Genomic DNA, 576,716 nt, shown 5'->3' with positions numbered 1-576,716 from the left:
TGGAGTTCTCATGCAAAAAGTATAGGTAGTGTGTTATGAGTCACGAAAACTGAATGAGAACGAGTATAAATATCTGATGCATGACCTTGAGCTAGCAGCAATCATACATGCATTGAAGATGTGGAGGCACTGTTATGCAACCATCTCACAAAATAGAAGAAAAGATAGATCAACGACTTCAAAATCGGCCTCTTCGAGGGGAAACCTCCTTTACATTACACAAATGAACAATTCTTGGATTATACAAATGAAAAGACCTCCTTTCTATATATAGGAGTCTAAGGGGTCACAATATAATCAGAGCGGACATAACAATAATATTCTAAGGGCACAACAATAACAATAGTGGGCTTCTATGGGGCACAATAATAACAATATGGGGACTACATGGGCACAAAAATAAAATAAGGGGGTTGCACTAATAACAATAAGGGGCTACACTAGTAGTATAGGGACCTAACATACCCCTCTCCTTCAAAAAAGTATTGTCCTCAACACTTGAGTAGTTTTGGATGCTTCTGTATAAAATTCTCATCCTCCCATGTGGAACCTTCAGTGGGTAAGTTCTTCCACTTGATGAGATACTCTGAAATTGATCGATTTCATAGTTGTCGATTTCTTGTTTCTGTGATTGCTTTAGGTTCCAATATGATTTTTTCTTCCTCATCAAGTTCTGGCAATATTGTTTGAACTGGGAGCTTTTCACCTATAACCTTCTTTAAGCAAGACACATGGAAAACTAGGTGCACTCGTGAAGATGCAGGAAGCTCCAATTTATATGCCATAGTATCAATATTTTGTAACACCTTGTACGAACCATAATACTTTGGTGATAATTTATTATCCTTGTTATCTTGCTTGAGGGACATTTGTTTATATGGTTGTAGTCGTAGAAATACCGAGTCACCCACATCAAAACTTCTTTCGCTGTGATGTTGATATGCCTGTTGTTTCATTCTATTCTATGCCAAAGTGAGGTTATCCTTTAAGAGTTGGAGAGATTATTGTTGATGCTCGATGTGATCTTCCACTACTTGAACCTTAGACTTTTCTCTTAAATATGATGTGACAGACCGTGGATGATGTTAGTGTCAGTCCTTCCAGCCTTCCTCCAGTGATCAAATATGCTCTTACAAAGTGATTTTGAAGTGTCAAGGTCAAATTTTGTCATTTCAGTGAGTCTTCAAGCAAAATTTGGTCACTAGGCATTAGGTCTAGGGTTTGCTCTCACTCTTTTCAAAGTTGCCCAAATGTTGGTCCATGTCACTATTCAGCTGAGTTTATCATCATTCATAGGGTTTTCATTATCATGTCAGTGTATAATGAGTCATTTTACACCTTGTTCATGCTTCAGTTGCACCTAGGCAAGGTCATTTCCCTCTCCTAGGGTTTTGAAAGCTAATTTCTCTTGAATGGTCAAATCATTAGCAAAACTTGTATCCAGATGTTCATACACCTTCCCCTATCCTTCATATACCTTATCAAATGCTTCCCATCACTGAGATCCCCCAAAATCCTCATTTTCGCACAAACCCTAGTTTCTAGCTACAACTTGGCAATTTTCTAGGTTGGGCCTGTGTTTTTCCCTTTTGGACCCCTTCCCTTCACTCAATCTCTAATATTCCACTTTCCCCTACTTCCTAACATCCCTCCCCACTCCCAAAAATTTCCCCAAGAATTTAGAAGCCCCCTATCCCCTTCAGTTCGCTTCATTTCGACAAAATCCCTTGTTCCACACATCGGGATACGTTGCACTCAAAAGCTATTTCAGAGCAATCAAAGATGAATTTTGGAAAACTGAGAGAGGTTTTTGTCCAAAACATTCCAAAGAAGAAAAACCTCCTTCATTTTTTGCACAGGTGTCATGGTTTAAGAGAAATGTCAAAATTACAATCGTCGGATCCAAGGAGGTTGGCCAAGGCACTAAATGACGGAAAAGGCCCGATCCACTCCAAATTTTGGCCAAAGCCTCTTTGAATGAGCATGGTACTTTATTGGGGACTCCCAGCCCAAATTTCAAGAAATTTGGAGAAAATTTTGTCAATTGTGAATTTTTTGTGCCAAACACAGGTTTTCTTCACCAATGGGTCGCGCACCGTGCGCGACCCTTTCGTTGGGCAACTCCATTTTGGGAAAACTCAGCATTTCTGGATTTTTCATGAAAAGTTACACTTTCTCAGCCATTGCCAAGAAATTTCACCAAGCTTTGGGCCTCCAGAAAGTCAAAAAACAAGCAAAAAATGACTTTCTGCCACATTTTTGACACACACGAAGCCGTCTTGGGAGATTGCAATTTTGGAGGGGCAAATGATCACCAAATTCAGAAATTCCACTTGGTTTGGAAATTAGACATCTATACCTTTACAAAAAGCCCACTTTTGCCTCATTTGGACACCGGGAAGTACCTCAAAATTAGCTCCAAAGTAGCGCGACCCGTTCAGGAAGAGGGCGCGACCCGTTGGGCAGTTTTCACAGGAATTCATCTACAACTCAGGAATTCGCCCAGTTTTGACTTGTGATGGGATTTTTCACCCTCTTTGATGTAATTTATGTATTTTCATGTTGACATGACACTTATTTACCTATTCTAGAAGATTCATTCATGAAATAGCAAACATTTAATGAATGAATTGGTTTCCTAGCTTATAGAGGCAAGTTGTTTTGACTGCCTAGATTTTAGTGCTCAGTTTAGAATTGGTTGAAACAACTCCTAAAAGGATGAGCTCGACCCCTAGAGGCAAGGAAAGGTGTTAGCTTGCCTATATTATGTATTTTATTAGTCATTTTCAGAGGTTGGGAGGTTGGACTCTTGAGGGAGAAGCTACTATTGTATTATTCATTGTATCTCTGCAGTTTTGGCAAAGGAAGAAACACCAGGGTTTTGCAGTCTTTTTTGGGATTCTTGTGGTTACATGTATTGATGGTGTGTATCTCTTTGTACTTGTAAATTTTTTATGTGATTCATCATCTTACTTTTCTTTCTGCAAATTAGGCGAATGAAGTGTTAAAGTAGAATTCATGATTGTCATGCTCTGCTTTTAAGTTTGCTTAATATTTATGTTTTCATCTGTCTAAAGAGAACTCTTGAAGGTTTCTTGCTCTCTTTAGCTCCTCACCGGTCATTTCTATCCATCCATTTAATTTAAAGGCATCAGTACAGTCTCCTACCTTGCCCCAAAGAACCCCCTGCAAAAACTGTGTCCAATCCCCGCACCCAGAATTGCCTTTCCCCAATTTTCCACCAAAACCCTAAAAATCCCAAATTAAACCTTTTTATCAGTTTACTAGCCTAAAATCAGTGTTTCCTCATTGGTTATCTCGTCCGTTGAAGATCTTTACCGAGATAGACCGGAGAGAGCCCTCTCCTGCCCCGTAGGGCTAGCTACGAGGCTAAGTGGTTTGATGTTGCCTTGAAGTTTACCTTTCTCAGCCTGAGGTGAAATTTCAAGCGCTAACATATTGGCGACCATACTGGGGAAGAACAAATGGTTTGCTTATTAGTGTCATTTGTTTTGTAAGCTACAGACGGAGCCTGAAGTTATGCCAAGTAGCCTTCGAAACGCTTTTGCTTTGCATTAGCGGAAGTAGATAAACGTTGCTTCAGTCAATCTCCGGTCTAGCTTGTAAATGTGACATTTAACTTGTTAATTACCCCAGTACATGTATCAAGTTCAGATCTAATTGTTGATAGTGGACAACGATCAGACACTGACAAGGCTGAAATCATTCACCTGGCGACTTTTTTCACTGAAGAATCCAGCAACCTGTGCTTCATGGTGACTTCACTGCAGAGAGATCAGTAGCTTTGAAATTTTCAAGATGGATCAGATTGCAAGAAGATATGCTCCCTTCAGTCGAGATCACATCCCTGGTTTTCCAAATAAAATTCCGAAGGTATATTGGTCAAGGAATCTGCCTATATTTAATGATGATGGTAAAAAGGATGTTGCTCTACATCTAGTTAGATTTCACATGCATATTCGCAAGTTGAAGGTTGATTTTCCTGAAGATTGCTTGATGAAGATATTCTTGGCCACTCTGGAAGGTAGAGCCCAATCATGGTATGAAAGTTTTTCGCCTGCTTGTATTTACTGTTTAAAGGATTTTCATACTATGTTCATTGAACGATATAAGGACTCTTATTCATCATTAAATTTAGTTCAAGATTGTTGCAAGCATGCTTATAGTTTTATTGAAAGCCTTGACAAATATTATGAAGATGATAATTTTATGGATGTTGAGATCATGGAGGCTCTGTATGAGAATCCATTTCAGCAACATGAAGATAACCTAGTGGATACCTATCAAGATGATCAGGAAATTTTGCAGCAGAATCAAGATCAACTGGTTGAAGATAATATGGCTGAAAATGATGAAAGAGAGGGTTCTATTTCAGATCTTCCCACAGAAGAAGACAGCGTGCATGGTAGTCAAGATTCATGTGATGCAATCAAGTCAACTATTTCAGATCAACATTCAGATCATGATGACCAAGAATACCTTGTGCCGAATCCTATAAAGAAAAATTTGGCTGTTGAGATCATTTGGCATGAAGAAAACAAAGTTACAAATCTAAGTGCTCCCATTTCATCAGAACAGAGTCTTCATGAGGAGGTCATTCAGTCTGCTCATGAACAGCAAGGTGAGATCTTTGCTCAAGCAAGTGATAAAGTTTCTTTAAGTGAATTTGTGGTAGACGATGTAAATGATAATATTGTGCTTGATAATATTGAAGAATGTAATAAGGAACTTGATAATTTGGTTGTGATATCATATGAAGATGACCTACCATATTGTCAGACTACAGAAGATCAGAGCATACAGGATTACCTTTCAGATTCTTCATATGTTTCATGTGCTGAAATGTTTTTCCAAGAAGAGATCTGCTCATCCATTTGTTCGGAGTTTTTTGAAGCTTATGAGCATACTTTTACTGAAGCACATGATGAAGGCAGATCAGAATTTGAAGCAAAAGACACCTTGTTCTTTCAGCAGGAGGTGGCAATGTCAAGTCTTCATGTTTTCCAGGATCCAATGGCAGATTTGTTACAGTCAGCAGTGAAAGTGATTATTGTTGTGTTCAGTGATGAAGGAGATCATGGTCAGCTATGTTTTTGGATGCCCAGTTACCAGTATCTATTGTTGATCATGAGATCTGATTGGGAGAATCAGTCAAGAAGGCATCTGCTTGATTGGTTACATTGGCATTATGATATAGTTTGATGTATATTGTCTTGTAAGAAACACAGGTGGTTGTCATCATGATTTCAAATCTTGATGGACTGCTGCCCTTCAATAAGCTTTGTAAGTTCTTGTTTTCGTTAAGTCAGTCATGAGTCATTTGTGAGTCAGTTTTCAGTCATGTTGGTTTCATAATTGTGTCGGTTTGAATCAAGTTTCAGTCAATAAATGAGTCAAAGTCTTGTGTCGTTTGCCGAAGTAATGACTCCATCGCCCAATGGTTGCAAGCACTGGCCTGCTCTCCCAGAGGTCTGAGGTTCTTGGCACCTCCAAGGAGCTACCATCCCCATTGGAGCCAATGTTAGTGTCAGTCTTTCCAGCCTTCCTCCAGTGATCAAATATGCTCTTACAAAGTGATTTTGAAGTGTCAAGGTCAAATTTTGTCATTTCAGTGAGTCTTCAAGCAAAATTTGGTCACTAGGCATTAGGTCTAGGGTTTGCTCTCACTCTTTTCAAAGTTGCCCAAATGTCGGTCCATGTCACTATTCAGCTGAGTTTATCATCATTCATAGGGTTTTCATTATCATGCCAGTGTATAATGAGTAATTTTACACCTTGTTCATGCTTCAGTTGCACCTAGGCAAGGTCATTTCCCTCTCCTAGGGTTTTGAAAGCTAATTTCTCTTGAATGGTCAAATCATTAGCAAAACTTGTATCCAGATGTTCATACACCTTCCCCTATCCTTCATATACCTTATCAAATGCTTCCCATCACTGAGATCCCCCAAAATCCTCATTTTCGCACAAACCCTAGTTTCTAGCTACAACCTGGCAATTTTCTAGGTTGGGCCTGTGTTTTGCCCTTTTGGACCCCTTCCCCTCACTCAATCTCTGAGATTCCACATTCCCCTGCTTCCTAACATCCCTCCCCACTCCCAAAAATTTCCCCAAGAATTTAGAAGCCCCCTATCCCCTTCAGTTCGCTTCATTTCGACAAAATCGCTTGTTCCACACATCGGGATACGTTGCACTCAAAAGCTGTTTCAGAGCAATCAAAGATGAATTTTGGAAAACTGAGAGAGGTTTTTGTCCAGAACATGCCAAAGAAGAAAAACCTCCTTCACTTTTTGCACAGGTGTCATGGTTTTAGAGAAATGTCAAAATTACAATCGTCGGATCCAAGGAGGTTGGCCAAGGCACTAAACGACGGAAAAGGCCCGATCCACTCCAAATTTTGGCCAAAGCCTCTTTGAATGAGCATGGTACTTTATTGGGGACTCCCAGCCCAAATTTCAAGAAATTTGGAGAAAATTTTGTCAATTGTGAATTTTTTGTGCCAAACACAGGTTTTCTTCACCAACGGGTCGCGCGCCGCGCGTGACCCTTTCGTTGGGCAACTCCATTTTGGGAAAAATCAGAATTTCTGGATTTTTCATGAAAAGTTACACTTGCTCAGCCATTTCCAAGAAATTTCACCAAGTTTTGGGCCTCCAGAAAGTCAAAAAACAAGCAAAAAATGACTTTCTGCCACAGTTTTGACACACAGGAAGCCGTCTTGGGAGATTGCAATTTTGGAGGGGCAAATGATCACCAAATTCAGAAATTCCACTTGGGTTGGAAATTAGACATCCAGACCTTTCCAACAAGCCCACTTTTTCCTCATTTGGACACCGAGAAGTACCTCAAAATCAGCTCCAAAGTAGCACGACCCGTTCAGGAAGAGGGCGCGACCCGTTGGCCAGTTTTCACAGGAATTCATCTACAGCTCAGGAATTCGCCCAGTTTTGACTTGTGATGGTATTTTTCACCCTCTTTGATTTAATTTATGTATTTTCATGTTGACATGACACTTATTTACCTATTCTAGAATATTCATTCATGAAATAGCAAACATTTCATGAATGAATTGGTTTCCTAGCTTATAGAGGCAAGTTGTTTTGACTGCCTAGATTTTAGTGCTCAGTTTAGAATTGGTTGAAACAACTCCTAAAAGGATGAGCTCGACCCCTAGAGGCAAGGAAAGGTGTTAGCTTGCCTATATTATGTATTTTCTTAGTCATTTTCAGAGGTTGGGAGGTTGGACTCTTGAGGGAGAAGCTACTATTGTATTATTCATTGTATCTCTGCAGTTTTGGCAAAGGAAGAAAGACCAGGGTTTTGCAGTCTTTTTTGGGATTCCTGTGGTTACATGTATTGATGGTGTGTATCTCTTTGTACTTGTAAATTTGTTATGTGATTCATCATCTTACTTTTCCTTCTGCAAATTAGGCAAATGAAGTGTTAAAGTAGAATTCATGATTATCATGCTCTGCTTTTAAGTTTGCTTAATATTTATGTTTTCATTTGTCTAAAGAGAACTCTTGAAGGTTTCTTGCTCTCTTTAGCACCTCACCGGTCATTTCTATCCATCCATTTAACTTAAAGGCATCAGTAAAGTCTCCTACCTTGCCCCAAAGAACCCCCTGCAAAAATTGTGTCCAATCCCCGCACCCAGAATTGCCTTTCCCCAATTTTCCACCAAAACCCTAAAAATCCCAAATTAAACCTTTTTATCAGTTTACTAGCCTAAAATCAGTGTTTCCTCATTGGTTATATCGCCCGTTGAAGATCTTTACCGAGATAGACCGGAGAGAGCCCTCTCCTGCCCCGTAGGGCTAGCTACGAGGCTAAGTGGTTTGATGTTGCCTTGAAGTTTACCTTTCTCAGCCTGAGGTGAAATTTCAAGCACTAACAGATGATATCCATAAAGTTCCATAAATGGGGTCGTTTTTCCTGCAGTATGGAAAGAAGTGTTATACCACAATTCAGCTAAAGGCAACCACTTGACCCATTGTGCTTGTTTATCATATACAAAGCAATGAATAAATCCTTCCAAACATTTGTTCACTATCTCAGTTTTCCAATCAGATTGGGGATGATAAGATTAGCTATGAGCTAACTAAGTACCCAAACAAGAAAATAATTATGTCCAAAAATTACTAGTGAAAATGGGATCTTTGTCACTTACAATAATCTTTGGGTTTCCATGCACCTTTTGAATTGTTTCCATAAATGTATTAGCAACTGTACTGGCGTTAAATGGATGAGATAATGCACAAAAGTGTGCATACTTGGTAAGTCTATCAACTACCAACATGATGGCACTCTTTCCTTCAGACTTGGGTAAACCTGTGATAAAATCCATTGAAACCTCCTCCCAACGTTGACTTGGAATGGATAAAGGTTGTAATAGACTCATGGTCTTAATTGTCTCAACTATATTTTTTTGGCAAACCAAATATTCCACCACAAAATTTTGAATATCAGATTTAAGGCCATCCCAAAAAAAATTCTTCTTAACCTTGTGGTAAGTTTTTAAAAATCCTGAGTGCCCTCCGAAGGGAGAGGTGTGCAATTCCAGAAGAATATTTTGTTTGAGTTGGGAATTCTTACAGAGGTATAAGTGATATTTGTACCATAACGAATCGTTTTTCCAGCTAAATGTATCAGATTTACTAGGATCTTGCTGCAACTTTTGAATGAGTTCCCACACTTCTTCGTCATTCTTCCATTCATCCCTTGCTTCATTTATCCAATCTGGTTGGATAATATAAATGGCAGAAAATAGTGCTTCCACATCCTCATCCTTTCTTGAGAGTGCATCTGCAACAACATTTTGCTTCCCTTTTTTGTAGATGATTTCAAAGTCATAACCCAACATCTTTGTGAACCATTTTTTCTACTCTTCTGAAGATAATATTTTCTCTAAAAAGTATTTAATATTATCATGATCCTTTTTTACCTTGAAGTGTCTTCCCATTAGGAAAGGTCTCCATTTCTTAAGTGCATGTAATATTGCTAGCATTTCCTTCTCATAAATAGCTTTCTGTAAATACTTTCCTTTGATTGGACGACTTTCGAAAGCAATGGGTCTTCCTTCTTGCATTAAAACAACACCAATCCATTTCCTGAGGCATCACATTCCACAATAAAGGTTTTTTTGAAATCTGTCGTAGCTAAGACTGGTGCTTGGCACATTGCCTCTTTAAGATGTTCAAAGGCCTTCGTTGCTTCTGGAGTCCAAGAAAATGCATCTTTCTTCAGTAATGTTGTTAGAGGAGCTGTTATTCTCCCATAATTCTTAACAAACTTGTGATAATACCTTGTCAACCTGAGAAATCCTCATAGATGCTTTATGGATGTGGGGATTTTCCATCCCTTAATGGCTTTAATTTTGCTAGGGTCTACCTTAACACCTTCATGAGATACAATATGACCCAGATATTCCACCTCTTGTACTCCAAAGAAACATTTGGAGGCTTTTTCATATAATTGTTTCTCCTTCAATAGTTTGAGCACCATTTCAACATGTTGAACATGATCCTTCCAAGACTTATTGTAGATTAGTATATCATCAAAAAATACTAACACAAATTTTCTAAGAAAGGGCTTGAAAATGGAATTCATCAAACCTTGAAATATAGAAGGTGCATTGGTAAGGCCAAAAGGCATGACCAAAAATTCATAATGGCCCTCATGAGTTCTAAATGTTGTTTTCGAAATGCCTTCAGTCTTCATTCTGATTTGATGATATCCTGAATGAAGATCCAACTTGGTGAAGTAAATTTCTCCATGTAATTCATCCTATAATTCATCAATGATAGGAATAGGAAATTTATCTTTAATAGTGAGCTTGTTGAGCTCCTTATTACTTGGACACATGCGCCATGATCCATCCTTCTTGTGCACCAAAACTACTGGAGCAGAGAAAGAACTTTGACTAGGTTGAATTATACCAGCCTCCAGAATTTTTGCAACCATACATTCAATTTCACTCTTTTGGGCATATGGATATCTATAAGGCCTGATGTTTGGAGGAACACTTCCTGGAATCAAATGAATAGCATGATCATGATCATCAATAGGTGGGAGGCCTTTAGGAGTCTCAAATATATTGGAATGATTGTCCAAAACTTTTCAGAGATCTGAAGAAATAGATGATTTCGATGTGGGAACCTCCAGTGACCATAATTTTACAATTACACCCCGTTGTTATTTCTTTAGAATCTTTGTCATGCTGTTAGAGATTAATATCTTTCCTGGTTTCCCTATGATACCCCTTAATTCAGCTCCCTTTCCTTCCCAAAAAAAATTCAAGAAAAGTTCTTGAAAATTAAAAGCTATCATACCCAAAGATTGTAGCCATTGGACTCCTAGTACAACATCAACACCACCCATTGGAATGGAAAGCATTGAACTATTCAATACATATTCTCCCATGGATAGCTTTATATTATGGCACTTTCCAGAGAAATTTATGGTTCCTCCATTTGCAACCATCACTTGACACTCAGGTGCTGGATATAGGAAGAAATTCAATTCCTTGGCTATCTTACAATGAATAAAATTATGGGTACTACTTGAATCAATCAACACTATTACCTTTTTCTTCTTGATATGTCCTTCTATCTTGAGGGTTTGAGGAGTGGTAATTCTTGCCAATGCATTACAAGATATGGTCAGATTCATTTCTTCTTTCTCTAGGTTTGGTTCCTGGTGTATATCCTCTTCTTTTGAAATTTCTTGTTCCTTTTCTTCCTCCTCTTCACAATCTCTGTAAAATAATTTCTTCTCAACAAACTTATGACCTTTAGTGTATTTTCTATCACAACTGTAACAAATCCCTTCTGCTCTTTTTTCTTCCAATTGTTGTGGTGTCAAACTTGTAGGTTTTGGAAGGCTAGGGGCAACAACACTTACATCTTTATAGTTTTGAGCGATAGGCTTCCTTGTTGCCATAATTTTGCTTTCAATTTTTTTTGCCAACCTAAATGCCTTCTCCAATAAATCAGGTTCTCAAAGGAAAACCTCATGTTGGATGTTATCCTTTAAAGTCCCTATGAACACATAAATCCTATGCTCCTCTGGAATATCTTTTACCCTTATATTCATTTTTTGGAATTCCTCAATGTGCTTCACCATTAAACCCTTTTGTTTGAGATTTTTCAATTGGCTAAAGAAGGTGTTTCTTTTTGTATCCTCATAATGTGCTGTCATTTCCTTCATAAAAATTGGCCAAGTGACAATTTGTTTACGAGAGAAAAGCCATCGATACCATACAAACTGATTGGGTTCCAAATATAAAGTTGCAATACATACTTTTTGTGTATTTTTCACATTATGGATATCGAAATATTGCTCCAATTGTAGTATCCATGTTACAGGATCCTTGCCATCAAACTTCCTCATATCGATCTTTGGAACATGGTGAGTCTTCAATCCAACTTTATATTCTATGAAATCATGACTAACATTAATTTCGTTCTCATCATGAGTTTCCTCTACTACCTTTTGACCATTAGGAAGCATTTCGTGTAGCAAATTTGCCAAACCTCCTTTCAAACCTTCCATGTCTTTCTTCAAATCTTCAATGTTTTCTTTCAGTTTTGCTTCTAAACCATCCATCTTAGATTCCATGCCTTTCTTTAAACCATCCATCTTAGCTTCTGTTACTTTTTGTGAGAGTGAACTTTGTTGCACTTGGTCTCGTAATTTTGATATATCATGTCGCATTTCTTCCTCTTATTCATGAGTCATGGTAGAGCTTTCAGGTTTCTTACTAGGTGTTTCCATTTTATTTCTTCAGGGAATCAATTAATGATAATTATGCTTCAAACTAATTTTTCAAACCAAACTTATGCAAATGTTTAAAAAAAACTACACACCTTTTTTCGCTTTGTAGGAGCTCGATATTGAATTTCTTGTATCTCTGTAATTTTGGATCTCCAAGGTCTAAAATTGTGTCCTGTGGTATCTCTCTGAGTTCTCTTTCTAGCCCCACCAGTCTAATCAATATTTTATTCTTCAAGAAAGAGTTATGCCAAATCTCCCACAATGACCTTATTATAGACTAGTTCAGTAGAGCGTATGTGTATGACCTTCCACATGTCACTTTTTCAACCTTCGGACCTGAAAAAGATACAACAAAAACCAAATTCTGTCTTATTTCTATAGCTTCTTATGAAATTTCAATATGATGCTTAGAGAGAAATTTATGATGATTTTCCCAAGGTCACCTGTTTGGGATGTAATTCGGGAGCCTGCAAAAACCCTAACTTCCTTGGATCATATCTCTGAAAATATATCTATACGAGATCAGAATTTCGGACCCTAGGTTCCTCAAGATTTTTTCTCAAATGGGTTTTAATTTCAGCTTCTAAAACTTCGTGTAAAAAAAATTATAGCGAAAATTCCATGATGACCTATTTGGAGCAGCGAAACCCTAAAATCCAAAGCTCTGATACCAAATGTTATGCAATCAACTCACAAAATAGAAGAAAAGATAGATCAATGACTTCAAAATCAACCTCTTCCAGGGGAAACCTCCTTTACATTACACAAATGAAAAATTCTTGGATTATACAAATGACAATACCTCCTTTCTATATATAGGAGTCTAAGGGGTCACTATATAATCAGAGCCGACATAACAATGATATTCTAAGGGCACAACAATAAAAATAGTGGGCTTCTATGGGGTAGAATAATAACAATATGGGGACTACATGAGCACAAAAATACAATAAGGGGGTTTCACTAATAACAATAAGGGGTTACACTAGTAGTATAGGTACCTAGCAGGCACTATCTTCTTGGCAGGAGGTTTGTATTGATGAGCGATCACAGTGGGTTGAGATATTTGTTTGACCAACTGAATCTAAATGCCAATCAAGCTAGATGGTTGGCCAACCTTAGTGATTTAGACTTCAACATTAGATACATCAAAGGAAAGGAGAACCGGGTTGCAGATGCTCTTAGCAGGAATTTACAGGTAAATCATATAGCAGCTATGAGCTCTTATGGGATAGAATTATAAGATAGGATCTTGCAGGCAGGACAGCGGGATGACAAGTATAAGGATATCATGCACAAGTTACAACAGAATGCAAGTACATGTACAAACACATGTATAGGTGCATGGACATGTACATGTATAGATATAGGTGTAGGTACATGTACAGGTATAGGTGATCAAGATGTAGAGTATCATCTCACGGTAGATGGTTTGGTGAGATTCAAAGACAAGATCTATGTGTTGAATTGTAGTGAGCTCAAGAAGATTATCTTGAGGTATTTTCACGTGAAGCCATAATCGGGTCACCCAAGATATCAGAAAACATTGACTGAGATGAAGAAGTTATACTATTGGCCGAATCTGAAGAATGAAGTGGCAGAGTTCGTGGCTAGATGTTTAGATTTTTAGCAAGTAAAGGCAGAATGTAAGCATCTAGGTGGTCTACTACAACCTATTGCGATTCCATAATGGAAATGGGAGGTCATTTCAATGTATTTCATTACAGGTCTTCTAAGGACAATGAGACACCATGATTCTATTATGGTCATGGTCGACAGGTTGAGCAAGATAGCTCACTTCATTGCAGTGAAGACTACATATTCAGCCAGTGAGGTAGCATAGGTTTTCATCATAGAAATAGTGAGATTACATGGTGTTCCGAAGAAGATTGTGTCAAACAGGGATGCAAAGTTCACTTCTAAGTTCTCGAAGGATCTATTTGTAGGTTTGGGTACAGAGTTGGCCTTCAATACAACTTAACATCCACAGACATATGGACAAATGGAGAGGATCAACAAGACCTTAGAGGACATGCTGAGGATGTAAGCAATGCACTAGCAAAGAAAATGGGAAGAGTATCTTCTATTGGTTGAGTTCGCATACAAAAATGGTTATCATGAGTCATTGAGGATGGACCTTTCGAGGCATTGTATGAACCAAGTTGTAATACTCCCATAAACTGGAGTGATCTAGTGAACATGGTACTTATTGGACTGGATATATTGGTAGACATGGAACGGGAAATGCAGGTTATAAATAAGAATCTAATGGCAGCACAAGATAGACATAATAGTTATGCGGACCATCACAGGATATTCAAGGTGTTTCGGGTTGGGGAGCATGTGTATTTGTGCATTAAGCCCAAGAAGAGCTCTTTGAGGATTGGATAATGTGCCAAGTTGGCACCACGGTATTGCGAGCCTTTTAAGATCCTTGAGAGGATTTGACCAGTGGCCTATCGACTTGCACTACCTCCAATAGTGAAAATCCATGATGTTTACCATATTTCATTTCTTAAGAAGTATATAAAGGATGTTGATCATGTTATTGATTGGTCTGTATTACAGGTGGAGCAAGAAGGAGAGTTCCAGCCATAGCCTCAGTGCATATCGCAGCGGAAGCAACTCATGCTCAAGAATAGAGCCATAGAGAAAGTTAAAGTGCATTGGAAGCACTTTGGGCCCAAAGAAGTTACATGGGAGATGGTGGATCAAATGCGGGCCCTGCATCCTTCATTGTTTTCTGGTTGAGGCAAAGCAGTGTTGGTTGATGTTTGGTATATGTTTGACATACATTTTGTTGATGTTTTGGTATATGTATATATATGGATGTAAATACCGCCATGAGATAAGTTATAAAGCTTCAATAAGCGGTATGGATTTTATCTTATCATGTTGTCATGATGTTTTGTTTTTGAGCAAGTCATTAAATGTAAATACTACAACGAGCTAAGTTATGAATCTCCATGGGCAGTATGTTTGCTTTTTAGCGGTTTTGTTGAGGTCTTGGTGTTGTTTAACACCAAGGATGGTGTTACCCAAGGGGGAGGGTTCTGTAACAACCCTGGTGAAAAGTTCATGTAATAAAAGTTAATAAAGGAAAAATAAGACCATGGTTAAGGGACACGTATTCCAAGTTGAATATTGGGCAAAGATATCCTAGTGGGAATCACTGGATGTGTTTATGGCTAAGGAAATTGGCAAAGGCATTAAAAGGCAAAAAGGCATTTTTTGCACATTTATTTATGAAAATAAAGGAAATTAGGAGAAAAGTAAGGTGAAAGGTCACAGGTTGCATGTGAGGAGAAAAATGAAGGAAAATTATGGAAAATGAAGAAAATAGAGGCCTTGTTAATAAAAAGGCTTCTAAAGATCAATTAGTAACCTTTTGTCAGTTCAGTTTTGGAGCTCTCTCATTTTTCTCTCTCTCTCTCGCTCTTGGTCACTTAGAGTTTTCTTGGAGCACTCTAGCTTTGGATCAAGGAAGGAAAAGAAAGAAAAGGGAAAGGAAGTAAAGTAAATATCAAGGAAAAAAGAGCAGGATCAAGTAGGTTTAGTAGGAATACTTGTAGGTAACATATTGCATGTGTGATTTCCTCGCTGGTTTTGACATGCATGGATTTTCATGTTGGTATATGCTTCTCTTGTTTTCGATCGCATGATTTCGCTGTGTTATGACAATGGTGTTGAAATATGGCAATAAGAATATTCCAATTTAATTTGTCCTTGAATTAAATTGTGAATTAAAATTGAATTTAGTCTTAACAACTACTTGGAAATAATTAATTAATTTATTTTAAATTAATTAGTTGGAGAAATTCAAGTTAGAAGTCTTTCTGAAGTCATGCAAGAGTTATCCCTTAAATTAAGGAGATAAGATTGAGTTATATTTGAGTTGTATTTAGTTAATTTAGTTTACTGAGTTAAGTCCAGTTAAATTAGTTCCAAATTGTTTAAGGAAATAATAGTGAGTTAACAGTCAGTTGATGCATTAATGCACTCAACTAGTGCTACTCCAGTTAACCGAAGATTCCATCATCAGAAACTCATGCATGTCTATTCTGAGAAAGACCCAGTTGAGATTAATGTTCAAGGATAGTGTACTATCAGTTGCATGTGTTTTCTCATCGAGAAAACTCATGCATGCAGTCAAGGATTCATCCTTGAGGATTGCGTAGTTTTGAAGGCTTGTTTTTCCACTTGGTAATAGGCTAATCATCCACAAGGAACAGCTTAAGGAAATAGGATCTTGGAGGGCAGAGAGGAAGGCTCGAGAGAAGCCAAGATTTCCTGTGAGCATCTATGAGGATTGTAGTGAGAGCTGGCTAGCTGTGAGAGCTAAGGCTTTGTATAATTCCTATGCATTTCCACCATGTATGATAATACAATAGTGTGGGGTTTTTATCTGAGACTTTCCCCAAAGTATTTTTATGTGTATTGAGCCATTGATTCTTCTTCTTATGGTTATATTGTTTAGATGGATCTTTAAGCTTCCGCAAATTGATAGTAGAAGTAGGTTATAGTATTCTGCTTTGATTTATATTGCATTATTGGGTTAACCTATCACAGATTTTCTACATGGTATCGGAGCTATGAACAGTATACTAAGAAGAGAATTCGAAGTTTGAAGTTCAGGGTTGCAGGTGCAAATCGAATTCATATCATACTTCAAGGTTGGCCAATGGCGTTCTATGGCTTGAGACTCGAGTATGCCTTGGAAGGTAGCTCGAATTACATAGCATGGAAAGATAGAATGGAGGTTTTATTAGAAGACATTGGCTTGAAGGAATTCATTGATCAATAAATCCCAAAGCCGGCTTCAACTAATGCACAAGAGTTGGCTGAGTGGAAGAAGTGTGTGGTGAAGGCGAGACGGATCATCCTTGAGGGAGTTCGAGACCATATTGTCTCATGTCTCCATGGGAAGGATACTCCATTTTCAATGTGGAAGACATTGAAGGACCTCTACCAGAACAATAGTGACCAGAGGAAATTGGTGCTCAAGGATAAGCTTCAAAGAATCAAGATGGAGAAGGGAAATACTATTTCCACATACCTAAACAAGCTCACCACCTGCAGAGATGAGCTTGGCAGTGTGGGAATAACTATTTTCGATGATGATATGGTGAGCCTCGCTCTCCTTGGCCTTCCAAAGAGTTGGAATAGCTACCAGGACTCTGTGAATGGAGGGGAGAAACTGTCGGATTGGGAACGACTGTGGTCAGACCTTTTGCAGGAGGAGGTCAGGAGGAGCACACAAAATGGTTCTTCATCCAAGAATGATGATGAAGAAAATCTGGCCTTAGCAAGTAAGGCAAGGAAAGGGAAGGGGAAGGCTTCCCATTTCAAATCGAATTCTTCTCATGGAGGGAAGAAGGGTGACATGTCTAAAGTAAGATGCTTTAATTGTCACAAGATGGGACATTATGCGACTAATTGCCCATCGAAGAATTCCAAGAAGGGATCCTCAAAAGGATCGGAAGGTGAGGCATTAGCCTCTCAATTCGAAATGGACTTTACCCTCATCGCATGCATTGTGTCATCGATGATGGGTTGTGTCTGGTATCTTAACATTGGAGCCTCATTCCACATGACTGGTGATAAAAATTTATTCAGTGCCTTGGAGGAGAAAGACCTCAAGATGCACATAGAGATGGGTGACAACGGAAGGTATAGTGTTTCAGGAGTGGGCACGGTTGCTTTTCAGAGGGAGCATGGAGCTCCTCTCACCTTGACAGATGTGATGTATGTGCATGGACTGAAGAAGAACTTGGTATCGGTCACGATGTTGGAGGACAAAGGCTACGATGTTGTCGTCAGTAAAGGAAAGGCATTCCTAAGACACATAGCCACGGGTCAAACCAAGAGAATAGGGATTCGGGTGAAGAATATCTATAAACTAGAGGTAGATGATTATGCAGCATTGAGTACGAAAGAAAAATTGGTGCAAAGCCAAGACATTGGGGAGTTGTGGCATAAGCAGTTGGGCCATTTGCATCATGGGGCTTTGAAGATAATGTAGCAGATATCTATAGGACTTCCCCAAGGTAAACTTGAGCAAATTGACACATGCAAAGGTTGTACCTTGCGAAAGTACACCAAGTATTCCTTTCATGATTGAGACAGTTGAGCAGAGGCTATCTTAGAGTGAGTTCATACTGATTTGTGTGGACCATTCTTGACGGCGTCCACAGCAAAGCAAAGGTATTATGTGATTTCATTGATGACTATTCTTATAAATGCTAGATTTATTTCATGTAGAAGAAGGACCAAACTTTCACAAAGTTTTGTGAGTTTAGAGCTTTGGTTGAGAAAGAGTCAGGGAAGAAGATCAAGGCCTTGAGAAGCGACAATGGTGGAGAATATGTCTCTCAAGAGTTTAAGGACTTCTCTGCAGCGGAAGGAATTAAACGAGAGTTGACGAAACCTCATAACCCATAGCAGAATGGGGTGGCCAAGAGGAACAACAGAACTATTGTAGGGGTAGCACGGGCAATGCTGCATGACCAAGGCCTACCACTTCACTTCTGGGCTAACGCATGCAACACAGTGGTCTATTTTTATAATAGAAGCCTGTATCGCATACTTGGGATGAAGACACCAGAGGAAGCTTTCTCCGATAAGAGACCAGATGTGGGTCACTTCAGGATATTTGGCTCATTAGTATATTTCCATGTGACAAAGGATGCACGGAAGAAGCTTGAGCCGACAGCAGAGTTGGGGATATTTGTGGGGTACACTGATACACCTCACAACTATCAAGTGTACTTTCCTACCAGTCGAAGGACAGTGGTTCGCAGAGATCTCAAGTTTGATGAGCAGAAAGCCATGCGAGTTTCCCTTGAGAGGGAGCTCCAACTACAGGCTGTGGAGGAACTGTTGGTTCCTAAGGAGGAGGAGCCTCAGACTAATGTGGAGCAACCACACGCAGAGGTTCTAGGAGTGGAGACATCCACTCAAGCAGAGTCTTCCAGAGATGAACGAAAGCGCACAAGAGAAGCTAAGAGATTATTGGAGGATGCGAGAGATAATATGGGAGCACCATATTCTCAGCGCAGACAGAGGAGGTCACCTGAGAGGTACACTGGATACATGGCCCTTGCTGGGGAATGTGTTGAGACCGAGCCATATTCCTTTGAGGAAGCAGTGCAACAACCAATTTGGGTTGATGCTATGGTGGAGGAGTATGACTCCATAGTTCGTAACAGTGTTTGGGACGTGGTTTCGAGACCGAAGAATAAGTCAGTTGTGAGTTCTCGTTGGCTTTACAAGGTAAAACAAGCTGCTGATGGTAGTGTGGAAAAGCATAAGGAAAGATTTGTTGCCCGTGGCTTTTCACAGGTCGAGGGGATTAACTATGATGAGACTTTTTCTCCTATCGCAAGGTACTCATCTACCAGATCTATGTTGGCACTATCAGCACAGATGGGTTGGAAGATCCATCAAATGGATGTGAAGACTACATTCCTCAATGGCCAGATTGAGGAAGAGGTGTACATAGAGCAGCCAGAAGGTTCTGAGACCTTCGATCATGAGTCACATGTGTGCCGACTCAAGAGAGTGTTGTACGGGCTGAAGTAAGCACCTCGTGCTTGGTACACTAGGATAGACAACTACTTCACCGGGTTGGGCTTCACAAAGAGTGAAGCGGATGCGAACCTATACCACATCGTGGTGAAAGGTAAGCTGTTGATCATCGTACTTTATGTTGATGATCTCATATCGACTGGTGATGATCAGTTGATGGTGTCTTGCAAGGAGGACCTTGCAAGATAATTCGAGATGAAAGACATGGGTCTCATGCATTACTTCCTTGGCATGGAAGTGTGGCAAAAGGATGGGGATTTGTTTGTGTCTCAGGGCAAGTATGTCAATGAGATACTCAGGAGATTCCACATGGAGAAGTGCAAGCCCATGCAGACTCCTCTAATAGGTAACTGGAGGAAGGAGGTTGCTACTTCAAGAGAAGTGGTAGAGGCTACTGTGTACAGGCAGCTTGTGGGTTCACTGATGTACTTAATGAACACACGACCAAATTTGTGTTATGTGGTGAACCAGCTGAGTCAAGCGATGGTTCAACCTACCAAGATGTTTTGGAAGGTGGCAAAGCATGTATTGAGATACCTCAGAGGCACATCTCAGTATGGATTATGGTACAGACAGAAGGAGGGAGTGAAGCTACAGGGCTTCACTGATGCAGATTGGGTAGGGAGTCCATCAGATCGGAAGAGCACATCAGGAGGGATTTTCAACCTTGGGTCAGCGGCAATTTCTTGGTACAGCAGGAAACAAAGGTCAGTTGCACTCATCTCGGCAGAGGCAGAATACATGGCTGCAAGTCAGGCAGCATGTGAGGCCATCTGGATGTAGAAAATTCTAGTTGGTTTGTTTGATCAGAGGATGGATCCAACTGTGATCTATTGTGATAATCATAGTTGTATCAAACTCTCTGAGAACCCAGTATTTCATGATAGGTCCAAGCACATCAACATCAGGTATCATCATCTCAGAGACTATGTAGCGAGGAGGATCGTGTTGTTGCAGTATATTTCGAGAGAGGAGCAAGATGTTGACATTTTGACAAAGGCATTGTCAAAGTGTAAATTCGAGTTCCATAGAGACAGGATTGGGGTGGAAAATAATCCCTTTCTTGTTGAGAGGGAGTGTTGAAATATGGCAACAAGAATATTCCAATTTAATTTGTCCTTGAATTAAATTGTGAATTAAAATCGAATTTAGTCTTAACAGCTACTTGGAAATAATTAATTAATTTATTTTAAATTAATTAGTTGGAGAAATTCAAGTTAGAAGTCTTTCTGAAGTCATGCAAGAGTTATCCCTTAAATTAAGGAGATAAGATTGAGTTATATTTGAGTTGTAATTAGGTAACTCAGTTTACTGAGTTAAGTCCAGTTAAATTAGTTCCAAACTGTTTGAGGAACTGATAGTGAGTTAACAATCGGTTGATGCATTAATGCACTCAACTAGTGCTACTCCAGTTAACTGAAGATTTCCTCATTAGAAACTCATGCATGTCTATTCTGAGAAAGACCCAGTTGAGATTAATGTTCAAGGATAGTGTACTATCATTTGCATGTGTTTTCTCATGGAGAAAACTCATGCATGCAATCAAGGATTCATCCTTGAGGATTGCGTAGTTTTGAAGGCTTGTTTTTCCACTTGGTAATAGGTTAATCATCCACAAGGAACAACGCAAAGAAATAGAAGCTTGGAGGGAAAAGAGGAAGGCTGGAGAGAAGCCAAGATTGCCTGTGAGCATTTGTGAGGATTGTACTGAGAGCTGGCTAGTTGTGAGAGCTAAGGCTTTGTATAATTCCTATGTATTTCCATCATGTATAATAATACAATAGTGTGGGGTTTTTATCTGAGACTTTACCCAAAGTATTTTCATGTGTATTGTGCCATTGATTCTTCTTCTTCTGGTTATATTGTTCATCTCAATCTTTAAGCTTCCACAAATTGATAGTAGAAGTAGGTTATAGTATTATGCTTTGATTTATATTGCATTATCAGGTTAACCTATCACAGATTTTCTACAAATGGTTTTTAGCCTAGCCTTGCCTTTTTCTAGATGCCATGGTGTGTTGGGATGTTTATCTCAGTTTTGAGCTTTGGATTTGCAGGATGGATTTCAAAATCCAGGGCAGAGGTGGTCTCAAGGTTCATTCCCAAAGGTCCAGGAATCCCTTGACCAGTTTTGGCGGTATATACAGTAAAGCTTAAGGGAGGAGTCTTGATTTAGGGCCTAGTGATCCAGGTTTGGATTACGATAAAGCCTGAGAGACTGGTCTCGGTGTAGGGCCTAGTGATCCAAGATTGGATTGTGGTAAATCCTGAGATACAAGGAGATGGAAAATTCCTCAAGGATAGTGATGGATTCCAGATGGAATTCCAAGTTTGGTTTAGTTGTGATCGAAGCACCGATTTTGGTGTGATCACGGTTTGGTGAGGGTGGAGGTGGTTTAACCTCTGGATTCCCTTGGTTGTTTTTGGATTGGTTTATCCATGAGATCCCACATTCATGCTTGGAATATGGCACGGGGGTGACTGGATGAAAGAAAGATTTGGTTTAACCATGTCTACGGTTGGGTGGCACGTGGAAGTCCCGAACCTAGTCAGATTTGCCTATGATTAATGAAAGATAATTTCTCTTGATTTTGGACTTGTGTATATGTGGATTTAATGGTTGTTATATCTCTATTATTTCCATGGTTTTATGATGGTTATAAACATGGTTAATTGACTGGCTCATGTCATGGTTATTTCATGTATTTACTTGTAATTATTAAAGTGATGGATGAAAGACCTAATTGATGTCATAATAGTTCAAGGGAGAAGGTGGTAATCCTTCTTGTCATGTTTCATAAGAATTTTCAATCATTCATGTTCTGTCTTGTATCCTAGACTTGTAGATTGCAATGATGCCAAGTGTTTGACAGAATGTCAGTCCCGATTGGGGATGGTTAGGCTTAGTCCTGAGGTTTATTTTTGGTTTATTATCCTTTTTTTCATGTGTTTTATGGATTCTGGAAGTTACATCAAGTTTTGGGTAGTAGACAGAATTATGGGGTAGAAAAGTGCCTTAAATTCTGGGGAGGCTAGCACAGGTTTGCTGGGAAAAGTCCCTGGACGCAGACATGTAGGCCTGTGAGAGCATCTAGAGGTCCCTGGATGCTGGAATTCCCATAGCATGAGAGCCTATAGAGGTCAAGAGGTCTAAAAAGTCAGTGGGACCTAGGGGAAAGATGCATGAGTGGTTGGGATGCCTCCTGGGAGTGTTTTTGTTGATGTGGAAGGTATGGTTGATGTGTTTCCATCGATTCCATTTCCTTAAGGTCACCAAGGAGGTTGAATCATATCATAGTAGTCTCTCACCGCATGTTTACCCCAGTTGGTCGGTTACTTGGGTAGATGTGGGAGGAGGGTGGTTACATAATCGTCATCCTATATGTATTTTTTCTTTTGTAATGAATCAAATGTAATGAAATCCAAGAGACACATATGGAATATGAAGAGACACGTGTGATTGTAAAGAGTCATATAAAGAAAATGAAAAGTCATACAAAATCCCAAGAGTCATAGAAGCTGTAAAGTCATGGGGAAACTCAAAATTCATTACTATGTATTATAAATAAGTCCTCATAACTCAAGAAAAGGGCTTGAAAACTTTTAGAGTATAGCCTTAGCTTCTCTATTTGTGCATGGGAGGTAAAAGCATTCTTTGGATAAGCAAGTTGTGGCTTCATGTTCTACTGTTGGATCGAGCGTTTCATTGATGTAATTGTGTACTTGGAATATTTCATTAATAATCAAAAGCTCCTTGAGTCAACATTCCTTCATGCATGTATCATGGATGTAGTAAGACTATTATTTTTATGTTTATAGTATATGTTGGCATAATAGGTACTAGGATTAATGAACTATTTCATTACTTAGATATGGATGTTGTTAATTGAGTGTTGTTTTGCTTTTATGGTTTTTGTTTATCTTGTGAACTATTTTACATGTTAATAAACAAGTCCTTCTTATGCTCTCGGGTCTCTTTTAGGATAGAACTACTACTTACCTAACTATAGGCTCGTTTCTCTTTTCCACCGTGGAAGCTTCCTCTTACACCTTACATCTAGTGTCACGCAAAACTCACGTACTTGTTTCCCCAAAGAGGTGTTTATAATATTTTGTGCACGTGTTGTAACCAAGGCACATCTCTAATCCCTTGTAATGGTATCTGAACCTTATAATCGGATGGGACTCCTACACCAAACGGTGTGAGGTCTAGTTGGGACCTCATATCGGGGAGATCCCTTGTATGTTGGCAACATCCAACTCCATCAACACCTTGATGCTAGAAGGAGGGCCAGATGACAAGTTGAGCCCATATAGTGTGTTTCAATCTCCTACATTAAATGGATTCATCCCAAATCATAATCCTGAGGTGTTTTTCATAATCCTTAGATATTTCAATCCCCGTGGAATTTTTACATAACTTTTCATGCTTAAAATTTGATGGCAAGGGTACAATAATTGTTCTTGATTATGCAATTGAATTTGTCCAAGTTTGATTTTATAATGGTGTTTATTTTGAAGAAATTATTGAAATGTTTTTTACCCTTACATTGGATGGTCATAGGAAGCAGTGGTGTTATTCACTCCTTGTCGCTTCTATCTCTTCTTTCAATCAATTGGTTAACAAGCTTCGTCGTGTTTTGAACATGTGTGAATATCAAGATGTTGTCAATGAAATCGACTAACTTAAAATGGAATTGAAGGAACCCCTTGAACATTTTGCTGACATATTTCTTCATCTTTATTATGAATTTCTAGATGAGGATGTGGAATGAGAATTTTTGGATGAAAAGTTCTTATTCTTAGTCAGGATTTCGAGAAAATCTCTTTAATATAGTTCAATTCATGATTTTGTTGAAGAATAATTCCAATATCCTAATGATGAATCTAATATTCCCTTTGTTCCATGTCCTCGTTCTTTTGATAATCCATGTGTTGAACCTTTTTAGATCAGTCAATCGGAAAATCAAATTTGTGATTCTCATCCAGAAATCATCCCTAATATAGGGGAAATTTTGAATGAAGAATTAACCTTCCTTTCATTTGTTTCTCTGGATGATGATTTATACGATCAATAACTTTTTAATCTTGATCTATCTCTTGTCAATCTTGTACCCGTTGATCATATTGAGTCCTTGATCAATCATCATCTTGGCCACTATGTTTCTCATGAAGTATATGATGATAATTGTCAAGATTCGTGGATGAATCTTTGTTCTCACAAGAGGATTTGGATTTGGAAACGTTTCAAATGGAATCTGATGCGATATTTGATGATTTTATTTCAGGTATATATTTTCTAACTCAAGAAAATGACTGGCTCATTATTGAATAATTTTGTTCTAATCTTGAAATTAGGCATCAAATGTTTCATGAATCTTGTGATTCAGATAAATTCGATTCATTTTACAAAGAATGCATTGACAAGTTTGGTTTAGAAAAAAAACTGATCGTGGTCTCTCAGCCCGAGTTTCTATCTTTCAAGAATTCAGAACCTTGTTGGGAAAGTGGGACACTTTAGCCCACACTGATGGTTATGTCAGGTTTCTGCCACCCCAATCCTACTTTTGAATTCGGTTAGTTTGAAATATTTTCACAAAATTCAATCATCAAGGTCATTTCATCGGATGCAGATGCTATCTTGAGGGATTCCCATTTCCTACATCTTAAATTTATAAACACTCGAGGTAAGAGTTTTTATTTGGTATTAGATTGTAAGTTGTCGCATCCCCCACTACGTAAATCTTTAGTCTGTAATGTGAAAATAGAGAATGATTTTAACAATTGTAAAATCTCATCACCTGACATCATTTCTTCATCATCCATTGAAGAGCCTAGCACACACCACTGCATATAATATGGTTAGTTTGCCTGTGTGGATCTTTCTTATGAATTAAACATGACGGTGGTAAGATTATCTTTGCATGACCTTTTTAGTGGTTATTTTCATGACCCTGCTGCAGATTGGCTAGAGGAGTCTTACTTGTCAGGACCCACTGCACACAGTCAACTTTTGCACACTCTAAATTGAGTCTTATATGGTTGTGACCCTGAGAAATGCAGTTGTTTTCAAGTCCCTTGTCAAATGGAGTAGCTGAGTGTGTCACACTATTATCCTTACACTTTATGTGTCCACGTGTCAGTACAAATTTTATGGTTATTCATCTATCACATTACACTACATATTATCTTTGTTCTTCATGATCGCATCTTCCAATTTAGTATTTGGGAGCAACTTATATGGCTACATTGGAAGTTTCATTTAACTTAGCCTGAATTTATACATGTTAGTTTAGGTTAGGTTAGGTTGCATGTAGTTAGATGCATTACATTTCCTTCTTCCCTTTCATTTTTCATGTTTTGTTTCATCGTCATCTTAAAACTTTAGTCTTAATAAACCTTTGCATGAAATCAGTTTGAGCCTCAGGATGATGTGGCTAGTTCTTTGGTAAGGTAAATTTTGGGAACACACAACCCTTGCTTAATATGTTATCCTACCTCCTTGATCTGATGTTATCTTTAGAGTTAGTGATAATGTGATGGAAAATACAATCCTTTTGAATGGGAAAATCAGAAGCGAAACCAAGACACCCACATCTATTTAAGGTCCTCGCTCCTAGATTTGGTTTATTGTTTAATGGTGTTCTTTCCCAATGTCATAATTGATGATTTTCTTTTAGGTATATCTTTTCTAACTCAAGAAAATGACTGGTTCATTATTGATTTTTTTTTTCTAATCCTGAAATTAGGCATCAAACGTTTCATGAATCTTGTGATCCAAATAACTCTGATTCATTTTACAAAGAATGCATTCATGATTTTGGTTTAGACACACAACTGACTGTGGTCTCTCAACCTGAGTTTCTATCTTTCAAGAATTCATAACCTTGTTGGGAAAGTGGGACACTTTAGCCCACGTAGATGGTTATGTTAGGTTTCAGTGACCCAAATGCTACTTTTGAATTCGGTCAGTTTGAAATATTTTCACAAAATTCAATCGTCAAAAGGTCATTTCATCAGGTGTAGATGCTATCTTGAGGGATTCCCATTTCTTGCATCTTCAATTTCTAAACCCTCAAGGTAAGAGTTTTGATTTGGTATTTGATTTTAAGTTGTCACATCCCCACCATGTAAATATTTAGTCCATAATGTGAAAATAGAGAATGATTTACGATTGTCAAATCTCATCACCTGATATCATTTCTTCATCATCCATTGAAGAGCCTAGCACACACCACCACATATAATATGGTCAGTCTGCCTATGTGGATCTTGATTATGACTTAGACATGACGGTCATAAGGTTAGCTTTGTGTGACATTTTTAGTGGTTATTTTCATGACTATTATAGATTGCCTACAGGAGTCTTACTTGTTAGTACCCACTGCACACCGTCAACTCCTACACGCTTTAAATTGAGTCTTATATGGTTGTGACCCTGAGAAATGTGGTTTTTGTCAAGTCTCTTGTCGAATAGAGCATCCGAGTGTGTCACACTGTTATCCTTGCACTTTATGTGTCAATATGTCAGTACAAATTTTATGGTTGTTTATCTGTTACATTTCACTCCATACTATCTTCGTTCTTCACGATCACATCTTCCAATTCAGAAGTCAGGAGAAGCTTATATGGCCACATTGGAAGTTTTATTTCACTTAGCCCGACTTTCAACCTGCTAGTTTAGTTTAGGGAAGGTTAAATCTAGTTAGATGCATTGCATTTCCTTATTTCCTCTCATTTGTCATGCTTTGTTTCATTGTCATCTTAGTCTTTAGTTTTAATAAACCTTTGCATGAAATTGGTTTGAGCTTCAGGATTATGTGGCTAATTCTTTCGTATGGTAAATTGTGGGAATGCACAACCCTTGCTTAATATGTTATCCTACTTCCTTGATATGATGTTATCTTTAAATCAATGATATTGTGACGAAAAATATGATCCTTTCGACTGGGAAAATCAGAATAAAAACCGTGACATCCACATCTATTTAAGATCCTTGCTCCTAGATTCATTTTATTGTTTAATGGTGTTCTTTGCCAATGCGATCAAGTAGTGAAAGAAGAGGGGAAAAGAAAAAGTGAACTAATGGAATATGTGTGTATGTATATATATGCTTCTCTGAAGAAGAAACCTCTTCTACTCTCAATAAGTCATCATCCCTCTTCCACACACACACACATACACACACACACACATATAGGTGAAATAAGAGAAAGGCTTCCTATGCAAAGAGATCAGCAAGTAAATTCATTGGGGTATTGTTCAGGCTCATTGGTAGCGAAGCGATTATTGTGCTCCTATAGTGACTCCACAAGGGTACTATCCAGTCCTGCTGACAACAAAGAAACACCATATATGAAAAATAAGACTATAACTATCTTTAATTTCATCGTACTATATTACCCTTTCCTGGATCGAAACAATTGTCATTTGGTCAAATGTTTAACTGTGTTTCATTGAATCATGGAGCAAAGTAAAACTATATCTATAGTGGGGTAGAGTGGGAAAGATAATGATGATCCAACAAATGAATCAATACTTCCTGAAAGATTGAGACTTCCTTCATAAATGAGATCAAATCAGAGAAGTCGGGGTTCTCCCAGTGTGTCACCAAGTGTTGTCACTGTGACAATGACCCTCCAATTTTTTTTCCTAATTCAATTTTGGCGCTTACATGTATTGTCATTCCAATTTATTTAGTTTTTACATTTTGTTCCCTTGATCATCCTTGTGTTTTACTAAGTATCATCTCCTCCTTGTCTAAGTGTTCTAAGTGTCGTCATCCTATTCCTAGAAACAATTGTGTTATATTTTCTAGAGATGAGAAACACTCAGCTTTTCTTGATTTAGCAAACAAGATTTACTAGACATGCTTTTCACTCATGAAAGCAGGAAAAAACCAAATCTTTCTAGCAAAAGTGCACTTTAAAGATAACATGTAAGTGTTCCCCTTGAGCACACTCCTTCATGATGAACAACTACACCCAAGTGGAGCACACTCCATGATGAGCAAGTGCTCCCTCCTTTCAGCGCAATCCTTCGACGCGAAGGAAAGCCCCCTCTTTAACCTTCATGTATGCGCTCTCTTGTTGCACGTGGGCACACTCCTAGAAAATAGGAGCCCCACTTCACTTCAATAACTAACTCATTTACCCAGTGACAAGTGCAGAGAATGCATGGCCTTATTTTGTATGAAATATCTTTATAATCAACTCAACTAATCATTATTTCACGTAATCACTCTCATCCGGGTTGAGCGCACAATTTGGAATCAATGGGATCTTCATCAATCTTCTCTCCAAGTAAGTTTTTCATGTTATTTATTTTGCTTGCCTTAGTTGTCTTTGCTATCAATCTAGCCTTCTTTGTTGGCATTTTAGTTTATTCTTGCTTGTACAAGTGTCAATCTGCTATCGCATGTTATGACTCTTCACATCCTACAACTTTTCATATTCTAGTCATGATGGCGACAAACCCTGTAAGTACATGCAAATCCTTCTTAGCATTACATGCATTTCATCTTGTTCCTTGATTTGTCTAAGTTTCTCTTGAGCCCTTGCATGCAAGAGCACACTTCTAAAAATGAAGGTCTCAGAATCCTGAAAGAATGCACCCAGAAAAGGCCAAGTCTCCTCTTGAGTGCACTCCTTCGATATGAAGGACTACGTCCTCCTTAATCGCATGAGTGCACTCTAAACCCGTGAATATTCACACATTTGTGCCTTCCCCATGTGCCCTTTCACCCTCCTTGTTCCTGTGAGTGCATGAGCTTACTAAGAAGACCTGAAGCTTCTCCCTTCATCCCTTCAGCATGCACCCTTGCCCCCTCCTAGTCCCCTTGAGTGCATGGGTACATCCAAAAGCCACAAATGATTTCCTTCGTGCTTCGACAGTGTGCCCTACATCCTTAGTCTGTCTCTGTCTCTTGCATGAGCACATTAGCACAGTGCGCCCTCTCCTAACCTGATGAGATTTCTATTCCTAAGCACTGATTCTATCTCTTTTTTATAGGCAGCTGTTCTTGAGATCTCTTCATTGCTCTTTAAACACATTTTGTTGAGTTATTACTAGATAGGATATTTTTTTGAAGTTGATCTTTATCACCATGAGTGTGATTCCATGTGCAGGAGTTCTAGCTACCAATATTATAATTTTTTCATCATCAGTTGCAACGATGCCTCGTACTACCTGTCGAGTCACATCAAATGAAGTTTCATAGGCTAGTACTGAAGAAGTGGTCGGGGTTGCAAAGCCTACCATTCCCATACTTACTGATACACAATGTTTCATTGATAAGTCAATAGAGGTCATGTGGAAGCTGATCAAAGACACATTCATGCAACATAGTTACCGATCAAACGAGAAAATTACCTAGTACCTGTTTTTTTGAAGTAGCAAAAAATCACCTGATTTTGAAAAGTGGTGACTCAGAATACACCTTTTGTTTTTGGAGCATATTTTTTGGCACTTTAAATTTTATTATAAACATTAGTGATTTTCATGTTGATTTTGAAAAGTGTTGATGCAACATCAACCCCTTTTCTCTGGAGCATATTTTTAACACTTTAATTTTTTTTATGTATCAAGTAAGAACATTTTTTTTTAAATGTTAGCGATTTTCATACTGATTTTGAAAAGTGTTAATGTAACATCAATCTCTTTTTTTAGAGGGCTTATTTTTGACACTTTAATTTTTCTAATGTATCAGAATCCTGAAAGAATGCACCCAGAAAAGGCCAAGTCTCCTCTTGAGTGCACTCCTTCGATATGAAGGACTACGTCCTCCTTAAGCGCATGAGTGCACTCTAAACCCGTGAATATTCACACATGTGTGCCTTCCCCATGTGCCCTTTCACCCTCCTTGTTCCCGTGAGTGCATGAGCTCACTAAGAAGACCTAAAGCTTCTCCCTTCATCCCTTCAGCATGCACCCTTGCCCCCTCCTAGTCCCCTTGAGTGCATGTGCACATCCAAAAGCCACAAATGATTTCCTTCGTGCTTCGACAATGTGCCCTACATCCTTAGTCTGTCTCTGTCTCTTGCATGAGCACATTAGCACACCCTGATGCCCTGAATGACCCTTGATCACTGACTATTGCTCCAATAGTGCGCCCTCTCCTAACCTGATGAGATTTCTATTCCTAAGCATTGATTCTATCTCTTTTTTATAGGCACCTGTTCTTGAGATCTCTTCATTGCTCTTTAAACACGTTTTGTTGAGTTATTACTAGATAGGATATTTTTTTGAAGTTGATCTTTATCACCATGAGTGTGATTCCATGTGCAGGATTTCTAGCTACCAATATTATAATTTTTTCATCATCGGTTGCAACGATGCCTCGTACTACCTGTCGAGTCACATCAAATGAAGTTTCATAGGCTAGTACTGAAGAAGTGGTCGGGGTTGCAAAGCCTACCATTCCCATACTTACTGATACACAATGTTTCATTGATAAGTCAATAGAGGTCATGTGGAAGCTGATCAAAGACACATTCATGCAACATAGTTACCGATCAAACGGGAAAATTACCTAGTACCTGTTTTTTTGAAGTAGCAAAAAATCACCTGATTTTGAAAAGTGGTGACTCAGAATACACCTTTTGTTTTTGGAGCATATTTTTGGCACTTTAAATTTTCTTATGAACATTAGTGATTTTCATGTTGATTTTGAAAAGTATTGATGCAACATCAACCCCTTTTCTCTGGAGCATATTTTTAACACTTTAATTTTTTTTATGTATCAAGTAAGAACATTTTTTTAAAAATGTTAGTGATTTTCATACTGATTTTGAAAAGTGTTAATGTAACATCAATCTCTTTTTTTAGAGGGCTTATTTTTGACACTTTAATTTTTCTAATGTATTGAATGTGGATAAAAAAATTTAGATGTTGGTGATTTTCATGCGAATTTTGAAAATCATCTTTTTTTTTTTTAAGGCATATTTTTTACACTTTAAATTTTCTGATGTCCTAAGTATGCACAAATTTTTTTTTAATGTTGATTATTTAACAATTGTTCAAGTTATAAGCATGTCTTTTGGATTAATCGCATCAATATTATTTGGTCGACATTTCGAACCAACTAATGTGGTTCATCCTCACAATGAACCACACTAGTTGGTTCGAAACGTCGACCAAATAATATTGATGCGATTAACCTGAAAGACGTGCTTATTATATTATGGATCACAAAAGCCTAATATATAAAATTGTTCAAGCTATCTTATTCGTCTTCTTGTTTTTCATTTTAAGATTTTTGTATTTTTTAAGGGATTTCAGAATATATATTTTTTATTTTTTTTGCAATGCTTTTTTATAATGAATTTTTATAATTATTTTTGCAAAAAATAAATAAATAAATACTGACATTAATATTTTGAGATTAAGATTTTTTTATAAATTTATATATAATTAATTAATATCACATAATAAAAAATAAAAAAATAAAAAGGATTACTAAAATATACTAATTATATATATATATATATATATATATATATATATATATATATATATATATATATATAACCAAAAAAACCTCATAAAAATACAAATTCTAAAAAAAATAAAAATAATTCAAGGAATTTTTTTAAAAATTAATTAAAAAACAAATAAATAAAAGTGAATTAAATAATTAATTAAATACAAACTAGAAATTATTTTTTAAATAAAAAATATATTTAAAAAACATTTAAAAAATGAAAAAATAAAAACCTTTTAAAAAATAAAACTTCAAAAAAAATTCAAAATAACTAAATAAATAAAACAATTATTAAAAATAAAAACACTGTAAAAAAAAATATAAAATATAAAACTTATAAAAATCTAAAACAATTAGCCCCAAGGGATAGCTCAAATGGTCGAGTTCCCGTTGCTAAGTACTTTCCCAGTTGGGAGGTCACGGAGTCAAATCTTCTCGACGCCCTCGGGGTTAGGTCTATTAACGGCCGACGGGTAGATCCCTTCGGGTGGAACTGCCCCGCTTCTCTACTGTGGACGTAGCGGCCACTCAGTGCCCGTGAACCACATTTGAAAAAAAAAAAGAAAAAAAAAATCTAAAACAATTAAAAAATATAAATAAATTAAAGTAACATAATAAAAAAAAATTAAACTGTTTGAATATTTAAATAAAATAAAATTAAAAATTTCTAATAAAGGAAATAAATTAAAAAAAAAATTAGATAAACAAATTAAAATTTTATTATTAAAAACTATTTAAATAAAATTAGTTAAAATTTAAATTATATATATATATATATATATATATCTATATATATATATATATATAATTGTATTTTAAAAATTTATAATTTAAAAACATTATAATTTAAAAGTTTTTATTTTATAATTTATAATTATTATTATTAATTTTTTTATTTTAAATTGTCCCAGCCCTAATTCGATCGAGGGTCGATTTCGGGAAAAGCCCCTTGGTCGCGGCCCTGGGAGGCACTCAGGCCCCTCGCCTGGACAAGGGCAGATTCCGAGAAACCACCCTTAGCCAAGCGGGTACCTGAGGGTGGCTCTAGGGCTAGCCAAGTTGTCCCCCTGGTCGCTCGATCGGCCTTGGGTGGCCCTCAGGCCCCCGCTTGACCAAGGGACGATTCTCAGAATCGGCCCTTAGCCAGGCGGGCTCCCTAAGGCGCCCCAGGGCCGTCCGAGTGGCTTCCAATCCAGCTCGGCTGACTCTGGGGCAGCCCTCAGGTCCCCGGCTTGCCGAGGGTCGATTCTGAAAATCGACCCCCGCCTAGCTGAGGGTTGATTCCGAGAATCGGCCCTCGACCAGGCAAAGGCCTCAGGGCTGATTCTCGAAATTGGCCCTCAGCTAAGCGAGGGCCAGATAGATGATTTTTTTTTTAAATTTTAATACAAACAAAATAAAATTTTAAGTTTAAAAAAACATTAGTTAATTTAAACGAATTTAAATTTTTAAATTTCAAATTCTAAATTCTAAAATTTTTTAAATCTTTAGATATATTTAAAATTTAAAATTCTTTAAATTTTTAAAATTTAACATTTTCAAAAATTCTCTATAATTTTTTAAAATTTAAAATTTTAAAAAAATTTCTATAAATTTTTAAAATTTAAAATTTTCAAAAAATTTCTATAAATTTTTAAAATTTAAAATTTTCAAAAAATTTCTATAAGTTTTTAAAATTTAAAATTTTCAAACTATTTCTATAAATTTTTATATATATTTTTAATTTTTATATATTTAAAAAAAAATTAAAGAATATTTTTAATTGTTTTATTTTTTATCATGTTTATATTTTATATTTTTTTAATGATGATGATGGTTAATGTCCACTGAAACCAAACTTTGGTCTATCGGACCTAAAGAAACAAATTATTTAGTTTGATTTAATATTTTATTCCTATGCTCAAAAACCTTGGAGAGAAGCCTCCCGAGCTTATTGTAATTTTGACAACGTAAAAGGCTAGGAAAGTCAGTATTGCAACAAAGATTTTGAAACTAAGATCTAATGTGGTTGTACACGGGGCACTCTAATAGGAAGTGATTTTCATCCTCGATGTTCGTATTCTCACAGAGATGGCAGAACCTTTCCATCCATGGTGTTTTAGGAACTGCCCAACGACCCATTTCACTATGGAGCTCATGAGAGTTCGTTCTGATCTTGGCTATATTAATTTTCTTCTTTGAGCTAGTTAAAACAAAGAGATACTTTTGATCTTCTAGGGTGGGGTTGATGACCTCCTTATAATATCTTAATTTTCTTTTAGCTGCTAAATCTTTCTGACACCACCATTTTTCTTTGAACTTAGAAGTAACAATATTTTTAATGTTATTAATGTTTTTCAATGCAACATTCTCGTCGATCTCCCAATGGTTTAACTAGGCCCTGGTGTCTTTATACCAACCTCCTTTGAGCCTTAGGTGGTTTTGGTTGGAATTTAAAGCTAGATTAGGAAGTCTACGGTATCTAATGTTATTGAGTTTGTGCTTGTACAACAGAAGCCTAGTCATAGCTAGGCTCTTAATAGGGGAAAGACCCACTTCTATAAGGAGAATAAGATAGGGTGTGTTGCTTTTAATTTTGAGGTTATATGTTATAAAACGCTTCTGGATTTGCTCAATCTTTCTCCAGGATTCTCTAGAGATGCTACAACCCCAAAACTCACATCCATATAAGGCAACCAGAGTGACTAAAGTTTCAAAGAAGAACTTCTTTCTATCCCACAATACGAGGTTTTCCGTTTTACAATTATTTTCAAGACTAAAATAAGCTTTCCATCTCCCATTAATCCTTTTCTTAATGCTATAGTTCCAGTTGAGCTTGTGATGAATATCAATTCGTAGGTACTTTTAGGAAGACACTTCCGCCAAGTTATTATTGTCATACATAAAATTAGCGTAAGTGTCCTTCTTGGATTTGATAATCATAACTTTTGTTTTGTCAGTGTTAACAATCACACCCATGGTAGAGCAGAAATCCTTAAGAAGTATAAGTTGCTTATCAAGATCAGATGGGCACCTTGCGAGAAGAACAATATCGTCAGTGTAGAGAAGAAGGATGATGACTATCCCAGCTAAGATCGTGCCAGCACATCCTACTTCCTCTAAACAACCTTCTAGCATGTCGATGTAAATGCCAAATAAGGTAGGGGAGAGGGGGGAAACCTTGTTTAACTCCGATATTACACTTAATATCTTTCGACCACCCTTCATTGCTCTTTAACTTAGCAATTACATTCTCGTATAACCTTATAGCAGCACCTCTCAACTCAAAAGGAACCTTTAGCTCTTCTAATCTGTTCCAAAGGTTTTTTCTAGGAACCGTATCAAAAGTTTTTATAAAGTGCACAAAGCAACAAAAGAGATTGGATTTATCATTGCGGCATTCCTTCACAATGATCCTAAGCGTAACGAGGTGGTCTGTTGTTGAGTGTTGCTTTCTAAAACCCATTTGGACTTTAGCCCACTTACCTTCACTTTCAAGCCATATGCTTAACTTCCTTTCCAAAATATTACCATATAACTTGGCTAGGAGAGGGCTGATCATAATTGTCCGATAATTAGAGGGGTTATTTGTATCCCCACTTTTAAAAATAGGGATAATGAGGCTTTGATTCCATGGTTTAGGAAACCCTTGCTTGACCGCTTGATTGAAAATCTTGTGAATGTGGGGGATGAGGACAGGACCTCCAATTTTTAAGATTTCCACCTAGTAACCTTCAATGTCCTTAGCTTTCCCATTAGCCAAGCACTTAACCCCAAAATCAATGTCTTCTAATGAGAAAACTTCTTTCGTTGTGAGCAGGGTTTCAAAGTTATCCATGACATTTGGAGATCCATAAAGCTTTTTAAGATAGGAATTCCAGTCGTGTAAAGCAATTTTATTATTATCTTTATTTTTCCTAGTTAGAATCTGCCTCTAGAATTTCTTAGGAGCTACCTTAGAGAGATGTAAGAGATTCTCTTGTCTTTTACGAATATACTGCCTTTTTTTCCTTTTAGTTAGGGTTTTGCATATTTTTATCTTGCCAATGTTAAGAGATTCATCAGCAACTTCCTTAATTTCTCTCCCCACTCTTTTACAATCTTTGTCATACCATGGGTTGGTTTTGCTATTTCTTTTATTACTTCAAACTTCAATTGAGAACTTGTTAATAGAATATGAGAGGGTTGTAGTAAAATTATGATAGAGATCTTCTATGTTGTCTATACTAGATAAAGGAAGCAAATTAGTTTTTAATTCATTTAGAAAGATATCTTTTTTATTTCTATCAAAGATTAACTTCTTTTGGCTATAAGGATTATCTTCTACGGGATCTCTATGCTTGACAAAATTGAGAGTTATAAGTAAAGGCGTATGATCAGAGTCAGGCTCGTGGTCGTTTAAGATGTCAAAATGTGTTATTTCGTTGTATAGAGGGAGATCAGAGATAACATAGTCTACCACGCTGCTACCAAGCCCATGGATGCAGGTCATCTGGCTAGAATTGGGCCACTTCTTTAAACCGTTGCAAATTATGAGATCCTGAGCACTACAGAGCTTGACTAGCTCCGACCCAAACAAATTCTCCCCGAGGTCTTCAGAGCTCCTTTTGTACTAGCTAGCAAAAGGAAGGTCTTCATCTAACCAAAGAGGATTAGGGTTGGAATGATTGCTTAGAAGAATAGCTTGGTTGCTTGAAGTTCGAGCATTAAAGTCACCCATTAAAAGGATATTGCATTCATTCCTTAGGCTAGAAATATCATTCTCCAAACCATCAGACTATTTTTATCTAGATTATTTTTCTTATAGAAGTTAGAATTGATGGGGGGAAATAATAGATTTCTATGTAGGTCTTTTTATCATAAATGTTAGTAATTTCTATCCAACTATATTGGTTATAAATCCTAGCATGGGGAGAGATGTTCTTCTTAATGTAACAAGCTATACCCCCAATGCCTCTACGGGAGGATCACTTATTCCAAGTAGACCATAATGTAAAGCCATCTATGTTAGGGACTTTATATTCTTCGTGCTCCCAAGTTTCAACAAGCAAAATAGTATCAACATCATTCGAGATCCAACTTAGCTTGGGGCCTTTGTTCGATGGAAAGCCCCGAGAGTTCCAAGAAGGAATCCAGAGCATGTTGAATTGTTATTTATTATTATCTTTTTGGTTTCTATCTCGAATAATGGCTTTTCTATTTCTGATTATTGCCCATTTTCCTTCCTTCCTAGCTTCCTTTACCTTTTGAGCCTCCTTTCTCAATTCTGTTTGATCTTCTAGAATGAGATCTTCATTTATAAATATTCTCGTTCCTTTTAGACTTGAGGTTTTACTAAGTATGTCATACTTATGGTCAGTAGAGCTCACCTTTATTCGGATCAACCTTCCTTTATTCTCAGTTAGTTTCCCCAACCTTGTTGCTTCTGTGAGACACGTTGTTTCAATTTGTAATCTATTATGTAATTATGTCTGGGCTATGGCTAAAGTATCCTCGTCTATCTTCTCTTTCAAACTGAAGATTATAAGGTTCAAGACCCTTTTGTTACGCTCATGGTCTAATTCTATAAATTTTTTCATTTCATCTTTAATTGGTTTGATATCTAATTTACCTGCCACACTTTTTAGGGTGAGGCGGCTATTAACTTTTTCTTCTAGCTCTTTAATCATGTCCTTCATTTTAAGACTCTCTAAAGTATCAGCATCTACTTGCTGGGATGTTTGGTTCATATCTTGGTTTTGTTTTTCTATAACCTGCAACCTAGTCTCCATTGCCTCCATCTTATTCTCCAATAGTTCTATTTTATTTTCTATTTGTTTTTGGATCTTGTCTTCAAGAGATGTGAATTTATTTTCCAGCATGGTTGCTAACTCTGTTTGTAGCTTGACTTCTCTTTCTTCTCTACATTTCTCTAAGGACTCTATATACTCATAGAGGCTCTGTAGAGTAATTGTGCTAGGTCTACCTTTGGTAATCTTTGGTAATTGTGGTGAATTATTCATACTTGAAAATATATGAGCATATATGTATTAGAAAAATATAAGAAATGTGTGCACCTGATATCAGCAAGCTGGACCGCAGATGCACGTGTCCCAAATTGTTTTTCTATTACCACAGAGAGATTGTGAATTATTACCGCAAAGAAATCGTAAATTATGACTGCAAAGATCGTAAATTATTACTGCAGAGAGATCGTAAATTATTACCGCAAAGAGATTGTAAATACATCACCCTACATCCTTAGTCTGTCTCTGTCTCTTGCATGAGCACATTAGCACACCCTGACGCCCTGAATGACCCTTGACCACTGGTTGTTGCTCCAATAGTGCGCCCTCTCCTAACCTGATGAGATTTCTATTCCTAAGCACTGATTCTATCTCTTTTTTATAAGCACTTGTTCTTGAGATCTCTTCGTTTCTCTTTAAACACATTTTGTTGAGTTATTACTAGATAGGATATTTTTTTGAAGTTGATCTTTATCACCATGAGTGTGATTCCATGTGCAGGAGTTCTATCTACCAATATTATAAATTTTTCATCATCGGTTGCAACGATGCCTCGTACTACCTGTCGAGTCACATCAAATGAAGTTTCATAGGCTAGTACTAAAGAAGTGGTCGGGGTTGAAAAGCCTACCATTCCCACACTTACTAATACACAATGTTTCATTGATAAGTCAATAGAGGTCATGTGGAAGCTGATCAAAGACACATTCATGCAACATAGTTACCGATCAAATGGGAAAATTACCTAGTACCTGTTTTTTTGAAGTAGCAAAAAATCACCTGATTTTGAAAAGTGGTGACTCAGAATACACCTTTTGTTTTTGGAGCATATTTTTGGCACTTTAAATTTTCTTATGAACGTTTTCTTTTAAATGTTAGTGATTTTCATGTTGATTTTGAAAAGTGTTGATGCAACATCAACCCCTTTTCTCTAGAGCATATTTTTAACACTTTAATTTTTTTTATGTATCAAGTAAGAACATCTTTTTAAAAATGTTAGCGATTTTCATACTGATTTTGAAAAGTATTAATGTAACATCAATCCCTTTTTTTAGAGGGCTTATTTTTTACACTTTAATTTTTCTAATGTATTGAATGTGGATAAATTTTTTTAGATGTTTGTGATTTTCATGCAAATTTTGAAAATCATCTTTTTTTTTTAAGGCATATTTTTTACACTTTAAATTTTCTGATGTCCTAAGTATGCACAATTTTTTTTTAATGTTGATTATTTAACAATTGTTCAAGTTATAAGCATGTCTTTCGGATTAATCGCATCAATATTATTTGGTCGACATTTCGAACCAACTAATGTGGTTCATCCTCACGATGAACCACACTAGTTGGTTCGAAACGTCGACCAAATAATATTGATGCGATTAATCTGAAAGACATGCTTATTACATTATGGATCACAAAAGCCTAAGATATAAAATTGTTCAAGTTATCTTATTCCTCTTCTTGTTTTTCATTTTAAGATATTTGTATTTTTTAAGGGAATTCAAAATATATATTTTTTATTTTTTTGCAACGCTTTATTATAATGAATTTTTATAATTATTTTTGCAAAATTAAAAAAAAAAAAACAAAAAAAAATACTGACATTAATATTTTGAAATTAAGATTTTTTTTATAAATTTATATATAATTAATTAATATTACAAAAAAAATATTACTAAAATATACTAATTAATTAATTAATTAATTTTATATATATATATATATATATATATATATATATAACTCATAAAAATACAAACTCTAAAAAAAAATTGAGGAATTTTTTAAAAATTAATTAAAAAAGCAAATAAATAAAAGTGAATTAAATAATTACAAAATAAATAATTAATTAAATACAAACTAAAAACTAATTTTTAAATAAAAAAATAAAAATATATTCAAAAATTATTTTAAAAATGAAAAAATAAAAACCTTTTAAAAAATAAAAATTCAAAAAAATAAAAACACTGTAAAAAAAATATAAAATATAAAAATTATAAAAATCTAAAACAATTAAAAAATATAAATAAATTAAAGTAACATCATGATAATAATAATTTTTTTTTAACCGTTTGAATATTTAAATAAATTAAAATTAAAATTTCTAATAAATTAAAAAAATGGATAAATAAATTAAAATTTTATTATTAAAAACTATTTTTAAAAAATTTAAATTAAATTAGTTAAAATTATATATATATATATATATATATATATATATATATATATATATATATATATATATAATTGTATTTTAAAAATTTATAATTTAAACGTTTTTATTTTATAATTTATAATGTATAATTATTATTATTTTTTTTTAAATTGTCCCACCCCTAATTCGGTCGAGGGTTGATTTCGGGAACCGCCCCTTGGTCGTGGCCCTGGGGAGGCACTCAGGCCCTCCGCCTGGACAAGGGCAGATTCTGAGAAACCGCCCTTAGCCAAGCGGGTACATGAGGGTGGCTGTAGGGTTGGCCAAGTTGTCCTCCTCGTCGCTCGGTCGGCCTTGGGTGGCCCTCAGGCCCCCGCTTGACCAAGGGATGATTCTCATAATCGTCCCTTAGCCAGGCGGGCTCCCTAGGGCACCCCAGGGCCATCCGAGTGGCTTCCAATCCAGCTCGGCCGACTCTGGGGCAGCCCTCAGGTCCCCGGCTTGCTGAGGGTCGATTCTGAAAATCAGCCCCCGCCTAGCCGAGGGTTGATTCTGAGAATCGGCCCTCGACCAGGCAAAGGCCTCGGGGCTGATTCTCGGAATTGGCCCTCGGCTAAGCGAGGGCCAGATAGATGATTTTTTTTCGAAATTTTAATACAAACAAAATAAAATTTTAAGTCTAAAAAAACATTAGTTAATTTAAACGAATTTAAATTTTTAAATTCTAAATTCTAAATTCTAAAATTTTTTAAATCTTTAGATATATTTAAAATTTTAAATTCTTTAAATTTTTAAAATTTGAAATTTTCAAAAATTTTCTATAAATTTTTAAAATTTAAAATTTTCAGAAAATTTCTATAAATTTTAAAAAAAAATTTTCAAAAAATTTCTATAAATTTTTAAAATTTAAAATTTTCAAACCATTTCTATAAATTTTTGTATATTTTTAAATTAAAAAAAAAAAAATAAAGAATATTTTTAACTGTTTTATTTTTTATTAGGTTTATATTTTATATTTTTTTAATGATGATGATGGTTAATGTCCACTGAGACCAAACTTTGGTCTATCGGACCTAAAGAAACAAATTATTTAGTTTGATTTAAGATTTTATTCCTATGCTCAAAAACCTTGGAGAGAAGCCTCCCGAGCTCATTGTAATTTTGACAACGTAAAAGGCTAGGAAAGTCAGTATTGCAACAAAGATTTTGAAACTGAGATCTAATGTGGTTATACACATGGCACTCTAAGAGGAAGTGATTTTCATCCTCGATGTTCGTATTCTCACAGAGATGGTAGAACCTTTCCATCCATGGTGTTTTAGGAACTGCCCAACGACCCGTTTCACTATAGAGCTCATGAGAGTTCGTTCTGATCTTGGCTATATTAATTTTCTTCTTTGAGCTAGTTAAAACAAAGAGATACTTTTGATCTTCTAGGGTGGGGTTGATGACCTCCTTATAATATCTTAATTTTCTTTTAGCTGCTAAATCTTTCTCACACCACATTTTTTCTTTGAACTTATAAGTAACAATATTTTTAATGTTATTAATGTTTTGCAATGCAACATTCTCGTCGATCTCCCAATCGTTTAACCAGGCCCTGGTGTCTTTATACCAACCTCGTTTGAGCCTTAGGTGGTTTTGGTTGGAATTTAAAGCTAGATTAGGAAGTCTATGGTCTCCTATGGTATTGAGTTTGTGCTTGTACAACAGAACCCTAATCATAGCTAGGCTCTTGATAGGGGAAAGACCCACTTCTATAAGGAGAATAGGATAGGGTGTGTTTCTTTTAATTTTGAGGTTATACGTTATAAAACGCTTCTGGATTTGCTCAATATTTCTCCAGGATTCTCTAGAGATGCTACAACCCCAAACCTCACATCCATATAAGACAACCGGAGTGACTAAAGTTTCAAAGAGGAACTTCTTTCTATCCCACATTACGAGGTTTTTCGTTTTACAATTATTTTCAAGACTAAAATAAGCTTTCCATCCCCCATTAATCCTTTTCTCAATGCTATAGTTCCAATTGAGCTTGTGATGAATATCAATTCCTAGGTACTTGTAGGAAGACACTTCCGCCAAGTTATTATTGTCATACATAAAATTAGCGTAAGTGTCCTTCTTGGATTTGATAATCATAACTTTTGTTTTGTCAGTGTTAACAATCACACCCATGGTAGAGCAGAAATCCTTAAGAAGTATAAGTTGCTTATCAAGATCAGATGGGCACCTCGCGAGAAGAACAATATTGTCAGCCTAGAGAAGAAGGATGATGACTATCCCAGCTAAGATCGTTCCAGCACATCCTACTTCCTCTAAACAACCTTTTAGCATGTCGATGTAAATGCCAAATAAGGTAGGGGAGAGGGGGAAACCTTGTTTAACTCCGATATTACACTTAATATCTTTTGACCATCCCTCATTGCTCTTTAACTTAGCAATTACATTCTCGTATAACCTTATAGCAGTAGCTCTCAACTCAAAAGGAACCTTTAGCTCTTCTAATCTATTCCAAAGGTTGTTTCTAGGAACCGTATCAAAAGCCTTTCTAAAGTGCACAAAGCAACAAAAGAGATTGGATTTATCATTGCGGCATTCCTCCACAATGATCCTAAGCATAACGAGGTGGTCTGTTGTTGAGTGTTGCTTTCTAAAACCCGCTTGGCCTTTAGCCCGCTTACCTTCACTTTCAAGCCATATGCTCAACTTCCTTTCCAAACTAATACCATATAACTTGGCTAGGAGAGGGCTGATCATAATTGTCCGATAATTAGAGAAGTTATTTGTATCCCCACTTTTAAAAATAGGGATAATGAGGCTTTGAGTCCATGTTTTAGGGAACCCTTTCTTGACCGCTTGATTGAAAAGCTTGTGAATGTGGGGGATGAGGACAGGACCTCCAATTTTTAAGATTTCCACCTGGTAACCTTCAATGTCCTTAGCTTTCCCATTAACCAAGCAATTAACCCCAAAATCAATGTCTTCTAATGAGAAAACTTCTTTCATTGTGAGCAGGGTTTCAAAGTTATCCATGACATTTGGAGATTCATAAAGCTTTTTAAGATAGGAATTCTAGTCGTGTAAAGCAATTTTATTATTATATTTAGTTTTCCTAGTTAGAATCTGCCTCTAGAATTTCTTAGAAGCTACCTTAGAGAGATGTAAGAGATTCTCTTGTCTTCTACGAATATACTGCCTTTTTTTCCTTTTAGTTAGGGCTTTGCATATTTTTATCTTGCCAATTTTAAGAGATTCATCAGCAACTTCCTTAATTGCTCTCCCCACTCTTTTACAATCTTTGTCATACCATGGGTTGGTTTTGCTATTTCTTTTATTACTTCAAACTTCAATTGAGAACTTGTTAATAGAATATGAGAGGGTTGTAGTAAAATTATGATAGAGATCTTCTATGTTGTCTATACTAGATAAAGGAAGAAAATTAGTTTTTAATTCATTTAGAAAGATATCTTTTTTATTTCTATCAAAGATTAACTTCTTTTGGCTATAAGGATTATCTTCTATGGGATCTCTATGCTTGACAAAATTGAGAGTTATAAGTAAAGGCCTATGATCAGAGTCAGGCTCGTGGTCGTTTAAGATGTCAAAATGTGTTATTTCGTTGTATAGAGGGAGATTGGAGATAACATAGTCTACCACGCTGCTACCAAGCCCATGGATGCAAGTCATCTGGCTAAAATTGGGCCACTTCTTTAAACCGTTGCAAATTATGAGATCCTGAGCACTACAGAGCTTGACTAGCTCCGACCTAAACAAATTCTCCCCGAGGTCTTCAGAGCTCCTTTTGTACTGGCTAGCCAAAGGAAGGTCTTCATCTAACCAAAGAGGATTAGGGTTGGAATGATTGCTTAGAAGAATAGCTTGGTTGCTTGAAGTTCGAGCATTAAAGTCACCCATTAAAAGGATATTGCCTTCATTCCTTAGGCTAGAAATATCATTCTCTAAACCATTGTAAGGACTATTTTTATCTAGATTCTTTTTCTTATAGAAGCTAGAATTGATGGGGGGAAATAACAGATTGCTATGTAGGTCTTTTTATCATAAATGTCAGTAATTTCTATCCAACTATATTGGTTATAAATCCTAGCATGGGAAGAGATGTTCTTCTTAATGTAACAAGCTATACCCCCAATGCCTCTACGGGAGGATCACTTATTCCAAGTAGACCATAATGTAAAGACATCTATGTTAGGGACCTTATATTCTTCGTGCTCCCAAGTTTCAACAAGCAAAATAATATCAACATCATTCGAGATCCAACTTAGCTTGGGGCCTTTGTTCGATGGAAAGCCCCGACAGTTCCAAGAAGGAATCCGGAGCATGTTGAATTGTTATTTATTATTATCTTTTTGGTTTCTATCTCGAATAATGGATTTTCTATTTCTGATTATTGCCCATTTTCCTCCCTTCCTAGCTTCTTTTACCTTTTGAGCCTCCTTTCTCAATTATGTTTGATCTTCTGGAATGAGATCTTCATTTATAAATATTCCCGTTCCTTTTAGACTTGAGGTTTTACTAAGTATGTCATACTTATGGTCAGTAGAGCTCACCTTTATTCGAATCAGCCTTCCTTTATTCTCAGTTAGTTTCCCCAACCTTGTTGCTTCTGTGAGACACGTTGTTTCAATTTGTAATCTATTATGTAATTATGTCTGGGCTATGGCTAAAGTATCCTCGTCTATATTCTCTTTCAAACCGAAGATTATAAGGTTCAAGACCCTTTTGTTATGCTCATGGTCTAATTCTATAAAAATTATCATTTCATCTTTAATTGGTTTGATATCTAATTTATGTGCGGGGCACATACAACTGGCACGCATGAACAACGTTTCTTCTCCACCTGTAGATTAGGCTCCTTTGATTATGCCCCTGACTCCGGTTAGATTTCCCAGCTAGGTCTTATCCTTGGACAAGGTCAACGTCTCCATGACCACCTTCTTGCAATGACTGGCTATCAGCGAGGAGGAGCGCTATGGGTTGAGGAATAACGACAAACAACACTTCTTACTTACTGCCTTGGGTCGGGCGGGGTACCTCCCCCTCGATCGCTCTCCACACTAAGGCTCTTGGATTGAACTCGGAGGGCATGGGTGCCACACTTTTTAGGGTGAGGTGGCTATTAACTTTTTCTTCTAGCTCTTTAATCATGTCCTTCATTTTAAGACTCTCTAAAGTATCAGAATCTACTTGTTGGGATGTTTGGTTCATATTTTGGTTTTGCTTTTCTATAACCTGCAACCTAGTCTCCATTGCCTCCATCTTATTCTCCAATAGTTCTATTTTATTTTCTATTTGTTTTTGGATCTTGTCTTCAGGAGATGTGAATTTATTTTCCAGCATGGTTGCTAACTCTATTTGTAATTTGACTTCTCTTTCTTCTCTACGTTTCTCTAAGGACTCTATATACTCATAGAGGCTCTGTAGAGTAACTGTGCTAGGTCTACCTTTGGTAATCTTTGGTAATTGTGGTGAATTATTCATACTTGAAAATATATGAGCAGATATGTATTAGAAAAATATAAGGAATGTGTGCACCTGATATCAGCAAGCCGGATCGTAGATACATGTCCCAAATTGTTTTTCTATTACCGCAGAGAGATGGTAAATACATCACCCTAAATTATTACCACAAAGAGATCGTAAATACATCATCCTAAATTATTACCGCAGAGAGATCGTAAATTATTACCGAAGAGAGATCGTAAATACATCACCCTAAATTATTACCACAGAGAGATCATAAATACATCACCCTAAATTATTCCTGCAGAGAGATGGTAAATATATCACTCTAAATTAATATATATATATATATATATATATATATATATATATATATATTTTAACTCATTTTCTTTTAAATTTTTATTTTTTAATGCTTTTTATTTATTTATTTAAATGTTTATTTACTATATTTTTTAATTATATTTATTTATTTTAAAAAATAGTTTTTATTTTTATTTTTATTATTTTCTTTGTTGATGATCTAATTCACTTTATTTATTTGTTTGGTTTTTTTTTTCCTTACTCATTTTCTATTAAATTTTTATTTTTTAATGATTTTTATTTGTTTATTTAAATGTTTCTTTAATATATTTTTTAATTTTATTTATTTAAGAAAACATTTTTGTTTTTATTTTTATTTTTATTTTTATTATTTTCTTTGTTGATAATCTAATTCACATTATTTATTTGTTTTTTTTAATTGGTTTTTTTTTTTTTTTTTTCATGTTTTTTTATTTCTTTTTTAGAATTTTTTTTAATTAATTTTTAATATTTTTTAAAAATAATTTTTAATTGTAAAATTTTAATTAATTTTGTTTAATTGTTTTGTTTTATATGAGGTTTAAATTTTATTTTTTTGTAATGTTTATATTTTATTTATTTATTTAAACCTTTTTTTTTCCAATCGTTTTTTTTTAATGTTATTCTTTAAATTTTATTTATTGATTTTTAACTTTATGATTTATTTATTTTTAAATTGTTTTTAGTTTGTTTTTTTTTATTATTATCTAATTCACTTTTATTTATTTGTTTTTTATATAATATTTATTTATTTTTTAATTTTAATTTTAATTTTTCTTTTTTCTTTTTTCTTTTTTTTTAAGAAATTTTATGTTTTTTTGTTATATATATAAACTACTTTATGATTTCTCTAAAAGATATTTTATATTTATTTTTTTATGTTTGATTTTTTTGTTATCTTTTATCTTTTTAATTTTTGTTTTAATGTTTTAATATATTGTTTTATTTATTAGTTGTTATTTTTTAAAATTTTAATTTTTTTGAATCTTTTAATTTTTGTTTTGTTTTTTTATTTTTCATTATTTATTTATTTGTCTACTTTTTTGTTTTTTAGGGTTCGTGTCTATCATAAATAACAACCCAACCTCATTATGTGTTAATTTGATAGTTGATTTTAAAGTTATTGTTATAATAGACAAGTCTGCCCCACAACGTATCAATTTCATGATTAATTTTTAATATTTCATTGCAATAAGTCGAGTTCGCCTACACCGCATGTCAATTTGATGGTTGATTTTTAAATTTTTGTTGCAATGTGTCAAGTTGTCTTAGCCTAAGATTTTAAAATAGCTATACTTTTAACATTTAAAAAAAATTACTCTTAGTATAATGACTCTTTTATTCAGGTGTTTATTTTTAAAGATTTTTTAGTCATATAATTTTTCGATAATGGTATGGTTGAAATATATAATTTTTCGATAATGGTATGGTTGAAAACTTAAAGTTTTTTGCAGTTGTGATATTTGGTTTTAATTCTATGGTTTGAAGAATTGATGATGTAGAATCAACACTTTTCGTTTTCGGGGTGTTTTTTCATGTTTTTTTGGGGTTTTTGGGCTACAGTACCCGTTTTGAGATAATAGTTCCCTTTTGATCGGTAACTATGTTATGCAAGAGAAGTTCCCTGAATATCTGGAAGACAAGGAATTTTATTTTAACATAAAGTAGTCCAGGATCCACAAGATTGCATACAGGTTCCGAGTATTTCCTTATGCAGAGGTAATTGGGTGGATCTTATATCATATGGGTGATTCAACCTAGTGCTCCATAGTGAAAGCGGTGGTCAGATTTCTACCTATCAAGGAGAAGACATGCATACCTATTACAAGATGTTGAAGCCAACAAAATATGTCAACAACAAATTCTACACCATATGGGCCAATCTTGATACAAGTGAAATAATCAAGTCTTGTTGTCGAGATCCTGCCAAATTTTGACACTACCTTAGTGCAGTTTATTCGGTTAGGATCTTAAGATATGTGTATCCGTACTTGATTGCTATGTGTTGTAGATTGCACGAGCAAAAGAATGCAAAAGTGTTTGATGAGAGGTGGATATTCATGCTCAATATGGTTGTCACCCAAGGCAAGATTCTCTATTGGGCATATATCCTTTCTTTTGAGTTGCAACGACATGTTGATTAGGCCAAAGCAACTCTAAGAGCAAATAAGGCACTGAAGTTTTACATGTCATCATATATTTTGGATGGGATTTGCACCCAATATAAATTTCCAAGGATGTATTGGAACTGGACCCCACAGGATAAGTTTCCAGTCTACCATCATTGTAGGGTGTTGTCAGAATCTATTTTTAGAGGGGCATATGACAGATTGGAAGATATTTTCTTTGCGATCATATTTTACATGATCTATGAGACCGACCCTCCTTACATGAATGACTAGGTGAAGGAGGCATTGTGTGATATTGCAGACTGGTTTGCTGCATATTACAACACTACATTAGATATTTTGGATGCCAAATTTATCCCCATGTCATGCCACGTTACTTGAATGACAAGGTGGTCCTACGAGAAGTTCCCTATCATAGGAGAAGGAAGGATTCCTAGCCCACTTTCCCTTTGAGGATCAGGATGTATGAACTCAAAAGCCTTAAGGCAACTAGTGCTGACATTGAAGAACTCAACCTCTTGTGCTTTGGAGTTAGGAGCTTTCATCGATATGATCCCAGGAAAGTGTGCAGGGCACATTGTGACAATATAGGCTATACCTGCTCATATGTATCAATGATTACTGAAGAGTATGAAAAGGTGAAGAATTGGTACAATGCAAAACTGAAAGAATACCCAGGAATCGAAGTTGGTCCCTCTCAAGCCACACAAACTCAAGATGTGCAAATACAGGAGGAACCACAAGTAGTAACAGTTTAGGAAAGCACCCCAGCTCCTAGAAAGAGGATCAAGCATGATCAAGCAACATAAAATAACATAAAGTGGAAGGTTGGTCCATTGATCAAAGGATCCACTAGGGTCAAACAAGAGAAGAGGGAAATGGAGTCAAATAGGCAATAGGAGGAAGAGGATAAAAAGACAACATGAGGAGTTGCTTAGAAAGAAATAAGAAGAAGAAGAGGAAAAAAGGAGGCTAGAAGAAGAGAAACAAAGGCAGTTATAGGAGGAAGCAACATAAAGATTGGAGGAAGACCAAATGACCCAAGAAATAGAAGATGAGTTGGAGGAAGATGATGCCATCAAACCCATCGATGAAGAACTTGGTTCTCCATAATAACCTCCCCTTACAAGTGGCCATCTCCCATTCAATGAGATGGGATTCACACCTCCACCCGAAGATAGGGTCATGGATGTATATAATGTTACATTCGACCAGTAAAAGAAAAGGATCATGCAATAAAGGCGAAGATTCCTCCCTAATGATCCTCAAAATCTAGTCTTAGTATCCACTGAAAAGGTCATCACAACAAATACTAGGAGGAATCCACGGGCAGTCATGATAGCGAATGTTGCTTTTGCCAACAACAACACAGGATAATTTGGAGTATCTTCTAAGTGAGTTTGCATTATTGAGGAAAGAGTTGGTTGCAACAAAGCGATAGGTGGAGCATCTTATGACAAAGAATCAACATTTGTCTTCCAACAGTTGCAACATAGAAGAATGGAAAGCATCCATAAAAGAATAATTGATGCCAATGGAAGACACCATGGTACAATTGTACGACAAATGATGCTCCTACATGAGGTAGTGGTACCTCTGATGGGCATTTAGAAGAAAGCGCTGGAAATTTTGAAGCCCCTAAAAGCAACAAGCAGAGTTATTGATTAGATACAAGAGTGAGTAGCTGAGTATCCAGAGGTTCCTCACCATTTGGTCCAAAAGCACAAGGTTTCCGCTGAGGTGGATAGAGTACAGCTAAGGTTTCACAATCATAATTATCTTCCTCTCAATGAGCAGTCAACCCACTCTATGGCCACCTACAATCGACTGCATCATGGCTTAGAGCCGTTGGTACATAAACATGGGATGCCATCAGTGGGACCAATAGGAGAGAAAAGGGACAGGGATGTTGTCATGCAGGAAGTGAAGCAATATGTCGAGTATATCAAGCATACATTAGAACAACAGGACTTGGAGATCACTAAAGACATCATTCTATAGTATGTCATTGCACCAGCAAAGGTTCATATGAAGATGTCATGGATGTGGAATAATGTACATTCTAACTCCAAATCTATTTTAACTAAAGCATTGGAGGTGAAGATGCGATTTATTACAGAACTACGAGTTCAGATCAAAGTTATTGGTACAAAATACAGAGCATGGAATTCCTACATCACTAATGAACTTCACCATGAAGAAGTTAGTTTATCCTTGTAAAATTATTTAGTTTTGTCTTATATAGTCGTCGTCCTATATGTATTTTGTCTTTTGTAGAGTCCAATGTAATGAAGTCTAAGAGACAAATATGGAATATGAAGAGACACATGTGAATGTAAAGAGTCATATAAAGAAAATGAGAAGTATTATGAAAGATCAAGAGTCATAGAAGTTGTAAAGTCATGGGAAAACTCAAGAGTCATTACTATGTACTATAAACAAGTCCTTATAACTCAAGCAAAGGGCTTGGAAACTTTTTGAGTCTAGCCTTGGCTTCTCTAGTTGTGCATGGGAGGTAAAATCATTCTTTAGAGAAGCAAGTTGTGGCTTCATGTTCCACTACCGGATCTAGTGTTTCACTGATGTAATTGTGTACTTGGAATCTTTCATTAATAATCAAAGACTATTCTTTTTACGATTACGGTATATGATGGTGTAATACATACTAATATTAATGAGCTATTTCATTACATAGATATGGACGTTGTTGAATGAGCGTTATTTTGCTTTTATGGTTGTTGTTTATCTTGTTAACTATTTTGCAGGTTAATCAACAAGTCCTTCTTATGCTCACGAGTCTCTCTTAGCATAGTACTACTACTTACCTAAATAGAGGCTCATTTATCTTTTCCATCGTGGAAGATTCCTCTTACACCTTACATATGGTGTCACACAAAGCTCATGTACTTGCTACCCCAAAGAGGTGTTTATAATCTTTTGTGCATGCGCTGTAACCAAGGCACATCTCTAACCCTTGCAATGGTAGCTGGACCTTATAACTAGATTGGAATCCTACACCAAATAATGTGAGGTCTAGTTGGGACCTCATATCGGGGAGATCCCCTATATGTTGGAAGAATCCAGCACTGTCAATAGGCTCTGAACCCCTTGATGATTCCACTCTTCCAACTTATATTAATAATGAAACACCCCAACCCTATGAGGAGGAACCTACTATTCCTTTTGTTCCTTGTCCTCCTCCTTTTATAGTACCAATTTGGGTGCCTCCTTGTGATGATGTTGAAGTTGGGAAATATGGAAATCAAATTGTTGATCCATCTTCTCCACCTTCAACTACTTCCCATGATCTAGATATGATGGAGGAAATTTTAGATTGGTTCATGAAGCCTAAGGTGAAGACTAATCCCTTGACTTTTCAAGGTGATATTAACACCCTTAACTTTAACCTTGAACCTAATTTGATCGAAAGTATGATTTCCTCAAGGTATACCCTTCAATATCTACCTTTATTTTTTCCCAATTCCTTGTCCCTTAGTCCGTTGGATCAACCTACATCAAATCTTAATGATGTTCAACCTTTTGTTTCAAGTGGTAATCAATAAAAAGGCAACTACATTTTACATGTAGAGGAGAAAAGTGTTGGATATGTGCCCTATATTTCTCCCCTCTTTCAAGATGATAATTTTTCATCTTTGGTTGATCATCGATCATGTAGTCTTGATAATTTGTCAAATGATTCTAAGCCCTTCATTCAAGTTGAGACTTTGGAAAACCATCACTTTAACATCCGTGTTTCCACTAATACGTATGGTGGTGAGTACCTAAGTAAATCAGATGATATATTTCCTTATTCATAGGACTTGGATTTTCAAGGTATCAATTCAGAATTTGCTTCTCATATTGTATAAACTCCATTTATGGGTTGGGATACTCTTTCAATTCATAACGATCTTGAAACCTCTCTAGTTGATACATCTTCAAACATCAAGTCTGAATAGGTAAGTTGTCAAGTTTTTGAATCTTTGTTATACTTTGGTAAATCTAAATGTCACATCAGTATGCCTTTCTTTGACCATTATACTGATGACAATGATATGATTTGTTGTTCTTACAAGCTCAATTTGATTTAGTTGCAACAGTGCTCCTCCTTATGATACTTTTCATACTTCCTCACCTCTAGAAAACTATTCATTTTACCCAGATATGTTTGATAAGTCTGCTATACCAGTAGTTCATCTAAATCTTTTAAATTTTTATCGGCTGGTCATGGTTGCAATCAGGTACAAGATGGTTTGATCCTACAATCAGGGGATGAAAATATTGAATTTATTATTCATGATTTGTTCAATTGTAAATCTTTCATAACTCGGGAGGAAGATGTTCCAACTCCATATAATCAAGGGAGTTTTCTGATCAATGCATTTAAATGCTTTATTCATCAAGAGTCTAATATGCCTAATCTTAAATATGATCAAACCAATAGCACTAACACCATTTTCATTAATACATCTGACAATAGTGGTGCATGTCTTCCTATTGATTTTTCTAAGCCACCCAAATTTCATGATCCATTGACAAAAAGTTTAGAGACCTATTAGGAAGTTGAGACACTTCAACCCCTGTTGATGGTTATGTTAAGTTATCGCAATCCTGTTGAGATCTCCAAAATAAGTTGGATCTAGATTTTCACGCATAGTCCTTTCCTTAACATCTATCCACTGGTTGTGAGTTCATTCTTAAAGGACTTTCAATGTTTCCAAGTTAATCTTCTTGATTCTCAAGATATAATTTTTTATCAGATAAAGGATTCTTGTTTGGTTAGTCCCTTTTCATGTGAATCCCTTGTATTACATCAAGGATTAGAGAGAACATCTTTCGCAAATCCTTATAGCCTTAAAGCTTATCATTCTGATTATCAAGATAAATGTCATTTTGGGTTAGAGGATTTCTATATGTCAAACTCTTGCGAGATTGATCACCTTCTTATCCCTTTTGTGTATGTCATGAAATTAATCATATTCCTGGCACAATTTCTCTCATTAAGTGATCGCAAATGCTTGAATCATTCGGCGAATCAAAACCATTGTGTTGATATAAATATTATTTTATTTGACACTTGTTTCCAGTTTTTTGTCAACTCATTATCCTAATTGGTTTCCTGGATTTATGATGTCAAAAATTTCTTTTGCCCTAAGCTTTCATATTGTTGGTTTTGCATGTAATTGGATACAAAGGGAACCAGTAGAGAATTAAGAACCTTATATGTTAATCAACCAATCCGATCATAATACCATAGATTCTCTTTGTGATTTGAATATGTTAACTAAAAAATTATTTTCTCATGAGTCTCAGGGTTTTCAAATTGGTTGTTTTGAATATCAAGATCCAATCGTCGAATGGTTAGAGCAATCTTACTTGGTAAGATATTATGCTAATAATAAGCTTCTATATTTTCCTGATGTTTGCTAAGCAGGACAACACAAATGCAGGTACATTCACAATAAGATTTTGAGGTTTATTTGTTTGTTTCTCTAAGCGAAAAGGTAAAGTTGTGAAATGGTTAGAATTAGTTGCTATGGCACACCTTTATGGAATTAGCCAATACTTTCAGTTCATTGTGCAAGTTTTTCAAGTTCTTATCCTTTCTTTTGCACATTACTTTATATCACTTTTAATTGTTCGCATATTTGTGTTTGCAAGTTGAGAGAAACTACAATGTCTACACTGAAAATTTCATTACACTTAGCCCTAGCATTCTAGCTTGTTAGGATAGGAGTAGGTTTAGTTGCATTCTAGTTTCCCTTTACACTCATCTTGCACTTGCTCTCCTTTATTCTTTCCTTTGTTTTCTTACTTTTGTCTCATATGTTTCTTTCTAGATTAGTCTTCATCTGCTTTTTCCTTTTGATCTTGTTTTTTGGTTTTCTCGTGTCTTTTCTTTCTTGTTTCATTTAATAAGACCATTGCATGAAAATTTTTCTTGCTTGGCTCGAAAGACAATATGGTGAAACTTGAAAAGGGAAGTTGTAAGGACAAACAATGCTTGGCTAACATGTTATCTTCTTCTTTTTTTTGGTTGATATATCTTTTAAAGTCAATGATATGTGGACAAAAAATACGATTCATTCTAGACAGAAAACCTTTGGTCGAACTACGAATCTTGTATCTATTCAAGATATTCATTCTTGGCTCAGCCTTATTTATAATGGTGTTTTGACCTGTCGACCCAATCAAGTAGAGAAGGGAAAGGAGAAAATTTTAAACAAGCATATCAGTTTTAAATATATTTCAAATCCCTTAAACAAGGAACAACCACTCATGTAAATGAATAGGATGGGATCCCTCTTCCACCTTCAAAATAAATAATTTCATTTGCACATTCTATTAGTAACTAAATAAAGGGTGAAGAAGAGAAAGGCTTCTTGCATGGAGAGGTGAAGCAAGCAACTTTTCCAGGATACTGAACAAGCCTGCTCGTAGCAAAGCGATGCTTGTGATTCCTTGAGGTGACTCCACTGGGGTACTGAACAGTCTCTCTGATAGGGGAGCAACACTAGGGAATGCACTTAACTCTGATTATCAAAAGCTCGGTACACTTATTACCCTTCTGCCTTATCGAAACAATTGAGGTATGACTAGTCTTATGTTGATGTGTTTCAAGTTGAGCAAGGAATAGAAGAGGCTATATCTTCATCTAGGATAAGTGGAAAAACCAGGGTAATCTACATTGCGAATCAATACTTCCTGAAACATTGAGACTTTTCACTTGAGGGTAAAAGCTTAACATGGAAGCTAGATTTCTACTAGTGTGTCTCCAAGTGTTGGCTTTGCGTCAAACACCCTCCAAGATTTTTCCAACACTTGAATTTTGGAGCCTACTGGGGATCTTGTGATTTGTCATTCCATGGCCACTTCATGGTCGGTTGATGCTTTGTTAAGTTTTTAAGTCTTCTTCTCAGGTTTTAAGTGTCAAAGTCACTTTCTCACAAATGCCCAATCCTTGATGAATTCATGAGCACACCTTTTTCTACAAGCTTAGAATTGTATTGAGCAGTCCGTGAGGGTATGTCTTGTGCAACCTCTAGAACTAGAGCTTGTGTAATGCTTAGTTATAGTGCTTGCACAACCACTCTTGACAGTGACTGCGTAGTTCATAGGGATAGTGCAATGTGCAACCTATGTTGACAGTCAGTGTGCAACATCATTTGGAAGTATTTCTCTCACTTCGATTGCAATTATATTTCTACTTCAGTGAGTTTTCTCCATTGTTGCTCTGGCAAACCTTTGTTTTCTCAGTTGTCACTTTCACTTTTGGGACTGCCATTTTTCTTGCTTTCACTTAAACAAGTGTTGTTTTCTTGTTATCTTCACTCTAGCATGTGTTTCTTTTACTTTATTTAGCTTTTTCATGTGTTGTTTTCACTTTTTCTTATTGGCACAAGTGTCACTCTTAACCATTTCCACTCCTATATGTGATGCACCTTTGCACATCACTAGAGGTACATATAGCACAATTTTATATATTATATGGTCCTATATGTTATAAGAATATGTGCTATATAAATTCCTACAACTTAGCATACTTTCTGGTTGCAATCAACACTTTTGTTGCAACTTGTATTCTAAGTGTCACAATGTGATGTTTCAACTTTTTCACTTAGAAATAAGTGTCGCTTTGATGTTATTTCAAGATGTGATTGTTGATTATGAGTTTTATATATTCCTCTATCTTGTATTGATGGAATTCATGTGTGTGATCATTATTTGAGTCTTGATTGGATTCTTTTCACTCTCCTACTCTATTGGTCTCACACTTAACCATTCTTAAACTCGTCTTGGTCCTTCTGCTCAGTGCAAGTTATGAAGGAATTAACCCTCTTTTCAGGTGATGAGCATTGCATTTTCATGAGCCTCATTGATGAGATCTTTCCCTCCAAGACTTGTGCACTGAGTCCTCTTCAAGGTCAGCTCCTATCATTGCACATGAGAACCTTCAAAGCATATTCACCTCCTCTAGCCCCTTGCAAAATAAAAATGTGTAATGACAAGGACCTCCTCCCTTCACAATGCAATGAGAATACTCTTGGAAAAGAGACTTGATCTTTTGTTGCTTTCCTTAGTCAACTGCGCAATATCCTATTCTAGTGATCCTTCCTAAGTGCATATTGCAATTCTAGTGGACAGTGAGTCCACCCTTGAGCCATTGTAGCCTTCAACTACACTAGCATAGAAGTCTTCCTTCAAGCACTGAACATGTCGTAGTTCTTGTGCCTAGTTCTGCCTCCTCCACTTACTGGAACCCCTCACTATGCCATGCCTTCTTTTGCTTGATTCCCTATCATATGTAATATTTCTAGTGGAAAGTGGACCCTTTCCTAGATCATTGCTGAAGAAAATTGTGCTCTTCATTAAGCTTGCCTTTCTTTCACAACGCATGTCGCAGTTTTAGTCAGCAAGCCATCAACCCTTGTCCGCTAGACTCCCTCACTATGTAGTCACTAAGTCATGTATTTCCTCCTTAGCATTTGGTATTTATTGTGCACAGTGAGGCCTTACCTCAATCACTATGAAGCTCAACTGCACTATCACTACCTTCCTCTCCCTTGAGCCTTGTGCACTGCGCAGTTTCAATCAACAAGCTCATCACACTGCTTCTTGCACTTTCTCACTGTGTTGGACCCTGAAGAGCCCCTCCTCATAGCACATTGCACATTCCTAGTGAGTAGTGGTGTCCTCCCATAGTCACTACTGAGCTCAACTATGCAATGCTAAGTAATCCCTTCCTCCTCAATCCTTACACAGGCCCATCACAAGTAGCTTATTCCATGAGCAAAGTAGGGATATAATAGATGATTTTCAAACTGATCTTGCCTTGTCAAGAGTGAACTTCATTATTAGGTGTACCACCTCAACATTCCAATATGATGGTAAATTAAGATGTCAAGGAGAAGGAAGAATGAAGCACTTGCATAGAAGAAGCAGAAAGAAGAATTATCATGAATACATGAAGAGACCTCGGACCATGACAAAATGAAGACATTTCATGACGACTTAGAAAATCGTGATACTAATACAAGACCCTTTGGAGGGCGAAGATGAAGTATAGATCATATCTATCATTAATAATGCAATGCATAACAATAAGGAGAGCATCTTGGCATTACCACATCATCATAAAGTTCCATGTCATCATTGCCAAGTCATGACTTGTAGAAGTGTCATCATAATGTCATATGTGTCCATGTGTCTTGCCACATGAGGTGGAATGCAATTATGTATTATCAAAAGGAAAATGACAAAATGTAAAGGTGTGGAAGTCTAAGAGTCACATGTGGAATATGAAAAGGCACATGTAGACCAAAGAGTCAATAGAATTTCAAAGGTCATTTAGGAGTCCAAGAGTCATGGAGGTAACTTAAGAGTCATAAGGGGGGATGAAAGGTCATTCCTATTGTTATAAAAGAAACCTCATAACTCAATCAAAGAACTTTTTGGAGGCTTAGACTATGGAGATATAGCCTTGAATTCTTCAGCTTGACATAAGAAAAAATAGCATTCCTTGGAGAAGAAAGAAGTGGATTGATGTTCCACTATTGGAGCTAGTGTCTCATCATTGTAACTGTGTACTTGGATCTTTCACTTAATAATTAGAAGCTCATTGAGCTAACACATTTTCATGCATGTATCATGAATATTGTATGAATACTCTTTGGATGTTTGTTGTATATGTTATGTTCATATGTACTAAAGAAATTAAGCTACTTCATTGGCTTTAGTGCTTATCTTGTTAAATATGTGTTTTATTTTCTTTAATGATCATTGTGTCTATTTGAACTACTTCTCTAGATAACTAACAAATATTTTCTTACTCTCATGTGCCTCTCTTAGGATAGTACAATTACTTTCCTTCCGGAGACTCACTTTTGTCTCCTCTCTCGTGAAGGTCTCCTTTTACACATTACAATTGGTATTTCACAATATCAACTTACTTGTTGATTTCAAAGGTTATGTGAATGCTCTTTTATGTTATTCATTATAGCCAAGGAAAACCTTAGAGTTATGATGGTCGAGTTGATACTCTAGATGGGGATCCTACTCCAAATTATGTGAGGTATAATTGGGACTTCACATCGAAGAGACCCCCTGTTGTTGGCAGAATCCAACATCGTCAACATGGTCCTATTATGTGCTTCCAACCTCAAGGGGAGGAATAGTTCTTAAGATGACCCATCAATAAACAAGTGCAAGTGAATAGTGTTATGGTCATGGTTTAATTCATGGAGGATGCCACCACTTATATACCAACTACGAAACACCATCATTATTGAGCATTGATACATGAAGAGGGAGCAATCACAGGACCTAAGTCACCTATTTCCTCAACCTATTTTTACCACCCCTCTTGTGTACCTTTTTCTTTAATGATTTCATTTTCTTGGCTAGCTTGGGATACATGATTTATTTATGTATTAATTATCCTTTTAAGATGAAGAAATTTATTATTCATCATGGATTGGATATCAAAATTTCTTTAATTTTGACTTTCTAATGCATTTTCCAAGAATTGGGTGAGAGCTAATGAGGGGAGTAGAGCTCAGGCTAGGATTTTGTCCATGTACTATCTTTTATCCCAACCAATTCTTTGCATTTTATCTTTATGGATTATTATTTTCCTTTTCTTTCTATTGCATCAACCTCTAAGGGAAAATTTTCCAAGCCCCTACTCAAGAATGAGGAAATCAAGGAACCAATATTGGTGATAGATAACAATCAAACTAAATATTGGGACATGATACCAGGGAAAAATGGAAAGTGATAAGTACGAATTACCTTGGGCATGCAACATCAATCAAAGCCTCATATTTGTTCCCTTACTATAAAATGGAAGGCCCCAAGGAAAATCACATTGGACTAGGTGCAAAGGATAACCACAAAGGTGAAGCATGGGCACAAGGGTACAACCAAAAGTGGTCAATCATCCAACTAAATCTATTATTCATACTAATATACTCTTAAACATTAAATGAAAGCACTTGACAACAAACACAAATAATGTGTGACCCACCTCCATCTAATAAGTAGGCTAGATGTCACAAATCATTGACCAGAGCATAGACGAAGGACCTTTGAGGCTAGCTATCTATATATCACATAGGATTGTTGGCGACAAGTTGAATAGAAGGGGAGATTTTTTTTGTGTCCTAGGGGTCACCTACTTTGGTGGGTAACATGTCCCATTTATGTCTTCCATGTGCATGCTTCGTGAAAATTCTCACCAAGCCACATATGATCTAGGTGGATATTGGTGGCCACCCGCCTATTCCACCTAGACCTCCAATCGGTCTCATATGTTTCCTTGCTTATTTTAGAATTTACTATTTTTAGGATTTTTTCGGATCCTGAACTTCCGGAGCAGTTTTGACCCCGTAAATGACATTTTTTTGAGGTCCACAGTAGGCCTGTGGTCATAAGCAAGAGCGTGCCACAAATAATGTAGTAATCGTAGATACCTTTCTAAAAAGGTATCGTACGCCCCAAATGGAGATAATATGACAAAGTTACGACCCCGGGAAGTTGGTTGCCCAACTAACCCAACGGGGCCCACAAACTCTTTTCGTTACATCTCCTGGGGTTAGGCTTTTGGTTGTTTAAGGTTTTCTCTTGTTGTTTAATAATAAACATGCCCTTGAGGCTCATTGTAACACAGTTCAGAGGCATGTAGCCGCCACATCTCTTCTTAGAAATAAGCTACCATCACCTGAGCTAGTTTATTTCCATTCTGTTTGTAAGCATATTTCAGTATTTTGATATTAATGAAATGAAATGTTATTTCTGTTGCATCTTTGTATTTATGGTTATATTTGTAATTTGTTGTGATCCTCTTTAAGTTTGGATCAGTGGTATTAGAGCGGTTTGCTCTTTCTCTGTTTTTCTTTGCATGTCCCAACGAGGTCGAGGTATAAGGAGTTATGGATTGAACGGGTTGAACCTTTGCAAGACCAGCCTCATGAACCCCGATGAACTCCCATGGTGGAAGAAAAGAAAGACAAGGGGGCAGGAGATCCTTTCAAAATATCGCTTGAGGAAGATCTCGAGTGACAGAGGAACACGATGATGGATAACTTTGCCAGATCCTCTTATTGTTGGGTTGTGTTATATTCTTTCCATGACTAGCCCCCCCAGTGACCCTATATTAGGTTGGAAGGACCTACCTATGGTTTTGTGCATGGTTTTCGCACATGGTTTTGGGCGCGATGGTTTTCGGTCCATGGTATTGGATGCTTCAGCATGTATATATATGTATTATAACATTGAAATGAACATAATAAAAAATCAAGTTGGTAGTCCCGGTTTTGGGACCCAGGGGAAAATCTTTGTGTATATGTGTTTTATGTGTTATGCTTTCGCTATTGTTTATTTTATGTGTTTTAAAATTCGTATGCAGGTCATTTATGTACGGGGTTAATACCTACATTTGGTATCAGCGTTGTTTTGGCTTCAAGGGGACGCCTTTGTTGCTGAGGGGTTTCGCTCGGGCCTATGGTAGACCTTGTTCAGTGGGAGATCTGCGGGATCGATTCTGGTGGTGAAATAAGATGGCGAACAATGGAAAAATAGAGATCGAGAAATTTAATGGTCAGAGTTTTGAGTTATGGAAACTCAAGATGGAGGATTTGTTGGTGGATAAAGATCAGTGGATCGTGGTAGATCCGGGTACTAAACCAACAGGTGTGTCCGATGAAGAATGGAAGAAGTTGGATCAGAAGGAAAAGAGCACAATACGATTGTGTGTCTCAGATTTAGTATTGCTGAATGTATTAGGGGAAGCTACGACGAAGGCTTTGTGGGATAAGTTAGGGACTTTGTACCAATCTAAGTCACTGCTGAATAAACTGTTCCTATGGAAAAAGTTGTATAACCTGAGGATGAAAGATGGAGACTCGGTCACAGATAATCTGAACGCTTTTAATACTGTGGTAAGTCAGTTATTATCTGTTGATATTAAAATTTAAGATGAAGATAAGTGCATCACTTTGTTGTTTTCTATACCAGATTCGTGGGATAGTCTGGTTATTGCAATAGGTAGCAATGCAACTGCCTTGAAGTTTGATGAGATAGTATCATCCTTGCTGATGAAGGATATGAGATGGAAAAATATGGAGAGCCAGAATGGTGATGCCTTGTCTGTATGAGGGTAATCCCAGAACAGAAACAAAAATAAGTCATCGAGTGGGAGATCTAAATCTCCAAGAAAACCTGCAAAGGAGGTGTGCTGGAAATGCAGAAAGGAAGGGCACTACAAAAGGGACTATAAATCTAAAGCTCATGACAAAGGAAAGGGATCTGATGATGCTCCTTCTGCAGAGGCGAAAACCACCTCAGATGAAGGTGGGGATGTATACTTGGCTTCTTCAAGTACACATGTAGATCATGAGGCATGGTTGATTGACTCAGGTGCATCCTTTCACTTCACTCCCCATAGAGAGTGGTTCTGTGAGTATGAGAAATATGATGGTGGTGATGTCTTCTTAGGGGATGATAGGAAGGCTAGAATCATTGGTCGCAGAAAAGTAAAGTTGAAGTTGCAAGGCGGAAGGGTTAGAACACTTCTGGGTGTTTTGCATATTCCTGCATTGGCCAGAAATCTGATTTCTGTAAGCAAGCTGGATGATGCAAGTGTAAAAATAGTGTTTGAGAAATATACCTGCAAGATGGTTCGGGGAGCACTGGTATTGATGCGGGGAGTTTCGATTGGAACTCTGTACAAGCTACAAGGTAGCACTCTTATTGATGGGTGCAACAATTCTGTGATTCCTGAAAGTGGAGTAGAAAATCTAGTGGTCTCTGGAGAAAAGACCATGCTATGGCATCAAAGGCTTAGACATATTGGAGAGAAGGGCCTTTGAATACTTCATAGTAAAGGTATGGTAGAAGGTATGACTAATAGCTCTTTGGATATTGATTTCTGTGAAAATTGTGTATATGGGAAGCAGAATCGGGTGAGTTTCCCTTCTAGTGGTAAGAGGGCGAAACAGATATTAAAGCTCGTGCACAGTGATGTGTTGGGACCTATGAAGGTTCCATCACTGGGTAAATCTCTGTACTATGTATCATTTATAGATGACTTCTCAAGAAATACATGGATATATTTCCTTAAGAAGAAATCTGAAGTCTTTGACATGTTTAAAGAATTTAAGGCTCTGGTGGAAAACCAAACAGAGAAGAAGATAAAGGTGTTGAGGACAGATAACGATGGAGATTTTTGCAGCAAGGAATTTGAAGAATTCTGTAAGAAGTGTGGTATAGCACGATAGAAGACTACTCCATATACACTTGAGCAAAATGGAGTTTCAGAAATAATGAACAAGACGTTAATGGAAAGGGCAAGAAGCATGCTCAGTGGTGTCGGGTTAGGACAAGAATTCTAGGCAGAGGCAGTGGAGAAAACATGTTACCTAGTCAATAGATCACCTTCATCAATGTTAGAGGATAAGACTCCACAAGAGGTATGCCCTGGTAAGAAACCCTCTCTTTCACATCTGAGGGTATTTGGATGTGATGCATATGTACATGTTCCAGAGGAGAAAAGAACAAAGTTGGATAGTAAATCTGAAAAGTGCATCTTTATTGGGTATAAGGATGGTTTAAAGGGTTATAAACTTTGGAACCCAGTAATAAGGAAGGTTGTGTACAACTGAGATGTGGTGTTCCGAGAGGTGAAAAATACTATTAAACATGAAGTCCCATCAAAGGAACCTGAGAATATATAGTTTGAGCTAAACGAGAAAGAATCAGACTCTACAACAGAAGAGGAATCAGAAGATGAAGAGCCACAAACTCCGATTGTGAGAAGATCAGTTCGAGAAAGAAGACAGCCATAAAGGTATAGTCCATATGCTTTCTGTTCAAATTTTTCTTTATCTATTACTGATGATGATCCCAGAAATGTGAAGGAAGCAGTAGATTCAGAGGATGGAAAACTCTGGAAAGAGGCCATGGTTGATGAAATGGCATCTTTGCACAAAAATGAGGCTTAGCATCTGGTGGAGTTTCCTGCTGGAAGGAAACCCATTGGCAACAAATGGGTGTTCAAGAAGAAGACAAATGCAGAAGGAAAGGTGGAGAAATACAAAGCTCGGTTGGTAGCAAAAGGTTATTCCCAGCTGTCAGGAATTGATTTTGGTGATATCTTTTCTCCTGTTGCCAAGGTAGTTTCTATTAGATTACTTTTATCTGTTCATATTGCTTTTGATTTTGAGGTAGAACAGATGGATGTAAAGACAACATTTCTCCACGAGGATCTGGAAGAGGAGATCTACATGAAACAACCTGAAGGATTTGCGGTGAAGGGTAAGAAAGAACTGGTATGCAAGTTAAATAAGTCTTTGTATGGGTTAAAACAGTCACCAAGGATGTGGTATCAGAAATTTGATACATTTATATGGGAACTTGGCTTCACCAGAAGCAAAGCAGATCACTGTGTATTTTAAATTAATTGGTGACCGTGTTTTTTATCTGGTCTTGTATGTGGATGACATGTTGTTGGTTGGAAATGACAAAGAAATTATTCAGGATTTGAAGACCCAATTGTCCTCCAAATTCGACATGAAAGATCTTGGTGCTGCAAACTATATTTTGGGCATCGAAATTAAAAGAGAATGGGCAAAGACGAAGCTCTAGTTAAACCATAGGAAGTATGTCAAGGCAATTTTCCAGAGGTTTAAAATGCAAGATAGTAAACCGGTGAAGGTTCCTATTCCTGTAAGTGTAAATTTATTTGGTGAACAGTGTCCCAAGACACAAGAAGATGAAGGGGACATGTCCCGTGTTCCATATGCAAGTGCAGTCGGTAGCCTGATGTATACAATGGTCTCTATTAGACCAGAGATTGCACATGCAGTGGGAGTATTGAGTAGGTTTATGTCAAAACCAGGGAAGGAGCATTGGACAACAGTGAAGCGGGTTTTCAGGTATTTGCGTGGCACTAGTGATTATGGTTTGTGCTACCAAGGAAGACCAAGATTGGACAGGGGTTTTAGATATTCGTGGGTTTGTTGATGCAAACTGAGCTGGAGATCTGGATCAGAGAAGATCTACAAGTGGGTATGTGTTTAACCTATTTGGAGGTGTAGTCAGTTGGATGAGTAAGAAACAATCTGTAGTGGCACTATCAACTACAGAGGCAGAATACATGGCAACCACTCATGCAAGCAAAGAAGTAGTTTGGTTGCAGAGATTATGTTCAAGTATGGGGTTAGTACAAGGATCTATAAGGATAGACTGTGACAGCCAAAGTGCAATTTTATTGGCAAAGAACCTTTCTTACCATTCAAAGACAAAGCACATTGATGTTTAGTATCACTTTGTGAGGGATATGATATAAGACAAAAAGATGTTTTTGGTAAAGGTGGACACTTTGAAGAATACTGCAGATGCATTGAAAAAATCTGTGAGCTCTGAGAAGTTCTCTTGGTGTAGAGAAACAATGGATGTTGCAGGGCTAGATAAATGACTAAGCTCTCTTGTGGCCCCTTGTGGAAAGAAAACAGCAAGTGGGAGAATACTGGGTTGTGTTATATTCTTTCCACGACTAGACCCCCTAGTTAACTGGCGGGTTAGAGGGGGGGGGGCAAAGCCCCCCCTATCTAGGGGGTTTGAGGGGGGCAAGTAGCCCCCTTCTACGGGGTCCGGGGCATCACCGTGGGGAAATTTTTTTTAGACGCTATATTAGGTAGAGCAGACCTACCTATGGTTTTGTGCATGGTTTTTGCACATGGTTTTGGGCGCGATGGTTTTTGGTCCATGGTATTGGATGCTTCAGCATGTATATATATGTATTGTAATATTGAAAGGAACATAATGAAAAATTAAACTGGTAGTCCTGGTTTTGGGACCTAGGGGAAAATCTCTGTGTATATGTGTTATGCTCTCGCTATTGTTTATTTTCTTTGTTTTAGAATTCATATGAAGGTAATTTCTATACGGGTTAAAACCTACATTTGGTATTAGAGTTGTTTTAGCTTCAAGGGGATGCCTTTGTTGCTGAGGGGTTTCGCTCGGGCCTGTGGTAGACCCTGTTCAGTGGGAGATCGACGAGGTCGATTCTGGTGGTGAAAGAAGATGGCGAGCAGTGGAAAGATAGAGATCGAGAAATTTAATGGTCAGAGTTTTGAGTTATGGAAACTCAACATGGAGGATCAGTTGGTGGATAAAGATCAATGGATCGTGGTAGATCCGGTTACTAAACCAACGGGAGTGTCCAATGAAGAATGGAAGAAGTTGGATCGGAAGGAAAAGAGCACAATACGATTGTGTGTCTCAGATTCAGTATTGCTAAATGTATCAGGGGAAGCTACGGCGAAGGCTTTGTGGGACAAGTTAGGGACTTTGTACCAATCTACGTCTATGGTGAATAAATTGTTCCTACAGAAAAAGTTGTATAACCTGAGGATGAAAGATGCAGACTCGGTGACAGAGCATCTGAACGCTTTTAATACTGTGGTAATTCAATTATTATCTATTGATATTAAAATTTCTGATGAAGATAAGTGCATCAGTTTGTTTTGTTCTCTACCAGATTTGTGGGATAGTCTGGTTATTGCAATAGGTAGCAATGCAAATGCCTTGTAGTTTGATGAGATAGTCTCATCCTTGCTAACGGAGGAGATGAGATGGAAAAATATGGAGAGCCAGAATGGTGATGCCTTGTCTGTACGAGGACGGTCCCAGAACATAAACAAAAATAAGTCATCGAGAGGGAGATCTAAATCTCCACGAAAACGTGTAAAGGTGGTGTGCCAGAAATGCGAAAAGGAAGGGCACTACAAAAGGGACTGTAAATCTAAAGCTCTTGACAAAGGAAAGGGATCTGATGATGCTCCTTCTGCAGAGGCGAAAACCACCTCAGATGAAGGTGGGGATGTATACTGGGCTTCTTTAAGTACACATGTAAATCATGAGGCATGGTTTATTGACTCAGGTGCATCCTTTCACTTCACTCTCCATAGAGAGTGGTTCTGCGAGTATGAGAAATATGATGGTGGTGATGTCTTCCTATGGAATGATAGGAAGGCTATAATCGTTGGTCACAGAAAACTAAAGTTGAAGTTGCAAGGTGGAAGGGTTAGAACACTTCTGGGTGTTCTGCATATTCCTGCATTGGCCAGAAATCTGATTTATGTAAGCAAGTTGGATGATGCAGGTGTAAAAACAGTATTCGATAAAGATACCTCCAAGATAGTTCGGGGAGCACTGTTATTGATGCAGGGAGTTCGAATTGGAACTATGTACCAGCTGCAAGGTAGCACTCTTATTGATGTGTGCAACAGTTCTGTGGTTCCTAAAAGTGGAGCAGAAAATCTGGTGGTCTCTGAAGAAAAGACCATGCTATGGCATCAAAGGCTTGGACATATTGGAGAGAAGGGCCTTCGAATACTTCATGGTAAAGGTATGGTAGAAGGTATGACTAATAGCTCTCTGGATTTTGATTTCTGTGAAAATTGTGTATATGGGAAGCAGAATCGGGTGAGTTTCCCCTCTGGTGGTAAGAGAACGAAACAAATATTAGAGCTTATGCACAGTGATGTGTTTGGACCTGTGAAGGTTCCATCACTGGGTAAGTCTGTGTATTATGTATCATTTATAGATGACTTCTCAAGGAATACATGGATATATTTCCTCAAGAAGGAATCTGAAGTCTTTGATAGTTTTAAAGAATTTAAGGCTCTGGTGGAAAACCAAACAGAGAAGAAGATAAAGGTGCTGAGGACAGATAACGGTGGAGAGTTTTGCAGCAAGGAATTTGAAGAATTATGTAAGAAGTGTGGTATAACACGACAGAAGACTACTCCATACACACCTGAGAAAAATGGAGTTGTAGAAAGAGTGAACAAGACGTTGATGGAAAGGGCAAGAAGCATGCTCAGTGGTGGCCAATTAGGACAAGAATTCTAGGCAGAGGCGGTGGAGACAACATGTTACCTGGTCAACAGATCACCTTCATCAGCGTTGGAGGATAAGACTCCGCAAGAGATATGGACTGGTAATAAACCATATCTTTCACATCTACGGGTATTTGGATGTGATGCATATGTACATGTTCCAAAGGAGAAAAGAACAAAGTTGGATAGTAAATTTGAAAAGTGCATCTTTATTGGGTATAAGGATTGTTTAAAGGGTTATAAGCTTTGGAACCTAGTAACAAGGAAGGTTGTGTACAATCAAGATGTGGTGTTCAGAGAGGTGAAAAATACTAACAAACATAAAGTCCCATCAAAGGAACCTGAGAAGATAGAACTTGAGCTAGAGGAGGAAGAATCAGACTCTACAGCAGAAGAGGAATCAGAAGATGAAGAGCCACAAACTCCGGTTGTGAGAAGATCAGTTTGAGAAAGAAGGCAGCCAGAAAGGTATAGTCCATCTGCTTTCTGTTCAAATTTTGCTTTATCTATTACTGATGATGATCCCAAAACTGTGAAGGAAGCAGTAGATTCAAAGGATGGAAAACTCTGAAAAGAGGCCATGGTTGATGAAATGGCATCTTTGCACAAAAATGAGGCTTGGGATCTCGTGGAGTTGCCGACTAGAAGGAAACCCATTGGAAGAAAATGGGTGTTCAAGAAGAAGACAAATGTAGAAGGAAAGGTGGAGAAATACAAAGCTCGGTTGATAGAAAAAGGTTATTCCCAGGTGTCGGGAATTGATTTTGGTGATATTTTTTCTCCTGTTGCCAAGGTAGATTCTATTAGATTACTTTTATTTGTTGATGTTGCTTTTGATTTTGAGGTAGAACAGATGGATGTAAAGACAACATTTCTCCACAGGGTTCTGGAATAGGAGATCTACATGAAGCAACCTGAAGGCTTTGTGGTGAAGGGTAAGAAAGAATTGGTATGCAAGTTAAATAAGTATCTATATGGGCTAAAACAGTCACCAAGGATGTGGTATCAGAAATTTGATACATTTATACGGGGACTTGGCTTCAACAGAAGCAAAGCAGATCACTGTGTGTATTTTAAATTAATTGGTGACCGTGTTATTTATCTGGTCTTGTATGTGGATGACATGTTGCTGGTTGGAAATGGCAAAGAAATTATCCAGGATTTGAAGACCCAATTGTCCTCCAAATTCAACATGAAAGATCTTTGTGTTGCAAACTATATTTTGGGCATGGAAATTAAAAGAGATCAGGCAAAGAGGAAGCTCTGGTTAAACCAGAGGAAGTATGTCGAGACAATATTGCAGAGGTTTAATATGCAGGATAGTAATCTGGTGAAGGTTCCTATTCCTGTAGGTGTAAAGTTATTTGTTGAACATTGTCCCAAGACACAACAAGAGGAAGGGGACATGTTTCATGTTCCATATGCAAGTGGAGTCGGTAGCCTGATGTATGCGATGGTCTGTATTAGACCAGACATTGCACATGTAGTGGGAGTATTGAGCAGGTTTATGTCAAAACTAGGGAAGGAGCATTTGACAGTAGTGAAGCAGGTTTTCACGTATTTGCGTGGCACTAGTAATTATGGTTTGTACTACCAAGGAATACCAGGATTGGACAGAGTATTGGATATTCGTGTTTTTGTGGATGCAGACTGGGCCGGAGATCTGGATCAGAGAAGATCTACAAGTGGGTATGTGTTTAACCTATTTTGAGGTGCAGTCAGTTGGATGAGTAAGAAACAATCTATAGTGGCACTATCAACTACAAAGGCAGAATACATGGAAACCACTCATGCAAGCAAGGAAGCAGTTTGGTTGTAGAGATTGTGTTCAAGCATGGGGTTAGCACAGGGAGCTATAAGGATAGATTGTGACAGCCAAAGTGCAATTTTCTTGGCAAAGAACCCTGCTTACCATTCAAAGACAAAGCACATTGATGTTCAGTACCACTTTGTGAGGGATATGATAGAAGACAAAAAGGTGTTGCTAGTAAAGGTGGACACTTTGAAGAATACTGCAGATGCATTGACAAAATCTGAGCTCTGAGAAGTTATCTTGGTGTAAAGAAACAATGGGCATTGCAGGGCTAGATAAATGACTAAGCTCTCCTATGGAAAGAAAACAACAAGTGGGAGAATGTTGGGTTGTGTTATATTCTTTCCATGATTAGCACTCCTAGTTAACCAGGGGTTAGAGGGGGGGCGGAGCCCCCCCTTCGTTGTGCCAATTACGCAGCGAGGGGGCGATAGCCCCTACTGTCCATAGGGTTTAAGGGGGGTGAGTATTCCCCCTCTACGAGGTCCACGGTAGTGCCCCAGTGAATTTTTTTTGGACCCTATATTAGGTTGGGCAGAACTACCTATGGTTTTGTGCATGGTTTTCGCACATGGTTTTGGGCGCAATGGTTTTCGGTCCATGGTATTGGATGCTTCGACATGTATATATATGTATTGTAAAATTGAAAGGAAGATAATGAAAAATCAAGCTGGCAGTCCCGGTTTTGGGACCTAGGGGAAAATCTTTGTGTATATGTGTTTTATGTGTTATGCTCTCGCTATTGTTAATTTTCTGTGTTTTAGAATTCGTATGCAAGTAATTTCTGTATGGGGTTAAAACCTACACCGACGACTACACACAAGCGACACATATTCATCCAGAAGCCACTATGGAGGTGTTACACAGTAATTTGTCACTGCCTTCACCCCAGTCCTTCTACTGTGTCATGTATCTAGTAAAACATGCTCGTACTAAACAAGTGCTCTCTTATGTTGCCAATTGACCCACTTTTCCTAAGTTTTCTGCCTCGTCGCGACTATTAGCTAAATACATGCGATGAACAGCGGTAATAATTAGTACAGTCGCGCTTCCATCACGGGAGTACATCTGATTCCCACGACGATCGGATTTAATGCTCCGGTGCGAGTCTATTTGATATCTTTCGCGACGTTTTGACTGATTACATTGACTACTAGCGATGTCAGCACTAAATCTTAGTTATAAACTCGCGACGATCCAGATTGGGCGAATTCGTTTCAACAGTCGGCCTTCTGGATGTCTCTGGACCTGGTTGTTGGGTCAGTTTGGGTCGCCCTCCTCCCTCTCTCGCTCATTTCATGGAGACTCCTTCTCCTATAAAATCACTCACCATTGCTATCATTTGCTAGTTCTTTTGGTTGCATAGTGCTACTACTATTTTTGAGTTTGATAGATAGTTGGTGTGAGTGTGACAAGTGTGGGATTGCTTTATAGTTTGCAAGAAGGTGTGGAGTGCCCTTAATCTTGTGTAAATCTTGTGAATGAGAGAGAGAGAAAGAGATATTGCTATTTGGGAGACCCATCTTTGAGAGTGAATGCTTGGAGAAACACATTGGTTGGACCCTCTGAGAAGGCTTGCGATGTCAAGACCCGGTTGTAAGCTTACTCTTGTTTCATTATTAATACAATCAATGATGATTTCCTATGTCTTGTATGTAGTTTACTTGATAGCTCATGACTTCTTGACTTTGTGCGTAAATAGATCATTGTTGTTTTTTGGTTATGTGCTTTGTCGTTGTCTTGTGTTGTTTCAGGTCAATTACTCTCTCAGGAGAAGGAAACGGAAGCTGGAGCAGCGCAACGGAACTTCATCAACCACCAGTTTGAGGTAGGCCTCCAACAATGATTATTTAAGGGAATCAATTGTTGTTTTGTCCTTGCTGTGACTAGACCCACTCTAGGGATAGAGGGGTTGCCTCTATCCGCAGAGGGAACACTTTCTTGCATCACAGGAGGCGCCACTCCTTTTAAGGTACAAGATAACTTTGATATTCCCATATTTGAGGGCCAGATAGATGAAAATGTTGTAAATAAATGGTTGAATCTGTTGGAAGGATATTTTTCAGTTCATGACTTTTCCAATCGGGAAATGAAAACATTTTCACTTCTCAAATCCACCCCACACATCAAGGACTAATGGGAAACATACTCGGAACAAAAGGACAAGAGGGAATCCTCATTATTTTCAGCCACACCCACTTGGGATTCTTTCTGAGATGCCCTTAAGGAACAATATTACCGTGTCAGGAGCTATAAAGATAATTACATAAAGTGGACCACGCTACGGCAAGGAAGGGACCAAGATGTGCTAGAGTTTACAATTTATTTCCATACCCTCCGTACGAAGTTCGGTATCAAGGATTCTGAGCGGCATTTGGTACTCAAGTATCGCGGTTGTCTACACAAGTACATCCAGGAATAAATGGAGTTCCTGGACATCTCCTTGCTCAGTAAAACATACCGATACACTGTCAAGATTGAGCAGAAGTTTAAATAAAAGAAGTGAGACTTTAGATCTGCGAAGATGAAGAAAGGGAAAGATGCCCCCAAACCACAAAGAAAATGTCAATGCTAAGGCGAGGTGACCCAAGAAAAACCATTGAAGCTGTAAGCAAAGAACAACACCACGAAGATAAAGAAGGACATGGGAAAATGGTGTGAGTTCCATAAGAGCTCCATTCACAACACAAGTGAGTGTTGAACCAAGCAGTCATTGGTGGTCAAGCTAAAGGCTTTTGATTCAGACGCATGTTCTAAATCTGAGTCAGAACAGGGAAGGAGATCATTGATGTGGAGCCTAGTGCCACCGTGGCCACCACTAAGATCCAAAAGAATGAACTTGAATATCTAGAGGAGAGGGAATGCCTCTTCCACTCATAGATGTGGGTGGAGGGTTCTCAGCTACAGTTCATTGTGACAGCGGGAGCCAAAATAACCTCATTTCAGCAGAGGTCGTGAATTGGATGGGCCTACCGACCACAACACATCCATAGTTGTACACCATCAGGCGACTTCACCAAAGACGAGATCTCCAGGTCAGCCAACAGTGTCACCTTCCCTACAACATCAAGCCCTTCACGGATGAGGTATTGTGTAATGTTGATCCTCTTGAATTTTGTGATGTATTATTAGGATGACCATACTTTTGGAAGTGACATGTTGTATATGAGTCTAGACCTCGCTCTGTAATTATTGCTTTGGGAAATAAGTTGTACATGATATCAAATGTAGCCCCGCCTACCGTTATCTCTTTGATCACAACAGATCAATGCAGTAAGATCATTTCCCAGACTAGGAAATTTGTTTTCCTTATGATTCACCCTCATGGCAAGAAGAAGGTTGTGGACACGGCTTCCAGACAGGGCTCCTCCATACAACAACAATAGGTGGACAAGGTTGTGGCCACAGCTTCCAGACAAGGCTCCTCCATATAACAACAATAGGTGGAAAAGGTTGTGGAGGCGTACAGGGATATTTTTGCCTCACCTACAGGGATACCTTTGCACTGTCAGTTCTAGCACTCCATCGATCTGACTGCGGGCACGCCACTACTCAATGGACCGATCTATCGACGCTCTTTCTTGGAGAACGATGAGATCAAGAGGCAGATTCAAGAGTTGTTGTAGAAAGGGCACATCAGGCCAAGCTCATCACCCAGTGGGAACCCGAATGTATTGGTACAGAAGAAGGATGGGACCTGGAGACTTTCTATTGACTATCGTGTGATGTACAAGATCACTGTCCGGAATAGGTATCTAGTCCCACAAATAGATGACCTTATGTACCAGCTCAAGGGGGGCAAATATTTCAGCGAAATTTACTTGAAGTTTGATTATCACCAGGTGCCTATCGAACCCTCCGATGTGTGGAAGACTGCGTTCAAATCCAAGGAGGGTCTTTTCGAATGGTTGGTCATGCCTTTCGGGTTGATGAATTCCCCTGCAACCTTCATGAGATTGATGAATGACATCTTGAAACCCTTCACCAATGCATTCTTGGTGGTGTATTTAGATTTTATCTTGATATTCAGCCAAAGTTGGGAAGAGCACCTCCACCATATTCAACAGGCCCTTCAAACCCTGCGACAACACAAGATGTGTGCCAATTTGGAGAAATGCACTTTTGGTGTGACCCAGGTTCAATATATGGGGTACATCATTGATGAAAAGGGTGTGCATGTGGACCCATCCAAGATACAATTCATTCAACATTGGTCATCCCCAACCACTCTAACAGAGCTCTGCATCTTTCTGGGTCTTACCAATTTCTACTGCAGGTTCGTGTTGGGGTTCTCTCATATCACTTGGCCTTTAAGTCAATTCACCAAGGGCAGAGCGAAAGCAAAGTTTTTTTGGTATGAAACCCAACAAAAGGCTTTTGCCGAGTTGAAGCACTGCCTCTAATTTGCACCAGTGCTCACATTACCATACCTACAACAACTATTTGAGATTGAGACAGATGCCTCTGACTATGCTATTGGTGTAGTTTTTACTCAGCAGGGGCATCCAGTGGCTTACCACAGTGAGACACTTTCAGACACAGTCTAAAAGTATCCCACTTACGATAAAGAAATGTATTCCATTATGCAGGCCTGTCGTCAATGGAAGCATTACATTCTAGGGAAGGAAACGGGCATCCACACAGACCACCGATCCCTGCAGTTCATACAGACACAAGGGAAGTTGCAAAACGATTGCCATTAGAAATGTTCCACCTATCTGCAACAGTTCCATTTGAACATTAAGTACAAGAAGGGAAGCACCAATAATGTTGCAGATTTCCTTAGCCGACCACCAGTCATGGCGCTGATCATTGTACTCGACTCCTGTGGGCACGAGATTACGGGGTGGCCGCATCTTTACGAGAGTGATCCAGAATTTGGAAACACATACCATATACTCTTGGAAGGGAAGCAAGTTCCAAAATTTCACCTTCAGGATGCACTATTATGCCATCTGGAACACATATGTGTTCCTTCAAGCGAGTGTGCCAAGATGATTTGGGAAGCGCACTACATTCGGGTCGCTGGAAATTTCAGAGTAGAGAAAACAGTGGCGGTACTGTAGAAGTATTTTTATTGGCCGAATTTTTTTTTAGGATGTTGGGAAGTACATTATATCTTGAACCGCTTGCGCCATTTCCAAACAAACCATCAAGAAGAAAGGCCTATAAACTCCTCTACCTACTCCTAGTCGACCTTGGGAATCTATCCCCATGGATTACATTTCGGGCCTTCCTTCTACTAAGCACGAAAATGAATGCGTTTTCGTGGTTGTCAACATATTCTCTAAGATGGCCATCATGGCAGTCTACAAGAAGAGTATCACAGCAGAGGCCACTGTTAAGCTCTTTTTTGAGCGAGTGTGGGTACACTTTGGGATCCCACAGTCCATTTCCTCAGATTAGGACAATAGATTCCTCAATGCATTTTGGTCAAGTCTCTCGTCGATGCTAGATACAAAACTTACTAAGTTCATGACTTTTCATCCCCAAACTGATGGCCAAACAAAGGTTGTCAAGAGTATGAGCGTACACATTCTGCGCATGTATAACTCAAAGCATCAATGCACATGGGATGAAAGCCTCCCCTATGTCTAGCACAACTACAACATAGTCGTCCACATCTCAATGGGCCACAACCCCTTTTAGGTAGGGTTGGGATTTCAGCCGTTATGTCCCATTGATGTGGCCATACCATTTGCAGTTACTCACGCAGATTCAACTCATGTCCAGTCTGAAGCTGACAGGGCTAAGAACTTCATTGAGCCCAATAAACACATCCACCAGCAAGTCCATGATATATTGGACAGAGCCAATGTTAAGTACAAGCAGTGCCATTAACAACAACGAGTGCCACACAAGTTCCAAGTGGGCGACAAAGTTGAGTTACATTTGTAGAAGGAGCACCTTGCTAGACCCCACCGCAAGCTTCGCCCGCTCTGATATGGGCCATACACCATCACCAAGGTCATAGGTGACAATGTCATCGAGCTTAGCATCCCATTGTTCCTTGGTATTCACCTAGTGTTCAATGTATACCACCTTTAGCCATACTTTCCACCATTATTCGACACAACCGACATTGCAGAGCAACTCACACCAACAAAGTTCAACCCAGACTGCATGGAACATGACACAATTGATCAGCTCATGGACACACAGATAAAAAACACTCGCCAACAGAGGATCCAAGTATATCAAGTTGTTAAAGCAGGCCAACTCCTTCACCAGGGCAAGTGGTTCACCAGGGACTAGGTTCAACAGAAATTTCCTCACCTCATGGAGGCTCTGCATGCAATGGGGACCATTGCTTCCTAAGGGGGGAGGACTGATCCAGGTGGATATTGGTGGCCACTCGACTATTCCACCTAGACCTCCAATCTGTTTCATTTATTTCCTTGTTTATTTCAGCATTGACTATTTTAGCAGTTTTTCGAATCCTGAACTTTCGAAGCAATTTTGACCCCCTAAACGACGTTTTTTAGGCCCGCAGTAGGCCCATAGTCATAGGCAAGGGCTTGTTGCAAATCCTGTAGTACTCAAAAAGACATTTCCAACAAGGTATCGTACACGCCAAACAGAGATAATATGACCAAGTTATGACCCTGGAAAGTTGGATGCCCAACTTACCTCTACAGGGCCCACAAACTCTTGGTGTTACATCTCCTAGGGTTAGGGTTTTGGTTGTTTAGGGATTTCTCTTGTTGTTCAATAATAAATAGGCCCTTGCGCCTCATTGTAACACAGTTTAGAGGCATGTAGCCACCACATATCTTCTCAGAGATAAGCTACCATCACCCGAGCTAGTTTATTTCCATTATGTTTGTAAGCATATTCAGTATTTTGATATTAATGAAATGAAGTGTTATTTTTGTGACATCTCTGTATTTATGGTTATATCTATAATTTTTGTTGATCAAGGTGGCTCCAGACACAAGCAAAAGTCCCAGAGGACTCAGAAAGGGGCAAAAATCAAAGTGGTATGATTACTCCCAAACTAGTACCAGATCGAAATGCTCATTGCCCTGATTCCAATGGTGCGAATGACACTCAAATCCGAGCTCGTATGAGGAAGAACGAGCCAGTCAAAGTTTTGGTCAAAGTTGGGCTATGGGCCAGGTTTAAGTGTCCTACAATTTGACCGACCCCGGGGCATGAAACCTAGCTCCCGAAAGCGGGCAAATTTGTTGGATCGTTAATTTGTCTAATATCCCCTCTATTAGACAAATTCAAAAAAATGTGGTTATTGTTATAAAAATAAAATAAAAAAATATTTTATGGGGTGGCAGGCCACCAAGCCTGCCACCCCCCAACGACCACCCCCAACGACCAACATATATATATATATATATATATATATATATATATATATATAGATATATATAACCAAAAATTTTATTAAAATAATGGTCGACGGGCCATGATCCCTATTGGCCCCCAACCAACCTCCAAATATTACATTGTAACCAAACATAACTTTGGGACCTCCGCCCCCCACCCACTAAATAAACGACTATATATAAACATGGGCCGGCGGGAATCGAACCCGCCCGGCCACGTGGCTGGCCCAACCACACATAAATACATTTAATGTGCCCCCACCAACACCGTATGCCACCATTACCAAACCGCACTCCAAACTTAACACGCCTTTCCAAATAAAAAAATGTAATGATTATCAGAGCACACCATTTTTAATGAAAATCAAAACAGTTGCAAGTAATTTTGGTGGGAGTCGGGAATTGATCCCCCGACCTACCCTCCTCTAGTGCTCTGCCTAACCAACAAGCCAACTGTGGCTCTTGTAAACTTCGCCCAGCAAAATTATACTTAAGCCTTATGCCCTCACGGAGGCGAAATGGAGAGCTCTAGCCTTGCAGAACCATGAACGGTGGTGCAGCTCCAGGAGGCAGAACGCGGCATGGAAATCGAGACAACATTTTTTAATTAAATTTTGCAGGTGGAACCATGATCCTAAAAAAGAGCAGGGGGAACCATGATTGAGCCAAATTCTCAAGACGACGAAATTTTGCCAGTGTCCAAATTGGACAAATTTTATGTCGATCTTACACTTCTCAACGACACGAACCTGATGGCGCAGTTAGAATTTTGATCTGAGCAGCATATCTTCAGATGACCCAGAGGAGGGAATCTTTGAGGAATCTAGGGGGGATCTAAAAGATTCCTTAAGCCCCAGATTTTCACTTTGTCAGAATTCATAAATTTGATAGTCAATTTTACCTTATTCGACGCCACAAATCTGATGGTGCATTTAGATTTCCCATTTGATCATTTCATTGTTCAACCACTTTTCAAAGTGGAGTGCAGGTGTCAGCATTCAATGTGTGAGCAATCATTTCCATGAGATCCGACGCCACGAGATTGATGGTACGGCCAACTTCAGTAGTTTGACATCCTTTTTTTCATATGGCCCCAGGGTGTGAGGTATATGCAGTGCGTTCATCTACTTCTTTTTGCTATGAGATGCATTGTGCTGCATAGATCCCTGTTTGATGTTTGATGTGGGATCTTGTTTTCTTACTTGTTTCATGATTCCTACTTGATGTGACGAGGAATCATCTGTGGGATGTACTTGTTGTCATGATTTATCATGTTTTTATTGAGATCCCTTTGTCGTCATGTTGAAGGGATACTCATGTGTCGTCATGTATGTTTGCATTGAGATCCCTTTGATGTCATGTTGGTGGGATGCTCATTATCATCATGCATGAGTTTATGTCATACTGATAGGAGTCTTTTTGTGCATGAGAGTTCCTGTAATGGAACATCTCATGGAACCACTCCTGTGTGAGGGCATTTTCCTTGTATGATAGCGACATCACCACCTATGTACACCATCACTATTGACAACACTTAATGCATCGGCCTACGCCATCTTGACACCGGGGCCCAGAGACGTAGTCCCTCCTGGACGAACTCCGTTATCAACGTCTTGTGTTTTATGTTGCTAAATCTGGTCATGTTCTTCTTCTTTACAACATGCATTTATGTTCCTTTATGCTATTTTAAATGCAATTCTAATCACATCACGAAAGTAAAAGATCTTGGTTAAATCCGGGAGTTGAGTCAACTCGGATTAAGTTTGGTATCAGAGCGGTCTTTGCGTGGATGTGAATTGCAAGTGTGAACAATGGAACGTGCAGCGACAGAGGATGAAAAAGTGATGTACGAGACCATGCTCAAAATTTCCCAAAGGGTGGAAATAATGTATGAAGCTCTACAAAAAGAGACAGAGGAAAAGGAGCGATCGCAGCTTCAGTGGTGAGCCACGGAAAAGGCCCTGGAAGAACTAAAGCACAACAACCAAAATCTTCAAACAGAGAACGCTAAATTGAAGATGCTTCTACATGAAGAGAAAGTGGAGAAACAGAGTTTGCTACAACAACTGCAAGATAAGGACAAGGCCTTGGAAAATTTGTTGCGTGACCCATGTGAGGTAAAAAGTAATTCTCTAAATTCATGTATGTGTCCTGATGATGATTTCGCTGTTTTTGAAAATCATACCACAGGAATTGGCTCCAAACTATTGAAGAAAATGGGTTATGAAGGAAAAGGCATTTATGGTCAAGGCATTGTCAACCCATTCAAAGTCGATGAATTACCCCGTCAGGCAGGACTTGGGTGTGTCAAGAAAGAAGTTGGGGAATCCGCCAAGACAGACAGCGAACCACCAAAAACAGATGATGAGCAGCCCTCATCAATTCTTTCCAACTCGAGAGTGGAGGTAAAAGATGTTGATTTCCTTTCAGTTTCGTCTTCACATAGTATGATTTTTGTTGGAGATGTGGAGATACCAATTACAGGGACAAACATGAGGCTCCTTACCAGGATGAGGTACAAGGAGGAAAAAGAACTTGGTGTTAATAACCAAGGCATAACTCAACCATTGGAGGTTGTGCAGAGACCTCAATTTGCAGGCTTGGGATACACCGAAGGAGAATGCTCGAAGGTGTCAGATTCTTCCGAGATATCGTCAAAATCGTCGAGGAAAGAGAATGATGGGAACACATCCCCATCATCCCATGGCAGTGCCCATTGCAGGGAAAGAGCTGAGGCAAGCTCTCATCGCCATACTTACATCAGAGACAGCAAGGAGAGGTATAACCAGTCTCGATATTCGAATGTTCATTTCGATTATAATCATGTTGTTAAAGATGAACGTAAATCAAGGAATCGAGAAACATGTACCTTTTGTGGATTACATAACCATACATTTTCTAAGTGTTGGAAAAGAATAGAAGCACACAAAAAGAGGAGGCATGAAAGACCCTCTCAACAGCAGGTAAAGAAACATGTTAAGCAGATCTAGAGGAAGAAGATGTATTGCAGTCATTGCAACAGAGGTGGCCATCAAAGAGCCACTTGTTGGAAGCTCCATCCAGAGCAGTGCCTTAAAGACAAAGCGTCAGTACATGAACCAGGTGAAACGATTGTTCAACAAGAAAAACCACCACAGGGGGATGACCCATTCACATCAATAAGTGAAAAGTGGTTTTTAGATATGTTAGCTTCTCATGGTCGTGCTTTTGTAAATCATTTGTTGCAATTTAATATGTAAAAGTGATGATGTGTTTTCCATCACTTGTTAAGCAACAATGATGTTTGGTCTTATTTTGAGTTGCATGATAAACTGTGAAAGTGATGTTGTATTTCCATCACTTGTCAAAACAAAAATAGTGTTTGGCCTTATTTTTGTAAATCATGTGTTGCAGTGATGATGTGTTTTCCATCACTTGTTGGAGCAACAATGATATGTTGGCCTTGTTTTCATCGCTGAGGTATTATTTCCATTTTGATGTAAACTTGACCACCGAGTATGTGTTATAAACTCGTGGCAAGTATGGGATGCTTGGGTCAATAGTTGGTCATGTAAGTCAAGCATGTAATTTTCAGAATTGTACTACAGGTCTGCAGAGGTTGCAGGTGTCGGCTTATCGCTTATGGCTCCGAAGGACAAAGGTGAAGGAGAAGGAAGGGTGACATATCAGATACTTGTAAGTGCAGATAGGGTACAAAGAAGTGGGCAGATTATTTTCATTCTTTTGGAGGACCAAAAGCTCCTTAGTGGGGAGGATTGATCCAGCTGGCTCTAGACACAGGCAAAAGTCCCAGAGGACTCAGAAAGGGGAAAAAATCAAAGTGGTCAGATTGCTCCCAAACTAGTACCAGATCGAAGTGCTCATTGCCCTGATTCCAACGGTCTGAACGACACTCAAATCCGAGCTCGTATGAGGGAGAACGAGCCAGTCAAAGTTTTGGTCAAAGTTGGGCTATGGGCCAGGTTTAAGTGTCCTACAATTTGACCGACCTAGCTCCCTAAAGCGGCTGAATTTGTTGGATCGTTAATTTGTCTAATATCCCCTATATTAGAAAAAATAAAAAATAAAAATGTGGATATATATATATATAGTTTATGGGGTGGCGGGCCACTAACCCCGCCACCCCCCAATGACCAACATATATATATAACCAAAAAATTTATTAAAATAATGGCCGACGGGCCATGACTCCTGTCAGCCCCCAACCAACCTCCAAATATTACGTTGTAACCAAACATAACTTTGCGCTGTGGGTGGGCCACCTCTGGTGGAACTGGCACACGCCCCCACCCAATAAACAAACGACTATATATAAACATGGGCCAGCGGGAATCGAACCCGCCCGGCCACATGGCTAGACCGCTCCATGGGCGGCCCAACCACACATCAATACATTTAATGTTCCCCCGCCAACACCGCATGCCACCATTACCAAACCGCACTCCAAACTTAACGCGCCTTTCCAAATAAAAAAATGTAAAGGTTATAACAGCGCACCATTTTTAATGAAAATCAAAACGGTTGCAAGTAATTTTGGTGGGAGTCAGGAATTGATCCCCCAACCAACCCTCCTCTAGTGCTCCGCCTAACCAACAAGCCAACTATGGCTCTTGTAAACTTCGCCCAACGAAATTATACTTGAGGAGAACGGAGGCGGAATGGAGAGCACTAGCCTTGCAGAACCATGAGCGATGAGGCAGTTCTAGGAGGCAGAATGTGGCACAGAAATTGAGACAACATTTTTTAATTAATTTTTGCAGGTGGAACCATTATCCTTAAAAAGAGGAGGGGAAACCATGATTGAGCCAAATTCTCAGGAGGGCGAAATTTTATCAGTATCCAAAATGGACAAATTTTATGTCGATCTTACACTTCTCATTGACACGAACCTGATGGCGTAGTTAGAATTTTGATCTGAGTAGCAGATATTTAGATGACCCGGAGGAGGGAATCTTTGAGGAATCTAAGGGGAATCTAAAAGATTCCTTAAGCCCCAGATTTTCACTTTGTCAGAATTCAGAAATTTGACAGTCAATTTTACCCTATTCGATGCCACAAATCTGATGGTGCATTCAGATTTTCCATTTGATCATTTCATTATTCGGCCACTTTTCAAAGTCGAGTGCAGGTGTCAACATTCAATGTGTGAGAAGTCATTTCCATGAGATCCGACGCCGCGAGATTGATGGTACGACCAGTTTCAGCAGTTTGACATCCTTTTCTTCAAATTGCCCTAGGGTGTGAGGTATATGCAATGTGTTCATGTACTTCTTTTTGCTATGAGATGCACTGTGCTACATAGATCCCTGTTTGATGTTTGATGTGGGATCTTGTTTTCTTAGTTGTTTCATGATTCCTGCTTGATGTGACGCGGAATCATTTGTGGGATGTACTTGTTGTCATGATTTTTCATGTTTTTATTGAGATCCCTTTGTCGTCATGTTGACGGGATACTCATGTGTCATCATGTATGTTTGCATTGAGATCCCTTTGATGCCATGTTGGTGGGATGCTCATTATCATCATGCATGAGTTTATGTCATACTGATAGGAGTCTTTTTGTGCATGAGAGTTCCTGTAGTGGAACATCTCATGGAATCACTCCTGCATGAGGGCATTTTCCTTGTATGATAGCGACATCACCACCTATGTACACCATCACTATTGACAACACTTAATGCATCGGCCTACATCATCTTGACACCGGGGCCCGAAGACGTAGTCCCTCCTGGACGAACTCCGTTATCAACGTCTTGTGTTTTATGTTGCTAATTATTGTCATGTTCTTCTTCTTTACAGCATGCATTTATGTTCCTTTATGTTATTATAAATGAAATTCTAATCACATCACGAAAGTAAAAGATCTTGGTTAAATCTGGGAGTTGAGTCAACTCGGATCAGTTGCGTTCTTGTTTAATTTCAGATCAACATAGGTCTTGTTGGTGTCAAGAATGTAACACTCATTTACAAAACATGGCCTAAAGGCGCAGGATCCAAATCTCGGCCCATCACAGGTCAAAAAGGAAGAGGTGCTAGAGATAACCAGGTGGGGTCCGTCTCCGACGAGTATCGATGCTACTCATCCAGACCACTAGCATGTTGACGCAAGTGTTGCATACCACGAGCGCCAGAAGCATGAACATTAGAACTTGCACACTGACTGATCCAATAGTTGGAAGGTCCAATCATCTAAAGGCGTATATGTCTTCATGTTGTGAAGTTACACAACCGATAACCCAATGGAAGGTTGCGGAAGTGGTTAGTGCCCTCCACACCACTCTGCAAGTTTCAAATGTCGGCCCTATGACCTTACAAAATACTAACATGTGGCCTCCCCACATAGGTCGCCTATGTCACCAAACCACTTCTGCTCCACCCTGTTGTCCATTCATCTATCGAGTCACCCCTCACTTGGCCCAATCACCATGCATAATCAACCTACTATGTGGTTGGCCCCATGTCTCGTTGACATTGGCATGGCATCATCTGAACTTTCCTTCCAAATGGATCCTCACACATGTCACACGTTGACTGGTATAAAGGGCATATGGGAGACCCATTTTCGATATATTAATAAATTAATATTATAATTTAAACATTATTGTTCAAATATAGTCGTTACATGAAATTATGTCTCTACATTTCTCTCTATTTAAGCCTTTGCTATGGTCTGCCTCTTCATCTGGTCCTGAAGATGAACCACACTTGTTGGTTCGAAACGCATCGGCCAAAAAATTCTCTCATGTGATTTCTACCGAAAGACTTTGTTTAATTCATTATGGATCACAGAAGCTTGAATACAAAAATTTCCATTGTTGTCATCTAGTCCAATCTCTGTACACATGTAGCCTTTAATTTTCCAAATTTGGTAAAATGAAAGTGCAAATCCTACAAATAAAATCTTTAAGTTGCTTCTCTTCATAAATTCTCCTTCTTAAGGTCTCTATACTTCATAATTTATGAAAATTTTGGCTCAAATTTACACCCTAGCCCCACCTTGCAAGAAATACATGCTCCTTTTAAACAAAATCCTTTTCCTAGGCAAAAGAACCTTGCAAATTCATGAAACTAGCCTTATAGATGCATTCTTAAACAGGGACAACCTCTTTATTTGCAAAATTCAAGCCCCTTTAACTCATAAACCGTTAGTTTGCATTTAGCATGCACGTTGTCATTCCCAAGCTTGAAATTTTAAAAGGTTCTCTTGCCAACCTATCACTCTCATTTTGCGACAAGTGGCATCTTTTTATTTGTTGATTCTGATTCTCGGAATCTCTCTTTTGTCCTTATTCCATCCGTTAATCAATCAACCATCTCCGACACACTACCAAGTCAAAAGGCCTCTTCATCCACAGGTAGCTACGCAGACATAAAAGGAAAGAACAAAGAAGTATATTGTCACGATGTAGACATCAACACCCAGGACCCACTCATGGCGACGTTCGAATTGAGAAAATCCATTGTTCTTTTGGCTAGGCGAGTGGATTTCCTAGGAATTTTCCAAGATAAAATTCCTCTAGGAAAGGGAGCATATTAAGAGACTTGAAACTAAGTTAGAGAGTTTAAGAAAATAAGACTCCACAAACCTTCTCTCAAAGCAATAAGGAAGATAGTATGGGGGTGAATAATAAAGACGGTGGATAAACACTGAAACCGTTTGGAATTTATTCAAGAAATGATAGAGATCATGAGGAGAGCAAAAAGAGAAATATAATCCATTGGGAAGACTATTCGAGATTCTTAAGACTATTAGATATTCTCCCTCCAAGGCTGAAGTAATTGTAGACTTCCTTAACCAAGTGTTTAAGGAAGAGCTGACAAAGGTTAATCTCAATAGGCTTGAATGGGTGACCAAATCCAACCAAATAATAAGGAAAAATGAATTAATGATGATGGTTAGAGAAGAAGTGAAAGCGTTGATGGAATAAATAGAAGGTTTTAAAGGGAAATGTGAGGTGCTCCATCGAAAGAATTTTCCAACCTTCTTTGATGGTGGTGGGAAATTGCTTCCCAAAGAGTCCTTCACGAAAGGCCTGGCTATATCCAAAGAAAACCACAAAGGTTTTGGAGAAAGGGACTACGCCCTTCAAGGGAAGGATATTATGAAATTATATAATGATCACTATGATGTTCTATTCTTGCTCAAGAACATTTTCAAAGAGTGAGGCAAAATTGATTATGAAGACATTACCAGCTTGGAGAGGGTTCTCATAGAGGTTTGGTCATGTGATATCCCATACGGTAGTGAGTGGTGGATTGTAATGGACCTATATGAATGGTCTATCCAATAGGGATTCACACTAGTATCTCAAGAAGCCTCAACATAAGCAAGCTCCAGCGCAAGGACTTCATCACATCAAACACGACTTCAACAACTGACACTGGCATCAACACTCGCCTCAATACCAGTGTCGGCATCGTTGGTATCTCAACCGAAATAGTACCCAACTCAGACAATGCCCAACCAAGAGAGAGAATGAATATCTATTATAGCCAAATTTGAAGAGGCCCACTCTACAACTGACAAATCTTTCAAGAAGCTTCTATAAGAAGTTAGTCATATTACAACTGGAAATTTTGTAAAGAATCTTGGTGGTTTTTAAAATATCATTAGTGGTTTAGGGTGAGGTCTTGGTCCTTGAGTGCCTATATATAGGCCTCATTTTGTATTTTGAAAAGGAGGAGAAATTTCTACGTTGTAGGGAAACTCTATCAATTTTTTTCAAAAATTGTTGGGAGGTTTTGAAGCTATTCAGAGAAAGAATTCCACAATGAGTCTTAGGATGTTTGTCCTTTCATTTCATGTAATTTCATAAAACCATCTCATATTTTGAAACTTTGCTACATATTAATACAATTTTATGCAAATTTCATGGCATTTTATGTTGTAAACTTGATTTGTTATGTTAATTGGATGGAATTGTTAAACTAAAGTAGGTTTTGGCATCAATATGATGGTTTACTTTAGCTTTGCAAAATTTATCAAGGTTGTTTGAAGATTCTCTTAAATTTTTTAATAGGTTTTACAAGGGTTTTACAAGGAATGACAAAATTTCAAAAACTTTGTGTACTCTAGTGGTTGGATTCTTAATTGCTCAGTTACCCACTATGTTTTGACAGATTTAAAGGAAATGATTAGTGGAAATGCGACCCATCAAAAAATCATGTTAATGGTTGATAGTTTTTCCCTTAACCTTGATTCTCTAAAAGAAATTTGAATTTGAAACAACAACAAAGCTTACTTTGAATGAGATCTACTCATTGTTATTTGCACTTCCTTGAAATAAAACCATGTTGAATATGATGATGTATGTAAGATGCTAATTTTCCTGTGCAAATTAATCTTGTTGGTTATGGTAAATTCAAATGTATTTAACACATAAATGAATATATACTTGCACAAATATTTGAATATTAATTCATGGCTATAGTAATTCTTCATGTTTCTCTATTTTCTTGTGACAATTTATAGGAGAGAATAAAGTGCATGACATTTAAACATAACCTGAATCGTGAAAACATTTACTAGATTTGAAACAAATAACTGTATAGTCATTTCATAACAACTCATTCACCGGAATGATATCAATATACGTTCTTATTTGCTACAATTTTGGATCAATTATATTCCTTCATTGGACTTTTAGGCCATGAACGAATGAACTAGAATATTAAGCCTAGAAATCATAGGAGTACATTTAACAATCTAAAGATAATGTTAAATGGATCTGTGTTGAAAATCATTAACAAAATAACGATGTTCCCAGGCACTGCATGATCTATATTTAAACAGGAATGCAACAAATTACATATATAACCATACATACAAAGATGCAGTAGAAATAATACTTCATTTCATTACTGTAAAATATTGAAATATGCTTACAAACATAAATGGAAATAAACTAGCTAGGGCGATGGTAGCTTATCTCTGAGAAGAGATGTGGCGGCTACATGCCTTTGAACTGTGTTACAATGAGGTTCAAGGGCCTTTTTATTATTTAACAATAAGAGCAAACCCTAAACAACGAAAAACCTAACCCGAGGAGATGTAACACCAAAAGTTTATGGGCCCCATTGCGATGAGTTGGACAACCAACTTCCCGGGGTCGCGACTTGGTCATATTATCTCCGTTTGACGCGCATGATAACCCCTTGGAAAGATCTCTCTGAGGACTACGACCACGATAGAAAAGACGATTTTAAACAACAAAATTTCTAGTTGTAGATTTCCAAAAAAACATCGTTTAGGGCCTCAAAACGGCTCGAAAGTTTAGGACCCGAAAAAACTGCTAAAAATAGTAAACTATGCTACAATTAAGGAAACTAAAAAACTGAAAGAAACAATGGTGGGGATCCAAGTGGAATTGGTGGGTGGCCACCAATATCCACCTGGATCATTCCTCCCCCCTTAGGAAGCAATGGTCCCCATTGCGTTGAGTTCCTCCATGAGATGAGGAAACTTCTACTGAACTTGGTCCCTGGTGAGCCACTTGCCCTGGTGAAGGAGTTGGCATGCTTTGACAACTCGATACAGTTGGATTTTCTGCTGGCGAGTGTGCTTGATCTGTGTGTCCATGATCTGATCAATTGCAGCTTGTTCCATGCAATCTAGATTTAACTCTGTTGGTGTGAGTTGTTCTACAATGTCGAATGTGTCTAGTAATGGTGGAAAGTATGGTCGAAGGTGGTCCACATTGAACATTGGGTGCAGGCCAAGGAAAGGGGGAATGCTGAGCTCAAATGCATTTCTCCCACAACCTTGGTAATTGTGTAAGGACAATATCAAAGTGGCCTGAGTTTCCGATAGGCTCTGGTAAGGCGTTCCTTTTGCAAATGAAACCAGACTTTATCGCCCACCTGAAACTTGTGTGGCACCCGATGTTGATCACGTCGCTGCTTGTACTTGGCATTTGATTTCTCCAAAATGTCGTGGACCTACTGGCGGATATGTTAGATGTGCTCAATGAATTTGTTTGCCTTATCTGTTTCGGACTGGACATGAGCCGAATCTACTTGAGTAGCTGCAAATGGCATGGACACATCAATGGGACATAGTGGCTGGAATCCCAAGCCCACCTGAAAAGGGTTGTGGCCAGTCGAGTTGTGGAGAGCCCGTTTATAGCTATGTTGAACATAAGGGAGGCTCTCATCCCATGTGCGTGGATGCTTTGAGTTGTACATGCGCAGAATGTGTACGTTCATCCTGTTGACAACCTCTGTCTAGCCATCAATTTGGGGATGGAAGGCTGTGGACTTAGTGATTTTGGTGTCCAGCATCGACCAGAGACTAGACCAAAATGTACTTAGGAAACTGTTGTCCCGATCTGAGATGATAGACTATGGGATCCCAAAATGTACCCACACTCGTTCAAAGAAGAGTTTAGCAGTGGCTTCTGCTATGATATTCTTCTTGCAGGCCGCCATAATGGCCATCTTTGAGAACCTGTCGACGACCATAAAAACACAGTCGTTTCCATGCTTAGTAGAAGGAAGGCCCGACATGTAATCCATGGAGATGGATTCCCAAGGTCAACTAGGGGTTGGCAATGGGGTATAGAGGCCTTGCTTCTTGATGGTTGGTTTGGCAATGGCGCAAGCAGTGCAGGATCTGATGTACTTCCTGACATCCTGTCGAAGATTCGACCAATAGAAATACTTCTGTAGTACTGCCACCGTTTTCTCGACCCCGAAATGCCTAGCAGCCTGACTGTAGTGTGCTTCCCAAATCATCTTGGAATGCTCGCTTGAAGGAACACAAAGGTGACCCAGGTGGCATAACAGGGCATCCTGGAGGTGAAAATCTGGAACATGCGGACCCTCCAAGAGTGTTTGGTATGTGTGGTCGAATTCTGGGTTGCTTTTGTAGAGAAGTGGCCAATCCGAAGTCTCATGCCCACAAGAATTGAGCACGATGGTTAACGCTATGATCGGTGGTCGACTGAGGCAATCTACAATATTATTGGTGTTGCCCTTCTTATACTTGATATTCAAATGGAACTGTTGCAGGTATGTGGACCACTTCTGATGGTGATCATTCTGCAATTTCCCTTGGGTCTGTATGAACTGCAGGGGCCAGTGGTTTGCGTGGATGATCGTTTCCTTCCCCAAAATTTAAAGCTTCCATTGTCGGCAGGCCTGCACAATGGAATACATCTCTTTGTCATAAGTGGGATACTTCTGAACTGTGTCTGAAAGTGTCTCACTGTGATAAGCCACTGGATGCCCGTGTTGAGTAAGGAATGCCCCAATAGCATAGTCAGAGGCATCTATCTCAATCTCAAACGGTTGTTGCAAGTCTGGTAATTCGAGCACTGGTGTCGAGCAGAGGTGATGTTTCAACTCTGTGAATGCCTTCTGTTGAGATTTAGACCAAAATAATTTTTCTTTCGCTCCTCCCTTGGTGACTTGAATCAAGGGCCAAGTGATATGAGAAAATCCCAACACGAACCTGCGGTAGAAGTTGGCAAGACCGAGAAAGCTGTGGAGCTCTGTCAGAGTGGTTGGAGATGGCCAATCCCGAATGACCTAGATCTTGGTTGGATCACATGCACCCCCCGTTCATCAATAATGTATCCCAGACACTGAACCTGGGTCATGCCAAAAGTGCATTTCTCCAAATTGGCACATAAATTGTGTTGCCGTAGTGTTTGGAGAACCTGTCGGATGTGGTGGAGGTGCTCTTCCCAACTCTGGCTGAAGATCAGGATGTCATCCAATTATACCACTACAAATGAGTTCGTGAATGGCCACAAGATGTCATCCATTAGCCTCATGAAGGTTGCAGGAGCATTCGTCAACCCGAAAGGCATAACCAATCATTCGAAAAGGCCCTCCTTGGCTTTGAAGGCAGTATTCCACACATCGGAGGGTTCGATTGGTACCTGATGATATCCTAACTTCAAATCGATCTTGCTGAAATATTTCCCCCCTTAAATTGGTCCAGTAGGTCATCAATCTGTGGGATTGGGTACCTATTCCAGACAGTGATCTTGTTCAGCGCCCGATAGTCAATACAGAGTCTCCAAGTCCCATCCTTCTTCTGTACCAACATTATCGGGCTCCCACAGGGCGATGAAATCGGACGGATGTGACCTTTCTGCAGCAGCTCCTGAATCTACCTCTTGATTTCATTGTTCTCCAGAACAGAGCATCGATAGATTGGTCCATTGGGCAGCGACGCACTTGGGGTCAGATCGATGGAGTGCTTGACTTGATAGTGCAAAGTAACCCCTGCGAGGGAGGTGAAGATGTAGTCGTACTCCTCCACGACCTTGTCCATCTGTAGTTGTCGTGCGGAGCGGCCCTATCTGGAGGTTGTGGCCACCGTCTTCTTCTTTCCTTGAGGGCGTATCATTAAGAAAACAAATTTCCCGGTTTTGGAAATGAGCTTACTGCATTGTTTTGCAGTAACCAAAGAGATGGCAGTAGGTGGTGCTACCTCTGGTATCCTGTACAACTTATTTCCCAAAGTAACAATAACAGCACGAGGCCTTGATTCATACACAACATGTCACTTCCACAAGTATGGTTGGCCTAATAATACATCATTAACATCAAGGGGAGCAACGTCACACAATACCTCATCCGTGAAGGGCTTGATGTTGTATGGAAGGCGACACTACTGGATCACGCGAAGATCCCGTCCTAGGTGAAGCCACCCAATGGTGTACGGTTGTGGATGTGTTGTGGTCAGTAAGCCCATCCACTTCACAACCTGTGCCGAAATGAGGTTCTTTTGGCTCCCGTTGTCAACAATAAACTGTAGCAGGGAGCCCTTTACCCACATTTGGGAGTGGAAGAGGTGCTCCTCCTCTTTTGGATCTTCGGGTTCCTCCTTCTGGATCTTCGTGGTGGCAACAGTGGCATTGGGCTCTGCATCGATAATCTGCTTCCCTTTGTCATTCCCCTTGTCGGGTTCTGACTCAGAGTCGGAGCATTCATTTGATTCTGAAACCTTTAGCTCGACCACCAGTGACTGCTTGGCCCGACACTCACTTGTGTTATGAGTGGGACTCTTATGGAACTCACATCACTTTCGAGTGTCCTTTTTCGGCTTCGCAGCGTTGTTCTTTGCTTGCGGCTTTGGCGGGTTGTCTTGGGCCGCCCTGCCTTGGCTTTGTCCTTTGTTCTGCGGTTTGGGGGCACCTTTCCCTTGCTTCGGATTCGCAGATCCAAAGTCTCGCTTGTTTTGTTTAAACTTTTGCTCGATCTTGACGGCATATCGGTATGTTGTGCTAAGCGAGGACATGTTTAGGAATTCTATTTCATCCTGGATGTACCTATGCAGGCAGCCGCGGTATTTGAGTACCAAATGATGCTCTGAATCCTTGATACCCAACTTTGTGCGAAGGGTATGGAAAATATTGATGAACTTCAACACGTCTTGGTCCCTTCCCTACCGCAGCATGGTCCACTTTATGTATTGATCCTCATAGCTTCCAACAGGGTAGTATTGCTCCTTGATGGCAGCCTGGAATGAATTCCAAGTGGGTGCGGCTGAAAACAGTGAGGTCGTACTTTCATCCTTCTGCTCGCAGTAGGTTTCCCACCAGTCCTTGATGTGGGGGGCAACTTTGAGAAGAGCGAAAGTAATCTTTTCCTGGCCGAAAAAATCATGAACAGAAAATACCCTTCTAGCAGATTTAACCATTTATCTATGGCATCTGCGTCTATTTAACCCTCAAATATGGGAATGTCAAAGTTAACTTGTACCTTAAAGTGTGTGGCGCTTCCAAAGTAGTTGCTAGAAGTAGATGTGTCGCCCCTGGGTAGCCGCTGAAGGATCTGGGCAAAGTTGTCCATCATCGTGTTCCTTTGTCGCTCGAGGGCCTCTTCGAGCAAGATTTTGATAGGATCTCCTGCCCCCTCATCTTTCTTTTCATCCGCCATGGGAGGGCGTCAGGATTTGCAAGGCTGGTCTTGCAAATGTTTGACCAGTTCAAGCCCTAACTCCTTATATCCCGACCTCATTGGGGACATGCAAATAAAGACAGAAAAAGAGCAGACCGCTCTGATACCACTGATCCGGATTTAAATAGGAACACAACAAATTACAGATATAACCATATACAAAATGATGCAGCAAAATAATACCTCATTTCATTACTGTAAAATACTGAAATGTGCTTACAAACAGAAATGGAAATAAACTAACTAGGGCAATGGTAGCTTATCTCTGAGAAGAGATGTGGCGGTTGCATGCCTTTGAACTGCGTTACAATGAGGCTCAAGGGCCTTTTTATTATTGAACAATAAGAGCAAACCCTAAACAACCAAAACCCTAACCCGAGGAGATGTAACACCAAGAGTTTATGGGCCTCGTTGGGGTGAGTTGGAAAGCCAACTTCTCGAGGTTGTGACTTGGTCATATTATCTCCGTTTGACGCGTATGATAACTCGTTGGAAAGATCTCTCCGAGAACCCTTCTTCTTCTTAAACCCGTATTATTTTTAGATTTCCAAAAAAACGTCATTTAGGGACTCAAAACGGCTCTGGAAGTTTAGGACCCGAAAAACTGCTAAAAATAGTAAATTGTGCTACAATTAAGGAAACTGAAAGAAACAATGGTGGGGGTCCAAGTGGAATTGGCAGGTGGCCACCAATATCCACCTGGATCACTGCACTAGAAAACAACATAATGTGACTTTGGGGCCCCAACAGGTCTTTAACCTCTAAAGGTACCACATAAACATCAAGCCAAAGCATAAAAATATATGAGTAAGTCATCTTCAATGTGAATATCCAACATAATACAACCAAGGGTGGTTAACACACTATACACCCCTTATCACATGAAACACCCTTAAGCATGGTGCAAATATTTTTGAAGTAACTCAAAAGATAATAAGAATATTCAACACATTGTTGATTTGTTTCACAAATTTTAAGAGTATATATATATATATATATATATATATATATATATGAATCAATTTGATGATGATTTTATATTTATCTTTTCGATAAGATTTTTAATTTTTATTTGGTCACTCATATGAAAGCATAAGAGACTCAATAATGTTTATCATTTATCATTATATCAAAATTGTAGTTGAAACCAAAATTATTATAATTGTCCTAGTCTTATTGAATCTACTTAGAATATTATTTATAATCTTTCAATTCTTATCTATCTTTTGAAATAGTTATAATTGTTGAGTATAGGGAATATAAGTGGAATAAATAACTATTTTATCTATTTTTTGTTTGTAACTATATTACCTACTTGACAACAACTTTTGGACTTTTCATTTCTTTGGAGGTCACATTAAGTTGTTTTTATTCCAAGTCGAAAAATTGTGCTCCTAGAATCACCCAATGTTTTTCAAGATTAAATTTAGACCGTGTTTAAAATTGCAGCCTTGACAACTAATATCATTACCAACCAAAACCTTAAAATCAACCCTCAAATTGGAAAGTGATACTCCTAACAACACCCCTTTTTTTCCAAAGTTAAAATTGCAACTTGTTTGAAACCTTAACCTTCATAACCACTACCCACACATAAATGTCTTTATAATGGTGGTAAGAATACAAACTATTCATTGAGATGAGGCCTAAACTCCATGAGTTAAAGAGAGGTGAAGATATCTAAACTTAAGATATAGTGTCCATATTTGATAATAAAAATAAGTAGAGAAACCTATTTTGTGAACTGCAACTATCCAAAATAAAATATATAGATATCTTCGGTTGTTCGTACGAGCCCCATAACACCATAAATACATTATACTCCCTAAATAAGATGACCAATTTATAAAGTCTGCACACACATACTTATGTACTGCACTAAACATAAATATGAATCAATGCCAAGTAATTGATGTGAAAGATGGAGCCTCAAACTTTTATAAGATGTTTATTTTAAAAATCTTTAATATATACCTATTATAGCATTTTTACATATAGTAGAAATTTATAGCATACCGAAATCTCTATCTATTTATTTATCCCGGCACACATAAAACTTAACATTTAAGATAAATAAACTTAACTGAAGCATTTGACAGCAGCGTTTTTTCTTTCTATAAAGATTATCTAAAAAGAAAACCAAGAAAAATAAGAAGATAGAGAATGCAAATATCTAACATATAAAGTTGTCTACGTAATATATTTGCTGAGAAGAAAAGCATGGTGACCGCTGCAGATAATAAGATTTTTTGCATATGCTAATTTAAAAACACAATTTGTTTCATTTGAATGCACTTCAAAAAAATTCTGATATTTAATTTTGTATTAAATGTTACATAATCATAGTAACATCTGTGTTTTCCAATTTAAAACACTTTGCAGAAACATTATTAACATGAAATTTATGAAAAGAACACAGATTATTAACATGAAATTTATCAAAAGAATACAGTTTATTGAACTGATAAATTATTGAAGATGGACTGTAAATAATAATTATTCAAGTAAACCTGCTCAAAGATGTCTACTCATAACTTTTCTTGGGAGTGTCATGTTTTTGAACTGTAATATAGTTATGTAAACATAGGGTTGGTGCAAGTTTACATAGGGATGGGGCAAGTTTTGTCACAAGGGTATGGACAATCAACTTCCTTCACTATACTTCGGTCAAAGTACCAATCTCCCACAGCCTGCGCAATTGTCTTTAGTGCAAACAAAAAATATAATTAGCATAATAAATAGTGTCAAACATTACAAATACACAATGTCACTCTTGTCATGACCCATTTTCACGCATTCAATGCTTATGATTTAGTTAAATATAGTGCAAAATGAAATTGTAAATATGCTATGAGTGGGAAAAACAAAAACAAAAAATCACCATGGCTAATTATCAGCTAGAGAAGCTTCTCTATTCCTAGTTACGAAAATAAAGAAACACGTCTTTTTGGTTTCCCATTTCATGTATTATTTTGTTAACATAGGTGCTGTAATTATTGCTAGAGGTGGCCATGGCCCATTTATATGTATTATTACATACCATTTATATGTATTATTACATACTTGGTAATTGGGCTAAAGATCTTACTTCATTTATGGTATATTAAGCTTACGGTAAATGTAATCAAACTTGATATGTACATTCATTATATGTATCATTACATACTTTGTAATTAAAGATCATATTTTATTTCATTTATTGTAAGCTTATAGTAAATGTAATCAAATTTGATAGGTAGATTTAATAACTTTATGAGGCTATGTTTTTGTTTTGTGGAACTCTAAAATCTTTTTGAAATGATGTTTTATTTAAGTTGTATAAATTTAAAACTCAAATTCTTATTTGTGCCATTTTGGTTCTTGATCTTTTTAATCATAAATATAATGTTATAAACTATGTTATTAGGATACAAAAACAAATCTAGATAAAGATCCGTCAAATTTTTTAAAGTTGAGATTTAGATATGGTGAGGATATGTCAAGTACAAAAATATGTAATAATATTTTTTAAACTTCAAAAAACATATTGACGTTCAAGATCAAAACCATTTAGGAATCACAATATCAACACTAAAATCATTAGAAAATTTATAAATCTAAACAATGAAATGATACATCTTGCCTTATACAAAAATAAGTGTCTCAGCAATGACCATTCTACTAATATGATAAAATAGAGGTGGTTTAACCACAAATCCTTAAATGGGTCTAGATCCTCATCATCCACATATTGCAACTCTATATCATAAATAGATGATGGTGGACCAGAAATGTCAAAATTGTAGCAGAAGTAGGCACTGGTTGTGTAAAACCCTCATGTAGGTTGAGGTGAGTTTTGGCATTCAATGTCATGTTTAAGTCAGATATCTTAGGTTTCACATCCCACATTCTACTTGTACCTTTCTTATCCTCTGGGTTAGAATGATATAGAAGACGAAGGTTGGAATGAATATATACAAGATCCTCGACCTTTGTTGTTCCCAAGGTATCTTGCTTCAATGAATGGATGAAGTCGTATGTACTCCAATTCCTCTCAGTTGATGAGAAATTGGCAACTTAAGATAACAACATTATGGATAAAGTTGACAGATGAACGTTGTCCTTGCCATGAAATATGCACCAAATAATAGGATCCATATGCCTTCGATCATCCATGGCTAGTGGACTTGAAAAGCTACCAATTGATTGCACAAATGCTCTAAATTCCTCATGCACTTCCTTTGAAATTCCCACATCCTTATAGATTTTCCTCAAAGTTGTCTTATATTCCTGTACCACTTCAGAATCCTTATTGGGAGTTGTTTTACCAGGTAAAGACAATACTTTGGAATGGTAGTATTTGGGGTGTAGTGCATAGGCCAAAAGGTGTAATGGTGTGGTCATTTCCTTCCACCTTTTGGTGACTATTTCCTTCACTTCATTGTAAAATAGTTCAAACGGGTCACTTTCACTTGTTTTGATAATTTCGCTTATCCCCTTGAGCATACTATTTATGTTTTCATAGATTTCCCCCAAGCAAGGCATATATGTGTCAAATGTCCTGATCATGGTTAGGGTTAGTTGTGTGAACTGCAAAAGGAATTAGACCTTGTCCCATCATGAGGCATCGATAATGATAGACTTTATTCTTAGTCCTCTATCATAAGTTAAGTCCTTCGTGATTCCCAAATAGGGTCAATGAACATGGCTTGCAATGGTTGTCTAATCTCCACAAGCCTCTTTATGACTAGAGTGTGTGGGGGGGAGGGGGGGGGCGCAAAACAATTTTCAGCAACCTACATAAGTTAAATTGAAAAGTCAAATCTCAAATCAAAGATCATATACAATTAAAATTAAGAACTCATAATGCAAATAACACCAATTAAAAAGAGAGTACCTTTAGTAGCTCCAACTTTTCCCAATATATGGCTTGAGACATTGAGTGATTGGTGATAAAAAATTGGATTTCCTTTGATCCTACATATATTTCATTGACCCACTCAATCTTGCCAATCTTGGAAGCATGAGGTTTAACAAATGGACTACGCATGTAGTTCTAAAAATGTGATCATATTGACCCTCTACAATCAAGCTCGCGACTCTACAAACATGTGTTGTTTGTGATGACCTAGTCAACATTTTGTGGCCCCGTGTTTTATATTTCATCAATAAGAATTGTGGAGATGAATGTTTCATCTTTCTCCCCTCCACTACAATTAACAACCTTCAAGAACATTTTCCCTTGGGGGCATATTACAATGATATTAATTAAATAGGAGCCTCTTTGATCACTCCATCCATTAGAAACAATTGACACCCCTATTTTTTCCCATGTATCGCGCATTCATTGCAATTGTCTATCCACAAATTGTCTTTCTGTTGTTTACAAGGTGATGCGACCTTTTCATAACGAGGGCTCTTGTAACCTTCTGGTGCTTCATTAATCGCTTTAATCATTTTTTGCCAATAAGGGGAGCATACCAAACTGAGTGCTAGCACATTTACATAAATGCAACAAGTTACATGTTCATCAGTGATTTCTCTATCTTGGTAATTGAATGATGCTTCAAGAGGTCACAGAGTAGGCCTTTTATTAGTTGTGATAGATGATTTTGATGGCAATGGAGGTTTAGTTGTAAAGCCTTACATTGGGAGTTTTCCCTTAGTGACTCTCCTATCCATGACTTCTTGCAAAGATGCATAGAGTTTAAGTCTTGCAGTACTCAAACATGTTCTCGGTTGACCATTTGAACCATTTGGACTAGTGCATACCAACACCATTGTTTTAGTTTGTCTAGTGAGATGGCCTTTCGACCTAGTGTATGAGACATTTCGAACATTATTGCATTCACTACATCTCCATTTATATGAACCACCGCAAGGTTTTTGGCGAAGAATTTCCACATATTTCCATAAAGGAGATCTTGGGTCTTTATTGACATTTGTCCCCTCATTTTGTTGTTTTGATGCTTCCATATCTATCACACAAAATTTATAATCAAGTCAATAGTTAAGAATAGTTTATATTATAACTTAAATAAGTTTAAAATTTGAAGATAGATGAAGATTGTTGGTTAACTGTGTGATCTCATTGAGATGTCTGACATTTGGGGTAAACACTTCACCCATCTTCAAAAACAAAAACCTTAATGTGATTATGCCAAGAAAATCATATTTAAAAATAAATTTATTATTTTATTACTTTATTTATGGAATTCATTTTTGGTCCTTAAATTAAATTAATTTTATTTCTTCTATTATATTCCCCAAAATCTTCAACAATAAATTAACTATTATATCATCAACGTTCAAAATCAATTTTGTTATCCCTAACCTTTATCTAATTACACCGAAGGTGTTCTTTTTGGAACACTACACTTGCCGAATATCGTCTACCCTTTTGTCTATTGGGTGACATTTGTCCCAATGTAAACCAACCAATTACATTTGTTTGTCTGTGTGGTATGTTGATACTCGTTGGAATCATGCTCCACTGGGGCCTGCAAGCTCTACGAATATCATGGCTCACAGGAAACAAATGTCATTACTTTACTTCTTTTTTTTCGTCATTGGTTCGAGTTGTGCGTTGTCCATGCTCCGTCATAGTGAATATCAAGGCTCATAGGAAACAAATGTCATTACTTTTTTTTCCATCGTTGGTTCAAGTTGTGCATTATTTAAAACAAGTTATGCGGGTTTTTAACCTATCTGAGGTTTCCCAGGCTAAGAGAAAGCTTGAGTGTGACTGAAGAGTCAAGCCAAACTCTGTGTTCGTGAGGTTGATACGGATGTAACACTATCACTCAAGGCTTATTATAGCATTTATTGCACTTACCATCTTTGTTGTACTGATCAATATGTCTTTTACAACCACCCAAGGGATGATATTGAAGATGGAGAATTATCAGTCCTTATAGGCAAAGAATCATTGTATACTCCTCAAACTGACCACTTCAAGAGGCTTGAGGTTAACTATGGCAATGCCATAGCTCACTAGAAGGTTGTCTCAAGCAACCTCAATCGTGGTGAGCATTGTTAATGGAACACATACAATGAATTCTCTCTATTCCCCTTTTCAATGATCCAAACAAAAGAATTGGAGTTCAGGGAGAAATGGCTAGAGTAAGACTATTATTGTTAACGGTTATGGTGGCGTTTTTGGCAAATTGGTCTTTGCAAGAGGACATGGTTGCAGCGACTGCCAACTTCAGCCATCAGAAAATAATCGGGAGGAATACTGAAACAAAGGTAAAGAGTTTGATATATTCGTTGCATTTACGCAGTTAATGTATAACTTTCAAAGATTTGACCAGTTGGTATTACATATTAGAAAGAAATTTGCATTTTAAACAATAGATTAAAAAAATTTCTACTATGTCTAGAGAAGTATTGAGAATATGAGAATTTACATCACCGTTTTGCAGCAATGCTCATCGTTCAAGCTAGATACATCAATAACTGGAATCTTTTCATCAAATAAAGTATGCCCAACTTGGGACCTCTAAACTTCTGGTTTTATGTAGATGTTGGGTAGAGACTTGATCCCACTTTCAACAATACTTTGAACTCTCTGAATTGGTTCAGGCCAATCTGATTCCTTCTTTCTGAATGCAAATGAAAATCGCCTTCCCAACAACTTTGTGGATGGACCGATTTCGAAGTCCATAAATGAGACGAGTAAACAAATTGGAAGGATTTTTTTTAGATGGGGAGACATCTTATATCATAATTATAAACAAACACAATATACGTTATTCCACACATTCAACAACACTACACAATTTCTTATTTACTACAAAATTTCCTCTTTACTTCGAGAGATCAATTTACTAAACAAACACACATTTATTTGTTGTTTTTTTTTTTTAATTAAGCGATGGGAAGTGGGAAAACATATGAGTTACTCAAATTATGAGTTAGTAAAATTAGTAGTGGGACATCCATCTGAATGTGAGAGGGAAATGCAGGTTGACCTGTCATGAAAATCACACCACTTAGAATAATATCTTTTTAGCTTTTTACTATTCCATTAAAAAATAAAGCTTTTACTCTTGCTAAATTTCAATCGCCAAATAAAGGCTTTACTCTTGCTAAATTTTAGTAGTCAAATTTCATTAGATTTAAATATTAAAAAAATATAATAATAATTAATTAAAAATAATTTTAAACCATATTCTAAATTTAGCTAACAAAGATAAATTTATATATATATATATATATGGGGATAAGTTAAATACAAGGAAATTTATATAAGAAATTTTAAACAATTTATAATGTTTTAAAAAATTATTAAATTAAATTGATGTAAGTTATAACTAAACTTAAAGATATTTATATTTTATTTTTATCTTATTTTGTTTCCTAAAAATTCATAAATATAATGTGTAAATTTATTTTTATAGAGAATTATATATGTATTTTGTATGATAATTCCTAAAAATAAAATATTATATGACAAATTTCATTTCATTATTATTTTCATTATAGTAAATAACCAAATAAAAACTTTATCAATGATGTTAATCCCAAATCTATAAAAGTTAAGAGGGATCCATTATCTCATTATTATTTTTTCTTTATTAAAGAATCAAATAAATTCTTTATCATTTTCATGTTTAGCTTAAAATATGATTATTTTAATATCAATTTGCATTTATGATTATCCCAAATCTATCAAAAGCTAAGAGATATCTAATCTTTTGAGGTGCAAACCTATTTTAGAGTGTAAGACATGTAGAAAGTTTTGCACTCAAATAAATTTGATGTTGTGCATGGAAGGAATTGTATATCTCCTTTGCCTAAAACAATACATTAATAAACTATTTTAAACTTAATATTTTTATTTTCATTTTCTTTATAGCATAATAGATCCATGTTAATAACATATTTATCAGGGGCCAATAGGATCAAATATATTGAGATGCAAACTTCTTTTGAAAGTAGTGTTAGTTTTTGTAGCATCGGTTGTGTTCTAGCCTTGAAAATTTGTGGAGAGGCTAGAATACATGAGATCTCCAAAACCCAGAAATTGTTTATGGAAATTCCGCCTAAAAATGACTTAATTAGATTATTAACCAATTTTTAAATATTTTATAAATCTAAACTTAGGGAATATGGTTAATTAATCTGGATTAATTAGGTCAAGGCGTGAATGATCTAGAAAATCACATGGATCGACTTCAAGTTAATCCTAGCCATCAATAAAGATTTAATCTTGGTCGTTGGAGTCCCAACAAAGGATTGTAAGAAGAAGTCAATGGACACTTAGAGAGAAAACTTGAGAGGTTCTATTTCATGAGCAGATCAATTTCCAGAGTAGTAGTAGTCAGTTGCCATAGAGAGAGCCAGTGAGATTGAAGCAGTGAGAGAGGAGCAGATACAGTGAAGCCGAAGGAAGATTTGTAGAGAGGCAAGTAAGCCACAGTGAGGCTGACACAGAGCAACGCAGTAGCTTCTAGAGGCAATTTCGTATATGCTGGGGAAAGTTAGGTTTCAGTGCCATAAGTTGGAAATAGGTTCTGAAGGCCAAGAGAGACAATTTTCTAGATAGTAGCATACTAGAAAGCCTGAGGAGAACTTGATTTCAAACTGAGTGCAAAAGGGATTGCACTAGGGTAACGCAATAGTTGTACAGAGCCAATTTGGATGACTCAATTTGAGTTGAGGTCAGAGCCCGAATTTTCCTGTGGAGTGAGGATATTTCCTCACTAGATTTTTCTTGCCAGTATTTCTCTATAGGATTGCCAGTTTCGACATCTAGTTGTACTCAGATTATTTCACTGCTGCTTAATATTAAAACCCTCAGTTGTTGCAGCGATTTTCCCAAGTTGAGTTTTTCTGAGGACTTTTGTCCAAAAATAGTTGTGTTATTTTATGTGTGTGTGCTAGTGTTTCTTGCAACGTTTATTCTTCTGCATTTTTATTTGTGTAGGTTGCAGTGTGAGTTATTCAATATTTTTTGTAAGAAACAATAAATAAATTGTTAAATTAAAATAACAATCAAGAGAATAATTTCTAGTTGTTGCAATAGGATTCTGGTTTCGGAATTTTCACAAGTAGTGTTGTCCAAAGAGCAATGAATTTAGTATTAGTATTAGAACGATGCCCAATGATGTAGCAAACATGAAAGTAACATGTTCAAGCACTTAAAAGTAGCACAATGTTAGAGTGGTGCTACTTTCATTAAACACAATCCCTCCTTGCTTGACATAAATTCCACTGGTATTTACCCTTTTTCATCTAAATTCGTAGACATATATGGATTTTTTTTCTCTATTTCACTGTTCTTATGGTTTAGCAGGCATTGTGAGCAAACCTAATGAGCATGTATTTAGTAATGGGTTATGTTCTTGGCAAGAGGATTTTCCCAAAATTTTCTATTCCTTCAGTGTATCTTTGCACCTTTAAGGGCAATTGCTAGTCCTATCACCAACAGTGATATTCTATCTCTATTTATTCATGCTCTGACACTTTTGGCATAATCACATTAAGCTTTATTTCCTTGAAGACAACCCAAAAAATCCTACATCTCAATGAAAACACATAGTTAACCAGAAATCTTCATCATTATCAAATTATAAGCTATGAAAATCTACATACTAAAATAGTTTATATTTTAAAACAATTTATATTAATTTATAATATTTGAAATTATATATATATATATATATATATAATTTTAAAACATAAATATATTTACATGTAATTATGAATGATAAATAATTTTAATTACACCTAAGGTGTCCCTTTTTGAAATTGGTAAGCTAGGCATTATCTACCTTTTTCATTTCCATTTGACATTTTTCAAGTGTTGTTATGACATGGGTCAACTTTAACTTTAAGAAAAAAATAATTACACATCTTATTGTAAAATGGACCATTTTGCTAAATAAAATTTGTTTATATATAAATTAATGTTATAAATAATAATGAGGAACTTATCATGGAGCAGTCCAATATTTATTTATATATATCATAAATAAAAACTAAATATATTCATTTTTATGATGTGGCTATAGAGCTTCATGTTCAAAATCCATGATACCTATGATGTAGTGGGGACGAACACCTTAAATTAAATTTGATTTAAACAAGCCATTTTCGGCATGACGATTTACACTATTCTTGATGCTAGCATATTAATAAATATGATAAGATTTACATTAAATTATGTATTTTTAAAGATTTCCTTTAAGTGTTTAAGAGATTTTTTTAGGTAGAATGATATAAAATGTTTAATTGAAAAATTAAATGGGCTTAATTTTGATTTTTTTCAACCAATTTACAACTAGATCATAACCTAACCAATTTTTTTTATATAACAGAAAATATCTAAATTTTTTGGTTAAGTTCGTATAGAAATTTTGGCTTTGGGGATTTTTAAGATAACTCCCACACAAAATTGTTTTAACTAATTATGATAAAGTCTCACCTTAAATCGTGTTCAACCTAAGACATTATTGGGTATTTTTTTGTTTAGGAATGACCATCCTTGACATAAAGACTTCTTAACTACGGTTAACTTACATGGTCACTCGTTATTGTGGGACCTGGGTTGTGCAAAGGAAAAATTTAACGTCTACAAGGCTAAAGATAGCACTTGAAAAAAGATATGCACCTTAAGAGATTTAATCCTCTTCAAAATGGATCTATATTGGGTCTATATATCCATATAGCATGTGTAACTTTTCATTTCTAAAACTATATTTTTGAATGTATAAATGGATACAATGCCTTGAAAGTTTACTTGGAGTTTGGATTGTGTAAACTACACCACATAAATTTGCAATTCCAACAAAATTTGCTAGACAAAATTTAAATTGAAATTTAAAGCCGGAATTAATGGCTCTAGGGAAATGGCTCCAAATTAATTTAATTTTTTAAAAGGAGATAGCTAAAATTCTAAAACAAACCCCCTTATTTATGACTGCAGAATATCCTAGAACCTAAGGTGAAGGTCACTCGAGTGAAAGATGCTCTTTATTTAATCTCATTATCAACACACATTGAATTTAGTCATTTCTTCTGTGTAATTACATTTTTTGTGTGTCATTGCCCAAGAAGACTTATGGTAATGTTTCTCCTCATTACCTTGCATATTATAGTTTGGATATAATATGTATATAAGATTTTGACATAGTGGTATGATTGGAAAAAATGATTTAGCCACGTGGTTCGAACAACATTTGTGAGAAGGCATTAAGACAAGTGTAAGACTATGGTAAACCTGAACACATTTCCTCCCCTCCATCCTCCACCCTTTAAGTTTTTATCTTTCGTTTGTTGCAACATTTTGCAATAACATCATAAACATGTTCAATTCCTTCGGTGTATCTTCCACCTCTAGGGGCAATGGCTGGTTATTAGTATTATATTAAAATTTAAAAGCTTTAAAATTAAATTCATAAACTAGGCACATACCTGTAATCCACGTGTTTCTGGCAATTGTGACTTCCCTTACCTGCGACGACTGAATTGTTGTTGCACGCTGAAACAGTCAGCAGCTGTGAATCTGAACGCTGACATAGTCGTTCTCCCCTCGCTAGCGGAAACTGTAAATCCTTGCTGCACACAAATGGTCGTGCTCCCCTTGCTTGTGCCCTCGTACACAACATTTCCCTCGCCCTCAGACTTCCCTCATACACAATTCTAAGCTTATCATGGTCCTTGTACACAGTTACTCTATGATGAGTGTTATAATGGGCGAAGAGGGTTTCATTTTAGAAAATGCCAAAACGCCACTGTAAAATGCGCCAAAACAAATACCAAAATGCAATTTAATCGAACAGTGAACTGGCAAGAGTTTGTTGTTGCTAAATCCGCATCCAAAACCAAGGACCCGCTACCGAGCTGGATGAAATAGCTCAATGCAAAAGGCATTTCCTTAATTTTCTAAATTTTGTCCCTGGCGGATCTTACATGGATCCAAACAAATCTGGATCCCAATCCGGGCATCCCGTTTCCTAAATCTATCCCCCATGGAACCGGTAAAAATAGGTTATAAGCCTAAGGCCACCTAATTTTGGATTTTCTCTTGAGATTAGCATCTTTCTCTTAGGCAAATTTGTGTATTTTTGTTTTCAGCTCTTGTATGGTTGGTTTGTGATTAGCATCTTTCTCTTAGGCACGTTTGTGTATTTTTGTTTTCAGCGCTTGTACCGTTGGCTTTTGCACTTTTTGTCTCGAGCACTTGTGGGGGAATGTTTCATAATTCAGGTGAGATCTCGCTCTATGAATTCTTCTATTGACCCATATAAATCTCAACATAATTTCATCCCAGTTGTGAAACTTCCTCTCTACATCTTTGATTTGAAAACTATTGGCCAGTGACATCTTGTTACAATTAGTAACTAGTATTTTCTTAGATCATCTCTATGAGGTTTCACTAGGGGTTCTAGAGACATATAACCTAATCTAAGGCTTTACCTTTCTTCTAGGGTGTGTTTTTGGCACTTTTCACCTTTTTTGAGGTCAAAACCTTCAATCTTAGGCTATATATGGTTTTTACCATTTGAATCTATAGAGAGGAATTTTTGAAATCTTTATTCCATAAGAAGCATCCATCCTATTGTTATTGAGCGCAAGGATTCAAAGTGATTGTTTCCCATCTAAATAGAGACAAGACAATTATCATTCTTCGTTGGATTAAATGACTTCCCCACTTGAAAGAAAAGGTCAATGGATAAGTGATTGTTTCCCATCTAAATAGAGACAAGACAACTATCATTCTTCGTTGAATTAAATGACTTCCCCACTTGAAAGCAAAGGTCAATGGATGTACTCGGCAAGGTTGGTTGCTTCGTGTTTGAGATGATAGCAATTATGACATTGTATGTTTGAATAAGGCTTCAACTCTTGGATTGATCATTCTTTATTTTGATAATAATCGTATTCAACATACTAAGGATAACAAAGGTGTGAAGGAACCTAAGATGACTTCATCTAGAATGGTGAATACTACTTAGGTCAATTGACTTGAAATTAAACTCTCCAATCTCTATATAGGTGACTTCAATAATAATAGAGTAGGTCATGCATATGCTTGTTTTAATTTCATTCATTATTCCAAGAGAAACTCTCTAATATAATGTCACGTAAATAATTTGATTCGGTAAAAATAAAATAATAATTAATAGGTATAATTATCAATAAAACATTTTGACTCGATCAAATTACATAAAACTAAAATAAAATAAAATTAAAAACATAAAATCAATAAATATATTTATAATTATAATTAATAATTAACTAGCCTAGATCCATATTAACTCTAGCTCTACCAACCATGGAGAGGGATCAAATCTCTTGATATGCAAACCTCTTATAGAGTAAAAAGATATTTGTTCCCTCTCAATGCTTGGTAGATCCATAGTTAAGATGGATCTAGGTTGGTTAACAACATAATGAATAATAGACAAACAAAACCCATCGATTAGGAATATGGAGAGAAATCCTCATGTGCATGAATCAATCTAGAATCAAAGCACATAGTAAACATGTATTTAAACAATCTAATAATGACGGAAATGTGATCTTTCATTCACATTTAGGATATGGTCCATAAACCAATCATATCCAACAATGAATAGATTGTTCCATAGCAGCACATATCAACCTTGGTTTGATATTGATTTTGTATTCTATCAAGAGTTCACTGCAATTTTCCACCATATAGTTACAGATATTCCAATATATTCTTGCAGGATGTTTAATGTAGCCTTTTTGGATTTTTAGCAAACACAAGCGAAAATCTCATGTTTTTATGAGAGAATGTAGTGGTTGCACTAGCTCTCTTATTTCACTTAGCATTTCAACTTCTTGTTCTAATTTCTTGTGTGTTTTCCATTTGATCATCATTGATGTAGTACTAGTTGTATGATTGAATTTGTATCATCATTAGGTAAATAGTTTAGTTTCTAAATTCTAAAAAAATTGAATTTTTTTGTCTATATTTCATTTTTGTATGTGTAACTCACTAATTTGTTATATATATATATATATATATATATATATATATATATATATATATATATATATATATATATATATATATATATATATATATATATATATACCTATCCCTCCATGTCATATTTTTGGGGCATTCTCTCATGTCAAACAATCATATTTTTATGTCCTTTCTGTCCCATGTCATCATGTAAGGTGACTTAGGTTCTTAACTAATCCTGGAATTTGCCTTAAACAATGCATTATGGCATCTTTTCTATAACTTTTTTCGATGAAGTTTCAAATTTTAGACCAAAAACTTAGAATTAGAAGGGCTCAAATTATCGTATTACTATAGGCCAAAATTTTAGACTCGAAAAGGCTAAAATTTAGGAGACATCAGAATAAAGATCAATCATTTAGACAATCTCCAAATAAGGGTTTTAAAGGTATATAACTTATAATTGGCACAACTTTTTATTGGAAGATATGTTTTGGTGATTCAAAATTAGTGTAAAGGGAAAAAAAATAGGAGTATTATTATCTTTCCACATGGAAAAATGTATTCAAAAAATTACTCCAACAAATAAACATCCAAAAAAATTCAACAATGACTCATGAAGAAATTGAAGAGACATAAAATCGAACATCTAAACTATTGAGAACTCAATAGGGGAATGTATATGTTAATTATCTTAACTTGATAACTGTTTGTGTTACCTTTTTACTTATTAGTTTTGATATTTCTTATTCCAATGTGCAATACATCAAACAACTACCAAAAACAGTAAGAACAATGACACCGTATATAGGCTACAAGCCAAGGCTAAAACCCCTCCTCTTGAGGGGAAAACCCGAAAATATCTTCTTATCTTTCAGATCTTTCAATTGACGAATGCCACGACCTAGACTCAGACAAATACCCTCCAAGATCAAGTTTTCCTCGGCCTCCTGCTGCAATATCTTCAACCTCCTAGTAGATCTGAAATTCTGCTCCCCAACAATTGTTGCAACTGTTGTTGCTTCTCTAGGAGACTTTGATCTCCCTCTAACTTCCTTCCCTTTGACTTCGCTTGCCTTGTCTTAAGTCTTAGGGCTAGTAAGATGCCCTAAGATACCTTTTCTTGCCTTCCTTTTCTCTTGCTTTAAAATCGAACCTCAGACTAGCTAAGTACATAAACCCTAACTTCGCACTTTCAGAAGAATGGAGAGAGACCCAAACACTTCGACTTTCTTCGTCCTTCTCTTCTTCGCACTTCCTTCTTCGACCTCTTTCTTTTGCCTTCTTCACATAGGAGATGAGTGAATGAATTATCCAAATAGAGGACGAGTTCCTCTTATATATAGGCTCCTTTAAGGGTGGAAGTGGCTCTTCATGTGGTCCACTTGACATCTCATTAGGCCGACTTGATCTTGGAGGTATTTTGACATTTTCAAGACAAAATAATTTTTCTTTTACAATTTACAATGTGCCCATAAGGTATTCCATATATGATAATGACTCTTATACCTAGGAAAAACCTTAGAAGCACTCAATGGGTGCTTGACCGATAAAATAAAATAACTTGAGCATGAAACCCATGCTCCAATGATAATTGTGATTTCTTTTTCATTTTATATATACAAGAATACATTTCATACTAATGAAGGTCGAACCTAGTTACATATTTTTCAACACTCCCTCTTAACTAGGGAGGTATTCATATGAGGTACATGGTCATTCTCAATATGAAGAGATATCTAAGAATATTCGAATTGGTAACCCATCTGTCTAGCATCATAATAACTAGCATTGTCACATAGCACGGCCTTGACTAACAACTCTATCTCTTCACAAGATCAAAGCACAATCTTCGCTAGACCAATGATGTATATACACCATCATCATTGTCTCTCCAAGGTATATACCCCACCTGGGTGTTCACAGAGTATGACCTCCCATTGGACTATTCTTATCTTGGGTAGCTAATCCTCAAACAATATCGGTCCACGACTACTCTTATCTTGAATTCCCTACCACATTCTCAAAGAGTATCGAATGCGAAATAATTACCCAATCCTCCATTCTTTCTTCCCGAGTGAAGACAAGAATGTTGTGTCTATCTCTCCCTCTCAATTCACGAGGACAAATCCACCAAACCAAGCTTGTCCCTTAAGTATACAAGCTCCTTGTTTGGAAGCGATTTCATCAATATGTCAGCTACCTTGTCATCAGTGGAGATATATTGTAGTTGCACCACACCATTTTGTACTAGCTCTCGTATATAGTGATACTTATTGTTGATATGCTTTGTCTTCCCATTAAACACTGGGTCCTCAGACAAACAAATACAACTGGTGTTATCACAATGTATCACTGTAGGGTTCATCAGTCCTTCAAATAAGTTAGATAGCAGCTTCCTTAACCAAATTGCTTCCCGACTAAATTCGCATGCTGCAACATATTAAGCTTTAGCACTACTTAGAGAAACGATGTCTTGCTTTCTGCTCATCCATGAGACCATAGATGATCCCAAACTAAAACATCCTCCCGTAGTGCTTCTTCCATCCTTTTCACTGCCTCCCCAGTCGGAATCTTTATAACCAATCAATTGAATATCATTCCTTCTATAATATTTTAGGCAGTAGTTGATGATTCCTCGCAGATATCTCAGAATATGTTTCTTTGCTATCCAATGATCATGCTTCGGCTCCACTTGGAATTGATTGAGTACATTTACTGCAAAACATATGTCTGGTCGAGTATTCACCAAGTACATTAATGAGCCAATCAATTGTCTATATCTGGAGGGATCCAAAGGGCTTGATTCAAAACTCCTTAGTCTTTTCAAGTTTGTGATCATTAGAGTGGTCATAGTTTTACAATCCATCATGTCGAACTTCTTTAGTATCTTGATCACATACTTTCCTTGACCTAAATAGACTTCATTAGGTTCCTACCAGACTTCTAGTCCCAGATAGTAATGCATCAACCCAAGATCCTTCATGTCAAACTATGTTTCCAATTGCTTCTTACATTCTTCAATTCGACCTTCTACACCTGTCCAAAGAAGATCATCTACATACAGAAGAATAATTACAGGTTCATTGTTACAACCTTAATATAGAGGTTTGAGTTAGCAGAGCTTTTCGTGAAGCCTAATCTATGTAGGTATGCATCCATTCTAGCATACCATTCCCTTGGTGCTTGCTTGAGGCCATATAATGCTTTCTTCAATCTGCAAAATTATTCCCTCCTATCTTTGATTTTGAATCCAAAGGGTTGTTCTATGTAGACTTCTTCATCTATAGCGCCATTCAAAAACACAGTCTTGACATCCATTTGGTGGATGTTCCATCCCATCGAAACTGCCAGAGAGACTAATGATCAAATCGTTGTATATCTTGTTGTTGGAGCAAATGTTTCTTCATATTCGATGCCTTCAAGTTGAGAGAAACCTCTTGCCACAAATCTTGCTTTATACTTATCTATACTTCCATCAGCTGCATTCTTGATCTTATAGACCCATTTGGAAGTAACTACAGATTTGTCTTCAGGCCTAGGTACGATCTCCCAGACTCCATTCTTCATTATAGATTGATATTCTTCATTCATGGAATCTTTCCATTCTCGATGTTCTACAACCTCTTAGAAGGTGGATGGTTCTTCTTCTATTAATTTTGTGATGTATGTAGCATACCCATAATATCTCTTGGGTCTTTTACTTTCTCTAAATGATCCTTGAGTTACCCCATGACCTTCTGCATCAAGTAGTGTAGACTTCAACCAGTTAGGTCTTTGCCTTGTTTCTTGAATGACCATGGGTTGAACAGGTTTACTAGGTCCTTCTTCCTCATGGTGAGATCTTTCTCCTTCCTTGTCAACTTCTTCCTCAAATATAGGAAGTTCTCTGTCATCAGAATCTATAGAAAGTTCTTTTGATTTCTTGAATGCTATGCTCCCATCAAATATGACATCACGACTAACTTCAACGTGATGTACATATTTCATATAGGTTCTAAAGGCTTTCGATGAGTCACTATACCCAACAAATATACCTTTCACACTGGAAGGATCTAGCTTCTTTCTTTTGTCCTTTAGTATATGAATATACACAAGACATCCAAAGATTCAGAGATGATCGACAAATGGATTTTTCCTAGTGAACACTTCTTACAGAGTCTTGTTGTCTAGAAATCTGTGAGGACATCGATTTTTTATGTAGACTGTTGTCTTAGCTTCCTCACCCCACAGAAACTTGATAGATCTTGATCGTGTAACATTTCTTTTACACTTTCTTCAATGGACCTGTTCTTTCTTTCTGCAAATCCATTTTTTTTCAAGATTGTATCGAACAATCAACTCCCTCTTAATCCTAGATTCCTTACATAATTCTATAATCTATTTGGATGTATATTCTCCTCCATTATCAGATCTTAGTATCTTGATTCTTCTTTCTGTAAGGTTCTCCACTTCGGCTTTGAATTCTTGAAATTTAGTAAATACTTCATCCTTGGTTTTCATTAAGTAAACCCAGGTATTTCTTGAGTGATCATCTATGAATGTGACATAATAAAGATGTCCTCCAAGTGATTTTGGAGTCATAGGGCCACACACATCAGAGTGAATGAGATCCAAGATTTCTTTTGACCGTGAAGCACTGCTTCCAAATGGTCTCTTGGTATTTTTGCCCAATGCACATCCTTTGTAGACACCTTCATGATCCTCCTTCAGATTTGGTATTCCATCTACTATGGAATTTAGAGTTGGAAGTATCTTGAAATGTAAATGACCAAACCTTTAGTGCCAACGTTCACATGGACTAATCTCAATGTGGACTAGGGCATGGTTTACAGGAGATATTAATATGTAGAGCCTTCCTTCTCGGATGCCAATAACTTTTGCTTGTTCTATGCTTGACCCTTTTGCCCCTACAACTACTTTACCATCAATGAAGGCTACTCTATCTCCTTTATCTTCTAATATTGAAATAGAAAGTAGATTTTTGTGCAAACCTAGGACAAACAGAATGTTGTTGAGGTGGATGTTGCTTCCATCTTCGAGCCTTATGGATGATGATCCAATGCCTTTCACTGAATAGCTTTTGTTGTCTCCAAGTTCCACGAAGTATGCAAATTTTCCTTTTGATAAGGTCTTCAATTGGTGGGAATGACTAGTCATGTGCCTTCATGCACCGCTATCAATCACCTAGATGTCTTCGTCTTGGAATATCCCAAAGAGAGCCGAGAAGAGTCCCTCATATTTTTCTTTGAGTGATACCTTCTTTGAAGAGAATATGAGACTCCATACTTCTTTGATACCTTTCTTGAAATGGCTTGCAATCCTTTTGATGACCTTCTTCATTGTAGAGGAGATCTTCATAATGCCCTTAGAGAACCAAAGCTCCAATACCATGTTGAGAACTCAATAGGGCGATGTATATGTTAATTCTCTTAACTTGATAATTGTTTGTGTTACCTTTTTACTTATTAGCTTTTATCTTTCTTATTCCAATGTGCAATACATCAAACAGCTACCAAAAATAGTAAGAACAATGACACAATATATAGGCTACAAACCAGGGCCAAAACCCCTCCTCTTGAGGGGAAAACCCGAAAATCTCTTCTTATCTTTCATATCTTTCAATTGAAGAATATTATGACCTAGAATCAGATAAATACCCTCCAAGATCAAGTTTTCCTCGGCCTCCTGTTGCAATATCTTCGACCTCCCATTAGATCCGAAATTCTACTCTCCAACATTGCTGCAACTGTTGTTGCTTCTCTAAGAGACTTCGATCTCCCTCTGACTGCCTACCCCTTGACCTCGCTTGCCTTGTCTTGAGTCCTAGGGCTAGTAAGATGCCCTAAGATATCTTCGGTTGCCTTCCTTCTTTGTTGCTTCAAAATCGAACCTCAGACTAGCCCAACGCAGAAACCCTAACTTCGCACTTCCAGAAGAATGAAGAGAGACCCAAACACTTTGACTTTCTTCGTCCTTCTCTTCTTCGCACTTCCTTCTTCGACCTATTTCTTCTGCCTTCTTTGTATAGGATATGAGTGAATGAATGATCCAAATGGAGGACGAGTTCCTCTTATATATAGGCTCCTTTAAGGGTGGGCGTGGCTCTTCATGTAGGCCGACTTAACAACTCATTAAGCTGACTTAATCTTGGAGGTATTTTGACATTTTCAAGACAAAATAAATTTTCTTTTACAATTTACAATGTGCCTATAGGATCTTCCATATATGAAAATGACTCCTATACAAAGGACAAACCCTAAAAGCACTCAATGAGTGCTTGATCTATAAAATAAAAAAAAACTTGAGCATGAAACCCATGCTCCAATAATAATAATAATTTCATTTTCATTTTATATATACAAGAATACATTTCATACTAATGAAGACCGAACCTAGTTACACATTTTTCAACATAAACTAGAGACCCAATTTAAGGAAATAAATGATACTACATTAAAAAAGGTTCAATTGTCACAAATGTAAGAATTAGTTAAAGGGGGCGTGGATCAAAAGATGGTAAAATTGTAAAAACCCACAAAAAATAAGATGGGATGAAAATAATGAACAAATTGAAAAGAATATAGATGAAAAGTTAAAACAACTAGAACAAAAGAGAGATGAAGATAAGGAACGAATGGAATAATCCCTAAAAATGATCATACAAGCTTTAGATGGGAGGCCCCCTAAAATTGATATTGTGACCAAAGGGACACATGAAAATAAAGACAGTATTCAGGTTGAACAACTTTCAAATAATAAGCATTTGTCAAGTTGATTTAACTCTAATAGTGGAGTTTCTTATGGATGATTTCATAAGGATATGAACCTTCCCAAAGTTGAATTAAAGAAGTTTGATAGAATGGAGGTATTTACATGGGTGAACCAATTAGAGCAACTATTTCAATTCCATAGGGTATTGCATGAAAATGGCTTACACTTTTTTGCAAGGAAATGGATTGAGAGGGGGGAAAGGAGCTTGATCAAGCAATATTTAAGCTCTTGATCGAGCTATTTGAGGACTTAAAAATAAACCCTTGATCAAGATCCTATGTAACCGGTGGTTACATAGGAGCTCGATCGAGCTATTTTTTTTTTAAATTCCCACCCAAAACATAACAAAGAATTTATGGTTGGAAGGGCTCGTTCGAGGGTTTTTTGAACTCTCAATCAAATTATTTAAATTTTATATTAAGTGCTCTTTTGAGCCTTTTAAGTGCTCAATCGAGCTGTTTAGGGCCTAAATAATAGAGTTTTAGCTCCCCTTCTGCAAATTTCTCTGCAACACTATTTTATAGCCTGGAGGACTTAAGGCAGTATTTGTACTTAAATGGCGAAGTTGATCATGTTGGATTCATGAAGGAATTCTCTATCCAATTGCATATGAGTTGACATTTTCCAATTCATATGATATTTTTCATCTAATTTCTTTTAAACATTATGCTTGAAATTTTTTTGGATTGTTTTAGAGGGCTGAATGAAAAATCAATAACATAAAATATACAAAACAAAAAAATTTCAAAAATTACCATCATCTTCATTTACAAGTCCTCTTAAAAAGGGTACTCTTGGTTTTTGAATTTATTTCAATAGTAGAAAAAATTCTTACATGAACGCATGTGTCTAGAAAATGCAATTCAAATATTAATTCACCAACTTTGAAAATTCATAAAAATATAATTTTGCATAAAAAAATAAAGTTTTAATGTACACAACTTAATTCTCTCTGTGTAGATTCGGGCCCAGAAGCACTTCCACATAGCTTATTGAAGTTTAGTTCCATTGGAGTAGTCACCGACTTGCATTCCACCATACCACATATTTCTAACAACTTCACAATGTATTTTCCTTGAGAAAAAAAAATCTCACCTGACTTTTGCCAGACCTCCAGGCCTAGGAAATAATGCATCAGTTCTAGGTCCTTCATCTCGAACTTGGAAGTCAACTCCCTCTTGCATTTATAAATGAGAGGGTCTGTGCTTGTTAGAAAGAGATCATCAACATAAAGGACCAAAATAAGAGGCATTTCATTTTCAACCTTGAACTATAGGTTAGGATCAACATAGCTCCTTGTAAATCCCAGCTTCACAAGATAATTGTCAATCCTTTCATACCAAGCCCTAGGGGCATGCTTCAACCCATAGAGGAATTTCTTTAGCTGATAGACATGTGTCCTTCTATCTTTTATTTCAAACCCCTGGGGTTGTTCCAAGTAGACTTCATCCTTAAGTGAGCCATGCAAGAAAGTAGTCTTGATGTCCATTTGATGTAGGATCCACCCTTGATTGGTAGAAAGAGTAATAATATATCGGATAGTGGTATATCGAGAAATCGATGCAAATATTTTGTCATAGTCCACTCCTTCCTTTTGAGAGAAACCACATGTTACGAACTGGGCCTTATATTTTTCAGCACTTCCATCAACTCCATGTTTAATTTTGTAAAGCCATTTGGAGGTGACCACAAACTTTTCCTTGGGTCTAGGAACTATGTCCCAAACCTCATTCTTCATGATTGATTCATATTCTTCACTCATCGCATCTTTCCATACTTGGTGCTTTATAGCTTCTTCAAATGTGCAAGGTTCAACTTGAATAATGGTACTCATAGCAGTCAATTACCCTTGATACTTGTTGGGCTTCCTACTTTTGTAAAATGTCCCTCTTGGAGCAACATGTTTTTCAACATCTTCGAGTGTATCTTTGAATCATCGTGGTCTTTTCCTTGAGGAAGAGGGATCACTAGGAGGTGGATCAATAGGATACATTGGGCCATAAACATCGGGCATATGCTCATCCATTAGAGGTTCTTCTTGTGATTTGGTAGCAGCATCATCGTCCTTCCTTGAGATGGGGAGATCTTTGGCTTTCCCAAGGGCATACTCTTTATCAATGGTAACATCTCGGCTTACTTCTACATCCCTTTGGACATGTACATAGATTCTATATGCCTTTGAATTTTCACTGTAGCCGTCGAATATACCTTTCTTCTTGGAAGCTTCCAACTTATTCCTTTTCTCTTTAGGCACATGAAAGTATACCAAACAACCAAAGATTTTAAAATGAGAAACATCGGGTTTATTACCAGTGAAGACTTCCTCAGGTGTCTTTAAATCCAATGCTTGATGAGGGATCCTATTTTGAACATATACAACAGTGTTGTTAGCCTCTCCCCTCAATAATTTCGGTAGACCTTGATCATGGAGCATAGCACAAGTGGCTTCCATGATTGTTCGATTCTTCCTTTCAGCAACACCATTTTTTCCAAGAGTGTATGGAACATTTATCTCCCTCTTCATGCCAACCTCGCTGCAAAAGTCATTGAATTCATGTGATTCATATCGGTTCCATTGTCAGTCCACAATATCTTGAACTTATTCCCTATTTGATTCTCCACTAATGCTTTTAAATAACGGAACCATTTGAATACTTCATACTTCCTCTTAAAGAAATAGATCCATGTTTTACGTGAGAAGTCATTCACAAATATTGCATAATATGTGTATCCTCCCAATGAGGTTACGACAAGGCACGAGATAGATCAGAGTGGACCAATTGAAGAATATCAGTTGTTAGGATTTCACTAGAAGGGAATGGTCCCCTTGTATGTTTGCCAACTGCACAACCCTGACAAACTCCTTCATGGTTCATATTAAATTCGGGAATCCCTGTCATCATCTTCCTTGCCCCATGTAGGGCTTTGTAATGTAAGTGGGCAAACCTCCAATGCCATAATTCACATTGAAAATAAGTATCACTTGCCAAAGATCCTAAAGGACTTCCACCAACTTGATAGAGAACATCAACCCTAAATCCAAGAGTAAATGCATATTTAGGGTTTCTATGCCAAATACGTACCTTTCTATCAATGAATGCTACCTTGAAGCCTTTATCTTCCATTGCAGAAATAAACACCAAGTTCTTCTTCAAATTGGGCACATAAAACAATTCTTGTAGATGTGTGGTTTGATGTTGATTCAAGTGAAGAGTGACAGTTCCTATCCCTTTCACGAGGTAGGTGGCATTATCTCCAAGTATAATCCTTAGATTAATCTTCTTCTCTACTAAATTTGAGAGGGCCTCCTTGTATCCAGTGAAGTTCCTTGAGGCTCCACTATCGATCAACCAATCATCCAAAGTATCCGGAGGAGAGGCAGTAGATAGAGAAGAAATAAGATAAAACTCACCTTGTTTTTCTACAACATTACTTTCATCATACCTGGCATTTCTCGTCCTTTTGGGAGGTCGACCATTTCCATTTCAAGTAGCGGGAGCATTCCTCTTTCCTTTGTTGTTGAACCTATTGTTCCTTTGATTGCCACTGCCTTTTAAATTGTTCTTGTTGTTGTTGTTGGTGTCATCACCCCTTGGTGGATTCTTCTTGTGAGGACACTCTCTAGCATAGTGGCTGAACCTGTTGCAATTGTAGCACCTTCTTTTTCTTCATCCTTTGAATCCCTTCTTAAATCCTTGACCTTGTCTCCTTGGACCAACATCATTCTTCCTTTTCGCATGAGCAAAGAAGGCAATAGGTTCATTTCCATTGGAGGACTTATCTCTCTCCATCATCCTTGTATGCTCTTGAGTGCATCTAGCCAATAATTCATTGAAACCAGGGATCCTGACATTGTTGAGAACAGTGGCGGAAAATACATCCCATGGTCTTGGAAGACCTCCAAGAACAATGAGAGTGAGCTCCCTGCCAGAATAATGTCTCCAATAGATAACAAGTCATTCTTGATTTGAGTTATTCTCATGAAGTAGGATTGAATAGACTCCCCTTTATCCATCTTGATATCCTTCAACTTGTTCTTGAGAAAGAGGATTTGATTCACATTGTTCACTTTGAACATTCCAACCAACTTATCATACATCTCCTTCGAAGTTCCCAAATCATAAATATAGGCAACCAAATGCTTTTGAATGGAGTCAATGATAAATTTCTTATCTTTGACCTCACTTTTTCTATAATTCATCTTAGCAGCAACCGGTGCATTTGAAGGAGGCTCCATCACTTTTACCTACACATAGTCAAATATTTCATGCTCCTCCAAAGTTAGGTCCAAAGTCATCTTCCATGCATGATAGTTAGATTTGTCATTGAGCTTGTCCTCAGACTTGAAGTAAGATGTAGATGCCATGGAAACTTTTCAAATAGTCTTTGTCCAATGGATCTCTTAGTGATTGCTTTTCTCTCTCTTGCTTGGGATTTTCCTCACCTGGGCTCTGATTCCATGCTAATTTTGGATAACAATGGCATGTTATATGCTTGCAACAACTACTTCAATGTATTTTTATTAGTCCAATATCAATTTCCAATTTAGTTTCCAATAGCAATCACATAAACCATTAATCACATTGACAGTAACTGTAGATAAAACATAAACAAAAATACATAAGACAAGCCAAGACAAAAGGACACCAATATTTGGCTAATGATAGGGAAAAACCCTACAAGGGGGAAACCCTTTGATCAATTTTTCTTATTATAAATATCAAATCTTCAGAAGACAGAGAGGGAGAGAGTACAATAGTAAAGTCAAAGTCAAAATTGACTTGCCAAATCACTGTCTAAAACAACCCTATTAAGTCTGCAATTATGTTCCTATTCAACAGTGGTCAAATAAGCCCTAACCAGAAAGTCAACAACAGTCAAAGTCTGGTTAAACTCTTCCACAACAACTCGGTCAAAGGAGAGATAAACTCGACCTTCTTTTTTGTTTTTGGTCAAAGTCATCCCAAAACAGTCAACAAATCTACAGTCAAATTTGGTCAACTTGAAGTCAACCCCGCAGTCAAACAGGCATGTGGTCAATGTAGGTCAAAGTGCCCAGATCACGTCAATTTTTGTGCCAATAAATGCAGCTTGCTGATATAGAGATTTTCCCAATAAATCGAAGTAAAAAGGTGCCCAAAAAGTCAAAGTCAACGCTGCTCAAATTGCGAGAAAACTTCATATTTTTGGCCCTGTAATTTTCATCGTCCTTTTTGCCACACGTGTGAGAAAAATCAGTTGCCCAATAGTTGTACGAACCAATCAGATGAGGAGAGAGAAGGATGTGTGAGTTTTTGAGGTTCCAAATGTGGCTTGAGGTCATCCTTATTTATACAAGTCGTTGAGGGTCAAAAGACATGTATGTTGGGCTTCATGAGCCTACATGATGATGTGGCTGACCTTGAAAATTTACACGTGTGGGATTGACCTCAAAAACATATTTCTCCTTGTCCAAATTTAGTGATCTTTAGGTCGATTTTGGTCCTCTCGAAAAGGGGAATTCCATGCTATAATTATCTCCATCAAACGAGCTTTCCAAAGTGAAATTTGGCCCTAGTTGCCGATTTTAACATGGAAGATATGCAATTCACTCATCATATTGAAGCCAAGAATAGGGCTACACACAAGTCTACCACTCGAACATATGCAGGAAGAAGAGATCATTTTGTAGTTCATGAGACAACCCTGTCTCAACCAACTCGAATATCATAGAAGGAAACGGAGGAAAGAAGAGAAAAAGGACTATGCTTACAACAAATGGTCAAAAGGGAATAAATGTCAAGAAATAAAATTGTTCACCTTGGAAATTAATGATGAAGAGGAAATTGAGGTGTTGCCCCTTGAGGGTAACCACTATTAATTTTTAAGTGCCAATTGCAGATTTATTGTTTCATGCAATTATTTTACCCTTAGAATTTTTTCTATCCAATAAACTAATTTCTCTTGTAAATTAATTTTTGAAAACTACAAATAGAAAATAATTTGGCATCTTTAACTCTATAATTTGCAACGGTATATAAAATTTAAATTTACTTAGAAAAAATCAGGTAAGACAACAACAAAAATCAACCCACCAATTTCTCATCATTTAATTTCTTAGAGAAATCATGGGATCCCTAACTAGGGAAAATGGACCTTGGAATTTACAAGTAAATTACAACAAAACCTTCGATAAATTCTTCCAACAAATCTAGCAACCCACTCGGCCTCCTGAAGCTCTTGCGCATCCACACTTGTAGCTTGAAAAAACCTTGTTGTGTCACAACCGCATCTCAACCTACACAAAAAACCCTCTTGGATCACATGTGTGGCCTCCTTGCTACAGAAAAATCATTGGCCATCTCACACATGTAGGTCCTAGCTAATTTATTTAGCTATTAAAAAATCTCTTGTTGTCATAAAAATATACAATATTACTCTTGCAAATTATTCAGAAAATCTCTTTCTGAATTTCTCTTTCACGTGCATTGTGTCTTCATCCACACCCATACGCTAATTTTAAATTCTCCATAGGTGAAACCCCTAATCTCCAAAGTGATTGAGGCGGAGGATTAAATCCTAGCTTTCTTTTATCAACAATGGAGATTACATATAAGTTACTTAAATAATTAATTATTTATCCTTAGAAAAGCATTAGCACACAATCTACATCAATCAAATAATTGATCAATGTATTTTTCCTAAGTTAAAACTTAAGAAAACGACCATATTAATTGCTCAATAGAGAAATTTTGAGGTAAAAAATGGGTCTCAAAACAAAAATGTGCAACCAAAATCAACTTTATAAGAATGAATAAGATTCAAGATGATGATGTCAACCATGGGGGATGATTCACCATTTTCGGAGTAAAAATGTAAAAAGATTAAAAAAAATATTTTTTTCAACTTATCTCCTTACAATTTTACTCAAATTTCGAGAGGGAGCACTCATTGGATGCATAATTTAACGCCTCATATAATGAGTACCTATGTTGCATACTTTCGATGGACCCTGTTACACAAAACATGAGAAATACATGAAAAAACACAATTGCTGAGCTCTCGTTGGATGTGGAATTTAATTGCTCATCCAACGAGTACCCATGTTGCATACTTTTGATGGACCCTGCTACACGGAAAATAAGAAATACATGAAAAAATGAGAAATACAATCAACAACAAAGTGGGGTAGAAAAGCGGAAGAAAATATCTATAGTTGAGGCTTGCAAAGGTAATGTCATATGACCAGGATTTCCCAAGTTCTTGTGGGCAGAGGCATGTAACATGACTATGTATATTCAAAATAGGGTTCCTCATAAGGCATTGAGGAAGATAACACCAGAAGAAGCTTTATAAGGGAAGAAGCCAGGAGTAAGTCACTTCAGAATCTTTGGCAGCATCACTTATTGCCATGTACTAGATGAGAAGCGCACCAAGTTGTATCACACTGCAGCGAGAGAATACTTTGTTGTGTATAATGAAACTTCTAAGGCATACAAGATCTATGTTCCTTGTAGTAGTAAGATCACTGTGAGACGAGACATGATGTTTATGGAGGATAAAGCCTTCAAAAAGTCTCGCAAGTTGCCATCAGGTGATCAGAGTGAGCCAACATAAGCTTCATTGGTCCAGTAGCAGGGGCAGCCATAGGGGTAGCCAGTGGAACTGTTGATAGGACAGTCACAGAAATCTAGTACAATTACTAGTACTAGCATATCCTCAGGTGTAGGAGATCTAGTGAGTCCACAACAGACGAAGCAACAGAGGCAGGATGAGGAGTTGGTTGAGCCTCCCACCACTAGTGGCCAAACTAGCAGGGAAGTTCGTTAGATAATGAGAGATGCATAGGAGTTCATTGGAGCTCCAAGCACGAACAAGAGAGAATGTGGATAGCTAGACGGATACCAAACATTAGTGGCATAGGTTGAAGAACCTTCCAACTATCAAGAGGTTGCACCACGGTGGGGGGGGGATGCAGGGTTGTGGGGGAGCGCCCCTCCCCTCCGCCTACCCTCCCACTCCTGAAGCACGCTCCCTCCGGGAGCACATTGGGAGCGACCTCGGGAGTGCACTCCCTAACTTTTTTTTGCTCCCTAGATTTTTTCGCAATTTTCTTTTTGCAAACATGTTCCAAACATAATTTTTTTTTCAAAGAAACAAGAATTTGTGAGTGGGGCAACCTAATGATCAAGCCTATGGCCCTAGTATTTATATGCAGTTCATGGTGATGTTAAGTTATTAAAGTAAAAGTGACTCGGTATGAACAACCTAAGTCACTTTTAATTTAAGAATTTAACATTACCATGAATCAGATATCAATACTAGAGTGGTTCATCCTTTTACTTAAATTTTTAACATTGCCATGAAATGATTCAGGATATTTGAGAGTTGTTCCAACCTCATTGGATTTCATATGGAGAAAGTAGAATTTTATATCTCACTCAAAATCCAGTAGACTTATTAGTTTTTCAGGATTTCAAGATTGGGGGGATTGCACTGTTTCGATTGGATTTTGTCATGTGTTAGGGTATGAAACTCGTATTTAATCAAGAGCACCAATCCCTCTATGTGCCTTGATATTAGTGACATTGGTTGTCGAACTCCTCTACCATGACCCTACTAAAAATGTACCCATCACTCAAACAAAATATTGACTTGACGTGCTACGTTTTTTCTATCTTATGTTAATGCTTAGAGGGTGATATTAATGACAAAGATCCCAAGATAGGCAATGATTTTGATGATATGTAGTAGGTATTTGTTGTAGCATGATTTTTTTTGGATGCTAGAGGCCATCTAGAGCCTGTTTATTGATGTATTTTTGGTTCAGAGATAAATTGCACTCAATGCTATTTTGGTTATGTGCACCCTTACATGCTATATAAATGAAAACTTGTAACTTGTGGACCTGTGGTGGCAAGAGCTAGAGGAAGCAATAAATAATAGATTTACTTGTCTTTTCTAGTTTCCAGTAGTTTTTATAACTATTGACACTTGCATATTTATTATGATGTTTTTTGTAAACAATATATGACAATTTAAGTTTGAAGTTGCCAATTATAACTCATTGGTAATGAATTATGAATATGATGCTTCATGAAAGTTGAAAATTGAAACATTTCATTTCATGTTAGATATTATTTGTTATCGTTTGGTTACTTGGTAATGGTAATGATTATAAGTACAAGTTACAGCTTTAGTGATCAATGATGATAAATGTTATATATCAAAATTTGAAAGCTTGAAACATTAAGATTTATGAATCATGAGACTCGATATGTTGTATGTTACTAACTTATGGACGTGGTTGATGAAGATTATAACTTCTATATGATTGATGTTATATGGTTCAATCCAGGTATTTATGATTTTTATATCTAATTCATCATTCTACATGCTTTTGTTGACATATATGCATCAAATATATAAAAATATATATTATATAAAAATTCGCTCGTGAACTGGGAGCTTTTGAAAATGTCGCTCCCGGCTCCCATTTCTGCTCCCACTCCCTGCTTTTGCTCCTTGCTTCAACTCTGACTCCCAAGAAACCTTGGGCCACACATCATCAGGTGTGGATAGATGTAATGGTAGAGGAATACAGTTCTATCATGACGAACGATGTTTGGGAGGTGGTGTCAAGGCATATGGACAGGTTAGTTGTGGGCTCTCGATGGATCTACAAGATCAAGTATGATGCAAATGGCAGTGTGGAGAAGTACAAGGCTATTGCCATGTTCCTTCTTCTGGTTTCCCTTACGACATGGTCAGGATGGACTTCCAGGGTTGGAGGCAGCTAGGTCAAAAGGGTTAGTTTACTCTATCAATGGACCTAGGGTCTTTTGGATGGGTTTTGAGGAGTTTTTATGAGGTCTGATGGCATTTGCTTGGTATATTCCATCATCCCACAATTTGCCTTCTGTTCCAGTGCATTTCGAAAACTTTCCAAAACCAGAGTTATTAATGGGTCTAACTCAATTAATTACGCTTAAGGTGGAATTTCGGGAGGAATAATTGACATAACACCTTAGTGTAATAGCTTGTTGGAACCAGAACGAGAAGATATACATGATGAGATGGTTAGAAGTGAGTTTTAGTGGCTTGAGGAGGCATGGTGGCCAATTTACCATTTTCCCACATTAAAAATATATTTTAATTGAGGGAAATGTGCTCAATGATTAAAATGATAATAAAATAGGAGCTTCTAGAGGGGTCCGTCAGATCTATAAAAGAGGAAGAGAAGGCCATTAGAAGACATCTTGTATTTGATCTTTCTTCTTGTATGAGAGGTTGAGAACCCGGTTCTCTACTTCATTGGTAGCCCCAAGACGGAAACCTTCGGGTGATTAAGTGAAATTGGGCAAGTACCCATCTCCCCTTCATCCATAATTCATAGGAGAACTCAATAGTGACATTTCAATTCAATTTTGAAGGGCCAACACAACATTGTAGCAGATTCTTAAAGCCAATTTTCCATCTCAACTATTTTATTGTATCAACATATAACCTCAGTTTCTATTATAATAAAAGCTGAAATTATTTATGCTCATCGTATTATTGAATTGCATGTACTCTATTTGTTATAGTTTACATGAAAATCTTTTGTTAATTGAATGGTAGTTTTATGGAAAAATTTGGTTGAGTTAAATTTCTGCAAAATTAACAAAATATCCCATTTGGAATATTACAGTGGTATTAGAGCTGGTGTTCTTGCCAGCCTCAGGATTTCAATTACATATTGTTCCAAAATATCAAACTCCAAATTGATGGCAAATTTTGTGCCCCTATAGAAAATGTCCTACAAAATTTCTCACAAATTGTAACTAGCATAATAAGAACTCAACAAATTCGCTCAATATTACAAGTGAGCGGGTGTTTTCAAATTGGGTCAATGTTTTCAAAAGCTACTCAAGATCAATTTTTTTTAGCAAAGCCAGGCAATTATAAATGGGGTCGACTCATTCTTCGAAATCCGTACAGTTGTGAGGACTTGGAACATTACGTTAAAAAAGAGGTTCAGCTCTTATTTTGTGAAAGCTGCAGTAAATTATTTAAAAGTGGGCCAAGTCCAAAGTTTAATTTGAAGCCAAGTTTCATGAAAATTTTTGAAATCGTCGTCGAAGGTTTGTTTTACAGTGGAGTTGGGCATCCGTGTACTGAAGGGACCAGTGTACGAGCCGCCGTGTATTGAAGGAAGAATTAAAAAAAAAACCGAGCATAGTTTCCTCACGTCCGAGCATTTGTCTGTCCAAGAATTTTATTACAGAGACCATGTTATTCTCCCCGGGATAGTGAGAGTTTGTCAGTATACAAATGCCAGAATTTCATCCTCAGGAGGTCGAGAGATAGCTTTAGCGTCTGCAGAATTTTCAACGTGGGATTTCGATATCCTGAGCGTATTCGTTGTTTAGCAGAAGTGTGGGCTCGTTGATTGTTGATAGAGTCGTAACCTAACCGAGCCTCCATGCCAAATTGGGTCGAGTTTAACATTTATTTTGAACGAGCCGAATTATGAAGATCGAACCCACTGTTGAAGAGAGTCGCGAACCAAGTTTCCGAGGTTAGCAATCTAATTGGGTGTTGCATTTGATTTATTCTCAGGAGATCGGGAGCCTTCCTTTGTGTCAGTCCATGTACACTTTTTGTGGAGTTGCGTTCATTTTCGGTGCAAAGACAATTGGTGATCCAAGAACCGCGCGGAAGTCTTGACGCAGGGCAGAAAGTTGTGATTGAACTGCATGTCTGGTGCGATTGTGTTGGTGGCAAAGCCATCAAACACCGAACGTATTTTCCCTTGCCTGAAGGGGTGACGCAAAGAGTGTATTTTTTTGCAAATATTTCCCTTAGTCCTGATCTCAGCATTTATGTTGAACCAACAAGCAATCGAACCCAATTTGCATAGTTGGTGGAAATCGAACTGTATATTGAGCACCTGATCTACCAAGATAATAATGGTTCTGGAGCGAATTTCTGTTGCATGCAGAGGTTCATGCGACCAGAGGCATTGGCACTGAGCGTTGGTATTTATCCCCTCTTGTTGAACTCGATATCACTCAATGTCGAATTGTGGAAGTCTGGCTGAATGTGTGCTCACAGGGTGACAGAATATTGTTGAGCGACTATACATAGCAATTGGGAGCTCATTGTCGTCGTAAGTCCCAGGACAGAATAAACTGAGACTGAGTTCGGTTTGAAGACTTGTGGGAGTTTGGCTTTGGGGGTTTCTTGTGGAATTCAGGAGCTCGTATTGGCATAAAATTGCAGAAGACCGAGCTTGTCATACTCAGGTGGTTGAAACCACTACTGTACAATGCCAGAGGAAAAGGTTGCTCTTGGGTACAATTTCTGGGTATTGCAAAAGTGGGAAATCTTCATCTTATACAGTTGAAACTTCTACCCAGGTTCTATCTTTCAGTACCGTTTTCTCTTGTGTTTCCAGATATCGCTATTTTTTTAGTTATATCTCTGTGTGAAGCAAATAAATAAGTACTAAACATTATTTTACTCATGCTTATAAGGGTGGACTGATATCTAAAGGAATGTGCATTGGAGGCTAATATTTGTAGGATCATCTTCAGCAGTATGTGTGTGATATGTTTGTTTAAATTACCTCATTAAAACTCAGAAAATTGTAACCCTCTAGGAGATCTCCAATTCTGTCTGTCTGCACTTGTAACTCCGAAGAAAATTGTCATTTGTAACAGTTACAACAGCAAGTTGTTTTTCCAAGTCCCTCTCCGTACTTAGCGTTGTATTCCTGCTGCCATTGTATTAACCCGATATGGTGTATAACCCTTTTTCTACTGTATGGCTATACACTACTAGGGTATATTGAGTTGTGTCATGCACATGGTTTTTTTTATCTTGAGCTAGGATTTGTCAGTAAATTGTATTGTTGCAGTTTGCATACTGCAAAGGTATGGTCATTTGCTGATGTATGAGAGGTCAGAATGCGGGGAGGGGGGATGGTCATAGAAGCTCATGTTTATACTATGTATTGCCTATTCATTGTATTGTCAGTCTAAGGCAATGTTGAATAGGCTGCAAGGGTTTAGCAGAGGTTACAAAGGAATGCTTATGTTGTAAGAGATTTATTGTCATTGTCATCATTAAACTAAAAAATGGATCAAACCTTCATAAACTGCCCTAATAAACCAGAAGCAACCATTAACAAATCATTTTACAATGGGATACTCACTTTGCTACAGCAAGGGCAGCCACAGAAAGAGCATGAGTTGGGACACAAAATCTTTAAACTTGAGACAGATTTGAAACACATGAGGGTCACGGTGAATAGGCTGCAAGGGTTTAACAGAGGTTATAAAGGAATGCTTATGTTGTAATAGATTTATTGTCATTGTCATCAATAAACTAAAACATGGATCAAACCTTCATAAACTCCCTTAATAAACTAGCAGCAACCATTAACAAATCATTTTCCAAGGGGATACTCACTTTGCTACAGCAAGGGCAGCCACAGAAAGAGCACGAGTTGAGACACAAAATCTTTAAACTTGGGACAGATTTGAAACACATGAGGGTCACGGTGAAAGCTCTTTTCAAACTTGAAGAACTGGATGCACTCCTTTCCAAAGTACACCAGTTAGAGGAGAAGAAACTAATTTGGGCCCTAAATCCAGCTATGTTTGCCCTAATACAAAACAAGTTCTTGGAGTATCCTTGCAAAGGGGTCACACTTCCTGTTGCCTCTTGTCTCAACAGTGTCATGATGTTGACCGCAACTATATCTCCTTACAGTGATGACATAATGAGGAGAGTCTTCAGACTGATAGTAGAGACCTTTCAGGACTTGGATAATAGTGAGGGTCCTACATTTGGGAAAAAGCTTGAGATTCTAAAAGTCATGGCCTTGGTTAGATCTTATGACATCGTGTTTGGTTTGGAGTGTGATGACTTGATTCTCCAAATGTTCCAATGCTTCTTCAGCATTAGGAAACATCATCCTGACGCGGTCATAACACATATGCAATCCATTTTGTCTTCATGTATGGGAGTCGTGATGCCATTTGCAAGGAGTTGTGGACTAGATTGTTGACCATTTGGAGGAGAGAACAACTGGTCTCACCTGCTACTTATGAACTAGCCGAAAGGTTGATTTAGCATAACATTGGGTTGTTCAAAAGACAATTGACTAGGGAGGAGCTACTCAGGTTTGGTGGACCATGAAGCAAGAATGAGTTGAGGAGGAAAGGTCTTTGCTTCATCTGCAAAGAACCTTGGGGACCTAACCCCTCATGCATGGGTGACACTGAGGAGACGACAGGGGGAGATCAGAAGGAGATTCCTTCTGACTTTCAAGATGAGGATTATTCGTCTATAGTCGAGTCCATGGACACCTCTGAGGAGTATGAGAAGTCAGGTGGAGTTGTTGACAACAACTTAGATATGCAACCATGTTTGGTAGAGGAGATTGATGAGCAACAACTTGTTTCCATTCAACATGAGCAACACATAGTGGATCATAGTGCGCATGATGGGCCACCTTTGGAGAGTCAGTTGGTGGCTCATGTTGAGCCCATGATAGAGGAGGATGAGTAGACATCCTTGGGGCCAACCATTGATGAGGAGCAGGTAGATGTACAGATGACCACCAGAGAGGTAGTATTTGCAGACATGGGTCATCAGGAGGCGTTGGGACTTGACAGGACATTTTTGCAGGTGATGAGTGGATCACTGGAGCATGGATTTTTCGGTCAGATGAGGGAGGCTATTTTGGAGACTGTGGTGCATCCATCTTTGGGTCTACCCACTGACAAGGTGCAGGTAGATGCAGTGGCAACTAGCGAAGCTGCAATATTTACAGTTAGCAACCCTCTCTAGGGGTACATAGACAAGGCGTGTAGCATGGGTTGCCCACTTATAGGAAGAGAGAGGCAATGATTTCTAGACATATCCGATTGATTGGTTGGGTAGAGCTGCATGAGTTGAGCATGGTGCAAGACAGTGGACTTGTACCATATGTGTTGATTTGGGGTAGCATCGGATGTGCTCTAGCCATGAAAATTGGTGGAGAGGCTAAAGCACATGAGATCTCCAAGACTCAGATATGGTTTGGGCAGATTCTACCTGGTTAAAGAGATATTAAAATAATTAATATTTTTAATGGAGTTCTTAAGTCTAAACTTAGGAAAAATAAAATATTAATGGGTATTAATATAAAACTGGGTTAGAAGGTTCTAAAGACTAAAGGACATGGATCAAGCCAAATCTAATCTTAGTCGTTGATTAGAGATGTAATCTCGGCCGTTGAAGGACCAACAGGAAAAGTATAAGAGGAGGCCTGAGGGTCAATTGGAGAACACACTAGAATGATCAGTCATTTGATTTTCTAGAGCGGGGTTTGCTAAGAGAAGTCAAATCAGTGATCAGTTTGTAGCGAGGGGCAGTGAGTACGAGACAGAGAGGCAGAGATAGTGCCGGAAGACCAGCGCAGAGGCAGAGAGGCAGACGCAGAGGCCAGAGGGAGCCATGCAGAGGCTAGCAGAGACAGCGCAGAGGCGGGAGGGCCTGTGTCATCCACACAGAGGCTGCTGGAGTGACGCAAAGAGCCAGAGAGGCTGCGCAGAGCCTCAGAGAGCTGACGCAAGGGGTTTTCAGGCTGACGCAGTGGCCAAGAGTGCTGACAAAGTGCTTCAGTTGTGTTGGAGAGTGTTTCGTGGGGCAGATTTTCTGAATATCTGCTTTCGAATAGAGAGGTATTATTGCCGGATTATTTTCTCTGTCGAGTGAGTCGGTTTGGCACCCAGTTGTACTTAGATAGACTGCATAATAAAATAACCCTTAGAATTGCTGCACCGGTTTTCCCAAGTTGGGTTTTTTCCAGGGACGAGTTGTCCAAAACTAACGGTGCCACTTGTGTGTTTGCTATTTCTTTCAGCGAATGATCTGTAGATGGTTGAGACTGTATTGTGTTTATTTCGATATTTATATGTTTAAATAACTTGTTCGTAATTAACAAGTAGGAGAAATAAACCAGAGAATACGGATAAAATTTCTAACGGGTAATACTTAGAAATTTCAACATGGTATCAGAGCGTTGCAGATCAGAGGAGAGTTGAAGGCACCAGCCGAATTAGAGAATTTGCAGCAGAAACAACTGTCCCGAGTGACAGAAGTTGTTCTTAGCAGAAAGCGGCAAAGAAGGGTTGACGCAGAGGGCCTGCGTCATTAGTTCGAGCCAGAAGGAGGGTCAGCGTAGAGGCAGAGAGGGGCAGATCAGACCTACGCAGTGCCCGATCATCTTTCTCAGCCAAGAAGGATCGACGCTGTGGCCAGGAGGTGCTGATTCAGCCGTTGTCGGGATTGCGCAGAGCTTAGAGGCTCAGTTCTTCAGGCATAGGAAGGTGTGGGCAGATCCAAGAGAGTGAAGCTGGTAGGGTGTTGTTGCTACCGAGACAGAACAATACCTAACGGGGCAAAACCAAGGTAGAGGGAGTCGCTACCTAGGCGGATTTCTAGCCAAGAAATCCAGATCAGTGTTGCAGGTGCATAGGAGATTGGAGAGGTGCAACTCGATGGTTGGCAGGCGGGTTTCCAGGAGGGAAATCGAGACTCAGAGGGAGTCTAGCAGAGAAATTCCAGGAGGGAAGTAGCGACTCAGAAGGAGTCGAAGAGAGAACTTCCAGAGGGAAGTAGAGACTCGGAGGAGTCAAAAGGAAGAGTAGAGAGATGGCCATGAATGGACTGAGGGATTAGGACAGGCTGGACGGGGCATCCAACTTTGTGGTCTGGAAGGCCAGGATCCTGTCCATTCTAGATAGACATCGCATCAAGGCCTTCGCCTTGAGAACAGTGGCTATCCCAGTTGACCCAGCTGACAATGAAAAGTACGAGGAGGCAATGGCCAAGGCGAAATGCATCATCCTTGATGGGGTCAAGGATCATGTGGTCCAACATATTGCCGAGAAGGAGACGACAAAGGAAATGTGGGACACCTTGAAGACGTTGTACCAGCATACTTCCGTGTAGAGGAAGATGTTACTTGAGAATCAACTATGGTCATACCAGATGCAGAAGGGGGAGCAGATAGATCACTTCCTCGATAGATTGAAGGAGATCCGGGACCAACTGACTTCCATAGGGGCCACGCCGGATCAAGAATTGATGGTGAGGACCGCTCTAAACGCAGTCTTCGAGGAGTGGGAGACATTCGTCTAGAGCATTTTGGGCAGGGCGAATCTTCCAGATTGCGAAGAATTGTGGACGGGCTCTTCACCAAGAAGAGATCAGATGATTGTCCAAGACGGGAAGTAGCAACAAAGGAGTCTGGATCAAGAAGGAAGAGGAAGAGGATGTAAGTTTTGGCATCTGCGGGGAAGCAGGAGAAGAGGAAGAAAAAGGACCTCTCCAAGGTCAAGTGATTCAACTGTGGGGAACTGGGTCATTATGCGAACCAGTGTCCGAGGAAGAAGAATAAGGGAGAGGCGTCTGACTTCAAGGCAGCGCCAACGAAGGTGGAAAAGGAGGTAGAGGAGGATGACGATTGTGCCATGAGTGCTCATGTACCTTTAGAGAAAAGGTGGGGAGACATCGAGCTGTAGTCAGGAGGACTATAGGCGATGAGGGGCAGGATCCTTGAGGTACCCAAACTCTTGGATCATACCTTGCTACGGGAGCCCCAAAGAGAGAGTAGCAGGATGTCGGTAGAAACGGATGCGGATGAAGTGGCAGAGAGTGCTACAGTGCAGTAGTCCCGAGAAGCGCAGAGCTAGCAGGCTGCAGCAATGCGAGAGGCACAGAGGAGGTTGCAACAGTGTAGGATGGCACAGAGAGGTTTGCAGCGGTGCGAGAGGCAGGGAGTTGTTGCAGCAACGCAGAGGCAGTAGAGGGAGCACTTGATAGCGGCAGAGAGAGCTTCAGCATCGAGAGTGTTTCTAGCCTGACAGGGATGTCAGTAGTTGGGTGGATCAGTTACTTACTTCTCAGTAACTGAGTTGCAGTGCAGTAGCACGATGCAGCATGATGAGAGGGGGTTGCAGTGCAGATGCAGTGTTGGGAGAAAGGACCAACAACAACACGGATGCAGAGGGAGCTGTCGTACGGATGCAACAGTGGCAGTGGCAGGGCCATGGGCAGCAGTACAGGATGCAACAGTGCAGAGGATGTTGGGCGGGGAGGCCTAGCATCAACACAGGTACCGGTGCCGTATAATCAGAGTGATGCTTAGTGTGGAGTATTACTAGAGCACAGTTCTCGCTAAGGGGGAGTGTTGATTTGGGGTAGCATCGTATGTGCTCTAGCCATGAAAGTTGGCGGAGAGGCTAAAGCACATGAGATCTCCAAGACCCGGAAATGGTTTGGGCAGATTCTACTCGGTTAAGGAGATATTAAAATAATTAATACTTTTAATGGAGTTCCTAAGTCTAAACATAGGAAAAATAAAATATTAATGGGTATTAATAAAAAAGTGGGTTAGAAGGTTCTAAAGGACATGGATCAAGCCAAATCTAATCTTAGCCGTTGATTAGAGATGTAATCTTGACAGTTGAAGGACCAACAGGAAAAGTATAAGAGGAGGTCTGAGGGTCAGTTGGAGAACACACCAGAGTGATCAGTCATTTGATTTTCTAGAGCGGGGTTTGCTAAGAGAAGTCGAATCAGTGATCATTTTGCAGCGAGGGGCAGTGAGTACGAGATAGAGAGGCAGAGATAGTGCTGGAAGACTAGCGCAGAGGTAGAGAGGCAGACATAGAGGCCAGAGGGAGCCACGCAGAGGCTAGCAGAGACAGCGCAGAGGCCAGGAGGGCCTGCCTCATCCACGCAGAGGCTGCTAGAGTGACGCAGAGAGCCAGAGAGGTTGCGCAAGGCCTCAATTCAGTACCAGTTATAGATAGGGCGATGAAGCTTACCTTAGCTGGCTGCATGGAAGAAGCACGGACACTTGACTGACGCAGGGGGTTTTTAGGTTGACGTAGAGCCCAGGAGGGCTGATGCAGTGCTTCGGTTGTGCTGGAGAGGGTTTCGTGGGGCAGATTTTCGGGTGAGCTGGTTTGGCACCCAGTTGTACTCAAATAGACTGCATAATAAAATAACCCTCAGAATTGCTGCACCGGTTTTCCCAAGTTGGGTTTTTCCGGGGACGAGTTGTCCAAAAATAACGGTCACTTATGTGTTTGCTATTTTTTTCAGCTGTTGATCTGTAGATGGTTGAGACTGTATTGTGTTTATTTCAATATTTATATGTTTAAATAACTTGTTCGTAATTAACAAGTAGGAGAAATAAACCAGAGAATACAGATAAAATTCCTAACGGGTAATACTTAGAAATTTCATTAATATGCAGGTGCACATGTATCTGATCCTTCCCACGGGATGGATTGGAGGGAGATCGCGAGCTGATATCCTATTGATGGAGTATCATTCTTAGTTAGGAGTGTGGTACAACAGGGGCCCTTAGAGATAGAGGACACTGCATGGGCCAGTTGGAAACATAGTGGGGTTGATCTTGGTCTATGCTAGTGGTTGGATTGGAGAGAGGTGATGAGTTGGTACGCGGTTGATGGAGCAACATTCATAGTCGGAGTTATAACATAATAGGAGCCATGGATCATTGATACTTGTTCTTGGTGGCGTTGGGATCCAGGAGGATTTGTTGATGACAGGTTCAGTAAGAGATTAGTCTGGGATCCAGGCATTGAGGGGTCCATTCATGGTGGGTTGACACAGAGGCATAGCATCACCCAGTGTTTTGTATGGGATCCAGACATTGGGTCTCAGTTGCATTGGGCCACCAGACTGGCCCACAGGTTCGGATTGCTTGAGGGAAATCAATCTTGGGGCGGGAGGATTTGTCATGTTCCTTTTTCTGGTTTCCCCTACGACGTGGTCAAGATGGACTTCTAGGGTTGGAGATAGCTAGGTCACAGGGGTTGGTTTACTCTATCAGCAAACCCAGGGGCTTTTGGAGGGGTTTGAGGAGTTTTTATGAGGTCCGATGGCATTCACTTGGTGTATTCCATCATCCGTACAATTTTCCTTTTGTTCCGATGCATTCCGACAATTTTTAAAAAACAAAGTTATTAATGGGCCTGACTCAATTAATTACACTTAAGGTGGCATTCCAGGAGGAATACTTGACAAAACACCTTAGCGTAATAGCTCGTTGGAACTAGAACAAGAATATCTACAAGATGGGATGGTGGCCAATTTAGGTTTAAAAAGATATTTTAATTAAGGGAACTGTGCTCAATGATTAAAATAATAATAAAATAGGAGCTTCTAGAAGGGTCCATCAGATTTATAAAAGAGGAGGCCATTGTTGATTTCTGGTAGCATCGGATGTGCTCTGAGCCTCAAATTTTGCAAGGAGGCTTGGACACATGTATTCCACAATACCCAGAAATCGTTTTGGGAAATTCCACCCGGAGACAGTTTTATTAAAATAATTAATTATTTTTAATGGGTGCCTAAGTCTAAACTTAGGAAATTAAAATAATTAAAGGGTATTAATTAAACTGTGGGTGAAACTTCTAGAAGAAGACGAAGATCGAGTCCAAATGATCTGAGCCATTGCTTAGAATCTAATTTGGGCTGTTGGTTCTCAACTGGAGGATTATAAGAAGAAATTCGATGGGCATTTAGAAAAACATCGAGTGGGAGATCAGAGATCGAATTTTTGAAGAGAGCAGCGCAGTAGTTGTCGGAGAGAAGTTCGAAGTGATTTCTTGCAGTGAGGGGCAGGGATAGTTTTGGTTGGAGCTTTTTCTTAATCCGAGAATACTCAACAGAGGACGCAGAGAGAGATCCGGGAGAGGCAGTGTAGAGGCTACGATGGGTAGCATAGGCTGACGTAGTAGTAGTGCAGAGCCTGAGAGGAGATCTATATTTTTGCTGGAGAAGTCGAGTTCTAAAGCCAGAAGTCAGGGTGTGAGACCGGGAGGACAAAATCGAAGTCTCAAAGAGGCAAATTGATCAACAGAAGGAGTGACGTTGTCCCTAGACGTTGAGACGCTGGGCCTACGTAGTGACTGCGCAGAGGCAGCAAGGGACTAGCCATTCTGTGGCTGGATCAGTCAGGATCGCCAGTGATATTGTGAGGTATATCTCACTCATCTCTCTGTCAGTCATATTCTCTGTATTGGATAACCAATAAGGCATCCAGAGATTGTATTTAGAAAACTACTGCTTAATAATACAAACCCTCAGCTGCTGCATCGATTTTCTTGCATTGGGTTTTTCTAGGGACAATTGTCCAAAAATAACGGTGTAATGTGTTGTGTATTCCTTTCTTGCTTAATTTTTTGTTTCTGCATATTATTTAAATGGTGAAGACTGAAGTGTATTAGTTTCTGTGTTTGCTGTAGGAAACAATAAATAATTTGTTCAGTAATTAACAAATAGAAGGAACTTAATCAGTTGTTGCAGTAGTGATTCGGGATTCCGAATTTTGACAGCCATTAGAGGACATCTTGGATTTGATCTTTCTTCTTGTATGAGAGGTTGAGAACTTGGTTCTCTACTTCATTGGTAGCCCCAGGATGGAAACCCTCGAGTGATTCAGTGAGATTGGGCGAGTACCCATCTCCCCTTGGTGAATTCATCTAGAATTCACAGGAGAGCTCAACAATGATATTTCAGTTCAGTTTTGGAGGGCCAACACAACATTGGAGCAGATTCTTGAGGCCATTTTTCCATCTCATCTATTTTATTGTATCAACTCGTAACTCCAGTTTCTATTATACTAAAAGTTGAGATTATTTTTTCTCATCGTACCATTGAATTGCATGCACTCTATTTGTTATATTTTACATGGCAATCTTTTGTTAATTGAATGGTAGTTCTATGGAGAAAGTTTGGTTGAGTTAGAATTCTGCAAAATTAGCCAAATATCCCGTTTGGGATTTACAGCTAGGTTTGTGGCAAAGGGGTATGTGCAGAAAGAAGGGATAGATTATGAGGATGGCTTCGCCCCAGTTGTCAGATATACTTCTATCCGGTCAGTTATATCCCTAGTAGCATAAATGGGATGGCAGATTCATCAGATGGACATCAAGACAACATTCTTGAACGGGGTGATAGAGGAGGAAGTGTATATAGAATAGCTAGAGGGCTCCAAGACTCATGAGAGGTGCACACATGTGTGTAGGTTGAAGAAAGCATTATACGGGCTCAAGCAAGCTCCTAGAGCATGGTATGGTCAGATTGATAGCTACTTGCAGCAGATGGGATTCATCAAGAGTGATGTAGATCCCAACCTTTACTACCTTATGGTAAAGGATAAGCCATTCATTCAAAGGCCCAACAACTCATTATGTTGATCATTATGCCCTCTTGAGAGGCTTAACTTTATGTTATTGAGCTATTTGGTGGGCTTGTCACCAAAAGCATTGTTATTATGCACATTATTTTATTTTAGGGGCATCATTAGTTCAAATTAGGCCATTCGAATTCATTAGAGATTGTATAAATAGATGAGAGGTGATTCACTCTCTCATCATCACTTGGATTTGGGTCTTAGTAGCTTCTTGAGAATTTCACATTCCCTTTTGGAGGAGGATTTTAGATGTTATGGACGAATTTTGATGTTTGGATATCTCTCTCTTGTCTTGGAGCTTCATTATTGGTATAATTTGGTGTTTGGATATACTCTTTTACACATGTAAGTAATTTGTTCATGTCTATTCTTGTTATTTGCTTTAATACATGAATGTTGCTGGGATTTTCGCTATACTAGGTCTGAAATTTATTGCTTTTCTTATGCGAAATTGTGGAAATTTAATAATTTGTAGCGTTGCATCATCTCATGTATTATGTGTGAAAGGGTGAATGTTCCTAGATATTGTTTCTATTGAACACATCTTGATAAGTCATCAATTATTGCAAATTTAAGTATAAATTCTTCTAGTAGCTACTCTCATGCCCTAATTGACATGCTAAATTGTCTAGAAGGCTCCTTGGTTTTGAGTAGTTCCTCTAAATAATAAATTTCATCTTGAATCCATCTTCCCCAAAGGATAAGGCATTGATCCTTCCATAGGCGATCATTTTCAAAGAGAATTTCTCTCACCTTTCCCTCGTTTTCTAGGCCTAGCCTCCATAGGCCACCTAGGGGATCACTTTTCTCATGATTTAGCCATCAAAATAATTTGATCTCTTGCCCACAATTGCGCTGGTGTATCCTCTAGGGGCCCTCCAGATTTCACGAAATTCTGACGATGGGATCTTGAGATATTTCAAACCCTAGCACGAAGATCGATCCTTTCCCTTAGTTTCCCGTTGGCTAGTGACCTCATTGGGATCATAACATTAAATCATCAAAAGAAGATTCTTTCTTTGATCCTCTTCCCTTACCTAATTAGATCAAGTACATACTTGGTTGACCAACTCCATACCTTGACCTAATTTCGGGTCCCCTTGGCCCTTTGTGGTTCTGCAACCTTTTGACTCCAATTCCACAAAGATCACTTAGAAGCCAACCATTCACAGGACCTTTTAAGTCTAGGGGCTTCCTTGATAAGATATATTCTCAAACCCTAACCTCAAAGACCCCTTAGCCCTTCCAAGAGAACCTATCACCTTACTTCTAAAGCAAACAACCCATCTCACTGAGCCTCTCTTGTGAATAGGCCTAGGAATCACCTCCTTATCTTATCATTGACCATATATTCTCGTGATTCCATCATATCGGGTCTCCTCCCATCGGTGAAAGTTTGTAAAGAGTAGGGAGCCTTAACTGAGGTGACAGTGGGCTATTACTTTATTGTTGACCTTGACCTAGTAGTTGCTCTATAAGATCCCCTCCTAGGACTCCTGCTAGTTTGAGCGGTAACATTTTGGCATTGTTGTCAAGGACACGAGATGTGTGTTTTATTCCCCATACGACATATTGACATATCATTATTAGTGACTCCATTGGAAGAACAAAGCCCTACTTCTTCATTGAACCTCAAAGTTAATGGTTGTAGGGTGAAGCAAGCATCTATCAAGGCATTTTAATTCACCCTTGCGACTCCATTTTAATCCCAATATGCAAAATCATGAAAAATGGACTATTGTGAAAAAGAGATTAATCTTGGTCCTACATTTGCCAAACTCAATGATCAAGACATTCAAGAACTGCAAAAGTATGTGGAAAAATACGTCGAGTTTTATGAAGATTTATTGGAGAGCATGGATAAGGAATTCATGCTCAGGTTTCATGGGTCAACACAACAGAAACTCTGTGTAATGATGTGTGCTTGTAAGAAGGATCCTAGTCGTCTCTTTGACTTGACTGTCCTAACTTGCGCTCTTAATATTCTGACTGACCTAATGAAAAATATTATAATCAGTCGCAAAGCCCCACAAAAGGTAACCAGTTGGTATCAAGGTGACACTGAAGAAGGTTCAAATGTAAATGATCATCATGAAAGTGAGGAATACATGGAAGAGTGGAATCAATCTAAGGAAGTTGGAGAGGACCTTGGGAACCTAAATGATGAACAAAAAGATGAGTCCCCCTTGGGTCCACATGATGAAAAGGATGATTTTGCGATCACATCTGTTGGGGAAGATGGGTCTATGGAAAGTAAAGTGGAGGTTGACCTTACCGTTCCCAAGGACGTTACTCCTGATGACTCTCCTTTGGAAAACCTTGGGGAAGGTGATCCCATTAGCCCCTTGGAAGGTGACATTGGAAATTACTTCCACATTGAAAAGGAGAAATGGGAAATTGTTGGTCCTCAATTTGACTGTGCTCCCATTTATGATACCGACAAGGAAGATGATCTAAGTATTGGGGGTTTTCGCAGTGCATTATATTAGATATCATTTTTTGGGATTCAACTATGTTAAGTAAGTCATTCATCTATGACCATTTCCATGAGAGGTAGTCATAACTGACTAATTTCTAATGATTTTTGAATATTCCACTTAGCACTCATTGCATCGGGTGATGCTCACAGGGGTGAAGAAGTGGGATTGAAACTAGTGAAATAAATCACATAGTGTCAATCATCACTTCCGGGGCTTGCACCCGGTAACCAGGACTTCTCAGGAGGTCACCCATCCCATTTTTCTTAGGCATTATTTATGATGACATATGCATTGATACCCTTGAGAAAAAGGAAAAGTGATTAAATAACAACAATTAATTGAGAAAGGTGAGAATTCTCTAGAAACTCACACAGATTGAGTTGGAGATGATCTTAGCCATTGATGGGGATCTAATCATGATTGTTGTTTCACCAACGAGAGATTATAAGAGCAACTCGATGGGTATGTGGAGAATACACTATAGGGGTCAAGTTCCTTGACAAATTGAGCTCCCTAGTTGTAGAGATCGAGAAAGGGAGAGAAGTTCGAGCCAGAAGGGACGCTGAGATAGAGAGGGAGCGGAGATAGTGATTTCGAAAGAGTTTCCAGTTCCAGAGAGGCAGCGACAAAGAGGCCGAGTTATACCACTAGAGGTTGTGTAGGGATGCATAGGCAGCTTTAGTGAGGCAATTCGATTTAGTTGAGTAGGCGGTCAATTCAGTTGTCGAAGGTTGGGAAAATTTTCTAGGGGCCAGAGGATCACTTCTAGAGGCAGCAACAGGTAGAATGACTTGATCAGAGGTAGATTTAGGTTGTGCGTGTGAGGGTCTGTGCAAGCACTGTGCAGAGGCTTGCGCAAGGGTTCTTGAGGGCTAGTTTTTTAGGAAGGTTTTGTTGAGATTGCTCATGGAGAGAGAAAATTATCTCTAATAATTTTGGATAGATTATTTGTTGAGGATAGCCATTTTGGCATCTATATTGTACTTAGAAATTTCACTGCTGCATAATAATAATAAAACCCTCATCTGCCGCATTGGTTTTCCCACATTGGGTTTTTCCGAGGACTTTTGTTCAAAAATAACTATCATTTTTATTGTGAGTGTGCTAGCATTTTCTCAGTTTCCAATTTATTTATGCAACATATTTTATTTGTGAAGAATTGCACTGTGATTTATTCGTTGTTTTTCGTAGCAAATAAACTGCATAATTAATCAGTTAGAAGAATAAATTTCCAATAGCTGCAATTTAAGGAAATTTCACACACTACCCTCGTTACCCTGCATTAGGAGATAGCTTAAATAGAGAGAGTAGGGATCAGATTGATAACCCCTGCTCTAAGCATTGTTGCATTGGGTGTACAATTTGGAAAACAACAAACATCATCATAATCTAACTACCATAGACTTGATCAACAACTCTGACTCATGGTAAATCATCAACATCAAAAAGTTACCATAATTTTGGTCGGTACCTTTGAACTATGGTGTATCCTCACCATAATCTTGGTCTATACTCCTGACGCATGGTACATTATTAACATCATTTAGTCACCATGATTCTGGTCAACACCTCTAACCCATGGTATATTGACTATTCCTGGTTCACCATCAACCTGGTCAATCTCCTTATCTCGTTGTGAAACCTTTGGGACATGCTCAATCCATTTGAGTACTCTCATCCCATATCCAAAGGCCTCACTCTGGGCCATGATGCTAAATGGGATCACTCAACCTATCTAGAGAGTATATTGAGCCTTATGTTGAAGGGAACACTCAATTGAGTGATCATGGGCCTCTAAGACCATTCTTCCTAATTCTGGTCAATATTCTTGACACAAAAGAATGATTACCCTTTGTTGGACCATTCTCCCTAATTCCAGTCATACTTGACACAGGGAGAATGTTTGTCCCCGATGCGATTACTCTAGACCATTTTCTCTAATCTTGGTCAATCTGACCCAGGGAGAATGATTTTTTGGATGCTACAATTTCATCACTCCCTCTTGTTATGAGAGGCATGTTCAATCACTCCAAGCTTGTCCTCAAAGTATTCAAACTTCATCCTGGAATAAAGGCTTTGTTAGCAATCTGCTTGACTGAAGAATAGTACTAGATCCATGTTGCTTCCTTTTGTACCACGTCTTGGTACTAGATCTCACAGTGCTTCGACTTGTCATCATAGTCGTCACCTGCACCTGATCAAGGCAATCCTGCAAGTAGCTTTTGAAGCCATACTACTTCAGAACTTGCCAATCCAAGCTACAATATACTCGGCTTCTGCAATATTGAGTGCAACAAATGTTTGTTCCTGCTGATCTAAGAAATCATCACAGAGCGCAAATTGAAGCAGTATCTTGATGAAATCTTTCTATCTCCTACACTCTCTACCAGATCTGAATCTATGAATCCTTGCAACTATACTTCACCATTTGAGACATATCTCAAACCATAACTGTACCATGTCGGTACTTCAACACATGTTGAGCTTCATACCTCGGCTCAACCATAAACTAATCGAATTCCTTCACTAGATCCATCATGGCTACTTTCTAGTTACCCTTACTAGGGGCTCTTTCTGAAATAGATTTTGTTGTGGCAATTGTGGCTTCTCTCTTAGCTTGACAGTCCATTATTTCGAACTGAGAGGTCAACTCCTGAATCTAAAACAAGGCTTGGTGATTGCTCCCTCTGTTACAAAAGCAATTCTCTCTCATAGCTGCTCGCTCTGACACATGAGTCCTTCTGCTTTCGTCAGAGACAAATCATATAGGATCGATCTTGATCCAAAAATACCAAGCCCAATGTGTCTTCTTGTGATCATACAAAGCCTTCTTCAATCATGATACTTCTTTTGATGTACCTGTGGTAGCTCTATGCACACTTGTTCCTCCCTAATTACTCCATTGAGAAAAACGATACCTGATGCAATTTTCAAAGCAATGATAATAGTTCTAAGATAAGTGTACCTCACAACTGGAGAAAACGTCTTGTCATGATCTCCTCCCTCTTTTTGGGAGAACCTTATATTCTCAACTCTTGCTTTGTACTTGTCTATGTTGTCATTTGTTGCACGCTAGATCTTGTCGATCCATTTGGAAATCACCATTGAATTCTCTTAGTCACAATCAAGGTTACTTCAAACTTGTTGATTTGCTTGCTCCCTTTGAACTTGGATCTCATCTACTACAATATATTTTAATACATATCACAGATTCTAGGAAAGTCCTCTTGTCACACGCTTTGCTTCGTTCTTTCACTACCATTTGTTGCCAGAGTCTAGGAAACCTTTACTATATACTTGCAATCCTCACTAGGAGGCCATGGAAGAACAATTACAACCAAGCAAAGGATACAAAGACAATACACTAACTAATAATAAAACAACAATAGTAATAATCAAAGAAGAAATATATAAAAACTTATCTTTTGAGGATTATAGGGAAATGTCAGCTCCCTCTTGATCTTAGCCTTCTTGCATCCAAATCAACCTTGTTCTCATCATCAACATGATGTCGTTCCATCCTTGCCTGAGCTAAGGATTCTTTTTTCAGTGGAAACATTAATCTAGGTCCAGATCTAGGGCTTTACAAACCCTCAGATTTTTGCATCCAAGGCCTTTAGTCTGCTAAGATAAACACTAGTTTCATTTTACACCTCTTGAAACTCCAATAGGCTTTGTAATGTGCCAATTCTCCTTTCCAAATCTCAGCAAACAATCAAGGATATATCAGACTTAGGCAGATATTAAGGATCTACAATAAATGCGAGATATCTTTCTCAGGAGAGCATACTTGGTCATTGCTTCAACATTACTTGCAATAATACTCTCGCAAATATGCATTCTCAACAAAACATTGTTTTTGACTCTTTCAACCCAAGAGCTTATCCTTCGTCATAGCAATAGAAATAATAAGGTTTACATTAAGTTCTGCAAATGACTCATCTTATTTTTGGTCTTCAGACTTGAAAAGAGGACTTGACCTCTGTCATATCCAACGAACTTGCATCATCAAAGTGTGCTTTCTTCAAATGTATATTAGTGATAATGATCCTTTTCATTGCAAAGAATAGATTCTAGGGGCTAAGCATCCATATTTTATACTTGCAAAATATGTCTCATCCATTAGTACCCAAACAACCTGGCATAACCAATATTAGTAGCAAATGCAATGCATATTGCAAGGTTCATTAAATAGTGTTGATACTTCCAGAGTTTTCAAAACATCTTGCTTCTGGACACATACAAAGCAGTGTATTCAAATAAGGGCATAGGTTCATTATGTTATACTTCAAAATTTCCTTAACTGGCCTTGTCTTGCTTTGAGCCACAATCCAAATTGTGAAATATTAAGATAATTTTCATGCTACAAATTAAGGGTGAATCTAACAATACGATTGAAGATCATTTCGAATCTCATCACCCAACTTGTAGGTAAAAGAATTGCTTTAATTGTCATCATAAATGTTTTCTTGAAGGATTCTTTGATGTGAGGCAACAGATCAGACTATTATGACTCAATTTAGTAGGGGTCCTAGGAGGGGTTCCCAAGGGACTACTACTAGATCAAGTGGCAACAATGGGACAAAGACCCATTGTCACCTTAGTCAATGTCCGTTGCTCTTTACAGAATTTCACCGGTAGGAGGAGTCCCAACATAAATGAAATCACTTGAATGATAGGATCAATGGCAAGGTATAACGTGATTTCCAAGGCCCATTCAAAGGAGAGGCTCAATTAATAGTTGAAATGTTTAAAGAAAAGCTGAAAGGCTCCCCAAGAAAGACCTATGAAGGATGACCTCGGGCTTAGGAATATTTAATAATGATGCCTAAGATCAAAACATCCAAAATCCCTCACTTGTGATTGATGTGTCTATACTAGGGTTCAAAGTTAGGCAAGGATGGCTCATTCAATGGAAAGATTCAATTAAAGTGTGAGCTTTGCGAGAAGCTAGGGTGACTTTAAATGAAAAAACCCTTGAGGGAAATATTATAAGAGACCAAGGGTTGATAGATATACTGTGGTAAAGGCTCATCCAATGATCACCTATAGTTAAGAGAAAAGGTTTTGAATGATGAACTACAAAGTGCAAACCTTCAAGAAATCCCCAAGTCAAAACAACTTCAAGGGTTCCCACTTGGTGTTATAGCTAGGGCATCAATTTATTTGAAATTACACCATCAAAATTCGATCAAAACTAGAGGATGCCTAGAGGAGACATAAATGAAGAACTTGTCTGGACGAAATCCTAAAATTCCTCCTCCCTAAAATTTTTCACCAAGCACTAGAAAATATCCTTAATCTTAGAGGGACGAAGAAAAGAGGTGAAAGAATGATATTTTGTTAAGTTAATGTGATCACCAAGGATCTAGGACCAGTGCCTAGCTATTGGGAAGAATGGAGTCAAAATGATCAAGATTTAGGAATTTCGCTCTTAAAGGAGGCCTAAAGAAGCAACGTCACTATCTATTAATGTAGCTACACGACAACTTTAGTGTCTAGACTTTTACACTTCGATGGAAATTATTATGGAGTTTCAAGGATGCAAATGCAAATTATCCCCTACGAACATTCATTCATTCTTTGTCCAATGAATATCACATGCAAATTTATCCAATAGTTTCAATGAATCCACTAATTCACATTAATTAGGGCACATTATTTCACCATAAGAAAATAATTCCATGCATTAAACATCCATTAAAATAGAAATGTAAAATAATATTGCACTTACAAGACAAATAAGAATATATTCATCCACAATCTTGCCAAAGAGAAGCTCCAAGAGAGATAGCGAAAACTTTCCACACATCATAATGCATTTGATCATCCGAAATCATTCCACAATTGCAGGTTCGAATTCTTTAGAGAGAGATATCCCAAATCCAAGTGATGATGAATGAGAGAGAATGCCTCTCTTATATTTATACAATCCTCTAAGGGACTCAAATGGCCTGATTTTGCCTAATAATGCCCCTAAAATAAAATAATGTGAAAAATAACAATACTTTGGGGACAACCCACCAAATAGATACACATTAAGAATAATTAGCCTCTCAAGAGGGCTGAAATGATAGAAAAGTAACTAGAAGGGTCATTGGAAGGCCAAATGAAGTCCCTCATGTGCCATAATGAATAGGAGGGCTCCAATAACAGTGATGAAGGGGGTAACCCCTTGATATCCAAGCAAATGACTTGTGGTGCTCCTAAGTGGCTGTGGGGGCACAAAGAACATCCTCATGGGTCTCCAACTAGATCACAAAAATATGTGCTCCATATTTAAGGGTTGGGACAATGACGCTAGCCCTCCCTTGTCTCCCTATGTGAGACAAAAGCCCATTTGGATCAACTGCCAAGTGTATGGTGCAAGTATGTAGCCAACTGGGCAATGTGGTCCAGGTGCATCATCATCATCAAATAAATGGGACACGAGGGAGCAATAAATGGTGTTGAAGGATCCAATGGTGTGGATATCTTTCTTTGCTATAGTGGAGGCCCATGGCTCTCAACGCCCACCCTACAAGTGCCATTAATAGCCTCTGGAGGGCTTGGATCCCATATAGGGAGACCAAAACCCAAGATGAATAACCACATACAATCTTGTATAAGATCTAATGCGTCTCCTCACCTTCTAGCACAATATTTCATTAATGCAATTGAGTAAATGAGCTTACAAATCATGGAATCAAGTGGACACTTCATAGTGCCATGCCCTTCCATAATGGGCTTTAGAATGTACAGTTGTTCCCAGGTATAAGAAAGATGTTAATGAAGGACCCTATTAGGTGGTTTCAGCCTCGAAGGGAGTGACATGTCAATGGTACTGTTGTCGCCCGTATTATACAGGCACCGCGACAACGCTCAGGGCGGGGATGTCTCTCTGATCCCTGCCCACTCCATTCTAGTTGTCTCCCAACAACAAGCTATGTGGGGTAGTCCCTATGGAATGAAGTGAAGGAAAGCAAGTTGAGAATCAACTTACTTGGGAGACACGGATGAGTGGCCTAGCCACGTGGTTGAATTAAGCAAGGTTATTGATTAAATTAGATTTTTCTATTATGAGACCAATGCCTTAATGGAGTCACAAATTCTTACTTCTTATGAATTGAAACCAAATGACTAGATGGACACCCGCTGCTTGAATGATTGACTAACCTATATGATGTGAAAATCCTAGGACCTATGTGAGATGCAGTGATCTTGGTAAATTTTAGTTAAATGCCTAGTCTAAGTGTAACCTTCCTTTAACTATTTCGAAGTTGGGCTCCAAGGTAGGTTGTGGGAAGGAGGCTAAAATGAAGCAGGCTAGGGCCTTATTAACAATACCTTCTGCTAAGCTTCTATCACTCGATGCCTCTGGCTATGAAAATTCGGAAACCCAAATCCTATTGCAGCAACTGGAAATTATGCTCCTAATTGTTAACTAAATTTAACAATTTATTTACTGTTTTATACAGCAAATACTGAATAACTCACACTGCAACCTAGACAAATAAAACTGTGGAATAATAAACATTGGAAGAAATGCTAGCACACACACGTAAATTTACACAGTTATTTTTGGACAAATGTCCTTGGAAAAAACCAACTTGGGAAAATTGGTGCAGCAGTGAGGGTTTTATTTATTATGCAGCAGTGAAATTTGAGTACATCTATGGATGCCCAACTGGCAATCCAAACAACAAGAAAATCTGAGTAAAATACTTAAGGGCATTACCATTCTCCCATAGGCAATCTTCGGCTAGACTTTCCCTATCAAACCTCGGCCTCCTGGAGCACTGCGTCAACCTTTGCACTGCTCTGTGTAGCTAGCTGGACGACTTGTTCTGGACTGGGCTTAAATGAAGTCGTTCTACCCCTGGAAGCTAAGAAAATCGTCTCTCCGGTCCTCTGGGACTCCTTCCTGACCTTTGGAACTGAGAACAATTTTTTCTCCTCACCAAACCGATTTGCCTGATTGAAGCACTGCGCAATCCCTTAGCGCTGCCTCTTTGGGATAATTCGACTCACTTGCTGCTGCCTCCCTGGATCTGGAATTTCTTTCCTTCGACTCACTATCCCTGCCCCTCAATCACTGCTTCAATCTCACTGGCTCTCTCTTCGACAAATGATTGTTGATACTCTGGAAATTGATCTGCTCATGAAATCGAATTGCTGAAGTGATTTCCAAGCCCCATCAACTTCTTCTTATAATTCTTTGTTGAGACTTCAACAACCAAAATTAGATCTTAATCGATGGCTAGGATTAACTTGAATTCGATCCGTGTGAGTTTCTAGAACATTCACACCTTGACTTAATTAATTTTGATTAATTAGTCATATTCCTTAAGTTTAGATCTAGGAAATATTTAAAAACTAACTAATGATCTAATTATGTCATTTCTAGGAGGAATTTCCAGAAACGATTTTTGGGTTTTGGATATCTCGTGCATTCTAGCCTTTCCACAAAATTTCAAAGCTAAAACACATCCGATGCTACAAAAACTAACACTCCTTCTTAGCGAGGAATGTGTTCTAGTACTCTACTACACATCCTGTGAAACCACTCTATCTCTACATCATCTCCTGTTACACGGTTGATGTTTGGCTGCTGTTGCCCACCAACCACTGCGCAACTCTGATATATGATGCATCTATGCTGATGCTGACCCTGCTGAACTGTTGCCAACACTGCATCTGCACTACAACTCCCTCTCCATCTGTTGACGCTGCAACTGCAACATCTGCATCTGAAAAGCATCCTAAATAGTGAATCAATTGTGATTAGTATAATGCATCTGTCACCAGAGTCTCTGACGACTGCTAGTATCTTCATTGTCACTAGAGGAATTTGCACTGCTACTGACTTTGCACTGTGCGAACTGCATTGCTGCCAACTTTGCACTGCGCTCCCCAGCATCCAACTGCAACTAGATTCTGCATCTGTCACTTTGGCATCTAACTGCATCTACTGCCACTGATCCATCCTGCTACTGAATAATGTGGGCCCCCGTAGCTAGGTATTGATCCAAGAGGTGGACTCCTCAAGGATCCTGCCCATCTGTAGCACTCTGGGGATACAACACCAAGTCTCCCCACCTCACTCTTGGCGGTATGTCAGCGATCATAGCGAAGTCTTCCTCCAACCTGGAGGACAACCTATCAATCTCTGCTTATGCTACCTACTGGTCCCACTTCTCCTCCTTGTCTTTCTTCATGAGAGGACACTAGGTACTGTAGTGACCAAACTCACCACATCTGAAACACTTGACCTTTGACAGGTCCTTCTTCATCTTTCGTTGCTCCCCTTATCCTTGACTAGGACACTTCGATGTGAAGGCCACATTCTCCTCCTCCTTCACCTGCTGCTGCTGCCACTGATGGAGATCTTTAGAAGAGCTCGCCTCAATTCCTCCTGGTGCAAGTCAACCCACATCCTATCCCACTGTAGTAGCTTGTCTCTGCCCAATGTTCTTTGGACAAAGACTTGCCACTCCTCAGAGACACTGTTGAGTGCCTATCTCACAAGCTCTGTGGGTTGAGGCGTTGTCCCAATAGCTGTCAACTGATCTCAGAACTCCTAAATACTGGTGAGGAAGGGGTCTATGCCTTCCCCCTTCTGCATCCGGATGAGCCTCAACTTCTCCTCTAAGTACATCTTCCGTTGCTTAGCAGTGCCCTGGTATAGCGTGGTGATAGTCTCCCACATTTCTCTAGCAGTCCCTTTGTCAACTATGTGTGAAACAATGTGATCTCGAACACTATCAAGGATCAACCTCTTCACCCGCGCCGTCTCCTTTCTCTACTCTTTCAGCTGATTTGCATCCTGGGGCACAACTGCCACTGCATCTGTGTATGTTTTCAGGCCAAAATCATCTAGAAGGAAGGACATCCTTGCCTTCTAGATGACATAGTTGGAAGTACCATCCAACCTGTCCTAATCTCGAAGCCCAACAGTGGCCATCTCAACAAATGTCGAAAATTTCCTCTTCCCTTCTGCTCAGTTGTTGCTCAACTTTTCGCACTCCCTTCTGGAGTGAGAAACTTTGCACACAACGACTGTTGATCTGCAAGGGAAATCGAACTTCTTGAGACTTGAAGTTCCTTGAGGAATTTTTTTCCTCAGTGTGTGTTCTTCCTCTTGACGCTAGCTCTGCTCTAACAAACTGTTGCAAAACTACTGCGTGCAGCTAGAGATCTTCTCTACGAATATACTGGGTTGCTCCCTCTACCTCTGGAATCCATCGATTTGGAGAGATCGAATTTTTCTGCCTCACACTCAGAAAAATCGAATCTCCTCAAGAAATTCGGCCTCTTGGCCAAGGTGACTGCGCTACCTTTGGGGTTTCGATTTGTTGTCCTCATTGAACAACGAAACTCCCTCTTCCTTCGCTATTGAACTTTTCGGTTGATCATCTGCGCTCCGATGCCATGTGAAAATTCAAAAACCCGAATCCTATTGCAACAACTGGAAATTATGCTCCTAATTGTTAATTAAATTTAACAATTTCTTTACTGTTTTCTACAACAAATACTGAATAACTCACACTGCAACCTACACAAATAAAGCTACGGAATAATAAACGTTGGAAGAAATGCTAGCACACACACATAAATTTACACAGTTATTTTTGAACCAATGTCCCTGGAAAAACCCAACTTGGGAAAATTGGTGCAACAATGAGGGTTTTATTTATTATGCAGCAGTGAAATTTGAGTACATCTATGGATGCCCAATTGGAAATCCAAACAACAAGAAAATCCAAGTAAAATATTGAAGGGAATTACCCTTCTCCCACAGGCAATCTTTGGCTGGACTTTCCCTATCAAAATTCGGCCTCTTGGAGCACTGCGTTGTTGGGAATCACTATTGCCGTTAGACCAAAACCTGCAGGTGTTAGTTAACGATCACATCGCTAGAGATAAGGATCCACGGGAGGCGGTTAGTCCATGTCACGAAACACACAGAGAGCGTTAGTTTATCCAATGTCCAACAATCTCCCCCCCAACGCGAGCTGGGTTGTTATCGAACTCGTGACCTATGCTCTGATACCACTTGTTGGGAATCGTGATTGCAGTTAGACCAAAACTCGCGGGTGTTAGTTAACGATCACATTGCCAGAGATAAGGATCCATGAGAGGCGGTTAGTCCATGTCATGAAACACATAGAGAGCGTTAGTTTATCCAATGTCCAACATGCGTTAGCCTCTGCACTGCTCTGCGTAGCTGGCTGGATGACTTGCTCTGGAATGGGCTCAGATGAAGTCGTTCTGCCTCTCGAAGCTGAGAAAATCGTCTCTCCGGCCCTCTAAGACTCCTTCCCGGCCTTTGGAACTGAGAACGAATTTTTCTCACCAAATCGATCTACCTGATTGAAGCACTGCACAGTCCCTTAGCGTTGCCTCTCAGGGATAATTCGATTCACTTACCGTTGCCTCCCCGGATCTGGAAAATTGTTCCTCTGACTCACTGTCCCTACCCCTCAATCACTGCTTCGATCTCACTGGCTCTCTCTCGGGCAATTGATTGCTGCTAATCTGGAAATAGATTTGCTCATGAAATTGAACTGCTGAAGTGATTTTTCCCAGCCCCATCGACTTCTTATAATCCTCTGTTGAGACTTCAACAACCAAGATTAGATTTTAATCGATGGCTAGGATTAACTTCAAGTCGATCCGTGCTAGTTTCTAGAACATTCACACCTTGACTTAATTAATTATGATTAATTAGTCATATTCCCAAAGTTAGACTTAGGATATATTTAAAAACTGACTAATAACCTAATCAAGTCATTTATAGGCGGAATTTTTAGAAACGATTTATGGGTTTTGGAGATCTCATGCATTCTAGTCTCTCCACAAAATTTCAAGGCTAGAACACATCCGATGCTACAAAAACTAACATGGTGCTGTAGAGATTGTGGGTCTGACGACTACAAGGTCACTGTGTTAACCATTGAAGAGTTGTTGAGGCCCCTCAAGCTAGATAAGAAAGGTTGACCTATATCTCTATCAACCTAGTTTATGCTAGGAGGTAAATTATTAATGCAAATCTAGATCTAGAATGCTTATGCAAGAGATTATGAGTGAGATTTATCTTGAGTTAAGATTTTCTTAAGTTGTTTAAATACTTTGATTAGAAACCTTTTAAGAGTACTCATCAGCGGTGAATTCAAATCTTAAACAAGATAAATTGCTCATAGATACAAGTGCACATTTCAACAATATTTCACAAGATACCAAGTAACCCAAGATGCCAAATGCTAACAATAGTCAATCAAGATACTGATCACAACTTTATGACAATTTATATCAGCGATACTACTTTAGAAAATTCAGATTTATAAATATTGTAGTAGTAGTGCATAAACTACTTCAAATGACAAAACTTGCCTAATACATTAAACATAAAATTTCCAGTTTGACCAACAATGTAAATTAGTTTGTTTAGATCACTTTAAGAGGATGTATTCAGTAAAATTTCAGATCTGATTTTGAAATTACAGCCCTAAGTAAAAACAAATCAGCAAGATAAAACTGCCCAAGATAGATGGCCAATATGCCAAACATGGCAAAATGCACCAGGACTTGAAATTTCAATTTTAGGGCTTTTGGTGAGTTTGACTTAAGGATTTTTAGATCTGATATGATTATTATAACAGCGAGTTAACCACAGATCAACAAATTAATTTAGCCAAAAATAGATTCCCAATACTTCTAAAAATAGAAAATTTTCACCAAACTTGAAAAAATTATTTTTTTGAGTTTTCTAGAGAATGTGATTCAGAAATTTTAGAACTGATAAAATAATTACAACAGTAAGTTAGTTACAGATCAACAAGCTAAAAGTACTGAATATGCTGCCCCAAGTGTCAAAAAATAGTAAGATTTTATCGGGGAAACAAAAATTCAAAATTTTTAGTCCTTATCAATTATATGCTTCAGAAATATTTCAGACTTGAATTTCATAGTTATTCGGTAAATTTCAGCAAGTTAAAATGCTAGATCTAGGTCTAATTAGAGATGCCCAAGTGGTCAAAACTTGTGAAAACTTAGATTTTGCAATTTTGATCGATTTTGACCAATTATGATATGATTTTAGGGCTTAAAAATTAATGATATAACTGTTGTAATGAAACTGAAGCAAAATAATGGTTTGGAGGTCAAACCCTAGCCCAAGGCCTTGAAGATCTGTTAAAATTGGCAACTAGGGCCAAACTCCATGTGGGTCATCTTATTTATGGCAGTTGATATTTTTCTTGGATCCCTTTCATCGAGATGTATAGGATTGATCTAAAGATCATCCAATTCCAATAAGTATTCATGGAGATATGAATTTATTGGTGTTATGGGACAATTCGTTAAGGTTGGCCAGCAACCAAATAAACCCCACTTGTGCTCAACGTTTTAGTATAAATAAAGGAGGACTTCAAGTCATTTAACACTCATCTCTTGTGATCTCACTCTCCACTTGTTTTGGGTTTTTGGTGGAAGAGGAGGTCTAGAGGAGATGCCTTCTACGCAACCCAAAGGGGTCATCTAGGAGAGCCCTAGCCGCAGACTTGTAGGAGATCTGGCCGCGGATCTAAGAGGCCCTAATCCGCAGCTAGAAGAGCCGTAATCCACAGCTAAAGAGAGCCATAATCCGCAGCAAAGGGAAGGCCCGAATCCGCAGCTTGAGGAAGCCTTATGCTGCCCTACCTAAGGGGGGTATGAAGATGCCCTAGCCGCAACAAGAGAGGATCAAGAAGAGGACAATTTGCTGGGTTGATTTGCGGACTGCCCTAGGACTGTTTGAGGGCTATCAAGACAAGTCTGAGTTGCTGTTCAAGGGCCGAGTTGCTAGGTAGTGAAGGCCGAAGAGCTAGAGGGACAAAACGCTGAAGAAGAAGGTTTGTTTGGGCATGCGTAGCGACTGTCTCATGACAGTGCTAGGCCGTAGGCCTTAGCACATAGAAAGAGCTGCGTAGAGGGCTGTTAAGGTGGACTAGCCCTTCAAGAGGCAACATGGACAAAGAGGAGGCTTCACTAGGAATGCTGCAAACCTTTGAGGGTTGGTTTGTGGACTGTCATAAGGGTTTAGGGTTGCAGCACGTGCCCTAACCAGGGCTGTCACAAACGTAGAAGCAAACATCAGTTCAACAGTGTTTTGCAGGGGTGTTGGATCCTAGTTTAGGATCAATACTATAGTTGGTTGCTGTCCTGAAAGGTCACCTAGCTGCTATTGCTGTAGGTGACAGCAAGGCCATGTTTGGGTATGATATGCTGGACATATTATGGGACAGAAACAATATGTATAGCAGCATGTAGAGGTACAATTTTTGCAGTGGAAGCAGTATGTACAACAACATGTATAGGTACAACTGTTGCTGTGGAAGCAGTAAGTACAACAACATGTATAGGTACAACTGTTGCATAGTGGAGGCAATATGTGCAGTAGCATGTATAGGTACAACTGTAATGATTGCAGCATAGTGGAGGCAGTATGTACAACAACATGTATAGGTACAACTGTAATGATTGCAGCATAGTGGAGGCAGTATGTAGTATGTACAGCAACATGTATGGGTACAACTGTGAGTGGTGTTGCATAGTGCACCGTGATGGGTACAACCTTGACTGGTTGCATTTCCGTGACGAGCAGCTCACTGAATGGGTGCAGCATGATGACGAGATGCAACACGATGGAGAATCAGTTGAAGCAGCTTGTCTTCAACTGATCTCATGTATCATCTTCTTAGAGATGATCTATGCTCTTATCTAGATAAGTCAAAGTGTTGACTTCTGTTGTAAATGTACTATCTCTCTCTCTCTCTCTACTGAACTATTGAAGAACATATAAGAAGAATTGATCAAGGGTTTTCCCACATTGGGGTTTGTCCCTGGCTAGTGCCACATCTTGTGTCCTCTTGTCTTGGCTTGTCTTCTGTGATTTATGTTTATGTTCTATCTGCAGTTTACTTTAACGCTGATGTGATTGCTAATCTGGAAAACATATTGAGCTAACTATGAAAATTGAAATAAATTGCTCTAAGCATAGAACATACCTAAACTTAACAAGATCCCACCGTTGAAAATTGTTGAAACTTTGGGATTACCTTGTCACTTGCGAGATATGAATTTTGAGACCTTAATCTTGCAAAATTGCGAAGTATTTAGGCTTAACATTTCAGATTAGGGATTTAGGTCAATTTTGGGGCAAAAAAGGCTGAAAATTGCAGAACAAAGTCAAGGGAAGGAAATTTGCGGGGATAAATGGGCTAGGACAGTGTTACTTGGGAGCGGGAGCGAAAGCGGGGAGCGGGAGCGGGAGCGACATTTTCAGAAGCTCCCGGTTTGGGAGCGAATCCCAGAGCGATTTTTAAAAAATATATATATATTTTATATTTTTTAATTTTTGATACATATATGTGAACAAAAACATGTAGAATGATGAATTAGTTATAAAAACATAAAAAAACATAGATTGATCATTGAACCATATCATATCAATCATCTGGAAGTTATAATCTTCATCAACCATGTCCCGAAGTTAGTAACATACATATTACAACTGCAACATATTGAGTCTCGTGAATCATGATTCATCAAATTCAATCTTAAAGTTTCAACTTCAAGCTTTCAAAATTGAAAATTCAATATATAACATTTATCATCATCGATCACCAAAGTTGTACTTGTAAGCTAAGTTTAACCATTACAAGAAATAATATCTTAGATATTTCTAAGTTCTAACTGTTAACATGAAATGAAATGTTATAAAATGAATTATGAATAATGAAATGAAATGAAACAACTTTAGTCTTGCACGAAGCATCATATTCATAATTCACAATCATTACCAATGAGTTATAATTGCCAACTTCAAACTTCAAACTTTCATTGTCACAGTCATATATTGTTTACAAAAAATATCATTATGATATGAAAGAGTCAAGAGTCAAGAGTCAAGGACTCAAGACTCAACAGTTATGAAAACTAATAGAAACTAGAAAAGACAAGTAAACTGTAAATCTACATGTGGCCCTTGCCACGAGAGTCTCCTGTATGAGCAGGTCATGGTGGTCTTCTAGGAGTCTCCCGCACAGACCGACGACCAAAACTAGAAGGCACATGCCCTCCACGTGAGGGTGTAGATGGAGGTGGCGACAGCAAAGGAAAAAAACTCGGAACTCGAGCACTGCTACTGGATGGTGGAGGTGGCATGGCTGCTGCAGTTGCTTCATCTTCATCCCTTATAAGTTCCTCTTCCAGTTCTTCAAGATGTATAGTGCCATCCTCCAAATTGTCATCCTCTGGGTGGTTGTCCCAAATTTTATATGTGGGATCCTCATAAGCACGATCACAGTAATGACTCAACAACCTCAATTTGTAGTGCACATAAACCAAGCTTTTTGCCCGGTTTTCATTGAGTTTGTTTCTTTTCACATTATGTATGAAGCTGTAGGTGCTCCAACACCTCTTTGCAGAAGAAGTATTTACAACCTGTGATAGAACTTTTTTTGCCAATTTTGGCAAAAGTCCCTAGCCGCCATATGTTTCCCACCATGTGAGAGAATCAAATCTGTCTCTGTCTTCCATTGCATGGAAGGTACCAAACAAACCAGTGCCACTGAAGTATCTGCCTATTTCAAGGTGCACAGCTGCACATTCCTCCCTGTCAGGTACCAACTTTTCTAATGCATCCAAATATCCTCTAGTTACCTCTGCATCTAAATGGGGTTTGGTCCTAATCCCACCCCCTGGTGCAGGTTGGCCCAACCAAGATGTAGAGTAGTATTTTGATGTAAGGATATACGCCAAGCAATGTAGTGGAATATTAAGTTTATTCGACCGTACACACACATAATCGTGAATCAGTTTGTACAAGTCGGGATCTTTGTTATGAACAATATCTTTTATTTTCCCCAACATGGTATCCATCTGCTCATACACCTCGCCAATCACTGGTTTATTTGTATCTGCAAACCGAATCATGTGATAAATGGGCTTGGTGAAATCCAATACTTGCCTCACACTTGACCAAAACATACCATCAAGAGCGACCTCCTCCACCAGTTCAAAACCTTGCTTGTCAGCTGCATTTGTAGCCCTTTCCTTTAATACCTGCCAGTGTGGACTTGATACCATGCTAGCCAATGACTCTCTTACCTTCAAAAGGAGCCTAAAGGTGAGGTAATAGCTACCAAATCTAGTCTTTGCAATCTTCAACAACTCCAATCTTGAGTGACTATAGAAAAGGCCATGGGTATTTCTATGATTTGTAATAAATTTTATCATTTGTTTGCCTTTCTTGTACAAATCCCCAATCCATTTGTATTGTTCATTTTTGTTCTTAACAACATTATGCATCAAAAGGTTCAATGTATGAACCAAACACCCAGACCAAAATATGTTGGGGTATTTATCCTCAATAATTGCTCCCGTTGCCTTACAATTAGGAGCATTATCAGTGATGACTTGGATGGCATTGTATGGCCCAATACGGTCAATTGTTTCAAGTAATGCTTCTGCAATGTTGATGGCGGTCTTGAACTTGTCTGAGTAATCATATGCATTTAGAAAGATGGCACCACTAGCAGACACAACAAGAACACTTATCAATGGCTTGCCTTTTACATTTGTCCATCCATCAGATACAATGGACACCCCATGGTCAGTCCAAGAACTTGTCATTCTATTCAAAGAATGTGATATTTTTACTTTTTCATGATCAAGTCCAACAATTCTTGCCTTGTCATACCCAGGGCTCTTGTATCCTTTAGGGGTATCATTTATGGCAGAAGCCATTTCGTGCCAATAAGGTGAGCGAAGAACATTGAATGGTATCCCACATGCATAGAGAAACCTGTAAACTTTTGAATCCACGTCATTCCTACACCCCTCATCAAGGAAATTTGATATGGTTCTACGCCTTAAAGCTGGTGGCCCTATGCCTCCATATCCACTGCCTTGGGAGGATGCTGAAGGAGTTCCTTGTGCTTGTGATTGTGAGCTTGGTTCAAAGAAACCCCTTGATTTTTTAGATTTGTATTGGGCTTCCTCCTCTTCCCTTATGTATTTGGCTCTATCTGATGCTAACACAGCTGCACAAGTTTTGATTCCTATTTGTTTATCTCCATCCCATGGCTTTTTCCCGCAGAGGTGTTTTCTGGCACGGGTGTATGAACCTGTGTAATTATTGTTGCAATGGGGGCAATGAAATTTAGTGGTTACACCCCCTTTCCCTACTTCAGGCTTGTTAACATATTTCCACAATGGGGTTTGGTCTTGTTTAGTTTTTTGAGAGTATGTTCACCCTCCTCCAGCTCCTCCTCACCAGGGTTTTCATCAAATCCGCTTTCTCCAACTTCTTCATCCCCCTCTTCATTTTGGCCCCTCTGTTTCCTACTCTCTAGCACCATAATAACCAGAAAAGGGACCAAGAAGAAGAAAATGCCAAGAAATATAACCAGTTCCATGATGTTTGATATTTGTAGGCTTTTGAATCTGCAAAATTTAATGGGAATGGGAATGAGAAAATTAATTTAATTTATTTAGATTCATGATTCATTTACTAAATAAGTTATATATTTACTAAATTACTAACTAAACTAAACTAAATTACTAAATTACTAAGTAACTAAAGTTTAAACTACTAAATGACTAAGTTACTAACCTCCTTGCAGGCTTGCTCCTTGCTCCTTGGCGCTCGCTCCTCGCTCCTCCTCGCTCTTTTGCACAATCTCCTCAACTCATTCAAGTCACAATGAAATAAAAAATGCCCCCCAAGCCCTTTTAAAACAATTTTTTTTTTGGTTGTTGTTCCCTTCCTTCTTAATTATTGGTTCGCGCAATTCGCTCTCGGTGGCGCGCGCGTCGCTCCCGGGCTTTAATTTTCGCTCCGGGAGCGACGCTCTCGAGGTCGCTCCCTGTTTTGGTAGGGAGCGCAAATTTTTTTATCGGGAGTGCGCTCTCGCCCGAAGCGCGGATTGGGAGCGGGTTCGAAAGGGGGGGGGCGCAACTCTGGGCTAGGATGATCGATCGAAGCACAAGGATGAAGAACATGGCCAAGAAGGGCCAACACTTTGCCCAGTGAGACTAGCGTTGGGAAATAAGGGTTTGGGGGCTAAGCCTAAGGCCTAGGGCCTAAAGGCTCCACAAGGGAGCCGCAAACTCTTAGAGGGTTGCGGCCAAGGAGGAGGAGGAGATGAGGGCTGAGATGAGGAGGGGAGGCCGAGAAGGCTAGAAGAGGAAAACACAAGGGGAAGAGGTCGAGAGGAGGAGGGGCTAACGACAAGCCTAGGAGGGCCGAGGAGAAGAGGAGGAGGGAGGTTGAAGCCTCAAAACCCCACGGAAAGGCCTAGAGAGGCCCTAAACCAAGACGCAGAGGGCAGAAGGGGAGGCGTTGAGGCTAAGGAGGGCAGAACCAAGCTAGAAGCCCTAAAAAGTTTGAAACCCTTGCTCCAATTTTTTTAATGCTTCAACTCTTTCATTTTCTGAAAATTCTTTCATGGGAACCCTGCAAAAAATTCCAAGAGATTAGATCATACCCTCATATCCAAGCTAGAGATCCAAGCAAAGTAACTTTTTCCCACAATTTTTGAACATGGAGACCAAGGATCGAGTACCTGCAAACACTATGTATTATCTCAAAATAGTAATCATAAAGCACCACATTGGAAGGTCGTAATCAATACATACCACAGATCAATGAAACAAGAACATCTCGAGTTGCACCACAAAGTCTTTTATTATGGTAGAAAAAATAGTCCCCAGCAGGACAATAGTTTACACAATGCTTCAATAGCAATTCTAGCCAGAGATCAAGATAACTAGAGACTCAACTGACTCTCTAATTTATAGATAAATCCTCCAAATGGAAAATAACGACTAGTTTCTTTGATCCTTGTCAAAATAATCTTGGCCGTTGATAAACACTTCAAGATCTTTTAATCTTGACCCTTGATTTTTTATTTTTGAGGAATTTTCGAATTTATCATTTAATTCCATTTTAATTAGCTTAAAATTAATTATTTTGTTTTAATTTCCTCCAAAATTTGATTTTGACTTAACCACCAAGGTCCAAGGGTCCAAATTTTCTTGAAAAATACAATATTCCCTTGGTGGAGGACCTTTAAAAATTGACTCTTTTAAGACCCACGAATTTTTCCATTTGGAGAATTTATTTTCCTAAGACAATTTAACTTGACTCTAATTAATTAATTTTCTGGCTTAGGATTTAATTTTATTTTGCTAGAAAAATTAATTAATTTACACGAGGGGATTAATTATTTTTCCAACCCTCTAATACATATGATTTTTCATTTACAAGACTCAAAGAGGGAATACACATTCGTCTTAGACCCTCAAGACACATAACCCATCTATGACACAATATGATCTAGTAAACCAAGTGATTTGTAATAAAATAATTTAGCCAATTAGCTTAGATTATTCCCAAACCACTTTTACATCAGACTCGATTAAAACACTAGGACTCACCTAATAATTCAACGATAAATTTCACCCTAGCTTTGGGGGTTTAAGCTGGAGGGAAAACCTCTTCTGGTTAGCTGTGTCGAAAAACACAGGTAATCAGTGAGCTTAAAAAACCTCCTAGGATGGATTTCGTCATCAAATTATAAGCTTACCTAGGTTTTACATAGACTCATGGTTTTACTAAGATCATTTACAATATATAAATTGCAGAATGGGATGACCATGACACATGGACTGTTGATATGTGATCTGATCCTTGTTGAAAAAGTTGGTACTTCCGCTTCATCGGAACTTTGACAATTTGAGTGCAACATCTGGCTCTATATGCGGACACGTTGCTTCCATGAAGTAACGTGAGAACCCCAAAATCGTGCATCCAAGGAAACAAAAGTCCATTAAATAGATATCCATTCAATATCGAAATCATCATGCATATATAGAAAATATTGTTGGAATACAAAATCTATCCTAACAAACATAGTATAAATGCGTGAAATAAACTAGCTAATGACATAAATGAAAGGGAGTAGGGTTAGAGATACAATACAAACGATGCCATGGCATCAGATATCATCTATGTAGTACAACTTTAGCATCTGCTTACTTTTCGGTAAGTCTACGGGCTGCTTCTCAGATGTGCCATGCTGAATCCTGACAATGCTAGGACTTTGTCTTATCCGAATATCGAGCTGCTCTCGAGCATCGGATGCATCAAACTTCTTCCTTCTTCTCTTTCGCCTTTTACACTTGCCGTTGGTAGGATGCGATGTGGATGTTGACGCGATCGACATGCGACTTTTTATCTGATCCAGATAATGTTCATCTGGAAAATTTGGAATGCCACTGATTTTTGTGACTTGCTCTTCCTGCTCTGTGAAAGCCGCTGGATCAACGTTGCAATCATCGACCTGATTTCCTTCAGTTTGCTTCCTGCCTGGATCATCTCGTTTAACCATTTCTCAATGGAATCAATGACTTCTTCATAAGATGAAGGTTGCTTAAGCGGGTTGGGAGGTTCTTGTATTGGATCCTTTGGTCTTGGCTAGCGCTGTGACTTTTCCAACATTTGTAGCTTACTTTGAAGAGTGACCTGCTTAGTTCTTATGGCATTCATTTCGTTTGCATGTATGGATTCCATAATTTTCACTTGTTGTATGTGATCAAGCTTCATGTCATTAGTCAAGCTCTGCAGCCTATCCTCAATGGCATTGATTTCCTTGGCATGATTTTCCTCCATGGTGATCAATTGGTTTTGCATGGTGGTCATCTGATTAGAATGATTAGTTTCCATGATTTTCAGCTCCTCAGTATGCTTTTCTTCTCTAGCTAATAACCTGTTCTGAAGAGATATTTGATTAGCTTCCTTGTCCTTTATCATTCTATTTTGATCTTCTTGAATAAAATTCATTTCTTTAAGATTTTCTTTTATGGAACTTAGCTCCTCAACATGTTCCTCTTCTATGGTATCCACCATGCTATGAAAGTTGATCCTTTGATTATATTGAGCAACTTCCATTGCGTGTAACGTGTTTCCCATGGAAATCATTTCTGTGGCGTGATCTGCAATTACTTTTGCTTGACTAGACTGCATGTCTTTGATCATATGAGTTAATTCCTCAACAAGATGCTTATTATTTTCTTTTTTATCATCAAAATGATTAATTTGGCTACTAGTTCATACCTTTCCACTATTGAGGACTCTTCTTGCTATGGCATAAGCGGATTCACCATGACAATGATTACAATATCTACAATATGGTGCTTCTTGATCACTAACATGGTGTAATTGATTCTCTTGCATCTTCTTTATGAGATTCTGTATATCAACAAATTGATTATCCTCCTTAACTTGTATTCTTTTAACGATCTCTATTAATTCTTTAACCTTGTATTCCTCTTCTGGAAGATCATGAGGATAACCTTGAGTGTTAGTACAACAAAAAGGGCAGACAAGTCATCCATGATGACTTGCCTAAGGGGAAAGGGAAGCTAATGGATGTTAGAAAGAGAGATCCATGTTCAAGAAAATCAAGAGATCCACAAGAAGCGAGCCTCTCACAGAAATTCTTGCAAAAAATGAAAGAAGTGGAGCCGCCACTTGAACATGAATCTGTCTCCAAAATTCAGAAGGCGAAAAACCAAAAAGTTAGTCATGGAAAAGCAGGTGGATATCAAGGAAGACTTCCTGTCTGAGAAAAATGAATGCTTACTAGAATGTAATTTGTTTAATTGAGCTCTGAGAGAAGGGTTAAGCAAGCTACCATGATTCTTTCTAATGTAAGCCTTTGTGAATGGATGAACAATGGAGTCGCCACTCAAATAGGAAACTGACCCAAATGTCAAGGTGCTAAAGTGCAAATAAAGGAGTGAATAAGGTGAAAATGAGATTAGTGAATTCGCTGTCAAGAAGGTGAAAATGGATTATTGGATTACGAAGATTAATGTGAATGTCGTCAACATCAAGATCCAATAAATTAGTCCCCAACAACGCTGCCAAAAATGTTGTGGCGTTGGCGGGACAAATGAATGACAAAAGATCACAAGATGATAGAATGTTGTAAACCTCGACAACAGGCAAACTCTTCCCCGACAATAGTGCCAAAAAATGTTGTCGCCCGGATGTTGATTTGGGGTAGCATCGGATGTGCTCTAGCCATGAAAATTGGTGGAGAGGCTAAAGCACATGAGATCTCCAAGACCCAGAAATGGTTTGGGGAAATTCTACCCGGTGAAGGAGATATTAAAATAATTAATATTTTTAATGGGTTCCTAAGTCTAAACTTAGGAAAATAAAAATATTAATGGGTATTAATATAAAACTAGGTTAGAAGGTTCTAAATGACATGGATCAAGCCAAATCTAATCTTAGCCATTGATTAGAGATGTAATCTCGGCTGTTGAAGACTCAATAGAAAAAGTATAAGAGGAGGCTTGAGGGTCAATTGGAGAGACACCAAAGTGATCAGTCAGTTCGATTTTCTAGAGCGGGGTTTGCTAAGAGAAATCGAACCAGTGATCAGTTGCAGCGAGGGGCAGTGAGTGCATAGCAGAGAGGTAGAGATAGTGTCGGAAGACCAGCGCAAAGGCAAAGAGGCAGAGATAGTGTCGGAAGACTAGCGCAGAGGCAGAGAGGCAGACGCAGAGCCAGAGGAAGCCACACAGAGGCCAGCAGTAACTGCGCAGAGGGCATGCATGAGTGATGCAGAGGCTGCAGAAGTGACGCAGAGGGTCAGAGAGGTTGCGCAGAGCCTTAGAAGGCTGACACAGAGGGTTTCAGGCTAACGTTAAGGCAAGGAGGGTTGACGTAGTGCCTTAGAGAGGCGCTGGAGAGGGTTTCGTGGAGCAGACTTTCAGAATATCTTCTTCCGAAGAGAGGTACTACTGCTAGATTATTTTCTCTGTAGGGTGAGCCAATTTGGCACCCAGTTGTACTCAGAAAAGTTGCATAATAATAAAACCCTCAGAACTGCTGCACCGGTCTTCCCAAGTTGGGTTTTTCCGGGGACGATTGTCCAAAAATAACGGTGTCCCTTGTGTGTTTGTCTATTTCTTTCAGCTGTTGATCTTTATATGGTTGAGACTGTATTGTGTTTATTTCAGTATTTATATGGGTAAATAACTTGTTAGTAATTAAACAAGTAGGCGAAATAAACTAGAGAATAAAGAATTTTTTTTAACGGGTAATACTTAAAAATTTCAACACCGGATTGTAAAATCACTGCGACAACGCTCAGGACGAGGGCTATCACTTTGATCCCCACCCACTCCGTTCTAGTTGTCTCCCAACAAGAAGCTATGGGGGGTAGTCCCTATGGAATGAAGTGAAGGAAAGCAAGTTGAGAATCAACTTACTTGGGAGACACGGATGAGTGGCCTAGCCACTTGGTTGAATTTAAGTAAGATTATTGATTAAATTAGATTTTTCTATTATGAGACCAGTGCCTTAATGGAGTCACAAATTCTTGCTTCTTATGAATTGAAACCAAATGACCAGATGGACACCCACTGTTTGAATGATTGACTAACCTATATGATGTGCAAATCCTAGGACCTATGTGAGATGCAGTGATCTTGGTAAATTTTAGCTAAATGCCTAGTCTAAGTGTAACCTTCCTAAACTATTTTGAAGTTGGGCTCCTAGGTAGGTTGTGGGAAGGAGGTTAACAGGAAGTAGACTAGGCCCTGGTTAACGATACCTTATTTTAGGCTTCTATCACCCGATGCCTCCGGCCCTGCAGAGACTGTGGCTATGACGGCTGCAAGGTCATTGTGTTAACCACCGAAGAGTTGTCGAGGCCCCTCAAGCTAGATAAGAAAGGTTGACCTATATCTCTATCAACCTAGCTTATGCTAAGAGGTAAATTATTAATGCAAATCTAGATCTAGATGTTGGACACAGATTGTCATTGATGTCAATATGGCAATATTCAAGAAGAGGAGACAGAGCATGTCGGAGCCGAGAGGATCAGAGGAGCCATCGGAGGAGCTATCGGAGCAAACAGAGCCGAGAGGAGCAGATGGAGCAAGAGAGGAGCAATATATATGGAGCAAATGGAGAAAATGGACCGAGAGGAGCAGATGGAGCAAGAGGAGCCAAGAGGAGCCATATATATATTACAAACAAATAGGGCCATCGGAGTCATCGGAGAGCAAGTAGCTGAACAATTTGGTATCAAGTCTCTCGAATGTAACTTGTATAGCTTAATCCACTGTGTATTGAAAGTGTTGGAGCGCTTATTTTCTGCATGATATGTGATTGAAGCCTTGGGAGTCATTTCCTTTTTATACAGACTCCTTAAATCATTTTACTAGTGCTATATCGAATATCTCTGTTTACACAGAGAATTCAAAATATTTCCCCTTAGGTGGGACAGTGGCGGAGTTGAAAGAATATTAATTTTGGTCCAGACCCATATCGGGTCCGGAAACCAAATATCGCATCGGAGGAGAGGCCTTAGAACAACCGAAGTGAAAGCTCCGAATTAGCGGAGCCGAAATATTATGAAGCCAGTATAAAGTAGATCGGGTCCGGAAAGGGCCATCAACAGTGCAAAGTTTCGACTTCCGGAGCCGAGTCCCTTATCAAGTGAAGTGTAAAATCATATCGGGTCCGCAGAACTCTTGTATCGCATCGGAGCGACGGAGGTAGCGATCGCCGAAATCATCCGAAGCCGAAATTATATTTGGAGCAGCCTAAAGATGATCGGGTCCGCAACCCATCAAGACTCGCCGATAAGGAATCCGCCGATATGACGGATCCGAATTCAGTTTAGGAAGAAATGTAAGGAGGCATCGGGTCCGTGTTACATCGGAGGAATGGGTCTATTGTTTACAGCGAACGCCGATGTTCATCGGACCCGAAACAATATTAAAGGGAGTCTAAAGCCATATCGGGTCCGCACCTCGTCGGAGGTCTGGGTTTAAGAGTTATTGCGACCGCCGAAATCCGGACCCGCCGATAATTGTAAAGGCGGGTGCATAATAATTGAAGTCCGGCATTTGAATTAGAGCGGGGGTTTATAATGTTTTCCGTGTATTATATGATACATGGCCGCGGGGTTAAGGTATATATTAAAACCTGTGCGATGGTTGATAAAGCCTGTGTGATGGTTGATTAATGGCTCGGGTGGTGGCTTCCGATGGGTGATAAAATGCTTGGGTGGTGGCTTCCGATAGTACTAAAGCGCCAATAAAAGGTGGCTTTTGATGGGTGATTAAAGTGCTTGAGCGGTGGTCTCTGATAAACATAAAAGCAACGCTGATTACAGTCTTATAAATATAGTCCTCTGCGTTGACTCAATGCTTGCCATTGATACAACGCGTCCTGCGAATATTGGAACACTTGTATAGACAGAAGAAGCAAAGGAATGGGAAGCCGAAGTGCCAAGCGATCAAGTGAGTCAGAGGAAACGATAGCCACTGAGGAGGAAGCCAAAGAGCCAGCATGTAAGAGGAAACGAATGGACAGGGGCATGGAAGTATATAAAAGCAGCAAAAACAGAGAACCAAGGTTTTTTTTGTGAACGGTATAACCTGAGCATGAGATAGTGAAAGCAGTAGAAGCAAAGGGGGCAGCAGAAGCAGTGGAAGCTGAAAAGAGTGCAACAACACACCAGTGTATACCAAAGAGGTTGGAGCCTCAGAATTGAACAAGATTGTAGTCATTAGGATTTGGTGCTCCCAAGTCCAAGATTGGTGTCTTGGCGAAGTAGAGTTGGTGCTTTGGAGGTTGGAGCCTCACCAAAGCCCAAGTTGGAGCTTGGCAACCAATTGTGACCATCTATTTATTGTATTTATTTTTACTGCACAGTTATATTAATAAAAGCATTTATTCTTGATGTTCATTTTCTTTGCTCTGAATATATAAGTTTTAACTAGTAAAACAATAGTGGGAAAAAGAAATACTGATTCACCCCCCTCTCAGTATTTCCAACAATTGGTATCGGAGCAGGCTTCTTCATTCTAGCCTAACAGCTTGAAGAAGGATCAGCAACCATGATGAGAAATCATGAAGCATCAAGAAAACCTCCTCTGTTCGATGGCACTAACTTTGGGTTTTGGAAGAAAAGAATGACTTACTATTTAATGTCCCTTGGACCTGAAGTCTGGCATTTTAGTCAAACTGAATACCGAGCGACTTCCACTCTTCCAACAGACCAAGACGAGAGGAAAGCCTACATTGCAAATGCAAAAGCCATGAACTCTATCACTAGTGGAATCACTGATTCCGAGTTTACAAAAATCATGCACTGTAACTCTGCCAGAGAAATGTGGGAGAAGCTAGTCAGCTTGTACGATGGAGACTCAAAAGTCAAAAAGGCAAAGCTTCAAACTCACAGAAGACAATTTGAAAGTTTGAAAATGGAAGAGGAAGAAGACATTGCTGCATATCTCCTCCGAGTAGCTGAAGTGGTAAATTCCTTGAAAGGATTGGATGAAAAAGTTGAAGAAAGTACTATTGTACAAAAGGTATTAAGGTCTCTTCCAGACAGATTTGACTCCAAAATAAGTGCTATAGAAGAATCAAAGGATCTTGACACCCTCAAAATGGATGAACTCCATGGATTTCTCACTGCCTATGAAATGAGGAAAGGTGGCCCCAGCTCCAAAGATGCAGCATTCAAGGCCTCAAAGTCAAAGAAATGGAAAGAAAGGAATGACCATAGTGATGAGTCAGATGTGGAATCCGAATTGGCTCAATATGTACGAAAGCTGAAGAGAGGATCTAATCTTAAAGGCAAGTATCCTCTTATTTGTTTTAAATGTGGTAAAATAGGTCATTATGCAGCAAAATGTCCTAATAAACATGACAGTGATGATGAAAGAAATTCTAAAAGAATGACATACAAAAAGAAAGGGTTCAATAAGAAAAACCTTCTCTCCAAGCAAGATGAGTCTGATGAGGATGAGTTTGTGGTCATCAAAAAGAAATTAGATGAGGAAAGCGATCATGATGAAAGCCAAGAAGCGTTATTCATGGCACTCACAGATGATGATGACTCGGGGCAAGAAGGAAATGTGGATGATCTGTTAATAAGTGCTATTGAAGAGAACGAGAAACTACGGAACAAAATTATCTCTCTCAAAGTGGAAAACGAGGAAATAAGAAGGAGAGAAGATCTCTTGGAAACAAAGCTTAAGGAAAAAGAAGAGACTTGTGAAGAACGTGAGGCCGAAGTAGTATCTCTGAGAAAGGAGTTGGAGCAAATTAAAAAGGGCTGTAAAAGCTCTCAAATACTTGATACTATTCTGAAAAATCAAAAACCTCAACATGATAAGTCTGGAATAGGTTTCAAGGGAGAATCCTCAAGCACTAAGAATAGTGCGAAAAGCTATGCCGATGCACTTTCCTGCAACCCAAAAGATGAAAAAGTATCTTATCAAAAGTGCATCTCAGATTCCAAGAATGAAGAAAGAGTTACTCCAAAGAAGAATGTGGAGTCGAATCATGGACACTACAGCAAATACAAACCTATACTCCACCAAGGGCCCATCAAAAATCCAAAGGACGAGGGAGGAGTAATTCTCAGAAAGGAAAGCGAATTAAACTGTGGTTGCTTCAAAACCATATTTCTTGGACACTGTTTTCACTGTAAAAACTTCGGTCACCAAGCTAGACACTGTATGGCTCGCAGAAGTGAAAAGACAACGCAAAAGGACCAAGTAATCAACTCATATGCTCCCAAAAGACAGGGACAAATCAAAACCTTCAATTCATTCGATCCCTTGACTAAATTTGATCTGACTTGTTCTTTTTGCTACAATAATGGACACTATGAACAAAACTGCCCACTCAAAGGAAGAAAGACGAGTAGCAAGATCTCTGCAATGGACAAATGCGGCCTGGCTCTATTTGCGCAAAATAATGGAAACCAGTGGTTTGTGGATAGTGGATGCTCCAGACACATGACAGGAGACAGAAGGAAATTTATCTCACTGAGCAAAAAGGAAGGGAATGTGTCCTTTGGAAGCGGAACTGGCAAAATTGCAGGAAGAGGAACAGTTACTCTGATCAATGGAAAAGGAAAAGCTCAAGATGCTCTGTTGGTTGACGGACTCAAACACAACCTTCTAAGTGTCAGCCAAATTTGTGATCAAGGACATAAGGTTGTTTTCAGCACCAAAGACTGTGAAATAAGGAACTCTGCCTCAGGGAAACTTGTGGCAAAAGGAGTGAGAACACCAGACAATATTTATGTTTTGAACAAAATTCAGGAAAACAAATGCTACTTGTGTCAGGCAGATGAGAGTTGGTTGTGGCACAAGAGACTTGGACATACTAGCTTCGAAAATCTGGTCAATATTAGCAAGATCAAAGCTGTACAAGACATCCCAAGGTTGTCCAAACCAAAGCAAGCAGTGTGTGGTCCATGTCAACATGGAAAACAGACCAGAACCAGCCACAAGACAAAGGAACATTGTACATCAAAGCCCTTGGAGATCATCCATGCTGATGTGTGTGGACCAACTAGAAATCAAGCACTCCAAGGAGAAAGGTACTTTGTGTTATTTGTTGATGATTATACTAGAATGATGTGGATATATTTCATAAAGTATAAATCTGAAACCTTTGAGTGTTTTAAGAATTTAAAATCCCTTATAGAAAACGAAAAAGATTCAAAAATTAAGTGTCTCAGAACAGACAGAGGAGGAGAATTCACATCAAACGAGTTCAGTGAGTTTTGCAATATTCATGGAATTAAAAGGGAATTCTCGGCTGCCAGAACACCTCAGCAAAATGGGGTAGTTGAAAGACGAAACCGAACTGTCCAAGAAATGGCAAGAACCATGCTGTTAGTAGCTGACCTACAACCTAAATTCTGGAGGGAAGCAGTAGGGACAACTGTCTATACATTGAATCGGACTCAATTAAGACCAAATTGTGACATAACTCCTTATGAGCTATGGAAAGGAAGACCTGCTTCGGTGAAGTACTTCAGGATATTTGGAAGCAAGTGCTTCATAAAAATAAATAATGGCTCACCTGGAAAATTTGATTCTCGGGTTGATGAGGGGATATTTCTTGGATACTCTCCACGAAGCAAAGCTTACAAGTGCTACAATTATCGACTGAAGAAAATAGTGGAAAGCATCGATGTAAAGGTTGATGAAGACCTTCCAGAAAAGGAAACTGAAGAACAAGAAGATGACTTCCTCATTGAAGAAGAAGAATCTAAAGAAGAAGAGATAGATGATGAAGAAGAAGAAGAGGAAAGAGAACCATCTCATACCCCATCAAAGATGAAGTATGTAGAAAGATACCATCCAAAAGAACAAATCATTGGCGATAAAGATGAAGGTGTGCAGACCAGAAGAAGGATAACCACCTCACCCAAGAGAAAAGCCATTACCCTCCTATATATGATAGAACCAGAAACATTCACAGAAGCAATTAAGGATCCTCATTGGGTAAAAGCAATGGAAGAAGAAATGTCCCAAATTGAGAAGAACAAGACATGGGAGCTGGTACCTCGTCCGAAGGACAAAAACATAATAGGAACCAAATGGGTGTTCAAAAATAAAATGAATGAGGAAGGAAAGGTTATCAGAACAAGGCAAGACTTGTTTGCAAAGGCTATTCGCAAATTGAAGGAGTTGACTTTGAAGAGACGTTTGCACCAGTGGCCCGTATGGAAGCTATCAGGATGTTTTTAGCATTTGCTTGCTCGAAAGGATTCAAAATCTATCAAATGGACGTGAAATCAACATTTCTAAATGGGGAACTCAAGGAGGAAGTCTACATGGAGCAGCCAGAAGGTTTTGATCTGACAACAGGAAAGGACCTAGTCTGTAAGTTGAAAAAGGCTTTGTATGGGTTGAAACAAGCTCCTAGAGCTTGGTATGCAAGACTGGATAACTATCTCCAACAACAAGGCTTCAAAAAGGGAGTGGCTGGAAGCAATCTATACATAAAGGCAGATCAAGGTAAGTTACTAGTTGCTCTTGTTTATGTCGATGATCTGATTTTTGCTAGTAATAATGATGAAATGAGCCATGAATTTTCTCAAAGCATGGCAAAAGAATTTGAGATGTCAATGATAGGAGAACTGTCCCACTTCCTTGGACTTCAAGTATCTCAAACCAGAGCAGGATTGTGTATATCTCAAGCCAAATATCTAAAAGACATGCTCAAAAAATATGGAATGGAGGACTGTGCACCCATGAGCACTCCCATGACCACAAACTGCAAACTGAGCAAAGATGATGACTCCCCTCTAGTAGATGCAACTCATTACAGGTCAATGATTGGAGCCCTCCTATACTTAACAGCTACACGACCGGATATAATGCAAGCAGTAGGAATGGTGGGAAGATTTCAATCGGCTCCCAAACAATCCTATTTATTAGCCCTAAAAAGAATCCACAGATATCTGAAGGGAACTTCATATTTCAGTCTTTGGTACCCAAGGAGCTCAACACTGACTGTAACTGCATACACCGATGCTGATTGGGCTGGAAATATAGATGATCGGAAAAGTACTAGTGGAAATGCATTCTTCCTAGGAGACTGTTTGGTATCCTGGCTCAACAAAAAACAGTCATCCATATCATTATCCACAACCGAAGCCGAGTCTATTGCTGCAGCAGACTGTTGTACTCAGATACTATGGATGAAGGAAGCGCTAAAAGATGTCAACTTATGTACAGATCAACCAATTACCGTTTATTGTGACAACACTAGTGCTATCAGTCTCAACAAAAATCCAGTGATGCACTCAAGAACTAAACATATACCAATCAAGTATCATTTCCTCCGTGAGCAAGTAGTTGAACAAAACATCGCTCTGGAATATATAAGTACTAAGGAGCAGATAGCTGATATTTTCACTAAACCTCTTCCTCGGAAGCATTCGAACACCTGCGACAAAAGATGGGGGTTATTCCTTTATCATCACTCAAGTCTATTCATAAAGATGCAGCAGGACAGGGGGAGCAATTTGACAGGGGGAGTTCGTCTGCATTCGTTTGCCATTGATGTCAAAGGGGGAGAAGGCAGAAGAATATTGCCATCAATAACAAAGGGGGAGATTGTTGGACACAGATTGTCATTGATGTCAATATGGCAATATTCAAGAAGAGGAGACAGAGCATGTCGGAGCCGAGAGGATCAAAGGAGCCACATATATCGGAGCAAGAGGAGCCATCGGAGGAGCTATCGGAGCAAACAGAGCCGAGAGGAGCAGATGGAGCAAGAGAGGAGCAATATATATGGAGCAAATGGAGAAAATGGACCGAGAGGAGCAGATGGAGCAAGAGGAGCCAAGAGGAGCCATATATATATTACAAACAAATAGGGCCATCGGAGTCATCGGAGAGCAAGTAGCTGAACAATTTGGTATCAAGTCTCTCGAATGTAACTTGTATAGCTTAATCCACTGTGTATTGAAAGTGTTGGAGCGCTTATTTTCTGCATGATATGTGATTGAAGCCTTGGGAGTCATTTCCTTTTTATACAGACTCCTTAAATCATTTTACAAGTGCTATATCGAATATCTCTGTTTACACAGAGAATTCAAAATATTTCCCCTTAGGTGGGACAGTGGCGGAGTTGAAAGAATATTAATTTTGGTCCAGACCCATATCGGGTCCGGAAACCAAATATTGCATCGGAGGAGAGGCCTTAGAACAGCCGAAGTGAAAGCTCCGAATTAACGGAGCCGAAATATTATGAAGCCAGTATAAAGTAGATCGGGTCTGGAAAGGGCCTTCAACAGTGCAAAGTTCCGACTTCCGAAGTCGAGTCCCTTATCAAGTGAAGTGTAAAATCATATCGGTTCCGCAGAACTCTTGTATCGCATTGGAGCAGCGGAGGTAGCGATCGCCGAAATCATCCGGAGCCGAAATTATATTTGGAGCAACCTAAAGGAGATCGGGTCCGCAACCCATCAAGACTCGCCGATAAGGAATCCGTCGATATGACGGATCCGAATTCAGTTTAGGAAGAAATGTAAGGAGGCATCAGGTCCGCGTTACATCGGAGGAATGGGTCTATTGTTTACAGCGAACGCCGATGTTCATCGGACCCGAAACAATATTAAAGGGAGTCTAAAGCCATATCGGGTCCGCACCTCGTCGGAGGTCTGGGCTTACGAGTTATTGCGACTGTCGAAATCCGGACCCGCCGATAATTGTAAAGGCGGGTGCATAATAATTGAAGTCCGGCATTTGAATTAGAGCGGGGGTTTATAATGTTTTCCGTGTATTATATGATACATGGCCGCGGGGTTAAGGTATATATTAAAACCTGTGCGATGGTTGATAAAGCCTGTGTGATGGTTGATTAATGGCTCGGGTGGTGGCTTCCGATGGGTGATAAAACGCTCGGGTGGTGGCTTCCGATAGTACTAAAGCGCCGATAAAAGGTGGCTTTTGATGGGTGATTAAAGTGCTTGAGCGGTGGTCTCTGATAAACATAAAAGCAGCGCTGATTACAGTCTTATAAATATAGTCCTTTGCGTTGACTCAATGCTTGCCATTGATACAACGCGTCCTGTGAATATTGGAACACTTGTATAGACAAAAGAAGCAAAGGAATGGGAAGCCGAAGTGCCAAGCGATCAAGTGAGTCAGAGGAAACGATAGTCACTGAGGAGGAAGCCAAAGAGCTAGCATGTAAGAGGAAACGAATGGACAGGGTCATGGAAGTATATAAAAGCAGCAAAAACAGAGAACCAAGGTTTTTTTTGTGAACGGTATAACCTGAGCATGAGATAGTGAAAGCAGTAGAAGCAAAGGGGGCAGCAGAAGCAGTGGAAGCTGAAAAGAGTGCAGCAGCACACCAGTGTATACCAAAGAGGTTGGAGCCTCAGAATTGAACAGGATTGTAGTCATTGGGAGTTGGTGCTCCTAAGTCCAAGATTGGTGTCTTGGCGAAGTAGAGTTGGTGCTCTGGAGGTTGGAGCCTCACCAAAGCCCAAGTTGGAGCTTGGCAACCAATTGTGACCATCTATTTATTGTATTTATTTTTACTGCACAGTTATATTAATAAAAGCATTTATTCTTGCTGTTCATTTTCTTTGCTCTGAATATATGAGTTTTAACTAGTAAAACAATAGTGGGAAAAAGAAATACTGATTCACCCCCCTCTCAGTATTTCCAACACTAGAATGCTTATGCAAGATATTATGAGTGAGATTTATCTTGAGTTAACATTTTCTTAATTTGTTTAAGTAGTCTGATTAGAAACCTTTTAAGAGTACTTATCAGTGGTGAATTCAAATCTTAAACAAGATAAATTGCTTATAGATACAAATGCAAATTTCAACAATATTTCATAAGATACCAAGTAACCCAAGATGCCAAATGCTAACAATAGTCAACCAAGATGCTGATCAGAGCTTTATGACAATTTATATCAGCAATGTTACTTCAAAAAATTCAGATTTATCAATGTTGTAGTAGTAGTGCATAAACTACTTCAAATGACGAAACTTGCCTAATACATTGAAACATAAAATTTCCAATTTGACCAGCATTGTAAATTAGCTTGTTTAGATCACTTTAAGGGGATGTATTCAGTAACATTTCAGATATGATTTTGAAATTACAGCAGTAAGTAAAGACAGTTCAACAAGATAAAATTGCCCAAGATAGATGGCCAATATGCCCAAAAATGGCAAAATGAACCAGAACTTGAAAATTTCAATTTTAGGGCTTTGGGTGAGTTTGACTTAGTGATTTTCAGATCTGATATGATGCTCGCACAGAGTGGTCCTGATAGAGTCCAGGCCATCTCGGACGCCTGCACAACAACTCTAAGGGAGCGTCCAAGGGTTTTTGGTGTGTTTTACCTTGGACGCACGCACAAAGTCGTCTTGAGAGCGTCCGAGTAGTCACAGTTGCCCTCATACAGTATCCGAGAGAGCGTCCAGGGAGCTTCAGACGCACACAGACAATTTTGATGAGAGCGTCCAAGGTTCAGATCTAGGGTTTGACATCTTGGCTTCAGTTGACTTTAGTGATATGGTGGATCTGGGTTTCTCTCTACTGTTATATAGATCTGTAGATCTTATTTGTTAGTATCCACTGCAAACATATGTATTGGGCTCATTATACTCTCTGCTGAAATATTTCTATGACGATCTATTAAAGAAGAAGATTTGAAAGGGTTTCCCCCTTGTGGGGTTTTTCCCTGGTCTTGGACCAATCTGTTGTCTCTTATGGTTGTGCTTTTACCTTCTTTGTCACTGCCATTGTTTTAAAAAACGGCTGGCTCGGAACCAACTCGGCTGAGCTGGTCCGAGCCAGGCCTGAGATTTGCAACTCAGCCAACGAACCGGTTCGGCCGGCCGGGTTAATACCGAGCCGACCGAGTCCGTATCAACCTGGCCGTGTTATGTACAACGGCTCGTGGACTTAAAAAAACGGCTTTTTATTTTTTTTTTTAATTTTTGCTGAGTGTGGGGGACTCCAAAGGGGTTTAGTAATTGGGTTGTTGGTCTTTGGGGTCCATTCCCCTCTCCCAAACCCTATTTAACCCACTCAACCCTTCTCATTCTCCCACAGCCATCTCATGCATTTGAGTGAGAGTTTGTGAGGAGTTGTTGAGTTTGTTTTTGGAGCAGCAGTGAGGAGTCTTGGGCAAGCATTGTAGCTGGAGTGAGGAGCTTCTTGGGTAGCCATTTGGAGCAACATTGAGGAGTTGGTTTCTTGGAGCAAGCTTGAGGAGGCAGTTTGTGCCTGGAGGTATTTTTTTCACTTGTACAAATATGTTTTTGCTTATTAAATTTTATGTGCAAATTTAGAAATCCTAAAGAGTGTTTTTTGTGAATGAAATGAACATTGAATCAATGTTTTTTTTTTTTTCATTTTCAGATTGTTTGCTTTCATTTCCAAGTCAAAAAATGGCACCTAGAGTGAAAGATGCTACTTGGGCATATGTTGAAATGGTTGAAAGTCAAATGCATTGCAAATTTTGCCATAGGAAAATTAAGGAAGGTCCTGGGGTCATTAATAGGCTGAAATAACACTTGGTGGGGATTAGAGGCCAAATCACTCCATGTACCTCACCAGAAATTGGGGAGATAGGAAGGAATTGTAAGCCAGCTTTGAGAAGTTTAAAGAAGATAAGGCTAGGCAAAAAGAGTTAGAGGTTGAAATTGGGAGGAAGAGGAATATACAAAAAATGATGGCTACCAACCCCCATTTTGATTTTGAGGGTTCTTCCTCTATCCCTTGTACTGATGCATCCAACCCCTTCCGATATGTTCCTCCCTCTTTTGAGTCTATTCAAGAAAAGGGAAAGGGTAGAATGAAAAAGGGTGATATGAATATCAAAAGTTATTTCACTCCCTCCTCTCCATCAGATGCACATGGTCTTCAAGCTAGTAGAAGTCAAATGCAACCCACTTTAGATGACCATTGGAAGAAAGAATTGAGGGAGACTGCTTGTGATTACATAGCTAGATGGTGGTATGATGCTGATATCCCCTTCAATGCTTCCCGTTCACCATATTATGAGCCTATGTTTGATGCCATACAAGCTGCTGGAAAAGGCTTCAAAGGCCCTGCTATGCATGAGCTAAAGGGGTATCGTTTGCAGAAAGAAATTTCATCCATTAATGAGTATTTGAAAGATTTCAAGGACTCATGAGCAAGAACAGGATGTACCATCATGTCAGATGGATGGACTGATCAAAGAAACCGTACCATCATAAACTTTCTTATCTTCTGCCCACGGGGAACCATGTTTTTAAAATCAGTTGATGCATCTGATAAGGTAAAAGATGGGCAATTGTTGTTTCAGCTATTGGATGAGGTTGTTGAGGAGGTGGGGGTGGCTAATGTTGTTCAAGTCATCACAGATAATGCCTCTAACTATGTTCTTGTTGGTAAACTGTTAGAGAAAAAACGCAAGACCATCTTTTGGACCCCATGTGCTGCACATTGCATAGACCTCATGCTTGAGGATATTGGAAAATTAGATTGGGTCAAAAACACTGTAGATCATGCCAAAAGCATAACAAAATTTATCTACAATCATTCATGGATTTTGAGCCTCATGAGGAAGCACACTGGGGGCAGGGATATTATTAGGCCTGACATCACTAGATTTGCTACTCATTTTTTGACATTGCAATCTATGCTTTCACAACATAGAAACTTGCAAAAGATTTTTTCCAGTGAAGAATGGAGTCAAAGCCAGTGGTCTCACAAACTAGAAGGCAAAGAATTAAAAAATAAAGTTAATGAAGAAATATTTTGGAGAAAGGCAGCAGAGATTGTGAAGCTTGCTGAGCCACTGGTTAAGGTGTTGCGGTTGGTGGATGGGGAAAGATTGGCTATGGGCTTCATTTATGAGGCTATGGATCAAGCAAAGGAGCAAATAAAGAGGGCATGCAAGGATAAAGTGGCTAAGTATGGGCCCATTTGGGCAATCATTGATGAAAGATGGAACAATCAACTCCATCGCCCTATACATGCAGCTGGGTATTTTTTGAACCCACGGTATCATTATAAAGCTAAGGAGACAGGAGCTTTGAGGGGGGAGGTTAGAGATGGAATGATTGACTGCATTAATCGCATGATCCCATCGGAGTCTGATCAGCTGGAGATACACCGACAGGTCACGACCTTCAACAATGCCTCGGGTACCTTTGGGAAGAACCTAGCAAAGATTGCAAGAGAAGCAGATGAGCTAGGTAAACAAAAATTTCAATTTTAAAATTCTTAATAGTTTTTTTAAATTTTGTTAAATCGTTTATAATTTGAAAGTTGGATATAATTTGTATTTTTGTTGAGCTAACTCATTACACTCCTATGTTTTTTGCAGCACAATGGTGGGAGACTTTTGGTAGCCATTGTCCTGAATTGAAGAAGTTTGCAATTCGTATTTTGAGTCAAACTTGCAGTGCCACTGGGTGTGAGCGCAATTGGTCTGTCTTTGAGAGGATTCACACAAAGAAGAGAAACCGTTTGGATAAAAAACGGTTAAATGATCTAGTCTATGTCCAATACAACCTCCGGCTCAGACGCAACCAATTTCTCAACAAAAGACCTGATTCAGATCCCATTGTGTTGGAAGACATTAATCCAACATCAGATTGCGTAGTGGAGAGTCATCCAACAGAGTTTGATTCTGATGAGGATCTTGATTTGGATTTACATAGGGAGGCATCACTCGAACATAATGTTAGGTTGAATGTAGATCCTGATCCACTTGTACTAGCCTCAACCTCACAGCCAGCAAGTCCTCCAGTTGTAGGCACTTCCTCTACTCAGCCACGACAGAAGCGCAGCCGCATATCTCGTCTATGTCAGCTTTCATCTGCTCCACAGCCTGCTAGTGCTACCACTTCTACAGTTGCAGTTGGAGATGATGATGAGGAGGAGCCATGGGGCCCCCTATCTGACTCTGATGATGATCCAGTGATTGATCCACATGATCTTGGCTCCTCTGGCAGTAGTTACTAGCCAATAATATTGGTCACAGTTTACTTTTGTTGTAGAGGCCATTTCTAGCCTCCTTGGTTATGTGTTTTTGTTTTGATCATGTATGTATTGGACAGTGCAGTGGGTGCCATTTTGATATAATGGATATATTCATGAGCCTACTTTGATCATATGTTGTCTTCCATCTATATTCTAATGCTGTGTGTTTGGAAACATGAATGAAAATCTTTAAAATTATGTTTTTTATAAAAAAAATAAATATTTAATGTATTTTTTACAACGATCAAGTCATTGAAATCGAGCCAGCCGAGTCGATACTGAGTCGGAGTCGGAGTCGGAGTCGACCCTCGACTGAGTTGGTGTCGGAGTCAGAGTTTTAAAACATTGGTCACTGCATACGTTGTTTCTTCTTCAGTTACATTTATGATTGGTTATACTGCTAATAATTGGATGCATTGTTAATAAAGAAGTAATTTGGGCTAAAGTAACTGATACAACATAGAACAATTAGAAAATTTAACATGGTATCAAAGCTGAGGTGAAGGACAAGCCCAAAAGAAGACAAGGATTGAAGCCCTCATTTTCAGAAAGCAAATTGCCTAGTCAAGGTCAAGATGTCGTCCTCTACCTTCAAGGAGCATGAAAAGTTGGGTGATGCATCAAACTTTGTTGCATGGAAAGTCAGATTGGAGATCATAGCTGACAACAATGATGTGCTAGAATACATTAAAGAAGGATGCTCGAGCCTCCAGAAAATGCTTCCACTTCCCTCAAGAATAGGTATAAGAAAGGTGAGTCCAAAGTAATGCAAATTATAGCTAATGGTTTACAAGATCATTTACTCGCATATGTTGTGAATTTAAGAAAGTCTAAATATATGTATGACAAGATAGCCTACATGGATGAAATCAACAACTTGAATGAGATCATCACCTCGAAAGATCAACTCAAGGAAACTAAGATGAACAAAGGAGAAGTTGTCCAATCCTACATTATGAGAATCTCTCGCCTCAGAGATCAATTGCAGAGCATTGGAGATAATGTGCCTGACAGGGAAATAGTAGTTGTGACTCTTAGAGGTCTCCCTCCTATTTGGGAAACCTTCATTACTACAGTGAGCAACAACAATGTCTTTCTGTCATTTGATGAAATTGTTGGGAAGCTCACTCAAGAAGAATCAAGGATGATAGCAAGAGGAAGAATTCAAAAGCATGAAGAGGGAGAGCTCGCTGCATATATCACTCATGGCAAAAGGAAGAAGGCAAACAAAGTTTCATCAAGGAAGCCTCCTTCTCAAAATACAAAAGGAAGGAATGACAAATCATTATCTCATGTTGAATGCTTCAATTGCCACAAGAAGGGTCATTATGCACGAGACTGTCCCGAGAAAAGAAAGAGGCCACATTACAACACTAGAGGCAACTACAATAACAAAAGAAGAAAAGACAATCAAAGAAATAACCGTGACAGAAGATATGAAAGAAGAAGAAGAGACTCCTCAAGTGACCGTGAAGAAGATCATCCTCCTCAAAAGAAGTCAAGGGCTCCCAGGTATGAAAGTAATGTTGTAAATAAATCTGAATACATTCTTATTTCTACTCTTACTAGTTCTTCTCCACCAGATTCGTGGGATAGTTGGTTGGTTGATAGTGGGGCCACTCATCATTTCTCTGGTTACAAGGAAGTCCTCTCTAATCTGGTAGAGAGGGAGACTAAGCTAAAGATCATTCTTGGAGACAACTCCACTCATCCCGTGAAAGGCTTTGGGTCCGTCAAATTTCAGTTGAATTCTGGGGAATCAATTCTGTTGCATGATGTTATGTATGTACCGGGATTAATGAAGAATTTGGTATCTATATCTACATTGGAAGATAAAGGGATGAGGGTTGCCTTCATCAAAGGAAACGTTTTCACTTGGCCTACTTATTCACCTATGAGAGATGCATTCACATTAGGATCAAGATTTGAAGGACTCTATAGTCACTGGAAGACCTCTTCTAGCATTGGTTCATAATACCAATCATCTGAGCGAGTTATGGCACCGTAGGCTGGCTCATCTACACCATGATGCACTTCTGAACTTGAAGAAGTTAGCCTCAGGTATTCCTGATGTTCAAGCTCATCATGATGGAGTTTGTCCAGGTTGTGCAAGTGGAAAGAAAACAAGGGGACCATTTCCCTCTAGTAAGAACAAGACAAATGACATCCTCCATTTCATTCATTCTGATATATGGTATGATGCCTGTACATTATGTTGGTGGTCATCTCTACTACATCAACATTATCGACGACTTCTCAAGAAAGACATGGATATACTACCTTAAGCACAAGGATGAAGCCTTTGAAATATTCGAGGAATTCAAAGCTTTGATAAAAAATCAATTAGGAAAGAGAATCAAAGTCTTTAGGTGTGACAATGGAGGGGAATACATGTCAAAAGAATTCATAGCATTTTGCGAGAAATATGGGATCACGAAGGAAACGATTGTGCCATAGACTCCTGAACATAATGGTCTAGCTGAAAGGAAGAACAAGTCTATATTAGAAGCTTCCCCTGCTATGCTCCATGACCAAAAGGTGCCAAAGTTCCTTTGGGCCGAAGCTACATCTACTGCTGTATATGTTCAAAACAGGGTGCCTCATCAAGCGTTGGAAAACAAGACCCCTGAAGAAATATTCACAGGTATCAAGCCTGATATCAACCATCTTCGTGTATTTGGATGACCCATATATTTTCATGTGCCGAAGGACAAAAGGAACAAATTGGAAGCTACAGGAAGAAAAGGTACGTTTGTGGGTTATTGTGAAAATTCTAAAGCATATATTCCTGGTCAGGGGAAGGTCGAAATTAGTAGGGATGTAACATTTGATGAAGATGCAGCTCTTGGAAAAGCAAGAGATCTTCCTTCGCCTCCTCCCCCCAATAAAGAGAATGATGATTGAGATATTCTAGATGGCCCTTCAGTACTCAAATCTGATATTGATGATGATCCCATGGAGCCTATGGATCTGTTAGATCCGCCTCCAAGTGATCCTTCTACTAGGAAGAGACCACTTTGGCTTCGCAATACTTTACAGAATGCTGAAAGAAATGCTCCCATTCGTAGATCATTTAGAGAAAGGAAGTAACCATGCAGGAATTAGGGATATGTTGTAGCCATGAGCACTATGATTCAAGCCGAACCGTCCTCATTCGAAGAAGCTATAAAAGAACAAGTTTGGAAGGATGCTATGGCTGAGGAATATGAATCGATTGTGAAAAATGATGTATGGGATGTTGTACCTAGACCTAATGGGAAGTTTGTTGTGACTTCAAAATGGCTATTCAAGATCAAGCATGGAATGGATGGTAGCATTGAGAAATACAAAGCAAGGTTTGTAGCTCGAGGATTCTCTTAGAAAGAGGGAGAAGATTATGATGACATATTTTCTCTTGTGGCTCGATATACAACCATCTGTTCTATAGTTTCCCTTGCTGCAAGTCAGGGATGGACTCTTCATCAGATGGATGTAAAGACTGCATTCCTTCATGGCATGTTATAGGAAGAAGTATATGTTGAACAACCACAGGGATTTGAGGTGGAAGATTGAAAAACACATGTTTGCAGGTTGAAGAAGGCATTGTATGGTTTGAAGCAAGCTCCCTGAGCTTGGTATGAATGCATTGACAGTTACTTAGTGAAGCTGAGATTCACAAGAAGCAATGTTGATCCCAACCTCTACTTCAAGGTCATCCAAGGTATGCCATTGATTTTGGTTTTATATGTTGACAATCTATTCTTGATAGGTAGTGAGCCTCTGATGATCGAATGTAAGAGGAAGCTAGCCTCTGAGTTTGAGATGAAAGACCTTGGTCTCATGCACTACTTTTTGGGCCTTGAGGTGTGGCAAAAGCCTGGTGACAGTTTCCTTTCACAAAGATAATAGGTTGTAAAATTGCTGGAAAGATTTGGAATGACTGAATGCAAATCCATGGTTACACCGATGGAAATGAACTTCAAGAAGTTATGTGGATATGTTGCAGGACCAGCCTTGGAAAATCCATCCAAGTATAGACAACTGATTGGAGCTCTGATGTTCCTTGTGAGCACTTGTCTAGACATATGCTATGCAATAAACACACTAAGTCAATTCATGACCGAGCCCCTTCACGCACATTGGATAGTTGCACGACACATTGAGATATTTGCATGGGTCGATGACACTTGGCCTGAGATATTCTGCTGGAAATGTTCAACTTCATGGATACACTGATGTTGATTGGGCCGGAAATGTTATCGACAGGAAAAGTACATCTGGATGTTGTTTTAGCCTTGGATCTGCCATGATATCCTGGATGAGCAAGAAACAAAAGTCTGTAGCATTGAGCACCGCCGAAGCATAATACATTTCCGATAACATGGCTAGTTGCGAAGTAGTTTGGTTGAGAAATCTCTTTGGAGAGCTATTTGAGTAGGTCCTAGATACTACAGTGATATACTGCGACAACAAGAGTGGAATCCGTTTGGCAGAGAATCCTGTGTTCCATGACAAGTCCAAGCATATTGAAATTCGATATCACTTTATTCGAGACATGGTGCAGAGAGGAGCTATCAGGCTCCATCACATATCGACAGACGAACAGATTGCAGATATTCTCACCAAGGAATTACCAAAAAGAAAGTTCTTGGTTTTCAGAGAGCAGCTTGGACTGATGGATGTAGCCCCTCTGGATAAGGAGCAACGCTGATTGAGGACACTGAGCCAACTCTTCCTACCCTGTTTGAACTCCCAGGGTGAGGAATTGAGATAGAGGGCTCCTGGGGTTAATGGATCTCTGAATAATAGGGTACTCCCCTATCTGTTACCCATAGGGTTGAAGAATGCTTCTCTCCTATCCTTATAGGGTCGGAGAATGTTGCTCCCCTGTCTAGTCTTTGCAGAGTATACCCTAGTTGGCATCATACCCACAAGCAGGGCTTGTTGGTGGTACGCTCCTCGTTTGGCCAACGAGTTGAGAGTGTACTTGGGGTGTACAACCCAAGGCGATTATGATGTAGGTGTTCTACCACATGACTATTGAGAGTCATTGTTGGGAAGATCGGTAGGCAATAGGATTGGGTTGAGAATTACTCCCCTTTTGAGATTCCAGGTTGAGGGTAAGCTCCCTGATGAGATTCCAGGGTTGAGGATGTGCTCCCCTGTATGATGTGTTATCCTATTGCTCGGTATGGGTGGAAGCTATTGCTCCCTGATTCTTCTTCTTCTAGATCCGAGAAAGTTTCAACAGATAGAGTTGAGCAGAGACAGTCAAAGCATTACAACATGACAGGATGATGTGAAGATCAATTGACAAATATTGGCAGGTGGAATTCTTCCTAGTTGAGAGGGAGTGTTAATTTTGCAACTAGGGTCAAATTCCACATTGAACAACTCAGATGACCGAGATGATGCTTGCATTAAATTCCTCTTTTCGAGAGGACCAAAATCGACCTAAAGATCACCCAATTTGGTTAAGCGGAAGTTAAGTTTTGAATTATTTTATACATACATTCATTATGGAATGGGTCGGCCCTAACCACATGGGTAACTACTTGGGTTACCTTAACCCCAAGTAAAACCTCAGAAAAGCCTATAAATAGAAGCGACCTCAAGTTCATTTCATCACATTGATCAAGTCATTTTCTATTCTTTTTTTTTGTCTTGGCTTGGACAAGTTCCACAGAAGGAGTTCTCACAAGCGTCCAAAATCACAGGCGTGAGGTTCGCTCTGAGTTAGGGTTTTTTTGGGTTCCGGACGCTAGCACAGAACAAGGCATTTTAGTCCTTGGATGCTGACATAGAATGGACAAGAAAACTTCCAGAGAGCCCAGACGCTGGGAGACATGCTTATGAGAACGACCAAGGGTTCAGAAGCAGATTTGAACGTATCGGTCCCTGGACGCTCGCATAGAGTGGTCCTGAGAGCGCCCAGGCCATCCCGAACGCCCGCACAACAACTGTAAGGGAGCGTCCAAGTGTTTTTGGTGTGTTTTACCCCAGACACACGCAGAAAGTCTGCCTGAGAGCGTCCGAGCAGTCACAATTGCCCTCACACAGTATCTGAGAGAGTGGCCAGGGAGTTTCAGACGCACACAAACATTTTTGATGAGAGCGTCCAGGGTTCAGATCTAGGGTTTGACATCTTGGCTTTAGTTGACTTCAGTGATCTCGTGGATCTATGTTTCTCTCTGTTGATATATAGATCTGTAGATCTGATTTGTTAGTATCCGCTGCAAACATATGTATTGGGCTCATTGTACTCTCTGCTAAAATCTTTTTATGACGATCTATTAAAGAAGAAGATTTGAAAGGGTTTCCCCCTTATGGGGTTTTTCCCTGGTCTTGGACCAATTTGTTGTCTCTTATGGTTGTGCTATTGTCTTCTTTGTCACTACATACATTGTTCTTTCTTCAGTTACATTTATGATTGGTTATACTACTAATAATTGGATGCATTGTTAATAAAGAAGTAATTTGGGCTAAAGTAATTGATACAACGTAGAACAATTAGAAAATTTAACATAGGATTACCTTTCTGCTTGCGAGATATGAATTTTGAGACTTTAATATTGCAAAACTGCCAAGTATTTAGCCTTAAAACTTCAGATTAAGGTTTTAGGTCAATTTTGGGGCAAAAAAGGCCAAAACTTGGAGAAGAAGGTCAAGGGAAGCGAATTTGTGGGGATAAATGGGGTATGATGGAGAAAATGGCCAAAAAGGGCCAACTCTTTTCCAAGTGAGGCTAGCGTTTGTGAAATAAGGGTTTGGGGGCTAAGGCCAAGGGCCTAGGGCCTAAAGGCTCCACAAGGGAGCTGTAAGCCCTTAGAGGGTTGCGGCCAAGGAAGAGGAGGAGTGAGCGCCAAGGGAGGAGGGCCGAGAGGAGGAGGGGAGGCTGAGAAGGCTAGGAGAGGAAGATGCAAGGGGAAGAGGCCAAGAGGAGGGAAGCCGAGAGGAGGAGGGGCTAACGACAAGCCTAGGAGGGCTGAGGAGAAGAGGAGGAGGCAGACCGATGCCTCAAAACCCCACGACAAGGCCTAGAGAGGCCCTAAACCAAGACACAAAGGGCAGAAGGGGATACGTTGAGGCTAAGGAGGGCAGAATCGAGCTAGAACCCTTGAAAAGTTTGAAACCCTTGCTCCAAATTTTTTTATGCTTCAGCTCTTTGATTTTCTGAAAATTCTTCCGTGGGAACCCTGCAAAAAATTCCAAGAGATCAGATCATACCCTCAAAGACCTATATCTAGCTCTTCTTCCACTTAACTCCTTGATCTAATCTGCGAAAATGAAAATAGAGGCACCCAAACCCCAAATATATACAAAATAAATCTAAAACCCCAACCCAAGTTAGAAAAATAAATTACAATTACAATTTACAATTTTATTTACAAAATATACATGGGTTTTCAAATGGATTTTGAGAAAATAATTTTTATAATATTTTTTACTTGAAAGAATGGCTAAAACGCTTCAGAAAAATTAATGATCACTATAGCCCAAGCAAAGATTAAATCCACCATATAAAAACTAGAGATCCAAGCAAAGTAACCCTTGCCCACAGTCTGTGAACTTGGAGACCAAGGATCGAGTACCTGCAAACACTATGTATTATCTCAAAATAATAATCATAAAGCACCACATAGGAAGCCCATAGTCAATACATACCACAGATCAACGAAACAAGAACACCTCGAGTTGCACCCCAAAGTATTTTATTATGGTAGAAAAAATAGTTCCCAGCAGGACAATAGTTTACACAATGCTTCAACAACAATTCTAGCCAGAGATCAAGATGACTAGAGACTCAACTGACTCTAATTTATAGATAAATCCTCTAAATGGAAAAATAATAGCTAGTTTCTTTGATCCTTGTCAAAATAATCTTGGTTGTTGATAAACACTTCAAGATCTTTTAATCTTAGCCCTTGATTTTTTTAATTTTTGAGGAATTTTCGAATTTATCATTGAATTCCATTTTAATTAGCTCAAAATTAATTATTTTGTTTTAATTTCCTCAAAAAATTGACTTTGACTTAACCACCAAGATCCAAGGGTCCAAATTTTCTTGAAAAATACAATATTCCCTTGGTGGAGGACCTTTAAAAATTGACTCGTTTAAGACCCACGAATCTTTTCATTTGGATAATTTATTTACCTAAGACAATTTAACTTGACTCTAATTAATTAATTTTCTGGCATAGGATTTAATTTTATTTTGCACGAAAAATTGATTAATTTACACATGAGGGGATTATTTTCCAACCTTCTAATACATATGATTTTTCATTTAGAAGACTCAAAGAGGGAATACACATTCGTCTTAGACCCTCAAGACACATAACCCTCCTGCGACACAATATGTTCTAGTAAACCAAGTGATTTGTAATAGAATAATTTAGCCAATTAGCTTAAATTATTCCCAAACCACTTTTACATCGGACTCGACTAAAACACTAGGACTCACCTAATAATTCGATAATAAATTTCACCCTAGCTTTGGGGGTTTAAGCTGGAAGGGGAAATTCTTTTGATTAACCGTGTCGAAAAACACCGATAATTAGTGAGGTTAAAAAACCTCCTAGGATGGAATTCATCATCAAATTATAGGCTTACCTAGGTTAGACTCATGGTTTTACTAAGATCATTTACAATATATAACTTGCAGAATGGGATGACCATGACACATGGACTACTGATATGTGATTTGATCCTTGTTGAAAAAGTTGGTACTTCCGCTTCCTCGAAACGTTGACAATTTGAGTGCAACAGGTACATCCCTCAAATGACATGTGTCATGTGATATAATGATGGAATGGATTGGGGGCATCAGGGGAGGCTCCAAGCCACATGCCATGGTACAAGGGTAACAATAATGAGGGAAGCCCACACATTGATGTGTTAGTTTTTGTAGCATCGGATGTGTTCTAGCCTTGAAATTTTGTGGAGAGGCTAGAATACATCAAATCTCCAAAACCCAGAAATTGTTTTTAGAAATTCCACCTAGAAATGACTTAATTAGATTATTATTCAGTTTTTAAATATTTCCCAAGTCTAAACTTAGGGAATATGACTAATAAATTAGAATTAATTAAGTCAAGGTATGAATGTTCAAGAAACTCAAATGAATCGACTAAAAGTTAATCCTAGCCATCGATTAAGGTCTAATCTTGGTCGTTGAAGTTTCAACAGAGGATTATAATAAGAAGTCAATGGGGCTTGGAGAAATAACTTGTGCAGTTTGATTTCATGAGCAGATCAATTTCCTAAGTAGCAGGATTCAGTTGCCGGAAAGAGAACCAGAGAAATCGAAGTAGTGAGAGAGGGGTAGAGACAATGAGGTTGGAGGAGGCATTCCAGATCGAGCAAGTGCAGTTGCAGAGAAAGTGTTGGTATCATCCTAAGACCCTTTTTCCTTCCCAAAAACATATCATTTATCCATACATTTTCATCATATATCCCTCAAAATCCTTGAATATTGATTATTAATTGTTTTATAGTTATTAAATTGCATAGAAATTAATTTAGGGGTTTTATGTTCCAGAATTAGAGGTTTTTGATGACATGATTACAAGAAGTACCCACATCCTGTAATGAGCTTACCGTTTGACATGTGGCGCAACAGATGAGCCAGAACGAAAGGCATGGGCGAAAAGCAGAATGTCCAAGCATGGACAAACACCTCTCACCCAGCCAAATCGAGCCTCCTATGCATGCGGTCAACTTAAGTCAAAGCAGGGCACTCTGACAGGCAAAAGCAGAAACAACATCGTTCCATTTTTCATTTTAGTCTTTTTTGATTTTTGAAACACTTGGCATGGAAACATTTTGAAAAGGCTATGTAATAAACGCGGCAAAAACACTATGTACATTCATTGTATCGATGACATGGCTGTGCGTACGCATATGTAAATACAGTCAGGGTTATGTTTAGAGTTTAGTTGTTGAATTGTTGAATCGTATTTCTCAGAACAGAGTTTTTAAGTTAATACACAGACCTATTTATAGTCACGACCGTGTGTATTCTTCTTGCGTGATTTGATAGCTGATTAGTTGTAACCAGTATACCCTTAGGCGCGGACGGGCCCTGCGTTCTTCGACTGGTATACTGTTCACTTGTTTTGTTACATTCCAGTTATCACATGTTCGCACAGTATTCACATAGCTTTTGATTTATATCGCATATGGTTTGCATCACAGTATTCACATAGCTTTCGATTTATATCACATGGTTTGCATCACAGTTTCGATTTACATAGCTGTTGATTCGCATAGCATACGGGTTGCATAACATTTATATAAGCTTTCGATTCCTACAGCCTTTGAATTTCATTACATAGATATGGTGTGCGCTTATGAACGGTTTATGGTTATGTTGAATGGTCAGCACTAGGATCTGGAAGGGAGTCTTGTAAGGGATTCGATCCCTGTGTGATTCATAGAGACATTATCTCATAAACTCTGTTTTGCTTTACAGTTCATTCATGCTTTCTTTATATAGTTTGATAGTGTAAATATCTTGCATGTTGTGTGTGGTTACCAAGCAAGGGTTTTCTGAGTGATACCTCTGTAAGGAGGTTAGAATCATTGCCACAGTCATATACAATACTTAGGTTCATGATTTGATTTGATAGATGCATCTCATAACAAGCACTATAATCAAGCATATCAGTAGGGTAATCTAGGTGTGTGAATGATAGGCTACATATTCCGGTCTTCCGTAAAGAAGCATTGTATCCTACATCCTACTTACTTGGCCAGAGATTCTTTATGTCTATATATTTTAGACCACGCCTCTAAGCTTACGCACCTCGGTCGATATTAAATATAGAGTCCAGTCTAGTACCCTAGCTGGAACCACTACAGAAAGGTAGAGATTTCTCCAGGGAGCAGCGCAGAGGCTTCAGTGAGCAAGTTCGATTTTGCTGGGGTGAAGTTGGATTTCAATTCCAGAGGCCACAAAGTATTTCCAAAGTGTCGGAGGACCAGTTTCCCAGCCAATAGAAGGCAGGATGACCTGAACTTCAGTTGTTCAGGGTAGAGTGTGTAGCAGATTGCACTGGAGTGACGCAGTAGATGCGCAAAGCTAGGAGGACAACTTGATTTTCAGAGAGCTGTCGAGTGCCGGGATTGCTCGGAGTGAGGGTAATTTCCCTCAAGATATTTTTGCCAGCATTTTCTCTACACGATTGCTAGTATTCGGCATCCAGATTATTGTACTCAGATTTCACTGTTGCTTAATAATAAAACCCTCAATTGCTGCACTGGTTTTCCCAAGTTGGGTTTTTCGGGGACATTGGTCCAAAAATAACTGTTATTTTATGTGTGTGTGCTAGTATTTCTTCCAACGTTTATTTCTTCTACAGTTTTATTTGTGTAGGTTGCAGTGTGATTGATTCAGTATTTTCTATATCTCACAGTAAATAAATTGTTAAGAATTAATTTAACAATTAGGAGAATTATTTCCAGTTGCTACAATAGGATTCGAGTTTCTGAATTTTCACATGGTATCAGAGCACAAATGATCAGCCAAAGTGCTCAATAGTGAAGAGGGAGTTTCGCTATTCATTGATGTGAAAATTCCTAGATCTAACAATCTCAGGAATCCTACTGCAAGCAACTGAATCTACTTCACCTAGATTGTAAATTACATTACAAGTTTATTTCAGATTTCTTCTTGAAACATTGAAGTAAATTACTGAAGCAGCCTACACCAAATTAAATATGATTCTGAAACATAGAAACTGAGCAAGGAAAATAGAAACACATAGGACACAATTATTTTTGGACAATAGTCCCCGGAAAAAGCCAATGCGGGAAAACCAGTGCAACAACTTTGAGGGTTTATTATTTTTAAGTAGTAGAAAATTCTGAATACATCACTGAATACCTCACAGGGTTATTCAGTTACAGAGAGAAATATTGGCAGAAGCTTTGTGAGTTTACCTCACATAATCACTGAGAAAAAGTCCCGGTTGTTTCGGCTGCTGGATGAGGTGCCCCTGGCAGGCTCTGTGCTATCACTGCGCTGCCTCTATGCTGTCCTAGCATCAACCCTCTCAGGCACTGCATCACCCAACTGGGGAATTGATCAGTAGCCTAGAGTCACTTCTCTTAGCCTCCCGGTCTCACACCTCGACTTCCGACTGCTGAAACTGACCCTTTGCTCTGACTTTCGACTTTCTCTCTCTCCCTCTGCGTTGCTTCTGCGTGGCCCTTCTGGCCCTGCGTTAAGGCTACTGGATCACTCTCTACCTCTCTTTGTTGATGATTCTCCGGCTGAGAATCTCTATCTCTCCTGAAGCTGCTATCCTTGCCCCTCTGCTGCAAGAAATCTCCTCAATCGATTTTCCTGCTGAGAACTTCTCACTTCAGAAAATCGATTTCCTCAATCTCTTTGTGTCTTCCAAAGGACCCTCAAGCCCCTTCTTATATCTTCTTGTTGGACAACCAACGAACTAGATTAAATCATAATCAAAGGCTCAGATCGTTTTGGCTTGATCTGTCTTTTTCTAGAAGTTTCACCCCTGATTAGATTAATACCCATTAATATTTTAATTTTCCTAAGTTTAGACTTAATTAATTCTGATTAATTTGTCATATTCCCTAAGTTTAGACTTAGGAAATATTTAAAAACAGACTAATAGTCTAATTAAGTCATTTCTAGGTGGAATTTCCAGAAACGATTTCTGGTTTTTGGAGATCTCATGTATTCTAGCCTCTCCGATCTCATGTATTCTAGCTGGTTTTTGTGGAGAGGCTAGAATACATGAGATCGGAGAGGCTAGAATACATGAGATCTCCAAAAACTAGAAATCGTTTCTGGAAATTCCACCTAGAAATGACTTAATTAGACTATTAGTCTGTTTTTAAATATTTCCTAAGTCTAAACTTAGGGAATATGACTAATTAATCAGAATTAATTAAGTCAAGGTGTGAATGTTCTAGAAACTCACACGGATCGACTTCAAGTTAATCCTAGCCATCGATTAAGATCTAATCTTGGTTGTTGAAGTATCAACAAAGGATTATAAGAAGTCGATGGGGCTTGGAGAAATAACTTGTGCAGTTCGATTTCATGAGCAAATCGATTTCCTGAGTAGCAACATTCAGTTGCCGGAAAGAGAGCCAGAGAAATCAAAGCAGTGAGAGAGGGGCAAAGACAGTGAGGCTGCAGGAGACATTCTGGATCCAATGAGTGCAATTGCAGAGAAATGTAGAGATTTCTCCAGGGAGCAATGCAGAGGTAGCGCAGAGGCTTCCGTGAGCAAGTTTGATTTTTCTGGGGTGAAGCTGGATTTCAGTTCCAGAGGTTAGAAAGTATTTCCAGATTCTCGCAGGACAAGTTTCCAAGTTAGCAAAAGGTAGGACAGCTTGATCTTCAGTTGTTTAGGGTAGAGTGTGTAGAAAACTGCGTTGGAGTGACGCAATAGCTGCGCAGAGCTAGGAGGATGACTTGATTTTCAGAGAGATGTCGAGTGTCGAGATTGCTTGGAGTGAGGGTAATTTCCCTCAAGATATTTGTGCCAGTATTTTCTCTGCAGGATTGCTAGTATTCGACATCCATGTTATTGTACTCAGATTTCACTGTTGCTTAATAATAAAACCCTCAATTGCTACATTGGTTTTCCCGAGTTGGGTTTTTCTGGGGACATTGGTCCAAAAATAACTGTGTTATTTTATGTGTGTGCTAGTATTTCTTCCGCAGTTTTATTTGTGTAGGTTGCAGTGTGATTGATTCAGTATTTGCTGTAGCTCACAGTGAATAAATTGTTAAGAATTAATTTAACAATTAGGAGAATTATTTCCAGTTGCTGCAATAGGATTCGGGTTTCCGAATTTTCACAGGGTCTATAGATGGAGGGAGCAATCGTGGTACATGAATTACCCCAACCTTTGTTCGTTTCCACCCTTCTTCATATGCCTTTTGCCTTTTATTGATTTTCCTTTTTATAACTGCTCGGGGCTCTAGGAAATGAGAGGATGATGTGTAAGATATAATAGTGATTATCCACTTAGGGTTGGGCATTTCATTGCCCATCAGGGGTTGGGGCAAATATGGGTTCCTTAATGGTGCAGGGGCTCATGTAGGGGCCCCAGGAACTAGGGTGATGGCCATAATGATAGGGGGTAGAGCTCATTTTGGCTTTTTCCCACGTGCTAAATTTGTATGTCCCGACCATCTTTTGCATTTTGCGGTACAATTCCTATTAAGAGTGGCCAAATTATGCATTTTACTTTCTTTTTAGCTGCATCAACCTTTGGGGCATCATTCTAGGTTCGACCCAAGGTGTGGACAAGGGGAGGTGGAGGCTAACTCCTTGTGGATCCAAATGGGAAATATGTGGAAAGGGGCTATAATGAGCGAAGGGGAGTGAGGTATGTGGTGTCGAGAAGCGGGACCACGCATCCAAAATCAGGGTTTCCCATGTAGTGCCACTCCTAAAGCTAGTGGCCAATAAAGGAGATCTCACGAGACTAGGATACAAGACTAACCACCAAATTGGACAAGGGGACAAGAGTACAAACCAAGCCCATTCTTTTCGCTGAATCCCCCCACTAATCCATGTCCACATGTGTCCATAATAAGTAAGCAAAAATACCCAATTACATAAATGAAAAGCCATACCTTTAGGATTGGAAGGCCCACCTTCAAACATACGATCATGACAGAATGGGTGAGGGCACATAATGGCTAGCTCACGTGGCGGAGATGGTCGCACATCGAGCTATCTGGGGCTGCAAGGGGCTATTGACTGCCAAATGAAGACAATCTAGGAGAAAAATTTCTCCTATGGGTGTCACCCACTGTTGGTGGATAACACAAACCTTTGACATAGTCCTATGATTTGACTAGGGGGGCAGATCACATTCCTGTTTAATCTCTTGTGAAACATCTTTAATACAAGTTAGTCATATTCATTGACAAGGCTATTTAGTGATCATTTCTTCTAGCTGAAGTCTAAGAACATTTTATTCCAAATGAAATCTTTGTAAGCAAAGTTAGTGATGATACATACCTTATATTGCAAGCATCAGACTTTAGAGCTTTGGAAGGCGTACTTATAGCTTTGCTTGGCCTTTGGTAACCAGAAGCATGAGTTACATGAAACTTGCCATTTATAAAACATCAATCATTCTTCTTAGACAATATGTATTGTATGACATAGCCATATTAGATCTTCAAGGTGAATTGGGCATGAGGTTCATCAAAAGACATTAGTCCTATCAAGGATTGAAAGTAGACCTCATGCACAAAGGATCACTTTGTTGGCTTATCTTTAGACAAAGATATTTTCAAACTCCTTTGGGTAGCTTTTTCCAAAGTGACACTAGCTCAACTTCTCAAGAAAACAAGGGACTCAACCTCTTCAATTTGACCTCCTACAAACTTATTTAGTGTGTAAGGTATTTCGGATTTCTGAGGCTGTGTCTAAGGATTTTTGTTCTATTGAGATCATCCTGAGGCCCTCTCGGCGCTTTGCAACTAGATGGGGGTTTCTTTTCGGACTACTAGTAGTAAGACCGAGGCATAGGATTTTGGACTTCTTTATAATCTTGACCAAAAGCACGAACATATCTCTAGTATATACTTTGCTCTTCTTGCAATCTATGCTATTAAAATTAGGACTCCTTTCATCATTGACTTGGTAGAAAAGGGTGAAGATTTTCTTTAGACCAGGAGGTAGATCTTGGCCTTCTTTTGTGATGTGCTTCTTGACTAATAAGTTTAGAATAGAGCAAGCCCTAGAGGATAGCTTAAACGCTGATTCTTCTTCTTCAAGGATGCTCTTATACCATAGTTGTGATACCATGTTGATTTTGGCATAGGTCTTCTAGTTGGTAGTTACTTCTAATGATATTCATTTTACATTCTTCATGTTAACATTAACCATTAAGCAATTACGCAAAATATTTTCAACAATAGACAGTAGGATCATAATGAGATAGCCAAACAAGAATACAAACATTTACCTTGGGAAAAACCACATGGGGGAAAAACCCAACAACCTTTTCCATAGAGAAATTGCTCAATTCAACAAGAGATACACCTAGATATTCTAGTCAATCACAAGGTCAAACTAACAAGCAAAGTAGAATTGGTCAAACTTGGTCCAACTCCCTCCGAGTTAAGTCAAACATCTTCCTAAGAGACTCGGTATGGTCTACTCTGCTAGGGCCGAATTTCGGCCTTCTCCTGCAGTGAAAGAACTCATCTTCGATTTTCCTCAGAGATCAGCGTCTTTCCTTCCTTAGATCTCAACCTCCTGCCTCAGAGCTCAACTTCCTTCCTCAGTTCGGTCTACCTTACCTCAGTCTTCCTTAGAGAATAGGACTCGGTCTACCTTAGAGAATAAGCTTGCATGAACAAAAGAGTGATATGAAGTTGTGTGTACAAATGATGGAGGAGTGTCTTTATATGGTATTTTGGATGGACAAATGGGTGCCTTTTTGATTGGGACGACTTGACTAGGAGGAGGGCTAACTTGGTTTGTTAGGAGCAAAAAATTCAATTTCCAAAAATTCAAATTTTTCTCTTTTGTAAAGGACATGAAGAACATGCCTTAAATTTCCTCTTTTGACAATAGCATGAAGAATGTGCTTTGTATTTATAACTACAAATACATCAAGGGATAAAATATTAATTATGAAGACTGGCCATAGCTACAAAAATTCAACAAGAGACTCAAATTATAGTGCTTAATATGATTTTTTGGCTCTTCTAGCATGGGTTGAAAGAGGTAGCAAATCTCTGGGCATTACCTGGATGCATCTTTTTGTAACTCTAGTTTTTTAAAAAGAAACTTAACTATGGTTATATCATATTGCATTACATCCATTAATTGACAAATTCTCAACTAATGCAATTTCATCCATGTGAGACGACTTAATAAGGTTCTCATGCAAAACTTGCAAGAATAAAAAAATTATGCAATTGTGGTTACAGATTATAATGCCTAATCAAAATGAATAGAACCCTTAAAATTTGGAAAAAATAAAGGTCAATTGAATCCTTTACTAAGCAAAAATAAGCTTTGTACTATTGAAGTATAATTACCTTGTTATTCATCATTGTAGAGTTTGATGCAAACCATGTGTTTTGAGACTCTGATTGGCAATGCACGAAGCATGAATTAATAAACATGCCCCCTGTTTCAGAGCACTTAAAGTTTTCCAATGCATTAAGCATCTCCATCCTATAACCTGTTCATAAAATGAAGAAACAAGTTACTTGACATTGATACATCAATATTTAAGCGAATAGATATCAAACATTATAGTTTTTCATTGCTAGTATTATTCACAGGATTAGGGTTACAAAATTGAACAACTATTTTAATAGATTTTAATTTTTGAGAATTATACTTGGAATTGAAGTTTGAAGCCACGATATGAAATCTTTATAAATCAACAACACATATTTTCCCAAGTGAAACACAACATTTTACATTAGAATGGATTATACAATATATGTCACACTTGCATTTAACATGCGTTTAGATTCAACAAAACACAAACTCATCTATTAATGTGCATATATTCATAAAAAAGATGACTAGAAACAAGATGTTTATAACAACATTTGACAATTGTCATACAAAAGAACGACAACTAAAACAAAACTTTATAATAGTTAAAGAAAGTACAAACCATCTATGAAGATTAATTAAAATATCCATGTTTTCAATGTGGAGTGAAACATCCAATTGAATGGAGTGAATATAACAATGAGGGTTCTGTACTATGTAACCCAATACGAAATATGGCTCAATCCAACTACTAACTTCTAAACATTTATGCTAGTAATAAAAAACATAAGCACGCCAAATTATGGTTAATAAAGGAGACCATCGTTTGATAATAATAAGGATCACATTTGAAAGGAAAGGAGATTGATTTACTATTAGATGAAAGCATTAGTTTTAGAAATCTCAACAAGATAAAAGACTGGGGATAATTTATAAGACCAATGCCTAACAAGTGATCTACAAAAGCTTAAACTTTGTACTTATAAAATGTAAGTTTGTACTTGTTACCCCTCATATTAGTAGGGGTACAAACATTTTTTTACTTTGTAATATCACAATTATAAGCCTAACGTTGTAAGTCAAAAGCCTTGTAAAAACCATGTGAGTCTTTGTATGTACGTGTCTTAGGCCTTGTGATTTTCGGCCATAGTTGGTCCTTTACAGTTATGTCCCTAGTTGCTTTCGTCCTTGATAGGATTGCATTGGGACTCATGGTCTATAGAAGCCTTAGTTATGTAGGGGTGATCACTAGTGTATGGGCTAGTCTAGACTCCAACCACATCAAGGTGCACCTATATCTTACAACATGGTTATGTGAGTCATTTAGTCTGTAGGTGGCACTGGCCTTGGTGCGATATTCCTTAGACAATTCTCAACATGGTAGTCTCACAAATTTAGCAGTTCACATTTCCCAATGAATGTGGTTTTGAAATTCAAAAAGTTAACTCAAAATGTTCAGCAAAAAATATAGATGACATGCCATGTTGAATTTTTTCCAAAATATGAACGCATCATCAAGAAAATGACAGTAAAAGGTAGCCCAATAGTATGTGAGACTTTCAAGCAACTTAACAAGGGTAGATTTTGTTGAAATTTTTCCTGCATTACATCAAAATTGGTCAACAAGATGAGGAACAATACCTAGGTGGGAGTTTCTCCAAATTTTCTAGGGCATTGGAGATCCCTCTCTAGTGTTAATTTTCCAGTGTTCTATGCTTAGCACAATCACTTACAACGATTCTTCTTCAATTAACAATCACTTTATCCAATAAATTCGATCTTCCAATGACAGTAAACAATTATAGATAGAACAATAATCCAAATCCACAATAGAAGACAGCCAAGAACAAGAATAAGAAAGACACAAGATTTGGTCAAAGACCAGGGAAAAGCCCCACAATGGGGAAAACCCTTTCCAAATTCTTCTTCTATTAGATTGTCATCCAATGTTCAGTAGAGAGATACAATGTTCAAGTTCATCAACAAAGATTCAAAGCTCAATAGATTTGACTATCCAAACCAACCAATCAATATCTAGTCAAAGATGAGCCAACAAGTCGAATTTGATGCAAAGTCAAAGTCTGCAAATTTGGTCAAAGTCAACAACAGTAGCAACACCCCTAATCAATCAACGATCAACGGTTAACAATCATCCAAACAGTTCGATCAAAGTAGCAGCAAATTCAGCCTTCCAAGATTGGTAAAACCAAGTCAAACAATCAACAAAACTCCCATAGAAATCGGTCAAAGTCAACTCATTGACCTGCAGAAACCCTAGCCCATAATCTAAATTCAGCATTGGTCAAAATTCTTAGAAAATCTCAGTAAAATTAATAGTCAACTTGACCTCCCAAACAAATCAGAAATTCGGTCAAACAAAGTCAAAATCTGCATGGTCAATACTGGTCAAAACAATCTGAAACAAAAGTCAAACTCAGTCAACAGATTCTCCCTCTCTCTCATTCGCACGTGTGGCCTTGGACCTGCAATTTCAAAGATATACAAACCATCCAAGAGAAGAATGTGATGTGTGATGATGCTCCAAAGTGATGTGACATGTAGTTTATTTATATGTGGTGGAGGAAGCCCAATTTGTCCTTTAGGCTGACCTATACTTTTGTGCACATGTGAGTTTCACATCAAAAATAATGTTTTTCCTTAACCAAATTAAATTCTTCCAAGGGTTAGTAGGGACTTATATGGATGAAGAAGGCTTCCTAATGGAGGGAATTTCTCCCTAAGATGTCAAATTTCAATATCTAGGAATGATGATATGGTACATATGGGTCAACCGACCTAGCGTAATAGGGCATGCAATACGTAAAAATTATGTAAAAACTGCAACATTTAACGTGAATTTGTTTGTCGGAATGGAGGAATGGAAGGATTGTGACGAGTGACAACGGATTCGAGAAGAATGGTTACTCAGAGAGTTGAGGGCTGATTATGGTTAATAGTGGAGAGTTACATGACGAATCACAACGGAGAAGGGGTGCAGTGTTGAGCAACAAACAGGGGGAACAATTGAACGAAAGAGTTGGATAGGAAAAACGATCATTGGAGAAGTGGAACAACGATGAGGGTAAGGACAACGTAGGGAAATACCACTAGAGCACGGTGTCGAGCAGCGTAGGGAAATACCACTGGAGCACGGTGTCTAGCAATGTAGGGAAATACCACTGGAGCTCTGATACCATTGGAATGCCTTAACTGTACGCTCACACTGTTAACATTTAGGGTTACTAATATGAAACCAGTCATATGTAATACTTTATTTATTGAATAATGAATGGATGATTACAAGGTTGTGGCGGTGCTCCATAAATAGGAGTTAATTGGCCATGCCCATTTAGAGGGACATGTCTGTTGGGATTGTTGTCTCTTCTTTTAAGCAAATCGAATTTAATAATTGCTAATTAATTATTTATGCCTTATTATTTCATTAATTAAAATAATATTTAAATATTTAATTTTTATGAATTTTAAATTCATAACACCCACTGTCACCTTAGTTAAGGCTCCTTGCCCTTTACGGACCTTCACCAATGGGAGGAGTCCCAATATGAGAGGAATCACAAGAATGGATGGATCAATGATAAGATATGTGGTGATTCCTAAAGCCTATTCACAAGAGAGGCTGAGATACATAGCTTGCTTGCTTGCAAAGCAAGGTGATAGGCTCTCTAGGAAGGGCTAAGAGGACACTTGAGCCTAGGTTTGGAGGATATGCCTTGACAAGGGGATTCCTAGACTTAAGGTTCCTTGTGGAGAAATGGATTCTATGTAATCTTTGTGGAATTTGAGTTATAAAGTTGTGGGACCACAAAGAATCCAAGTGGACCCAAACTAGGTCAAGGGTATGGAGTTGATCAATCAAGGAGGGACTTGACCTAATTAGGGGAAAGAATAGGATCAAAGGACAAGTTTTCTTTTGAGATTTGAATGCAATGATCCAATTGAGGACACCAACCCACATCAACCTAGGGCAAGAATTGGCCTTATGTCTAGGGCTTGCTATATCTCAAGATTCCACTGTCGGATTTGCTTGAAACTTGGAGGACCTCTAGAGAAAATCCCAGCGTAGTAGTGGACCAAAATTCAAGAGTTTTGGATGGCTATAATAAAATTCGTTGGATGCCCTAGGTGACCCTCTAGGGTTAGGCCTAGAATTTGGAAAAGTGAAGAAAAGAGAGATAAATTTGACCACCAAAGGGATATGAGGATCAGTGCCTTAGTGCTTGGGCTTAATGGAGTCAAGATACACATAGATCGAGAATTTTCGTGAGCTAAGGAGCCCTAATTGATCATTGCTAGCCTCTCCAAGGGCAACAGATAGGTCAATAGGGATTTATACTTCAAATTTGCGAAGGAGACAAAGTTTCGAGGTCTTCAACCTTAAGAGGTGCCTCTAGGAACATTCACCCAATCCTTCAAAGTTCAACGCATGCATTTGATCATTATTCAAGGTCTTAGAAGAATTTCGCATTACATTAACCCATACAAGAAAAGTGATAACAAGATAGATGCATTTTGACAAATAAGATAATAAGAATAGCATCAAAATTTCGACTTACATTAGAGAGAGAGAGAGAGAGAGAGAGAGAGAGAGAGAGAGTATATCCATTCATCAATTTCGCATTAGAAAGAAGCTCCAAAGACAATAACGAAAATCCAAAAATCAGAATGCATCAAGAAATCTCCAGAACGTTATCCCAGCAAAAAGTGCGAAAATTTCTCAAGATATACTAATCCCAATCCAAGTGATGATGAGAGAATAAATCACCTCTCATATATTGATACAATCTCTAATGAGTTCGATTTTGCCCAATTTGGCCTAATTGAGCCCCAAATAATAAAATAATGTGCAATAATAACATCCCTTGGTGACAAACCCACCAAGATAGCTCAATAACATAAGAATAAGCCTCTTAATAGGGTAGAATGATCAATAAAATGAGTCATTGGGCCTTTGAGGAGGCCTAATGAAGTCCAAAGTGTGTCATGATGTGAAAATGGACCTCAAACATAGTGGACAAGGGATTGGCCCCTTGTTTTCCAAGCAAATCCTTGTGGTGCTCCAAAGAGAGTGTGGGGGAACAAGGACATCCTCATGGGTCTCCAGGTGGATCGAAAATGCCTGTAAATTATTTGTAAGGGCTAGGATGATGACATAATCCCTCCCTTTGTCTATTGCAGTGAGACACACCCTCATCTGGACCCTAGAACATTTGCCAAGTGTATGGTGCAAGTGTGGAGTTGGATGGGCAATAGTCAACTAGGTGCATCATCTTCATCCAAAAGGTGGAACCCGAGCAATCAATGAGAGGTGTTGGGGATCCATGAAGTAATCTATGCTATGTTGGAGGCCCATGGCTCTTAATGCTCACCCTACAAGTGCCAATGTGGCCCTCTGGAGGGTCAAGGCCCTGTATAGGGAGACTAACTGCCAAGTGGAGACGCACCTGCAATCCTGCATAAGATCCAATGCATCCCCTTGTCCTCCAATACAACAAATCATTAAAATAATCAAGTAAAAGAGTTTACAAGTCATGGAACTAATGGGACAGTTCATGGTGGCATGCCCTTCCATAGTGGCCTTTGGCATATACAAGTGTCTCCAAGCTCAATAAGGGGGTTAACCAAGGACCCTATTGGGTGGTTTCAACCTTTAAAAGGGGTGACAGGTCCATGGTACATCCATCAGTTGGTAGGTGGCAAATGATATAGTGATGGAACAGAGTGGGGATCAGGGGAATCATCCAGACCACATGTCATGGTACAAGGGTAGCTATAATAAGGGAAGCCCACACCTGGGTATATGAGTGTAGGAGGGAGCAAATCGTGGTACGTGAGTTACCCCGACCTTTTCTTTTCCACCCTTCTTCATATGCCTTTTACCTTTGATAATTTTTTCTTCATAACTGCTCGGGGTTTCAGGGGATGAGAGCATGATGTGTAATATATAGCAGTGGATACGCCCTTAAGGTGGGGCAGTTCATCGCCCACTAGGGGTTGGGACAATCATGGGTTCCTTAATGATGGAGGGGGCTCATTTAGGGCCCATAAGAACCAACGTGATGGCCATGGATAAGGGGTAGAGCTCATGTTTCACTTTTGCCCATGTGCTAAATTTGTATATATCGGCCATCTTTTGTATTTTGTGGTGCATTTTCATGTTGAGAGTAGCCAAATTATGTTTTTTATTTTCTTTTTAGCTGCATTAACCTCTGGGGCATCATTCCAAGCTTGATCCAAGGTGTGGACAAAGGGAGGGGGAGGCTAACCCTATGTGGAGCTAGTGGACACATGTGGACCCGAATGGGAAAAGAGATGAATGGGGTTGGAATGAGAGGAATGGAGTGATGTATATGGTGTCAGAAAGTGGGACTACACAACCAAAATAGGTATTTCCCTTGTAGTGTCAACCCTAAAGCTAATGGCTAGTAAAGGAGATCCCACGGGACTAGGATACAAGGCTAACCACCAAATCGGGCAAAGGAGACAAGAGTACAGACCTAGCCCACTCTTTCCGCCGAATCCCTGCACCAATCCATGCCCAAAAGTGCCCATGAGAAATAAGGAAAATTACTCATATACTAATGAAAAACCATACATTCGGGGTTAGGAGGTCCACCTTGAAACATGCGATCATAACAGATGGGCCAGGGACCACATGGTTGGCTCAGGTGGCAGAGATAATGGCACATCGAGCTATGTTGTGGCTGCAAGGGGCTGCTGTCTGCTGGCTAAGGACAATCTAGGAGAAAAAATTTCTTCTATGCATACTACCCATAGGTAGTGGGTAACATGCCCCTAAGGCCATTATCTTTACCTCTCACACACCCATCTCGGAGGCCTCCTAGAATCACCATCCAACTTTTGTTCAAGGATCAAGGGACCAATTTTAAGCTCCTATACTCTAAATCCTTTTATCATGTTAATCTGAATAGTCTTAGGAGGGAAATCTGTCAAGAATTGTTTCACACAACTATAGTCTAATAATCTGATGTTTTTCGAAGATTTTTTTGAAAATTTGGCGTAAGCATAGCTATACTCTTTGTCTATACCATGCATCCTATGAATTTAAAGGGCCCACTATTAATAGTTTTATATCAATATGCAATATCTCCCCATACTTTAATGAAAAGAACCCTTTTGTTTTCCAAAAAAATTGAACAATAATAAAATTAAGGCTTATTGGAATCTTAGAAACTGTAAATATTAAAGGAATGAGTGTCTACTCTGAGCTTATAATAAGAAAATGCATCCCTTTATTCACAACAATAAGTGATTTAAGATGTAATGTTGTTCTAATCTTGAATATACTACTTAGTAGCAAAGGTTGTGCTACTGTTCCTTTTACCAATGATAAATACAATTAAAAATGACGAGCCAGCAGTAAGAAATAAGACCTTGCAATATCTCTAGTTGACTTGGTGTGCAATTTACTGGATTTTGCTTGCAATAAAACCAATCACCATTCCGGTCATCTTGTGTGAAAATATTGTTAATCTGAACAAATAAAAAAAACAATTGATATTTCCTAGCATATAGAGGGAATTAAATTCAAAACAGAAAAGAAGAATAATGGAATTAAATTCAAACTAGAAAAGAAGAATGATGAAATTACCTGCCAAGTGTCATATGCTGAATTCAAGATGAATATGGGCGTCTGGATATATGGCAATACATACTGTGGAAAGAAGCACTGCCATTCCATTCCAAAATCTGGTCAGGAAAAAAGTGCTTCTTCCTCAATGATGCGGATAATTATGCCAAAAACAAATCATGAATATTTTTCACACCTGTGCTGGATCTGACTGTGAGGATATACAAGCCTTTGGCAAGTTCTTCACTACTCCCTGTTGTTTAAATAACAAGATCAACAATGGCATGAAAAGTAACAAGGAATGATCTATAAAAGGACATGACTAGTATGCAGAAGTGAAAAGTACCTTTAACATTGACTCAAAATGAATGCTAATCTATGTTAACATGACTAGTATGCAGAAGTGAAAAGTACCTTTAAAATTCAAATTTGTCTACCAGCAAATGCTGGGACTCAATTCATGGGTAACAGTCAGTTTCGCAGGCCAACAAAAGTTACACAAACAATAAGAATCAAAACATCTAGTTGAGCAAGGCATCTCTATAAGTTATACATGTGGTCAGTGAGGTACATGGATTTAGCACAAAGAACAAACTTCAAAAGCATGGGGAATTCCTTTCAGTAGGGGACTAGAAGACATACCCAACAAGGAAGAAAACCATTTGCAATGTTTGCCAAAATGTGGGATTTGGTAATGGTAGAATCCTTCTCCATCATCTTGAATAGAATAAAAAATGGAAAAGGTTGTAAGTATAGAAAATGATGCAAATTAAAAAATTGGAAATGGAGACGCCCTCCAGGCATTTCAAAGTATGTCATATGTAAGTGATCAAAATAAACATCCTTTAGTCATAACTTTTGGAAATTGGAAAGAACGTTATAACTTTGGCTGGCCAAATTACTATATGGAAAAGGTTGAAGCACTTGCTCCAATTCCCAGATTTCGAAGTTTCTAGGCAGTTGTACAATCAAGGCCAAAAGACATTGTAATTCCAAATTAGAAAGGAAAGGGAAAACTAGAAGAAGTAATAGGATGTTTGTTTGAGAGGTGAAATTTTGTTATCAAGAGTAAGTAAAGACATTTTTGCATTCATTCAATGTAATATTCCTAAATAGGAAATATCAGTGAATATCAAATGCATGCACTAAGCTACAACAAAATAAAGTTCTGATAACACTACCACAATTAACGAACACAATAAATAGAGCCAAATATCTAAGCCATTGTAATATCCCTAATTTTGTGAGCATGGGAGTCACAAAGTAATTTTGCCCAATTTATTTAATATTAATTAAAAAGGGGCAAATATTATTGGATAAAGGTGGTTAGTATTATTTTATTGGAGAATAGTGACAAATTATTATTTTATTAAGTGGTGGCAAAAGTAACTTAGTGGAAAATGACCCCCACCAATAAAATAATATTAAAAAAAAGGAGTCTTGAGGCATTTGGAGAAATTATAAAAGGAGGATGGACTCATTTTGTGGATTATCTTTTGATTATTACACTTCACATTACATCTTCTCTTGGAGTTGTTTAGCACAAGAAGAGAAGTGTTGTTTAGCACAAGAGTTCCAAGTGGAATTCCACCCTCATTTCGGAGAACTTTGAGTGTCTCTCTAGTGAGGAAATTTGGGGACTCCAATTTAAGATTTCCACAGAGCTTTATTGCAGGTGTTCACCCAGTTTTGCACACTTCCTGGGCATAGAGGCAGTTTGTGGAGCTCAAATTTCTTTAGCTATGAATTGGGAGATCCTGTAATTTGCAGAGAGATTTCCTACCTTGAGATTGGAATTTTGGAAGTGTTTTGCAAGGCAAAAGTCTTGGCCATTTGGTGGGCCAAATTTCTCCATTCTGGTAGTGTGCAAACCTCAGAGAGAAAGCTTGCGTAGGGGAAGAGGGAAACTAATTTCCGAAGGAGATTGGCTGGAGGAGAAGGTAGATTCCGAAGGGGATTTGGTGTGGAATTTTAGTGGCATTACAACAGGGAATTTGAGAGTTTCCAGAGCATTATTTCTTGGTGGTGTGTAGCCATCCAAAGGGCCACTCACACTATTTGGTGGGCTCTCTCGTCACTCGAATTCAACCCAAAACTTTTTTGGGTTTTTGTGGATATTTGCAGAGGAGTCTATGGCTGCATTTTCAGTGTGATTCGGACAACATTCAGGCTAGAAATCCACTTTATTTCAGCAGTGCATTTTACTAGTTAGTTGACAATTTGCACCACTTTGTGGGTTTCTTGGAGAGTTGGTTTGGGGCCAAACCCTTTCTGGGTTTTGTTGGCCTTGTTGAGAAAGTGTACCAACTAATTTATCAAAATTTTCTGAGCTCTATTGAGGGCATATTTTCCATTTCCTATCTGGCAGCAGTAGCAAAAATTTATTGGGTTAGCACAGAAATTGGGGAGGAGCTTCTACAACACTCGGGCTTCATTATTATCACCTGAGTTTTGCCTTGCTTTCTTGTAGCTAGCCCAGGTTCTACTATTACCATTTATTGTACCCTTTATTCTCATATTAATAAAATGGCTCAGAGCTTGGTTCATGTTTCTGGAGTTTAATTCATGTGCTTGCATGTTTTTGAGATTGCAATTTGTAGTTAGTTCAAACTTCATAGTCTTTGTTATTTCCTATATTTTTCTATTAGGAATATTACAGTGGTATCAGAGCCTTGGTCTTGGCCCAACCGTGGGTAGACAGCAAGATCATGGAAGGTTTGGGTATGTATGCACAGTGATGGGTGAAACTGTAGAAAAACCCATGGCTCAAGGGACATTCAGTATGCACGAAATCTGGGATGGAATTTGTTGGAACGATGAGAGGTTGGCCTAGTTGATGAGGGTGACAGGCCTGACCCATCCTCATCCTTACAACAGAGACACTAGAGGTGCACAGGTCGCGGGGGTGTAGCCATCTACACCATGTGGGGAGAGTCGATTGACGTAGGGCATCAAATCTCCTCAAAAGGAGAAGGCATGACAGGGACAGTTAGAGGGTGAGACTAGGAGGTGCTTTTGTTGGTGGAGACTTCACTTTAGATATAAGGAGCTTGAGGAGGAGGTTGAGTATGGGGTAGACGACATGTAGGAGGGTGGGGGAGCAGATTGATATACCCATTATAACACAAGAGTCACCATTGTTGGAGACCTCTTTGATAGCACCGGTTGACACCTTGGCAGAGAGAGTAGAGCATATACCAATAGAGCCATCTGTTGATGAGGTGTTGTTCCTAATTGGGGTTCCAGGAGATACAAAGGTACCCGGAGCCATGATTGAGTTCCCAGACGACAACCACCTACAACAACATGGAGAACACAGAGGGGCATGAGCTAGTCATGGAGGGCCAGTTCGTGATCCATGTTGAGCCCATGGTGGAGGAGGACGAGTGGTCATATTTTGGGCTAGCCACCGATTTAGAGTAGACAAATGCACAGACCGTCAACAGAGTTGCAATACTTCTAGACATTAGTTCTCTTTGGGCTTATATGGATGGGGCTTGCAACATTGCTAGGCTACCCTTGCACAACGGAGAGAAAGATGCAGAGTCACCTCGATAGATTTTAGGTGTTGACCAGGATGGTGAGATGAGACGACATGAGTTGCGCAGGGTGCAACACTCGTAGGATGGAGGGCTTGTTCTATGTGCGGGAGTTAGGTGCGTTCGATCCCTCTCTTGGGGTTGGATGGTGGGAGATTCTGAGTTGGTACCTGATGGAGTGGGCTAGACTCATGGAGACGGTCGTAGTACGGAGAGAAGCTCTTAGACACCAAGGATACTAGAGGCCTAGGTTGGCATTGGGATCCAGGTGGGGCTTCCTATCCGTTATCAGACATTTGGGATGGATATGGCATTGATGAGGTAGTCGAGCTAGTGATTGAGCACATGCATTCTTTAGGGGATTTCTAGTCGGCCCTAGTGGCTAGGAATTTTGTGAGAAAACTCCATGGGTTGTTTTGGCATGCTGATTTCACATGGGGTTGCAAGATGATTAACATTCTCTGGTAGCGGTTGGAGGAGGTGGCATGGGTAGGCCATCAGACCGGGCATTGTATGGAGACGATGTTCTTCCATTGAGGTATAGGGCTCAGGGGTCACTGAGGATCGACATAGCAGAGATATCCCCTCTAATAGGGGTGGATTTAGGCCGCTCATGTCTACCAGGATGGATGAGGAGACATGATGCATGTCATGTTTGGTTCACTAGCATAGTGGCAGATACTTTGGCACATGCGGGATACCATATGTTACAAGGTGGTACGACAATAGGCAGTGGTACACAGGACTGCACGTGTTATGTCATAGGGTCTAGTGTTATATAGAGGGATGTGGCTTGATGCATATAGACCCAATTTTAGACCATAAAATCTAGTGGTGTGCAGGGCTATGCAGCGAGGAGCAGTGGCCTGCAAAGGAGCAAGGAGATGCATGGTGGTGTGCCATAGCATGTCGGTTTACACTATGGAGTAGGAGGAGTGACTCGCATCGCATTGAGTACCTGCGGGGAATGTCAAGTATAGTGACACAAGGAGGACATGAGACGATACAGGATGGTACATCAGTAGCAAGGGGTATCCAATGGTGTACAAGGGTAGGGCGTAATGTATAGTGGCACGCCAAGGAGTACAGGGATGATTGGTGGTATGTAGGGGCGTATGGTGCTGCACCTCGGGGTCTTGGAATGTTGCCTCCAAGGAGACTTATGGACGGAGACACTAGGCATACCTTTGGGTGTAGTTCACCTAGGATCGACAGGGATGCAAATGAGTAACACTTGATGGTATCCATGGGGACCCACATGCTTGTCCCTCTTCTACATCACTTACAGGCACAAACGATTTGGTTGTTGTCCTTTGACACTCTGGGCACGAGCAGCAGGGGGCGGGCAGCTCACCCGAGATATTTGGATGTCACTCAACGCACTAGGGGAGAGACTTCTCAGCAACATCATTGGGTTGGTACACGAGTTGACAACCCCAGGTTGGTAGATGAGGCGGTCATCCACAGGGGTGGCATATCGTTCATCACTGAGCCTATGCCTGGGGAGCTGGTCATGAGGGAGGCATTTGTCACTCTTTCCACAGGGCATGTCAGGACCATGCATGAGCATAACCTACCGTGTACGGATAAGGCAATTTTCCAGTATGTGTCCCGACTCCAGACATTGTATTGGCACATTATCAAGAGGGCAGATGGCAGAATTAGTGGTGATGGTTGGTAGGAGCAGAATGGATCCACATACGCTGAGTTGATTGCGAGCATCGGATACCCATCTATTGGCTGCATTCAGGGGGTAGCTATTTGGCACATGTGGTTTCCAGCGGTCATCAGTATTATGCAGTGGCGGGTATAGGGTAGTTTAGCATGAATCAAATTAGTTCATGATATATGGACCCTATATATTGATTGCATGCAGGGACTAGAGATGAGGCATGGATGGATTCCAGCAGTTGCCATAACTATGTCACAGTAGGTCTAGCTATGGGATCCAGGGATTCAGTTGGTTGATAGATCACTCTGTCTCATGATGAGCGGAGTCATGGCAGAGAGTGATCTAGTTCACTCTTAGGTTGACACATGGGGGTTCATGGAGGCCTTCATCGTATGGCAAGGCAGGCTTTCTCTATTGCTACACAGGTTCGAGGTTAGCTTTGGATGGGTAGGCTTTGGCATCATGGAGATGCCTGGGCGGGATGTATTTGGCCTTTGTCACTATTTCACCGTCAAGTTCCAGGAGAGGAGGATACAATATGCGCACAATGGGTAGTCAATTGTAATCAGAGTGGTGCAACGTCGACATGGTGGCATCTTTTTGAGATTAGCATGGGACCCTGGTATCGAGGGATTCATTTATGAGAGGATGGTGCACAGATTCGGGGTGACTCAGTGGCACATTTGGGACCCTGGTATTGTTTGCAGTGACAGTTTGGGTCAGCAAAGAGAGGGAGTGCTTGTTCAAGCATTGCTTGAGGACAAACAATTTTTGGCGGGGAGGACTGTAATATCCCCAATTTTTTTAGCATGGGAGTTACCAAGGAATTTTACCCAATCTTAGTAATATTAATTAAAAAGGGGCAAATATTATTGGATAAAGGTGGTTAGTATTATTTTATTGGAGAATAGTGGCAAATTATTATTTTATTAAATGTTGGAAAAAGTAACTTAGTGGAAAATGGCCCCCACCAATAAAATAATATTAAAAAAAATGAGTCTAGAGGCATGAGGATAAATTATAAAAGGAGGATGGACTCATTTTGTGGATTATATTTTGACTATTACATCTTCTCTTGGAGTTGTTTAGCATAAGAAGAGAAGTGTTGTTTAGCACAGGAGTTCCAAGTGGAATTCCACCCTCATTTCGGAGAGCTTTGAGTGTCTCCCTAGTGAGGAAATTTGGGGAGTCTAATTCAGGATTTCCACAGAGTTTTATTGCAGGTGTTCACCCAGTTTTGCGCACTTCTTGGGTGTAGAGTCAGTTTGTGGAGCTCAAATTTATTTAGCTAGAGTGAATCAGGAGATTCGGTGATTTGCAAAGAGATTTTTTTCCTTGATACTGAAATTTTGGTAATGTTTTGCAGGGCAAAAGTCTTGGCCATTTGGTGGGCCGAATTTCTCCATTCTGGCAGTACGTAGAGATCAGTAAAGAAAGTTACGTAAGGGAAGAGGGAAACTAATTTCTAAAGGAGATTGGCTGGAGGAGAAGGTAGATTTTAGAGGGGATTTTGTGTGGAATTTTAGTGGTATTTTTTTTCCCTTGGAAAAAGTCATAATTTTATTCATAAGACAAAATTACATTTTGTAGATGTTAAGAAGCATATGCATATGGTCTATTTCTGTTTTCACAGAAACCAAACAACAACAAATAAAAAATAAAAGATGAAATGCTATTCTTTTCTCCCTTTCTTTTTCTCCACCTTTCGCCAACCTCCAGTGTTGGGGGTGGTTGTTACAATGGATAGCTGATTTTCGTTTGTATTTATGGGAGAGTCTTTGTCAGAATCAGATCCTTCTGATCCATGAGTTCGCTTGTTGCCCGATATTTCCATTCCTGTTGGCTGGGATTCTATTTGTTGCAGGGGTCTTCCTCTTCCTTTAGTGTGCTATTCTGGACTTTTTGATCATCCATTTCTGCTTTATTCTATGTTGTGTCTGCTTCTTCATCCAAGGGGGCTGTATATTGCCATCCTTTTGGATTTCTCTGTTGCTTCTTGTTCCATTTGGGGATTTGTTTTGCTTGTGGACAGGCGTTATGGAGGTGGCCTGTTTGTAGACATCCACGACATCAGAATGCTGTATTTTCGTAATCTAAAGGTTGTGTCCACTATGTATTATTTAAATTCAGTATTATACTAATCCTTGGCTGAGATCTACTTCAACGCATATTCTAACGAAAGTAAATATTCCCCTTGTAAGTCTGTCCCCATCAATCTTTAGGAACTTTCCCAGAGTGTTCCCTATGGCGATTAATACATTATGATGCCAGAAGTGTAGTGGAAGGTTGTGCAGCTTGACCCAAACTGGCATCTTTGATACCACCATTGTGTTAGCATCGAATTCTGGAAACCAAGGGGTCATGAAGAGCCCTGCATTTCCCCAGAACCATGGTCCCTTATTGAGGATGTGTTCCCTTTCCTGTTCTGTTTTGAATCTGACTATGAAAAACCCCTTGGGTCATAAGTATATTTCGCAGTTTGGTGATCATGTATCATATATCCATTGGTGCAAAACATCAGATTTGGGCCAAAATCCATTGGATCTACATTTAACTGATTTGGAGTAGAGATCTGAGTACAAATTATTTATCTCAGGCATTGCGATGGTGAGAGCAGGATTCTCAGTTTTTTGTTCTACAATGTAGGGCCTAGGAAGCTCAGGCATTGTTGCTGGTTTGGTTTGCGCTTTTCCCTTACCTTTGACGACATCCTTAAAGGAGCCTATGCTCTTTGTGCTGGTTCCAGAACATCCACCTCGCAGACGGAGGTTGATTATGATGGTCGAGTCTGTGGTTATGTTATAATCCTGAAGGGTGTAGTTATCCTGTAAACTGAGACCCGCGTAGATCAGATTTTGCCTATATGCTGGTATACCAAGGTGGTTCTGTATTTTATACCTTAGATCCTGGATCCTGCTCCCCTTCCAAATCCTCCAGCAAAAATGCCTGCCTTCCAATGTTTTGATGAATATTTGTATAAGATCCACCTCAGTAGGGTGTAGATCCGTCTGAGAAAGGGCTCGATCTGTTGCCCAGGTGTCCAGATCTGAGCATATCAGAGCTCTGTCAGGTTCTTGCATCGCCAGATCTGGGCTAACTGATGGATCTTCTAGCCTTGCGGTGTTCAGTGTTGTGTCGTTCTGCATTGAAACGCTGCTATCAGTCAAGTTTGCCCCCATCTTTGCTTTGCCGCGCACCTTCGCTAGTTCCTTCCTGTCTTCGAGCTGTGGGAACCCTCGGATCTGAAAATATTGATTTAGATCTGGCCATTTCAGGGGGCAATCTGCTACATAGATTCCTGGTTGAGGGGGGTTTGACCATATCGGAGCCCAATCGGTTGCACTGTGCACCAGATCTAGGGTGCGGTTACGAAACCCCAAGGAATCAATCAGATCCGGTATCCCCAGGAAATTTGCCTGCCTCGTAAGATGACTTGTAAGAATAACCTTGGCCCCGTTGCTGATCGAGTGCTTGATGGTGGGAACGGCGGCCCTGATACGCATATCATTGGTGATGTTCTGATTTTCATCGAGGGGGACCTTCAAATCGACCTGGACATAACCCTTCTTGCCCTTAAGATCGGGTTCCTTCAGATCCCCGACTCTCTTCTTGGCCATGGAGACAACTCCTCGGCAGCTCCTGCCATTGTTGGCGCCTCCAACTTGCGCTGCAACAGCGGAGACAAGATCATTCTCAGAGGCAAACAGGTTAGAAGCGGCGCCCAATCCGAGCCTGGACTTGACCTCCAGCAGGGAGGAAGCAATAGAACGGAGCCGGCGGGGAGAAGAGGCGGACCCTGATCTGGATCCAATGGCGAGGCGGGCCACGGGAGAAGAAGTGGGCAGCGATGTCTCGGCTTGCAGATTTGGTGTCGAGGCAGTTCGGTCGAGCGCTACAACAACTGCAATTGTTGAAGCCATTCTTTCCATCAAGAGTGATTTGTTTAATGGCCAAAGATTATACCTTTTAGTGGTATTACAATAGAGAATTTGGAATTTTCTACAACATTGTTTCTCAACAGTGCGTCTAGTCAACTAGAGGGCTACTCGCACTATTTGGTGGGCTCTCTCGTCACTCAGAATCAACTCAAACCCTAGCTTTGGGCTTTAATTTGGAGGGAAAAAACTATTCTGATTAGCCATATCTAGAAACACAGGTAATTAGTGAGATTAAAAAAGCTCCTAGGATGAAATTCGTCATCAAAACTATAGGCTTACCTAGGTTGTTACATATACTCAAGGTATTACTAGGATCATTTACATTACATAACTTGCAAAATGGGTTCACAATGACATGTAGACTACTGATAGATGTCCCGTTCTTGTTGAAAAAATTTGGCACTTCCGCTTCCTTGGAACTTTGAAAAAATGTGTGCAACATTTCGCTCCATATGGGGACACATTGCTTTTGTGAAGTAACATGAGAATCCTAGAATCGTGCATCCAAGAAAACAAAAGTCCATCAAATAGATATCCATTCAACATCGAAATCATCATGTATACATAATCAATCTTGCTAGAATAAAAAAGTCTACTCTAACAAACTGAAATATGAAATACATTACATAAATGCGTGAAATAAAACTATCTAATGTCATGAAATAAAAATGAGTAGGGTTAGAGATACTATACAAAGATGCCCTATGGCATCTGATGTCTTCAACATAGTGAATTCTGAGCATTTGTCGACTCTCTGACAAGCGTGTGGGTTGCTTCTCGGATGTGCCATGCTAAATTGTGACAATGCTAGGACTTTGACTCATCCAAATATCGAGTTGCTCTCTGCCAACAGATGCACCGAACCTCTTCTTTCTTCTTTTCTGCTTTTTGCTTTTCTTCCCGGTGGGCTGTGACATCAATAATGAGACCACTATAGATTTCCTGACTTGATCTTGAAGATGCTCGGTCAAAAGATTCGAAGAACTTGAAGTATGCTCAACCTTATTCTGAATATACTCTGTCAAAGGAGAGACATAAGCTTGATCACTTCTAGTTAACCTGTCTTCAATGAGACAAGTGATCTTCTCACAGTGGGATGAGAATCGTTCTAGCAGACTGGGAGGCTTGTGATCTGTCGAAATATCCTTGTTTCTTTCATCCTCTAATTTATGCTAAAATTCTTGTACCTGTATCTTTTCTATTATTTGCAGCTTATTCCGAAGAGTGATGTTTTCAAGTCTCATGGCATTCATCTGCTTAGAATGTTCGTCCTTTATAGCATTGATTTCTTTGGCATGGTTCTCTTCCATGCTCAACAACTTATTTTGAAGGCATATATTACCAGCTTCCATATCCTTAATTAATTTATCATGATTTACCTAAATAAAACTTATTTCTTCCTTATGGTTTGCTTTCATGGTGATCAAACAATTTTGCATGGTGTCCATCTGATTAGAGTGATTAATCTCCATGGTTTTTAGTTCCTCAGCATGTTCTTCTTCTATGGCTAATAACCTATTTTGAATAGAGCTTATTTCTTCTTTAAGATTTTCCTTTATGGAGCTTAGCTCTTCAACATGCTTTTCTTCAATAACCATCCACCTGATGTGCATGGATCTCATTTTGCTAGAGTGATCAACTATCAATTTCTCTTTATTAAGTCTCATGGTTTCCATCATTTGAGTTAACTCATTGACAAAAATTCTTATCATTTTCTTTTTCATCATCAATATTAATTTGATCCTTCGTCCCTGCCTTTCCACTATCAAGGATTCTTCTTGCAACGACACAAGTGGATTCATCATGAGAACGGTCACAAGGTCTGCAATATGTCAAAGATTGACGTAGCACATTCTCTTGACACCTTTCTATGATATTTTGGTCTTTTGCAAGATCACTTTCATCCTTCTTCATAGTATTAGAGGCATAAGGCAAGACCCCTTCATTTTCATATCTATTTTTAAAAGCATTGATGATGGCTTGTAAGAAGTCAAAATAATCATCAGGAAAATCACAAAACCAATTTCAAGCATCACCTTCCAAGGAAAGGACAAAGAGCTGCATCTAGACGTCTTAATGCTTGTATGCAGTCGAATGAGCATATCTTTCCAAACAAGATCTAAACCTTTGGATGTGCTTTGTAGCAGTGATTGCAACATTACCCATGAAAGACGACAATTTATTGATAGCCATTTGTGGAATATCATGAGGAATGTTAGTAAAATGCAAAGGGGCAAACAAGTCATCCATGTTGACTTTCTTAAGGGGAAAGGAACTAATGGATGCCAGAGAGAGAGATCCTTGTTCAAGAAAAACATGAGATCCACAAGAAGCGAGCTTCTAGCAAAAATTCTTGCAAGAAATGAAAAAAGTGGAGTCACCACTTGAACATGAATCTAACTCCAAGATCCAAAAGACAAAAATCGAAAAGTTAGTCAGGAAGAAGTAGATGGATATCAGGGAGGGATTCTTGTCTGAGAAATAATGGATGAATAAGAGGAGTCGCCACCCAAACAAGAAATCAACCTAAATGTCCAGGTGCTAATGGTGTGAATGAACAAGATGAGAAGATTTATTTATGCTGGTTTATTTCCGTTAGAAAATTAATCTGTATTCTGCTGGTTTATTTCTTCTACTTGTAAATTTTGAACAAGTTATTTAAAACATTTAAATACCGAAATAAACACAATACAGTCACAACATCTACAGATCATCAATTGAAAGAAAACAAGCACACAAGTGACACCGTTATTTTTGGACAAATGGCCCCGAAAAAACACAATGCGGGAAAATCGATGCAGCTATTCAGAGGGTTATATTATTATGCAGTCTTTCTGAGTACAACTAGGCGCCTAATCGGCTCACTCGACAGAGAAAAATACACAATAGCAATACCTCTATATTCAAAAACAGGTATTTAGAAAACCTGTCCCACGAAACCCTCTACATCGGTGCTGCTGCTGGTCCATCCTCCCAACACTGCATATGCACTGCATCCCCCTCTCGTCATGCTGCATTGTGCTACTACCAACTGCTATTTCACTGCAACTCAATTACTGAGAAGTAAGTAACTGATCCACCCAACTTCTGACATCCTTGTCAGGCTAGAAACACTCCCGATGTTGAAGCTCCCTTTGCCGCTAACAAGTGCTCCCTCTACTGACCTTTGCGCTGCTGCAACAACTCCCTGCATCTCGCACCGTTGCACACCTCTCTGTGCCATCCTGCACTGGTGCAACACTCCCGTGCCTCTCGCACTGTTGCAGCTTGCTAGGCTCGCGCTGCCCAGGGACTCCTGCACTACAGCACTCTCTACCACTTCATCCGCATTCGTCTCTACCTACATTTTCCAATCCTACTAGTCTTCGAGGCTCCTGTAGCAAGGTATAATCTAAGAAGTTGGGTAACTCAAGGCTCCTGCCCCTCATTGCCTATAGTCCTTCTGACTACAGCTCGATATCTCCCCACTTCTTCTCAAGTGGCACATGAGCACTCATGGCACAATCATCATCCTCCTCGTTTCGTTCTCCTTCCTCGCTGGTGCTTCCTTCGAGTCAGAAGCCTCTCCCTTACTCTTCTTCCTCGGACATTGGTTCGCATGGTGACCCAGTTCCCCACAATGGAAGCACTTGACCTTTGAGAGGTCCTTCTTCTTCCTCTTCTCCTGCTTTCCTGCAGATGCTAGAGTTGCATCCTCTTCCTCTTCCTTCTTGATCTTGACCCCTTTGCTGCTACTTCTCGCTGTGGTCAGCTGTTTGATCTCTTCTTGACTGGGTCGACTGGGATAGCCATGGCTCTCAAGGCAAAGTCCTTGATGCGATGTCGATCCAGGATTGCTAGATTTCTGGCCTTCCAGATGACAAAGTTGGAAGCCTCGTCCAACCTATCTTAATCCCTTAGTCCATTCACTGCCATTTCAACTCCTCTTCTCGACTCCCTCTGAGTTTCGACTTCCCTCCTGGAAATCTCCCTCTAAGTCCTGATTTCCTTGTTGGAAATCCTCTCGCCAAATGTCGAACCACTCCTCCCCAATCCTTCTTGCAACTGCAACTCGGATTTGGATTTCTTGGCTAGAAATCCGTCTAGGTAGTGACTTCCTCTACCTTGGTTCTGTCCCCTTAGGTACTGCTCTGCACCGACAGAAATAACAGCCCACCAGCTTCTCAATCACAATCTGCCCATAGCTCCCCAAGCCCCGACAACTAAAGAAACTGAGCCTTTCACGCTCTGCACAATCCTGACAACGGCATAATCTTCTCCTCTTGGCCACAACGTCGATCCTTTCTGGCTGAGAAAGATGGTCGGGCACTGCGTAGGTCTGACCTGCCCTTCTCTGCCTCTGCACTAACCCTCCTTCTGGCTCGAAATGATGACGCATGCCCTCTGCATCACTCCTCCTCTGTTGCTTTCTACTTAGGAGCAGCTTTGTCTCTCGGGACATCTGCTACTGCTGCAAATTTCTGATATTGCTAGTGCCTTCAGTTCGTTTGTGATCTGTAATCCTCTGATACCATGTTGAAAATTCTAAGTCTTACCCGTTAGAAATTCCTACTGCATTATTTGGTTTATTTCACCTACTTGTTTAATCCATTAACAAGTTATTTATACATATAAATACTGAAAATAAACACAAATGCAACCTAAACTCATATACAGATCAACAACTGAAATACTAGACAAACACACAAGGGACACCGTTATTTTTGGACAATCGTCCCCGGAAAAACCCAATGCGGGAAAACCGGTGCAGCAGTTCTGAGGGTTTTATTATTATGCAGATTTCTTGAGTACAACTAGGGTGCCAAACTGGATCACCCAACAAAGATTTCTACACGGCAGTAATACCTCTTCTCGAAAGCAGATATTCAGCTTCTCAGTAGTAGTCTGCCCCACAAAAATCCTTTCGATGCTTCTCCAAGGCTCTGCGCTAGCCCTGCTAGCCTCTGCGTAGCTCTGGAACCCCCTGCGTCAACCCTCTACCTCTCTGCGTCATCTCTCTAGCCTTCTGCGTCACCCACGCAAGCCCTTCTGTCTCTGTGCAGTCTCTAGCTGCCTCTGCGTAGCCTCCTCAGTCACTGCGTTGGCCCTCTGGCACTATCTCTGTTTCTCTGCTATGTACTCATTGCCGCTCGCTGCAACTCAGATCACTTGTTCGAATTTTCTTCGTAAACCCCACTCCATAAAATCGAACTCACTGATCAATCTTGGTGTGTCTCCAATTGACCCTCAAGCCTGCTCTTATACTTTTCTTGTTGAGTCTTCAACGGTCGAGATTAAGTCCCTAATTAATGGCTAAGATTAGATTTGACTTGATCCATGTCATTTAGAACATTCTCACCCAGTTTTATATTAATACCCATTAATATTTTAATTTTCCTAAGTTTAGACTTAGGAACTCCATTAAAAATATTAATTATTTTAATATCTCCTCATTCGGGTAGAATTTATCCAAACGATTTATGGGTTTTGGAGATCTTGTGTGCTTTAGCCTCTCCACCAATTTTCATGGCTAAAGCACATCCGTTGCTACCACATATCAACAATTTGCACTCCCTTCTTGAGTGAGAAGATCTTCTCACAACGACTGTTGATCTGCAAGGGAAATTGAACTTTCTGAGACTATAAGTTCCCTGAGGAAAATTTTCCCTTAGTGTGTGCTCTTCTTCCACCCAACGTTAGCTCTGCTCTAGCAAACTGTTGCAAAACTACTGCGTCTAGTTAGAGATATTCTCTGCGAAAATATTGGGGTTGCTCGCTTTGCCTTTGGAATCCCTCGATCTAGAGAGATTGAATTTTTTTGTCCCTCTCTCAGAAAAATTGATTCTCCTCAAGAAATTCGGCCTTTAGGCCAAGGTGACTGCGCTGCCTCTAAGGTTTCGATTTGCTACCCACACTAAACATCAGAACTCCTTTCTTCACTACTGATCTCTCCGGATGATCATCTGCGCTCTAATACCATGTGAAAATTCAGAAACTTGAATCCTATTGCAGTAACTGGAAATCATTCACTTAATTGTTATTTTTAATTAACAATTTAATTACTATTTCCTACAACAAATACTGAATAACTCACACTGCAACCTACACAAATAAAATTGTGGAAAAATAAACGCTGGAAGAAATGCTAGCACACACATAAATTAATACAATTATTTTTTGACCAATGTGCTCGGAAAAACCCAACTTGGGAAAACCAGTGCAGCAGTGAGGGTTTTATTTATTATGCAGTAGTGAAATCTGAGTACATCTATGGATGCCTAATTCGCAATCCAAACAACAAGAAAATATGAGTAAAATACTGAAGGGAATTACCCTTATCCCATAGGCAATCTCGGGTTGGATATTCCCTATCAAAAACTCGGCCTCCTGGAGCACTGCATCAGCCTGTGCACTGCTCTGCGTAGCGGACTAGACGACTTGCTCTAGACTAGGCTCAGATGAAGTCATTTTGAGTCTGGAAGCTGAGAAAATCATCTCTCCTGCTCTCTGGGTCTCCTTCCTAGCCTCTGGAACTAAGAACGATTTTTTCTCCTCACCAAATCGATCTACCTGACTGAAGCATTGTGCAGTCCCTCAACGTTGCCTCTCTGGGATAATTCGTCTCTCTTACTGCTGCCTCCCCGGATCTGGAAAATATTTCCTCTGGCTCATGGTCCCTGCCCCTCAATCACTGCTTCGATCTCATTGGCTCTCCCTCCGACAACTGATTGCTGCTACTTTGCAAATCGATCTACTCATGGAATTGAACTGTTGAAGTGATTTCTCTAAGCCCCATCGACTTCTTCTTATAATCCTCTATTGAGACTTCAACGACCAAGATTAGATCTTAATCGATGGCTAGGATTAACTTGAATTTGATCCGTGTGAGTTTCTATAACATTCACATCTTGACCTAATTAATTTTGATTAATTAGTCATATTCCCTAATTTTGAGTAATAATCTAATTAAGTCATTTCTAGGCGAAACTTCCATAAACAATTTCTGGGTTTTGGAGATCTCATGCATTCTAGCCTCTCCACAAAATTTCAAGGCTAGAACACATCCGATACTACAAAAACTAAAATAGAGGTCCAAATTTTAAAATTTATTTCTTTAAGACACATGAATTTTTCCACTTGGAAAATTATTTTCCTAAGACATTCTAATATTGATTCTAATTAATTAATATTTTGGCTTAGGATTTAATTTTATTTTGCCAGAAAAATTAATTAATTTACACGAGGGGATTTAATAATTTTCCATCGTCTAATACATAAGATTTTTTACATTTACAACCCTCAAAGGGGGAATACACATTTGGCTTAGACTCTCAAGACAACCCATCTGCGACACAATATGATCTAGTAGACCAAGTGATTTGTAATAAAATAACTAATCCAACTAGTTTAAATTATTCTTTAACCACTTTTACATTAGACTCGACTAAAAGCACTAGGACTCATTTAAGATCTCGACAATAAATTTCACCCTAGCTTTGGGGTTTAAGTTAGGGGAAAAAACTCTTATGATTAGCCGTATCTAGAAACATAGGCAATCAGCGAGGTTAAAAAACCTGATACTATGAAATTCGTCATCAAAACTATAGGCTTACCTAGGTTGTTACATATACTCAAGGTCTTCCTAGGATCATTTACATTACATAACTTGCATAATGGGTTTACAATGAACTGTAGACCGCTGATAGATGACTCGATCTTTTTAAAAAATTTGGCATTTCCGCTTCCTTAGAACTTTGACAAAATGTGTGCAACAATACTCATTCTGCTGATATTAATAAAATGCCTCAAAGCTTGGTTTATATTTCTGGTGTTTAATTCATTATTAGGGGAATTTTGAGGTCTAAAATGGACCTCTTAAGGAAATTATAAAATAGTATTGGAAATAATAAAATAAAATTAGATTACATCATCAAATTTTAGAGGGAAAAAAGAAAAAACTATTTTTTCAACTCGTATTTTCAACTTATCTCCCTATGGGTTTACTCTAATTTCGAGTGACAACACTCGTTGGATGCATAATTTGATTCCTTATCCAAGGAGTACCCATGTTGAATACTTTCGATGGACCCTGCTACATGAAAAATGAGAAATACATGAAAAACGTGTTTGTAATCACGTTTTTTCATGTATTTTTCATTTTTCGTGTAGCATGGTCCATCGAAAGTATTCAACATGGGTACTCCTTGGATGATGAATTAAATTTTGCAACCAACAAGCACTCCTGCTCAACATTTGAATAAAACCTCAGGGAGATAAGTTGAAAATACGAGTTGAAAAAATAGTTTTATTATTTTATTATTTTTTAATATGTTTACTTTTTTACTCCAAAAATGGTGAATCATCCCCCATGGTTGACATCATCATCTTGAATTCTATTGGTTCTTATAAAGTTTATTTTGGTTTTACATTTTTCTTACGAGGCCCATTTTAGACCTCAAAAGTTCTCTAATGGTGCTTGCATGTTTTTGAGATTGCAATTTGTAGTTAGTTCATAGTCTTTGTTATTTCCTGTATTTTCCTATTAAGAATATTAAAGCCATGGTATTAATCTGGAAATATGAGTACAATCAGTGATAGAAATGGTTCCTTGGGTTGCTACTTCAAGCTATGGCAAAACCCAAGTGTAAATACAATAGCTCCAAGTGTCGGAAAGGTGCCCAGAAAGTACTACGCATTTTTTGGTAAAAATTGTTGCTGCTGGCTAAAATTGACCTTGTGTTTGGGCCCTCAAAAAATGTTAATTTGGCAGCTCAATGACAAATTCCAACCATGGGACGAGATTCCTCTTTTCGAGAGGACCAATTCTATTGTGTTAATTCTTCATAGGGTGACATTGTTCTTTGCTTTGATAATTGCATTTCATCATTAATACATTAAATTCACCCCATATCATCATTAATTATTCAGATCTACACCATTATACATCAGCGTATGCAATTACATAGAGAGAAACAATGTCACCATCATCATCAATGCAACGGAACATAAAAGGAACAGTAGAAAAAAAGCATGCACACACATAGTGTAACGACCCAGCTAAATTGATCCATTATATAAAGTTTTAAACCTTATAATAAAACCAAATGTGATGAAATTTAAACAATAAATGTGTTAAGTTTTATAAATAAAATTTAAATTTATAAACATATATAAGTTAAATTTTATAAAATATATAAATTAAACTTTATAATATATATATATTAAAGTTACAAAATACATAATTGTACTTTATAATATAAATTTTATATACTATATAATGGAACTGTATGATATATATATAACTTAAAGGTTATAAAGATATATGGCTGAACTTATAAGTATACATATGCTAAGCGTGAAACACAACCTATGCTAGCATACCTAAAACAAAAAATCATTAAAGGATCCATTAATAGGGGGCGCGTCCAACCAGCTGAGAATTCATAGCAGAGCGCCCTTTGCCAGGAAAAGATCTGAGAGTTAAATTGCATGGAGGGCGTGTCAGGTCGGGGGAAGGCGGTGGCTGCAGGTAGGAGGGCGGCCACCGCCAGGCCTGGGGATAAAAACCAACAGCCTGGATCGAGAAGGAAAAGAGAAAAACCAGAGAGGGGCAGAGAGAACCGAAAGCAGAATTTCACCAGGAGAAAACTAGGAGAAGTTAATTATCTATTGGAAGAGCTTTAAGTCGTCTGAGGTTCTGGGCACGGAGGGACAGAGAGCTTCTGTTGAGCAGCTCTCTAGATTGAGCAGCTAGGTTGCTCAGTCTGGTTGGGTGGTATTGGTCTCTCGGAGATTGGGTCAAAATAGCCACGGCATCACCAGTTCAGTAGCAGAATCAGCAGCAGTTAAGGTAAGTACCAATTTAATTCTTCAGGCTTCTGTATTTCAGATTTTAGTTACTGTGTTTGGTCTTTACACATAGAGACACCACGATTGGTCCAAGACCAGGGTAAAACCCACTATGGAGAAAACCCTTGCAAATCTTCTTCTTCTTAGATTGTCATCAAATGATGTAGAAAAAGAGAGTACAATGATCCATAACTTTATCTATGTAGCAAAAAAATAATGATATCCATGAAATAGATCTAATCATGCTAGGAATCAAAACCCTGGTACTGATGGTTGTAATGTGCAGTCACAAACTGATGTCAACTGTTGTATACTACTTTCATTGTGCCGAACACTGCTGAGCACTGTTGTCACTGTCAATGAGCCCAATACATATGTTTGCAGCGGATACTAACAAATCATAGCTATAGATCTACAGATCTGTATAACAACAAAGAGAAACCCAGATCTACCAGATCACTGAAGTCAACTGAAGCCAAGATGTCAAACCCTAGATCTGAACTCTGGTCACTCTCATCAAAACTGTTTGTGTGCGATCGAAACTCCTTGGTCGCTCTCTCGGATACTGTGTGAGGGCGACTGTGACTGCTTGGTTGCTCTCAGGAAGACTCTGTGTGTGCGACCGCGGTGCAACACACCCAAAACCCTTGGTCGCTCCCTTGAAGTTACTGTGCATGCGTTCGAGACAGCCTGGTCGCTCTCAGGACCACTCTATGCGAGCGATCGGGGACCGATACCTCCAAATCTGCCTCTAAAGCCAAATTCGCTCCCATAAGCCTCTGTGCCAGCATCTATGGGTCTTTGGTTGCTCTCATAGGCTTGTGTGCCAGTGTCCAGGGATTAAAAGGCCCAGTTTTGTGCTAGCGTTCGAGATCCAGAAAACCCTAACACAGAGCAAACCTTTCGCCTATGATTTCAGACCCTTGTGTGAACTCCTTTCGACGAACCTATGCGAACCAAGACAAAAGAGAAGAGATGTGTCCAAATTATCTTGAGGTCTCTTCTATTTATAGGCTTTCGTGAGGGTTCACTTGGGGTTAACACTGACCCAAGCAGTTACTTATGTGGTTAGGGACAACCCATTCCATATGACATGTATGAATAAAATAATTCATAACTCAACCTTCGATTGACCAAATTGGTTGATCTTTAGGCCGATTTTGGTCCTCTCAAAAAGAGGAATCTTATGAAATCATCATCTTGATTATTTGAGCTGTCCAAGGTGGAATTTGACCGCAGTTGCAAAAATTAACACTCCCTCTCAACTAGGGAGAATTCCACCTTCCAATATTTGTCCATCGAACAATATGCCATTCTGGGATCTTCAAGTGTCATAACGTATCATAAAGGATCATCTTTGTCATGTAGTCATCGTGCCATGTCCATCTCAAGTGTCTCATCATCACAAATCATCATTGTACATCTCGATCTATCCTTTGCTTATTCCTGCATATCTCTTGATTGTTCCTGCTTGTATGCTGAACATTCTCAGATCTAGAAGAAGAAGAATTTGTTATTGGAGGGGAGCTCAAGCTACCACCCTCTATCCATCAGGCTGCTATCTAGAATCTTTGTTGGCGAGCTACTACCCAGAGCATCATCAATCGTCATCGGAGAGCATATCATCAAGGAGCACATCTCAACCTGGAACCATATCGGGGAGCAATAACTTCCACCCATACCGAGCAATAGGATAACTCATCACATAGGGGAGTACACCCTCGACCCTGGATCACACAGGGGTGTACACCCTCAACCTTGGAATTTCATTGGGTAGCTTACCTTCAACCCGGAATCATATCGGGTTATCTTAGCCCATCCTATTGCCTACTGATCTTTCCATCGATGACCCAAAATAGTCATGTTGTATAACTCCTGCATCTTAATCGACTTGGGTTGTACACCCCAAGTACACTCTCAACTCATTGGCCAAACGAGGAGTGGTATTCCCGACAAGCTGGCCTGCTTGTGGGTATGATGCCAACTGGGGTATACTTTGCAAAGACCAAACAAGGGAGCAGCTTTCTCTGACCCTATGAAGATAGGGGAGCAACATTCTCCAACCCTATGGGTAACATATAGGGGTAATGCACTATTGTCCAGAGTTCCCTTAACCCAGGAGCCCTTCTCGCTCAATTCCTCACCCTGGGAGCTCAAATAGGGGGGAAGAGTTGGCTCAGTGTCCTCGATCAATGCTGCTCTCATCATACTTGAATTTGGTATCTGCTTGTCTCAATAGCAGTTGTTTCTTGTTCATACAGAACACCAAATCAGATCTCATGTCAGATCATAAATAAACATATAAATCACAAAAGGATACCATAATCATCCTTCCTCTCAAGGAGGCACCAACCACAAGCTTGAGCTTGCTTCGAACAACTGCACTGTCTCAATATATGAGAGTATCTCGGTCCCAACTATATATATGTAAATATGTCATATCTAGATCATGCTCAAACAACTCTAAGGAGCTTTTGTATCCTACCTCACAACTAACCATGCTAGCAACATCATAACTCATTCTCAGTCATACTATGGACCTCTCATCCAAGATATCATGACAAATTTCATACTAAAGCAGCATCCAAATGTGCTTATCAACAATAATCTCAAATATCAACAATACATCTATGCAGACACATATCATAGGAGAAATATCTCATTCTCAAAAATAGAACACCTCATGTAGATATTTCAAAGCATGCTCGGTGGCAACTCTATGTGAATGAAGCAACTCAATCATTTAGTCAGGTTCTATGCACATCATATATATACAGATGTTCAAAAACGGAACATCAATGTTTCAATCAACCATCGGATGCCATGTCAAGTTCAACAACATCTTGAACTTCAAATCAGAGTATCCAAGGATTTGCATTTTTATTATTCAAAAACATTTTCCAATAGCTTTGTAATATGGAATTTCTTTCCCAAATTCTAGAAATCGATTCATCATGCCATGATACATCATTTCGGGCTTCAAATTCCATCTCCCTCTGATTTGGATCATCAGAGGCTCATCACTTGTCACAAGTACATCATCATGATATAAAACTAGAACCAAAACCATAATCAATAGCAAGGCCATGCCTTGGAAGTCATCATCCTGACTTCATCAAATAGCTCTCAAATATAGTATTAGACATATCAGGATTGCAATGTTCTAAGCATAATATCTTGCTGAGCCATCATAATCAACCTTACATAAATCAATGTTGTGCCATCAACAACAAAGTCAACTCATCAGAATTTAGAAGCCAGATCACGACCATTATCAAAGTCATCATTATCATAGTATTAATACTTTCAACCGGGAGACAGGTGGAGCTCATATCAAATCATGTCTTCATCATGCCAACAAGTTGTCATCAACCATGCATTATCAATCTGAACTTTATAAAGTCATTCTCATAAGTATTACATAAGTCATTTTTGTCACTAGGTGAAAAATGCATACACCAAGGATGAGTCACGCAGGCTCCAATTTCATGCTGAATCACAACTATCAGTACCTCAATCATTGTGCTAGGAACGAGGCCGATACAAAATCATTTTTCGAATACCCACATAAGTCATCATGCCCACATAGCATTGATATCAGGGCAAACCAACAATCGTCAAATCAGATCATTAGACATCAGGTCTAGTCCAAATTTTCTATCATAGAGATCTATAGTCAAAGCATATCTCAATCATTAATTCATAGTTATTGTCAATCATCATGACAAAACAATGTTCATCTATATCAATCATCCAAATCATGCCAACCTCTTGTAGCACAAACATAGTGACATGTCTATATGCATGTCTCGGTCACCTGCAAACACAAGTTCAGTCTGCATGTTCATGTTATGGCAAATATTCAAGCTTTTCCTGCTTGCAGATCTTGCTATCTGTAACACATCTGAGGATCTGACATCTTCCGGGTGACCATCTAATTTTATGCACAATACTTCATTTTTATGTGATCAACAATTTAACCCATCAACTTCAGAAATCAGATTACAGTGGCAGAATATGTCAGAGACATTTTGATTCAGTGTTCAGACAGTTTCAGAAAGCTTCAGATGATGGTCATCTGTAGTTAAACCCCTGGTTGCTCTCTTTAGGTTAGCATGGAAGCGACTTTAGTTGCCTAGACGCTGTCTAGGCCTTATCATGAGTGCGTCCAGGGATGAAATGTCTTAGATCTGTGACTATGTTCGGAGAAAAAACCCTAATTTTTGTACAGGCTTTAGTTCTAAGACTTTGCTGCAGGTCAATACTGTCAGATGCACATAAATCATACTTCAGCAACACATAATGCAAATAATAGTATGAGTAAGAGTCTTGAAAAGAGATTCTCCCTCTGACTAGGGATCTACTTCATTTCTCTTCATTGATGTCATCAACCTGTCTCTACTAGAGTCATGCAACAACAGATCTGTTAGATCATAAACATATGGCTACCAACATCATGACATCAATCTTTGATCAAATGTTAGACTCAAAGCAACAAATAGATGCAGCATCATATCTCAAATATTATGAACACAATAACATTTTCTGTCAAGTCACTCCATCAAGTTACTGCATCCAGTTTAACCATATGCCATCAAGACAAGACCACAGGCAATAAGAGATCTAGAATATCAATCTTACACTTATACCTCTCACATTTAGGTTATCATGCTCTTCATGACCAATGAGATCAAATTAGGTCATTCAATAAAGCTTTATCAAAACAACAAGAGTGTTAATCACTCTTTCCATATGCTTTCATCATGCTTATCGCAAGCATTACTAGCAGACTCATGTATAGGAGTCAATGAACTATCCTTCTATATGAAATCCATCATGACAAGTATCAGGAGTATCATTTTCTAGAGCCAAGGTGCTAGCCTTCTTTATAGGATCAAGATATCCAACGGATAGATCATAGATGTTAGCCAAACATCAAGTGTATGAATGTATCAACATTAGATAGCCTCATAGAATTGAAGAAGATAAAAAATGTTCAACACCAGGTGCATCTTTTCATCATAGGAAACATAGATCCAAGTCACTTCCATGTGCATGTATGAGCCATTAAAGAAAGAGATATTCTCATCATACCTTAGGGCTTACCGAACCAATCGCTGAAACACAACATACCATGCATACCTTGTCGTATTCAAATACCTAAGCACCTACTCATTAGACATAGGCCGCTTGAAGCACTTTATCATCTTTTCATCAAGTACCTCTTTGTCTCTTTCCAGATCTGCATCTCAAAATGATCCTCAAGAAGGATCTACTCATCACATCTCATCAATGAGGTTAGAAACATCCATATACTCAAATACATATGCAGGAAGTACAAGAAATAAACATAATCATTATATCTATAAGTCTAACAAGCTATGAAACTGGATTCGTCCCCCAGGCCCATCGTGTCCTGAATCGGGTGAATCAGACACGATTCAGTGAGATTTGTGTCCATCTGAACGTGTCCTACCGTGTCCAGATCGTGTCCTGATCAGATACAATGTGTCCTGATCAGACATGACGTGTCCCGATTTTCGGATTTGAATCCTGATTTTGGCAAGTCCGCGCGATGTTAAACGACATTTTTGCCATTCTTTTTTCACATTGACTTATTTTGTTTGCTGTGGGTGTTTGAGAGCAAAGAGCAAAGGGTGTGGGAGCATTTTCAAGGAGATTCAAGCAACAGGTAAGTGTATTTTATCTCTATTTTTTTTGCATTTTTATTACAACAATTTGCATGTAAATTTCTTTTACAAATTTGTGTATTTTTTGTTTTTTGTTTTGTTTTACAGCATTCATGTCTTAATCAAGGGCAGCAGCGAAGGGGTAAAGGAAGGGGAAGAATGTCCCCATTGGAGATGCTCCTCCTCTCCCAATTTCATCAGGGTCTGCTGCAAGTGTTCCCTCTATTGCAAGTGGGGCTGCAACAACAACTTCAAATGTTGAGGGAAGACATCCTCCTCAAGATAACAAATATCTCATGTGGAAATATGTCAAAAGACAGCAAGGGCCAAGCAACAAGGTGAAGGGAGGAGGCAATGTGAGTTGGAAATGCAGCTATTGCAACACTACTTTCACGAGCACATATTTCTGTGTGAAATCTCATTTGTTGGCTTTACCAAGTTGTGGAATTGCAGCTTGTACAAAGGTGCCTTTACCAAAGAGGAAAGAAAAATGAAAGAGAGTCCAATGTTGGTATGGAAAATGTGGCTGCAAAATCTAAGAAAACAAAGAATGATGACCCCCTTCCATTCTTGAGGAAAAACAACAACAAATTCCCATTTGAGAGTTTTGGTGGGGGACAAGCAGCAAAAAGAAAGACAATTTCACTTGGTTCAATGGAGAAGATTTTTCAGAAAGAGAAACGGGAAGAGCTTGATCTCACCATTGCCTTTTCTTTCTATCAGAACTTCATATCCTTTAATGTTGCACGCTCACCTCTATTTATTGAGATGTGTCGAGCTCTAACTCAAGGGGCTCCATTAGGGTATGTGCCTCCTGGGTCAGAGAAGCTTAGAACCACATTGTTGATGAAGGCAAAAAAAGAGGTGGAAAAAATGCTTGAGCCTATTAAAGCATCATGGCCAACATCTGGGGTTAGCATTGTTTTTGATGGATGGACAGATCCAACACAACACCCACTCATCAACTTCATGGTGACTTCCTTGAATGGTCCAGTTTTCTTGAAAGCAGTGGATGCACTTGGACAATACAAGGATGCACAATATATGGGTGAGTTGTTTATTAAAGTTATTGAATATGTAGGTGTTGATTCTTGTGTGAAAATCATTACAGATAATGCACCTGTTTGCAAGGATGCTGGCATGATTGTGGAAGCTAAATATCCACAAGTGTTTTGGACACCTTGCATTGTCCATTTATTGAACTTAGCACTTAAATCTATTGCTTCTGATGTGCTTTGGATTGGTAGCATTATTGAGGATGCACGACATATCCACAACTTTGTACAAAATCATACAAATGCCCTCACTATCTACGAGTACACCAATCTATCATTGTTGAAGATTGCGGATACACGGTTTGCTTCTTCATTCATCATGTTGAAGAGGTTGAGGGAGGTCAAGATCTCTCTTGGGGCCATGGTTATTTCAGAGTTTTGGTATTTTTGGAGAAAGACAGATCAAGTAGCCTCTAAAAGAGTGAAGGACACAGTGTTAGATGATGCTTGGTGGGAGAGGGTAGATCTACTTATTCAGATAATGGAACCTATCATTTCTTTGCTTCGATTTGCAGATACAGACCAACATGATTTTACAGAGTGCGTGCCCCGTGTATGAGACATCATCAGAGGCCTTCTTCACCACCATACACGATATTTTTGTCAACACATGGGACAAGGATTGCACACCTTTACATTGTTTGGCTCACTCATTGAACCCAAAATACTACAACCACGAGTGGCTGAATGGTGGACCTTCTCGCAGATTCCCTCCTCACATGGATGGTGAAATCTCACAGGGGAGGAAAGATGAATTCAGGCGGGTTTTTCAGGATAGAGCATCCCTTGATGAGGTGGAGGATGCCTTTGCAGAGTTTTCCACTGGCATTGGTCAATTTGTAGGATATGATCTGATTAGAGACAAGGGGGCTAAGACGCCCTATTCTGGGTGGGAAAATCATGGGGCAACAAGCCCTCCTCTACAATAGTTGGCCATGAGGCTCCTCTCTCAGGTGACTTCATCCTCTTGTTGCAAGAGGAATTGGAGCACATATGGGAATTTGTATAGTTTCAAGAAGAGCAGGCTTGAGTAGTCCAGCGCAAAGACAATGGTGTATGTGCACACCAACCTTCGTCTTATTTACAAGTAGAGGGATGAGTGGTTGAAGGGAAATACAAAGATGTGGGATGTCTTTCCTGATGATATGGGTCTGGACAACAGTGTTGAGTTAGCATTGGCCAACTTGGATCTCAATGATCCAGTGCTAGAGCCTGTCACATTTGATGATGGTGATACTGTAGAGGGGTCATCCTCCACACCAGCAGATGCATAGATGACTTTGGATACAGGGGAGGAGGATGCAATAGAGGAGAGCAGTGGTGACCATGATGATGAGTACAATGATGTTGATTTTGATGATGACTATGAGGATTGATGACTCATGAGTCATGAGCTACCTACTACCTTGAGGCTTGTATACTTGTAGTTGTTTTGTATTTGCTATTTCTATTTGCCATTGGCATTGCACTACCTATGTAACACATTTTGATTTTGATGACTTAATGAGAAAACTACAATATCTTTATCTTACTATCTTGTCTTTCTCCTATTGGATCATTGATGAATTGAATATGTATTATGATTTATCATTTATGTCACAATTGTATTTGTATGCATAATGTTACTTTGTAAAACTTACATCTAGATGAAGATCTATGTTTGAAATCAATGAATTTGTATCATGAATGAGAATTTGTGTAAGAAATATCTAATTTTTAATATATATATATATATATATATATATTTAATAAAATAATATATAACATATCCGAACGTGTCCTGTTCCGGGGGGTTAATGTGTTTGTATCGGACACTCGAATCCCCGTGTCCGTCGAATCCCGTATCCCCGTGTCAGGTGACTTAGCTAACAAGTAAGATGCATCATATGTCAAGAAATACTTATCTTCAATGAGAGGTGATCCTCTTCCTCTTGAACCAATATTCAAGAGCCATCAATGTCCATGGTCCATATACCAATGTTGCCTTCAAGTATCCAACCAGGTTTGCTAAGGATTATCCCATCTAGGGCTTCATCAAATCTCCCACAAGTGCTTGAGCATCTTCTCATTGACCATGCTAGAGTTTCATACATCAAATCTGAAGTCCTTGCCATAAACCAGGGTTTTCTCTCCAACTCTGACCTCATAGAATCCATTAGACCCTAATCATCAAAATGCCTAAGGTTTTCTTCAAACCCTAGAATTCTTTTATGTCTCCACCATCCTCTTCTTGCTTCCATCAAAGGTGTCATTATCGCGGTGATCTCCATGAATTTTCTTCAGCCCAACTCCGATACCATGTTAATTCTTCATAGGGTGACATTGTTCTTTGCTTTGATAATTGCATTTCATCATTAATACATTAAGTTCACCCCATATTATCAACACATTATTCAAATCTACACCATTATACATCAGCATATGCAATTACATAGAAAGAAACGACGTCACCATCATCATCAATGCAGCGGAACATAAAATGAATAGTAAAAGAAAAGCATGCACACACATAGAGACATTAGGATTGGTCCAAGACCAGGGGAAAGCCCTTGCAAATCTTCTTCTTCTTAGATCGTCATCAAATGATGCAGCAAAAGAGAGTACAATGATCCATAACTTTATCTATGCAGCAAAACAATAATGATATCCATGAAATAGCTCTAATCATGCTAGGAATCAAAACCCTCATACTGATGGTCGTAATGTGTAGTCACAAACGGATGTAAACTGTTGTATACTGTTGTCACAATGCCGAACACTGCTGTCACTGTCAATGATCCCAATACATATGTTTGTAGTGGATACTAACAAATCAGATCTACAGATCTACAGATCTGTATAATAGCAGAGAGAAACCCAGATCTACTAGATCACTGAAGTCAACTAAAGCCAAGATGTCAAACCCTAGATCTGAACTCTGGTCGCTCTCATCAAAACTGTTTGTGTGCGACTGAAACTCCCTGGTCGCTCTCTTGGATACTGTGTGAGGGCGACTGTGACTGCTCGGTCGCTCTTAGGAAGACTCTGTGCGTGCGATCGGGGTGAAACACACCTAAAACCCTTGGTCGCTCCCTTGAAGTTACTGTGCATGCGCCCGGGACAACCTAGTCACTCTGAGGACCACTTTGGGGATTGATACCTCCAGATCTGCCTTTGAAGCCCAAGTCGCTCCCATAAGCCTTTGTGCCATCGTTTATGGGTCTCTAGTCGCTCTCATAGGCTTATGTGCTAGTGTCCAGGGACTAAAATGCCCTGTTTTGTGCTAGCGTCAGGGACTAAAATGCACTATTTTGTGCCAGTGTCCGAGATCCAGAAAACCCTAACCCAGAGAAAACCTTTCGCCTATGATTTCGAACCCTTGTGTGAACTCATTTTGTCGAACTTATGTGAACCAAGACAAAAGAGAAGAGAAGGCGTGTCCAAATTATCTTGAGGTCTCTTCTATTTATAGGCTTTTCCTGAGGGTTCACTTGGGGTTAAGACTGACCCAAGCAGTTACTCATGTGGTTAGGGCTGACCCATTCCACAATACATGTATGAATAAAATAATTCATAACTCAACTTTCACTTGACCAGATTGCACAACAGCAAATTGCTCTTCATGGATATCCACAACCATTCAGAGATTGCTCCTGGTTCACTTATTGGATGAGGAGGATGCACTTGATCCATCATGCCCAGTTGACCCCAGATCTACACCATACACTTGGCATATGATCCAGGACTCGCACGATGATGTGGCATCACCTACACCATCATCCTAGCCCTTGGAGGTGATCTACAGACATCTTTGATTTGTTTGGAGACCCATGAAGACACTTGTGTGCCCTCACATGTCATTTGGAGCACTACAAGTTATTACAAGGGGTCAACCCCTTGCCCACTGCTTTTGAGGGTCCTATTCTTCATTGTGGCACCCATGGACCTCATTAGGCCTCTTAGAGGGCCCCACGACATGCATAGATTATTATTTGACCCCTTGAGAGGCTTACTTTTTCATTTATGAGCCAGTTTGGTGGGCTTGTCACCAAAAGTTGTATTATTAGCACATTATTTTATTTTTGGGGCTTATGTAGGCCAAGGAGGCTAATTCGAACTCCTAAGTTGTGTATAAAGAGGAGTGAGATGAGTTCATTTGTCATCATCACTTTGGTTTGGATCACTTATCTGTCTTGAAATTTTCTCACTTTTTCTAAGGATGAATTGGAGATTTATGGATGAGTTTTGATGTATGGATATTGATCTATCTTCTCTAGGAGCTTCTTTATTGTCAATTGTGAATGGCTAGATATACTCTATTACATGTAAGTACGTTCTTTTGATGTTATTGTTGTTTAATTTTGTCATGTATGATGGACAGGGATTTTCGTTGTTCTAGGGCATAACTGCTGCATGCATTTACTGCTTAATATTGTAGAATTTGTCTCTATTATAGCATTACCTTTAATGTATGGGCCATGTAATAGGAGCGAAATCTCCTCGGGGTATAATTTGAGCTTGACAAGCCATGTCTCTTGCACATCGAAGTATAAAAGCTGCAAGATTGCTTCTCCTTGATCTAGAAGGCAAATGAAGTGATCTTAAAGGCCTCCTTGACTGGAAACCAAGAAATCCTACTCTTACTCGACATAGACTCTATTCTCCTAAAGATTAAGGCACTGATATACCAAGGGTGGTCACTAAAATCCACGTTTTCTCACATCCTTCCGGGACAAGCTACATTGGGGTACCTAGGGTTTCTTGCGTTGGCCTTTCCTGTAGTTCTCCTCCAGTTTTGAAGCCATTCCGATGGTGGAGTTGGTAGAAAAGTCAAGCCCTAGCTTTGGGATCAAAACATTCCCTGCCATCCCCAAATCTAGTGCCTCATGGGGTCAAGACAACATCTTCAAGTGAAATTCTACTCTTAATCCTTTCCCCCACCTTGTTTAGGGTAAGAATATCATTGGTTGCTTCATACCTTCCTCATACCGTAGACCGGGTCCACTTGGCCCCGTGTTGGCCCGTCCCTTCAAAAGACTATTCTTCAAGAACAGTGTTGCGGGGGAGCCCCCCCTCCCTCGATCCTGCTCCCAATCCGCGCTCCGGGCGGGAGCATCTCGAGAGCAGGTCGGGAGTGCGCTCCTGGAAAAAAATTTTGCGCTCCCTACAAAAACAGGGAGCGACCTCGCTCCCGTCACTCCAGGAGTGAAAAATAAAGCTCGGGAGCGATCGCTCCCGGAGCGACGCGCGCTGTGACCGGGAGCGAATCAGGTGGAAAAAAAATCGCGTGGTAATTTTTTCTCTTTTCTTAAGAAATGTTTTGTTATATAAAGGGAAGGAGGGCTTTTTGTAAGTCATTGTGACTTGAGAGAGCCAAGGAGAGCCAAGGAGCAAGGAGCTTGTGCCAAGGAGCGAGGAGGAGCAAGGAGTGAGCGCCGAGGAGCAAGGAGCAAGGAGTCTTGGATTTGAGGTAGGTTAGTAATTTACTCCTAATTTGTAGAATCTAAATAAATAAAATTAATAAATACATTTTTCTCATTCCCATTCCCATTCCCAATCCCATTCCATTTTATTAAATTTTGCAGATTCAAAACTACAAATTTCAAACATCATGGTTATATTTCTTAGCATTTTCTTCTTCTTGGTTCCTTTTCTGGTTATTATGGTGCTGGAGAGTAGGAAAAGGAGGGTTCAAATTCAAAATGAAGAAGGGGATGAAGAAGGGGGACAAAGTGGATTTGATGAAAACCCCAGTGAGGAGGAGCTGGAGGAGGGTGAACATGATTCAACAGTTGAAAAAACTAAACAAGACCAAACCCCATTGTGGAAATATGTTAACAGGCCTGAAGCAGGGAAAGGGGGTGGAACCACTAAATTTCATTGCCCCCATTGCAACAATAATTACACAGGTTCATACACCCGTGCCAGAAAACACCTCTGCGGGAAAAGGCCATGGGATGGAGATAAACAAATAGGAATCAAAACTTGTGCAGGTGTGTCAGCAGCAGATAGAGCCAAATACATAAGGGAAGAGGAGGAAGCCCAATACAAATCTAAAAAATCAAGGGGTTTCTTTGAACCAAGCTCACAATCACAAGCACAAAGAACTCCTTCAACATCCTCCCAAGGCAGTGGATATGGAGGCATAGGGTCACCAGCTTTAAGGCGTAGAACCATATTAGATTTCCTTGATGAAGGGTGTAGGAATGATGTGGATTCAAAAGTTTACAGGTTTCTCTATGCATGTGGGATACCATTCAATGTTCTTCGCTCACCTTATTGGCATGAAATGGTTTCTGCCATAAATGATGCCCCTAAAGGATACAAGAGCCCTGGGTATGACAAGGCAAGAAGCGTTGGACTTGATCATGAAAAAGCAAAAATATCGCATTCTTTGAATAGAATGACAAGTTCTTGGACTGACCATGGGGTGTCCATTGTATCTGATGGATGGACAAATGTAAAAGGCAAGCCATTGATAAGTGTTCTTGCTGTGTCTGTTAGTGGTGCCATCTTTCTAAATGCATATGATTATGCAGAGAAGTTCAAGACCGACATCAACATTGCAGAAGCATTACTTGAAACAATTGACCGTATTGGGCCATACAATGTCATCCAAGTCATCACTGATAATGATCCTAATTGTAAGTCAGTGGGAGCAATTATTGAGGATAAATACCCCAACATATTTTGGTCTGGGTGTTTGGTTCACACATTGAACCTTTTGATGCATGATGTTGTTAAGAACAAAAATGAACAATACACATGGATTGGTGATTTGTACAAGAAAGACAAACAAATGATAAAATTTATTACGAATCATAGCAATACCCATGGCCTTTTCCGCAGTCACTCAAGATTGGAGTTGTTGAAGATTGCGAGGACTAGATTTGGTAGCTATTACCTCACCTTCAGGGACCTTTTGAGGGTAAGAGAGTCATTGGCTAGCATGGTATCAAGTCCACACTAGTAGGTATTAAAGGAAAGGGCTACAAATACAGTTGACAGACGAGGTTTTGAACTGGTGGAGGAGGCCGCTCTTGATGGTATGTTTTGGGCAAGTGTGAGGCAAGTATTGGATTTCACCAAGCCCATTTATCACATGATTCGGTTTGCAGATACAAATAAACCAGTGATTGGCGAGGTGTATGAGCAGATGCATACCATGTTGGGGCAAATAAAAGATATTGTTCATAACAATGATCCCGACTTGTACAAACTGATTCACGGTTGTGTGTGTGTACGGTGGAATAAACTTAATCTTCCACTACATTGCTTGGCGTATATCCTTATGCCAAAATACTACTCTACATCTTGGTTGGGCCAACCTGCACCAGGGGGTGGGGTTAGGACCAAACCCCATTTAGATGAAGAGGTATCTAGAGGATATTTGGATGCATTAGAAAAGTTGATACCTGACATGGAGGAATGTGCTAGTGTGCGCCTTGAAATAGGCAGATACTTCAATGGCACTGGTTTGTTTGGTACCTTCCATGCAATGGAAGACAGAGACAGATTTGATGCTCTCACATGGTGGAAATCATATGCCGGCCAGGGACTTTTGCCAAAATTGGCAAAAAATATTCTATCACAGGTTGTAAATACTTCTTCTGCAGAGAGGTGTTGGAGCACATACAGCTTCATACTTAATGTGAAAAGAAACAGAATCAATGAAAACCGGGCAGAAAGCTTGGTTTATGTGCACTACAACTTGAGGTTGTTGAGTCATTACTGTGATCGGGCTTATGAGGATCCAACATATAAAATTTGGGACAACCACCCAGAGGATGACAATTTAGAAGATGGCACTATACATCTTGAAGAACTAGAAGAGGAACTTATAAGGGATGAAGATGAAGCAGCTGCAGCAGCCATGCCACCTCCACCATCCAGTAGCAGTGCCCGAGTTCCAAGTCTTGTTCCTTTGCTATCGCCACCTCCATCTACACCCTCACGTGGAGGGCATGTGCCTTCTAGTTCTGGTCGTCGGTCTGTGCGGGAGACTCCTAGAAGACCACCACAACCTGCTCATACAGTAGACTCTCATGGCAAGGGCCGCATGTAGTAGTACTATAGTAGATAATAGATTTACAGTTTAGCTGTCTTTTTTAGTTTCTATTAGTTTTCATAACTGTTGAGTCTTGAGTCCTTGACTCTTGACTCTTGACTCTTTCATATCATAATGATATTTTTTGTAAACAATATATGACTGTGACAATGAAAGTTTGAAGTTGGAAATTATAACTCATTGGTAATGATTTTGAATTATGAATGTGATGCTTCGTGAAAGACTAAAGTTGTTTCATTTCATTTCATAATTCATTTTATAACATTTCATTTCATGTTAACAGTTAGAAACTTAGATATTATTTCTTGTAATGGTTAAACTTAGCTTACAAGTACAACTTTGGTGATCAATGATGATAAATGTTATATATTGAATTTTCAATTTTGAAAGCTTGAAGTTGAAACTTTAAGATTGAATTTGATGAATCATGATTCATGAGACTCCATATGTTGTAATATGTATGTTACTAACTTGTGGATGTCGTTGATGAAGATTATAACTTCTAGATGATTGATGTGATATGGTTCAATGATCAATCTATGTTTTTTTATGTTTTTTATATCTAATTCATCATTCTACATGTTTTTGTTGACATATATGTATCAAAATATAAAATATATATATATTTTTAAAAAATCGCTCCGGGATTTGCTCCCAAACCGGGGGCTTCTGAAAATGTCGCTCCCGCTCTCGTTTTTGCTCCGTCTCCCCGCTTTCACTCCCGCTCCCAAGTAACACTGTTCAAGAACCATCTGGGATACCAGTTCTAACAAGGATTTTAGGGATTGGGGAACTCCTTTACAAGCCTATTCCCATAAACCTAACCCTCAAAATCCTCTTCCTTTCCCTAGAAATACATAATACCTTGCTTAGAAAGCAAGCAAGCTCCATCATTTCAAACCTTTTTGGGAAAGGGTTTGGTTCACTCATATTCATTGACTTATCATTCATTAGTGACTCCATATATATCGGGTCTCCTCCCATCGATGAAAGTCTGTAGATAGAAGGGAGCCTTAGCTAAGGTGACAATGGGCTAAGTCTCCATTTGTTGCCCTTGGCCTAGCATTTTCCCTTTAGGGACCCCCCTTAGGTCCCCTGCTAGTATGAGTAGTAACAGAGCCCACATGGAAGAAGGGGAGCAACAATTAAAAAGGGAGAGAAGAGCCTCATTTTTGCATCTTTTTGGCATTTCATTTCAGAACTAGAGAGTTTGCTTGAGCTGCTTAGCCAAGACAACCAGTGTTGTTTAGCACAAGGAATTCCAAGCAGGAATTCCATCTCTTCTTCGGTGAACTACGAGTGTCACTCTAGAAGAGGATTTGAGAGTTGAATATGGGCATTTGGAGGGCCAATTCACAGTGATCATTCAGCTGGTGCGGGTTTTAGGAGGATGCAAAAGAGAAATTTGTGGAGCTTAGGAAGGCAAGTAATTGGTGGATTTCGGGCTGGAGAATCTGCGGAAAATTTTCCTAGTGGAGGACAAGCTTTCCCTTGGAGATTTTCTGGGCAGAGAACACTGCTACTTGGAGAACACAATTTTCATCTATAGGGCCTGCGCAATGGTTTTCTGGGCACCATTCAACACAAAGGTTTTGAGTGGAAATTTTGGGCAGGAGTTGGGCTGGAATTTCACACTTGTTTTGGGAGGAATTTTGTAGAGTTATTTCTAGCAGCTTGAGGGAGGAAATTGGAGCTATTTTGCAGCACAACTTTTTGGTTGAGTGCAAAACCATTAGCTGGGACTTTTGCACTATTTTGGGCATTCCGGTTCAGCTGGAATCAACCCAAAAGACTTTGGGGTTTTGTTGGTTGGGGTGTGAGGAGCCTCTCTCTAATTTTTCAAATTTTTTGGAGCATTTTTTAGGGTTAATATCACAGTTTGCCTCCAGTAGCAACAACAACAATAGAAATTTCTAGGCAATGTGTTTGGGCAGATTGGGCGATTTTAGTTGGAGATTTCACTTAGTTTCTCACTTGGGTATTGCATGCTTGCAGTAACAAGCCTAGGCTCTATCATTTCACTCCATCGTACTCATTTCCAGCTTGAAAATCAATAAAATGGATTAGATTTATGGTTTCTATTGTATGGTTCACTGATTTATACTTTCTTGTGTAAAATTGTGCTTGCATGTGTGAATTTCCTTGTTGTAGTTGTGCATGTATTTGATATTCCATGTATTTCCTAGTTTGGAACATTACAGTGGTATATTTCACTTAGTTTCTCACATGAGTATTGCATTCTTGTAGTAGCAAGCCCAACTTCTATCATTTCACTCCGTTGTTCTCATTTCCAGCTTGAAATTCAATAAAATGGCTCAAATTTATGGTTGTTATTCTATGGTTCACTGATTTATACTTGTGTAAATCTGTGCTTGCATGTGTGAATTTCCTTGTTGTAGTTTAGTGCATGTATTTGATATTCCCTGTATTTCCTAGTTTGGAACATTACAGTGGTCTCAGAGCATGTTCTTAGCCAGTATGGGCGAACACTAATAAATGATGCCACCCAGATACCAACGCGTAGTCTTCCAAAGAGGCAGAGGAAGAGGAAGAGGATGTGGTAGAGGAGAATAACCTAATCATTTCTCTGATACAGAGCTTGACCACACCAAAGTACACATGGAGGGCCAGGAAGGAAAGGAGTAACCAAGGCAAGAAGATCAGAACTAGGTTATGGATGGGTTGTTGAGGGTAAATCAACAGATGTTGAGGCAGGGCTAGTTGATGATGGATATGATGCAACAGATGATGGGCTTGCAAGTGTAGAAATAGCCAAAGCATGACCACAATGGAGATGGGAGTTCCAGAGCAGGAGGTGGGAGATGCCACACGAATGAGCGTACATTCCAGTAGTCACATACTCCCATGAATGGCTAGGCTAACCACCCCACTATCCCACAATTTATGGATGAGCTAGAGAGAGAGGCAACCAAATCCTGTTGTAGATTTGGTGCACTCTATGGAGAAGGGGATTGATGAGTATGAGGGGATAGACCCCAGGATTCAGCGTATCATGTCTTTTGGGGAGTTTATACACCTCAAGGAGAGACGCAAGACTGGAGCTAGAACATCTTATAGAGGAGGATAGTCGAACCAGGAGGTGCAGAAGGTAGCAAGGAAGGTCACACTTCCATACTTTGATGGGTTAGCCAAGAGCTCAACTAGAGCGTGGGTCTAGAAGCTGGATACTTATCTCCATTTGAACCCCATGTGAGAGACTGATGTTATTCGATTTTCCATCCTGCATTTGGAGGGAGATGCATAAGAGTGGTAGTACCATGGATTGATCACTCTTGGTCACATACCCATTACTTCCCATACTGCGTTCACCAGAAGATTGATTGAGAGATTTGACAGGAAGGAACCAGAGTTGCACTTCAGGGAGTTAGCACATCTGAGACAGACCGGTAGTCCCGAGGCCTACATATGAGAGTTCCAACAATTGGTCGTGATGGCTATAGACATTTTAGAGACTCGACTGATTATGCTGTTCGTTGAAGGGCTAACTAATCCCTTACATGGATGGGTGAGGGCCTATAGGCCCGCAACATTGTTGGATGCCATCTCTAAGGGCAAAGACATGATTGATACCTTGCCCAAGACCAAGGCCCCTATACCCGCTAGACACACTGCACCCCAAGGGGGCAGAGATACTAGACAGATACATAGGGAGGTTGGGCGTGGACAACTTGATGATGAGACTAGGAGGGAACTCCAGAGGAGGAAGTTGTGTTTCACGTGCTAGGAGCCATGGGCACCAGGGCACAAGTGCACCAAGGGCAAGGCCCATTACATCAAGGTGTATTCAGATAGCGAGCCCGATGATGAGATTGAGCAGGAGGTTGCCTCAGGAGATGGAGGACCCTAATCCATGGGAGGTGGACCACCACCACCACCACTAGTGTAGGAAGGAGGACCGTTTTTTCCTACTCGAGGGGTTATTGCTTCACTTTGGGGAGTTTCGAAGTATTTGACACTACGGATTAGGGGCACAGTGTCGGGACAATGTGTTTTGGTGCTAGTGGATAGTGGGGCTACACAAAATTTTATTGATGCTCAGAAAGTGAAGTGTAGAGGCATACACACAAAGACATTTGAGGGGTTTTTAGTGCTTGTACTAGGGGATCAAACCATGCAATGCATAAGATATGTTCCCATCTTGACCCTGACCGTGGGCAATTATTCTGTGACATATCATTTCTTTATGGTTGATGTGCCAGACACCAATGTGGTGATGGTTGTTTAGTGGCTATATTCTTTGGGGTGTTTCACTATTGATTGGAAGAAGTTAGAGATGGAGTTCATGGGGCCAGATGGGAAGCTAGTAGTATTGAGGGGCATGCATTCGTACCCGCCACACACCGTGTCAGCCCACAGGATGGAGGCTGATTTGAGACATGGGGACATAGCGTGGGCAGTAGATTTGTGTATTTCAGAGGCAGGGAAGCAACAACATCCACATCCAGATATCTTGGCACTACTAGAGAAGCATCAAGCAGTGTTTGGGGACATTCATCTAGTTGTCCACCAAATAGAGGGTTTGAGCATACTATAAAGTTGGAGGGTGTGCATGTAGTCATCACTACTCCCTACAAACATCCTAAGGCATACCGGGATGAGATTGAGAGGGCCATACAGGAGTTGTTGATCTTGGGACACATTAGACCCAATTCCAGTACCTTTGCTTCTTTAGTTGTGTTGGTGAAGAAGAAGGATGGGACACTTGGCATGTGCATTGATTATAGGGCCCTGAACAAGAAGGCACAAAATAACATGTACTTGATCCCATACATCGATGAGTTGATGGACGAGCTTAGAGGAGCTAAATACTTCTCTAAGATAGACTTGCATTCAAGATACCAATAGATTCAGGTGAGAGCAGGATATCCCAAACACTACATTTCGATGCCACTATGGGCATTTTGAGTTCGTGGTTATGCCCTTCGGGATAACCAACGCACCAACTACTTTTCAGTCTTGCATGAACCATGTGTTCCGCAAGCAGTTACACAAGTTTGTGTTGGTATTCCTCGATGATATTTTGATATACAACAAGACGTGGGAGGAGCATTTTCAACACTTGGAGAAGGTCCTTGCACATCTAGGAGGAGAAACAATTCTATGCCAAAATGTCTAAATGTGAATTTGGATTGATAGAGATGTTATATCTGGGACATGTGATTGGGGAGGATGGAGTCAGGGTCCATCATGAGAAGATTAGGGCCATTTTGGATTGACCTACACCCAGGAATGTGACAGAATTGCGAGGTTTCCTAGGTATATGTACTTACTACAGGTGCATTGTGAAGGGATTCTCTCAATTGGCAATACCCCTCACAGACTTGACGCAGAAGGGAGCATTTGAGTGGATAGACGTGGCACAAGAGGCTTTTGAGCACCTCAAGAGGGTGATGAGAAGTTGTCTAGTCTTAGCTTTATTGGATTTTTCACAGCCCTTTGTGTTGGAGTGTGATGCATTTGGAGAGGGCATCGGGGCAGTTTTGATGCAGGGAGGCCACCTGATTGCATTTGAGAGCCAGAAGCTACAACCTCATGAGAGATTGTATTCCATCTATGATAAGGATATGTTGGCCATAATGCATGCGCTGGCCAAATTTTGGCAATACTTGGTGGATAATGTGAAAATTTCAAGTCTAAAATTCTATTGCAACAACTGGAATTAATTCTTCTAACTGTTAATTAATTTAGCAGTTTATTGCTACGTAAACAATGAATTAATCACATTGCAATCTTCATAAATATTACTGCGGAAAATAAAAGCGTTGGAAACTGAGAAACGCTAGCACACACACATAAAAATAACACCGTTATTTTTGGAGAAAATTCCCCGGAAAACGCAATGTTGGGAAAACTTGTGCAACAGTCAGGTTTTTATTATTAAGCAGCAATGAAATTATCGTAGTACAATCTGGATGCCGAAAACTAACAATGTTGTAGAGAAAATAGCGGCAAAAATTATCTGAGGGAAAGTACCCTCACTCCAAGCAATCCCGACACTTGACATCCCCCGAAAATCTAGTCGTCCAACTGGGCTTACGCAGGCTCTGCGTCACTCTGATGCTTCCTGCGACACGTGTTGCCTGAATCGACTGCCAACCTAGATATCTTGTCTACCGCTGACTGGAGAAACGCTTCTTTGGCCCTCTAGAAACTCTTCCCAGCTTCTGGAATTGAAGACATCTTCTCCTCCAGCAAAATCAAACTGCCATTTAGAGGCTTCTGCGCAGCCTCCTCAAGAAAATTTCGGCCTTTCTGCAAAGTACTCATCGGATCAGGAAAATATTCCTATGGCTTCACTATCCTTGCCCCTCTTTGTCTCTGCTTCCTTCTCTGGCAACTCCTGCTCTCTAGAAAATCAAACTGCCCAAGGAAATCGATCTCAAGAGTGTGTTCTCCATCTACCCATCAACTTCTTATAATCTTTTGTTGGACCTCCAATGGCCAAGATTAAAACTTAATCAAGGGCTAAGATTATTTCTTACTCGATCAGTGTGAGTTTCTAGAGAATTTTCACCTTTCTTAGTTGATACCGATTCATTAACCACTTTCCCTAAGTTTAGAGTTAAGAAATATTTGAAAAATAGGCCAATAATCTAATTGAGACACTTCTATGTGGAATTACCATAAACGATTTCTGGGCTATGGAGAAATCTTGTGTTTTAGCCTCTCCGCAAAGTTTCGAGACTAGAACACCTCTGATGCTACAAAAACTAACTCTCTTTTAGCGAGGAAGGTGTTGTAGTGCTGCACCACTGCTACAACACCCTGTTTATGTATCACCCTTTCTCACGCAGTTGATGTCTGGCCATTGTGACTACCTGTCATTGCCCACCAACCACTGTGCACTCTGGGTTAGTTTTTATAGCATCAGATGTGGTCTAGCCACGAAATTTGGTGGAAAGGCTAGAATACATGTATTCTCCAAAACCCAGAAATCGTTTCTGGAAATTCCACCTAGAGGTGACTTAATTAAAATAATTAATCAATTTTTAATATTTCCTATGTCTAAACTTAGGAAATATGATTAAATGAAGGGTATTAATTAAGTCATGGTGAGAATCTTCTAGAAAAAGACCTGGATCGAGTTCTAGTTAATCTTATCCATCGATTAAGTTTTAATCATGGCCGTTGATGTCTCAACAAGAGATTATAAGAAGAAACTCGATGGGGCTTGGAGAAGATACACCAGCAGTTCTATTTCAGTGGCAGATTGATTTTCAGAGTAGAAGTGCTGAGTTATCGGAAAGAGAGCTAGCGAGCTCGAAGCAGTGAGAGAGGGGAAGGGATAATAAGGCCGGAGGAATTTTTTCCAGTTTTGGTGAGTGCACTGCAGAGAGGCAATAAGTGCCACAGAGAGGCAATGCAGAGCCACGTAGAGGCAGCGCAATGCTTCAAAGGGGATTCTGTATTTTGCTGGGGAGAAGCAGTGATTCAGTGCCAGAAGCCGGAGAGAGAGTTCAGAGGCCAGGAGGATCCATCTTCCAGACAACAGTTGATCAAATAGTGAGAGGGAAAGCAGTTCTAAGTTATGAGAATGCAATACTGCGTAGGCTGACGGAGTGACTGCGTAGAGGCAGCAAAGAACAACTCAACTTGAGCCAAGGTCAGTGTCGGATCGCCTGTGGGAGTGAGATTTTTCTCACTAGATTTATTGTAAGTCATTTCTCTGTATGGATTGCTAGATTTGAGCATCCATAGTCTTGTACTCAGATTTACTACTGCATAATATTAAAACCTTTAACTGTTGCACCGATTTTCCCGAGTTGGGTTTTTTCGGGGACTTAGTCCAAGAATAACTGTGTATTTGTGTGTGTGTGCATCTATTCTTCCAGCATTTTTATTTCTTCTGCAACATTTATTTTTTGAAGGTTGCAGTGTATTTGTTTCGATATTTGCCGTAGCACACAAAAAATAATTTGTTTAATTAAATTAACAAATAAAAGAAATAACATCAGTTGTTGCAATAGGATTTCGGGTTTTAGAATTTTCACATGGTATCGGAGCACAAATTGAAGCCGGAGAGCTCAGTTGCAGGCTGGAAGGACCTTTGAAGCACCACGTAAGTAGTTGTTCGAAACCCTAGGGGATGCGCAGTCCCTTTGGTCAGGAGGGGCAATTTTTTGAGGAAAAGTTTATTTCTCTGAGAGAGTCGACAAAGCATAAATTTTCCAGATCAAAGATTACCAGAGGTAGAGGGAGAAGCAGTATTTTCCTTGCAAAGCAGATCTTCAGTTGGGACGCAGTTATTTTGCAGCAGTTTGTTGGTGCAGAATATCGTCAGGAGGAAGGAAGAGCACTCACTTAGGGAATTCTTTCCTCAGGGAACTTCTAGTCGAGAAGTTCGATTTTTCACTGTAGGGAAGCTGTAGTTATGAGAAAATTTTCTGACTCCAGCAGGGAGTGCGTGAGGAGGACTTCGATTTTTTGCAGAGATGGCATCAGTAACATTGAGAGATCAGGATTGGTTGGATGTAGCCTCCAACTACGTGATCTGGAAGGCAAGAATTTCTTGTCTTCTAGATGAATATGATCTCAAAGCCTACATCGATAACATGGTAGTTGTACCCACGGATGCAGATTAGCTGAAGGCCTACAAGGAGATGGCGAAAGCAAAGAGGTTGATTCTTGATGGGGTTCGAGATTACGTGGTGTCTCACATAGCTGGCAAAGATACTGCCAAGCAAATGTGGGAAGTTCTCGCTACACTATACCAGGGATCTTCCGAGCAGTAGAAGATGTATTTTGAGGAGATGTTGAGATGTACAAGGATGCAGAAAGGGGAAAGCATAGACCCCTTACTAACTAGGATTCAAGATGTCCGATACTAGTTGTCTGCAGTATGGTCAGCGCTCCAGCCTACAGAATTGGTGCGGTTAGCTCTAAACAACGTTTCCGAAGACTGGCAGGTATTCGTCCAGAGTATTCTGGGCAGAGACAAGTTGCCAGAGTGGGATCGAATGTGGGTTGATTTGCTGCAGGAGGAGATGAGCCGAGATTTGGTGAAAAGCACCATCAATGGTAGCAGCAACAACAGTGGGACGAAGCAAGTGAAGGAAGAGGAGAATGTGGCCTTCGCATCAAAGGGGCAATAGGAGCAGCGCAGGAGGAAGAAGGACCTTTCCACGGTCAAATGCTTCAGATGTGGTGAGCTTGGCCACTATAACACTCGGTGTCCTTGTTACCACTCAAAATAGTAGGGGACCTAAAAGGGTTTCCTAAGAGGGCAACTGCTAGGTTAAGGGAAACAGTGGAGACTTAGCCCATTGTCACCACAGCTAAGTCTCCCTGCTCTTTATGGACTTTCACCGATGGGAGGAGTCTCGGTAGTGTAGGGATCACTATGTAAAGTAGATGTCAATGGATAGGTAAGGAGTGACCCTGAAAACCCTTCCCCAAGGATGGAGTGAAAGATGGAAATTGCTTGCTCTTTAAGCAAGGGACTTGGTCCACCAAGGATAAGGGGTGAGGATTGGAGGGTTGAGGGAGAAAGGATAGGCTTATATATGAGTTTCTCAGTCCCTATAATTCTAGGAAACTTGGATTCCCCAATAGTCCTTGACAAATAGTCTTTAATGAGAAGTGGCACCACACGGGGCCAAGTGGACCCAGCCCAGGTTCGGGTATTGAATGTAGCAACCAATGATGTTTCTATCCTGGACAAGGTGACGGGAAAGGACCAAACAAGAATATTTACCAGTGTTCCACGGGGCGCGTCCCCTAGGGTCGGGTGTGCGCACCCCTCGCACCCCACGCACCCGGGACGGGGAGACTCTCGGGGGTGCATTTCCCCACTCACCCCTTTTGGGGAGACTCGAGGAGATGCAAGGGGGTTCATTTCCCCAGTGTGGGAGACTCGACTCCCCGAAAGGGGTACTTCTGGGCATCCCCCTTTGTGGGGGGACGCGTCTCCCTTCAATTTTGTCTAATGACCCTTTATATAAAAAAAAATTAAAAATTAATTTATTAAAAAAAAAAACTAAACTAACAAATAAAAAATAAACATGAAAAGTTAGGTTTACTTTCATTTTTCATGAAAAGTTAGGTTTACTTTCATTTTTCATGAAAAGTTAGGTTTACTTTCATTTTTCATTTTTCTTTTTGCCGCCATTTCACTCTGCTCCCACTTCGATCTCTGTTGCCACAATTGAGCTCATTCTTTCTTCCGCCATTTCACTCTGCTCCCATTGTGCCCACGCTCTCCACAGGTAACCGAGAGCTCACGCCTGCGCCCACCCTCTGCTGCTCGACCTGTCCACGCAGCTGCTCCACAAGTAACCGAGAGCTCACGCCTGTGCCCACCCTCTGGTGCTCGACCTGTCCACGCAGTTGCTCCACGAGTCGTCCACGCAACGCTGCTCGACCTGTCCACGCAGTTGCTCCACGAACCGTCCACGACACATCCACGCAGCGCTGCTCGAGCCGTCCACGTAGCTGCTCCACGTCCACGCAGATGTTGGTGTCCACGCAGCTGCTCAACCCGCTGCTGCTGTCGACCTTTGCCACCACTGCCACCGTCTACGTTTGCCACAACGTTTGCTATCGACCTTGGCCACACAGCCACCGTCGACCCTGCCGTCTACACTGTACAGTAAGTTGCTAACTTGCTGCAATTTAATTTTAATTTTTTTCATGTTTTAAACTTTTATGTGGCATTAAAAATTAAGAATTTTAATTTCTGTAAACCTAGAACTATAGAATTTGGAAACCAATTAGCACTGGGCAGTAACCACTTAGAATAGTTTTTGTTTTATAAATTTAAAATTATTAAATTATCAGTTTTATAAATTAGTTACTTAGTTTTACAAATTATCAGTTTTATAAATTATCAGTTTTTTTAAAATTTAGATTTTGAAACCCTTCTTGTAGGGCATTAAATAATAAAAATTCTGCAAAATAAACAAATTGCAAAATGAGTGACAACAGCCACAGTGGCAGTGACAGTGAAACTAAAAGTGAATATGATTCTCAAACTGAAACAACAAGTCCTCTTCAAACTGAAACTCCATCAACAATGAATGAAACCCATGGCAGTAGTGCAACTAGTGCTAATCTCATTCCAACGACTCCAACCCCATCAAAGTCATTGGCAGAATATGCAAAGGGGACATTTAATCCAAGCAAACCTCTTATGCTATATGCTACCAAAATTTCTGGCTCTTCAACCCAACCAAAACCGAGAAGCAAAAGAGGTGGGACACACCATTGGAAATGCAATGTTTGTGGCCATTCTTGGGCTGGGAGTTATAGTCATCTCAGGATGCATATTTTGGGTGTAGGTGGCAAAGGGGTTAGTATATGAACAAATTTAACCATGCTGCAAAAATCAGAGCTCTTGAGAATGCAAATGGCAGCAGATGCAAGGGCATGTTCTCAAGCAAAAATTTCATGGCCCAAGCTCAACAAAATTTTGATGAAGCCACAAGCTCAAAAAGAAAATTAAAACTAAAAGAGATGAAAGATATGCCTCCACCATCTCCTATTGGGACTAAGGGTTCCCGCTCTTGTGCAGTGGGACCAACTCTTGTAGGGATGTATAGTAAGCTGAACTGTGATGATACAGATGATGCCATTAGCAGATTTCTTTTTGCCAATGGAATTCCTTTCCATGTTAGTCATTCTCCTTACAACAAGGAGATGGTCAAGGCATTTGTAGCAACAGGACCCTCATATGTGCCCCCAGGTGAACATAAGTTGAGGACAGTGATATTAGAAAGGCAAGTGGCCAATATTAATGTGCAAAAGGAAACTTTGAGACAGATATGGGTGAGGGAAGGTTGGTCTATTGTTATGGATGGGTGGACAGACATTGCCAAACGTCCACTTATCAACATCATAGTTACTTGCTGAGAGGGGCCTTTCTTTCTTAGAGCTATTGATTGTTTTGGAAAGCGCAAAGATGCAACTTTCCAATTTGAGCTTCTTCGTGATGCTATAGAGGAGGTTGGCTCTACAAATGTTGTACAGGTTGTGACAGATGCAACAACAATGTGTAGATTAGCAGGATTAATGATTCAAAGTAAATACAAACATATTTTTTGGACCCCTTGTTGTGTGCATGCGCTCAATAATGCATTAAAAGACATTGGCAAAATTGAGTGGGTATCTAACTTGGTGACAGCTGCAAGAAATGTGCAAATGTTTATTTGCAATCACCACACCTCCTTAGCCATGTACAGGTCTCATGCGAGGAAGGAATTCCTCAAGCCTACTGATACCAGATATGCTTGTTATTTTCTTTTATTAGAGAGGATGTTGGAGGTGCAGTTAGCATTGCAAGCCATGGTTGTGACTCCAGATTGGAACAGATGGGCATAATCCAAAACAGAGGAAGGGAAGAAAATCAGGTTTCAGATATTTGATAATGATTGGTGGACAGATTGTGGTTATTTGGTGTCACTCTTACGTCCTGTAGTTGAGGTCATTCGCTGCACTGACACAGATTCTCCTACTCTTGGAGAAATCTATGAGACTTTTGATAGTATGTTGGATCAAGTAAGGGTGGCCATTCATGAGAAAGATCCTTCCTTAGAGTTCTATACGACTCAGATTCGACCCATTATTCAGCGTAGGTGGGATCGAATGAATACACCTTTGCACATGGTGGCATATGCACTCAACCCAAAATGGTATGTGGCAAGAATTAGTAGAATTCTTCCCATTGAAGATCTAGAGGTCAAAAAGGGATTTCGAGCAGGCATTGCAAAGATGTATAGTTCAGAAGAAGGGAGAACCATTAAGAGACTGTGGATGCAATTTGAAAGTCTCAATGGTCCCTTCAACAAGACTGATGCAAGGGAAGATCACAATGATTTAGGCCAGACTGATCCCATTGGTTGGTGGACCATGCATGGGGATGAGGCTCCAGAGATCCAACAACTTGCTATTTGCTTATTGTCTCAGATTGCTAGTTCCTCTGCAGCAGAGAGGAATTGGTCCACATATAGCTTCATCCACTCTATCAAGAGGAATAGACTTTCCTCTAGGAGAGCAAAGAAGCTAGTTGGAGTGCACAATTCTCTACGTCTTGCACATAGGAAGACACCAGAGTATCGGAGGAGACCAACAACACGATGGGATGTGGATCCAGAGGATAGTGCACAAATAGATGATGAGGATGGACTAGATGAGTCGCAACATGGTTTGCTTGGAGTTCCATTTGTTACTCAAGAGAGTGACTCTGACTCAGATAACGACATTCCCATTGATGGTCCTGATGACTTCATGCAGCAGATGGATGTAGAGGACCAATCATTGAGATTGAGTCCTCGATGCTGATTTTATTTTCAGTGTTCATTTTCCATTTTTACTTTTCAGTTTTACTTTTAACATTTGAGTTGTGACACTAGATATTGATGACCGACTCTTCACTCTTAACTATTTTTGAGTTTGAAACTTTGAGTTATATAAATTTAGTGTTCAAACTTCAGTGTCTGGTATATTAATATAGTATATAGTAATATAGTAGTATGTTTTTCTTTCAATTTAGATTCTAGAATGATGAATGATGAATTCAGAATTTTCAATTTAATTTTTAAATCAATGATTCAATGTAGATTATAGAATGATGATTGATGAATGATGAATGATATGGATCAATGTACATTGTATTTGAATATTTCATTATTGAATCTTATGGTATTAATGAATTAGAATTTAGAACATTATAATGAGTATGTCATATGAATAATGTATGTATCAAAATGAATGATGAGGACAGATCAAGATTCAATTACAATATATGTCATTATTTGATTCAATTATGAATTTAAATTTTATGTATGGATCAACTTTGAAATTTCAATGTATTGGTATTACTATTACTAATTAGTCTATTTAATATGCTTTCATTATTGAACAATGAATATGAACATGAAAATTATATATATATATATATATATATATATATATATATATATATATATATATATATATATATAGATATATATATAATTAAAAATTATATACCCCGATGCCCCCCCGTCCCCCCTAAATTTCCCTAAAATTTGAGGGTATTCCCACACGTCCCCTGTAAGGACCCACCTTAAATTAATGGGGGCATAGAAATATTAGCATGCATATAATAGCTACATATGCATGCATCGCCTGCACTGCACTAGTATATATATTAGTTAATATTAAAAAACGTCCATATTTAGGTAACAAATTAACTATTGAAATGAATACCCAACTTACAAGAATATAGTAGGGTATATGATATACGTACCGCCACTATAAAACATATATATAATTCTACTATATGAAATTAAAGATAAATGCAGTATAGTGAGCTCACAACAAAGGAAGTATGTACCCTACTACATACAAAGGAACTATACCCAAAAGTATTATATACAAAAGAGTTATGATATACATATTATTCTACAAAAGAAACAACATATTCTATAAATTCAAAGGAAAGTATATATATATATATATATATATATATATATATATATATATATATATATATTAAATAGTGAATATAATAAAGAGAAGAATATATAAAACCATAATACTATGAAAATAATTCGATTTAAACAAAAGTGAAACATAACATTATGATAAAGGAGATATTGTATAAATAAGAGTGCATGGTCAACAAATTGGAAAGGGAGAAGGTGGTGACCGACTCTACAACTTATGAACTTATCAAATTAAAACAACAAAGAAAGAGGAAGCGGTGGAGGAGTTTCTGAGGGCATAAAAGGAGGAAGGGTATTGTAGAAAGGGGGACATTCTTGGAGACAGAGGGAGGCAGAGGAGGAACTAACAAGAGGAAGACACAGAGAATAATGGAGCTTGAGCAGTTGTTCTTGAGACTTTTGGGCACGGGGGCCAAAATACTTCGAATTTGAAGTATTTTGGGGTTGGGTATTGAGACTGTACCTAGCATGGCTGGGAGGTTTTTGGTCTTTTGGTAACGAGAGCGGAACTGGAGCAAAGCAGAAGCATCTTCAACAGGTAGGTACTCAACAACAAATTGATAAATTCTTATATTTGGAATAATTATATCTTGTTAAAAAAATTTCAGGGCTTTACATTTTGGTATCAGAGCTAAGTTCAAACTCTCGAATCTGTTAAGTCTGTTAAAAATAAGGTTACATTTGAATTCAAAAAAATATTATGTTCTAAAGTCATTTACTGAACTCTTGAGTAATGAAGAGACAAATAGAGGGTTTCAGGGTCTCACTAGAGGTCCTTATGTTGTTTAATTCAAATATCAGCTAGTGTGAGAATCTGTCACTGTATTGATTTATCATCTGAGATATTTGAATCTATCACTGTATTGATTTATCATCTGAGATATTTGAATCTGACACTGTATTGATTTATCATTTGAGATATTTTTCCCTGTAATGATATGACTCATACGTTATGTAATATGTGTACACCAAAGAGCAAAAAAAAAATAACAAAACACTGTACAAAAAAAATCATATATATAGTAAGTTAGAACTAGTAATACAAGTTTATTTCAGCTTCAGAAACAATTGTGTAAGCCTCCTCAGTATTATTAATGACACATTGATAGTGATTTTAATGACACATTGATAGCGATTTTAGAAGATGATTTCCTCAGAGAAGAAGCCAATGTTGGACAAAAGAATGATGGAAGTATTATACAATTTATGCCCAAAAACAAAGAACTGATAGATGGCCAAGGTCGGTGATTTGCATCTGCAATGACATAATTTCATCTGTTTGCAGTTATTTAAGTCCTTGCTGAACTGATATTACACCTTCTTCTGCCAAATCTTGTCTAACGCACCACCGATAGAATTCTCAAAACCCCACCGCTGCCACACCTGATGCCAATAGCAACTAGATTCTGAATCAATTTTTTTTTTTTTATTATAGCTATTAAACTACATGTTGGAACTGTTTAGTTGCTAAGCATGAGATTCGAACTTATTATGCTAATACTTACACTTTACAGGAGTTTCACCGTTGTTCGATAGCTTATGAGAATACCTTCCGTGCATTGTTCCATTCTTCAATAACCTGAGTAAGCAGGTAACCCCAGAAAAATGAAGACTGCACCAAGCTAACTGTTGTTGGGCTCCAATTAAACTCTTTAGACATGGGAAGGATGGTAATACTTGTGTTTACACGATCCTTGTTGCAAAGAAGAAAGGCAGAGAAACAAAGCAGCACAATCAACCAACGCCTTGGAAACTCATTCAACCATAAATATGACGTCTGAGCGTAAACACCTATATTAGTATGCACTAATACTCAAAATTTGCTTAACTTGCCCTCTCTTTTTAGGAAAATCTCATCAAATTTACTGTGACAATCAATTTCAGCAAAATGCTGTGATATTTGGCATACACAGAAGCAAATGGTTCACCTTTCCTTGAAAACAAATATATACGCTTCATTTAGGTAAAACTGTCAAATAATAGTGCCATATAAGTAACGGCCCGGGTAAGCACTCGTGTTCTTGCCGCGAATTAGAGCAGGAAAAGTACAAATTAATCCTATGCAAGCAAATTAATATATATACATTTACTCAATCTGCTTATTATCGGTTCGATATTTTACCGTAGATGAATATTTTCCTTGGCCACAGCGTAGCTTCTCCGCAAATACTACGCACCTGTTAGATTGAAACTAACGACCCGGCATGCATATAAAAGCCACAGTGCTCACACATCGTTTTTAAACACCTGATGCGTTGAAACTCATTCTTAGGTGGTGTTTAGTGTCAAACGATGATATTAATGGTCTAAACCTTTGACGTATGTCAACCACCAGAGGATAAAAGAACATGCGGTGGTGTGACAGTGGAGCGCTCTGGTGTTGATACATAGGTTTGCAGGTTTGAACCTGTGATCCTTTTATAATCGCATATGACGTCTGGCTATAAGATAGATGTCCACCAATTCGTCAGAACACTCTCGGGCCTTCACTACCTGTTAAAGATGCCATGCAACAATGTATCCTTCATAAATCGGCAATACATCTCCACACCCGTGAGATGAAGTAACACGTATCAGGGAGTTAATCATACAGTAAAAGGGATTTTTATGATCTGAAACCTTTAGATGGAGAAATGACGTTTAATAGGGTTTGTTAAATCTTTAAATTTATTCACATGAACAAAAATTTTAAATCGATAAAAAATTTATAATCAAAGTTAAAGATTTAGTTGGATTGGTTGGGTGAAGAAACAACTGTGTCATTTCAAGTCTTTGAAATATGGTAACCCTTCCATCACTGATATTTATGAAAAGTTAGTATTTAATGCAACAGGAAAAGTCAATTTTTGGAAGTTACCAATTTTATAGAAATTTTCATTACTGTAAAAAAAATTATAATTAAATTATCGATTTTAAAACATTCTGCAACCACGTGACAGTGTAGCTGGCGGCATGAACCCCGGCTACCGAAGTTTGAATTCACTCACGGCACAAGAAGTTAGAAAGGCCGCACATTCACATTGGAGAGGTTCGTGGATAAGGCTAAGAATTAAATTAAATACATCCCCACGTGGATTCATATTAACGGCCTGCGTGCTTATCCTCCACTCAATATACGCTATATAAAAATATCGAGATAGGCCAATTTGATACTTTGGGAGCATAACGTGTTAGGGTTCATAATAAATTCGGCACATTTAGGTTTTATGATAAATCCCGCGCTGGAAATGCAATGCTGCGTACAACTCAACTATTGTAGTGAAAGGATTTGGCAAAGGAGATACTAGTGACGACAAGAAGCAGGAAATTATTTAGATAGTTGGCGAACCTGTTCAAGTATTAGTGGAGCTAGCAAACCCATGCACATTTGAGTTGTCAATTGAAAGCATATATCTTTCTGTTAATTCTGAAAATTTTGAGGCATTTCCTACGAGTGACTCTTCTATTCAATACATCTCAAATAATATCATTGTTTGGGATTCCCACCTCTGTTGGTTCATTGATAGTTGAAGGATGCATTGTTCATTGTTTTGGTGTAATAACTGAACATTTTTTTAGAGATGTTGATGATCTTTTACTTGGAGCAGGACAAGGTCTTGTCTTGGTTGATCCTTTTCGAAGTTTTGGATTACCCAAGTTTAAAAAAGAAAAAAGAAAAAAAAAACGTTCCCAATCCAAATATATCAGTAGTGCCATCATTTCCACTCTTGATTCCTCATGTGGTTGGAGGAGATGGATCAACAGTCTTATATGAAGGAAAGATCTGGGATATCCAGATAAGTCTTGCAAATGCTATTCCTGTGGTGGAGGCAAATATTTCACTTTCTGGGAAGCAACAGGAAAACGTAATTTCTATTGGGTATGAAATGTTACAGTCAACTCTTCCTTTGTAGCCTGGTGCATCAGTGGTTGTTAGGCTACAAGCTGGGCAACTGAATTTGGAATTGGATAATGTTAGTAATAGAAATGGTCTTGGGAATGTTGGAAGGATATTCAAGGAAAGAAACAGTCCTTCATTGGTCATTCATTATGCAGGAAATGGCCGAGTTGGTGTGCAAGACACAGTTATCTACATGGACAGCACATAAATTAAAGCAAGAGTGGTACTTTGAATTGGATAATTCTAGTGATTTTGATTTAGTGCATGGTAGTTTGAGAGATGAAGATAGTGCTCCTTACATTTCTGGGAAGAGCAGGTTATTGTCTCCTGTTAACACTCATAGAATTGAGATTTTACAACATAATATTTTAGGAAAGAATTTCAGAATGTACATTTTGACGCTGGATAATCTCTCAGTCCTTCTGTAGAAACAGTTAGAGAAGACACTAATGATTCCTTAGTGTTTGAAGGCAACACTTTGGTAGATGAAGAAACACACTTGGATTTGCAGAACCGATATGTTGAAACTTTTTACCATGAATCTCAGGACATAGAGAGAGGTTTCCTTCCATTGCATGGATGGAGAAAAGCCCAGTATATTACCTACGAAAGGGAGTACACTGGTCTATTAGAGACTGAAGGGTAGGAGGTTGAACCAAAGCATCCTTTGACATTTGATGAATCTTCAACAAAGGACGCTGTTTCTAAGAGAAGATCAGCATTGGGTGCTTCAGCTGCTTTAAATACTATAGATTTGCATGCTACAGAAAGCAGAACTATATAGGACGGAAGAATTCGAGACTGAAGGAGATTCTGGCTTCATATGAGCACTCTGCTGGGTGACATTAGCCTCTATTTCTGTGTTAGTCCTCACCGATTTACCCCTCTTCAAATTTCCCATTCATAAGACCAGTCTGCCTAGTATAATCACATTCTATATCCATGTTAATGACAATAACTTCACCACTCTTTTCTAAGATGAATGTTCAGTTTGCTTGCACACCTATCCAATATCTTCATGCTAAACTGAGCAATTTGCATTGCTTGCTGATAACCATCAGTCACAATTTTTTTTTTTTAGAAAAGTAAGGTCATTAAGTTTCTGTGGATAGGTGGCTTCTGGTGTAAACTAAGCTGATCTCTCAATCTTTTCAGGTTCGTCTACCAATGGATAAGTCTTATCAATACCTCCATCCTCTGTTTCCATAACCGTTTTGACTATCTGCATAATATGTCTACAAGAATTAGTTGCACTTTCCCACACGTTCAATACTAATTCATTACACTGTTGTTTAAGATGAGGCTTCCAATTCGTGTCAATCTGTGAAGAGCCCAATAAAAGGAGAATGAGAAATGCTTTCTCTCATTTTATATTTAGACTTGTAATAACTCACCTTTTGGAAAGGAAAAGGTTCTATCGAATTAGAATTTTTTTTTTAGTCTCTGAGCTTTCACTACGCCACTTTCACTCAAATTAGCAATGACAAAATTGTTAAATTTCTTTGATTCTGTCAATTACTTTTAAACTCAATAATTAACTGTTAACTCAATGCCATTTTCAAAATATAGGAATAGCCATTCCTTCAGAAATATTTTATCAATAATTGCAATATATATACCTTATATATATACATATATATATATTTCAAATCATATTGCTTAAATACTTTCCAGGTCATTAAGCAAAGATTTAAAGGTTGTTCAACATTTTCAGAGAGGTTAGAACATAACAGAAACATATATGTGCTGAAAATTTGGGCATATCCAACCTTTTGACCAAACCATCCAACTAAGCTTTATCCAATTCGCCTATTGTTACTGTTAGTGTCAGTCTTTACAGCTTTCCTCCAGTGATCAAATATGCTCTTACAAAGTGATTTTGGAGTGTCAAGGTCAAATTTTGTCATTTCAGTGAGTCTTCAAGCAAAATTTGGTCACTAGGCATTAGGTCTAGGGTTTGCCCAAAAGTCAGTCCATGTCATCATTCAGCTGAGCCTATCATCATTCAGAGGGTTTTCATTGTCATGTCAGTGTCTAATGAGTCATTTTACATCTTGTTCATGCTTCAGTTGTGCCTAGGCAAGCTCATTTCCCTCTCCTAGGGTTTTGAAGCCAATTTCTCTTGGGCGGCTAAATAATCGGCAAAACTCATATCCTGATGTTCATACACCTTCCCCTATCCTTAAAGTACCTTATCAAACACTTCCCATCCCTTAGATCCGCCAAATTCCTCATTTTTGCACAAACCCTAGTTTCTAGCTACAATCTGGCAATTTTCTAGGTTTGGCCTGTGTTTTGCCCTTTTGGACCCCTTCCCCTCACTCAATCTCTGAGATTCCACTTTCCCCTGCTTCCTAACATCCCTCCCCACTCCCAAAAATTTCCCCAAGAATTTAGAAGCCCTCTATCCCCTTCATTTCGCTCCATTTCGACAAAATCCCTTGTTTCACACATCGGGACAAGTTTCACTCAAAAGCTGTTTCTGAGCAATCAAAGATGAATTTTGCAAAACTGAGAGAGGTTTTTGTCCACAACATGCCAAGGAAGAAAAACCTCTTTCACTTTTTACACAGGTGTCATGGTTTGAGAGAAATGTCAAAAATACCGGCGAGAACGAAGGTGCTCCAAGGACGGTTGGCCAAAGCACAAAAACGAAGGAAAACGCCCGATCCACTCCAAATTTTGGCCAAAGCCTCTTTGACTGAGCATGGTACTTGATTGGGGACTCCCAGCCCAAATTTCAAGAAATTTGGAGAAAATTTTGTTATTTGTGAATTTTTTGTACAATTTTACAGGTTTTGGCCGTTGGAGTGGTCTCACCCCGCGCGCGACCACTCATGGGGACAGCTCAGAACGGGGAAAACTCTACATTTTTGGAATTGTCATGCAAAAATACACTTGCCTATGGATGGACTTAAAATTTTATGGAGATTTGGACTTTCAAAAGCTCAAAATACATACAAATTTTGACTTTCTGCCCCTTTTTTGAGTTGCAGAAAGCTGCCTTGGGAGAAATGACTTTTGAGGGGTCAAATCAACTCCAAATTCAGAAATTCCAGTGGGGTTGGAAAGTAGACTCATAGACCTTTCCAACAAGCTATCTTGCACCTGATTTGGACACCAGGAAGGCCTTCAAACACAGCTGCCAATGTGCGCGACCACTCCAAGGGAGGGGCGCGACCACTCGGGGAAATTTCACCATTTTGACTATTTCGGCCTGCAAAACACTGTTTTTACTTTGGTTGACTTTTGATGTATGTAAATGATGGATTGTTGGGTAATTTTCATGGCACATGGATACATTTACTCTCCTTTAACACTTCTAGAAGTTTCCTTGATGTAAATAGTGAATATTAAATGCATGGATGAGTTACCTAAGTTTTAGAGGCAAGTTGTTTTGACTGCCTATTATCTAGTGCTCAGTTTAGAATTAGTTCAAACTGCTCCTAGGAAGCTGAGCTCGACCCCTAGAGGTGGGGAAAGGAGTTAGATGATCTATATTATGCCTTCTCTTGCTCATTTTCATGGTTGGACTCTTGAGGGAGAAGCTCCTATTGTATATTTTACTTGTATCTCTGCGATTTGAGGAAAAGGAAGGCCAGGGTTTTGCAAACATCATTGTGGATTCTTGTGGATTATTGCGTTGATGGTGTGTTTCCTACTTGTCATTGTAAGTGTGTTTATGTGTTCCATCTCTTATTCTATTGCTGCTAATTAAACAAAAGAAGTGATAAAGTTTGAATTCATGCTTGCCATGCTCAGCTTTCAAATTTGTTTAATGTTTATGTTTTCCACTGTCTAGAGAGGATTCAAAGTCATTGTTTGCCCTCTTTAGCTTCTCTTTTTCTTCCTTGATCATCCATCTCAGCTAAAGGCATCAGCACAAACTCCTACCTTGCCCCAAAGACCCACCTGCAAAACCTGAGCTCAATCCCTGCACCCTGAATTGCACTCCCTCCAATTATCACCAAAAAACCCTAAAAACTTTAGATCAACCTTCCTAATCCGTTTACTAGCCTAATATCAGTGTTCCTAATTGGGTCATCTCTGTCCATTGAATTATTTACTGAGATTGACCGGAGAGAGCCTTCTCATACCCCGTAGGGCTAGCTACGAGGTGAAATGGTTTGATGTTGCCTTGAAGGTTTACCTTCCTCAGCCTAGGGTGAAATCTCAAGCGCTAACAGTTACCAAGATTCGCATGCTAAATATGTGTCGAGGAAAGGCATACCTAAGTAAGCACAAAGATCAAATTATCTATTCAACTAGGCATATCAAACCTGAACTCTAATGCCTGTTAACTATGCAACTTCAAGTGGCAATGAAAACCAATTTTACAATTACTTCAATCTGAAATTATGATGCATTACTCAGTACACGACTTCAATTGTCTTCCATCTTGTGATATTCTTTCAAATGCTCTACAACCTTCATTTAATTAGCATTGTTAGGATATAAATACCAACATGAAACTTGCTATAAAATCTAAATTATGAATTATGTTATGAATTAAGATATCTTTAAATTTGTCTCATTGATGCATATGGATATGATTGATGAGCTAGAAATAAAAGAATAATTACAGGTTAATATGAAAGCTAATGACATGAGCTGAATATGGCCAAGTATGTTATATTGTAGATAACATGTATGAATTATACAAAAATTGTTTATTTGATAATGTATGGACAAGTGTTTATGTTGCAGATAGCATTGTTACCAAAATGACCACATGATGACAAAAGTTTCAAGAACAATTGAGGCTCAATAAGATTCCATGATAGGGTGATAACCCTGGTCCTACAGGGAGGGGTGGAGGTGTTACCCACCGTTTATCCTCCAAAGCCTGGAGTCATGGGAGGACTGTGCGAGCCATGCTCCCCTAGATGTGTGATGATAACTGCCAGATGTCTACTGAGAAATCAAGTCGATGTAGTTGACACAAGTCAATATAGCTGAAGCCATGGCATACTCCAGTAGAGGAAGGATAGGATGGGAGCGGAAGAGATTAGGAAGGTTAGGATGATTTTAGAATAGCTTGGGCACCCGGCTGGGACAAAGCATGAATATTAAAGTTGTAAAAAAAAAAACTATAAGTTTTCAAAATATAAATTTAAAGTGTCCTCACATTAAACGAAAATCCAATTATGAAACATAATTCTAACATGATTATACTTATTGCTAAATAATTATTAATACTTTATATACCCTAACTTCGGGACGAAGTTTTCTAAAGGAGGGGTGTATGTAAGGACCCACCTTAAATTAATGGGGGCATAGAAATATTAGCATGCACACGAGACATGCATATGATAGCTACATATGCATGCATCGCTTGCACTGCACTAGTATATATATTAGTTAATATTAAAAAAAGTCCGTATTTAGGTAACGAATTAACTATTGAAATGAATACCCAACTTACAAGAATATAGTAGGGTATATGATATACGTACCACCACTATAAAACATATATATAATTCTACTATATGAAATTAAAGATAAATGCAATACAGTGAACTCACAACAAAGGAAGTATGTACCCTACTACATACAAAGGAACTATACCCAAAAGTATTATGTACAAAAGAGTTATGATATACATATTATTCTACAAAAGAAACAACATATTCTATAAAGTCAAAAGAAAGTATATATATATATATATTAAATATCGAATATAATAAAGAGAAGAATATATAAAACTATAATACCATGAAAATAACTCGACTTAAACAAAAGTGAAACATAACATTATGATAAAGGAGATATTGTATAAATAAGAGTGCATGGTCAGCAAATTGGAAAGGGAGAAGGTGGTGACCGACTCTACAACTTATGAACTTATCAAATTAAAACAATAAAGAGAGAGGAAGCAGTGGAGGAGTTTCTGAGGACATAAAAGGAGGAAGAGTATTATAGAAAGGGGGACGTTCTTGGAGACAGAGGGAGGCAGAGGAGGAACTAACAAGAGGAAGACACCGAGAATAATGGAGCTTGAGCAGTTGTTTTTGAGACCTTTGGGCACGGGGGCCAAAATACTTTGAATTTGAAGGATTTTGGGGTTGGGTATTGAGACTGTACCTAGCTTGGCTGGGAGGTTTTTGGTCTTTTGGTAACGAGAGCGGAATTGGAGAAAAGCAGAAGCATCTTCATCCAGGTAGGTACTCAACAACAAATTGATAAATTCTTATATTTGGAATAGTTATATCTTGTTAAAAAAATTTCAGGGCTTTACATCCCCTTTGTGCGTCTCCCCGCACCCGCGTCTCCCCGTCCCGGAGACTTGGTGGAACATTGATCTTTACTTCAAAAGGTTGAATTGATCCTATTGAGGTCTAGCGTTGGGGATGCCTAGGCAAAATTTGATCCTAGAGCTAGGGCTTGGGATTTCCGGAGATTCCACTGTTAGAATTGCCTCAAATTTGGAGGAGAGGGAGGGGATCCACCAACACAGTAGCTTGTAGGAGATTATAGTTTTTCCTTTGGTCAATTCCTCGGAAATTGATGCCCAAGGTGACCTAATGGGGCTAGACTTGGGGCAAAAGGGGAAAATAGTAAAAGGAAGGTTAAAATGATCACCCCTTTATGGGACCAATGCCTAATTCAATTGGGGATATGCAGTCAAGGATGGTGATGAGTAAGAACTTGGTTTCTTGATCAAGGAGTCCCAGAAAGTCAACTTCATCCAATGTTGAGAGATAGAAAAGAAAAGTGACCTTCAAGCAGTTATACTTCAAATAAAACAATGCAATCTTATCGAGATTCGAGACAAATAATCTCTAGGACATTTCGTTCATATAACATTGGCCCATACATTAAATTAGCTAAAACATGCTCAATTCCACATTTCAATTATGCAACAACTAGCCCTAATTTTAGCAGTATGCAACAACAAGAATAATAACATCAAAATCCACTTCCAACATTATAGAATATATCCAACCAACATTTCATTCACAAGGAAGGGTGTCGAACACTGTCGAAAATGCACCCAAAAAAGCTTACAATGATTTCAATGATTCACTACAATGACTCAATTCAAGACGTGGGTGTCGGTTTCAACCGAGAATGCACCCTTACAATTCAATGTGATTTGAGTTTGATTACAAGTTCAACAATGTTGATGTAGACTGTGCGCTGAAATGTTGAAGTTTACAGATTCATTAACTTGATTGTAGTGATGTAGACTTTGCTTTGAAATGCTGGAGTTTGCAGATTCATGAACTTGATTATATTGAGTGAAATTGTTTGTTGAGGTAGAATGGCGATGTTGAAAACTTTGATTATTTGTTGTAGTGTTGTTCTTGCAGCTATGTGTTGTGCTTGCTTTATGTATGCGATGAAATTATTGATGTGTCACAACTAGACACAGATCGAAAAGCAAAAACATGAATCCATAAAACACATGCGCCATCAAACACACACAGTGTACCTTAGATCCCCTTATTCAATTTCGGGCGGATCTAGGACACAATCACCACAAATAATACGTCTTTATTGAGTATTGAGTTCATCAACCTTTCATCTTTTACAACATTGCCATGAAAGCTTTCTCAAACAATGAGAATTTGACACTCACAAATTTGGAAGGAAATGCGTTCAAAAACCTGACTCAACCTCCTACATCAATGAGCTCTCCTTTGAAAAATCTATCACTTCAAAGATTTCAAAAATTAAAGCAGCCTTTCTCATCTCTCATCATATTCAATCAAATGCGACAGATCGATTCCTTGGTTGAGTTGCAGCTCCGCAGGCTCAATTTAACAGTAATAGAAACCCCTTAAAATTGCATCCCCTTAAAAATCTATCAGATTGAATGCCAAAACAGCATCAAACAAATCCAGATGTGATAAATGGAACTCGGCTTCTGAATATATATTACTTGTGACTGTAGCGTTGTTTACTCCATTTATGCTAATCAAAGCTATGCAAAAACGCCATTAAAAGATGGACGGAAGACTGTTGTGAAAAGTCAGACTTTGGAGAATTTATTTGCATGACGGAAGAGGGACCACGGATAATTGAAGAAGGGCATTCATTAAAATCGGAACAATTTAAGCAAAAAATACCTTTCCAACGCTACTTGCAGGTTCCACGTTCCAGATTAAGCTCCTTTCTGTCAATTTCCAGCATCTCCAGGTCGTTGAACATCACATCGAATTCGGGCAGATTCTGTAAGGGTGGAAAGTTCAGTTGAAACAATGCCTTTTCCAGCTGCATCAAGAGTCGAGAAGATCTGTGCTCTGTAGCGGAGTGGTGAAATTTATAAATACCACGACGCAGGTTTCATAAGACAAACCAGCAAAGCAATGCAAGGTGTGAGCGTACAGGTCCATGTGCCAAAAACGAACTTAAAGGTATGAATGAATTGATTCGTCTTCGTCAATGGAAGTTGTGCCCCAGATCGAAGCCGACCCTGTCACCAGCTATTGGAAAATATATTGAAAGTCGTAATGAAGAGAGAAAATGGACACATGCAGGCTAGAAAGTTCTTAACAATGGTCTCCAACAGGACTACTAAATCCTCATTCGCAGATCCTCTCACGGCGGTACATTCCAATAGCGTATCATTGACTTTCACCAGAGATTTCAGATAGTCAAATCAAAAATATTATAATACATAACCAGCTGTTTTGAAGCTAGCCTTAAATAGCAGAATGGAGAATGATAACAAATATACGACACTACATGATTGGTGACATGGGTATTGAGTTTATCTCATATCTGGAAATTTTGATAAAAATTGCTAAAAATAAAACTTTTGAAAACAGCAAACATTTTCAAGGCGGCGGTATAATAGGGTTCAAGATTGCTATCTGCCCAGAATCTCCATTCAAAAGATAAACTTGTGCAGGATCATAATCATATGTGTCGGACAATAGGGATGTGAACCTGCAAGATGGCTGCAGTTTTCTCCAATCACGCTTCCACTGTGTTGAAGACCGAATGGCCCTCAGAATGATTGCACAGAAAAATAAGAATGGCATCGACGAGCTATTGTCGAATTCGGGCCTCACTGTGACCAGCCTTCATTTCTCACACCATGTTCTCAACATTCCTTTACAAATGCCCCGTCAGCAATATGAAGCTGAGATTAAATTATTGTTCATGTTGGCGATTCTCCGCAAAGGGATTTGGCTTCAGATGCTTTAACTGCTCAAATTTTTCAGTAGGGATGACAACGGTAGGCAGCCATGGATGCGTTTAAATCTGAAACGCTACCCCTTTTCTTTGAGAAAGCATACAGATCAATATATAAACTCGACAATTCCGATCAGCTCACTCTCCATTGCTGCACAGATTTATAGTCTCTCCACCATGGCTCTGATACCACATATTGAAAAAGACATTAACTCAAACAAATATATAAAGCACAGATAAAACCCAGACACACAATAATGACGGAAAAAGGCTGAAGCCTCATGCTTCTCTCTCACTCTCATTCATACATTACAAAAATAATTGAATATAGTGTTACAAATAAATAGATGAGAGACAGTGTTCTCAAGATAGTGCGTGCTATCTTAGACACCTTTGGTTGAGATAATTTCTCACCAGACACACCAATATAGGAGTTAGCTAAACTAACTCCTATCTTAGAGGAACAACCCAAGAGTTAGGCACAAATTCCTAACTTGGAATATTTAATTAACTAATTTATTTTTGGATTTATTATTGTTTTATGAGAGAGTCTAACAAAATCTCCAAGACAAGATAAATAGCCCAAATCCATACGTCAAAATTCATCCATCTCCAAAAGAAAATCCTCCAATGCAAAAATGCGAAGTTCTCTACGATTAGAGAGATCCCAAGTCCAGTGATGATACAAATGAATGTATATAACATCAATATATAGCCTCTTAAAGAATTTGAATTAGCATATGGGCTCCGAAAGATAAAATAATGTGCAAATAATAACCCCTATTGGTGACAAGCCCACCAAACTAGCTCATAAATGTAGAAATAAGCCTCACAAGGGGCCAAATAATGATGTATGCATGTCGTAGGGCCCTCCTAAGGCTCAATCACATCCTGAAGTGCCATATTTAGGAATAAATGCCTCAAAACATGATGGACAAGGGGGTGGCCCCTTGTTCTCCATGTAGAAGACTTGTGGTGCTCTCAGTGGGTCTGAGGACACATCAATGACCCCATGGGTCTCCATATGAATCGGGGATGTCTGTAGATCCTCTGCAATGGTCCGAGTGGTGAAGTGAATGTTGCCATGACACTGTACAAATGCTGGGATACCTGCTAAAAGTGTGGGTTCTTATGGAGGCCTGTTGGGCATAGTGTACCAAGCATATCACCATCATCCCAAAAGTGGATCGCTCGTAGTCTTTGAACATCCATGAAGATCTGTGGAGTGTTGTCTGCGGCCGTGGAGGCCCATGGCTGTCTATGCACACCCTACATGTGCTAATGTGGGTCTCTGGGGGTTAGGATCCCATATAGGGAAGCGAAACCCAAATGGAAACCACCTGCAATCTTGCATAAGATCCAATGCATCCCCTAGGCTTCCAGTACAATCAATCATTAAAATAATCGGGTAAAAGAGCTTACGAACCATGGATAGCAAAGTGGGAACTTCATAATGGCATGCCCTTCCGTAGTGGGCTTTGGCATGTGCTAGTGTCTCCAGGCTCCAAAGGGTTAGCCAAGTATCTTATTAGGTGGTTTCAGCCCTTAGAGGGGATAGTATGTCCAAGGAACATCCTTCTGATGGGGGTGGCAAGTGACAAATAGGTGAGATGGAATAGGGAATGAGAGGGCCAGCCTTGGGCCACATAATGGGGCATAAGGGTAGCTAGATAAGGGGAAGCCCACACCTGGGTATATAATATATAGGAGGGAGCAATCGTGGTACATGAGGTGCCCCGACCTTGATTTTTCCACCCTTCTTTATGTCTTTTTTCCTTTATGAATTTTATTTAATTAACTGCTCGGAGCTCAAAGGACAAGATCATGGTGTGTATAATATAACAATGATTACCCCTTTTGAGGTAAGGCGGTTCATTGCCTTCCAGGGGTTGGGACAATTATGGGTTCCTAAATGATAGAGGAGGCTCATCTAGGGCCTATGGAACTAGGGTGATGGCCATGGATGGGGTAGAGCTCATGTGTTGGCTTTTGCCCACATGCTAATTATTTTGTCCCGACCATCTTTTGCATTTTTTGGTACAATTTCTTATTACATGTGGCGAATTATGCTTTTTTTTCTTTTTCTTTTAATTGCTTCAACCTCTGGGGCATCATTCTAGGCTTGACTCAAGGTGGGGGCAAGGGGATATGGAGGCTAGTCCTATGTGGACCCAGGTGGTAGAAATGATGAATGGTGGTATAGTGAGTGGAAAGGGAGTAATATGTGTGGGTAAAGGAACAGGACCACGCACCCAAAATCGGGGTTTCCCAAGTAGTACCACCCTAGAACTAAATGGTCAATAAAGGAGATCTCACGGGACTAAGATCCAAGGGTAACAACCAAAAGAGATCAGGGGACAGGAGCACAAAACTAAGCCCACTCTTTCTGCCAAATCCCCCTTCAATCCATACACAAAAGTATCCATGATAAGTAAACCCAATACTCAATTACCAAATGACAAGGCATACCTTTAGATTCGGAAGGCCCACCTTCAAACATATGAACAATAAAGGTGGGTGAGTGACCACATGGTTGGCTCAGGTGGCAGAGAAATGTCGCAACGAGCTAGTAGGAGGCATCAAGTGGTTGTTGGCTGCCGGCTGAGGCTCATCATGGAGAAAAATTCTCTTGGGGATATCACCCATAAGGTGGTGGGTAACAGTCCTCTCTGGAAGAAGGACAAGGAAGAGAAGCAGGACCAGGCGACAACTCATGCAGAGATCGATAGGCTGTCCTCTAGATTGGAGGAAGAGTTTGCCATGATCACCGATAAACCTCCAGGAGTGAGGTGGGGTGATTTGATTTTGTAGCCCCAGAGAGCTACAGGATGGGCAAGATTCTTGAGGAGGTCCACCTCTTGAATCATAACCTTGCTACGGGAGCCCACAGTATTTCAGTAGCAGGATGGATCAGTGGTAGATGGTGCAGTCAGATGCCAGAGTGATAGATGCAGTGGTTAGTAGCAGTCAGATACTGGGCAGCGCAATGTAGCTGGTACAGAGTAGAGTCAACAACAACGTAGAGGCTTCAGTGACAGCGTAGAGACTAGCAGTAGTCAGAGACTCGGGAGACAAATGCATCATACTGATCACAGTTGATTCCGTATTTTGGATGCTTTTTAGTTTTAGTTGTTGCAGTTGCAACAACAACAAATGGAGAGGGAGTTGCAGTGCAGATGCAGTGTTGGCAGCAGTTTAACAGGGCCAATAACAACACAAATGCAGCGTATATCAGAGTTGCACAGTAGCGGGTGGGCAACAATAGCAGACATCAACAACGTGACAAGAGGTGGTGCAGAGATAGGGAGTTGCTTCAGTGGGTTGCAGCGCTAGAACACATTCTTCACTAAGAAGGAGTGTTAGGTTTTGTAGCAATGGATGTGTTCTAGACACGAAATTTGGTTGAGAGGTTAGAATACATGTATTCTCCAAAAACCAGAAATCATTTATGGAAATTCCACCTAGAGATGACTTAATTAAAGCAATTAATCAGTTTTTAATATATCGTAAGTCTAAACTTAGGAAATATGATTAATTAAAAGGCATTAATCAAGTCATGGTGAGAATCTTCTAGAAAAAGACTTGGATCGAATTCTAGTTAATCTTAGCCATCGATTAAGCTTTAATCATGGCCGTTGATATTTGTTAAAATTTGAAACTAGGGTTAAACTCCATGTGGGTCATCTTATTCATGGCTGATAATATTTTTATTAGATTCCTCTCATCGAGAGGTGTAGGATTGATCTAAAGATCATCCGATTCTGATAAGTATTTATGGAGATATGAATTTATTTTGATTATGGAATAATTATCAAGCCGACCAGCAACTCATGTGGGCTTAGAAGCCAATAGCCGCATCTATTCAATCATCAACATTTGTATGTAAATACAGGAGGTCTTTTCCTCATTTGGACACACTCTCTCATCACATCTCTCTCTCTCTCATGCGCAGAAAAGAGGCTCATCTCCTACTGCGCAGAAAGGGACTCTTCTCTCACACGTGTGGAAGGAAGGACGTAGATTTAGGGCTGCAACTGCAGAACAGAAGTTTGACCAGCGTTGGCCATCTTTCTCTCTCTTATAATTGTGTTGTAGGTGGAACTGACTCTCCTCAAAAGGCCGCATTTTTTGGTGAAGGAATCAAGCCGATCCGACGGTTGGTTTGCAAGATATTGTCTGCCCTAGTTGAGGGCTGATCTAGGGTTTGCTGCTACTGATGTAAATCAGATTTATGTACTATTTCTCTCTGCTGAATTATTGAAGATAAAAGAAGATTTGATCAAAGGGTTTCCCCATATTGGGGTTTGTCCCTGGCTAGCTGCCACATCTTGTGTCTCTTGTCTTGGCTTGTTTTCTGTCGATCGTTTAATGTTCTATCTGCACTTTACTTAATGTACATGTGATTGCTAATCTGTGGATAATAATAAGAAAAGAAGTAAACTGCTCTAAGCATAGAACATACCATAACTTAACATGGTATCAAAGCTGAGGTGAAGACAAATCCCGGGCAAGAGCAATCACTGAAGAGAAGATTGGCAAGGCTATCCTAAAAGAACTATGGGGTCGTCAACTCTCTTCCTTGCCGAAGACAAGCTTCGTGAGAAGTCTGACTATCATGGATGGAAGATGTCTCTTGATCTAACTTTAGAAGATCAAGGAGTGTTGGACCATGTGAGAGGCAATATTGTTGAGCCTCCATCAAATGCACCCGCTGCTGCCAGGAACAAATGGAAAACCAGTGAAGTGAAAACAAAGAAGATCATCTGGGACTCTATCGACAAGCGTTTGGTGGCCTATGTTTCTGAGCTAAACACCTCCAAGGAAATCTACGATAGACTAGTGAGTGTATTTAAAGTTAATGATGCAAATCAAGTTTTGTTTCTTAGAAATAAGTTGAAGGAAATCAAAGATGAGAGTATGCAAGCATACTTCTTAAGAATCACCGAGATTAAGAACGACCTCCTATCTATTGGGGAGATTATTGCTGATAGGGAAATGGCACTCACGACTCTTGGAGGATTACCATCCGAATGGTACGTGTTCAGGACTACTCTTCTCAACAATAACACAATTCCTGGATTCGAGGAATTAATGGCAAGATGCATTCAAGAAGAAACAACGATAGAAGAGTAAGAAATGCCCATGCCTAAAGGTCCTCCTGTTCCCTTTTCTTCTCATGCTAAGAAAAGAAATAATTCTGGGACTAAATCAAAAAGTAAGGTTGGACCTAAGGGTGGAAGAAAAGGATGATGTTACATTTGCGATAAAGCAGGTCACTATGCAAGAGAATGCCATGATAGAAGGAACTCTCACCAGGATGATGATCAAAATCCCTCTCATGGAAATCAAAGGAATGACAAATCTAATAGCAGAGGTAAAGGGAGTGCTAGAAATCAAGGAAGAGGACAACCATTCAAGAAGGCTAGAAATTCCAGGTATGAACCTAACATTGTTGACAATAAGCAGGATGAATATTATCTACCAGCTGCTCTATCTACCTCTGCTCCTTCAGACTCGTTGGGAATTTGGCTTATTGATAGTGGTGCCTCAAGGCACTTCACTGGTTACAAAGTTCTCCATAATCTGATAGAGAAAGAAACTAACCTAGAAATTGTCCTTGGAGATAATATGAAATATCCCGTGAAAGGTGTAGGCAATGTCTTTCTTAAATTGAATCAAGGTAATATGATCCACTTATAGGATGTATTATATGTACCTGACCTCAAAAAGAACCTGGTGTCCATTTCGGCAATGGAAGACAAAGGCTACAAGGTGGCTTCAATCGATGGCAAGGTACATGCATGGAAAAACAATATTAAAGATGCCTTCACTCTTGGGTTTCGAGTTGATTCATTATATCAGGTCGGAGGAAGTCCGCTAGGTGTCATGTCTTGTGACACATCTCAAGCCTTGATTGAGAATCAAACCGAAAAGAAGATCAAGATCTTAAGGACTGATAATGGGACTGAATATGAATCTAACTAGTTTCATGACTTTTGTAAAGAGGCTGGCATTAAGAGGGAGACTACTACACCATATACTCCTGAACAGAATGGTGTGGCGGAAAGGAAGAATTGTACGATTGTGGAAGCTATCTGTGCCATGCTCCATGATTAAAGACTTCCAAAGTTTCTATGGGCCAAAGCTGCAAACGCCGCCGTATATGTACAAAACCGATGCCCTCATCAAGCTTTGGGTAACAAGACTCCTGAAGAAATGTTCACCGGTAAGAAACCTGACGTATCTCATTTTAGAATTTTTGAAAGCCTTGTATATTTTTATGTGCCGAAAGAGAAAAGGAATAAATTGGGTGCATCTGGAAAGAAAGGAATCTTCGTGGGCTATGGTGAAAATACTAGGGGCTATAGAATCTATGTAGCCGGTCAAAGGGAAGTCGTGATTAGTCATGATGTCACGTTTGATGAAGATATGGCTCTCAGCAAGGTGGACAATCTTCCGACTTTGAGGAGCTCTCAAGAAGCCGACACCAGGGAACTGAAAGAAAAGGATGATGAAACAATGCCTGATGTGGAAGAACCCATGGATCCTATTGATCCACCTGAGCCTTCCTCTTCTAGGAAGAGGCCCTCTTGGCTTAGGGGGCTACTCGATGATGCTGAAGGACACACTGCACCTCGAGGAACCTTTCGTGAAAGTAAGAAACCTAACAGGTATCAGGGATACCTGACCATCATGAGCACGATCATACAAAATGAGCCTTCATCATTCTCAGATGCTGTCAAGCATCAAGTATGGAAGGATGCTATGACCGAAGAATATGAGTCTATTATGAAGAATGATGTCTGGGAAGTAGTTCCTAGACCCCAGGACAAGACAATTGTCACTTCTAAATGGCTTTACAAGATAAAGCATGCAGCAGATGGAAGTATGGAAAAGTATAAGGCTCGTTTTGTTGCTTGTGGCTTCTCCTAGAAGGAAGGTATAGACTATGACGAGATATTTGCACCTGTTGCCAGATATACCATCATCCGCTCGATCATAGCCCTTGCGGCTTCACAAGGATGGAACCTACATCAGCTGGATGTCAAGACCGTGTTCTTGCATGGTTTGATCAAAGGAGAGGTCTACGTGGACCAACCCGAAGGATTTGAGATGTATGATCGAAAATCTCATGTATGCAGGTTGAAGAAGGCCCTCTATGGGCTGAAGCAAGCACCCCGAGCATGGTATGAGAGGATCGATAGCTACTTGATGAAGCTGGGATTCACTAGGAGTGAAGCCAATCCTAACCTTTACTTTAAGGTTGAAGATGACAAACCTCTCATACTGGTGTTGTATGTGGATGACCTCTTTCTAACAGGTGTAGACCCTCATTCACAAATGTAAGAGGGAGTTGGCTTCTGAATTTGAAATGAAGGACCTAGGACTGATGCACTATTTCCTAGGACTTGAAGTCTGGCAGAAGCCAAGGGAAATTTTCCTATCTCAAGGAAAATATGTGGTGAAGATATTGGAAAGATTCGGTATGGTAGACTGCAAGCCTGTAACTACCCCGATGAAGCTTGACTTCAAGAAGTTAAGCGGTAGTGCTGCTGGACCTGTTTTACGAAATGCTACCGAGTATCGACAATTCGTCGGAGCATTAATGTTCTTAGTGAACTCCCGTCCAGATATATACTTTGCAGTCAACACATTAAGTCAACATATGGCTGAACCTCACCACATACATTGCATTGGTGCCAAGAATCTGTTAAGAAATATTTATGGCACAATTACATATGGGTTAAGATACACTGCCGGAGATGTGAGACTACTTGGATACACCGATGCTGATTGGGCAGGCAGTGTGGTGGATCGTAAGAGCACTTCCGGGTGCTGTTTCTCCTTGGGATCTGTTTCAATATCCTGGATGAGCAGGAAGTAGAAGTCGGTGGCTTTAAGCACCGCCGAGGCAGAGTATATTGCTGCTAGCATGGCCTCCTGTGAGGCAGTCTGGTTGCGAAAGCTCTTTAGTGAGCTGTTTGGATTTACATTGGATACCACCGTGATCCTATGTGACAACCAGAGTGGGATTCATTTGTTAGAGAATCCCGTATTTCATGATCGCTCCAAGCATATCGATATCAGGTACCACTATATTTGAGATATGGTGCAGCGAGGAGCAATAAGGCTCCAACATATCGGTACAGATGAACAGGTCACCGACATCCTGACAAAGCCCCTAGGGAAGGTCAAATTCCTAACTTTCCGAGAACAACTTGGTGTCGTTCAAAGACCCTCTGATGAGGGTCCTGTATGATGTATTGAGCTCTGGGAGCTTCGTGGGGGGCGCGGGGTACTTCTTGGAGCGACATATGACCACAGGGTGACTCACCATCCCCTGGTGGTGTATGTGTATAGGGTAAAAGAATCAAGACTTTCCCTGTGACACCCCGTGGCAACTATGTAGTAGGATGATTAGTTCTCCTGTGAGGTCTGGATGATGTGTTCTCCATGACGACTATGTAACAGGATGATTAGTTCTCCTGTGAGGTCTGGATGATGTGTTCTCCATGAAGATTATGTAGCAGGATGATTAGTTCTCCTGTGAGGTCTGGATGATGTGTTCTCCATGACGATTGCGTAGCAGGATGATTAGTTCTCTTATGAGGCCTGGATAATGTGTTCTCCATGGCGATTGTGGATAAGATGATTCGCTCTCTTGTGGGACAAGATGATTCGCTCTCCTGTGGATAGGATGATTCGCTCTCCTGTGGACAAGATGATTCGCTCTCTTATGAGACAGGATGATTCGCTCTCCTGTGGACAAGATTGATTAGTTCTCCTGTCGAGGCATCCTACCCATGCAGTCTGGGACTCATGGGAAGTACCTCTCATTTGATCAATGAGCAGGGAAATGAGGATAGGGACCATAGTAGTACCGATGGACGCATTGCTATATCTACTGTACTCCCTATGCTAGGATGACCTTCATTGATCTGGGATCAATGATATTGGTCTGGGACCAGTGGTAGGAGTTGTACCCACTATGACACTGACTTCGGGTCGGTTGAGGACTGGTCTGGGACCAGTGGTACACACTCTAAGACTGACTTTGAGTCAGTGGAGGATGATACTGGTTTGGGACCAGTGGTAGGAGTTGTACCCACTATGACACTGACTTCGGGTTGGTTGAGGACTGGTCTGAGACCAGTGGTACACACTCTGAGACTGACTTTGAGTCAATATGATACATCCTCGATCATTTCTTCTTCTTCATAATTTGAAAAAAGTAGAGCAGAGCAGATCAGAACTGGGCAGAATAGAATAGAGCAGAGCAGGCAGAATAGAGCAGAGCAAAGCAGGGGTCAAGCTGTACAGGGTAGTGCATTTGATGGATGTATAGTAGCAACCGACAGACGAATTGCAGATGGAGTTCTCCCTAGTTGAGAGGGAGTGTTAAAATTGGCAACTAGGGACAAACTCCATGTGGGTCATCTTTTTCATGGCTGATAATATTTTTATTAGATTCCTCTCGTTGAGAGGTGTAGGATTGATCTAAAGATCATCATATTCCGATAAGTATTTATGGAGATATGAATTTATTTTGATTATGGAATAATAATCAAGCCGACCAGCAACTCATGTAGGCTCAGAAGCCCAACAGTCACATCTATTCAATCATCAACATTTGTATATAAATACTGGAGGTCTTTTCCTCATTTGGACACACTCTCTCATCAATCTCTCTCTCTCTCCTGCATAGAAAAGAGGCTCTTCTCGTACTGTGTAGAAAGGGACTCTTTTCTCACACGTGTGGAAGGAAGGACGCAGATTTAGGGCTGCAACTGCAGAACAATAGTTTGACCAGTGTTGACCATCTTTCTCTCTCTCAGAACTGCACTGTAGGTGGAACTGACTCTCCTTAGAAGGTCACATTTTTTGGTGAAGAAATCAAGCCGATCCGACGGTCGGTTTGCAAGATATTGTCTGCCCTAGTTGAGGGCTGATCTAGGGTTCGTTGCTGCTGATGTAAATCAGATTTATGTACTATTTCTCTCTGCTGAATTATTGAAGATAAAATAAGATTTGATCAAAGGGTTTTCCCATATTGGGGTTTGTCCCTGGCTAGCCGCCACATCTTGTGTCTCTTGCCTTGGCTTGTTTTCTGTCGATCGTTTAATGTTCTATCTGCACTTTACTTAATGTACATGTGATTGCTAATATGTGGATAATAATAAGAAAAGAAGTAAACTGCTCTAAACATAGAACATACCATAACTTAACAATATCTCAATAAGAAGTTATAAGAAGAAACTATATGGGTCTTGGAGAAGATACACCAGCAGTTTGATTTCACTGGCAGATTGATTTGTAGAGTAGCAGCGTTGAGTTGCGGAGAGAGAGAGCTAGTGAGCTCGGAGCAGTGAGAGAGGGGCAGGGATAGTAAGGTCGGAGGAAGTTTTTCCAGTTCCGGTGAGTTCACTGCAGTGAGGCAGTAAGTGCCACAGAGAGGTAGCGCAGAGCCACGTAGAGGCAACACAACACTTCAAGGGGGATTACGTATATTTCTTGGGAGAAGCAATGATTCAGTGCCAGAAGTCGGAGAGAGAGTTTGGAGGCTAGGAGGATCCATCTTCAAGACAACAATTGATGAGATAATGGGAGTGAAAGCAGTTTTGAGTTGTGAGGATGCAGTATTGCGTAGGATGATGTAGTGACTGCGTAGAGGCAACAAAGAGCAACTCAAATTGAGCCAAAGTCAGTGTTGGATCGCCTGTGGGAGTGAGATTTTTCTCACTAGATTTTTGAATGTCATTTCTCTGTATGGATTGCTAGATTTGATCATCCATAGTCTTGTACTCAGATTTACTACTACATTATATTAAAACCCTCAGCTGCTGCACTGGTTTTCCCGAGTTGGGTTTTTCCGGGGACTTAGTCCAAAAATAACTGTGTATTTGTGTGTGTGTGCATCTATTCTTCCAACATTTTTATTTCTTCCGCGGTATTTATTTTGTGAAGGCTGTAGTGTATTTGTTTCAATATTTGTCATAGCACACAACAAATAATTTGTTTAATTAAATTAACAAATAGGAAGAAATAACATCAGTTGCTGCAATAGGATTCCGAGTTTCGGAATTTTCACATTTGATGTTGCATCTATGCTACTGCTGACACTATTATACTACTGCCAACTTTTCATATGCACTGCAACTCCGCCTCATCTGTTGCTACTGCAAATGCAACTAAGAAGCATCTTAAATACTGAATCAACTCTGTGTGTTGCATCTGTCTCCTAAGTTCTAATTGCTACTAGCTACTACACTATCTACATAAGAATCTTCATTGCTGCTGACTTTGCACTGTGCCACTTTGCACTGCTGCCAACACTACACTGCGCTCCTCGGCACCTGATTTCTACTAGTCTACAACTGTCACTTTGGAATCTGATTGCAACACTGACACTGATCCATCCTGCTACTAAATACGGTGGGCCCTCGTACCTAGGTAATGATCCATGAGGAGGATATCTCAATGAACATTGCCGAAAGTCTGTAAATCTGGGACTACAACTCCATATCCCCCCACCTCTCTCCTGGAGATATAGCTGCAAACATGGAAAAATATTCTTCCAGCGTAGAGGGCAACTTATCTATCTCTGCGGACATTGCTGCTTGGTCCTACTTCTCCTGCTTGTACTTCTTTCTGAGAGGACACTACGTACTGTAGTGGCCAAGCTCGCCATACCTGAAGCATTTGACCTTAGATAGGTCCTTCTTCTTTTTCTTCTCCCTCTGTCCGTAGTTGGGACCCTTTGATGCTAGGGCCACATTCTCCTCTTCACCCTTCACGCCCTTGCTGTTGCTTCCGCTGATGGTACTCTTCAATAGAACACGCCTCAACTCCTCCTGTTGTAGATCGGACCACATCCTATCCCATCTAGGCATTGTGTCTCTGCCCAAGATACTTTGGATTAGCACCTGCCACTCCTCTGAGACATTGTTTAGTGCCAACAGTACAAGCTATGTTGGTTGAGGTGCCTCCCAAACGGCTGCAAGTTGATCTCGGACCTCCTGAATCCTGGTGAGGAAGGATTCTATGCCTTCACCCTTAATCATCTTGATGCTCCTTAGCTTCTCCTGCAGGAACATCTTCCGCTGCTTAGAGCATCCCACATTTCCTTGGTCGTTTGTTTTTTTGCCATAAGTGAGACTACATGGTCTCAGACTCCATCCAGGATCAATCTCTTTGCCTTCGCCATCTCCTTCCTGTACTCCTTGAGCTGATCAACATCCTGGGGTACTGCTATCACATTGTCCACGTAGGCTTTTAGGCCATGTTCATCCAACGGGAAGGTCATCCTTGCCTTCCAGATGACAAAGTTGGAGGCTCCCTCCAACCGATCCTGATCTCTAAGTCCAACAGTGGCCATCTCTAAATCTTGTTGAAAATCTCCCTCTTTCCCTCTGCTTGGCTACTAGATCTGCTATTCGCACTCCCTTCCGGAGTGAGGAAATCTACTCACAGCTACTTCCAATCTGCAACTGGAAAATCAGATTTGTAGAACTGAAAACCCCCGAGATAACTTTCCCTTTGTGTGTGCTTTTCTCTTCCACCTGATGTTGATTCTGCTGCTGCAAAACCCTTTTGCGCCCAAGTAAGGAATCTACTCAATGAAAATCTGATCTTCTTCACTGGAACTGCTTTCTGGTTTCGCTACTCCCTGCTGGAACTGCTCCTAGGCCCTGCAAAGTTTTCCTACCACCGGTGCTGGAAAAATCGAACCCTCTGGAAATAAGAACTTGGACTCCTCTAGAAATGTAGCAATTCAACCCCCTGGAACTGATAATTCAGCTACACCTGAAGATATTAGTTCGACCTCCTCTTGCATGTGAAATTTGGCCTCCCTGATTTAGCAATTCGACCTTCTTCTGAAGATGATAATTTGGTCTCCTTGAATAAGCAATCTGGCTTTCTTCTGAAGATGAGAATTTCCTAGACTAGCTAGGGTGGATATTCCACCACTGAAGCTAATTGCCACCAGCTAGAGTGCACAGTTTCAACACCCAAGCTAGGGATGCACAAGGGTTTGCCCTCGCTCAATAAGCTGCTTGAGCTCCAAGTAAATGCACAAATCAAATCTCACACCTTTTCCTCAAGCTTTCTCTTTCTTTTATAACTTTTTTCCTCATCCAAATACCATTGTTGGCTATCAATACCATGGGCCACTTTATTTTCTAAAGCAGCTCACCACCTTTTATATAAATATTAAATTAATATCTAATAATTAGCTAGTTGAGCTCCTTTTTACTCGACTATAACCTACAGTGATCATGATAGGTTAGTAAGTCAAACTCTCCGCTGCTATGGATTGGAAAGGGACATCATGGTCTTGCAGTCCCATTGACCATTATTTTGTCTGTTTGAGGACTTTTGTATAGATTTTCAATTTTCAGCCAGTTTGTCTTTCATGTGCTGACTATTTGAGGTTTTTAATATTTTTCCTGTCAATTATTAATGCAAGTTGCCTCTTAAGGGAAAGGCGAGAATCTTCTAGAAAATGTTTGAAATATGAACATAAAGGCAGAAACGATTAAATTTGATTCTGAATTGAATGAAGCTACTTTGGGCACATTCATCAAGGTGATTAATCTGAATCTAATATACTCCTAGAAAGCAGTCTGCTGTGAGCCAGGAAAAAGGATCTAGTCCACCCACAATGCTGTATACAACCACTACTGTACTAGAGATGTCACTAAATTAATTGCAGTTATACCTAATCCTACAGACAAAACAAAGACAGCAGGTTTTTAGAAGTTGAAGATAATCTCTAGAACCTCAAATTAAAGCCAATCACAATAATATGTTACATCAAATTTTGTTGCAAAAACCTCTGTGAAATGGAAATTTAAACATCAAGATAACAGTTATAAATACCTGCAAATTGACAGTGCTTTTATAGATGGATCTTATATAATGTATCCCAGCTATATCTTTCCTGTTCATTGTGCAGATTACAGAATTTAAAATTATATATGAAAATATTGAATAAATAAAGGCTACTTCCATATTTAAACGGTAAGAAGAAACGATATAATGGATAAATCAAGATGTTTGAACTTTGAATCACAGGAAAGTGTAATATTCCTTAACACATAAGTGGATTTTAAATAGTTGAGAATTGAAGGATTCTTTCTGTTGTGCAAAAAGGGTTGAGAATTTACGCATCAAGAAAAAATCCAGCATCGGCATGACATTTCACTGTGGCTGTGCTTGGTAGAAGCTCACGGAAATTGTCACAATGTAAATATGTTGCTAAACCACCAGCTGAGCAACCAGAGAGAAGAGCCTTCATACGAGAAAGAAAAGCCTTCATTAGTGCAACGTTTCAAATACTCACACAAGAAAACCGCAAAAGAAAATTGAAAAGTTATCAATACCTTATGATATAGTCTAGGTATTTGTCTGCAGAAAACCAACTAGTAATTCACTAGTAAACTCTGTAATTTTTACCTTGATTAAAGATGGCTAAGATGCTAACACAACGGAATGAATGAGTCCCATAAAGGGAAATATGTTCCAATAAATAAAGAAATATATAATCCACTTCAAGAGGTTGTCATTCTCCTTGCTCCATAAAGAGTTGGTGGGGCTCTTGATGGGTTGGCATATGGGTTCATGGAATATTTTGACTTACTCTTACTTGGATCCACTACTAATGTTTTATTGGTCCACACATGCCATTTCAATGATTATTGCGCACACATGTTGACGCATATCATTGGATTAAAGACCATCATCCCTTCTTGTTCCTTCTTGTCATGTAAACGGTTGACTGTTATTCACATTCTGTATGTTGAGGCCTTGTATCATGGATGCACTCGCTTGATTTGAGGATGACATCTACTTAGGGATTACTTTGCACATTTTGGCATGCTTTTTGATGAGACATCTCACCTTGGGAGATTCTAGAAGTCTTGAGAAGTTTCTTCTTGGTTTCGTGCCATATTTTCAAAAGACATCCATCTTGAAAAAGGTTGCTTGAATTCATAATTGAAGATGTTCAACATTGGAGAAGATCTAAGATGTTACAAAGCCTAGATCTTGCGTTCATTGTAAAGTTTTTGGGTGGCCTAGCTTCAAGAGTTCTCTTTTGACAGAATATGCAGATTTCTGCCATATAAACACCATTAGATGTACAATGGGTACAAGATTTTCCAAAATGTAGTGATAACAGAAATTCCAGCAACAATTGACACAGTTACAGTGCTTTTAAAATCTATTGTGGGAGAATTTTCTCCATGATTTTGACCATTCATTTGAGGAATTCCCATGAATATGGGTTAATTGAGGAGATCATTGTTGATATATGCCCATGGTGAAGAGCACCCTAGTTCTTCAGGCCACATGGCCCATGTTTTATGCATCTATTGGACGTCATCCACTCTTGGGAGCTTCTATTCATTGATTGCTGGGACATTTCACCTTGGTAAGCTACAAATCCACCTTAGAGGAGATCTAGGAGGTTTTCATTGCATATTCTGGGGAGTTGGTTGTGGATCTATGTGAAAATTCAGTAAACCCCGAATCCTACTGCAGCAACTCATTAAGTTTCTTCTATTTGTTAAATAAATTGAACAAATTATTCGCTGTGTTCTACGGTAACTATCGAAACTAATACACTACAGCCTCCACAAATAAAATGTTGCAGAAGAAAAATAATGCTGGAAGAATAGATGCACACACACAAATACATAATTTTTTTTGGACTAAGTCCCCGAAAAAACCCAACTCGGGAAAACCAGTGCATTAGCTGAGGATTTTAATTATTATGCAGTAGTAAATCTGAGTACAAATCTATGGATGCTCAAATCTAGCAATCCATACAGAGAAATGACTGAAAACAAGTCTAGTGAGAAAAATCTCACTCCCATAGGCGATCCGACATTGACCTTAGCTCAAGATGAGTTGTTCTCTGCTGCCTCTACGCAGTCCCTGTGTCACCCTACCCAGTACTGCGTCCCACAGCTCGGAACTGCTTCCCTCTCGCTATCTGATCAACTGTTGTATGGAAGATGTACCCTCTTGGCCTCCGGACTCTCACTCCGGCTTCTGGCACTGAATCACTGCTTCAACCCAGCAAAATATGAAATCCCCTCTGAAGCTTCGGCTGCCTTTGCGTGGCTCTGTGCTGCCTCTCTGTGGCACTCACTGCCTCTTTGTTGTGCACTCACTGGATCCGGAAAATCTTCCCCCGACCTTACTATCCCTGCCCCTCTCTCACTGCTTCGAGCTCACTAGCTCTCCCTCCGGCAACTGGGTGCTGCTACTCTAGAGTTCGATCTGCCAGTGAATTCAAACTGTTGGTGTCAAGTGTGTTCTCCAACCCCCATCCAATTTCTTCTTATAATCTCTTGTTGAGGCATCAACCACCGAGATTAAAACATAATCGATGGCTAATGTAACAACCCATCTCAAATCACGAACAACATAGCAATATTAGCATGCATGTGAGGCATGCATATGATAGCTACATATGCATGCATCATATACATTGCACTAGTATATATATATATATATATATATATATATATATATATACATCGACTATATATCGACTATTCATGGAGAATGTCTAAATATAAGATAAATGAATTAATTATCAAAGGTGTAAATTAAATACCTAATTCTCGTAAATAGAAGAAATATACACTCAGTAAGAAATATAGTTGAGTTTATTCATATGTTTACATATATAACCCAAAATGTGTACTAATAAAACTAAACCCATAAACCTTATGATTAAACTTGACATTTTATAAAACATAAAATAATATGTAATATTTAAAATCATCATGGTCTTATACTATTTAATAAATTAAAGTACCAACTGTCAAAATTAATGTGACATCATTCGATATGTGAGGATCTGATATAATTAAAGGCAGATATCATGACAAAGCAGTCAGCGCCTAACAAAATCTTATCCTTCCATAAAGGCGGTGAACAGATGCGTAGAGAGGGAGGAACCTCTGCTATTTAAAGGGAGGAAGGAGGATTCCAAAGGGGGGGGGGTCGATGCCTGTGGATGGGGAAGGTTGTATTTACTGTGAGTGGAAAAACTGAACAGGGTGCTGTTGAGGGAAGAAGGAGAGTGTTGTTGAAGGAAGAAGGAGAGGAAATTTATCCATACTGCTTATAATTCGGAACTATTGAGCCTTACTTGTTTTGAAGTCTCTGGGCACGGGGGAACGGTATGCATCGGTTGAGAAGCATACTGGATTGAGTATCTAGGTATACTCGGTTTGGCTGGGTGGTTTTGGTCATTCGGTAACGAGAGAAGTTCTGCAGCATCCTCATCGCAACAGCCGTAGCAGATCAGGTAAGTACTCCATCAAATCAATTAAATACAGTTTCACAGTTTCAACAATCTTTACAGTTTCACAGTTCAGTAATGGCTCTTAATTTAGTACGGCCATTACATATGGTATCAGAGCTGGTTCAACTTTCGGACCTGTTAAGTTTGTTAAAAGATTTAAATTTATCAAAATAAGGTGGTGGTAAAGCCATTTAAATCATGCATTCAATAATAAATCTGACTGAAACTGTCTGTTAGCACTCTGCAAAACGTTAGGTAACCAGAACTGTAAGCTATTAATTACAAAGTAATCCAGAAACTGTTGTTTTGCAATCATCTAAGCAATACTGTTATGCTTCTCCAAAATATTTTCCTACACAAGTTGTCATGGACTGTGATCTAAATTATTACGATCTGAGCCTTCTGGACTGAGATACGAAGCTACTATGACAAATTCCAAGTGGTGCAAAATTCATCTCCTTGACAATGCAGCAGTAGTTATGTTTCAGACAATTTAATATGATGCAAATTAGTGCCAGGACAGTCCCAAAGCTTATATCTCCTAAAATAAGGCACTGACTGCTTATGCAATTGAAGTTTTCAGAATTCTGGAATTGTTTTATGACAGTAATATATTGCAGAGAGGAATATGTAAGAGAGCAACAGAAAATGCTTATGCAGAGGTAGCGGCCACCAAATCTGAAAGCCTAATCTCAGCCAAACATCCCCAGATTATTGATCTATTAGCCAATATGTGAACGACTTTTCACGCCAAATTTGCTTATATCAGATTTCAATATGCAATCTAAATAGGACTCGGCCCTTTGAGATCAGCTACAGAATATTATTGCAACTCTGGAATTTCAATAAAAATATGCCCCTTAAATATTAAATCGTCCTCCTAAAGTGACTGATACAACTTGGTCCTCCTTCTAAGATATTTTAGGCCCTCTAATGGAGATGAAATCGGCTCATTCAATTGCACAGTGATAACCCATCTCGGCTTCTATGATGTATTCGACCTACCAAGGAGATTCAGCCTCCTAATAGCCCCAAACTCCCGAAGCACAATTCGACCTCCAGCAGCTAAAGACAGGCTCAAATTATTCTTACAGACCAGTGTACTCGGCCTCAGAAAAATACCCAAATTGGCCCTCAGGAAAATCACAAAATAAACTCCTATTCGATCATCTGGAAGATGTTATATCTCGGCCTATGTGGAAGGAATCCTTTGTTTGACGGTGGAGAGAATATCAGCTTGCATAATAGTAAACAGACAGTGACAACCTGAAGGGATAATAGACGGTTTTGGAGACAGCGTAAATAACATGTCTGCCGGAGAGCAATTATACATGAAGGTTCGCAAAAGCCAATAGCCACGGTGCTCACACATCGTTTCTAAACATCTGACGCGTCGAAACTCATTTCTTAGGGGGCGTTGGTGTCAAACGATGATATTAATTGCTTAAACCTGCGACGAATGTTAACCACCGGCGGATAAAGGAGTATGCGGTGGTGTAACGGTGGAGCGCTCTCGGGCCTTCACCGCCTGGAGCTCGAAAGGTTACAGGCGGACTGACGTTCATCAAAAGACGGGTGGCAGTAGACGCGCGCTGACCCGAGTAATATTATAAACATATCACCTTTTGTCGGTCACCGTGGCTGACAGTCTTTAGCAGCGATAAAAACGGGATGGACGTACTTAGCTCGAGGCCCGCCTCATATTCGGATAGACACGATTTCCGCCGATTATTAGTCCTCAAATTCATTGTAATTCCTTAATGAATTCATCCGCATACTGTTATTCGGTTTAATGCGGATTCGCAAATTCACAGAACTTCAAGTTACGTAATTATATAAGAAATTATTCGTCTCTAATACTTAAGTAACATGAGCGTCGAAGTCTAGATCCTCGGAGTCTGCTAATTTCCCTGCAGACTTGCTATTTGTCTTTTCGTTTCCGAAGCTCGTTTTCTGATTCAGAATGTGATTGTGCTGTATGTAAGCAGTAAGTTTAGACAACAAAGGAGGAGAGGCAGGAAACCGACGTGGAGCAGTGCAGACGTCCAGTAATTGTGTTATAACATATAATGGAGTAGTTACATCTTTTTCAGGGCGGTCTTAGGTGTAAGCAAGCGGAAGAAAGTGAAAGAAGCTCATGAACACCTTAAAGTTGGCAATGAAGAGAGAATACATGTTTACTATGCACATGGCGAGGACAATCCCAAATTTGTTCGTAGGAGTTATTGGTTACTTGATAGAGCATATGAGCACATTGTTCTTGTACATTATCGAGAAGTATCAGAGGTTAATACCAAAAGCAGTATATCACCCCAAGGAGGTAGAAATACAATGGGTACCTCACATTTATCAAATCGGATTTGTAAGCCCATTATGTTACCAATGACCCCAGCAAATTCAAGTTCAAGTTCAGGTTACTCTGAGAAACCTGCTTCATGGATATCCTCTGAGGAGCTTGATTTTGGGGATGATGCTTCTGTATATACGCATCTAATGCAAGCTTCAGGCTTCAAAACTCCTAGTAGTGATGGAGTTCCTCCACTGGATAATGTAAATAAGGCAGGAAATCTTGATCCTGGAAATGCTGGCATGAGAATTCCTGAAGATTTGACAATTCATCAAATTAATACATTGGATTGGGAGGATTTGGTTGAACCACAGGGTTGTCTTGAAGGAATTTACTATGAAAATAGAACACAACCCAATAAGAAACCTCTTCCAAGTGGGCAGTTCAAAACTGGTGACATGCTGAACACTACTGTAAATGGCATTGGTGCCAATTTGTCCATTGATTATTTGCAACATCAAGGAAAAGTATTCAATACTGGGAAATTGGAATTGATTTTAAGGAGCTTTTGTAGTTTGAATCAAAGGACGAAGGGTGTTGACATATTGAAGGTAGGTATGAGTGTAATGAAGAGGCTTTATTTTTAGGTGCTTTCCTTACTCTCTGATTGAAGGTTCATCCTTTTTTTTTGTGTTTAAAGCTCGACTTTGTATTATTGCTTGGGAAAATTACATTAAATATGACTCTGTGTTATTGGCAGCCCTGAAGGGAAACTGACCCAATACCACGGATTGAGTTTCTTCAGATTACAAGTGTTCTTTCTGATGAGTTTTTCAGACAAAATGAAAGAGTGGCTAAGATGCCTATTACTATGCCTTAGATTGTCTATCACCTGATATAGATGTATCACCTATTGTTCCAGCACTAAAGGGCTTCTTTGATAAATGCGCTAAATGCAGCTGTCAGCGAGCTGAACTTTAAAACTATTGTGGAAATTCTTATGGGGACATCATTTATTATCCTTATTTTGCTTGAGGTGAATTGCTTTTGCTAAAACTGATAAGTACCTACTCCTCATTCCTTGTACCAGACTCTCTTAAAATAAGACTCAGTTTTGAATTGTAAGAATCACTGTGATGGCTTCGATATTTACTTCTATTTTAGACAGGATTATTTCTTAGTGTGAGCTTACCATTAATTGGAAACCCAGCTCTTACAATTGAAAAGAATATATGTTGTATATATAAAGGGCATAGAAGTGTGTACTAGACCAAATTGGAGTTTTACGATCTACTGATTAGATGTATTTGGAAATGACTTCTATTCCTTAATCTTAGTGTCATGTGCTGAAAAGTATACACAATATTTCCTAAATTATGCACTGTATAAGGTCAATACATGCAGTTTTGTGCTTCTGTACTTCAATTCGAAATCCCTGTTTTTAAATAAACTAATCCCAAGTATACCTAAGGTGAAACTGAATAGTCCATTGAGCAAATTTTGACTATCTTGAGGTGGCATGAAGAAATCAGTATATATATATATATATATAGAGAGAGAGAGAGTCTGCAGTTCCATGCGAAAGGTCTTGACTGCCTCCCTAGGGATTTAAGATGTAGAATGGGCCATATCTATATGTTTCATATCTGAAAACTGAGAATAATGGAAGGAGAATGAAGAAATATAACAGATTTCTTCAATATTCACCTGAATATATCAGAAAGCAAGAACAAATTTGATTGGGAAACTATATCGACGAATACAAATGTAGAAAATTGTAGATTAAAAGAGAAAGGGACTCAAATACCAAGGATGCTGTGAATTGGGATGCAGTCAGATATGCTGATCTTGAAGATACTGCAGATGCCATCAAGGACCGAGGGATGAACAACGTTCTTGCAGGAAGAATAAAACGGTTTCTTGAGATGCCTCACACAGACATTGGCAGCATTGATCTAGAGTGGTTGAAGGATATTCCACCTGATGATGCAAACTGGCCTTTCCTGCTGATGATAATATGGACGAGATTAACTCCTTGAAGAGTTGAACGAAAAGGAGTTGACTTATTCTCTAGAGATAAGTACTTTCTTGAATGTTTTGATATTATGCTTTTAATTATTATTAGTCTCTTGTAATTGTAAATTTTGCTTGGATGGATTCGTTTTTACTATTATTTATACTCCAGTGACAAACAAGTGGTAATGATGTTTATATTCTTACAAACTTCTAAATATTCATTTTGTTTAGTCATCCTCCTTTATAATTACTAGGGGACTCACTCCTCAACCTGTCTTCTTCTATCTTGCATAGAAACCACAAGTTGTTGAATGGTTAGAATCTGCTCTTGCCTTTTATAATCAATGGTGCTCTGTAATGATATATTCTTCACTGTTGGATTGACGCGATTTAGGAACATCTTTAACAATTGTTTGAAGGCTAGTTCTGTTGTTACATGCCTACCTCATACATGAACAGAACCATCACATAAACCTTAAACCTCACACATTCTACTGCTGGTGCATTTGATTACAGTTAATACAGTCTTTTGTTATTGGCTCCTGTAGTTATTGTTCGGGACATTTCAATCTCTAAGATATTTTGCTGAGATGTGATGATAATTCTACTCTACTACAACCTCGTAGATATTCCTCCTTGATAATTGAGTTTGTATAAAGTTCTTCTATGAGACCTTTCTTCAAGTTCGTATGAAAACTTCTGTAGATGTTTTCTTAATAGTTTTTACCTCAGAAAATATATATATATACTGTGGACAAATAACATTCAATGAGGTCTCTAAAGAGTCACATATAATATCTTCCTTACTCAAAATTACCCCAGCTGTTATACATAATTTAGCCATATTATTATCACAATACCACAGTAAAAGATGTAGGATTCCCTCCTGTATATTCTCTTAGTTTCTAATAAATTTCTGAGTTTTGTGTGAAGGTTACAGTGATCCCTTTTTGCACATCAGTTGTTATCTGTTAGCTGTAGGTAAACAGTTTTCCACTATACTTCCAGTTAAATGATAACAGAACCAGCCAATTGAGCTCAAGCGGTTATATATACCATTCACAATTATTCAACCAGGAATACACTGCTACTAAACACCGTGTGATGAGGAACTAACTTAGAATTGCAACAGTCATTAACTCATTTATATAGAGGCATAAAAATAACTGGTATAATGCATAGAACTTAAGTTCGGACCCTGGAATGTGCGCTGGCAAAAGATCTGGAAACAGTAGTTCACTTGGCATGAATATCAACTCCTTGGTAGTGAAACACTCAATAGGATCGGATACTACGCAACATTCAGACCTAAATTAGCAATAAGATAAGTGATGAATACAACCTGAGCAAAGGTTCCATGAGCATAAATTCAACCCATAGGGCCAGGGTATTGAAAGAGTACTACCATTTAAACATAGAGCAATGTTCGGTGTATTACTGTTAAAGGAAATGTTGAGTTCAAAATATGTTCCCCAAATGTGTTGCATACCATACTTTGAGCTAGGTATTTCAATCAATTTATATATAAAAGAACACAACAAATAACAGTATTGTTAAAAAGAAGGAATTGAAATTTGTCTTTGCTAATGACTGTCCATATGATGCATTTTGTTACCAAGTAAGACAATAACCCAGTTAGTTGTTACTGAGCAAACACATACAGATCAATGAAAGTTTGGAACATAACGATATGTGCTCGTAAGATCAAATATCAAGTGTCAGTTAGCAATTTAAAGTCATGAGTTTTATGCACAAACAATACACGAAAGAATGATTATATTGTAAATATGAAAGCTAATGACATGAATAGATTATGGCAAGGTATGTTATACTTTAGATGACATGTATGAAATATACATACGCTATGTGTTTTTGAAATTATTAATGCACATGTTATAAATGCATGGACAAGTGTTTATGATTGCAGATAAAATCCGTTACCAAAATGACCACGTGATGACAGAGACTTCAGAACAATTAAGGCTCAAAGAAATTCCATGATAGGTTATTAACCCTGATTCTACTGGGAGGGGTGGAGGTGTTGCCCACCGTTTATCCTATAAAACCTGGGGTCATGGGAGGATTGTGCGAGTCACGCTCCCCTAGATGTGTGATGATGATTGACGGATGCCTACTGGGAAATCAGGTCGATATAGTCGACGCTGCCATTCTTAGAGTTTATGCATGGTTAGGTCAGTATAGCTGACGCCATGGCATACTCCAGTAGAGGACGGATAGGATGGGAGCGGAAGAGATTAGGAAGGATAGGATGGTTTTAGAATAGCTTGGGAACCTGGTTTGGGCAAGGCATGACCATTAAAATTAGAAATCTATCAGCGTTCAAAATCACAAATTTTAAAGTGTCCTCACGATCATAAATGAAAATTCAATCACATAATACCATCCTCACATACGCTAAAGGAATTATCAATATACTTTATAAACCCTTAACTTCGGGACGAAGTTCTTTTGAAGGAGGGGTGTATGTAACAACCCATCTCAAATCACGAACAACATAGCAATATTAGCATGCATGTGAGGCATGCATATGATAGCTACATATGCATGCATCATATACATTGCACTAGTATATATATATATATATATATATATATATATATATATATATATACATCGACTATATATCGACTATTCATGGAGAATGTCTAAATATAAGATAAATGAATTAATTATCAAAGGTGTAAATTAAATACCTAATTCTCGTAAATAGAAGAAATATACACTCAGTAAGAAATATAGTTGAGTTTATTCATATGTTTACATATATAACCCAAAATGTGTACTAATAAAACTAAACCCATAAACCTTATGATTAAACTTGACATTTTATAAAACATAAAATAATATGTAATATTTAAAATCATCATGGTCTTATACTATTTAATAAATTAAAGTACCAACTGTCAAAATTAATGTGACATCATTCGATATGTGAGGATCTGATACAATTAAAGGCAGATATCATGACAAAGCAGTCATCGCCTAACAAAATCTTATCCTTCCATAAAGGCGGTGAACAGATGCGTAGAGAGGGAGGAACCTCTGCTATTTAAAGGGAGGAAGGAGGATTCCAAAGGGGGGGGTTCGATGCCTGTGGATGGGGAAGGTTGTATTTACTGTGAGTGGAAAAACTGAACAGGGTGTTGTTGAGGGAAGAAGGAGAGTGCTGTTGAAGGAAGAAGGAGAGGAAATTTATCCATACTGCTTATAATTCGGAACTATTGAGCCTTACTTGTTTTGAAGTCTCTGGGTACGGGGGAACGATATGCATCGGTTGAGAAGCATACTGGATTGAGTATCTAGGTATACTCGGTTTGGCTGGGTGGTTTTGGTCTTTCGGTAACGAGAGAAGTTCTGCAGCATCCTCATCGCAACAGCTGTAGCAGATCAGGTAAGTACTCCATCAAATCAATTAAATGCAGTTTCACAGTTTCAGCAATCTTTACAGTTTCACAGTTCAGTAATGGCTCTTAATTTAGTACGGCCATTACAGCTAAGATTAACTAGAACTCGATCCATGTCTTCTTCTAGAATATTCTCACCATGACTTAATTAATATCCTATAATTAATCAGATTTCCTAAGTTTAGTCTTAGGAAACATTAAAAAACGATTAATTATTTTAATTAAGTCATCTCTAAGTGGACTTTCTAGAAACGATATCTGGGTTTTGGAGAATACATGTATTCTAGCCTCTCCACCAAATTTCGTGGCTAGAACACATTCGATGCTACAAAAACTAACACTCCCTCTTAGCGAGGAATGTGTTCTAGTGCTGCGAACCACTGAAGCAACACCTTGTCTTTGCACCACCTCTTATCACACTACTGATGTATGGCTGTTGTTTCCCACCAACTACTGCACAACTCTGATATGTGTTGCATCTATGTTGTTGTTGACCCTGTTGTACTGCTGTCGGCTACTGCATCTGCACTGTAACTCTCTCTCATTTGTTGTTGCTGCAACTGTAACATCTGCTGCTGAGAAATATCCAACACACAGAACGAACTGTGGTCAGTGTGATGCATATGTCACCCAAGTCCTGACTGTTGCTAGACTCTACGCTGTTATTGAAGCCTCTGCACTGTTGTTGACTCTGCAATGTGCCAACTACACTGCTGCCAACTCTGCTCTGCGCTGCTCAATCTCAGACCGCTACTAGCTACTGCATCTGTCACTCTGACACCTGACTGCACCAACTGCCACTGGTAGATCCTGCTACTGCATGCTATGAGCTCCCGTAGCAAGGTATTGATTCATGAGGTGGACCTCCTCAAGAATCCCGCCCATCCTCTAGATCTCTAGGGCTACATCTCCAAATCACCCCACCTCACTCATGGAAGTATATTGGTGATCATGGCGAACTCTTCCTCCAATCTGGAGGACAACCTGTCGATCTCTGCGGATGCAGCGTGTTGATCCTGCTTCTCCTCATTGTCCTTCTTTTTTAGAGGACATTAAGTGTTGTAGTGGCCAAGCTCACTACATCTGAAGCATTTGACCTTCAAAAGGTCCTTCTTCCTCCTGCGCTGCTCATGTTGCCCCTTTGATGCGAGGGCCACATTCTCCTCTTCCTTCACTTGCTTCATCCCACTACTGTTGCCGCTGCCACTGATGGTGCTCTTCACCAAATGTCACCTCATCTCCTACTGCTGCAGATTAGCCCACATTCGATCCCAATCGGGCAACTTGTCTCGGCCCAGAATACTCTGGACGAAGACCTACCATTCTTCAGAAACACTGTTGAGAGCTAAAAGCACCAATTCTGTAGGTTGGGGTGCTGACCCTACTGCAAACAGCTGGTATCGGACATCCTGAGTCCTAGTGAGGAAGGGTTCTATGCGCTCCACTTTCTACATGCCTGTGCATCTCAGCTTCTCCTCAAGATACATCTTCCCCTGCTTGGAAGATCCCTTGTATACCGTAGCAAGAGCTTCCCACATCTGTCGGGTAGTATCTTTGGCAACTATGTGAGACAGTACGTGATCTCGAACCCCATCGAGAATCAACCTCTTTGCTTTCGCCATCTCCTTCATGTAGGCCTTTAGCGAATCTGGATCTGTGGGTACAACTACCACGCTATCGATGTAGGCTTTGAGATCGTATTCATCTAGAAGATAGGAAATTCTTGCCTTCCAGATCACATACTTGGAGGCTCCTTCCAATTGATCCTGATCTCTTAGTCCTGCTGATGCCATCTTTGCAAAAAGTTGAATTCCTCCTCTTCTCCTCTGCTCAACGGCTGACTGGCTCTAGGCACTCCCTACTGGAGTGGGAAAATCTACTCAGAGCTACTGTTGCTCTGCTGCAAAAGATCGAACTTTTGGACTAGAAGTTCCTTGAGGAAAGAATTCCCTCAGTGTGTGCTCTTTCTTCCTCCTGATGCTATTTTGCACTAGCAAACTGCTGCAAAATAACTGCGTCCTAGTTGAAGATTTGCTCTGCAAGGAAAATATTGTTGCTCTCTCTGCCTCCAGTAACCTTTGATCTGGAAAATTTCATTCTTTGTCAACTCTCTCAGAGAAATAAAATTTTCCTCAAAAATTGACCCTCCTTGCCAAGGAACTACGTTGCCTCTAAGGGTTTTGAACTGCTGCCTACACAGAGCTTCAGAATTCCTCTACCCTTGTGCAATTGAGCTCTCTGACTTCTATCTGCACTCTGATACCATGTGAAAATTCAGTAAACCCCGAATCCTACTGCAACAATTGATTAAGTTTCTTCTATTTGTTAAATAAAATGAACAAATTATTTACTGTGTTCTACGGTAAATATCAAAACTACTACATTGCAACCTTCACAAATAAAATCGCGCGGAAGAAAAATAACGCTGGAAGAATAGATGCACACACACACAAATACACAATTATTTTTGGACTAAGTCCCCAGAAAAACCCAACCCGGGAAAACCGGTGCAGCAACTGAGGGTTTTAATTATTATGCGGTAGTCAATCTTAGTACAAATCTATGGATGCTCAAATCTATCAATCCATACATAGAAATGACTGACAATAAGTCTAGTGAGAAAAATCTCACTCCCATTGGCGATCCGACACTAGCCTTGGCTCAAGATGAGATGCTCTTTGCTACCTCTGTGCAGTCCCTGCGTCAGCCTATGCAGCACTGCGTCAACCTACGCAACACTGCGTCCCATAGCTTGGAACTACTTCCCTCTCGTTATCTGATCACTGTTGTCTGGAAGATGGACCCTCTTGGCCTTCGAACTCTCACTCCAGCTTTTGGCACTGAATCACTGCTTCTCCCTAGCAAAATACGGAATCCCCTCTGAAGCTCTACGTGCCTCTACATGGCACTCACTACCTCTGTGCTGTGCACTCACTGGATCTGGAAAATCTTCCTCCGGCCTTTCTATCCCTGCCCCTCTCTCATTGCTTCGAGCTCACTAGCTCTCTCTCCGGCAATTGGGCACTGCTACTCTGGAGTTCAATCTGCCAGTGAATTCCAACTGTTGGTGTCAAGTGTCTTCTCCAACCCCGATTGAATTTCTTCTTATAATCTCTCGTTGAGGCATCAACGACCAAGACTAAAACATAATCGATGGCTAAGATTAACTAGAACTCAATCCATGTCTTCTTCTAGAAGATTCTTACCATGACTTAATTAATACCCTTTAATTAATCAAATTTCCTAAGTTTAAACTTAGGAAACATTAAAAAACGACTAATTATTTTAATTAAGTTGTCTCTAGGTGGAATTTCCAGAAATGATTTATGGGTTTTGGAGAATACATGTATTCTAGCCTCTCCACCAAATTTCGTGGCTAGAACACATCTGATGCTACGGAAACTAACAATCTATTTGCTTGGGAGCATTTGGAGGCCAGATATTGCACCTTTGACTCATCTTCATCCTTCTTTGATAGAAATGTCCCACTCTCTTAGGCTTATTTTTGTTTTAGATTTGTACATGAGGCCTTGGCCACTTCATTACTTTATGTTATTTTTGAATTATTACTTGGAGGAAATAATTCTTTACTCTTTTGTAGGCTAGATCTATGCTTTGCACATGAGAAATTATTTTATTGTAAAGGAAGATGAGCTAAACTCTATATAAGTGAGCTAATCATTCCTCATCTATACTCATGGTTGGATTTTTTTAGCTTTCCCTCCCTGGAGCTTGCTTGACATATCTTTCTCAAAGCATATGTGATATATAGGAGCTCTTTCTTTGTTGGATGCATAACTATTTGGTGTCAATTCTTGAAACTATTCTTTCTTAGTTGCTATTACCCCTCAAAGAGCAACTACCTTAGAGGCACCCTCACAAGAGTGTGATGTTGTTGATTCCACGAGCTATCTTCCTTACACTCTCCGGACTAACATAGTTCTCTCATCTTCTCCTTCAAATATAGCAAAGCGCTAGCTCAACAGTGGTATATCAAATGCTTCACCCTCACCTCTCACACTTGTGGATGATATATTTTGGTTACAGCATGTTCTATTTTGATATTCCATGTATTGGTGTTCTCAGATGTGGTTCTATAACTCCTTGGTCTTTTTATGAAAGTGGTTAACTCTAATGAAATCTAATAACATATCATAATATTATAGTTTTATTCTTTGCCTCATCATACTATGAGGGACATAGTTTTCCTTCAAAAGTGTTGTCATTTCTCGAGTCAAATTGCACTACTAAGAAATTGGTAAGGTAGCATCTTTCACATATCAACCATACTTAACACTTTTCATTGTACCCCTTTAGCCCATCTCATCCATAAAAAAGACTATCCCCTTTCGTGTTTGACTTATTAAAGATCACAAAAAAGGTCTAAATGGAGAAAAGCCTAAGTCATTATAGGCTAAGAGGTAGAGAGAAAATGAATTTAAAAGCCAATAAATATGAAGCTTTGGTGAATGCTACCTCATTATGAAGCCATTGCCCCTAGTCCCATGGTTGTCTATGAATATCTAAAGAAAAAGGGATTTGTTCAATGAAATGAATATCTAAAGGAAAAGGAGAAAGGGGTAATAAGAAACAGTGCCGAGCAAAGCAAGCTCAATGCTAAGATCCATCTTTAAAGGCTTATGTACATAAAATGACTAGCTCTTGAAAGCTAGATGATCAGATAGAAGATGTCTACATCATCACTTGGCTTTGAGGATCATTACATGAAGTTTTACCCTTTCACTTTCATGATTTTCCATCACCTCACCTATCTTTAATTTGGCAACTTGGAAAATACACTTTGTCCTAGGACTTGACACATGTATAAGGGTTCATTGTTGCTTCCCTATTACTCCAAAATTTAGCACCATAGTGCGAAGCCTCACTAAACAATCTAGATTGAGAGCAACAATGGGGGAGTTATTGTTGTCACCTCAACACCTATTCCCCTCATTTTTGTGGTTGGATAACAATCCCTGCAAGGGAGACTTCCCTAGTAGATATTAGGGATCAAGTAACCCAAACAGAGTTAGGCTATATGCCCCCCTAATGGTCCGACAACAAGGCTCACACAAGGTCAAGTATGAAATGACTAGGGCTTTGGGTGAGGTAAGGTATAATTTCAAGAGAGCGAGTTTAAAAATCCCTATCACTAAATCTAGAGGGCTTACTTTGACAAATAGAGGCATAACTAGGTTCTCAAACACATGAAATAAAGAAATTACACTTTGTTGTTATAAACTAGGGTCAATCAACAATTTACAGAATGTAAATATTTCTTAATAGCAATAAGAAAACAACCCCAAAATCTATGATAAACAAGTGTAAAATTGGGGTTGATTAATTGGTAAACAAGAGAACAAATTACAACAGTTTTCACTAGATGAAAGCACATATGAGAGCAAAATAAACCCTAAATGTCAACTCTAATCTATGGCTGAAAAATGCATGTAAAATGATATTCTCACTTTTCTAAATAATTGCATACAAGTCCTAACCCTAGGACAATAAGGTCGAAGGTAAATAGTGCTGAAAAATGATGATTTTGCCATAATCTAACCCTATTTTACCTTAGAAAACATAAAATATAAAAAAATAGAATTTTATTTATTTATTTATATATGGGAATGACACAGAAGATAAGACTAAGGTCTTTCTCACTCAAGGGCATATGTAGTCTAAGAGTGAAAATCTATGGAAGAATAAAGATGGAAGCGATTTCAAGGAGAATGGGGAAGAAAAACTTGTTTTCCTGACACCCTTAAATCTAACATCCTTCTAATTCTTAGGGATTCAAACGGAGGAAGGTAAAACTAGTTTCCCCAAGAGAAACTTGATGAAAATCTTGTGTAAGGAGATTTCAGAGCAATAAAACATCAACAAAACTTTGGAGAAAATTTCATTAAACCCTAATTCATCAAAAAGTACAAGATGAAAGAAGATAACTTGCAATAAATTAGCACATATAATCCAAGAATAACCAATGATCATCCAAGAGAGCAAACCATCCAGCAATCATCCTCCATAAGAGGTTCGCTCAACTAATACTCCATAGGGCATGTTACCGCTCAAACTAGCAGGGGGTCCTAGAGGGGTACTTGTTAGGTCAAGAGCACTAATGAAGATAAAGCCCATTGTCACCACAGCTAAAGCTTCCTACTCTTTACAGACTTTCACCGATGGGAGGAGACCCGATATATAGAGAGTCAATTATGAAGGATAGATCAACTAAGATGGGTGTGAAGTGATCTCGGGGATCCTTTCCTAGGGGAGGCTCAAGAATGGGACTTGCTTGATTCTTAAGCAAGGTACAAGGCTCTCTAGGAGAAGGGGACAAGGATTGGAGGGCTAGGTTTAAGGAGTGTGAACTGTAAAGTTGCTTCTTAAACCCTAAAATACTTGTCGAACTTGGTTTCCCAAGTGGTTTTTGAAGAGTTGACTTTGATAAGATATGGGACCACACGGGACCAAGTGGACCCAGGTTAGGTCAAGAGGAGGGAGTTTAGCAACCAATGATATGCTTGAACTAATTAGGGAGGGGAAAGGTATCAAGGAATGAATTTTCAATGAAAGGCAATGCAAGGATCCCAGTGAGGTTTCTAGCCTAAGGGATACCAAGGGCAGGAATTGGTCTTTGATCCAGGGCTTGCAATATCTCAAGATCCCACCGTCGGACTCTCATGAAATTTGGAGGGATTCTTGAGGACACACCAATGCAATTGTGTACAAAAAATCGAAGTATTTGGATGGCTAGATCATGAGATAATCGATGCCATAGGTGACCTATAGGACTAGACCCAGAGAAGAGGAAAGGGTAGAAGGAAAATAGGTTTAAGGTGATCACCTTTGGGTGGACTAATGCCTAATCCTTTGGGGATATTGGAGTCAGGTAGAATTATGACTATGGACCTTTGAATTTTCTAGGTCAAGGAGGCCTCAAAGACAACTTCGCTTGGCACTAGGGCAACAACAAAAGTAGCTTCAAAGACTTTATACTTCGTTATGCAAAATAAATGGCTTATCAAGATGAATTTTAGTAATGAAACATCCCTAGGCACATTCATTCATTATACAAGGCCCATGCATGAAGCATTCACTATCCAGAAACAAAATTTCCATAACTTGCATAAGAGATGCAACAAATAAGCCCCAGTGTATCGAAATCCCAACAACAATGTATGTGACAAAATTAGATAGAAAGATTAGCATTAAAATGTACTTACATGTATAAGAATATATCCAACCATCCAAAAACTTGCCATCAATAAGCTCCAAGACATGAAAATTATCCAAAACATCAAAATTCATTCCATGCTCCAAAACTCCGTCCACCAAGAAGGAATAGCGAAAATATCTAGAGAGATATAAGTCCAAACCAAGTGATGATGAGAAATGAACTCTCATCATTTGTATTTATACACTCCTAATGTGTTCGATTTAGCTATTTGAGCCTACATTAGCCCCTAAAATAAAAATAATGCACAAATAACTAACTTTTGGTGACAAGCCCAACAAACTAGATCATAAACAAAATAACAAGCCTCTCAAGGGGTCGAATGATCAATAATACATATCGTTAGGCTCTCTAAGAAGCCTAATGAAGTCGGAAAGTGCCATAATGATGAATAGGATTTCCAAAAGTGATGGACAAGGGGGTGGCCCCTTGTTCTCCACATAATAAACCTGTGGTGCTCCCTGTGAAAATTTATGAATTTAACACATTAGAAATCCCTACTGCTATTTTGGTTTATTATCTCCTACGTGTTCTTTACATTAACAAGTTATTTAATCATATAAACATTGAAATAAACACAATAGCAGCGTTCACAAATATACAGATCAACAACTGAAACAAACCGAGACAACACAAGGGACACCGTTATTTTTGGACAATCGTCCTCGGAAAAACCCAATGCAGGAAAACCGATGCAACAGATATGAGGGTTTTATTATTATGTAGATTTCTAAATACAACTAGGGTGCCAGAAATGGCTCACCCTTCAGAGATTATCCTTGGCGGAAGTACCTTGCTCCGGAGACAGGTATTCCGGCTGATCAGCAACCGGATGATGATTCCCACAGTGACTTCCACTGTTCCTCAGGTGGACAGCAAAAGCTGCTCCAAGCTTCCTTCCGGAACCGCGTCACCCTCTACGGCTTTGCAACTACCTCTCAGCTCTCAGTGTGCCCCACGAAAGCACCACAGCGCAACTCTTTCTGCCCAACTTCAGCTATGCTAGCCTCTGCGTCTACCCACGTTAGCTTCTCGACCTCCTGCATCCTCAGCGCTGGACCTCCAAGCCTCTGCATTAGCCCAGGCTGCCTCTGCGCTGTCTCTCTGGCGCTCTCTGTGACTCTCTGCTATGTATTCTCGGCCTTCTGCCGAACTGCCCCTCGCTGCAGCAGATCACTAACTCGATTTCTCAGCAAACCCTGCCCCAGAAAATCGAGTTGACTGATCAACTTGGTGTGTCTCCAACTGACCCTCAAGCCTCCTCTTATACTTTTCCTGTTGATGATTCAACGGTCTAGATTAAGTCCTTAATCAACGACTAAGATTAAACCTGGCTTGATCCTCATTATTTAGAACTTTCTCACCCATATTATATTAACGCATTAATATTTTAATTTTCCTAAGTTTAGACTTAGGAACCCCATTAAAAATATTAATTATTTTAATATCTCTCCATCCGGGTGGAATTTCCCCAAACGATTTATGGGTCTTGGAGATCTTATGTGCCGTAGCCTCTCAACCAATTTTCATGGCTAGAGCACATATGATGCTACCAAAAATCAACACTCCCTCTTAGCGAGGAATGTGCTCTAGTAATTCTTAAACATTGAAACATCTCACTGATCCTCCGCATTGGTACCTGTGCTGATGCTAGGCTTGTTGCCCTACATCCACTGCACTATTGCATCCTGTACTGCTGCCCATGACACTTCCACTGCCACTGCTACATCTGTACTGCAGCTTCCTCTCAACATGTTGCCCATGCTGCCCCTAGCACTGCCACTGCTAACTGCTGCACTGCAACTCAAGTACCGAGAAGTAAGTAACTGAATTCTCCCAAATACTAACATCTTGGTCAGTCTGGAAGCCTCGTGATTCTAAAGCTGCCTCTGCTGCTACCCCATGCTTCCTTTGCTGCCACTACGCTGCTGCATACACATGTATGCCTCTCGCACTGTTGCAACCTCCACTATGCTGCCTCAGATTTTTGCACTTAAGCACTGCCTTGCTCCTCCACTACGCTTTGCTCCACCTGACACCTGTTATCATGCTATTGTCGTTAAGGGCTCCCGTAGCAAGATGTTATCCAAGAGTTTGGGCACCTCAAGGATCTTGCTCCTAGCATGTAGTCCTCCTAACTGCAACTCGATGTCTCCCCCCCTCTTCTCTAGAGGTGCATGAGCACTCATGGCACAATTGTCATCAGTCTCGACCTATTTCTCCGCCTTAACTAGAGCTTCCTTTGAATCGGAAGCCTCTCCCTTGCTTTTCTTCTCGGGACATTGGGATGCATAATGTCCCAACTCCCCACAATGGAAGCACTTAACCTTGGAGATGACATTCTTCCTCCTCTTCCGTTGCTGTCTCTCAAACGCTAGAGCCACATCCTCCTCCTCCTCTTTCTTGACTCGAACTCCCTTACCACTACTCACCGCGTTGGTCATCCTCCTGATCTCTTCCTGGCGAAGAGCTGCCCACTGTTAATTTGGGGTAGCATCGGATGTGCTCTAGCCATGAAAATTGGTGGAGAGGCTAAAACACATGAGATCTCCAACACCTAGAAATGGCTTGGGAAGATTCTAACCGGTTTTAGAGATATTAAAATAATTAATAGTTTTAATGGAGTTCCTAAGTCTAAACTTAGGAAAAATAAAATATTAATGGGTATTAATATAAAACTGGGTTAGAAGGTTCCAAAAGACATGGATCAAGCCAAATTTAATCTTAGTCGTTGATTAGAGATGTAATCTCGGCTGTTGAAGGACCAATAGGAAAAGTATTAGAGGAGGCTTGAGGATCAGTTGGAGAATACAACAGAGTGATCAGTCATTCGATTTACTAGAGCGAGGTTGCTAAGTAAAGTCAAATCAGTGATCAGCAGCAAGGGGCAGTGAGTACTAGACAGAGAGGCAGAGATAGTGCCGAGAGACCAGCGCAGAGGCAGAGAGGCAGACGCAGAAGCCAGAGCAGGCCACGCAGAGCCCAACAAAGATAGTGCAGAGGCCAGAGGGCTTGTGTCATCCATGTAGAAGGCAGCAGGAGTGACACAGAGGGTCCCAGAAGCTGTGCAGTGCCTCAGAGGGCTGACACAGAGGTTCTGAGGCTGACGCAGAGGCCAGGAGGGCTGACGCAGTGCTTCAGTGTTGCTGGAGAGGGTTTCGTGGGGCTGGTTTTCTGAATACCTGCTTCCGAATAGAGAGGTATTACTGCCAATTATTTTTTCTTCGTCGGGTGAGCCAGTTTGGCACTCAGTTGTACTCAAGGATATACTGCATAATAATATAACCCTCAGAATTGCTGCACTAGTTTTCTTGCATTGGGTTTTTTCGGGGATGAGTTGTCCAAAAATAACGGTGTCACTTGTGTGTTTGCTATTTCTTTGAGCTGTTGATCTGTACATGGTTGAGACTGTATTGTGTTTATTTTGATGTTTATATGTTTAAATAACTTGTTCGTAATTAACAAGTAGGAGAAATAAACCAGAAGAATACAGATAAAATTTCTAATGGTTAGACTTAGAAATTTCAACATGGTATCAGAACATGGTTGCAGATCACAGGGGAGTTGAAGGCATCAACTGAAGTAGAGCATTTGCAGTAGAAAACAACTGTCCCGAGTGACAAAAGTTGTTCCTTGTAGAAAGCGACAGAAGAAGGGTTGAAGCAGAGGGACTGCATCATCAGTCTGGGCTAGAGAGAGGCCAACGCAGAGGTTGAGGAGGGCAGAAAAAGGCTCACGCAAAGCCACGCAGAGACCAAGAGGGTTGACGCAGTTGGCTGAGGGAGCATTTTTGCCAGTGCCGGGATTGTGCAGAGCCTAGAGGCTCAGTCCTTCAGGTGCTGGGGCATAGGAAGTTGTGGGAAGTTTGCAGGAGTGAAGCTGGTGGGGTACTGTGGGCAGAACAGTACCTAACAAGGAAAAACCAAGGTAGAGGGACTCGCTACTGAGGCGGATTTCTAGCCAAGGAATCCGGATCAGTGTTGCAGGTGCACAAAAGATCGAAGAGGTGTGACTTGATGATTGGCATGAGGATTTCCAGAAGGGAAATCGTGACTCAGAGAGAGTATAGCAGAGAACTTCCAAGCAGGAAGTAGAGAGTCTTAGTAGGAGTCGAAGAGAGAACTTCCGAAGGGAAGTAGAGAGACTCGGAGGAGTCGACAAGAAGAGCAGAGTGATGGCCATGAATGGGCTGAGGGATCACGATAGCCTGGACGGGGCGTCCAACTTTGTGGTCTGGAAGGTCAGGATCCTATCCATTCTAGATAGACATTGCATCAAGGCCTTCGCCTTGAGAATAGTGGCTATCCCAGTTGACCTGACGGATAATGAGAAGTACGAGGAGGCAATGGCCAAGGCGAAATGCATCATCCTTGATGGGGTCAAGGATCATGTGGTCCAACATATTGCCGAGAAGGAGACGACAAAGGAAATGTGGGATACCTTGAAAACGTTATACCAGCATACTTCCGTGCAGAGGAATATCTTACTTGAGAATCAACTGCGGTCATACCAGATGCAGAAGGGGGAGCAGATAGATCACTTCCTCGATCGGTTGAAGGAGATCCGGGACCAACTGACTTCCATAGGGGCCACGCCGGATCAGGAGTTGATGGTGAGGACCGCACTAAATACAGTCTCCGAGGAGTGAGAGACATTTGTACAGAGCATACTGGGTAGGGCAAATCTTCTAGATTGGGAAGAATTGTGGGCGACTCTTCGCCAAGAAGAGATCAGACGGCTGAGCAAGACGGGAAGTAGCAGCAAAGGAGTCCGGATCAAGAAGGAAGAGGATGCAGCTCTGGCATCTGCGAGGAAGCAAGAAAAGAGGAAGAAAAATGACCTCTCCAAGGTTAAGTGCTTCAACTGTGGGGAACTAGGTCATTATGCAAACCAGTGTCCGAGGAAGAAGAACAAGGGGGAGACGTCTGACTCCAAAGCAACGCCAAAGAAGGTGGAAAAGGAGGTAGAGGAGGATGACGGTTGTGCCATGAGTGCTCATGTACCTCTAAAGAAGAGGTGGGGAGACATCGAGCTGTAGTCAGGAGGACTACATGCGATGAGGGGTAGGATGCTTGAGGTACCCAACTTCTTGGATTATACCTTGCTACGGGATCCCTGAAGAGAGAGTAGCAAGACTGGCGGATGTCAGTAGAGACGGATGCGGATGAAGCAGCAAAGAGTGTTACCGTGCAGGAGTCCCCGGGCAAGGCGAGGCTAGCAGGCTGTAGCAGTGTGAGAGGGACGAAGAGTGTTGCAACAGTGCAAGATGGCACAGAGAGGTTTGCAGCGGTGCGAGATGTAGGGAGTTGTTGTAGTAGCGCAGAGGCAGTAGAAGGAACACTTGATAGCGACAGAGAGAGCTTCAACATCGGGAGTGTTTCTAGCTTGACAGGGATGTGAGTAGTTGGGTGGATTAGTTACTTACTTGTTAGTAACTGAGTTGCGGTGCAGTAGCAGTTGGCAATAGCATGATGCAGCATGATGAGAGGGGGTTGTAGTGCAGATGCAGTGTTGGGAGAAAGGACCAGCAGCAACATGGATGCAGAGATAGCTGCTGTACGGATGCAGCAGTACAAGATGCAACAGTGCAGAGGATGTTGGGCGGGGAGGCCGAGCATCAACACAAGTACCAGTGCCGTATAATCAGAGTGATGCTTAGTGAGGAGTATTACTAGAGCACATTCCTCGCTAAGAGGGAGTGTTGATTTGGGGTAGCATCGGATGTGCTCTAGCCATGAAAATTGGTGGAGATGCTAAAGGACATGAGATCTCCAAGACCCAGAAATGGTTTGGGCAGATTCTTACCGATTTGGGAGATATTAAATAATTAATATTTTTAATGGAGTTCCTAAGTCTAAACTTAAGATTAATATAAAATTGGGTTAGAAGGTCCCAAAAGACATGGATCAAGCCAAATCTAATCTTAGCCGTTGATTAGAAATTTAATCTCGGCCGTTGAAGGACCAATAAGAAAAGTATAAGAGGAGGCTTGAGGGTGAGTTGGAGAATACACCAGAGTGATCAATCATTCGATTTACTAGAACGGGGTTGCTAAGTAAAGTCGAATCAGTGATCAGTAGCGAGGGGCAGTGAGTACTAGACAGAGAGGCAGAGATAATGCCGAAAGATCAGTGCAGAGGTAGAGAGGCAAACGCAGAAGCCAGAGCAGGCCACACAGAGCCCAGCAGAGGCCAAAGGGCTTGCGTCATCCACGAAGAAGGCAGCAGGAGTGACGCAGAGGGTCCCAGAGGCTGTGCAGTGCCTTAGAGCGTTGACGCAGAGGGTTTTGAGGCTGACACAGAGGCTAGGAGGGCTGACACAGTGCTTCTGTGTTGCTGGAGAGGGTTTCGTGGGGCAGGTTTTCTGAATACCTGTTTCCGAATAGAGAGGTATTACTACCAGTTATTTTTTCTTTGTCAAGTGAGCCAGTTTGGCACCCAATTGTACTCAAGGATATACTGCATAATAATATAACCCTCAGAATTGTTGCACCGGTTTTCCCACATTGGGTTTTTTCGAGGACGAGTTGTCCAAAAATAACATTGTTAGTTGTGTGTTTGCAATTTCTTTCAGTTGTTGATCTGTAGATGGTTGAAATTGTATTGTGTTTATTTCGATGTTTATATGTTTAAATAACCTGTTCGTAATTAACAAGTAGGAGAAATAAACCAGAAGAATACAGATAAAATTTCTAATGATTATACTTAGAAATTTCAACACTCAAGCACTGCCTTGTTGCTCCACTACACTTTGCTCCACTTGACACCTGTCATCATGCTACTGTCTTTAAGGTAGCCGGATGTGATCCAAGAGTTTGGGCACCTCAAGGATCCTGCCCCTAGCATGTAGTCCTCCTGACTACAACTCGATGTCTCCCCACCTCTTCTCTAGAGGTGCATGAGCAGTCATGGCACAATCGTCATCAGTCTCGACCTATTTCTCTGCCTTAGCTGGAGCTTCCTTCGAATCAGAAGCCTCTCCCTTGCTTTTCTTCCTGGGACATTGGGATGCATAATGTCCCAGCTCTCCACAATGGAAGCACTTAACCTTGGAGATGTCATTCTTCTTCCTCTTCCCTTGCTGTCTCTCAGACGCTAGAGCCGCATCCCCCTCCTCTTTCTTGACTCGAACTCCCTTACCACTACTCCTCGCCTTGGTCTTCCTCTTGATCTCTTCTGGCGAAGAGCTGCCCACATCTCCTCCCAACTAGGGAGAGTCGCTCTGCCCAAGATGCTTTGGACAAATGTCTCCCAGTCCTCGAAGATTGCATTCAGAGCAGTCTTGACCATAAACTCTGGATCCGGTGTAGACACTGGAAAAACCCAATTCGGGAAAACTGGTGCAACATATAGAGGCTTTGTATTATTAAGCAGATTTTTAAATACAACTAGGGTGCCAAATCTGGCTCACCCAACAAAGAATAAACCTATCAGAAGTACCTCTATCCAGAGACAGATATTTTGACAATTCCAGCAACTGGATGATCAAACCCCACAGATGACAATTGTTGTTCCCAATGCTGGGCAGCGATGGTTGCTCCAAGCTCTGCGCTAGAACTGTGTCACCTCCTCTAGGAGCTGCGTCACCCTCCTAGTGAGCCTCCCTTGCTCAGAAGTCGATATGTTGAACTGTTGCTCTCTCTGCCCCACAGAAAACACCAGCGCTGCCTCTAAGGGATTGCGTCAACCCCTTTATCTTCTGCGTCACCCTCTCTGGAGCTGCGATGTCTCTCTTGTTGCTGCTCTTCCTCTCTGCCATATATTCTTGGCCTTGGACTGAAGTTCCTCTGCCGAACTGCCCCTCTCTCTCTGCAACTCAGATCACTTAGCTCGACTTTCTCAGCAATCCACGCCCCAGGAAAATCGAACTCTTTGATCTCTTGGTGTATCTCTAACTGACCCTCAAGCCTCCTCTTATACTTTTCCTGTTGATGAATCAACGACCGTGATTTAATATCTAATCAACGACTAAGATTAAAACAGGCTTGATCCTTGTCACTTAGAACCTTCTCACCCATATTTTTATTAATACACATTAATATTTTTATTTTCCTAAGTTTAGAGTTAGGAACTCATTCAAAAATATTAATTATTTTAATAACTCCTCATCCGGGTGGAATTTTTCCAAACGATTTCTGGGTTCTGGAGATTCCATGTGTTCTAGCACCTCCACAAAATTCTGGAGCTAGAGCACATCCTATGCTACCCAAAATCAACAGCTTGGACTGCACAATCCCTCTGGGGATTTGATTTGCTGCCTATGCAGCGCTTCGACTTCCCTCTTGTTCAGCGTTGGGCTCTTCTGGCTCTGCTCTCTTGTTTCACTTGCAGCTCCAAGACCATGTGAAAATTTGGATGCCCAAATTTCTTCTGCAGCAACTAATTATGTTTCTCCTATTTGTTAATTACTAAACAAATTATTTACTGTTTCCTACAGTAAGCTTCGAAACTAATACATCGCAGTCTTCGCCATTTAAATAAAATGCGGAAACAAGAAACTGAGCAAGAAAGAAATACACAACACATCTACACAGTCATTTCTGGACAAATGTTCCTGGAAAAACCCAGTGTGGGAAAATCGGTGCAGCAGCTGGGGGTTTTATTATTAAGCTATAGTAATTCTGAGTACAATTCGTTGGATGCACAACTGGCTATTCGATACAGAGAGAAATTGGACAAAACAAGTAGTGAGATGATCTCACTCTGTCACTAGGAGAACTGACACTGATCTTGCTGGAAATAAGCCTCTACGTCCCTTCTGCGTCAGCCTCTGCGCAGAACTGCGTCAAACCCACGCAGTCTCTGCGTCACCTGTGCTGGGACTGCGTTGCTCCTCTTTCTGACCCACTGTTGGATTGGAAACTTCGGCTCTTAGACTCCTGGTCTCACACCCTGACTTCCGGCTCTCTGGAACTCGACTTCCCAAGCAGAAATTCAATCTCCCTTTCAGGCTCTGCACTGCCATAGCGTTGCTCTGCGTGGCCTAGTGTCAGCCTCTCTCGACGTTGTTCTGGCCTCTCTGCCTTGTACTCTCCGGCCTAGGAACACTTCCTTCTCGATACTATCCCTGCCCCTCACTACAAGAGATCACTTCGAATTCCTCTCTCCGACAACTGTCGTGTTTCAAAAATTCGATCTTCTAATCTTCACTCAATGTGTTTTCCAAGTGCCCATCAATATCCTTCTTATAATCCTCCAGTTGAGAACCAACGGCCCAGATTAGAGTCTAATCAATGGCTTAGATCATTTGGACTCGATCTCCATCTTCTTCCAGAAGTTTCACCCATAGTTACATTAATACCGATTAAGTATTTTAATTTCATAAGTTTAGACTTATGACCCATTAAAAATAATTAATTATTTTAATAATACAGTCTTCGGGTGGAATTTGCGAAAACGATTTCTGGGTATTGGAGAATGCATGTGTCATAGCCTCCCTGCAAATTTTGAAGCTAAGAGCACATTCGATGCTACCAGAAATCAACAGTATGCAAAGGGCTTCTAGTACTTATACCGGGCAGGATAGTTACTGGAGCAAGGGGAGCTTCATGTTGGATAGGGTTGCTTGGGATCCTGGTATTGAGGGATTCCTTCATGTCAGGACAATGCAGAGGTCTGGGACAATTCAGTGGTGCATATGCTGGGACGACTCAGTGGCGCATATGTGACCCTGGCACATTTTGCAGGGACAGTGGGGATCAACAGCTAGAGAGGATGCTTGTTCAAGCATTGCTTGAGGACAATCAATTTTTGGTGGGGAGGACTGTAATATCCCCAATTTTGATTTTTCATTTAATAGGATTAATGGAGTTTATTGGGGAAGTGCTAACCTTAGCACAATTTTGTAATCTGGGTATTGGAGACATTTTGGGTACATGGGACTTAGGAGAAATCGAAAATTCAAACCTTAGTGGAATGTGGGGGCCACCCCTCATGGAATATGCACCCCTTGGAGGAAAAGTCAATTGCTTGGGAAGGGGGTTGAAATAGTTGGCTAAGGGACCCACAAGGAAAGGGAGGTAACAATTATAAATAGGGGGTTGAAGGCAACATAGAGCATTTTTTATAATTTGTCATTTTACACATTGTTGCTCAAGTTGTTCAACTGAATAACAGATGTTGTTTGGCACCAGAGGTTTCCAAGGGGAAATCTCACCCTCTTCTTCGGTGGACCACGATTGCCACCCTAGGGAGGAAAATTCTACTCATCCTTGGTAGCTGGGAGGATACCACGCAGTAGCACGAGTTTTTGACAACAATGGGACACAAAAAAGGGAGCTATGCAAGGCTTGGAGAGGTATTGTGCCGGAGGGAAGAGCTTTGTCGTTGTTGCGCTATTTCCTCACACAAATACTTGCCGGAAAGAGGAAATTTCCAGGAGAAGCGGTGCCTTGCTCAACAGAACTAATTGGTGTGGCTAGTCCTGCGTCATTTTTACCTTGGACTGCATAGGGAGTTGTGGAGCTATTTGTGGGGAGGCCCGGTGAGAGGGATTGAGAAGCTAGGATTGTTTGGGATTTGATTGGAGGGGATTGGAGGAGATTTCCTAGCCTTTGAGAAGCAAAAAACGCCCCAACTATCACAGATCACATTTTCCAGTAGTAGAGGAGAGCCAAGCATTTTGGGGTCAATTTTGGAGGGTCAAAACTAGGAACAACCTTTTATGGGTTTTTCTGGGTTTATTGAGGGGAGGCCCAGATTAATCTGGTAGAATTTTCTGAGCAATCTAGAGGGTTCAAACAAAGTTCTCTTTCCATCCAACAGTGTAGATTTCAAAGGCAACACAGAGCATAGAGAAGTCATTTCCCATCATCTAGGCACCTTGTTCTCTCACTTGGGATTTGTCTAGCTTTCCTTTGGCAAGCCCAGGTGCGCTTTTTCTTACCCATTGCACTCCTACCATGATATATAATAAAAAGGCTTAGCTTCTTTGGGATAAATTGTTAATGTGATGATATTTTGCGGTGTTTTTAATTTTTGGTTGCATGTAAGAAATTTATGGTTGTTATTAATTAATATTTCCGTTAGGAATATTACATCCTCCCCATCCTGCTTCTCCTATTCCATCTACTAAGAACTCCCCAGATTTTCTGCACCTGAAGAAATACCGGTACTGGTCACATTACTCGATCCTTGTAACTGTCCTCCTACTTGTCCCACTGGCTGACCGTATGGCTACCCCTCCTGCTGGACCAAAGGAGCTTTTGCTGACTGATTTTGATCACCTATAGGCATCTCACAGGATCTCCTGAAAGCTCGGTCCTCCATTGTTAAAATTCACAACTAGGGCCAAACTGCATGTGGTTCATCTTATTTATGGCAATTGATATTTTTCTTGGATTCCTCTCATCGAGAGGTGTATGATTGATCTAAAGATCATCCGATTCCGATAAGCATTCATGGATATATGAATTTATTTGTGTTATGGGACAATTCGTCAAGGTCGGCCAGCAACCAAATAATCCCCACTTGTGCTCAAAGTTTTAGTATAAAAGGAGGTGGCTTGATAGTCATTTAGACACACACTTCACTCTTGATTTCTCTCCACTTGTTTTGGGTTTTAGTGGCAAGAGAAATCTAAGAGGATGAAGCCCTAGACGCAGGAGGAAAGGAGATGTTTTGGCCGCAATCAAGAAGGGGTATATACGCTGTCCTAAATAGAGGTATGATGCCCTAACCGCAGTTCAGACTAGGAGTTGAAGCCGCTGTCTAAGTTGTGCACTAATCCGTAATCAAGGAAGGGCTAATGCTGCCCTAAACGCAGTCTTAAGGGAAGGGTTATAGCCGCAGCTTTGGAGGATCCATTGCTGATGTAAAGTGTGCCCTAGCCACAGGTATTATCACAACAAAAGAGACTCTTCCTCTGTCCCAAAAGAAGGCTCTTCAACGCAGCAAGGAGACTTCCACTCGTTGTCAAAGGAAGCCTCAAAAGAGCCCTAGCCACCGTCTTCTATACATAGCTAAACGCAGACCTAAAAGTAATCACCTTAGCTAGCTGTTAGGTTGAGTCCTTGAGGGCTAAACGCTGATGCTTTGGATATGCTTTAAGGACCAAATGCTGTTGTGCTAGGCCGCAGGCCATAGCACCACAACTGGGCTTGCGTAAGACAGTAAATGGCTGTCATATGCCTTAAGGCAACAACGTAGCAAAGGAAGAGTTCACCTAAAGCATGCCGCAGTCTTTCAAGGGTTGTTTGGGGTCTGTTGGAGAAGTCTAAGGCTACAACTATATACCCTAACCAAATAGTCACAAACAATCAACAACAAACAAGGTTGGAGCAACAAGGATCAGTTTGATGTTGCTGCCTATGTATGAGGGTTGGTAGGACTGTCTTGATGGCCTAAACAGTCCATGATGGAGGTTGTCCCATCTACCATCCAATGCAACAAATAGAGACCCTAAACAATGAACTTATGCAGTCCATGATAAGATGTGACAACAAGGTGCAACATGATGTTGAATGCTGCTACATAATGATGGGCATCATGATGAAGTGTAGTGTAGCATGTTGTGTGCAACACTTGGTAACAAAGTGCAGCACTGTGATAATAAATGCTACAATGAGATGCAGCATGATGGGCATGGTGAGGTACTGTATGAGGCAACACTGGTGGGTGCATCATGATGATAAGGTAGAACTTAATGATGCAACACAAGGAGGTGCAACATGATGATAAGGTGCAGCAGTATGATGTGTGCAGCATGGTAATGAGGTCCAACATGATGATTGAGTGCAGCACAGTGAGGAGCAGCATGGTGATGGAGTCACCTTGGATCAGTGGAAGCAGTATGCCTTCTACTCAGTTCAGATCAGCTACCTCATACGCTATCTTCTTAGAGAAGAACTCTGCTCTTATTTAGATAAGTCAAAAGGTTGACTTCTGATGTATATGTACTATCTTTCTCTCTGCTGAACTATTGAAGAACATATAAGAAGAATTGATCAAGGGTTTCCCCACATTGGGGTTTGTCTTTGGCTAGCGCCACATCTTGTGTCCTCTTGTCTTGGCTTGTCTTTTGCGATTTATGTTTATGTTCTATCTGCATTTTACTATCATGCTAAATGTGATTGCTAATCTGGAATTGATATTGAGCTAATATGGAAAATTGAAGTAAATTTGCTATCAGCATAGAACATACCTAAAATTAACATGGTATCAGAGCTGAGGTGAAGACAAAGCCCAAGCAAGAGTGAAAAAGAAATCACCGAAGACAGTTGGGAAAGGACAAAGGCTCAATGGGTTCCTCATCCCTCTTCAAATTCACTAAGGATGAAGTCGAAGCAGAGAATATTATCAGAGTGATGCAGCGGAAGCTTCTGATGGCCTATCTAAAATGGGAAGTCCGGATCTAAGGGTAGAAGGAAAGGCAGATGCCTTGCTTGCAATAAGTTCAGCCATTATGTGAAGGAGTGTTCGAATGGTAAGGACACATAACTTGATGATGATAACAATCATTCTAGGGACATCTTCAATGATCGGAGGAATGACAGGTAATGTAGGTCATCAAGGAAATGGCCGACTCTTCAAAGAAAGCAAGGAACTCCAAGTATGAAGAATCAAATGTTGTTTTTGATAAAGGAATATTATCTTATATTGGCCCTCTCCACTACTTCTCCTCCAGACTCTTTGGGAATCTGGCTTATTGATTGTAGTGCTCCAAGGCACTTCATTGGATAGAAGGAAGCTCTCTAAATTTGGTAGAGATGGAAACAATCATGGAGATTATACTAGGAGTCAATGCCACCTATCCCGGAAAGGGTGTAGGGAATGTTACCCCTCAATTGAATGAGGGTAACGCAATTCATTTGCAAGGAGTTCTTTGTGTACCTGATCTCAAGAAGAACCTGTTGTCCATTTCGGCAATGGAAGTCAAAGGTTTCAAGGTGGCATTCATCAATGGAAAGGTACGTGTTTGAAAAAGGAATTTTCAAAGATGCTTTTATTCTTGAGTTCAGGGTTGGCAACTTGTATCAAGTTGCAGGAAGTCCATTGGGGACCATGTCAGTTGACACGTCTCTTCTATTGCACAGAAGGTCTGCTTATTATGGGACCCTACCTGATGTAAGTCAAATGGTGACAAGGATGCCTGAATTCAAGAAGAGCATGAAAGTACATGTCCGAGATGTACCGAAAGAAAATCTTACAAGGGGACCATTCCCCTCATGTAGCAAGTCCATAGATTTGGAACAACCCGAGGGGTTTGAGATTCATGATCGGGAATCTCATGTATGCAGGTGGAAGAAAGCCCTCTATGGCTTGAAGCAAAACACCCTGGGCTTGATATGAGAGGATTGATAACTATAAGATAAAGCTGAGATTCACTAAGAGTGAAGCCGATCCAAACCATTGCTTGAAGGTTGTGGATGATAGACCTCTCATATTGGCACCTTATGAGGATGACCTCTTCCTGACAGGCGCAGACCCTCTCATTTGCAAAAGTAAGAGGGAGTTGGATTCTGGATTTGGAATGGTAAACTTCAAGCCCATGACTACCTCGATGGAGCTTAACTTTCAGAAGTTATGTGGTAGTGATGTCGGAACTGATTTGGGAAATGCCTCTGAGTTTCATAAACTCATTCTAGCATTGATGTTCTTGGTGAACTCCCATTCAAATATCTGTTTTGCAGTTAGCATGTTGAGCTCATATATGGTTGAGCCTCACTAGATTGGTGCCAAGAATCTTCTGAGATATCTTTGGGGCACAATCTCTCATGGATTGAGATACACTACCGGAAATGTAAAGCTGCATGATTATTTGGATGCTGACTGGGCAGACAGTGTGGAGGATCGGAAGAGCACTTCTGGGTGCTGGTTCTCTTTGGGTTCTGCTACGATATCTTGGATGAGCAGGAAGCAGAATTTGGTTGCTTTGAGCACTGTTGAGACTGAATACATAGCTACGAGTATGACCTTGTGTGAAGCTGCCTGGTTGAGGAAGCTCTTCAGTGAGTTGTTTGGACACATGTTGGATACCACCGTGATCTTCTGTGACAACCAGAGGGGGATTCGATTGTTGAGGAATCCCGTATTCTATGATCGCTCCAAGCATATAGACATCAATACCACTTTATTTGGGATATGGTACATAGATGAGCAAGAAGGCTCCATTGCATTGGGACTGATGTGTAGGTCGCCGACATTCTGTTGAAGCCCCTGGGAAAGGTCAAATTTGTGACTTTTCGAGAACGACTAGGAGTCGTGGAGAGGCTCTCTCCTAACGGTCCTACATGATATGGACATTGAGCTCTGGGAGCTCTCGGGGGCTTGGGGGTACATCGTGGAGCGATGAGCAACCATAGTCTGAGTGGTTTAGCCTTCCCCTACTGGTTTGCTATGTAGGCAGGATGAGTGGTTCATCCTTCTTCTCCCGAGACACAATCATAGGGTGAGTGGTTCAGCCTTCCCCTAGTGATTTGTTGTGTACAGGGTGAGTGGTTCAACCTTCCCTTGGGATACCCCTTGCGACATGTAGGCAGGATGAGTGGTTCATCCTTCTCCTGCTGAGACATCCTACCCATGCAGTCTGGGACTCATGGGAAGTACCTCTCATCTGGCCAATGAGTAGGGAAATGAGGATAGGGACCATAGTAGTACCAATGGACGCATTGTGTATCTACCGTACTCCCTATGCTAGGATGATATTGATCTAGGATCAATGAAACTGACTTCGGTTCAGTATGAGTGGTTTGAGACACTCTCTTTTGGAACTGACTTCGGGTCAGTAAGAGTGATATAACTCTCTCTTTTGGAACTGATTTCGGATTAGTAAGAGTGGTATGATACACTGTCTTTGGAACTAATTTTGGATCAGTAAGAGTGGTATGAGACACTCTCTTCATATGGGACTAACTTCGGGTAAGTAGAGAATGGTATGAGACGTTCTCGATCAATTCTTCTTCTTCATGGTTTAGTAGAGCAGAGCAGGGCACTGATGGCAGAGATAGTACAGTCTAGCAGATGGATTAGTAGATGGAGTTCTCCCTAGTTGAGAGGGAGTGTTAAAATTGGCAACTAGGGCCAAACTCCATGCGGGTCATCTTATTTATGGCATCTGATAGTTTTCTTGGATTCCTCTCATCGAGAGGTGTAGGATTGATCTAAAGATCATCCAATTCCAATAAGTATTCATGGAGATGTATTTGTGTTATGGGACAATTCGTCAAGGTTGGCTATCAACCAAATAACTCCCACTTGTGCTCAACACTATAGCATAAAAGGAGGTGGCTTGATAGTCATTTAGACACACACTTCACTCTTGATTTCTCTCCACTTGTTTTGGGTTTAGTGGCAAAAGAAATCTAAGAGGATGAAGCCCTAGACGCAAGAGGAAAGAATATGTTTTGGCCGCAGTCAAGAAAGGGTATATACACTATCCTAAATAGAGGTATGATGCCCTAACCGCAGTCCAGACTAGGAGTTGAAGCTGCTGTCTAAGTTGTGCACTAATCCACAATCAAGGAAGGGCTAACGTTGCCCTAAACGCAGTCTTAAGGGAGGGTTATAGCCGTAGCTTTGGAGGATCCATTGTTGATGTAAAGTGTGCCCTAGCCACAGGTATTATCACAACAAAAGAGACTCTTCCTCTGTCCCAAAAGAAGGCTCTTCAACGCAGCAAGGAGACTTCCACTCGCTGTCAAAGGAAGCCTCAAAAGAGACCTAGCCACCGTCTTCTCTACATAGCTAAACGCAGACCTAAAAGCAGTCACCTTAGCTAGCTGTTAGGCGGAGTTCTTGAGGGCTAAACGCTGATGCTTTGGACATGTTTTAAGGACCAAATGTTGTTGTGCTAGGCTACAGGCCATAGCACCACAGCTGGGCTTGCGTAAGACAGTAAAGGGATGTCATATGCCTTAAGGCAACAACGTAGCAAAGGAAGAGTTCACCTAAAGCATGCCACAATCTTTCAAGGGTTGTTTGGGGTCTGTTGGAGAATTCTAAGGCTACAACTATATGCCCTAACCAGACAGTCACAAACAATCAACAACAAACAAGGTTGGAGCAGCAAGGATAAGTTTGATGTTGCTGCCTATGTATGAGGGTTGGTAGGACTGTCTTGATGCCCTAAACAGTCCATGATGAATCTACCATCCAATGCAACAAATAAAGACCCTAAACAGTGAACTTATGTAGTCCATGATAAGATGTGACAGCAAGGTGCAACATGATGTTGAATGTTGCTACATAATGATGGGCATCGTGATGAAGTGTAGTGTAGCATGTTGTGTGCAACACAGTGATAATAAATGCTACAATGAGATGCAACATGATGGGCACAGTGAGGTACAGTATGAGGCAACACTGGTGGGTGCAACATGATGATAAGGTACAGCTTGATGATGCAGCACAGGGAGGTGCAACATGATGATAAGGTGCAGCAGTATGATGTGTGCAGCATGGTAATGAGGTCCAACATGATGATTGAGTACAACACAGTGAGGAGTAGCATGGTGATGGAGTCACCATGGATCAGTGGAAGCAATATGCCTTCTACTCGACTCAGATTAGCTACCTCATATGCTATCTTCTTATAGAAGAACTTTGCTCTTATTTAGATAAGTCAAAAGGTTGACTTCAGATGTATATGTACTATCTCTATCTCTGTTGAACTATTGAAGAACATATAAGAAGAATTGATCAAGGATTTCCCCACATTGGGGTTTGTCCTTGGTTAGCGCCACATCTTGTCTCCTCTTGTCTTGGCTTGTCTTCTGAGATTTATGTTTATGTTCTATCTGCATTTTACTATCATGCTAAATGTGATTGCTAATCTGGAATTGATATTGAGCTAATATGGAAAATTGAAGTAAATTTGCTATCAGCATAGAACATACCTAAAATTAATATCCATGAACTTCATGTCTCGTCTCACTATAATATTCCTATTGCTAGGAATGTAGATCATGTATGCCTTTGAGGTTTTGCTATACCCATCAAAGAACCCCTTCTCTGTAGTCTGATCTAGTTTGGTACGTTTTTCATCTGGCACGTGGCAATAAGGAACGCTACCAACAATTATGAAGTGACTAACTTCTGGCTTCTTCCCTGTGAAGTCTCCTTCTAGCGTTTTCTTCCCCACTGCTCGATGAGGAGTCATGTTCTGGATATATACTATCGTGTTACATGCCTCTGCCCATAGAAATATGGTTAAATCCTGGTCATATAACATAGCCTTTGCAGCTCCAACAATGGTTATGTTTTTTCGCTCCGCTACACCATTCTATTATGGATTATATGGAGTTGTCCATTCTCTCTTGATGCCTTCCTTCACACAGAAAACTGTGAAGTATTTATCAATATATTATCCACCATTATCTAAGCGAAGCACCTTGATCTTCTTCCCTGTCGCATTCTCTACGAGAGCTTTAAACTCTCTAAAACGATCGAAGACCTCATGTTTGGTATTCAAGAAGTAGATCCAGGTTTTCCTTGAATGGTCGTCAATGAAGGTGACAAAATATTCGGCACCACTGAGAGCTCTAGTGGACATCGGGCTGCAAATATCTGAATGTATGAGTCCTAACACACCATCAACTCTTCTGTCACTTCTTGTAAATATTGCCTTAGCATACTTCCCAAGTACGCATCCTCTACACACATCATCATGTTCCGTGCCAAGTTCTAGAACCCCTGTTACTATTTCTCTGAGCATCTTGAGTGCTCCATGGTGTAAATGTCCCATTCTCCTATGCCATAACTCATTCAGCTCCTTCCCACCACTACTGTCACTGCCTATTAGTGCAATTGGAGAGTCAATTTGTAACTGGTACAACCTGTTACTTCGAACACCAGTCTATCTTACCTTTTTCCAGCTTGGGTGTTTGACATACATTTGATTCCCTACGAAGTGAATATCATACCACTTATCCTGTAACTGAGATATTGAAATCAGCTTCATACCCAATCCTGGCACATGCAATACATCTGTAGCGCTAGTGCTTGCTCCTGACTCCCTCAAAAAATCTATGGTACCTCTCCCCATTGGAGTACGTTTCGTCCTGTTTCCCATAGTAATCTGGAAGTCCATCTGCTCCTCCTTGTAGCTAGAGAAATATTCTCTAACCCCTGTCATGTGAGTTGATGCTCCACTGTATATATCCTAGACAACCTGTGAAGTTGATGCTGATAAGCAAGCAAATTTGTCCTCCAACTTGTAAGACAAATCTGAAGTCTCCTTAATGTCACTTCTGTCCATAGTTATGCTGGAGAATTTATAGTGAGTTATTCCTCTATCACCCGACATTGGTTCTGCGCTAGCAATCTGCTGCAAAACCTTCTACGTCTAGCTAGAGATCTGCCCAACGAAATAACTGAGTTGCTCCCTCTACCTTTGGAATCACTCGAACTGGAAGAATCGAATTTTTCTGCCCCTTTCTCAGAAAAATCGAACTTCCTCAAGCAACTCGGCCTCCTAGCAAAAAGACTGTGCTGCCCTTGGGAATTTCGGCCTGTTGCCCTTGCTGAGCAACGAAATTCCTTTCCTTCGTTTCTGAGCTCTCCAACTGATCAATTGTGCTCTGATACCATGTGAAATTTTTATCTATTGCAGTAACTGGAAATTATTCTTCTAACTGTAAATTTAATTATGCAGTTTATTTGCTATGACAAACAACAAATAAAATCACAACTACAATTTTCATCATAAAAATATTGCAAAAAATAAAATACGGAAAATTGAGAAATTCTAGCAAACACACAAGAATTTTGACACAGTTATTTTTGGACAATTGTCCCCAAAAACACCCAATGCGGGAACACCGGTGCATCCGATGAGTGTTTTGTTATTATTCTTTAGTAACAATTCTGAGTACAATAATTTAGATGCTCAACTGGTAATCTAATCCGAGGAAAATATTGGCAAAATTATTGTGAGTATTTTCTCTCTCCACACAACTAATTTTAACCTCTGAAATTACCTCCCTAGCCTCTGTGTTGAGCCTCCTGCATCACCCTCTGCGCAGTGCTTACGCAGAACCTATGGGGATTTCAGCCTTGCTTCCTTTGCCTCTTCCCAGAACTAGAAAATTTCCTCCCGGAATGTTGCTACCCTCCTCTTCCACCTGCTACTCATCCTCTAGCTCTATCTTCTTTGTTGAATTACTGCCACTGAGTAAATCGAACTGCCTGGGCAACTGAGTATCTACATTGATGTATTCTCCATTACCACATAAATCTCCTCTTATAATCCACTTGGAGCACCAACGACCAAAAAATTTAATCAATGGCTAGGATCATCTGTGGATCGATCTGTGTGAATTTCTAGATAATTCTCACCTTATCTCAATTAATACTGATTAATTAACCATATTCCCTAAATTTAGACTTAGGAAATATTTAAAAAATGGTTAATAATCTAATTGCGACACTTCTAGATGGAATTTCCATAAACGATTTCTAGGTTTTGGAAATCTCATGTATTCTAGCCTCTCCACCAAATTTCATGGCTAGAACACATCCGATGCTACAAAAACTAACATTCAATAACACAATAACTCCAAGTTTAATGATTGATCCTGAGCTTTTTCTTTCAAGACAAGGGAACAATATAACCTAGGCATATCTCAACAAGCAATCTCCCAGCTGATAGTGTCTCCTTTAACAATGGTGACAACCTCAATAACCTTTAGAATAACAAGGTAAATTCGGCCCTCTAATAGTCAATGAACTCAATCTTTTTCCTTCAAGATTTTGTGATGGGTATATGGCAGTGAGAGTCCCACGAGAAATGACCTTGGATTTGTCTTCGATATCCACGTACTCCACAAAAAATTAGCAATTTTCCCTCTGATAAATTTCAGGCTCCTCTTGAAATAATATAATCCACGCTTCCCCACAATAAACACAAGTGAGAGATGAAGTGATCTTCCCCAGTGAGCTAACTAGGGTGGCACTCGAAGTCCACCAAAGATAGCTTTGACTTTTGCTTGAAAATCTTTGAAACTTGCTTGAGCTTCTTCTCAAATGTCAAGTAGAAATGGTAAGATAGAATGATTTGCAATTGAGTCCATCCTCCTTTTATAATTCTCCATTGAGCCTTTCTTTAGCTTCTAGACTCTCCCTTTTTATCAGTGTTGCGAACATCTCGATAACATCCCGATTTTATCTCGAAATCACAATTTTTTGGCCTAGCCGATGTTTGCCAATTTTTACCGATATTTTCCTGATTTTTACGATTTTTTGGTTTTTCGGACCCTTATCGATTTTATCTTGATGCCGATGTTCGCAACATTTCTTTTTACATAATATTTTATTGGTGGGACCCATTTTCCACTAGGAGACTTTTTCCGCCATTTTGAATAAAAATAATAATCTGTCTCCTTTTTCAATAAAATATTATTTTACCGCTATTCTCCAGTAAAATAATTATTTTCCTCCATTTTCCATTAAAATATTATATAGCCGCCATTCTCCATAAAATAATATTTCTCTGTTTTTCTCCACAAAATAATATTTTCTCTTTTTTATTTAATATTGCCAAAAATTGTCAAAACTCAGTTATTTTTGCATGCACAAAAATTGGGAATATTACAGTCCTCCCCACCAAAAATTGTTTGTCCTCAAGCAATAACATCATATGCTATTGCTCCAAGGTCCCAAATGCGCCGCTGAACCACTCCTCGATGCGACACCACCATCACATGAATAAATCCCATGACACCAGGGTCCCAAACCATCCTGACCCCTATAGCAAGGCCCATCAAAAGTATGCAACACGGATACTCCTTGGATGACGAATTAAATTTTGCATCCAACGAGTGCTCCCGCTCCAAATTTGAGTAAAACCGTAGGGTGATAGTTGAAAATACGAATTGAAAAAGTAGTTTTTCTTTTTTCCCTCTAAAATTTGATGATGTAATCTAATCTTATATTATTATTTCCACTATCATTTTATAATATTCCTTAGGAGGCCCCCTTTATACCTCAAAATCTGTCTGATATATAGGACCATATTTTGGACCCCATGTGCTGCACATTGTCTATACCTTGAGGACATAGGAAAAGTGGATTGGATAAAGAACATCATAAAGCATGCCAAGTGTATCAAAAAATACATCTACAGTCACTCATGGGTATTGAGCTTAATGAGGAAAAACATTAAGGAAAAGGCTTGTTAGTCCTACCATCATGACATTTGTAACTCACTTCTTCACATTGCATTCTCTCCTCTCCCAAGCACAAAAATTTAAGAAAATGTTTTCCAATGATGAATGGTACATATCTGTGTGGACTCGCAAACAAGATGGAAAAGACACCCAAAAAAAATTGAACTTTTTTTAGAAAATTACAAAAAAGACTTTGAAAATTGGTGAACACCTTGTTAAAATGTTGCAGTTAGTTGATGGCAAAAAATTGGCCATGGGTTACATATATGAGGCTACGGATCAAGAAAAGGGTCAAATAGGGGCAGCCTACAAAGATAGAGTAGGTAAGTATGGACCTATTTGGGAGAGCATTGATAACAAATGGAACAATATGCATGCAGTTAGGTATTTCTTGAATTCAAGGCATCATTACAAAGCTCAGTTATGACAAGATCAAACTAGGGAGGACAAATATGGGTTGCAAGAGTGCTTGGAGCACATGGTTGTTGATGACTCCAAGCAGCTAGAAATACATTGACAAATCAATGCTTTCACTAGGGTGATAGGTACCTTTCGCAAAAACCTTAGCAAAGATTGCAATGGATGTGGACCAATGAGGTAAGCAATTCCAAAGCTTTTTCAAAGTTCAATTATTCAAAATTCAAATTGTAAATACTTGATTTTTTGTCCAAACTCACAATCTAATTTGTTGAACGAACTTTGTCTTTGCAACACATTGGTGGGATTCATTTGGCAATCAATGTTCTCAATTGCAAAAGTTTGCAGTTAGAATCCTAAGCCAAACTTGCAATGCTTCTAGGTGTGAACACAATTGGTTTTTTTTGAATGAATTCAGACAAAGAAGAGAAATTGTTTAGAACAAAAAGGGCTAAATAATCTCATCCACATGCACTACAACCTTGAACTAAGATGTCACCAATTTCATAACAAGCCTAATATAAATCGCATTGTGTTGGATAATATCAATCCAACTTTAGAATGGATAGAGGAGTCTCACCTAACAAAATTTGATGTTGATTATGATATTGATGCCATGGAGTTGAGAGGGGTTGGTCCTAATATAGACCCAATAGTCAGATTAGGAGACGAAGTGAGAAAAGCACCAAGCATGGCACATGCAAGCACTAATCGTGCAACTTAGCCAACTCGTGCTTCTGTTGGTACTAATACTATTGAGGTTGTCGATGTTGTTGATTTTTGGTAGCATCACATGTACTCTAAGTCTCAAAATTTGCAGGGAGTCTTAGACACATGCAATCTCCAATACCCAGAAATCGTTTTGGGAAATTCCACCCGGAGGCAGTTTTGTTAAAATAATTAATTATTTTTAATGGGTCCCTAAGTCTAAACTTAGGAAATTAAAATAATTAATGGGTATTAACCTAAATTGTGGGTGAAACTTCTACAAGAATAAGGAGATCAAGTCAATATGATTCTAGCCATTGATTAGGATCTAATCTGGGCCATTGATTGATCAGCGAGAGATTATAAGAAGAGGCTTGATGGGCACTTGGAGAACACATCTAGTAGAGATTAGAAGTTCGAATTTCTGAAACAGAGCAGCTACCGGAGAGAAATTCAAAGTGATCTTTTGCAGTGAGGGGTAGAGATAGTATCCAAAGGGAAAATTTCCTGGTCGAAGAGTACGAGGCAAAGAGGGCAGAACAACGTCTAGAGAGGCTTACACTGGGCCACGCAGAGCTAACACAGTGGCAGTGCAGATTCTGAAGGGAGATCGAATTCTTGCTGAGGAGATCGAGTTTTAGAAGCCAGGAGCCGAGGTGTGAGACGGAGAGGCTGAGAACTAGAGTTTCTAGCCAACAGAGGGTTAGAAGGAGGAGCAGCGCAGTCCCTAGAAGAGGTGACGCAAAGACTGCATGGTGTTGATGCAGTTCTGTGTAGAGGCTAATGCAGAAGGGACGCAAAGGCTCATTTCCTGTAAGATCAAAGCCGGATCTTCTAGTGACAGGGTGAGATCATCTCACTACTCATTTTGTCCAGTTTCTCTCTATATCGGATAGCCAGTTGGGCATCGAACGAATTGTACTCAAAATTACTACTGCATAATAATAAAACCCTCAACTGCTACACTGGTTTTCCCACACTGGGTTTTTCTGGGGACATTTATCCAAAAATAACTGTGTAGATGTGTTGTGTATTTCTTTCTTGCTCAGTTTCTTGTTTCCACATTTTATTTAAATGGTGAAGGCTACAGTTTATTAGTTTTGGTGTTTACTGTAGGAAACAATGAATAATTTTGTTCAGGAATTAACAAATAGAAGAAACGTAATCAGTTGTTGCAGTAGAAATTTGGGCATCCAAATTTTCACAGATGTCCTTGAGGAGTCTGAAGGCTCTGAGCAAGAAGATGTTGTTGTAGCTCCTATTGATGACACCATTTCTAGCTATGGTGATAAGTTTGATGAGTGATCACGTTGATTAATGATTTGTATTAGGTCGCTAGCTTGTAGCATGGTTTTTGGACTGTAGAGGCTATTTTGAGCCTCACAAATATGTATTTCGTTGTTGATGTGTTTTGCACTCGATGCAATTTTGCTATATTCATCTTGACATGGTATATAGATGAGCAAACTTCACATATTTCGCCTTTGATAGTCTGAAATAAAAATATTTTTTCATTAAAAATTAATAATTTTATGTATTTTTTTTAAATTGACACATTGAAATCAAACCCATCCAAGTCAATTCAATTTCAAGTCAAAATCCAAATTGATAGGTGGTCGAGACGAAGTCTAAATCTAAATAAAGAGCTCAACCAAAATGTGTGCAATCATGATAGTGTAGTGATTTCTTGGTGTAAACTAATATCCAGATTTAGAACCATCTCAAGGGTTTTGTAGAAATTGACGAAGCAGCAATAAACATTGCATTTGCTTCCTTGATAATGTCAGCAAGAGTAAACATATGATCACAAGTGCAATGGTTCCTTCTAAAAACTACCTGGCCTTTTTGTACAATGCCTCTTGTTCTCTGCCCATTTAGATATTTATACATCTTATGTTGTGGCAAAGGACTTGGCCAGAATGTGAACAATCAGGATAGTCCGGTAATTTCTTGGTTCAAACTAGTAAGTTGGTAACCAGATTTAAAAATAGGATGGATAATGTAAGGTCTAGGATGTTAGTTTTTGTAGCGTCGGATGTGTTCTAGCCTTGAAATTTTGTGGAGATGCTAGAATACACGAGATCTCCAAAATCCAGAAATCGTTTCTAGAAATTCCACCTAGAAATGACTTAATTAGATTATTAACCAGTTTTTAAATATTCCCTAAGTATAAACTTAGGGAATATGGTTGATTAATCAGTATTAATTAAATCAAGGTGAGAATCATCGAGAAAATCACACGGATCATTCCAAAGATGATCCTAGCAATTGATTAAGTTTTAATCTTGGCCGTTGGTGCTCCAACAGAGGATTATAAGAGGAGGTCGATGTGGTGTGGAGAAGACACTTGAGAGATTCTATTTTTGAGTAGATTGATTTCCAGAGTAGCAGCAGTTAGTTGCCAAAGAGAGCCACAGATCGAATCAGTGATTGAGGGGTAGGGGCAGTGAGTACAGAGAAAAGATTTTCAGATCCGGAGAGGCAGCAGCAAGAGGGCTGAGTTACCCCAGAGAGGCAGCACAGAGGCTCTGCACAGTAGCTTCAACAAGCAAATCGATTTGCTGGTGATAGAAATCGTTCTCAGTTCCAGAGGCCAGGTAGAGGTTCCAGAAGGCCGGAGAGACGATTTCCTCAGCAGCTGAAGGAAAAACGACTTCATCAGAGACTGGTTGGAGGCTTGACATCCAACAGTCGACGCAGTACAACGCAAAGGGTCAGAGGGATGAGTTTCTGAAAGCAATTTGTGCCGAGAGTTTGCCTATGGGGTGAGGAAAATTCCTCACTATATTTCTTCCAACGTTTTTCTCTGTAGTATTGCCAGATTTTAGCGTCTAGTTGTGCTCAAAATTTCTCACTGCTACTTAATAAAACCCTCATCTGCTGCATTTGTTTTCCCACATTAGGCTTTTCCAGGGACATTTGTCCAAAAATAATTGTCTCATATTTTTGTGTGTGCTAGCATTTCTCAGTTTCCAGTGCATTATTTTTCCACAGTATTTTATTTTTGAAGGTTGTAGTGTGTTTATTTTGATATTTTCCGTAGCAGATAAATTGTTAAATTAATTAACAATTAGGAGAAATAATACGAGTTGATGCAATAGGATTCCGATTTACGGAATTTTCACATTGTAGCAGAGCACAATTGATCAATGTGAGAGCTCAGAGGTGAAAAGAGAAGGAATTTTGCTGCTCATTGTGGGCAATAGGTCGAAATTCTTAAGGGCAGCGCAATCATTTTGCCAGGAGGCTGATTTACTTGTGGAGGTTTGATTTTTTTTTAGTGGGGCAGAAAAAATTCGATCCTACCAGATCGAGTGATTCCAGAGGCAAAGGGAGCAACTCAGATTCTTCGTTGAGCAGATCTCTAGCTGGACACAGAGGTTTTGCAGCAGTACACTAGAGTAGAGCCAGCATCGGGTGGAAGAGAGAAGAGCAAACACAGAGGGAAAATTTTCCTCAGGGAACTTCTGGTCTCAAGAAGTTTGATTTTTCTTTGCAGATCAGCAGTTGTTGTGAGAAAATCTTCTCACTCCAGAAGGGAGTGTGAATAGCAGAGCAGCAACTGAGCAGAAAGAAAGAGGAAGTTTTCGACAGTTCTTTGGGATGGCCCCTGTTGGGCTTCGTGATCGGGACAAGTTGGATGGAGCTTCCAACTACGTCATCGGGAAGGCAAGGATGTACTTCCTTCTAGATGAATATGGCCTGAAAGCCTATATTGATGCAGTGGTAGAAATTCCCACAAATGCAGATCAACTAAAAGAGTACAGAAAGGAGATGGCACAGGTGAAGCAGTTGATCCTAGACGGAGTCCGGGATCATGTTATTTCACATATAGCTGGCAAAGATACTGCGAAGTAGATGTGGAATGCTCTCGCCACGTTGTATCAGGGTACTTTTGAGCAGCGGAAGATGTACCTCGAGGAGAAGCCGAGGTTCATCCAGATGCAGAAGGGGTAAGGCATAGACCCATTCCTCACTAGGATTCAAGAGGTCTGGGACCAGTTGTCAGCTATTTGGGTAGTGCCTCAACCCACAGAGCTAGTGAGATTGGCACTCAACAGTGTCTTCGAGGACTAGCAGGTCTTTGTCCAAAGCATATTGGGCAGAGACAAGTTACCAAACTGGGACAGGATGTGGGCTGACTTGCAGCATGAGGAATTGAGGTGAGCTCTTCTAAAGAGTTCCATTAGTGGCAACAACATCGGATAGAAGCAGGTGAAGGAGGAGGAGAATGTGGCCCTCGCATCAAAGGGTCCTAGTCAGGGACAAGGGGAGCAGAGGAAAAAGAAAGACCTGTCAAAGGTCAAGTGCTTCAGATGTGGTGAGCTTGGTCACTACAGTACCCAGTGTCCTCTCACGAAGAAGGACAAGGAGGAGAAGCAGGACCAACAGGCAACTTCAGCTGAGATTGATAGGCTTTCTTCTAGGCTAGAGGAAGACTTCGCTATGTTTGCTGATATACCTCCAGGAGTGAGGTGGGATGACCTGGTGTTGTAGCCCCAGAGAGCTATAGTTGGGCAGGATATTTGAGGAATCCACCTCTTGGATCAGTACCTAGTTATGGGGGCTCATAGTATTCAGTTGCAGGATGGATCAGTGGCAGTTGATGCAGTCAGAGACTAAGTGACAGTTGCAAAGACTAGTAGCAGTCAAATGGTGGGGAGCGCAGTGCAGAGTTGGCAGCAGTGCAGTTGGCACAGTGCAGAGTCAGTAACAGCGCTGAGACTTCAGTGGACAGTGCGGAGGCTAGTAGCAGTCGAAGACTCGGGTGATAGATGCATTATACTGATCACAGTTGATTCAGTATTTTGGATGTTTTTCAGTTGTAGATGTTACAATTGCAACAACAACATATGAGAGGGAGTTGCAGTGCAGCTGCAGTGTTGGAAGCAGTTCAGCAGGGTCAGCAGCAACACAAATGTAGCATATATTAGAGTTGCATAGTGGTTGGTGGGAAATATGATCAGACATCACCAACGTGACAGGAGATGATACGAAGACAGGGTGTTGCTACAGGGTGTGCAGTAGCATTAGAACACATTCCTCCCTAAGAGGGAGTGCTAGTTTTTGTAGCATCAGATGTGTTCTAACCTTGAAATTTTGTGGAGAGGCTAGAATACACGCGATCTCCAAAACCCAGAAATTGTTTCTGGAAATTCCGCCTAGAAATGACTTAATTAGATTATTAAACAATTTTTAAATATTTGTTAATTCTAAACTTAGGGAATATAGTTAATTAATCAGTTTTAATTAAGTCAAGACGAGAATCATCTTGAAACTCACACGGATCGATCTAGAGATGATCTGATTAAGTTTTAATCTTGGCTGTTGGTGCTCCAACAGAGGATTATAAGAGGAGGTCAATGTGGTGATGGAGAAGACACTTAAGAGATTCGATTTTTGAGTAGATCGATTTCCAGTGTAGCAGCAGTCAGTTGCCAGAGATCAAAGCAATGATTGAGGGGTAGGGACAGTGAGTCTGGAGGAAATATTTCCAGATCCAGAGAGGCAACAACAAGAGGGCCGAGTTATCCCAGAGAGGTAGCATAGAGGCTCTGCACAGTAGCTTCAGCAAGGCAGAAAAAGCGTTCTCAGTTCCAGGGGCTGGGCAGAGGTTCCAAAAGGCCAGAGAGACGATTTCCTCAGCAGCTGGAGGCAGAACGACTTCATTAGAGGCTTGACATCCAACAGCCTACGCAGTACAATGCAGAGGCTGATGCAGAGGGTCAGAGGGCCAAGTTTCTGAAGGCAAGTTGTTCCGAGAGTTTGCCTGTGGGGTGAGGAAAATTCCTCACTAGATTTCTGCTAGTATATTTCTTTGTAGGATTGCCAAAAATCGGCATCCAGTTGTACTCAAAATTTCTCACTGCTACTTAATAATAAAACCCTCATCTGCTGCACCGATTTTCAGCATTGGATTTTTCCAGGGACAATTGTCCAAAAGTAATTGTCTCATATTTTATGTGTGTGTGCTGGCATTTCTCAGTTTCCAGCAAATTATTTTTCTGCAGTATTTTATTTGTGAAGGTTGCAGTGTGTTTATTTCAATATTGTTAATTTATGGTATGTTCTATGCTTAGAGCAGTTTACTTATATTTCTTATCATTATCCATAGATTAGCAATCACATGTACATAAAGTAAAGTGCAGATAGAACATTAAATGATTGACAGAAAACAAGCCAAGACAAGAGACACAAGATGTGGCGGCTAGCCAAGGACAAACCCCAATATGGGGAAACCCTTTGATCAAATCTTCCTTTATCTTCAATAATTCAGCAGAGAGAAATAGTACATAAATTTGATTTACATCAGTAGCAGCAAACCCTAGATCAGCCCTAAACTAGGCCAGACAATATCTTGCAAACCGACCGTCGGATCGGCTTTATTCCTTCACCAAAAAATGCGGCCTTCAGAGGAGATCCAGATGCACCTACAGCACAGTTCTAAGAGAGTTTGATGGTCAACGCTGGTCAAACTTCTGATCTACAGTTGCAGCCCTAAATTTTGCGTCTTCCTTCCACACGTGTGAGAGAAGAGTCTCTTTCTGCGCAGTAGGAGAAGGGCCTCTTTTCTGTGCAGGAGAGAGAGAGAGAGATGTGATGAGATGAGAGAGTCGAAATAAGGAAAAGACCTCCTGTATTTATACACAAATGTTGATGATTGAATAGATGCGATTGTTGGGCTTCTGAGCCTACATGAGTTGTTGGTCGGCTTGATAATTGTTCCATAATCAAAATAAATTCATATCTCCATAAATACTTATCAGAATAGGATGATCTTTAGATCAATCCTGCACCTCTCGATGAGAGAAATCTAATAAAAATATTATCAGCCATGAATAAGATGATCCACATGGAGTTTGGCCCTAGTTGCCAATTTTAACACTCCCTCTCAACTAGGGAGAACTCCATCTGCAATTCGTCTGTCGGTCTCTACTATTTATCCATTAAATGCACTGCCCTGTACAGCTTGACCTCTGCTATGCTCTGTTCTGTTCTACCCTGTTTTGATCTGCTCTGCTTTGTCCGATTTATGAAGAGGAAGAAATGTTCGAGGATGTATCATACCATCCTCCACTGACTTAAAGTGAGTCTCAGAGTGTGTACCACTGGTCCCAGACCAGTCCTCAACCGACCCGAAGTCAGTGTCATAGTGGGTACAGCTCCTACCACTGGTCCCAGACCAGTATCATTGATCCCAGCTCAATGAAGGTCATCCTAGCATAGGGAGTATGGTAGATACAACAATGCGTCCATCAGTACTCCTATGGTCCCTATCCTCATTTCCCTGCTCATTGATCAGATGAGAGGTACTTCTCATGAGTCCCAGACTGCATGGGTAGGATGCCTCGACAGGAGAACTAATCAATCCTGTCCACAGGAGAGCGAATCATCCTGTCCCACAAGAGAGCGAATCATCTTGTCCACAATTTCCATGGAGAACACATCATCCAGGCCTCACAGGAGAACTAATCATCCTGCTACACAATTGTCATGGAGAACACATCATCCAGACCTCACAGGAGAACTAATAATCCTGCTACACAATCGTCATGGAGAACACATCATCCAGACCTCACAGGAGAACTAATCATCCTACTACATAGTCGTCATGGAGAACACATCATCCAAACCTCACAGGAGAACTAATCATCCTGCTACATAGTCGCCACGGGGTGTCAAAGGGAAAGTTTTGATTCTTTTACCCTGTTCGTCATATGTCACTCCAAGAAGTACCCTACACCCCCTCGGAGCTTTCAGAGCTCAATACATCATACAGGACCCTCATCAGAGGGTCTTTGAACAACACCAAGTCGTTCTCGGAAAGTAAAAAATTTGACCTTTCTTAGGGGCTTTGTCAAAATGTCGGCGACCTATTCATCTGTACCAATATGTTGGAGCCTTATAGCTCCCCGCTGCACCATATCTCGAATATAGTGGTACTTAATATCGATATGCTTGGAGCGATCATGAAATACAAGATTCTCTGATAAACGAATCCCACTCTAGTTATCACACAGGATCACGGTGGTATCCAATGTAAATCCAAACAGCTCACTGAAGAGCTTTCGTAACCAGACTTCCTCACAGGAGGCCATGCTAGCAGCAATATACTCTACTTCGGCGGTGCTCAAAGCCACCGACTTCTGCTTCCTGCTCATCCAGGATATCGAAGCAGATCCCAAGGAGAAACAACACCCGAAAGTGCTCTTATGGTCCTCCACATTGCCTGCCCAATCAGCATCAGTGTATCCAAGTAGTCTCACATCTCCGGCAGTGTATCTTAACCCATAAGTAATTGTGCCACGCAGATATCTTAACAGATTCTTTGCACCAATCCAATGTATGTGGTGAGGTTCAACCATATGTTGACTCAACGTGTTGACTGCGAAGCATATATCTGGACGGGAGTTCACTAAGAACATTAATGCTTCGACGAGTTGCCAATACTTGGTGGCATTTCGTGAAACAGGTCCAGCAACATTACCGCTTAACTTCTTGAAGTCAAGCTCCATCAGGGTAGTTATAGGTTTGCAGTCCACCATACCGAATCTTTCCAATATCTTCACCACATATTTTCCTTGAGATAGGAGAATTTCCCCTGGCTTCTGCCACACTTCAAGTCCTAAGAAATAGTGCATCAGTCCTAGGTCCTTCATTTCAAATTCAGAAGCCAACTCCCTCTTACATTTGTGAATGAGAGGGTCTGCACCTGTTAGAAAGAGGTCATCCACATACAACACCAGTATGAGAGGTTTGTCATCTTCAACCTTAAAGTAAAGGTTAGGATCGACTTCACTCCTAGTGAATCCCAGCTTCATCAAGTAGCTATCGATCCTCTCATACCAAGCTCAGGGTGCTTGCTTCAGCGCATAGAGAGCCTTCTTCAACCTGCATACATGAGATTTTTGATCATACATCTCAAATCCTTCGGGTTGCTCCACATAGACCTCTTCTTTGTTCGAACCATGCAAGAACACGGTCTTGACATCCATCTATTGTAGGTTCCATCCTTGTGAAGCCGCAAGGGCTATGATCGAGCGGATGGTGGTATATCTGGCAACAGGTGCAAATATCTCGTCATAGTCTATACCTTCCTTCTAGGAGAAGCCACGAGCAACAAAACAAGCCTTATACTTTTCCGTACTTCCATCTGTTGCATGCTTTATCTTGTAAAGCCATTTAGAAGTGACAACTGTCTTGTCGTAGGGTCTGGGAACTACTTCCCAGACATCATTCTTCATAATAGACTCATATTCTTCGGTCATAACATCCTTCCATACTTGATGCTTGACGACATCTGAGAATGATGAAGGCTCATTTTGTATGATTGTGCTCATGATGGTTAGGTATCCCTGATACTTGTTAGGTTTCTTACTTTCACGGAAGGTTCCTCGGGGTGCAGTGTGTCCTTCAGCATCATCGAGCAGCCCCCTAAGCCAAGAGGGCCTCTTCCTAGAAGAGGAAGGCTCAGGTGGATCAATAGGATCCATGGGTTCTTCCACATCAGGGATTGTTTCATCATCTTTTTCTTTCGGTTCCCTGGTGTCGGCTTCTTGAGAGCTCCTCAAAGTCGGAAGATTGTCCACCTTGGTGAGAACCATATCTTCGTCAAGGGTGACATCATGACTAATCACGACTTCCCTTTGACCGGCTACATAGATTCTATATCCCTTAGTATTTTCACCATAGCCCACGAAGATTCCTTTCTTTCCAGATGCACCCAATTTATTCCTTTTCTCTTTCAGCACATGAAAATATACAGGGCTTCCAAATTCTAAAATGAGATACGTCAGGTTTCTTACCGGTGAACATTTCTTCAAGAGTCTTGAAACCCAATGCTTGATGAGGGCATCGATTTTGTACATATACGACGGTGTTTGCAGCTTCAGCCCATAGAAACTTCGGAAGTCTTTGATCATGGAGCATGGCACGGACAACTTCAACAATCGTACGGTTCTTCCTTTCCGCCACACCATTCCGTTCAGGAGTATATGGTGTAGTAGTCTCCCTCTTAGTGGCAGCCTCTTTACAAAAGTCATGAAACTCGTTAGATTCATATTCAGTCCCATTGTCAGTCCTTAAGATCTTGATCTTCTTTTCGGTTTGATTCTCATTCAAGGCTTTGAAGTGTTGAAACCAAGAGAACACTTCATCCTTCTTTTTCAAGAAGTATATCCAAGTCTTTCGAGAATAGTCATCTGTAAAAGTAAGATAATATGAATAACCTCCCAAGGAGTTCACAGGCATCATACCAGATATGTCTAAGTGAACCAACTGTAATATATCGAAGGTCTTGCTTTAGCTTGAGGGTAATGGTCCCCTTTTGAGCTTCTCTTCGGCACATCCCGAACATACACCTTCTTTCTCTACTCGGAATTTGGGCATCCCTGTTACCATTTGTCTTACCTCGGGTAGAGCTTTATAATGAAGGTGGGCAAACCTCCGATGCCAAAGTTCGGACTAAAGAGATGTGTCACAAGACATGACACCTAGCGGACTTCCACCGACTTGATATAATGAATCAACTCGAAACCCAAGAGTGAAGGCATTTTTAACATTGTTTTTCCATACACGTACCTTGCCATCGCTGAAGGTCACCTTGTAGCCTTTATCTTCCATTGCCGAGATGGACACCATGTTCTTTCTGAGGTCAAGTACATATAATACATCCTGTAAGTGGATCATATTACCTTGATTCAATTTAAAAGAGACATTGCCTACACCTTTCACGGGATATTTCATATGATCTCCAAGGACAATTTCCAGGTTAGTTTCTTTTTCTATCAAATTATGGAGAACTTCTTTGTAACCAGTGAAGTGCCTTGAGGCACCACTATCAATAAGCCAAATTCCCAGCTAGTCCGAAGGAGCAGAGGTAGATAGACCAGCTGGTAGATAATATTCATCCTGCTTGTTGTCAACAATGTTAGATTCATACCTGGAATTTCTAGCCTTCTTGAATGGTTGTCCTCTTCCTTGATTTCCAACACTCCTTTTACCTCTGCTATTAGATTTTCCATTCCTTTGATTGCCATGAGAGGGATTTTGATCATCGTCCCAGTGTGAGTCCCTTCTATCAGGGCACTCCCTTGCATAGTGACCTGCTTTATCGCAAATGTAACATCGTCCTTTTCTTCCACCCTTAGGTCAGCCTTTCTTTTTGATTTAGTCCCAGAATTATTTCTTTTCTTAGTGTTGTCGCGCGGATTGGCACGACAACGCTCAGACCGGGGGCTGTCACTCTGATCCCCGATCCCTCCGTTTAAGCCTGTCTCCCGCGACTAAGGGGGGTAGTCCCTGTGAGATGATGAGGCCAACTGTCGACCAGTTGGTTGGAAGACACGAGATACGATGTAAAAAGCACTTGATGGATTTGATTAATTGAGCAGACCAGTGCCTTAAGAGATTATGGTTAAGATGATCACTTGTTGGATGATATAGAGAAATAAACCGTGAACAACAATCATTTGTCATCAAAAGGTATCAGCTAAATCGCGATGACCAGAACGATATCCAGCAACTAAAAATTTAGAAAGATGAATGCTTTAAACCACCACGAATCATAAACCATTAACCAGATATCAATTTCGCATCTCGGCTTGAAAATTTAGATCTCAGCATGAAAGATGATAAATCCCGAAAATGACTGGATCTGACGAAGAGAATTTTCCAAAAAAAAAAAAAAAAAAAAACAAACAAACAAAACCCTAATCAAAACACTGCATAAAGCAAAAATTAAAACCCTAGATCAGCTAATTAATTTACAGATTTGGCCCCTTAACAGCCAGATTCAACAATAAGCACGGAAAACATTTTAAAGAACAGAAATTTCAGATCGTCACTGTGAAGAACTTCAGAAAATCTCTCATGCAAACTTAGAAAAATAAACCGAATGATAGACCCAGGATCAAGTCCAACTGGGCTCAGCAAAAAAAAATGCTTGCGGGAGTTGGCTGGTTCAGCCGAGAACTTCCCCGAACGCCCACAAATTTCCTTCAGAAAATGTTTTCTGCACAGCTCAAAACAACCGTCAACAAAGAGGGCAAAAAATGCTGCTAGATCTCAAACAGTAATGGAGATACCTGCCATTACTTCAGAAACCCTAACAGCACCCAAACCCCAGCAAGTGAACAAGATACCTGTGCTCACAATACTCTACAAAAAGCTATCATTAACGGCTGAAAATAACATATGCAGAAAATGAAACAATCTCACAGCATTTTAAGAGAGTAACACCAGCAAGATATGGACCCCAAAGTCTTCTTTATTAACCAGAAACAGATTTACAAGAGAGCTTCTTCAGTATCTGACTCACAGATCGAATGAATCTGAAATGACCAGCTAAGACCCTATATAAAGGAAATGATCCCAACGGCTAGTTCGAATGATCCATGTAGAAATGATCTCGACCGTTGATGAGGATCAAGACATCTCTTGATCTCATCCGTCGATTTATTCACTTAAAATATTATTATTTTTTAAATTTTTAAATTTTTTATTATTTTTTATTTATTTCATTTTTAAAATTTTAAAATTTTAAATTTTTTTATTATTTTTTATTAAATTTTTAAATTTATTATTATTTTTTATTTATTTCATTTTTTAAATTTTTTATTATTTTTTATTAAATTTTTAAATTTTTTATTATTTATTATTTTATTTCATTTTTTTAAATTTTTATTATTTTTTATTAAATTTTTAAATTTTTTTATTATTTATTTTATTTTTTAAATTTTTAAATTTTTAAATTTTTTTATTATTTATTATTTTATTATTATTTTTTAAATTTTTAAATTTTTTTTTTTTTTTTTTAATTTATTTATTATTTTATTTCATTTTTTAAAATTTCTTAATTTTTTATTTATTTTATTATTTTATTTCATTTTTTTTTTAATGGATCATCGAACTAAGCCTTTGGAAACATCACCTAGGACCTAGGACTTAGGACTCACGACTCACGAGGGGATTTAAAACATTTTCAACCCTCAAGACACATTTCATGATGACTTTTTACAATTTACATCTCAAGGGGACAAACCCACTTAATACAGCCCCGCACAAAACACCCAGTTCTGCGACACAACTATAATCTAGCAGATCAACACACTAGGATTCTCCTAAAGTTCTAATGACAAAATCCATCCCGGCTTTGGGGTCAGGTTTGAAGGAAAACTCTGCCGGTCCATGGATCGGTGAGACAAAAAACCTTCCGGGACGTAGATTACCACTAGAAAGTTAGGTCCACCTAGGCAATACACATACACGACTCATGTCTGCTAAGATTATTTACAATTCATACATGCAGACTGGGTTTACAATCAAAACGATCAAGTTGCTAATGACTGCAGGATGGCACGGAAACGCTGATCAGGTGCTGCCCTTTTTTTGTCAAGAAAAGGGTGGTGTACTGCATGGGAAGTTGACCAGTAGAGGTCAACATCTGGCTCTACTTGGGGACACGTCGCTGCTTGCAGGAATGTGAGAATCCAGAATCTGCATCCATACAACACAAAAATAAGTAGCGTCCATCCAAAATCATCATATACATTAAGCACAATAAAGATACAAGCTCTTCATTTATTAACTATCTAAAGCAGAAACGAAAATGCGGAAAAAACAAGGAGTAGGGTTAGAAATACGATACAAAGGATGCCCTACGGCATCAGATGTGTTCAATATAGTGCATACTGAGCATTTGCCTGCTTTCAGGCAAATCTGTCGGCTGCGTGTCGGATGTGCCATGTCCAATTTTGCATATGGTAGGACTCTTTCCTATCCGAAAATCAAGCTGCTCACGGCCGTCTGATGTATCAAATCTTCGTCTTATCTTCTTTCTCTTGCGCTTTTTCTTTCTGGCTGGTTGAATTACTGATGACCTGGTACTTTCTGTTTCAAAGCTATCAGATGAAGTATGTAAGATAGGCGTGCTATGTCTTTCTTCATCTTGCATCTGATCTTTATCATTCTTAAGTCTGTCTGGATCACCCTCAATCAACCATCTTTCAATCGAATCAACAACCTCCCAATAATAAGATGAATCTTGTTGCAGCAAATGAGAAGACTCCTGATCTGTTGATGTTTGCTGGTTTCTCTTATCTTCCAATTGTTGAAACCTTTGAACCTGTATTCTAATGGCATTCATCTGTCTAGAGCATTCATCCCTTATAGCACTGATTTGTCTGGCATGGTGTTCTTGCATGTGTTTTATTACTTTATCATTCTTTTCTTTTATGTCCATCAAGCAATGCTGCATGAAATTTATTTCTTCTTTATGATTCGCTTGCATGTCAGCCACTTGATTATTATGATTGAACGTCATGATAGTCATTTCCTCATCCATAGTTAATAACTTGTTTTGCATAGAGTCAATTTCCTTATCATGATCAGCTTTCATGGTCACCATATTTTCCTCTAAGACTGACAACCTGCTTTGCATGCTTCTAATTTCTGTTTCATATTTAGTTTTCATGGCCTCAATTTCTTTAGCATGCTGATTTTGCGTGACTTCAATCTCCCTATTACGTTTTTCCAGGTGGGCGCATAAAGTTTTCACATCATTGACATAATTAGTTTGGTTGATTTCCATATTTCTTACCAGCATCATTAGATCTCGTAAAATTTGCTTTTGCTCTTCCCTTTCATTGTCATTTGTCCCTGATTTTTCACTATCATGAACTTGATCTGCAATATTTCCGGTGGATGACACATTCTGACATGATGAATCGTCTTGGGATCTTTCAGCTGGACCTCTTATCAAATTACTTTCATTCTGTTGTACAATTTTAGAGGCAGAAGGCAAGCTGTTTGGATAACCATATCTATTCTTAAAAGCATCGACAATGTCTTCTAAAGAAGTGAAAGATTCCTTTGGAAAATTGTTAAACCAATTCAATGCATCATCTTTTAAAGAAAGGACAAATAGACGCATTTTGATATCTTCATGATTATATTGAGGAAATCTACAATATAAGATCATTACACAAGTAAACCTGTTTAAATGTTGTTCAACAGTGACCGAATCACTACCCGAGAACTTAAATAATTTACCAACGGCCTCTTTCGGAAGATCATGGAGATTATCAGTAAAATGACATGGTTTAAATGAATAATCCATGATGAACAATGAAGGATCAAATGGATGATAGAAAGAGATTTCTGCTCAAGAAAATTAAGAGATGAGAGAAGTGGAGTCGCCACTTGAACAATGAATCTGATTCTAGGATCCAAAAAGTAACCACAAGCAGATATGAGGAAAGCTTCTTGTCTGGGAAAAATGAGAAAGTGGAGTCGCCACCCAAACAAGAAACAAATCCAAGAGATGCTGCTGATATGGGACGAAAAGATGTCAATAATATGAATCTGCCAGCTCAAATGAGAGATAAGAAGATGAGAAGATGAATGTCGATGAAAACCCCAGGAACAGAAAAACTCTATCCTCGGCAACGGCGCCAAAAAATGTTGTCGCGCGGATTGGCACGACAACGCTCAGACCGGGGGCTGTCACTCTGATCCCCGATCCCTCCGTTTAAGCCTGTCTCTCGCGACTAAGGGGGTAGTCCCTGTGAGATGATGAGGCCAACTGTCGACCAGTTGGTTGGAAGACACGAGATACGATGTAAAAAGCACTTGATGGATTTGATTAATTGAGCAGACCAGTGCCTTAAGAGATTATGGTTAAGATGATCACTTGTTGGATGATATAGAGAAATAAACCGTGAACAACAATCATTTGTCATCAAAAGGTATCAGCTAAATCGCGATGACCAGAACGATATCCAGCAACTAAAAATTTAGAAAGATGAATGCTTTAAACCACCACGAATCATAAACCATTAACCAGATATCAATTTCGCATCTCGGCTTGAAAATTTAGATCTCAGCATGAAAGATGATAAATCCCGAAAATGACTGGATCTGACGAAGAGAATTTTCCAAAAAAAAAAAAAAAAAAACAAACAAACAAACAAAACCCTAATCAAAACACTGCATAAAGCAAAAATTAAAACCCTAGATCAGCTAATTAATTTACAGATTTGGCCCCTTAACAGCCAGATTCAACAATAAGCACGGAAAACATTTTAAAGAACAGAAATTTCAGATCGTCACTGTGAAGAACTTCAGAAAATCTCTCATGCAAACTTAGAAAAATAAACCGAATGATAGACCCAGGATCAAGTCCAACTGGGCTCAGCAAAAAAAAATGCTTGCGGGAGTTGGCTGGTTCAGCCGAGAACTTCCCCGAACGCCCACAAATTTCCTTCAGAAAATGTTTTCTGCACAGCTCAAAACAACCGTCAACAAAGAGGGCAAAAAATGCTGCTAGATCTCAAACAGTAATGGAGATACCTGCCATTACTTCAGAAACCCTAACAGCACCCAAACCCCAGCAAGTGAACAAGATACCTGTGCTCACAATACTCTACAAAAAGCTATCATTAACGGCTGAAAATAACATATGCAGAAAATGAAACAATCTCACAGCATTTTAAGAGAGTAACACCAGCAAGATATGGACCCCAAAGTCTTCTTTATTAACCAGAAACAGATTTACAAGAGAGCTTCTTCAGTATCTGACTCACAGATCGAATGAATCTGAAATGACCAGCTAAGACCCTATATAAAGGAAATGATCCCAACGGCTAGTTCGAATGATCCATGTAGAAATGATCTCGACCGTTGATGAGGATCAAGACATCTCTTGATCTCATCCGTCGATTTATTCACTTAAAATATTATTATTTTTTAAATTTTTAAATTTTTTATTATTTTTTATTTATTTCATTTTTAAAATTTTAAAATTTTAAATTTTTTTATTATTTTTTATTAAATTTTTAAATTTATTATTATTTTTTATTTATTTCATTTTTTAAAGTTAGGTCCACCTAGGCAATACACATACACGACTCATGTCTGCTAAGATTATTTACAATTCATACATGCAGACTGGGTTTACAATCAAAACGATCAAGTTGCTAATGACTGCAGGATGGCACGGAAACGCTGATCAGGTGCTGCCCCTTTTTTGTCAAGAAAAGGGTGGTGTACTGCATGGGAAGTTGACCAGTAGAGGTCAACACTTAGCATGAGAAGAAAAGGCAGCAGGAGGACCTTTAGGCATGGGCATTTCTTGCTCTTCTATCCTTGTTTCTTCTTGAATGCATCTTGCCATTAATTCCTCGAAACCAGGAATTACATTATTGTTGAGAAGAGTAGTCCTGAACACGTACCATTCGGATGGTAATCCTCCAAGAGTTGTGAGTGCCATTTCCCTATCAGTAATAGTCTCCCCAATAGATAGGATATCGTTCCTGATCTCAGTGATTCTTAAGAAGTATGCTTGCATACTCTCATCTTTGCCCTTCTTAATTTCCTTCAGCTTATTTCTAAGAAACAAGACTTGATTTGCATCATTAACTTTAAATAAACTCACCAGTCTATCATAGATTTCCTTGGAGGTGTTCAGGTCGGAGATGTAGGCCACCAAGCGCTTGTCGATAGAGTCTTGGATGATCTTCTTTGTTTTGACTTCGCCGGTTTTCCATTTGTTCCTGGCAGCAGTGGGTGCATTTGATGGAGGCTCAACAATATTGCCTCTCACATGGTCCAACACTCCTTGATCTTCTAAGGTTAGATCGAGAGACATCTTCCATCCGTGATAGTCAGCTTTCTCACGGAGCTTGTCTTCGACAGGGAAGAGTGTTGAGGACCCCATAGTTCTTTTAGGATAGCCTTGCCAATCTTCTCTTCGGTGATTGCTCTTGCTCTTGCTCGGGCTTTGTCTTCACCCCATGTTAATTTATGGTATGTTCTATGCTTAGAGCAATTTACTTATCTTTCTTATCATTATCCACAGATTAGCAATCACATGTACATAAAGTAAAGTGCAGATAGAACATTAAACGATTGACAAAAAACAAGCCAAGACAAGAGACACAGATGTGGCGGCTAGCTAGGGACAAACCCCAATATGGGGAAACTCTTTGATCAAATCTTTCTTTATCTTCAATAATTCAGCAGAGAGAAATAGTACATAAATCTGATTTACATCAGCAGCAGCAAATCCTAGATCAGCCCTAAACTAGGGCAAACAATATCTTGCAAACTGACCGTTGGATCGGCTTGATTCCTTCACCAAAAAATGCAGCCTTCAGAGGAGATCCAGATTCACCTACAACACTGTTCTGAGAGAGAGTCTGATGGTCAACGCTGGTCAAACTTCTGATCTGCAATTGCAGCCCTAAATTCTGTGTCTTCCTTCCACACGTGTGAGAGAAGAGTCTCTTTCTGCATAGTAGGAGAAGAGCCTCTTTTCTGCGCAGGAGAGAGAGAGAGATGTGATGAGATGAGTGAGTCCAAATGAGGAAAAGACCTCCTGTATTTATACACAAATGTTGATGATTGAATAGATGCGACTGTTGGGCTTCTGAGCCTACATGAGTTGCTGGTCGGCTTGATAATTATTCCATAATCAAAATAAATTCATATCTCCATAAATACTTATCGGAATCGGATGATCTTTAGATCAATCCTACACCTCTCGACGAGAGGATCTAATAAAAATATTATCAGCCATGAATAAGATGATCCACATGGAGTTTGGCCCTAGTTGCCAATTTTAACAAATATTGACCGTAGCAGATAAAGTGGTTAAATTAATTAACAATTAGGAGAAATAATACCAATTGCTGCAATAGGATTCTCGTTTACGAAATTTTCACATAGGAATGAGGAAAGCTGAAGGAAACAATGTAGTTAAAAAGGTTTACAATTTGCACTGCCAAAAGAGTTGGGTTATGCTTGAGGAAATCAGCTTTCGGGTTCTATTTCTCTTATGCTTTGTTGGAATGGAGTGTGAATATGGCTCAAGTAATCATGTGATATGTGAAATGGGACATGCAACACTTTGCATAACTTGCAATTAATTAGAATAAAATTTTTAACATGGAAACTTGTTATAATCCAATGCACAGAAGTTAGATTAGATTAATAATATTAAACAAAATTAAATTATTAGATCATAAAAAAATTTCTATTATATATATATGTGTGTGTGTGAGTGAGTGATATTTGTAAAGGAATGAACACAATCATCCCTGCAAACCTTTGTATGTTTGGTTTTTCTCTCATCCATTGTTGCTTTGAGGTTTAATAGTATTATGCCACACTATATGATAAATATTGGAATAAAACAGAAATGAAACCCTTGTTAATGTTCTCTAGATTGATGTTCTGTTTGGGAAATTAATGTTCAAGAAGCAAATTCTTAAAAATCAATTCTAAAGAGAGGAAAATATACTTTTTGAACATATGTAATACATTTCCTATATGTGTGTTTACATTTCTGCAATGATGCATATGCTTCTGTTTGTGTATATATGCATGTTTGTTTGTCTTTGAGAAAGAGAAGCCATGAAGAGAGAGAAAGAACCTTCTCTGCTTTGTCCATTCCCTTTGCCAAAAGATCATCAATCATAGCACGCCAAATTCTTTCCCCTCTAAAATAAAGATCTGATACCTAATACAATAAGCTGAAAATTAATTATCACGAACACATGAAATTGTTCTACCTTGAACATATCAAATATTTGGAAATAAAATGGTATTAAATTTAAATAAAGAGAAAGCATTAATAAATATCGTAAAAGAATTTACATTTTTTTTGGGTCATTTTTTAAAGATTTCACAGTTCTATAACTCCTAGCACACACAATGAATATAGAATGACAATCAACATTATAAAGCGTTTAACCGCATATAACATCTTCATAAATAAATTTTATTTATGATAGAATCCAAGGCCTTGCATATGTTAATGCAATTGTTGAAGGAGATGGAAAGTTAACATTTATTCCATGTTCACCCTCTTAAATATCATTATTTTCCCTCTTCATGATGCAAATTATTTTAATTGCACTGAGAGTAGAAAGGTGCTCTACAACCTAGTATGACATAGATGTTGTCACATATGTGCACAAATCCATCTTAAACCTAGGTTTATCAAACACCAAAAGGGATTATATTTAATGAGATGTAGATTTTTTATCATCTAATATGAAGGAAATAATGCATAAATGGAATTAAATGATAAAAAATTTACTCCTCAACAGATTTGATACCTCAAGAAATCTGAACCCTCTCAATGTTTAATAGATACAGGCTTAAAATGAATCTATGTGTGTTTAATTTTTTTAGATGACTTATGTGCTTCACAACATCTATGTCATACTAGGTTGTAGAGCACCTTAGTACTCTCGATGCAACCATAGTGTAATGTTCTTAATTAGGAATTAACAGTAAATATCAAATGCAGACATTAGCTATAGTGAAATAAAAATTTTCAACACAACCACAAATCAGTGCACACATAAAATGGAGCCAAAAGTCTAAGTCATTGTATTAAATCTGAAAATATGAGTACATCAGTGGAAGAAAACTGGAACTTGGGCTTGCCACTGCAAGCATGCAACACCCAAGTGAAATAATGTGCAATCCACAACTGAAAATAGCTCAATCTGGCAATCCGCTCTACCCAAAAAAAATTGCTGCTGTTGTTGGAAGTATTCTGGGATTTTGGCCCTCAAATCTGCTCCAAAAATTCTGAAAAATTAGTAGTAGGCTCCTCACACCCAATCCAACAAAACCCAAGAATATTTCAGGCTAATTACAGCTGACCCGGAATGCTCTAAAAAGTGTGAAATTCCTAGTCAACCAATTATGCGCCCAACAAGAGAGAAATTGCTAAGAAATGGAAAAAATCCTCCTGCAAATAGTTGAGAGAAAGCACTCAAAGGGGGATCGATTTGGTGGGCACCGCATGGGGAAGAGGAGAACAACCAAAAAAATCAAAGGCAAACTCAATTTTGGGGTTCCTTGTTCATTCATCTAACTAATATTTTGCTTGTGTTGATAGCCAAGTAAATTGGTGCTTTGAGCACAGGAATTTCCAAGGAGAAATTCCAGCCTCTCTTTCAGTGGACTTCAAGTGCCACCTTAAGGAGGATTTTTAGAATTCAGTGGTAGGAGAATTTGCTGGAGTTCGTGATAACTTTCAGCCCATTTCCCAAACAGTTCGAACTTCCAAGGAGGATGCAAGAGTCAAAGTCGTACCACTAAGTTGGGCAGGAGAAAAGGGGTATTTTGGCCGAAGAATTTAGTGTGAAAAATCGGTGACCCGATTCCCTACTTCAGCAGCTGATCAAATTTATCCTACTTGTTAATTTCTGAATCAAGTTATTTACAGTGTTACACAGTAAACATCGAAATAAAATCTACTGCAGCCTTCACAACATAAAATATTGCGGAAACAAAATACTGCACAAGAAAGAAATAAACACACCCACAAGTACACCGTTATTTTTTAACAAAAGTCCTCGAAAAAACCCAATGTGGGAAAACCGATGCAACAATTGAGACTTTGATTATTATGCAGTAGTAATATGAGTACAAATCATTGGATGCCCAAACTGGCTATCTGTTACAGAGAATAATATGGCAAAGAGGTAGTGAGAAAATATCTCACACCGTCACTGGAGATCTGACATTGATCCGGGCTCTGGATGAGTTGCCCTACGCTATCTCTGCACAGTCTCTGTGTGGGCTATGTTAATCTAGGTTGTCATTGATGTCAATTGTTGATATGGCAGTGACCGGGATGGTAAATATTCTTGAAGATGCAAGAGGATGACTACAACTCTTGTTTAAGTTGTCAAGACACAAATGAAGTGTCAATCATGTATCTTGATCATAATGAAAGACTGCCATATCACTGTACTTGATGAAGGCCTAGAAGAAATACACATGATGACATGTCCTACCTCCAATGATGTGAAGCTTGATGTCCTTACCTCCGGTGATCCTAATAACGAAGACTACATAATGATGGTGACCATATGTTGAAGAAGACAAGGTGATGAAGAAGGAAATGAAGGACATGATGATGGTGACTCTATGAAGAAGAAGGCAAGTACATGATTATGAAGACAATCAATGAAGAAGTCAAACCATGAAGAAGCCCAACACTCAAAGGCATTCTGCCTTACCTCCATTTCTGCACTAAATAACGACCAGCCACATTAAAAATTATTTTTCACCTCCTTAGAGGCAGAATCTCACCATGAGACCTACACCATCCTGAAGAGCATATTTTTCTCTTTCCAACAAGCTATTACTCAGCCCGAAACTCCAAGCGGTTTAAAAGTTATTGATTTTTTAAGTTAAGAATGTAATTCTGGTCACTGACCCGACCTGAAAATGCCAACACATGTCGGCTTGCGTTTTAGACGTGGCTGTTCGTTTAAGGATGGAAAAAGCATATTAATAAAAAGTTAGACCTCTGTTTTTTGCATAAGAATTTCGGTGAAGATCACAAAGGAGCTCGGATCACAGAGAGAAGGAGGCAAAACTTAAGGGAAGCCACATGTATTGCGGATTGATGATAGAGATGTTTATTCCTTACTGCGTTAGGGTGTCTAAGGGCTCACTGAAGTGCGGGCTTTACCACAGAGACCTATTCTAATGTGCAACAGTGTGAAGGCTCAAACCTTGGGTAGATACACCTGTGGCATCTCCGACCAAGTCAGTAATTGAACTAAAGAACTCAGACCTGTAGTTGAAGAAGCTCAGAGGCACAATTAAGGTTCAGACAACTGCCTGTGGTAAACAAGACACAATCCTGTGGCTCGGACCTGTAACAGTCTACCTTGAAGGGTCAGATTTGGGACAGAGAACAATCCAATTTGTAAGGCTCGGCTTAATCATTGTTGGATAGGGCTCGGTCATATGATTAGTCCCCTTGGAGAAGGCCTAGTTTGGATTTCTCAAAACCTGTAATAACCTACAGGAGCTTGGATTTGTGACAGTTGTTGTGGAAATGTTGTTGGCCCAAACTTAGCTCAGATAACAGAGATTTGTAGCTTGGATATATTTGTGGAGGAGCCAAGATAGTCTCCTATATATATACTTCAAACCTGTGTTTAGTAACCATTGGAGCACTGTGATCAGTAGCCTACAAGAGCTCAGACAGTCTTAAGCTTAGATTGCAGACCTTGTTGGAAACTTGGAGTTCAGATTTATTGGAAAGCTCGGATTAGGAAGAACAACCACCTGTGGGCAATGAACTAGACCTCGGATTAGTAGCACAATCACCTTTCAAGAGGGGAGTCACATATTGTGGAAAGTGTGGAAAGATAAAAGGACTCTGCCTCGAGTGACCTTGGTTTACAAGACCTTGTCTTGGAAACATCTCTTGACAGTCTTTTGTGGATTGGGAACTTCCTTGGGGATACTCTTGAAGACAACATTGAAAACTTGTTTTTGAAGCATATTGAAGACTTGTTCAAACATAATACTTTTTATTAAGACTTAAAGACTGGTAGACTTGTGAAGACTTGTTGCCCATTTTCGGAGCAGCCTTTGAGAATAATTATTGAACACTGTTGGAGCACACTTGGAGCAATTTTAGACAGACCCCTGTAGACTTGAAGACATCTTATTGGGAAGCAGTGTAGAAGCTCATCTTTGAGACACCCTTCAAGACCATGATACATTGTTGAAGTCATCATGAGGTGACTTGAAGAATTTGCTTGGGTACGATGAAGTGCAGTGGCGATACCTTCTAATTGACAAGGTTGTCATTAATGATATGATGTGACAATTAAGTGAGGGGATAGCTGAAGATTGATAGGGCTCGGTGAATAAGACTTTGGGAGACGTGAAGTACAACCAAACATATCTTCACAAAGCGAAGCTAAAGGATTGGTGTCCTTGGAGTTGGTGCTCCTAAACTAAAGGTTGGTGCCTTGGATAAGATAGGGTTGAAGCCCTAGAGGTCAGAGCCTCACTAAAGTCCAAGTTAGTGCTTGGCAACAAGTTGGAGCTTGGGAGATTGAAGATCCGTGTCTTCATCTAGGGTTGGAACCCTACACAAATATTGTACTTGATTCATTGTAAAGATTAATAAAAGCATTTATTCCTATTGTTCATTTTGTGTTCTAAATATAAGTGATCTAACTGGTAAAAGTAACAATTGAAAAGAAATATTGATTCACCCCCTCTCAGTATTTCCAACAATTGGTAGTACCTTCACTCAAAGCTTGACATCTTGAAGGTTGATCATTAGAACACAAATGGCGAAGTCAAGGAAGAAAGTCTCCAATCCTCCTAAAGATGTGTCTCCCTCAACCGCCAAAATTGAATTCAATCAATTTGTGAAGGCTCCATTGTTCAATGGAAACTTTGATATATGGGAAGCAAGAATGAGGAATTCTTAAAAACTCAAAACATTGAAGTCTGGAAATAGGTGATTGCTGATAGCATGATGGATGGAGAATCCAAGGAACATAATACAAGAGCAATGAAAGCAATCTTGAATGGGCTATCTGATTCTATGAAGGCCAATTTTGAAAAATGTTTGTCAGCAAAAGGCATATGGGATAAAATTCATGATCTTCACTCAAAAGGAGCGTTGACAATGATCTCTAGTCAAGAAAATGATGGAAAACAAGAAGGAAATCTAGAGCCCATCAAGGAAGTTGAAGATAAGAGTGATAACATCAAGGCTAAAGAAGATGTAGAAGATGAAGAGAATGAAGAAGATTTTGAAGAAAATCTCCTCACTAAACTTATGGCTACCATAGAAGAGATTAACAATTTGAAAAACGAAATTGAGGAACGTAAGAAGAAAGCACAAGTTGGTGACAAGGACAAGACAAGGAAGGAAGTTGACCTTGTCAAGCTTCAAGTACAAGAATGAGATGAGGAGCTCACCAAGATTAAGGAAGAATTTCATCAAAACAATAGAAAGCATCATGAAGAAGTCATATCCATGGCAAATCAATTGGATAAGGCAAAGAAACAGGAAGATACCTTGTCAAGCCACCTTGAACAAAGGCACAAGAGCTTGAACAAACTTGAAGTAGAGATTGGTCAATACAAGGAAGAGGTCTCCTCCCTTAGATCTCAACTAGAAGAAGCAAGGAAACAAGCACAAGGAGCTGAGAAGGTGATGGAAGCTTTGACATTCATAGAAGGACAAGTTGATGAAGCAGAAAAGGAGAGAAACACCATGATATGCCAACTAGAAGAAAAGGATGATGACATCACCAAGTTAAAATCAGAAATCACTTCTCTTAAGGCCCAATCGTGTGAAGCAACCAAGATGAAGGAAGAAATGGAGATCATTCTATCAAAGAAGGATGAAGAATGCAAGAAAATGAAGGAAGAAATTGTCTTTCTTAAAAAGGAAGTTGACTTGCTGAATAAGAACTTGAAAATTTCTCAAACCCTAGATGACATCCTAAGTCATCAAAGGTCTCCCCTCGATAAATTAGGTCTTGGCTATGTAGGTGAATCCTCAAGAAAGAATGATGCAAACCCTAATGCTTCAAACAGAAAGGATGTGAGGAAGCTTGGAGTTGATGCTCCCATTTCCAACAAAGGCAAGGAGAAGAGTCAAGACAACTATGGAAGAAACCCTCCTCCAAGAAGAAATGCAGATGGTGTCAAGAATGCAAGAAGAAATGGTTATCATCAAAGGATCCCAAGGCAAAAAGACTTCAGAGGTACATCAAGGAAACCTTCTTCTCCCAGGTACCAAAGTATATTTCTTGGTTATTGTTATTCTTGTACAAACTTTGGGCACATGGCAAAAGATTGTAGGGCATATCACAATGATAAATATAATGGTCCCCGTCAATCTCCGAGAAGCAATCTTGCAAGAAGAAGTCCTGAATTCTTATTCATGAACAACATAGAGTGCTTCAAGTGCCATAACATTGGACATATGTCACGTGATTGTAACTTGACTTGGGCACCTACACAAGCTAGAACCATACCAGAGAAAAAGGTTACACAAGTATGGAGAAGGAAGCAAATACAATTCGGAAGTCTTTTGAACTCACGAGCCAACAACACATGTTGTTGACTTGATGATGTCATCCTCGATATTCCAAGTATTTGGTGGGGAGACTGCCAAAAAGAAGACCATGCATACAATTAGGGGGAGCTTATGGTGATTAAGCACTCTTGCAGAAGCTATCCATGAATGGGCCCTATGAAATCCTTGATGAGGCACTTGGACATTCATTCTTTGATAGATAATCTCTCAGGAACACTCCATTGAAGAACATACTCCTTATTCATCCGATGGACTTTTAGCAGGTAATCTTTCCTGAGCTAGAAGAGGTTGTGTAGACAAGGGGAGTTGGTTCATCGCATGAAGGAATGTAAGCACATCTATCATGGACCACATTGCCAGAAAGAAAGAGCACCATGACAGGGGGAGTACTCGGGCACCCCGTTTGCCATTGATGCTAACGGGGGAGAGAATGTTGAAAGGGCAAGAATATTGCCATCAATGACAAAGGGGGAGATTGTTAATCTAGTTTGTCATTGGTGTCAATAGTTGATGTCAATCGTTGATATGGCAGTGACCGGGATGGCAAATATTCTTGAAGATGCAAGAGGATGACTACAACTCTTGTTTAAGTTGTCAAGACACAAATGAAGTGTCAATCATGTATCTTGATCATAATGAAAGTCTACCATATCACTGTACTTGATGAAGGCCTAGAAGAAATAAACATGATGACATAGCACTGCCAACTACTGCATCTGCGACTCCCTCTCATTTGTTGTTGTTGCAACTGAGAAACCATTTGTTTCTGCTATTGAAATGAGTACTCTACCATACCCATTTGCTCCTTGAACTAGATGAACTTAGCTCTTCCTAGAGCCTTTGTGAGTACGTCTGCTATCTAATCTCCTGTGGGGACATACTGCACTTGTACTACCCCACATTGAACATAGTCTTTGATGAAGTGACATCTGATATCAATATGTTTCGACCGATCATGAAATACTGGCTTCTTAGAGGGTGTGATACAACTTTGATTATTGCAGTAAATGTTGGTCACTTCCATCCTCTTCCTGAACAAACTCACAAGCAATTTTCTAATCCATATAGCTTCGCAACTAGCTGTGCTGACCACCATATATTCTGCTTCTGCTAAGCTCAGAGCTACCGTCTTCTACTTCCTGTTGCACCAAGAGATCATTCCTGATCCAACGTTCAAGCAATCCCTGGAGGTACTTTTCTGGTCTATTAAACTACTCGCTCAATCTGCATTTGCGAATTAGTTGAATCTGACGTCATCTCCTCTGGTGTATTTCAACCCATATCCGACTGTTCCACGCACATATCTAAGAATGTGCCTAGCTGCTGCCCAATTTACCCTTCTCAGTTCCACCATGAATTGAATAAGGGTGTTGACAGCGAAACAAATGTCTGGCCTAGTGTTGACCAGATACATGAGCAAACCAATGCGATGTCTGTACAAGGTAGGGTCCACTTCCTTGTCTCCTGATGCATCTATTTTCTTCCAGTTGGTCATCATAGGCATAGCCATGGGACGACAATCCTACATTCTGAATCTCTTTAGAATCTTTGTAGCATATCTTCCTTGCCCAAGGAAGATCTCCCCATTCTTCTGCCAAACTTCCAACCCTAGAAAATAATGCATCAACCCCATATCCTTCATGTTGAATTATGATTCAAGATTCTTCTTGCGGTCCTTTATGAGCCTAGATGACCCTGTTAGAAATAAGTCATCTACATATAATACCAGAATAAGTGGCTCATTTTCCACCATTAGATAGTAGAGATTGGGATCAACATCACTCTTGATGAATCCAACTGCTGCAAGTAGCTATTAATCCGACCATACCATGCTCTGGTGCCTGCTTGAGCCCATACAAGGCTTTCTTTAACATGCATACACGAGTTCTCTTTTCATGAGTCTCGAAGCCTTCGGGCTGTTCTAGATACACCTCTTCTTCTATCACCCCATTCAAGAATGTTGTCTTGACATCCATTTGGTGAATCTCCCATCCCATTTGAGTTGCTAGGGATATAACGGATCTGATAGAGGTATATCTAGCTATTGGGGCGAAGGTCTCCTCATAGTCTATTCCTTCCTTTTGTGCGTACCCTTTTGCCGCAAACCTAACCTTATACTTCTCTATACTGCCATCTGCAGCGTACTTGATCTTATAGATCCACCTTGATCCTACAACTGATCTATCCTCTGGTCTAGGTACCACTTCCCAGACATCATTCGTCATGATAGGACTATACTCTTCTACCATGGAATCCACCCAAACTTGGTGTTGTACGACTTCCTGAAAACTGGAGGGTTCTTCAACCTGTGCTAACAAGGCTTGGTACCTATCAGGCTATCTACGTTGCCTCTTGTCGGTTCTAGGAGCTTCGACAAACTCCTCTGCATCCCTCAGCGTCTGTTGTACTTCCCTGCTGGTTCTACCACTGGTGGTGGGAGGCTCAATCAAATCCTCCTCCTATTCTTGTTGTTCCATCTGCTGAGAACTACCTGGATCTCCTACTCCTGAGGAAATACTGGTGCTGGTTACGGTACTCGATATTGATATCTATCCTCCTGCTTGTCCTTCTTGCTGCCCCTACTGCTGTTGGACTAATGGAACATTTGCTAATTGATCTTCTGCTAGCATCTCTCGAGATTTCCTGAAAGCTCTATCTTCCATGAACTTTGCATCTCGTCTTACTACAATTTTCCTACTGCTTGGAATGTAGATTTTGTATGCTTTTGAGGTCTCTCTATACCCTACGAGGTACCCCTTTTCTGTAGTCTGATCCAGCTTACTACGCTTCTCGATTGGAATGTGACAATATGCCACACTTCTGAATATCCTGAGATGACTCACCTTCGGATTTTTCCCTGTGAAGACTCCTTCAGGCGTTTTCTTCCCCAATGCTCTGTGAGGAGTTCTATTCTGGATATATACCGTTGTGTTGCATGCCTCTACCCATAAGAATCTAAGCAAGCCTTGGTCATATAACATATCCTTTGCTGCCCCGACGATTGTTCTATTCTTCCGCTCTGCTACTCCATTCTGCTTTGGATTGTATGGAGTTGTCCACTCTCTTTTGATGCCCTCATTTGTGCATAAATCTGTGAAGTTTTTATCCGTATATTCTCCACCATTATCTGAACGCAATACCTTTATCTTTTACCCTGTCATGTTTTCTACGAGAGCCTTAAACTCTCTAAACCGATCAAAGACCTCATCCTTGGTCTTTAAGAAATAGATCCAACTTTTTCTAGAGTGATCATCAATAAAGGTGACAAAGTACTCGTCACCACTAAGAGATTTCATGGACATCGGGCCATAAATATCTGAGTGTATCAATCCCAACATGCCTCTTTCTCTGTTGTCACTTATGGGAAAAGTTGCCTTAGCGTATTTCCTTAGTATGCATCCTCTGCATACATCATCATGTTCAGTACTGAGGACTGGATCTCCTGTAACAATCTCTTTGAGAATCCTCAGTCCTCCATGGTGTAAGTGTCCCATTTGCATGTGAGATAGCTCATTCAGTTCCATTTCACCATTATGATTACTGCATATCAGTGCCATTGGAGATTTGAAATGCAATCTGTATAATTTGTTGCTTCGAGATCCAATTTGTCTCATCTTCTTCCAGCCAGGATGTTTGACATAGACCTTCCTTCTAATGAAGTATTGTTAAAATTGGCAACTAGGGCCAAACTCCATGTGGGTCACCTCATTTATGGCAGCTGATATTTTTCTTGGATTCCTCTCATTGAGAGGTGTAGGATTGATCTAACAATCATCCTATTCCGACATGTATTCATGGAGATATGAATTTATTTGTATTTCTTGACAATTTGTCAAGGTCGGCCAGCAAGTAAAACAGTGTTTTGCACCCCAGTTTATCCTCAACGTGGCATATAAAAGGAGGAGACCTTGAGGCATTATGACACTCATCTCACCATCTCATTCCTCTCTCTCCTAGTCTATTTGGGTATGCATAGGAGGAGTAAGACACTCACACGTGGGAGGAGGGACGCAGGTCTGTTTTTAGGGCAGCGTTGACCTAGGTTGACGGTGGAGAAGCAGGGCTACATTTGACTGTGTTGACTAGCGAAGAGGAGGTTTGACTGTGGTTTGGGTTGGGCAACCTATCCTAGGCTAGCCGCATTGCTGGGTGGCCAAGCGTTCACCTGTTTGACCACAGATTTGACCAGTGTTGACTAGTTAGGGCTGATCGCAAAGTTGCAGATCCATTCACTGTTGTTTGACCACCTTTCGTTGCTTGCTTTGGGTTGCTTACTATTGTTGTTGGAGGCCGAGTTCTCCAAGGTTGACTTGAGGTCATTTGGGAGTTGTTTGACTAGCGTTGACTTTTATGGTTAGGGTTTTATTGCTGCTGTTGTAAAATCACAGATTTGTGATATTGTACTATGTCTCTCTCTCTGCTGAATTATTGAAGAATATAGAAGAATTGATCAAAAGATTTCCCCGCATTGGGGTTTGTCCCTGGATGGGGCCACATCTTGTGTCTCTTGTTTTGGTTTGTCTTCTGTTGTTTAAATTTATGTTGTATTTGCATTTTACTATCATGTTGATGTGATTGCAATACTGGAAATTGATATTGGGCTAATAAGAAAATTTAAATTAAATTGCTCTTAAGCATAGAACATGCCATAATTTAACATGGTATTAGAGCTGAGGTGAAGACAAAGCCCAAACAAGAGCAAGTGGTTGGAAAATCAAAAAGGCTTCATGGGTTCCTCATCACACTTCTCGGTCGAAGACAAGCTCCATGAGAAGTCTGACTATCACGGTTGGAAGATGTTTCTTGATCTGACATTGGAAGAGCAAGAAGTGTTGGACTATGTGAGGGGCAGAATTTCGGAGCCTCCATCAAATGCATCGGCTACTACAAAGAACAAGTACACTAAGGGTGAAGTCAAAGTGAAGAAGATCATCCGAGACTCAATTGAAAAGCGTTTGGTGGCCTATATTTCCGAGTTGAACACCTCCAAGGAGATCTACGATATACTGGTAAGCTTGTTTAAAGTTAGTGATGCAAATCAAGTTTTGTTCCTCAAAAATAAGTTGCAGGATATTAAGAAGGGCAAGACGAAGATATTCAATCCTACTTCTTAAGGATCGCTGAGATCAAGAATGATCTCCTATCGATTGGAGAAGTCATTCCTGACAGGGAACTAACTATCAGTACCCTTCGAGGGCTCCCATTCGAATGGTATATATTTAGAACCACTCTTCTCAACAATGATCGAATTCTGAGATTTGAAGAATTGATGGCGAGATGCATTCAAGAAGAGACAAGGATGGTGGAGCAAGAAATGCCTTCAAGCAAAGGAAACCCCACTGCTTTCCCCTCTCATGCCAAAAGGAGAAATAATTCTGGGTCTAAAGGTCATTTCAAAGGAAATCCCGGATCGAAGGGTGGAAGGAAGGGAAGATGCTTCGCTTGCAATAAATTTGGCCACTATGCAAGGGAGTGTCCAAATAGAAAGGACACATCACATGATGATGATCAAAATCACTCCATGGGTAACTCCAACCACAATCAAAGGAATGGCAGGTTCAATGGCAAAGGAAAAAGGAATGCAAGAAATCAAGGAAGTGGTCAACCCTCCAAGAAAGCAAGGCACTCCAGGTATGAATCAAATGTTGTTAACACTAAGCAAGATGAATATTATCTGATATCGGCCCTCTCCACTACCTCTCCTCCGGACTCGTTGGGCAATTGGCTTATTGATAGTGGTCCTCAAGGCACTTCACTGGCTACAAGGAAGCTCTCTCTAATCTGATAGAGAAGGAGACAAACTAGGACATTATTCTTGGAGACAATTCCACCTATCCTGTAAAGGGTGTAGGGAATGTTACTCTTCAATTAAATCTAGGTAACACAAAATTCATTTGCAAGAAGTCTTATATGTACCTGATCTCAAGAAGAACCTGGTGTCCATTTCGGCAATGGAAGACAAAGGCTACAAGGTGGCCTTCATCGATGGCAAGTATGTGTATGGAAAAAGAATTTTAAAGATGCTTTTACTCTTGGGTTTCAGGTTGACTCTTTATATCAAGTTGGAGGAAGTCTGTTGAGAGTCATGTCTTGCGACACATCTCTACAGTCTTAACTATGGCACCGGAGGTTTGCCCGCCTTCATTATAAGGTTCTACCCGATGTGAGACAGATGGTGACAGGGATGCCTGAGTTCAAAATAGAGCATGAAGATGTATGTCCGGGATGTGCCGAAGGAAAGCTCAAAAGGAGACCATTCCCTCAAGCCATAGCAAGACCTCCGACATTTTGCAGTTGGTTCACTCCGACATATCTGGTATGATGCCCATTAACTCTTTGGGAGGATATTTGTATTATCTCACTTTTACAAATGATTATTATCGCAAGACTTGGATATACTTCTTGAAAAAGAAGGATGAAGTGTTCTCCTGGTTCCGTCACTTCAAAGCCTTGATCGAGAATCAAACCAAGAAGAGGATCAAGACTTTAAGGACTGATAATGGGACCGAGTATGAATCCAATGAGTTCCATGACTTTTGCAAAGAAGCTGGCATTAAGAGGGAGACCACAACACCATACACTCCTGAGAAGAATGGTGTGGCGAAAAGGAAGAATCATACGATTGTGGAAGCTGTTTGTGCCATGCTCCATGATCAAAGGCTTTCGAAGTTTCTATGGGCTGAAGCTACGCATACCATCGTATATGTTCAAAACCGATGCCCTCATCAAGCATTGGATTCCAAGACTCCCAAAGAAATGTTCACTGATAAGAAACCTGATGTCTCTCATTTTAGAATTTTTGGAAGTTCCGTATATTTTCATGTGCCGAAAGAGAAAAGAAGCAAATTGGTTGCATCTGGTAAGAAGAGAATCTTTGTGGGCTATAGCGAAACTTCTAATGGCTATAGAATCTATGTGGCTGGTCAAAGGGAAGTCGAAATAAGTCATGATGTCACCTTTGACGAAGATATGGCTCTTAGCAAGGTTGAAAATCTTCCTATTCTTAGGAAAGATAAAGAAGCTGACACCAGGAAGTTGGATGAGAAGGAAGATGAGACGATGCCCGATATGGAAGAACCTATGGATCCTATTGATCCCCCTCCGCAAGAGCCTTCCTCTTCTAGGAAGAGGCCCTCATGGCTTAGGGGGACTCTTGAAGATGCCGAGAGACATATTTCACCCAGAGGGACTTTCCGTGAAAGTAAGAAGCCGATACTTGACCATTATGAGAACCATCATTTGAAATGAGCCTTCATCGTTCGAAGAGCTGTGAAGCATCAAGTATGGAAGGATGCTATGAATGAAGAATACGAGTCCATCATGAAGAATGATGTCTGGGATGTGGTACCCAGACCCCAGGATAAAACAGTGGTCACCTTGAAGTGGCTTTACAAAATCAAGCATGGAACTGATGGGGGTGTTGAAAAGTATAAGGCTTGCTTTGTTGCTCAAGGTTTCTCTTAAAAGGAAGGTGTAGATTATGATGAGATATTTGCACTTTTTTCCCGATACACCACCATCCGCTCGATCATAGCCCTTGCTGCTTTGCAAGGATGGAACATGCATCAGATGGATGTCAAGACCACGTTCTTGCATGGTTCGATTAAAGAGGAAGTCTATGTGGAACAACCCGAGGGGTTTGAGATTCATAATCGGGAATCTCATGTATGCAGGTTGAAGAAAGCTCTCTATGGGCTGAAGCAAGCACCCCGAGCTTGGTATGAGAGGATCGATAGCTATTTGATGAAGTTGGGATTCACTAGGAGTGAAGCCGATCCAAACCTTTACTTTAAGGTTGAAGATGATAAGCCTCTCATACTGGTGTTGTATGTTGACGACCTCTTTCTGACAGGTGCAGACCCTCTCATTCACAAATGTAAGAGGGAGTTGGCTTCCGAATTTGAGATGAAGGACCTAGGACTGATGCACTATTTCCTGGGGCTGGAGGTCTGGCAAAAGGCAGGAGAAATTTTCCTATCTCAAGGATGTTGATTTGGGGTAGCATCGGATGTGCTCTAGCCACAAAATTTGGTGGAGAGGTTGGGGCACATGAGATCTCCAATACCCAGAAAGGGTTTCGGCAAATTCTAAACAGTTCAGGAAATATTAAAATAATTAATATTTTTAATGGAGTCCCTAAGTCTAAACTTAGGGAAAATAAAATATTAATGTGAATTAATATAAAACTATGTTAGAATGGTCCAAAATTCATGGATCAAGCCAGATCTAATCTTAGCCGTTGATTAGGGACTTAATCTCGGCCGTTGATTTGTCAACGAGAAAAGTATAAGAGGAGGCTTGAGGGTCACTTGGTGAACACACCAAGAGATCAAGATTTCGACTTTCTGGGGTTGGGTTTGCTGAGACAGTGGAGAGAGTGATAAGAGTTGCAGCTGAGGGGCCGTGAGTACAGAATGAGAGAGGCAGAGATAGCACCGGGAGGATCAACGCAGTAGCTAGCGAGAGGGACGCAGAAATAGCCGGGGTTAGGCAGTCTTGTGTTGGAACAGCCGGAACAACCGGGAAAGCTGACACAGAGGGCAGAAGCCGAAACTGCCGGGAACTGCTAGAACAACCGGGAAAGCTGACGCAAAGGGAAAAAGCCGGAACTGTCGGGAAAGCTGAAACTGCTAGAACAGCGGGGAGAGCTGACACAGAGGGCAGAAGCTAGAACTGCCGGGAACAACCGAAACTGCCGGAAAAGTTGACGCAGAGGGCAGAAGCCAAAACTGCCGGGAACAGCCGGGAAAGTTGACGTAGAGGGTCGAAGTCGGAACTGCCGGGAACAACCGAAACTGCCGAGAGAGGCTGACGCAGTCCCTAGAGGTTGACGCTGGGGTTTCATGGGGCAGATTGGAGCTGTGGAGCTGCCAGAGTGTTTATTCGGGGTTTCAGCAGAATATTTTCTTCCGAGTAGAGAGGTGCTACTGCCGAAATTTTTCTCTGTTGGGTAGGCCGTCTTTGGCACCCAGATTGTATTCTGAAACTGCTTAATAAATCAAACCCTCAGATAGCTGCACCAGTTTTCCCGCATAGGGTTTTTCTAGGGACATTAGTCCAAAAACAATGGTGTCACTTGTGTGCTTGTTTCTATCAGTTGATGATCTGTAAGGTGTTGAGCATGTACTTGTATTTATTTCCAGTATTTACATGGTAAATAACTAGTTAATTAACAGAAAAAGTAGGTAGGAATAAATCAGTAAAGTGCATGAAGGGTTTCTAACGTGTCAGACTTAGAAATTCCAACATGGTGTCAGAGCGTGCTTGCAGATCACAGGAGAACTAACGACATCAGCCGAGCAAGAGCAGCAACAGCAGAAAACAGCTATCCCGAGTGACAAAAGTTGTTCCTAACAGAGTAGCAGCAAGGAAGGGGTGACGCAGTGCCTGTGTCATCAAGATTGAGCCAAGAAGAAGCTGCGCAGAGGCTGAGGGAGGCAAAGACAGGCTCACGCAGAGCCACGAAGAGGCCAGGAGGGCTGACGCAGTTGGCTGAGGACGCTGATTTGCTGGTGCCTGGATTGTGTAGAGCCTAGGAGCTCTAACTTTCAGTTTGTTGGGGTTTAGGAGGCTGTGGGTAAGTTGCAGAGTGGAGCTGGTGGGGTACTGTAGTCAGAACAGTACCTAACAGGGCATGACCAAGGTAGAGGGAGTTGCTACTGAGGCAGATTTCTAGCCAAGGAATCTGGATCAGTGTTGCAGTTGCACAGACGATCGGAGGGGGCAACTTGATGGTTGTTAGAAGGATTTCCAGGAGGGAAATCAAGACTCAGAGGGAGTCCAGAAGAGAACTTCCAAACGAGAAGTAGAGAGACTCGAAAGAGTCGAGCCGAGAACTTCTAGATGGGAAGTAGAGGGACTCAGCAAGAGTCAAATCAAGAACTTCTAGGTGGAAAGTAGAGAGACTTAGCAGGATTCGAACAGAGAACTTCTAGACGGAAAGTAGACTCAGCAGGAGTCGAACAGAGAACTTCCAGATGGGAAGTAGACTCAGCAAGAGTCGAATAGAGAACTTCCAAAAGGGAAGCAGACTCAGCAAGAGTTGAACCGAGAACTTCTAGGCGGGAAGTAGAGAGACTCGGAGGAGTTGACAGAGAAGAGCATAGAGATGGCCATGAATGGGCTGAGGGATCAGGACAGGCTGGACGGGTTGTCCAACTTTGTCATCTGGAAGGCTAGGATCATGTCTGTTCTGTGTGCCATGAGTGCTCATGTGCCACTTCAGAAGAAGTGGGGAGACATTGAGCTGTAGTCAGGCGGACTACAGGCGATGAGGGGTAGGATCGTCAAGGTATCAGCCTCTTGGATTAGACCTTGCTATGGGAGCCCAGAAGAGGAGTAGCAGTACTGGTGCTGTCAGTAGAGATGGATGCGGATGGAGCGACAAAGGGAGCTACAGTGCAGGATTCCCAGGACAACGCGAGGCTAGCAGGTTGCAACAGTGCAAGAGGCATGGGAGTGTTGCACCAGTGCAGGATGGCACAGAAAGGTGTGCAACAATGTGAGATGCATGGAGTTGTTGCAGCAATGCAAAGGTCAGAGAGGGAGCACTTGTCAGTGACAGAGGGAGCTTTAGCATCAGGAGTGTTTCTAGCCTGACGGAGATGTCAGAGTTGGGAGATCAATTACTTACTTCTAAGTAACTGGGTTGCAGTGCAACAATTAGCAATGGCAGTGCTATGGGCAACACTATGCAACATGATGAGAGGGGTTGCAATGCAGATGCAGTAGTGGCAGTGGCAGGGCCATGGGCAACAACATGAATGCAGAGGGAGTTGCAGTACAAATGCAACAGTGGCAGTGGCAGGGTCATGGGTAGCAGTACAGGGTGCAACAGTGCAGAGGATGTTGGGCAGCAGGCCTAGCATCAACACAGGGTCCGATGCCAGATGATCAGAGTGATGTTGACTGAGGAGTATTACTAGAGCACAGTCCTCGCTAAGAGGGAGTGTTGATTTGGGGTAGCATTGGATGTGCTCTAGCCACGAAAATTGGTGGAGAGGATAAGGCATATGAGATATCCAATACCCAGAAAGGGTTTGGGCAGATTCTAAACAATTTGGGAGATATTAAAATAATTAAGATTTTTAATAGAGTCCCTAAGTCTAAACTTAGGGAAAATAAAATATTAATGTGAATTAATATAAAACTGTGTTAGAATGGTCCAAAAGTCATGGATCAAGCCAAATCTAATCTTAGCAGTTGATTAGGGACTTAATCTCGGTTGTTGATTTGTCAACGAGAAAAGTATAAGAGGAGGCTTGAGGGTCACTTGGAGAACACACCAAGAGATCAAAATTTTGACTTTCTGGGGCTGGGTTTGCAGAGACAGTTGAGAGAGTGATAAGGGTTGCAGCTAAGGGGCAATGAATACAGAAGCAGAGAGGCAGAGATAGCACCGGGAGGATCAATGCAATAGCTGGAGAGAGGGATGCAGAAATAGACGGGGTTAGCCAGTCTTGTGCCGGAACAATTGGAACTGTCGGAACAGTCGGGAACTATCGGAACAGCCGGGAAAGCTAATGCAGAGGGTAGAAGCCAGAACTGCCAGGAACAACCGGAACAGCCGGGAAAGCTGACATAGAGGGTAGAAGCCGGAACTGCTGGGAACAGCTGGAATTACCGGAATAGCCGGGAAAGCTGACGTAGAGGGTAGAAGCCGGAACTATCAGGAATAGCCGAAACTACCGAGAGAGGCTGACGCTGGGGTTTCGTGGGGCAGATTGGAGCTGTGGAGCTGCCAGAGTGTTTATACAGGGTTTCAGCCGGAATATCTGCTTCCGAGTAGAGAGGTGCTACTGTCGAGATTTTTCTTTGTTGGGTAAGCCGGATTTGGCACCCATATTGTATTCTGAAATTGCTTAATAAATCAAACCCTCAGATAGCTGCATCGGTTTTCCCGCATTGGGTTTTTCCGGGGACATTAGTCCAAAAACAATGGTGTCACTTGTGTGTTTGTTTCTATCAGTTGATGATCTGTAATGTGTTGAGCATACACTTGTATTTATTTCCAGTATTTACATGGTAAATAACTTGTTAATTAATAGAACAAGTAGGTAGGAATAAATCAGTAAAGTGCATGAAGGGTTTCTAACGTGTCAGACTTAGAAATTCCAATAAAGGAAAATACATGGTGAAAATATTGGAGAGATTTGGTATGGTAGACTGCAAGCCCGTGACTACCCCGATGGAGCTTAACTTCAAGAAGTTATGCGGTAGTGCTGCCGGACCTGTTTTGGGAAATGCTTCTGAGTATCATCAACTCATAAGAGTATTGATGTTCTTGGTGAACTCCCGTCCGGATATATGTTTTGTAGTCAACACATTGAGCCAATATATGGTTGAGCCTCATCACTCACATTGGATTGGTGCCAAGAATCTACTGAGATGTCTTCGAGGCACAATCACTCATGCACCGAGATATACTGCAGAAGATGTGAGGCTGCATGGTTATTCCAATGTTGATTGGGCAGGCAGTGTGATGGACCGAAAGAGCACTTTTGGGTGTTGTTTCTCTTTGGGTTCTGCTTCAATTTCCTGGATGAGCAAGAAGCAGAATTCAGCGACATTGAGCGCCGTTGAGGTCGAATACATTGCTGCGAGTATGGCCTCCTGTGAAGCTATTTGGTTGCAGAAGCTCTTTAGTGAGTTGTTTGGTCATACATTGGATACTACCGTGATCCTCTGCGACAACCAGAGTGGGATTCGTTTATCAGAGAATATTGTATTTCATGATTGCTCCAAGCACATCGATATCAGGTACCACTTTATTCGGGATATGGTACAGTGAGGAGCAATAAGGCTCCATCGTATTGGGATTGATTAGCAGGTCGCCGACATTCTGACGAAGCCCTTGGGAAAGGTCAAATTCCTAACTTTCTGAGAATGACTAGGAGTTGTTGAAAGACCCTCTTATGAGGGTCCTGTATGATGCTTACATTGAGCTCTGGGAGCTCCGGGGGGCTTGGGGTACTTCTTGGAGCGATGAGAGACCATAGGGTGACTCACACTCCCCTAGTGGTGCGCTATGTACAGGGTGAATGGTTCAGTCTTCCCCTGTGATACTCCGTGGCGACATGTAGGCAAGATGAGTGGTTCATCCTTCTCCTGCCGAGACATCCTGCCCATGCAATCTGGGACTCATGGGAAGTACCTCTCATCTAGCCAATGAGTAGGGAAATGAGGATAGGGACCATAGTAGTATCAATGGACTTATCGTGTATCTACCATACTCCCTATGCTAGGATGACATTGATCTGGGATCAATTGGAACTAACTTCGGGTCAGTAAGAGTGATATAACTTACTCTCTTTTGGAACTGACTTCGGGTCAGTAAGAGTGGTATGAGACACTCTTTATTTGGAACTAATTTCGGATCAGTAAGAGTGGTATGATACATTGTCTTTGGAACTAATTTTGGATCGGTAAGAGTGCTATTAGACATTACGTTTATCTAGGACTGACTACGGGCCAGTAGAGGATGGTATGATACATTCTCGATCATTTCTTTTTCTTCATAGTTCAGCAGAGTAGTGCAGGGTAGTGCATTTGATGGCAGAGATAGTACCAACAGATAGATGGATTAGCAGATGGAGTTCTCCCTAGTTGAGAGGGAGTGTTAAAATTGGCAACTAGGGCCAAACTCCATGTGGGTCACCTCATTTATCACAGTTGATATTTTTCTTGGATTCCTCTCATTGAGAGGTGTAGGATTGATCTAAGAATCATTCGATTTTGACATATATTCATGGAGATATGAATTTATTTGTATTTCTTGACAATTTGTCAAGGTCAGCCAGTAAGTAAAACAATGTTTCTCACCCCCAGTTTATCCTCAACGTGGCATATAAAAGGAGGAGACCTTGAGGCATTATGACACTCATCTCACCATCTCATTCCTCTCTCTCCTAGTCTATTTGGGTATGCATAGGAGGAGGAAGACACTCACACATGGGAGAAGGAAGGACGCAGGTCTGTTTTTAGGGTAGCGTTGACCTAGGGTTGACCGTGGAGAAACCAGGCTACATTTGACTGCGTTGACCAATGAAGAGGAGGTTTGACTATGGTTTTGGGTTGGGCAGCCTCTCCTAGGCTAGCCACATTGCTAGGCAGCCAAGCGTTGACCTATTTAACCATACATTTGACCAGCGTTGACTGGTTAGGGCTAACCGCAGAGTTGCAGATCCGTTGACTGTTTTGGGCTGCTTACTATTGTTGTTGGAGGCCGAGTTCTCCAAGGTTGACTTGAGGTCATTTGGGAGCTGTTTGACCAACTTTGACTTTGCTGGTTAGGGTTTTATTATTGCTGTTGTAAAATCACAGATTTGTGATATTGTACTATCGCTCTCTCTCTCTGCTGAATTATTGAAGAATATAGAAGAATTGATCAAAGGGTTTCCCCACATTGGGGTTTGTCCTTGGTTGGTGCCACATCTTGTCTCTTGTCTTGGCTTGTCTTCTGTTGCTTACATTTATGTTCTATTTGCATTTTACTATCATGTTGATGTGATTGCAATATTGGAAATTGATATTGGGCTAATAAGAAGATTTGAAGTAAATTGCTCTTAAGCATAGAACATACCATAATTTAACAAGTATACATCATACCCCTTGTCCTGTAATTGGGACGCTGAAATCAGATTCATTTCTAACCCCGACACATGCAATGCATTAGTGGCTCTTATACTGGTTCTTGCTTTTGTCTGAAACGTTATGGTATCTCTCCCTACTGGAGTACACTTAGTTTTGTTTCCCATAGTGATCTAGAAGTCCATCTGCTCTTCTTGATAGCTAGGGAAGTACTCTCGTACTCCAGCCATGTGAGCTAAAGCCCGCTATCAATATACCACACACCACCTCATGGTAAACTTGACAAGCATGTGAATTCTTCTTCTAATTTGGAAGATAATACATCTGACTATCCATGTTGTTCTGTGCTATTCTCCTTCTCAACATTGTTCGTACTATTGCAAAACACTGCGTTTTAGCTGGAGATCTACTCTGCAAAAGAATCACAGTTTCTCCCTCTGCCTCTGACAACCCTTCGATCTTGAGATTGATTCTCAGATGACTCACTCAGAGAATTAACTCTCCCTCGAAATCTTACCTGCCTGGCCCAAGGACTATGCAACCTTTTGGGGACTTCGAGCACTTGTTTACGCAGTGTTGTGCTGCTCCCTTTTCTTCTGCACTAGATCTCTCCCACCTCCTCTCTATGCTTTGATACCATGTGAAAATCTGGAAATTTCAAATCCTACTGCAGCAATTGATAATATTTCTTTTATTTGTTAATTTACTGAAACAAATTATTTGCAGTTGACTACGACAAATATCGAAATACATACACTGCATTCTTCACAAATTGATTACTGCAGAAAATGAATGTAAGGAAAATAGTAGCACAACAATAACACATTAACACAATTATTTTTGGACAATTGCCCCCAAAAAAACCCAATGTGGGAAAATCGGTGTAGCAGATGAGGGTTTCTTTTATTATTCTTTAGCAAAATCTCATGTACAATCCACGAATAGAAGAATAGAATAAGAATCACTAAGAGAAATTTTACAAACAAATTTCTCCACTCCACAGTGAATTTCTGACACTTGAGAGAACTTGTTGCCCTCATGCTAGCCACACTGCGTCACCCTCTGCGCAGTGATTGCGTTGTCCTTGAGTCACTGCCTCTGCGCTTGTGATCTGTGTCCCTCTTCTGTGCTGCCTCTTTGTACACTCTCGACTATTGTTGATACCCTCTCTCTCTCTCATCTGCAACTCACCCTCAGATTCGATTTCCTCTTGCCGAACTTCAGCCAGTGAGAAAATCGATCTACTTGGGCAATTGAGTATCTACCTGGTGTGTTTTCCAAATGCCCATCGAAGTCCTTCTTATAATCTTCTCGTTGAATAATCAACGACCCAGATCAAATTCTAATCAATGGCTCAGATCATATTGACTCCATCTCCGTCTTTTTCTAGAAAATTCACACCCAGTTCTATTAATAACCTTTAATTGTTTTAATTTCCTAAGTTTACACTTAAGCAACTGTTGTCGCCCAAAGTGTACACCTAAGGCGCAATGTTCAGATCAGGGGCTGTTACCCTGATCCCCAATCTCTCTGTTTAAGCTGTCTCCCTACAGCAGGCTAAGGGGGTAGACCCTATGGAAAAATCGAATGAAGGAGAACTAGTTGGGAACCAACCAGTTCGGGGAGACATAGTGACGCGACCAAATACTTGATTAAGATTTAGCAAGATTTATAGGATTTGATTAGATTTTAAACGATAGATAACAGTGCCTTATGGAGTCAACAATCTTGCTAGGGAAATTAAGACCAAGTAATCGATTAACAACTGCTGCTTAGATGAATGACTATCTTATATGAAATGCAGATCCTAAAGCTACTGTGAGATGCAAGAATCTTGGTTAATTTAAGTTAAAACTTAAATGTGAATCCTTCAATCCTTTCTGTGTTGAGCCTGATTTCGTAGTAATTGACAGAGAGAAAATAAGGCGAAGCACATTAAGGTGTGATCAACGATACCTCTCCTGAAAATCTAACATACCTGGTACCTCTGGCGCTGCTAAGAGCTGTGGCTCTGACGACTGCAAGGTCACCGTTTTAAGTACTATTAAAAACAGGCTTTTCAAGCAAAGATGGATGGATACCTATGTCTCTATCGACCAAGATTATGCTTGGAAGTAAATTTTATTATGCAAAGTTAATTTATATGCAAATGCACCAGAGGATGAGATGAAGTTAGACTCGAGGATTAGAAAACACTTGTGTCGCATAAGCCCTTAATCACCAAAATTAAATGTTCGCTTTATGGATGAAGACTTAAAATAAACCCCTGAAAATATTACAATTAAACCACAAGCTTATTTTAGATCTTTTTGATACAATTATAGCTCAAAGAGAACAAAAACTTCTTTGCAATTTAATATCAATGTCAACAGATGTTTATAAATACTCAGCATGGGAAATAAAGATATGCGATCTATTATAATTCCACGACATATCACTTTAACAATTACTTGAAAATATTCGCAATATATCTAACATGTAACACACATCAAATAATTCAAGCAATGACGATCAATTTCAATAGATGCAAGATATTCTAGCAGTTAAATTTCTAGAGATCCAAATACTTTAAACAACCATGAAATTTAAATGTTGATCAATTCCAATCCTAGAATTAAAATGATTTATGCTTAGTGACCCAAATCTAGGAAAATTTACCACTTTCCTATAGTTAATCTTTGGATAAAAAATTTCAAGCTTGTTTAACTATAGAGAAATGAAAAATGCTTAATACCACAAAAGTTCTCTTTTAGATTTTACCCTTAACACACAGAAAGAACACCAAGAAGGAACTAAAGATCGACAAATTTAATTAGTCCTTAGGAAAACTTTTTCAATGTGCTAAGTTTTATGAAAACAATAAGCAATTTTGGCATCTTCATAATAGGTTATTGACCATGGAGGAAAACCATGCCAAGGAAATCAGTGCTTTGAAGGTTGAACTCTCTAACCAGATTGATGCCATAACAATACAAGTACATAAATTTTAGCATCAGTCAGAGGATGAAAGAAACAAGAAAACGTCAACAGATCATAAGCCTCCTTGTCTACTGCAGCAAACTCCATCTTATTGTGAGGAGGTCATTTGTTCCATTGAAAAGTGTCTAACTGAAGGTGACCCAGAGAAAATGGAGATTAATAAGAATCAGGTTGATGCCCACGTGGTTAATCCAGTAGTCATAAAAGATCAAGTTATAACTCATGACACTTGTGAGATTGATCCATCATTCTTGACAGAGCAGATGCAAATTGAAGAGAGACATGTCATGCATATCTTACATACTTCATTTGAGAGTTTTGAAGCAGAATGTTCCACATTATCAGTGATACAACCTGCCACAAAGAAAAAATGCAAGAGAAAGAGAATGAGGAAGCAATTTGATGCATCTGATTGTTGCGAGAAGCTTTATTTTTGGATAGGAAAAAGTCTTACTGTATGCAGGATTGGACATGGCACATTTGAGAAACAGCCAACATATTTTCCTGAAAGCAGACAAATGCTCAGTATGCACTATATTGAACACATCTGATGCCATGGGGCATCTTTGTATTGTATTTCTAACCTTATACCTTGTTATTTCAATATTTCATTTTGTAGTTAGATTTGTGTTTTTCATGTTGTTAGGATAGTTAATAAATGAAGAGCTTATATCTTTCCCGTGCTTAATGTTATATGATGATTTTTGGATGGATGCTACTTATGTTATATTGTGTGTTGTGTGGATGCCGATTCTGGATTCTCACATTCCTTCATTGCAACAACATGTCCCTAAGTAGAGCCAGATGTTGACCACTACATGTCAACGACCCATAGCAGTACACCCCTTTTTTTCGCAAAAGGGATAGCGCATGATTGATGTGTTCGTGCCGTCCAGCAACCATCATCAGCTTCACTTCTAAGATGTTATGTAAACCAATGTTGCATTAATCGTTATCGGGATAACATTGGCGCGAGGAAAAAATCGGAAAAAATCAGGAAATAATTTTTTTTTTCTGAGTAAAGACTAATTCTATTAAGAAAAAGAAGAGTATAGTACAATCAAGCTTGCAAGCAAGCGAAGCAGAAAAGCAAGGGAGCCCAGGGAGATAGGCTCCACCTTGCTCCTTGGCGAAAAATCAGGAGAGGGCTATAGAGAGCATGGAATAACAAAGAACTGTAACGAAGCAGAGAGAACTACCCTGCTGGGGTTGTTACAGTCACACGACTTTTTTTTCCTTTTTTCTTGCTTACTTTGACCCAGTCAGTGGAGTTTGGCTGAGCCGAAACAAGTTGAAGACTGTTCTGCTCTGGCGGCGAAATATCCTTCTCAGAGTCTGAGGATGAAGTAAAATGAGAACGTTTCTGGGATAGCTGAGAGACCGAGGGGTTTGACGGATCGTCCAAGGGAGCATCCAGCGGAATCTCAATATTCTGCCCATCTGCAACAATTTCCTCCTCATCCGAACTGGAGGAATCTGAATCGTCCATAGGGGGAGGGGGCGCACAGGGGTTCCAACTTTTGGACTTGGGCTTGCGCTTTGGAGTCTTCTTTTTGTCGAGGTGCTGGGGACAGGAACTCTGGAGGTGTCCTGTCTGATGACAATGGCGGCAACGGAATGCTGTATTCTCGTAATCCAATGTTTGAGTCCAATGGAAATCTCCATGCTTGAGATTAATCTGATCCGGCAGTCCTCTACTTATATCTATTTCTGCACACATTCTTCCATATGTATAGAGCCCATTTTCCCTTCGAGAAGAATCTACAGCCAGGTAGCTTCCTAAAGATTCTGCAATTGCTATGAAGACCGAGACATGCCATAGATGCGCCGGAAGGTTCGGAAGCCTGACCCATATGGGAATCTTGGTGATAACAGCTGTAGAAGGGTCGAAGTCTGGAAACCAAGGAGTAAGAAAGAGCCCAGCCGAGCCCCAAAACCAAGGGCCTCCCGTTAAGGCTTTCTGGTAATCTTCATTTCGGTCAAAAACCACAATGAAGAATCCTTTTGAACATAAATATATCTGGCTTTTTTTAGTCCAATAGGTATGAATCCATTGGTATAAATCTGATGTGCGAGGCCATAGCCCATTGAATCTGCAAACAAGTGCGGATTCTGCAAAAAGTTGATGGCGCTCATCAATCCCAGGATGGGAAAGATTGATGGAAGGAATGTCCTCTGATTTGTCTACCAAAAAAGGCTTTGGAGCCTCAAATGGATGGCCTGCTGATGAAGAGGGCTGAGAATGGGCAGAATCTTTGCGGACAGCATCTTTAAAAGAGAAAGAAGGGGCAGAGGAGGTCTGCCTGAAGGAACCCCCCCTCAAACGAAAAGTGGCTACAATAGAGGCATCCCTCTGAATGCTGTAATAAGAGAGAGGAAGGGTATTCATGAGTTGCTTACCCTTGTATATCAGCCTGAGGCAAGCTGAGGGGATCCCTAGCCGACCTTCCAGATTTTGCAGAAGGTCCTGCACAAGATCCGTTGGGCGTGCCCAATGCATGTTTGTCTTGCCCAGGAGGTTGACTTGGATCTGGAGAACCTGTGAATCTTCATGCAGATCTGGTTCAGATCTGGCTCCTCCTACCCGACCCCTGCACTTACCAATCTCCGATGAGAGAGAGCTGGAGCTTTGAAGGGCCTTCTCCTCCTGAACTTGCCGCAGGGAAATGAGCGGTGAGGAGGGGAGGGTCCAAAGATTAAAGAGTCTGTCAATGCGCTCCGCCCAGGAGGGCTTCCGGGTGATCCATCCAGGCAGATCCAGAAAGCTTGAAAAATTTTGCAGATCTAGAAGAGGGTTATGGCTGTTCTGGGGGAGCAGAAAAAGCACTGCCAAGAATGGGCTTCTTTCCAGAGCATAGAAATTCTTCCTGGGGGCCGCTGCCTGAGGATGGACAAGTGAATACTTTGCGCGATCCTCCTTAGCCGCTTCACTTTCGCTCTGATGGGGATGGTTTGCTCGGAAAGCAGCTGCACAGGTCCACGATCTGTCGGCTGCAGGGTCGAGGGCTGAACAGCTGAGGGGCGCTTTCAGTAAATGAGGGAAAGCAAGCATATTGGAGATGGAAAATACCAAAAAATCGTGTATGGAACGCGCCTCTCCGAAGGCTGGAGTGACAGAAGTGAGGTTGACCAGGAGCTCGTGGGAGGAACACTCCTTCCCTTCGTCTGCAGAGCCGTCTCGATGCCAGACGGCGGCCAAAATCATGGAGGCGGCAACACGATTAGGGTTCATCTTTCGGTTCCTACGCCTTCTCTCCACGTTCTCAAAAAATCAGGAAATAATTGTTTAGTACAAAAATATTCATTTTTTTTCAATTTTTTTAATATCTAAACCATCTACAACCTATGTTGCCAGGAAACATGGGTGCGGGGACGGGGACGAGGACGGGGATGGGGACAGGGACGACATTTTTGGAAACAGGGTGCGTGGATTCGTCGGGTAATATAATAATATTAAATTTTAATAATTAAATTTTATAAATTATAAATTTATAATTAATAATATATATGAAATTTGAATTTGTATATTTTTTCAACTTTAAACAAGAAAACTTTAATGATAATCATTTAAACATGTTTAGTCTCTCCCATATAAAAACACAATTTTTTCATAGGAGATTCTTCTCAACCTGATAGTGGTCTAGACTTTTCTTGATGTCTGATCATCCACCTGTCCCATGCATGGTGTGCTCTGTGGTAAAGCAATCCCAAAAAGTTAAAACAGTGGCAGCCCTACCCTTCCACAAAACACGCTTATTCATTTAGGCATATTTTCCTAGTTTTAATCTTAACATGATGTTATCAGAATGCTGTGAGAAATTGGCAGATTTTGATACTTAATTTAGCCTTTTCCAAAATAGCCCTTCGCCATTTAACAGCATCAGCTGATTACAGCTTATGGCTGGTCTCAATCCTACTTTCTATTTGACCGAAAATGTCTGAACCTGTAAGTGTGCATTTACAGTTTATAATTCGATGGTTATTAACTTATTTGGCTCGGGAATGAATGTTTCATAAATTCATTCCAAATTGATTTACAAGAATCTGCAGGCTCAAATTACAGAGTAAGAGGTCCCTTTTCCAGTTCTGGTTTCAATGCCATATAATATTAAAGGCATTGAAGATCCACAAATACAGGAGATTCATAATTTACATTGAGACTCTAACAAACATTGGGCATAAGTTTTGAAATTGTTTTTATAAATTTATAGCATAAGACTAATGGAGAGACTGATCATAAGAGTCTCCTGCGGTAGGAAGGGACTCATGAATGTGCAAACAGCTACCCTTTTTTTTCCAACTATGGTCATCACCTTATTAAATATTTCCACAAAGCTACAGCCAATATGATATGATATTCTGCTGTGGGGTTGTACACCCATAATGTTCCTTTTATAATATTGAGATATCATAATCATATATGATTTCAGAATACTGTGTCGCTCATAAGTTTTGAAAAACTTATCACTGTTGATAAATTTTTACAATGATTCATTACCCTTGAGCAGCACGTCATGCCCACAGAGCAATGCTAAGGCATGTGAACAAAGACAGTCTTTGGAAACTGTAATCTTTGGAAATGATGGCAGAAAATTTCCTTGAGAAACATTCAGAAGACCTTACAACCATCTCTGAAGGACAATCCAGACTAATGACCATCAATGACTCCAAAAATGATATCATTCATTTATGGCATATATTCTATATTCTATGGCATATCATTTTTTAAATTTCAATAAAAAAAAAATATTTGAAAATTAAATTTTTAATATAGTTTTTTATGAAGAACCCAAAGAACCCGAAGAACCCAAAGAACCCAACCCGAAGAACCCAAGAACCCAAGCACATGAAGAACCCGAAGAACCCAAGCACTCGAAGAACCCAAGAACCCGTTAAAGGAAAAGAACCCAATTTTTTTTTTTGAAGAACCCGGTTCTTCATGGAAGAACCTGGTTCTTCTGGGTTCGTCTGGGAAGAACCCGTACCCGAATCCGGTACTTGGGTGCGGGAACCCGGGACGGGTTCGAGAACCCCACCCCCGGGTGCGGGTACCCATGCAACACAGTCTACAACATAAAATAAATATATTGACACATGAATATGATAAAAGAACTAATATATAAGATGTTTAATATCATTTCTAGTGCTAAAATCACACATAACATTGAATCATGTCCTGAATAGTATGTCCTGACTCCTAAGTCCCAACTCAGCCTCAAAATATCAACAAAAAATATAATAATGTATCTCATGAGTCATAATGTCATATACAATAAAATGAAGAAAATAACTCAAGTCTAATACTATTGATTTCCTCTGCCCCTCTTGCGAGAAAATGCCACAGCTTTCCCTTTCCCTCTAGATGTAGATGCTGGTGCTGGTGGAGTTGGCAGTGGAGTTTGTTGTGCTCTAGAAGCTGAAGAACTAGAAGTAGGAGCTATAGGAGGTAGACCACGTCCTCTACTGGTGGCAGTGGTAGCCCGGGCAGGTGGTGTCACCTCCTCCTCCTGTTCCTCCTCCTGCTCCTGCTCCTGCTCCTCCTCCCCCTCCACTACATCTTGCATTAACTAATCATCAGCAGACTCCATGAGAGGCCTCTCGACCTCAACCCTCCATGCAGCAGTGGTGTCAATCCCAACCAATGAGATAGCCTCCACATCAGGTGTCCTCTCAAGTTGCCTCACCCACAATCGAAGATTGTAGTAGACGTAGACCATGTCATTAAGTCACTGGGACTCCAACCTGTACAAAGATCATAAAATAATAATTAATAATTATAAAAAGAATATTGTTTAATGAATTCAAAAATTTATTTGGAAATTTGCAATATTTTAAATGTTCAAGTGTTAATCTGTTGTGCTTCTTGTTGTGTATTTTTTCAAATACACTCCAGTTGCGCTCACATCCTAAGGAGCTACATGTTTTGCTGAGGATGCGAATGGCATGCTTTTGCAGAAGGGGTACCCTGCCACCATACATTCTCCACCATGCATCTACGACAAAATTACAAATAAAATTTTAAATAAACATAAGAAAAAAATGGAATTTGAAGAGACAATGAAATTTGAAACAAAGTTACAAACTAAAAAATACTTGGCATTTTAATCGTCCTATCAGTGACAGCCATCTCAAAGCCAAATGTGCCACTTGCCATCCTATATGTTTCAATTTCTTTAGAGATCTCTATACGTTCTGCTGGAGATCACACCATCTTTTGGACACAGGATAAGAATCCATCCATGATCTCAGCATCAAATACAAACCCACATGCGTAAGAAAATGCGGGGTTCAAGAAAAGCCCAGCAGCATCAATGGGACGATAGAGTGTTGTTCCATCGCTCATCAATCACTCCCCATAGGAGGAGTTGTCTCTGAAACCCATCATCTCCCTTATCATCATAGTAGGCCCAAATGGCTTCTTTGGCCCTATCCATGGCCTCATACAAATAGCCCATTGCGGGCTTCTCATCATCAACTAACCGAAGAACCTTTACCAAAGGTTCAGTAACGGCGCACACCTCCTGCATTCCCGCCCATAAGTCTTTCTGGTATGGAACTAGTCTGCATACGGCCTCTCCCTCTGGTTTGCGGCTCATTGACAAAGCACGCCACTCCTCTAAAAGAAACATTCTCTTCACATCCCACATAGAATTCAAGAGGGATTGAAGAGATATGAAACTGGTGGCAAACTGTGTAATGGCGGGGCGCACTAACTCTTTGTTGTTGGTGAATCTTCTCATCAAGCTAAGCACAGATGTATGGTTATATATAAATTTTGTAATGCTTTTGGATGAATCAACAATATCTTTGACAAAGGGAATTTTCCCTATGTCCTCCAACATCAAATCAATACAGTGTGCAGCACAAGGTGTCCAAAATAAAGTAGGATGCCTGTCCATAAGCATCCTGCCAGCAACAACATAATTTGCAACATTGTCCGTTATGACTTGGACAACATTTTCTACACCCACCTCCAAAATAAACACATCTAGCAAATCACATAAAGTTCTTGCATCTTTGATTTGTGCAGATGCATCAACAGATTTGATAAACATAGTCCCCTTGGGACAACTAACCAAGAAGTTTATAAGGGTTCTCCCCTTTTGGTCAGTCCAACCATCTGACATAACAGTGCATCCTGTTTGTGCCCATGATGCCCTAAAATCCTCCAATCTTTGGGTGCAGTCAAGCTTTTCATTTTGAAGAATCCGCCCTTTGAAATCATGATAAGAAGGGATTTTGTACCCTAGGCCAACAATTGCAATAGCATCAATAGCAGGTTGGAAAAATGGATTACTCCTTATAATACTGAAAGGAATATCACTCCAGAGGAGAAATTTTGCCAGCAACTTGTCAGCTTGTTCTTTCTCAGTTCTTTTTAGCATTGAACTGATAGATGGCTGTGAACCAGGTGTGGTTCGAGGAACAAAAAATGATGTGGTAGCTACCGGATTGGTTGATGCTGCAGTAAAACCAGTGCCACTTGCTTCAGCTGAATTTTTTAGTTGCCTCTTCACTTCTTCTTTGGCCTCTCTATTCTGATCTAAAACTTCCAATGCTTTCATGGCTCTTCGGATGAGTTCAGGATTTGTTTTTGTGCAAGGACCTACATCAAATCCAGGTATTTTTGCAAGGTGATACTTCAATCTGTACACCCCCTGGACATATGGAACCCACATAACTTGCAAGTCAAGTTTAATCTATCATTCGGAGCATCATATTCACCAAATTCCCAGAAATGGTCCAATTTCCTTGGAATGTTTGTTTTTGAACTTTAAAGTTGAAAACTTGAATGGTGTTTTGGTGAAGTTGTGAACCTATGGGAAAATAAGGATTACAATTTAGTATTTACAAGTTACAAACTTACAATTTAGTATTTTAATTTTTACATTCTACAAAAACTAAAAAAAATTGCATACATTTTAAGAAACCCCATTCCAAACCCAACAAAAAAAACTAAAAAAAATTACATTGGACAAATCTCAAAAACCCCATTCCAAACCCAACCAAAAACAATGAAAAAAACAAAAAAAAAGTTTCAAAACAATGAAAACAAAAAAAAATTGGTGCCCATACCGTTTTTATGGAGATAATCGGTCTCCTCCTTAGCACACTCTTTGATTTTCTCCTCCACGCAGTTGATTTAGCTCCAAGCCTCTCCAAGCAAAATCTCCAAGCCCTCTCCAACACTCCACTGCCCTCCTCGCGCTCAGCTGTGCAAATGAAATGAAATAAAATCGTTTTTTGGCTTATAAAACCGTATTGCCCCGACCCTCCACGATAACTTCTGAAAAAATCGCGTATAAAAAAATTTGCGAGTACTACTCGCGATATTATCGTTTTAATGAAAAAATCACGAGTATCCGATAAAATCGCGATTTAACAACACTGATGTAAACCCTTTCTGCATTTGTATAATGCAAATAATCTCAGCAAATCTGTGTCGTGTATGTAATTGCCTAGGTAAACCTACTTTTCTGGTGACAATCTACATTCCGGGAGGTTTTTTGTCTCGTCGATCCATTCTCGGATGGTTGGCAGAGTTTTCCTTCAGTCTTACCCCAAATCCGAAATGGATTTTGTCACTGGGATCTTAGGCGAGTCCTAGTGTTCTAGATCGAGTCTATGTAAAATTAATTTGGGAATAATTCTAACTATTTGGTTAGGTTATTTTATTACAAATTAGTTGGTCTGCTGGATTATATTTGTGTCACAGAAATGGGTAGTCTATGAGGGTCTATTTCAAATGGGTTTTCCCCCTTGTGATGTAAAAGATTATAAAAATCATGATGTAAAGTGTCTTGAGAGTTGGAAAAATAATTTATCTCCTCATAGGTTAATTAATTAAATTTTCTAGCCAAAAATTAATTAAAATCCAAAGCCAGAAATTTAATTAATTATAGGTCTTAGGTAAATTTAAATTTTCCGAAGGCAAAATTCGTTGGTCATTAAAAATCAAAATTTGAAAGGTCCCAGGACTAAGGTAAATTGATTATTTTGCTAAATTTTAAGCCTTTAGTCGCTTGTGTTAAGTCAAAGTCAAAATTTTGAGGAAATTAATTCAAAAATTTATTTTTTGAATTAATTAAAATGCATTTAATTGAAAATTTTGAATTTCCTCAAGAATATAAAATATCGACGGATGAGATTAAAAGAAATTTTGATCCTCATCAACGGTCGAGATTGCTTTGACGAAGATCACTCGAACTAGCCGTTGGGGGATTTATCTTTAAATAGGAAGTCATTTGTCAGTCAATGCATCTGACCTTTGAGTCGTGTGTTAAGCGAAAAGTTTGTGTAAATTTTAATTCGGATAATTTTAGTTCGTGTTATTTTTTTCACCTTTTAGCTTTTTAACATTATAATATTATCTAGCCGTTTTTCTTTATAGCCGTTGTTGGTCAACCTTGTCAACCTAGCCGTTTGGAGGATCTGCTCTCCCTATTTAATATGCAGCCATGATCTGACTCCTCAACTTGTCCTAACGATGAACCACACTAGCTGGTTCGAAACGCGTCGACAAAGATTTTTTGAATGTGATTTATGCCGAAATCTCTTCTTATAATTGTTATGGATCACAGAAGCCTCAATTCAACCAATAAAGAAAGAGTTTGGGGTTAATTTTCGCCGGTGTTACTCTTCATGGAAGTACTGTAAGATGTATCGTTTTTCATGTGTAAATTTTTTTTAGCCATTGATAATAGCTTCTGAAGAGTGACTTGAGTACAGGTATCTTGCTCAGTCACTAAGGTTTAAGTGATAATTTAAATTTGAATGTAATAACATGTATCTCTATTTATTTGAATTTTATTATCATTTTCTCGCTCTATTTTGATAGCTGGATTGAGTTTTGCTGGAAAATCTTGATTTTTAGATCATCGGGTGTTCGGGGAAGTTTTCAGTTGGACCAACCAACTCCCTATTCGTGTTTTATGAAGAGCCCAACTTAATTTGATCTCGGGCTTACGATACGATTTTTGGTGCTGATGCATGAAGGGTTTCGAGCTAAGCACCTCCTTTAAAATTCAAAAAATTAATTTTTTTACATGCGAAATTGATGAATCTAGCTTTTGAGAGCCTTAGATTATCAGATCTAGGAGCGGAGTTGGACTCACACTCCCCAGATCTGATCGATCTGTCATTCCTGTGTATAGATCTGTAAATTATTTTTGGTTTTCTGACTTGGGTTTTTCTGGGTTTTAGGTTTTATCATTGTATATATCGTTTGGGTGTTTGACTTGTTGTCTTGCAGCAACAAACTTTAACAAAAAAAATTGTGTAGAGTCCAGATCCAGGGCCTCGAGGGTAAGATCTAGATCTCTGGGGTTCATCAACATCATATGCAGGAATATCATTCAGCGTTTTCTAGTCCAGGGGTTTAATTTTTTTTTTTTTAATCTCGAAAATTTTTCAGGGGTTTCTCTGATAAATCTGAACCATAAAAATATATTGATGTAAAGTTCGATTTTTTCTGAGTTTGCTTTGGGTTTCTTGAGGTTGTTGTTGACTGCCTGGCATCGCTATCTGCGTTTTTCTTTATTGCTGAAAATTTAAATTTTTTTAAAGAAGACCCCATAGCCCGTGTTGCTCTCAAACCTGCGTGTTGTCATCGTGCTACCCTTCTCCTACAAATCTGTTGCAAATCCGCGGATTCCTCTCCACGTGAGCTCCATCTCCATTCTCCCCTTCAATCTACCGCTACTCCCTGCATTTTTCCTTTCTCCTAGCCTGCAGCTACAGCTCCCCTCATTCCTCACTGCCATCGTTCCCCTTCGCAGTCCTCTAACTTTCTCATCGAGCCTCGCTGCCTGCTCTGAACCCTCCATCCCTCTCGAAATCTGTCCTCACCTGCATAGTGCCTCTAGCAAAGCTCGCAGCCCTTCGTCCACGCTGCCTCTCCATGCAAACCCACAAACGTTGCATGTTTTCATCATCATCACAGTCTTCTCTGTCCTTCACCCTTGAAAGTAGATCTCCCAAGACAAAACTCTCTCTCACACAAGTTTACACAAGATCAAAACACTTCACAACCTTCCTTAAGCTCTCTAGCAATCCCACACTAGTCACACCAGCTACCTATCAAGCTCACACACTATCAGCAACACTCCAAGCACTATGAATTCCAAACTAGTAGCTCATGGCAATGGTGGAGGCTTAAATAGGAGGAGTCGTCTCCATGAATGGTGGGAGGATGAGCTTATCTCCAAGGAAGGTGGCTCAAATGACGAAACAAACATGCCAGAGAAGGGAGGGCGACATTTACAAGGCCAACAACCAGGTCTGGAGTCATCTGGAAGGCCGACTGTTAGAACAAACTCGCCCAGACTGGATCATCGCGGGTGCATAACTGCACTGGAGCGCTGACATCGTTGCTGAATAACGAAGAAAGTCATATCAGCGCGATCAGATATAAGTAACAGACATGTTGTCTCATGAAATTCGACCAGCGCGGGAATCACGTGTACTTCCGCGCTGGCAGCGCGTTCGGTCTGTTTTGGAGCGCTCATCAGCGCGTTTATTTTTACAACAGTCGCGATGATAGCAAAACTTTGGCAAAGTGGGTCATTTGGCAACGTTAGAGAGCATGAGCATGGATGATTTGGACTCATGACACAGTAGGAAGACTGGTAGGAAGACAGTGACAAATTACTGTGTAACAATGAGAATCCAGAATCTGCATCCACGCAACACACAATATAACATAAGTAGCGTCCATCCAAAAATCATCATATAACATTAAGCACAGGAAAGATATAAGCTCCTCATTTATTAACTATCCTAATAACATAAACACAAATCTAATTACAAAATGAAATACTGAAATAACAGGGTATAAGGTTAGAAATAAAATACAAAGATGCCCCATGGCATGAGATGTGTTCAATATAGTGCATACTGAGCGTTTGCCTGAAAGAAGGCAAATACTCAATATGCACTATATTGAACACATCTTATGCCATGGGGCACCTTTGTATTGTATTTCTAAACTTATACCCTATTATTTCAGTATTTCATTTTGTAGTTAGCTTTGTTTTTTTCATGTTATTAGGATAGTTAATAAATGAAGAGCTTATATCCTTTCTGTGCTTAACGTTATATGATGATTTTTGGATGGACGCTACTTATGTTATATTGTGTATTGTGTGAATGCAGATTGTGTAGGAATTTACAGGGTAAGTTCCTCAGAAAGAATACCAAGAGGACACCGCTCACAACCAGATCTCAAATCAATACACCAGTATTTTTGACGTGGTTAAAACCCTCAGAGTGCAAGGAGGGAAACAGTCCACGGCCTGTCCCAACGTGGGTACAGACAATTTATTAATCAAAGAATGAAAATTTACATAAGCTTCTCTCATGCACGGATTACCCGAACAATGACCCTCCATGCGCTTTAAATAGAACTCATGGACCAATCGGGTGTCAAGCCACGGATCAAGTGTCGGTAATACCGAGGTGAGAGTGAACCGTCGGATCACTACATATCGTGACCGTCGGATTGTAAGTTACAAAATGTACAACGGTAAAGAAACACACTTTACCTAACTCTAACCTAACTCTATACTAGACCAAGTTGAACTTAACTATATCCTATGTGTCGGAATATCCTAACATCCCCCCTTAAGAACAACTTGGGATAGGATTGAAGGATTTACAAATATGACACAATAGGAGAAGAAAGGAGGCACTAGAGCCTATCCCCCCTTAGTGACAACTTCCTGAACTCCAAGCATATATCGAAGTTTAGTGAACTTCGCCTCTGTGAGAGCCTTTGTGAAGATGTCTGCAACCTGATCATCTGTTGGACAATATTGCACTTCAAGAACATGGTCATGAATGAGCTTTCTGATGAAGTGCATGTGTAGTTCAATGTGTTTGCTGCGCTGATGCTGGACTGGATCTTTGCATAGCTGAATGGCACTTTGATTATCACACCAAAGTGTGGTTGGATGCTGCTGCTCAAAGCCAAACTCTGATAGGATCTGACGAAGCCACAAGGCTTCCTTACTAGCTTCCACGGCACCACGATACTCTGCTTCTGCTGATGAAAGAGAAATGGCAGCCTGTTTCTTACAAGCCCATGTAATAGGTCCTGAACCAAGAGTGAAGACATAACCGGCAGTAGACTTCCGATCATCAAGGTCACCAGCCCAATCAGAATCAGTGAAACCAACTAACAGAGGAGCTGCTTTGGCACTGTAATGAATCCCAAACTGTACTGTACCTCGAACATAACGAAGTATTCTTTTAGCTGCTTTCCAATGACTTTCACGGGGGTTTTGCATAAAACGAGCAACAAGGCCAACAGCAAAGGAAAGATCAGGACGAGTATGGGTTAAATACAAGAGTTTTCCGACAAGTTGACGGTATAAGGTAGCATCAACTTCAGGAGAAGTACAAGAGACTGAAAGTTTGACTCCAGACTGAAAGGGAGAAGTGGCTGGCTTACAGTCTTCCATGTGAAAATGACGAAGAATATCACAAGCATACTTGGACTGGGAAAGGAAAATACCCTCTTGGGATTGCAAGACTTGAAGACCGAGAAAATAGTGTAAGTGTCCTAAGTCTGTCATTTCAAATTTCTTTTTAAGGCTGGACTTCACATGGTTTATAAGGTTGGGATCACTACCAGTAAGAATAAGATCATCAACATAAAGAACAAGGATGATGAGAGAGTTGCCCACTTTCTTGGTGTAGACAGTATTGTCAGAATGACACCTAGAAAAGCCAGATTCTAAAAGAAAGCTATCCATTTTGGCATACCAAGCTCGAGGAGCTTGCTTGAGGCCATAAAGGGATTTCTTAAGTCGACAAACGAGGCTGGAGTCTGTTTGTATGAAGCCAATGGGTTGTTCCATATAGATTTCTTCCTGCAAGTCACCATGCAAGAAGGCAGATTTAACATCCATTTGATGGACTTCCCATTTTAAAGAGGCAGCAAGGGAAAGAACAAGGCGGATAGAGTTCATTTTGGCAACTGGAGAGAAGGTTTCAGTGTAGTCAATGCCTTCAACCTGTGAAAAGCCCTTAGCAACTAGACGAGCTTTATGTTTATCAACTTTCCCATCTGGTCCATACTTGGTTCTGTAAACCCATTTGCATCTAACAAGTTTGCGTCCCTTTGGTAGAGGAACAAGATCCCATGTATCATTTGTCATCAATGAATGATATTCTTCATTCATAGCTGTTTCCCAATGTGGATGGCCTGAAGCTTCTGCAAAAGTGTCAGGATCATGATTTACTGGAGCTTGAGCCAGTAAAGAAGAGGCTCTTTCAAACTGAGAACGTGTACGTCGCTGATCTGTAGGATCACCGGCAAGATCACCTGCTGCATCCCGAGTAGCACGGACCCATCTTGGAAGTTGAGGATCCTGAGAAGGTGGGGAAGGATTATCATCCTCGCTTTCATCATCAGAAGAAGAAATGTTTTCAAAGATAGAAGAGATAGGAAGAGGTGGCACATCCGCCGGACTAGGCTCGCAGGCCGATTTATTTTCATCAAATTTTACATCTCTTCTAATGATAACATTTTTGGACTTAAATGGAATAAGTCTATAGCCTTTTACATCTTCAGAATATCCAACAAAAGTACATTTCTCACTCTTAGGTTCTAAGGCTTTATGCTTTTCATCTGGAATATGGGCCCATGCTTCACTTCCAAACACACGAAAGTGACTTACATCTGGTTTAATGGAACTCCAGGCTTCTTCTGGAGTGATATTCTCTAGAACCTTAGTAGGAGTGCGATTGATTATATAATTTGCACAATTAATTGCTTCGGCCCAAAAACTAAGACTGAGTCCTTTAGATTGCAGCATACAATTAGCCATTTCCTTTAAGGTGCGATTTTTCCTTTCAGCTACACCATTTTGTTGTGGAGTGTATGGAACAGTATGTTGCATTTGAATTCCATTTTCGGTGCAAAAGTTGATGAATGCATTTTTAACATATTCTCCACCATTATCAGTTCTTAGCTTAAGAATTTGATGTCCAGATTGTTTTTCAACGAATGCTTTGAAGGCCAAAAAGGTGGTAAATACTTCGCTCTTGAGTTTTAAGAAGTATACCCAAGTGCGTCTGGAGAAATCATCAATGAAAGTTAAGAAGTACTTGCAGCCAGAGAATGAAGCAACAGGAAGAGGACCACATAAATCACTGTGCACAAGCTGTAAAGGGGCTGAGGCGTGCCAAGAGGCACGTTTGTCAAAACTGTCCCGATGATGTTTTCCGAGTACACATCCGGAACAAACACCATCTTTGCAAGATACCATAGGAAGACCTGTCACCATGTTTTCTTTACATAGATGCTGAAGGGAGCGATAGTTTAAGTGACCATACCGCTCATGCCAAAGTTTGCTCACTTCATCATTATGAGCAACAAATACTGAGGGAAGATGGGATGACCCAAAGTTGTGAAACTTATACAACCTTTTGGAATCATCAGCAAGACCAGTAGCTAGAATCTGTTTAGGATCTTTTAGATCCTTGATTACAACATCATGAGGTGAAAATTCAACAATTTTACCTTCACCTGAATGAGTTATCTGATAGACAGATAGAAGGTTGCAGGATAAGTTTGGAACACATAATACATCATTGAACTGACCATTGTCTAGATGAACAGTTCCAGTCCCTACAACATTAAGAGATCTATCATCACCAACATATATATTTTTGGTGTTACAATCATTTAAAGAAGAAAACATGGCTTGGTTTTTGGCCATGTGACAAGAGGCTCCAGAATCAATGAGCCACTCATGAGAATGAGAAGAAGAAGAAGATACATTTAATGCATAACCAGACTGAGATGATTGACGATGACATGCAGAAAATGCCGTTCCGGAAGTTGAAGTTGAAGTAGGCTCCAGATGGATGTTATGTTTCTTCATTGCGGCTTCCAAGGCTTCCATCTTCTTAAAGCATTTAGATTCTAAGTGGCCATCTCGATTACAAAAGTTACAATGTCTGTCAGTCTTCTTCCATTTGTTTTTATTGGTCTTGTCATATTGCTGAAATGATCTTTCATCTTGAGGCTGAGTTGGTTTAGGACCATTCCTTTGAGGATAAGACTTCTTAGGATTCTTTGAATTTGGTTGCTGCTGGGCGGCTAACGCTTTCGAGGAAGAGTTTCCAAGATTAAGAAGACCAAGGTGTAAGAGTTTTTCTTGTTCTCTTATTAAGGAATCACAAAAGGAGTCAAAGGAAGGGGGCTTGTAGTCTTTGCCTTGACAAATGAAAGCTTCCCTGGTAGAATGGAAAGTGGAAACAAATACAGAGTAGGCTGGTCCCAACTTAGTAAGGATGGAATAAATAAGGTTACCATCTTCTTTCTTAACTTTAACACCTTCCAAGAGATATCTAAGGGTCTTGAATTTGGACAAGAAATCTTCAATGCAAGAAAAATTATTAGGATCCAAAGTAAGCAACTCATTCTCAAGTTGATGGGCTCTAATTTCATTTTTAATCCCAAAAACTTTAGCAAGTTTTTCTAATGCTTCATGAGGAGTTTCAATTTCTGCAATGTGGAATCTAAGATCAGGAGAAACAGACATTCCTATCAAACCACGTGCTTGATCTTGTCGATTTTCCCATTTTTCGGCCTTGTCTTCATCTTTGGGTTTCTTCTCTTGGTCTGTGGCTATTCTGAAGAGACCTTTACTTCTAAGTAAATCTCCCATGTAGGCTACCCATTGGAAGTAGTTAGTGCTGTCAAGAATGACTTGGCATGGACTTTCCATTTTTTGAAAAACAACTGAAGCTGAAGATGCTGAAAGTAAGTGGTCCAATGGATAGATCTCGAAAAAATAGGCGGTTTTAAAAAAAACGGCTCTGAAAAAGGCTTCCGGATGAAGAAGTTATGGCTTTTTGAAAAAAAATTGTTGACGTTGCCGGCAAAGTGCGCGAATGTGCGGGAATGAAAAAATCCGCCCCCACAAAATGGAGACTTGAACCCAAGACCTCTACTCTCTTAAAAGGTCTTTGAACCAATTGATCTATACAAAATATTTGAGAGAGAGAGAGAGAGAGAGAGAGGGGGGCCTCGATTTGCGTGCTTGCCTTAGGAAGACTCTTTTCCCCTACAAAACACAAAACACAAAACCCAACACGAATATCCAAAGAAAAACGAACCTTACGGCTCGAAGTTAGCTTTAGCCAAAAAACTAGAAATTTAAAAAAAAAACCTCAAAGTTAGCTTTTAGCCGAAAAACTAAATATTTTTCTCAATGTTTCTGATTTTCCGAGATCACACTAAGGTGCAGGGAAAAGAGCATACGCATGAGAAAAATCCTTTCTTTCTGTTTCTGATTTGCCCAGATCGCACAGAGTCGCAGGGCAAAGAGCATACGCAGAAATGAAAGGTATAGATCCGGAAAAAAAAGGCTAAATAAACCGAAACCGAAATAAGCAGAGAGAAAATGACAGTAAACTGCAAAAAAAACACTGTATACCTCCCGATCTGAAAAATGACGCAGCTAGGGCTACCGGAAACCTTTTCGCGTGAAACGAAAGGGGTTCCTCACTGAAACAGATGCTCCGAACGCAACAGAGCAGTCCTCTCGGCCCGAAAGCAGTCAGAAACAGCAGATCTAGGAAACGACAGCCGCATGCAGTTCTACCGGCTTCAGATTTGGATCACCAACGGACGCGGCCCTCAAATAGCTCTGATACCATGTAGGAATTTACAGGGTAAGTTCCTCAGAAAGAATACCAAGAGGACACCGCTCACAACCAGATCTCAAATCAATACACCAGTATTTTTGACGTGGTTAAAACCCTCAGAGTGCAAGGAGGGAAACAGTCCACGGCCTGTCCCAACGTGGGTACAGACAATTTATTAATCAAAGAATGAAAATTTACATAAGCTTCTCTCATGCACGGATTACCCGAACAATGACCCTCCATGCGCTTTAAATAGAACTCATGGACCAATCGGGTGTCAAGCCACGGATCAAGTGTCGGTAATACCGAGGTGAGAGTGAACCGTCGGATCACTACATATCGTGACCGTCGGATTGTAAGTTACAAAATGTACAACGGTAAAGAAACACACTTTACCTAACTCTAACCTAACTCTATACTAGACCAAGTTGAACTTAACTATATCCTATGTGTCGGAATATCCTAACAGTAGCAACATGTCCCCAAGTAGAGCTAGATGTTGACCACTACGTGTCAACCACCCATAGTAGTACACCCATTTTTTTCTCAAAAGGGATAATGCCTGATCGATGTGTTCGTGTCGTCCAGCTATCGTCATCAGCTTCACTTCTAAGATGTTATGTAAACACTTTCTGCAAATGCATATTGTAAATAATCTCAGTAGATCCATGTCGTGTGTGTAATTGCCTAGGTAAACCTACTTTTCTGGTGACGATCTACATTCCGGGAGGTTTTTTTTCTCACCGATCCATTCTCAGATGGTCGGCAGCGTTTTCCTTCTGTATTACCCCAAAGCCGGAATGGATTTTGTCACTGGGATCTTAGGCGAGTCCTAGTTTTCTAGATCGAGTCTATGTAAAAGTGATTTGGAAATAATTCTAACTATTTGGTTAGGTTATTTTATTACAAATTACTTGGTCTGCTGGATTATATTTGTGTCGCAGAAATGGGTAGTCTGTGAGGGTCTATTTCAAATGGGTTTTTCCCCTTGTGATGTAAAAGATTATAAAAATCATGATGTAAAGTGTCTTGAGGGTTGGAAAAATAATTTATCCCCTCATAGGTTAATTAATTAAATTTTCTAGCCAAAAATTGATTAAAATCCTAAGCTATAAATTTAATTAATTATAGGTCCTAGGTAAATTTAAATTCTCCGAAGGCAAAATTTGTAGGTCCTTAAAAATCAAAATTTGAAAGGTCCCGAGGCTAAGGTAAATTGATTATTTTGCTAAATTTTAAGCTTTTGGTCCCTAGGGTTAAGTCAAAGTTGAAATCTTGAGGAAATTAATTCAAAAATTTAATTCAAAATTTTTGAATTAATTAAAATGCATTTAATTGAAAAATTCGAATTTCCTCAAAAATTTAAAATTTCGATGGATGAGATTAAAAGAAATTTTGATCCTCATCAACAGTCGAGATTGCTTTGACGAGGATCACTCGAACTAGCCGTTGGAGGATTTATCTTTAAATAGGAAGTCATTTGTCAGTCAATGCATCCGACCTTTGAGTCGTGTGCTAAGCGAAAAGCTCTCGTGTAAATTTTTATTTCGATAATAAAGAAAGACTTTGGGGTTAATTTTCGCTGGTGTTACTCTTCATAGAAGTATTCTAAAATGTATTGTTTTTCATGTGTAAATTTGTTTTAGCCATTGATAATAGCTTCTCACGAGTGATTTGATTATAGGTATCTTGCTTAGTCGCTGGGGTTTAAGTGATAATTTAAATTTGAATGTAATAGCAGGTATCTCTATTTATCTGAATTTTATTATCATTTTCTCGCTCTATTTTGATGGCTGAATTGAGTTTTGCAAGAAAATCTTAATTTTTAGATCTTCGGGTGTTCAGGAAGTTTTCAGTTGGACCAACCAACTCTCGGTTCGTGTTTTTTGAAGAACCCAACTTAATTTGATCCCGGACTTATCATAATATTTTTGGTGGTGATGCATAAAGGGTTTCGAGCTAAGCACCTCCTTTAAGATTCAAAAAAATAATTTTTTTACATGCGAAATTGATGAATCTGGCTTTTGGGAGCCTTAGATTATCAGATCTGGGATCGGAGTTGGACTCGCACTCCCCAGATCTGATCGATCTGTCATTCCTGTGCATAGATCTGTCAATTATTTTGGTTTTTTGACATGGGTTTTTTTGGGTTTTAGGTTTTATCATTGTATATATCGTTTGGGTGTTTCTTGTTGTCTTGCAGCAATAGACCTTAACAAAAAAAAATGTAGAGTCCAGATCTAGGCCCTGGAGGGTAAGATCTTGATCTCTGGGGTTCATCAACATCATATTGCGGGAATATCATTCAACTTTTTCTAGTCCAGGGGTTTAAATTTTTTTTTTAATCTCGAAAATTTTTTAGGGGTTTCACTGATAAATCTGAACCATATATTGATGTAAAGTTCGATTTTTTTTTTCTAGATTTTCTTTGGGTTTTTGAGGTTGTTTTTGATTGCCTGGCATTGTTGTCTGTGCTTTTTCTTTATTGCTGAATTTTTTTTTTTTTTAAAGAAGACCCCACAACCCTTATTGCTCTCAAGCCTGCGTGCTGTCATCGTGTTACCCTTCTCCTCCAAATCTGTTGCAAATTCGCGGATTCCTCTCCACGTGAGCTCCATCTCCATTCTCCCCTTCGATCTACCGCTGCTCCCTGCATTTTTCCTTTCTCCTAGCCCACAGCTACAGCTCCCCTCATTCCTCACTGCCATTGTTCCCCTTCGTAGTCCTCTAACTTGCTCATCAAGCCTCGCTGCCTGCTCTGAACCCTCCATCCCTCTCGAAATCTGTCCTCACCTGCACAGTGCCTCTAGCAAAGCCTGCAGCCCTTCGTCCACGCTACCTCTCCACGCAAACCCGCAAACGTTGCACATTCTCATCATCATCGCAGTCTTCTCTATCTGCAGCCTAGCTCATCCCTCATCCGCCGTCCAAGTCATCCGTCTGCCTGCTTCTACCTTTCCTCATCGTTGTTAACCCTTCTCCCGTCTTCTCTCGTCGACCAGTGCACATACCCTCACCTTTCCCGCGTCTCCCTCCATCGTTTCTTTGCCATTCTCCTTGCCCACGCTCTGCAGACCTGCAAGATACAACCGCATCCATCACCCTTAGCTCCTCCCTCGCTGCTCCATCCATCTTTGCCCAACTCTCTTCCAATCTCGAGCTGTCTGCCACTGTCTCACCTGCATAACAGCAAACAACAACAAATCGCGATTTCATTTTTTATTATTATTCTTTAACTTTGTATATTCGGGGTTAGGTTAGGTTTGATATTTTTTTTAGGTTTATGTTTTGATATCAATGGCTCAGATCATATTGACTCCATCTCCGTCTTTTTCTAGAAGATTCACACCTAGTTCTATTAATACTCTTTAATTGTTTTAATTTCCTAAGTTTACACTTAGGCATCCATTAAAAATAATTACTTATTTTAATAAAACTGTCTCCAATTGGAATTTCCCAAAACAATTTCTGGGTATTCTAGAATACATGTATCCGAGTCTCTCTACAAATTTTGAAGCTTAGAGCACATCCGATGCTAACATAAATCAACATGCTCATCCCCTTGCATTATGAGCTCAACATGAGCCACTAGCTAGCTCTCTAGAAATGGCCAGTCATGCACAATATGCATATCATCCTCCTGATCTGACCCACTTTCCGCCATATGTGGCTCATGTGAATTATCACTGATGACTCATATTCCTGAATGTCTCCTCCCTGTACTTCTTCACTCATGGGAACTGTTACCCACCACCAGAGGGTGACCCATCTAGGAGAATTTTTCTCTTGGATTTGTCTTCAACGGATAGGCAACAACCCCTTGCAGCCACCAGATAGCTCGATGTGCCACCATTCTATGCCACCTAAGCTAGCTATTATGTGCCCTCGCTCGTCTGTTATGATCATATGTTTAAAAGTGGGCCTTCCAACCCCGAAGGTATGGATTTCCATTATGTAATTGGGTGTTTACGCTTGCTTTTCTTGGACACATTTGGACATGGATTAGTGGAGGGCTTCAACGGAAATAATGGGCTTGGTTTGTACTCTTGTTCCCATGTCCCAACTTGGTGGTTAATCTTGTATCCTAGTCTTGTGGGATCTCCTCTATTGGCTACTAGCTTTAGGAGTGACACTACATGGGAAACCCTTATTTTAGTTGTGTGATCTCACTTCCCGACATCATATATCTTACTCCCCTCCACTCATTATTACCCCTTTTCATACTTTTCCCATTTGGGTCCACATTTGTCCATTGCGTCCACAAGGAGTTAGCCTCCCCCTCCCTTTATCCACACTTTCAGTTGAGCCTAAAATGATACCCCAAAGGTTATGCAGCTAAAAAGAAGATTAAAAGTGTAAATTTGGCCACTTACAATAGCAAATGTACCACAAAATGCAAAAGATGGTCAGGACATAAAAATATAGCGCGTGGGCAAAGCCAGACATGAGCTCTACCCCTATCTCTATGGCCATCACCCTAGTTCCTAGGCCCCTATGAGTGCCCCCAACATCATTTAGGAACTCATGATTGTCCCAAGCCCTGGTGGGAAATGATTTGCCCAACCTCAAGGGGGTAATCACTTCTTTATCATACACATCATGCTCTTATCCCTTGGAGCCCCGAATAGTTAAAAGAAAGAAAAATCAATAAAAGGAAAAAGGCAAATGAAGAAGGGTGGAAAAACAATGTTCGAGGTAACACATGTACCACGATTTCTCCCTCCTACATCTATACACACACGTGTGGACTTCCCTCATTATAGTTACTCTTGTACCATGGCATGTGGTTTGGTGCCTTCCTCATTGCCCCACTCCTTTCCACCATCATTTCACATGACACCTACCATTTGACAGATGTGCGATGGACCTGCTTCTCCCTTAGATGTTCGAACTACCTAATAGGGTCCTTTATTAACCTCTCTTGTTGAGCTTGGTTACACTTGTACACTCTAAAGCCCATTTGGAAGGGGATGCCACTATGAAGTGGCCACTTTTTCCCCTGGCTTGCAAGCTTATTTACTCAATTGCACTAATGGATTGTTGTACTAGAAGGTGACGAGACACATTGGATCTTATACAGGATTACAAGTGGGTTTCCATTTGGACTTGGTCTCCCTATACGGGGTCTAAGCCCTGTAGAGGGTCATAATGGCACTTGTAGGGTAAACATTGAGAGCCATGGGCCTCCACCACAACGTAGCATTGATTTCCACATCATGGGCTTCTTCAACACCACACATTACTTGTTTGTGTCCCAGCCATATAGAGATGTTGCTACACTTGGACCATGGAAAAACAATGGTCGAGGTAACACATGTACCATGATTGCTCCCTCCTACATCTATACAACAACGTGTGGGCTTCCCTCATTATAGCTACCCTTGTACCATGGCATGTGGTTTGGTGCCTTTCTTGTTGCCCACTCCATTCCACCATCATTTCACACGACACTTTCCATTTGAAAGATGTGACATGGACCTTTTTCTCCCTTAGATATTGAAACTACCTAATAGGGTCCTTTATTAACCTCTCTTGTTGCGCTTGGTTACACTTGTACACTCTAAAGCCCATTTGGAAGGGCATGCCACTATGAAGTGTCCACCTTTTCCCCTGGATTGCAAGCTTATTTACTCAATTGCACTAACGAATTGTTGTACTAGAAGGTGACAAGACACATTGGATCTTATACAGGATTGTAGGTGTGTCTCCAATTGGACTTGGTCTCCCTATACGGGGTCTAAGCCCTGTAGAGGGTCATAATGACACTTGTAGGGTAAACGTTGAGAGCCATGGGCCTCCACCACAACATAGCATTGATTTTCACACCATGGGCTTCAACACCACACATTACTTGTTTGTGTCCCAACCATATAGAGATGATGCTACACTTGGACCATGTTGCCTAATTGGCCACACATTTGCTCGACACTTGGCAGTTGATCCAAGGTTTGGATAGGTTTTTGTCTCATCCAAAGAAATATGGGAGGGCATGTGTCATCATTCTAGCCCTCTTGATGGTGCATTGACATGTTTGATCCAGTTGGAGAATGAGACCATTGATTGTGCCCCATGGCCACTTGGGAGCACCATAAATATTTTTGCTTGGAAACCAGGGGGCCACCCCCTTGGTCGTCATTTTGGGAGCCCTCCTCTTCATCATGGCACATGAACGACTTATCTTGGCCTCCCATAGCCCTTTGCATCATGATTACATCATTTTGGCCTCATTAGGAAGGCTTATTTCACACTTATTGAGCTAATCGGCGGGCTTGCCACCAATAGGGTTGTTATTTTGCACATTAAAACATTTCTAGGGGCTTCATTAAGCTAATTAAATAAAATTGAATCAAGGGTAAAATAGTTTCTACTCATTGGGTGGGACACAAAACTAGTGATGGAGGAATTCACACCAATTTTGGGTAATTCTGGGAGGTCGGAATTAGCCCAAAACGTTTATGGGTTTTGTTGGTCTAGTGTCAAGGAGCTTATCTCTAATTTTATAGAATTTTTGGAGGAGTTTTGAGGCCCCAAACCACAGGTTGCCTCCAGCAGCAATTGCATAAATTTTTGGGTAGAACACACATCCAAAGTTAGCCACTTTTGAGAGGAGAAATTCACTTACTTCCACTTGGGTATTGCTTGCTTGTTGTAGCAAGCCCGGGTGCACACATTCCATCTCATTTGTACCCAGATTTTCAATGGAAATTTAATAAAATGGCTTAGCTCCCATTTTTCTGCTTAATGGAGTTTTGATTTTTAACTGCATGTGTGTATTTCATATTGTGCATGCCATACTTTTGTTGTAGCTAGTTCATGTTTTGACATTTCACTATAAATTCTCTAGGTAGAACATTACACATAAATTGAGGGAGTCTTTAGATTTGGAGTTTCTGCCTCTTCTTCCTCTTCTCTTCTTCATCTTCTTGTTGCTCTTCTAGTTCACCCTCTTGTGGTTCATAGACGATTGGATCATTTGATATATCATGTTGTTGTTGTCTACCTGTTTGAAGAGATGTCTCAGGTACATGAAGATACTCTATCTGTATTCTCCAAGTTTCATGGTTTGAAACATCCCAAAACAAAAGTTATAACGAAAATGCCTGGCTAACCTATCTGAAAAAGATTTCAGGAGCATTCACAAAGCCTATCTTTCTTCATCCATATCTCCGAAACTATAGCAAATCAAGGCCTAAATCCAAGGTAGTTGTTGATCTTTTATAAGTTGTCTCATCATTTGTGTGTGCATGTGAGTAGCGGTCACCATGAAGAGCAACAATGTATGGACAAATACCACATCAAGGCCTCCCTTGTTCGCTAATTTGACAAACAACAACAATGGAAAGAATCATTATGCTAGTCCTATCGATCCGTGGATCAAAGAAGCTTGCAGTAGCACAAAGAAACCTTGGAACTTCTTCGATTTTCTTATACATGATCATCATACCACTACAGAAGTTATCCGAGCCACACATGAAGTTTCAACATATTTCTTCTATAGTTTTAATGTTTCATTATTTTTCTTAGCAACCAAACCCAAAGGTAAAACCCAAGATAATGATAAATTCATTTGTTGCATTGGTTGGACGATTTTACCAAACATATTTCATTTCTCTTCGATTAGATTATTGTAGAACTGATTAAGCTCTCTATTATGAGCATTAGATTAGTCATTTTCATGTTTTATTTCAATTATTTCAGTTTCATTCCTTTCTATTTCCTTTCATTTCCTAGTTTAGTTGTGTTATTTCATTTTGAATTTTTTCCATCTTAGGAAGCGATAGGACTTCGGTCCAATTCACTCCCTATATTTGATGTCTATTTTGTGAGCATGTCTCAAGTGATGGGTGGAAGATTTTGGGGTTCTCAAATCCTCCCACTTGGAGCATGTGTCCTATAATTGGAGCCAGTTGTTTTCCCTTATACTAGATTTATTATTTTTCTTAACAGCTATTTTCTCTGGCCTTTGACATAATCTTTTGGTTCTTATGAATTCCTCATCTTTTGGTGCTTATGAACTCCTCCTCTTTTTATACCCTTGTTGGATCATATTTTTTCCATCTGTTCATCCTGATGATGAACCACATTGGCTAGTTCGAAATGCGTCGGAAATTAACATTTATGTGATGGATCCGGAAGAAAAATCTCTTAATAATAAAAGTTAGTTTTAATATTTGCCTAATTATTACCATGGGGTAACAACATTAACCTTTATACATGCGTCAAGTCCTAGGACAAATTGTATTTCCCAAGTCCCTAAGTATAAGATAGTTGATGTGATGAAAATTATGAAAAAAGAAAGAGGAAAACTTCATGTGATGACCCTCAAAGTCATATGAAATGATATATAAGTCCTGTAACATTGACCAAGTAGCTTTAGCTAGAAAATCCCGTAGATAAGCCTTTAAGGAGGAGCTTAGCATTGAGTTGTCTCTCCTCGACATTGTTTCTTACTGTCTCTTTTGTCCTTTTCTTAAGTGTTCATTTCATTGAACAAGTCTCTTTTTCTTTAGATATTCAGAGACAAGCATGAGACTAGGAGCATTGACCACGTAGTGAGGTGGCATTGCTAGGGCTTTGCATTTTTGGCTTTTAGCTTTATTGGCTCTCCACCTCTAGCCTTTTTTGCTTAAATGACATGTTTTCTACATTTAGACCTTTCTTGGTGACCTCTGACAAGTCAAACATGAATGGGAATGCCATTTTTATGGATGGCATGAAGTGATTAGGGGAAAGTGGAAAGTGTTAAGTATGGTTAGGATGTGGAAGACGCTAGTTTCCTGGTAGTACAAGTTGACGCAAGAGATGACAAAACTTCTAAAGGAAAATTATGTGCCCCATGGTACGATAAGGCAAATAATAGAACTTATAATGTTATGAAGTGCTATCGGATCTCATTTAGTGTTTACCACGTTCATTGCATGGCCCAAAAGTTATAGTACCACATCCAAGTAAGAAACCAATGCATAGAAGATCAAATAGAGCATGATAAAATCAAAATGTATGATCACTAAGTGCCTCTGCGAGTATGATAGGTGAGGGTGGAGCATCTCATATACCACAACTTAGCTAACACAATCATATGTTTGAAGGGGAAACTAAGAGAATTGTCCATGCCTAGAGAGTTTAAGCAAGAAAACTCATGAAATCAACAACATAACACCATTGTGAGGGTGCCTCTAAGGTAGTTACTCCTTGGAGAATAACAAGCCTTATTTATGAAAAAACTGTTCTATTGTAATAGAATAAATATGACAGATTGACATATCATTTGAGGAATTCAAGAATCTGTTTTTTTTCATTTTAGGCTTTTATCCATGATTATTTTTTTTGTTTTACATCCTTCCAGGGGATGATCTTGAAATGCAGAAAGCTTATACAATATCTGTCTCTCTTTCTTATTGAATGAAATTTACAATTTTTTTCTCCAAGGAAAAAAGATGATTAGCAAACCCAAAACTGTAAATATATGCAAGGCATAATAAGGATTTTATTAAGGACTTTAAATTTCAAACATATTTCAAAAAATGCATTGGCAGAGGCCAATAATGTAGCTAATATAACTAGGTTTGAATAGACACGAAAACTAAGTGTTCGTTCGTCACTCACCTTTTCTTCCACATCTCCAGCAAAAGAAGCTCCATCACAATACAAAAGATTCACCCTATTCCAATTATAAAAGTCTGTAACATCCATTGATATGAAAAGGTATTAGTTTTTAGAAGATAAATCATAAAATGGCTTGTCCCTCAGGTGGGATTTTGTTCAACATTTATAATTACTCTACTCAATTATACTCTTATATACATATATTGAATCTGTTTTATGCTATAATAACCTTGGAGGATTTAACTAGTCTCAAGCAATATCAATATTGATGAGTCGAAATAAAATATGTTGCTCAATCATAGTGGCTATATTAAGAAAATGTCATCACTCAATGCATCAAAAGTCTCTTCATTAACATTAGGAGACAAAATTTCATTGTGCTTCTTATCTTTCAAATTGAAATAGATGATTTTGCATTATTTCAATCATTTTATATTGTCCTTTGAATTTGTTCGAAAGTAAGCTTGAAGCTAAGATACTTTTTAATATTCTATGTATCTCTCATGACTATCTAGTATCATATACAAAAATCAGAACGCAACAAAAACAGAGGCCAAAGTTATAAACATTAAAATTTCATACAGAAGCAGTTTCCTAGACATAACAACATAGTCATGCATATCACACCACAACGTAGATACATAGTAAATAAGGAATGACTTGGCAATGATTCCTAAGTCACAATACAACCAAACATATCGAACTTTTCATAATACCCCTTTCTGAATAATTACTTCTAGAGAACAACTCATTAGTCTATTTAGTTCCTGTTACCACTCAAACTAGTAGGGGTCCTAGGACGAGGGTCTTATAGAGCAACTACTAGGTCAAGTGACAACAATGGATCAATGATAGGATGAAGAGTGATACCTAAAGCCTATGCACAATATAGGCTCAGATAATAGGCTTACTTGCTTTGGAAGTGTTGTCTCCTGGATTGTATAGGCACCGCGACAACGCTCAGGGCGGGGGTTGTCACTTTGATCCCCGCCCACTCCGTTCTTGTTGTCTCCCAATAGCAGGCTATGGGGGGTAGTCCCTATGAAATGAGGCGAAGGAAGACAAGTTGGGAACCAACTTGTTTGGGAGACACGGATGAGTGGCCTAGCCACTTGGTTGAAATTGAGCAAGATTATTGATTAGATTAGATTTTAAAGTATGATACCAGTGCCTTAATGGAGTCACAAATTCTTGCTTATAGTAAATTGGACCCAAATGACCGGATGGACACTCGTTGCTTAAGATGATTGACTAACCTAAATGATATGCAAACCTATGAACTATGTGTGATGTAGAGATTTTGGTTATTTTTAGTTAAATGCCTAATCTAGATGTAACTTTCCCTTAACTCTTTTGAAGCTGGGCTCCAAGGTAGGTTGTGGGAAGGAGGCCAACAAGAAGCAGGCTAGGGCTTGATTAACGATACCTTTTGTGTTAGTTTTTGTAGCATCAGATGTGTTCTAGCCATGAAACTTTGTGGACAAGCTAGAATACATATATTCTCCAAAACCCATAAATCGTCTCTGGAAATTCCACCTAGAGATGACTTAATTAAAATAATTAATATTTTTTTAATGGTACCTAAGTCTAAACTTAGGAAAACTGATTAATTAAAGGGTATTAATTAAGTCATTGTGAGAATCTTCTAGAAGAAGACTAGGATGATTTCTAGTTAATCTTAGCCATCGATTATGTTTTAATCTTGGTCGTTGAAGCCTCAATGAGAGATTATAAGAAGAAATTCAATGGGAGTTGGAGAATAAACTTGTGAGACAAGGAATTCGATATTGCTGGGAAATCGAACTCCAGAGTAGCAACTGTGTGTTGCCGGAGTTGATTCAGTAGTTTCGAAGCAGTGAGAGAGGGGTAGGGATAGTGAGGCTGGAAGGAATTTTTTCCAGTGCGGTGAGTGCATAGCAGACGGATAATGTACTCCACAGAGAGGCTAATGCAGTGCAGAGAGGCAACACAGAGCTTCAGAGGGAGATCCATATTTTGCTGAGGAGAAGTCGAGATTTAGTGGCAAGAGCTAGAGTGGGAGCCCAGAGGGCAAGAAGAATAAGTTTCCAGAGTAGCAACTGATCAACGAACTGAGAAAGCATTGATCTAAGCTGGGTGACGCAGATCTGTGTAGGGTGACACAGAGGTAGCAAGGAGCAGCACATCTTGAGCTAAGGTCAATATCGGATCACTAGTGGAAGTGAGATTTTTCTCACTAGACTTTTGTCAATCATTTTCTCTTTATGGAAAGCAAGATTTGAGCTTCCATAGATTTGTACTCAAATTTATTACTGCATAATAATAAAACCTCAGTTGTTGCACTGGTTTTCCCAAGTTGGGTTTTTCTAGGGACATTGGTCCAAAAGTAATGATGTTTTATTGTGTGTGCATCTATTCTTCCAGTGTTTTTATTTCTTCCTCAATATTTATTTTTTGAAGGTTGCAGTGTATATGTTTCGATATTTTCGATAGGAAACTGCAAATAATTTGGTTGATTAACTTAACAAATAGAAGAAACATTATCAGTTGCTGTAGTAGGATTTGGGGTCTCCGAATTCTCACATGGTATCAGAGCGCAGATCGTAAGCCAGAGAGCTTAGCGCAGAAGGAAGGAGGCAGTTGGAATCTCTACAGAGACAACAATTCGAAACCCTCTAAGGCAGCGCAGTGCCTTGGGCCACGAGGGTCAGTTTTTGAGGAAATTTCTTTCCCCGAAGTGCTCGCATCACAGGGGTAGCAGGAGCATCGCAGGAGGAAGAAGGACATTTCCAAGGTGAAATGCTTCAATTGTGGTGAGCTTGGCCACTACAACACTCAGTGTCCTCCCAGAAAGAAGGACAAAGAGGGGAAGCAAGATTAGCAGGTTGCATCCGCAGAAATCGACAGGTTGTCCTCCAGATTGGAGGAAGAGTTTGCCATGATCACCGAGTTACCTCCAGGAGTGAGGTGGGGTGATTTGGTTTTGTAGCCCCAGAGAGCTACAGGATGGGCAGGATTCTTGAGGAGGTCCACCTCATGAATCAATACCTTGCTATGGGAGCCCATAGTATGCAGTAGCAGGATGGATCAGTGATAGTTGGTGCAGTCGGGTGCTAGAGTGATAGATGCAGTAGCTAGTAGCAGTCAGACACTAGGCAACGCAATGCAGAGTTGGCAACAATGCAGTTGCCACAGAGCAAAGTTTGCAGCAGCGCAAAGGCTTCAGTGACATCGCAGAGTCTAGCAGCAGTCAGGACTCAGGTGACAAATGCATCATATTGACCATAGTTGGTTCAGTACTTTAGATGCTTTTTCGTTGTAGTTGTTGCAATTGCAGCAGTTGGAGAGGGTTGCAGTGCAGATGCAGTGTTGGCAACAGTTCAGCAGGGCTAGCAACAACACGGATGCAACAATCAGAGTTGCGCATTAGATGGTGGGCAGTAGAGCCAGACATCAACAGTGTAATAGGAGGTGTTACAAAGACAAAGTGTTTCTTCAGTGGGTTGCAGTGCTAGAACACATTCCTCGCTAAGAGGGAGTGTTGATTTTTGTAGCATCGGATGTGTTCTAGCCACGAAACTTTGTGGAGAGGCTAGAACACATCCGATGCTACAAAAATCAACACTCCATCTTAGCGAGGAATGTGTTCTAGCGCTGCAACCCACTGAAGAAACACTTTGTCTCTGTAACACCTCCTATTATGTTGTTGATGTCTGGCTCTACTGCCCACCATCTAATGCGCAACTCTGATTGTTCTCCAAAATCCATAAATCGTTTCTGGAAATTCCACCTAGAGATGACTTAATTAAAATAATTAACTTCTTTAAATGATTCCTAAGTCTAAACTTAGGAAATCTGGTTAATTAAAGGGTATTAATTAAGTCATGGTGTGATTCTTCTAGAAGAAGATGTGGATCGATTTATAGCTAATTTTAGCCATTGATTATGTTTTAATCTTGGCCGTTGAAGCCTCAACGAGAGATTATAAGAAAAAATTCGATGGGGGTTAGAGAACACACTTGAGAAGCAAGGAATTTGATATTGTTGGGAAATCGAACTCCAGGGTAGCAGATGTGTGTTGTCGGGCGTGATTCAGTAGTTTCGATGCAGTGAGAGAGGGGCAACGATAGTAAGGCCGAAAGGAATTTTTTCCAGTCCGTTGAGTGCATAGCAGAGAGACATCATACTCCACAGAGAGGCTGACCCAGTGCAAAGAGGCAACGCAGAGCTACAGAGGGAGATCCATATTTGTTGAGGAGAAGTTGAGATTCAAAGGCAGGAGTCAGAGTGAGAGCCTGAAGGCCAGAAGATTGAGTTTCCAAAGCAACAGTTGATCAGCAGAGTGAGAGAGATGCTGGTTCGATCTGGGTGATGCAGATCTGCATAGGGTGATGCAGAGGCAACAAGGAGCAACTCATCTCGAGCTAAGGTCAGTGTCGGATCACTAGTGGAAGTGAGATTTTTCTCACTAGACTTCTCTCAGTCATTTTCTCTGCATGGAAAGCTAGATTTGAGCTTCCATAGATTTGTACTCAGATTTACTACTGCATAATAATCAAACCCTCAGCTACTGCACTGGTTTTCCCAAGTTGGGTTTTTCTGGGGACTTTGGTCCAAAAATAATTGTGATCGGTCAAACCGGACAAAAACCTGGTTTATGGGCTTATTTCACCAAAAAACCACAAAAACCGGTCCAAATCGGCCGATTTATGAAGGAATCAACTGGTTTTCCCATAAACCGGTCGGTTCCTTCATAAACCATCTGGTTTATTGCCAGGCCAACTACAAACCCCACAGAATGCAATTTTCTAAGTTTGGACGTTGCTTTGAGGGAAATTTGGAGTTGTTTCCCTCCAAAAACAACCCGTCTAAGAAAAGCATCACTTTTACTTAAATTTTTAACATTACTATGAAATGACTCAGGATGTTTGAGAGTGGTTTCGACCTCATTGGATTTCATACGGAGAAACTAGAATTTTAGAGTTCACTCAAAATTCAACAGACTTAATGGTTTTCAGGATTTCATGGTTTGGGGGTTTGCAATGTTTCCATTTGATTCTATCATGCATGAGGGTATGCGATTGGCGTTTGATCAAGAGCAATGTTGCAGGAAACGCCCCCCCCGTCGGATCTAACCCCCGAAACGCGGTCCGTACGGATGCGTGGGGGAAGCGCCTCTTGAAACGCGCTTCGGAAAAACCGAAACGCGTTTCGAACTGATAATGGCGCTTCCTGGAAATTCCGGAAGCGTCCTTCCGAAGCATGTTTCTGTGTTTTCGAAGCGCGTTTCGTACAGCACTTCGGCCGTACGAAGCACGGCACTTCGGAGGCCAAATCGTACGGATCGTGTACGATTCCATACGCGCTTCCAAAAAGTGCGCCGCGCGGCCTAAAAAAATCAGTTTTTATTTTTTTATTTTTTTGTGAGTTTGCTTGTTGGGGGTGGGTCCACCTTGGGTTAGGGTGAGGAATGAAGGGAATAAAGCCCCCATTCATCCCTCATTTACTCACTTTGAGTTTATGAGAGTTGGAGAAGAGAAGAGAGGAGAGGAGAAGAGAAGAGAAGAGAGGAGAGGAGAAGAGAGAGAAGAGAGGAGAGCTTGGAGGAGTGAAGGAGAAGGAGCTAGGAGAAGGAGGAGGAGCTTGGAGCAGGAGCTTGGAGGACTTCATCTAAAAGAGCTAAAGAGGTAATTGCAAACCCCAAACTCCCTTATTTTTTTGACATTTTTTTTGTATTTTTCTCCTCCCTCTCCTACTCTTTCCCATTGTTTCTACTTGCTCCTTTACTTGTAGGTTGTCCACCACCTATATCCATATTCCAAGATGGTGTTATTTTGGCTTCTATGTATCATATTCATTCCACTTTTGGTTTTAATGATGGCAAGGGGGAGTAGGAATAGAAGGGAAGAAGCACACGAGGACAGTGGTCCCAATATGAGTGACCCAATGTATGATGAGGAGGAAGGGTTTGAAGAGGAAGGGGATGAAGTTGAACCTGAAGGGGAAACTGAAACACTAGAGGGGAAAACTACATTAACACCCTTGTGGAACTATGTGACCAAACTTGAAGGGGGAAAAGGTGGTGGAAGCTACAAATTTTTGTGCCCTCATGGTTGTCATGGAGGAAAACCATTTAGTGGTTCATATACCCGTGTGAGGAGACATCTTTGTGGGGTGCTGGACAGTGATGATAAAAGGGTCCTGTGGGGATACAAATTTGCCCAAACATTTCATCCAAAAAGAGGAGGCTACACAACAAAAAAACAAGAAACAAGAAACTCATTCTGAATCAAGTGCAACCTCTAGATTTGGTAGCTCATCTCCTCATGGTACTTCTGGAAGCTCTGGAGGTAAAAGAACAAAAGGGGATTTCCTTAATGTTGCTGGGAGGGATGATGTGGATGGAAAGATAGTCTAATTTCTTTGTGCTTGCGGTGTACCATTCAATGTGCTTCACTCTCCCTATTGGCATGAAATGGTAAAGGCCATCAATGAAGCCCCAAAAGGATACAAGGCCCCCAACTATGAGAAAGCTAGAACAGTGTTATTAGAAAGAGAAAAAGCTAAGGTTCAAAGAGCTTTGACACGTTTTACAAATGAGTGGGTAGATTCTGGGGTATCCATTGTATCAGATGGGTGGACGAATATTAGAAACCAACATTTGATAAATGTTCTTGGTGTTTCTGCTAGTGGTGCAGTATTTATTACATGTCATGACTCCTCCATCAATGCATCTGCACAAAACATTGCAGATCTCCTATTGCAATCAATCAAAGATGTTGGTCCGAATAATGTGGTTCAAGTGATCACAGATAATGCAGCAAATTGTAAGGCAACAGGAAAAATTATTGAGCGTACTCATCCACACATCTTTTGGTCTGGGTGCTTGGTTCACACATTGAACCTTTTGATGCATGATATTGTGAAGCATAAAGAATGTGGGTGGATTACTGAGCTTTACAGGAGAGGGAAGCAACTCATTAAATTCATCACAGGGCATACAAGGGTAAACTACTTCTATGGCACTTACTCCAAGTTGCAGTCGCTTAAACTTGCAAAGACAAGATTTGCCAGTTATTACCTCACCTTTAGGCGGCTAGTGAAGGTGAGACAAGCTTTAACTAATTTGGTGTGTGCTGAAACATGGGATGAAATTAACACTGATAAAGATGGTGCTAATGCAGTCAAGGACACTATTCTTGACATGTACTTTTGGTCACAGGTTAAATATGTTTTGCAATTCACCAAACCAATTGATTACATGATCAAGTTTGGAGATTCAGATCGACCAATAATTGGGGAGGTGTATGAGCAAATGGATAGCATGTTGGGGCAAATTAAAGACATTGTTGAGCCTAGAGATATCACCTTGTACAATTATATTCGTGCCAAGGTGGAAAGTAGATGGGAAATGCTAAATGTTCCATTGCACGCATTAGCATATGTTTTGACACCTAAATACTATCATCCATCGTGGCTTTCCACACCAACACCTGGGGGGGGGGGGGGGGGAAGCAGGAGAAAACCACACCAAGATCAAGAGGTTCACAAAAAATATATGATTGCATTGAGTAAATTAATCCCTGATGAGGAGGAGGCTGCCATGGTACGGAGACAATTGAGCAACTATACGCTTAACAATGGTCCATTTGGGAGCATGCATGCAATTAGAGATCGAGAGACATTTTCTTCTCTTGAGTGGTGGAACATGCATGGAGGGGCTAGTCCACTTCTATAGACTTTGGCATTGCGGGTGCTATCATAAGTGGTAAACACTTCTTCTGCAGAGAGGTGTTGGATCTCTTATTCTTTCATCCACAGTGTTAAAAGGAACAGGTTGAGTTCAGACCGGGCAAAGAGTTTGGTTTATGTTCATTACCTTGCGATTGTTGCCCCATTACTGTGATGATGTAAAGACTAATAAAGACCTGTTGATTTGGAACAAGAATCCAGAGGAGCCCAATTTGGAGGATGGAGTGTTGCTATTAGAGCAATTAGAGGATGCTCTTATCCAGGTATGTCCATTGTGGTATGAATTTTCCTTATAAAGCATTTCTCTAATTTATGTTTTTAATTTTTTTGTTAACTAGTGTTGTTTTTTGCATGAATTTTTTGAGCGATTCCAGGATGATGATGATCGTGTTGAGATGCCACCCCCATCTAGTCCCTTGGTTCCTAGGTTCCATGGTTCAACACCAACAGCAGGGGGTTCGTCTTTATCAGTTTCAGTGCCACTGCCACAACTTCCACAGGCAGCATCTTCTTCATTGCCACCACGTAGAGGCCCGCCGCCATGTTCTCTTCGTGGTGGAAGGAGGAGAGATTAGTAGATATATTCACAATTTACTACTTTTGTCATAGATTAATCATTAGACTTGTAGGCTTGTGAATTTGAACCTTTTTTGTCTTGGCGGTGACCAAGTGACATATTGTGTAAACATTATTATTTGAATTTTGGACATGACAAATGTTGACAATTGCTCACTTGCTAGATAAATCATAATATGCTCTATGTTTTATGTTTTATAATATGCTTAAATGTTTTATGTTTTATAATATGCTTAAAAATTTGATGTATGTTTGTAATTGCTAGAATATAGATGGTTGATGTACATACTAGTAACTATAATGGAATCATGGATGCCATATCTATCTTGATTTATGCAAAAATATGCATGTTTTCATGTCTTCTACAACTAATTTGGTATTTCGGATGTTTGTTTTGAGTATAAATGCAAAAAAAATATAAAACACACACACACACACACATATATATATATAGCAAACGCTTTGCTTCCTAGATTTTTGGAAAATGAAGCTTCCGCGTCCCCGCTTCCAAAAACCATCCCCGTTTCGTCCCCGCTTCGTGCAACATTGATCAAGAGCATGATGTGAAAATTCTATCACTGCAACATCTGATTTACTTTTCCTACTTATTTTGAATAAGTTATTTATGAAATTCCTCCAATAAACATCAAAATAAATTCTGCTACAGATATCACACCATAATACAGGAACAAACATATGCAGAAGAATCAATACATCGACACAGATATTTTGGACAACAGTCCCCGGAAAAACCCAATATGGGAAAACCGGTGCAGTGAGGGAGGATTTTATTATTTAGCAATTCTTCAGTATAACCAGGTGCCAAACTGGCTTACCCAACAGAGAGAAAAATTCTCCAGCACTTCTCCCTGTCCCAACGTCAGCCTGGCTGACCTCTGCGTAGCTCCCAGACACTCTGCGTTAGCCCCTTCTTGTCTGCGTCAGCCCTGGGCCTCTCTGCATCACCCACGCAGGTCCTCTAGTGACTGCGCAGTCTCCTGTTGCCTTAGCGTCTGCCTCTGCGCTGGTCTTCTGTGGCTGATCCTGACTCTCTGCTCCGTACTTGCTGCTCTCCATACCACTAGTTCGAATTTCTCAGGTAACCCCGCTCCAGAAATCGAATTGACTAGTCTCCCTCAATGTGTTCTCCAACTGACCCTCAAGTCTCTTCTTATACTTTTCTCGTTGGTCCATCAACGACCAAGATTAAGTCCCTAATCAACGGCTAAGATTAGATCTGGCTTGATCCATGACTTTTGGACCATTCTAACTCAGTTTAATATTAATTCACATTAATATTTTATTTTCCCTAAGTTTAGACTTAGGGACTCCATTAAAAATATTAATTATTTTAATATCTTCCAAACTGGTTAGATTCTGCCCAAACCATTTATGGGTCTTGTAGATCTGTTAAATTGGCAACTAGGGCCAAACTCCATGTGGGTCGGCTTATTTATGGTAGCTGATATTTTTATTGGATCCCTCTCGTCGAGAGGTGTAGGATTGATCCAAAGATCATCCGATTCCGATAAGTATTTATGGAGATATGAATTTATTTTGTTTATGTAATTATAGTCAAGCCGACCAGCTCTTATGTAGGCTCTAGAAGCCCAACCGACGTGTCTATTCATCATCCTCATTTTGGTATAAATAGATGAGGATTTGATATCATTTACACACACGTATTCTTGAGGTGATCTCCTCTCCACGTCTGGGTTTTTGGAGGAGAGAACCAAAAGAATACGCTGGCCTAAGAAGGAGCCCTAGTTGCAGTACGATGCCCTAATCCGTTGGCAATGGAGCAACTATACGCACAACAATGAAAATAGTTATGTGATCCCTAATCTGTTGGCTATGGAAACTATATACGCACAGCAATGGAAATAGTTATGTGATCCCTAATATGTTGGCTATGGAAACTATATACACGTCATTCTATACGCATGGAGACTATATACGCACAGTCTATACACTGCCTGTAGCAGCCAAATCGCAGTCCTCTAACGTTGTTATTGAATACATTTATACGCAGGCATAGATGGTAGCCGTAGTAGAAGGGAGCCATGGTAGATGGAATCCGCAGTGATAAAGTTAAAGGCTGCAGTCAAGCACGTAAGGCCGCAGTCAAGCATGGAAGGCCGCAATCACGCGTAAGGCCGCAGTCAAGCTAATCTACACTCGGCATACCTGTGATTTGAAGGTGAAGTTATCAAATGGATAGAGCAGAGAAACCTGCGGATATAGATACAGTATTGACATGCGTTTTGGGATAGATACTCTCGGCATAGTCATGGCCAGATCTTGATGCATTAATAATGACGCAAAATTGATCGAAGTTCTGGAGCAGAGATCTCACCTTGGGATACCTATGAATTGAAGGCACAAAACTCGGATCGATGAGACAGATCTCGGATAAGAATACTGTATTGGCATAAGTAGATTCCTGTAGCAGTCTCGGTATACATTCTCGGCATAGTCATGACAACCTCGACATATCTTTGATGCAGTAGATTCCTGTAACAGTCTATAACTACATTCGGATCTGTACAGGCATACTCGCACAACAGTCTATAACTACATTCGGATCTGTACAGGCATACTCGCACAACAGTCTATATATATATAACTACAGATCTTAGTGAAATCCTTATGACAATACAAACATGGAGTACCAGATCTAGGAGGTGTGATGAGGATGCAGTGTTGACTGAAGTTCTGGACCAAATACACTCTCGGCATACCTATGACTTGAAGTAGAGAAGAACTCGGACGAGGGTACCATATTGTCTTGGTATATAAACCTCGGTGGCATACCTGTAGCAGCCCAAACACAAAGAACAGTAGTGACAGATCTATTCTCTTGGCTCAATGAAGATTATGTTAGTAGTTACATAACTCTGATATCGAAATAGGTTTCGATGATGGTCAAGAGATCCTTGGCATGCCAGTAAAAGGACACAGTCTCAACATAATAAGAATGATAAGGATAAACAATCTCAGATCATGATGATGAAAGAAGCAGCATAATGGGCACATTAAGTAAGGAGCAGCATACTGATGATCAGGGCAGCATGATGTACGAACAGCATAAGGATAGTTGAAGCAATATGTCTTCAAATATCAAAAGTCAAAGTGTTGACTTCTATTGTAATTGTACTCTCTCTCTCTCTCTCTCTGCTGAACTTTGAAGATAAAAGAAGATTTGATCAAAGGGTTTCCCCACACATTGTGGGGTTTGTCCCTGGCTTGCGCCATATCTTGTGTCCTCTTGCCTTGGCTTGTCTTCTGCGATTTATATTTATGTTCTATCTGCAGTTTATCTTAATGCTGATGTGATTGCTAACAGTGAAAATTTAAATAAATTGCTCTAGCATAGAACATACCAAATCTTAACAAGATCTCATGTGATTTAGCCTTGCCATCAATTTTCGTGGCTAGAGCTCATCCGATGCTACCCCAAATCAACACTCCCTCTTAGTGAGGACTGTGCTCTAGTAATACTCCTCACTGAGTATCACCCTGATCATCCGACATCGGTCCCTGTGCTGATGCTAAGCCTCCTTGCCCAACATCTTTTGTACTGCTGCCCATGGCTCTGCTACTACCACTGCTGCATCTATACATCAACTCCCTCTGCATCCATGTTGTTGCTGGTCCTTTTCTCCCAACACTGCATCCGCACTGCAACTCCCTCTGCATCCATGCTGCTATGACCCCCATTTCAGATACTGAAACGGGTTCTTTATCATCCCCATCTTTTCCCTGAAGTAATCAAACTTTGTCCTTCCAAGGGCCTTGGTGAGGTTGTCCGCCACCTGTTCCCCTATAGGAGTGTACCTCAACTGTACAGCGCCTCGTTGGACACAGTCTCTGACAAAGTGACACCGGATATCAATATGCTTTGACCGATCATGAAACACTGGATTCTCAAAGAGCTTGATGCAACTCTGATTATTGCACATGATCCTGGTCGCCTCCATTTTCCTTCTGAATAGGTTCACAAGCAGTTTCCTAAGCCATATGGCCTCACACGAAGTTGTGCTTGCCGCCATATATTCTGCCTCAGATGAGCTCAAAGCCACAGATTTTTGTTTCCTACTGCACCAGGAAGTCATTCCTGATCCAATGTTGAAACAGTACCCAGAGGTACTTTTCCGATCCACTGAACTTCTTGCCCAATCTGCATCAGTAAATCCACTCAATCTGATATCCTTACCCCTGGTGTACAAGAGTCCATAATCGACTGTTCCCTGTAAATACTTGAGAACGTGTTTGGCTGCTGCCCAGTGCGCCCTCTTCGGTTCCACCATGAACTGACTGAGGGTGTTGACAGCGTAGCAAATGTCTGGCCTGGTATTGACCAGATACATCAGGGACCCTATGAGCTGCCTGTATAGGGTGGGATCAACATCCTTGTCTTTTGATGCATCAATCTTCTTCCAGTTTGTGATCATTGGAGTAGCCATGGGTCTACAGTCCTCCATCCTGAATCTTTTCAGGATTTCTGTAGCATACCTCCCTTGCCCAAGGAAGATCTCTCCCTTCTGCTGCCAAACTTCCAACCCTAGGAAGTAATGCATTAGTCCCAAATCCTTCATATCGAATTCTGTGGCTAGATTCTTGTAGTTCCTAATGCGCCTGGATGATCCTATCAGAAAGAGATCATCCACATACAATACTAAGATTAACGGCTCATTCTCTATAACCAGATAGTAGAGATTCGGATCCGTGTCACTCTTGACAAATCCCATCTTCTGCAAGTAGCCATTGATTCGACCATACCATGCTCTAGGTGCCTGTTTCAGCCCATACAAGGCTTTCTTCAAATTGCATACATGAGACTTCTTCTCATGTGTCTCAAAGCCCTCTGGTTGTTCAATGTATACCTCTTCTTCTATTACCCCGTTCAGAAAATCTGTTTTGGTGTCCATCTGATGAATCGCCCACCCCATCTGAGCTGTAAGAGATGTCACGGGCCTAATAGATGTATACCTGGCTACCGGGACGAAGGTCTCCTCGTAGTCAATTCCCTCCTTTTGAGCATACCCCTTAGCCACAAACTTGGCCTTGTATTTCTCAACACTGCCATCTGCAGCGTATTTGATCTTGTAGATCCATCTCAAACCTACTACTGATCTATCTTGAGGCCTTGGCACTACCTCCCAGACATCGTTCACCATTATGGAGTTGTAATCCTCTACCATCGCATCTAGCCAAACCTAATGTTGAGCTGCCTCCTGGAAACTGGAAGGCTCCCCATCCTGAGCTACTAATGCCTGATATCTATCTGGTTGTTTTCGCTCCCTCTTATTGTTTCTTGGCGCACCGATGAAGTCCTCTGCATCTCGCAGAATCTGACGAAGTTCCCTGCTAGTTCTTCCTCTGCCAGCAGGTGCCTCTGTTAGCTCCTCCTCATCCTGTGAATCTTCCTGATCCGAGGAAGAATTCTTTACTTCTATTGGTTGAAGAGGTTTAACCAACGACTCTTCTTTTGACTGCTCCTTGGAAGGCATCTCACGAGATTTTCTGAAAGCCCTGTCCTCCATGAACTTTACATCTCGTCGAACCACTACCTTCCTGCTCCCTGGAAGATAGATTTTGTATGCCTTAGCGTTCTTGCTATATCCCACTATATATCCCTTTTCCGCAGTTTGATCCAGCTTTTTCCTCTTTTTCTCAGGTATGCAACAATATGCTAAACTCCCAAATATCCTAAAATGACTGACTTCATGTGTCTTCCCTGTGAAAACTTTCTCCAGAGTAATCTTTCCCAACGCCTGATGAGGAGTTCCGTTCTGAACATAGACTACTGTGTTGCATGCTTCTGCCCACGGGAATTTTGGCATATCCAGATCATACATCATGGCCCTAGTTGCTTCTACAATAGTCCTGTTCTTCCTTTCTACTACTCCATTCTGCTCCGGATTGTACGGAGCTGTCCACTCTCTTCTGATGCCCTCCTTAGCACAAAAATCAATGAAGTCCTTATCGATATACTCTCCATTATCTGAGCACAAAACTTTTATTTTCTTCCCAATCAGATTCTCCACCAGAGCCTTGAACTCTTTGAATCGACATAAAACCTTGTCCTTGGTTTTCAAAAAATAAATCCAAGTTTTCCTTGAGTGGTCATCAATGAAGGTAAGGAAATACTCGGCACCACTAAGAGATTTGGTGGACATAGGTTTGCAAATATCTGAGTGTATCAATCCTAGTACACTCTTGGCCGTGTGTTTACTCCTAGGAAATGTTGCCTTGGCATACTTTTCTAGAGCACATCCTCTGCATACATTATCTCGTTCCGTACTAAGATCTCTTGTTACAGTACTCCTGAGAATTCTTAGAGCCCCATGGTGCAAATGTCCCATTCTTCTGTGCCATAGTTCGTTCAAGTCCTTGTCTCCATGACTACCTATTAGTGCCATTGGTGATTCTAGTTGTAATCTGTACAACCTGTTACTTTTGATCCCGATTTGCACTTTCTTTTTCCAACTCGGGTGTTTGACATAATATTTCTCCTTGATGAAGTAGACGTCATAGCCCTTGCCTTGAAGTTGCGACACGGAAAGTAAGTTCATCCCCAATCCTGGTACATGCAACACATTTGTAGCGCGGAACCGTTCTCTCAATTCTGTTTGAAAAGCTATGGTACCCTTCCCTACTGGAGTACACTTTGCCTTGTTCCCCATGGTGATATGAAAGTTCATCTTCTCTTCTCGATACTCTGAGAAACATTCCCTGATTCCCGTTATATGCCAAGAGGCTCCACTGTCTATATACCATACTTCTGATGATGCAAAACTAGTCATACAAGCCACTTCTTCTTCCATCTTGGAAGCCAACATGGAGAAATCGAAATCTCTTGTGCAATTTTCTGAAAATATGTGCGAGCCCCTGACATGGATGCCTCTGCATCATGGTCTCGACCCATAACTGATTTTCCCTTCCTGTCTCTGATTACTCGCTCTGATACCATGTGAAAATTCTATCGCTGCAACATTTGATTTACTTTGCCTACTTATTTTCAATAAGTTATTTATGAAATTCCTTCAATAAACATTAAAATAAATTTTGTTGCAGATATCACACCATAATACAGAAACAAACATATTCACATGAATCAACACATCGACAGATATTTTGGACAACAGTCCTCAGAAAAACCCAATGTGGGAAAATTGGTGCAGCAGGGGAGGATTTTATTATTCAGCAATTCTTTAGTACAACCGGGTGCGACACTGCTTTACCCAACAAAGAGAAAAATTCTCCAGCACTTCTCCCAATCCCAACGTCAGCCTAGCTGACCTCTGCGTAGCTCCCAGATACTCTACGTCAGCCCTTTCTTGTCTGCGTCAGCCCTGGGCCTCTCCGCGTCACCCACGCAGGTCCTCTAGTGACTGCGCAGTCTCCTGCTGCCTCAGCGTCTGCCTCTCCTGCCTCTATGCTGGTCCTCTGTGGCTGATCCTGACTCTCTGCTCCGTACGTGCTACCTCCTGCTGCCCTCCGGACCACTAGTTCGAATTTCTCATCTAACCCCGCTCTAGAAATTGAACTGACTAGTCTCCCTCAGTGTGTTCTCCAACTGACCCTCAAGCCTCTTCTTATACTTTTCTCGTTGGTCCATCAACGACCCAGATTAAGTCCCTAATCAACGGCTAAGATTAGATTTGGCTTGATCCATGACTTTTCGACCATTCTAACTCAGTTTTATATTAATTCACAGTAATATTTTATTTTCCCTAAGTTTAGACTTAGGGACTCCATTAAAAATATTAATTATTTTAATATCTTCCAAACTGGTTAGATTCTGCCAAAACCATTTCTGGGTCTTGGAGATCTCATGTGCTTTAGCCTCTCCACCAATTTTCATGGCTATAGCACATCCAATGCTACCCGAAATCAACACATGAATCCTTTTAAGGACCTTGATGTTGGTGGCATTGATTTTTGAACTTTGTTGATGTTGGTGGTATTGATTGTTGAACTCCTCTACCATGGCCTTAGCAATAATGTACCCTTCACTTAAAGGAAAATAATTGGCTAGGGATGCTAAGCTTTTTCTACCACATTATAAGGTTGAGGACATGAACCCTTCACTCGAACCAAAATCACTAGTTAGGCCTGTTAAACTTCAATTTCTATCATTTTATAAGGTTGAGCAATCTAAGTCGGAAGACTTTGAGCGAGATGATGTTGATGTATCTCTTGCTGATGATCCCATTTTTAGTAGCATTGAATAAATGATGAGTTTCATGAGTGATCATGTTGATCCGTGATTTGTAGTTTTGATGTATATTTTTGTTGCTACTACTAGCACTAATGCTAAGGTTGCATAGGAGTTTTAGGAGTCCTCAAACACTCAACCAGATTATTTATGTAGCTCGTGTTGATGATCCCTTGTCTAGTAGTGGTGATGAGTTTGATCATGATGAGGAGCGATCATGTTGATCACTGATATGTAGACTTGTAGTAGGCCAGTGACCCCATATCTTATAACATTGTTTTTGGACTCTAGAGTCTAGAGGCCCTTTAGAGCCTCATTGATTATGTATTATGTTGCTGATATGTATTGCACTTGGTGCAAATTTGATATATTCACCTTTACCTGGTATATAGATGAGCAAACTTTGCATATTTGATCTCTACTGGTTTTAAATCTTAAAAATAGTTTTTTCATTAAAAACTAAGTATTTCGTGTATTTTTTTAAGATTGTTTCATTGAGATCTGACTAGTCCCGGTTTGGCTGGTTCTGGTTTGAAACCCGGTTTGATAGGTGGACCAGTCCGGTCACCGATTCTGGTTTTTAAAACTATGGGCATGATAAGGTGGTCAAATTAATCTCAAAACAGTCCTGAAAATTGCAGTCAAACTTGGTCAACGTTGAGGTCAAAGTGCCCAAAAATTCTTGGTCCCTATGCCAAACTGTACAGCCTGCCAAAAATGAAAATTTCCCACAAAAATCACAGTCAAAGGATGAGTGAAAGTGCTCGATCAACTTTGGTCAAACTCCTGTAACAATCTTGAAATTTGGCCCTACAATTTGCCCAGAAAATTCAAACTCCTTGTGCCACATGTGAGAGAGAGAGAGAATGCCCAATAGTTGTACGAACCAATGAGAGAAGGAGAGAGAAGAAATGTCTATGATGATGATGCCAAATGAGGTGAGAGGGCACTTGTATTTATACAAGTCGCTGAGGGTGAAGAGTCACGTCCATTGGGCTTCATGAGCCTACATGATAATGTGGCCGACTTGAACAATTTGCACATGTGTGGGCATAAATTCAAAAACACACTTGTGCTTTGTCAAATTGGATGATCTTTATATCAATTTTGGTCCTCTCGAAAAGAGGAATTTAATGCAATCATCATATCCATCCAATGAGTTGTTCCAAGTTGGAATTTGGAACTAGTTGCCAATTTTAACACTCCCTCTCAACTAGGGAGAAATCCACCTGCCAATCTATTCATCATCATCAATCATCATGCCATCCTGTCATCATGAACCATATTTGTATCTCATCTCATCTCTGCTCTGTTAAACACTGATATGAATAATGCAGAAGAAACAATCGAGAGTGAGTCACAAGACCTTACCAGTCTCCACTGACAAAAGTCAGTCCAGAGGTAGAACCTCAATCATACTTGATCCTAGATCACGTTATTGTTGAACACCATGCATCCTAGACATAGGGAGTACGGCAATACACGGTGCGTCCATCGGTAGTGTTATGGTCCCTATCCACTTTTCCCAACTCATTGGCCAGATGAGAGGTACTTCCCATGAGTCCTGAACTACATGGGTAGGATGTATGTTAGGGCATCAGCAGGAGAAGGTGAACCACTCATCCTGCTCATATGCCATAGGAGAAGGTGAACCACTCATCCTGCTCATATGCCATAGGAGAAGGTGAACCACTCATCCTATGCATATGTCAATTGTAGGGGAAGGTGAACCACTCACCCTACACACATGTATCGTAGGGGAAGGTGAACCACTCACGCTACACACATGTCAATCATCATGGGGTATCATAGGGGAAGGTGAACCACTCACCCTATGGTCGCTCATAGCTCCAAGAAGTACCCCAATCCCCCAAGAGCTCTCGAAGCTCAATGTCCAACTCAAGCGGGACCCTCATAAGAGGGTCTTTCCACGACTCCAAGTCTCTCTCGGAAGGCTAAGAATTTGAACTTCCCTAAGGGCTTCGTGAGGATGTTTGCGACCTGCTCATCAGTCCTGATGTATTGGAGCCTTATTGCTCCACGTTGTACCATATCTAGGATAAAGTGGTACCTAATATCAATGTGCTTGGAGCGGTCGTGGAACACAGGATTCTCTGAAAGGCGAATCCCACTCTGGTTGTCGTAATAGATCATGGTGGTATCCAACACATGCTCAAATAGCTCACTAAAGATTTTCCTCTACCAAACAACTTCACAACAGGCCATACTAGCAACAATGTATTCGGCCTTAGTGGTGCTTAAAGCAATCGATTTCTGCTTCCTACTCATCCATGAAATCGAAGCAGGCCCTAACAAGAAGCAACATCCTGATGTGCTCTTTCGATCCACCACACTGCCAGCCCAATCGGCATCAGAATATCCATGTAGCCTCAAATTCCCAACAGTGTATCTCAGTCCATAGTTGATTGTGCCACGAAGATATCTCAAGAGATTCTTAGTAGCAATCCATTGTACGTGATGAGGCTCAACCATAAATTGACTCAATGTATTCATAGCAAAGCATATATCCAGTCGGGAGTTTACCAAGAAAATCAAGGTCCCCACAAGTTGTCGATACTTGAAAGGGGTTTGCAATTTGGGTCCAACAACACTTCCACATAGTTTCTTGAAGTTGAGTTCCGTCGGAGTAGACAAAGACTTGCAATCCACCATCCCACATCTCTCGAGCAACTTCACAATGTATTTTCCTTGAGAAAGGAAAATCTCACCTAGCTTTTGCTATACCTCTAGGCCTAGGATGTAATCCATCAGACGTAGATCCTTCATTTTGAATTCGGAAGCCAAATACCTCTTGCATTGATAAATGAGAGGGTGTGCACATGTCAAAAAGAGATCATTTACATAAAGGGCCAAGATGAGAGGCAAGTCCCTTTGAACCTTGAAGTATAAGTTAGGATCAATATCGCTCCTCGTAAATCCCAACTTCATAAGATAGCTATCAATCCTCTCATACCAAGCCCCAGGGGCTTGCTTCAACCCATAGAGGGCTTTCTTCAACCTGCATAAGTGTGTCCTTCGATCTTGTACTTCGAACTCGTGAGGTTGTTCTAAGTAGAGTTCCCCTTAACCAAGCCATGCAAGAAAGCAGTTTGAACGTCCATTTGATGTAGGCTCCATCCTTGAGAGGTAGTGAGAGCAATAATCGATTGGATAGTGGTATATCGGGAAACCAATGCAAATATCTCATCATAGTCCACTCCTTCCTTTTGAGACAAGCCTCGAGCAACGAACCTGGCCTTGTGTTTCTTATCACTCCCATTTGCTCCATGTTTGATTTTGTATAGCCATTTTGAGGTGACTACGGACTTGTCCTTTGGTCTAGGCACCACATCGTAGACATCATTTTTCATGATAGATTCGTACTCTTCATTCATCGCATCCTTCTAAAATTGGTGCTTTACGGTTTCTTCGAATGTACATGGCTCAGTTTGAATAATTGTACTCATAGTAGCGAAGTACCCTTGATACTTGTTCGGCTTCTTACTTTCACGGAATGCCCCTCTTGGAGCAATATGTCTTTCAACATCTTTGAGAGTATCTTTGAGCCACAAAGGTATTTTTCTTGAGGTAGAGGGATCACCATGAGGTGGATCAATGGGATCCATCAAGCCTTCAACATCAGGCATAAGCTCATATGTCAGAGGTTCATCCTGCTTTTCTATAGCATCATCATTATCCTTACTTGGAATGGGGAGATCTTTGGCTTTCCCAAGGGCAGTGTCTTCATCGAAGGTGACATCATGGCTTACTTCCACATCTCTTTGACCAGGCACATAAATTCTATATGCCTTTGAATTTTCACTATAGCCCACAAATATACCTTTCTTCCCACATGTTTCCAACTTGTTTCTTTTCTTTTTAGGCACATGAAAATACACAGGACAACCAAAAATTCTAAAATGAGAAACATCAGGTTTCTTACCAGTGAAAAATTATTCAGGTGCCTTGAAATCCAGTGCTTGATGTAGGCTCCTATTTTGAACATACACGGCAGTGTTGGAAGCTTCTCACAATAAGAACTCTGGTACACCTTGATCATGGAGCATGGCATGGGGGGCTTCCATAATTGTTCGATTCTTCCTTTCGGTAACTCCATTTTGCTCAGGATTGTATGGAACGGTTGTCTCCCTCTTAATGCTAGCCTCTCTGCAAAATTCATTGAATTCATTTGATTCATATTCGGTTCCATTGTCGGTCCTTGATATTTTGATCTTCTTCCCTATTTGATTCTCCACCAAGGATTTGAAAGAACAAAAGCATTTGAACAATTCATCCTTCTTCTTCAAGAAATAGATCAATGTTTTGCGAGAGAGGACATCCACAAAAATTGCATAGTATAAGTACCCTCCCAATGATGTTACGAGCAACATCCTAGATAGGTCAGAATGGACCATTTGAAGAATACCAGTAGTTTGGCTTTCATCGCCTCCAAAGAAGAATGAAAATTCTTCTAGGTATGTTCATTTATTTAATGGTTATTGTTTTTTGTGTGCCAACTAGGGACATATGGCCAGGGATTGTAAAGTTGTTGATAGGTACAACTATCAAGGACCATCGCATCTGAATGAATCATTCAGGTACGCACATTTATTTAATGGTTATTGCTTTTTATGTGCTAATTATGGACATATGACTAGGGAATGTGGAGTTTTTGATAGGTACAATCATTATCCGCAAAACCCTAGAGGCAAGTTTGCAAGATCACGAGATAGATACCAAATAGAATCTTCTATGGATGACATTGAATGTTACAAATGTCATAACTATGGACACATATCTCGTTACTACAAGTACAAGATGAAATCAACAATGAATGAAAAGCTTGACGATGAGAATAAGAAGGTTTGGAAAAGAAAACAGATACAAGATGAACAGGTACAGGATGAGCAAGAAAAGCAAGAAGGAAAGAAGGTTTCAGCAGTTATGCTTTCAGGGTTCATAATAGGTCGTAAGGAATCAGTATTTGCTTCGATTAATGACTCAAGTCGAGATTGTTCATTAGATGATACACTATTTTGAACAATTTGGCTTGTCGACTCCTTAAAATTTGAACAGGGGGAGTAATACAACAGTATGTGTCATAGGTCTACCATTGACAAATAGCTTGAACAAGATGGCAACTTCGTAACAAGTTGAGGGGGAGCAGAACAATTGAAGAATTACAGGTTCACAAAGGAAGGTTTCTCTTCAAGAGAAGTACATACAGGACACAGGTCCACAGGGATCGGCATTGATATACTATTACAAGAAGGCTTCTCGTCAGGGGGAGCACAGGCAGATAATAGGTCCACATGAAGCAAGCAAAGTCTCAGGGGGAGTAACTCTTTGTCATTGATGTCAAAGGGGGAGAGGAAACTTGAGAAGGAGATTGAAATCTCGAGAAGGAGGTGAAGCATGAAGGTAGGGGGAGTTGTACTCGCAGGAGGAGTACATGTGTTGCCATCAATGACAAAGGGGGAGATTGTTGGATGGTTTTGTCATTGATGTCAACCCATGGAGTTGACTGGGTTTGACTTTGACCAAAAACACCAGTCATTGATGTCAAATGGTTAATGAACGCTTCTTAGTAATTGTCGGATTACATCAAGATGGCAGCTATATTGTTGGATGGTTAAAAACCCAAGTCCTAGGGTTTGGAATCCCTGGAGTGAGAATGTACCCCAACTTTGTCGAGGGTTTTTGAAGGGTCAAACCATTGAGTTTGTGTTGAAGATCTAGGTCATTAGATTCTCCTCGAAGAGATGTTTCTGTTGATATGTGGTACGCCTCGTGGTTCCTTCTGGTTTGAGAGAAAATTGAGTTTAAAGTTGAAGACCCAGTTTTGTGGGCTAAAACCTCAGGGGGTAGAGACATGACACCTTATTCACCAACAGTTGTCAATATATGACAGGGATTCTCACTGTAATCTCACTATGTATAAGTTGAATAACTTCAATATCCAAAGGTAGTAAACCAATCATTGACTTCACACTCGGGTAGGACCATATGCACTAAGCCAATCATTGACTTCAAATTTTAGTACAGCTTAAGGCAAAGCATGTTATAAATAATAATAATAAAGGTAATTAAATAAATTAATCTTATTAATAAGATCTAGTCTCCTCCACCATTAGGAAGCTCTTAGTAATTTATAATTTTACAAGCCTATTCTATACATCATAAAAGGTAGCACACATTTTCCTTAGGGCACAAGAAAACTTGTTCATAACACTTGTTAAATAAATTAACAACGATTCCTTACGTGTCTCTTTGAAATTTTTGGCCTAGTGAAGGATCTTCTGAGGCAGTTTGAAGGTTCGGTCCTCCTGAAGAAGCTAGGGCAGTGAAGCCTCTGTTGACTGGATGAAAAAGATTTTCTTCCTCTCGGCTTCCAAGGTAAGTTATATTAGTAAGCGGCCTGTGTTTTGATTATGCTTGTTGGGCATTTTTTTTAGACCCTCGGCCCTCCCAATAAAACTTTGTTTCAGATCCGCAAAGGTGACTATTAGGCCTTTAACTTGGAGAGGTTCAAGCCTAACATTAATGCCTCACCATGACATTTTAAGTTTCTTGTCTTGATTTGACTCTTTTAATCAACAATGACAGCAAACGTAGGGGACTGCAAGAAAATTCACCTCGACTTGTTTGAAACAACTACATAACCATTGGACTGTTAACATGTAAGAGCATGCAGTAGTCTTGAATTTGACCCAACACAATACCTATGAAACAGTGAAATATTAATGAAAAATGGCCTTGTACAGTGATATATGAGACCACTGTTAGAGAGGTTTAAGATAAGGGTATTGACTTGTAACCTTCCACAGTACCTTGACCTAAACAATGATACTTTGATCATGACTTCGTGTGACAGTCTTATTGATCCTTATATTGGAACCATGACTTTACACTTAGAAGATAAGTATCTTAACCTTGACTAACTTTGACTATGACTATTGACTTGACAAGTTGTAAACTGTTTGAGCTATGACATGTTAGGATTTGACAAGTAACGTGACGGGTCAACAAGTGACATAGACCTTGACTTGACTTGCCATAACTAGGCAGTAAGACATGGACAGCAAGGTAGATGTGACTGTGATTTCTTATACAGAGAGGAGATAAGCTACAGTAAGACCTTGACAACAGTTTCTTGCTTTGACTGTGACTTTAACCTATAATGGACAGGAAGTGATGTTAACCGTGACCTCAATTAAACTTGACTTTGACTTACATGACAGTTGCTTGATGTCTCAACATTACAATACTTTGATTATGAAATAAAAACGATGAAAAGGTGACCTACAGCGGCCTGAGATATTTCACTATCATCACAAGTAGTTTGTCTTTAAATTGTTAGCCCACAGTCAAGAAAATTGCCATATAATTTACTGGTCTGTTAGGTAAAGTACATTGACTACAACATTTTTTGACAAAGTAGTTTGTGACAACATTTGGTAAATGATACAACTGTGACTTGACTGGATTTGTCCTTATGATAAGCTAATAACACTTGATGACAGCAGTTCTATTGTTTAGGTGACTTAACAGTGACACCTACAGAATTCACCTATGGTTTATTTTGAACTGTGCAAAAGTGACTACATAGACAGTAACTGTGGAGACTTGACTTATTGACCTCACTTACACAGTATGTAATGATTTGACAGCATTCTTAACACATAGCAGTGACATGACATCTAGAACTAGTAACATTGACATGACCTGTAGGCAATGATAATATGACAATGACCTGTGAACAGTGACATGGCATCTTGACCTTGATAGGAGTAAAAATTAGGAGTGCATTTGTGATGACCATGATTCTTGACTTATTGAGTATGTTGTAGCATACTATCACAATTAGAAACCTTATGTCAGTAAGCATTGACTATCTATTAATGTGACAACAATGCAAGTTGATGTGATGTATTGATATGACAACAGTTACGTAACCTTATTACAATGGGTTAATTGCAGCAGTGATCTTACATGACAACAGTTGATGATGGCTCTAGAGCATCGACTATCTGAGCAGCAGTTTTTACACGTATGCTGGTAGCTCTGCAAGGGCAAAGCTTGAGAGCACTGATTGCAGGTCACTGGGATGACCTGAGGCACCTTGGATTGTGCCATTATTTGATAGCAATGCCAGATGGTTGCAGCATCGTGTGCAACTTGATATAGTCTGGCAACATGATATATTGAGTCTTGATGTTTATTCATTCGTGAACAGCCCAGTGCAGTGATGTGCACTAGCAGCCAGCAGATGTGCAGTGATCTATATATGCAATAGCAGTGGTTGTGCATTGATGACTATCCATTCATTAGCAGTGACATGCAGTGATAGACAGCAGTTGTGCAGTGATTTGTAGTGACATTGATATGTAGTGTGCAATGACAGTGATGTGCAGTTGAATAGTGACAGCTTAACGTGTAGCTTTGTGCAATGATCAGTTTGTAGGGACAGTGATCAGACAACAGTTGTGCAGTGATTTATAGTGACATTGATATGCAATGTGCAGTGACAGTGATGTGCAGTTGAATAGTGACAGCTTAATGTGTAGCTTTGTGCAATGATCAGTTTGTAGGGACTGTAATCAGTTGCTACCAGGATTCGACATTTATTCTACATCTTTCTTACAACTATTCTATATTGATTGAGAGTACAGAGGATCCAATGTGAAAATTGTGAAACATGATCTACCAACTCTTCTGGGTGAATGGAGTCACCTTCAGATTGTGGCTTGAGAACACTTCAGGGTGGTAGGGTGGTGCTAGGGCAAGTTGTGGCTTCCACAGGGCATTGTGGCGTCCATTCATGTAACAATCCACCTACAGTTACAAACAGAATGTGAATATTAGCATGCATTGTTAGCTTTTGGTAGCATCGGAAGTGCTCTAGCCTTGAAAATTGGTGGAGAGGCTAAGGCACATGAGTTCTAAAGAACCCAGAAACCGTTTGGTGAAATTTCACCCAGATTGTATTTTATTAAAAGAATTAATATTTTTAATGGGGTTCCTAAGTCTAAACTTAGGAAATTAAAATATTAATGGGTATTAATCAAAATATAGGTGAGAATGATCTAGAAGGTGAGTCAAGCCATGTTTTAATCTTAGCCGTTGATTTGAGACTTAATCTCGGCCATTGAAGACTCAATAGGAAAAGTATAAAATGGAGGCTTGGGGTTCATTTGGAAACACGCACAAAGAGAATAAGGAAAATGATTTTCTAAGGTGAGAAGTTCTCTAAAGGAAAATCGATTGGGGAGATCTTCCAGCTGAGGGGCAGAGAGAATCCGGGAGAACTTTCTGAAAAATACAAAATAGAGAGGCGGAGAGAGCTTGCAGAAAGAAAACGCAGTAGCCGGGAGAGATGACGCAGAAAAGTTGCCAATCACACAAAATCCAGAACTGCTGGAACAGCCGGGAGAACTGACGTAGAGGCAACGCAGTCTCTGGGAGAGCTGACGCAGAAAAGTTGCTTGTCAGGCAGAATCCAGAACTACCAGAACAGCCGAAACTGCCGGGAACTGCCAGAACTATCGGAACAGCCGGGAGAGCTAACGCAGAGGGCAAATAAGGTGACGTAGGGCTAACGCAAAAATAGTCGGGGTTAGCCAGCCTTGTGCCGTATCAACCGGAATTTTGCTGGGTAAAGTGAGGCAAAACTCACTCAAATTTTCTGCCAGTATTTTCTCTGTACAGGATTGCAAGATGAGCATCCTAGATTTGTATTCAGATATTTCTCTTGCATAATAATAAACCCTCAGAACTGCTGCATCGGTTTTCCCGCATTGGGTTTTCCGGGGACTATTGTGTCCAAAAATAAGTGTCCTATGTATCTTGTTCTTTGCTCTGTTTTCTGTTTCATGAAATCAAATATTTAATTAGTGTAGGCTACAGAAGTAATTTTCTTCAATATTCAGAAGAATAACTTGATGAATGTAATTTAAAAAATCAAGTAGGTGAAGTAGATTCAGATTTGCTGCAGTAGGGGTTCTTTCAGTGTAGGAATTTTCACATGGTATCAGAGCATTGATTTTGAAACAGGGAGAGCAGATCCAGTGCTAAGCAGTGAGGCCAAAAGCTGCACTTGGCAGCAATTCAAATCCCCTTGAAGGGATTGCGCAGTCCTTGCCGGGAAGCAGATCCGAGGAAATCTCTCTCTGAGTGAGACGACAGAGAGGTACGATTTCCAATTCATGAGTTTGCAGAGGCAGAGGGAGTGACGCAGAGCCTCAACGCAATGCTTGAAGGGCGCAGTTTCTGTCGGGGCAGAAATCTGCTAGAAAAGAATGAAGATGCATAGAAGGGGAATTTTCTCCTCAAAGAACTTTCCGCCAGAAAGTTTGAATTTCTCACTTGCTGAGCAGCTGAGCAGTGCTAAGCAATGACTATAGGAGTCAGTTCGACAGTTGGGTGAGATGGCATTGCATCGACTCAGAGATCAAGACAAGTTGTAAGGTGCCTTCAACTATGTCATATGGAAGACCAGAATCTTAATTGTTCTGGAGGAATATGATCTCGAGGCCTACATCAATAGTGTTGTAGTTATTCCTGCTGACAACGATCAAAGGAAGAAGTACAAGGCCGAGCAGGGGAAGGCAAAGAGGCTCATTCTCGATGGAGTTCGAGATCATGTGGTCTCACACTTGCAAGGCAAGGATACAGCCCGAGAGATGTGGGAAGCCTTGTCTTCTCTGTATGAAGGCTCTTCCGAACAGTGGAAGATGTATTTGGAGCAGAAGTTGCAGCGGACTTTGATGCAGAAAGGAGAAGGGGTGAACCTCTATCTTCAGCATCTTCAGGACACTAGAGACCAGCTTGCTGTAGTGGGGTCCACTCCTCAGCCAACCGTGATGGTGAGGATAGCCCTGAATGGAGTCTCAGATGAATGGCAAGTTTTCGTCCAAAGCATATTGGGCAGAGAAAAACTACCTTCATGGGAGGAGATGTGGGTGGCTCTTCAACAGGAGGAGTTAAGGAGGGACCTAGTGAAGGTCAACCTCAGTGGCAGTAGTGGGAGTGGGTCAAAGACGAAGGAGGAGGAGGAAAACGCAGCTCTAGCATTGAAGGGATAACATAAGCCGAAGTGAAAGAAAGACATTTTGAAGGTGAAATGTTTCAGTTGTGGCGAGATGGGTCACTATGCATCCCAGTGTCCTTTGAAGAAAAAGGATAAGGATGAGAAACATGATCCTAAGGTTGCTTCAACAAAGATTGACGAGGATGAGTTTGCCATGAGTGCTCACGCATCTCTAGGAGGGAGATGGGGCGATATTGTGCTATAGTTACGAGGACTACATGTGGGCAGGATCCTTGAGGAGTCCACCCCTTGGATCAATTCCTTGCTACGGGAACCCAAGATTCAGCAGTAGCAAGATGGACTTAGTGTTAGATGATGCAGTGGATTGTTTGGAGGACAGATGCAGTAGCTTGGGACCAGAGACTGATCAACGCAGAGCAAGGTTGGCAGCAGTGCAGGAGTCAGGAGCAGCGCAGAAGATTAAGAGAACCAACAGCAATAAGATTCCAACATTCATTGTATTATGTTGAACACAGTTAAGTTCAACTAATTTTGGATGTTTTTCAGTTGCTTCTCTCAGCAACTAAGTTGCAGTACGGATGCAGTGTTAGCAGTGGCAGTGCTAGCAGCATAGTAGATGCAACATTTGAGAGGGAGTTGTAGTACATATGCAGCAGTGGTAGTGGCAGTGTCATGGGAAGCAGTACAATAGCAGCAACAACACATTCTTGGTGGCAGTAGCAGTGCAGAAAGGAGGTGCTTCAGAAACAAAGCAGCATGGAGGTGGACATTATTGCTAGAGCACTTTCCTCGCTAGGAGGGTGTTAGTTTTTGGTAGCATTAGAAGTGCTCTAGCCTTGAAAATTGGTGGAGAGGCTAAGGCACATGAGTTCTAAAGAACCCATAAACCGTTTGGTGAAATTCCACCCAAATTGTATTTATTAAAATAATTAATATTTTTAATGGGGTTCCTAAGTCTAAACTTATGGAAATTAAAATATTAATGGGTATTAATCAAAATATGGGTGAGAATGATCTAGAAGGCAGATCAAGTCATGTTTTAATCTTAGTCGTTGATTAGAGACTTAATCTTAGTTGTTGAAGACTCAACAGGAAAAATATAAAATGGAGGCTTGGGGTTCATTTGGAAACACACACACACAGATTGAGGAAATCGATTTTCTAAGGTGAGAAGTTCTCAGGAGGAAAAGCAATTGGGGAGATGTTGCAACGGAGGGGCAGAGAGAATCTGGGAGAAGGACTTTTTGGAAAATACAGAACAAAGGGGTGGAGAGAGCTTGCAAAGAGGCAGCGCAGTAGCCGGGAGAGCTGATGCAGAAAAGATGTTTGTCACACAGAATCTAGAACTGTCGAAACTGTCGAGAACTTCCAGAATTGTTAGGAACTGCCAGAACAGCCGGGAGAACTGACGTAGAGGCAGCGCAGTAGTGGGAGAGCTGACGTAGAAACGTTGCCTGTCACGCAGAATCCATAATTGTCGGAACAGCTGAAAATGTCGTGAACTACCGGAACTACCGGGAATTGTCGGAACAACCGGGAGAGTTGATGCAGAGCCAACGCAGAAATAGCCAGGGTTAGCCAATCTTGTGCCAGATCAGCCAGCATTCTGCCAGGTGAAGTGAGGCAAAATTGACTCAGATTTTTTGCCAGTATTTTCTCTGTAAAGGATTGCTAGATGAGCATCCTAGATTTGTATTTAGATATTTCTCCTGCATAATAATAAACCCTCAGAACTGATGCACTGATTTTCCCGCATTGGATTTTTCCAGGGACTATTGTGTCCAAAAATAAGTGTGTCCTATGTATCTTGTTCTGTGCTCTGTTTTCTGTTTCATGAGATCAAATATTTAATTAGTGTAGGCTGCAAAAGTAATTTGCTTCAGTATTCAGAAGAATAACTTGATGAATGTAATTTAAAAGATTAAGTAGGTGAAGTAGATTCAAATTTGATGCAGTAGGGGTTCCTTCAGTGTAGGAATTTGCACATGCATACGAGGCATCCATATGATAGCTACATATGCATGACCCACGTGTATTGTAATAGTATACATATCGGCTAATATTGGAAAATATCTAAGCTTAAGTTAATCAATCGATTATCGAAGTAAATTTCTAACTCGCCATAATATAATATAATATATCGAATTAGACCTTTGATATATACCACTCATATATATATATATATATATATATAGATATAACAAAAAAGAAAATCAATAAAATATAAATTTAAGTTAATTGATTTATAATAAATAAAATAATGTAATTAGATATTAAAATAAAATGATTTATTAAATCTATAAATAAAACAATTTAAATTAATTAAAAATTAACATAGTTATAAAAATGTTATAAAAGTAAATAAGGTACCAAAGTGAATTGTATAAATTTTATTATATAAAATATAATCAAACAACATATAAAGTCGCACTGTCAAAAGGAGGCGGACAGACAGACAAAAAAATATAATAGATACTGCAGGTGGCAAGTAATGAGAAGGGTCGAGAAGACTATATGTATAGGCGGTGGAGGGATAGAGACAACAAAATTGAGTATATAAGGGAGTCGAGGAAACCATAACAGGGGAGGATTTTCGAGAGTTGTTTTCGAGGGATCGAGAAGGAACAAAGAGCCATAGACAGAGTGAGGATCACTAAGCCTTGATTGTTCTTGATGCTTTTGGGCACAAGGGCCAGAGTGCTACAATTCTGAAGCATTCTAGAGCTGGGTACCGAGGTTGTGCCCAGTTTGGCAAGGAGGTTTTGGTCTTTTGGTAACGGGAATGAATTTGGAGCAACAGTAGACCAGGATCGACCTCAAAAGAAGAAGCCAGGTATGTACTATGAATTAAATTTGACAAATTCTACTTTAAAACATCAATCTCTAAATTTTGGGATTCGATATTGTCAAATTCTTTCAATTTCTGAATTTAGTGTTCATAAATGGGTATCAGAGGATTAATATTATTAAAATTTGTCAATTTCCAAATTTGGGGTTATAAACTTTAGTTGTGGCTGAAAAACTAACAGGGCAACGAAGCATTCTTTTTGACAACAACTAGTAAATAGTGTTGGGGCACCCATCAGGTTGTGGCCTGATCTACAGGGTGTTTGGGTGTCCTTCTGGTTGCAACAGGATATTAGGGTTTAGTAGCGTCCTACAGGTTGTGGCCAGTGAATTAGGGGGTTGACGCCTCCCTCAATCGTAGCCGAAATCTTGATGTAATCAATTTTCTTTTAACAGGGAGAAGACAATTACTAAAAAAGCGTATGGTGGTTTTTGACCTAGAGGGGGCTTTCCACCTAAAAATCTTTGTATCCTCTGTTTTATCTTTGTGTATTGTTGTATGGTGTTGTCTACGATTGACTATTGTTTATGATCATCTAAAGAAGAACAATAATAATAACTAACGATTAACTAATGCTCTGAAAAAAAGATTAAAAAATGTTAATTGCTAAGAAATACTGATTCACCCCCTTCTTAGTATTTCCAACAGAAGGATGCTCATAGAACCTATAGGGACTAGGGTGATGGCCATGATGATGGGGTAGAGCTCATGTGTTGGATTTTACCACGTGTTAAATGTGTTTGTCCCAGCCATTTTTTTTGCATTTTGTGGTACATTTTCTTGTTGAATGTGGCCAAATATGCTTTTATCTTTCTTTTTAGCCGCATCAACCTCTGGGGCATCATTCTAGGCCTAACCCAAGGTGTGGGCGAGGGGAAGGGACGAGCTAACCCTATGTGGACCAAGTGGAGGAATGTGGATCTAGGTTGGAGCAATGATGAATGGGGTAATAATGAGTGGAAAAAGGGTATATAAGCGGATAAGGGAGTGGGACCACACAACCAAAATTGGGGTTTCCTATGAAATACCATCCCTAAAACTAAATGGCCAGTAAAAGAGATCCCACGGGACTAGAATGCAAGGGTAATCTCCAAAAAGGGGTCTAGGGGACAAGGGCACAGACCTAACCCATTCTTTCGACCGAATCCCCCCATTAATTCATGCCTAGAAGTGTCCATGATAAGCAAACTACAATACTCAATTATCAAATAACAAGGCATACCTTTAGGTTCGGGAGGTTCACCTTCAAACATCTGATCATGGCAGACGGGCGAGGGACCACATGGGTAGCTCAGGTAGCCGAGAAATGGCACAATGAGCTAGCTGGTAGCTGCAAGGGGTTGTTGGCTGCCAGCTGAGGACCATCTTGGAGAAAAAACAATTCTCTTAGGGATATCACCCACAAAATGGCGGGTAACATCTAGCTACACTGGGACGTGATCTCTCAAAAAAGTGGGCGAAGCTACTCGAATGGATGGTCACGAGAACTCCAAAAATCTCTTGATTACCGCAGACCTATCACCTACACATATAATAGATGGAAAAACAAGGGGAAATATGCTTTCGCGACGTCTCATGATCGCACATGCTATATGTCAGGCCATAAAATCAACATAAAATAAAATATGCAAAGATGCATCTATCTACCATGAGAAATATCATATGATAGTAGTTCTAATGCGAAAATGAGCATGCAATGCATCCTACCCTAACATGCATATGATAAAGCTATTATTAAGTGTAATCATAAAGCCAATGCAACCAACATATCATCAAGTCAATATAAATATGCCTGCCTATATGATTACTCATGCAACAAATCCCAAAGCGAATGCAAACCCAAACACATGGAGGATGTTGTGGGCGGGAGGTGGGAAAATATGATGCCCTCACATGGATGATTATGTGAGAAGAGGTAAGAAAAGGATGTAATCTAGTCTAAGAGATTTTCTCTTGCAACCAAAATATAGATATGTCAACAACCAAACTCAAACTATTGATGGATGGCAACCTCCGGCATATCACTTCCACCATTGTCCTTATTATTTGCGTCATGGCTTATGGCCTTCATTGGGTTATGATTAGTAGGAAAGGGAGCTCGACAAGATGGAGAAACACAACTAGGTTGCGCATGATGATTACACTAGAGAGGGGAGACTAAGGAGTGATCAAAACCCCGAGGGTGCGTCCAAGGAGGAAAAGTATAATCATTGAAGGGCTTCTCCTTGACACTATACTAGGGAGGGGGGAAAGGCTCACAGTTACTTGAGATCATATGACCAAGGGTGAGGGAATCACTTGATGAAGATTCAAGATGATGACCAATAGGTAAAAGGGAGAAAGAAGTATTACATTCAATGGGTTATGCTTTCCCAAAATTATAATCCAAAGGCTCAAGTGATTTGAACATATAATCATACTCTGGAGAAGTGGGAGCCTTATCAATTTCCTTAGTATCAAAGATGGGGTCTATCCTGAAGGAAAATTGATCACTTCTAACTGCCCCTCTTTATGCAAAGGAAAATGAAGATTCTCCTTCCCAAGGGTATCAATTGGTATGTCATCGTAAATAGTGTCTAAGGGGAAGAGAAGACCAATCTCGTCATCATCCTCCTTGTCAGTGTCATAAATGGGAGCACAATCAAATTCAGGACTAACAATTTCCCATTTCTCCATTTCAATGTGGAAATAATCTTCAATGTCATCTTCCAAGGGGCTAACGGGATCATCTTTCTCAAGGTTTTCAGAAGAGGATTCATCGGGATTCGGGAGTAATATCCTTCAAAAAGGTAAGGTTGGTATCAATTTCACTTTCCATAAATTCATCCTTCCCAGCACATGTGTCCTCAAAATCATCATTTTCATCATGTGGACCCAAGGAGGACTCGTCTTCTTGCTCATTACCTAGATTATTAATGTCTTGATGATGATCGATGAAGGCTTCCTCTTGGATGCTTAATGCAGGGTGTACTTGAAAATGTCTAAGCAAGTCATCAACAAACTCTTCAATAGATGAGATGCTCCTAGGCTCATGATCATGCAAGTATGACTTATGACCACCGAGAGATTCCATGAACAATAACATAAGGACATCTTGGTGGACAATCTTCTTTCTTGAAGCATATGCATTAAATCTTTCTACATGGTCAATTGCAGAGAGTGGATCACCATCAAACACAGGCACCCCATGTACCATCCGTCCCATGACATGATTAGGATGCACATGGATGCTAACTGTTGTCGCACAGATTGTCACGACAACGCTCACACCGGGGGCTGTCACCCTGATCCCCGATCTCTCCGTTTAAGCCATCTCCCAAGGCTAAGGGGGGTAGACCCTATGGGATGAAAGAAGACCAACTGTAGACCAGTTGGGTTGGGAGACACAGCAAGCACCTGATTGATTTTAGAAATTAATGTACCAGTGCCTTATGGAGTTAATGATTAAATGATTATTTATTAAATGTTGCAGAAATATAAACCATGTAAAATGATCATTTATCATCAAATCACCCAAGCAATGCAAGATATTCGATAAATGCACAATGCTTTAACAATGTTCCAACAATTAAACTTCGAGAAAAATTAAATGCTTTAAGTGATCATAAAATTTAAATGCTGACTAGATTCAAATAGTTAATTTCCAGATGTAAACATTTAAGCTCATACCACAAGAGAAAAAAGACTTTAAAAGAAATCTTCAATTTTCAATTAGTCTTTTTTCAAAAAAAAATTTTAAATATTTTTATTTATTTATTTATTTTTTATAAAATTCTAAAAATAGAACAAGGCTAAAATCTAAATAAAATCTAAATCTAAATCTAAAACTAACACTCCATCATATATACATAAAAAGGGGAAAATCTAAATTCTAAAAAAAAAACACTCAAATTAAAAAAAGAAATTTTTTATGCCTTTTTTAATTTTTATATTTTTTGCAATTATTTTTAAAGTCAAAATAAAAAATAAAAATAAAAATAAAAAAATTAAACAATTAAAAAAAATTAAAAAAAAAAATCTAAGCTAAATGACAATGAAATTTTAAAAAGGAAGCACTAAATATATACAAATGAATTGAAATTAAAAAAAAAAAAAAATAATTAAACTCTAAACTATAGAAAAAGTAAAATGGAATCTAATTAACTAAAAATAATCTAATTCTAAAACTTAAGATCCAAAAAAAAAGCAAAAAGGAACCTTTTTTTTTTTTTTATTGCCTTCTATGATTTTTAATTTTTTAATTTTTTATGATTATTTGGTGATTCATTATAAAACTAAACTAAACTTTTATAACTAAAGACTATATAACGAATCGAATTTTTATTTATTAACATACTTTATATAAAAAAAGAACATACGCTAAACTAAATCTAAACCAAAACCTGAGTTAAAAAGGGAAAAAGGAAATAATAAAAACTAAAATTTAATCATATCAAAACTATGAAGAAAATCAAACTTTTTTTTTTCTTTTTTTTTTCTTTTTTTTTTTTAACACACAAAAAATTAAACGCTAACCTAAACAATACTAACACATAAAAAATGTAGACGTATGCTTGTTTTTGCAGTCACAGGAACGCGTGAGAAGCAGAAGAAGGAGGTAGAGAGGGTTCGATGGAGGAACATCGCAGGGTTTGCAGGTCTTAGGGGAAACTTTTATAACTAAAGACTATATAACGAATCGAATTTTTATTTATTAACATACTTTATATAAAAAAAAGAACATACGCTAAACTAAATCTAAACCAAAACTTGAGTTAAAAAGGGCAAAAGTAAATAATAAAAACTAAAATTTAATCATATCAAAACTATGAAGAAAATTGAACTTTTTTTTTATTTTGTTTTTTTTTATATGAACACACAAAAAATTAAACGCTAACCTAAACAATACTAACACATAAAAAATGTAGACGTGTGCTTGTTTTTGCAGTCACAAGTACACGTGAGAAGCAGAAGGAGGAGGCCGAAAGGGTTCGATGGAGGAACGTCGCAGGGTTTGCAGGTCTTAGGGGCAGCGTGCAGATTTCTGGAGCAACAGAGAGAAAGTATGGATGGCGTGGCGTTGGCAACAACTCGGTGAGAAAAAGGAAACGTGTGTGCAGGTGACGGCGAAGCAAGGAGCAGCGCGACAAAGGACCCGAGTTTCTGTTGTTGCGTGAAGAAAAGAGGGAGAGTTTTGCTGCGTGGGATGAGCTGAGGGTAACTGTTGGTAGTTTTGATGAAAGGATGGTTGAGGGTTTCTTGTTTTTTTTTTTTTGTGTAGGTGCGTGGAACGTGGAGGGGCTCGACGTATTTGTAGCGAATATGGGCAGATGTTTTAGGGGAGAACGCAGAACTAAGGGAGAAATGTGAGTTTAAACGCTGATGGAAGAGCAACGTGACATGGCAGCATTGATGGGTGCGATGGGAGCTGTCAGCACGCAGATGGGTGGTGTAGAAGGATGAAATCATGCGAAGAGTTAGAAAGATCTGTTCCACAAATCTCTTGCAAATTAGAAAGGCTGCGTGTATGAAGCTGGAGCAGCATGTTGAAGAGTAGTGACAAATGATGGCGTATAGTGAGCAAAGGCCACAAAAAGACTCAAAAATTTTCAGAAACCTTAGCAGCGGACAGATAGCGTGGAGAAGGACGCAGCGTGGGGATAGAAGCATATATGTATGGCAGCGTGAAGGCTGCGGAGGAAATTGATGGGGAGCCTGTTGCAGGCCCAGGGCAGCACGTAAAAAATTTCGAACAAACTTCTTGCGAATAATGAAACCCCAAACAACAGATAAATGGATAGGAAAACCTTCTTAAGATTTACCAGGGCTCTTAAAATTTTGAACTAGCTGCTTCAGATTGTCTGCTGAAAACCCCGCAAAATTTTAAAATCTATACCTGCAACCTGCAATGGCAAAAACAGAAAACCCAGAAGTAAAATGTGCCAAAAAACAAAACTGAAAACCCTAAAACCAGGGAAAAATTTACAATATTTACAGATTTTCGACTCTTAAACAGCCAGATTTGTCAATAATCCACAGTAATATTTTCAGAATTTAATTTTAATGTGAGATGCTTCAGAAAAACCCTTCATGCATTCATAAAAAATTTCAAATGATAAGCCCGAGATCAAGAACTGGCTGGGCTCTTTCAGAAAACAAAATCCGGGAGTTGGCTGGTTCAGCTGAGAACTTCCCCTAACGCCCGGTAATCTAAAAAAAATGATTTCCTGCACAGCTTAAAATCAACCATTAACATAGAGGGAGAAAACAATATTAAAATCCAGATCAAATGTAGATACCTGCCACTATATTTCAGAATCTAAACTATCATTCAAACCCCAGAGATCAGACAAGATACCTGTGCCTAAATCAATCTTCATCAAGCTATTATCAATGGCTGAAAATAAAATTATGCAGAAAAATAAAACATCTTACAGCATTTCCAGAAGAGTAACACCAGCAAGATTTCAACCCCAAAGTCTTTCTTTATTGCACAAAAAAATGACTACAAGAGAGCTTTCTTTAGCACCAGACTCTCAGATCCAATCTGATCTCAAATGACCCCTAACACCCTATTTAAAGGAAAATTTCCCAACGGCTAGTTCGAGTGATCCATGTCAAACTAATCTCGACCGTCGATGAGGATCAAAATCCCTTTTAATCTCATCTGTCGAAATTTTAAATGCATTTTAATATATTAAAAAATTAAAACTTTGCATTTATTTTCTCAAAACTTTGACTTATTATTATTTTATTATTTTATTTTATTTTTCAAATTTATTTATTTTTAATTTATTTTTCAAATTTATTTTTTTTTAATTTATTTTTCAAATTTATTTATTTTTAATTTATTTTTTAAATTTTACTTTATTTAATTTTTTAAATTTTTAAATTTTATTATTATTTTATTATTATCTTATCTATTTTTTTATTTTTTTATTTTTTAAATTTTTAAATTTTTATTTTTGGATCCTCGAACTTAGCCTTTAGAAAAATCACTTAGGACCTAGGACTTAGGACTAATGAGGGGATTAAAACATTTTCTAACCCTCAAGACACTTTACATCATGAATTTTACAATTTTACATCTCAAGGGGGAAAACCCATTTGACATAGACCCTCATAGACCACCCAGTTCTGCGACCAAATATAATCTAGTAGACCAACACACTAGGATTCCCCTAAGATTCTAATGACAAAATTCATTCCGGCTTTGGGGTTAGGCTGAAGGAAAACTCTGCCGATCATGGATCGGTGAGACAAAAAACCTTCCGGAACATAGATTATCACTAGAAAATTAGGTTTGCCTAGGCAATTTACATACATGACTCAGATCTGCTAAGATTATTTACAATTTACACATGCAGACTAGGTTTACAACATAACATGATTGGGCTGATGATGACAGTCGAATGGCACGGACACGTCGATCAAGCGCTATCCCTTTTTGCGAAAAAGGGGGTGTACTGCTATGGGTAGTTGACACGTAGTGGTCAACATCTGGCTCTACTTGGGGACACGTTGTTGCACTGTAGGAATGTGAGAATCCAGAATCTACATCCACGCAACACAACCAAAAATAAGTAGTGTCCATCGAAAAATCATCATATAACATTAAGCACGGGAAAGATATAAGCTCTTCATTTATTAACTATCTAGTAACATAAAAAGTAAATCTATTCCTAAAACAGAAATGAAAATGCTGAAAAAACAAGGAGTAGGGTTAGAAATACAGAGGATGCCTCATGGCATCAGATGTGTTCAATATAGTGAACACTGAGCATTTGCCTGCTTTCAGGAAAATCTGTCGGCTGCTTGTCGGATGTGCCATGTCCAATCCTGCATATGGTAGGACTTTTTCCTGTCCGAAAATCAAGCTGCTCGCGGTCGTCTGATGCATCAAATTTTCTTCTCGTTTTCTTTCTCTTGCGCCTTTTCTTTGTGGCAGGCTGTATCACTGATGACGTGGAACTTTCTGCTTCAAAGCTCTCAGATGAAGTATTTAAGATGTGCGTGACATGTCTTTCTTCATCCTGCATCTGCCCTGTCAAGGATGATGGACCAATCTCACATGTGCCATGAGTTATAACTTGATCTTCTATGACTGGTGGATTAACCGTGTGAGCATTAACCTTATTATTAATTTCCCTTTTATCCAGGTCATTTTCAATGGAACAAAGGACCTCATAACAAGATGGAGCTTGCTGTAACAGATAAGGAGGCTCCTGATCTATTGACGTTCCCTGGTTTCTTTCATCTTCCAACTGTTGTTGAAATTTCTGAAACTGTATTTTAATGGCATCTATCTGACTAGAGTGTTCAACCTTTATAGCACTGATTTCCTTGGCATGGTCTTCTTCCATGGTCAGTAACTTATTCTGAAGACATATCTAATTAGCTTCCATATCTTTTATTACTTTATCATCCTTTTCCTTTATGGTCATCAAGCAATGTTGCATAGAGTTTATCTCTTTCTTATGATTTGTTTGCATGGTCGTCATATTTTCCTCTAAGCCTGATAACTTGCTTTGCATAAAACTAATTTCTGTGTCATGATTAGTTTTCATGGCCTCAATTTCCTTAGCATGTTGATTTTGCATGTCGATTATGTAATCAGAGTGTTTAATTTTCATGATCTCCATCTCCTTATTACGTTTTTCTAGGTGGGTGCATAAAGTTTTCACATCATTGGCGTAATTAGTTTGATTGATCTCCATATTTTTTTACCAGCAACATTAGTTCTTGTATAATTTGCTTTTGATCTTCCTTTTCGTTGTCCTTTGTCCCTGCTTTTCTACTATCATGGATTTGATCTGCAATGGTACAGGTGGATGGCACATTCTGATATGCAGAATTGTCTTGGAATCTTTCACCGACAGCTGAACCTTTCATAAGATTACTTTCATTCTGTTGCACAATTTTAGGGGCACAAGGCGAGCTATCTGGATTACCATATCTATCTTTAAAAGCATTGACAATGTCTTGTAAAGAAGTGAAAGAATCCTTAGGACAATTGTTAAACCAATTCAAAGCATCACCCTCTAAAGAAAGGACAAAAAGATGCATTTTGCCATCTTCATGATTATACTGAGGGGGTCTACAATATATGATCATTATACGAGTAAACAAGCCTAGATGTCTTTTAACAGCGACTGAATCACCACTTGAGAACAAAGGTAATTTAGAAATGGCCACTTCCGGAATATCATGGAGATCATCAGTAAAATGACATGGTTTAAACGAATAATCCATGATGAATAACGAGGGACCAAATGGATGATAGAAAGAGATCTCTGCTCAAGAAAATCAAGAGATGAAATAAGTGGAGTCGCCACTTGAACAATGAATCTAATTCTAGGATCCAAAAAGCAACAAACAAGCTGATATGAAAGAGGCTTCTTGTCTGGGAAAAATAAATGAAAAGAAATGGAGTCGCCACCCAAACAAGAAACGAACTAAAGAGTAGGTACTGATATGACGAAAGATAAGGTGATGAAAAGATCCAAATGATGCCAAAAAATGTTGAATCTGCCAGCTCAAATGAGAGATGAGAAAGATGAAAGAATGATGAGAAATGAGAAGATGAATGTCGTTGAAACGCCGAGAATAAAATGTCCCCGGCAACGGCGCCAAAAAATGTTGTCGTTGCCGGCTGAAATGAACAGATGAGAAATGAGAAGAAAGATGAGGAAATGTCGTTGAAACACCGAGAAATAAATATCCCCGGCAACGACGCCAAAAAATGTTTTCGCACAGATTGTCACGACAATGCTCAGACCGGGGGCTATCACCCTGATCCCCGATCTCTCCGTTTAAGTCGTCTCCCGAGGCTAAGGGGGGTAGACCCTATGGGATGAAAGAAGACCAACTGTAGACCAGTTGGGTTGGGAGACACAACAAGCACCTGATTGATTTTAAAATTAATGTACCAGTGCCTTATGGAGTTAATGATTATTTATTAAATGTTGCAAAAATATAAACCATGTAAAACGATCATTTATCATCAAATCACCCAAGCAATGCAAGATATTCGATAAATGCACAATGCTTTAACAATGTTCCAGCAATTAAACTTCGAGAAAAATCAAATGCTTTAAGTGATCATAAAATTTAAATGCTGACTAGATTCAAATAGTTAATTTCCAGATCTAAACGTTTAAGCTCATACCACAACAGAAAAAAGACTTTAAAAGAAATCTTCAATTTTCAATTAGTCTTTTTTCAAAAAAAAAAAAAAAAATTTAAATACTTTTATTTATTTATTTATTTAATTTTTATAAAATTCTAAAAATAGAACAAGACTAAAATCTAAATAAAATTTAAATCTAAATCTAAAACTAACACTCCATCATATATATACATAAAAAGGGGAAAATCTAAATTCTAAAAAAAAAACTCAAATTAAAAAAAGAAATTTTTTATGCCTTTTTTAATTTTTATATTTTTTGAAATTATTTTTAAAATCAAAATTAAAAAAAAAATAAATGTAAACTAAATGACAATGAAATTTTAAAAGGGAAGCACTAAATATATACAAATGAATTGAAATTAAAAAAAAAAACTAAAAAAAATAATTAAACTCTAGCAAAAGTAAAATGGAATCTAATTAACTAAAAATAATCTAATTCTAAAACTTAAGATCCTAAAAAAAAAGCAAAAAGGAACCTTTTTTTTTAATTGCCTTTTATGATTTTTATTTTTATTTTTATTTTTTTATGATTATTTGGTGATTCATTATAAATCTAAACTAAACTTTTATAACTAAAGACTATATAAGGAATCGAATTTTTATTTATTAACATACTTTATATAAAAATAGGACATATGCTAAACTAAATCTAAACCAAAACCTGAGTTAAAAAGGGCAAAAGTAAATAATAAAAACTAAAATTTAATCATATCAAAAATATGAAGAAAATCGAACTCTTTTTTTTTTTTTAAATTAACACACAAAAAATTAAACACTAACCTAAACAATAATAACACATAAAAAATGTAGACGTATGCTTGTTTTTGCAGTCACAGGGACGCGTGAGAAGCAGAAGGAGGCAGAGAGGGTTCGATGGAGGAACGTCGCAGGGTTTGCAGGTCTTAGGGGCAGCATCCAGATTTCTGGAGCAACAGAGAGCAAGTTTGGATGGCGTGGCGTTGGCAGCAGCTCGGTGAGAAAAAAGAAACGCGTTTGCAGGTGATGGCGAAGCAACGAGGAATGTGACAAAGGACCCTAGTTTCTGTTGTTGCGAGAAGAAAAGAGGGAGAGTTTTGTTGCGTGGGATGAGCTGAGGGTAACTATTGGTAGTTTTGATGAAAGAATGGTGTAGGGTTTCTTGTTTTTTTTTTTTTTTGTGTGTAGGTGCGTGGAACGTTGAGGGGCTCGACGTATTTGCAGTGAATATGGGCAGATGTTTAGGGGAGAACGCAGAACTAAGGGAGAAATGTGAGTTTAAATGCTGATGGCAAAGCAACGTGACATCGCAACGTTGATGGATGCGATGGGAGCTGTCAACACGCAGATGGGTGGCGTAGAAGGATGAAATCATGCGAAGAGTTAGAAAGATCTGTTCCACAAATCTCTTGCAAATTAGAAAGGTTGTGTGTATGAAGCAAGAGCAGCACGTTGAAGAGCAGTGACAAATGATGGCGTACAGTGAGCAAAGGCCACAAAAAAAACTCGAAATTTTTCAGAAACCTTAGCAGCGGACAGACAGTGTGGAGAAGGACGTAGCATGGGGATAGAAGCAGATATGTATGGCAGCGTGAAGGCTGCGTGGGAAATTGATGGGGAGCCTGTTGCAAGCCCAGGGCAGCATATAAAAAATTTCGAACAAACTTCCTGCGAATAATGAAACCCCAGATTGCAGATAAATGGCTCGGAAAACCTTCTTAAGATTTACCAGGGCTCTTGAAATTTTGAACTAGCTTCTTCAGATTGTCTGCTAAAAACCCCGCAAAATTTTAAAATCTATACCTGCAACCTGCAATGGCAAAAACAGAAAACCCAGAAGTAAAATGTGCCAAAAAACAAAACTGAAAACCCTAAAACCAGCTAAAAATTTACAATATTTACAGATTTTCGACTCTTAAACAGCGAGATTTTTCAATATTCCACAGTAATATTTTCAGAATTTAATTTTAATGTGAGATAGTTCAGAAAAACCCTTCATGCATTCATAAAAAATTTCAAATGATAAGCCCGGGATCAAGAACTGGCTGGGCTCTTTCAGAAAACACAATCCGGGAGTTGGCTGGTTCAGCCGAGAACTTCCCCTAACGCCCGGTAATCTAAAAAAAAATGATTTCCTGCACTGCTTAAAATCAACCATTAACATAGAGGGAGAAAACAATAGTGAAATCCAGATCAAATGGAGATACCTGCCACTATATTTTAGAAAATAAACTATCATTCAAACCCCAGAGATCAGACAAGATATCTGTGCCTAAATCAATCTTCATCAAGCTATTATCAATGGCTGAAAATAAAATTATGCAGAAAAATAAAACATCTTACAGCATTTCCAGAAGAGTAACACCAGCAAGATTTCAACCCCAATGTCTTTCTCTATTGCACAAAAAAATGACTACAGGAGAGCTTTCTTTAGCACCAGACTCAGATCCAATCTGATTTCAAATGACCCCTATCACCCTATTTAAAGGAAAATTTCCCAACGGCTAGTTTGAGTGATCCATGTCAAACTAATCTCGACCGTCGATGAGGATCAAAATCCCTTTTAATCTCATCCGTCGAAATTTTAAATGCATTTTAATATATTAAAAAATTAAAACTTTGCATTTATTTTCTCAAAACTTTGACTTATTATTATTTTATTATTTTATTTTATTTTTCAAATTTATTTATTTTTAATTTATTTTTTTAATTTTTTTTAATTTTTTAATTTTATTATTATTTTATCTATTTTTTAAATTTTTAAATTTTTATTTTTGGATCCTCGAACTTAGCCTTTGGAAAAATCACCTAGGACCTAAGACTTAGGACTAATGAGGGGATTAAAACATTTTCTAACCTTCAAGACACTTTACATCATGACTTTTCAATTTTACATCTCAAGGGGGAAAATCCATTTGACATAGACCCTCATAGACCACCCAGTTCTGCGACCAAACATAATCTAGTAGACCAACACACTAGGATTCCCCTAAGATTCTAATGACAAAATTCATTCCGGCATTGGGGTTAGGCTGAAGGAAAACTCTGCCGACCATGGATCGGTGAGACAAAAAACCTTCTGGAACATAGATTATCACTAGAAAATTAGGTTTGCCTAGGCAATTTACATACATGACTCAGATCTGCTAAGATTATTTACAATTTACACATGCAGACTAGGTTTACAACATAACATGATTGGGCTGATGATGACAGTCGAATGGCACAGACACGTCGATTAAGCACTATCCCTTTTTGCGAAAAAGGGGGTGTACTGCTATGGGTAGTTGACACGTAGTGGTCAACATTTGGCTCTACTTGGGGACACGTTGTTGCACTGTAGGAATGTGAGAATCCAGAATCTACATCCACACAACACATAACCAAAAATAAGTAGTGTCCATCGAAAAATCATCATATAACATTAAGCACGGGAAAGATATAAGCTCTTCATTTATTAACTATCTAGTAACATGAAAAGTAAATCTATTCCTAAAACAGAAATGAAAATGCTGAAAAAACAAGGAGTAGGGTTAGAAATACAGTGGATGCCTCATGGCATCAGATGTGTTTAATATAGTGAACACTGAGCATTTGCCTGCTTTCAGGCAAATCTGTCGACTGCTTGTCGGATGTGCCATGTCCAATTCTGCATATGGTAGGACTTTTTCCTGTCTGAAAATCAAGCTGCTCGCGGTCGTCTGATGCATCAAATTTTCTTCTCGTTTTCTTTCTCTTGCGCCTTTTCTTTGTGGCAGGCTGTATCACTGATGACGTTGTTACTTTCTGCTTCAAAGCTCTCAGATGAAGTATGTAAGATGTGCGTGACATGTCTTTCTTCATCCTGCATCTGCCCTGTCAAGGATGATAGACCAATCTCACATGTGCCATGAGTTATAACTTGATCTTCTATGACTGGTGGATTAACCGTGTGAGCATTAACCTTATTATTAATTTCCCTTTTATCCAGGTCATTTTCAATGGAACAAAGGACCTCATAACAAGATGGAGCTTGCTGTAACAGATAAGGAGGCTCCTGATCTATTGACGTTCCCTGGTTTCTTTCATCTTCCAACTGTTGTTGAAATTTCTGAAACTGTATTTTAATGGCATCTATCTGACTAGAGTGTTCAACCTTTATAGCACTGATTTCCTTGGCATGGTCTTCTTCCATGGTCAGTAACTTATTCTGAAGACATATTTGATTAACTTCCATATCTTTTATTAATTATCGTCCTTTTCCTTTATTGTCATCAAGCAATGTTGCATAGAGTTTATCTCTTTCTTATGATTTGCTTGCATGGTTGTCATATTTTCCTCTAAGCCTAATAACTTGCTTCGCATAAAACTAATTTCTGTGTCATGATTAATTTTCATGGCCTCAATTTCCTTAGCATGTTTATTTTGCATGTCAATTATGTAATCAGAGTGTTTAATTTTCATGATCTCCATCTCCTTATTACGTTTTTCTAGGTGGGTGCATAAAGTTTTCACATCATTGGCGTAATTAGTTTGATTGATCTCCATATTTTTTACCAGCAGCATTAGTTCTTGTATAATTTTCTTTTGATCTTCCTTTTCGTTGTCCTTTGTCCCTGCTTTTCAACTATCATGGATTTGATCTGCAATGGTACAGTTGGATGGCACATTCTGATATGAAGAATTGTCTTGGAATCTTTCACCGACAGCTGAACCTTTCATAAGATTACTTTCATTCTGTTGCACAATTTTAGGGGCACAAGGCGAGCTATCTGGATTACCATATCTATCTTTAAAATCATTGACAATGTCTTGTAAAGAAGTGAAAGAATCCTTAGGACAATTGTTAAACCAATTCAAAGCATCACTCTCTAAAGAAAGGACAAAAAGATGCATTTTGACATCTTCATGATTATACTGAGGGGGTCTACAATATATGATCATTATACGAGTAAACAAGCCTAGATGTCTTTTAACAACGACTGAATCACCACATGAGAACAAAGGTAATTTAGAAATGGCCACTTCCGGAATATCATGGAGATCATCAGTAGAATGACATGGTTTAAACGAATAATCCATGATGAATAACGAGGGACCAAATGGATAATAGAAAGAGATCTCTGCTCAAGAAAATCAAGAGATGAAATAAGTGGAGTCGCCACTTGAACAGTGAATCTAATTCTAGGATCCAAAAAGCAACAAACAAGCTGATATGAAAGAGGCTTCTTGTCTGGGAAAAATAAATGAAAAGAAATGGAGTCGCCACCCAAACAAGAAACGAACTAAAGAGTAGGTACTAATATGACGAAAGATAAGGTGATGAAAAGATCCAAATGATGCCAAAAAATGCTGAATCTGCCAGCGCAAATGAGAGATGAGAAAGATGAAAGAATGATGAGAAATGAAAAGATGAATGTCGCTGAAACGCCGAGAATAAAATGTCCCGGGCAACGGTGCCAAAAAATGTTGTCGTTGCCGGCTGAAATGAACAGATGAGAATGAGAAGAAAGATGAGGAAATGTCGTTGAAACGCCAAGAAATAAATATCCCTAGCAACGACGCCAAAAAATGTTGCCGCACAGATTGTCACGACAACGCTCAGACCGGGGGCTGTCACTCTGATCCCCGATCTCTCCGTTTAAGCCGTCTCCCGAGGCTAAGGGGGGTAGACCCTATTGGATGAAAGAAGACCAACTGTAGACCAGTTGGGTTGGGAGACACAGCAAGCACCTGATTGATTTTAGAAATTAATGTACCAGTGCCTTATGGAGTTAATGATTAAATGATTATTTATTAAATGTTGCAGAAATATAAACCATGTAAAACGATCATTTATCATAAAATCACCCTAGCAATGCAAGATATTCGATAAATGCACAATGCTTTAACAATGTTCCAGCAATTAAACTTCGAGAAAAATCAAATGCTTTAAGTGATCATAAAATTTAAATGCTGACTAGATTCAAATAGTTAATTTCCAGATCTAAACATTTAAGCTCATACCACAACAGAAAAAAGACTTTAAAAGAAATCTTCAATTTTCAATTAGTCTTTTTTCAAAAAAAGAAATTTAATTTTTTAAATATTTTTATTTTTTTTTATAAAATTCTAAAAATAGAACAAGACTAAAATCTAAATAAAATTTAAATCTAAATCTAAAACTAACACTCCATCATATATACATAAAAAGGGGAAAATCTAAATTCTAAAAAAAAAAACTCAAATTAAAAAAAGAAATTTTTTATGCCTTTTTTAATTTTTATATTTTTTGAAATTATTTTTAAAGTCAAGATTAAAAAAATTAAATCTAAGCTAAATGACAATGAAATTTTAAAAGGGAAGCACTAAATATATACAAATGAATTGAAATTAAAAAAAAACTAAAAAAAATAATTAAACTCTAAACTATAGCAAAAGTAAAATGGAATCTAATTAACTTTAAAATCTAAAACTAAAAATAATCTAATTCTAAAACTTAAGATCCTAAAAAAAAGCAAAAAGGAACCTTTTTTTTTATTGCCTTTTATGATTTTTTACTTTTTTATTTTTTATGATTATTTGGTGATTCATTATAAAACTAAACTAAACTTTTATAACTAAAGACTATATAACGAATCAAATTTTTATTTATTAACATACTTTATATAAAAAAAGAACATATGCCAAACTAAATCTAAACCAAAACCTAAGTTAAAAAGGGCAAAAGTAAATAATAAAAACTAAAATTTAATCATATCAAAAATATGAAGAAAATCGAACTCTTTTTTTTTTTTTTTAAATTAACACACAAAAAATTAAACACTAACCTAAACAATAATAACACATAAAAAAAATGTAGACGTATGCTTGTTTTTGCAGTCACAGGTACGCGTGAGGAGCAGAAGAAGGAGGCAGAGAGGGTTTGATGGAGGAACACCGCAGGGTTTGCAGGTTTTAGGGGCAGCATGCAGATTTTTGGAGCAGCAGAGAGCAAGTATGGATGGCGTGGCGTTGGCAGCAGCTCGGTGAGAAAAAGGAAACGCGTGTGCAGGTGACGGCAAAGCAAGGAGCAGCGTGACAAAGGACCCGAGTTTTTGCTGTTGCGTGAAGAAAAGAGGGAGAGTTTTGCTGCGTGGGATGAGCTGAGGGTAACTATTGGTAGTTTTGATGAAAGGATGGTGTAGGGTTTCTTTTTTTGTGTGTGTTGGTGCGTGGAACGTTGAGGGGCTCGACGTATTTGCAGCGAATATGGGCAGATGTTTAGGGGAGAACGCAGAACTAAGGGAGAAATGTGAGTTTAAATGCTAATGGCAGAGCAACGTGACATGGCAGCGTTGATGGATGCGATGGGAGCTGTCAGCACGCAGATGGGTGGCGTAGAAGGATGAAATCATGCGAAGAGTTAGAAAGATCTGTTCCACGAATCTCTTGCAAATTAGAAAGGTTGCGTGTATGAAGTTGGAGCAGCACGTTGAAGAGCAGTGACAAATGATGGCGTACAGTGAGCAAAGGCCACAAAAAAAACTCGAAATTTTCCAGAAACCTTAGCAGCGGACAGACAGTGTGGAGAAGGACGTAGTGTGGGGATAGAAGCAGATATGTATGGCAGCGTGAAGGCTGCGTGGGAAATTGATGGGGAGCCTGTTGCAGGCCCAGGGCAGCACATCAAAAATTTCGAACAAACTTCCTGCGAATAATGAAACCCCAGATAGCAGATAAATGGCTCGGAAAACCTTCTTAAGATTTACCAGGGCTCTTAAAATTTTGAACTAGCTTCTTCAGATTGTCTGCTGAAAACCTCGCAAAATTTTAAAATCTACACCTACAACCTGCAATGGCAAAAACAGAAAACCCTGAAGTAAAATGTGCCAAAAAACAAAACTGAAAACCCTAAAACCAGCTAAAAATTTACAATATTTATAGATTTTCGACTCTTAAACAGCGAGATTTGTCAATAATCCACAACAATATTTTCAAAATTTAATTTTAATGTGAGATGCTTCAGAAAAACCCTTCATGCATTCATAAAAAATTTCAAATGATAAGCCCGAGATCAAGAACTGGCTGGGCTCTTTAAGAAAACACAATCCGGGAGTTGGCTGGTTCAGCCGAGAACTTTCCCTAATGCCCGGTAATCTAAAAAAAAGGATTGCCTGCACAGCTTAAAATCAACCATTAACATAGGGGGAGAAAACAATAGTGAAATCCAGATCAAATGGAGATACCTACCAGTATATTTCAGAATATAAACTATCATTCAAACCCCAAAGATCAGACAAGATATCTGTGCCTAAATCAATCTTCATCAAGCTATTATCAATGGCTGAAAATAAAATTATGCAGAAAAATAAAACATCTTACAACATTTCCAGAAGAGTAACACCAGCAAGATTTCAACCCCAATGTCTTTCTTTATTGCACAAAAAAAATGACTACAAGAGAGCTTTTTTTAGCACCAGACTCTCAGATCCAATCTGATTTCAAATGACCCCTATCACCCTATTTAAAGGAAAATTTCCCAACGGCTAGTTTGAGTGATCCATGTCAAACTAATCTCGACCGTCGATGAGGATCAAAATCCCTTTTAATCTCATCAGTCGAAATTTTAAATGCATTTTAATATATTAAAAAATTAAAACTTTGCATTTATTTTCTCAAAACTTTGACTTATTATTATTTTATTATTTTATTTTATTTTTCAAATTTATTTATTTTTAATTTATTTTTTTAATTTTATTATTATTTTATCTATTTTTTAAATTTTTAAATTTTTATTTTTGGATCCTCGAACTTAGCCTTTGGAAAAATCACCTAGGACCTAGGACTTAGGACTAATGAGGGGATTAAAACATTTTCTAACCGTCAAGACACTTTACATCATGACTTACAATTTTACATCTCAAGGGGGAAAACCCATTTGACATAGACCCTCATAGACCACCCAGTGCTGCGACCAAACATAATCTAGCAGACCAACACACTAGGATTCCCCTAAGATTTTAATGACAAAATTCATTCTGGCTTTGGGGTTAGGCTGAAGGAAAACTCTGCCGATCATGGATCGGTGAGACAAAAAACCTTTCGGAACGTAGATTATCACTAGAAAATTAGGTTTTCCTAGGCAATTTACATACATGACTCAGATCTGCTAAGATTATTTACAATTTACACATGCAGATTGTGTTTAAAACATAACATGATTAGGCTGATGATGATAGTCGAATGGCACGGACACGTCGATCAAGCGCTATCCCTTTTTGCGAAAAAGGGGGTGTACTGCTATGGGTAGTTGACACGTAGTGGTCAACAGCTAACAATGTCCAAAGCAGGAAATTTATCAAAGAAAGACAACCTATTGGAGGTATGTATGAAAAATATGTAGGAGTTGCCAGGGTGAAATTAAAGATGCCTAGAAAAATGCTTGCTTCACCTTACAAACATCGACCTTAAAGTTCAATGAAGAACTAGGGCTTCGTTCTTCCAATGTAGTTGCCAATAATAATATGTCAATATGTCGTATAGGGAACAAAACACACATTTCGTGTCCCAGGCAACTACGACAAAATGTTACCGCTCAAACTAGCAAGGGACATAAAGGGAATTTGTAAAGGGAAAATGCTAGACCAAGAGAAACAAATGGAGACTTAGCCCACTGTCACCTTAGTTGAGGCTCCCTTCCATTTATGGACGTTCACCTATGGGAGGAGACCCGGTATGTTATGGAGTCACTGATGAGGGATAAATCAATGAATGGATGTGAAGTGACCCAAATGATCCTTCTCTAGAAGAGCTTGAAGGATAGAGCTTTCTTGCTTTCTAAGCAAGGTACAATGTCTTCTAGGAAAAGGAAGGGAGGATTTGAGGGTTAGGTTTATAGGATAGGACTTGTGAAGGATTTTCCCAATCCTTAAAATCCTTATTGAAATTGGTATCCCGGATGGTTCTTGAAGAATTGCTCTTTCAAAGTAACGGAACCACACAGGACCAAGTGGACCCAGCGTAGGGTATGACGAAAGAGTATGGAAACCAATGATGTTCTTGCCCTAGACAAGGTGGGGGAAAGAATCAGAAAAGGAATTTTCACTTGAAGGTATTGAATGTGAAATTTCAGTTACCTGATTCCTACTACAACAAACTGATGATATTTCTCCTATTTGTAAAATTACATAAACAAATTACTTGCAGTTTTCTATGAAAAATATCGAAATACATACATTGCAACCTACACAAAATAAATAATACGAAACTAAATATTGCACTAGAGAGAAATAAACACACACATTTACATAGTTGTTCTTGGACAATGTCCCCGGAAAAACCTAATGTGGGAAAACCGGTGTAGCAGCTGAGGGTTTTATTATTATGCAGTATTAATATGAGTACAAATCGTTGGATGCCCAAACTAGCTATCCGATACAGAGAAATACTGGCAAGGAGTTAGTGAGAGAAATCTCACACTATTTATGGAGATCCGACACTGATCAAGGACTGGCTAACTGGCCCCACGCTATCTCTGCATAGCCTCTACGTCAATCGTATGCAAAATTGTGTCACAATCACTGGGCTCTACGTCACCTCCTCCTCTGATCTCTTGCTGTCTGAAAATTTGACCCTCTGGCCCCTCGGTCTCACACCCTGGCTTCTAGCACTAGATCTTAGCTCTCGCAGCTGAATTTCGAACTCCCTTTGAAGCTCTGTGCTGCCTTTGCGTGGCACTGCGCTACCTCATTGAACTGCTCTATGCCTTCTCTACCTTGCACTCACCGGATCTGGAAAACTCTCCTCCGAACTACTATCCTTTCCCCTCACTACAAGAAGATCACTTGATCTCACTCCGACAATTCAACGCTGCTACTCTTGATAAATTCGACCTCTGATCTCTCTCATTTGATGTGTTCTCCAAGTGCCCATCGAACTCCTTATAATCTCTCGTTGGAGCTTCAACAACCAAGATTAAACCATAATCAAGGGCTAAGATTAATTGGGATTTGATCTTCGCCTTCTTCTAGAAGAGTCACACCTGATTTAATTAATACCCTTTAATTAACCAAATTTCCTAAGTTTAGACTTAGGGAACCATTTAAAAAAGTTTAATTATTTTAATTAAATCATCTTTAGGTGGAATTTTCCCAAACGATTTATGGGTATTGGAGAATGCATGTCTTAGCCTCTGCAAAATCTCGAGGCAAGAGCACATCTGATGCTACAGAAATCAACACTCCCTCTTAGCGAGGAACGTGTTCCAGTGTTGCAACCCAATGGAGTATCATTCTGTCTCTCCACCATCCCCTGTTGCGCTGTTGATGTCTGGCTCTACTGCCCACCAACTACTGCGCAACTTTGATATGAGATGCATCTGTGTTGTTGCTGGCCCTACTGAACTGCTGCCAACATTGCATCTGCACTGCAACTCCCTCTCCATTTGTTGTTGTTGCAACTGCAACATCTGCAACGAAAAAACATCCAAAATACTGAACCAACTGTGTTCATCATGATGCATCCATCGTCCGAGTTCTAACTTTTACTAGCCTCTGCGCTGCTGCTAACTCTACTTTGTGCCAAATGCACTATTTCCAACTTTGCTCTATACTACTCAAAATTCGACTGCTACTAACTACTGCATTTGTCACTATGGCACCTAACTGCAGAAACTGACACTGGTCCATCCTACTACTGCTCACTATGGGGTCCCGTAGCAAGGTCTTGATCCAAGAGGTGGACTCCTCAAGGACCCTACCCATCGTGTAGCACTCTGGGGTTGCAACTCTAGATCGCCCCACCTCACCCCTGAAGGCATCTCGACAATCATGGAAAACTCTTCCTCCAGTCTGGAGGACATCCTGTCGATCTCAGTGGATGCAGCTTGTTGATCTTGCTTCTCCTCCTTGTCCTTCTTTCTGAGAGGACACTGAGTGTTGTAGTGGCCCAGCTCACCACACCTAAAGCACTTGATCTTCGAAATATACTTCTTTCTTTTACGCTGCAAGGGCCACGTCCTCCTCTTCCATCACTTGCTTCGCCCCACTGTTGCTGCTACCACTGATGGTGGCCTTCACTAGATCACGCCTCATTTCCTCCTGCTGCAGATCAACCCACACACGTTCCCAATTTGGCAATTTTTCTCTGCCCAGGATACTCTGGACGAAAACTTGCCAATCTTCAGAAACGCTATTTAGCACCAATTGTACAAACTCTGAGGGCTAGGGCGCTAACCCTACTGAAGCCAGTTAGTCCCAGACATCTTGAAGCCTCGTAAGGAAGGGGTCTACACGCTCCCCTTTCTGCATCTCAGGGTCTCCTTTAAGTACATCTTCCGCTGCTCGGAAGATCCTTCATACACCATAGCTAATGCTCCCCACATCTGTCAGGTAGTATCCTTGTCGGCTATATGGGATACCACATGATCTCGAACCCTGTCGAGAATGATCCTCTTAGCTCTTGCCATCTCCACCTTGTACTTCTTGAGTGGATCTGCAAATGCGGGTACAACTACCACAATATCAACATAACTTTTGAGATCATTCCCATCTAGAAGGCAAGAGATCCTAGCCTTCTAGATTACATAGTTGGAGGCTCCATCCAACCGATCTTGATCTCTCAACCCAACTAATTCCATCTCTCCTGAAAAATTCGAACTACTCCCTCTTCTCCTCTATGCAGTTGTTGCCCCGCTATTCGCACTCCCTTCTGGAGTGAGAAATCTTGCACACAACTACTGTTGCTTTGCTTCGAAAATTCAAACTTCTTGGCTAGAAGTCCCCTGAGGAAGGAATTCCCTCAATGTGTGCTCTTCTCTCCTTCTAACGCTATTCTGCCAACAACTGCTGCAAAATAAATGCGTCCCAGATGAAGATCTACTCTGCAAGGAAACTGCTGCAAAATAAATGCATCCCAGATGAATATATGCTCTGCAAGGAAACTGCTGCTACTCCCTCTGCCTTTGGTACTTCTTCGATTTCGGAAATTTTATTCTTTGTCGACTCACTTAGAAAAAAATTCCCACGAAAAATTGACCCTTCTGGCCAAGGAAATACATTGCCCCCGAGGGTTTCGATTTGCTGCTTATGCATAAATTCGAACTGCCTTCTTCCTTCTGCGGTGAGCTCTTCGACTTACGATTTGTGCTTTGATACCATGTAAAAAATTGGTTACTCGATTCCTACTGCAACAAACTAATGATATTTCTCCTATTTGTTAAATTATATGAACAAATTACTTTCAGTTTTCTATAGAAAATATCGAAATACATACAATGCAGCCTACACAAAATAAATACTGCGGAAACTAAATACTGCACTGGGTTGAAATAATCACACATATTTACACAGTTGTTTTTGGACAATGTCCCCGGAAAAACCCAATGTGGGAAAATCGGTGCAGCAAACGAGGGTTTTATTATTATGTAGTAGTAATCTGAGTACAAATCGTTGGATGCCCAAACTGGCTATCTGATACAGAGAAACACTGGCAAGGAATTAGTGAGAGAAATCTCACACTATTTCTGGAGATCTGACATTGATCAAGGATTGGTTGGCTGGCCTCATGCTGTCTCTGCGTAGCCTCTACGATAATCCTACGTGGAGCTGCGTCACAATCACTGGGCTCTGTGTCACCTCCTCCTCTGATCTCCTACTGTCTGGAAATTCGACCCTTTGGCCCTCCGGTCTCACACCCCAGCTTCTGGAACTAGATGTCGACTCTCCCAACTGAATTTCGAACTCCCTCTAAAGCTCTGCGTTGCCTCTTCTTGGCACTATGCTGTCTCACTGAACTGCTCTATGCCTTCTTTGCCTTGCACTCTCCGGATCTGGAAAACTCTCCTCTAGACTACTATCCCTGCCCCTCACTGCAAGATCACTTGATCTCACTCCAAAAACTCAACGCTGCTACTTTTGAGAAATTTGATCCCTGATCTCTCTCATCGATGTGTTCTCCAAGTGCCCATTGAACTCCTTATAATCTCTCGTTGGAGCTCCAACGACCAAGATTAAAACATAATCAAGGGCTAAGATTAACTGGGAGTTGATCTTCATCTTCTTGTAGAAGATTCACACCTTATTTAATTAATACCCTTTAATTAACAAGATTTCCTAAGTTTAGACTTAGGGAACCATTTTAAAAATTTAATTATTTTAATTAAATCATCTCTAGGTGGAATTTTCCCAAACGATTTTTGGGTATTGGAGAATGCATGTGTCTTAGCCTCTATGCAAAATGTCGAGGCAAGAGCACATCAGATGCTACAAAAATCAACATTGAATTGATCCTATGAGGTACTAGCCTTGGGGATGCTAGGGCTCAGTTTGATCTCGAAGCTAGGGCTCAAATTTTCTCCCAACTCCACCGTCAAAATGGCATAGAAATTGGAGGAGGCCTTGAGGAGACACCAGCGCAGGAGACCCTAGGAGATCAAACTTTTTTTTAAGGATAGTTTTTCGGGAAAATGATGCCCCAGTTGACTCAACTTGGCTAGATCTGGGAAAAAGTGAAAAATATGTGATTTTAGGTGACCACCTCTTGGTAGATAAGTGCCTTAGTCTTGGGAGAATGGAGTCTATGATGAATATGAGTGAGGACCTTTGGTTCTTGGTCAAGGAGGCCTCAAAACTATTTTGCTAGTCTTCTAGGTCAAAAAGAAGCAATCTTGCAGCTTTTATACTTCGATACACAAAGTAGATGGCTTATCAAGGTCAATTCATTGTTAGAATTACCCCTAGAATATTTTGTTCACATTACATGGCCCATACATTGAGAGACGCTATAATAGAGGCAAAATTCCACAATTTAAAGCAGTAAATGCATGCAACAATTAGCCCTAAAATAGCGAAAATCCCAGTCCAATGTACATGACAAAGTAAAACAAGAATAACATTAAAAGCATGTACTTACTGTAACAGAATATATCCAACCATCCACAATTGACAAGAGAGAAGCTCCAAGATAAGATAGACCAATATCCACAAATCAAAATTCATCCATAAAGCTCCAGTTCATCCTCTAGAAAAAGTGCAAAATTCTCGAGAAAGAAAAGATCCAATCTAAAGTGACGATGAGCAAATGAAATTATCTCACTTGTCTTTATACACTAAAGAGGAGTTTGAATTAGCCTCCTTGGCCTACATAAGCCCCAAAAATAAAATAATGTTCTAATAATCTAACTTTTGGAGACAAGCCCACCAAAGTAGCTCACAAATGAAACAATAAGCCTCCCAAGAGGTCAAATAATAATCTATGCATGGCATAGGGCCCTCTAAGAGGCCTAATGAGGTCCATGAGTGCCATAATGAAGTGTAGGATGCTCAAAAGTGATGGACAAGGGGTTGGCCCCTTGTTCTCCAGACAATAAACTCGTGGTGCTCCCAATGAGTATGGGGGCACAACAATAACCTCATGGGTCTCCAAATGAGTGGAAGATGTATGTAGATTGTCTGCAAGGGCTCTGATGATGGTGTGGGGGATGTCAAATTGTCTTACAAGTCCTAGGTCAGCTGCCAAGTGCATGGTACATTTGTGGGGCTGACTGGGCAAAGATGAACCATGTGCATCTTCCTCGTCCAATGGGAGTATCTTGAGCATCTCTGACCATCCTCGGGGATCCATGGAGTGTTGTCTACTGTTGTGATGGCCCATGGCTCTCAACACACACCCTATATGTGCCAATGTAGCCCTCTGGAGGATTAGGACCCGATATGTGGAGACCAAACCCAAGATGTAGACCATCTGCAATCCTGCATAAGATCTAATGCATCCCCTAGCCTCCCAGTACAACAAGTCATTAGAGAAATCGAGTAAATGAACTTACCAACCATGGACCACAAGTGGGGACTTCATAATGGCCTGTCTTTCCATAATGGGCTTCGGGATGTGCCAATGTGTGTTAAACTCCAAATGGGGTTAACCAAGTATCCTATTAGGTGGTTTCTGCTTCTAAAGGGGATAATATGTTCAAGGTACATCCTTCAAAAGGTGGCGGCATGTGACAGATAGGTGAACGAAGTAGGGGATGAGTGGGGGCAGCCCTAGGCCACATGCTGGGGTACAAGGGTAATTAATAAAAGGGAAGCCCACACTTGGGTTTATAATGTATAGGAGGGAGAAATCGTGGTACATTAGGTGGCTCGGCCTTGATTTTTCCACCCTTATTTATATGTTTTTTGCCTTTTTATGATTTTCTTTGTTTAACTGCTCAGGGCTCAAGGGGTAAGAGATTAATGCATAAGATGTAGCAGTGAATAACCCCTTTTAACGTAGGGCGGTTCATTGCCCAGCCGGGGTGGGACAATCATGGGTTCCTAGGAACCAGGGTGATGGCCATGATGATGGGGTAGAGCTCATGTGTTGGCTTTTGCCCAAGTGTTAAATGTGTTTGTCTCGGCCCTTTTTTTGCACTTTGTGGTACATTTTCCTGTTGAATGTGGCCAAATATTCTTTTGTCTTTCTTTTTAGTTGCATCAACCTCTGTGGCATCATTCCAGGCCTGACCCAAGGTGTGGGCGAGGGCAAGGGGTGAGCTTACCCTATGTCGACCTAGTGGAGGAATGTGGATCCAGTTGGGAGCAATGATGAATGGGGTAATAAAGAGTGGAAAGAGGGTAATATAAGCGGATAAGGGAGCGGGACCATGCAACCAAAATTGGGGTTTCTCTTGAAATACCATTCCTAAAACCATATGGTCAGTAAAAGAGATCAGGACTAGAATGCAAGGTTAATATCCAAAAAGGGGTCTAGGGGACAAGGGTAGAAACCTAACCCATTCTTTCCGCTGAATCCCCCCATTAATCCATGCCCAGAAGTGTCCATGATAAGCAAACTACAATACTCACTTATCAAATGACAAGGCATACCTTTACGTTCGGGAGGTCCACCTTCAAACATACGATCATGGCAGATGGGCGAGGGACCACATGGATGGCTCAGGTGGCAGAGAAATGGTACAATGAGCTAGCTGGTGGCTGCAAGGGGTTGTTGGCTCCCCACTGAGGACCATCCTAGAGAAACAAAAAAGAAATCTCCGAGGGATATCACCCACAAAATGGTGGGTAATAGGTTGCAAACAAGATCAATAGCATTTAATATCTTGTTACATGGTTAAAGTTTAAACATTTCATGTCACATCATTCATAATATAATTGTCTTGGTATTTGAAGTAATTGAAAGAGCACTAAGTCATCCATCTCTTAAGTGTTTAAAATCATTGGCATTATCTTGGAAGACTCCTAGTTAGCATTAATATTTCTATCATTCGTAGATAAGTGCTCTTGTTTCTTTACTTGGTGAATATATTTATCTTGAGCATATTAATGATCGATCATATCGTGGATATCTCTTGTTGGTATTTGATAACCTGGCACCTATTCTTGTTGTTAAGATTTCCTTTTTATTCATCAATTAAGCACTCTTGTCATAGGATAACCATAACTAAGTACTTAAACAACATAAGCAAACTTAATTTAAGAATCACTCACATCCTTTACACAAGAACCTAAGCAACAATTATCCATCCAATTAGTTGGCATCTAATTTGTAAATAAGCGAGAATTTGACTCCATAAGGCATTGGTCTCAATAGTGAATCCAATCTTATATCTTGCCTAAATTATCCAAGTAGCTAGGCCACTTAATTGTGTCTCCCGAACAAGTTGGTTCCCAACTTCTTTTCCATCATATCATTTCCATAGGGACTACCCCCCATAGGTTGTTGTTGGGAGACATCTAGAACAAAGTGGGCAGGGATCAAAGTGACAACCCCTGCTCTGAGTGATTGTCGCAGTGCCTGTACAATCTGAGCAACAACATTTTTTGGCGTCGTTGTCAGGGCCCAATTTATCAGACCTTGGTGTTGACAACATTTTCACTAATGTTCTTATCACCTTATTCATTTCTCTATTTTCACCTTAGCACCTGGACATTTAGGTCAATTTCCTCTTTGGGTGGCGACTTCACTTATTCATCCATTCATAAAAGCTTACTGGTAGCTTGATTAACCTCACTCTCTAGGCTCAGTTAAACAAATTACATTCTAGTGAGCATTCAATTTTCTCAGACAGGAAGCCTTCCTTGATATCCACCTGTAACTGACTTTTCGGTTTTTGCCTTCTGGATTTTGGAGATAGATTCATGTTCAAGTGGCGACTCCACTTCTTTCATTTTTTACAAGAATTCGTGCTAGAGGCTCACCTCTTTTAGATTTATTGATTTTCTTGAACAAGGATATCTCTCTCTGACGTCCATTATCTTCCCTTTCGCCTTAAGCAAGTCATCATGGATGACTTGTCCACCCCTTGTCGATTTACTAACCCTCAAGGTGATTTGCATGACCTTCTGGAAAAGGAATATGTGATTAAGAATTGGCAGAAATCGCTATAGATATGCTAGAGGAACAAAGAAGTCAATTCGCTGATATGGCATATTTCATAAAGAAGATGCAAGAGAATTACTTACAACATTATAGTAACCAAGAAGTATCATATTGTAGATCTTGTGACCACTTTCATGATGAGTCCACTTGTTCCATTGCAAGAAGAATTTTCGATAGTGGAAAGGAAGGGACTAGTAACCAGATTAATCATTTTGACGATGAAAAGGAAAATGATAAGCATCGAGTTAAGGAATTAACTCAGATGATCAATGAGATGCAATCTAGTCAGGAAAAATTAATAGCAGATCACGCCAGAGAAATGAGTTCCATGGGGAACAGGTTGTAGGCAATGGAAGTTACTCAATATAATCAAAGGATCAATTTTTAGAACATGATGGATATGATAGAAGAAGAACATGTTTAGGAGCTAAGTTTCATAAAAGAAAATCTTAATAAAGAAATAGATTGTATTCAAGAAAACCATAATAGAATGACAAAGGACATGGAAGCTAATCATGTATCTCTTCATAATAGGTTATTAGCTAAAGAAGAAAAGCAGGTTGAGGAACTAAAAAACATGGAGACTAATCATTCTAATCATATGATCACCATGGAGAAAAATCATTCCAGGGAAATCAATGCTATTAAGGATGAACATTCCAACCAAATGAATGTCCTTGAGGATAGGCTACAAAGCTTGATTAAGATTGTTACCACTCAAAGTAGCAGGGGACCTAAAGGGGAAATGCTAGGCCAAGGGCAACAAATGGAGACTTAGCCCACTGTCACCTCAACTAAGGCTCCCTTCTATTTACGGACTTTCACCGATGGGAGGAGACCCGGTATATTATGGAGTCACCGATGAAGGATAAGTCAATGAAATGATGTGGAGTGACCCTAATAATCCCTTTCCTAGAAGAGTTAGAAATATAAGGCTTGCTTGCTTTCTAAGCAAGGTACAATGTCTTCTAGGGAAAGGAAGGGAGGATTTAATGGTTAGGTGTTGATTTGGGGTAGCATCGGATGTGCTCTAGCCATGAAAATTGGTGGAGAGGCTAAAGCACATGAAATCTCCAAGACCCAGAAATGGTTTGGGCAGATTCTTCCTGGTTTAAGAGATATTAAAATAATTAATATTTTTAATGGAGCTCCTAAGTCTAAACTTAGTAAAAATAAAATATTAATGGGTATTAATATAAAACTGGGTTAGAGGGTTCTAAAAGACATGGATCAAGCCAAATCTAATATTAGTCGTTGATTAGAGATGTAATCTCGGCCATTGAAGGACCAACAGGAAAAGTATAAGAGGAGGCTTGAGGGTCAGTTGGAGAACACACCAGAGTGATCAGTCATTTGATTTTCTTGAGCGAGGTTTCTAAGTAAAGTCGAATCAGCGAGGGGTAGTGAGTACTGGATAGAGAGGTAGAGATAGTGCCGAGAGACTAGTGCAGAGGCAGAGAAGCAGACACAGAAGCCAAAGCAGGCCATGCAGAACCCAGCAGAGACAGTGCAGAGGCCAGAGGGCCTGCGTCATCTACGCAGAGGGTAGCATGAGTGATGCAGATGGTCCCAGAGGCTGCGCAGTGCCTCAGAGGGCTGATACAGAGGGTTCAAAGGCTGACGCGGAGGCCAGGAGGGCTGACGCTGTGCTTCAGTGGTGCTAGGAGGGTTTCGTGGGGCAGGGTTTCTGAATACCTGCTTTCGAATAGAGAGGTATTATCAACAATTATTTTTTCTCTGTCAGGTGGGCCAGTTTGGCACCCAGTTGTACTCAAGGATATACTGCATAATAATATAACCCTCAAAATTGTTGCACCGGTTTTCCTGCATTGGGTTTTTGCCGAGACGAGTTGTCCAAAAATAATGGTGTCACTTGTGTGTTTGCTATTTCTTTCAGCTGTTGATCTGTAGATGGTTGAGAATGTATTGTGTTTATTTCGATGTTTATATGTTTAAATAAATTGTTTGTAATTAACAAGTATGAGAAATAAACCAGAAGAATACAGATAAAATTTCTAACGGATAGACTTAGAAATTTCAACATGTTATCAGAGGATGGTTGTAGATCACAGGAGGGCTGAAGGCATTAGCTGAAGCAGAATCAGCTGTCCCGAGTGATAGATGCTGATCCTTGCAAAAAGCGACAGAAGAAGGGTTGACGCAGAGGGACTGCGTCATCAGTCCGTGCCAGAGAGAGGTCAGCGTAGAGGCTGAGGAGGGCAGAAAAAGGTTCACAAAGAGCCACGTAGAGACCAGGAGGGTTGACGCAGGTGGCTGAGGAAGCATTTTTGCCAGTGCCGTGATTGCGCAGAGCCTAGAGGCTCAGCCTTTCAGTTGCTAGGGCATAGAAAGTTGCGGGCAGTTTGCGAGAGTGAAGCCGGTGGGGTACTGTGGGTAGAATAGTACCTAACAGGGAAAAACCAAGGTAGAGGGAGTCGCTACCAAGGCGGATTTCTAACCAAGGAATCTGGATCAGTGTTGCAGGTGCATAGGAGATCGGAGAGGTGCGACTCGACGGTTCGCAAGCGGATTTCCAAGAGGGAAATCAAGACTTAGAGGGAGTCTAGCAGAGAACTTCCAGACGGGAAGTAGCGACTTAGAGGGAGTCAAAGAGAGAACTTCCAAAGGGAAGTAGAGACTCAGAGGAGTCGACAAGAAGAGCATAGAGATGGCCATGAATGGGCTGAGGGATCCGGACAGGCTGGAAGGCCAGGATCCTATCCATTCTAGATAGACATCGCATCAAGGCCTTTGCCTTGAGAACAGTGGCTATCCCAGTTGACCCAACTGATAATGAGAAGTACGAGGAGGCAATGGCCAAGGCGAAATGTATCATCCTTGATGGGGTCAAGGATCATGTGGTCCAACATATTGTCGAGAAGGAGACGGCAAAGGAAATGTGGAACGCCTTGAAGAAGTTGTACAAGCATACTTCCGTGCAGAGGAAGATGTTACTTGAGAATCAGCTGCAGTCATACCAGATGCAGAAAGGGGAGTAGATAGATCACTTCCTCGATCGGTTGAAAGAGATCCGGGACCAACTGACTTCCATAGCGGCCACGCCGGATCAAGAGTTGATGGTGAGGACCACACTAAATGCAGTCTCCGAGTGGGAGACATTTGTCCAGAGCATACTAGGCAGGGCGAATCTTCCAGATTGGGAAGAATTGTGGGCGACTCTTCGCCAAGAAGAGATCAGACAGCTGAGCAAGACGGGAAGCAGCAGCAAAGGAGTTTGGATCAAGAAGGAAGAGGAAGAGGATGCAACTCTGGCATTTGCAGGGAAGCAGGAGAAGAGGAAGAAAAAGGACCTCTCCAAGGTCAAGTGCTTCAATTGTGGGGAACTAGGTCATTATGCGAACCAGTGTCCGAGGAAGAAGAACAAAGGATAGGCGTTTGAATCCAAGGCAGCGCCAACGAAGGCGAAAAAGGAGGTAGAGGAGGATGACGATTGTGCTATGAGTGCTCATGTACCTCTAGAGAAGAGCTAGGGAGACATCAAGTTGTAGTTAGGAGGAATACAGGCGATAAGGGGCAAGATCCTTGTGGTACCCAAACTCTTGGATCAGATCCTTGCTACAGGAGCCCCGAAGTGAGAAGTAGTAAGACTGGCGGATGTCGGTAGAAACGGATGAGGATGAAGCGGTAGAGAGTGCTACAGTGCAGTAGTCCCGAGCAGCGCAGAGCTAGCAGGCTGCAACAATGCGAGAGGCATGGAGAGGGTTGCAACAGTGTAGGATGGCACAGAGAGGTCTGCAACGGTGTGAGATACAGGGAGTTTTTGCAGCAATGCAGAGGCAATAGAGGGAGCACTTGATAGCGACAGAGAGAGCTTCAGCATCGGGAGTGTTTCTAGCCTGACAGGGATGTCAGTAGTTGGGTGGATTAGTTACTTAGTTCTGAGTAACTGAGTTGCAGTGCAGTAGCACGATGCAACATGATGAGAAGGGGTTGCAGTGTTGGGAGAAAGGACCAGTAGTAGCACGGATGCAGAGAGAGTTGTTGTACGGATGTGGCAGTGGCAGTGGCAGGGCTATGGGCAGCAGTGCAGAGGATGTTGGGTAGGCAGGCCTAGCATCAGCATAGGTACCGGTGTCGTATAATCAGGGTAATGCTCAGCGTGGAGTATTACTAGAGCATAGTCCTCGCTAAGAGGGAGTGTTGATTTTGGGTAGCATCGGATGTGCTCTAGCCAAGAAAATTGCTGGATGCTAAAGCACATGACATCTCCAAGACCCAGAAATGGTTTGGGCAAGTTCTTCCTGGTTTAGGAGATATTAAAATAATTAATATTTTTAATGGAGTTCCTAAGTCTAAACTTAGGAAAAATAAAATATTAAAGGGTATTAGTATAAAACTAGGTTAGAAGGTTCTAAAAGACATGGATCAAGCCAAATCTAATCTTAGCCGTTGATTAGAGATGTAATCTCGGTCGTTGAAGGATCAACAGGAAAAGTATAAGAGGAGGCTTGAGGGTCAGTTGGAGAACACACTAGAGTGATTTGTCATTCAATTTACTAGAGCGGGGTTGCTAAGTAAAGTCGAATCAGTGATCGGCAGCGAGGGGCAATGAGTACTGGACAGAGAGGCAGAGATAGTGCTGAGAGACCAGCGCAGAGGCAGAGAGGTAGACGCAGAATCCAGAGCAGGCCACGTAGAGCCCAGCAGAGACAACGCAGAGGCCAGAGGGCAGCAGGAGTGACGCAGAGGGTCCCAGAGGCTACGAGTGCCTTAGAGGGCTGACGCAGAGGGTTCTGAGACTGACGTAGAAGCCAGGAGGGCTGACGCAGTGCTTCAGTGGTGCTGGAGAGGGTTTCATGGGGCGGGTTTTCTGAATACCTGCTTCCGAATAGAGAGGTATTACTGCGAGTTATTTTTCTCTGTTGGGTGAGCCAATTTGGCACCCAATTGTACTCAAGGATATATTGCATAATAATATAACCCTCAAAATTGCTACATCGGTTTTCCTGCATTGGATTTTTCTGGGGACGAGTTGTCCAAAAATAACGATGTCACTTGTGTGTTTTCTATTTCTTTCAGCTGTTGATCTGTAGATGGTTGAGACTGTATTGTGCTTATTTCGATGTTTATGTGTTTAAATAACTTGTTCGTAATTAACAAGTAGGAGAAATAAACCAGAAGAATACATATAAAATTTCTAACGAATAGACTTAGAAATTTCAACATTAGGTTTATGGGATATGACTTATGAAGGAACTTCCCAATCCCTAAAATCCTTATTGTAATTGGTATCCCGGATGGTTCTTGAAGAATGGTCTTTTGAAAGGAATGGGACCACACGGGACCAAGTGGACCTAGTCTAGGATAGGAGGAATGAGGATGGCAACCAATGATGTTCTTACCCTAAACAAGTGGGGAAAGAATCAAAGAAAGAATTTTCACTTGAAGGTGTTGATTTGATCCTATGAGGCACTAGCCTTGGAGATGCTAAGGAAAAGTTTGATCCTAAAGCCAGTGTAATGTCCCCAATTTTGATTTTTCATCTAAGGGAGTTAATGGAGTTTATTAGGGAGGTGGTAAGCATAGCACAATTTTATAGCTTGAGCATTGGAGAAATTTTTGGCGTATGGGACTTGGGAGAAATAGGAAATTATTTTGCTAGTGGAATGTGGGGGCCACACCCACAAGAAATACACACCACTTGCGAGAAAAACGAATTGCTAGTGAAGGGAGGTCAAAATATTTGGAGGGACCCAAAAGGAAAAGTAAGGCAACAATTATAAATAGAAGGTTGGAGGCAACAATTGGCACCTTTGACAATTTGACATTTACACATTGTTGCTCAAGTTGTTCAGCTAGGTTACTTGTGTTGTTTATCACAGAGTTCTCCAAGGGGAGAACTCACCCTTCTTTCGGTGGACTTTGAGTGCCACCCTAGAGAGGTAAATTTGCTGCTACATTTGAGGGGAGGCTTGTAGAATTTTTGGAGCATCTTTCAGCTATTTCGTGCTCCAGGGAGGACGCAGTAGAGGAACTTGTGCCACTTATTTGATCTATTTTCCAGGGGATGTTTGCCGGGAGAAATTTAGAGAAGTTGCTCCAAGGGAAGACTAAGCTTTGTGGAGAATTTCGGGGCTGGAGATTGCTGCCTTTGAGAGGAACAGATTTATCTTCCTAGGGCCTGCGTAGGAGGTCACTAGAGAACATTTATGTGGAGTTGATTTCAGTTATCTTGTGCCGAGATTTGATGTGAGACTTCTCCCCAACATCCAAGAAAACTTCCTTATCATTCCAATTGCAGATTGAGGAGAAATAAGGAGAGTTGCAGCAGTTAGAGTCATTGAGGATGCAGTTTCTGCCAAGGAGGGCGTAACACCAATTTTGGGTAATTCCGAGAGGTCGGAATTAGCCCAAAACATTTTTGGGTTTTGTCGGTCAGGGGTCAAGGAGTTGGCTTCTAATTTTGCAGAATTTTTGGGGAAGTTTTGGCACCCCAAACAGTAGAATCATTTGGCAGCTAATGGGGAGGAGTGATGAAATTTTGGGTTCCGAGTGGTCGATAGAATTTGCCAAAACCCTTTCTTGGTTTTTTTTGGGTTTGTGGTGAAGAGCCCAAGATTAATTTGACAGAATTTTCTAAGCACTTTTGGATGCCTAAGCAGGAGTTTCTTCCCGCCAATAGTTGGAGAAATTTTAGGGCCATCGCAATATGTTGAGGAGAAGTCTTTTTTATATCTGGGCAGCATTTTTCTCACCAAGGATTGTCTAGCTTGCTTTGGCAAGCCCAAGTGCACACATTCCATGCTTTGTACTCTCCTTTGATAATAAAATGGCTAATTTTGGTGCAGTTCTGGTGCAATTTTATGGGTGTTTAATTATTGTCTGAATTTTTCTGTGTCGTATGTGTATTTTACTTGTTTAGCAATATTATTTCTCTTTTGGAACATTACAGTGGTATCAAAGCATGATCTTGGCCCAATTTTGGTAAACCAGTAAGATCATGGAGGATTCGGGTATGTAGGCATAGTGACTGATGAAATCGTAGACAAACCCATGGCTCTAGGGAAATTCATTATGCAGGAATTCTGGGGTGGAATTCGTTGGAACGATGAGAGGTTGACCCAGTTGAGGAGGGTGACAAACCAAACCCATCTTCATCCATTCAGCAGAGGCGAGGTACACAAACCGTGGGGGTGCAGCCATCTACACCATGTGGGGTAAGTCGACAAACTTAGGACACCAAATCTCCTCAAGAGGAGCAGACAAGCCAGGGACAGTTAGAGGGTGAGACCAGGAGGCGATTTTGCTAATGGAGACTTGGCTTTAGATATCAGGAGCCCAAGGAGAAGGAGGTTGAGCATGATGTTGAGGGCCCACAAGATGGTGAAGAGCACATCGATATACCTAGTGGGGCACAAGAGTCACCATTATTAGAGACCTCTTTGATAGCCCCAGTTGACACCTTGGTGGAGAGGAGAGAGCCTACACCCATAGAGCCATCTGTTGAGGAGGTGACACCCATGGATGAGATGCCGACAGTTGCTGAGGTATCCGGAGTTGTGACCAGGTTTATAGGTGATAGATGCCCATGATAGTTCCATCAGTTTCAGGTCAACCTTCTAGCATTAAAAAGGAAGGTCGCGACAGTGCAAGAGGCTATTCTACAGCTGAACGAGGAGTTGGAGGGCATGAGAGCGGTTTGTATCGAGTCGATGACCAAATTGACTCACATTGGGGAGCAATTGGATTCCTTACTAGTGCAGCTAGGGTGCCTGTTGGAGCGTCACAACAACCCTCTTCAGGTATACATAGACGGGGTTGACAACACTATTAGATTACCTTTGCTCATTGGAGGGAGAGAGACAGAGCTACCTAGTCAGATTTCATGTGTTGACCAAGATAGCGAGATGAGACAGCCTGAGTTGCACAGTGTGCAACATCCGCATGCTGGGGTTGTTCTATTTGCGGGAGTTTGTTCGATCCCTCTCTTGAGGTTGGATGACGAGAGATTCTGAGTTGGTACCCGGTGGAGTGGGCTATGGAGATGGTAGTGGACTCGAGTGTAGATTAATAGGAGTTTCCAAGTACTGGGGATGTTGGAAGCCCCGACTGGCATTGGGATCCAGGAGGGACCACCTATAATTTCCCAAGTATACCGGTTGACCATGATCTAGATTATATAGTTGACCTAACAACTGAGCACGCACATATGCTAGGGGAGTTTTGGTCAGCACCAATGGCCAACTAGCTCACGGGTAGACTCGTTGGGTTGACTTAGTATGACAATTGTGCATGGGATCACAGGATGATCATCATACTCTGGCATGAGTTTGTCGGAGGAGGTGGCACTGGTAGGCCACCAGACAGTGCCTTGTATGGAGCTGGGGATTCTTAACATTTGTGTGGGGCACGGAGGACATGGAGGAGCAGAGCAATGGTGGCATCGGTACTGGTACCTAAGGAGATTCACATCTTGGGTCCCACAGGGAGGATTTGGAGGGGAGATCCACTCATCGAAGAGTATGGTGATACGACGGTGGAGGTGATGATATTGGACGAGTACGAGCCGACGCACATGGACACAGCTTTAGGCCATCACATCTAGGGATGGGTAGGAGCATCTAGCGTGGAGCAATGGTCTGCAGATGGGCATGGAGATGCATGGGGGTTTGCCGTAGTTTGTTGGACTGTGTTGAGGAGTAGGAGTACCTCACATCGCATTGAGTACATGCAAGGAGTGATGAGTACAGTGACACAGACGAGACATGGGACGGTACAGGATGGTATAGCCATAGCCTAGGGTATCTAACGGTGTACAAGGATAGGTTGCGGCATACAATGCCATGTCGAGGAGTGCAGCGCTGCTTGGTGGTATGCAGTGATGCATGGTGCGGTGCAACGGGCTCTTGGAGCGTTGCCTCCAAGGAGACCTATGGACAGGGGCATTAGGTGTACCATTGGATGCAGCTCACCTAGGATCGATGAGGACATTGTTGAGCATTTGGAGACACCATGTTTAGTGGAGACATGGCTTCGAGGGGGTTATCAACAGATCTGAGGCAGAGAGAGGGTTGTCCACAAGATTACTCTTGACCATTCTGGCAGACTCTTGATCATGCCCTTTGGGACATACCCACCCATCATCCTCCAGTGTTGCTTACAGTCATAGGGTGTTAGGTTGTTGCCCCTTGAAACTCTCCATTTAGGCAACAGGGCATGGGAGGCTCACCCTATGCAGTTGGATGAGACACCGCGTGACATGAGCCTGGAGGAGACTCTCAAGTTGAGACACTTGGTAGGTGCACGAGTGGACGAATACAGGCTTAGGGATGGCATGGTTGATTGTAGAGATAGCATATGTTCCACCCTTGGGCTCACACTTGGGGAGGTGACCAAGAGGGAGTTGCGTGTTGCTTTTTCAGCTGGACAACTCAAGGCGTTAGGTGAGCATGAGGTGCGAGGGATGGTAGTCCTTGTTGGCAGGATGATGCCTAGGCTTCCGGTAGTACCCGAGCACATCATCAAGAGTTGGAATAGCAGATCTTGCTGTGTGATTTGGCAGGCGCAAAGCAGTTGGTTTTTTGTGACACGGGTTCTTGATGCTTGGTCTCTACCTATTACATACCTACATGAGACAGAGGCGAGGCACAGATGGGTCCCAATAGCTAGAAGCATGTCACAGCAACAGACAGAGGATTGGGGGTTGTGGACCTCCAGTATGGTTATGGGATCCAGGGATCCTACCTATTGGATATCGACAGGAGATAGAGACAGGGCACTGAGGGGTCCCAACAACTAGCAGCATATCACAGAGGCAGGCAGAGAGGATTGGAGGTTGTGGACCTCCAATATGGTTATATGATCTAGGGATCCAGTGGATTGGTGGGATACTCCACTCCTCAGTGATCATGGTCAAGATAACAGGCGAACTGATTCATTCAAAAGCAGACACATGGGGTATCACCCAAGCCCTCACCATAGGGCGAGGCAAATTGTTGCTCAGGATTAAGGCCTGCCATGGATTGGTAGGCATTGACATTGTTGAGTTGTTTTGGAAAGTTAGGCCTAGCCTAGATCATCGCATAGATTATGGTTTAGAGCTATGGGAGAGAAGGCTCTGGTACGGGTATGCTAGGCAGTCAGGGATGACCAAGGTGTTACAGGGTCAACAGGACAGTTTCTTATTGCAATGGACATGGAACCCTAGCGTCATAGTACTTCATAGTTCAGCTACCCGTAGGGTGAGCTTGTTTCTACAAGGGAGGGTCATCCAGATCTTCCATTGGGTTTCAGTGATGCATTGATTGCATGGGGGGCTTCATCAGCATGGCAAGTTGGCTAACCGGAAGATTTAGGAGGAGCTCAATGTAATGTTCTTAAACAGGAATGTAGGTGATATACAAAGCATGCAAACAATCCAGCAATCAGAAAAACGAAATATACATTAAGCACCCATGGAAACATCGGAAATAGAGAACTGTTGAGCCATTTTATTACTTCTTCAGAAGCAAATACAATAGTAAAATAGAATGGTGCACCTAGGCTTGTCTCAATGGACAAGCATGACAAAACCCAGGTGAGAAAATGTTGAACTAAAGGCTGATACAACTGTTGCACCAAACTGAATTGCACTGCCAAGAAAACTGTCGCTTTGCTAAAGTTCGAATGGATGGAATGGGTACTAAAACGGCCCAAAAAATTATATCCTCTAACCCCGAACTCCTTGGCCAAAACCCAGAAAAACCCAGAAGGGATTTTAGCTGGTTTTGACTTTGGTTTTTCGACCCCCTTGGAGCCTCACCCCAGCTATGGCTGCCAAATTCGACCTGCTGGAAACTGGCTGCAAATCCACCTGCAAACTCCTCCAAAATGATGGGTTTACCCTTGCTATCCAACTCCTAACTCCTCGAATGAATTCTTGGCCTGACCTAGTTGTTCTCCAAGCACCACGAAATTCTGTTGTGTGGCCTCTCCGCTGTCTCTTAGCACAAAAATGTGAATTGCTGGAATGTTGGCTTAGATGGCTGAAAGCTCCAGCAAAAATGCATGTCCAACACTACTACCTTAGCTCCCTCACCTCTCGTCAAGCTATGTGATCCCTGCTGGTCTCAAACTCCCTCTATGTGATTCTTGACTGCCCAGAAATACGCATTCCCTTCCTCTGCGTTGTTGCTTAAGTGTGTCATTGCCCCAGAAATCTTGAAAACTCCTGTAGAACAGCCTCCCTAGGGCGAGAACGGATGGTCCGCCAAAGTAGAGGTTGAATCTCCCACGTGAGAGACTCGTGGCTAAACAGTCGGTAGACTTGCTAAACAATAGAGTGAACAAATGTGTGTTTGTTTGCAAATGTCAAAGATGCTGCAAAATGAGAGCTCCTTCTCCTTTTATCACCTTGAGCCCCCTTAGCCTCACGTGGGCCCCTCCTTCCACTAATTTGTTTCCCTCCAAGCTCATGCAATGGCCAAGTTCGAATTACTCATGTGGGTGGCCCCCACATTCCAATAGCTACAAAAATAAAGTCGAATTCCTCTATAGTTCCTAAATCTGCGTGTGGGGTTCTCCTCCTAAGCCAAAAATGTATAGTTGCAACCTGTGACTAATACGTTTGAGAAGGTACATGACAATCCTCCCCTCCCAAATGATGCTTGCCCTCAAGCAACCTCAAAGTTAGGTGCTCCAGTATGTGCTCACCTTCTCAGGTGGCATCCTCATCCGACAAGTTCTTCCAGCGTACCAAGAACTCCCTGATGGTCCTGCTCCTCAGTCTCCTCTCCATGCTCTCCAAAATGGCCTCTGGTTCCAACACCAAATGTCCCTCGTCATCCAACGAGGGTAGATCAGCTGTTGTCGTCCCCTGTTGTCTCAGCACCTTCTTCAGGCGTGAAACATGAAACACGTTATGGATTCTACTCCCCAGAGGCAACTCCAGCTCATAAGTCACCTCCCCAACCCACCTAGTCACCCGGTAGGGCCCATAGAAGCATGGTTGTAGCTTCTCAGCCCCCTTCTGTTTCAGCGTAGACTGTCTGTAAGGCTGCAATCAAAGGTATACTAAGTCCCCCTCCTCAAAGTGCCTCTCTATCCTGTGCCGGTCTGCATATAGTTTTTGCTGATTTTGGGTTGTCACTAAATTATCCTTGAGAGCCTTGAGGATATCTTGGCTCTCTTGGACCCAGTCTTTGGCCTTTGGGGCCCGACTGTCTCCAAAAACAATATCAACAAAAGTCAGTGCATCATATCCATAGAGGGCACGGAAAGGAGTCATACCGATAGAGATGTGGTGCGTGATGTTGTAGCAATACTCGCCCAAGTGCAACCACCAAATCCATGTCCTCTGTTGACCCATCACATAGTTCCTCAAGTACCCCTCCAACCACTGGTTGACCCTCTCCGTCTGGCTGTCCGTACGAGGGTGGTAACTGGTGCTAGGAGTGAGCTCTGTCCTGACTAACCTGAAGAGCTCCTGCCAAAATCCACCCATGAATTTGTTTTCTCTGTCGCTCACAATGTTCTTGGGGAGCCCATGTAACCTGAAAATCTCCCGGAAGAACAACTCAGCAACCTGTGCAGTCGTGTACCTACTAACCTAGTGGTGATGGCGAAGAAATGGGCAAATTTAGTCAACTTGTCGACCACTACATATATGCAATCCTTCCCTTGTACTACGGGGAGCCCAGTGATGAAATCCATCGAAATACTTTCCCATTTCCCCTCCGTAATGGGAAGTGATTGTAGTAGCCAATACGTGCTGCAGCACGTCCTCCTTGAGGCCCTTCCACGTGAACCTCTCTCGAACAGCCATGTAAGTCTTCTGGAACCCCTGGTGTCCAGACAGTGGTGAATCGTGAGCTGCCTGGAGTATCCTCTCCCTCAACTGCGAGTTGGGCACCAAGTAAATGCACCCCTTGTAATAGATGACCTCATCCATCACACGGTAACGCTCATCTGCATGTGTCCCTTACAGTATCTCACATGCCCTCCTGTCCTTGGAGTACTCCAACAGCTGACCCTTCCAATCCTAGTAGAGGCTCATGAGAGATAACCCTGCGGGTCTCCTGGATAGAGCATCGGCCACCACATTGTGCTTCCCTCGCACATACTCAATGTCAAAATCATAGGCCCGCACCTTGCTGACCCATCTTTTTTACCTGTCATTGAGGCCCTGCTGCCCCATGAAATGTCGAAGACTATTGTGATTAGTCTTCACTTAGAACCGGTTGCCCACCAAGTACTGGCGGAACTTGGCCAACATCTCTTTGTCATAGATGGAATATGAAAACTCATGCGGTTGGAGCTTCCGACTCTCAAAAGCTATGAGATGCCCCTCGTGTGACAACACAGCTCCAACTCCTACCCCCGATGCATCACACTCCATCGTGAATGGCTGGGAAAAGTCCGGGAGTGCCAAAACAGGGCAACTGCTCATCACCTCCTTGAGGCAATCAAAGGCGGCCTGTGCTCCATCAGTCCATGCAAAGGCCCCCTTCTTGGTCAAGTCGGTCAAGGGTGTTGCCCGCTGTGACAACCCTTGGACAAACTTCCTATAGTAAGTGAAAATACCCAAGAAGCCTCTCAGCATAGTCATATCTCAGGATACTGGCCAATCCCGAATGGCCCCAATCTTCTCCTTGTGCACTTTCACCCCATTTGCTCCAATGATATGCCCGAAATAAAGCATCTCTGTCAATCCAAACTCGCATTTGGAGAGCTTGCCATAAAACTACTGCTCCTCCAGAATGCCCAATATCTCCTATAAATGTTGGAGGTGCTCCTCCCACGTCCGGTGATAGATCAGGATGTCATCGAAGAACACCAGCACGAACCTCCTCAGTTGTCTCTGAAAGATATGGTTCATACAAGACTGGAATGTGGCTGGAGCGGTGGTCAGCCCAAATGGCATGACTAGAAACTCAAAGTGCCTGTAGTGGCACCGAAAAGCTGTCTTCGAGGTGTCCTACTCCCGTACTCTGATCTGGTGATAACCTGAACACAAATCAATCTTAGAGAACTACTTGGCTCCTCTAAGATCATCCATCATCTCATCAATGCGGGGAATGGGGTACCGGTTCTTAAGAGTCTTCCGGTTAAGGGCTCGGTAGTCAATACACATCTGGAGGGTTCCATCCTTCTTCTTCACCAGCACTACTAAAGAAGCGAAAGGACTGGAACTTGGCCTGATATGGCCCAACAATAGCAACTCCTGGATGGCCTTCTTGATCTCGTCCTTATAGGCTTTGGGGTGCCTGTAAGTAGTGATAACTGCCTGTATACCTGGCTCCAGCTCAATGGTGTGCTCAAATCCTGTATTTGGTGGCTGCCCTGGTGGAATGTCCCTGAACACTACCGCATACCTGTCCAATAGAGCCTGTATGTCTACTGGCGGTGGCTGCGCCTATCCCTCGACCTTTTAGATCCTCAACTCGACTGCCCATGCAATGTCCCCATGCCGGAGATCTGCCTCCATCCTGTGGGTCGAAACTGTCTGAGGCGGATAAGACTGCATGCCTCTTAAGACCACCAGTTTGCCATTTGGCCCAATGAACTCCATCTCAGGTTTCCTCCAGTCCGTCATAACTCGCCCAAGGGAATACAGCCATTGAACACCCATCACCACGTTGGTGTCTGGCACATCAACCACAAAGAAGTGGTTTGTCATCGAGTAGTTCCCCATAACTACTATCAAGTAAGGCACGTATCTGGTACACTGGATGGTATGGTCACCTGGCACTAGGACTAAGAACGCCTCAAACTCTGTTGTGGTTAGGCCCCTCCTTTGGACCAGCTGTGCATCTATGAAATTGTGGGTAGCCCCACTATCCACCAGCACCAACACCCTTTGTCCCTATACAGTGCCTCTGATCCTGAGTGTCAAAAACTTAGGAATCCCGCATAAAGAAGCAAGGACTCCTCTTGATGGGGCAAGAGATTCCCCTCCCTGTGGAGGTGGTGGTGGTGGCCCTCTGTCTGTCAGACTCTCTCCATCTGTCCCGCCACAATCCTGCTCCAACTCGTCCTCCTGGTCACTATCAGAAAAGACCGCAATATAATGTGCTCTACTTGCAGTGCACCTATGGCCAGGTGCCCAGGGCTCTCTGCATGTGAAGCACAGCTTCCTCCTCCGGAGGTCCTTCTGTGTCTCCTCATCTAATTGCCCCCTCCCCTGTGTGGTCCTCGGTGGTGGGGGTCTAGTCTCATGCCCCTTCTGTGGGAAAGGGGTCCGTGCAGGAAATGACGCTCTGGTCTTGGGGATGGCCCCCTGTAAATCTCTGGTACACACAACCGCTTCCTGCAACATGGAGGTTCTGCGTGACTTCACTAGTCCATGCAGGGGCTCAAGCAGGTCCTCAATGAAGGTGTATACCCTCCTTGCCTCAGACGGATCCGAGACCATCACTGACACACGCAGAAAATCTGAGAAGTACTGCTCTGGGTTGCTTGTTTGGCACAGTTGTGTCAGCTCCCTGAAAGATGTCTCCGGATCCCTTTGATCAAATTGCTCCACCACCCTCCGGTTGAAGTCTTCGTAAGAAACTATTTGGGCATGCCCCAAAGTGGTCAGACCGTGAAACCACCAGTCATGGGCTTCCCCCTCCAAGTGCAGCGCTACCATCTTAATGGCTTCCTGCTCCGTCATTCGGTTGAGTTGAAAGTATGTGTCCATCTTTTCAACCGAAGCCCTGGTTATGCACTTGGTAGTGCCATCAAATGTAGGGAAATACATCGTCCCTATATTTCTTGGCAGCTCATAGTTTTGGGTCCCTTGTCCTCCGTAGCCTTGTTCCTGTCACTCTGCTTGAGCTTGCAGTAATATTTGAAGGAGAGGGCTTCTTTGAATTCTTCGTCCATTGCTTGCCACTCTCTAAAGTAATCCCCCATCTGAGGGGTGTCTTCCTCCCTTGCTAGTTTGATTTGTGCCACTAGCACGAAAGAAGGAAGTGTAGCCCGAGTCGTCACACTAATGGAAGGGCGCTATGCTGTTGGTGAGAGGTGATCGAAAGGTTGAGAGTCCCCTGAGGTTTCTCTACATAGAAACCCTCTAGGCGTGGCCCTGTCCCTGTTCTTTGACTCGATCTCGTCCAACATGTCTTTCTGCCCCTTGGCCATATCATTCAAGGCCCTCAAGAGGCTATTGAAAGCCATCTCCTCCTTGCTCTTGGGCTCTGTCATTTCCTCCTCTCCGACCACTGATTTCCCTCTTTCCTCCGTATCTGGCATAATTTCTAACTCCCTTTCTCTGCTCCTGTACCTTTGCCTACGGTAGGTGATGTTCTGCTAGTCCTCTTCTCTCATAGGAAACCAACCCCACATCAGAGCCAAGAACTAGGCTCTGATACCACTGTAATGTTCCTAAAAAAGAATGTAGGTGATATACAAAGCATGCAAACAATCCAACAATCAGAAAAATGAAATATACATTAAGCACCCATGGAAACACTTGAGATAGAGAACTGTTGAGCCATTTTATTACTTCTTCAGGAGAAAATACAATAGTAAAATAGAATGGTGCACCTGGGCTTGTCTCGATGGAAAAGAATGACAAAACCCAAGTGAGAAAATGTTGAATTGAAGGCTGCTGCAACTGCTACACCAAACTGAACTGCGCTGCCAAGAAAACTGCTACTCTGCTAAAGTTCGAATGGCTGGAGTGGGTACTAAAACCACCCAAAAAAATTATATCCTCTTAACTCCGGACTCCTTGGCCAAAACCCAGAAGGGATTTTAGCTGGTTTACTTTGGTTTTTCGACCCCCTTGAAGCCTCACCCCAGCTATGGCTGCCAAATTTGACCTGCTAGAAACTGGTTGCAAATCCACCTGCCAACTCCTTCAAAATGTTGGGTATACCCTTGCTATCCAAATCCTAACTCCCCGAATGAACTCTTGGCCTAACCTAGCTGTTCTCCAAGCACCACGAAATTCTGTTGTGTGGCCTCCGCGCTGTTTCTCAACCCAGAAATGCCAATTGCTAGAATGTTGACTCAGCTGGCTGAAAGCTCCAGCGAAAATGCTTGTCCAACGCTACTACCTCAGCTCCCTCACCTCTCGGCAAGCTGTGTGATCCCTGCTAGTCTCAAACTCCCTCTGCGTGATTCTTGACTACCCAGAAATACGCACTCCCTTCCTCTGCGTTGTTGCTGATGTGTGTCACTGCCCTAGAACTCCTGAAAACTCCTGTAGAACAGCCTCCCTAGGGCGGGCACAGATGGTCCCCTGAAGTAGAGGTTGAATCTCTCGCGTGAGAGACTCGTGGCTAAACAACCAGTAGACTCGCTAAACAGCAGAGTGAACAAATGTGTGTTTGTTTACAAATGTCAAAGATGCTGCAAAATGAGAGCTCCTTCTCCTTTTATCACCTTGGGCCCCCTTAGCCTCATGTGGGCCCCTCCTTCCACTAATTCGATTCCCTCCAAGCTCATGCAATGTCCAAGTTCGAATTATGCATGTGGGTGGCCCCCACAATTCACTAGTTGCAAAAATAAAGTTGAATTCCCCTATAATTCCTAAGTCTTCGTGTGGGGTCCTCCTCCTAAGCCAAAAATGTGTAGCTGCACCTCGTGACTAATACGTTTGAGAAGGGACATGACACTCAAGCAGGGGATACTTCATTTGCAAAGGGAGTGGGTTGTATCTTCAGGGTCCCACAATCAAGGTGCATGAGATGGAATACTCGGTAGGGAAGTTTCATGAGGACTTGGACAGAGTTTTACATTGCCGAGATGTTCTACATATTGGCAGTAGACAGAGGGCTTCTAACGCCTATATCTGGCAGGATGGTGAGTGGTGCAATGGGTGCTTCACATTGATCAGGTTGGCTTGGGATCTTGGTATTGAGGGACTCCTTCACTATAGGGCAGCATAGAGATCAGGGACAATCCAATGGCACATTTGGGACCCTGGTGAAGTTTGTAGTGACAGTGGGGATCCACAGTCAAAGAGAGCGTTTGTTCAGGCATTACTTGGGGACAAGCAATTTTTGGTGGGCAGGACTGTAATGTCCCCAATTTTGATTTTTCATCTAAGGGAGTTAATGGAGTTTATTGGGGAGGTGCTAAGCATAGCACAATTTTATAACTTGAGCATTGGAGACATTTTTGGCATATGGGACTTGGGAGAATTGAAAATTATTTTGCTAGTGGAATGTGGGGGCCACACTCACAAGAAATACGCACCACTTGGGGAAAAATCGAACTGCTAGTGAAGGGAAGTCAAAATATTTGGAGGGATCCACAAGAAAAAGTAAGGCAACAATTACAAATAGAAGGTTGGGGGCAACAATTAGCACCTTTGACAATTTGACATTTACACATTGTTGCTCAAGTTATTCGGTTGGGTCACTAGTGTTGTTTAGCATAGAGTTCTCCAAGGGGAGAACTCACCCTTCTTTCGGTGGACTTCGAGTGCCACCCTAGGGAGGTACATTTGTTGCTACATTTGAGGGGAGGCGTGTGGAATTTTGGGAGCATCTTTCAGCCACTCCCCTCGGCTATTTCGTGCTCCAAGGAGGACATAGTAGAGGAAATCGTGCCACTTATTTCAGCTATTTTCCAGGGAGTGTTTGTCGGGAGAAATTTAGAGAAGATGCTCCAGGGGAAGACCAAGCTTTGTGGAGAATTTCGGGGTTGGAGATCGTTGCCTTTGAGAGGAACGAAGTTATCTTCCTAGGGCCTGTGCAGGGGGTCATTGGACAACATTTTTGTGGAGTTGATTTCAGCTATCTTGTGTCGGGATTTGATTTGAGACTTCTCCCCAACATCCAGGAACACTTCCTTATCATTCCAATTGCAGACTGAGGAGAAATAAGGAGAGTTGCAGCAGTTAGAGTCGTTGAGGATGCAATTTCTGCCAAGTAGGGCGTAGCACCAATTTTGGGTAATTCAGGGAGGTCGGAATTAGCCCAAAACATTTTTGGGTTTTGTCGGTCAGGGGTCAAGGAGTTGGCTCCTAATTTTTCAGAATTTTTGGGGAAGATTTGGCACCCCAAACAGCAAAATAATTTGGCAATCAGTGGGGAGGAGTGAGCTGAAATTTTTGGTTCCGGGTGGCCGGCAGAATTTTCCAAAACCTTTTCTGGGTTTTTCTCGATTTGTGGTGGAGAGCCGAAGATTAATTTGACATAATTTTCTAAGCACTTTTGGAGGCTCAAATAGGGTTTTCTTCTAGCTAGCAGTTCCAGAAATTCTAGGGCCAACGTAGTACATTGAGGACAAGTCCTTCCTTTGCATCAGGGCAACATTTTTCTCACCTGGGATTGTCTAGCTTGCTTTAGCAAGCCCAGGTGCACACATTCCATGCATTGTACTCCCCTTTGATAATAAAATGGCTCATTTTGGCATAGTTATGGTGCAATTTTATGGGTGTTTAATTATTATCTGAAATTTTATGTGTCGTAGGTGTATTTTGCTTGTTTAGCACTATTATTTTCCTTTTGGAACATTATAGCTAGGGCTTGTATTTTCTCCCAACTCCACCGTCGGAATGGCTTCAAAATTGGAGGAGACCTTGAGGAAACACCAATGCAGGAGACCCTAAGAGATCAAACTTTTTGGAGGGCTAGCTTGTTGGGAAATTGATGCCCTAGGTGCCCCAACTTGGCTAGACCTAAATGAAGGTGAAAGGATGTGATTTTTGGTGACCACCTCTTGGTAGATCAGTGCCTTAGTCTTGGGAGAATGGAGTCTATGATGAAATATGAGTAGGATTCTTGATTCTTAGTCAAGGAGGCCTCAAGACCACTTCGCTAGCCTTCTAGGTCAAGGAGAAGCAATCTTGCAGCTTTTATACTTCGATGTGCAAAGGAGATGGCTTATCAAGGTCAAATTCTTTGATAGAATTACCCCTAGGAGATTTCATTCACATTACATGGCCCATACATTGAGAGATGTTATAATAGAGACAAAATTCCACAATTTTAAGCAGTAAATGCATGCAGCAATTAGCCCTAAAAATAGCGAAAATCCTAGTCCAATGTATATGACAAAGTAAAACAAGAATAACATTTAAAATCATGTACTTACATGGAACAGAGTATATCCAACCATCCAAAATTGACAAAAGAGAAGCTCCAAGATAAGATAGACCAATATCCACACATCAAAATTCATCCATAAAGCTCTAATACATCCTCTAGAAAAAGTGCAAAATTCTCACGAGAGAGAGATCCAATTGAAAGTGATGATGAGCAAATCAACTCATCTCACTTGTATTTATACACAAATTAGGAGTTCAAATTATCTTCCTTGGCCTACATAAGCACTAAAAATAAAATAATGTTCTAATAATTCAACCTTTGGTGACAAGCCCACCAAACTAGCTCATAAATGAAAGAGTAAGCCTCTCAAGAGGTCAAATAATAATCTATGCAGGTCGTAGGATACTCTAAGAGGCCTAATGAGGTTCATGGGTGCCATAATGAAGAATAAGACCCTAAAAAGCAGTGGACAAGGGGTTGGCCCCTTGTAATAACCTATGGTGTTCCAAATGACATGTGGGGGCACACAAGTGTCTTCATGGGTCTGTAAACAAATCGAAGATGCATGTAGATCGTCCGCAAGGGTTAGGATGATAGTGTAGGTGATGCCACATCATCATTGAAGTCTTGGATCATCTATCAAGTGTATCGTGCAACTCTAGGGCCAGCTGGGTGTAACGACCCATCTCGAGTTATTGAACATGGAAATATTAGCATACATACGAGACATGCATATGATAGCTACATATGCATGTATCGCGTGAACGACACTAGTAAACATACTAACTAATTATGGAGAATGTCCAAGTATAAAGTAATGCATTAAAATTACGTAAATATTAACGTATCAAAATCTAATGAATAATTATTGTGAAGTATTTATACCACCACAGTAATATATAACTAATATATATACAATGAATTATACAATATATATATATAGGTTCAAAAGAGAAAATAATATAAATCATTAATAATAAAACCCAAATAAATTCAAGCATGAGTTAATATAAATCTATTGAATGAATAAAGTATATTTTAGAAGGGGCACATATTTCTTGAATTAATATTTAATAAAGTATAAAGTATAAAAGTATTGAATTAATATTTGATAAAAACAATATCTTCCCCTACCATAATATATATGACCACCGCTTGATTTTCAAAGGGAGCACGCTGGAGGCAAAAGCCCGCTCCACCTATGACTGACTCAAACCCTCATTAAATTTGGTTATGAAGACGGTGGAAGAGGGCGGTGAAGGGGGAAAGTTATAAGATAATTAAGGAGGACAGAAGATGTAATTTTCTTTTCAGGATTCTTACACAGCTGACAAGGAATGAAATTCAAAGAAAGTCTTAGACACAAAGAAGAATTGAGCAGTTGTTCTTGAAGATTTTGGGCGCGGGCGCCAACTTCGAATTTGAAGTATTTTGGAGCTAGGTACCAAGATTGTACCCACTTTGGTTGGGAGGTTTTGGTCTTTTGGTAGCAGGAGAAAATTGAGAAATGTCAAACCAGAAATTTCTTCAAGTTAACTTCCAGGTATTCTTCTGAATTTTTATTTTCAAATTCACTGTTAGGTTAATGATAAATCTAAGGCAATATTATGAATTCTGGTTAAATCTTTAAAGCAGGTTTCATATTCTGTTTAAAGTAAATATTTGAGTAAATTATTTAGAGCTTTACACTAGGAATGATGGATCAGGTGCATCTTCCTCATCCAATAAGTGAACCACAAGCAATCTTTGAATGGCTGTGGGGATCCTTGGAATGTTGTCTTCTGTTGTGGAGGCCCATGGCTCTCAACGCACACCTTACATGTGCCAATGTAGCCCTCTGGAGGATTAGGACACCGTATAGGGAGACCAAACCCAAAATGGAGGCCATTTGCAATCCTGCATAAGATCCAATACGTCCCCTAGCCTTCCAGTACAACAATTCATTAGAGAAATCGAGTAAATGAGCTTACCAATCATGGACCACGGGTGGGAACATCATAATGGCCTGCCTTTCCATAATGGGCTTCGGGATGTGCCAATGTCTCCTAAACTCCAAATGGGGTTAACCAATTATACTATTAGGTGGTTTCTACTTCCTTCAAAAGGTGGTGGCATGTGACAGATAGGTGATGAAATAGGGGATGAGAAGGGGTAGCCCTAGGCCACATGCTGGGGTACAAGGATAGCTAATAAAAGGGAATCCCACACTTGGGTTTATAATGTATAGGAGGGAGAAATCATGGTACATGAGGTGCCCTAGCCTTGATTTTTCCACCCATCCTTATATGCCTTTTCATTTTTATGATTTTCTTTGATTAACTTCCTGGGGCTCAAGGAGTAAGAGCATGATGTACAAGATATAGCAGTGAATACCCCCCTTTTAAGGTGGGGTGGTTCATTGCCCATCAGGGGTTGGGACAATCATGGGTTCCTATATGATGAAGGAGGCTCATAGAACCTATAGGAACCATGGTGATGGCCATGATGATGGGGTAGAGCTCATGTATTGGCTTTTGCCCACGTGCTAAATGTGTTTGTCTCGGCCATATTTTGCATTTTGTGATACATTTTCCTGTTGAATGTGGCCATATATGATTTCATCCTTCTTTTTAGCTGCATCAACCTTCGCGTTTCGTTCTAGGCCATGACCCAAGGTGTGGGCAAGGGGAAGTGGATAAGGGAGCGGGACCACGCAACCAAACTCGGGGTTTCCCATGAAATACCATCCCTAGAGCCAAATGGTCAGTAAAAGAGATTCCACGGGACTAGAATCCAAGGTTAATACCTAAAAAGGGTCTAGGGGACAAGAGAACAAACCTAGTCCATTATTTCCGTCGAACCCCCCCCCCATTAATCCATGCCCAAAAGTGTCCATTATAAACAAACTACAATACTCAATTTCCAAATGACAAGGCATACCTTTAGGTTCGAGAGGCCCACCTTCAAACATACGATCATCAAAAATGGGCAAGGGACCACATGGCTAGCTCAGGTGGCGGAGAAATGGCACAATGAGCTAGCTGGTGGCTGCAAGGGGTTGTTGGTTGTTGGCTGAGGACCATCTTGGAAAAAAAAAATCTCCTAGGGATATTACCCAGAAAATGGTGGGTAACAAAGACCATGGAGGTTGATTGCGTACAACAAATAGAATTATGGAATCGATACATGTTGACGAAATGAGTGCCATAAGAATTGAACAGACCACTCTTCGAAGTAAGCTACAAAAGATGGAAAAATCATAGGTTCATGAACTACAGCCAAGACCAAAGGATCCAATGTAGGAACCTCCCAGCTCACCAAAGAAGCCTTCATCTTATTATGAAGAAGTCATTGATTCCATTGAGAAATGATTAAACAAAGATGATCCAAGCAGGAAGGAAACTGAAGGGAATCAGATCGATGTTTGCAACACCGATCCAGTGGTGTTGACAGAGCATGGTCATGAAAATAAAGAAGAGTAGGTCACAAAAATCATGGACATTCCAAATCTTTTGGACGAGCATTGTCCAAATCAGGTAGAAAGTTTCACACCAATTGCATCAACATCAGCATTGCATCCTGCCGAAAGCAAGCATAAAAAGCAAAAGAGAAGAAGGAAGAAGTTTGATGCATTTGATGGCAGAGAGCAACTCGATATTCGGATGAGTCAAAGTCCTAGCATTTTCATAATTCAAGGTGGCACATCCAAGAAACAACCCACAAACTTACCGGAAAGTCGGCAGATGCTCGGTATGCACTATGTTAAAGACATTTGATGCCATAGGGCATCTTTGTATAGTATCTCTAACCCTACTCCTTTTTATTTCATGTTATTAGATAGTTTTATTTCACACACTATCTTTTATATTTCAGTTTGTTCGAGTACATTTTCTATCCCAGCGAGATTTATTATGTATATATAATGATTTTGATTTTGAATGGATATCTATTTGATGGACTTCTTTTTTCTTGGATGCAGCATTCTGGGGTTCTCATGTTACTTCATGAAAGCAACGTGTCCACATATGGAGCCAAATGTTTCACAATATTTGTCAAAGTTCCAAGGAAGTGGAAGTACAATTTTTTTCAATAGGATCGGATCATCTATCAACAGTTTATGAGTCATTGTAAACCCATTCTGCAGTTTTGTAATGTAAATGATGCTAGTAAGACCATGAATGTATGTAAAAATCTAGGTAAACCTACTATTTTGGCGAGAGTTTCATCTTAGGAGGTTTTTCGTCTCACTGAATCATCTATGTTTCTAAACACAGATGATTGGCAAATTTTTTCCCTCCAACTTCACCCCAAATCTAGGGTGGAGTTCTTCGTCAAAGTCTTAGGTGAGTCCTAGTGTTCTATTCAAGTCTTATGTGAAAGTGATTTGGGAATAATTTAAGCTAGCTGGCTAAAATATTTTACTTCAAATCACTTGGTTTACTAGATCATGTTGTGTCGTAGATTGGGTATGTTTTTTGAGGGTCTAAGCTGAACGGGTATCCCCCTTTGAGGGTTGAATTGTAAATATTACGTAAAAAATATTTTAGAGGGTGGAAAATAATTAATCCCCTCGTATGTCAATTAATTAAATTTTCTGGCAAAATTAAATTAAAATCCTAAGCCAGAAATTTAATTAATTAGAGTCAAATTAAAATGTCTTAGGAAAATTACCCCCAATTGAGGTGTGGAGGGCAATGGAGGGCAGAGGGAAGCAGGTCAGGACAGATGGCAGGAGGGAGGGTGTAGTGTTGAAGGGAAACAGAAAATGGAAGCCGGAGGGAACAACCGAAAATGGTAAGGCTATGATGAAGGGTAATAAATGGCAGGTAAGTGGGCACTTAACCCGAGACCTACACATGAAGGAAAGGGAGGTAGACAGCAAAGCATTGCATGTGGAAGGTACCTCGGAATTGAGGTTAGTTAGGTGTGAAAGCAAGTTAAGGCAAAAGGTGGCAAGGGTGAAGGGTAATTGCATGCAGGCTGAAGAGGAGGAATGACCAGACGGAGCTGGTGAAAGCTGTGAACCAGGGCGCAAAGACCAGCAAACGACTTTCGTAAGGAAATCCTGGTATGTCCTCTCAGCCTCCCCCTATGTTGTTAGGGTCACAATGCTATGGAAAATGGAGATGAAGAAGGAATCTGAGGAGAAACGCCATGAAAATTTTAGTAAATTCTGGTTCTGTGTTACTGGATAACTGCTTGGTAAACCTGCATGGGCTCGTCCTTATAGCTCTCTGGGAAGGGGGGAAGGAAACTTCGAACCCTGTAAGAAGGCCGACTGGCCAAGGGGGAGAACAAGATTATTGGGACCTATAAACGCTGACAAAAGCGATACTATATACATCTCCCTTTGTAATTACCCAAGTAAAATCTCTCGGCATCAAGGGAGGGTTTCTCCACAGGGATGGGTGGGGAAAAAAGGGCAGTGTAAGAGGTCTGGGGGAAATCTAAGCCTTGAAAAAACTATAGATTGCCTGCTTGTAGGAACTATCACAGAATTGTGAAGACGAAAGGTCTGGAGGCCTATGTGAGGTGTCGAGGGAGCTGATGCCCCTTGGCTCGGGTAGGGGAGAAGGCTAGATAGTGCAACTGGAAATACAACCAAGGGCAATTTGTCCTGGTGGCGAAATGGCCGATAAAGTCGAGCTATCTTGATTTCAGTAAAATCTATAGGCAGCTCGATCATGAGCACAGAGGGGGTTATCTGGGTTCATTAAGGGGAATGCGAAACAGAGGAGGCATAACGTGGAGGATAGAGACTGTTGCGAAAAGGGTTCAAACAGACAGTGAGGGGAAGAAAATGGGGAAATTTGACAAAACAAAGGCCAAAACTCAGATCATAAAACATTATAAGTATACTAAGGATAACCTTATTCCGGCTTCTAATGTCTTAATTCTGGTTCACATTATAGGTAGCATAAACGCCAATGTTCAGAAGGCCCCGACGCAACAGAATTTGCATCAAGCCAGTGTTCATCAGGCCCCGATCCAGGAGTGCAGGAACTGTAAGAGCAGAGAGCAGACAATGATGGTTAAGGAAGGCAGACAACAGGGAAGGAAAGGGAACAGACGAACAAGAAAGACGGAGCAAAAAATGAAAGGCCTGGAGCCATCTGCAAGCAAACCTCCGAGGAAAAGAGGAAGGAAAACAGGACAAGAAAGTATGAAAAATATTATCAATGCCTACTATGTAGGAACCCTAGCTGAAGTGAAAGAAGTCATTTCTGAATGGGAAAGAGATTTAAATGCCAACATTGAGAACAATGAAATTCAGGCAGAAGAATGGGAGACTATAATTAAGGATCCAAGCCATACCCAAGGTCGCCAAACATTGTTTAGGCAGACCATCCAACAATATTGGGTTATGAAAAACATCCTGGCTAAAGCAATGATCACTTACAAGGAAAGAGAAGAAACAAAAGAGGAAAGACAAGCAGAACCAAGCCTTAAAGATCTCCAGAAGGAGATTCAGTCAGTTCAAAATTCAAATGCAGCCTGAAGAGAATTGAACAGCAACTCCAAACAATGATGCAAAGTGAAGCACCTGGGTCGAGTGCGAAAGCCCCGGCCCCAGTAGATTCCTCAAATGAATGAAGCAGAAGTCCAATTAGTCAAATTTTGTTATTATGTCGATTAGCATTTACTTTTTAAGTATGAAGCATATAGAAGATAAGGTAGCCAATGTAGCTTGGATGATAAGAATTACTCTGTTTAAATTTTGGACAGCTTTTGATGCAGATAGGTGGCCAACAGACCTAGTTTCCTGCGGGCAGGTTGAGGCCACCAGCAGAATTTTGAAAACCATTGACTATATGTTTATGAAATATTAATAGAAAAGGGAGAACTACCAAGCTTACACAAAAAAAAATGTCTTAGGAAAATTAAATTCTTGAAGTGGAAAATTCGTGGGTCTTAAAACAATTAATTTTTGGAGGTCCTCCACCAATGGAATATTGGATATTTCAAGAAAATTTTGACCCTTGGGCCTTGGTGATTAAGTCAAAGTCAAATTTTTGAGGAAATTAACTCAAAATAATTAATTTTGAGCTAATTAAAATGGAATTAAATGATAAATTCGAAAATCCCTCAAAAATAAGAATTCAACGGCTAAGATTAAAAGATGATAAAGTATTTTTCGACAGCCAAGATTATTTTGACAAGGATCAAGGAAACTAGCCGTTATTTTTCACTTGGAGGATTAATTTATTTTTTCCACCCTTTTTTAGCGTTCACCGCAACCCATTTTCTCCCTATCTCTCCCTTGCAGTTCTCATTCCAACCTCTTATCCCTTCCGTTGGCCCTTTTCTTTTCCCTATAACCCCTGCCGTGAGCCTCTTTCCCTGCCTTCCTTCCTCTTTCCCTCACGACATGCCTTACCTGGCCTCTTAACTGTGAAAATTCCTAGATCTAACAATCTCAGGAATCCTACTGTAACTAGCTGAGTCTACTTCACCTAGATTGTAAATTACATTACAAGCTTATTTCAGATTTCTTCATGAAACATTGAAGTAAATTACTGAAGCAACCTACACCAATTAAATATGATTCTGAAACATAGAAACTAAGCAAGGAAAATAGAAACACATAAGACAGTTATTTTTGGACAGAAGTCCCTGGAAAAACCCAATGTGGGAAAATCGCTGCAGCAGCTCTAAGGGTTTATTATTATTAAGCAGTAGCAAATTTTGAATACCTCACTGGGTTATTCAGTTACAGAGAGAAATATTGGTAGAAGCTTTGTGAGTTTTACCTTACACAATCACTGAGAAATCCTGGCTGATCCAACCCCGAACTGAATGTTGTTGGATTTCCTGGCTGCCTCTGTGCAGTGTTTGCACCAGCCCAGTGTTAAGCTCTCTAGGTGTTGCGTCACTTCTCTGGCTAGTTGATCTACTGCCCAAGAAATTCGATTTCTGCCTCCCGGTTTTACACCCCAACTTCCGGCTTCTGAAAATCAAATTCCTCTATAGATTTCAGACACCTCTCTCTCCCTCTGTGCTGGTTCTGCCTGGCCCTTCTGGCCCTGCATTAGCCTCTGCGTCAAGGCTTCTGGATCACTCACTGCCTCTCTCTGTTGATGTATCTCCGATTGAGAATCTCACTCTCTGGAAGTTGCTATCCTTGCCCCTCAACTGCAAGAGATTTTCTCAATCGATTTTTCCTCCTAAGAACTTCTCACTTCAGAAAATCGATTTCCTTAATTTCTCTGTGTGTCTTCCAAATGACCCTCAAGCCCTTTCTTATATCTTCCTGTTGGACAACCAACGGCCTATATTAAATCATAATCAAAGGCTCAGAGCTTTTTGGCTTGATCCGTGTCTTTTTCTATTAGTTTCACCCCTAATTAGATTAATACCCATTAATATTTTAATTTTCCTAAGTTTAGACTTAGGAACTCCATTAAAAATATTAATTATTTTAATAAAATCATTTCTAAGTGGAATTTCCCAAAACGCTTTCTGAGTTCTTTGGAATGCATGTGCCGAGGCCTCCCTACAAAATTTGAGGCTTAGAACACATCCGATGCTACCCCAAATCAACACTCCATCTTAGCGAGGAATGTGCTCTAGCAATACACTGCTACTGCATACTGCTCTGACTCTGAAGCATTGTCCTCTGCGCTGTTGATGTCTGACATGCTGTCCACCAACTACTTCGTTGCTGTTGCTACTATACTACTGCCTTTGACACTGCCACTACCAATGCTACATCTGTACTACAACTCCCTCTCAAATGCTGCATCTGCTATGCGGCTAGCACTGTCACTGCTAACACTACATCCGTACTGCTACTCAGTTGCTGAGAGAACCAACTGAAAACATCCAAAACTGGACAAGTATCTAGTGGATACACCTCGGTGCTGGAATCCTAACTACTACTAGTCCTATGTTGTCCTATGAAACCTTTGCGCTGCTGAAGCTTTGCACTGTGCCTCCACACACTGTTGCCTCTCTGCTCTGCATTGCTCAAGATCTGGCGCTACTAACTATTGCATTTGTTGAATTAACACTCCATGGCACCAAATGAAAACTCCTCGATCCCGCTACTACTGATCATGGGCTCCCGTAGCAAGGTGATGCTCCAAGAGGTGGGCTCCTCAAGGATCCTACCCATCTGTAGCTCTATCGAACTATAGTTCTATATCAGCCCACCTCCCTCCTTGAGGTATCTTGGCTGTCATGGCAAACTCCTCCTGTTCAATCTTTGCGATTGCAACCTTAGGATCATGCTTTTCATCCTTGTCCTTTTTCTTCAAAGGACACTGGGATGCATAGTGGCCCATCTTGCCACATATGAAGCACTTCACCTTGGCGACGTCCTTCTTTCGTCTCTTTGCCCCTGCTGTCCCTTCGATGCAAGGGCTTCGTTATCCTCCATCTCCACTTTGGGCTTCGACCCACTGTTGTTGCTACTCTCATCAAGTTTGACGTTGAGCGGGTCTCTCCTCAGCGCTTCTTGTTTCAGAGCTGCCCACATCTCGTCCCAATTTGGCAATGTTGCTCTGCCCAGGATACTCTAGACAAAGACTTGTCATTCATCTGAGACGGAATTTAGAGCCAGTCTCACTAACTCTGAACCCTGAGGTGTGTGACCCACAGTCGACAACTCATCACGGGTCTCCTTCAGTTTTGTGAGGAATGGATCCACACGTTCTCCCTTCTGCATCTGCGCAGACCTCAATTTTTGTTCTAAGTACATCTTTTGCTGCTCGAAAGATCCCTGACACAATGCGGCCAAGGCATCCCACATCTCCTTAGCGGTCCCTTTGCTAGCAATGTGGCACACCACATGATCCTTGACTCCATCCAGGATCATCCTCTTCACCTTAGCCATCTCAGCTCTGTAATTCTTTAGAGGATCTGCATCCGTAGGTTCAGCTACCACATTATCAAGATACGTCTTGAGGGCATTCTCATCTAGAAGGAAAGAAATTCTAGCATCCATATGGCATAGTTCGAAGCCCTGTCCAACCTGTCCTGAAACCTCAAGCCACTGGTTGCCATATCCTCCGAAAAATGTCGAACAACTCCCTCTTTCTCCCTACTACATAGCTCCTAGGCTGCCTTACGCACTCCCTGATGGATCTAGTAACCTGTTTCTCAGCAAATGAGAAATATTAATTTCCTCGGCAAGAAATCACTGAGGAAGTATTCCCTCACTATGCGATCTACTTCTTCCTTCTGACGGCTTTTCTGCCCAGCACTCAGCTTGCAGAAAATTGCACCCCTCTAGCTTTGCGTAGCTCCTTCTGCCTTGGAAAGTTTTCGATCTGGCAGTCTTACCTCTTTATCGACTCACTCAGAGAGAGACACCCACGAAAATATAGCCCTCTGGGCTAGAACTGCGCAATCCCTCAAGGGATTCGAACTGTTGCTCGCTGCAGCAAGTTGGCCCTTGCTTCAGTGCTAAATATGCTCTTCCGTGTTTCACATCAATAGCTCTGATACCATGTGAAAATTCCTACATCTAACAATCTCAGGAATCCTATTGCAACCAGCTGAATCTACTTCACCTAGATTGTAAATTACATTACAACCTCATTTCAGATTTCTTCATGAAAAATTGAAGTAAATTACTGAAGCAACCTACATCAATTAAATATGATTCTGAAACATAGAAATTGAGCAAAGGAAAATAGAAACACGTAGGACACAGTTATTTTTGGACAAAATCCCCGGAAAATCCCAATGCAGGAAAACCGGTGCAGTAGCTTTGAGGGTTTATTATTATTAAGCAGTAGCAAATTATGAATACATCATTGAATACCTCACAGGATTATTCAGTTACAGAGAGAAATACTGGCAGAAGCTTTGTGAGTTTTACCTCACATAATCACTGAGAAATCCTGGCTGATCTAACCCCAAACTGACTGCCCCCCGACTTTTCTGGCTGCCTCTGCGCAGTGTCAGCATCAGCCCAGTGTCGATCTGCTGCCCAGGAAATTTGATTTCTGCCTCTCGGTCTCACACCCCGGCTCCCGGCTTCTGAAAATCGAATTCCTCTGCAGATTTCGGACTCCTCTCTCTCCCTCTGCGCTGGTTCTACATGGCCCTTCTGGCCCTATGTTAGCCTCTACGTCAAGGCTATTGGATCACTCACTACCTCTTTGCTGATGTATCTTCGGCTGAGAATCTCTCTCTCCGGAAGCTGTTATCCTTGCCCCTCAACTGCAAGAGGTTTCCTCAATCGATTTTTCCTCCTGAGAACTTTCCACTTCAGAAAATCAATTTCCTTCATCTCTTTGTGTGTCTTCCAAATGACCCTCAAGCCCCTTCTTATATCTTCCTGTTGGACAACCAATGGCCTAGATTAAATCATAATCAAAGACTCAGATCGTTTTGTCTTGATCCATGTCTTTTTCTAGAAGTTTCACCCCTAATTAGATTAATACCCATTAATATTTTAATTTTCCTAAGTTTAGACTTAGGAACTCCATTAAAAATATTAACTATTTTAATAAAATCCCTTATGGGTGGAATTTCTCGAAACGCTTTCTGGGTTCTTTGGAATGCATGTGCCCAAGCCTCCCTACAAAATTTGAGGCTTAGAGCACATCTGATGCTACTGTAAATCAACACTAACCTTCTCTGCAAGCATTTCCTTACCTTTTTTACCCTTCGAAACCCTTCATTCTCTCCTCCTCTGCCTTCCGCTATCCCTCATTCCAGCCACTTTCTCTCCTTATCACTCCAACGCAACCTTCTCCTCTGCCCTTTCCTCCCTTATCTCCCCTTTTCCTCCCTTCCTCCTACCCTCCGTTTGGTCTTTCTCCCAGTTTCAGGCCTGTCGTGAGACTTGAGGCCTTTGCCCTTGCCTCCTATCCTCTCCGTCTTGCCTTTTATGCCCTTGGCAACCGTCCTCTAGCTTGTTGTAGCTTCGCATCTTTTCCGCTCATCCTTCCCTGTCCCTTCTCTCCTTCGCTTCTCCTCTTTCCTTGCTATCTGTTCCTGTTCCCCTCTATGGCAAACCTTTGTCCCTCCACCACAGCCTTATCTCTTATCTTCTGCCCTCTATCGTGAGCCCTCCTGCCTTGTTCTCCTTGGTTGTGGGCATTATTTCCCTCATAAACCTCTCCCTTACCTCCATCCTCATCCTCTTTTGCTATGTTGGCGTAATCATTATCTCAACTGCCTCCATTTATCTCTGTGGGCATTATTAAAGTTTGGGCTGATCCTGTGAAAATTCGGTGACTCGAAATCTTACCGCAACAACTAATTAAATTTCTCCTACTTCTTAATTTCTGAATCAAGTTATTTACGGTGCTACATAGTAAACATCGAAATAAAATCTACTGCAACCTTCACAACATAAAATTTAGCGGAAACAAAACACTGCACAGGAAAGAAATAAACACTCACACGTACACCGTTATTTTTGGGCAAACGTCCTCGGAAAAACCCAATACGGGAAAACCAATGCAGCAGCCAGGGTTTGATTTTTATGCAGTAGTAATCTGAGTACAAATCCTTGGATGCCCAAACTAGCTATCCGATACATAGAATAATCTGGCAAAGAGGTAGTGAGAAAATATCTCGCAATGTCACTGGAAATCCAACACTAATCTGGGCTTTGGATGAGCTGCGCTACGCTATCTCTACGTGGACTCATGCAATCACTACATCATAGCTCAAGGGACTGCGTCACCTCCTCCTTCTGACCTTCTGCCAACTGGAAACTCAACCCTCTGGCCCTCCGGACTCACACCCCGACTTCTGGCACTGGATCTCGACTGCTCCTCAGCAAAATTGTGGACTCCCTCTGAAGCATTGCACTACCTATGCGTGGCATTGCGCTACCCTCTAGACCTCTCGATGCCTTCTTTGCCTTGCACTCACCGGGACTGGAAAAATCCCCTCTGGTCTACTATCCCTACCCCTCACTGCAAGAAGATCACTCGATCTCTCTCCAACAACTCAGTGTTGCTTCTCTTGAGAATTTAATCTCTAGATCTCAATATCTCGGTGTGTTCTCCAAGTTCCCAACAATCTCATTCTTATAATCTCTCGTTGGAGCACCAACAACCAAGATTAAAACATAATAAAAGGCTAAGATTAACTGGGAGTTGATCCTTGTCTTTATCTAGAAGATTCGCACCAGATTTAATTAATACCCTTTAATTAATCACATTTCCTAAGTTTAGACTTAGGAATACATTAAAAATGATTAATTATTTTAATTAAACCATCTCTAGGTGGAATTTTCCCAAATAATTTACAGGTTTTGGAGAATACATGTATTCTAGCCTCTCCACAAAGTTTTGTGGCTAGAACACATCCGATGATACAAAAATCAACACTCCCTCTTAGCGAGGAATGTGTTCTAGCGCTGCAACCCACTGAAGCAACACCCTGTCTCTGTAACACCTCCTGTTACGTTGTTGATGTCTGGCTCTACTACCCACCAACTACTACGCAACTTTGATTGTTACATCCATGCTGCTGCTAGCCCTGCTGAACTGCTGCCAACACTGGATCTACACTGCAACCCTCTCCAATTGTTGTTGCTACAATTGCAACAACTGCTATGGAAAAGCATCCAAAATATTGAACCAACGGTGGTCAGTATGATGCATCTGTCACCTGAGTCCTGACTGTTGCTAAACTCTGCGTTGACACTAAAGCCTCTACACTACTATTGACTCTGCTCTATGTTGACTGCACTGCTTCCAACTCTGCTCTGTGTTGCTCAGTATCTGACCGCTACTAGCTACTGCATTTGTCACTCTAGCACCTGACTGCACCAACTGCCACTGATCCATCCTGCTACTGCATACTATGGGATCCCGTAGCAAGGTATTGATTCGTGAGGTGGACCTCCTCAAGAATCCTACCCATCCTGTAGCTCTCTGGGCTACAAAAACAAATCACCCCACCTCACTCCTGAAGGTATGTCTGGCAACATGGTGAAATATCATCTACTCATACTGTTGCTGCTACTGCTCTACTGATGCTTCTGCACTACTGCTGCAACTACTGCAATAATGAGTATGATCTCCCCAGATCCAGAAGTACTAGCTTCCATAGGGTTGTTCCCTTTGAAACTAGACTCCCTCTGAGTCTCGATCTCCCTATGGGAAATCTCTCTACTCCCTCCTGGCAACTTGGTGGGCTCCAGTATTGTAGCAATAATGCTACAACTCCTGGAACTCCCTTCTTTAATTTTATCAACCCGGTAGTTCGTAACAAACTTGGAAGCGACGGTGCTGTATGCACAAGTACTAGCTCTTGCCGCAGCTGTCAGTTGGTCAGCTGGCACAAGTCCACAAGGAGCTTAAGCCAACTTCTATGAGATCTTAGAAGAAGCTTTTTAATTGATGGATGAAAGCTAACTCGAAGGAAGTTAATTTAATTGCAAAAAGAAAATGAAGGCCAAAAAGGAACGCAAACCCTAGCAAACCCTAATTCTACCAGCTAGTCCTACTGACACAAAGGAGAGCATGCAAACTACTGAAAGAGATGCCATTACTTCTAGGAAGGTAAAATGCATGTGTCTAAGTTATCACTATCTGAAGAGAACATCTTTTTGTATTTTTGATTAAGTTATTAGAATTATCATGCATGTGCTTCTAACTATTTTTTACTGTGCAGAGGTGGATCAAGAAGGAGAAATGCTTGGGAAAGGTTGGGAAGGTTCAGAGAGGGTCTAAGGGGTCCCTAACATTCTTTCCGAGAGTTTCACAAAGTCTGGATGCTATGCAACCGAGGTTATGGACTTCTACAGGAAGTCTGCAGGGGTTTCTACAGGATGTTCTGTAATTCTTCTACAGGATGTTTCGAAATGGGATTTTGGAGCATGGATGGAGGGAAAAAGATGGAGGACTGAGTATGAAGGTGAAATAGGAGTGTGAAGAGGTCTAGGACTTGGTGGATGAGACTAAGGAGCGATTGGATTTGTTCAAGGATGGATGAAACGATGTTGCACAAGAAGATGAGAATCATGGCAAAGTAAGTGGATGAAGCAAATGTAAGGTAAGGGTTATAAGTGAAGGGTGAAGCAGGTAGGTTGGATGGAGTATGGGCAGGTAAGGAAGGATAACAGGTACTCTGCAAGTGGTTTTTCAAACTGAACAAACAAAGACATGCAAGAAAACAAAGATCTAGTTATAAAACCTATGACCTAGTTACTTCACTCTAATCTGACCTAACAACAAAAGGAAATGAACAGAAGTTTATTTGCAGTGAAACCATGTGAAACAACTATGAAACTAAGTGATCATAAACCTAAGCATGCATCCAAACTGATATCAAGTTCTACGAACGAGATTCAAACACTAATGATTGCATGGTGAAGCAAAGAAAGTGTTTTTGTTTGGGACAGCATGGTTACTTCAACTCCAGCCCCTGATCCAATAAGGAAGAGGTGAAACCAAAAGTGTTTGCTGACCCTTTTTTGGAGCTTTTTCCTGTTATTATCCTACCAATATATTCTAAACATAAACAGCTACTTTAACCATCAAAAGAAATCTAAATAACGAAGCAAGATCTAAATCTAAATAGCAGATTTTATTTTAAGAACGCAGCAAACACATAAAGATAAACGAAGGAGGTACTGGGCGCTTGAGATGGGCCCAACCCCAAGAGCTACAGCCTCCCAAGAGAGATTTTGAGCTGGTGCAAAGCTGGATTCATCTTTATTGATCAAGAAATGAAAAGTTACATCAAAACTGTCCACAAGAAGAACTTGCAAATGAGCTGAAAGCAAAGCTAATCTATTGCATCCAAATCGAACTATAAACTAGCTAACTATTGGCTACAAAATGACTAACCACTCGCTAACTATCTACTGGCTAACTAGCATCCACTGGCTAACCAAAATGAGGCCCTAAGCCTTCTTATTTATACAATTTGAGGACCCAACAGTCCTCCTAAAATTTAGGGACTCGGCTGCCCAAGACTTGTAGTTAACAGCAGTCCTACTTGACTTGCTTGGCTGCCCTTGTGCTAATTGATTTGGTGGTCTTTGAACTCCAAGCTGATGGTGGAGAATTCGAGGTAAGGACCCATAAATGAAGGGGACACCTTCCTACAAATCCTCTCCCTTGTTCTCCCACGAATTTGGCTGCCAAGTGCTCATTAAGACCTTCAATTTTGTCTCCAAATTGACCAAAAAGGCTACACAAAGCACCCATTAGACTTGTTGGCATAATGACTAACCAAATTCACTCTATTAGCATAAATATAATCAGAAACATGCAATAAACTAATGAGAATGGTGGATTAAGTCAAATTAGGAGGTTGAATGAGCCCAAATAATTATCCATTTTTGAGGCTCATCATCACCCCCCTACTGAAAGTGTTGCTCATCCTCTGAGCAACCAATCTCTCTCCTCATCTTTGATGGCCCTAGTGGCCTCCTTGTCATGCCAAGCTTCTGAAGTGATGTCCTATTTTCTGTCATGAAACCATGCTTCTTTGCTTCTTCCCATTGCCTGTTCCTTTTCCTAGTGAATTCTCAGCCTTGGTATGACTGTGCAAGTATATTCAATCTGATGGCAGCAATGGTGGCGAAAGGAGATGAAACCAGTGGAGGATGGAAGAAAAGAGTGGTTGCATGTCTCCTCAACAGTCTTCAAGCTTCAAATCCCTCTCCATAATTGATTCTAGCCTACCCAAAGGCTTCTACAGGATGTTTCTGGTAAAAATACAGAACTTCCTGTAGAAAGTTGAACCATGACTAAATTGTGTCCGAACCCTGAAAAGAATGAGTGTTCATGGAGGGGATGGATGTGCTTAGGCTGGCCAACACAGGTGCTGCCTCCTTAGCTAAAATCTCGGCCGATTTCTCCTTTTGCTGCCCTTTTTCCAAACTTCCTGTAGAAAGTCCTGTAGCTGAGTTCTGGCTTCCTATAGAAACAGTCTTCAATGTTTTTGCCTGCTTCACTGAAGATGCCTTCTCCTTGACCTGTGCTGTGGTTGCCTTGGGTGTGTCCCTACTTGTTTTGACATTTTTAGTCCTCTCTGCCCGTGTTTGAAACCATTTCTCCCTTGGTGTTTGTGCCTTCATTCCTCCCACAGTTTTGGCCTCAACAATTTGGCCCTTTTTCTTGCTTTTCGTTTTGTTGTTCTTGTGGCTTTTCCTGTGATGGCCTATCCTGGGTCTTCTTACCACTGCCTTCCTCTCTTGCCTCCGCGTGTTTCCTTTCTTCAATTTTGTGCCACACTCAACTTGCTCCAAAAAGGATGTAAGCTGGTTGGTCTGGTTTGGTGAGAGTGCCCTGTTTCAATGCTTCGAGCAGAAAGGGACTGTTGTTTTATGTCTTCCTCTTTTGATCCTCAGGATAGGATTTCTCAGGTGTGTCAGTCTAAACATCAATCTGGGTACATGAGTATGGCAAACTGCAAAGGATTTGGGGCTAACAAGTAGTTGGGGAACAGAATGGTAGGAATACATCCATAGTTTAAATCAGAATGGTGCTTTTATCACCGATGCAGAGGATAAAATGTATTAGGTGGGCACATAAAAAAAAAAGGACAGATTTCTATCAAAGACATATATATTGCTATACCAATTCCCTGGTTATAATGCTTTTGCTGCCCAAACTCGACTGTCAAAAGGGAATTAAGCTCCCACAGACAGAGTGCAGAGCCTCAGTCAATCTTTACTGATAAGTATATTGTCCGCACAAACCAAAGGCATGCATAGAAACAGTCAAATAAGATCTCCACCACCAGTTGTAATCTTCACTGCACAATTCAAAGTGGCACAAGACAATGGTGATCTCTGCACATGTAACAATGAGGATCACAAAGACAATGAACAGGAACCCAAATATACAGTAGAACTGATGCAGCCATATTGAAGTTAATCTGAAGAACAATCCAATGGATATAGCTCCAAAAGGCAAAATGCCTCTAATTGGTATTGAGAAAATGGGCTGCATATACCAAGCTTGCTCTGGAATCTGCCTGGGGATTTGATTGGTCTTCGTTGGATCTTCAATTGTAGGTTCCTTGTAGCCAAAGTAACTGCCCACAAAGACCAATGGCACAGAAATTCCAAACCATAAAAGGACCGAGGCAAACATAGTCTCGAAAGGAACTACACCAGTTGATTTTTTCCCCATAGCAGTGCATTGAGAATAAAGAAAATGCAAAAGGAAATGCCTGGAAACAAGAATGTTGTCTTCAACGTGTTCCTCCTCTGTTTTGTGCCCTTGAACATCTGATATATACGTGACAATGCATACCCTGCAAAGAAACCCATAAACACCCATAATAGCAGCATAGCTGTCATTAAACTTCCACGGTTCAATGTTCGCATCATGATCATTGCAACCATTTCAGAGAGAAATAAAACAACCATCAATGAGTTGATGATAGAGAACCAATTAATCGATTGTGCACACTTCAGTTGAGGATGTGGAAAGTGCAGATGAACAACAATTCATAAGTTTTAGCTGAGCCGTCGTTAATTGCTGCGTGATTTGCGTGAGAGAGTGAAGTGGCCAAGTGTACGTGGACACATGCAGACGCAGTGCTGTGATGAGCTGTGTGTCCTCTTCTTGTTAATCAGTTGCACTGGAGTTAAAGCCTCTACCATTGTCTGTTTTTATTTTTATTTTTAATTTTCACGTATGTTGACTAACACGTACGCTGCATGATTCCTGGCTGATTGCTAGAGAATTGGAAAATGAATTATCGGCTCAATGTTGCCATATTTGTGCCTTAATTCCACCATTCCATTTGTTTAAGCATTTCTTCAATTAGATTCATGCAACAAAGGAACAAGTTTTAGTCACATACCTGAAGTCAAATGGCTGCTATGGCCTGTCATTTGCTGCATGCATTGGTTTTTCTAATTGCATGTGACTTCGCTACTAATTTTTGGTTGTTTTCCTTGTGCAGGTGTCCTCTAGCCAGATGCATGTTGCAGGAGTCCATTTCCACGCTCAGATCTACACCTTGAAGCTGCTGCTGCTGAATTTTCACCAGACCAGAACTTATTTTCGCCATTGCTCCCAAACGGTAAACCGGATCGATCTGAAACTTGCTGAGCATGTTCCTATCATCATTATGCACCTCCCATAGCAAAATCGTGATCAATGGATGCACGGATTTCGAGAAAAATGGAAAATGGCTGAATATTTCAAAGATCGATTTCTCGGAAACCGTGCATCGGAATCGGCTGAAACTACTTGGGTAGGTTACCACCACTCATATGCATATCCCCATGAAACAGGTTTTAAAATGGATGCACGGATATGGAGAAAACGCAAAAATGGCTGATGGCGATGGAGGTTGATTTCTTGGAAACCTTGCACCGGAATTGGCTGAAACTGCTCAGGAATGTTGCCATCACCCTTGTACAATTCCCCATAAAACGGTTTTTCAAATGGATGCATGGTTTTCAAGTTATGGCAAAAACAAATTTTGTTCTAGGTATTTTTGCTTCAAGGCATTTTGCATTTTTGTTGCATGGTATGAAAAATGAATTTGGGCTGTGATGCAGGTATGGAGATGATGGAGGAGGAGTTGGAAGATTGCATGAGGACTTCTGAACCCTTGAGGAAGCTACCATGTTCACCAAACCACTTTTTTCAATCCATTTTTAACTTCTTGTAGTTCCTACAGGAACTTCCTGTAGAAAACACAGTTTTGAGGAAAGAAGCACAATGACATGAAAAAAAATGATGGAAAATGGGTGAGGGATGGAAACATGGATGCTTGCAGGCATAACCAATAGATCCCAAGCTTTAGATTCCCTTCCAAAATCGAATCTGGCTCGCTTGAAGGTTCTACAGGATGTTTCCTGTAGAAATACAGAACTTCCTGTAGAAGGCACAAAACTCCCTTGGACTTGGTTGTGAGTGATCCTCCTGCCCTGCAATGTCCTTGCTGCAACCTGAAATTAGCCAATGGAAATTAGCTTTATTTCTCTTTTTCTTTTTCTCTTCTTCTTTTTTTTTTTTTTGAAAAACAACTAGGGCACCTCATGGAGGTTTTCACCCTAATTGCTTGCCTTGGGCGCCTCCAAGGGAGGTTTTCACCCAAGGATTTTATTCCCTTTTATTTTCTCTTCTTTCCAACCCATTGACCGCCTCATGGAGGTTTTCAATCAATGAGCCAATATAAGGCGCCTCTGAGGAGGTTTTCACCTTAGATTTTTATTTTCTTCTTATTTTCATTTTTTTTTTTTTTTTTTTTCTTCTACCCTACCCTACTTGAAAAACAAAATCATTTTCAAGTATAAGAATACTTCCAATGGAGCCATGTGCACATCGAGATTAGAGAAAAAATGATGTGAAGGCTCGAAATGCATGCTTGGACAACTATCCGGACTTTAGAGACCAAATGATCTGACTTTGAAGGGATCAAACATAGCTGAGGAAGAGAGTACCGCTACAACTTAGTCACCTTCTGAAACCATATCTCAATATACCTTTGATATCCTTGGTCCTTTTGCTGATCTGGATCATTCTTCATGTCACCTTCTATCATGACCTTCTCATCTTCCTCTTTTTGCTGATCTTTCTCTTGAGCACATGGAAGATTTGATGGTAACCACGAAGGAACTCTCTCGATCTCTGATTCTGATCTCTTCTCTTCATCAAGTGCAGCCCATGGTTCTTTGATCTCCTCTTGGGAATCTTCTTTTTCCTTTGGTCCTTCAATGTTGTCAATATAATCTCTGTTTTGCAACACTCTTCCTGAGCTTTGGTGAACATCATTGAGCTCAAAAGGAGTCATTTGCACATGTTGTGCCTCAGCTTTGCAATTGGGTTGAGCTACTCCATTGTATGGCTTTGGAAATGGTATGGGTAGTTGAGTGGAGGTGTGAAATTGAGATGGAGATGGATGGCATTGTGGTTGGGTAGGCATTTGGGGTTGCCTTGGTGGAGGAGGCGATGGTTGTGGATGAGCAGGGAGTGGAGGAAAATGAGCGGGATGAGAGTTGTACTGGGGCCTCCACTCCTGATAAGATGCATTCCACTGAGGTTGTGGCTGAGCATAAGAGTGAAATGAATGAGCAACTGGTTGGGCATAATATGGATCCGTGAAGGAACAAGGAGGAGGTGTGAACCGGGAAGGATGAGCAGGGGGACCCCAAGAAGGCATGAAAGTGGCTTGGTAGGGGTCATAATAGGTCTCAGGTGTCCCTTGCAGTTCCTGCTGGTAAGATTTAGGTCCAGGCGGCTTCCTTTGGTTCATATGATAGAGTGGTTCAGTGGCTCCTTTAACTCTTTGATATGCAACTTGAAGTCCAGGCAAGGAAGGGCACTGATTCGTAGGATGGTATTCTTCACAGACAAAACACACTTCTAGGGAGTGCATTGGACATTCGTTCCTAGGATGCTTTCTAGTGCACCTAAGACAAAAGATGACCAAAGCCCTCTTGGCTTCCTCTTGCTTCTTTTGGATCCACAGGGTATCTAATTGCATGGCAAGAAACTGCCTCATATCACTCTTGAAATCTTCTATCTGATCTTCAAATTCGTCTTTGGACAAGGGACTGCTCCCAACATTTCTGCTTGTAGCCATTTGCTCCAAAGGAATGGTTTCTTCTTCTTCTCCCCTTGAGGTTCTTCAAATATGTCTTGCTGTCCACCTAAGGGTTCTTTAATCACAGCCATCGAAGAAGAGAGAGAAGGTTGGTTGTGTGAAGCAGTGGGGGTGTTGTGCAATCATTTTTCTAACTTATCTCTACTCCTACAAGGCATGAAATGGAAAGACTTTTGATTGCTTTTGTTTTTTTTCTTTGGTACCTGCAAAACTAAAATAGATTGAACTACAACTAACTATCTTGCTGAAATGATAATGCGGAATCGAAATGAAAGCAGGAGGGGACTAATCTATTTTGCTCAAATGAAATTGCCGGAATGAAATGCTAGGCTACGCTTGCGAAATTGAAATCCTAATCTACGCTTGCAGAAATGAAATTATGGAATTGAAATGCTAATCTATGAAAGCAGGAAAGGCTAATCTACTTTTGCATAAATGAAATTGCATAATGGAAATGAAATAAACTACTTAGCAGAAGATTGTAGTGGAAAATAGAATAAAAGCAACAATCACCAATACTCTGACGCTTCCCCGGCAACGGCGCCAAAAAGATGGTGGGCTCCAGTATTGTAGCAATAATGCTACAACTCCTGGAACTCCCTTCTTTAATTTTATCAACCCGGTAGTTCGTAACAAACTTGGAAGCGACGGTGCTGTATGCACAAATACTAGCTCTTGCCGCAGCTGTCACTTGGTCAGCTGGCACAAGTCCACTAGGAGCTTAAGCCAACTTCTATGAGATCTTAGAAGAAGCTTTTTAATTGTTGGATGAAAGCTAACTCGAAGTTAATCTAATTTCAAAAAGAAAATGAAGGCCAAAAAGGAACGCAAACCCTAGCAAACCCTAATTCTACCAGCTAGTCCTACTGACGCAAAGGAGAGCATGCAAACTACTGAAAGAGATGCCATTACTTCTAGGAAGGTAAAATGCATGTGTCTAAGTTATCACTATCTGAAGAGAACATCTTTTTGTATTTTTGATTAAGTTATTAGAATTATCATGCATGTGCTTCTAACTATTTTTGACTGTGCAAAGGTGGATCAAGGAGGAGAAATGCTTGGGAAAGGCTGGGAAGGTTCAGAGAGGGTCTAAGGGGTCCCTAACATTCTTTCCGAGAGTTTCACAAAGTTTGGATGCTATGCAACCGAGGTTATGGACTTCTACAGGAAGTCTGCAGGGGTTTCTACAGGATGTTCTGTAATTCTTCTACAGGATGTTTCGAAATGGGATTTTGGAGCATGGATGGAGGGAAAAAGATGGAGGAATGAGTATGAAGGTGAAATAGGGGTGTGAAGAGGTCTAGGACTTGGTGGATGAGGCTAAGGAGCGATTGGATTTGTTCAAGGCTGGATGAAACGATGTTGCACAAGAAGATGAGAATCATGGCAAAGTAAGCGGATGAGGCAAATGTAAGGTAAGGGTTATAAGTGAAGGGTGAAGCAGGTAGGTTGGATGGAGTATGGGTAGGTAAGGAAGGATAACAGGTACTCTGCAAGTGGTTTTTCAAACTGAACAAACAAAGACATGCAAGAAAACAAAGATCTAGTTATAAAACTTATGACCTAGTTACTTCACTCTAATCTAACCTAACAACAAAAGGAAATGAACAGAATTTTATTTGCAGTGAAACCATGTGAAACAACTATGAAACTAAGTGATCATAAACCTAAGCATGCATCCAAACTGATATCAAGTTCTACGAACGAGATTCAAACACTAATGATTGCATGGTGAAGCAAAGAAAGTGTTTTTGTTTGGGACAGCATGGTTACTTCAACTCCAGCCCCTGATCCAATAAGGAAGAGGTGAAACCAAAAGCGTTTGCTGACCCTTTTTTGGAGCTTTTTCCTGTTATTATCCTACCAATATATTCTAAACATAAACAGCTACTTTAACCATCAGAAGAAATCTAAATAACGAAGCAAGATCTAAATCTAAATAGCAGATTTTATTTTAAGAACGCAGCAAACACATAAAGATAAACGAAGGAGGTACTGGGCGCTTGAGATGGGCCCAACCCCAAGAGCTACAGCCTCCCAAGAGAGATTTTGAGCTGGTGCAAAGCTGGATTCATCTTTATTGATCAAGAAATGAAAAGTTACATCAAAATTGTCCACAAGAAGAACTTGCAAATGAGCTGAAAGCAAAGCTAATCTATTGCATCCAAATCGAACTATAAACTAGCTAACTATTGGCTACAAAATGACTAACCACTAGCTAACTATCTACTGGCTAACTAGCTAACATCCACTGGCTAACCAAAATGAGGCCCTAAGCCTTCTTATTTATACAATTTGAGGACCCAACAGTCCTCCTAAAATTTAGGGACTCGGCTGCCCAAGACTTGTAGTTAACAGCAGTCCTACTTGACTTGCTTGGCTGCCCTTGTGCTAATTGATTTGGTGGCCTTTGAACTCCAAGCTGATGGTGGAGAATTCGAGGTAAAGGCCCATAAATGAAGGGGACACCTTCCTACAAATCCTCTCCCTTGTTCTCCCACGAATTTGGCTGCCAAGTGCTCATTAAGACCTTCAATTTTGTCTCCAAATTGACCAAAAAGGCTACACAAAGCACCCATTAGACTTGTTGGCATAATGACTAACCAAATTCACTCTATTAGCATAAATATAATCAAAAACATGCAATAAACTAATGAGAATGGTGGATTAAGTCAAATTAGGAGGTTGAATGAGCCCAAATAATTATCCATTTTTGGGGCTCATCACAACTCACACAATCCTGCACTGAAAACTGGACTGCGAAGCTCTGTGCTGGGAATGTCCTGGCTGGAATTGCACCTGCATACTGCAACTACGCAATTCACATTGCCTGTGTCACTGCAACTAGTTATGCAACTGTCTTCCGAGAACTGACTGCAACTAGCTATGCAACTGTCATTTGAATGACTAGTTGTGTTTGCTGACACTGTGATCCTCCTACTACTGATTTTGTTGGGCTCCTGTAGCAAGGATACTGATTCATGTGAGAAATTTGCAACAACTGGATCTAATATGCTACTCTTCCATGGATCCTACCTCTCAAAAAATGTCCAATTCCTCCTCTTCTCCTTTGCTCATGTGTTTCCCAGCTATTCGCACTTGTTGATTTATGGTAGTATCGGATGTGCTCTAACCTCAAGATTTTGCAGAGAGACTAGGACACATGCATTCCACAATACCCAGAAATCGTTTTGGGAAATTCCACTCGGAGGAGGTTTAATTAAAATTATTAATTATTTTTAATGGATGCCTAAGTCTAAACTAGGGAAATTAAAATAATTAAAATGTATTAATTAAACTGGGTGTGAATCTTGTAGAGAAAGATGAGGATAAAGTCAAGATGATTTGAGCTATTGATTAGAATCTAATATTGGTTGTTGATTGATCAACGAGAAGATTATAAGAAGAGGCTTGATGGGCATTTCGAAAAACACATCAAGTGAGATCAAGAGATCAATTTCTCAAGAGAGCGGCGCAGTAGTTGCCAGAGAAGTCATCGAGGAGATTTCTTACAGTGAGGGGCAAGGATAGTTTTCTGGTTGGAGAGTTTCTTGATCCGGGGATACATTGCAGAGGAGGCAGAGAGAGATCCAGAAGAGGCAGCATAGAGCCACGTTGGGCAGCGTAAAGCCACGCTGAGGCAGCGCAGAGCCTGTGAGGAGATCCACAAATTTGTTGAGGAGCAGATCAGATCTAGTGCTAGGAACCGGGGTGTGAGACCGGAGGGCCAGAGGATCAAGCATCCAACCAGTAGATTGATTAGCCAGAAGGAGTGATGCAGTCCCTATCAGTTGTGACGCAGAGCAGCACAGAGGCAGGTTGGGGCTAGCCATTTAGTGGCTAGATCAATGTCGAATCATCAGTGATAGTGAAGTATTTCTCACTAATTTCTCTGTCAGTCAAATTATCTGTATCAGATAGCCAGTAAGGCATCCAAAGATTGTATTTAAAACTACTGCATAATAATTAAAACCCTCCGCTGCTGCACTGGTTTTCCCACACTTAGGTTTTTTCGAGGACTTCAGTTCAAAAATAACTGTGTATATGTGTGTGTGCATCTATTCTTCCAGTGTTTTTTATTTCTTCCACAATATTTATTTTTTGAAGGATGCAGTGTATATGTTTCGATGTTTGCCGTAGGAAACAACAAATAATTTGATCGATTAATTTAACAAATAGAAGAAACATTATCAGTTGTTGCAATAGGATTCGAGGTCACCGAATTTTCACATGGTCTCAGAGAACTGGTAAAAGCAGGAAGAACTCAGTTGCAGACGGAAGAAGGATCTCGAAAGTGTTGCGTAGGCAGCAGATCGAATCCCTAGAAGGATTGCGCAGTCCAGTGCCAGGAGGGAAAGATTCTCAAGGAAAAATCTCTCTCTAACTGAGTCGACAGAGAGAGATTTTTCAGATCGAGATTTGTCAGTGGCAGAGGGAGCAGCGCAGAAGAAGCTTCAGTGCTGAGCAGTCTTCAGGTGGGATGCAATTTTCTACAGCGGTTGTTGGGGCAGAAAAGCGTCAGAAAAAGGAAGAAGGCACATTGAGGGAATTTCTTCCTCAGAGAATTCCTAGCCAGGGAATTCGATTTCTCACTGCAGAGCAGAAGTAGCCGGGTGCAGATCTTCTTACTCTAGTAGGGAGAGCGTAGAGAAAGCCATCAGCTGCGCAGAGGAGAGAGGAAGCATTTCAACTTCTTTTTCAAGAGAGATGGCATCAGTTGGGTTGAGAGATCAAGATCGGTTGGACGAAAACTCCAACTATGTGATCTGGAAGGCTAGGATCTCCTGCCTTCTAGATAAGCATGATCTCAAAACTTATGTCTATAGTGTGGTAGTTGTATTGTCGATGCAGATCCGCTCAAGACAAGGCAGAGATGGCGAGAGCTAAGAGGATCATTCTCGACGGGGTTCGAGATCATGTGGTATCCCATATAGCCGTCAAGGATACTGCCTGGTAGATGTGGGAAGCATTAGCTATGTTGTACGAAGGATCTTCCGAGCAACGAAAGATGTACTTAGAGGAGAATTTGAGATGCACGAGGATGCAAAAAGGTGAGCGAATAGACCCCTTCCTTAAGAGGCTTCAGGAAGTCCGGGATTAACTGGCTTCAATAGGGTCAGGGCCCCAACCTACAGATTTTGTGCGATTAACGTTGAATATTGTTTCTGAAGATTGGCAAGTGTTTGTCCAAAGCATCCTGGCCAGAGAACACCTGCCAAATTGGGAACGTGTATGGGTTGATCTGTAGCAAGAGGAGATGAGGTGTGATCTGGTGAAGGCCACAATCTGTGGCAGTAGCAGCAGTGGGACGAAGGCCGTGAAGGAAGAGGAGGACATGGCCCTTGCATCAAAGGGGCAGCAAGAGCAACGCAGAAGAAAGAAGGATATTTCGAAGATCAAGTGCTTCAGGTGTGGTGAGCTGGGCCACTACAACACTTAGTGTCCTCTCAGAAAGAAGGACAAGGAGGAGAAGCAGGATCAGCACGTTGCATCCGCAGAGATCGACAAGTTGTCCTCTAGACTAGAGGAAGAATTTGCCATGATTGTCGAGATACCTCCAGGGGTCAGGTGGGGTGATCTGGAGTTGTAGCCCAGAGAGCTATAGGATGGGCAAGATCCTTAAGGAGTCCACCTCTTGGATCAAGGCCTTGCTACGGGAGCCCATAGTCAGTAGTAGTAGGATGGACCAATGTCAGTTGGTGCAATCAGGTGCCAGAGTGACAGATGTAATAGCTAGTAGCGGTCGGATTCTGAGCAGCGCAGAGCAGAGTTGGTAGCAGTGCAGTTGGCACAGTGCAGAGTCAGCAGCATCGTAGAGGCTTCAGTGATAGCGCGGAGGCTAGCAGTTGTCAGATATCGGATGATGGATGCATCATACTAAACACAGTTAGTTCAGTATTTTACATGTTTTTCCATTGCAGATGTTGCAATTGCAGCAACAACAGATGGAGAGAGGGTTGTAGTGCAAATGTAGTAGTTGACAGCAGTTCTGCAGGGTCAGCAGCAACACAGATACAACTCATATCAAAGTTGTGCAGTAGTTGGTGGGCAGTGAGGCCAGACATCAGCAGCGTGTTGATTTGGGGTAGCATCGGATGTGCTCTAAGCCTCAAATTTTGTAGGGAGGCTTGGGCACATGCATTCCAAAGAACCCAGAAAGCGTTTTGGGAAATACCACCTAGAAGTGATTTTATTAAAATAATTAATATTTTTAATGGGGTTCCTAAGTCTAAACTTCGGAAAATTAAAATATTAATGGGTATTAATCTAATCAGGGGTGAAACTTCTAAAAAAAGACACAGATCAAGCCAAAACGATCTAAGCCTTTGATTATGATTTAATCTAGGTCGTTGGTTGCCCAACAGGAAGATATAAGAAGGGGCTTGAGGGTCATTTAGAAGACACACTAGGCAAATACTCAGTTGCCCAAGAGAAATCGATTTTCTCACTGGTCAAAGTTTGGCAAGATAAAATCGATTCAGAGGGAGAGTTGCAGGTGGAGGAGAGATAGAGAGGATTCAACATCAGTCATGTTCTATACTACTAGGTGAAATTTTGTAGATGTTGATTTTTGCTGAAGAATAATAAAACCCTCATCTGCTGCACCGGTTTTCCCACATTGGGTTTTTCCGAGGACAATTGTCCAAAAATAACTGTGTCGTTGTGTTTGTATATGTGCCGGCATTTTACTTACATTTAATTTCTGCAATGTTTTAATTGTGAGGACTGCAGTAGAATATGTTTCGATATTCGCCGTAAGAATACAGTGGATAACTTATCTCTTAAGTAATAAGTAGAAGAAGTCATATTAATCACTATAGTAGGATTTCCATTTTAGAATTTTTCACATGGTATCAGAGCTACAGGGAAGCAGAAGAGAAAAGCCGGAAGATCGAACACTGAGAAAAGAAGGGAATTCGAAATTCCTGCAAAGGGCAGAAATTCGAATCTCCCAGAGGATTGCACAGTTCAAACCAAAGAGATGGTATTTCATAGGAAAGTTCTCTCTGAGTGAGTCGACAGAGAGGTAAGTCTTTTCCAGTCGAAATTCATCAGTGGTAGAAGGAATAACAAAGGAGAAGATTCAGTAAGGAGGACTAATTCAGGTGGGACGCAGTTTTTCGTACAACAGTTGCTGGGATAGGTTAGCGTCAGAAATTGGCACAATATGGATACTCAAAATGTCCCAGATTTATCTAATAGATTAAATGAAGAATTCGCATTCTTAGCTAATTCAGCATCAGCGGATGTTTGGTACATTGATAGCGGGGCTTTAGCTCATATGACTGGAGTACGAGAACATTTCTCGAGCTATCAAGAAGAACATATGGACTTCCAAATAACTATGGGAAACAAAACGAAATGTACTCTAGTAGGGAGAGGCACCACAGATTTTCATATGGAAGCAGGGACCAGCATCCGAGCCACCAATGTTCTGCATGTGCCAGGAATAGGAATGAATTTAATTTCAGTGTCCCAGTTACAGGACAAGGGATATGATGTATACATCATCGGGAAGAAAGTATATGTTAAGCATCCAGGCTGGAAGAGGAAAAAGCAAATTGTGGTTCGAAGCAAAAAGTTGTATAGGTTGCAACTCGAATTGCCAATGGCGCTGATAGGGAGTAACTATAATGGTGAGAAGGAGTGAAATGAATTATGGCACAGGCAAATGGGGCACTTACACCATGGAGTACTGAGGATGCTCAAAGAGACTGCTACAGGGGTACCAGTCCTAAGCAATGAACATGATGACTTATGCAGAGGATGTGTATTAGGAAAGTACTCTAAAGCATCTTTTCCCAAAAGTAACAATAGAGCAAAGGATGTATTAGGATAAATACACTCAAATATCTACGGTCCTATGTCCACAAGGGCTCTTAGTGGTGGCGAATACTTCATCACTTTTATCAATGATCACTCCAGAAAATCCTGGATCTATTTCTTGAAGACCAAGGATGAGGTCTTTGATCGTTTCCGAGAGTTCAAGGCTCTTGTCGAAAATATGATAGGGAAAAAGATAAAGGTATTGTGTTCAGATAACGGTGGAGAATATACAGACAAGGATTTCACAGATTTCTGTGCAAAGGAGGGCATCAAAAGAGAGTGGACAACTCCATATAATTCGGAGTAGAATGGAGTGGCAGAACGGAAGAACCGAACTATTGTTGGGGCAGCCAAGACCATGTTGTATGATCAGGATCTACCTAAGTATCTATGGGCAGAAGCTTGCAACACGACAGTATATATTCAAAATAGAACTCCTCATAAAGCATTGGGGAAGAGAACGCCCAAAGGAGTTGTTGATTTGGAGTAGCATCGGATGTGCTCTAGCCATGAAAATTGGTGGAGAGGCTAAAGCGCATGAGATCTCCAAAACCCTAAAATGGTTTGCGCAGATTCTACCCGGTTTAGGAGATATTAAAATAATTAATATTTTTAATGGAGTTCCTAAGTCTAAACTTGGGAAAAATAAAATATTAATGGTTATTAATATAAAACTGGGTTAGAAGGTTCCAAAAGACATGGATCAAGCCAAATCTAATCTTAGCCGTTGATTAGAGATGTAATCTCAGCCGTTGAAGATTCAACAGAACAGTATAAGAGGAGGCTTGAAGGTCAGTTGGTGACACACCAGAGTGATCAATCATTCGATTTACTAGAGGGGTTTGCTAAGTAAAGTCGAATCAGTGATCAGTTTGCAACAAGGGGCAGTGAGTACAAGACAGAGAGGCAGAGATAGTACCGAGAGACTAGCGCAGAGGCAGAGAGGCAGACGTAGAAGCCAGAGCAGGCCACGTAGAGCCCAACAGAGACAGCGCAGAGCCAAAAGGGCATGTGTCATCCACGTAGAGGGCAGCAGGAAAGACGCAGAAGGTCGTAGAGGCTGCGCAGTGCCTCAGAGGGCTGACGCAAAGGGGTTTGAGGCTAACGCAAAGGCCAAGAGGGCTGACGCAGTGCTTCAATTGTGTTGGAGAGGGTTTCATGGGGCAGATTTTCTGAATATCTGCTTCCGAATAGAGAGGTATTACTACCGGTTATTTTTCTCTATCAGGTGAGCCAGTTTGGCACCCAGTTGTACTCAAGGATAGACTGCATAATAAAATAAACCCTCATAATTGTTGCACCGGTTTTCCCGCATTGGGTTTTTCCGAGGACGAGTTGTCCAAAAATAATGGTGTCACTTGTGTGTTTGCTATTTCTTTCAGCTGTTGATCTGTAGATGGTTGAGACTGTATTGTGTTTATTTCGATGTTTATATGTTTAAATAACTTGTTTGTAATTAACAAGTAGGAGAAATAAACCAGAAGAATACAAATAAAATTTCTAACGGATAGACTTAGAAATTTAAACATGGTATCAAAGCGTAGTTGCAGATCACAAGAGAGCTAAACGCATCAGCTGAAGCAGAGCATTTGCAGCAGAGACAATTGTCCCAAGCGACAAAAGTTGTTCCTTGCATAAAGCGACAGAAGAAGGGTTGACGCAGAGGGATTGTGTCATTAGTCCGGGCCAGAGAGAGGCCAGCACAGACGCTGAGGAGGGCAGAAAAGGCTCACGATGAGCCACGCAGAGACCAGGAGGGTTGACGCAATTGGCTAGGGGAGCATTTCGACCAGTGTTGGGATTGCGAAGAGCCTAGAGGCTCAGTCTTTAAGTTGTTGGGGCATAGGAAGTTGTGGGCAGATTGCGGGTAGTGAATATGGCGGGGTGTTGTGGGCAAAACAGTACCTAATGGGGCAAAACCAAGGTAGAGGAAGTCGCTACCGAGGCAGATTTCTAGCCAAGGAATATGAATCAGTGTTGCAGGTGCACAGAAGATCGGAGAGGTGCGACTTGACGATTGGCAAGAGGATTTCCAGAAGGGAAATCGAGACTCAGAGGGAGTCTAGCAGAGAACTTCCAGGCGAGAAGTAGAGAGACTCAACAGGAGTCGAAGAGAGAACTTCCAGCGGGAAGTAGAGAGACTCAAAGGAGTCGAAAGGAGGAGTGGAGATGGTCGTTGATGATGACTGTGCCATGAATGCTCATGTACCTCTAGAGAAGAGGTGGGGAGACATCAAGCTGTAGTCAGGAAGACTACAAGCGATGTGGGGCAGGGTCCTTGAGGTACCCAAACTATTGGATTATACCTTGCTACAGGAGCCCCGAAGAGAGTAGCAGGACTGGCAGATGTCGGTAGAAACAGATGCGGATGAAGCGACAGAGAGTGCTACAGTGCAGGTGTCCCGGGCAGTGCAGGTGTCTCGAGCAGTGCAGAGCTAGCAGGTTGCAGTAGTGCGAGAGGCAAAGAGAGGGTTGCAACAGTGCAGGATGGCACAGAGAGGGTTGCAACAGTGCAGGATGGCACAAAGAGGTTTGCAACAGTGCGAGAGGCAGGGAGTTGTTGCAGCAGCGCAGAGGTAGTAGAGGGAGCACTTTATAGCGGCAGAGGGAGCTTTAGCATCGGGAGTGTTTCTAGCCTGACAAGGATGTCAATAGTTGGGTGGATCAATTAATTACTTCTCAGTAACTGAGTTGTAGTACAGTAGCATGATGCAGCATGATGAGAGGGGGTTGCAGTGCAGATGCAGTGTTGGGAGAAAGGAACAGCAGCAACACGGATGTAGAGGGAGCTGTCGTACGGATGCAGCAATGGCAGGGCCATGGGCAACAATATAGGATGTAGCAGTGCAGAGGATGTTGGGCGGGGAGGCCTAGCATCAATATAGATACCGGTGCCATATAATCAGAGTCACTGTTTTACAACTCGGCCGAGTTGAAACCGAAACGGCTGTTTCGGACCGAGTCAAACCCCAAAACACTGACCCGGCCAGCAACCCGGCTCGGCTGACCGAGTCATAGCTGACTCGGTCAACCCGGCCGGTCCGTATTGACTCGGCCGAGTCATTAAAAGCACAGCTGGGCAACGTATTTTATGAATTAAATTCACTTTTTTGCTGTTTTTTGGTAAAGTTAAGTAGGGTTTGTGGATTCCAAAGGGTAATGGTAGATTGTTAAATGCTTTTGGGGTCCATTTCCCCCTCCCAAACTCTATTTAAGACAGCCAAATGCTCTCATTTCACTCACAGCAGTCTTATGCATTTGAGTGAGAGTCTTCTTTGAGAGTTAGTGAGCAGTTCTTGAGCTTGTTTTGGAGCAGTAGTGAGGAGTCTTGGAGGAGCATTGTAGCTGGAGTGAGGAGCTTCTTGGGCAACCATTTGGAGCAGCATTGAGGAGCTGATTCTTGGAGCAAGCTTGAGGAGGCAGTTTGTGCTTGGAGGTATTTTTTTCCACCTCTATAAATCTGTTTTTACTTAGTAAATTTTAGGTGCATATCAAGATAGCTTAGAGAGTGTTTTTAGTCAAATAAATGAACATTGAATCAATTTTATTTTATTTTTTTCATTTTCAGATTGTTCTCCTAGTCAAAAAATGGCACCTAGAGCAAAAGATCCTGCTTGGGCATATGTTGAAATGGTTGATAGTGAAATGTGTTGCAAGTTTTGCCATAGGAAAATTAAGTCAGGTCCTGGGGGGATTCATAGGCTGAAACAACACTTGGCAGGGATTAAAGGCCAAATTACTGCATGTCCCTCTGATCAAATTGGGGAGATTAGAAAGAATTTGGTGGAAAGCTTTGAAAAATTTAAAGAAGAAAAGACTAGGCAAAAAGAGATACAGGCTGAAATTGGGAGGAAGAGGGAGATACAAAGAATGATGGCTGCCAACCCCCACTATGAGTTTGAGGGTTCTTCCTCTATCCCTCAAACTGATGCATCAAACCCTTTCCGTTATGTTCCTCCCTCTTTTGCTTCTGTTCAAGATAAGGGAAAGGGTAGAATGAAGGGTGATGGGACTATCAAAAGTTTTTTCACTCACTCAGGCTCCTCTCCATCAGATGCACATGGTCCTGAAGTTAGTATTAGTAAAGGTCTTGCTCAGCCCACTTTAGATGACCATTGGAAGAAAGAATTGAGGGAGACTGCTTGTGACTACATAGCTAGATGGTGGTATGATGCTGATATCCCCTTTAATGCTGCTCGTTCACCATATTATGAGCCTATGTTTGAGGCCATACATGCTGCTGGAAAAGGCTTCAAAGGCCCTACTATGCAAGAGCTAAGGGGGTTTCGTTTGCAGAAAGAAATTCAATCAATTAATGAGTATTTGCAAGATTTCAAGGAATCATGGGCAAGAACAGGGTGTACCATCATGTCAGATGGATGGACTGATCAAAGAAACCGTACCATCATAAACTTTCTTGTCTTCTGCCCACAAGGAACCATGTTTTTAAAATCAGTTGATGCATCTGATAAGGTAAAAGATGGCCACTTGTTGTTTCAGCTATTGGATGAGGTTATTGAGGATGTGGGGGTGGCTAATGTTGTTCAAATCATCACAGACAATGCCTCTAACTATGTTCTTGCTGGTAGACTGTTAGAGGAAAAACACAAGACCATCTTTTGGACCCCATGCGCTGCACATTGCATAGACCTCATGCTTGAGGATATTGGAAAATTAGATTGGGTCAGAAACACTGTAGATAATGCCAAAAGCATAACAAAATTTATCTACAATCATACACTGGTTTTGAGTCTCATGAGGAAACACACTGGAGGCAAGGATATTATTAGGCCTGCCATCACTAGATTTGCTACACATTTTTTGACATTGCAATCTATGCTTTCCCAACATAGAAACTTGCAAAAGATGTTTTCCAGTGATGAATGGAATCAAAGCAGTTGGTCTAACAAACCAGAAGGCAGAGAATTGAAAAGGAAAGTCCATGATGAAACTTTTTGGAGAAAGGCAGCAGAGATTGTGAAGCTTGCTGAGCCACTAGTTAAGGTGTTGCGGTTGGTGGATGGGGAAAGGTTGGCTATGGGCTTCATTTATGAGGCTATGGATCAAGCAAAGGAGCAAATAAAGACAGCATACAAGGATAGAGTGGCAAAGTATGGGCCCATTTGGGCAATCATTGATGAAAGATGGAACAATCAACTCCATCGCCCTATACATGCAGCTGGGTATTTTTTGAACCCACGGTATCATTATAAAGCTAAGGAGTCAGGAGCTTTGAGGGGGGAGGTCAGAGATGGACTGGTTGATTGCATTGAGCGCATGGTCCCATCGGAGTCTGATCAGCTGCTAATACATCAGCAGGTCACATCCTTCAGCAATGCAACAGGTACCTTTGGGAAGAACCTAACAAAGATTGCAAGAGAAGCAGATGAGCCAAGTAAACAAAAATTTCAATTTTCAATTTCTTAATGGTTTTACTTTTTTTATTAAAGTTTGTTAAATCATTTATAATTTGAAAGTTAGATATAATTTGTAATTTTGTTGAGCTTCAGCCTTCATCTAACTCATAATTCATTACACTCCTATGTTTTTTGCAGCACAATGGTGGGAGGCCTTTGGTGGCCAGTGCCCTGAATTGCAAAGGTTTGCAATTCGTATTTTGAGTCAAACTTGCAGTGCATTTGGGTGTGAGCGCAATTGGTCTGTCTTTGAGAGGATTCACACAAAGAAGAGAAACCGTTTGGAGCAAAAACGGTTGAATGATCTAGTTTTTGTCCAATACAACCTTCGGCTCAGACGGAACCAATTGCTGAACAAAAGACCTGATTCAGATCCCATTGTGTTGGAAGACATTGATCCAACATCAGATTGGGTAGTGGAGAGTCATCTACCAGAGTTTGATCTTGATGAGGATCTTGAGATTGATCAACTTGATGTTGAACATCCACTGCAGCCTGTTCAGTTGAATGCAGATCCCGATCCACCAGCCTCAGTCTCACACCAGCTAGTAGGACTCCAGTTGTAGGTGCTTCGCCTTCCTCTGCTCAGCCACGACAGAAGCGCAGCCGCATTTGTACTCTATCTCAGCTTGCATCTGCTGCACAGCCTAGTGGTACTGGCACCACTTCTACAGTTGCAGTTGGAGACGATGATGATGAGGAGGAGCCATGGGGCCCCTTGTCTGACTCTGATGATGATGATCCAGAGATTGGTCGAGATGATCTTGGCTCCTCTGGCAGTAGCTACTAGCCTCCTTGGTTATTTGTATTTTGTTTTGACTCTTGAGTCTTTGATCATGTATGACAGACTACAGTTGACTATGTATTTACTATTGCCATTGGGTACCATATTGATATAATGGATTGGTTCATGAGCCTACTTTGATCATATGTTGTCTTCCATGTATATTATAATGTTGTGTGTTTGGAAACTTGAATGAAAATCTTTAAAATTATGTTTAAAATATTTAAAATTATGTTTTTTTATAAAAAAAAATAAATATTTAATGTATTTTTTACAACGACCGAGTCATTGAAATCGAGCCGGCCGAGTCATTACCGAGTCGGAGTCAGAGTCGGAGTCGATCCTCGGCCGAGTCGGAGTTGTAAAACATTGATCAGAGTGATGCTCAGTGTGGAGTATTACTAGAGCACAGTCCTCGCTAAGAGGGAGTATTGATTTGGGGTAGCATCGGATGTGCTCTAGCCATGAAAATTGGTGGAGAGGCTAAAGAACATGAGATCTCCAAGACCCAGAAATGGTTTGGGCAGATTCTACCTGTTGACCACTACGTGTTAACTACTCATAGCAGTACACCCCCTTTTTCGCAAAAGGGATAGCACTTGATCAACGTGTCCGTGCCATTTGACTGTCATCATCAACCCGATCTTGTTATGTTGTAAACTCAATCTGCATGTGTAAATTGTAAATAATCTTATCAGATCTTAGTCATGTATGTAAATTGCCTAGGCAAACCTAATTTTCTAGTGATAATCTACATTCCGGAAGGTCTTTTGTCTCACCGATCCATGATCGGCAGAGTTTTCCTTCAGCCTAACCCCAAAGTCGGAATGAATTTTGTCATTAGAATCTTAGGGGAATCTTAGTGTGCTTCGGTCTATGTAAAAGTAATTTAGAAATAATTCTAACTATTTGGTTAGGTTATTACAAATTGTTTGATCTGCTAGATTATAGTTGTGTCACAGAACTGGGTGGTCTATGAGGGTCTATGTCAAATGGGTTTTCCCCCTTGAGATGTAAAATTGTAAAAGTCATGATGTAAAGTGTCTTGAGGGTTAGAAAATGTTTTATCCCCTCATAAGTCCTAAGTCCTAGGTCCTAGGTGTTTTTTCCAAAGGCTAAGTTCGAGGGTCCAAAAATAAAAATAATAAAAAATATAAATATAGATAAAAATTATAAAAATTTAAAAATAAAATAAAATAAAATTTAAAAATAAATTAAAAATAATAAAATAAATCAAAGTTTTGAGAAAATAAATGCAAAGTTTTAATTTTTTAATATATTAAAATGCATTTAAAATTTCGACGGATGAGATTAAAAGGGATTTTGATCCTCATCGACGGTCGAGATTAGTTTGACATGGATCACTCGAACTAGCCGTTGGGAAATTTTCCTTTAAATAGGGTGTCAGGGGTCATTTGAGATCAGATTCGATCTTAGAGTCGTGTGCTAAAGAAAGCTCTCTTGTAGTCACTTTTTGTGCAATAAAGAAAGACTTTGGGGTTGAAATTTTGCTGGTGTTACTCTTCTGGAAATGCTATAAGATGTTTTATTTTTCTGCATAATTTTATTTTCAGCCATTGATAATAGCTTGATGAAGATTGATCTAGGCACAGGTATCTTGTCTAATCTTTGGGGTTTGAATGATAGTTTAATTTCTAAAATATAATGGCAGGTATCTCCATTTGATCTGGATTTCACTATTGCTTTCTCCTTCTATTTTAATGGTTGATTTTAAGCTGTGCAGGAAATATTTTTTTTTTTTAGATTACCGGGCATTCGGGGAAGTTCTCGGCTGAACCAGCCAACTCCCGGATTGCATTTTCTGAAAGAGCCCAGCCAGTTCTTGATCCCGGGCTTATCATTTGAAATTTTTATTTTTTTTGAATGCATGAAGGGTTTTCTGAAGCATCTCACATTAAGCTTAAAATTCTGAAAATATTACTGTGGATTATTGACAAATCTGGCTACTTAAGAGTCGAAAATCTGTAAATATTGTAAATTTTTAGCTGGTTTTAGGGTTTTCAGTTTTGTTTCTTGCACATTTTACTTCTCGGTGTTCCATTTTTGCCATTGCAGGTTACAGGTCTGAGAAGAAATTTTGTTTGAAGCCAGATCTAGGCCCTAGAGGGTAAGATCTTGCCTCAGGATCAGTTCTTGCAGGGTTTTTTCTGAAGAAATTCGAATCTCTCCAAGCTATCTGTCTGCTGGGGTTTCAGTTCTGGCAGGAAAAATTACTTCAAATCTGGAAATTTATTTCAGGGTTTTTCATCATAAGCAAAGGGAGTTAAAAAAAAATTCTGAGGAGGTTCAAGGCTGTCCAAGCCATACCACTCCTCTGTGTGAAGTTCTTCATCATCGCTCCTCTACCTACGTGAGATCCATCTGGCAAACTGCGTCCTTCGCTGCCTCTCACCTGCAAACCCTGTCACGTTACCTTCTTATCGTTGTTCCTCTCTGCGGCTCCCTCTCTCTGGCATTTGTCCCTCTTCGCTGATCCTTTTTTCTGCTCTAAGCTCACATCGTTGCATTTCCCCAAAGCCTGCAAAAAATAAAAAAAATTGCATTGTCCCTCATTGCATTCCCCTCTTTCAATCTGTCATATCCCTGTCCCTATTTCCTTCTTCTGCGTCACACTCCTCACCCTCACGCAGCTCTACGCATTTCTTCTCCTCACGCTGCTCCTCCACCCACGCTTCTTCACGTTGTCAATCCCTCTGCGTCTTCACCCTATGCACCGTCCAGTCTGCACGTATCATCCCACGCAGCTCCAGCTCTCCGGTGATCTCAGCCTGCAAAGAAAAATCAAAACCCTTCTTGCCTGCGTCCTAACCCGTGTTTCCATCACCTGCATATTTTTCCTCCCTCTGTTCGATCTCCAACCTGCGTGCAAAACCCTCGGATTAGTAATCGTCACCTGCAAAAAACATATGAACCCCTCCTCTGTTGAAACCTGCAACACATCAAGCATTAAAAAAACAAAAAAAAAATCGATTTTTGGTATAGTCGTATGAGTTGAGGTTAGCGTAGAGATTTAGCGTAGATGGTATTCTAATGTTTTGGTTTTAGTTTTGGTTCCTTTTTTAGTTTAGATGCTTTGTTTATTTTGATAAATAAAAAAATAAAGTTTTCTTAGATTTGATTTAAGTTTTTTAGATAGATTTTAGTTTAGATTATTTTCTAGTTTTAGATTTATTAAATTTTTGCTTTAGTTTTAGATTTTGATTAAATTTAGTTTAGATTTAATTTTGTTTAAAGTTAGATTTTAATAATAAATCAAAAAATAATAAAAAATATAAAATATAAAAATAAAAATAAAAATCATAAATCGTTTAAAAAAAATTAAAAGGTTCCTTTTCATTTTTGGAATTTTAGTTTAGAATAGATTTAGGCTTTTTTTTTAATTTTAAAATATAAAAAAATATAAAAGATCCCTTTATGGTTTTAGATTAGATTTTAATTTAGGATTTTAATTTTGTTCTATTTTGATTTTTTAGCTTAGAATTTTATAAAAAATAAAATAAAAATTAAAAATTTTTGAAAAGGCTTAACAAAAAAATTGAAAATTCATTTTTGGTGTCTTTCATGGTTCCACTTTTCTATAGTTAAATGCACTTAAATGTTTATTTGAAGTTAACTATGTGAAAGTGGTAACTGGTCAACATTTAAATTTTATGATCATTTAAAGCATTTGATTTTTCTTGAAGTTTAATTGCTGGATTATTGTTAAGGCGTTGTGCGTTTGTTGAATATCTTGCATTTTGCTTATAAATGATTGTTAATCATGGAATTATAAAGTTCATATTTCTGCAGCTTTTGATAAATAATCATTTAATCATTAACTCCATAAGGCACTGGTACATTAATTTCTAAATCAATCAAGTGCTAAATTGCCTTGTTGTGTCTCCCAACCCAACTGGTCCACAGTTGGTCTTCATTCATCCCATAGGGTCTACCCCCCTTAGCCTCAGGAGACGGCTTAAACGGAGAGATCGGGGATCAGGGTGACAACCCCCGGTCTGAGCGTTGTCATGACAATCTGTGCGACAACACTACCCACTTTAAGAGATATTAAAATAATTAATATTTTCAATGGAGTTCCTAAGTCTAAACGTAGGAAAAATAAAATATTAATGGGTATTAATATAAAATTGGGTTAGAAGGTTCCAAAAGACATGGATCAAGCCAAATCTAATCTTAGCCATTGATTAGAGATGTAATCTCGGTCGTTGAAGACTCAACAAAAAAGTATAAGAGGAGGCTTGAGGGTCAGTTGGAGACACACCAGAGTGATCAGTCATTACATCTACTAGAGCAGGGTTTGCTAAGTAAAGTCGAATCAGTGATCCGTTTGCAGCGAGGGTTTGCTAAGTAAAGTCTATCTGTTAGAAACCCTTCATGTGTTTTTATGATTTATTTCTTCCTACTTGTTATGATTAATTAACAAGTTATTTACCATGTAAATACTGAAAATAAATACGAGTACATGCTAAACACATTACAGATCATCAACTGAAAGAATCAAAACAAGCACACAAGTGACACCGTTGTTTTTGGACCAATGTCCCCAAAAAAACCCAATGCGGGAAAATCGGTGTAGCTACCTGAGGGTTTTATTATTATGCAATTTCTGAATACAATCTGGGTGCGAAAACTGGCTCACCCAATAGAGAATAATCTCGGTAGAAGTACCTCTCTACTCAGAAGCAGATGCTCTGGCTGAAACCCTGGATAAACACTCCGACAGCTCACAGCTCCAATCTGCCCCACGAAAACCCCAACGTCTGCCTCTAAGGACTGCGTCAGCCCTTCCTGGCCCATCGTCAGCCCAATAAGCTCTGCGTCAACCTCTAGAGGCACTGCATCAGCCTCTAGAGCTTCTGTGTCACGCACACTGGCTCCCTGAGGCACTGCGCGGCTCCTGGCTGGCTTTGCGTGAACCTCTGGTTGGCTCTGCGTCCCTCTCTCTCGGCTTCTGCGCTAATCCTCCCAGTACTATCTCTGCCTCTCTACTTATGTATTCACTTCCCCTCAGCTACAACTCTGATCACTCTTTCGACTTCCTCAGCAAACCATGCCCCAGAAAATCGAAATCTTGATCAACTCGGTGTATTCTCCAAGTGACCCTCAAGCCTCCTCTTATACTTTTTTCGTTGACAATTCAATGGCAAAGATTAAGTCCCTAATCAACGGCTAAGATTAGATTTGGCTTGATCCATGACTTTTGGACCTTTCTAACATAGTTTTATATTAATTCACGTTAATTGTTTTTTTCCCTAAGTTTAGACTTAGGGACTCCATTAAAAATATTAATTATTTTAATATCTCCCAAACTGTTTAGAATCTTCCAAAACCATTTCTGGGTATTGGAGATCTCATGTGATTTAGCATCTCCACCAATTTTTGTGGCTAGAGCACATTCAATGCTACCCAAAATCAACACTCCCTCTTAGCGAGGACTGTGCTCTAGTAATACTCTTCACTGAGCATCACCCTGATCATTCGACATCGGTCCTGGTGTTGAAGCTAGGCCTGCTACCCAAGATCCTCTAGACTGCTGCATCATGTACTGCTACCCATGGCCCTGCCACTGCCACTATTGCATCCATACGGCAGCCCCTCTCATCATGCTGCATCGTGTTGCCCATAGCACTGCCACTGCTAACTACTGCACTGCAACTCAGTTACTAAGAAGTAAGTAACTGATCTCCCAACTCTGACATCTTTGTCAGGCTAGAGACACCCACGATGCTGAAACTCCTTCTGTCGCTGACAAGTGCTCCCTCTCTGACCTCTGTGCTGCTGCAACAACTCCATGCACCTCGCACTACTGCCTCACGTTGTCCTGGGACTCCTGCACTGTAGCTCCCTCTGTCGCTCCATCCGCATCTGTCTCTACTGACATCCGCCAATACTGCTACTCCTCTTCGAGGCTCCCGTAGCAAGGTATAATCCAAGAGGATGGGTACCTCGAGGATCCTGCCCCTCATCGCCTGTAGTTTGTCTGACTACAGCGTGATGTCTCCCCAATTCCTCTCAAGTGGCGTGTGAGCACTCATGGCACAGTCATCATCTGTCTCCACTTCCTTCTCCGCCCTCGCTGGCGAAGCCTTGGTCTCAGAAGCCTCTCCCTTGCTCTTCTTCCTTGGACACTGGCTCGCATAGATACCCAGTTCCCCACAGTGGGAGAATTTGACCTTGGAGAGGTCCTTCTTCTTCTGTTTCTCCTGCTTTCCCTCAGATGCTAGCGCAGCATCCTCCTCTTCCTCCTTCTTGATTCTAATCCCCTTGCCACTGCTTCCTACCTTGCTCAGCCTTCTGATCTCTTCTTGGCGAAGAGCCACCCATATTTCCTCCCAATCTGGAAGGGTCACCCTGCCCAGTATGCTCTAGACAAACACCTCCCAGTCTTCAGAGACTGCGTTCAAGGTTCTTCTCACCATCAATTCTTGATCCAGCGTGGCCCCTATGGAAGTCAATTGATCTCGGATCTCCTTCAATCGACCGAGGAAGGTGTTGATCTGTTCCCCTTTCTGCATCTGGTATGACCACAACTGATTTTCAAGTAGCATCCTTCTCTGCACAGAAGTGTGCTGGTACAATTTCTTTAGGGCCTCCCACATCTCATTTGTCGTGTCCTTTTCGGCAATATGTGGTACTACATGGTCCTTGACCCCGTCAAGGATGATGCTCTTGGCCCTCGCCATTGCCTCCTCGTACTTGTCGTTCTCAGCTGGGTCAACTGGGATCGCTATCGTCCTCAAGGCGAAGTGCTTGAAACTATTCCTATCTAACAAACAAGATTCTGGCCTTCCAGACTATGAAGTTTAAGGCTCCATCCAGTCTGTCCTGGTCTCTTACCCCATTCATTGCCATCTCGCTGCTCTTCTACTTCCCTCCTGGAAGTTCTTGGTGTGACTCCCTCTGAGCCTCGATTTCCCTCTTGGAAACGCTTCTGCCAATGTCGAGATGCCCCCACTCTGATCCTTAGTGCAGCTACACCACTGATCCAGATTTCTTGGCTAGAAATCCTCGGCAGCAACTCCCTCCTCCTTGGTCTTGCCCTGTTAGGTACTGTTCTGACTACAGTACCCCACCAGCTTCACTCTGCAACTTACCCACAACCTCCTAAGCCCCAACAAACTGAAGGTTAGAGCTTCTAGGCTCTATGCAATCCCGACACCAGCAAAATCCGCACCTCCTGGCCACGGGCGTCAATCCTTCCTGACTGAGAAAGATGACCGGGCACTGCGTAGGTCGAGTCTGCTCCCCTCTGCCACTACGTTGATCCTCTTCCCGGCTCAAACTTGATGATGTAGGCACTGCGTCACCCCTTCCTTGTTGCTTCTCTGCTAGGAACAACTTCTGTCACTCGGGACAGCTGTTTTCTACTGCTACTGCTCTACTCGGTTGATGTCCTCAGTTCTTCTGTGATCTGCAACCACGCTCCGATACCATGTTGGAATTTCTAAGTCTATCTGTTAGAAATCCTTCATGTACTTTTCTGATTTATTTCTGCCTACTTGTTCTGATTAATTAACAAGTTATTTACCATGTAAATACTGAAAATAAATACAATTACATGCTAAACACAGTACAGATCATCAACTGAAGGAAACAAAACAAGTACACAAGTGACATCGTTGTTTTTGGACCAATGTCCCCAAAAAACCCAATGCGGGAAAACCGGTGCAACTATCTGAGGGTTTTATTATTATGCAGTTTTTTAATACAATCTAGGTGCCAAAACTGACTCACCCAATAGGGAATAATCTCGGCAGAAGTACCTCTATACTCGGAAGCAGATGTGCCAGCTGAAACCCCGGATAAACACTCCGATAGCTCCCAGCTCCAATCTACCCCACGAAAACCCCAGCGTCTGCCTCTAGGGACTGCGTCAGCCCTTCCTGGCCCAGCGTCAGCCCAATAACCCTGTGTCAACCTCTGGAGGCACTACGTTAGCCTCTAGAGCCTCTGCGTCACCCACGCTGGCTCTCTGAGGCACTGCATAGCTCATGGCTGCCTCTCTGTGGGTCGTGGCTGCCTCTGCATGAACCTCTGGTTGGCTTTGCATCCCTCTCTCCCGGCTTCTGCGTTGATCCTCCCGGTACTATCTCTGCCTCTCTGCTTCTGTATTCACTTCCTCTTCACTGCAACTCTGATCACTCTTTCGACTTCCTCAGCAAATCCTGCCCCAAAAAATCGAAATCTTGATCAACTCAGTGTATTCTCCAAGTGACCCTCAAGCCTCCTCTTATACTTTTCTCGTTGACAATTCAACGGTTGAGATTAAGTCCCTAATCAACAGCTAAGATTAGATCTGGCTTGATCCATGAATTTTGGACCCTTCTAACACATTTTTATATTAATTCACATTAATATTTTATTTTCCCTAAGTTTAGACTTAGGGACTCCATTAAAAACATTAATTATTTTAATATCTCTCAAACTGTTTAGAATCTGCCCAAACCATTTCTAGGTATTGGAGATCTCATGTGCTTTAGCCTCCACCAATTTTTGTGGCTAGAGCACATTCGATGCTACTCCAAATCAACAAGGGAGTGTTGATTTGCGGTAGCATCTGATGTGCTCTAAGCCTCAAATTTTGCAGGGAGGCTTGGGCACATGCATTCCAAAGAACCCATAAAGCGTTTTGGGAAATTCCACCCAGAAGTAATTTTATTAAAATAATTAATATTTTAATTTAATGGGGTTCCTAAATCTAAACTTAGAAAAATTAAAATATTAATGGGTATTAATCTAATCAGGGGTGAAACTTCTAGAAAAAGACACGGATCAAGCCAAAACAATTTGAGCCTTTGATTATGATTTAATCTAGGCCTTTGGTTGTCCAAGAGAAAGATATAAGAAGGGGCTTGAGGGTCATTTGGAAGACACACAAGGCAAATACTCAGTTGCCCAAGAGAAATCAATTTTCTAACTAGTTGAAGTTCGGCAAGAGAAAATTGATTTAGAGGGAGAGTTGCAGGTGGAGGAGAGACAGAGAGGGTTCAACATCAGTCAGGGAGATAGGGTCCAGGGATGAAGACACAGAGCAGCAGAAGGAACATCGTTGCGTAGATTGACGTTGAGAGAGGCAGCACTGGCCTGAGTGACGCAGACATTGCGCAGGCCAGCCGAGAGGCCAAAGAAAGTGACGTTGGGCAAGCTATAGAGACACAGAGGGTGAGGGAACATCTCTCTCGGTTCAAATACTTGTTTAGGAACGTTTATAAATGTTTCTCAGAAAGCCTTGTTCTATATTGCTGGGTGAAATTTGTACATATTGATTTTTGCTGAAGAATAATAAAACCCTCATTTGCTGCACCAGTTTTCGCATATTGGGTTTTTCTAGGGACAATTGTCCAAAAATAACTGTGTCATTGTGTTTGTATATGTGTCAGCGTTTTACTTACATTTAATTTCTGCAACGTTTTGATTGTGAAGGCTACAGTAGAATATGTTTCGATATTTGTCGTAAGAATACAGTGGCTAACTTATCTCTGAAGCAATAAGTAGAAGTCATATTAATCAACGCAGTAGGATTTCCATTTTAGAAATTTTCACACAGCGCAGCAGAAGATGATGCAGAGACAGAGTGATGCTCCAGTTGGTTGTAGCAATAGAGCACATTCCTCGTTAGAGGGAGTGTTGATTTCTCGTAGCATTGGATGTGCTCTAGCCTTAAGATTTTGCAAGGAGGCTAGGACACATGCATTCCACAATACCCAGAAATCGTTTTGGGAAATTCCACCCAGAGGAGGTTTAATTAAAATTATTAACTATTTTTAATGGATGCCTAAGTTCAAACTTAGGAAATTAAAATAATTAAAGTGTATTAATTAAACTAGGTATGAATCTTCAAGAGAAAGACGAGGATCAAGTCAAGATGATCGGAGCCATTGATTAGAATCTATTTTGGGCCGTTGATTAATCAACGAGAAGATTCGAAGAAGAGGCTTGATGGGCATTTGGAAAAGCACATCAAGTGAGATCAAGAGATCGATTTCCCAAGAGAGTAGCGCAGCAGTTGCCAGAGAAGTCATTGAGGAGATTTCTTGCAGTGAGAAGCAAGGATAGTTTTCTAGTTCGAGAGTTTCCTGATCCGTGGATACATTGTAGAGGAGGAAAAGAGAGATTCAGAAGAGGCAGCGTAGAGCCACGTTGGGCAGCGTAAAGTCACATTGAGGCAGCGTAGAGCCTGCGAGGAGATCCGCAAATTTGCTGAGTAGCAGATCAGATTCAATGCTAGGAACCAGGGTGTGAGACCGGAGGGCCAGAGGATCGAGCATCCAACCAGCAGATCGATCAACCAAAGGGAGTGATGCAATCCCTATCAGTTGTGACGCAGAGCAGCGCAGTGACTGCGCAGAGGTAGCTTGGGGCTAGCCATTCAATGGCTGGATCAATGTTGAATCTCCAGTGATAGTGTGAGGTATTTCTCACTAATTTCTCTACCAGTCAGATTCTCTGTATCAGATAGCCAGTAAGGCATCCAAAGATTGTATTCAAAAACTACTGCATAATAATTAAAACTCTCAGCTTCTGCATCGGTTTTCCCACATTGGGTTTTTCCGAGGACTTTAGTCCAAAAATAATTGTGTATATGTGCGTGTGCATCTATTCTTCCTGTGTTTTTTATTTCTTCCACAATATTTATTTTGTAAAGGCTGCAGTGTATATGTTTCGATATTTTCCGTAGGAAACTGCAAATAATTTGTTCGATTAATTTAACAAATAGAAGAAACATTATCAGTTGTTGCAATAGGATTCGGGGTCACCGAATTTTCACAACACTCCCTTCTGGAGTGAGAAATTCTGCCCACAACTACTACTTCTCTGCTAGGAAAATTCGAACGTCTTGTCTAAAAGTCCCCTAAGGAAAGAATTCCCTTAGTGTGTGCTCTTCCTTCCTCCTGATGCTATTTGCACTGCTGCAAAATCTGCGTCCCAGCTGAAAATCTACTCTGCAAGAAAAATACTGTTGCTCCCTTCTGCCTCTGGTAAGCATTGATCTAGAAAATTTAATTTCTCTGTTGACTCACTCAGAGAAATAGAATTTTCCTCAAAATTCGATCCTCTTAGCCCAAGGATTGCGCTACATCTAGGGTTTCGAATTGTTGCCTACGCAGAAATTCGAACCTCCTTCTCCTCTTCTGCTACTAAGCTCTTTGGCTTACGATCTGTGCTCTGATACCATGTGAAAAATCGGTGACCCGAATACCTACTGTAGCAACTGATTAAATTTCTCCTACTTGTTAATTTCTGAATCAAGTTATTTACAGTGTTACATAGTAAATATCGAAATAAAATCTACTGCAACCTTCACAACATAAAATATTGCACAGGAAAGAAATAAACACACACACATACACCGTTATTTTTCGACAAACGTCCCCGGAAAAACCCAATACGGGAAAACAAATGCAGCAGTTGAGAGTTTGATTATTATGCAGTAGTAATTTGAGTACAAATCATTGGATGCCCAAACTGGCTCTCTGATACAAAGAATAAACTGGCAAAGAGATAGTGAGAAAATATCTCACTGTCATTGGAGATCCGACACTAATCCGGCCTCTGGATGAGATGCCCTATGCTATCTCTGTGTGGGCTCACACAGTCACTGCGTCACCTCCTCCTTTTGAACTTTTTTCGACTGGAAACTCGACCCTCTGGCCTTGCAGACTCACACCCCAGCTTCTGGCACTAGTTCTCGGCTGCTCCTTAGCAAAATTGCGGACTCCTTCTGAATCACTGCGCTGCCTTCTCTACCTTGCTTTCACCGGGACTGGAAAAACCCCCTCCGGTCTACTATCCCTGCCCCTCATTGCAAGAAGATCACTCGATATCTATCTGGCAACTCAGCACTGCTTCTCTTGAGAATTCGATCTCTAGATCTCAATATCTCGGTCTATTCTCCAAGTGCCCATCAAACGCCCTCTTATAATTTCTCGTTGGAGCACCAATGGCCAAGATTAAAACATAATCAAAGGCTAAGATTAACTGGGATTTGATCCTCATCTTTATCTAGAAGATTCGCACCAGATTTAATTAATACCCTTTAATTAATCACATTTCCAAAGTTTAGACTTAGAAATACATTAAAAATGGTTAATAATTTTAATTAAACCATCTCTAGGTGGAATTTTCCCAAACAATTTCTGGGTTTTGAATAATACATGTATTCTAGCCTCTCCACAGTTTTGTGGCTAGAACACATCCGATGCTACAAAAATCAACAGATCCTTGGGTATTTTTTTGCAAAGATAGTAGGATTGTTTCGTGTCTACAGGTGGCTCATCTTTTGAGGGAAATTTGTGGACAAGTAATCTTCTTGGCCTATGGCCACTGCTTTGGTTACCTAACATTCAAAGCTCTCTCTATCTCTGCAGCATCTGAAACTCATATATCAGTAGCAAATATTTTTGGATAAAATCAATATAGGGTCAGCTAGCAAGGTGTCTAACGCATTAACAAATCAGACACATAAATTTGACACATATTACAAGCCAAATTCACAACTGTTACAACATTTTGGGATTGCATATTAAAATCTGATATAGACAGTGACATTCGTTTGATTAAACCGACATGATAAATTGCTCATAATGTAAGGACTGAAATTAAGATTCAACTAGATGGACAAATACTTTTTTTTTTAATTCTATCTTATTAATTCTATCAAATTAAATGCAATTGTGTACCTGATTCTCCTATCTGGTGTCGGTCCATGTTGCTCCAAGTTTACCAAACCAACCGATTCCTCCCTGCCTATCTGGGATCAACCTCTGCGGTTCCCAGATCCAGTGGACTTCGAAATGGAAGTCCACTAGCCCCCGTGCCCAAAACTCCAAGAACAACTCAAAATTCCCAATTTTCAGTTCAAAATCGAGCCCCCGGCTCATCCCTCAAACAGATTGATTTTCTATCACCATTCTCTGTATTTTCTCCTCTCTGCACTATATTCCAAAGGTGAAAGCAATCCTCTGTTTTCCCAAAAACTGATTTATTTCCTCCCCTACTTCTCCTTTCCATTTTTTTATATAGGGAAGGTTTCTTCCCTCCGAAGAAACCCCACCTTCCTTTCCTCCAATCAATCCTAAGATTTAACCTTATCCATTAAGATATTTTTACTTGAGTTGGTCATTATACATTAAATGAGATTTTAACTTTATCATCTCAACCGACTTCGAGAAGAGTATTTTCTTTTAAGTACCTTATCATGAATTGTCCAAAGATTTATGAAGTAAAATAAATCTTGTCCTTTGTAATAATAATTATTTATTATTTAAATAAAATAAATTAATATATTTTATTGTACTACTTAATAAATTAAATAAGGTATTAATTAATACTTTTAAAAACTAATTCATTTTCTTACATAGACATTTATATAATTAAATTAGTATGTATACTAGTTCAATGCCTGCGATGCATGTGTATGTAGCTATCATACACAGTCTCGTAAGCATGCTAATAATCAGTAACTCAAGTTGGGTCACTACACATAAATTGTCACACCAAAGAATTTGGCATTGTCTGTTTGGTCTAGGTCTGAGATGCATTAGTGACATAAACACATCCTTATTGTTTGCTCTTTAATCTGACTCAAACAAAAATATATTGCTTATATACTGCTGTCATAACATTTATATGCTTCTCCTGTGCTTCATCTTCCAAATGCTCACAGTTGAGTCGCTGAAGTAAATTATAAGTTCATTGTTGTTTATGAGTTTCGATTCTCTACACTTGAATTCACTCACACATGTACTTAATCAGAAATTGAATTTTATGGTTGATGTTGCTTAAGGACATTGAAAATTAAAATTTGTTCAAGCATCTAACCAGCACTATCATCATCTCTTTAATTGTTGAATCATTCAGGTTGTCAATCTTACGAATAAGCAGTCCCCTTCTTTTCCGTGTACAAATAATCATTGGTACAGAAGATCTAGTTGTACTTATACTGAAATCTAAGTACATAAAGGAGGCTGGGGTGATATCTGTGTTTGCTCCTAATTGTACTTTAGATTTGGTGATCACTGACATTTTGCCTAAACAAGATCAATAGCATTTAATATCTTGTTACATGGTTAAACATTTCATGTCACATCATTCGTAATCTAATTGTCTTGGCATTTGAAGTAATTGAAAGAGCACTAAGTCATCCATCTCTTAAGTGTTTAAAATCATTGGCATTATCTTGGAAGACTCCTAGTTAGCATTAATATTTCTATCATTCGTAGATAAGTGCTCTTGTTTCTTTACTTGGTGAATACATTTATCTTGATCTTATTAATGACCAATGATATCGTGGATATCTCTTGTTGGTATTTGATAACCTAGCACCTATTCTTGTTGTTATGATTTCTTTTCTATGCATCAATTAAGCACTCTTGTCATAGGATAACCATAACTAAGTACTTAAACAACATAAGCAATCTTAATTTAAGAATCACCCACAGTTACCCATTCAGTTACTTGGCATCTAATTTGTAAATAAGCGAGAATTTGACTTCATAAGGCACTGGTCTCAATAGTGAGTCCAATCCTATATCTTGCTTAAATTATCCAAGTAGCTAGGCCACTCAACTATGTCTCCCGAACAAGTTGGTTCCCATCTTGTTTTCCATCATATCGTTTCCATAGGGACTACCCCCCATAGCCTGTTGTTGGGAGACAACTAGAAGGAAGTGGGTGGGGATCAAAGTGACAGCCCCCGCCTTGAGCGGTTGTCGTGGTGCCTATACAATCTGAGCGACAACACAACCTACATGGAAGATCAAGTCAGCCTCATGGAAGCAATTCGTACCCCTAAAAAGCCTATATATAAGAAGGAACTCGACCTCATTAGGACACACAACAAGGAAGTTCGATCTCCTCAAGAAAGAAGCTGGAAAATGACGAAAAGAAAGGATAAGAAGAAGAAAAGCAAGATCAAAGTTTATGGGCCTCTCCCTCTCTTGTGTTAGGGTTTCTAAAGTTGTAGGGCAAGTCGAAGTGCTGGAAAGTTGTTGGGCAAGTCGAAATGTTGGAAAGTTGAAATGTTGGACAATTGTTGGGCAAGTCAAAGTGTTGGAAAGTTGTTGGGCAAGTCGAAGTACTAGAAAGTTGTTGGGAAAGTCGGAGTGCTGGAAAGTTGCTAGGGCTCGAAGTTGTTGGACGCTGTTGGGTCAAAATAGTTGGAGGTTGTAAAAGTTGCTGGAAGCTGCTAGGTCAAAGTAGTTGGAAAAACGTTTATTAAGAAGAAAATTTGACTTGGTCTTGGAGAGGTCTTGGTCAAGGGTCATAGGTCTTGGAATTTGTCAGTTGAAGTTCTATAAGAAGAGAAGAGTTCTTGTGGGTTTTCCTCTCATCAGGAAAGGTTTTGGCCCTAGCTGATCGCCTATATCTCGTGTCCTTTTGTATCATCGTTCTTTATTGTTCTGGTAGTTATTTGATGATAAAACACTAACTATAATCACGTGAAAGAAGAAGCTAATCAAGTTAAGTAACATACATCACAAGCAATTATCAAAGAAGAGAAATCACCTAATCTAGCTGCCCCTAGATTTCTCAACATAAATGAATTGTAAGGCAATTCCATAAAAATGAATTATATATTGTATATAAATCAACTTTATTGTACTATAGGTTTCCAACAATAATGGAGATAATAAAATATTTTTGCTTTGAGAGAAGTGAGGTGCTCAACAGTCATGGTAGGGGGAGATGACATGCTGAATTGATGATGATGATTTGTTTATGTTGAATTAATGATGATGATTATGTATTTTTAAATATAGAATTTAGATTCTAAAGACTAAAAGATGACTAGTAATATGGAAATTTTATTGTCTTATATATATATATATATATATATATATATATATATATATATATATATAGATATATATATATATATAGATATATATATATATATATATATATATGTCGTTTCCTTGTCGTATTGTATCCAGATTTTTTGAAAATTTGCCATATCCGTTTCAAGCCCCATACCTATTTCAGTGCAACTTAGGCAAGAAGCAGTTGACTAGTGCTAATTAGTGGAAGGCCAAGTTTATTGTCTTCTAGCACAAGTTATTTTGGGTAAGGGACAAGTTGATTGAGTCAGGCTCCTAAATTATGGGAAAGACGAGTTAACACCACTAGTGAGCTTTTGTTAACTAGTCAATCAACAGTTCGACTTTCCTCAAATAATACTTGCCAGTAATAGCCTAATTAAAGTTCTTATAAGGAGGAACAAATGCACAATTTGATCATTGTCTTGTGAGAACGAGTTGGCGAGACAAGGCAGTAGAGACTCGAGAGCGCAAGTTGGTGCTTGTGTGTTGAGGCTTGTGCAAGTTGGTAGAAGGAAAATTCCCTTACTCTTGTGCTAGGAATTTAGAGCAGAGATCAAGCAAGGGAAGAGGGCAACGTGATCAACATTTCTTGCAGGAGTTTCAAGCTTAGGTCAAGCAGGAAAAACAAGTGTCTTTCATATTCAAACAATTGTATTTGTAAGAGATCAATTGATCAGTTTCTATCAATAAAATTCTCAAACAAGCAAAGGGTTTTCCCAGTTGGTTTCCCTAGAAAAAAATTGTGTTTTGAATTGTGTGATTGTGTTTATTTATGTTCCAATTTCGTTGCAAATTAAGAAGAGAAAATCTCTATCCTAATGAAAAGAAACTAGCTTTTAGATTTGTCATTAGAGCAGTTGCAGATTTTCGTGGATTTTCAACACTGTTTGGGATTGAGATGTTGATACCCACTTGCTTGCTGGATTTTGTACCAACAGGTTCGTTTCATTGTCAAAAGTTGGATCTTCCTAGTCTGATCTCTCTTAGAATCCTAACATATGGTAGATACAAATCTGGGAGCTCAAAGGAAATTGGGGTCAAATTTACTCCAAGGTGCACATAAAGAACACTTATTGAAGCAATCCTGGTGCCATGTGCAACTGGTATAAATGATTCCTTTTGTAGTTCCAAGATATCTGAAATTGAAAGTGTTCCCCAGATATTGTCAAAGTAGTTTGACATCACCAAAAAATTTCTCTACAGACTTTGTGCCTATAATTGTAGGCCATTGTGCAAGTGTCTTTTCCTTTCCTATACATTCTAATAGTATCTCTGGTTTTGAATCCATTCATAATCCTACTTTGTGTAAAATTCAAAGCCATCCATCCCATGCACACCTCGTTGACAAACTTGGTGCCCTTCAAAGCAGCAACTATTGTGTTTTCAAACTATAAGTTTTCCCCAGTTAAGATATATATATATATATATATAGATATATATATATATATATTCATTCTTGATCATGTTCATTCTTTTGTTCAAACCACACTTAAATTGGTAACTCTACCTTCTGTAGCCCTGGTACACCAATTTTATAACCATAATGAATACCTTCCTACAGGGTTTTCTTATTACCCCAATTTTATCTAAGACAATTGCGGGTAACAACACAATGCCACAAGTTGCTTTGACAATAATAGTTGAAAACTCTCTTAGAATCTAGTGTTTCATTATTGGTCCAAACATATTGAGATCAACTACCACTTCATCAGTGACATAGTTCAAAAGGAGGTAGTGGTGTATCAACAAGTTGCCAACATTTTGACTAATACCTTAGCAAGGGGAAAGTTTGAAATGAAAGAGAAGCTTGGTGTAGGGGAGAATGCTTTTCTTGCTAAGAGGGAGTGTTAGTTTACCTGTGTAGCTCAAATAGTGCTCCAGCAAAAGTGCTCATTCCCTCAGTAGACTAGTCCATACAACAATCCATATAGTAGAACTTCTGCAGCAGCAATGCACCTCTCCTGAGCAATTTGTACAATAAAGAGAGTACACACTAATACTTATGGAAGAGCCAAAGAGATACGAGAATCACCTTAAATCTATTTTAGTCTTAATTGTTTTTCTAAAGTAGTAGTGAATCCTATTATGTTTTTTCTTTATGCAGTTTGGCATGCACTAAGATACAGGATATAGTTCCCTATGTAGGCAGGGGGCACTCTTGCATGAGGATATTCTGTTAATTTTTGCAACTCTGATCAAATTCCACCTTCGACAGCTCAAATGACTGAGATAATTATTGCATTAGATTCCTCTTTTCGATAGGACCAAAATCGACCTAAAGATCACCCAATTTGGTCAAGCGGAAGTTAAGTTATGAATTATTTTATTCATGCATGTATTATGGAATGGGCTGGCCCTAACAACATGGGTAACTGCTTAATCCCAAGTGGACCCTCATGAAAGCCTATAAATTCAAGAGACCTCAAGCTCGTTTGGACACATTCGATCAAGTTATCTTCTCTTCTCTTATTGTACTGGTTCGCACAGGTTCGACGAAAGGAGTTCGCGCAAGGGTCCAAAATCACAGGTGTAAGGTTCACTCTGACTTAGGGTTTTCTGATCCCTGGGCGCTGGCACAGAACTGGACATTTTAGTCCCTGGATGCTGGCACAGTGTGTTATGGGAGCATCCAAGGAGCCTTGGACACTGGCACAGTGAGTTATGGGAGCGTCCAGGGCTTCAGAGATAGATCGGGTTGTATTAGTCCCCGGACACTCGCATAGAGTGATCCTGAGAGCGTCTGGGCTGCCATAGACGCTCGCTTAGAGGCTTATGAGAGCGTTCAGGGCTTGAAGTAGGTCTACGTATTTTTAACCCCAGATGCCCTCATCCAGTTCACCTGAGAGCGTCCAGATCTGTTCCGGACGCTGTCATCCAGTTATGCAGAGAGCGTCCAAATCTGCTATAGACGCTCGCACAACTCCTCCTCTTTGCGTCCAGGACTCATGGATGAGATTTATGTATTCTGAAGTTTCCTCTCAATGTTCAGCAGTGTTCAGCACAGAGACAGCAATATCCAGCAGGTGTCTAGAGTCAGTGACAACATATTATAGTCATCAAAAGCATGGTTTTGTTTTCAAGCATGATTAGATCTGTTTCATGGATATCATAGTTGTTTTGTTGCATATATAAAGTTATGGATCATTGTACTCTATTTTTCTAAATCATTTGATGACGATCTAAGAAGAAGAAGATTTGCAAGGGTTTTCCCCATAGTGGGTTTTACCCTGGTCGCGAACCAATCCTGGTGTCTCTATGTGTGTGCATGTTTTTCTTCTCTTGTTACTTTATGTTCTGCTGCACTGATGATGATGATGATGTTGTTCTTTATATATAATTGCATACGCTAATGAATAATGGTGTAGATCTGAATAATGTAATGATATGGGGTGAACTTATTGTATTAATGAATAAATGAAATTATCAAAGCAAAGAACAATGGAGCCCTATGCAAAATCAACATGGTTTCAGAGCTGGGATGAAGAAAAGCCATGGAGATCACCCCGATGATGGCACCATTGATGAAAGCAAGAAGAGGATGGTGGAGACCTAAAATAATTCCTGGGCTTGAAGAAAACCCTAGGCAACTTGATTATTAAGGTTTGATGGATTCTATGAGGTTAGGGCTGGAGAGAAACCCTGGTTTATGGAAACGATATGAGATATGAGATCTAGTATGGTCAATGTGAAGATACTCAAGAACTTGTGGGAGATTTGATGAAGCCCGAGATGGGATAATCCCTAGCAAACTTGGTTCGATACTTGAAGGCAACATTGGTATATGGACCATGGACATTGATGACTCTTGAAGATTGGTTCAAGAGGGAGAGGATCACCTCTAAGATAATTATTTCTTGACTTATGATGCTTCTTACTTGTTAGACTTATAGATCTGATGATTATGTTTATTGCTTGTACTTCCTGCATATGTATTTGAGTATATGGATGTTTCTAACCTCCTTGATGAGATGTGATGAGTAGATCCTTCTTGAGGATCATTTTGAGATGCAGATATGGAAAGAGATAAAGAGGTACTTGATGAAAAGATGACAAAGTGCTTCAAGCGGCCTATGTCTAATGAGAAGGTGCACAGGTATTTGAATACCACAAGGTATGCATGGTATGTTGTGTTTTAGCTATTGGCTCGGTAAGCCCTAAGGTATGATGAGAATGTCTCTTTCTTTAATGGCTCATGCATGCATATGAAAGAGACTTGGATCTATGTTTCCTACAATGAAATGATGCTCCTGGTGTTGAACTTTTTGATCTTCTTGAATTCTATGAGGCTATCTAATGTTGATACATTGATACACTTGATGTTTGACTAACATCTATGATCTATCTATTAGATATCTTGATCCTATAAAGAAGGCTAGCACCTTGACTCTAGTAAATGATACTCTTGATACTTGTCATAATATAGAAGGATAACTCATTGACTCCTATACATGAGTCTGCTGGTAATGCTTGTGATAAGCATGATGAAAGCATATGGAAAGAGAGATTGACACTCTTGTTGTTTTGATAAAGCTTTATTGGATGATCTTACTTGATCTTATTTATCATGATAGGCATGGTAACTTTGATGGTAGAGGTATAACTATGAGATTGATATTGTAGATCTCTTACTACCTGTGGTCTTGTCTTGATGGCATATGGTTAAACTGGATATTGTAACTTGATGAAGTGACTTGATAGAAAGTGCTATTGTGTTCATAATATTTGAGATATGATGTTGCATCTATCTGTTGCTTTGAGTCTAACCTTTGATGAAAGATTGATGTCATGATGTTGATAGCCATGATAGATATATGTTTATGATCTAACAGATTTTCTGTTGTTTGACTCTAGTAGAGACATGTTGATGACATGAATAAAGATGAATGAAGTAGATCCCCAGTCAGAGGAAGAATCTCTTCTCAAGACTCATACTCATATTACTATTTGCATTTTGTGTTGCTGAAGTATGATTTATGTGCATCTGACAGTATTGATCTGTAGCAGAGTCTCAAATCTGAAGCCCGTACAGAAATTAGAGTTTCTGCTCCAAACACAGTGATAGATCTTGGAGATCTTGTCCCTCGACGCACGCATGCTAAGGCCTAGACAACGTCCAGGCAGCTAAAGATGCTCCCATGCTAACCTGAAGGGAGCGTCCAGAGGTTTGACTACAGTTGACCATCATCTGAAGCTTTCTGAAGCTGTCTGAATTCTGAATCAAGATGTTTCTGACATATTCTGCCTCTGTAATATGATTCCTGAAGTTGTTGGGTTAAATTGCTGATCACATTAAAATGAAGTATTGTGCATCGGATGGTCACCTGGAAAATGTCAGTTCCACAAATGTGTTGCAGATAGCAAGATCTGCTAGCGGGAAAAGCTTGAATGTTTTCCATAACATGAACATGCATACTAAACTTGTGTTTGCAGGTGACCAGGACATACATATAGATATGTCACTATGTTTGTACTACAAGAGGTTGGCATGATTTGGCTTACTAATATATATGAACAGTGTTTTGTCATGATGCTTGACAATAACTTTGAATTGATGATTGAGATATGCTTTGACTATAGATCTCTCTACGATAGCAAATTTGGACTTGACCTGATGTCTAATGATCTGATTTGACGATTGTTGATTTGCCCTGATGTCTATGCTATGTGGGCATAATGATTTATGTGAATATTCGGAAAAATTATTTTGTACTGGCCTCCTTGTTCCTAGCAAAATGGTTGAGGTAATGATAGTTGTGAGTCAGCATGAAAATGGAACCTGCATGACTCATTCTTGGTGTATGCATTTGCACCTAGTGACAAAAATTATTTGTATTATCATTATGAGAATGACTTGATCAAGTTTGGATTGATAATGCATGGTTGATGACAACTTGTTGGCATGATGAAGTCATGATTTGATATGAGCTCCACTTGTCTCCTGGTTGAAAGAATTGATACTATGATATTGATGGCTTTGATAACGGTCATGATCTAGCTTCTAAACTCTGATAAGTTGACTTTGTTATTGTGATGGTACAACCTTGATTTATGTAATGATGATTATGTTGGCTTAGCAAGGCATTATGATTAGAGCATTGCAATCCAGATATATCTATATTTGACAGTTATCTGATGAAGTCAAGATGATGAGTTCTAAGGTATGGCTTTGATATTGATTATGGTTTTGGTTTTATAACTTGATGATCTACTTGTGACAAATGATGAGCCTCTAATGATCTAAATCAGAGGGAGTGGCTTCTGAAGCCTAAAATGATGTATCATGGCATGATAAATCAATTTCTGGAATTTGGAAAAGAAATTCCATATTAAAAATCCATTGGAAAATGTTTTTGAATAATGAAAATGCAAATCCTTGGATACTCCGATTTTTCATTCAAGATGTTGTTGAACTTGACATGGCATCCGAAAGTTGTTTGAAGCATTGATGTTTTGTTTTGGAAATCCGCTTCATTCACATAGAGTTGCCATTGAGCATGCTTTGAAATATCTGCATGAGGTATTCTATTTTTGAGAATAAGATATTTCTCCTATGATATGTGACTACATGGATGCCTTGTTGTTGATAGAGATTATTGTTAAGCACATTTGAATGTTGCTTTAGTATGAGATCTGCCATGATATCTTGGATGAGAGGTCCATAGCATGACCAAGGTTGAATACGATGTTGCTAGCATGGCTAGCTATGAGGCAGGATGAAGAAGCTCCTTTGAGAGTTGTCTGAATCTAGATATGACATGAATACATTGTGATGACATAGAGTGAGATCTGATTGGCAAGAAGTCCCATATTTATAATTGGGACCGAGATACTCTCATACATTGAGATAGTGCAGCTGTTCGAAACAAGCTCAGGCTTGTGGTTGGCACCTCCTTGAAAGGGAGGATGATTATGGTATCCTTTTGTGATTTATATGATTATATATGATCTAACATGATATTTGATTTGATGTTCTGTATGAACAATAAAAAACTGCTATTGAGACAAGATGATACCAAATTTGAGTATGATGAAAGCAACATTGGTCGAGGACACTAAGCCAACTCTTTCTCCCTGTTTGAGCTACCAGGGTGAGGAATTGAGATGGAGGGCTCCTGGGGTTGAGGGAATTCTGGAAAATAGGGTGTTACCCCTATATGTTACCCATAGGGTTGAGGATGTTGCTCCCCTATCTATATAGGGTCGAAGAATGTTGCTTCCCTGTTTGGTCTTTGCAGAGTATACCCCAGTTGGCATCATACCCACAAGCAGGTCAACTTGTCGGGAATACCACTCCTCGTTTCGTCAACAAGTTGAAAGTGTACTCAAGGTGTACAACCACGTCCATTATGATGCAGGTGTTCTACAACACGACTATTCAAGGTCATCGGTGGGAAGATCAGTAAGCAATAGGATGAGTTGAGATAACCTTATGTGATTCCAAGTTGAGGTTGAGCTCCCTGATGAGATCCCAGAGTCGAGATGTGCTCTCCTGTGTGTTTGAATATCCTATTGCTAGATATGGGTTTGTAGATGTATAGCTCCCCCATGAGATTCTGGGTCGAGATGTGCTCCCTGATGTGGTTCTAGGTTGCGATGTGCTCTCCGATGACGATCGATGATGACATTCCGGGTAGCAGCCCAGTTGCAGAGATTCCAGGTAGCAGGCTGATGGATAGAGGGAGGTAGCTTGAGCTCCCTAACAATAACAAATTCTTCTTCTTCTATATCCGAGAAAGTTCAGCATACGAGCAGGAACAATCAAGAGATTAGCAGGAATAAGACAAGGATAGATCGAGATGTACAATGATGATTTGTGATGATGAGACACTTGAGATGGACATGGCATGATAACTACATGACAAAGATGATATGTGATGACACTTGAAGATTTCATAATGGCATATTGATCGATGAACATATATTAGCAAGTGGAATTCTCCCTGGTTGAGAGGGAGTGTTAATTTTAGCAACTCCGGTCAAACACCACCTTGGACAGCTCAAATGACTGACATAATTATTGCGTTAGATTCCTCTTTTTGAGAGGACCAAAATCATCCTAAAGATCACCCAATTTGGTCAAGCGGAAGTTGAGATATGAATTATTTTATTCATGCATGTATTATGGAATGGGTTGGCCCTAACAACATGGGTACCTGCTTAACCCCAAGTGGACCCTCATGAAAGCCTATAAATTCAAGAGACCTCAAGCTCATTTGGACACATTCGATCAAGCTTAATACATTGTTCTTTGCTTTGATAAGTGCATTTATTCATTAAGGGAGGGAATGGGTAGCCATAGTCGCTCGCATAACTCCTCCTCCGTGCGACTGAGACCTAAAATATGAAATCTCAGTCTTCTGAATTTTTCGCTCATTGACCGCAGTGTTTGGTAGTTAACCGCAGACAGTGACAGTTCATTACAGACTTCAGAATCAGGGTTTTGAGTATATACATTGTTGGGTTCATTTCATGGATGTTGTAGTTGTTTTGCTGGTTAGTTGCATAGATGAAGATATGGATCATTGTACTCTCTTTTGTTGAATCATTTGATGACAATCTACTAAGAAGAAGAATTTGAAAGGGTTTTCCCCATAGTGGGTTTTGCCCTGGTCTCTGACCAATGCTGGTGTCTCTATGTGTGAATGTTTTTCTTCTATTGTTCCTTTATGTTCCGCTGCATTGATATTGATGATATTATTCTTTCTACATAGTTGCATATGCTGCTAAATAATGATTTAAATCTTAATTATGATGTTATGGGGTGACCTTAATGTGTTAATGAAGAAATGAAATTATCAAAGCAAAGAACAATATAGCCCTAAGAAAAATTAACAGGGTATTAGAGCTAGGCTGAATAAAAGTCATGGAGATCACCCCTATGATGACACCACTTATGGAAGCAAGAAGAGGATGGTGGAGACCTAAAAGAATTCTAGGGTTTGGAGAAAACCTTAGGCAATTTGTGTATTAGGGTTTAATGGATATTATGAAGTTAGGGTTTGATAGAAACCATGGTTTATGGCAAAGATTTGAGATAAGAAACCTAGCATGGTCAATAAGAAGATGCTCAGGTACTTGCGATAGATTTGATGAAGCCCTAGATGGGATAATCTCTAGTAGACCTGATTGTTGATAAAAGTTGATGAATGGACAATGATGGCTCTTGAAGGCTAGTTCAAGAGGGAGATGATCATCTCTCATTGAAGATGAGTAATTTTCAATTTATGATGCTTCTTTCAGTCTTTGCTTTTGTTTAGACTTATGGACCTATTATTGTTTTGATCATTACTTATGCTTCCTACATATATATTTGAGTATTTGGATGCTTCTAACTTCTTGATGAGATATGATAAGTGGATCCTTCTTGAGGATCATGGCTAGTACAGGAAGAGAAGATCTAGCATTGGAAAAGAGGCATCTGATGAAAAGGTGACAATGTGCTACAAGTTGCCTATGTAAAATAAGAAGGTACACAGGTATCTAATCACTACAAGGTATGTATGGTGGTATGTTTCAGCTGCAAATTGGATGGCAAGGTAAGCCCTAAGGTATGATGAGAATGTATCTTTCACAAATGGCTCATACATATGAAAGTGATTTGGATTCATGGTTCTTATGATGAAATGGTGCACTTGGTATTGAACAAGTATCTTACTTCTTGATCATGATGAACTTCTTGATTCTATGAGGCTACTTAATGTTGATCTTTGATATAGTGGTATACTTGATGTTTGGCTAACATCTATCATTTTGGATATCTTGATCCCATAAAGAAGGTTAGCACCTTGATTCTAGTAGATGGTAACTTGACACTACTTGTTTTTGAAAAACATGGTAGTCATGATGATAGAAGTCTAACAATGAGAATGATATTCAGGATCTTTTGTTGACCATGGTTATGTTTTGATGTGTTTAGTAATTATGGCATTTGGTAAAATTGAATGCCCTGACTTGATGGATTGAGTTATGTGACAAAGAAGTAATGCATGTGATCATGATTCTTGAAGTCTACTCCTATTAGCTCTTTGATTCTAACCCTTGATGACAAATTGATGTCATGATGAAGTAACTGATGATAACTTAATATAACCATGATGAATATGAGATATGGTCTGACTTTATGATCTAACAAATTTGTTGATGCATGATAGCATTATAGACAGGTTGATGGCATGAATGAAGATGACTGAAGTGGATTCCCATTCAGAGGGAGAACCTCTCCATAAGATCCCTTCTCCTATTGTCATTTGCATTATATACTCTTTACTGTTGAAGTATGATTTATGGGCATAAATAGACAAATATCTAACATTGTTCATCTGCAACAAAGTTCTGATCTGAGGAGAGAGAGTTTTCCCTTACCTTAAGCCTCAGCCGCATGGAAGCAAGCCCACAGGTGCGATTGTAACTTCTCAGCGGCACAAAAGGTCGGTCAAGGATGCGACTGTAGTATCCCAACTGCACGCAGGAAGGCCTATGGGTGTGACTATGCCTATTGGACACAAAAATGAAGTTTTGTGCATGAAATCAGATGTTCACCTAAAGGATGTCAGTCCTACAGATGTGGAGCTGAAAACAGAAAGATTTGTGGGCACAAAAGTTTACTATAATATGAATATATAGACTAAACTTGTGTTTGCGGGTGACTGGGACATGCATATAGATATGTCATGATGTTTGAAGTTTGTGCTACAAGAATTTGACATGATTTGGTTGTTTAATATAGATAAGTAGTGTTTGGAGTGTTGACATGATGATGACTTAGAACTTTGACTTGATGTTGAAAAATGTTTTGGGGCTATAGATTTCTATATGATAACAAATTTGGATTTGCCCTGATATCTAATGATTTGATTTGACGACTATTGATTTATTCTATGTGGGCACAGTGACCTTCACTGACTAATATGGGTATCCAATAATGGTTTTGTATTGGCCTCCTTGTTCCTAGCACAATGGATTGAAGTGTTAACAACTGTGATTTAGTGTGAAGTAATATGAAAATGAATGGATGGAACCTGCATACCTTATTCTTGGTGTATGCATTTGCATCTAGTGACTTATAAAGTTATATTATGATCATGAGGATGACTTGATGAAGTTTGGATTGATATTGTGTGGTAGATGACAACTTGTTGGCATAATAATAGATGAAGTCATTACTTGATGAGAGCTCTACCTATCACCTGCTCTAAAGAATTTGATATTGTGATATTGTGATGATTTTGATATTGGTTCTGATTTGGCATCTAAACTTTGATAAGCTGACTTATTTGATTTGATTGTACAATATTGAGCATATTGGTTTGGAAAAGTGTTATGTTTGCAAAGAGCATTGTATGAAGCAAGCTCCCGATGTGTCTGCATTGACATTTATCTGAGGAAGTCAGGATGATGTGTTTATCCAAACCTCTACTCCAAAAGTGTTCCAAAGTATGATTTTAATTTTGGTTTTGGTTTTATATGCTGACGGTCTACTATTGGCAGGTAATGAGCCTCTGATGATTAAGTAAGAGGGAGATGTCTTTTGAAGTTCAAAATAATGAATCATGGCATCATGAATCGATTTCTGAAGTTGGGAAAATATAATCTATATTGCGAAGCTATTGAAGAAGTATTAGAAAAAGGAAATGCAAATCCTTGGACAATTCAATTGAATTTCAAGAAGTTGTGAAGAGATATTGTTGAACTTAACTTGGCAACCGACAGTTGATTGAAGCATTGATGTTCCCTTTTCAACACCCATTCGTGTTGATTTTTGGTAGCATCGAATGTGCTCTAAGCCTCAAAATTTGCAGGGAGGCTAGGACACATGTATTCCTGAATACCCAGAAATCGTTTTGGGAAATTCCACCCGGAGACAGTTTTCTTAAAATAATTAATTATTTTTAATGGATGCCTAAGTCTAAACTTAGGAAATTAAAATAATTAAAGGATATTAATTAAACTGGGGGTGAAACTTCCAGAAGAAGACGAGGATTAAGTCGAAATGATCTGAGCCATTGATTAGAATCTAATCTGGGTCGTTGATTACTCAACGAAAAGTTTATAAGAAGAGGCTTGATGGGCATTTGGAAAACACATCGAGTGAGATATCAGAGATCGATTTTCTCAAGAGAGCAGCCTAGCAATTGCCGAAGAAGATCATCAAGGAGATTTCTTGCAGTGAGGGGCAAGGATAGTTTTTCGATTGGAGAGTTTCCTGGTCTGGGGATACCTTGTAGAGAAGGCAGAGAGAGATCCAGAAGAGGCAGTGCAAAGCCATGCTGGCAGCGTAGAGCCATGCTAAGGCAGCGCAAAGCCCTAAAGGAGATTCGAAATTTGCTAGAGAGTCGAGTTCTAGAGCTAGAAGTCGGGGTGTGAGACCGGAAGGTAGCCAGAAGGAGTGACGCAGTCTCCACCAGCTGTGATGCAAAGCAGCGCAGTGATTGCACAGAAACTACGCAGAGGCAGCTAGGAGCTAGCCATTCAATGGTTGGATCAATATTGGATCACCAGTGATAGTGTGAGATATATCTCACTCATCTCTCTGTTAGTAAGATTCTCTGTATTGGATAACCAGTAAGGCATCCAAAGATTGTATTCAGAAACTACTACTTAATAATACAAACCCTCAGTTGTTGCACCGGTTTTCCCACATTGGGTTTTTCCAGGGACATTTGTCAAAAAACAAGGGTGTCACTTGTGTGTGCTATTTATTTCTTGCTCAATTCTTGTTTCTGCATATAATTTAATTAGTGAAGGTTGCAGTGTATTGGTTTCGATATTTACTGTAGAACATAGTAAATAATTTGTTCAGTTATTTAACAAATAGAAGAAACTTAATCAGTTGTTGCAGTAGAAATTTGGGTCTCTAAACTTTCCCAGTTCGTATATATATGATGTGCATAGAACCTGAGTGAATTCATGATTGAGCCGCTTCATATACATTGAGTTGCCGCCAAGCATCCTTCGAGATACTTGCGTGGGATGATCGATTTTTTATATGAAATATTCATTCTACAATATGTGACTGCATGGATGTACTGATGATGTTTGGGATTATTATTGATGAGCACATTTGGATACTGCTTTAGTATGAGATCTGCCATGATATCTTGGATGAGAGGTCCATAGCACGACCGAGGTTGAGTACAATGTTGCTAGCATGTCTAGCTATGAGGCAGGATGAAGAAGCTCCTTAGAGAGTCGTCTGAGCAGGATTTAGATATGACATGGATACACTATGATGACAAAGAGAGGGAATCGAATGGCAAAGAATCCTGCATATAGTTGGGACTGAGATACCTTCATATATTGAGACAGTGTTGCTATACGAGACAAGCTCAGGCTTGTGGTTGGCACCTCCTTGAGAGGGAGGATGACTATGGTATCCTTTTGTGATATATATATATTCTTCTAATACGATATTTGATTTGATGACCTACATGAACAGGAGACTGTTGCTATTGCTACATGATGATCAAGATGATACTTGAATATGAACATAATGATATGATAGAGAGCATCGTTGATCGAGGACACTGAGCCAACTCTTCCTCCTCTGTTTGAGCTCCCAGAGTGTGGAATTAAAATAGAGTTCTCATGGGGTTGAGGGAACTTTGGACAATAGGGTATTGCCCCTATCTATTACCCACAAGGTTGAACATGTTGCTCCCCTATCTTCATAGGGTCGGAGATGTTGCTCCCCTATCTTGGTCTTTGCACAGTATACCCCAGTTGGCATCATACCCACAAGTTGGGCTTGTTGGGAATACCACTCCCTGTCTGGCCAATGGGTTGAGAGTGTACTTGGGGTGTACAACCTAAGTTGATTATGATGCAGGTGTTCTACCACATGACTGCTTAGAGTCATCAATGGGAAGATCAACAAACAATAGGATTGGGTTGAGATTTGCTCCCCTATGCGATTCTAGGTTGAGAATGAGCTCCCCGATGTGATTCTAGGGTTAAGATGTGCTCCCCTGTGTGTTTGGATATCCTATTGCTCGATATGGGGTCGTAGTAGTAGCTCCCCCATGAGATTTTGGGTCAAGATGTGCTCCCCGATGTGGTACCAAGTTGAGTTATGCTCCCTGATGATATGCTCTCCGATGTGATTTTGGATAGTAGCCCAATGGGTAGAGGGTGGTAGATTGAGCTCCCCTCCAATGTCAAAATTCTTCTTCTTTTAGATTCGAGAATGTTCAGCATATGAGCAAGGACAATCAAGAGATAAGCAGGAATAAGCAAGAGATGAATTGAGATGATCAGTGATGATACGCGATGACGAGACACTTGAGATTGGATATGATTTGTGTGAAAATTCGGCTAACCCCGAATCCTACTGCAACAACTGATAATATTTCTTCTATTTGTTAAATTAATTAAACAAATTATTTGCAGTTTCCTACGGCAAATATCGAAAAATAGACACTGCAGCCTTCACAAAATAAATATTGTGGAAGAAATAAAAATGTTGGAAGAATAGATGCACACACACACAAATACACAGTTATTTTTGGACTAAAGTCCCCGGAAAAACCCAACTCGGGAAAACCGGTGCAGCAGCTGAGGGTTTTAGTATTATGCAGTAGTAAATCTAAGTACAAAAATATGGATGCTCAAATCTAGCAATCCATACAGAGAAATGACTAACAATAAATCTAGTGAGAAAAATCTCTCTCCCACTGGCGATCTGACACTGACCTTGGCTCAAGATGAGGTGCTCTTTGCTGCCTCTACGTAGTCATTGCATCAGCCTATGCAATACTACGTCCCACAACTCGGAACTACTTTTCCCTCTCGCTATCTGATCAGTTGTTGTCTACAAGATGGATCCTCCTGGCCTCTGGACTCTCTCTCTGACTTTTGGCACTTAATCACTGCTTCTCCCTAGCAAAATATAGAATCCCCTCTGAAGCACTACGTTGCCTCTACGCTGCCTCTTTGTGGCACTCATTTCCTCTCTGCAATGCACTCACTGGAACTGAAAAATCTTCCTCCAGCCTTACTACCCCTGCCCCTCTCTCACTGCTTCGAGCTCACTAGCTCTCCCTCCGGCAACTCAACACTGCTACTCTGGAAATCGATCTGCCACTGAAATCGAACTACCAGTGTGTGTTCTCCAAGCCCCATTGAATTTTTTCTTATAATCTCTCGTTGAGACATCAATGGCCACAATTAAAACTTAATTGATGGCTAAGATTAACTAGAACTCGATCCAAGTCTTTTTCTAGAATATTCTCCCCATGACTTAATTAATACCCTTTAATTAATCATATTCCCTATGTTTAGATTTAGGAAACATTAAAAACTAATTAGTTATTTTAATTAAGTCATCTCTATGTGGAATTTCCAAAAATGATTATGGGATTTGGAGAATACATGTATTCTAGCCTCTCCACCAAATTTTGTGGGTAGAACACATCTGATGCTACAAAAACTAACACTCCCTCTTAGCAAGGAATGTTTTGATGCCTGGCCGTTGTTGCTCACCAACTACCATGCAACTCTGATATATGTTGGTGTTGGCCCTACTGCACTACTGCCAACATTGCATCTGCACTACACTCCCTCTCCATCTGCTGTTGTTGCAACCCACTGAAGCAACACCTTGTCTTTGCACCACCTCCTATCACGTTGTTGATGTCTGGCCGTTGTTGCTCACCAACTACTGTGCAACTCTGATATATGTTGTTGTTGGCCCTGTTTCACTACTGCCAACACTGTATCTACACTACAACTCCCTCTCCATCTGTCACTGCTGCAACTACAACAATTGCAACTAAAAAGCATCCAAAATACTGAATCAACTGTGATCAATATGATGCATCTGTCCCCCAAGTCCTAGTTGTTGCTAGACTCTCGCTGTCACTGAAGCCTCTGCGTTGCTGCTGACTCTGCTCTGTGCCAACTGCACTGTGTTGCCTAGTATCTGACCGCTACTAGCCACTCCATCTGTCACTCTGGCATCTAACTGCACCATCTGCCACTAACCCATCCTGCTATTGAAATACTGTGGGCTCCCATCACAAGGTTTTGATTCAAGAGGTGGACCTCCTCAAGAATCCTTTCCATCATGTAGCTCTCTAGGGCTACAAAACCAAATCACCCCACCTCACTCCTGGAGATATATTGGTGATCATGGCAAACTCTTCCTCTAATCTGGAGGACAGCCTGTCGATCTCTGCATGAGCTACTGCCTGGTCCTGCTTCTCCTCCTTGTCCTTCTTCTTGAGAGGACACTGGGTGTTGTAGTTGCCAAGCTCACCACATCTGAAGCATTTGACCTTGGAAAGGTCCTTCTTCCTCCTACGTTTCTCCTGCTGCCCCTTTGATGCAAGGGCCACAATCTCCTCTTCCTTCACTTGCTTCATTCCACTGCTGTTGTTCCTGCCACTAATGGTGCTTTTCACCAAATCTCACCTCATCTCCTACTGCTGCAGATCAGCCCTCATTCGATCCCACTCTGGCAACTTGTCTCTGCCCAAAATACTCTGGATGAAGACCTTCCAGTCTTCGAAAACATTGTTTAGAGCTAACCGTACCAATTCTGTAGGCTGGGGCGCTGACCCTACTACAGACAGTTGGTCTCGGACATCCTGAATCCTAGTGACAAAGGGGTCTATGCGCTCCCCTTTCTGCATCCTTGTACATCTCAGCTTCTCCTCAAGGTACACTTTACGTTGCTCAGAAGATCCCTGGTATAGCGTAGCAAGAGCTTCCCACATCTGCCTCGCAGTATCTTTGCCAGCTATGTGAGACACCACGTGATCTCGAACCCCATCGAGAATCAGCTTCTTCGCTTTTGCCATCTCCTTGTAGGTTTTCAGCGGATCTTCATTTGCAGGTACAACTACCACGCTATTGATGTAGGCTTTGAGATCGTATTCATCTAGAAGACAAGAAATTCTTTCCTTCTAGATCACATAGTTGGAGGCTTCGTCCAACTGATCCTGTTCTCTCAACCCTGTTGATGCCATCTCTGTAAAAAGTCGAATTCCTCCTCTTCTCCCCCGCGCAGCTGCTGACTGCGCTACACACTCCCTGCTGGAGTGGGTAAATATTCTCACAACTACTGCTCCTCTGCAGTGAAAAATCGAACTTTTGGACTAGAAGTTCCCTAAGGAAAGAATTCCCTCAGTGTGTGCTCTTCCTTTCTCCTGACGCTATTTTGCACTAGAAAACTGCTACAAAATAACTATGTCCTAACTGAAGATCTGCTTTGCAAGGAAAATACTGTTGCTCCCTCTGCCTCTGGTAATCTTTGATCTGGAAAATTTATTCTTTGTCGACTCTCTCAGAGAAATAAACTTTTCCTCAAAAATTGACCCTTCTAGCCAAAGGAACTGCGTTGCCTCTTAGGGTTTCGAACTGCTGCCTGCGCAGGGCTACGAAATTCCTCTTTCCTTCTGCTACTAAGCTCTCCGACTTACAATCTGTGCTCTGATACCATGTGAAAATTTGGCTAACCCCGAATCCTACTGCAGCAACTGATAATATTTCTTCTATTTGTTAAATTAATTAAACAAATTATTTGCAGTTTCCTATGGCAAATATCGAAACATATACACTGCAGCCTTCACAAAATAAATACTACGGAAGAAATAAAAATGTAGTAAGAATAGATGCACACACGCACACAAATACACAATTATTTTTGGACTAAACTCCCGGAAAAACCCAACTCGGGAAAACCGGTGCAACACTTGATGGTTTTAATATTATGCAGTAGTAAATCTGAGTACCAAACTATGGATGCTCAAATCTAGCAATCCATACAGATAAATTGCTGACAATAAATCTAGTGAGAAAAATCTCACTCCCACTGGCAATTCGACATTGACCTCGGCTCAAGATTAACTTCTCTTTGCTGCCTTTGCGCAGTAATTGCGTCAGCTTATGCAGTACCACATCCCACAACTCGGAACTACTTTTCCCTCTCGCTATCTAATCAGTTGTTGTCTGGAAGATGGATCTTCCTAGCCTTTGGACCCTCTCTCTGGCTTTTGGCACTGAATCACTTCTTCTCCCCAGCAAAATACAGAATCCCCTCTTAAGCACTACGCTGCCACTCTATGGCACTCACTACCTCTCTGTAATGCACTCACGGAACTGTAAAATCTTCCTCCGACCTTACTATCCCTACCCCTCTCTCACTGCTTTGAGCTCACTGACTCTCTCTCCGACAACTCAACGTTGCTACTCTGGAAATCGATCTGCCACTAAAATCGAATTGTTGGTGTGTGTTCTCCAATCCCCATCGAGTTTCTTCTTATAATCTCTCGTTGAGACATCAACGGCCACAATTAAAACTTAATCGATGGATAAGATTAACTAGAACTTGATCCAAGTATTTTTCTAGAAGATTCTCACCATGACTTAAGTAATACCCTTTAATTAATCATATTCCCTAAGTTTAGACTTAGGAAACAATAAAAATTGATTAATTATTTTAATTAAGTCGACCCTAGGTGGAATTTCCAGAAACGTTTTTTGGGTTTTGGAGAATACATGTATTCTAGCGTCTCCACCAAATTTTGTGGCTAGAACACATCCGATTCTCCAAAACCTAACAATTTGATGACAAGATACACATGACATGATGTAGGAGGAATTCTCCCTAGTTGAGAGGGAATGTTAAAAATATGCAACTACAGCCAAATTCCACTTTTGACAGTTCACGATATGGAGATAACGATTGCATTGAATTCCTATTTTCGAGAGGACCAAAATAGACCTACAAATCACTCAAATCGGATAAGGGAAAGTGTAATTATGAAGAAACGCCGATATGTGCATATTTGATAAGTTTGGCCCTAAAGCAAAGTGGACCACCTTGGAAGGCTATAAATACAGTGACCTCTACCTCATTTAGACACTACTATGAGACACTCTTCTATCTTGGTTTTTGGCTCGCACAGGCCTGAGGCTTGTCAACAAAGGAATAGGTTTGCTCTAAGGTGAAATTGCAAGGTCCGAAGCTCGCATCTCTGATTTTGGGTTTTGGGCCTCAGTCGTAGGCACATCACAGGAAGAAGTCGATCGCAGTCGCTCGCACAGAAGCTCATCCGTGCGACTGGAGCCTTCAGTGGAAATTTCTAAGTTTGACACATCAGAAATTCCTACTGCATTATCTAGTTTATTATCTCCTACTTGTTCTTTCCATTAACAAGTTATTTATTAATATAAATACCGAAATAAACACAAATACAGCCTTCACACATATACATATCAACAACTGAAATAAACTGAGACCACACAAGGGACAGTGTTACTTTTGGACAATCATCCCCGGGAAAACCCAATGCGGGAAAACCAATGCAGCAGATATGAGGGTTTTATTATTATGCATTTTTCTGAATACAACTAGGGTGCCAGAAATGGCTCACCCTTCAGAGAATTTCCTTGGGAGAAGTACCTCTATTCGGAGACAAATATTCCAGCTAATTAGCAACCCAATGAATAGCCCCACAGTGACTTCGACTGCTCCCTTAGCTGGACAGCGAAAGCTGCTCCAAGCTACCCTCAGCAATTGCATCAACCTTCAGAGACTGCATCACCCTCTACGGCTCTGCATCAGCTAACCAACTCTCAGTCTGCCCCACGAAAATTCCTCAGTGTTGCCTCTTCTGCCTGGCATCAGCTCTACAGCCCTCTATGTTGCCTGTGTTAGCCTCTTGGCCCTCTGTGTTCTCTGCGTTGGCCTCCTTAGCCTCTGTGTCAGTCTTGGATGCCTCTGCGTCAGCCTCTTGCCCTATGTGTTCTCTGCGCTGGCCTCCTTAGCCTCTGCGTCAGTCCTGGTTGCCTCTACGTCATCCTTCCTAGGATGTGCATTGTCTCTCCAACACTCTCTCTGCCTCTCTGCTATGTATTCTCGGCCTTCTGCCAAACTGCCCCTCGCTGCAATAGATCACTAACTCGATTTCTCAGCAAACCCTGCCCCAGAAAATCGAATTGACTAATCAACTTGGTGTGTCTCCAACTGACCCTCAAGCCTCCTCTTATACTTTTCCTGTTGACGATTCAACGGCCGAGATTAAGTCCCTAATCAACGGCTAAGATTAGATCTGGCTTGATCCTCGTTATTTAGAACTTTCTCACCCATATTATATTAATACATATTAATATTTTAATTTTCCTAAGTTTATACTTAGGAACCCCATTAAAAATATTAATTATTTTAATATCTCTCCATCCGGGTGGAATTTCCCCAAACGATTTCTGGGCCTTGGAGATCTCATGTGCCTTAGCCCCTCCACCAATTTTCATGGCTAGAGCACATCCAATGCTACCAAAAATCAACACTCCCTCTTAGCGACGAATGTGCTCTAGTAATGCTTTACCATTGAAACATCACACTGATCCTCCACATCGGTACCTATGTTGATGCTTGGCCTACTGCCTCACATCCTCTGCACTACTGCTTCCTGTACTGTTGCCCATGACACTGCCACTGCCACTGCTACATCTGTACTGCAGCTCCCTCTCAACATGTTGCATCATGCTGCCCATAGCACTGCCACTGCTAATTGTTGCACTGCAACTTAGTTACCGAGAAGTAAGTAACTGACTTCTCCCAACCACTGACATCCCGGTCAGTCTGGAAGCCTCGTGATGCTGAAGCTACCTCTGTTGCTAACCCATGCTCCCTTTGCTGCCACTGCGTTGTTGCAACCTCTTTTGTGCCTCTCGCACTGTTGCAACCTCTACTACGCTGCTACAGTGTAATATTCCTAATTAGCCATGGCTACTCGGAATATTCGATTTTGCTCAATTTTGCCTTCTATAGTTATTTATAAATAAAAAGGTGAGGAAAAGGGGGACATAACTCACCTTTAGAATAAAGTCACTTCCTAGTAGCACAACGTTGTGGCTTAAAGGGGAGCCAAGGGGGCCAAAGGACCACGTAGAGATGGGGCCCACGCAGACACTTTGAGGGACTGCGCAGATGGAAAGGAACACGTGGCAAGAAAGGGACTGCGTTGAAGGAGGTGGGCCTTGGGATTGAGAGAGGCCAATGCTATAAAGGAGAGGGGAGCCTCCTCATTTTGTCATTCGATTATGTTGCATTTGAGCTAGTCACTTCGACTTAGAGCACGCTAGCTGTTTAGCCTGTCTGCAACACTGTTTAGTGCATTGAGTGTCTCCGTTCGGAGATCTCGCCCTTAGCCTCGGGGGACTTCGAGTGCCTGCTCGGGCAAGGTAGTTTCATCATTATTTTGCAAGAGGAGCGATTTCTGGAGTTGAGCAGGAGCTAAGTATTTTGATGACTGCGTAGTCTTGAGAGGGGAGGACGCAGTTCTTTTGGTAGGAGCTCCGGATTGGGTTTTTGTGGAGGATTTGAGTTGGGAGATTGAGCAAGGGATCAGCCCTTTCATATTGGAGGATTTTGGCAGAGTTTCGAGTAAATTTTTGGAGGATTCTCTTTAGGAGCAGCGCAGAGCCTTGAGGGATAGCGTAGATCCTCAAGGGGGTGATTTTCGGGGGTCAACTATTTTAGAAAAGCTTTCTGGGATTTTCTGGGTTTATTGAGCAGAGGCTGATTCTAGAGTTTCAACATTTTCTGAGGAGGGGAACAGCCCCAAATCCTCATTTGATTCCAGCAGTAGTAGCAGCATAGCAGTTCTCCGGCAATTTGGACGCAGTTCAGAGAGAGGCCATTTCCTTACCATTCTGAGTGTATTTCTTCACTTTCCTTGTGCAAGTCGAGGTGCTATCTTTCTGATCACCTCTTGTACTCTTTCCATTACTCAGTATAATAAAATGGCTTAGCATTTCTCTGTGCATTTCTCGAGTTTCTGCTTATATTCCATGTATACATTATTGTATGTTACATTACTGTTATTTCTCTGGTTGGAGTTTGCTTGTGTTTGAGGGATATCTCTGATAAGGGATATTACAGTGGTATCAGAGCATAGATCTGGTTCAGCCCGTGGAGCTAGCAATCCATGACACCAGGGGAAAAGCCCTACCTCTGTTACAGAGGTAGGAGATACAGAGACACTGGGCATAGGTTGGAAAACACCTACGGAGAGGGAGACTATGTTCCAGTGGTGGACACAGAACAGGAGGAGCCTGTGGTGGACACAGAGCAGGAGGATCCGATGGCAGATGATGATGGGAAGAAATTTGCAGACATGCTCCTCAAATCAGTGCAGGATCTGTCAAGGCAGATCAAGGTGATGGGGCAGAGATTCACGGCGGTGGAGGCTAGATAGCGTGAGAGCCCACGGGTTTTCCAGGTTGGAGAGGGATCAGGTGCATCTCACCATTTGCCAGAGTAGGGTGCCACTTAGCGTGATACTACTCAGCAGGGGGCCTCGCATGCCCCTATACGCTCTACCATGCCCACTTTCCTAGGAGCAAACACGGGGGCCGGAGCACAACAGGAGGCAGAGCCTGGTCATATGGGTGATTATTTTGCAGAGTACCAGGCCTATGGGTAGGAGTTCAGGGATGCTCTCTCATTCAGAGACTTTGTTCAGCTCCAGTAGGATAGTAGACCCCGCGACCATCATAGAGGATATCGGCATTATCACGATGGAGACACCAACCGCACAGCTAGTAGATTCCACTTGCCTACATTTGATGGTTCATCAAACAGTTCGGCAAGGTCTTGGGTGGAGAAGTTGGACATCTATTTCCAACTTAACCAGATGTCGGAGGCAGAGGCCATCAAGGTGGCGACATTACATTTGGATGGTGAGGCCCAGGATTGGTGGTTCCATAGGATGGTTACACACGAACATTCCACAGTGACGACATATGCCGAGTTTACCCGAAGATTGATGGAGAGGTTTGACCGGAGGGACCCGGAACAACACTTTGTTGAGCTGATGAGGCTCAAGCAGACAGGGAGCCCAGAGACCTACATTGCAGACTTCTTGAGGATTTCAATGATGGTGCCAGATCTATCCACGGCACAGAGGATCTACATGTATGTTGAGGGGTTAGCAGAGCCACTTCGGGGTCTAGTCAGGTCCACTAGACCAGCCACACTCTAGGATGCTATTAGCAAGACCCAGGACTTACAGGATGCCTTACCCAGGACCAAGACACCTTACCCCTAGAGACAGGCTTTCCAGCCTAAGGGGAAGGATGTGAGGATTCCGCCTCCAAAGGGGAATCCAGGACGAGCACAGATTGATGATGATGCCAGGAGGGAGTTGAAGAAGAAGCAGTTGTGCTTCACCTATCAGGAGTCGTGGGCACCGGGACATAGATGTGCTGCTGGCAAAGCACATTTTATTGAGGTCTTCTCCGAGAGCAGCGGGGAAGAGGATGAGGAGGATGATGTGGAGGCAGGAGGTAGTCATGCCGCGCAGGATCGTTTGCCACCTCCACCACCACCAGCGGGTGGTGCAGCTTTTGCACCTACCGGAGGGGCCCTTGCAGCATTGCGAGGAGTTCCCAAGTATTTGATGTTGCGCGTACGGGGGACAGTACGTGGCCAGCGGGTATCAGTTTTGGTTGACAGTGGGGCAACCCACAACTTCATCGATGCACAGATGGTTGAGCGAAGAGGTATACAGACAGAGAGCTTCGATGGCTTTTCAGTTTTGGTCCCAGGAGATCAGACCATGGTGTGTGCTCGTTATGTCCCAGAGTTATCAGTGACAATGGGCACCTACACACTGACTAACCACTTTTTCGTGGTCAATATTCCGGACACCAACATAGTACTGGGTGTTCAGTGGCTTATCACTCTAGGGAAGGTCACGACAGATTGGAAGGCCCTAGAGATGGAGTGGGATGATGAGAAGACAGGGAGGCATGAGAAGATACGGGGACAACACACATATCCGCCTCAGACTGTTTTGGCTCATCAGATGGAGGCAGTTTTCCGAAAGGGAGACATAGAGTGGGCAATAGAGCTGTGTGCATCAGAGACAGGGACTACAGGGCAGAGAGTGCACCCGGAGATACAGTCCATCCTTGACCGGTATGCCACAGTATTTGGGGAGATTCCGCCAGGATAGCCACCGGACCGGGGGTTTGAGCACACCATTGAGCTTGAGCAGGGCATACAGGCAGTGATTACTACCCCCTATAGGCATCCCAAGGCCTATCGGGATGAGATTGAGCGGGCCATTCAAGAGTTGTTGGCTCTTGGGCACATTCGGCCGAGCACGAGTCCTTTTGCTTCTTCCGTTGTGTTGGTGAAGAAGAAAGACGACACATTGAGGATGTGCATTGACTACAGGGCCCTGAACAAGAAGACACTGAAGAACAGGTACCCCATACCCAGGATCGATGAGTTGATGGATGAGTTGAGAGGAGCACGGTTCTTCTCAAAGATTGATTTGAGATCTGGGTACCATCAGATTCGCGTGAGGGAGCAGGACATTCCCAAGACCGCCTTCAGGTGTCACTATGGGCACTTTGAGTTTTTGGTGATGCCCTTCGGGCTAACCAACGCCCCAGCGACATTCCAGTCTTGCATGAATCACATCTTCCGCAATCACTTAAGGAAGTTTGTGTTGGTGTTCTTTGATGATATCCTCATTTACAGTAGGACTTGGGAGGAGCATCTCCAGCACATTGAGACAATGTTGCGCATCTTGGAGGAGCAGCAATTCTATGCCAAGCTCTCCAAGTGTGAGTTTGGATTGACGGAGATGTTGTGCTTGGGACACATCATAGGGGTGGACGAAGTGAGAGTCCACGAGGAGAAGATTAGGGCCATTAGAGATTGGCCGGAGCCGAGGAACGTGACGGAACTTCGGGGATTCATTGGTATTTGTACTTACTACCGGAAGTTCGTCAAGAGTTTCTCACAGCTTGCTGCACCCCTAACAGATTTGATGAGGAAGGGGGCATTCAGTTGGTTAGATACAGCGCAGCGAGCCTTTGACAGGCTCAAGGAGGTGATGAGCAGTTGCCCGGTGCTTGTATTGCCAGATTTTTTGCAGCCATTTGTTTTGGAGTGTGATGCGTCGGGAGAGGGGATCGGCGCAGTATTGATGCAGGGAGGTCACCCTATAGCCTTTGAGAGCCGGAAGCTCCTTCCGCATGAGAGGTTGTATTCTATATACGACAAGGAGATGTTGGCCATCATGCATGCATTGGCCAAGTTTCGGCAGTATCTAGTGGGTAACAGGTTCAGGGTGAGGACTGATCACAACAGCCTCTGGTTCTTTTTAGAGTAGAAGCAACTACAGGAGAGGCAACAGAAGTGGATCAGTAATATCCAAGCATATGACTTTGACATTGAGTATGTCAAGGGTAAGAACAACATCGTAGCAGATGCCCTTTCACGTAGACCAGCCACGTTGTCTCTTATGAGCTTGGACACAAACTGGAGGGCTCGACTCTTAGTAGAGTACTCCAAGGACAGATTTGCATGTGAGGTTCTGGATGGGCAGGTGGCGGATGACAGGTATAGGGTGGTCGATGAGATCATATACTACAGGGACCGGATCTTCTTGAATGAGAGATCTCAGCTCAAGAAGAAGATACTTCAGGGGTCATTGGCAGGCCATCAGGGGTTTACCAAAACCTACAGGGCCATTAGAGAGAGGTTCTCATGGAGGGGCCTCAAGGAGGACGTACTCCAGCATGTCCGGGAGTGCAACGTTTGCTAGAGGAACAAGGGGGAGACAAGCCATCCGGCATGATTATTGCAGCCTCTTCCCATTCCGAAGGGGAAATGGGAGAGTATTTCGATGGACTTCATCACAGGGTTTCCCATGGTGCAGAGCAAGGATTGTATCTTTGTCGTCTTTGATTGACTGAGAAAGTACACACATTTTTTCGCCATATCCGCACACTACACAGCAGCACAGGTGGCTGAGCTGTTCTTCAGAGAGGTCTTCAGGCTACATGGTCTTCCTAAGACCATCATCAGTGAAAAGGACAACCGTTTCATGGGCGGGTTTTGGCAGGAGCTTTTTCGATTGGTGGGGACGGAATTGACACCGAGTACCAGTTATCACCCACAGACCGACGGGCAGACAGAGATAGTTAACAAGTGGCTAGAGGGCTACTTGCGTAACTATGTCAGTGGACAGCAGAGAGCATGGTTGAAGTGGCTGCATCTGGGAGAGTACTGCTACAACACTACACATCACATGTCCATCGGTATGTCACCATTCTATGCTTTGTATGGATATCATCCTTTATCTTTTGCTGACGTGATGTTTGGTGCTAGCAAGGCTCTGAGAGCCAAGATTTAGATCCAAGAGAGTCAGGATATTCTTCGAGCTCTGAAGGATAATATGGCTACAACGCAGAACCAACAGACGTTGTATGCTGACAGGGGTCGAGTGGAGAGACAGTTTGAGGTAGGGGACTTGGTCTACCTACGATTTACGGCCATACCGACAGTCATCACTGAAGCAGAAGGGGGCTGAAAAGCTCAAGCCCCGCTTTTATGGGCCATACAGGGTGATACGCAGGATTGGACAAGTTGCGTATGAGTTGGAGTTGCCCCAAGGCAGCAAGATTCATAACGTCTTTCATGTATCATGCCTGAAGAAGGCATTGGGACAGCATGTGACAGTGACAGATGAGCTACCGCCCACGGATGATGAGGGGCATTTGGTGTTGCAGCCAGAGGCTATTATTGATACCAGGGAGAGGCAGCTACGAAGCAGGACGGTCCGGGAATTCTTGGTGAGGTGGAAGAATTTACCGGATGAGGATGCCACTTGGGAGAGTGAGAAAATTTTGCAGCATCCATCACTTCAGTTGCTTGAGGACAAGCAACATTTTGTCGGGGGAGACTGTAATATTCCTAATTAGCCATGGCTAATTGGAATATTCGATTTTGCTCAATTTTGCCTTCTATAGTTATTTATAAATAAAAAGGTGAGGAAAAGGGGGACATAACTCACCTTTAGAATAAAGTCACTTCCTAGTAGCACAACGTTGTGACTTAAAGGGGAGCCAAGGGGGCCAAAGGACCACGCAGAGATGGGGCCCACGCAGACACTTGGAGGGACTGCGCAGATGGAAAGGAACACGTGGCAAGAAAGGGACTGCGTTGGAGGAGGTGGGCCTTGGGATTGAGAGAGGCCAACACTATAAAGGAGAGGGAAGACTCCTCATTTTGTCATTCGATTATGTTGCATTTGAGCTAGTCACTTCGACTTAGAGCACGCTAGTTGTTTAGCCTGTCTGCAGCACTGTTTAGTGCATTGAGTGTCTCCGTTCGGAGATCTCACCCTTAGCCATGGGGGACTTCGAGTGCCTACTCGGGCAAGGTAGTTTCATCAGTATTTTGCAGGAGGATCGATTTCTGGAGTTGAGCAGGAGCTGAGTATTTTGATAACTGTGCAGTCTTGAGAGGGGAGGATGCAGTTCTTTTGGTAGGAGCTCCGGATTGGGTTTTTGTGGAGGATTTGAGCTGGGAGATTGAGCAAGGGATCAACCCTTGCATATTGGAGGATTTTGGCAGAGTTTCGGGTAGATTTTTGGAGGATTCTCTTCAGGAGCAGCACAGAGCCTTGAGGGATAGTGTAGATCCTCAAGGGGGTGATTTTCGGGGGTCAGCTATTTTAGAAAAGCTTTCTGGGATTTTCTGGGTTTATTGAGCAGAGGCTGATTCCAGAGTTTCAGCATTTTCTGAGGAGGGGAACAGCCCCAAATCCTCATTTGGTTCCAGCAGTAGCAGCAGCACAACAGTTCTCCAGCAGTTTGGACACAGTTCAAAGGGAGGCCATTTCCTTACCATTCTGAGTGTATTTCTTCACTTGCCTTGTGCAAGTCGAGGTGCTATCTTTCTGATCACCTCTTGTACTCTTTCCATTACTCAGTATAATAAAATGGCTTAACATCTCTCTGCATTTCTCGAGTTTCTGCTTATATTCCATGTATACATAATTGTATGTTGCATTACTGTTATTTCTCTGGTTGGAGTTTGCTTGTGTGTGAGGGACATCCCTGATAAGGGATATTACATACAGACTTTTGCACTCTAGCCCTGCCTTGCTGCTCCACCTGACACCTGTCATCACGCTACTGTCGTTAAGGGCTCCTGTGGCCGGATGTGATCCAAGAGTTTGGGCACCTCAAGGATCCTGCCCCTAGTATGTAGTCCTTCTAACTACAACTCGATATCTCCCCACCTCTTCTCTAGAGGCGCATGAGCACTCATGGTACAATCGTCATCAATTTTGACCTCCTTCTCTGCCTTAGCTGGAGCTTCCTTAGTCGGAAGCCTCTCCCTTGCTTTTCTTCCTGGGACACTGAGATGCATAATGTCCCAGCTCCCCATAATGGAAGCACTTAACCTTGGAGATGTCCTTCTTCCTTTTCTGTAGCCCATATTGTCCTGCAGATGCGAGAGCTGCATCCTCCTCCTCCTCTTTCTTGACTCGAACTCCCTTACCACTACTTCCTGCCTTGATCATCCTCCTGATCTCTTCCTGTCAAAGCGCTGCCCACATTTCCTCCCAACCGGGAAGAGTAGCCCTGCCCAAAATACTTTGGACAAATGTCTCCCACTCCTCGAAGACTGCATTCAGGGCAGTCCTGACCATAAATTCTAGATCCGGTGTAGACCCCACGGAATTAAGCTGATCACGAATCTCCTACAACCTGAGAAGGAATAGATCTATTTGCTCTCCCTTCTGCATCTGATATGACCGCAGTTGATTCTCCAATAGCATCTTCCACTACATGGAAGAGCCCTGGTATAAGGTGGTCAGGGTGTCCCACATCTCCTTTGTTGTGTTCTTCTCAGCAATATGTGGTATGACATGATCTTTGACCCCGTCTAGGATCATGCACTTTTCCCTCGCCATCGCCTCCTTATACTTTTCATTCTTAGCTGGGTCAACTGGGATAGCCACTACTTTCAAGGCAAAGTCCTTGATGCGATGTCGATCCAGGACTGCCAGGATCCTAGCCTTCCAAATGACAAAGTTGGAAGCCTCGTCCAACCTGTCCTGATCCCTTAGTCCGTTCATTGCCATTTCATCTCCTCTTCTGGACTCCCTCTGAGTCTCGACTCCCCTCCTAGAAATCCCCCTCTGAGTCCTGATTTCCCTCCTAGAAATCCTTTGTCCAGCTGTCGAACCGCTCCTCTCCAATCCTCCTTGCAACTGCAACTCGGATCTGGATCCCTTGGCTAGAAATTTGTTAAGGTAGTGATTCCCTCTACCTTGGTTCCGTCTCCTTAGACAATGTTATGCACAGACAGAAACCGCGTCCCACCAGCTCCTCAAATCACAATCTGCATAGCTCCCTTAGCCCCGGCAACTGAAGAAACTGAGCCTTTCAAGCTCTGCGTAATCTCGGCAAAGGCTGAATCTGCTCCTTCGACCAACTGCGTCAGTCCTACCTGGCTGAGCAAAGGATGACGTGGTGTTAATTTTTGGTATGTTCTATGCTAGAGCAATTTATTTAAATTTTCACAGTTAGCAATCACATCAACATTACGATAAACTGCAGATAGAACATAAATATAAAACGCAAAAGACAAGCCAAGGCAAGAGGACACAAGATATGGTGCGAGCCAGGGACAAACCCCACAATGTGTGGGGAAACCCTTTGATCAAATCTTCTTTTATCTTCAAAGTTCAGCAGAGAGAGAGAGAGAGAGAGATAGTACAATTACAACAGAAGTCAACACTTTGACTTGTCTAGATCTAAGCATAGATCATCTCCTATAACAACGAGATCAGTTGAAGACATTCTGCTTCAACTGATACCTATCATCGCGCTGCATCTCGTCCTCTAGTTGCACTACTGCATATTGCCCCATGCTGCTGTCCAGGTCCATGATCTTTCTCAGACTAATGTGCATCATTATCATGCTGCTGCCCTTGCTAATGTGTCATTGGGCTGCCCATGCACATGATTTCATAGTGTTGCCCATCATGCTGCTGCCCATGCTTCATGTATTCGTTGCATAGCCCATCTACAGTATATCATGTTGCTGCCCAAGACTGCATTATATATATGTGCCCAGATCATACAACGTTATTGTCCAGATCATAAATGCTGCTCATAGATATACTGAGATCATCATTCATCACTGCTTTGATGAGAGGTAAGATTATGATCCTGTCTCTTACCTTCGATGAGACTGACACTCTTTGCAGAGTGATCACTATCACTGCATATAGGAACATCATCTAATACTTCAAGTTACCGCTGTACAAGATGTATGTCACCGAGATCTTCTTTATCCAACCAAAACCAAAATCTGTTGTGATCATAGCACATCGAGACTGCTACAAGTAGGCCGAGGTTCATGTAGACTACCAACGTGAAGATAGATGTGCCCAGATCACATACATTCTTCTCTGCTACACAGGTATGCTGAGTCTGCGGCTATGCTTGAGTGCAGTTATGACTGCATATAAATATCTCTGTATTCTGTGTATAAATGTCTTTATGAACAAAGTATAAAGGCAACCATGACTGCATATGATTACAGTGTTTAGGGCCACGTAGCTGTAGTTTAGGGTTGCGTAATGGTGACACCTTCACACTGCATTTGGCAGCGACAGGTCTCCTTTTGACTGTGGCCAGATCTCCTTGACATTATAATGACTGCAACTTCTTCCATGCTTGACTGTTGTTATGTCTGCAGCTCTTTTATGACGGGAGCAGATTAGGGCATCACACTGACGGTGAATGAATGTCTTCAAGACAATGAGTGACTGCATATAGACTACGACTTCCTTCATATCATTACAGCTACCCTTTATGACTGCATTATAGGAGCCTCCTTGACTGCGTAGATTAGGAACTGCGTATAAGACTTTTGGATAGCATATTAGGTCTCAGTTTGCTACGAATATCATCCTCATATGCCTGCGTATATGTCTCTATTTACAGCGGATAGGTTTAGGGCATCATCTGAAGCTAGGCCAGCGTATTCTTTAGTGTCCCTCCTTCTCCAAAAACCCAAGACGTGGAGAGGAAGAGATCACTCAAGAATATCTCACCAAATGACTTCAAGTCCTCACCTATTTATACTAAAAACAAAGATGATGAATAGACACGTCTATTGGGCTTCTGAGCCTACTCAAGTGCTGGTCGGCTTGATAATAATTACATAAACAAAATAAATTCATATCTCCATAAATACTTATCGGAATCGGATGATCTTTGGATCAATCCTACACCTCTCGACGAGAGGGATCCAATAAAATTATCAGCTGCCATAAATAAGCTGACCCACATGGAATTTGGCCCTAGTTGCCAATTTAACACTCCCTCTCAACTAGGGAGAACTCCATCCGCTGATCCATATGTACGACTGTACTATCTCTGCCATTAGTGCCTTGCACTACTCTGCCTAGCTCTGCTGGCTCTACTCAGCTCTGCTAGCTTTGCTCTGCTCTGCTCAGCTCTGCTGGCTCGGCTCTGCTCTGCTCAGCACTGCTGGCTCTGCTGGCTCTGCTTTGCTTAGCTCTACTGGCTCTGCTCTGCTCAGCTCAGCTCTGCTAGCTTTGCTCTGCTGGCTCTGCTCTGCTCTGGTCATCTCCGCTGAACTATGAAGAAGAAGAATTGATCGAGAATGAGTCATATCATTCTCCATTGACCTGAAGTCAGTCTCAGAGTGCATACCACTAGTCCCAGACCAGTCTCAACTGACCCGAAGTCAGCTTCATAGTAAGTACCACTCCTACCACTGGTCCCAGACCACTATCGCAGTCTCAGAGAGTGTACCACTGGTCCCAGACCAGTCTCAACCGACCCGAAGTCAGCGTCATAGTATGTACCACTCTCACTAGTCCCAGACCAGTACTGCACTGACACGAAGTCAGTCTCGGAGTATGTACCACTGGTCCCAGACCAGTCTCAGCCGACCCGAAGTCAGCGTCATAGCATGTACAACTCCTACCACTGGTCCCAGACCAGTATCATTGATCCCAGATCAATGGAGGACATCCTAGCGTAGGGAGTACGGTAGATACAACGATGCGTCCATCGGTACTACTATGGTCCCTAACTTCATTTCCCTGCTCATTGATCAGATGAGAGGTACTTCCCATGAGTCCCAGACTGCATGGGTAGGATGCCTCGACAGGAGAACTTAATCAATCCTGTCCTCACAGGAGAACACATCAATCCTGCTACAATCGCCATGGAGAACACATCAATCCAGGCCTCACAGGAGAACTAATCATCCTGCTACACAAGAGAGCGAATCATCTTGTCCCACAAGAGAGCGAATCATCTTGTTTCAGTGCACACCACCAGGGGAGGGTGAGTCACCCTGTGGTCGTATGTTGCTCCAATAGAACTGCAAGCCCCCCAAAGCTCCTAGAGCTCAATGTATGCAACATGCAGGACCCTTTTACAAAGGTCTCTCGACGACTCCAAGTCGTTCGGGAAAATCACAAATTTGATCTTTCCTCAGGGCTCTGTCCTGTACATCATCTCAGTGTGATGGAGCCTCCTTGATCATCGACTTACCATATCCCAGATAAGGCAGTAATTGATGTCTATCTGCTGGAGCAATTGTCAAATACGGGATTCCTCAATAATCGAATCCCATCTCTGGTTGTCACAAAGAATCACAGTGGTATTCATCATGTGTACAAACAACTCACTGAAGAGCTTCAGCAACCAGACTGCCTCACAGAAGGCCATACTATCAGCAATGTATTCTGCCTTGGTGGTGCTCAGAGTCACCAACTTCTGCTTCCTGCTCATCCAGGATATCAAGGCAGATTCCAAACAGCACTGAGAAGTGCTCTAGTGATCCTCCATACTTCTTGCCCACTCATTATTCGAATAATCATGTGGTTTTATATTTCCGGCAGTGTATCTCAATTCATGAGAGATTGTGCCCTGAAGATATCTTAGAAGATTCTTGGCACCAATCTAGTGAGGCTCAACCAAATATGAGCTCACCATGCTAACTGCAACACAGATGTCCGGACGAAGGTTCTCCAAGAACATCAACGCGAATGAGTTTATGAAACTCAGAGGCATTTCCCAAATCTGGTCCGACATCATTACCATATAACTTCTGAAAGTTAAGATCCTCGAGGCAGTCACAAGCTTGCATCTTATCTTCCCACATTCAGAATCCAACTCCCTTTGTCTCCTATAAATGAGAGGGTCTGCACCTGTCAGACATAGGTGCCGGTATGAGAGGTTTATCATCCACAACCTTCGAGTAATGGTTTGGATCGGTTTCACTCCTGGTGAATCTCAGCTGCATTAGATAGCTATCAATCCTCTCATATTATGCCTGAGGTGTTTTTCTTCAAGCCATAGAGGCCTTTCTTCTACCTATATACATGAGATTCCTTGATCATGATTCTCAAACTCCTCGGGTTGTTCCAAACCTGTGAACCTACTGCATGAGGGGAATGGTACTCTTATAATATTTTCCTTTGGTACATTTCAGACATGTACCTTCATGCTTCCTTTTGAATTCAGGCATCCTAGTCACCATTTGACTCACAGACCTCTAGAGCTGAGTCAATGGACATGGTCCCCAATGGACTTCCTGCAACTTGATACAACCCTGAACTCGAAAACATCTTTAAAAGATCTATTTTCAAACACGTACCTTTCCATCGATAAGTGCCACCCTGCAACCTTTGACTTCCATTTTCGAGATGGACATCAGGTTCGATCAGGTACATAAAAGAGATTTTGGGGTTCCTTGCTTTCGTGGAAGAGTCGACCATTGTCTTTGATGACCCACATCTCTGTCATTCGGGCACTCCTTCGCATAAGGGCCGAACTCATAACCAAGACATCTACCTTTCCTTCCTACCCTTAGATCTGAACTTCCCAATGAAGTGATGCCATCAGAAGATTTGCTGCGCCATTCTAATAACATTCTCTGCTTCAACTTCACCCTAGGTGAATTATGAGGAACCCATTGATCCTTTTGTCTTGTCCCAACTGTATTTGGTGATTGCTCTTTCACTCTTGCTTGGGCATTGTCTTCACCTTAGCTCTGATACCATGTTAATTTTTGGTATGTTCTATGCTAGAGAAATTTATTTAAATTTTCACAGTTAGCAATCACATCAACATTACGATAAACTGCAGATAGAACATAAATATAAAACGCAGAAGACAAGCCAAGGCAAGAGGACACAAGATATGGCGCGAGCCAGGGACAAACCCCACAATGTGTGGGGAAACCCTTTGATCAAATCTTCTTTTATCTTCAAAGTTCAGCAGAGAGAGAGAGAGAGAGATAGTACAATTACAACAGAAGTCAACACTTTGACTTGTCTAGATCTAAGCATAGATCATCTCCTATAACAACGAGATCAGTTGAAGACATTCTGCTTCAACTGATACCTATCATCGCGCTGCATCTCGTCCTCTAGTTGCACTACTGCATATTGCCCCATGCTGCTGTCCAGGTCCATGATCTTTCTCAGACTAATGTGCATCATTATCATGCTGCTGCCCCTGCTAATGTATCATTGGGCTGCCCATGCACATGATTTCATAGTGCTGCCCATCATGCTGCTGCCCATGCTTCATGTATTCGTTGCACAGCCCATCTACAGTATATCATGTTGCTGCCCAAGACTGCATTATATATATGTGCCCAGATCATACAACGTTATTGTCCAGATCATAAATGCTGCTCATAGATATACTGAGATCATCATTCATCATTGCTTTGATGAGAGGTAAGATTATGATCCTGTCTCTTACCTTCGATGAGACTGACACTCTTTGCAGAGTGATCACTATCACTGCATATAGGAACATCATCTAATACTTCAAGTTACCGTTGTACAAGATGTATGTCACCGAGATCTTCTTTATCCAACCAAAACCAAAATCTGTTGTGATCATAGCACATCGAGACTGCTACAAGTAGGCCGAGGTTCATGTAGACTACCAACGTGAAGATAGATGTGCCCAGATCACATACATTCTTCTCTGCTACACAGGTATGCTGAGTCTGCGGCTATGCTTGAGTGCAGTTATGACTGCATATAAATATCTCTGTATTCTGTGTATAAATGTCTTTATGAACAAAGTATAAAGGCAACCATGACTGCGTATGATTACAGTGTTTAGGGCCACGTAGCTGTAGTTTAGGGTTGCGTAATGGTGACACCTTCACACTGCGTTTGGCAGCGACAGGTCTCCTTTTGACTGTGGCCAGATCTCCTTGACATTATAATGACTGCAACTTCTTCCATGCTTGACTGTTGTTATGTCTGCAGCTCTTTTATGACGGGAGCAGATTAGGGCATCACACTGACGGTGAATGAATGTCTTCAAGACAATGAGTGACTGCATATAGACTACGGCTTCCTTCATATCATTACAGCTACCCTTTATGACTGCATTATAGGAGCCTCCTTGACTGCGTAGATTAGGAACTGCGTATAAGACTTTTGGATAGCATATTAGGTCTCAGTTTGCTATGAATATCATCCTCATATGCCTGCGTATATGTCTCTATTTACAGCGGATAGGTTTAGGGCATCATCTGAAGCTAGGCCAGCGTATTCTTTAGTGTCCCTCCTTCTCCAAAAACCCAAGACGTGGAGAGGAAGAGATCACTCAAGAATATCTCAACAAATGACTTCAAGTCCTCACCTATTTATACTAAAAACAAAGATGATGAATAGACACGTCTATTGGGCTTCTGAGCCTACTCAAGTGCTAGTCGGCTTGATAATAATTACATAAACAAAATAAATTCATATCTCCATAAATACTTATCGGAATCGGATGATCTTTGGATCAATCCTACACCTCTCGACGAGAGGGATCCAATAAAATTATCAGCTGCCATAAATAAGCTGACCCACATGGAATTTGGCCCTAGTTGCCAATTTAACACGTGGCTCTTCGTGAGCCTCTTCTGCCTCTCTCTGCCTCTGCGCTACCCTTCTGTTGGCTCGAAATGATGACGCAAGATCTGCGTCACTTCTTCTCTTGTTGCTTCTTCTTGGGAGCAACGCTGTCTCTCGGGACAGCTGCTACTGCTACAAATTTCAGATTTTTGTTGGTGTCTTCAATCCTCCTATGATCGCAACCTCGCTCTGATCCCATGTGGAAATTTCTAAGTCTGACACGTCAGAAATCCCTACTACATTATCTAGTTTATTATCTCCTACTTGTTCTTTCCATTAACAAGTTATTTATTAATATAAATACTGAAATAAACACAAATGCAACCTTCACACATATACATATCAGCGACTGAAATAAATTGAGACAACACAAGGGACACCGTTATTTTTGGATAATCGTCCCCGTAAAAATCCAATGTGGGAAAACCGGTGCAGCAGATATGAGGGTTTTATTATTATGCAGTTTTTTGAATACAACTAGGGTGCCAGAAATGGCTCACCCTTCAGAGAATTTCCTTGGCAGAAGTACCTCTCTTCAGAGATAGATATTCCAGCTAATCAACAACCGGATGAATAGCCCCACAATGACTTCAACTGCTCCCTTAGCTGGACAACGAAAGCTGCTCCAAGCTACCCTCAAGAACTGCGTCACTCTTCAGAGACTGCATCACCCTCTACGACTCTGTGTCAGCTAACCAGCTCTCAGTCTGCCCCATGAAAATTCCTCAGCGCTGCCTCTTCTGCCCAGCGTCAACTCTGCAGGCCTCTGTGCTTCCTGCGTCAGCCTCTTAGCCCTCTGTGTCCTCTGCGCTGGTCTCCTTAGCCTCTACGTCAGTCCTGGCTACCTCTGCGTCGCCTTCCTAAGCTCTGCGCTGTCTCTCCAGTACTCTCTCTGCCTCTCTGCTATGTATTCTCAGCCTTCTACCGAACTACCCCTCGTTGCAACAAATCACTAACTCAATTTCTCAGCAAACCCTGCCCCAGAAAATCGAATTGACTGATCAACTTGGTGTGTCTCCAACTGACCCTCAAGCCTCCTCTTATACTTTTCTTGTTGACGATTCAATGACCGAGATTAAGTCTCTAATCAACGACTAAGATTAGATCTGGCTGGATCCTCGTTATTTAGAACTTTGTCACCCATATTATATTAATACACATTAATATTTTAATTTTCCTAAGTTTATACTTAGGAACCCCATTAAAAATATTTATTATTTTAATATCTCTCCATAGGGGTGGAATTTCCCCGAACATTTTTGGGTCTTGGAGATCTCATGTGCTTTAGCTTCTCCACCAATTTTCATGGCTAGATCACATCTGATGCTACAAAAAATCAACACCTTCTAGCCGCATGAACAACTCTCCATGCATGAGACTGGGAGTTAGGGTTTCTGTAGTCCAGATCTGATCCCAATCACTCGCATGTCGGGCTTAAGGGAGCGACTGGGCAGCTATAGTGTTGATTTGGGGTAGCATCGAATGTGCTCCAGCCACGAAATTTGGTGGAGAGGTTTGGGCACATGAAATCTCCAATACCCAGAAAGGGTTTGGGCAGATTCTAAACAGGTCAGGAGATATTAAAATAATTAATATTTTTAATGGAGTCCCTAAGTCTAAACTTAGATAAAATAAAATATTAATGTGTATTAATATGAATTTGTGTTAGAGTGGTCCAAAAGACATGGATCAAGCCAGATCTAGTCTTATCTGTTGATTAGGGACTTAATCTTGGCCGTTGAGATGTCAACAGGAAAAGTATAAGAGGAGGCTTGAGGGTCGCTTGGAGAACACACCAGAGTGATCAGTCATTCTATTCTCTAGAGCGGGGTTTACTAAGAGAGATATAATCAGTGATCGGGAGAGCAGCTGAGGGGCATTGAGTACAGAGAAACAGAGAAGGCAGAGATTGTGTCGGGAGAGCAGCGCAGCAGCCAAGGAGAGAGACGTAGAGCTAGCAACGGCTCACGCAGAGGCAACCAAGTGTTGCGGAGAGCACCAGAGGGGCCAGAGTAGCTGATGCAAAGGCTCCCAGAGCTGACGCAGGGCCTCCTAGGGCTGACGCAGGGCTAGCGTGAGACAGAGAGGGGCTGACGCAGTCCAAATTGGGCAGACGCTGGGGTTGTAGAGCAGTTTGTGCTGAGGAACTGCCGGAAGGGTTTTCAGGGTTTCAGCTAAGAGATTTCTCTCAAACTGTGAGGTATAGTTGCTATAGAAATTCTCTGTTGGGTAGGCCAATTTTGGCACCCACATTGTACTCTGCTATTGCTTAATAAGAAAACCCTCAGATAGCTGCACCGATTTTTCCACATTGGATTTTTTCGGGGACATTGGTCCAAAAATAATGGTGTCATGTGGTGTGTTTGTTCTTGTTTCTTTTAGTTGTTGATCTGTAATATGTTGAACATGCACTGGTGTTTATTTTTAGTATTTACTTTGTAAATAACTTGTTAAATAAAAAATAACAAGTAGGTAGGAATAAATCAGAAAGAGTGCATGAAGGGTTTCTAAACTAAGTAAACTTAGAAACTTCAACATGGTATCAGAGGGTGATTGCAAATCACAGGAGGACTAAAAGACATCAGCCGAGCGGAGCAATAGCAGCAGAAAACAGCTGTCCCGAGGCGACATAAGTTGTTTCTAGTAGAGCAGAAGCTAAGGAACTGTGACGCAGAGCCACGCAAAGGAAGCCGGGAACTGCACAGAGCCTCAGAGAGGCCAACGTTGTTGACGCAGAGGGCCAGAGGGCTGATGCAGGGCATCCTAGGGCTGACGCAGACCCATCTGGGGTGACGCCAACCCATCTGGGGTGACGCAGAGCCAGTGTGAGGCAGAGAGGGGCTGACGCAGTTCACAGAGAGGCAGTTGTTGGGGTCTAGAAGGCTGCAGGAATATTGCAGAGTGGAGCTGGTGAGGTACTGTAGTCAGAATAGTACCTGACAGAGCAGGGCCAGAGGAGTTGTTACCGAGGGTTTCTAGCCGAGGAACCCGGATCAGCAGTGCAGTTGCACAAGACGATCAGAGTAGGGGGCATCTCGACAAGCGGCAAAAGGATTTCCAGGAGGGAAATCAAGACTCAGAGGGAGTCCAGAAGAGAACTTCCAGACGGGAAGTAGAGACTCAGAGGAGTCGAACAGAAAACTTCCAGGAGGGAAGTAGAGGAGCGTCATGGCACTACACGGGGTAAGAGACCAGGATAGACTGGACAGAGCATCGAACTTCACAGTCTGGAAGGCCAGAATCTTATCAGTGCTTGACAGGAATCGTGTCAAGAACTTCGCCTTAAAGGTAATAGTTGTCCCAGTCGACCCCAATGATAATGACAGGTATGAAGAGGCGATGGCGAGGGCCAAGTGCATTATCCTTGACGGGGTCAAGGATCATGTGGTACCACATATAGCCGAGAAGGAAATGGCAGTTGAGATGTGGGAGGCTCTAAAGAACCAATACCAGCATACTTCTGTGCAGAGAAGAATGCTGCTCAAGAATGCTGATCTTTTACTGAATGAGATCCGAGACCAATTGACTGCTATAGGAGCGACACCGGATCAGAAGCTTATGGTGAGGAAAGCCCTTAATGTTGTCTCAAAATATTGGGAAGTGTTTGTCCAGAGTATCCTAGGCAGAGGGACTCTCCCACCTTGGGACGAGATGTAGGCAGCTCTTCACCAGGAAGAGATCAAATGGCAATCGAAGACAGGTAGCAGCAACAAAGGGATCAAGGTCAAGCAGGAGGAGGAGGATGTGGCCCTAACATCTGAGGCAAAGCAGGAAAAGTGGAAGAAAAAGGATCTCTCCAAGATCAAGTGTTTCCACTGTGGGGAGCTGGGTCATTATGCGACCCAGTGTCCAAGGAAGAAGAGTAAGGGAGAGTCTTCCAAGACTAAGGCAGTGTCAACATGGGCAGAGAAGGAAGTTTTGATAGACGATGACTGTGCCATGACTGCACACGCACCACTTGAGCGAAAGTGGGGAGACATCGAGCTGTAGTCAGGCGGACTACAGGCGATGAGGGGCAGGATCCTTGAGGTACCCAGCCTCTGGGATTTGACCTTTCTACGGGAGCCCCGACGAGGAGTAGCAAGACTGGCTGATGTGGGTAGAGATAGATGCGGATGGAGCTGCAGAGAGAGCTACAGTGCAGAGCTAGCAGGCTGTAGCAGTGTGAGAGGCACAAGAGTGTTGCACCAGTACAGGAAGGCACAGAGAGGTGTGCAACAGTGCGAGATGCAGCGAGTTGTTGCAGCAGCGCAGAGGTCAGAGAGAGGGAACACTTGTCAGCGACAGAGGGAGCTTCAGCATCAGTGGGTGTCTCTAGCCCAACAGGGAGGTCAGATTGGGGGATCAGTTACTTACTTCTCAGTAACTGAGTTGCAGTGCAGCAGTGGGCAGCACGATGCAACTTGATGAGAAGAGGTGCAGTGCGGATGCAGTGTTGGGAGAAAGGACCAGCAGCAGCACGGATGCAGAGGGAGTTGTCGTACAGATGCAGCAGTGGCAGTGGCAGAACCATGGGCAACAGTACAGGAGGCAGCAGTGCAAAGGATGTTGGGCAGGAAGGCCTAGCATCAGCACAGGTACCAACGCCGGATGATCAGAGTAGTACTCAATGAGGAGTATTGCTAGAGCACAGTCCTCGCTAAGAGGGAGTGTTGATTTGGGGTAGCATCGGATGTGATCCAGCCACAAAATTTGGTGGAGAGATTGGAGCACATGAGATCTCCAATACCCAGAAAGGGTTTGGGCAGATTCTAAACAGATCAGGAGATATTAAAATAATTAATATTTTTAATGGAGTCCCTAAGTCTAAACTTAAGGAAAATAAAATATTAACGTGTATTAATATGAATCTGTGTTAAAGTGGTCCAAAAGAAATGGATCAAGCCAGATCTAATCTTTTAGTCGTTGATTAGGGACTTAATCTCGGTCGTTGAGATGTCAACAGGAAAAGTATAAGAGGAGGCTTGAGGGTCACTTGGAGAACACATCAGAGTGATCAGTCATTCTATTCTCTAGAGCGGGGTTTGCTAAGACAGATAGAATCAGTGATTGGGAGAGCAGCTGAGGGGCATTAAGTGCAGAGAAACAGAGAAGGAAGAGATTGTGCCGGGAGAGCAGCGCCAACAGCCAAGGAGAGTGACGCAGAGCCAGCAAGGGCTCACGCAGGACCACGCAGAGGTAGCCAAGTGTTGCGCAGAGCACCAGAGGGGCCAAAGTAGCTGACGCAGAGGCTCCCAGAGCTAACGCAGGGCCAACATGATATAGAGAGGGGCTGACGCAGTTTAGATTGGGTAGACGTTGGGGTTGCAGAGCAGTTTGTGCTGAGGAACTGCCGGAAGGGTTTTCCAGGGTTTCAGCCAGGAGATTTCTTTCAAACTGTGAGGTATAGCTGCTAAGGAAATTCTCTGTTGGGTAGGCCAGTTTCGGCACCCAAATTGTACTATGATATTGCTTAATAAGAAAACCCTCAGATAGTTGCACCGGTTTTCCCACATTGGGTTTTTCCGGGGACATTGGTCCAAAAATAATGGTGTCATGTGGTGTGTTTGTTCTTGTTTCTTTTAGTTGTTGATCTGTAATATGTTGAGCATGCATTGGTGTTTATTTTCAATATTTACTTTGTAAATAACTTGTTAAAGAAAAAATAACAAGTAGGTAGGAATAAATCAGAAAAAGTGCATGAAGGGTTTCTAAACTAAGTAAACTTAGAAACTTCAACATATAGTCACTCACATAACTCCTCCGTGCGACCGAGACCTAAAAGATGAAATCTCAATCTTTTGAAGTTTTCACTCATTGACCGCAGTGTTCGGTAGTTGACCGTAAATAGTGACAGTTCATTATAGACTTCAGACTCAGGGTTTTGAGTATATACATTGTTGGGTTCATTTCATGGATGTTGTAGTTGTTTTGTTGGTTAGTTGCATAGATGAAGATATAGATTATTGTACTCTCTTTTGCCGAATCATTTGATGACAATCTAGTAAGAAGAAGAATTTGAAAGGGTTTTCCCCATAGTGGGTTTTGGCCTAGTCTCTGACCAATCCTGGTGTCTCTATGTGTGAATGTTTTTCTTCTATTGTTCCTTTATGTTTCACTGCATTGATATTGATGATATTTGTTGATTTGGGGTAGCATCGGATGTGCTCTAGCCATGAAAATTGATGGAGAGGCTAAAGCACATGAGATCTCCAAGACCCAGAAATCGTTTTGGAAAATTCCATCCGGGTGGAGAGTTATTAAAATAATTAATATTGTTAATGAGTTCCTAAGTCTAAACTTAGGAAGATAAAAATATTAATGGGTATTAATAAAGATAAGGATTAAAAGCTTCTAAGAGACGAAGATCAAGTCTATTTTAATCTTAGCCGTTGATTAGGGACTTAATCTCGGTCGTTGATTCATCAACAGGAAAAGTATAAGAGAAGACTTGAGGGTCAGTTGGAGATATACTGAGGGAGACCAGTCAGTTCGATTTCTGGAGCGGGGCTTGCTGAGAAATTCGAACTAAAAGACTGGATTGCAACAAGAGGTAGCAAGTACATAATAGAGAGGCAGGGACAGTGTCGAAGGACCAGCGCAGAGCTCAGAGAAGCAGACGCAAAGCCACTCAGGAAGACGTAGAGGCAGCAGGATTGCGCAATCACTGGAGGGCCTGCATGGGTGACGCAGAGAGGCCAAGTGCTGACGCAGTGAGGCAGAGTGCTAACGCAGAGGGTCTGGGAGTTGCACAGAGGCTAGCTGGACTGATGCTAAGCCTAGGGGAGGTGCCGGAGAATTTATCTCTGTTGGGTGAGCCAGTTTGGCACCCTAGTTGTACTCAAGAAAAGCTGATTAATAAAATCCTCCTCTGCTGCACCGGTTTTCCTGCATTGGGTTTTTCCGGGGACAATTGTCCAAAATATCTGTGTTGATGTGTTTGATTCTTGTGCATGTATTTGTTTTTGTATAATGGTGTGATATCTGCAGTAGAATTTATTTTAATATTTACTGAAGGGATTTCGTAAATAACTTATTGAAGAATAAGTAGGTAAACCGTAAAATAAATCAGTTACTGCAGTAATAGAATTTTCACAATATTATTCTTTGTACATAGTTGCATATGCCGCTGAATAATGATGTAAATCTGAATAATGTTATGATGTTATGGGGTGAACTTAATGTGTTAATGAAGAAATGCAATTATCAAAGCTAAGAACAATATAGCCTAAGAAAAATTAACATTTGCTATTTGTGGGACAAACATTGAGGTAAATATTCCATTTTTGCATCCATTGGTTGTTTTGTCTCATCCACGATTTCTTTCTTTCACTCGTGCCTTCATTGAAGATAACTTTAAGCCATCTATCTACTCCCATTTGCTCAATTCTTTTTAGGTACCTTATGAGACGCACCATAGCAATAATTTTGATGGGAGCTGCTCCTGTTTCACTCAACATTATCTCATAAGGAACCGAACTTTTTATTTTGAACTTGCTCATGATCAAGCGTTTTTGGATTTTCTCAATTTGCTTCCATTTTGAGACAGGGATGCTACTAGCCCACACCCATATAATATCACTCGACAAACTAGGAGCCCAAAAACCACTTAAATCGTTTTCCAATCCCATAACTTTGCCTCTCTACATCTGTTTTGAAGAGCATATAAGGCTTTCCACCCTCCTCAAATTCTCTTCTTTCTGTAGTCCTCCCAATTAAGCTTTGTTGTTGAAATCAATCCCGAGGTACTTGTATTCATTTACTTCTTCAAGAATGTTGCCTTCAAAGAAGAACGTATGCTGGCTCTGCTTCCTTTTATTTGAGAAAATCATTATTTTGGTTTTGTTGGTATTGACTTGCATCCCCACTGCTTTACAAAAATGCTCAAAGGCATATAGGTGCATCTGCAATCCCTGGGCCAATTTAACAATCAATACAAGGTCATCAGTATATAAAAGAAGCTTTATCACGAACTCCCCCAACCGAACACCATCCCCACCTTTAGAGAACAAAATATGCTCACCATGTTCTAATTCTTGACAACCTCTTGTTCACCCTTGTCAATTCAGGCAACACTAAGAAGCGATGTATCTATCCCAAGCTTTTGATCAGGGAATATTAAGCCTGGGCACTTCCAAAGGTAGTTTTTCCACTCGTAACTCATAATGTTTAGGATGAAATTGTTCTTCATCTGCCCATTGGCCAGGTCATGTATTTTTATCCTCAATGCATACTCTGGTTTGAAAGTACTGGCATCCTGTGCCAACCTGAATGAAACTCAAAGCCCTAAATAATCCTTCCAAACATATCCTAGTTATTTCAGTTTTACTTGAGAAAAAACAGTATTTTATTTACTTCTGAGGACTGGGTTTACAACCTAGGCAGTACAGAGCCTGATCTCCCAGAATAGAATGAAGTTATGAATGGCATGTGTGGGATCCTTGACCCGTGACAACAGAACAGGGAAACCCGTTAAGCTTATCCTCGATCTTTTTCACTAAATATACTTAAAAGCTAGGACGGTACAGATCGTCCGATATAATACATTTCTGCTACCCCTGTATTGCAGATTCTTGCATAAGCAAAAGCATCGTTCAGCAGTGATATACACACTCTACAGATCAGAATCCCTCGAAAATCTAGGAGATGATATATCCCTTAGATGTTAAAAGATTGTAAATCCATTTATCTGGTACAAGCAAGCAATTTCTAGAAGTGGGCACCATAGGAAAGTATATTAAAAAGGTCAGTTCGTTCTTTCCCGAGATCCATAAATAGCGATTTGGGCACTCGTTCTGACAACATCCAAAGCATTTGGTAGGCTATACAGATGCGTCTAAGCAATCCCTGTATTACTTGTGGGTTTCGGATGCATTGTGGGCGATGGCTGCCAGACTTAATAACATCTTCATGTCAACTTTTATTGGGACTTGTCTATAATGCGATTTTTTGGAGTTTCCTGTGCCAGAATCTGTAGAAAAATTTGAGGTGAAGTCTTGATTTGTATTATTTAAAATAATTTTTTGAGTGTATATATGGATTCAGCAACATTAAAAACCACTATGGCACTTCTATTGTGCAGGATTTACCCATCAATCTTGTGATTTAAGTGAATTCTGGCCGAATTTTAGAAAAATTAAACCAGAAAAATATACTGGAAATCCACCAGAAAATCTTCCAAAAAATCGCAAAAACAACTCCCTTTTATTGCGTAGCATTATTTCATATGGGATTTACTTCAGCATTCACCGAATATTGTTCTCACAGTAACAGAAGACAGAAAAGAATATGGCTTTCATTGGAAAAGGGAAAACATGAGATTTGTCACTGTTACCTGGATTTTCCGAATGCTTATCGCTCAAAATGCCATAAAATATAGCCGTTTTATCCATGTAGACAGATGACCCCAAGTGTGTTGACTTTCGGTCAGTGCAGGATTTTATGTCATTGCACCATCCTCCACCCTGGTATTAAACATGGTGGCTTTTATTAGGCAGATCAAGGCACCATTAAAAGCTGAATACGATTCTCGAATTAAGTTATAAAAAATCTTTATGGGCGAACGACATATCAAGTAGGTCTGAGAATCTGTTAGAGAGAATCATAACAAAAAGAACAATAATAACTTAACGGAAGCTATGGCAATAAATGCTTACAAATAAACAAAATGAAATTAGATGTGAAGCATTTAGATAATGAAAATATAGGTGAAGTTACTTCAAAATTTGTGCCAGGGAATGATCGGCTAATATTGATTCTCTCTGGTTATATTACAGATATGACGATTTTTAACTCCAGAAGATATTTTGAAGCAGTGGTAGGGAATATATTGTTGGTTGCGCTGCAGTCTAGGCGAGATTGGTCACAATTAGTTTCAAGCTTATTTTCAGCGCATTCATGCATGGGCTCAACTCGAAAATCCCCTCACGAGTGTGGATCCTGCTTCAGCCAAAAATTGGATAGTTTCTGTTAAAAAAAAATAAGGAAAAGATCATGACCTGAATATGAAGAAGCCAGTTGTTTGCCCCTGACCCGGATCCTCTATCGAAACGGTAGGCTGGCAAAGATCCATCTAGGCAAACTGCATTGCATCAATTCTTATATAGTTCAGAAAATTATATAGATAGTATACAATCAATCATATGAGAAAAACATTCCATCAGCCCTGATTTGCGTGATTGCCTCTGGATGAAACTAGAGAACAAATCTTCTATTCACACTGACAGCAAGAGGACACATAAATTTACTATGACCACAGTGCTTCAGATTTAAAGAAAAATTTTGCTTGCATGAAAATTTCCCAAGGAGAAACAGATTCTTAAAAGAATTTACAATTGTGCCAACAAGAAGCAAGTGCTTTACACTGCTCGTATATAGATCTTCTGAGGAGATTCACATTTTTTTTATTCCTTTTCGCATAATGATTGATTGGTTGAAGGGTGATTCTGCTTGTTTGCTTGGGCTTCTCCTCCTTCCTCTATATAGCTTAGGCGTGAATGATAATAACAGTGAAATACTGCATTTCTATAATTATCTCTTTCCCTTCCTCCAATATATACAAAATAAGCATGCATACAGTAACCGTTTGGGTAGCAATTTTATGCAGCTCATTTACAAGCTTCACAATTCAGGGCCCTCCTGACCTTTGCAGGAGTATACAATGCGACCCTCTTCTCCAAAATTTGCATGGATATTAACAGAACATGTATACAATTGCATATATGAGCTATAAAATCAGATTTAATATGGTAAAGCATGCATTTGCAGAGTTTCGCTGAGCTATTCAGTATCGGTATTGAATGACAATTACTTTGTCCATTTTGAACTGAGTACATAGATTAATTTACATGCAATCACATATTCATCTAACCCAAAGCCTAATATTTTTGAGAGTGTATATTTTGACCTCTATCATAGTGTAAACATGTGAAGAATATTGTATTTTCATATTTCACAAACACATCACATGCAACTTTAGACAGGTTTGTTTTTGTGTACATTTTCAAAGCACCCATTCTACATATTGCTCCAAATAAAATGCAGCTGACTTTTCTTCATATTTATAAATTTCAGATATGTAACAAAACACCAATCCACTTTTTTTCATATTAAAGCTTAATTAAAATCTAAATGATTGATCAATTGCGTGTGAATATGCAAACTGCATCAGGATTCGACACTTGCCAGCTCCTGTGCTTGCTGCTCTCTCCACAAGCGTCAGAGACACTTCCGTAATATTATCATTAGTTTGAGAATCCTTAGACACCTTGGGTATCTTAGTCATTCCCACATGAGCTGCATCCAGCACTGTTGTATATAAACAGATAATATTGATTACAGTTAATGCAAAACCATACAATAATCCTACGCCATGAGATCTCCTCATCGAAGCCATCCTCATTGAAAACTATTGCAGATGGCCACAACGAAAAATTTAGCTAAGAATCCCAGTAACTTCAGAGATATATATTTATGCGTGTGTGTTTTTTTTCCACACGTCGCGTGGAAAACTCCAAAGGCGTGTGGTTTTTTTTCCACCCCTCGTGGAAAACTCCAAAGGCGTCTCATGGGCATAGGAGTTTTCCCAGCCGTGTCTATTTTTGGTTTACCAAAAAACAGCTATCAGTCATTCAAGAATAATCCAAAGGCTATGTCTGTGGATTAATAGAAATGAAAAATCTCGTCTCCATCCCATCAAAATCAAAATCAAGAATCTGTTGCATTTTTGGCCTCTTAAGTTGAAGGTAAGCTATTCTAATATGACAGCCAATTTGAATTGATGTAAAGCTTGGACCGCCACGAACGATTCCGATCGGAGGGAAGAACCTATATGTTTGAAAATGGTTGCAGCAAACAGAATCTCTCCGTGACACATTTTTGGTTTTTTTATGGAAAATAAGTGAAACAAATGCAGCGTCCAAGTTCAATAGGAAAACCAATTGTTTTATTTATTTTTTTGTGTATTTTTTTTGGTGTTGTAAATTGAGTGGTTTGTGTGAAGTTTAGCTGGTATGACATTGTATTGGAGAAATATTGTGGGTAGGAGTAAGATGTGATGAATAAAATTATGTGAAATGTAGATTGATTAATTTGTATAATATTATTAATTTAAATTTTATTAAAAAAATATTAAGAATAAGAGTTATATGTGAGAGATAAAATTGTGTTATTAAATATTTATATTATATTAAGTTTCACAATTCTAAGAATAACATTTTATCAGTAAACATTTATTTAAATTTATTTTGATTAAAAAAAATTATAGTAATATTCAAAATCTATTGAAATAATATTTTTAATTTTTTTATTTCTTCATTTACAAATAAATAATCTAATAACTTTTGTATACATATCCATAATAATATTACTATTTTGATGCTTATTTTATATATATTTAACTTGTGGGAAGTCTATATATATATATAAATTTATCGGAAACTAGCTTTAGATTTCTTATGCGTGGATGTTAACGAAAAATTCATTTCATCAATCACTTTTGATAGCAAAAATCTGGTTTACGACAAAGTAGTCACTCTCAGCGGTTTTATCATCAGTTTGTAGTTTTGCACGATGGATTTTCGTGGCATAGAAATGCTGAATGCGGGAGTTGTTATGCAGGGGTTGCTCACTGTGCCAATGTCAGCCAACAAATGGGACAAGAAATTTCAGGACAAGACAACGAAACAAGAAATTTCAGAACCTGTGGAAACAAATGATCTATGACAAGTGAAAATTGCCTCATCCGCCAAAGCTGGGAAGTGGGTTTGGGCCAATGCCAAACAATATCAGAGCATTTTAAAACGAAGACTAGCCCGTCTAAAATGGGAGAAGACAAGGAAAAAACGATCTCAAAGGGAAAGTACTCGAGCCGTTTGCAATAAGAACTCAAACAAGTCCCCTTTGCAAGCATGTGGCAACAAGAAGTGTAGAGGAAAAGTCATTGATGATTCTGCCTTCTATGGTCCCACATCCACACCTCTCACCTGGTCATCTGATCTTTATGTGAAATAATTGTTAAATGAAAAACATAGGTTGGAGGTTTTAGAAGCTAAAGAGCAGGAAAAATATCATAAAATTCATATAATAACAAGTGAGAACAAAGCTTCAGCAGAAAACAATAAAGTTTTGAAAGAACAAGTGGCATTGCTACAGGAAGCTCTCCTTATAGGGAAGACAGAATGGCAACGCATGAAAGCGGATGTGAAAAACATAAAGAAATTTGTAGTGGAAAGTACAAAGGTGGTGAATGCGAAACCATCCCAAGATAAAGGGAAAGCGGCTGCCCAAATAGACAACCATGAAGAGAAAGAAGGAGAAGGAAAGGAGATTCCACAAAAGTTTCCAAAACTTGGGCTCGAGTTATTAACAATTCTGCTAATAATTAAGGAGAAACAAACATTCGGGTTGAAAACATGCAAGATAGAGAAAGCAAGGAAAGACAAAATAGAGCAGCAAACATAACTAATAAAGGGGTGAAAGGCTATGGGAAAAATGAATGTACTCTTGACCTTACAAGGGACTTCTTGAAAGACAAGTTGCTATGGCAAGGACAAATATGCCAAGCATGGAGGGTGGGTAAGTTTAATAGTCAGAGAGTCAGGCCCATGAAAGTCAGCATGCCTAGCTTGCGGGATACATATATCATTCTAAGCAAGAAGCGTCTCTTGAGGGGTTCTCTTTTTTTTCTAGAAGAAGATTTAACTGTAAGACAACAGGAGGAAAGGAGGGAGGAAATGTTAAAGGTTAAGGCAACAAGAGATGAAGGCAAGAGAGCATGGATTTATAAAGGTAAAGTTGTGATAGCGCGATTTGGACCTCCTTCCAAAATAGAGCATCAAGATGGTAATAAAGAAGAGGCAACATACTCTTCAACAGGAAATCAGAAAGCAAGGTGTTAGGGTCCCACCCTAACCCCCTTATTTATGTCGTGGGATCAAGTCATAGTAAAGATTCAATAAAGCCCATATTAATAATTGTAAGTGGTTAACCCGCAATTAATGACGGGACCACAATTAGTTGCAAATGGGCCATGGTATTAGATAGATGGTATTAATAAAACCCATGGTATTGATCCATGGTATTGCATGTATGAGTCATATATAAAGGATAGAGACTCCCTGCGAGGAGCATCGTGTCTTATTTTTGAATCAAGCTCTGCTCTATCAGAGGTTGCCCCCTCAAAGAGGCAAGTGAACATTGCTTTCTGAATAATAAAATATTTGTTGTTACCTCTCACTATTCTATGTTCTGCGTATCTTTCTTCGCATATTCTGTATTTGGGTATCTTTTTGCAGGTTAAGAGCATAACAAGTGGTATCAGAGCACTTTCCAGGGCCGGTGGGATCTCCATTTCTTAGCAATTTTTTTTTGGCTAGAGACGTGTTCCAGCGTCTTTAAACCATGGGATCTGTCGTTGAGCGCATAAACCTGCGGATTTGGGGAGGCATGCATGCAGGAAATACAAGAGGTGGTCACGCTTGTTGGACTCCCTTGTAACCCCTGTGGGTACCCCTTCGAGTAGTAGCGCATTAGACAGAACCACGTACGGACTGTCTTCCAAGTACCTTCTGGGTATATCGGAAGCCCCTTAGCTCCTCTGCAACCTCGCCATAGATAAACCGTCGGCCGTCTTGCTGCTACAGTACACCGAGAACAGCACTCGGAGAGATTACTCACCCGTACGATAGGGTAGTCGGGTTGTACGGCTAAGGGTACGGTTGATCCTCCTTAGTTAGAGCCCTGAAACATTGGGCCGAGTACTACTGTCAAACCCTTATGTATATTGCGATTTGTAGCACCTGACACTCCTCAAGACCATAGTTCCCTTTTCTATCTTGGGATCACGCATCATCTCTGCCAGATCCGCTCTCGCAAAGGGGTGCAGCAGCAGCAGACATCAGTCCCGCAGTTCCGAGTTAGCAGACCAACCATTCCAATCTATTAGATCCATCAGATCCGTAGCAACAATCTGTTCCGCTGCTCAGAGCTATCCAATCCGCCATTCAAATCTCTCAGATCCACCGGATCTGAGTAGTTGTGTGGGGTTCCTATACCGGGGCATGATTTTCGCAGGACTTTTGGCAGCATTGACATTTTGAGGATTCGGTTACTGCAGTATTCCTAAGGAAGGAGTAAAACTCCATTAGGAGTTTTCAAAAAAAAAGAAAAGGAAAAGAAAGTCTAAGATCTCTCGGGGTGCTTATTGGTGATCTAGCCCATCAGAATCAGGACGACGAGCTGAGCACGGTGGCACCATTCAATTCTTAGTGAAAAAAATTTTGGGCGGTCCCAAATTTCAAGAACATCAAGTCGGTGCATGGTAGCAACTAGAGCTCAAGCTATGGCCAATGAGAGGATGGACAAACTTGAACAATCCTTGCAATCCCTCCAAATTTAGCTTGATAGACTAACTAGCATAATCCCGAAGGGCAAGGAGGAAGCCCACGAGGAGGCATATATTGGCAATGGACACAGTGAGGGTGAGTCTAGCCACTCTCTTCACCTCTGGGGCACCCACCAACAATCCCGCCCGCGACCTCCCAAGTTGGATATGCATAAATTTGATGGTTCTCACCTGGCAGCATGGATAGCACAAATGGAGCAGTATTTCAATCTGAATAACATCTTAGATAATGAGACTCAGCTTATGGTGGGGAGCATGTACTTGGACAATGAAAGGTGGCAATGGTGGGAATGGCATCAACGTTGCAATGGAAGTTTTGTGACTTGGACCACCTTCAAAAAAGCTCTTACAGAACGCTTTGACCAGGAATCTTCTTTTTTGGGTCGTCTTACTAAGCTCAGACAGATTGACACAGTGGATGAATATGTTACAGCCTTTGAAGCCTTAGCCTTCTGCACTAGGGGTCTCTCAGATGTGTTCTACACGGAATGTTTTATCAGCGGTCTTAAAGAAGCCATAAAAGCCCACGTCCTATTGCACCACCCTCCCACATGGACAGAGGCTTGCAAGGTAGCTCGTAACGTGGAACGTGTGTTGGCAGCCCAGTACAGTCGCCCAAATTTTACCGCTAAGGGTCGCCCCCCACAGGCTCACAACACGACTCAAACACTTAAGGTTCAAAAGGTGTCACCTGCAGAAATGGCCGAAAGAAGAAAGCAAGGATTATGTTACTATTGTGATGAAAAATACTCCCCAGGTCATAAATGCAAGGAGCCCAAATTTTTTCAAATTGATGCCACTGATTACAGCTCATCGGAGGAAGATCCACCACTTGAGGAACATGAGGCGGTAGAAGAGGACAACCAAAAGGACAATGTCCCCGACGAACCAGTTATTTCGCTACATGCTTTGGCAGGGATTTCTTCACCTCAAACTCTCAAAATCAGAGGCTTTATTAAATATCGCCCAGTAGCAGTCTTGATTGATAGTGGAAGTACACATAATTTCATCCATCAAAAGGTCGCGGAAGCAGTGCATTGTTTTGTACGAGCAGTTTCTAACTTCCAAGTCCAAATTGCAGATGGGGGCACAATGAAATGTGAAGGCCGCTGTGAAAATGTCAAACTTCAAATGGGGGATTATCAGTTGAAGACCCACATGTTTGCCATACACATGGGAGGGTGCGACATTGTCCTCGGTGCTGAATGGCTTTGCACTCTTGGGCCAATCACAATGGATTTCTAGAAGTTATGTATGAGTTTTAAGCAGAACAATTCCACACATACCCTCCGTGGAATCCAGGCGGGAGCTCCCTCTATCATCAGCTCGCATAGGATGGAAAAATTGCTAAAAAAGGGCCATCATGGAGTTATAGCTCAATTTAATGCCATCCAGGCAGTCGAAACCAAGTCTCTACCGATTCATCCTGAGATGCAACAGATTTTAAATAACCATCTGCCGGTCTTTGACAAACCTCATGAGCTTCCACCCTCGAGAGGGGAACATGATCATAGCATCACCTTGGTTCCAGGGGCCCAACCCCCAAATGTGTGCCCATACAGATATCCGTTCACCCAAAAGAATGAAATAGAAAAAATAATCAAGGAACTTTTGGAAGCAGGTGTCATTCGTCCCAGCATTAGTCCTTATTCATCACCGGTGGTCATGGTGCTCAAGAAAGATGGGGAGTGGCGGATGTGTCCAGACTTCAGGGCCCTCAATAAGTTGACAGTCAAAGATAAATTTCCCATCCCGGTGGTTGATGATTTGCTGGATGAACTCAATGGGGCTCAATTCTTCACTAAGCTGGATCTTCGCTCAGGCTACCACCAAATTCGCATGAAGGAAGTCGACATTCCAAAGACTGCTTTCCGAACTCATGAAGGCCATTATGAGTTCCTGGTCATGCCATTCGGTCTTTGTAATGCCCCATCTACTTTTCAGAGCCTTATGAACCACCTTCTCAAACCATATCTCAGGAAATTTGTCCTTGTCTTCTTCGATGACAACCTCATCTATAGTTGCACTTGGGCCGCACATCTTCAGCATGTAGATCTACTCTTGCAACTGCTCCGCAAGCATAAATTATTTGTTAAGATGTCCAAGTGTTCGTTTGGCATGGAAGAAGTTGAGTATTTGGGCCACATTGTGGGGCGTGAAGGTGTCAAGGTGGACCCCAAAAAGATCCAGGCAATGCAGGATTGGCCTAAACATAAGACCTTGAAGAGCCTGAGAGGATTTTTGGGTCTCACAGGCTATTATCACAAATTTGTCCGTAATTATGGTCGCATAGCGAAGCCCCTCACTCAACTCCTAAAGAAAAATTCATTCTTCTGGAATGAGGACGCACAACAGGCATTTACAACTCTCAAAAATGCCATGTGTTCCACTCCAGTCTTAGCACTACCTGATTTCACTAAATATTTTGTCATTGAATGTGATGCTTTGGGTACGGGTATTGGGGTGGTCTTAATGCAGGAAGGGCGACCTTTGGCCTTCACAAGCCAACAACTAAGTGGGAAGAATCTGGGCCGATCTACTTATGAGAAGGAAATGATGGCCATCTTACATGCAGTAGAGACCTGGTGACCTTACTTATTGGGGCAACGTTTCCAAATCCGCACAGACCATCACAGTCTTAAATATTTTTTGGAGCGACGCCTATCCTCCCCACAACAAAATAAATGGCTCGCCAAAATTTTGGGATATGATTATGAGATCATTTACAAGAAAGGGCAAGAAAATAGTGTAGCAGATGCATTATCTCGCCAATTTGAGGAGGAAAGTACCCTGCTAGCAATTTCCCTTCCCATTCCAGAATGGATTGAAGAGGCTCGCAAGGAATGGTTTTCACACCTCGGCCTCTCCCAACTCATTTCTCAATTGCAGGCGGATCCAAATTCCACCAAGGGCTAATCGTGGCAGGATGAGATTCTTCGCTACAGGGACAGAGTCGTAATATCACCAACATCCACCCTCAAAAGTCGCATTTTGGCAGAATTGCACTCATCCCCCATTGCAGGACATTCAGGCTTTCAGAAGACGTATGCTAGCACCAGAAGATCATTTTTTTGGACATGCATGAAAAAGGACATCCTTACTTTTGTAGCAGAATGTGATGTCTGTCAATGCCACAAAGGGGAGATCGTCAAAGCACCTGGCACATTACAACCGTTGCCCATCCCAGCATCAACATGGACGGAGGTTTCTATGGATTTCATTACAGGTCTTCCAAAGTCAGGAAACAAGTCAATCATCATGGTGGTTGTGGACAGACTTTCGAAGTATGCTCATTTCTACGCCCTACCCCACCCGTTTACACCGACTTTGGTCGCTCAATCTTTCATGGATCAAATCTTCAAATTGCATGGCATGCCCACTTCTATTGTGTCCGATCGCGACCCAATCTTCACCAGTAATTTTTGGCAGGAACTCTTCAGGCTACAAGGCACCCAACTAAAACTCAGTACTTCCTATCATCCACAAACGGATGGTCAAACTGAAGCCATCAACAAATGTCTAGAAACCTACCTTAGGTGTTTCAGTTCAGAAAAGCAACATCTTTGGGTACAGTGGTTACCTCTGGCTGAATGGTGGTATAACACCAACTATCATGCCACCACCAAAATGATTCCCTATGAAGCAGTATATGGTCAACTCCCTCCTTCCCCTACTTCTTATATCAAGGGGTGCTCAAAGGTACAAGCAGTGGATCAACTCCTACAAAACCACGCAACCATGCTCGCCCATCTTAGAGAGAATCTTCATCGAGCCCAAAACCGCATGAAGCAACAGGTAGACCAGCATCGCTCAGAGTGCCAATTTCAAGAAGGGGATCAGGTATTTTTGAGGCTGCAACCATATAAGAAAACATCACTCAAAGACAAGGGTTGTCAAAAACTATCTCCAAAATTCTACGGACCATATCAAGTACTTCAGCGCATTGGAGAAGTAGCCTACAAGCTGGCTTTACTGCCTACTGCAAAAATCCATCCAGTTTTCCATGTCTCATGCCTCAAGAAAGTGATTGGGAACAATTACAGAATTCAAACCAGTCTACCTGAATTGGACGAGGAAGGGTCAATCTGGCTCCAACCTGAACAGGTCCTAGACACATGAGAAAGGCACCTGCATGGCCACATGATTAGGGAAGTCCTCGTCAAGTGGAATGAAACCTCTCCAAAAGATGCAACTTGGGAACCAACCACTATTCTTCAGCAGTTTCCGCAACTTCAGCCTTGAGGACAAGGTTATTCTTAAGGGGGAGGGCATGTTAGGGTCCCACCCTAACCCCCTTATTTATGTCGTGGGATCAAGTCATAGTAAAGAGTCAATAAAACCCATATTAATAATTGTAAGTGGTTAACCCGCAATTAATGACGGGACCACAGTTAGTTGCAAATGGGCCATGGTATTAGATAGATGGTATTAATAAAACCCATGGATTTGATCCATGGTATTGCATGTATGAGTCATATATAAAGGATAGAGACTCCCTGCGAGGAGCATCGTGTCTTATTTTTGAATCGAGCTCTGCTCTATTGGAGGTTGCCCCTCGAAGAGGCAAGTGAACATTGCTTTTTGAATAATAAAATATTTGTTGTTGCCTCTCACTATTCTATGTTCTGGGTATCTTTCTTCGCATATTCTGTATTTGGGTATCTTTTTGCAGGTTAAGAGCATAACACAAGGTCAATATGGGAAAGCAGGGACAAAGACTCAAATGTGAGTCTTGCATGTCAAAATAAATAGCAATCAAGTCATACCCAAGTTTCCTTAAGATTATTTTGTTAGAACTGCAGAGGTTACCCATGGAGACGACGACCTGGGTTAGGGCCTATTGTGAAAGATATAGACATAATTTGCCTCATGAAAACGCATGAGAATGAAGCATGCAAGACGCCTTTGTTTGAAGGATACTGGAAAATGGCAGTGTGGAACAAGGCAGCAAGGAATGGAAAAGGACATGAGGGTATCATGGTATTAGTGAGGGAAAAAGAAGGTAGCCTCATTCAATTAGAAAAAGAAGACTCAAATAAACAATTCATTTGGTTTAAAATATCAGAAAATGGAAATCAAATCAAAATTGTAGCATGCTATTTTGTGTCGCAAGTTTCAAAAATCTACAAAAGTAGGGGCCTTGACCACAAAGGTCCCTTTACAGCCTTAAAAGAAGATATTGCAACATATTTTCAGCTAGGTGAAGTCCTTATAGTGGGTGATTGCAATGCTAGGACTGCAAGTGAGCAAGCTAGCATTCTTTGTTGTAACTCATATGCGACCATATTTGGCTTATAGAAGAGAGTAATCATCAACGGGAAGGAATTTCAGAGGACAAGGGCTGCAATCTCTTTGGTGAACAATTTCTTACTCTATGTGGGACCTTTGATTTAGTCATTTGTAATGGCTTGAATAGATGGGCAAAGTCCGGTAATTTCACTTGCAATACTTACAATGGAGGAAGTGTAGTAGATTATGTAATTTGCTCGGATGGTTTGTGTGAGAAAATGGAGGAAGCGTTGATTGAAGATCAGCTTTGGGAGTTAAAATCAGATCACAAGCCAATTTATTTAAGTTTCTCTTGGACTGGAAAGAAGAAATTAGAGTCAATAACTCAGTGTGTTCAACAAAATCTCCCAAAGGGCGAAATTCTTTTGAATCCGGAAAATTGTAATACATTCAAAAAGATGCCGGAGAGGCTCTTCGAAATGGAGAAAATCCCAATTCACAACCTTCATAGTCACGAATTAACACATTTAATTCAATGCGCACTTGCAAAGTGCAAAAGGGCAAAAATTAAGAAGTTTGAAACAAATTGCTTTCTGGTGAATACCTGGTTTGACGAGAAATGCAAAAAAGCAAGGAGATTGTGGAAATAGTCAAACAAGGATAACATAAAGCTCAAAGCTTACAAGCAGATATTAAGAAAGGAAAAGGTCGATTTCATGGTTTCAAGGAGGGAAGAACTAATCTTCCTTGGGAAAAATAATCCCAAATTATTTCAGAAGGAGCTCCAACTGAGAAAGATGCACAATGAAAATAGTTTGTTATAAGGCTTCTTTTGTATGTAGATGACTTTATTTTGATTGCTAAATTCTCTCTTGGTTTGCAAGAGCACTTACTATCCCTTGAGAATTTTTGTAGAAGGGTGGGGATGCAAGTTAATATTAGCAAAACGAAAATAGTGGTTTTCTCTAAAAAACGAAAACATAACCAGCATAAGTTCTAATTTGAAGACAACATTTTGGAAGAAGTTGCAAATTACAAATACCTCGAAATTGACTTCAACAAAAATCTAAGTTGGGATGGTTGTAGAAAGAAAAAAACTTTGGAGGGTGAAAGCATTTTATTCTTTTCAAAATAGGTGTAGAGAGACAGAGTTATGGGACTGGAAAACCACTCGAACTCTTTTTGGGATTCTAGTGATTCCGGTGGTTCTATATGGTTATGAACTATGGGCCAGCAATACATCTAACATGTAATGGAAACAAATTGAGAAAATTCAGAAGCGTTTGTTTCCAAACAAATTCAAAATTAAAAGTGTAGTTCCTTATGCTATTTTGTTAAGTGAAATAGGGGCTGCTCTTATTGAAGCAATTTCTATGGTGCGAGCCATAAGGTATTTAAAAAAAATTGAACAAATGGAAGATGGCAGATGGCCTAAGGTTGTTTTTAATGACATATTGTGCAAAAGAAAAAAGTCGTGGATGCAGCAAAATAACAAATGGTTTAGTAAATGGGGTATTTGCTTGAACACCTGTCCCATAAACAGTAAAGAGATAAAAGCTTGTGTTATGGATAAGTTCCTCAAGCGTACTTGGGATAAGGATCTGGGAAGAAAAAAAAAAGTACTATATTGAAGTGTTTAATCCCACTCAGAGTCATCAACAAAAATCATACATGGAGGCCAATATTTCTTGGAGAGCCAAAATTCTTATTGCTCAGTTAAGGACTAATTCTCATTAAATTTGTTGTGAAACAGGACGCTAGAAAAGGTCAAAAGAAGTGTGAGAGGAAAGAGTATGTATTTTTTGTTCTTCCAGAAAAGTGGAAATAGAAAAGCATTTCATTTTAGAATGTGAGGCCTTCAAAGACAACAGGGAAATTATGCAGATACTTTGGCAGCTAGCTCTTGGGATAATCTATTTAACGCGAGGTTTGTCGAAAAACTAGGATCGTTTATTGTGAGGCTTCACAGGAAAAGCATTGAATACATCAACTAGATGAAGAAGCAATTTGTCCAATGGGCTATCTTTAGCCTCGCGGATGTTAAAATAATTTTCTTTCTTTTTTTCTTTATAAATAATCTAACAACTTTTTTATCCATGTTCATATTAATATTATTGTTTTGATGCTTATTTATATACATCTAACTTGTAGGAAGTCTAAAAATTATATATATAAGTCAGATAAAACTTTATAGTTTTTATTTTTTTATTATTATTTTAATTTTATAAATTAAATAATTTATTTTAATTTTAATGTTATTTTTATATTTGTTTATGGGTTTATAGTCAAAATGATTTTACTTTCAATTAGTTCTGAATTTTTTTAAAAGATTTTATAAAGTTTATTAAAG

At 40.3% G+C, this 576,716-nt stretch overlaps 1 protein-coding gene across 2 annotated transcripts; it reads right to left on the bottom strand.

Annotated features, from left to right (window-relative positions):
* Window positions 1–93,357: 93,357 nt before the first annotated feature.
* Window positions 93,358–565,581, bottom strand: LOC149150238 (pectin acetylesterase 12-like). Of its 2 annotated transcripts, XM_089445271.1 has the most exons (12): window positions 564,919–565,573; window positions 563,733–563,815; window positions 563,069–563,198; window positions 387,843–387,916; window positions 336,543–336,629; window positions 275,767–275,891; window positions 275,480–275,540; window positions 200,558–200,614; window positions 200,383–200,460; window positions 200,165–200,264; window positions 192,782–192,927; window positions 93,358–93,625 (listed from the first exon to the last, which is right to left on the bottom strand). In XM_089445271.1, exons 1-12 carry the CDS (start codon window positions 565,133–565,135, stop codon window positions 93,524–93,526), a joined length of 1,260 nt encoding a protein of 419 aa, XP_089301397.1. In that variant the 5' UTR covers window positions 565,136–565,573; the 3' UTR covers window positions 93,358–93,523. The 2 variants fall into 2 exon arrangements, with proteins under 2 accessions (XP_089301397.1, XP_089301398.1); XM_089445272.1 differs by lacking the exons at window positions 275,480–275,540; window positions 275,767–275,891 and having other exon boundaries at window positions 564,919–565,581.
* Between the last annotated feature and the right edge of the window lie 11,135 nt (window positions 565,582–576,716).

This window comes from Pinus tabuliformis, chromosome 9 (genome assembly GCF_031772625.1).
Source record: "Pinus tabuliformis cultivar Carrire ecotype Pingquan chromosome 9, CPIR1, whole genome shotgun sequence".
In the NCBI taxonomy this organism is placed as follows: Eukaryota; Viridiplantae; Streptophyta; class Pinopsida; order Pinales; family Pinaceae; genus Pinus; species Pinus tabuliformis.
This window is presented reverse-complemented; position numbering and strand designations above follow the sequence as displayed.

Excerpts from the sequence above, each read along its gene's own strand:
- LOC149150238 (XM_089445271.1), bottom strand. The coding sequence starts at position 565,135 with ATGAGGATGGCTTCGATGAGGAGATCTCATGGCGTAGGATTATTGTAT. Across the intron at positions 563,199-563,732 it reads ACTGGCTTCTTCATATTCAG|GGTGGAGGATGGTGCAATGA; the intron begins GTCATGATCTTT and ends GTTTAATACCAG. Across the intron at positions 200,461-200,557 it reads CACAGTCAGATCCAGCACAG|TGCTTCTTTCCACAGTATGT; the intron begins GTGTGAAAAATA and ends ATGGAATGGCAG.